This window comes from Manacus candei, unplaced genomic scaffold, assembly GCF_025592945.1.
Source record: "Manacus candei isolate 608988 ecotype Guabito, Panama unplaced genomic scaffold, ASM2559294v1 h1tg000028l, whole genome shotgun sequence".
NCBI lineage: Eukaryota > Metazoa > Chordata > Aves > Passeriformes > Pipridae > Manacus > Manacus candei.
The window spans coordinates 15,918,553-16,460,833 of NW_026138076.1; the positions used below are offsets into that span (position 1 = coordinate 15,918,553).

Genomic DNA, 542,281 nt, shown 5'->3' on the forward strand with positions numbered 1-542,281 from the left:
TTACTACTTGATGGCAAGTTCTGATACCTGGGAAGTTGTAGAGTATCTAAGGGTGCACAATGGCTTGTGGGGTTGCATGATGGTGGTGGACAGGCTGTGCCATAGACTTTGTGAAGTGCTATGCACTTTAAGCTGTCACTGGCTCAGGCAAAAGTTGAGAGCGCTCACCCTTTTGCAGTTTTTTAAGCTGTTGGAAGTGACGCAGGTTGATTCAGGCATGTAAAATACGTGGACACAGAGTGCCCTTCAGCTGTGATTACCATTCTTATGCCAACCCAGCAGAGAGGTGAGCTGACGGTGGTGTATATTGGGCTGATGAGTAGTGAGATGCACAAAAATGGCTGTGTCACAGGGAGATGTGCTAGCTGGCTGTTGCAAAAGGAAAGTAAACAGTAGGATTTTGCTGTGTTCTTCACCTGATGCTGCAATTCCAAATTTCATCACAAGTCCATGTGAAACTTGCAATTTTGTCTTGCCAACCCACTGCCCAGTGGCCTGGGAAGGCAAGCTTTTGTTAGAGTTGGGAGAAAGAGAAATGCCCCAAACAGTGTTTGGAGTGGGGCTGAAAAATCGTAATTGTTAAAATTGTCGTATGTAAACTTTGTAGTCTCTGTCCCTTTCATTTGGTTGTGCATTTACCTTTCCAGTGTCTCTCTGGGTCCAGAGGCCATAAGGTTTGGTCTGCCTCAAGGAGGTAGTGTCTGCTACATGTGTGTTTGGAGGGGTTACAATGAGTCTCTGGCATCCTTAATCCTTTTCCAGCAGGGTTATGATGTTCATGGCAGGTTTCTGTTTCTTGGTTTTGAAACTCACTTGGGATTATTTATATATTTTCTTAACATTGTCTTCTTTGGTTTTTGTAAATTTTTCCAGCTAAAGTTTGGAAGTTGCTCTGTAGCATCACCTAGACCCTTTTGAGATGGTGGGCTCTTGTTAGGGAGGGACCTCACAGGATCACAGACAAGCTGGGACTGGAAGAGTCCCCTGGGACACTTTGGGTCCAACTTTCTGTCAAAAGCATGATCTTAGAGTAAGTTGTCCAGGGCCCTGTCAAACCAAGTCTTGAATATTTCCAAGGAAATTCTTCTCTAGCCCTCATGAATCCCTTTCTTCCAGCCTTTCTTTTCATGGCAAATTCCCTGCCCTGCAACTAAGAGCTGCACATGGAGAGTGGCTGGAAAATGGCTGTCCAGGGAGACCTAGGGCGAGAAAAGTTGTCATCTGCCAATTTTTATTGTGGGGAAGGAAGAGTTGGGTTAGGTAGAAGAGAAAGCCCAAAGCTGCACTTGTGCTGGGGCTGGGAGGGGACTGCCAAAGCCAATGGAGGGCTCTTGAGAAGGCTTGGTTTTGGAAAAGAAGGACTGCAGTGCTGCGGCTGAGGCTGAGCCTAGGGCAAGGATCGGGGCTGAAGGAAAGAGAAGCTTAGTCATGTGGAGCTGGAAAGTATCATGCAATGTAAACTAAGTGCTGGCGCTCATCTCATCCTCTGAGGATTATTTAGTCTGTAGACAGAGAGAGGCTCTTGCCTCGGGCGCAGCCTGGGTTTAACGTTAGGGGTTTAGGCCGAGGGAAAGCCCAGAGGTAGGATTGTGTGGGGACTATAAAACATCTTCTGAAGTAAACAGAGCTGACTCCAGGCTTCTGCTTTTCTGAAAGCAGGGCTGCTTTTTACCTCCACGATGGCCTTCTCTCTCCTCACCCACATTTGAGATGTTCAGATTTGAGATGTTAAATGTGGGCATGTCTTTGGAGGCCTTCAGGCAAGCGACTGTGTTTTATGCATTACAAACTGCAAGAGGCAGAGGGCTTTTGTCTGTAACAGCAGTTTGACCTTCCTGCCCCTCGCCATGGCACTGAGGAAGCATCGCAGAGCCTTGTGCCATCCTGCAAAGCCCCTCTTATTGTCTGACCTTGCACAAGTGCTCCCTGACCTCAGTCCTGTATGTCCAAGTAAGAGAGGGAACACATTTGCCTTTTATGGTGAAACACTTATACTTTTTCAGTTCCAGAGGCTCACTCAGGAGCCTGACCCCCAACAGGGCTGCTGAAGAGGAGTGTTGGGACTGAGCTGCCTTTTCTGTGTGTCCTGCCTGACTTGCCTTCAGCAAGCTCAGCTGGTCACTAGGGTGAGAAAATGGTTGCCCAAGGGCTGCCTGAGTGTTTCTAGGCATATAATGCTTGTCTGCAAAGTAAGCTGCCCCTTGCCAGGAGAAGAATTTGCTAGTCTTAGCATCATCCATCTGAAATTTTGGAGTGCTCAGCAGGGAAAGGCAGGTACCTCCAGCTTAACCTGTGAGTTAACCTTTATGTAGCTGAAGCAAGTTACATGGCCACATCTCACCTCTGGTCATTCCATGCAAGAGTCGACACTGACATGCAGATGGCCAGGCAACTTGGCTTGCTCTTCCTTTGATCCTTCCAGGATGGTCACTGAGCTACAAAACCACCAACCCCCACCCTGCTCCAGTGGCTGTGCAGTAGGAGACAGATACACACACATACCTCTGGGAACAGTGTGCATGCTCAGTAAATTCCCCTCTTCCTAGGGCTTCTGTGTTTGAAGGTCTTACAAGAGGTATCCAAGCATGGGAGTTACAGTAAGTATCCATAACACTGGTCCATCAAAGAGAGTATTCACCTTGCAAAGGCAGTGATGCCTCTGCAACTTGCTCAGACCAAATGCAGTTGGCCAGCCTTGGGGTGATGTAGTGCAATGGGGGATTTCTTCGGGCTGCGATATCAGGCATTTATTCTGAAATTTAATATTCAGTTGCATTTCTTACCTGTGCTTGCAAAACGGTGCAGAGTCATAAGGAAACATTCAGCCTTTAACAGCGTAACTGCAAATTTGGTTCTGAAACCAGGTGCCTCTCCATTAGCACTACAAACAATATCAAGTTAATCTTGTGCAAGTCTGTGATGTGGTCAGCAGATAAGCCTGCAGGAATCTCCCTGATAGGAGGCTGGAAGGGAGGTAAGGGTCATGCTCTCCCTGTGCAGCACCCACATGGTGGGTGACTAAGGCACTGCCCATGCTCTGGAGCTCAAGCAGTCCCCTTTGGCGAGCTCAGCTAACAAGGAGCTGTGGTATCAAGGTCTCTGGTATCTGATCCTCTCGAAAGGGCTGTTCAATGGGCTCAGGTAGGAGAAAAGTCATCACTGGAGTAGAAGAACTGGAGAAGACAGATTTGCTTGGGATCTGGGCTGTGTTCAGAGGTGTTTTCTGGGGTGAGGGATATTGCTGAAGCTCCCCTGTTGGTTAGGACACTCACACAGCCTCCCTCTCTCTCACCACCTAGTCTCCTTATGAACTTTCTAGTGAAGGGTTAACAGCCTCTTCCTTAGCAAGGCTGTAGTTAGAGCTTTCCTCTCATGAGGGAAACATGAAAAAATTAGGTAATGTTTCCTAGCATAAATTTATCCAGGTGTGTTTATGAGTCACATAATGTTACAACCCAGGTTCCTGCTGGTGTCTGCATCTGCCACTCCTGACATCCTCCTGGAGCCTGGCAATATCCTCACACACAAAGATATTCAAATCCCATTCAAAATGACAGTAGTTGAGTCAGCTCAAAACTCCCCAGGACCAGGCCCTTTTTTTTTTTTCCCCAGCAGTTAGTGATGGCCTTGGTTCCTGTTTGCATGTGACCACCTGGCTGCTTTGCTCCCTCCCTCCCTTGCATTAGTATCCAGGCAGGTGGTGAAGCGTGGTTTACATCTTGCTGTACTTGCACCTTTATTGGAGGTTCCTGGGAGGCAGTAGTTGTATGTAACCTGCATGTTTCTTTGCCACAGGACTGCAAACACATTGACTCTGCAGTGGATTAAAAGGGAGAAAGATGTCTGTAGTTAGTGTGAAAACTGTCCATGCTGGTCCATGCTTTGGCTCTTCTTGGGCTCTGTGGAGTCACCAGGTTTGCTGCAGGGTTTCTGCCTGAGCCAGCAGAAACCAGTTGGGCCTTTACATCATTCCCCTCTCCCCCAAGACGTGTCTCTTTCTCTTTTATTTCTCTCCCACGCTGCTTACAGCTGGGGCTTCCCCCAAGCTGGTAGAACAGGCACCGCCACATTCCCTCTGCTCCAGCCTCTCCCTTCCTGTCACTAGCGTGGGTCAGACACCTGGCAGGGGAGCCAGGAGGTGTCCATGGCATGGACCTGTGCAATGGTGGCCTTGGAAAGGTGTGGACAAGGGCCAGGGGCCAGGATCCCTGTCTCCCATCCTTAGATGCCTGGGGGGAAACACTCCCTACCCCTGTGCCCCTTATGGCATCATCCCAGCTGATAGTGCAGGTGGCAGGCCAGGTTAGCTTCATCCCTGCTGCTTCACATCAGCTACTTTTGCAGTGTCTGTTAATTACTTTGCTGATTGGATTATTAGAAGCGGCCGGTGGTGCAGATTGCCGGCATGCTTGCAAGTGTTTCTCAGGCAGGAGAGGCTGCAGTCTCCCTGCTGATGCAACAGCAGAAGAAATAGCCCAATGACCTTTCCAGTGAGTGCTTGGAGGGGGGTTTCCACCTCTGCAGTAACAACAGCAGGTGCACGATGTTTCTGTCAACAATAATGAAAACAGTAGTAGGGAGGAAGGAAACCATGGGGACCACAGACGGTGCTTTGCCCAGGACCCCAGACTTTCTGAGGAAGAAAAGGCAGTTGCAGTAATGCTTGGGATGCACAAAATCCAGCTACAGGACGTTACAGCTCCTCAAATGAGCTTTTCTCTGTGTGTGGTGGCTTTAAATAAATCAGCAAAGGCATAAGAAGCCCTGTGCAAGTTCACTGTGTTACTTTTTGATGAGTAGCTGATGATAGATAGCTCCTTTGGGCTAGTTCTGCTCTCAGTTTCATGCCCGTGGACTAAATAATTCAGCAGCAGCTAAGGAGTGTGCTACCAAGCTTCCCACTGCTGTGACTCCAAGCACTGCCCAGCCTCCTTGGTGAATTTGTGTTCAGAGCTAATTTTGGACTGGTGTCAGGAGGTGAAATGTCACTGGAAATGGATCCTTGTTTTATACAGGCTAATGTTGGTGTAGAGACAGTGGAGAGGAATTCAAGTTGCTGTTTTTATTTTAATATTGTAAGGACCACCTCTTTCAGACCCCCATGCTGCAGCTCTTCTCAGGAGAATACTTGACAGTGCCTGCTGTGATACTGTCTTCATTCCCTCCGCTCATTTGATGTGCAGTTTCTCAGCTGATTTATACACCTCATCCTGCCCTTTAAGCTTACTGCCTTTGCATATGTTTTTCCAGACCGTTTCTTAGGAGAAGGTAAACTTTTAAGTGTCCAAACCCAGGCAGCAGGACAGGAATATACCAGGGTGCTGCATTATTAACCCCTCCCAGTTTCTACCCTGAAACATGGGGGAGCAGCAGGAAGCCGTGCAAGTGCTATGTGCCCATTAAAGATGTTATCCCTCACAGTCAATATTGTCAAGTTTCAGTTTTGGTAGTATTTTTACTCTCAGGTTTTGTTTTTTTTGTTTGGTTGGTTGGTTTTTTGTGAGTTGTTTGTTTGTTTGTTTGTTTTTGGTTTTGGTTTTTGTGTTGGTTTTGGGGGGTTTTTTTGTTTTGTTTGTTTGGGGTTTTTTTGTTTGCTTTGTTTTGGTTTTTTTTTTAAGAATTTAGAAAAAAATATAATGTCACACAAGTCACTGTAACATTGAGGGAAAGAAAATACAGGCACATAAATAGGGGTGCAGGTTTGTTTCTGGTACAAGCCCCCAAGAGTTGATGGCTGTTAAAACCTCTTTTAGTGCCTGTGGTGGTGGGGTCAGTCTCAGTGCCTGGGCAGGCTGTGCCGAATTTCCAGGTGGTCATGGCATTTGTATGCTTGTTTGGCCACCTGGGCATCTGCGGGGCTGCTGCAGCTCAGCCCCAGCTCCTCCTACCTTCTTGCTTTCCATTCGTCTTCCCCTCACAGCTTTGGTTTCTTTGGCCAGGTTTTAACCACTTCACATGTGCACTGTGTGACTCCTGCAGCTGGAGCCTGCTTCATACCCCTTTCAGTCTGGTCCTCCTTTATACCTTCCCTGGATGTCTTCCTGCCCTCTCCCCCACCAGTTTGTAGGGCCCTGCCAACCCCCAGCACCTCACCTTCTAATTTTCTCCAGTTGGCTTGGTGCTTTCACCTTCTCATAAGTAGCCTCCATCAGTGCTCTGGGTATCTTTAGGGAACACTTGGATGCTGTACCGCCTTTGGGCACTGTGCTGGGGCCAAAGCCTTGGACTAAATGAACTTGATGGATATTTTGTGGACATTTTACGGCCATTTTATGGACATTTTGCAGGGGTGGTCCATAGACTAAGGGAATGATATATGTGTATTGGGAAGGGGTGTTGTGGTTAATGAGGATGTATTGGATAGTGTGACCTATGCATTTTGCCTCCAGCGGACAGCCATGCAATGGAACAGGATAAACCAATTCACATGGATTACATAAAACACAGAATGAAGCAACCCTGAGTCAGCAGCATGGGGCTTTCCCCTTCCTCAAAACACTGCCTTGCTCCTCCTGACACGATGTGTGAAGAACCATTTTAGGCAGGGTTTGCACGCACCCACCCACCCACCTGCACTACCCATGTGCCTTGGTGGGTGCTGCACCTACCCATGGGGTTCTGTGGTGTGGTACCCCACTCTGCACAGCCACATCACCACCAGCATGAGGGCAGGGGGTCCTGCAGACACCTGCTGTTTAAGGTGCCTTTCCCTAAAAGCTGCTTCTCTGAAGGTTTCCACTGTCCCAGCACATGTAGTGTGACTCATCCTTGTATTTGCACTTTTTGCAGCTTCCTTTTGCATTTGCCATACTTTACTGGGGAAAACGAGGTAATTCCTATTTTGCTGGAAGGCCTTACAGTGCATTTTAGGAGAATATTGCTACTCCGGTGGCTGCTGTTTGGAGACCCAAGTTTTGTGGTACTACAGAGAGACTTTATGAGCATTTTATATTTAGTTGGTAGAGGAAAATTTATGGGGAAAATGTAAATGATGAACATGAGCAAAGCTGATAGAAGACCTCTTCATGAGCATTTCAAAGGAGCTCCTCTAAAATGAATCTAAAATTAATTATATAAAATTAATTATATAGAATCATAGAATATCCTGAGTTGGAAGGGATCCAAAAGGATCATCCAACTCCTGGCCCTGCACAGGACAGCTCCAAGAATCACACCATGTGCCTGAGAGCATTGTCCAAATGCTTCTCGAACTCTCTCAGGTTTGGTGCTGTGACCACTTTTCTGGGGAGCCTGTCCCAGTGCCCAACCACCCTCTGCATGAAGACGCTTTTTCTAATGTCTAACCTAAGCCTCCCTGACTCAGCTTCATGCTGTTCCCTTTGGTCCTGCCACTGGTCACCAATAGAAGAGAGCAGGGCCTGCCCCTTTGCTTTCCTTCACGAGGAAGTTGTAGACCATGACGAGGTCTCCCCTCAGCCTTTTTCTCCAGGCTGAACAGACTAAGTGACCTCAGCAACTCCTCACACGGCTTCCCCTCTAGGCTCTTCTAAAATTAGTTGTACATAGATATGGCACTTAGGGACATGGTTTAGTGGTGGACTTGGCAGGGTTAGGTTAATGGCTGGACTTGCTGAACGAGGAGTAAATGGTTCTATGAATAAAATGTCAGTGCAAACTTCCAGAAAAAAAATCCCAAGATATCAGTTTAGGATCAGTTACCTAGAGATCAATGACCCACTCTGCTATGCCCAGCCCCTCAGTTCTCCTGGGGGATCTGCCTGGGCACCCACATGCCCAGTTCCAGGCTGAGCACATCCTCCTCTGGGGACTGGGATGCACCCAAACATCCCAGCCAGCTCATGTTGCAGTGTCAGTGTGGTGCTCCCCGCTGGCATAGCAACTGGTAAATGTGAGCTGGGGAGTTCATGACACTGTTACAGGCTTCCTTCGCACAGCAGAGCGGCCACCTCTGCTGAAGTTGTCCTCACCAGAGCCCGTTCTTTTTCTGGTTTTACATTGTCAGGTTCAAGATGGGATGGAAGAGAAGCAAAACCGGAGCAGAATGATAGATAGAACGGAATTACCTTTACAGCAAGTCCACATTTATTCATGGAAATCTGATTAACTGGGCTCTAAATAGTTTTACTTAAATCTCTTCAGTTTCCATCTGAATAAGGTCTTTAAAAGTAGACAGATGATACTAAATCAAGTTCACTGCAGGCTTAGCTGCAGGAACAAGTTATCCCACCCCACTGATCCACTCTGACTGTCTGCAGCAAATGCTAATTTGAGGAAACTTAGCCTTGATGAAGGGAAAATAAGGGAATTAGCTAAAGGAACATCCATCCCAGTGAGTCAGGATGATGAGACTTTTATTTAGCTGCTTTAATTAACCAACACCATCTTCTTGTGTTAGCAGCTTCTTGCTGCTCCAGGGGACAGAGAGCATTCAGGTGCAGGACAGTGGTACCCATGACTGCTTTATTAGGATTATTATCCCTCTCACTCTCTGTGCACAGAAACACCACAGTCCAGCCAAGCTGAAACAACATCCCAGCTGGGTCACTTCAGATGAGGCCAACAGGATGTGCACTGACTTCCCTTCCCTTGGCAGAAGCACAAATATCCCCAGTGCCACACTGGGAGCTGGTACCCAGGGCCAGATTCATGCTGTCCGTCAGCAGTAGTGGCTGGCACCCTCTAAACAGGAGGGTTTTTTGTTTTTTTCTGTGCTAAATGACATGCAATGCCAGGGCACTTGACTGCCTTACAAAGGAAAGCCTGGCCTCAGTAGGGGCACAGCTGCCTGGGTTATTTTGGTCATCTTTTGGATGTTTCTTCATGTGCTGACTTGAAAGAAGTTGTTACAAAGATAGGCTTCAGTTTTAAAGAGCAGCATGAGGAAAAGCAAGCTGCCTGCCCCAAGCCAGTTGTCCCTAGTGGAAGGGACAAAGGCCATCAGGGACAGGATTGTGCTCCAAAGCCCAGAAATGGATCTGAACTCTACTGGAGACTAAGGATGGAGGAAAGTGTGCTTGAGGGTTTCTGGAGAAGTGCTGTCATGAGGTCTGGGGACAAACATTCTACCCAGCACCTCTGCTGCTTTTTCCAATGGCTTTGGTTGACCTTGAGAAAAGAACATTGTTTTTCCCTTAGAGCTACCACAGCTCTCATGGTATAATCCCTTAGCCTGTGCTAAACAACCCCCCAAACTCCTCATTAGGACAGAGCCAGTTAGCAGTGATAACCTCCAGGATATACCCACATCAGCCCAGGTGCTGCTGCCTGGAGTAACTCTGCATCAGGGGTACAGGGCCTCAATGGTCATACCCTGATGTCCAGGGGGCTCAGGCTGGTGGGAACTACTGTAACTCACAAGTCAGTTGCATTTTGCCCAGACACCTCTCCTTGCAGCAAACCAGCTGTGTTTGGCCAAAGCCTGGGTCACCCTTCTGGATGCTGTGTGTCAGTTCAAAAATAGTGGGGACCCTCTTTCTTGGAAGGGTAAATCATGCTTCTGGGTAAAAAAATTGTGCCCAATTTATGCCCAGAATTAATTATGCATGATAAAATTTATATGCTTTGGTTGAGGCCAAGTCTTCTGGATTTTTGGCAGAGGTCAAGTTGGTGAAGATCTTATTCTTAGGAGTGTCCCTGGCCCTCATCTTGGTTTGAAGATCTTTTATATGTCCCTTACTGTAGCAGCTGCACCTTTCACAAAGTTCGGAGTCCTTCATCCAGTCAGTAATGTCCTTTAACTGATAATCTGCACACCTTGTTACACATTCAAAAAATGCTAGTAGCTGCTTTTGCTGCAGCACTACCCTGGAAACTTATGCTTGATACTTTCTCCACCAGGAGCCCCACACCATCTATCATCTCTGCTTTCCAGGATCCATGGCAGAGCCTGTCCATCTTGTTCCCAAGCTGCTCACCTTCATGCTTTCAAATAAAATGGTATAAATACTTTATAAACTTTTAAAATATCAAATATTATTCCTCTCTGTCCCCATTTCTATTTAAAATCCTGCTAAACCAAGCGTCTCCCAGAAATATGGGTGCAGTTACTGTCAGATGGGAAGAGCTCTCCAAGAGGTTTGAGCTCAACTCCAATATTGTCACAATCGGGCAGCAATTTTGGGCAAATCCAAGCATATTTTCCACCACAACTGCACTCTCACTCTGCTTTTGAGTAAGTCTGTTAGGTATTTCTGCTCTGCTTGGAGCAAAACTCTTTTTGTCATAGCTTTCCCTGACCGAGTAAATATGTGCTCAGTGCCATGGCATTGTTCTTTGGGTTTGGGCTGTTTCCAGCTGAATAGTTATTACAGACGTAAGGTAGTTTTCTAAACAGCAGGACAGGGATGTGCGTCAGATCACTGGCCTGAATGGACCAGTATCCTGTCTCTATGATTTTGGACAAGTGTTTTGGATGAGATTATTGGAGCCAAGGCAAGTTTAGAGTGAATTTGCCCTTGGTAAATCCTCCCATCATCTGCTAGTCAGCATTTTGGAGAGTTTATGAACTAGAGGTTATATCTGAATGATTATTTAATAATCCTGATGGACACACCTTGCACAAATAGGCACTCCAACAATCCCTGACAATTAGTTTCTTCATCTATCTACATGTTGTGTAAAAAGTACTGCTCTTCCACTGCTTCAGAGCAATTGCCTGATAATTTAACTATAACCATTCTGATTTTTTCAGATATACAGGCTAGGAAAGTGAAGACATGCCCTGTGTGCTCACATTTCCCAGAACCATGCGTGCACGTGGTTTAAATCTCGGTTACCAGGCAAAACACAGAAGGAAGTGAGAGTCTTCAGTGACACTCCCCGGGCACACATAGCTGGTCCCATCTCTGCAGGAGCCCAGCTGAGACCTACAAAAACTGAGTTTACCAGGTCACTGGGGCACCAAATGGAGTCAAGCAGCTGCCCAAGGGCTGTGATTCATCTGCGGGTGCCCCCAGGTGAGCAGCAGTGGGGTGGGTGTGCAGGGCCCTGCACTGCTGTGGGGGCAGCAGTGGCGACTTCCTAGGGGACCAGCCTGAACCGGGGCTGACCAGTGTTTAAGGCACCCACAGCATGGACTTCAGCAGCATAACCATACTGAGAGGCCAAAAATAGCAGCTAGCTAATCAGTGCTGTGCTAAGTGCATGGGGGTTTGCATGAAAGGTGGGTTGGAGGAAGCACTGCCAACACCAGGAGACCTGCTGATGTTAGTGGTCCTTTCAAGCTCAAGCAACTGAGCTTGAGTGAGAGCATAACCCATCACTGCTGCTACTGGAAACACTCTGGGGCTGCCTGCCATCATGCTACCTGCCTGACTGCAGGGGTGCAGCACCCCCTGAAGAGACAGCGCATGCAAATGTCTTACACATCTGTACTTCCAACTGTGCAAAGAAAAAGGCCCATTGTGTTCAATGAAGAAACCTATTTTTTAGATTTTTCAAAAGCTCTTCCTTCAGACTGTTGTTTGGTTTTCACTGAGTAATATTATTTTCTTTTAAAGAGGAAGCAGGTGCTTAGAAAGGATTTGTTTTTGCAGTGCAGGGGAACTGCAGGATGCATGGCCACAGCTGAGCCCCATTTTGCCTAGCTCAGAGAGCCCCACCCTCAGCATAGCTGTGTGTGCTGGACATTCATCCCTCCCAAGTCCTGCAGGGTGGGGGGCTGCAGTCGGCATCACCTTCCCGTGGCAGCCTGGGGGGCACACACGTTCACGCCTGTGCATACATGTGCCTGCACACACGACACAGGCTGTCCCCACAGTGCGAAGGGCAGCAGGCTGTCTTTATGTTTTCTACCTGATAAAAAGCAGAAATAAAAGAGAAGTTTCTAAGGTGACAAAAAAGAGATGAAAATAAGTATCACTGTCAGTCAGAGACCCTGTACCTTTTGGAGTCTTGCAAGCTTTAGCCACAAAGTCTAGACTTGACAGGGATGGGAAGGGGGAGGAGAGAAAGGTAATACCACCTGTTTCTCTATCCTTCTCTTTGCCTGCAGACTTCTTCTACCCTTTCTTTCCATCTTGAGTGAAAGTGGCCACTGGGCTGAGAAGCTTTTGAGCAGGATTTACTAACTGCCATGCCAGCTGCTTCTCCACAAAACAAGCTGAATCCAATTTTTTTTTCTAATTCACAGGGTTTTCAAAGAAACAAACACAGGTAATCAGTTTTAACCAGACATTTATTTTATCTCATTGCTTCACCAATACTTTGACCATTTTGTAGTAGTTGTGAATGAAATGCTGTTTCATTATGCAGGAATTACTTACAAATGTGGTGAGAGTTCCCACTGTCCACCCTCACTTTCCTGTGTGCTGACCCAGAGTGTCTCCCCTGCACATGGCTGTGGTGCCTGTGCTCAGATGGATGCTCCATGTGGTCTTGTGGATTGGCAGTGAGAAAGATAACTCCAGAAACCAACCAATTCACAGGTTGTCTGCTGACAAGTGACCCTGGGGGCAAGGCCAACACAGGGTCAAGGAGCAGGGGTCAGGTCTCTCTTGACACCCTGTGTCTACAATTGCTCAACACAGGGGCCACAAGGGCATGGCACAGGACAGGGACAGCGTACTTGCCCTCCCTTCCCTCCAGCGGCCCTTTGCACAGTCCGCACTGAATGGAAGGGAGAAGAGAAAAGAAACGGGAACTTCTTCTTGGAATCTTATCATCCCAAAACTGAGAGAAGAAGTGAAATTTAAATAAAAAGGACTGCTTTCAGCAAAGGGTGTTGAACTTCCTAACCTCACATTGAGCAGTTCCCATGCTACAGTCTATGGAGATATGGGTGGGTTCAGTGCAATAGTTTTAACTCCTTATTTCCAATCACTAATTCAACCACTAATTAATTACCAGTTGGCATTATATAAAACATTCCTCTGGTGCCTTCCAATGTGCCGAGAAATCTCAGACTACCTCTGGAGTGAAATGTAGCCAGAGAAAACTGCTTAAGTTTCAGTGAGAACTTGCACCATTTTGGCATCAACTGTGGTGCAAATCTAGCCTGAAATCCTTATTAAGCTCTAGAGAGAGAACATATTAGCAGGTCCTGTGGCCTCACAGGTATCATCAGGCACTCACCAACTCTGCTCCAGTGGGAAAAGGGCCCTGAGAATTCCTCTAGTTTCATTAGTGCATCTTCCAGATGTGGTCAAAACCAAGTTTGATCAAAAGAGGAAACCCTATTTGCAGATTGCAAAAGGGAAAAAAATGGGATAACTGCAAGCATAGTTCTGTAGTGTCTATGACTAATCCATAAAAGGATGCACTGAGTAATAATTTCTTTAGGAAAATAAATGAAACCTATGGCATGCTTTTCCAAAGCTTCCATAAGGCAAAACTTCAGTGTGATGCAGTGGTCAGAAAGAAGCGTCTCCTCTCAAAGAGACTCAGGATGAAGTATTTCCTGAAATATTAGTGAAAAGTACTGTACTGGGCATTTGATAAGCTTCTCATCCTCAGGATGATATTTGCAACCGTTGCTCTGGGAATAAGAGAACATTTCAAATTCCTTAGACAAAACTAGGCTAAGATGGAATTATAGCTGGGAGCAGATTAATAAACTCCAAGTAAAACATATTACAGGACAGTAGCAATTATCTATCAAAACCAAGCATGCCAAAACTCTAGAAAAATCAGACTTGTATGTAGATTTAAATGGAAATGTAAACACATTAACACAGGGAGACATACACAGCCAAGCATGGCAGAGATGATGGTGCCTCTGCAAGCCTGGTAGTAGTCTAGCCCCATGGTTTTGGGGCAGCACCTCATGGGATACCCCATGCTTTTTCTGCTCTGTGTTGAGGTGATGGCCCTGGAGTCTTGTTTTTACACAGTTTCCCCCCTCTTTAAATGCAAGTGTAAGTGTAAAATGGTGCTGACTTATTTTCATTAGGTCTAGATATTATCCTGAAGCTCTTCCACCTTAGTTGGTATAGAGACCAGAGTACGTCCATCCAAATCCCCTAATTTATTATTAGTTCTATAATAAGCAATGTCAGTTAGAACATCTTTATTCAGGAACTAAAATCACTTAAATGTTCCCTTCATTTATGTGACCCAATGTGAAAAAAGAAACTGAAAAATAGAGCAAAGATTTAAAATTAACTACCCACTACCACAAGAGGTTTCAAGCCATACTATGTAATTGCCAAGCTCCCTATTAAAAAAGTGTATCTATTAAACTAAAGCATTTCATATCCCTCCCACCAAACTTTGTTCCAGTCCACCAAATCACTTCTGCATGTCCTCAGTCTGATGGAAATTCTCGAGTGTTGAGCCTTAAATACATGCTTGTATGCTTGGTAGCATAGGGGCTTATCAGAACAAGCACCACTGTGGCAAGTGGGCTGGTACTGGTGGCACTGGTGGCACTGGTGTCACTGAGCGAGAACCTCAGGACTCAGAGGCAGCTGGTTCAGATGAGGATATCACACCCTGTTCTTTCCTGGAGATGGTTATAAATTTAATTCCTTACCAGACATTGTATTTTATCATACAATGTAAAAGGTTCCTGTATGACCTGTTCTAAAAGTCCTGAGTAACCCCCTGTGTCATGAAATAAGGACTGGAATACATCCGTACTAAATAAACTCATTAGCTATATTTGCATTATACTACATTATTGTATGTAGTAAATAGGGAAGGGCAAAATACAGTATTTTCCATGTAATACAACTCTGGAAATTTCATCATTAGAAGGATTAATTGATCTTATTGAAGATTATATTATTTCCAGGACCACAACTGTAAATGCACTTGCTCATATCTGGATGTTTCTATCCAATGGGACCCGTGGTCCACTCGCAATACAATATTGCATTGTGTGGTCAATAATATCAGTATAGGGCTGCCACTGTACACTGCAGTCCCACAGCCACCTCGGAGAGGAACTGTGCAGAGGTGCCTGGAGGATGGCTTAAGGGTCGGGGCCTCCAAGCACAGAGCACCTGGTGATGAGCTGCCAAACCCTTTCCATAACAAAAGCGGCAGTGGTGGGGAAACATCACGCAGAAGGGGGAAATCTAACTTGGGAAGCTGACATTATGGATGAGTACCTTTGGCAGCAGGTTTTACAAGAAACATTAAGTAAAACCCCCAAAACAACAACAAGGTTATATGGTGGCACTCCAGCCTCCATCACAGATTTTTTCTTCCCATGGTACTAATTTGTTATATCTCAAACTCAGAGCCATGCTCCAGTTTGCAGAGGGTAGAGGCTGACACCCTTTGCAGAGCATGGTTTCCTGAGTAGGGGTAAGATTGGAGAGCCACAGAGAGCCATGTCTCAGAAAATGTCACCACAGTGCTTTGGCATAGCAAAGCACATGGCAGAAAATAAAACAGAATGCTTCATCCAGTTATAGAAGGGACAGGCTGAGGCTGGACAAGAATACCTTGCAATTTTTCTTTCATCCCTTTCAAGTGAGAAACAGCTTCCTTTCCCTTTCAAGTGAGAAACAGTCCTACCTTCTTCTACCCCATCTACTTACAGAGAAACTACAACAAACAAACAACATCATCCCCCCCCAAAATCAACAAACAAGCACATCCTAAACATAAACAAATAGAATGGGAAGATACTGATGCAACACAGATGAAAGACACTGGTTTAGCCACCATTGCTAGACTGCTCAGGAAACCTTGCCAGCCAAAATACAGCTCTTTGTGCTGTTAGAGCTCTTCACCTCACAGCATCAGGCTCTTTTGTCTCAGGTATCTGAAGTCACCTTGGAAGAAGGATGGCTGCTGGAAGAAGGAAAAGCTCCAGAAACCAAAAAGGGCACCAAGTTAGACCTTTCATTCCCAACCTGCGCTCCCTAGGCAAAGGCCAGGGAGGAGACAAGGGCTGCCACTGGCTGCTCCATGGCCGGCCATATCTCCCTTTCCTTGCCCAGACTTTGTAGCCGCACACTGACATTTCTACATAACCTGGCTTTTCTCTGCAAAAAATGCCATTAATATTAGAAGTATGTCCACTTCCTTCTGTGTCTTTCTAGTGGTGCCCACACACATTGTTAGACTCAATAAGACCCTGCCTGACCTCTTCCCTTAGCTTTCCAAGCATACTGCCATGTTGACTTTTTATAAATTTATAAAGAAATTATATCATCTCTTCATTTAAAAAGCAGTCATATCCCTCTGGCATTCATAGGAAGATGGACCCTAAATCTCTTATTTTCTGAAGTCCAGACCCAGCTTATGGTTGGTTAGATGACATCTAACAGGTTCTTTGACCTAAATGGCTCTCTCACCCAAATATTTGCTCTTGCCTGTAGTTACTAACAGTAATCCCATCTAATTAATACCTAAGGAGCCAGAACCACCAGTCATCCCCCCAGCTTCAGTTCTGCCTCCTGACTAAAGAATAACCTCTCCCTCTCACACAGGGATTTCTTTAAACCCAAGCCTGGAAATAAACTACTTTGAGGTTAGAGTTTTATGTCATTTTTAGGTCAGACTGAAAAATGCTTTTAGTGGCAATAAAAAAACTCCCACCCGCCTTTCATTTCAGCTGATGTTTAAAGGAGTTGCTCATGTATAAAACCTCTCACTCCCTCTCTCAAGTGGTTTGATGGGGTTTTTGCACCTCTGTCTGATCTGCAGGGATTTTTTTCCAGGCATATACACAGCGCTTGCTATTCCCGGGGCAGGTAAGCAGCATCACTGCTTGGCTGTCGGGCTTTGCTTCAGCTCATTTCTTAGAAAGTACAAGCCATGCAGAAAACCTTGCTGAAAAGTCACTGCATGCCTTAGAAAGTGAAAAACCTGCTCCTGGGCAGGCTCTGAAAGTCTGACTGTTAGCACTGCACTGTGAAAGCTTGAAGGCAATGGAGCTTTCCCTGCTGCCCTGGGGAAGCGGTGGGTGATGTGGGGGTGGCAGGGCACCCTGATCCCACCCATCTGGCCTCCTGGGGCTTCACTGTAAGCAGTCAGTAAGCAACCACCATGCAATTTAATCTCATATTTTGTTATGCAGCAGAGACAGTTGAAAAATAGGCTTCTTGGTTCCAGCCCAAGCTCCCCATCCCCCTGCCATATGTGTCTGAGCCTGGCTGCAATGGACACGCAGGCAAGAGCTTTGCCCAGCAGAACATGAACTGAGCAATTGTTTCTAACTAGTTTCTGCAGACATTTTGAAGGGTGCCAGTGGAGCTGCTGCTGTGGGTTTCTTTCACCTGTATTCTGGAATTGAAATTTACCTCTTACAAATGGGTACAGGGAAGAAGAAACACAGGGACCTGCACTGGTGCAAGCTCTTTGGTAAAGTGGATTTGAATACAAAGCAGATGTGCCACGGTCTGGACCAGAGGATACACAAATGAGTCGTGTACTGATGAGCAGAGAAAGCCACAGCAGCAACAATCCTCCTCCAGCAGTCCTCAGATGAGGTGTAAAGGAAGAATCAGGTATGGCCGCCCTGAGGTGGGGGCATTTCCTTCCCCCCCCTCCACCAAAACATTCTTACCATTTCTAAGTTTTCAGGCTGTGCTGCTCAGCTTTTGCAAAAACCAAGTAACTGTCCCATAGCTCAAGGACTTCTTACTGTTACCTGCTAGGCTAAGACTGTTAAGATCATTCTTGCAATGCATGTCCTACAGGATGCTTATTGTTGAGTACTTGTTTTCACCCTATGAGTATGAGACTACCTTGTGACCCCTAGCATACACCAAAACCAGTATACAGTTTGGAAAAACTGGAGTTTGCATCAGATGTTGACTTGAATCAGACAGTTTAACAAGAACAACTCACAGGCACCACCTGTTCTGTGTAGTTTCCATATAACATAAAGGTTTGAAAATGGTTTATGAGATATTACAGTCCGTGCCCTGACAGCTGCAAGATGTTCAGGTTGTTTATAGAGACTAGAAGAGAACAAGTTCAGCCTTGGCCCCTTCCCCACCTACATGTGAAACTGTACGTGGAACAAAGCATCTAATGTTTGCACTAAACCTTGTCAACCTCACTTCCACTTGCAGAGCTGAAGACAGGAGAAAACAAGAGCAGAAGACTGCACGATCTAAATACAAATGCAGACGTTCACTTGAGGCTTCTTCCAACACCCTACTCTGCAATACAGCTTTAACCTTTTCACTGTTACTCTGATCAATACTTCTTTCTAATATGATCTTACTGGGGAGAAAAGGTGCTTCCTGAGAAGATCTATAGCTGTACACCCAGGATAGATACACTTAAACATTTGTAACCCCAACATGACAAGAAAAAACATTGCCCTGCCAACACCAGCCCTTCTCGGACTTGTCATCACTTGGCAATTTTTGGTGTTCCGACACACTGCTGACAGCATTGTGTGACCTGCTTGAATAGGAGAATCTCTGCTCTGGATAATGCCAGTGAATCATAATCAAAATTTTCTGGGAAGAGGTTTTCACCAAGGTCAGCCAACAGAGCTGTGAAGTGACCTACCTCAGAGAAAAACGTCACATATCAAGCAGCAGAGAGGGAAAGTCTTGGCTAAGGGAGGGAAAGGCTTAAGAATTGACATTACCCTCTGAGGGAAGGTATAACCACCATGTGGGCTTTCATTTGCTGTTACATAAATTAGATGCAGCAAACAATAAATATAATTTACAGAGAATTCTGCCTGATCCTGTAAGAGCTATGAAACCCAAGACTACCAGAGAAGCAAAATCTGGAGCTTCTGCTCAGATTGTGTTGAAGGGACTGCTCCAAGCTGCTGTTTTTGATGGGTCAACCTTTCCCTGCCACAAGGTGTGATGAAAACTGACACTGCATTGTGAAAGTTGGTGTGGTTGAGGAGCTTCATCTACAGCTGAGAAGATGACCTAGATGACTGAAATAAGAGCAATGACGTCTGAAGGTTCCTCCCAGGAAAGGTACTTCGGGGATCAGGAGCCTGACAACAGACTGTGTTGCTCTGAAGAAGGTCTCTCACCACGCAATGGGAGATATGACAGGCAGAAAGCCCGGGGAGAATTGTCTCCCTTGGATCAAAGGAAAACGTCATTTCTCCAATTTCCAGTAATTAATGGTGAATAGTAGAATCAGCGATGTTGATTTGTGTGAACGTTATGTTAATGACAACATCTGGGAAGGGCAATATGTGAGTGAAGACCCATCAATAGAGTTGGTTGCTCAGGATTTTGTAAGAGGCACAGCTTCTCTTGGGACTCTGAGAACAAAATAAAGATCGGATGTAACGAACCAGGACCCCAGCTGACTCCAGAACGACTGAAAAATCCACATGGATTTTTCAAACCACACAGGTCAGAGAATGATTTCAGGACACTTCGTGACTGAAGTCCACATGAAGAAGTGTCACAATTAAGAGATTGCAAAACACAATACCACTATCCAAGTCAGTGATCATGCTGCAGAGATCAGAAATGGCATAACAGGCAATGAGCTAAGGTCTAAAGTTTTGCCTTAGTGGGTTCTGAACTCAAAACAAGTGCAAGCCCTGGATTCTGGGAAGAGAAGAGGAGAGGCAGGAGGGGAGGGAAAGGGAGGAGAGCTAACCCATGGAAATCCTATGTACTTTTCTTAAGTTAAAAGGATAAGAAGAAAGATGCAGTCACTAGAAGCAAAAGATCAGTGCATTAATCTTGATGTTATTTGATTGGGGAGACCCAAAACTTCAATTGCAGAAGGCTCCTGTTCTGTGTCATAGTGGATATGGCTATGAACCATATTTTGTTCACTTTGGCACTGAACAGATGACAAGAAACTGGAAGAGTTTCAAACAACAGTAGATATGATTTAAGAGACACTGGAAGAACTGGCTTGAGAAACAAGCAAGCAAATGTAAAATGGGATAAGAAATGTGCTAGAGCTCTTTAGAGATTATAAAGCCACTGAGAGGGGAACTATTTAGTTTTATAGAATATAAACAAAATGAATGTACCATAAGTAACCCAGAGCTCTGGAAAATCAATACTAGCTGGTCTCACTGCACTGATTTAAGCTACCAGTCCTTTTTCTTGCACCTCAGCTACAACGGGGACAGTAGCAAGGCAGGCAGTGCAGCCTCCCCCCCACTGGCAGCCCACTGCACGGTGGATTTAAACCCTGACTTCTCCCAGGCTAGAAGTGCACACCAAACTCGGGTGAGCTTCGCTGGCCAGTGCAGGTCTGCTGCCCTTGATCTTGCCCCAATATCTCTAGTAATGCAGGGACAAAAAGAAAACAATAGGTGGCAATTTCCACCGCTACCCCAGCAAGAGCTTCTTGTGGCTATGAGTAACCCCCAGTAGCAGCTTCTCTGTAGGGGTTCCCTGTAAATCTGTATGGAGGTGAGAGCAAACACCTTGATCAGGTAGATGCCCCACACAGAACCCCTCTTTTCAGTACAGCCAATTCCAGTATGTACTGTACGTGACTTAATTGCTCCTTAGAGCAGCCTGGTTTCCCTCTTTAGTTGTAATACTTGCAGTGAGTCAACAGACTGGCTGAGCCCCAGGAACTTCAGCTGGTCTTTCCGACACCTTCACAAGCCCTGTGCACAGCAGGAGAGAGGACCAGCAGGAGAGGCTGACCTGCCTCTTCAGAGAAGTCCTCTCCTTGAATTGATGGGTGCCGGCTTTTGCTTTATCACCTTCATGATTTCCACAAGCACAGAGAGCTGGCAGCCTGTGGAGCATCCTTGCAGCTCCACCCCCTCCCTTTCTAACACTCATCCCCATTTCCCAAGCAGGCATAAAGTTGCAGATATCTGTACTGAGCCCACGAAAAATATTTCAGGCCATTCACATCAGAGTTTCTCTGTGATGTACAGCCTGCTCATGGCTGGTGGCTGTTTGTGGGGTGTTTATGCCTGTGAGTTGAGAGGTGCTGGCACAAACACCAGTGGGATGCCTGCCCATTCATCCATGCACCCATGCGCTCCCACCCTCATGCACTTTATGCACCCGTGCTCCCACCTACCCATGCACCATGAATCCCTGCGGCCAGGAAGCCACAGCAGCTCCTGCCAGCTCTGCAGCAGTGCTGTTTCCTGCCTCCTCTTTAGTGGCCATGGCAACTGTTGTTGTGTAATGAAGCATTGCCAGGATCCAGGCCAGGAGCAGAGTTTCGTAAAGGAAATTAAAAATAAAAAAATCAAGCCAGGGAAAGGCATGATGTCAAGCCATTAAAATCCAAGTACCCCTCCTGCCTGGCATCACATGCACTTTTCCACATTGGCCCCCTGAAATCCAGCCTTGTCATGACTGACCCAAGTTCCAGCAGCTGAAGAGTCATCACTTGGAGCAGCGCTTGTGGTTGTTTGTGCTGCTGCTCTCTTTCTCCCTGTGGTAATCAAAAACAAATCGTATCCACCACTCATCTAGTTGTTCTTTAAGGAAGTGGTTCAGAAAATGAAACACATATCACTGAGCAGCTAAGCCAACAGAACAGGCTACCTATTGCAGGATACCAGGCTGGAGCAGCTTAAATACTTGTTCTTTTGACCCAGAATTCTTTGCATTTGCTTTGCTGAAAATCCCTTCACTGACAGACAGAGGTGTTTTTAAAAGTGCCAGAGCTTGAAAGTCTCTTTAGATTTGTCTCTGTAAGGGGCAAATTCACTGAGGAAGCAGGAGGCCTGGACGCAGGAATGCCTGGGCCCTTCCTGTGCCAGCCAGTTCAGATGCAGGAACTGCACCCCTGCCATGATGAGCCCTTGCCAGGCCAGGGGTGTCCCAGGCAAGGGTGCTGGAAATACACTGCAGCCTGCGGAGCTGCAACTTGTCTGGCTTTTGCCTGGGTGATTTCTACAGGAACACAGGTGTAGGAGTAAGTGTTCACTGCCAACCGTTGATCCCTGGATTCCACAAGGGCATCTCACCTCTGCAGCCTGGAGCCCTTGCCAGACTGGCCTGCCACAGTGGGAATTTGGGAGAATAAGGTGGAAATGGGGAAGGAGGGCTGTTTTCTAAACAAGGGAAAGGGAAATTGCCTCTGTCCCCAGCAAGAGTAGGAATAAGAGGAAATGCTATTTTTTCACTGGGCAATTTCTATTCTCTCAGAGTTTTCGGTTGACATTAGCATTGGTAACTGGTGTCTGAGCTAAACACTCTGGGACAACAATGCTGAAAGGAGAAAAACACTAATGGAGCTTTAAAGTTCCTGCAAAAAGTACTCTCCTGAGTCCTGTTTCCCTGTCACTGGTTTCACTTTACTGTAAAACTGAAAGCACCTGCTCTGCCCCATTGTCTGAGCTCAGGAGAGCCCACAGCTCATAGCTTCTTCAAGGCTGCAGTCATAGTGGCTTTCTCTTTTAATAGCAATAAAACCCTGCAGCTGTCAGTCTTCCCTTGCAGGGTCCTCCACCTGCCTGAAAAGCTGTCTGTGGGGAGCAGGGAAGCTGCTGCTAACAGTCCACATGAGGTGTTAATCCCCTTCCAGCACATCTGGGATGAGGGTAGGAACTTTGGGTGAGAGTTTTCATCCCATAAAATGTCTCCTTTGGCTTGTATAAATACATGTTTATTATAAAAGAGACTTTATGTAAAGATGTGAGAACCCACCTTTCCTTTTCCCTCTTGCCATTGCAATGCAACAACTCCCCTCCGTGCAGGGGTGAAGATTGCCAGCATAGCCCAAGTCTCACCCAGGCAGCTCCTCAATGGGTCTGCATGAAGCATGAAGCAGAGCAGACACACTCGCGTGTTTGGGCTGACATCTAGTGTCGACATGGACGGGAGAAACCAGCTGACTCATTTCTCCCAACGTGTCAACGGTGACCTGCAAGGAAGAAGGAAGAGGATATTTCTTTGGCTTAGTTCTTCTAATTTGGTTAGAGAGATCTGATCCATAAGTCCACAAGTATCTTTGCTCTGTTAACTAGCAAGGAACATAATAATAGAACACTCAAAAATACAATTAAATAATCTTAAAGAAATTTCTCTTCCCTTCCTGCAGCAAAGTGTCAGTCATCTGATTTCAGGAAAAAAATTAAATAATTGAGTGGTACAGCTCAACCTGGATGGTTCCAGGGAGGGACCCCAAAAAAAGGAATCCCTGGGCTTTTATACCCTTACAGTCTAACAGTCTATGTACCCATTCCAATGGTTATTTTGAGGTCTGGAGTCTTCTGGTTGTTCACTGGCTGAACAATTGTCACCTGTGTCATCTTTTATCTGTGTTTTTCTGTTTTCAACCTAGGTCTATCCACATGGCATAGGCAGAAAAAAAAGTCGTAACAGACATTTTATCCAAAGCTGCAGAAACAGACTTCAGGCTTATAAATATGTGAAGGAAGAGGAAAATTTGTTTGTACTGTACTTTCCCCAAAAAACTGAGAGGGACTCTTGTGCAAGAGAGCTCCCTAGGTGCTGTTGGTCAAAGTCTGTGGTGTTTATGCAGGAGCTGGCTTAGCTAAAAGGGCCAGATGGAGTCAGGGAACAGATCTTACCATCCTGACAAAGCAGACATCCTGCCGTTGAAGTTTCCTCAGCAAGTTTCCTGTTGCTGTTTAACCTTTAAATATGTGGTCTTTCTTTTCAGATTTCCATCAGATATTTTTTTCAGACAACCAGGGAATTCATACTTACGTTCAGATGGTGCAGGGCATCTTGCCCAACAAGAAACTATTTGTTCTGTACACACACTTGAATTCCAGAAAGTACATGGAGACACTTTATATTAAACTTTGAATCACTTAAGGATAAAGTATTCCTTCATATTGTTTTAGTTATAGTATATTTTACTTCATACAGTGTTCAAATATATACATATATGCAATTATGGCTACTGTTTATGCACAATACAGACCCTCTCTTTTATTTCATGACCACATTGCTGCCATCACACCACATGCAATCTCCCTCCCCAACATAAACCCAAAATAGCAAAGAGTTGATCTTGGCATGTAGAAACAGTCACTGCAAACAAACCTCTGAAGAGTAACAAACCCATCACCAACCCCTGCAGCTACTGAAAGCATCCATTAGTGACAGACCTCCTCCTGGCTCAGCCCCAGTGCCAAGGGGTACCTTCCTGTGATGGTTGATCCTCTAGGGAGAAAATGGTCTGACATAGCACAAGCAATACACATCAAGGTTAATAGCAAGAGGTTGGGGTTTCATAACCCTCTTCCATTATACAAAGGCCATCATAGCACTTGAAGAATTAGTCTTCCTCCAAAAGCCTTATTCCTAATGCAGCTGCTGCTGCTGAAGGTACTGACTTGGACAAACACTGCGTCTGCCAAGGCAAACCACAGCAGAAGAGGTTGCTCTGAGAGCACACCTCAACTACAAAATCTGATGTGTTGGCTCAAAAGGAGAAGATAAAACCCAGTTCTCTGTTACAATGTATGCTTTTAAAGTGATTGCTGTAGGACATTAGTGGTTTCATATTTTGTAAAACCATATAATGCTTTTGTTTTGAGGAAAGGGATGCTAGCAGTTGCACAAGGGCCACATAAAACACAACAGATTTGGATGTGTAATAATGAGTTTCTGCCTTATGGCTATCCAGAATGAAACTTCGTTCAGTAACTGATGCCTCTCTTCGTCAGAAGAGCTTTTCCAAGATCCTCTGATTGGTATCCCATGAATGAAGTCATTCAGTGTTTTGGCTGCTTGCTGACTGGCTGGAGATGCTGACTTGCTTCCAGGGCATTTCTGAGTCTTGCCTTTTGGCTGATGGCAGCAATGCTGTTGTGGGAGGGACCCACCTACTGAGAGTTTTCTAAGGAAACGGTCTACACCGGGGTATGAGCAGCCTTTATCTTTCAGTTTCTCATCTTTTGCTTCAGATGTGCCCAAAGTGCCACCACTAGGAAAACATTTAATGCCTCATGCAATATATCTTTAATTACTATTCATCTAGTAGCTTCCTGACAGATGCTCATGTCATACAATTTAAAATAAAATGCTTGTAATTAATCTTTAGAAATTATTGGTTTAATCTGCCACTGGTAGGTTACTTACTCCTGTGGCATATTCCACCGTGGCAGCAATGCTATTGTGGGCAAGGGCTGACTGAGCAGGGAGTGATACCCAACCCCACAGCATTCCCAAGGGATGTGCCTGACCCCTGTGCAATACTAATTCCAGGAAGAGAACAGATATTGGAAATCACATTCCCAACTTGCCATGAAGGCAGAGTCATGAAGGATGCTGGAGATTCTGGGCACAAGGAACCGCCTGGGGAATGGCACAGTGACTGGCAAGGGGCAGTGTGAGCTGCTGGCATGTCAGATGAGGAGAAACCACATCATGGAGAACCAAGCTGGTGTTGGCCACAGTGACTCTTTTCTCCAAGGAAGGGAGTGGATAATTCCAGTGCTGTGCACAGAGCATAGGGAGTGTGTGGTCACAGGCAGAAGATTATCTCCTGGATTTGGGCCTCACCTCCAGGTATGGGGACTTTGATACTTCTCCAGTCCAGCCGGGGTGGAGGCAGTAACATTTTGATGCAGTTTGAGATTCCCACTTAAAGCACCTTGTAAATCCCTGCCTGCAGTACTGGAAATATTTGTTTGCCCTGAGACTCTGTTGTTTCTGAGCAGGTGCAACCATTTCCAACATGTGGAGGAAACTGCAGCTGTGGAGAAGTATAACAAAATAAGCCAAACTCCAAACAAGCAGAGCAAACAAAGTCTTAACCTTATTTCTTGGAAAGGAAAAAAAAAAAGGAAAAAGAGATATCCATTTTCAAATGTTTCTTGCATCTGTTAAATGCATTAGGAGTGGTGTTGTATCCTGAATGAGCAGTCATGATGGAAGAAAAATAGCTTCTTTGTGGTGATCTGGTGTGCTTGTGACAGCCATTCAGGAGATGATTTACAGCTCTGTGCTGGAAGCTGGACAACTACACACAGTGCTTACATGGTATAAGGTTGTTCTCCATCATTTCCTAACTTCCTTGAAAGAGATGAGTACTTTTCCACCTATTTTCTCTTTCAAAAAACCATCCGAAGAAGGTTTTGCATGTGTTGGCCATGCCAAGGAAAATAAGTCCTTGCTGGGAACTGGAGGCAGCAGGCCATTGGCGCTGGAGGTTATTACAGGGTGTCCAGTTACAGCAGCTGACAGCACTGCAGGAAATCTCAGAGGTTTTTTGATGCCACACAGTGGATTAGCACATCAGCAAAATGTCAGGAGGGGAAACATAGAAAATACAAGCCATGTGCTATTAAAACAGATTGGGTGGGGAGTTTTGTTGGTGTCAGGCTGCCCCAGGGACTGGGCTGGAGGAACAGCTCATGCTTTCCACTTCAGGGCCATCAGCTGCCTCTGCTCTACTAATGTAGGGCTTTCCACTCCTCTTCATGGGGGGCAGCCAGGGACATGCCAAACAGGATGTAGTCCAGAGCCCAGTCAGTCAGTCCTGGTCAGCCCTGACCTGTGACAAACAAGAAGCCATTTTTTCCAATAGATTTGCACTCAAAAAAATGTTGGGGACCCATGACTACTTGTGACAAAACTTTCAAAGAAAACCAGAAAACTACTTACATCCTTAACTTACACCCTTAACTTCCCTTTCACTGGTTAAAGGGAACACTCAGGAGCAGCACAGTGCAATGGCCACTGAGGCAAAAGGGACATCAGCATACAAGTACAGATAGGCTTTACACACGCCCCCCCTTTGCTTGTTTGCCGACACCCAGATGGGCTGATCTGGGCTAGAGGGAAAGCTATGCCATCAGAAGATGTGCAAACAGCAGCACAAGCAGGATCCCCTCAGCTGGAGGCAGTGAGGTCTCTCCGCAGACAGGAGATGGCCCCTTGAGCCCCGAGCCATTCACAGAACAAGGGGAAAAGGAGAGTGTGGGCTCTCAAGATTTCCAGCTTCTTTTAGCACAAAGTGCAGCTTTCTAGGAAAGGTGAGGTTGGTTGAAAACATGTTGACTTCAGATGTCTCTACTAAGGGAAGAGCATTTTTACGCAGCACTAGAGGAGCCTCCACATTGGGGCATATTTCAGGGAAAAGTAAGGTATGATTTCACTCAAGTGTACAATAAGCTGCTTGAACAGAGAGGAGCAGGATATCAAATGACAGGCTGTCTCCACTACTGGAACTGGAAGATGTGATTATAAATCTCAGTACTGTGTAGAAGAGCAGTAATCTAAAGCCACAAAGTCAAGGTAATTTAGAAATAGGATGCAGACGTGGCATAGGGAATTGAGAGGAAACTAAAGCCACCGAAGTCCTGCTGAAGTCTGCTTTGAGTTGCAGTAAGAGATAAAGAGGACAGAAATCGAGGTGGTTTGTCTCAGAGAGAGACCTGTGAAATACCCAGATGGAAAAATCAGATCAGATCCCTTAAGGGTGAGGCCTGTCCTACCTCCTGTCCTCAGATAAAAGACTCCTGCCATCACTGAGACCAGCTGCAGCCATAAGCAGTATATTTGGATTTCCTAAAATGAGCACACAGCTAGTGAGAGAAAGTAATACTGATGCTAATGTGACCCTGCTCTCCTATAGGGAAGGACATCACCAACAGTGTTTAGACAGGGATGGGACTTTACCTATAAGAAAATCTCATGCAGATACGGCTTTGCTTGAGAAGTTGTAGCTTGCTGATGGAGAAACACCCAAAGCTGGTAAACAGATATGTGAATATTTCTCTACCCAAAGCAGGGGTTGGGTTGTAATACAGCTGTCTCTTATCTGTGGGAGCAAATTCTCCAGAGGTGACTCAGTAGTCAGTGAGATGGAAACCAGACGGTCATTGTTTCTGGACGATGGGCAAAACTGAGACTTTATTCTGTGTCCTCCAGGTGAGGATTTCAACGTCCAGCATAGCCTTACTGATGAATAACACATAGTAACTAAAATCCAGGACTGATGAGATAAAAAATATGAAAGCCAAGATGAACAATGTGCAGCGGTACATGAAAAAAAAGCAAGGGCAACAGTAGGCAGCAACTTGGAAACTCTGCAACACAGGGCATGCTTGCTGCAGGCAGCCTGTCAGAGGCCAGCTTCTGGCACCTAATTATAAATATTCTCAGGTTAGCTTAAATAACTACTGTCAGAATAAAGGCCTTTTTCTTTGTTAGGTCATGATGCAAGCCCAGCTCCCACAGTTCTTAAGCACTGATGTCAGAAGTTAAAGCCGAACTCTGTATAACCTCCAGGCTATAAACGATGCCAAATGCCAGATATTTTGGGGTTTTAAAATGACATTTTATGCTAGCCCTGAATAGTTTACTTTGGATGTTTACTAAGTTTAAGCTAACATTTCAAGTCTCTTTTGTGCTCCATGTAGAAGTCTAGCAGAAAGATCAAACACAGAATATTATTTTATTTTTGGAAAGTTTGCACATGAGCACTGATTTGCTAGATATTTCAGTCTCTCAAATTACCCCTCAGTTAATGGGAAAATCTGAAATCTAAATACTTTGCTTAAATAGGTCTACATTTGGCTAGCTGTGAGATGTAAGATTGTGTGAGATTGTCAGATTTTAAGCTCCTACTTTCACTTTTAAGGCTTCTGCTCAAGCAAGGTCATAAACTGGCAGGAACTGCTCTGCAAGGCAGCTGTGGACATGCAGAATACCCTATTATTTTCTTGGAGGAGCCACTGGCTTATGAATAGATGTGTTGAGTTCAAGTCCTGAGGAACATGTTAGTGTCATAGCACAGCAGGATCAGTAACACCTACTTTATTTGTCTGATTATAGTTTTATTTTTTGTACTAAATAAATCAACTTGATCAACCTACTTAGCTTGTCAAGTTTCCATCCCCACCCACATCATTGCACATTGACCTCTCTTTCTAGAATAGCAGTAAAATCCTTCACCACGGTCGCCTACCATACAGGGAAATGACCATACAGCATGGGTGAAGCAGAAAATGCAGTATCCAGGTACTTAGGACTATCTGGGTTAGCTATCTAGCAGCTTTGACTTGGTGGTTTTGACAGAGAAATGCATTGCCCAAGGTTTCCTCAATGAGGTAAAAACTCCTGCACCACATGACACCGGCATTTAGGCAAGCAAGGTCTAGTGCTAGTTAAGTAATAGCGTTCCAGGGACATGAGTTAGAAATGTTGGGGAAGTACTGGTGGTGGAAATGGGTTGATATCCAAGCAAAACTCAAATCCTTTGGAAGGGGTGAAGACTGGTTTCAATTCAAGATAATAATACCCTTGAGCCATACTGTCCTGTGCTCAGGCTGGCACACCACAGGGTGAGGAAGGAGGTGGTCTATCACTTGAAGCCATCAGCTGGTGCAGGCTTCCCAGTGTTTCTCAGTGACCTGAGCTCCTACATATCTTTCAGCGGCAGAGGTTCCCTGCATAGTGAGTTTAAGCCCACTGGTGATATGTTTATTTCTTAATTGCCTTCACAACCAGTAGGAAGTAATTCATAAACCTCCAAGGCTCTGCAGGGTTCAGCTTAAAACTGTTATTCCAACACACACTATAGCTATATGAAACATGCTTTTCCTTAGGGGCCTCTTTTGAGGGTTTATTTGACGTGATGTTTGCAGCCTCTTTCCCACCTCAGCTCTGCAGATGTGCAGCCTCTCCTGCTGGGCAGCAGCAGCTGGCTGATATATGGCAGTACTGACTGTGTTCAGTCCCTCTGGAGACATGTCCCCCCTGCTGCTGTCCCCCCAACCCTTCTCATTTTTGCTATGAATGTCCATTGCAGCAGTTCAGATACCTGTGTGAAGCAAGGGGGAATGAGCTGCAATACTGCTCAAGAAAAACCATCAAGAGAATATGCTCTTGGAGGTCTTGGTAGTGATCCTATAACAGCTGGGTTAAGAGAGGTACTAAACAAAACACTTAAAAGGTTTTCCCACTGAATAAATATTCCTGTTCACCCTCTATAAGAACAAAAAGTTCTAGGATGGCTGGAGCCAGTGCTCTTTGTGTTTAGCAGCCCTGGGTGCACTTTTTTCACTGTGAATTTGTCCCACTTATGCTTTTAACAGTCAGGGTCTCCAGGGATAAGGCCTTGCACACCTGAATGGTGCTATGGTGTGAAAAGCCACCTTCTTTGTTCATTCTAGTTTCGTTTAATGAAAGCACAGCCTGTTCACCAGTGTGGACGTTGTCAGGGAGCATTCACAGGCCAGTGCTGACAATGATGCACTAAGCCCATGCAGCTTCTTGCAAGGAAACAGGGAGCCATTTAGGGGTCTGTACTAGTTCATTAAGTTTCTTCATCTCCAATAGATATTCCTCAACTAGAAAAGCTTTGATATGACTCATGACTATTGAAGTGAAGGATGGAGTAAGATTTGGAGAGCTGTTCTCTAAACAACACAATTGCCTGAACTGAGACACTTCAAAGAACATTAAACAGCCCCTGGCTCTCAGTCAGTGTGGTCACTGTCCCACCTTGAGGTACTCATTATCCAGCATGTGAATGTTTACAGTAAGGCAAGTCTTATACCAGCTGGGTAGGGTAGAGGTAAACTGTGCCTTCTTTTTTGGAGAAACACTGAGAGATCACTTCTTTTCTCCAAGAAAGCTGCAGTTTCTAGCTTTGAAATGCTTGAAATTCTCTGTAGCTAACAAGTGTGTGACTTTATCATAGACATCTGTTCATGACTGACAGCAAGAGCAACCTATTTCCTTTGTCTTGAATTCTTCATGATTGAACTACTGCACACAACAGAAATAACCGATTTGGCACAAAATATCAACCAAGAAGACCTGAAGGAGCAGCAGATGCCTTGCCTAAAGCAGACCTCCACGCAGAAGCATTGGTGAGAATGCACAGTGCAGGAGCAAAGAAACTGATACTAAACTCCTGCAGCCAATGACTTCTACCAAGGTAAGACCTTCTGTCAGTTCAGAAAGCAGATACACATATTGCCAGAGGTTTTCTGTGAAAGTCAGCAGAGGGGCTGGTTCCACCTGTGTCTTTTTTATCTTGGGTTTGGCGGGGAGAAGAGGAAGAAGGACCTTAGTCCAACAGAGTTAAAACTACACTGGCAGAAATCCTCTTCCTCTTCTTCAAAGGAATGCAAGCAGCTCAAGGCTTTTATGTCTGGAGGTGGCCTGCTGTTTTCTCTAATGAGAAGTCAGGCTGTGTTGGCCAAAGTGTTCAACTATTATTGTGTGTGAAGGAGAACAGGAACTGAAAAGGAATTACAAACTGACGAGTCATGTTATGACTTCTTATCTTTCTTTCAGGAGAGAAAGAAGGACAAGTTTCCCTTTTAGATTTTCTAGTTCATTGGGTAAAGGGAAACCATGTTTTACTTTTAGCAGCTCTTGTTCTTCCATGTGCTTCTGGACCTAAGGGCACAGGTAGAGTTGCACTGCTGGGAAGGCTGGTACATCTGACAAGCCAGACTGAACTGTCAGTGTGAGCCCAGAGAATTTTCTTTCATTTCTCATGCTGCACTTGTGAATTCTGTAGAACCAGGGGGAAAAAAAGATTCAAGGACACTGGAGGCAGTTTTTACCAAGAGGAATTCTTGAGCAATCTAAGTGGTTGAGGATCTTTTCTCAAACAAATTTTGGATCAATGGGGTGTCTTCTCATGTACAAATTGAACTGAAGGATTTTCTTTCCTTTATGCATGCTTCTTTCTAAAGCCAGTCTAACAACTAACTAGTGAGGACTGTTGTCACTGGACACCAGCTCAAGCTCTGATAGCTTTTGTAAGAGCATTTGTATCAAAATATTGTTGTGCTGGAGTCCCCACGGCCATCTGGGGCTTTGTGCAGACAGGGTGCTTACAAATGAATGTGAACCAAAGCAAATCAACATTGCTTGGCAGGGATGAAATATATTGCTAGGGTCTGTCTCTGCCAAGCTAGACTGTTTGGCTCCAGTCCCACTCTTCAGGGGGATTGTCTGTCAAAACACAAGTTGGTATTATACAGTGTCATGGTTACTTGGATCTCTAGTCCTTTAACCCCTCTCAGGCCTCATCCTTCTGTTATTTGTTGAGTGGAAACCTGTGAACCTCCAATTCTTAAAGCAGACCTTGAGCTCTGGTACCTTGCACCAATTGTCCCTCATGTCACTGTGCCATTTCAGGTAGAGCTTTCTCCTAGGAGAGAGCTAGAAAATTGCAACCCTTTTGAAAGGAAGGCATTATTTCCTAATGCCATGAAATGTTAAGAAGACATATATTTTGTACCATCTCATGATGGAAGCCTGACTTCTTGGCCTAACCACCTCAATCAACTGGTCATCTTTTCAAGGTGGGAGTCCATTTTGGACACTTTATTGTCTCTCCTTTATTATCCCATTCCTTCATGGGCAGCAGCTGTCGTTTCTGCTGAGCCCTGCTGGTAAGCCCAGAAGCCACCCATTAAAGGACAAGACAAGCCATCAATGTGAATGTCCTCATGGGTTTGCCAAGAGGTCTACCATAATATTTCTCTCCACATTTTTGGACATGTTTCTGAATTCATTCAACATAAGTACGGACATAAAAATTTCCACAGTGGCTTGACCAAGACATGACATTACAGGTAGCTCCAAGCCCATAACATACATTTTTTGCTTTAGTGAAAATCCACTGTAAGCACTGGTAGAAGTGCTGTCTCTGAGCACAGATTCTGCAGGGCCATGTCCCATTCTTCAAGTCCAGAGAGGAGCAGCAGGAGGAGGACGTGCATACTCCCTTCGGGAGGCGGATGAAGTGGCAGATCCTCAGCTGAGACCTGGCTGAGTCTGGAGATAGCCGAGCAAAGTGGTGACTCTGCAGAGGTGTGACACACAGCACGTGCTGTCCCTCAAGCAGGCAGCTGCCCACACCACTGCCCAGGCTGTCACGTCGCCCAGCAGCCCGGCGTGCAGCTGCAGCCTCATCCCCTGTTTGCAGGGCAATAGCAGCCTTGCACAGGCTGGGACGCCCTCGGAACACAGACCGGCTGCCTGGGTCACGCAGCCTTGTGGCCTTCCCTCATGTGGCAGGACTTGAGTGTTTTCCTTCAAAGTTCAGGCTAGAGCATGCCAGTACCGCCTGGCTCTCCCAGGCAATGTCTGCTCAAGGCACCAGGACCTGTTATCATCCCAGCAGACTGGGGACCACAGTCCAGATGTCCTTCCAGGCATGGAGCTTTACGGATGGCCCCAGGGCTCAGCTGTCTCTGACACGAGGTGCAGCATGGCTGTGGGTTGGTTTTGCTGAGAAAATTGCTGCTGCACTGTGAGAAAATACGTGAACTAAAGCCAAGCAAGATAAGAAAAGTCAAAACATAGAATTAAAGTTGTCAAGATGATGATAGCTAGCAATGCAAGGCTTCAAAAATAAATGCTATGTGAAGAGGGATAAAGCCCTGAGGGGCTAGTTCCCTATGTTGCTCTAAAGATCCTTGGGCTGGAGCTTAGAAATGCTCCAAGTCCTTGTCTCAGGTGTAACTCTTGTGTGAGGGTATGTCCCAAGTGCTAGGCTCCAAAATGGGAGTAGAAAAAAAAATAAGGGAAGAAAAGAGTGGTTGGGTGAGTCACAGACAGGGAGATGTCCATGCGGAATGAATATAGTCCACTGGAAGAGAAGTGTGAGGAATTTTACTGAGAAAATTAACACAAGCACAGGCAGCTGAAGGGCCTGAGCAGTTCTGCTCAGCTGCAAGCTCCCACTTCATCCCCTTCCACCTGCCTGGAATGACTCTCTCCTACAGAAAATCCCAGCACACCTTCCCTTGGCAGGGCACCTTCTTTTTTGAGCTGGAAGCCCCATGGGAGAAGGGCAGGGACAGCACCTCTCCAGCCATATCCTGGGAGCAGAGACCTGCAGGCAGCAGCTTTGGCTCATGGGCACTAGTGCATAGTACAAAAGGCAAGCCAGGACCAGCCAAGCCAGGAGGGGGTTTGCACAGGGGTGAGTAAGTGTTTGGGGCAAAGGGGGCTGAAAGCCATCTTGCTGAGATTGCATCAGCCTGGTGTTTGGTAAGAGGCAACTGGACATGCTGGATGTGCAACTGGGAGCTTTAGAAGGAGCAAACAGAAGTTCAGACATCCACAATGGGGTGGTGACCAGCTATCGCAACCTTCCCCAGGTGTAAACATCTGCAAAGGGCATTTCCCACAGTCTGTGAGACAACATTATGAGTACTATGAAATTCTTTTATTTGGGAAAAACAAAATCCATTAGTGAGTTAAAATGCAATTATGGTGTACAACAGGTGTTGGCATTGCATTAGAGGTATAGTCAGGTTCCTGTGAAGGAGAAGAACCTCACAGTGACTTGTGACTAAAATGCGAACAGGTTTTCATTTTTAATATGAAATTGGGCACCATCCAGCATTTAATATCTAAATAATATCAACAACCAGAAATGCATCATTTTTCTACTAGTGCATCGGGAGCTGGATTAGTCCCAGTGAAGCACAGAGGAAGCAGAGAGGACAGGGTCCTTCGCAGGGACTCTCATCCCTGTAGAGGTGAGCTTGCTCAGCTGGTGCTCTGCGGTACCGCCATGCCATTGAAACACTGGACCTCAACTCATATACGGCACTTCCCAACTGGAGAGATGTTTTGCCTTAATCTCAGCCTTTCTACCCCAAGCCACTGCCGGAGATAGGAGAAGCGTGCGCACGTTCACGTTTCTGGAGAAGTAACACTCTCTTTTAAAGAAAGCATCCCCTCTCTGTGAGACCTCCGCAAGCCGCAGCCCCGAAGCGGAGCTGTGTGTCCGTGGAGCGGACTCCACTCTGTGCCGGCAGCGCTGGCAGGGTGGCCGGGCGCCGCGGCCCCTCCTCGCCAGGGTCACGGGCAATGTGCCCTCGCTCGCCTTCCTCGGGTGTGTCAGCCCAGTGTCCCGAGAGCCTCCAGTTACTTTTGTGCCTGTGTTTTCCCCCTCCTTGCGAAGCATTTTTTCCTGCAGCTGGGAAGTATCGAGCTCTTCGCTCAGCTCGAGGTTAATCATCTGCTTGCAATTACTCTGTGACCTCCCACGCCCGCGGCGCGGGGCAGCGCTGTAGCTTTAACACGGGCGCTGGAAGCGGGACAGGGACAGCAGTGCCAGGTCCGGCCCCGGAGCTGCCGCAGATCCCTCTCCGCTGCCTGCCATGGGGAGCCACAGCCTCCTCGCCGCCCTCCTGGCCGCTGCCCTCGCCGCCCTCCTGCCGCTTCCCGCCGCCCCCTCGGCCCACCGCAAGCTCCTGGTATTCTTGCTCGACGGCTTTCGCTTCGACTACATCGATGACAGCGAGCTGGAGGGTCTGCCGGGCTTTCGGGACATTGTGAACATGGGGGTGAAGGTGGATTACATGACCCCAGACTTCCCCAGCCTCTCCTACCCAAATTACTACACGCTGATGACGGGTGAGTGCTTGGATTTCTGTGCTGTGATGCTCCTCGGAGCTGCCAGCTCCCTGTGCCGAAGTGGAGGGCAACTCCCTGTGACTTTTTCCTCCAAAGATGTAAAAACGCCACAAGTCGTGCTTTTAGCTGGGAGATTAAAAGCACTGTGGCATTACAGCCCAGTATTGCTTTTCTGAAACCTGCCCCAAACTTGGAAATGCCGCTTGGAGCTGATTTTTGAAGTTCCTCTCTGCTAATCCACGGTGTTGCTGGGTCCCTATCTGCTGCCACTGCAGCAGCACGGCCAGCTGGAGTTTCCTGGTGGGAGCACTGGTGGGGGCTACTGCATATATATAGAACATAAAAATAAGTGGGAAATGCATGGAAAATGAATACAGAGCCTGCTCAGGGACTTTTCAGTTGATAAAAATGTGTGTAAACTCAGTGTGCCTACAAGAAGAACTGAGTCCCAGTCAGTAGGTCTGTTTTGGGAAGTTCAGCATTACATTTCTGTTTAAACTTAGTAGACTTTCTTTTCACAGGTCCCTGTCTTAACTTTGTGCTAAGTCATCATATCTGTAATAATCTGAAATACCCAAATAGAAAAACATTAAGGATTTTTGCTTTTGCTCCCCTGCAGTTTTTCTGAATGCCCAGGAGGGGCTTTCAGAAAATTGAGAGCACAGTTATAGTTTTCATGATGCTGATTTGCTTTTAAGTGGAGAACACATGATTACATGATTACAGTGACACAAGGAAGCTGCACAGAGTACAGCTGGGCTAATTTCATCAGAGACAGACACGCAGGAAACAACAGTTAAATGAAAAAAATTAAAAACAATTTTTTTCTGGAGTTTCTGATTGGATTCTACTCTGGAGTTATTTAACAAACAAGAACTTCTACCTAATAAGGAGGAGTGAGAAAATCTATCCTCTCCTAAGATATGTGGCATCTTCCACTATCCTTGGAACAATGCAGTGCCCAGTGATCCATATACTGCTTGCTGGGAAAGCAAATAGATGCCATTGTAAAACAGATATCTGACATCAGTTGTGCCCAGCTAGTTTTAGAGATGCTTAACCCCTTCCTGCCTTTCTCTCAAGAGAAACACCTTTCTCTTGCTCATCTCTGAACAGAAAAGAGTGCAAAACCACCACAAGTTTTTGGCTTTTTTTTTTTTTCTTTCATGACTTGGTGCAAATATATGTATGCAGAATAAATGTTGTGACTGAAAATAGAGGTGTTGTTCCACTCCAGACCATGTTCTTTAGGTGTACATAGGCAAACCAGCCTAACACTTCATGGGTGCAAAAAAGTCTTTGGATGGAGCTGTTAAAGAGAAGAGGGAAAGTGAGTGACACATTTCACTCCTTACCACATTTAGTCATCTCTCCTTTTAAGTGTGTATGAATAGAGTGCAGTCTCTAATCAGTCTTTTGAGGAGCTTTGAAAACATCCTACTTTGTGCTCAAAAAGGGGTTTTGTTTTAGGTAATGAAATACCACTAGTAGACTTCACATTTTTAAGGTGCTAGAGTTCTACACCTCAGCCTGAAGCAATGAGATAATCTGTGCGATCAGCTTTAAGTCTTCTTGCAAGTCTTCCAGACTTTATGATGAGGATATCAATGCAAATATAACTTCATTGCACATAGCAATTCACCTTCCTATCATGTGAGCCACAGTAGCGTTAAATAGGCCAGGAACCAACAGAGGACAAAGTTTAGGTAATAAACATGCCCAAGGGAAGGCCCAAGAGTGCCCTTGAGCCCTCAGGGTGTTAGTGGACCCCACGGTTCTGTCCGGGCATGACAGCAGGGTAAGTCCCATGGTTGCACTGTTCTTACCCTTTGGGGCCATGGTGCTGTCTCCACAGAAAGGAGAGGTTGGGCTGGGATTTTGGGGCACACAGCAGATGTAGTGTTAAGCAGTGTCCAGTCTGTGCCTGTTCTGTTTACAAAGTTGGGACAGCTTTTGGAGAAAATGCAGCATGACAGGGTGACATGAGCATCATGCTGTAGTGACCTGCTTAGGGCCTGGCAAACTGCCATCTCCCTGTTGCTGCTGTATGAGTATGGGAAAGCTTGCACTGCGTTACACCAGCTATGCATCTCCTCTGCTGGGGAGAGACACAACTGTAACTGGTTTTGTTTGCATTTGTGACTGGGATGTCTAGAAGTTGAATGCTGCCATAATTTCATCTGGGAAATTAGGGACAAACTATTCTTCATATCTTGTCCTACATTGCTGCTTCATGAGCTGTTAAGAAATTCACATTACAACCTCCAAAATGTTGCACTTAACATTTGTGAATGTGGCTTCAAAGTGTATTGGCTTCTTGCAGCTAAGTCTGCTTAAGATATTTCTGGCCCCACTAGCACATTTCTACCCCTAGCTTGTTCATTATATCCCACCTTTTTTTTTTTGTTTTGTTTTTGTAAATACTCCTGTCCCTTTTTTCTCTGCTCATTTGCAAGGCCTTTAAATTAAGGAGCGTGCATGGCTGCCAGGTCTAGGACAGTGTGTGCATGAAAATGCTGCAGATGGCATGTCTGTCTTGCCTTTATTCATTCTTGTGAACGAGGCCTCTCCTTTCTGCCTACTGCCCTTACCCCACATCTGTGACTCTGGAAAAGTTTAGTTGATACTGAGTGAAGCTCTTCCTCATTTTGGTGGCTTTGGAGGAGGACAGTGGACTCTGCTCCTCAAATATCATCACTCTTGGGACAGGTCAGTCTCCTCAAACATGAACTCACCTCTTGCTCCTGCCAGACCTGCAGGCAGAGGTTATGGATGTCAGCAGCCTCGGTAGCATCCGTCCCTCTGCCTCTGAGTGCAGATGCCAAACTGCACACTTCAGCCCTGCCAGAGCACAGCTTTCCTCTGGAATGGGCAACTAGCAAGCAATGGCACGCAGCACAGCTGCCCAATTATCTGCAGGATCTTCAAGTCATTATATTTTACTTTACCAGTGATTTCAAGAGGGCAGCCTTACTGAATTTAACATTCGTGGGAAATGGCAAGCGTACTCAGATTTTCAAAGCTATAACCAAATAGATGCAACTGTAACTGTTGACCAAAAGCCCTGTATCTATCTAAAAGCAAATACTTAGTGTATGCTAATGAGAAGCACACCCTGTTTTGCTGAGGCAAGGTGCTTGGTGAAGCGTCGATGCAGCGGGATGAATAGGGCCCAACCTGGGTAAACAATTAGGATAAATATTGGAAGGGAAGCAAGGGAGGGAGGTGACTTGCCCGTGGTCATGCAATGCTGCAGGACGATGGCAGAGCTCTTCATGGGTCCCCCTCCTACTTATGTCTGCTGTTAACCTATGAGAAGATACTTGCTGGAGCTTCATGAAGTGACACAGAAGGCCTCAGAGCAAAGCTGAGAGCCTGTGTAGAGATCTTTTCCCTTTCTCCACACCTACAACAATTATGAGAAAGAAAACCAGAGCATAGAATTAAGAAAAATGCTAATGGTTTACTTTCTTTATGTAAAGTCACTCAATGATTCAGAGCTTGAGATGAAGCTCCAGCCTTCCTGCAAGTCAGGTAAATGGCATCATAACCTGCTATCTGCTTGAAGAAACACCAAACAAAAGCTAAGTCACTGCTGGTCCAAAGGGATCTCACTGACATTCAAGCAGAGAAGTTGTTTTGTTACAAAAATCTAGTGCTGTGCGAGGTAGCCCAAGGATGTGCTGGCTCAAAATCTGAATCTTTGAAAAGCAATCTTCTCTAATGACTTCATTCATTCTCAGCTTTGGCTTCCACAATGGCATAAAGGCTTGTTCTTGGGTGGTTGAGTTGCTTTCTGAGCTGCTAGACTGAACCCTACCTGGTGTCCTAGCTCTACGCGGTGCGGTTATGACATTGCAGTTGTTGGCCTGCAAGACATGAAATGGAGAATTAGGTAAAAGATGTTGCTGATGACATATGAGAGAGCTTTTGCAGGGCTTTTCATGGTCTTGGCAAGGGAGGGAAGAAAGAATCCAAATATGTGTATCCCAGAAAGCTCCCTTAATCACACCATGTGCTGTTTGTTTTGCAAAGGAAGGAATTAAGACCACAAGCCACTAGAGTTGTTATCCTGTGGAGAGCTTTTAATTTTTCTCTTTCCCTGCTGTGGCCTGGTGCTGCAGGGAGCTCTCACACCAAGCTCAGTGGAAAGTCTGAGGTCTCCCCTGCAGCAGCTGCAAGCATGAGTTATTGCTTCAGAGCCTTTCATGCCATATGTGTCAAGCAAAACTGAGCACAGTGAGGGTTTGGGTCTCCCTCACCTGCCAGCCCACAGGTGTTGGAGGGGTGCTGGAGGACTGCCTGTACCCCAGCTCTCCTGAAGTCCCACCCAGCTCAGGTCACACAGGGCCCCCTCCCATTTCCAGCCAGCATAAACATGGGCAGACAGTATCATATCTGAGATGGAAACCCAGAGGGGATTTGTTTTCCAAGATCCTAACAAGAAATGAAGTCTTTCTGGCAGGTCCTCCATGAGGATGTGCCAGCTGCCTGGTCAGTTGTGCGGCCCCACATCCAAGAGCTGTATTTCACTTGGCCTCCACGAAAAGCAGAGGGAGTCCCTGATTGCAGAGGTGGGGGGGGGGGAACTGCTTGGAAGAAGAGCAAGGAAGGGGCCTCTATATCCCTCTTTGGACAGAACCTGATCTTAAATAAGTGGCAGAGGGGCTGCGAGGTCACATGAAGTTTGTGGGGTGGAGGAGGAGGTTGAACAGAGGACATTTCAGTCTCCTGCACACAAAGTGAGGGCTGTGGCCTTTGCAGGGCTGATCCAGACTCGCTGTAACACAGTGATGGCATGTTTGGGGCTTCTTTAAAATACAGGGGTGGTGGGTGGTGCTTTCTGAGTCACTGCTGCTCATTCCTGCATCTGCCATCACCTCCTCCTCTGGGTGGCAGGAGGGAAAGGGGCAACATGGGAGAGGATACAGGAATGTGTGACATCGAGATCTACTCTGCCAGATTGAAGGTTTCACCCATCTTCTATGTTTCATGTGTCCTCCCTCCACTCCTCACTTTTGATGTTGGCATACTTGACTGCTGAGGAGCTTTGGTGGATGATGCTGAAGGCTAATAAATAGCCAGTCTACTTCTGTTTTCCCCTGAGCACAGCAAATCAACACACACCGCCCTTCCTTTATTCCATGTTTTCTGGCAGCAAATATCCTTTGGGCTCCCACCCCTTGAATCCTCTGGAGTCTGGCTGGTTTTAGTGGATGCCCCTTTTCTGCTGCCCACTTAATGGTATCCAGATTCCAACCTGGTCCAGAGAAGGATGCTTACAGTTTCTGTTTAGCAGTTAAGGAAGTTCTTAACTACATAAGCAATACCTGTATGTTGTTTGAGGCATAAAAAAATGAAAGGATAGGAGTACAACAGGGAAGTTTATTATTGGTACACATGAACTGGAACTACCTCTACTTCACTGTCCAAGCTTAGAAAAAAGCCAGAAGGACATAAAGTGCATAATGAGTGACAAGGGAATAGGATTTTTTTCCTTTTGTTCCTCTTTAAACATTTACAGATGCCAGCAGCAGCGAGGATTTAGAAGGTTCTGTTCATGACATACAGTTTTGAAATCAAGTCTCTTCTTTTTCTTGGATTCACTAGCTTTTCGTTTCAAAAACTGTGTGTTGGGAAGCAAAAGAGCATGAAGAAGTCTGTGGTAATACTATTAACTGGCATGGAAGGGGTAGGGCAAGGCAGGCAAGGGCAGGCTGGAGAAGATAGTAGGAACCATGAGGATTTTAATTTTCACATTCTTCCTCTCACTTTGTTTACTCAACACCTGCAGAAAGGCTGTAATGCCAAGCACCAAGATTTTTCTCTTTCACCTATAGAAAAAATATTGTAGAAATCTGTTTGCTTTCTACCAGTTAGAAAAATGGAAACACTTCCAAAGTGGAGAACAGAACAGTTTTCTCTAACACAAGTTCACATGCTAGGAATTGAAATATGGAGTTTTTTCCTTCTTACTAGCTACAGCCTCACAGCTCACAACTAGTGTGCCTACTACCAGCTATTAGTGGCAGTGAGTGGATATTCACGTATCAAGGTATTTCTTTGCCCAGAGCGAAGCCACAACTGACTGACTGAAAACTGCCATAGGCTCATACTCTCTCTAATGGTGCAGGCAGCAGCTTTGCCCACTGTTTTGTTCTGGCCTTCTGTAGGCTTGGAGCTGTGATGCCCTCGAGTCGTACCCAGCTGTGGGTGGTCAGAGGTCCCAGAGTGATCCCTCAGCCCACCACTGTCAGTGGAGGGTTCAGGAGAGGAACTGACAGCTTGAAGCCCCTGCTCCTGAGGTACAAAAGACCTGACTTCTCGTACAAGAGGGCATCTGCAAAACCTCAGCTGGATGTTTTATAAGCAATTTTTCCGCACCCCAGCCCTGGCCCCATGATGAAAGCACTGAATTAAGAGTTTCATACTCTTAATAAATTAATCCCCTTCAGGGAAAAAAATTAATGCTGTGTATAGCAGAGATTTTTCTGTGCCTTTTGATGTGATCCTACTTGGATTGCAAAGTCTTGCCTGATGCAGGCTAAGGTGTTTATGCTTTGGCTCTGTCTGGTATTGGAGGTCATAAAATATTGGAAAGTCTTTGCCAGCAAGCTCTTTTGTGAACTTGAATTGCCTGTGTGCATCTTGCAAGTACTGTTTTCACTTGGGGATCTGCAGATGGCAGGGCCACTTTGCCCAGGCCAGTCCTCCCCTTGAACTTCTCATGAGCCCTGGTCTTCTCCAGGCCACGTAAGATTTCGCATGTGGTTTTTCTTTTCAAAGCAGAGCAGATGAGACCCATCAGGGGAACAGCAGAGTAGGGCATATATCAAAGCTCAGCCCTTAGGGGCAGCAACACCATGGTATCTGCTCCAGAACAGAAATATGGTGCTGGTGACTTTATAGTCTTGCTCTCTTCCTCTTTATGGCAGGCAGCCATATAAGCAGAGCAATTCCCAGGGCAAGTCATCCACCGTTTGCATGGAGGAACTTAATTCTTACCCAGCCTGTATAGCCTCATGCTATACATGCCTATGCTTGCATCTGCCCTCCTGGCTTTTGTCACTGACTGCAAAGTGAGGACATCATGATGGGACATGAGAGAAAAGGTCTCACCATAGTGGCAAGGTATGTATATAATATCAGAGAATACATTTAGCTACATTCAGCTACATTTAGTACTGATGTCATCATCAGATTGCAGTACCTTTGCTGTGTTGGCTAATACACACACCATGAGTTCTCTGATAAATCTCATTTTTTCAGTGCAGAGATAATTTACCTCTATTTTGTTGCTTGATGCACCTAGGTATAGCACTGCACATCTATCACACACTGCCTCTCTTGTAAAGAAAAGATTGAGTGTCTCAGAAGTGCATTTTCTCTTGTAATTTACACACAGGTGGTCACTTTATGATGTTTCGTGCCTACTTGTAATCTTGACATGCAGTCAGTGAAAGACCACCAAAGAAAGCAAATGCTGCAGGAGCACATGCTCTGGTTTCCAGATGTCACATACAGCCAATGTAGGGTGCACAGCACTCAGAGTTACTGTGCTGCTGTTTTGGGTGGCCCAATGGCTGTGTGTTTTGTTGGTTTTTTTAATTTCATCTTTGTTTTGCAGAGATTCATTTGAATGCTGACAAAAGTGCCTGGAGACATGGGAATGTGCTTTAGACAAATGCTGTAAGAAGTGTAGTGTTCAAGTAAGATGTAGCACACAGACTTGCAAATGCTTTTGCTGGCTCTCTTCCAGAAGGATACAGCAGTTATCATATTCCTGGGAACTATACCCTCTTTGTTTTCCTATGTTGCTTGTGGAAGGGGTAATTTTTACTACAATTGCAGTGTGTTTTAATAATGACATCTGTATGTTGAAACTGCTTTTTGCCCTGCTTCTGTTTGAAACTCTTAAGGTTTGATTACAGAAGAAAGCTGCTGTAATGGAAGAAATAAAAAATTCAGCATTTTATGGTGACTCTCAAACACCATGATGCTATTTTGATAATAATCCAAAAGAAGCTCACCAAAGGTAATTTTCTTAGGCTGGAGAAAACAAGTTAAAACAGGGGATGTAAAGAACTGGGATTGTACAGATGACCCAAAAGAAACTTGAGAATGATCTTAATTCTTCTTAATTAAGAAGAATTAATCAATTATTAATTAATTAATTAATTGGGGGGGCAGAAATTCTTGTTATTGGAGGGCTTTTTAATCTAGTGAACAAGGCTCAGAATAGCCATGGTTGAAGATTAACAAAGGTCAAAAATAAAATTGGAGACCAGGCATACTTTTTGAACAGCGTTTGCTGATGATACATATCAGGATGTGCAACTCAAGGAAGAGATTGATTAGTTGATTACTGATGATTATTGACCAAAGAGTTCTGGGGTCTTTCTGGGACACAGGCCTCAGGTAAGCAGATGTGAATGGCATTAAATGGTCACCTCCTTTGATCTGTCTGCTCATCTGATTTTCTTTTCTGGCCCTGTGAACCAGGGATATCTGCAATGAAAATTGATGCCTTATAGTCTTCTATACCTCTTTTTCAATATTAAAAAGAAAGACTTGTAGTCCATAGGAAGTTGAAGTCATCTAATGTGGAGATCAGAACACTGTCCTCTGTATTACTGCAAACCGTTAATTAAACTTCCCAACAATACTACAAAAAAAAATCTCCAATTTCTTCCTTAAAGACAGGGGACAAAGAGATAGGAGACCTTAAGTCCTACAGGATCACTAGCAGCTAGAGCTCGTTGATTCTATATGAAGACTACACTGTAATCATATAGATACCTATCTGTAGGTCTCATACAGATACAGCTTCAGTACTGAAATACAAGTTTCCCAGGCTGGCACAAGTTGCCTGCCTGCAATTTATTAGGTTGATAGATGCTTAGGAATACATCAACTTTAAGAAGCTGAGGTTGCCCTCTAAGTTTAAGGCTGCTTTTTTGATGCACTATAGAGACTTCCCTCCATCTCTTTTGAGACAGCAAGGAGAGCACTTGGCAGCCTGAAGAGGACAGATTACTGCCCATCCAATCCACCAGTTCTCCTGTATTAAACCTGTTTGGTTTAATATCATAAATAGTGACTGCCACAAATTGGGACTGCTTTTCTCCTCTGGGAACGAGGAAATGTTTTGCATAATTGAAATACTTTGTAGTAGAGAAGGAGAGTTCAAAATTCATTTCAAGGTCACATGTACCCAAAGTATACAGAGTCCTCTGCTTGAAATGACGCCTTTTCAAAACAAGCATACCAAGGTTATTTCAGTTCTGATCACCAAGCTCAGGCTCACAATAATCAAAGCCTGTTATCTGGATCCCTGCAATAACATGATTCACCACCTAATGATGACAGTGTCTAACACATGCTTCAGTTGTTGCTTTTTAAGATATGGAAATCAGGAACTTCCAGTACAACTTAGTCTTCAACGTTTCTTTTCCCATTTCTGTTAATTCATCTGCAGAATAATTCTTAAAATATAGTCTCTTCTGACAATGACAGGAAGTAGGAGGCATCTCTCAGTTATTATATACTAGTTTCTTGTAATCCAAAGTTGCCCAAGGGCCCCTAAGATACAGTAAGAGGGCTGAACATGCCTGATGAAATGATTGCTGTGCCCACAACCAAGAACAAAGCATGATCATTAAAAAAAAAAAATATATAACGATAATGGAAAAATAAATGTAACGTAAAAAAGTTTTTACCTAGTTTTTGCTTGTTTGCAGAAAAACAATGTGCCCTATGGAAAAAGGAAGGAGAAATGGAGTTTCCCGGACTTCATTCAATGTTTTTAGATTCTTATCCTGTCCAGGTCATAGCCTGCTTCCCACAGCCCTCTGATTCTGAGTGTTGGTGGGTACCTTAAAATGGCCTCAGACTTGGTAGGTGCTGCATGTATCAGAGGAGCCAGGTGGCCCCCGTGTGTTTTGCTGCTGACATGGTTTGTGTGTTTGGGCTGGGTGCAGGATGGTGAGCAGGCCATGGGTGCGGGGTTTGTTTCTTCTGGCCTCAGCTGTCTAAAATTTGGCTGCCTGAAACTAAGAAAATGCTGTGATCTTTCACTACCGTTAACAGAGAGCAATATGCACCTCCAGGTATCTGAGATGCCTGTCTTGGGGTGGCATGATTTGCTTTCTATACATGCCTCTTCTTATCCACTGACAGGCAACACAGGGGGCTGACAAGTTTCAGCAACTAATTTTTAGGTGGCTGAACTGTGAGATATAGCAAGCTAACTAGAGCACCTCAATAAAAGGTAGCAGTCAAGGAGATTGTATGAGCAGTTGCAAGGTAAGAGATCCCTGAATTCAAGTCAGATCTTTTCAGCTGATTTGCTGGATGATCCAGTAGTAGCAGCAGTGGTGCTGGTGGCATCCTTCTGCTGGAGAACACCAATCTGATTGTGCTGTTTTTTTTGTCCACCCCAAAAGGTCGCCACTGTGAGGTCCATCAGATGACTGGAAACTACATGTGGGACCAGAAGGCAAATGTATCTTTTGATATTGGTGTGAATAAAGAAAGCCTGATGCCTCTCTGGTGGAATGGATCTGAGCCTTTGTGGGTCACAATGACGAAAGCTAAAAAGAACGTTTCCATGTACTATTGGCCAGGTAAGTATATGAAAAATTGCTGCCATCTTAACAGTGCATCTTTACATCTGAGCACTCCATATTCTGTAGGAATGGCTCTCTAACACAGTCCTGGAATACAGACAAGAATGTTGAGTGCTCTGCTAACCACTCACATAAATGAATTATCTTTTCTTGGGTCATGATAATTTGTATATGCTTACAAAGGAAAAGACTGAAGTGTCACTGGAGGCAGCTTTCCACCAAATGTTACCTTCAGGAGGGCACTGGCTTGCAGAGCATCCCCTCCTCCACCGACTGCTCATTCTTCTTGCTGAGGAATGTAGCTTCTGCTGTGCTGAATGGTTGCTCCATGAATGGTTCATGGTCCAATTAAAGTTAAACGGTAACCAGTCTCCCACAATGCTTGTTTGGTTTTAATCTGGAAATTAGTATCTGAGATCTGAAGATGATCTGCTCTGTGGGGACAACAAAATCCAGCTGAAAGCAAAGCATCCTTGTCCTCTTGTCCTCCTTCATTGTTGATTGAGTTGAGATCTGAAGATGATCTGCTCTGTGGGGACAACAAAATCCAGCTGAAAGCAAAGCATCCTTGTCCTCTTGTCCTCCTTCATTGTTGATTGAGTTGAGGTCTCAGTTGCTCTGAGTCTGAGCTATTCTTTTGGAGGGACTTGGCCTTCCTGTTCCTCATTTGTTAGATATTGGGCAATTGAAATGACTAGAGATGTATAAAAATTAGTCCTTTTTAACAAAAAGAGATATCTCCTTAGACTATCCATTTAGGGACTCACATGGAAATAAATGTTCCAGCTCTGCAACCGGACCAAATGCCTTGCAAAGTACTGAGATTCTCAACTTTTTTACCTTTTAACTCTGCTACTTATACTAATCAGTATGCAGATATCCTCATATGTGCAAGTGCAGGCTAGAGGACCACGGAGCTGTTAGAAGAGCTGTCCTGGATACAGCCAGTGCCATTAGGGCAGCGGCAGCTGACCCACACTGCGGGCTCCTGGACTGCTCGTCTCTGCATCCCGGTGCACGTGTGCCTGGCCACAGTCTGTCCATGCAATGTGGCTAATGGTGTCCCAGATAAAAAAAGTCCACAGTTCTAAGGAATGGGAAGAAAGATCAAACCAAAATGGAAAACACTGAAAAGCCATCTAGAGCGTTTCTATAGTAGTGAAGAGCAAAAAGACCTGAGGGTGACAATATTGCCTTATGGACTTGGAGGCAGTCAGGGTGACTGACATGTAATGGTTTGGATCAGCCCTGAAAAAAATGCTGCTTCTTACTGAAGATCACCCAAGTGACCTAACAGCAATGCAAATAGTAGTTATACAAGAATGCAGGAATTCTTCTAAAAATTTACAAAAGACCTCTTTCTATAGACTGTTCATTTTTACCCACTAATATAATTGCTCTCAATAGGTATAATTATGTAATGAATAGATGTAACAGCCTACAGAGAGATGCTGAAATAAAAAACCCAACAGTATCACTTTCCATTAAATGCCTTTGGACTTTACCTAGCTCCTACATGTTACCCTTTGAGCAGTGTTTCCCAGGGAGAAGACATATGAGGTGTATATGTATGTATCCTTGCATACATATGTATACCCTTCACTCTTCTCTGCCTGTTATTTCCAGTTGAAAATTGCAACAATAGAGCCTCCCTTTTCCCAGTGCTTATGCTGCCAAATGTATGCATTGACTCTTATGACACTGAGGGGGAATTTTTTGTGGATCTAGTATTTTAGCTGTGGACTGTGACATGTACATCTGTCTCTCCTTAATTATTTATCTGTGATGAGTGACCTTTGGCAAAGCCATCAGTGCCTCAGTTCAGCAAACGCTTAAGCACATGCTTATTTTAAGGATATTCATGGTCTTAAAGGACACATATGCCAGACAAGATCAGGCACAGGGCAGGAAGTGGGGTGAAATGTAGAACTATTGAACTAAAACACAGGGTTGTTGGGCTGCAGTAGGACTCCAGGTGTATCTGGGGTAAACAGAAGTCACTCCAAATGCAGTAGTATTTATTGCATTTTCCCTATACAACTTCTTAAACTGTTTTCTAGTTCCATAGTAAGGACGAAATCCTTTATAAAAATTCTACATCTGTCATTTTAAAACTTTAATTCTTAACAAGACATTTGACTTGGAAGCAATACTAAACAAAATGAAAATAATAAAAAAAAAAGATTTAATAACCAAGGCGAGTAGAGGTCCCACAGACATTTGCACTACATATAATCTGCTGTTAGTGATTAGCTTTCCAGCCTGAGGATACACTTCTGCTTAGTAATGAATCTTACAAATATGATAAAGAACCAAACAGGAAAAGTTTCAGAAACTCTTCATAAGAACAGCAGTATAGAGCCAAATTCAACACACTTTGTTCTGGAAGATGCTATTTTCTCTTTAGCCAGCATTGAAGACAAATGAAATCAATCAACCATAGCAGAAATGCCAGAGAGCTGATTCCCAGGATTAACTTACGCCACTGCCATTTCCTCCTCAGGGCCAGTTCCAAGCTTTGCAAAGTCTGAATGCAAAATCTGCTGCTTCATATTCTTCCCTACATTCCTCTCTCATGTGTAGTCAGTGCTTAAAGAAGTAAAATCCAGACCCCAGCAAACAGGAACACAGAGCAGGAGGGCTGTCGGATGCAAATGACCATCCATGACAACTTTATCTGTGAGCCCAATGTAAACCCAGCAAAGACAACTCATGGGCAGAACTCATCTGGGATCTCCTGATGCTGGAAGCAGAGGAGCCAAAATATCACCATGCCAGGGGTCCCAACCACCAATTCGGACAAAATGTAAGACCTGGGCTTGTAAGGACATTTTTCTCCTCTCTTCACAGTCTACATGAGGTGAAATTCTCAGGCTCATGCCCAGGTTGCCTGTCTGAAGCACTGCTGCTTTAGTGGATGGAGAATGCCCAGAGGAGTGCAAGAGCATCCCAGCAGTCTTGGCAAAATCAAAGTTTTGGAGTGATCCTCAGCCCACTGGATTGTGTCACCATAGGTGCTCAAACTCCTTTATTTTCCAGCAGCCTGTGCTAACTGCGTACGCAGCTGCTTCAGCTGAAGTGCAGTGACATCTTCTCTAAACACTGAAATGAAAGAGGGAAAAAAAGGCTCTGAACTCAACTTTTGCCATTTAAACACAACATTTACCAGATCATACAGCTCATCTGGAAAGTTTTCAAAACTTGTTATGACACGAAGTGTCCAACTCTTAAATAAATGTTTAGAAATGCAATTTAAAGCTGGCGGAGGTTCAGGTCTCCATGTCAGATAGATAAAGAGGAGCCTATATATCACTCTGAAAGAAGTCCTTATTCCTGCTCCAGTAGTTCAGGTTTTTAAATAAAGGTTTAGTGTCACACAAAACTGTGAAAAAAGGTATCTAACATCTTCATAAATATAGCTTAACTATTTGTAGTTTAAACAAGAAAAAACATTCCCTTTGTCTGTCTCCAAATCTGTTTAAATTTCCTTTCCCATAATATTTAAATGAGAAAATTTACCATCTGTCCTGGCCTCTACCAAAATGAAATCTAAATATTAAAAGGTCTTCGTGACCAGTATTTTGGAATTGTAACAAGCCTTAACATCAAAAATCCAAATTTAAGTTCTGTTTATCATAGAGGCTAAAAAGAAAAAGAAAGCTCTTGATATCTAAGCAGCCTGAATTTTCAGTGGTACTGCCAACGAACTGCATACTTGAAGACCAATATTTAGTGGCCAAAATGATTTCTAATTGTTGCTACGTCTATAGTCTTTTATGTCATGCTCATCACCTGACAATCTAGAAATAGCAAAGATATCTCAACAGCTAAAATATCCCAGATCCCCAAGAGGTTAATGCTTCCAGTTATCCTGTGAGTAGTTCTGAGGGATGTTATGTGAGAAAATTACAATCTGATGTCAGTATCTGAAGAAGAAAAAAGAGGCAAAGTGGTGGTATTAGTCACTGGCTATGAGCCGTCCTACACCTGAACAAAAATACTAGGTGTTCCCAACATCTTTCCAAGTGCATCCTTAATTTCTTGCCTGGCTTTAGAGCCAATCTTTTCCCAGACTCAAGTGTCAGACAAGAAATTGGCTCCAAAGTTCTAGTTCAGTCCTGAAATACTAGTTAAGCCCACAGAGGACTACTGCATCACTTTTAGCATCTGAGTTAGCTGTAAGCCCATCTTTTGCTGCTGGTAGCACCCAAGACATCCTGCAAAAGACTGAAGCTGCATGCCCTCAGGGCAGGGGGCTCCCTGGATATGACTTCAGGAAATTTATGGAATACATTTTTTTATGATTTGGTTAGGTAGCAGCTGGGACCTGTCTCTGTTGCACAGCATAATTTCTTGAGGGTGCTGTGTGCAGATGTATAGAAGTTTTACTGCGGGATGGTCTAGAGAGTCAGTTCTTGTCAAGTAATCTGCAGGCTCTTCAACCAGGTTGCAGATTACTTTCATGGTGGATTGTGGTAGAGAGATAAACAGTAAAGTATCTTCATGCAGAAAGGGGAGGATTAAATCACATATGTTTGGGGCAACAGGGGAAGAATTAAAAGAGAGCATCATCACACAGACCCACAATTTTAATAGAAATAAAATTTAGATAGAGGTTTAAGATTATGCAGATGTGTTTTAACAGGAAAATAAATTATTCTACTACATTTTATGTTTATTATTGCAAATAATTAATCATAATAGATGGAGTCCCTTAAAACACGCAAACTATGTGGAGACATAGGAGTTGTTGCCACAGGTGAAGAGACTAAATCTCCCATGTGTGCTAGGGCTCTAACTTTTGGAAAGGGTAATTTCCATCTAATTTGTCTGGCTTTCTGTAAATCAGTAAGATTTTTAAAAAAACTTCCTAAGCTTAAATATTTAAGTTTTTCTAACCTTTCATGGTACTCCTAAATAGTCACAATCAGAAGTCTCTTAGCCAGCTTAGCCTGCAAGTGGTGTGCCTTTTCCCTGTGTCCCAGCACTGGACCTCAGCAATGTAAACTCACGTGGGCTGAGATGCAAGACACTGAAAAATTCTTTTTATTGAGTATCCCAGTAAGCAAACCACTGTAAATCATCTCTTATAGTAGTTCTGCTTAGTCTAGTGCCCTTTCTGTACTTAAACCTCCTGTGCAACCTTCTCCCACCCCAAGCAATGAGTCAACTTATGACAGTCCTTAATGCCTATTCCTTTCATCCCAAAGAGAAGCAGAGGAACCCAGATGTAGACAGATTCAGGCTTTGGCTTAGAGTTGCCTTTTTGACCTGACTGTGTTGCTGTATACAGAGGCAATATTGCAAAAGATCTCTTTTTTATTTTCTTCCTTGTGCCCAAGGAATACACCAGAAAATGCCTAACAGTGATGGGAGGACTCGGGGGCTCTGGAATAATAATTTACCTGAATCCAGTGTTTCTGAAAGCACACTTCTTTTAAATATTAATGTTATTCTGCAGCATAGTAACTGGAGAGCAAAAGGGCAAAGAAACCTCACAAAAAACATGTTTTTCTATGTTCAGGGCCATGTTCTCCTGTAGGATTTGTTGCTGTAAATTTTTAGGCCACGAAACAGACTGTATTTTGCAAGGAAGGCTGCAAGTTACCAAGAGAGTTAATTGGTTTATGCTGTTTTAATAAGACCTCCTGGGAAACAGATTTAATAGTGGAGTGCCAGTATCACATAATAAAATATGGTTTATAAAGGATATTACAACATAAGATACAGTGTGTCTAACTGGAAAGCATTTGCTGAATTTTCAGGGAACAATATCTAAATCTATTATGTTGGAAGCCTGGAAATGAGGCTATGTGGCCACAGTAGTTAAAATGAAAACAAGCTAGCAATTTAAATGGAAACAGTCTGCCACAAGGGAATCAAGAGTTTTATTGTGGGAAGGTCACACAGAGACCTTCCTTTTACAGAGGGAAATTAAAGGATCCAATGTACAGTTTGCTACGAGCACTCATCAAACCAGCCTCTCTCTCCTTTTCCCTTCCCAACCACACGGTTTCCTGCAGGGAAGGTGTAAGGTAAGTAATCTCGGAGGGAATTTACAAACCTGAACTCGGACCGAATGGTGTGGTGATCAAGGTGAAACAGCAGAGCTTACCACATGTTTTGCTCATAGGTTGTGAGGTTGAAATCCTTGGAGTCAGACCAAGTTACTGCCGCGAATACTTCAGTGTCCCAACAGACAAAAACTTTGCGGATGCCATCAGTGATGCCCTCGAGACCTTGTGGTATGTCACTAGGTTTTTGCAGTGTGGGGTTTCCTCTCTCAAGGACAAGTATTTGGGCTTACTATCAGAGATATTTTCAGGACTGGCTCCCAGGTAGGAAGATGTTGCTGAGGCTGCTTTACAGTACTGTCACAGAAATACCACCCTCACCACAGAAATAGGCCCTTACATTAAGATTGGAGGGAAAGATGTGCTCTTTTCCTGTGTGGGTTAAAACAAAGAGGAGACATCCTGACTTACTACTTTTAGTTTATTGTTTCAAGCGGCTTCAGGATGAGTCTCTTCGCTGCAAGAGCAGACTGCAGTGCTTGGATTTAGAGAGGGAATTTGGAAATTCTGAAATTTGGCTTCGGTCACTTGTTTACAAGACTGATGCTTTGGCTTCTTCTGCATTTTAGAACATTGCAGGCACAATATTTTTGGAGTGGGCATTCATTTTGTGCAATATGAGGATATAACAGAGTAAAATAGAATAGTTCAGTTGGACAGGGCCTACAACAACCATCTAGCCCAGCTGATGGGCATATATATCTCAGATAACTCCTAGGAAAAATGTATGCTCCACACACAGCTTTCAAGTTTCACTATCTCTCATTCAAACATTAACAAGGGACAATTCCACATAGGCTGTAAAATCAGGGAAGATTGCATCACCACATGCAGAGCCAATGCCTTACCTTAGCTATAACTAGGCTTCCTCTTTGAAAACCTTGGTTACATAATTTATCAAATCCTAGGAAACATTTCTATTTTACTACTTGTAAACTGCCATAGCGATTTGAATCTGAAAAGTTTTGTATTCACATGCTGAGTGTTGATTGTTTTTGAAATAAAGTCTCCAAAATTATGACAGTGCTGCTGGAGATGTTGCTCCCAGTTGCACACTGAATCCTGCTGCTCAGAAATCACGGTGTTGTTTGCATCATGGGGCTTAGACAGAAACTGCCTGAGACCACATGAGATGTTTTATCATGAAATTATTTGGCTTAGATTTACAGAAAGTTATCTGCATGTGATATGAGGAGGTCATATATGATATAGGAGGCTTTCTGGAGCTTCTGCAATGCTTTTAATTTAGTGAATAAAAAAAGAATGGAAAATTGAATACAGACATCCACTCTGACTTACCCAGAATTACTGTAGAAAGCTTTTTGGTCTGGTATCATTTGGGGATGGGTCAAGTTACACTTGACTCCCCGCCTGGTTTCTGTGCAGCACAGTGCATAAGGCTGCTCAGGGTGGTTTGCAGCTTTGTAATTGTGAACATGGTTACAACAAGGCACAAACTGTTAAAAGGTCCAGCGCTTTAAGGTGTTTTTTTGGGTAGCTGGATCCCATTGAAAACGTCTCAATAGCTAATTCACCCTAAGCTACAAGGCTGCCCACTGCTATCTTCGGTGGAAAAGAAGAAAAGGGCAGGAACACAGCAGTGTCGGTGGAACAACTCGCAAGAGATGAAAACTCTTCAAGAAAAGAGCAAATCCCTGCCATGATGCCTGCCAGAAATACCAGCTAAAGCCTGCTGAAGTGCCCAAAACCTACAGATCATCCCAGAGCTGCATGAGGTCCTGTCTCTGGTATCCCTTTACACACCCCCTCTTGAATTTCTGCCCAAGTTCCTTTTCTTTAAACTATGTACCTTGTCTCCAGCAAGGCAGGAAAGAGCAAAAAAGGATGATTATAGATAAAACTGATAATCAGCTCTGGGTTTAAATACTGCAGGGACTTAAAATAAGAAAGGAGAGTAGAGAACAAACAGGTCAAAAATGAGGTAGGTTTCCTTATTCTTTCTCTCATTCATCCTCTTTGTTTATTCCTTTAAGATTTAGGAAAAAAAATTCTGTGCTGTTGGGCCAGCCCATAAGAAGTAAAGCCTCTGAAATGCCTTTACTGTAGGTATATCAGTTAGCAGATATTAGCATGTCTGGTAGTAGAGTCTTGAGCTTGTCATTTACATCTTTTGCAAGTGCTTTTTACCCTTGAAGCTGTTCAAAGGCTGGCAAATCCAGTGTTTCCTTTCCACACACCAACTAATTGGAAAAGCCCATTAGGCTGAGACTGGCATTAGCTATATGTGGGAAAACAGCCTGTGGCAAGGGCAGTCTGTTGCCTGTAGCAGTGCCTTGCTCAGTTGCCCCAATGGCAGGTATTAGTAGTTAATGAACTGTACTTTGGCTCCCACCATTAGCAAACCTTACAGAGACTCCAGGGTAGAGAGCGTAAGCCCTTTAATATGGCATAGCGAACTAGGGGTTATCTTGGGTTTGAGCACAGGAATTCTGACCCATCTTAACTTTGCTGAAGTTGAAAGTTTTAGCAATCCCCTCTGCAGGGACAGAAATACCTAACTCATCAGGGAGCCACTGAGCTCTTCTTGCAACCAAAGCAAACTATCCTTCAGGAATATTCTCCAGTCTCTTCAAACAGGTGCTTTAAGACCACTATTTAGACAAAAAATATTCAAAACTAAGTCAAGCATCTGTTTTTGGTAAGTGAAACTAAAACCTTCCTTGTGTCTTTTCCACAGTTATAACTTAAGGACTGCTGTGATCTACCTACCTTCCTGGACAGGTGTCATGAAGTTTGCACAATACTTGCAAAATGTGCTGGTAAAATACAAACCTCTTTTTGGTATTGCCATCGGTGCCATCCAACTTTCTTCAGCAAGCTTTCCTTAGTCATTTACTTGGAAACTTACTGGTGATGGAAGAAGACAGGATGAGCACGTAGTTAGACAGATTATTTCTCCCATGCAAGCCATGATCAGAGATACCTAGTTTTCTTAGACGAACAGGCAAAAATGGAAACAAAGTAAAATTAGATCTTAGAAGCTCTGGATGTGCTGTACCAAGTCCTGCAAACTCCTAAGCATGCTGCTTTATTTGAGCTTGTCCCATTGAAGTATTTGAGTATTCTTCCTTACTTCCTTCCTTCCTGAGCCCTCACTGAGAAATCTCGCCATAGCCTAAATGAGAGCACTTGTTTTATGCAATAAGTCTCCTTATTGGCTTCTATCTTGATCAAAATGATCACTACAGATGAGAAGACATAAAGTAGTCTAAGTAGCTCATTAATATAGGCACTGCAGCAGAAGAAAACTATTTCAGTAGGTTCAATGTATGTGTATGCAAACGAGAAATTAGAGGGTTAATTTTAGAAATGATTTATACCCAATACAGAAGGAATCAAACTGGGGAGAGGGCTGCTTCATTTGAATTATTTTAAAATCTTTAAGAATGAGAAACAATACTATTCTGCAGGGCCAGCAGTGCACAGTAGAGACCTTCAGCTTCTTACGAGACTGCTCCTCTGAGGCCTTCCTCAAACTGAAAAATGCAAATTACAGACCCTAATTCAGTCAGTCAGTCAGTTAGTTCCTCACCTCCTCTTCTCTCTCGCTCATTACACCAGACTACCCAAGTGTCTTTAATCAGAGAAGCTGGACCTGTCAGGACATGACACAAAGTCTTTTTGCAGGGATCTTGGTCTCGATGAGAGCACATAATATGGATGGCACACTCTGTCATATATTAAGTACAGCAGAAAAAGACTGGGTTTGAATTTTGTGAGCATAAGTTTGTGATTTTATCCACACAACTGTTCTCGGGGAGGTTTACAGTGAACTGTAAAGTGGTCATGAAAATGTAATTAAGCACTGATATATGTGTCATCCCCACTAATTAGGCTGAGGGCATTCAGTGCAGAAATCTGTGATCAGCTAAACTTGTGCAATGCTGAGATGACCTTAGAGATTACCTTTGTTTCCCTTTGGTCATATTCCTGAATAAAACTCCCTTCCAAAATTTAATCTCAATTCCTACTGCTGAGTATTTTGCAAGAAAGAGCACATCCTGAGTTGACCTCGGTGGTTTGGAAGACCTCACGCAGGAGAGAGCCAGAAGTGCCAAACTTTAATTAAAGTATGTTTGTCTGGTAATTCCCACAGTCCTTTTAATAAGGGCACTGAGCACAGAAATCAGTGTTTCTTTGTCATTAAAGGGAAGGCTGCCTTCTTAATTCAAAGAGGTTAGTAGAGGGCTGCCAGGCCAGCCTGTGCTTGCACATGGCAGTCTCTACTGCCACCTCTGAGAGGAGTCTAAGGCAAGCTCAGGAGACTCTGGGTGTGAATAATGAGCCCAGCTGTGCGACAGTAGGTGGGACAGCACAGGCTGGAAGCAGAAAACGGGATTCTGTGGTTCTGTGTGCTGGTGAAGACAATAACGCCGGCAGCCAGGAGGTCTCCATGTGTGCCAGCCTCTCACTCCTTCCCCTCCCTCCCACCTCCAGCAACGGCAGCGCTGAGATGGCCGCGGTGTACTACGAGCGCATTGATGTGGAAGGCCACCACTACGGCCCTTTGTCCCAGCAGCGGAAGAACGCTTTGAAGGAGGTGGACAAAGCCTTGAGCAACATGATCTCACTCATCAAGGTGAGTGCCATCCAAGACCCCAGCTCCTGGGTGCCTTTGGAAAGGTTTTTAAAACTGCTATTTGTGGCATTGCCAAGAGCCTATTTAATACCTGTCACTGAATGCATTGGCTGTAAACTTTTATTTCCTGAGAAACAGGTTACTGAGATCATGTGGAAGTCAAGGCACCATTCCCTGGATTATTATTTTCATTGATGGCATTATAACCTGCTTGGCGGATTTACACCAATAGCCCCAGGAAGCCACAAACCAATATACAGTTTATGACTGGTGTTGCCGGCTAAACTTTATTGTAGGCAAACAAATCAAAACCGTGTGCTTCCTAAGGTTTGTGGAATCAGATAATTAACTTATATAGCAGTTTTTATGGCACTATTCAGAACTCCTTACTTTAAACTCGACTTAAAAAAAACATCATCTAAATGAATGTTCAGCAAGAAAAGGAGGATGCCAAGCTTTGGGGTAAATGGCAATTCTGTGAATCTTTGACAATGATAAATCCATGTTGGAGTTTTTTATGTGTTTCAGTGAGGAAAGGAATATGGATCTCCAATTTCACTAAATTATAGAAGTTCTAAGTGCTTATGTTTCCAAGGGGAAGAGAGAAACACCCCTGCCACAGGTAGTATCATGGCAAAGTTACTCTTCCCCATCTGTTTTGGCCAATAGATTAAGAATAGCTCAGTAAAATCCTGTCTGCGACCGAGACAACTGCTTTGTTGGTCTGGGATGTAGCATGTGGTTATTTAGCAGTGGGGTGGATTTATTTTGGAAAAACTCTCTTTGACACTAACCTCTCAGACTCGAGCAGCGAGAGTGGGTGTCCATCATTACAGGTGGTGACAAAGCACATTGCAGGGCATTTGCAGATGTGCTCCTTCTGGTGAACTTCCACTAAATCGGTGGAGGCCAGATGGGGATTTAAATTTCCCAGTGGGCACAGACAGTGCAAAGCTCTTACCAGCCATAACTGCTGTCATGCACTTGCTTTACAGAGCAAAGGCCTTCAGAATGAAGTCAATGTCCTCCTCTTCTCCGACCATGGGATGACAGACATCTCCTGGGCAGACAAAGTGATTGAGCTGAACAAATATATCAACATGAGCGATACTATACAAATGAAGGACCGAGGTCCTGTTGTGAGCCTCTGGCCAGCTCCAGAGAAGCATGCAGAGGTAAGTACAGCTTGGTCATACTAGTCTTTGTGTTTCCTCAGTTTTTTTGCCAATTGTGACTTCTGTCGTCTTATAACATCCAAATCTGGCTCTCAGGGATGTGTGTAAAAATCAGCCTGAGGCTCTTATCAGGAGTCAGACTTGGAGCCTGTGACACTCTTGTGCCACTGGTTTCTGAAGGAAAGTCACACCAGGCAAATTAGAAAGCATGAACTTTCATCATTGTATGGCAAGGACATGTGCTTTCAAACCCCACCCCTATGTGCTTTTGATAAACAGCTAAAAGATTTTAGCTCAAAATCCATTTTTAGGATTTTATATATATGTCAGTCAATTTATTGACACCCTAGCTGTGACTTGCAAATGATCTGGCATTCATACTCCAGTAAACTCCCATAGAGTTTGAGGAATTAACTCCATTAGACCAGAATTGCAAAAAATAAATTTTTTACAATATTTTCCTTTGAAGAATTTTTGGTGAAGCATGTTGGATTGAATTAACCATAAAAGTCCAAGGTTAGAACTGCATGATTTTGAGGGATAAATTAAAACAATAGTGAAAAAAATTGGAAATTATTTGAAAAGAATGAAAATGTAGTATCTGTAACTAACAGACTAGTACATTGTAGTCTAACCAGAAACCAATGCATGAGAAGTCATCACTGCTGTCCTCAGAATATATATATGTATGAATGTACAAAATGGGCAGGCCGTGCCCATTTGAATAATCTTGTTTTCTATATTATATTTCTATATTATATTTTAGCCAGTTCCAGTATATCGTAGCTTGCAAAATTTTTAAAAAGAGAATATTTGCACCCAGTCTCTCCAGGAACTGTGTAGCTGTGGTATTGTGGACACTGGTTCACAAATTGGTGCCAGGACTGAAAGTTGTCTTAGAGGCATGCATAAGCAATTCACTCAAAGTGAATCTCAGGGGTTCACAGCATTGATGTGTGCTCTCCTTGGTCTTAACCCAGAGCTCCTGATTTTTGTAGGCCAGACCTTCAAACAAGGGCAAGTTGCAACTTCACACAGACATGGGGTTTTATCTGACAAAGCTTTTAAGCACATGCTTCTCTCTTATTAAACAGCCAAATACCTTTAAGGAGAATAAAGTGCAATGCCTCTACACTATGGTTTTGTTTTCTTCCTTCCTTCCTTCCTTTCTTTCTAGCACTTCTTACTGGACTACTGCTTTTTAAGTGAAATCAAGTTGGTTTTCAGTTTCCCAATAGAGCTTCAAAGAGCTATGTTTAGGAATTAAAAGTGTATCATAACATGGTGACTATCACCTTTAAGAATTATCCCATTTAGAAGAAGTACTGGTGAAACACCAGGACCACCCTAGTCCTGCTCATGGGAGGGTCTGGCTGGATTTCACCATCACACCCTGGTGCTGTCCTTATGGTCACTGCATATCGATGCACATCTCTGGCACACATAGGCACACAAGGGTGACTTAGCTAAAAGGCTAGTGAAGAGCCTTTCATTCTTTGCAGAATCGAGCTAATTATTCCTGAAAATTATTTATATTTAAGCAAAAGAACAATATAGAGTCTGAGGACTCCAATAATGGCCTTTTTTATGGAATATGAACATCTCCTTCAGGCATTTAAAATACTTTTTCTGAACAATTTGGGGTTTAACCACACTTGTGTGATTATATTCAAGACAGTATGATTAATATTAATAAACCACTTGTATGTCATTGTGCAGATTCAAGTTGCAGGCATTGGCTAATTAATCTCATGGCATCCTTATGAAGCAGATAACTAAACACTATCAATCCCTTTGTTAGGAATTGACTGGTTAAGTGCAAGAAGCACAGATGAGGTGATATTAATTCTTCACTCAAGCGCACAAAGAGAGAATGAATGGCAGAGGATAAAGAAAATATTCCTTTTCCACATCTGTACACAATCCACATGGTGCCTTTGAGCATCTTTAACCACTTTACTTTCACCACTGTCTCTTGTGATGTTGTGGTTCCTCCTGGTCTATTTCTGTAGGCTGGTGGACTTACATGCATACATTTGTGTGTGTATCATAAATATATATCATACATGAATTCATGCATTCCTATGTGTTTCTGATCCAAGTTTTCAGAATCTCCTAAACCACATAAGTAGGTTTTGTCCAGCCATCATTTTTGGACGGGCAGAGTCCTGGTTTGAATGTGCTAATGGTTAGCCATTAAAGGGGATTAGCCATTTTGCAAATTCAGGTGTTTCAGTGTACCCATTGGTGCATATATGTTCTTTACAGACATATAGTGTCCTAACATTTGTTTTCTTTGCAGATATATCAAAAATTGAAAGCCGTGGAACACATGGATGTTTATAACATACAGGATATTCCAAACAGGTTTTTCTACAAAAAAGGAAAATTTGTGTCTCCACTAACCCTTGTGGCTGAGGAAGGATGGTTCATAGTAGAGGTAAAGTATAGAAGCAAAATACATTGACATGAATGTCAAAAGGTGCAATGTATGAAAACAGTCAGAAAATCGTACAATTCTATGCTGATCATTGAGTTCAATGGGCTGACTGCAGAACTACTGCTTAAAGGGGCTTAAAGGTTCTGCAGCTATCCTATAGGTAGACAGTTAAATAGTCAAGACGGTGTTTTTTCTTCTGTTGTCATGACACAGGACTAGTCCTTGTATTTCACATTCCGGTTCTGTTGCTTTACTCTTCTTCCCCCTGCCATCTACCTTAATTTCAGACACAAAAAGAGTGTTTCCGTTTCAAGTCCTTACTGTCCCTCCATTCAGCAGTACCTGTAGCAACCTTTCATTCTGCCTGGCTTCCTACCCACCAGACTAAAAAAGCGCCATTTCCCCCAAGCCCTCCAGTCTCAAAAGGGTCAGACTGAGGGTTTCCTCCTCAGAGAAGCCCTGTCCACACTCTGAAAATCTGAGAACTTCTTAAGCAAAGAATCCACATGTGAAGAGATTTTTCATAGTAACTTATTTTCTTACTATAATTTGCTGTTGTTGTTATTTTGTATTTGTAACACTACTGGGCATCTCCACATTACAAATACTAACAGTAAACTGGCAGAACCAAGATGTCCTGTTTTTTTTTAATGTCCCAGCATAGTCATTGCACATTGTTGCCTTGCAGATTACTGTAACTCAGCTGAGCATCTTCTTTCATGACTTTCAGAGCTACTGCTCACCAAGCTTTGCTCAGGACATTTCACACCACCACATTTCTCACTAGCCAAATTGAATTTAGGATAATAATTTCTACAGCTGAATAAAAATGCACCTCTAAAAAAACCCAGTGGCATTTGAGTATGGATTGATGAGCACATTTCTGGTTAAAAAAAAAATAAAAAGCCAGAGTTAAGATTTAGACATGTAAAGTAGGAATCTGAAACAATTTTGCCAAAATGATTTTAAAAAATTACAACTAAACTCTTTTGTACAAAAGTTCAAAACAGAACATTTTTACATATTCTGTTGAAAATAAAAAAGGTACTTAAAAAAGTCATTGAAACTCTGACAAACCTTAATAACAGTGCAGCAAACACTGCTGCTATGGTAATTATTTCTGTCTCTCTGCCCATTCCTTCCCATTGTTTCTGATTTTCAAGGGTGTCCTCTCATTAATACAGTCAGATTTTCCTTCTCTTCAGTACATTTTCATTATCCATGAATGGGATATGAAAATGAAAGTTTCCTGTCATTTTTAAAGCAATAATTGAGCCTTCTGTTATGCTTCCTGCTCAAATCACTGAAGAGAGGATGTTCAGCTCTTCCCTGTCATGCTCAAGGGGTGTTTTAACTCTCTGTTGGTTAGTGGATAGCTATAAGGTGTTTGAAAAGGAGATTTTTTGGTTGTTTTTTGAAAGGGATAAAGAAGATGCATCTGGAAAATTGTCATTTCTCCCAGCAAGGAGCTGGGGATCTATAACTTCTAAGTAGGTAAACTAGAACTAAAGCCCATCTACATTTCAGTTAAAGCAGGATAAGGAGGGATTTCACACACCTATCGAAGCCTTGTTCCCTCCATATGAGTGAATGGTCCCCATCCTTTGACCAGAATTTCTCCCAGCTACTCTCCTATGTGCAACACTGGTGTTAGCCCTCAGGCCTGTGTGCTTGCTCTGTACCCATCCCAGTGTACTTTCCCAAGATTTAGGGAGCAATTGTAGTACATTTTCTAAACATTCACATGCAGGGAAAAGTCCATTGTCGGCAGTCCCAGACATGCCTGTTTATCTTTGAGGAGCAGCACTAGCCCAGGCTTAGGCTTAGCATGAAAAATTATGTCTCAGCTGAGTCTACCATCCCATTTGTATTTGTCAAGCAGGCACTTCAGGGTGCTGTCAGTGCCCTGGCCCCAAAGAAGCCCCAGGATTTTACGAGGTTTGCTGTAAGGTAGAGCCTGATGCCCTAGAAGGGCAGCATTGGGGTGCTTGCACAGCCCTGTCTCTCAAGCTACTGCTGTTAGTGGCTCCATTTCATGAGCTCTCACTTCAGCTGCAGTTGTGAAAGCAAGTAGTATGTTTTCTGGCCCAAGAAGCAGCAAAAATGATGGAAATGACTGTGCCTTTGACTGCACAGTCAGTTGTGAGTGGGTATCTCTTGCTGCCTGGGTGAGTTATGGAAAGGCACATGGATTTAACATTCCTGGGGAAGCAACAGAGTCCAGGACATCTGACAGGACCATGGAGGGGTGTGGCTTCATTGATGTCATGATACTGCCAAAGAACCACTGAAAATTTGATGTGGCTTGACTTGTCTGAAGCTGATGCTAGCAAATGCTGTACAGGTCACCTGATGGTGAGCAGCACAGGTAGCCCCGGGAACTGCGGTAAACAGAGCCACAGCATAAGGAGGTGCTATGGTAGGAAGAGAGGAAGGCTTGCTCTGTCAGGGAAATATGGGGGAAATAGATGGGGACAAGAAAAGAAATTTGCCAACTGAAATAGTTTAATTTAATCTGTAACAGATTACCCAGAGAGACTGTGGAATCTTGAGTATCTCATTGGAGATACTCAAGAACTGTTAGCAGACAATTCTGTGCAATGTGCTCTAGGATGACCCTGCTTGAGCAGGGAGGTTGGACCACATGATCCACTGTGGTCCCTTCCAACCAGAATACTACTCCATTCTGCAGTATTTTGGAATTATCTGGTACATCTGCTGAATACTGCATGTGAAGAAACACAAGGGATAAAGGGATACTCTGGGGGTTCCCCTAGAGAGTAGTTGACCTCTTAGTCATAACTACTGCTGTCCTCACTGCACAGTCAATTTTCTTTCTGGAGGAGGAAGATAAAAATCAGACAAAATCAATGTTTGTGAAAGGAAAGACATCCTTGGTTAATCTGCTTCATCATCTGCAGGGGTTATGGCACCACTTGCCCAGGGTGGTAATGTGGGAAACTCTTCTGGGGCATCTTCTGTACTTCTGTGCCTGGGTATGAAGCCCAGACCTCACTGCTTTAGAGAACTGTGTAGATCCTTCTCTGTAACCATCAGAGAAATTAATGTCAAGGGTCTGATGAATATCTAAGTAAAATTCCTGCCATAGTTTTGGGGCTATCTGGAATGCTGCATGTGCTGCCATCCCTAAGGAACATGGGACAGGAGAAACTTGTGGACAGGGTTGGTCCAGCATTTTGATCAGCCCCTAGAGACTGCTGCTCTGACAGGTATGACACTTTTGTAGATAGTCTGGTAAGAACTGTTTATATGAAACAGGAGAAAGTAAGGAAGGAATTTAAAAGTACTACTTAAGTGCAATATGGGCAAGGAAGAACAAGATTTATAATGACAAATTAATAAAGCATAGATCCACTGAGCAAGGAAAGAAAACAGAGTGATCTAGGTCAGGGAGAGAGGGACTGTCTTAGGTCAGAGCCAGTGTTCCCTGAAACAAACTTGATTTCTTCAATACTAAAACAAGTAGGGAGAAGAAGTAATAATTAGAAAATATATAGTAGGGGTAATACTTGTATTGTTTAGGCTGACTAATCAAGTGGAGCAAAAATGGCTTATTTTTCTAAGGTGCCAGTGGCATATGGGACAGAACAACACATCAGCAAATCCACAGCATGGTGCTGGGTGGGAGAGTGACACTGCTAGCACGAGTGGGGAGAGGGACACCACTTTGTTTGCACATGTCACATACGGCTGTGGTACTTTGGGCCTGTGGCAGAAATTTAGATGAGTTGTCCTCCCCTCTCAGTGCAGAGATGGCTACTCACTGAGGCAGCTAAGCTGGGGGTCACCCCTCCTGGGGATGAGCTCCTGTGCAGCCAACAGCATGGGGGGGGGGGGTCCTGATGGGTCCTGAGACACAGCATAGCACCCCCCAGCACCCCAGCACAGCCTGGCAGGCAGGCACTAACCACGCTCTGCTGTTGTCACCCAGAGCAGGGACAAGCTGCCCTTCTGGGAAAACGGGACAGGCAAGAAGGAGGCCTGGCAGAATGGCTGGCATGGCTACGACAATGAGCTCATGGACATGAGAGGCTTCTTCCTCGCATATGGACCAGGTACAATGCCACCATCCCAGGTGTTCCACTTCCCTGCAGCACCATGGTCCCTACCCCTGCAGCCCTGCAGCCCCGGCACATCAGGACCCTGATGTGGCACTCTGTGACGCTTAAAAATTACAAATAGATGGCAGGATTTCCTCACTACAGAAGGTTTCTAGCTCTCTTTTTTAGCTGGAGAAACAGGGCAGAGAGATATGAAGGGATTTAGTCAGCCTCTCTCTTATGTCCCAGCACAGTAACTCTGTCCCTTTACTCTTTTTTCCTAAATTTTGGCCTAAATTTTTAATTCCATTTGAAACACACAAATTATTCTTCTGTAGGAGGATTTGGACTCAATAATGCAGAGCACTTTATTTGGGAAGGCTGCAACATACCTCACCCACCTGTCTGACGAGCAGACACAAGCCTCCTGGTTTCCACTTCTTCTGGACCTTTAAACGCTGCAAAGCACCAGGGTGCAACCGCAGACAGGAGTGAAAACAAAGTAGAATGTGCAATAGAATTATGTCAGGCTATTAAATCTACCAAGCGCACCCAGTAAAGTAGCTCCTTAAAAGTTTGGGGGTTTTTTGGTTTTCAGAATAAAATTGGACTAGAAGTAAAAAATAATGCACAAAAATTTTTAAAATGTTTTTGCTGATCTATGTTATCATATAGCTATAAATTGTATAGTGTGCCACATCCCAACCGGCTGGGAAAGTCCCAGAAAAGGCATAGGAGCCCTTGCCCTGCAGCACCCCATATTTCAAGCACTGAGCCATAAGCTGTTTGATGTCAGCTCCTCTCTTTTGCCTGCAGATTTCCGATCCAACTACCGAGCACCACCCATCAGATCCGTGGATGTTTACAACATCATGTGCAGCCTGGCAGGAATACAGCCACTGCCCAACAATGGCTCCTGGTCCAGGGTGGAGTGCATGCTCCGAAACACAGCTCCCTTGGCACCACTCCCCCCATGCAGCAGCTGTGCCCTGGCACTAGTTGTGCTCTCCCTGTTCACCAAGCAGATCTCCTTACTGTGATCCCTGAACAATGTCAGTCAGTGTCACCAGCAACTCCATTCTTCTCTGATTTTTTTTTAAAGTTCTTCATTTGAATAATAGCTTCATTAATAGAGTGCTGTCCCCCACTCCTCCATTGTGCTCCACCAGGCGTGAATCTGACCCATCCTGCATTTACAGCCGTTGTAACGTGAACATGTTCCAAACAACATGCTCCAAACACAGCCAGGGAAGTTGGTGTTGTTTCTCTAGATTTACAGCTCTGGCAATGAGAGCAGAATCCTGGCTGGCTATCCACATTATTTTCTGGCGGGTGCACGTGGGGATCTCTGAGCATCAAATACATCTTACACAGCATCTTTCTCTGAGGGGCTCACCCTGGCTCCTGGTACTGAGAAGCTCAGGAGCAGAGACTGACATCTCTGCATTTAACTGCATTCATCCTTCTTCACTCCATCTCCAGCTCCATCACCAGCAGGGCCCCATCTTCTTACAGTGCCAGCCAAGCCCTGTCTATACTGACCCATTCAAAGTGCCAAGAGCTTTGGTGAGTTACCATAATGCTAAGAGAGGTGGGCCAGCAGGAGAGCAGTGAGAGCATCCTATTTCTCTCAGCCTTTCCGTCTTCATTCTCCCCAGTGTGAGTCCTGGCCGTGCATAGAATCATAAAATCAGCCAGGTTGGAAGGGACCTCCGAGATCATCAAGTCCAACCCTTGATCCACTACCACTGTGGTTACCAGACCATGGCACTAAGTGCCACATCCAGTCTCATCTTAAAAACCTCCAGGGACGGAGAATCCACTACTTCCCTGGGCAGCCCATTCCAATGTCTGACCACCCTCTCTGTAAAGAAATTCTTTCTAATATCTAACCTAAACCTCCCCTGGCACAACTTGAGACCATGCCCTCTTGTCTTGCTGATAGTTGCCTGGGAAAAGAGACCAACCCCCACCTGGCTACAACCTCCTTTCAGGGAATTCTAGAGAGTGATGAGGTCTCCCCTGAGCCTCCTCTTCTCCAGGCTGAGCAGTCCCAGCTCCCTCAGCCTCTCCTCATAGGACTTGTGCTTGAGTCCCTTCACCAGCCTAGTTGCCCTCCTCTGGACCTGCTCCAGGACCTCAATATCCTTCCTGAATATGCTTCCAAGGCCTGGCTTTCCTCATGGACCACAGCAGTGGGAAGGGCTGAGAAAGGGGAGAGCAACAGAAATCCTCCACCTCAAATAGTGGGAAAATGAAGAGGCATCTGGACATGCAAGGGTTGGGAGAAAATAAGATGAAGAAGCCTTGAATTTAACAGTCTCTTTGCTTTTCCTGGTGAAGATAATACGATCTGCTCAGGTTTTGGTGGTTTGTACTCAATTGCATTTCTGAAGGTTTTCTGAAACTTGCTGCTTTTCTACCAGCTCTTGCTCTCTACACCTCTGCCAGGTGACCAGCACATTCCTCTTTATTCTGCAGCAGGGAAAGAGGTCTACACTGATAGGTGTCCCACCCTCCCAGTTAATCCTAGCGATTATTTCCACCACAGGCTATCAAGCACAAACAAAGTTGTAACGGTAAAGTTAGATTAAATAGCAGGAGAGGATAGAGCTGTTGCCAGAGGTGCCTTTGGGAGTGCCCACTGCTTTATCTGATATACCTCTGGACTGGGAACTTTCAGCAACAAACTGCCTTTGGAAGGATTTAGGTCCCTCCCCATGTGAAACAAACCTCTAGGACTTACTACTCTTATGGATCCAGAGTCAGGCATGATCCAGGTATGTGTGATACAGCACATTTAAGAGTGAATGATTACACCATGGAAAAAAAAACAAACACCAAATTAAACTTCACAAAGACTTCTGTAATAGCTGTAGAGATTTATGTAATGTGTTTTTAAAGCTCAAGTGAACCATCAAATCAATTGGGAAAAAAAAGGGAGAAAATCAGTCTTTGTTATTAGACTGTTGAGTATAAAAGACAGTTTAGTGCTTTCAAAACATTTGCAGTAGCTGTAAAACAAGCACCTATTGTTCAGAGTTCCCTGTTGCTCTTTAATGGACCATGCTCAATGAAATCACTGGAGCACATTTTTAAAGCAAGAAAAAAATTAAAAATCAGCATATCAGCATGCAAGATAACCAAATTACCAAGTTTTGTTTGAAAATCAACAGGCTAGATGCCATCAGTGCCTGCTAATCCCTCCATAGCCTGCCATTTTAACTCTTACCAGTGAACAGAACCCAAGGTCTTCTTACAGAAGAAAAGTTTCTAAAGGTATAAGGGTATATTCAGCTTCTCAGTTATACAAGCAGAAATTGGAAATAACAAATTGAGTCCATTGAGTTGTTCCACAGGTGGGCCATGACACATGAAACCAACATTGATCCTTGTGAGCACTTCGTGTAACTCATTTTTGTCAGTGTCCACATGCAAGTACTGAAGAGTAAATTTTCTAATTGCAATATGATTTGTTTGACCTTAATGCAAGCATTGTGTGTATGGTAAAAGATACTTGGTCTGCAAAAGGGAAATTGATAATAGACCTCCAAGAAGCTCATTAGTTTCAGGAGAACTACAGCTCATTATTTTTTGAAAAGTGCATCTTTCTTCCTCAGAAATGTTGTACCTCTGAATCAGTTCACATTCTCATTCAAAAATCAAGTGTCTTATCTCTCACCTATTTTTCTGTATACTATGCAATGGAAGTGGGTGTATTTTAAAACCTATTTCTGAATGATGTTTTTATACAGTGACTGATTGTGAATGAGTGAATAATCCTAAGAATGGTGTTGGGAAAAAATGCATCTTTTTGTAAATACTGTAGGATTTTTGAAAAAAAAAAACACAAAAAACCAAAAAAAACCACCCAAAACCTGCCCCATAACACCTTGCCTTTCTTGTCTTCGCTGCATCAAAGTGTGATAAACAGTGTTTGAAGCTTGTGCTGATTAATTATCAGAAAGATGAATGTAAACATTGTTTAGAAATGGCAAAGTTGTCAGCATGTAAATTAAGGACATTAAATACATCACATAAGATACTGTAGCTTGTATACACAGTCCTTTTTTCCAGATCTACTTCAGTATTTAATCTTTTGAACATCCATCCAGGGACATGAAATTCACACTAGCCAATGGACATGACAAAACATTTTGCTCTGCTAAGAAGAGGGGTGAGCCCTGGATGCTCCCTCCAGGCCCACTTCTCCAAGCCCGCTTTGTTACCATCACATCAGCTGCTTGCACAGAAATCAAGTGCATTGTCACTGGTTCAGGCTTTCCAGAGCCCCCACTTCCCAGTGGGGGATGGTGCAAATGGCAACAAGACCTTGAAAACCAACACTACGGGTCTCGAGGACAAGGGACCCTACCCACCCTTTAAGCTTCACAAAACAACAATGTTCAGTGAAGAGACTAATTTAATAGAAATAAGTCTCCAAACCTACTCAGTGGAATTTAGCTTGTTTTCCTTATGCTAACTGACCACAGGGGCGGGGAGTAGATGCTGAGGAGAATCAGTTCAGGTATGCCAAGGAGTCCTTTAATTCTCAGCAGGGCTCCCTTCAAACCAGCAGCACTGCCAAAGTCTGCCAGAGATGCTCCCCTTGTGTTCCAGGAGCATGGGTCCTGTGAGCAGGAGGATGCTGAGGGATTGCCTGCACAGAGACAGCATGGGAATCAGCCTCAATCAGCTCCCTGTAACAGTGCCAAAAATGGCAATTTCACACCTAAATAAACTGAGCTGTTTTATCAGTGAGCTTGGTGGCCATGTAAATGGCATAGCTGGCCAAGACTCAGCAAGTGGGCCCTCCAGCATCCCTCAGGATGTAGCCCACATTGTCTGCACAGATTACAGCCTCATGGAGACTTTTCTGTTGCCCCAGACACGGGTCTGAGCCCTCCATAATTATGGGGACTTCACAACTAAGGAGTGAATGAAAAGATTTTGTGGTGTTGGTCACCTTACTTGTCTCCTAACAGCTAAGTCAAAACATCTGTCAGATGTTAAACCCCACACCTCAGGGGGAGATGCAGACCAAATGAGCTTTGGGCACTGGGAATTGAAAGACATTGGAAAAGCCCCTTTTGTAACATTTCCCCGCCTCATTTTCCCTGTGGGGCTGTGGAGAGAGGGCAGGCGACAGCAAATCCAATGAGAATTTTAAAAGAAAACATAGCCTAATGAAGGGAAAATTTTAAACCCTCCATTTTAGCATAAGGAGGCTTTAAGGGCTGTTCTGAAAGACAACTTTCACCTACATGGAAAAACATTTTTTCTTCAGGTATTGAAACACATTTAAGTTAAGGGAAGGTTATTGGAGAGTGCCCAAAAATAAGAACATTTCAGAGTTACAGTTGACTGGGCAGTGTAATTCTTAAACTTTATACAGATGTTTACAGCTCTATGGATTATTCTGATAACATTTCAAATACATGGAAGTTGCCATGGACTTGCAAACCAGTATGATGGTATCCCAAATCTGGCAGATCTGTATCAATGACACCAGTTCCAGTCTGCCAGGCCAATTTCATCTGGAAACCACCATGAGCTGCCAGCAGGCCTGTCCTGGTCTCTCCCTACCCCAGCCAGGCATCTGCCTGAAGGCTGCCCAGGATGCAGGGAATGCTTTGCTGCGGCCGCACCACTGCACCAAGGCCACTGCTACTGCCCTGGCTGGCCAGAACTTGCTACCTGTGGGGTCTGAAGATACACTCCAGGGTGGAAGACACCCACCAGCAGCAGCCCTGGAGCACCCGTATGTGCCCCATCAGCTTGGCAGGCTGGGGCAGGCTGGGGACAGGTGGCAGCGGGTGGGGGGAAAGGCCTGACAGGCCCTGGGAGTGGAGATCACGGATCCACAGAATGGGTCAGGTTGGAAGGGACCACAGTGGGTCATGTGGTCCAACCTCCCTGCTCAAGCAGGGTCATCCCAGAGCATGTGGCACAGGATTGTGTCCAGATCATTCTTGAACATCTCCAGTGAGGGAGACTCCATAACCTCTCTGGGCAACCTGTTCCAGTGCTCAGTTCCCTGCACAGTAAAGAAGTTCCTCCTCATGTTCAGGCGGAGCTTCCTGTGCATCAGTTTCTGCCCATTGCCTCTTTTCCTATTGCTTGGCACCACCAAGAAGAGCCTGGACCCATCCTCTTGATATCTTCCCTTCAGATACTTATAGACATTGATGAGGTCCCCTCTTAGTCATCTCTTCTCGAGGCTGAACAGGACCAGCTCCCTCAGCCTTTCCGTGTAAGAGAGTTGCTCCACTCCCTTGACCAACTTTGTCGCCCTCCACTGGACCTGCTCCAGGAGCTCCATGTCTCTCTCTTGTGCTGAGGATCCCAGAACTAGACACAGATCTCCTCACACGCTGCTTTTACGGCCTCCCTTGCCCCCTGCAGGGCGAAGGCTGCGAGGGTGCAGCCCCCACGGGCTCTGCCCGGCCCGGACGGAGCAGCCCCGGGCCCCTGCCGGCTGACCGGCAAACCGCGGGTGTGGGATAAAAGTGATCTCTATTTTAACAAGGATAGGAAGGATCGGGACTTTTCCTTCATTCTGTGTGTCTCATCGCAGCTTTTCCTCTTTCTCCCCTTTGACTCTCTCTGTTGCCCTTTGCTCTATGGCCGATTCCTCCTCGTGCGGTACCCCAAACCCACCGCCTCCATGTAGCAACCTGAACGAACCTCCCGCCTCCTCCTGCCCTCGTTTCCACAGGAGGATGAGAGGGCTCGGCAAGACCCATGCGTATACGTGGCCCTTAATGACCTGTGAGAGGAACTACCTGGATCTACTCCCCACTGTCAGGACCTGGGCTGCACCTCGAACTGCCTATGTTGTCGTTAAAGCCTGATCTCACCAGCGGGAAACAAAATATGTACATAAAAGCAGGGAGTAGAGGGCAGCAAGGGTAAGTGACGGAGCTCTTGCTTTGTTACTCGTAATCACTTGCAGCTTGGTGCAAGGTTGAATGCAGCATCCTCAGGTCAGGTGTCCCAGCAGTGCCTCAATGAGGACTCAATGAGTCTTTGTCAGCACAGGGGAACTGAATAAAGCAGTCACAGGCAGCAAAGAAATGGTGAGCAGGGATGAGGAGAGTGGGCTGAGATGGGGAAGATGCAGTGCCCACCTCCCACACCAGCACAGATCAGGACTTAGCTGAGCTTTGGAGAGCTCATTTTGTTCCTCCCTTAGTCACAGCAAATGAGACATTTTCATATCAAGATTGCAGCAGTCTTCAGGAGCAAGGGGCACCAGTGCATGCACAGGAGACGTTCCTGTGTCCCTCACCAAGAAGTTGCAGGCAGCCAGCCCCAAAATGTCAGCATCCTTTGCTGGAACCATGTGGACATCTCCTACATGACCAATTTTCTGTGGTTGCAGGAGTGGGCACTGACAGCTCTTGAGCAGCCTTCTGTTATTCTCAAGAAATTAATAATACGCTAAAACATTACTCAGCACTTAGATATATTGTTTGGTGAATATTAATTAAGCCTCAAAATTGGCTGGAGACACTGGAATTGCTTCCTTGCCAGACAGAAAAAGGGAGGCTGAGGTGGCACCAGCCATTGCAAAGGCTGCAAAGTGCAGGTAGGGCTCACAGGGGATCATCCACAATCCCTGTTGTACACTGAGCCGACCTGCTGCTCACACCGGGCTCCCTCCCAGCAAGGGCTCCTGGCCATGTAAATGTATATAACTGAGCCACATGTCCATAACAGGCAGTTTTAGCCTTTTTTCAGTGGTCCCACATGCTGCTCATCCTACATTACTAGAACAACCAGTACATTTGCCTTCACTGTTACGTGGTCCCCTATTTAGATTAGTTTTACCCCTGCAGCCCAGAACCATACAAAGTGACTCAGGAGGATCTGCTTCTGATTTCTGAGAGGTGCCTCCCACCCTCTACATCATTCCTGGGCAGAAGGAGGCTCTGACAAATTCAAAATGAATTTTTTGAAAATGTGTATTTGCCTGACTATGTAACCAACCATCCACCCATCCATCCATCCATCCATCCACCTGTAAATCTCACTCTCTTAATATTCTTTCCATGTCCTCCATATTGGTGGAGTTTTGGGGTGCAAGATTTTTTCTGTGTTTGCCAGAGTAGGCAGCAAGGTGGTTTTCAGCTCATTAATTATCCACAAGGATCCAGCGGGTGGCAGAAGGGTAACCCATGTGGGGTAGGAGAGGCATAACCCCATTGAACACATCCCACACCTCACGGATGCCTCGACTGAGAAGATGCTGTAAAAGAGAGGGAAAGCACCCCTTGCCCAGCCGTAGAGGGCTTCTCCGAGTACAGATATAACACAGAAATAATTTTGGGCTTAAAACTAAGATTTTAAAGCAGCATTCCCATAGCAGCCATGAAAGAGGACAAAAAAAAAAAAAAACCCAAACCAAACACTTAATATTTTTTAAGGTGGAGTTCAAGCAGTTTAAGAGCTGGATTATACAACCTGCTTGCTTACACTACTGCAGGGACTGGGTGGGATAACCTGGAACATCCTCTCCAGCCCTAATCTCAAGTGTTTCCCTACATGAACAGTTTTAGGAAAGAAAAATAGCTATTTTCCCTTCTCTAAACAGAATAAACTTGAGAGAGCCCTGAACTTTCTTTTTGTTTCTTACCTTTTTCCGCAAGAACAAATGGGATGAACAAACCCAAGTCCCACTGACAAGACGATATTTAATATCCATGATGTGGGGAGCTTTCCAGCAAAAGACAGACTATGTTTTATGCAGAAATAGCTGAATGCAGCCTGAAAAGGCCTAGCAATTAATCACGCATTTGAAGAAATACAACACACTCATAGAGGCTGAATTTTAAATGCTTGCTGCTCCAGTTTGGACAGTGACAAATTTAGACACACACAGAAGCAGGTGTGGCTCTTGAAGAAGCCCTCTGAGGGCAATTAAAAGTGGGAAACCAGCTGGCAAGTGTGCAGATGTGACAGCTAGAGCAGCTTAGGAAATGGATACAGAGTAGGAGGATGGAAGAATTAATGGTGTAAGAGCTTAGGCGATTGAAACATGACCTGCTCTTCGAAGGGGGTTGCTCCATGGAAGGTGAAGTGCCTTGTCATGTGGGATGGGCTAAGCAGTGACAGCCATGTGTTTCCACTGCCCTCAAGAGCTGCCCCATGCCTTCTGCAGACAGGCTCCAAATGAAACACTCATTGAAGGACCCCAAGAGCTGCAGGAGCTGCTGTTCCGTGTATCACATGGCTTCCCATGGTGCCAAGGGGATAGCTGCAGTCGTGGATGTCTGAAGCAGATGGCCTGGGCACCTCTGAAAATGTCTGCAATGCCCTGTGACAGAAAACACAAGGAGCTGAGATCAAGGGTGGATTTTCCCAAATCAGCTCCAATGAGAGCTAGGTCTACTCCAATCCAGCAGGCAATATCCAGCCAGGTGTCACATACAGTGCTTCATTGTTCCTGATCAGTCCACCATCTCCAGTGTTCACAGCTCTAAATAAGTCAAGAAAATGGTTATTTTTCCCATTGAAAATATATAAAATAATTCAGACACATGACCAATTACGAGGGATTTGTAATTTGCCATTATGGTTTCCATTTAGGGACTGTGAGCAGATTTAAAAATAGTGCCATGCAAACAATGAATCAGTACAAGCCAGAGCTCCTCAACCCATTTGGAAAAGGATGCCACCATGATTGTCATGACATTTCTCAGTGCTGTTACTCCCACATTTACTCCTACCCTGCCTCTCTCCACACATCCAGTGGGTGTGAGGTATCACCAGGACAGCATTTTGTAGAAACTACCTTCTACCAAAGTGCAGGCTGGAGGACTGGTCCCATTTGCCTCTTCAAAGTCTGTTCTTCCAAAGTAATTTGCTGATACAAATCTCTTTCTCGTTGTGAATTGTATGGACTACTTCTCAGAAATAGATGTCAGCACAGACTGATCTAGATTACTTTTTTGGGTTTTTTCCCCCCTTGTCCCCAAGAAAAGGATTGTTCCCACTAATGTTAAGCTTTGGCACCCTTCCAGGAAGCTGAGCAAAACAGCATTTCATTTGAGGCTGCTGATAACATGGCAGAGTGGACAAGGTCTTTACCAGTTTCAACCTCTAAAAAAAATATCTCTAGTGAAGAGCTGCTCAGCTGCTTGCCTGTCTCTGCGAAGCTGAGTATTTAAGCCACTTTTCTTTAAAAAATATCTTATTTTCATTGGCCCTATTTTCAGCACAGTGTTGATGAAGCACAGGAAATTTTCTGTGTAAAAGGAGCTCTTTTTCTGTGTTCATCCCCCACCACTAGCCTTGCTGCTTGTCACCAGCATGGGTCGTGACAGACCTAACAGTGCCATCCTAGACAGAATTTCAAATAATAAGGCAGACAGGCAGCTTCACTGTGGGAAATAGCCATTCACAGTACTTCTGTACCTGAGTACAGGTAGTCATTGCAGCACAAGACTCTCTTTGGCCTAAGAGCTTTCATATAAAAAATGCATCCTAAGACTGAATAAATTATTTTATAATGAGCTCAGCATCCAGGGTCTCGGCCAGGGAGGAGGGCCTCAGCTGGCTGGTAACAAACCCAGCCTCAAAACACAGTCCTTGCCAAAAATCCTGCAAGCGTAGAAGAAAGGAGGCAACCAGAGAGAGCCACTAACACCGCCGGAGGCTATACTGAGCACACAAACAGCAGCCATAGGGCCAAGACAATCTCTGCCAGTGCTTTTCTTCTGTTTGAATGGACAGGAACAGGCTAATTTGGAACTGGCAGTAGGTAAAAAAAGACAAGATATAAGATGAATCTTACATAATAATCTGAAACTGTTCTGTGTCCCCCTTCCAGTTCTCCATGACAATCACAGCTAGAAATGGAGATGCCTCCGAGTGATGTTCAAATGGTTTCATATACTAGTGTGGTAAACAGAGCCAGTACTAAAATTTCCCTACCCCTGAGAAGTGGCAAGAGGAGAGGCAATTGTTGGTTGCCCATCCATCTTCCTTCTGTAATCTGTTCTATGGAGACTGCTGCCACGTGCAAATATCTGCAATATATCACAGACCTTCTCCTGATGGAGAGAGATGTTTTTTAGGATGCAAAATATACTTGGAAGTGCTCTGCAGTCTTCACAAGGGAAGAAATTGCAAACTATTGCATGTATGACAGGAATGGAAGGGAAAAAAAGGAGAAGTTTTTATTCCAAGACAAATATGGGTGCCTTGAGGATGACCAAACCTTCAGGAGCAGAAACATCCTGCACACACAGGAAGGGGGAAGGCTGATATACTGAGACAAGCAATTACAACTTGTGTTTTAGGGGGCTGCCTGAGTAGAGGGAAATATCTCCAGGAGTGCTGAGCATCTCACCAGTTTTGCAAGATGTGGCTAGTTCCTACCTAGTGGGTGAAGCATGGCAAGTTGTTCTTCAGACCAGGAGCTAACCAGGAGTAAGGAGGGCCATTGCACTTGGGCAGCAGAGAGGAGGATCCCCACGGCAGCACTGCCAGGTGGCCCTGCTGGGATCTCTCTCTACCCCTTTTTCCATGACCCCACTCTGCCTGTGAATGGGGCACCTTCAGGAAACCCAGCCCCTGCTGCCCTCAGTGGCTGCACTGCCTCCTGTCTCCTGCCTCCTGGCTGGACATTGCTCAGGGACACCACATCCTTACAGCACAACTACAGACATATGTCAGAACATTCCAGTATCAGTTGCTATTTATTTTAGGTTTGTATAAACCATGAAGGCAGGCACATGTAGTTCCCTGCCTCAGCTGACTTTTGGGAGCCCAGGATCCTTCAGCCTCCATACAATGTAAAGATTTTTTCTTCTGTCTTGAATTGACATCTTTCTTCTCCAGCTGCTGGTCCCAACTATGACTCCCCAGCTACTGAAGTGCAGCCTCACATTCCTCTGCCTTTGCATTTTCCTCTTTGTTTTGGTGAAATCTCTTGAGTTTTTAAGCCCTTATACTCCAATTCCCTTTTTCTCATTCTGATGAAAGGTATCCACCCTCCTTCTCTTCCCCTCGAATTGCAGAGATAGCAGTTTGGAGGAAATCTGGGCAGCTGCTGACCAGTATGTTCATGGAGACCCATGCCAGGGTTGCACCACTGACTGCATTATCCATGGCACAAGGTAGCAGTCATGAGACACAGAATTCACACACTACATGTTTGTATAGTCCAGAGATTACAGTCTTCTTTTTTTTTTAACCAAAAAAATAAATCCCAATAGTCTTTGTTTTTAGCCTGATGTGGGACTAACTCAGCTGCTTTGCTCTGCCTTGAGACTGAAGCTGGTGGTTTCAACTGACTGGACCTGATGACCCACTACTAACCCACACTAACAGTGCCAAAAAAGGCAACTTTGTCCTCAGCAACATCCCAAGAAACTAATTTTCATAAGGACAAACAGTTCAGAAATCTGCAGTGGTCTAAATATTTTAAGGTAATACTCTTTTACAAGTTTCTGGATCAAGGAAAGTTCGCTCATGTCCAGGCAAATGTTTTAAATTCAATGAAAGTTTTTCAAAGCTGTTTGTCATTCTGTAAGGTTTTAGTTTTCTGTGATTTTATTTTCTTATTTCTGTCTGCAAAAAATAAGTGAATTTCTCACTTTTTTATTTCTTATACGAACTGTGATTTGGTGAAACTGTTATCTGCTATCTAACAGCAAAGCATGAGAGATACTGTCTCTCCATACTGGATTATAGATAATAATAAAACCGCAAAGGCAAAGTGTCTATCTTTAAGGAGGAACAATAAATATATTGTCTGTCTTAGGTCTGGGGACTCTTGAGTTTCTTCATCATGAATTAATAATAAATCTCTAGGGTCCACTGGTGAGTACTTACAAATAAAACACTATGGTTAGAAGATAAAATTACTTTCTTCAAAAATAAGTGGGGAGGAGAAGATGGAAAACTAGTACAGTACATGCTGCCAGGGAGGGCTCCCATGAAGCTGTCAGCCTGCCAGATGCAGGAGCCAAGGGACAGCAGAACAACAACAGAGCTGAGGAGCTTTTTGGGTTTCCTGTTCTACTTTGGAGGATGTGTCCTTCTCCTCTATGGGGCAAGGACAAGGGCTCCAATTGGAGTCTAGCACCTCTGTTCCTTGGGGCTGGTCACCAGGGTGGCCTTGTGTGTTTGCACCATGATGGACAAAGTGGCTTCTGCGCCTCTCCTCCTCATGGTGCCTCCTGTGATGCTTCTGCCACAGATTTCATTTGAGCTCTGCCTCAAACCAAAGTTCCCTGGGAAGTCTCAGCACTCCTTCAGAAGAAAAGAAAAAAAATATACTGCATTGTCTAGGTTAAAAAAAAAAAGGAGAAAAAAAAGGTGGTTGCTCTTTTACTGAGAAGCTCTGCCAGGGTCATGCCTTAGATGACGGTTACAGCTGGACCAGTTACAAGTATCTGAAAGTCATCACCAGCTTGTGTCCCACAGAATCATGTTAAATTGCTGCAGCTGGATGCAATAGGACTTCTCTGACATGTTCATTTTGGGCCTCAGCCAGAGGCACGCACTAAACTGGACAGAGAAGAGCCTCTCCCCCACCATGGCCTCCCCATGCTGGGGTGAACAGCAGCAAGGGGCTGGAGCCCCACAGCTCAACAGGAAGCCGAGACTGGGGATTTGGTTCAAGGCTACTGGCTACTGGGCTGCAAGGAACAGCAGTGCTGAGGGAAGAGGGGGCTCGCTGTGGAGGCAGGGGCAGCATTCACCTGCCATAGCCAGAAAGACAAGTGCCCCTCTCTGCTGTCCTTGTCCCAGTCACCGCCCACAATCCTAAGACTCACCTAGCCTGGAGGTCTGCACTCCTGAGTCAGCAAGTTTGCAAGCTTGATGGCTGCTCCTGGCAGTCAGTGCCCAGTGGTATATGTGTAGTGATGTGCATGGTGGAGACATAGTGAGGGCAGCTTCCATGTACGTGGGTCATGGGATGGGGTTTGCATTCAAACTCCTCTGATGCAACAAGCTGCCCTGTAAAGTTAATTACCTAGGTCCTCATTTTCCAAAAACTGAGGTAGTAAGACCCAAAAGGGCTGCAGTGCTGTGGCTGTGCTCCTGATGTGCATCCTCTGGCACAGAAGTTTTATCAGCAAGTCGTGCAGCCCCTCTGTGCCAAGACTGACCGACTGCAATTGGAACTGCAGCACAGTGAGCACGGGCAATCAGGACAGCCCTTGCTGGAGCACAGTCCTGCTTGGAGCTGAAGTGCCAGTGCTGGTGTACCTTTTAACTGCTGCATGAGGAAAGCCGACATCCATGGGAGAGACCTGGCTCCTGCTTGTCCTCTCGGTACCAGCGCACTGCTGAACACATTGGAAGCTGCTACTTTTGCAGTTTCTGCAGGATTGACCCTCTTTAGTACTTATTAGTTAATTTTACCAGGGTCAAGCAGAGGGACAAGAGGAGAAAAATGGAGAGAACTCAAAACAAAAAGGTTCAAGTTTCCTTAAGCAAGCAAGCAATCAGGCAGAGTACATAACTATCTCAGTGTACGCACAAACATGCTGGTAGATTCATTTACTGTTTGCTTATTTTCACATAGCTGGCAGAACAGGGTTAGGTTTTATGTGCTTATTAGGATGAAAGATTAAAAACAAAGGATGCTAAAAAAAAGTACTTGGGATTTCCCATTCCCAGTCCCTATTCATCACTTCTGTGACAGCTGTGCTAAAAATACTTTGCTAAACATGAGGACCTACAGGCACAGAAGGAATTTGCTTATAAATGCAAGCTTAGCCATCTCCACACAAAACCACAGGCAGCTATCGAAGTCCCAGCATCTTGTACTGCTACAAAACCCTTCTCCCTTCAAATATCAGCTATAGTCCACTGAAGTGTCAGAGCTGTGGGCTACCTCCCTGCAGTTTAGGAAAGGCTGGTTAAGTAGAGGCCATCTTCCTCACAGCTGTGAAGCACAGCTGGAGGAATCACTTTCCTAAGCATTTATCTGGGGCCTTGCTTGGTGCCCTGAGGAAGACAAATGTGACCTGTTGTTCCAGTGCTGTTAAGGGTTATGGGTCTCCTCTTTGAGCCCTCAAAGCACAGACATGATGGCCAGAAAAAAACATAGTCAAAAAAGCAGAAGCAGTAGTCAAAAAGTAGGAAGAAAACAGAAAGGACAAAAAAATGGGGCATATTTACATTCCCCAACTTTTTTAAAATTGAAAGCCTGCAACAGCATGGCTTGAAGGGAAGTGCTGACAGGAGCACCTATCCTGAAGCAGCTGAGCACCTTTTTTTTCTCTGAGGTCCTTCTGATGAGCAGGCACAGTGAAAAAGGGTAAGTATTAGAAAAGTGGGAAAAGATACTATAGAATTAGGATGACATTTTGAGAGGGGAGAATGAGAAAAGGGGCAGAGAGCATCTCATGTCAAGTAACATGTAAAAAAACACCCCAACCTGAAGGAGAATAAATGTCAAAAAGGACAAAGGGATTCATTGGAAGAAGGACATTATAGAAAATAAGTTGTGAGGAAAACAACTAAAGAAACAGTTGAGAGGCTGATGGAAGAAAAATCTGGAGAGATCTTTCAAAAATGTTATCTTATAGAGTAGATACAGAGGGATGGAAATTTACTCAGTGTTATCAGCAGAAAGGCATGATCTAAAACCAAGAGAGTACTTCTGCCAAGCAACAGCCCTAGACATTTTCCAAATGTTATAGGCCATGTTTCACCAAAAAGATGTCATTTGCTGAAGATCTTCAGTCTACCTGCCAGCAGAGTAGGCATAAAGAGAATTCAAGCCAGCCTTCCAAAAAAGTTTTAAAGCACAAAGTATGATGAAAAGTGAGGTGACTTTGGACAATCATACTTTTTGATCAGCCTAATACAAGAGCACTGTAAGGACAGAAACAAAAACAAAGCTCTCTGTGAGGGGGAAATAGTGCTTGCAAACTTCTCCAGCTATACTGAAAAGGCTGTGAAAGTCTAATTCTGACCAACATGCAAAACTGACTTTGCCTGTGCAAGGCACTAGGACACTGCTAGCATAAAGCACTAGCCAAACCCTGCCTGGCTTTGGCTTTTTTCCCCCTTGCAATTCAAAATGCACAATTTCATGGAGATGGATTACAAAGGAAGCAGATGGATGAAGGGGAACCAGCAAAGACTACAGATAGCATGGTAGTAGTATGTGCCACTGGCAGGTGACAAGACAAGATGCTTATGACAGCACCTTCTTACAATAGATGCTCCTTTGTTTATCTTGTAAATGTAAATACTCATAGCTGACCTTGGCAAACAGCAGTTCTTGTGGCACAACTCTGGCAAATCTCCTGAACCCTAAACCTCCTCAAAACCTTTTTTCAGGTGGTGACAGAGAGTGGAAAAATGGCACCTGCATTTGTCCACTTGGGCCTTTCCCATCAGCTTTTTTTGAAGATTGTGAAAAAATCTCCTTGTTAGAGCCCTTTCTCTTGGCTGTATGCACCAGGTCCTCTTTTGGCTCATGAGGATGGAGAGGAGAGGAAAAGAGGTACTTGACACCTGTTGGTCTTAGCAGCAATGGACTTCTCATTTCCTGGAGCTCGGGTACATCTCAGCTGTGCACTCATGCATTCAGTGGAGATCACACTCCCCCTGCACCTGTCACCTTCATGTCCAGTCCAAACCAGTATGTTTCAAATTGATGAATTTTCTCCCTTGCACTCTTATTTAATGGCCCAGAGAGCTTTTATAAAGTGTAGGGGAACACAGCAAGTTGTTATGTCCCTTTGTTTTCTGAGATTTCTGGTTTGTTGTGCAAGGTTTCTAAGTGAAGGAGTGAAACAGCATATTAAATGGAAATGTAAGTATATTCTCTAAATGAAACGTAAGTATATCCTAGAAACACCGATGAGTGCAAAGAATCCACTTAGAACATATAACCAAATGTTATTTAATATCTTAAAAAGTAACACAATCCAAAATGGATATTTCACACAACACTACATAAACAACATGAACACAATATTACCATATGGAGGGACTTTCAAATATAGACTTACAAAAATCCCTGTCCTTTTTTTCCTTTAAATTATTATACTAAGCATGACAAGTAATCATCATTTACAATATGGTACACTGACACAATAAAAACCATGTTACAAATGTGCTGTTATAAATCAGTAACGTTAGGGAAGACATTTCATGAACTGCAATTATTTCATATGAAATACTATACAATATAAACAGAACATCCATCTTGGATGACCTTTACAGCAACCAGAGACCAAGTAATTTTTTAATTTTTTTTTTCAGTGCAAACACATTTATACAAGGCAGTCTTGGCTGCAAAACTCCCTTCTAACATACAGTAAGTCCCACTTGCATTTATTAACTCATTTAAACCTAATGCAACAGCCACATTCAGTCACTCACAGAAAATTACCTGCAGAATTATGATCCCTTTAAACTTAAATCTCCTCCACATATAAAAGTAACATCTGTGCCAATTACTCCAAGGGCCCTTTCATACTTCTGGGTGGGTATCCTTCGGGTGGCTCTAACCGCTATACAACTCGAGGGCAGTGCACCACATGGGAAATCACCCTTCCGAGGTGGGGAACACGTGGCGGCTGTCACGGCATCCCAGCTGGGTGGCTGTGCGTTTCAGCAGGGATTCAGCCCAGGCTGCCTTTCCAGAGCCAGGTGCGTGTGCGTGGCCTTCTGCTCCTTCTCTGCATTTAGTGTCTTGGGGCGGGGGGAGGAACACGGAAACCCTCAGCTCAGAACTGAGCTTCAATGGAGTTAACGACCCATTCCCATCTCTCTCAGATCCGCGGGAGATCAGGGGAGTTAAGCCAGATTTACACTCACATATCTGAAACTAACATTTAGAGCGCCGCTATAAAGTGTGATAGTCCCGTTTTCTTCTAGCACCAGCTTGGCTTTTGGTGGGTCCACTGCATGTCTCTCATGCAGGAACGATGCACTTTACTTATGCTGGGGGGAACATTTTAGATATATACCTTTTTTTTTTTAAAAGAATTTTGTAAAAAATAGAACTTTTCTCTCTAATACTGTACAGTTTTCTTCAGAAGAGTAAAGAGAATTGTAAACTGTGGGTAGGACGACAGATTAGGAGTGCTATTTGCTTTCTCAGCACAACAATTTGAACAATTGTGTTGGGAAAAGCACTGCAAAATGTATTTGAAAAACAGATTTCTAATTAACATAACTGTTTCTAAAACCACTGCTGGCAGTACTTGTATGACTGAAAACTTGGTTTTGGCACTGCTAATCCAAGAGTGTCTGCAGGGCTGTAAAGCAGTTTCTCTCTTAAACAAAGTGAATGCATCAAAAGAATAATTTCGGAGTATAAACATGGAACACTTTGGTTAACTATTAAACTTACTCCAGTAACTTTAAGAAAGCAACCAGTTAATAAATTAGTCTGCAGACTCTTAGCCTGAACTTTTTTCCAATGGGCCTGGACAAAAAGCAGGGTCAGTGAACTCTGCCTACTTCAAAGGCTCACAAGGCTTAGCTGGTACCATGTCAAGTGCTTCGAGGCCCTCAGGCAAAAAGGTGTGATTTAAGTGCAAAGTATTATCTGTGTTTATGATGGCCTCTGGATACTGGTTTGCTTGTTCTCTTTTCTAAAAATGACTACTGCTGGCAAACACTTAGGCCACGGTTTTCATTAAAATGTTTGTTTTCCAATACATTTTTACTTTTCAAAGTTGAGTGAACGTCGTTTCGCATATAACAGTCATTTTACAGTGGTGCATGGAGCCAAATGGATAATGACTTCTAATTTTTAACTGAAATACTTAAAATGGCAAAATTAGCTCAATTGATGACTGTATATTAATTTGCACCAGGATAATGGTACTAGGTTTGCTGAAAAGTGTTCATAAATCGGGATTTGTATATAAATGTGATTTGCTTAGGTTCAACTGCCACTTTCTTCCTTTGGTTTTTGGAAAAATCTTTCTTCCCTCTTGAAAGGTGGCTTGTTGCAGCTGGCTACTTTTCCAAGTCAGCTTAATTCTTCTTGGAAACTTGCCCATGTTCTTCGAACAATAGGCACATACCTTGAGTAGGGACCCTAATACTGCTCCCAGCAAAGTCAATTAAAGGCTCTTGGTAATTTCTATAGGAGCAAATGTTTTAGATGCACACAATCTAGAGACCAGAGTGCATATCATTAAAGGAAGAGCTGTTTTAACACCCTTGCCAGTTCAGAGAAACCATGACGTACTAATGTTGACAAAGATGGAGGCAGAGTAGGGCCCAAAGTATCTGAAGGCTGCCAAGAAAATACCCACAGTGTCTTCTGTTAAACCCCAAACTGTCAATCATATTTCACAGACTGTAGATGTTTCTAATTTTCTAAATTACAAATACATTTTCAAGTTCTACCAGGCAGAAATTTAGCAGTAACTGGGGAGAGGATGGAAGGCTTCAGCCTCCCTTTCACTTCTATCCCAATTATGCAGCCTTGTCAAAGTCTTTAAGTGACTCATCTGAAAGCCATCTTTTTAACACTGTAGAAGGAAATCGTGGCAATGGAAACATGATGACTTCATATGCAAGCATTGACACACAAGAGAACGCCATGACCTAATGCTTCAAAGTTTTTAACCTTGCTCTGTACAATACACTTTTCATGTTGCTGCATCTCATCAAATTCATGGAGGTAGTTATATGTGTAAAAAAAATTACCACAAAAGTAACATGTTGTATTATAATAATACATATTAAGTGTGCAAAATGCCGACAGATTTGTGTTGACCCTTTACAGTTGAACACAATACAGATTCAACCTAATCTAACTCTGTAAACCTTTAAATTGATACATTAGAAGAATGATAGATAAGCAACCACATAATACAAGGCTATGATTTCATCAAAGGATTAGGGCGACATAAAGCACTCAAGCTCCACTCTCGTGGTTTTGTTACAAGAACCTCAAGATGGAATTTCCTTATATTCCATTGTGATTTTAAAAGGAAAAAAAATAAATCAAGATTAGAACGTTTCTATTTGAAACTTCTGTTTACATTCCATATTCCAAGAGTCACATTAATATTGGTACAATGCCATGTCAACATTAATATGACATTTATATTGTCTGCTGGTCTCTGGGAACTTTAGGAAACAACATACTATACAGTTCATAGGTATGTACTATCGCATTTTGTTGGAACGATGTCTTCTGTACAACCAGCTGCCTGCATAAATTCTGATTAGCTTATGACAAACAATTATTTCTCCAAAGGTGAAATCTGTTTTTGCTCTTCACATTTTAATACTGCTGTTAGTACTTCAGATCATCACTGTAAATTTTATCGGTTCGACATTTTTATTTACTGATTTGATACATACTGCTGATGTCAGAGCTCATCTCAGAAACAAAATCACAGTCAGCCACTGCATAGTATATGACAATTCCCCACAAAAATTCTGACTCTACAGTTTGCATGGAATAAGTACGGCTGGAGTTACAGATTGAATAATAAGATGCGTCATGCAAAGCATTATATGGTAATTAGAGCACATCTTGGAAGGTATGATAAGGCAGAAGGCTAAAGGCCAAGTGACTTTGATAACCAACCAAAAGCACAATAATTTCCTTTATGTGCACTGAAAGGTCTTATTGCTCCTATGAAATGGAAATTATACACTGAAATCAATGAAAACAGACCTGTGCATTGACTGGGTGTTCTTGACAGAACTGGAAACTGATTGTGTCCAGAGTTAGAGAGTTGTTTTATAAGTAAATGAACTATATCCAACGGTGTAACATAAGGCTGAATCTTCAGTAAATACTTCTGATGACAATAGAGAACATAAGTGAAGCTCAAATGACTTTGTATACAGAGTAATACACGTCACCAGAACCTGATGAAAATACTGGATTTTAATATGTACAGTTGGGTTTCACACTCGTGTTCTACAAGAGCTAGATAGGGTAAACATCCCTTTTATATTAAACAATTTTGGCTGATGCACATTTTAGTATCTTTGTTATTCTTTCACCAGTTTGTCTGTTCTGATAAAAAAGTCAGTTCGTTGCACTACCAGGTTGCATGAGTAACAGAGCAGAATGTGACCCTATACCTAAAAATTACTCTTGGAGTTTAACTATCTGTAGAATTTACTCTGCAGTAATTAGAATAGTACTAATTACGCTGGAGTAACAGTCTAGGGAGAGCAATTAGGATGTACTGTGCCTACAGGACTTAGATTTCTACTGCAAACCAAGTGGACACATTTAATTTCTAGAAACCAGACATGTCCATAAAATGCTAAATTGCAAATAACATCCACTGAATAAAAAGGCCAGAAGTTTATAATTCTCTAAATTTTGTTCTCTGATAATCACTACACTGTATGCTATTTTTAATAGCCTAATTTAGGCACTCTATTTAATAAGCTACATAAAATAGATTTATGTCCTTCCACTAGAAAGAAATCAATTCTTCAGGCCATACTTGTCATTTATATCATAAAGGATATTTTTGTTCCAAGAAATTAGTTATCCTGATTCTTATATTAATGGCAAGTTGCAATACCAGAAGTGACACAAGAATTAGATTATCTTTTGAAAATATGTGAATTATTCTGAAGACATTTGATATATTTTGTGTCACTCCACACTGTGGCTCCATGACAGTTATATCTTTCCCTTCCCTCCCCACTCCCCCCTCTACACAAAGGCTCACCTCCTCACTGATGACTATGGAAGGTCAGGTAGCAAGTCTCATTAAGTAAACATCTCTCATACTTTTGAAACAGAAGAAGCAGCCACCTCCCATCCCACCCTCCATACTTAGCAAAAAGCAAATCAAAACAAAACCCAAACCTCCCTTTACTCGCTTAAACAGGTATTTGTAAAATTGTGTCACAAAAATGCACAGTGAAAATGACTGATTAGTATTAATAATTCACAGACAGAGCTGAGGTCATCACTTGTCATGTTTGGCATTGTTTTTCCTCATGGTGATCCTGGCTGGTTACTTTCAGCAGTGGCTCAGTTTTTGAAGTAAAAAATTATCAACTCTGCAGCAGAGTTTAGCTTCTGACCAGGGGCATCACACATCTGTGGCATTTTTTTAAATGAACTTGGCAACTGCATGGACATTGAAAATGCAGATTACACTTACAGTGTCTAGACTTTCATATATGTGCTCAGTTACAATTAAGTGAAGCAAAAAGTGTACATATTATCCCTACTGCTATTCTGTTGCTACGGAGCCGCAAATGTGAAAAGCAATACCTCGAAATAAAGACTTCTTTGTTGCCCCTAGTCTACATAGCAGCACAGTTTAAGTAAACACTAAAACTGTGGTTGAGATGTTTGTTTTATTTTTCCCCAAAGATGTAAACATCAGTCCCAGTGTCGTAAACTTTGCTGTATAGGACGAGACAGACGATCTGAGGCAGGATGACTATCAGACACTAGTGACAGAAGCTTGCAGGCAGTTAGTAGGTTTCTGCAGTTTCTCAGCTTCACTTGTGGGTGGGTCTGCAGTGGCTCGGAAGTTGAACGTTGGGCCTGCGCCTCCATGTGCAGGGCTCAGAGCGGGGTTCTGACGTCTGTTGCTTTCAACGATACTTGAAGTGTTGGATGCCAGGCTCTCACGAGTACTGGAATGGAAAAGAAATATATATACACACTCATATATGACATGCCTATATATCTACCAGACAGGAAAGGAGAATAGAGTGTTTTATAATAGGTTTCCTGTGTTTGCACGTAATGTCACATCAATGAGTCACCTCGTTTTGATGCTACACATATGTTCCTCCAAAGTGCGTTCCAGAGGTGCTCAGCAGTCATCATACTGTAACACACAGGTACAGCACTAAGCACAGCCGAAGCTGTCACACAAAGTGTAAGCTGAACCAGTATCAAGCATCTAGATTTTTCACCCAAAGAAACAGCTTCCATCTTGCATCTGAACGTACTAATTTTCTTTCCTGACTGGTGCATTTTTGCACAAAGTAGCTTCATCAAATTAGCTCTGTGACTAAGCAGAGCCGGGACAGCAATCATGTAACACAGCATCCTCTGTTGTTTCCTTTTCCACCTATGTTTTTATACAAAAAATATTAACTAAAAATCTTACTTTACATTAAACCCACAATGCTTCTGAACATAACACTTCAATTTTGCTTTGCAGTTGAGACAATTGCAACTTACCAAGATACTGAGAAATCTTAACTGTCTGGTCTGTGATCATGCCCTGAACAACCAGTGCTGCTATTTCATCAGAAAATGGACAATGTTCCTTTAGTTCTAACATATCATTTATTCACAGGAGTGATGGGACACTTAGCACTTTAAAAGATTAAGTCTTTTAATACATCTAATTATGAAGGCAGAGAAGCCTGTATTTTAGTCTACACTTTTAAAAAACTCAGACATGGCATGCTAAGACTAGTTTTATCACTACTACTCTTTTTGTTCTCTTTACAGTCTTTAGTAATTTTTGATCTTCAAATAACGTGTTCCTGTGCAGAGACATTTGCTTTCAAATAGCATGTGGCCCCTGGTTATGTAACCTTCACCTGTATCCCTATTTCTTTGTAAAATGACATCACCACTTGCTATGGAGACGTTTACAGAATATATTAGAGGACTGAATGTAATTGTTAAATAAGCACTAGAACCAAAGATACTGATGACAAGAGTTTCATAGTCAGTTTAAAGTCAACCTAAATTTACCTGCTATTGAAAAGGGCAGCTCTTGCCTGCTTTGTGTGGACCTGACCCTGCCACGTTTCTGCTGCTTCCCTGATACTAAGTCTTACAGCCAGCCAGATCAGGGACTGATCAGTTAAACACTAGCCTTCAGGAAAAAAAAATTAAAAAATTAGTGCTAGCGTCAGGAGAAGAGTAGGAATGCACAGTTTTGGATGTGTCAGGGGAGAAATGTGTCAGTGCATGGCACAGAGGAAGAAACACCTTGCCTAGTTATAGGGCAGATTTAAATAATCTTAAACTGACTGAATCTGGAAAATCAATGATGCTTTTAGGAAAACTTCCACAGATCTTTTAAATTGATCAAAATGGTACTGATAATCTTCTGCCAATAAGTGTCTTCCTGTCCATAATTCCCAACAGCTATGATGGGTGATGTATATAGTATGTAATTTCTGTGAGCTGCAATGACATATGGTGCACTTCTGTTGCTCATTTTTTGATTCTTCTCCCTCTGCTTTTTAATGAAAATAGATGCAAACCTTGGTTTTCAGAGATGATTCAGTACTGTATCATTCCTTATGGGACCACTAATTCCAGATCATTTTCAATTCTGGTACTACAAACTGACCATTACAACATGTACACACAAAGACTGCAGCAAGAATTTTGCATGCAAAGTAATGTCAAAATTATGACCACCTCTTTTTTTAGATGACAAAGGAGCAACAGTATTATATAAGCTCTAAGAATAAAGGAATAAAATTAATCTTGACAGCTAAGTTTATATTTACTATATAAACTTGCATAAAAGCAATACACAAAATATTGTGAGGATTTCTTCCCAGTGGTGATTGGTATGTTCACAAACTTTGAAACAAAATACTTTGGAAGTCAAACAACCATTGCAAATCTCTGTAACTACATCTAGTTGGTTTCTTTGTTTTCGTTTGTTTGGGGGTTTTTTTGTTTGGTTTGGTTTTTTGTTTTACTGTCCTTTTTTCAAGTTGTCACATTTTAAACATATACTTCTTCTTTCATAGTCTGGAATTGGTCATTTTGATTCCCTAGCAATGTTGCACACTTCAGTTTGAATGAAAAGATACCACCTCACCTCAGGAAGTAGAGAGTCACATCATCAGTGGAGGCAGGAAGTCGAAAGTTACATCATCAGTGAACGCTTAAAGAATATACCTGAGGAACATCACTTACATGCATGTCCTGTTCTTATACTCTTCCCTAGGTATCTGCTAATGGATGCTGTCAGATCTAGTTGGATTTTTTTTGTTCTAAGGTAGGAAAGTAATAACAGCATGGTAATTATAGCCAAAGGGCTGAATTCACCCTCAGCTCAATTTATTTTTATAGACTTATACCAAGGAGTGGCCAAAACTCAGCAAAATCATCAAATTTAATAATTTTGATGTAAAGCTCATGAAAAAGCCTTTGAAATATCCAGACTATATGCTCACATATTCTGTTCTCTTGCTAGTAAGTTTATGTTAAACAGAAATTTTAGCTTTTGTGTAAATAATTAGGGAAGAAAATGTCTACCTTTGCATTAACCAGAAACACAAGTTTGATATTCAGCTAGCATACAAAAGTAGTCCAAGAACTGATTTTTAATCCAGTTGATATCCTATCCTGGAGGTGACTCATACTCTGTGGAGTAAGGCAGGTTGAGCAAGAAGCAAACACCATGACATACTCCCCCACAAAAACCAGCTGCAAGTATAGCACTTCAACTAAAGGAAGAGATTACATTTAAAAAAGAACAGTGCAAACAGCTTCATACAACAGTTGTACATGAGAAAGATGAGAAGCATCTGCAGAACAATCAATAACACAAACAAATTCAAAACCTTCTCAAGTTTCTTTTTTAGGGTGAACTCAGTGTAAGTGGTACAATTTACTCAAATTATTTTTCATTATTTTACTCAGAAAAATCATACATTTGCTAAAAGCCTGCTCTAGTTTGATAATTACTGCATGCTGCATGAGGCTCACTAATTGTTGCCTTGTCATTGACATCAAATGGGAGTAGCCATCAAATCCAAAGGAATTTATTTCACAATGACAGGACTTCAACTGAAAATGAAATTTAGTCCTGCATAGAAACACAAAATTTTTCACATGCCTTTCTGGAAGCCTTTGCTATAGATATAAAAACCCACATATTTCTGTGGAATAAGAACACCATTTACAGAGGAAAAAAAAAAAGGCAAAAACCAAAACAAAAAAACAAAGCAAAAAAACCCAACCTTTTTTCACCTAATACAAACCAACTCTTGAAGGTTTTATTGTTAAACACAGGTAATAAATAATTTAAGCTTAAGTAACACACTATAAGAAAACTACTATGGTAAATCATTTCTGTGTTCTTAGAGTCATTCTTCTGAACTCTGATGGGTTGCTATCCAGGCCAAACAAAACTGGTCAAGCTCAATTCCATCAAGGAGCTAGCACTGCCAAAGGTCAGAGAGACAAGGAAAAAGGCTCCAGTAAAGGATTCTAAACCTGGAAATGAGCTTGTGAAATCTCCAGGGCAGGGAACGTACCAGCAACTCTCTCCTCCCTACACCTGTAAGACTTCCAGCACACTGAGACTTCCATGATGTCTGAAAGCTCTGGAATGGAAATTACTAACCAGCACCACCACATGCAAACACCTGGACTCTTTTCCCAAGCATCTTAGGCAAGGCACCTCTCTCTCAGCTGATGCAGCGTTGAATCACCTCTGAAGTTCAAATATCCTGAGCACTTTAAGCACTGTAGGGGGAGTGGCTGTTCCAGTCTCACCAGTTTGGATGGTAACTAGATATACTTCCAACATTTGTGAAGAAAGCAAACAAAAAAGACCAAACACAAAACAATATAATTTCCCGTTTTTGTCTGAGCCAAAGATTATGCCACCTAGTGATGCCTAGTCTTCCCATTAGTCTCGTTGATAGTATCTTAGAGGGAAAGGGAAGGGGGCAGTAACACAAGCTCATCCCTTCTATTCTAAATGCAAAACCAAGTTTAATACAGAAAAAAAAAGATACAGGGAGGTTTTCAGCAAACAGAAGAATGAACTAATACAGAGTCAATGCCGCAAATGGTCATTGCCTTCTTACGGTATGGTGGGAAACCCACACATCTGAATAGAAGATTCCAGAGAAAACACTGTCTGAAAATGTGTGAAATTGTTTAATACAGCCCTACATTCTGTCACCAATATCACACACATATAACTATAAATGGAACTTCCTAGTCTGTAAAGCTGCAATGAATGTGACAGTCCTACCGTGGAGAGTTGAACCCGCTGTCCACAGTAATGCTGCTGCTGTCCATGCTGTCCAGGCGGGCTGAGTGGGTGGCTCTCTGGTTGTTGCTATTTTCTGTTTCCTTCGGGGTGAGAAGAGTAAGATTCTTCTCAAACTTCCGCTGCAGATCTCTCTCCTTTTCTCTCTCTAGGAGCCACTGCATTGTACCAACATCATCCCTATTCTTTTCTTCCTCAGCATTTTTGTTGGTTCCTTCCTCTGAGTCATCATCATCAGATACGTTGTAGTAGTCGAAGGAGGCCTCCTGGTTCCCGGCTGTCTCTTGCTGTCTCTGAGAAACGGGCATGACTTGTGTGACTGAGGTTACTATCGCTTGTTCAAGTTTCTCACATCTGACTGGCAACGTGTCAGAGGGCGTCTTTTGATGGGGCTTTAGCAGAGGTGTGTTAGACTTATGATAACTATTCACAGAAAGAGTGTTGTGCAGAGGTTTAAAGAGTGTATCCTTGCTAAATATTTCTTTCCTTTTATCAAGGCTACTTGATTCAGCACTATGGTGTTGAACCAGCCGCCCATTTGCAATCACCTCTGGAGTTTGTCCGGCAACCGCTGAACCACTGCTTGGGCCCTTTGGGGACTCCTCCTTGTGCACCCCAGGCTCCCTTGCAATATGTTGAGCCTGTCTTTCTGCGGGAGTCATTTTTTTGAGCCCATCTGTCCCTGTGAGCGTATCATGATCCTCTTTATTCTTTCCCAGTGGTGATGGAGCAGTCAGCACAGTCTCACTGGATGTGTTGCACTGAAAATAGTCATCGACTGCAGATTTTGTTGTGCAGGAGTTGAGCTCACTATACGATGGCAAATTCTCTGTAAGCTTGCTTTGTTCCAATAAGCTACAAGAACTGGGGGTTTCTACACTGCCACTGGCTTTTTCAGGGATGCAAGTCTCTTTGTAGCTTGCAGATGAAATCAGAGCCCTTTGATGACTGAGCGTTGATGACTGAGATGGCCTTAAGGTACTATCGTCAATGTAAGTTTGGCTAGTTGTTTGGTCATCTGGGCTACAGCCTTCACCTAGATCTTCAGGTGTTCCTAAAGTTGCTGAGCCCAGAGGTCCCTTGGAGTTATCCATGGATCTAGACCTTTCTTTAGCCTTACTGGACCGCTCATTCCTCGATCTTCTATCCTGTGTATGGCTGTGGCTCCGATGGACCTTGGAGTGAGAGCTTCCCCTGGAAGGTTCAGGGAAAGGCATTTCAGTTCTTCTTTTGGCCAGCTCACCAGACACATCCCACTCTGGTGTCATGGGAAAGTGAGATTCAATCATGTTAGGATTGCTGTGCATTATATAATTATCTCCCTTGTGTTCTATTATAAAACAGCCTTCCCGTGGGGATCTAGTCAAGGGGTCATAGAACTCATACTCCCTTTCAGCAGGTATATCCAAATGAGAGCCATCTGATGGGTCTCCTTTGGATACCCGGGTCTTGCTGTGCGACCTCGATTTCCCATGAGACTTTCTGTGATTCCTGCTCTTTTTACTTCGTCCACTGTGGTGAGCTGAAGATCCCGCTTTGCTTCGTTGAGCTTTTTCTTCTTCAAGTTTCTTCATTAGTGCAGTGTGTCTCATGACATTTTCCACAGTCAAGTCTGGGTTAATGCGCCTGATAATCTCCATTTCTACCTCTCTAGGTATAGTGGTAGGGGTGTCCTCGTCCCTTAGTGGCCACTCCTCTGGAGGAAACTGGGCAGAGAAATTTGCCAACTGTTTTGTCTTGTCCTTCTTAAAACTTAATCGGAATAATTTGAGTCCAAATTTCTTAGACTGCTTTTCTACATCCTTAGGCTTTGTGAGTGTCTCTGCTTTATATGAAAAATTGACAGTACTTTTACTTTTCTCAGTAGGTGGGACCTGACATAATGAGGGAGGACAGTATGAGTCTTTACAGTCTTTTGCTGATTTCCTCTGTAGGGTAGATGCATGCATGCTGTGCATGTCTTCTCTGCAACAATGGCAGGAGTCGCAGTGGTTTTTGGGTAGCGTTCGGTCCCTGACGCATCCCGAGGTGGAGGGAGTTATAGTTCCTTGTTGGGGAGAGGTACATTGAGACCTGTCAGGTATCCTCTCATCCAAATGGTACCATTTACTGTTAGTTCTTATGAGAGATGGTGTTATAAAGTAAGTCTGCGGGGTTACAATGAAATAACCATCCGGAGTTGGGTATATTTTCCTCTCCCGTACAAGCATATTCAAAGTATGTCGAAGGATTTCTGGACTGGGTGTTGGAACTCCTAGAAATGACAGTAAAGACATATTAGGGACTGCATAAAACCGCAGAACTCTCTGGTTCCCCCCTCCCCAACAAAAAGCTGTTTTTCCCAACGTACAAGCTGGAATATGCTGAGCAAACAACTCCAGTAAAACATTTTGTTAGGCATTCTTTTCTCTGTTTGTTTCTCCACTCATCTCCTACCCTTCCGACATATCAATTATTAATTAAATAGAAAAGAGGCCATTAATAAAATGTTAAAAAAAAAAAAAAAGGAGAGAACTCAAGAATTTCTAGTCAGTTCCACTGTGCAGGTGACCGTAAGGTATAAGATGGAATCACTGAAAATAAAAGAGTGTCAGGGGAAACATTTCACTTTTATTCTTCTTCCAACTAATATTTATATCCCAATTCACCAGAACTATTCTTAAAATGCCTTGTCACATATAAAGCAGTGGTTATTTGTTACTTTGGATGCCTAAGTTGTTTTTCCACAGAAGAATACTACAAAGAAAAAAAAGGCATTCCCTCAAACTGCCCCTTCATCACAAACTTGATTGAACTGATTTACTCTCCCATTAAAGCATGTTTGAACTATATCGGCTTCTCCAAAAAAAGACACATGCTGAATGATTCAGTTCATCTTACCCAAGCACACTTTTCCATTATGCTGGAAGTTACAGATTTAGTTATTTGCTCCTCAGAGTTCCTTGCCTTTCGTGTGAGATGCAAGGGACACTACCTAAGCACATGTCTTGCATACTGAGAAAGGGACAAATACAACAAGCCTGCACCAACGCCATATGGTAGACTCAGCACTGGGAGCCTGGTCCTTCCCACTACCAGTAGGTCTGCTGGGTTCAGAGTGCAGGACCAAGTCTTCAATACTTTAATCAGATAAAATACTGAGTTAGCATGTTGTGTATAGAAGTAAGTTCCATCTAGAGTTAAGGAAACAAGAACTTTAGTTCACAGGTTAATTTAAAAAAATCTGTTTATGCTGAATAAAAAATAAAAATACTTCCAAGTTTTCAGTGGAAAAAGCTATCTTCAATCAATACATTTTGTTGAACTAAAATGCATTTTAATGCTGAGTATTGGTCTTGTTTATATTTTTAGAACTAGAGAAATGTTTTTCAAAAGTTTGTGCAGTCTATTTTAAACTAAAATAGCTAATATTATTTACTCTGGTTTTCTTTTAAACAAAAGTAATCTAGGGAAAAAAAAAAGGCATCAGAGAGCGACTTAGGTTGGAAGGGAACTCAGGAAGTCATTTGGTCAGCACCCGTACTCGTATCCAAGCCAACTTAGATGGAAAAATTTCAACCATGGGTACCTGTCACAAACACGGTATCTCCAGTAGCAAGTACATAGAGTCTAGTCCCCAACTCTTCTCCAACATGTTGGAGCCTGCTAGCTCACTGATCTCCTTGGGTAAGCAAACATGAGGATGACAGCAACACCTCCACCAAATGATTAGCAACAAGAAAAAGAGAAGTTGTACTAATTCCTTAACTCATCCTCTTTCTTGCAACTGGGTTGCAGGCAACATAGTAAATATTCCTTATGGAACGTTGTTTGAACTTACTGACATGACCATACTGTTCATATCTGTAAATAAAATCTTACAAGGGAAATGGCAAAGTGTTAGAAATAACATGGACATGAGTGAAAGCAGTTACAGCACAGAAGGCATCAGGGAGAAGTACACGGGGGCAGTAAACATATTTCATGCACAGTCCATAGAGCTGAAAGATTAGGGCCAATCCAAACACAGGAAGGAAGAACAGTGAAGACAGGATATAACTTGAGAGCATAAATGAGACTGAAAATTAGAAAAAAATATGAAGAATCAGGAGTGTTTTTGTCTCCTTTTCATGTAGGTGTCCACACTTTATGTAGTAATCCTAGACGGAGTAACGAAGACCCCCAGAACTCCTGGATGAGCTAACATACCAGAAATAGCAATAGGTGGGAAAAGCTGAAATCCAGAGAGCTGGGGAAGAAAAGGACTACCCCTCCCTAGCCCAAAATTCCAAATCTCTCTGAACTGAAGTAAACAATATGGTGAGCTTCCTCTGGATTGTGAGGCAGTGGCAACCTGAGAGCGGGTTGTCATCTGTATGAGCTTTTGGTAACACACAGGAACACAGAGTGATTTCGATTCCCATAACAACCAGCGGTCATCTAATCTCTTCTTTCCTGCGGTGGAGCTGCTACTTCTGCTTGGGTAACACCACCCCTTTTCCATTATGCCTTGCATGATGACAGGAAGTGGATGACCCCAAAACTCAAGCTCATTTGTTTCTCCATTCCGTGCTGAAAATGCACTGCAGGGTCCAACCCCAGCCCAGTTGAGGTGCACTTACTCTGCACTTACTCTTCCTTCCTCTACATAAACAATCTGCCCAATCCATTGCATGTTTCCAGGAGCTTACAAACACGTACTAACCTTTGTGAGAACTTGGTTCTTCATCCCTATTTTACTTATAAGACTTTTCTTAACATGATGTTTCAAAAACATCAGAACGAAAATAAAAGCAATGAAAATATTTCTCCTGGGAGCTTACAGAAAAGTTAGGGAAAGAGACTGAAATGGATGTTCTGAGGTTTTACACTACTTTAGGCAAAAATAATAATATAATACTATTAAAATAATAACATAATATGTATTTTTCACCCAGTAAACCATAATGGCTACAATATGTTGGGTAAGTGGGTCCCTAAACACTGGATGCACAGTAGTTACACTAACTGACTAACTCCTGTGAACAGAGAATGTGCAGATAAACACCAGGAAAAAAAAATTATTGTGCCTGGACAGTCACTGTAAACTCAATCATGTCAGCCTTCTCTCTGGAGTTTAAGACTATCACTTTCATTACTCCTAGGACACAGTACATCTCTGTGGTTCACTAAGCCAGCAATGATGATGGTAGATGTTAGATCTTTGAAGCTCAGCATTGCCAGCTAAGGGTAGTTATGGGTTTTGTTCTGAGCTCTGTCAGGTACTTACAAAAGCAGAAACAGACCCAAACTCAACTTATGCTTTCCTGCATGGCAGACAGGAGCAATGACGTTACCCTGGCTCCCCTTATTCCTATTTTAAATACAGATTTCTTGACTTTCTCAAGACTTTTCTCTTTACAGCAATCTGCCCACATCATGTCTATACACAACCTACCCCCCTGCATTCAAAAGTCTCCTTATGGTCTCCCTTCCTCCATTAATAGAAACAAAGGAAAAAACCCCAGTAGCTTAGAGACTCTAGCACATAAAATATTGCATGACAGCAGTGGTGTTATTTAAGATTATGTAGTGGTTTAATAATTCAAAAGCAGAAACTGTCTGGACACTGAATCATCAGACATGTACATTTTCCGTATCTCAAGAGAGTCTACTACGCCATCCACTGAGCTTCCAGACAGAAGATTATGTCTTGTTTGCTGCTCACAAAGAACACTGACCTAGAGTGAACTCAGTTAATGTAAGACACTTCTTTTAAGTGCTACACATATACTTCACATATTTAGAGAGTGAACAATTATAAAGGTGAATGTCAGAGGAATTTGCCAGCTTTCAGAAAACTGTTTGCTTCAAAAGTAACCTACCTAGTCCAATACACATGTATTTTCTACTTTGAAATTTTGAACATCTTAAAATTATTTAAATATGGACAATATATTGTAGACAAAATTTGGGAGAAGAAAGAAAAATATCCTTATTAAAGGCAGCACAGACTAAGGCTTGATGTTTTCTTCATCCACGTTCATACAGATAAGAGGGTCTGGTTGCCAAACACAGAACAGAGGTTACATTCTTAGCTCCTTATACTGGATTTCAAAGATTTACATTTAATGTATGGGATTTAAACCATGGTCAATAAATTACAAAATAAGGCTGTGCAAACATCTCATTGTTTAATTCTAAGTGAGAATAATGGAGCAGGTGCAGGAGCAGCCTCTTGCTTTTTTAAAAACCTGACAAATAACAGAAACCACAAATAAGATGTGCATTATCATTACAAACTTTTTGAATAAAAAAAATTCATGAAAAATACATCTCAACTAGTATTTAAATGGTGTTAAATCTGCTAAAATGATTTTCTCCTGAGCTGATGCTAAGGCTTAACAAGGGATAAAAGAAATACTCTGATTGGCTCATGAAATACTAGTTAAGGATGTGGAGTGGTTGCTATGTGATGTTATAAATAATTAGCATACCTTATTTCAGATAGAGCCATGGCCCAGATTTATGCCTGCACAATGGCTCAGCAAACTAGAGGGCTAGACTGCAACTGTAAGACCCTGCACTGAGGAAAAAGGTTTATTATTCTCAGGCAGTTTTGAGAATAGCATCTGGGGTCTTAGGAAATTTATCCACACCATGAAACGCAGTGAAGCATCTGTTCATTAAAACACAAACAACACAGGCAGACAAGTGCTGCTACATGAAAAGATACAGAGATGTTATGTGACAATAACAGATATATCTACAGTGGTAATGCTCTCCTCTCCCTCAGAGCATCAGCACCTAATTAGGAAAAATAAATTATCAGAATATGAGATGACATCAGATATTTTAAAACAGCCACAGAGAATACAAGGGCTCAAAAAGCTACAGTTGATTTATTAGAGAGTTTGAGCAGACAAGTGAAAAATATCACTTAGCATAAGAAGTTCTCTTTACTGGAAAGAATAAATTCTTCAGATAATCCTCATATGCTAAGAGAACATGTATGCTTGCTATGCTAAACATGTCATGGCTGGTAGAGAAAAGCATTTCTCTAGAGAAGGGAAATAACTGGACAACAATTTGGTGGATTTCTTTTTTCTTCAAATAACTTTCTTTACATTTTGGGAAGTGAGGCTCTCTTTTTTTATCTCAGACTTGAGAAATTCACATGGCAATGGCTAGCGGAAAAAAAAAAAGGCAGCAAGAAACTATGTGCTAACTTGCCTCAGGCTTCTTCTGAGCGGTGTCTAGAAAATAATCCAGCCTGCTGAATTATTTTTCATGTTTGGTTCTGTCTAACAAGAATAGCACAACACATCAAGTCTACTGATAATCATGCTCCCAAGAAACTCAAGGGATGCCACCAATAGAGTATAATTTCCACCATGCAATAATATTTATATAAAAATATTGATAGAATCACTGAAAGAATACTTGGAATCTACGGAATTCTTCTAGTACACAGCTATACAGAAGAGATGACTTGGTAAAAAAAAATCATCAAAATTTAAAAGGAATTACAATTGTGAATTTTGACTTCTTTGTATTCTATCCCTTATCTTTCAACTTTTACCAGTATTTTCAAAATCAGCCAAGCATACTGGAAAAAAAACTACTGATAAACAAAACTACAAACTGGGAGAGAAAGCCAGTATTTACAAAATATGCTTACAGTATTTTTTTCCACTGTGCGATTATTAAATGTCAGATAAAACTGTTTATTCCAAACACAACTCTCAATCCAGAATTACATTTTAAAATCTCAGAACTTACTACCAGTTATAGCAAAAGCCATGTAACCTTCAAGGCTTTAAGTAACTCTTGCTCTGAAATGTAAGGAAAAAAATTCCAGACAGCAGATCATGGCTATGGTTAGGCTGCCTAGATGAGACAGATGCATCAGTAGTTTTCCTGCTGAAGCATTTTGCATTAGCTGCTTTTTGCAACTGTAAAATAGGTACAGTGGAGAAGTTTCTCAACTACTTTAGAGAATTGTAAATGCAGGCACAGAATAGTTAAACATCTTGCCCGGAATCATACAAAACACAAATGAAGAAGCTGTGCTCTCTTGAGCAGTAAACCTCTGCCCAATGCTTTTGCACCACAATTAAAATGTCTCTGTAAGATGCATTTTGCACGATTCACCAGCCCCAGACACAGAGGGCCAGTAGTGAAGCAGCATATTGAAGAGTACATTCCTGTCACAGGATTCCTCTTTTTGATGTTACAGTATCTTTAATCCGAAATAATTTCCATTTACCATTTCATAAGTATTATCAAGTGCTTCCAAGAATATCTTCTGAACAGTTCACCAGCATTTATCAACACAGCAAGTGTAGCTATGGCTCTCCAGACTTTTTTGGTTTAGTTATGAAGAGAGTTGTCAAGTTATCTTTAAATCTTTTGTTTTATTATTTTTCAAGCAAGGGCAGTGCAGAAGCAAAAGCCAGAACTGTATCCAAGAAGGATCTGAAAATCCCTGGAAAGCAGGTTGACATCGTCCTTTCAGTCTAAATATAACCTCTGCCTGAAGCAGGCACATCGCTGTCACTGGACTCTACAACTTGCATCACGCCACACATTGAGAGCCTATTCCAGGTGGAAGAAGACATGGAGCATGTGAGAATTCTGCTCTTTAGGAGAGAATTCTCTAATGAGACCTCAATGAGGTTATCTCTATGGAGACTGGACAATGAACTGGTTGAATGATGTCAACAGAGCTCTTATGAGTTAGCTACAACTGGCTTGAAAGCCACAAGGTGAAATAAGTCTGCTCTGGCTATGACACATCATGCTTTTTTTCCCATAGCTACCAAAGAAGTGCTAAAGTCCTTTGACTATGATAGAGAAAAATGTGAGAAAAATCACAAACAAGCTTATTCTGATACTATCTGAAAAAGAAACAAGCCAACAGCTTGTTGTTTAGTACCTCAAGTAATTTTTATTATTTACATAAAGTCAGGAATTAACCCTGCAAAATGCATCTCACAAGAATGGCCTTATCACAGAGAACTCAATTCTCCATATGTTTAAGAATAAAGAAAAAGTTCTAAGATTAGAACCCTAAGGCATCCTTTTACTTTTGCTTAGCATGTCAGGATTAGTCAATATCCCCATCCAGAAGGGACTGAGGATTGTTTAACTGCCCTTTTACAGACATGCACTCATCTAACCGATGATTTATTAATGACTGGTTACCTGGGAAGCAGGTGGTTAGGTGCTCCATTAGTGCTTCTTGTGTGACTTGTTTTCGGGCAGAGTTCATTGCTGAGATGGCCAGGCAAAGGATTTCCCCAAGTGGAATAAACTGTGACTGAGTGATGGGAGACATGCTGATGGGTGATACATCACCTGTAAAAAGACAACACATGTGCAATGAAGCGTTTTGTTTAAAACTCTGCTCATAGAACGAGGATGTAGAGATACAACTAGCAAGAATTCTCAGAGCTCTCTACTACTGGGCTAGAGATAAAACCCTTGCAACAGAGAACCATCCAACAGCTTATTTCAAAACTTAGACATGGTGAACTTTGGAAAATGGGAGATATATGCTATGCAGACATAGTTTCTCAAAGGGTGCAATAGACAGATTCAGAAAAATGCCAACAAATTAGTACTCATGGTTGCAAAACCTCATGCTTAACATCCTACTAGGTAACTGCACAAACAAAATAGTTGCATGTATTTCTCTGGACATAAAAGGGGAGATTTCACTCCCCTTCAAAGGATAGTGGTATGGATCACCTATCATTTCCACTTGATACGATATTTTTTTATTAATAGTAACAAAGACCAGAAAAAATGTTGCTCAGTTAATGAATAACATTTTCATTCAGCTGAAAAAGCACAGAACACTCTTTAGAGTCCCAAAAACATCAAAACACCTTAAGACTGATCCTCTGAATAAACCTCTCCTGGATCTACGTGTCAAATGCCTTCATACGAACTACATATTTTTAAGAAGAGAAGTTTCAAAGGTTCCAGGATAGCCCGAAAATTAACTTCGTTGTACCTTTTCTCATGTTGTCTTTACAAAGAATTCATTAACCTATACTTTAAAAAAAATGAAAGATCTTAAAAAACGTTATAGGAGAAATTACAATTTGATAATACTAGCATGACTACACAAATACACATACACAAGTGCATTTTAACATACTTTATCCAAGTACAAAAATACTTTTTGATTCTGCTCTGTACCTCCTCTTGAAGTGGTAACAGTTCCCCAGTGCAGTTCCCCAATGATGTCAAAGAGGAAAGCAGCAGACTAAAACATTTTCCTTGCCAGTGGAAAAGGAATAATAAAGAGTAACAGATAGAACAAGGGGTGCTTGACTACAAATCCTATTCTGGCCACAGGTCAGTCAATAGTCAGGGATTAAGTTTTACCTAAATAGCTTTGAAATTTCAGAAAAATCATCCTATTTCTGCTGCCACAGAGCAACACCTTGTGATCAAATCATGAATCAAATTACTGGAAATTAATTCAAGTTGAAACTTTCACCCACAATTCAGAGAATCCAATATTTGCCCTATTAATTCTATATTCCTATTGTGTCTACTAAACAAGAGGAACAGCTTCTAAGACTGATTATCAAAGTGCATTTAATCTTGCATTATACTCAGCACTTTGAGGGGAAAAAAAAATTGGTGGGAGTAGCAAATTGCATAACTGTCTCAGTGAGACTTGTGGGCAATATTTTTCAATCACCAGCTGCACAATCTGTTGTACAACAGTGAAACACATCACTCAAGACACAACAAAGATTTAAGAATAGACATTTGTGCTATGCTGTCTCCTGATTGCTTCTGCTTAATCAGGCCTGAGCAGACCAATGCTGCATTCCAAACACAGTAGCATTCTTCCAGCTTCAAGCTTCAACATAGTGCAGTCCAAGATCCTCACAGAATTATGACCTTAAAATATAACCTTCTCTGGACATTTTTTATTCATACACAGCTAAAAGTTCTTGCCACATGCCTTACAGACAATAGCAAAGAAGATCACACGTAGCTTACAGAGAGACATGAGAGATACGCTTCCACATGACTTGGGAGCAAACACCATTTGTTCCTTCATCATTTGATAATGGAAAAGAACATCACAGTTATTATATTCCTATTTACTAATAATTATATCTGCTGTCAGCTTAAACTCCTTCATAGCCAAATCTTTGTAATCATCCAGACACATAAGTTTACCAATTCTGATCACCAGTCATCATTCACTTTGTGTAGGGGATCAGTTTCTTTAATGATTAGTTTCATGTCTAAGAAGCATCAAAATTATGATAAGAATTATGCAGATTTAGCTAAGCAATTTAAGAAATTATGTGTCATGGGTATTCTTGTGAGCACTACTAAATTGAGTTCAGTGCAATGTCAGATTGGCATATATTGGCCTCAGTTAAGGTTTAATCTTATTGGGTTCACTTGGCACTCAATGGGCTCTCTGGTGTCCTGGTTTTGCCCGGAATAGAGTACCTTTAAGGGCATCCAGGTGAAGGGCAGCAACTTACTCAATTGTTTTATCTGGATCATCACAGACTCGGCAATTTGTTAAACTCAGGCACCTCAGTATGAGTATCCCTGTGCCTGCTCCCAGCCATGCACTCACACCGCCACCTACACAAGTGCCAGGATGGGAGAGTGTGAGGAAGACCTCTTTCTTTCCCTTGAATGGGAATGATTCATTCATAGCTAACCAGAACAATACTTAGGATATAAGAAATGGGCCTTAATACCATAATCGGCCTCCTGAAGTGGGAAAGGGACTCAAGGAGTTTTATACATGAAGCTTTGTTCTGCAGCCTTGCACCTGCTCCCAGAGGGATGCTTGAACAAGAACTCATAAAACAGTTGCTCTGCTTACTCCCAGGAACAGCCATCCTTCTCCCCTGACTGCCAAGAGCCTGCAGAGATCCACCTCTGGGATCACTTCCAGTTTAGGACTTGTTAATGTAAAATCGGCTAAGTACAAGTTAAAAGAATAATAAAGTTTGCCTGGAGTTTAGTTTAGTAACTTTGCACAGTCCTCGCTTTCAAAGCAGGCCTTCAGCATCAAATTGCTTTGTAGGTTAGTGTGCAGAAAACATTCAGTCTGCAGATTTGACCCCCTGCCAGCTGGACTCTTGTCACCAGGAACAAGCCAGGAGTTTTCACTGAAATACTAACTATACTTTACATTACTCAGCAATACAAAACATTCAGGATTGGTTCCTTAATGTTAACACAACCTCTAGCAAAGCACACTGTAGTTCATATGTCAGGGTAACACACATCCTGCTTGCAAATATTTGGGAGCTTAACAACCATTTAATTAACAATAAAGATTACTATAATTGTCCATAAAATCATAATTTAAATGGTTTTAAATGCAATACAAATGTTCAACAAATATTGGTTTATGTGAGGACCTTTCTTTCTGTTTTGCAAGGGACTATCAACAGTTAAGCCACAATCTTTTCCACTGAGTGCTTTTCAACCTTCTTCATTATGACAAGGGCACTCTGTTTTCACCTCCATTGTGACAGAATGATCTCCACTGCTTATTGTTCCAGCTGTCTGGAGATAGTTACTAGCTCTTGTTTAAAAAGGCTAGCACACATTTTGAGCAGACCTAATCATAGAAAGCCAAAATCCCCTCACTCAGGGAGGCTCTAATTTGCCAGATTTTATCTTGACTATCCTGTGGCTCTGGGAAATTACATGTACTCTGTGGTTATAGTTAAGTGAACAAACTTCTTTGATGCACAATAATAGCAAATATCTTGCATCTATGAGATAATACAATATATTAACATCAATTACGCACATAAATACTGTTTAGCCTGTTGAACAGAAGGTTTACTAGAACTCCTTTAGGAAAGATCTGCTTAAAAAACAGTAAATAAGCTTTTCCTAATTTTTTTTGAAGACCACATCACTTACATAAAACATCTAGCATATGGCTCCTGTTAGCTCTGACTGATGCTTGTCTCAAGCCGCTTTCTTTCAAAATCAAATTACTAGCCTTGATTTTCATATGTTTATGCTCCCAATTAAATGAAAACCAGAGCTCAGAGAGCAGTTTTCACCAGCTGACTGCATGCTTTGTTTAAATATAAGACATATACATATATATACATAGTTTTAGCTCTGTTTCTGCAGTGTCTGTCCAAACTTTTCTCTAAATAATTAAAAAAAAAAGTTTTTTAGACTTCTTGTTTTAAGTAGCACTTAATTTTAAAGAATGTCCAAGCACTTAAGAAACAGTGAATGGGAACTGTCCTCATTTTATGCCCTGGGGATTTGCAGCACTACCCTGGGGGAAAAATTATTTTTATTACTTAGAACAAAAGATTATGTAGCACATAAAATAAACACTTAGCTCTTACACAGCACTTTTATTCAGTGGTTTTCAAAACATTCTGAAAAACTGGGAACTATAACTATCCTTAACATACAGATGAGAAAGTGATGGTCTAACATAGCTGTGAATGAAAATTCACACATCCTGAATCCATACCAGCCAGAACTTTTCCTGTGCCAGTGTATTTAGTGTGTTTGTTCTCTGAAAGTCTGGGTAGCACCATTTCAGGAGAAAATGAGGCAGACTACATTCTGCACCATGTATCAGCAATTCAACTATCAAATACATACTGATGATGGAATTTTTATTAGTGATTCTACTGTTGGAAAGAAGTGACCTGGAAGTCAAACTCTTTGTCTCGTGAACTTTGCACAAAGATTACTTGAAAAATCACCTCTTCTCTTATAAATGGAACCATTGTGAAGGAAAATTAAATAAGTTACAGTGTAAAACCACACTTTATGAGAACTTATACATCCTATTCCCCTGAAATAGGGAAGAGACCCTCTGATTACACTCTGCATCCTGTAAAATACAGGAAGCCAGTTTCACCTTTCCATTCCAACTCACAACACCTTTTTAATCTTTGTTTCTTATGGATCAAGACAACCTCCAAACATGATTTTTAGCCTGATTTCCACAGAAAATGAGGTTTGCACAATCACAATCATGTGCCAGAAAGGTTGAACCTCACTAGGCAACAGTGATTCTAAAACAAGTGTTTGCTAAGCATGTTCAATCTGTACAATGCTTTACACATAGCCACCTCCCACTAGACAGAAGAGAACCCAGTCAAAAAACACTTGTCAAGGGAAACCTGACTTCATTGCCTTTACTGCTTATAGAACTACATTATTAAATAGAAAACATCAAAACCAGAGTAGAGTAACTTCATGATACCTCATGATTATAGCGGTGGTTGCAACAGGACTCCCTTACAAAAAATTTCTTGCAAACGATTTCTTGCAAACAAAACTGTTTCTTGCAAACAATTTCTGATCTTGTTGATCGGAACAGTCTGTTCTGATCAACACACGCTTATGATTTCACTCTGGGAAGAACTACATAAAGGTCATTTTCAAACAAAAGGTAGCTAACAAAACCAAAACTACTTGTAATGGGCAAAAAGAGGGCTCTTCAGACTAAAATATTATCACTTTTTACTCAAGAATACTGTAAGGAAAAAGTCTCTTCTAGAAAAAGTACCTTTTCAGGTTTACTTCAAAAAGGGACAGATGCTGAAGAAGTTACATGTCTGGCCTGGGTTGCACAATTACCCCTTTTTGCCCCAACTCCCTAGGTGACTGAATTATTCTAATTAAAAAATACTTACATAGATGTAGTAAGCAAAACTATTCTTATGTGAATTCACAGTGAGGACATACAATTGCCATTTTAAGATAGATGTTCACATTTGATTGAACAACAGAAGGGAAAAGGAGGAATATGCAGATTCCTGTGGTATTACCCAGACTACTCTGAAATACCTTAAATCTGCACTAGTACTCTAACACAGTAAAGATCACATATCTCTGGCAAAATCTGAAACAAAGAAAATTAGAAGTGTTGCTTGCACTGTTCTCAGGCATAGCCTAAATCCTCCTTTTAAGCTATATTTCTTGCAGTATTTTTATGAAAAAAGCTGCAGGCTGTGTTTACTAGACAGCTACACGTATCAAGAGTACTGATAACAATAATAAAAAAATACATTAAAGATTTATCCATTTATTCCTGTTTAAAGCAGCTTAAACAAAGGCTCAACAAATGCAGCAACACACATTCATTCACTAACCAGCAAACTCCTTCTGCACCTCTGAAATGCACGCACACCAAAACAAATAACAAACACTTCCAAGAATGTGACCACTCCAAATCTAAACATGCTGAAGAAAACAGGGCAAACTTAGTATAACCATATAACAAACACTTGCCTCTAAACAAATTTCTAGTTCCTTACCAGCAACTAACTTCAACTACGTAAACTGATTTTTTTAATCATTCAGACCCAGCTAAAATAACGACCTCCAGGTTCACCAAGTGGCACTAACTTTCAGAAACAGGTGCTAAATTGCTCACAATCAGCAGACTTGTCTTACATGCATCCATTTTGTGCATTTCCTGTGATTTAGTTTTCCTTTTCTTTGTTCATGTCCTGTGGCCAGCTGCCTCCTGGTCCAAAGTGATATCCCAGCACATGTTACAACTATGATCATCGGAAGTTTCTGCTGGAGCACGGAACTTTCCCAGAGGATTCAGTCAGTTGAGGAGATTTCTGTAGTGTTGCTTATCCTGGGAAGGAAGAGGGTGGGACTGTAGTTTTTTAATATATTGTGTGCTCTAGAATGTGTTTTCCCAAACAATATTTTTCAAATGCATCTTTTAATAAATGTCCATGTCTATATTCCTGGCACACAATATGTTAAAAAAGGGGGACTTACCTGAACCCTTATGGTCTGGTTCCATGCTCCAGTACAGTAGCTCCAGTACAGAGTAGCTGTGATGTAACAACAATGTGCAAATTGGGGCTTTATATCACTGTGGAGGCTGGCTGAATGCAGCATAGCTCAGTGCCACAGGACCTGAAAGAAGAAAAACAAAGCATGCTTTCAGGCATTAATATGCTGAACACCCACCTCTTAAAGCAGGAAATAGGGGCATACTGAAAAAAAAATGCAGTTATCTATGCAGGTCCACTGAAAGGAACACCATTTTACACAATTCTCACATAAGCATGAGAAATAAATGGTTAAGAAATTACAGGGGAGGCGGAGGTAGAGAATCTAAAAGGGACTACAAATATAACTCCCACACAGTGTTTTGAAAACATCTCTTTTTGCCCTGTTTCCATGGAATGGCTGGAATCACGTTCTGACACCACCCCCTGTTCCGAAGTCACTCACAGTCTTTGCAAAGCACCTCTCCACTGCAGTGCCTCAGGATTCTGCAGTGTCACTCCTCTTCTCCCTGGCTCTCTGCAAAGTGAAGTCATAGGAATGGATCAGCCAACCTGACTTCTCACTACCCTGCCCAGAATCCTTTGTGAACCGAAATGAGTCATCGCTCTGAAAAAAATCCACAGCGCAATGTTCCAGGTTTCTCCCTGTGTCTGCGCTGGCTTCTTTGTCTTTGAAACGAAGTGCCTATGCTTCTGGAACAGTGCCCAGCTGCATTGTACAGGATAACAAGCCAGCCTTCTCATTAAGTGGACAAGAAAGCTATTTACATGCATTAGCAAAGACAAGTAAGTTGAAGCTTTAACCCTCTAGTCAAGACAAAAAAATTACCCCTAACATATCTTCCTGACGTAACACACAACTCCTCCAGTACACAGAAACACAAATGCACAGACACATGTGGGTATACACACAGAGAGAGTAGTATTTTCTTAAATTATTCACTATTTATCATGACATGTACCAGTATTGACTCTACTGATTAAAAAGTAAGATTTACTCTCCTTTGTCAGTCCTGAAGAATGCTGCAGACCTGCATGTAACAAACAACTCTGCTGTACACTCGATCAAAGTTGTGCTGCTGCAAACTGTGTATCCAAAAATTAGAAGCAGTGGACAAGTTCTTGCAAGCTCATTTTCCATCATCCCATTCACCATTTGGGCTCACAAAAAAGTGAGCCCTGAAACCATGCCAGACAAAAAATGTCAAACTGCTCCAAGTGCTGAAGGCCAGCAGAGCTGCTTCAACTTCTTCTGCTACTGACAAAGAAGGCAATGCTCAGAATGAGGTCACTGTGTCAGGATCTCACTCAGTGCTAGGTTTTCCTTTGCTTGGTGAGGACATGCTAAGCTAAAGCAACAGAAAAGCACAGAAGAGGTAGGAATAATGTGTGATGAGAGACAGATGCTGCTGTTTTGAAGAAACATTTTTAGTTGTTTGGAGACTTTCTTTTAAAATAGGGAAATATTCAAAATTGCCTTTACTGCAAAAGAACTACTTCTAGTCATGATGTAGTCACCAAAATGATTGAAACACAGCACTTTAGGACTCACCTGTGCTGTGCTGGAATAGGCAGTTCTCCTAGGTGCTCCCCTAAATGAACATACCAGGTGTTTAGGACCAAATGAAATACAAAAGTCACCACTTCCCTATGCTGCAAGCCCTGGCCCTACAACAACCCTGGCAGTGAAAGTCCAACCAAGCCTAAAATAGGTCTATGCAAGTGTTTCAAGATAACAAGTAAATACCTGGGTTACACAACTAACAAACATCACTTTTGGCTGCAGGTCTATAGCAACTATTATGCAGTAAAGCCATACTTGAAGCGGGCTAATTTACCTGTGTAAGGTTAACCAGGTGCTTTGCTACACCTGTAGTTACACAGCAGCCATGACCTCAACACGAAAAGCTAGGGCTTTGCTATACACACATCAATTTCTGTGTTCCTGAAAGGCCTCATTCCAGGAAATTTGCCTTCAACTTTAGAGGAGTTTTGCCTTCCCTGGGGCTGCAGGATCAGCCTGAATGCCTCTAATGAATCCAACTTGGCATTTGCAATGTTTGGGTCCCCTGGGATCATCCTGCAGAAACTCTACTTGGTTGTCTGCTAAGCACACACCCACTTTACAGCAACGAAACTCATTCCATGAAGAAAAATTTCTGTGGACTTAAAAGTGAATTACAACAAGCACCTACCGAAAGAAAAAAAACAAGAGCTCCAATCTGCTTTCCCTTTGCACCAGACAACATTCATGCAAAGCTAAATATCAGGGTCTGTGCATGCTGCACTGTTTTCACACACACACACAGGTTCTTGCAGCAGTAGTCATGCTACTGTCCCCAAAATTAAAACACTGGAGGAAGAAAGATAATGGTAATACTACAGCCAGAATACCTTTTCTCTCTAACAAATTTCTCTAGCACTTGAACCCAAATTATATGCTTGGGACCAGTCCAGCTATTCTGAACAGATTGACACAACTGCAAGCTCTTTCAGTGAGAGAACTCCTCTTGCACATGTGACACCTAGAGATCCCTGGAAGGCACCAAGTGCGCACATGTACCTAGGGTGCACAGACATCTCACATGCACAGGCACCTAGGCATGCCTTTACTCAAATTCATCAGCTTACAGCCCTTTAATCAGTATCTAATCAGTGCCCTGAAGTGGAAGACCATGACTGTGAGAATGATCATCTCTCACCCAACTCTGAAATTGTGCAGGATCTGCTGCTCCAGCTGGATCCCTACAAATCTATGGGCCCTGATGGGATTCATCCCAGAATCCTCAAAGAGCTGGCTGATGTCATCACAAGACCTCTCTTGATGCTTTTTGAGTGGTCTTGGGAATCCGGAGAGGTCCCAGCTGCCTGGAAGCTGGTGAATGTTGTCCTGATTTTCAAGAAGGTCAAGCAGGAGGACCCCAGAAACTACAGGCCTGTCAGTCTCATTTCAATGCTTGTAAAGTTACGGAAAAGATTATTCTGGGAGGTACTGAAAAACACTTGAAAGACAATGCTATCATTGGTCACAGCCAGCATGGCTTCATGAGGGGAAAGTCCTGCTTATCTAATCTGATTTCCTTTTATGACAAGGTAATCCACCCAGTTGGATCAAGAGAAGCCAGTTGATATAATCTTTTTGCTTTTCAGGAAAGCTTTCAGTACTGTCTCTCACGGGATCCTTCTAGACAAAATGTCCAGCACACAGCTGGATAAACACATCATGTGGTAGGTGAGCAACTGGCTCATGGGTTGAGCACAGAGGGTAATAGTGAAGGGGTAACATGAGACTGGAGACCCATCACTAGCGGAGTTCCACAGAGCTCCATCTTGGGCCCTGTGCTCTTCAACACCTTCATAAATGACTTGGACACAGGACCAGAAGGGATATTAAGCAAGTTTGCAGATGACACAAAACTGGGAGGAGCTGTTGATTCCTTCGAAGTCAGGGAGGCCCTGCAGAGAGACCTTGCAGTTCTGGGCACCACAATATAAGAAAGATATTAAGCTACTAGAGAATGTCCAAAGGAGGGCAACAAAGATGGTGAAGGGCCTTGAGGGGAAGCTGCATGAGGAGAGGCTGAGGTCACTTGGTCTGTTCAGTCTGGAGAAGAGAAGACTCATTGCAGTCTACAACTTCCTTGTGAGGAGAAGAGGAGGGGCAGGCATTGATCTCTGCTCTGTGGTGACCGGTGGCAGGACCTGAGGGAATGGCCTGAAGTTGAACAGGGGAGGTTTAGGTTGGGTATTAGAAAAAGGTTCTTCACCCAGAGGGTGGTTGGGCACTGGAACAGGCTCCCCAGAGAAGTTGCTACAGCACCAAGCCTGACAGAGCTCAAGAGCCGTTTGGATGATACTCTCAGGTGCATGGTGTGACTCTTGGGGATGGCCCTGTGCTGGGCTGACAGTCGGACTCCATGATCCTTGTGGGTCCTTTCTAACTCAGCATATTCTGTGATTCTGTGATTAAGAGCAGCAAGAAGTGCCTGATACCCCAAGCCTGGCAGAGAGCAAAAGGGAAAGAAGAGACCAGCAGTGGGAAAATGTAAATGAGAATGTTTAGAAGTGCTGAAGCTGATGCATAAACCAGCGCTGCCACCATCAGTGATGTTACTGCAGCGTAGCCTTACAGGAGGACGGTCTGGCCAAATACCATATGCACTCCCCAGTCAAGGCAGCTACTCTGTTCCTCCATCCCAAAGCACATGATAGAGGTTAGTACTGAAACAAAAGCTGTCTTTTTGACAGTGTACAGTACAAATACACCATACACTCCTCTCTGTGTAACTCCATGCAAGCATGTGCATCCAAATACACCAGTACAAAATACAATATAGCCCGAGATCAATCTCCATCCTACAGTGAGGAAACAGGTGATCTAAAGATCCCATTTTCTTCCTTTGCACACACATAGTGCTGAACAAAGACTCCTTTGTCAAACTCAACATTAGCTTGCATACATCCTTAAGTCCTCCTGAGTCAGGGCCTGGGATTCCCTTCCTTTGCCACAGCCCTTTCACCATCAGTGGAGGGAAACTCAAGAGGAAGAAAGGAATATGCTCAAATGGGGACACACACACCCCACGCTCACCGCACACAACAACACATGACAGAGAACAAAAAAGGTTAAAAAAGAACACGGTCAGAAGAGTCCAAGAAGGTTACCAAGAGCGTAATTCAGACTAGCCTGTACCAGTTACCATGGATCCCAAATTTCCGAGGCTAAAATCAGCCATCAGCTCTCAGCAAAGCCTGTAGTTGCAGAGACTATAGTCATCTACCATTATGATTACTTCTACAAGAACCAATTTCACAAAGCCGGGAGCACCCAGCCGCTACACTAAGAACACAAACCACAAACTCTGTGGTTCCAGAACACACCAGACTAAGGAACATCAGACGTACACTTACATTTCTTTAGGAAATCTCTTAATACTAGAAATTATGACGTATTAGTGTTTCACTAATAATAACTTACTCGTAATATGCTAATAAGTTCCACTTGACTTACCTGAACAAATCTACCAGTTCTTTAAGAATTCACTTAAGAAAACACAAGAGGAAATATGATCAGGATATTAAGCTCAGTAATATCCCAACAAGTAATGCCCATCTGTTTTTGTGCTAATATTGTCTAGGAGCTTAAACATTTTTTTTTTCTTCTGCTGCTTACACCCCGATGAATTAGCAGAGAACACACCTCCCCTCCTTCAGATCTCATTCCACTGGCTTTTAAAAAAGCACATTCTTTTAGCACTCTTTCACACATCTGCTCCTCCTGTCCCTTTAATCCTTCTAGAGGACTCCTCTACATTTTCTCTAACTTACATAACTTTCCTCTAAAAGCAAGAATCAAAATTCTGTGCCATATTCTAGCTAATCTCGCACCTGCATCAGGTACCAGGAAATTGAAATTTCCTTACCTTTAGTGGAAATACCCCACACTATACCCTGTTTTTTTCCTCCACAGCTGTACTATATTGGTGTCTCACCATCAGTCACCCTGCAACTGAACAAGCAATTTCAGTTATGTTTTTTATTCTGCCTGCAACTGAGTCTGAAGCAAATATTCCTGTGTTTGACTCCCAGGACCATGATCTTTAATAGCACACTCTGCAGATATGATTAAGGATCTTTGATCATCTAATTCTTGTCATTTGTTATCCATTTTTTAAGCATCTCCACTTAGCACATTCTAAAAAAGAATCTCAAAACCTAAAATGAAAAACAAGCTATACTTTAAATGTTACTTAATGCAGGACAGAATCATAAACCAGTGCCACGCTTCCTAATACAGCAAGCCAGGAAACAGCATTTGAATGAACCCATCAAGTCTTAACAGGAAAAACAAAGCAATCAACAAAACTCCTTCCCTCAAAAGCCTAGTAGGTAAAGCAACTGTCTTCTTAGAATTCAACTACTAAAAGAGGCTTCTTTAAATTATAGTTCACTGGAAAGTCTGTGATATTTTAAACCACACAGAAGAATTTTCTAACAGATTTTGTCGCTAGGACCACAAGACAGGAAGGAAGGAGGATTTGGGCTTGTTTTTATCACAGAAACGTGCTACTATCAAATTAATTTGAATAATGTTAATGCTATATTGTTCTCAACCACACCAACACCCCACCTCGTCAAAAACAAAGCCTGCCTGTTCTCTGGCAGCAAACAGCAAATGCAAAGATAGAAGCATTAAAAAAATCTGACACTGGAGGAGATTTGGCAAGAGAGAGTGAGCACGTGAGAAACAAAAGAAACAAAAACCAAAAAACAATGATAAACCTAGATGTTTTCTTTTAGGGTGGAAATTTTAAAAAGGCACAAAAAATACTCCTTTTCAAACACTCCTGAAAGCACAGAATATGGCTGTTGGAAGTCTTAGCCACATGTTCTTCACTGTCCTCTTCAGCTTAGCCAGAACACATTTGCAGTGTGCCTAGAGATGCTGCAGTTAATATTCAGCAAGAATCTAGTCAGCAGCTAAAATTCTTGAAAGGTAAAGCGATAATTAGCAACACAACCCAGTGGCATAGTGCACTCTCTCTCATTTATATTGACTGCTGCAACCATTAAAAGATTTTCATCCCAAAGACAGTACTGCAGTGGTTACACCTTTTCAAACCAACAGTAATGACTGGCAGATAACTTCAAGTTAAAATAAGAACCTGCAACACTGAACACAAGTCCCATGGTACTGCAGCAGCCTTTAACAGCCCAGTTTTTCCTGGTTAGGAGAGATAACCGATGAAAAGGCCAGGCATGGAATCAATTAAATTACTGCCAAAGTGGTTTGAAAAAGAAAAGGTTAGATGCTCCAAAGACTTAGCAGTTGAGAGTTTACTGGGTCATGTTTTTCCCTGTCGTGGAAACAGAGTTTTCACTGTGGCTAGAGTACCTTCAAGGAGATGTACTTTAATGCTTGTGAAATTGAAATATTTTATACTCCAATACATGAAAAAGCTATCCTACTCTATTCTGCCCCTATGCTCCACCTGCATGGGGTAGATGCAGTGACCCCTGTTACCCACAGTGGCTCAAAATACTTTCAAATTCTGTCCTTGGTCTAGCCTGTGTGGAGATCAGCTGTGAGGATGGGAACACAGGAACACAACAGTTCAGCAACTCACGAAATCTGCTGCCTCCCTCATGCTGGTCAAGCATCTTAGAGGAAGCATTAGAAAACCAACTGCACACTGCCACCAATTTCCACTGCACCTTAAAGGGAAATGCCCTTGTTCCAGACAGAAACCATTCTTTTGAGATCCTCGAGGACTGGCAGATATTAATTTTTTCTCTCAATCAGTATGACTATTAGCAAATGCAGCAATCAAAACCTACCTCCCCAAATAAGTGACAGTACCTGGAATCAGGGATTCCCCCAATTAAACAGCTCACTAGATGAAACATTTCCTCCTGTCCATTTCACATGTTTTCTTGCTTTTGAATTTTACTGAGCACTCATTTTACTACAGGAAGCAGTAAATCAAAACCTACAACAGACATTTTGCTACTATTTCAACAGTAACAACTCCCTATCTACTGCTCTTTTATTTTTAAATGAAATTTCAGGAATCTGAAAATCTCCCTGTACATGAGCCATAAAACCAAAAATGGTATGCAAAAGGATGAAATTATCAATTTCACAGACCTCTCTTGCATGACTTCTTACATATCTCCTCATTTACAGAATCTTAAGTTTAGACTTTTAATTACTACTCCTGACTCATCTAACACGTTCACTGCTGACTCCAGCAACGTGCAGACTATGCTCCTAAAAAAGCACAAAACTTAACATATTTAAGCTCTATTTTGTCAGCGTTCACTGCACTGCCTTATACCACGTTGCTTATGTCACTGTTCTACAGAATTGCTCAGCTGTTTCACTCAGCTGTCACTAGTGCCTTCTGAAATCCTCCTCAGCAGTCTTAATGAACCTGAACAACTGTGATCTGAAAGACAGGGTTACCGCTTCATTATCCATTCCATCCTTCAGATTTTTAATACAGCTATTAAACACCAAACATTTGGTATTGATCCCTGCTGCACAAAACACTGTTAACCATTTCCAGGGCCCAGAAATGGCCATTCTTCCTTTTTCTCCTCTCTATACTAAACTGAGCTTGACAAGACTTTTGTTTTGGACTTTCACCAAGCATTTATAAAGCACTAGAGCGTGGAAGAGTTCTTGTGCTCCCCGAGTGTCGCTATGACCCAGTTTTCTGAAAGATGAGAGCGCATAAAAATAGTTGTGTCTTTGCCTTCTTATTCAGTATAAAGACCTAAAACAGGATATCAAGTCTAGATTCCTGAGATGATCTCAGAAGCTGATGATGATCTCAACTTTAACTGAACTAAACCAAAAGACTAGCAAAATGAGAATTAAGATAATTTCTTTAACAGATTTCAGAAGTAACCACTGGATACAAAGGGAAAAATCATATACAAAAAAATTTTGAGATCAAAGCACGGGAGAATATATAAAACCAAGCTTCAAATTACTACATTTTATCCCATATCAATACAGTATTTTCCTAACACACATTAAACAACAACAACGACAAAAGTAATTCCTTATCTTGCCACTATGTTGTAATTCCTTACTCTTGACCATAAAAAAAAAGGTCTTATGGTTACCATCATATTCTTTCAATGAGCTACCCCCACAGGCAGCACTTTAACTCACCCAGACCTTATGGGCCTGAGGGCATCTCCTGCTTAGAAGGGTAAAAAGCGTCTTGGTCAGAGCCAGAGCTTGAGAAGGCTCTCTGCTTCAAAAGCATTTCTGATCACCAGTAAACACTGCATTGCACATGGTGAAGGGGATGGTACATGCCCCTCTCCTCACCTGGCTCTCCTCACCCTTTTAGAGGCTGAAACTGCTGCACAGACCAGACCTCAGAAACACCCACAAGGGATTCAAGTAACCCTGAAAGCATTTTTTGAAACCTCTGCTGTTTTTGCTGCCTGTTTGCTAGCTACAAGTTTTAATCTTAAAGAACTCATGTAGAGAGTACCTAAATAAAAGCCTAGGCTATAAAGATTGAATTAGCAGTAGCAGAAGACTGGAGAGGAAAACAAGAAACAATGTAAGTAAGAAAGAACACAGGAAAGGTTAAAAGGAAATGTAAGGGAAGAGCTGATTTTTGTTTGATTCCTAAAGCAGGCCATGCAACATCTGAGATGTTACTGATGAAAGAAAACTTGTTAAAAGAATCCAAATGCTTAGCAGGGTTAAATGGAAGCAGAAATAATAACCAAATGGTAAGAAATACAATTAGTACCTCCAGCTATAGGAAGGCTGGGGAAAAAATAGAGTCTACAGAATTGCTGGGATAAGCAAAGTGGGAAAGAAGTGAACAAAGGACAGTTGTTTTGTGACAGCTGATTTGCATGTGCTCTGCATCCACTTGGTGCTTGCCTTTGTTTTGTTTTCTAGGCTGACCTTCACCCCGTGCCACACAAAGGATTCACTGAAAGCCTCCGTTCAAAGTCTCAATTAAAAGCCTGAAAGAACAAAGGTATCTTGCGCTGCAGCCCCAAGCCTGAGCCCCGTGCCAATGACCCAGCAGAGGGACCATCCCCATCAGAGCGCGGGGCTTCGGAACCTGCATTCTACACCGCCTTGGAATGAGCCCTCCTCCCCTCCCAGCATCTGGAACAGGCAAAATAGCTAAAAAGAAACATTTAGCTTGATCTCCAAAGGGTTGCTTCTAAGCTTTTATGATGAAAGATCAAAGCTAGGGAAAGGGTGGGACCTTACAGGACAGTAAAGAAAGTTGAGAGTAAATTAGTAGTGTGCATACTAATAAGACACACATGCAACGTCACTAAGGGAGCATATTAATGGTTTGGGCAGTTTGAACGAAAACATGTGAAAGCAGTTAAGCATGTCATCACCAATACTGTCTTTAGAAGTGTTCTGCTGTTTTATGAGAAGCTCTTCAAAACCCACATGCACATGCAGTTTCATAGAAAGAAAGTGTAATCCACAAGAACTTGAAAATGTGAGGCTGCCTAAAGGGCATCCTGCATGTCCTCCATGGTCTGCAAAGCCTATGCATAAAGCTTGTGATTTTTTTCTTTAAACTGTGGTATTTAATTTCTGGTACTACATTTAATTGAGTTACTCTAACATAGATTTGTTATGCAGCATCCGTCCAGTTTGGTACACTCTCTGAACACAAATCGGGAACGTTTGTGTAACAGGGATAACATGAAAACTGACCTCAGCACTGTGGTCTAAAAGATTAAATTACTGCCAGAATTATCATGGTGTAATTATACCTATGTAAATACCTATTTATTCTGGAATAAGAGTGTTTTGTTTAACCTGATTTAGCTTACACAACTTCCAAAAGTTTTATCAATGGAGTTAGATGTATATGCATAATCATGTAAACTCCCTCTGCATGACTTTTTGGGTCATGCATAAAAAGGTGAGTTAAAAATACAGTAATCAATAGTAAAAATAAAATACTAATTTTATTAGAGGCAACCATGTGTCTTCCCGTTGTTCAATCATATGCTCCCTAGTGCATTAAAAAAGTAAATGTTTAAACAAAGGAATTAACCTTCTACTAATTTTTTTCTGGGTTCCAATAGCTTAACTCTTCAAGAGCATATAACCGCTGACATTTAGAGCTGCAAGTACTATTTCTCTAAAAACTTCCTGTTATAGTAAAAGGCAGAGCTATTAAAGGAGCCAAATGTGGCTTCTATTGCCATATGTTGTTTCTAATAGTCACAGCTTGAGTTTCAAAACTGATGGTAGATCTTCACTTCCCTTTATCTCCATTGAGTGCTGCTGTACTCCCTGCACTTCTTAAAATCAAGACTTACTGAGAAGCCTAATTTTACGCAATTATTTCTGGAACATAAAAAGACTCAATGCATGTAAGCTATCTGGAAATACCTGAAAGTCTTGGACGCATCTCCTTCATATTTCCATTTTCAAACAAGAGCCTAAAAGTCTACTTTAGGACATAGAGGTTTGAAAACGATTTACATATCTTTTGCCTTGCTCCCGACAAACATTTTTCAATGGAAGTTCTGATGTTATTAGAGTTTCCAATAAAAGTTTGGGGGTTGCAAAACTCTGCAAAATGGGTAAGAAGTTCTTGGTTTCAGAGAATATAATTCTGGTAATTCCTCCTGGCATCTTTGGAGACTGAGGACGCAAAAGCCTAGTGTAACTTCCCAGTGACATTTTCCACCTGTTAAGATAACTTCTTTCAAGGGCAGAAATTACCTTGTGAAGCATAGTCACCATATATTTTCCCCTCCAATGAATGCTTCCTTGACCCTCAAGGAATGACTGAGGTTACCACACAACTATCCAAAGCACAAGTTTGTTTTCAGCTTTTGCAGGGAGTTGTAGTCTGTTAGAGTAAGGGGGAATGAAAGGAAGGATGATACCGCATGACAACAGACTTACTACATTACTCACAGAAATCCTATGCCCCATGTATGCTTGCACACGCAAAGACTTTTCCCATATTTTTGAAGTAATTGCCCATTTTTCCAGATGCCTGGCAACTCAGGCTGCCTGATGTCTGGAAACTAGCTACTACATGCATATAGTCTCATCTCACATGTGCAGCAGGTCCAACACATCAGGTGTACTACGCATGCATAATTTATCTATCAGGGACTGTCCCAGATTTTAAGATTAAGATCTAAAATTCCTAAAACAGCCAGGCTTGTAATTTTCAATCTGAGCTGTGATGCAGCCAGTACAAGCTGTTGTACAGCGTGAGAGTATCTTCACAGAAGAAGCCACTTGAAATAGCAAATCACAGAATATTATGAGTTAGAAGGGACCCATGAGGATCATCAAGTCCAACTCTTAAATGAACAGCCTGTGCAGGGATTGAACCCATGACCTTGGTATTCTTAGCGCCATGCTCTAACCTACTGAGCCAAGTGTACTGCTTGCAACTTTAGGAAGACTTTTGATTCAGGGCTTGCTTGCAGCTTACTGGAGCTGGTAGGAGATACTTCCAGCATCGTGACCATAGGCATTAATAGCACTTTCCATTCCAGAACTGGATAAAACCATTGGACAGCTCTGCAGCAGCTGATCAAGACTTCACCTTGAGTCTTACCCACCAGTCTGGAAAATTTAGATCTCTATTTAACAGACAACTATTAAAAAAGTTAGGAAATAACACAGACGGATTGCTGAAACATTTCACAGTGCTTTAAATATGCTTTGAAATTTTGTAACCTATTTAAAAACGTCGTTTCTTTTGCCCTACAGCACTAGCAATGAAGAACCTCAAAGGAAGTGCTTAGATAGACCAGATTTACTCGCTTTGCCACTGAGCTCTGCAGCTTCCTAGGGCTGTCAGTCGCGGCCGGGTTCAGCCGTGAGACACGGACCATGGCGCTCAGCCGAGCCCTGTGCTGCCAAGGCCGCTTCTGTACACCTGAAACAATGGGAGGACACGCTCAGCCCTCACCAGCACGGTCCTTTCCTAGAGGGCCGCTGCACCACAACGCGCGTCCAGCCGCCAGCACAGCCCGCGCTATCCCCGAGTACCGCGGGCAAGGCACGATCCGCGTCTCCCGGGGTAAGGGCTGCCCCGCCGGCACAACCCGCCCGCCAGCCTCGCACCGCACCGCGGTGCTGACCAATCTTTTATCGTGCAGCAAAGCGGGCAACTGAGCCGGACGGGGAAGCACCGCCCGTCCCGTCCCGTCCCGTCCCGTCGCACCGCGCCCCGCGGGCCCGCGGCAGCGCCGAGGTGCGGGCACGGCCCCCGCCCGCCGCCATGGCAACGCGTGCGGGGCGCGGCCCCGACAGCTCCCTTCCGAGTCCTCTGAGGAAAGCTGGCAACCTTCCAGGGCGCCCGAAATAGGAAGGAAAAGCAATATTCGCCTAGTCGGAAGATGCGACGTTACTCCCTGCCTTTGCACGACACATTTTGAACCAAAACCCATCACGCTGTTCTCCTCCAGCAAAGGCCACCGGTTCCCCTGCCATTTTGGATGCAGGAGCAATTCCCACAGAACATACACTTCCGTGTGCTGATGCTGCCTCAGGAACAGCCAAAATCCCAGCCACGGGGAGCTCAGAAATGAAAATAAAATAAGGAGGTTTTGTTGATTGGTGTCTTTGGCCTTGAGGTCCTGGGGCTTTGTGTTTTTGTTTGAGGTTGGTGATTTTACATAATGGTAAAGCACATTTTGGTCCCATTCCTCTATGAGCACTGTCCTCATGGGAAACCCTCCTGCCTTAAGTGAGGGCACAGTGGGGGCTTGGTACTCCAAAAAAGCAGTAAAGGCATGAAAACCCTTTTGCCTCCCTAAGGGCAGTGGTATGATGTACTGCTGATGCCAGAAGTAAATCTGAACAGCCACTGCAACCAAATTCACCCCCTTCTTCAAAAGCACTTCAACATACTCTTCAAGTATTTTATGCAACTTTTAAAGTCAACATGGCTTCATGATTGAGCCAAAGTTTTTGTTCTTTCATTTTTAGAGATTAAGAGGGTAAAAAAAAAAAAAAAAGAACCAACAACAAAGTATTCCCCCTCTGGTTCCTATTGAGGTAGTATCTGAACTTGTGCAAAAACTTTGGCCAATTTACCACTCAGATTTAAGAGGAAGCTATTGTCTAAAAGGACAACCATCAAGGAAACATTTTTGCACAAGAATGGTAGAAAGACCCATTGCCTATATCTTGAATAGATGTAGAAGGTTCTATGACCTAAACATGGTTTGTAAAAACAGTGATCAGCACACATGCTGGAAACCAAAGCTGTAAAGCAAATCGGAAAGCTAAACCAAACCACATTCTCCATATCGCTTCATTTCATCAAAAGCAAGCAAGATAATTAGTTTATAAAGGCAAATCACAGGGTAACAATAGGTGCCTGTTGTGGATCCTGAGGATGAATTTGAACTTTGCTCTGAACCTGGACTGAAGGCCTTCTTCCTGAGTGTAAATGAGCATCTTGGGTTTTAAGGCTGGAGTCTTTCATCGTCCGCAGGCATCAGCAACATGTACAACCTAACCACACCAAACCGATGGATGTTTAGCAGAAAGCTAAAGCAGTATTTGTGTCACTGTAACTCTGTGTTTGGGACACAGCTGATGCAAGCAGTGGTAAGACACAGGAGGTCTGCAGTGTGCTGTGGTCAAGAATCAGCACCATGACCTCATCCTCTTCCAGCACTCAGGCACAAGGGAAGCTGAGATTGGACTAGCAGCCAATTAACCACTGATTCAGCCTCAATTTCAATATTCTTCTCTTTATGAGCTCACTCATTGTTTTAATTACTTAAAGAAGCTGCACAAACGCATTTATTCCACACTTTAACATGCAATCCATGAGTGGAACTAAGTTGAACAAAATGGAAACTTTTGGCTTGAAGAATGGAAAAAAAGATCAAGAAGGTAACACATAAGAGTAATTATGAAAGGCAACTGCCACCCCTCTAAGCAAGACTGAGAACTGCTAGCACAAGTGCTAGGATCTCCCTCACTGTGCAACTACACACTGGAAATCCACACACAATCCACAAGGCCACTGGCACTGCCCTTTCACAATAAACAAATAGCTGAGTGCGAAACAAACAAACAAAAAACAACCCAACAAAAAACCTCCTTCATAAATCAAATTTCCCCAAAACAGGCAGTATAAAAAAGCAACAGCAGGTGATTCCTACGATCATGCAACCTCTGGCATACAGGAAATCCCAGGCCAAAGCTCAGCATAGAAGCTACAAGCCAAGACAGTGCAAAGTTTTTTTAAAAAGCCATACCGCCATACTGTGTCCAAAGCATTTTCTTGTCTATACATCAATTTCCCATAGTATTGCTTTGGATTCTCTGTTGCCATTAATCTGCAAGACCTTTACATGCTGGCAATTGTATTTCCTTCACTAATGCCACTGACACCCATCACTTTCTCTAAAAGTCAAATATGAGAAAATGGTTCTTTAGTGGGTGACATCAGCTGTGTCTGGCATTTTACAAGATCTGGAAGACCAGCACTGCCCCAAGGAGTTCACAGTCTAGTTCAGGCAGAGCCAGCATGTTTCAGATGCAATCGTATCTGTGAGGCCATGGGAGCATGAGATCACTTCCTCCTTGTGCTCTTCAGCTTTACATACTCATCAGTTATTTCTATTTTTCTATTTTAAAAGTTTCTTTGGAAAAAGGAAAAAAAAGGCTCATAATGATTTTATCAATTTTGGTGTTTTACACTGAGACCATCCAATACCTTCAGTTATTAAACATTCATGATTCCATTTTTCCTCAAGTACAGGAGGAAGAAGTTGGCAATCAACCAGTGAGGACAAGCTGACTGACAATAGCTTACAGCTAAACTAGCAACTTTTCAACCAAATTGCACAATCCATAGAAGATGTGCCATGACTGTTAGCTTGAGGATGATAAGCCTATAATCAAAAGCCATAATTTCTATTGGCATCTCTTGTTTGTATTTAAAGAAAATAACAAAAAATCTGGTGCGCACATATTTCTGCAGTATCTGAAAGCAAAGGATTCCTTAGCTTTCTACACATAATTTCTGTTAACTGAAAGCCTGGAGTCATCTAATTACTACCTCCACATACAGGATTTGCCCAGATACTAAAATTCTGAAGCTGGAAGCTTACAGATGTTTTTGTTCTTTTCTGCTTCATTGCTAAATAGGAAAGATTATGGCAAGGATTAGGCTAGACTAGGCCCTTGATTTGTTCCAACTTCTCATCTCTCTCAGATGCAAGTTTAAAAATGTCAACCAGAACTGAATTAACAGATGATCATCGAGCAAATTAGTTACAGCAAGAACTAAATTCAAGACCCTGCACTCACCAGTAGAAACTCCAGCACATCTGGATTCTTCCAGCCACCAGGATAAGCTCCAGGATAGATCCAGGATACCTAACTCTTGCAGACTAATCATCAAGTTTCCCGAAATGGCACCAGGGAAACAGCTTTGGTGCAAAAGCAAGGGGTGGTCAGGATGTTGGAAAGCTACTTGAGAAACCTGTGGTACATTCAGTGCTGTAACTGTTCCTGACAGAAATGTGCCTGGGTCAGCTTCACACTGCCCATGTGGGGAAACTCACTCACCATTCAAATAGTTTTTGTAGTCTGTGTTGAACACTGTGGTGCAGCAGTTACACAGCTTATGTTAACAGAGCTGCCCAGGCCAGAGTGAGCTCTGGACTGCCTATACAGCCCCTAGTACTTGCCATATCCTAGATACATGTTTCGCCCTCTTAGATTTTTTTTCATTTATTTTGAAATTTAAGCATTTGGAAAACCTTACTGAATAGTTTACGCAAAATGGTCTCATTCCCATGCCAGAAGTCTTTCATTTACAAGAGAGAGATAGGGTTAAACAGGCAATAAAAAGATCGTACATACCCATACTGCCCTTGAAAACACTCACTCAGATGCACATGGTGGAAATTATGTACTCAATCTGTGCTAACACCTTACTAGGAAATATGGTGATCTTATTAGGCAAAGCATTTGAGTTTGCAGAGGAACCAGAACCAAACTCCCTTGAACAGCTCTGGAGAAACCAAAGCTGAGCTACGGGCTCAAAATCAGCTCACAGCACTCAACCCTTGTTCAGCTGCACTACCAACTGGTATGTTGGGTAAGATTCAAACAGACCAAGCCACCCCAGTCTGACCTACAGTGGAAAACAAAGCCAATGCTAACAACTCTTTTCAGCTAGATCCTCTGGATCAATACTGAAAATGCTGTTGGATGTCATCATGGCTACTTCGGATGGCATGAGGAATCCATCCCCATGCTGGTGGTTTTCTGGGCTACTACCCCTTTGTTCACAGGAAAATGCAAGTCCTTGCACAGACAATGCTTGTCATGTGCCAAAGCATTCATCATAGATGCCTAACTGCATAATAGAGCTAACCAACCTAAATGCTATCTATTGCTCTCCTTGCCCATTCCATTTACGCTTGATCCTCTCCCATGGGTTAGTTTAGGGAGCTAACCTAGCAGAAGGCTAGTCCTGCCAAAAAAAAAATGGATATTTTATGCCAAACCCTGACTGGATGCCCTGTTAAGACAGAGAAGGTCCTGTCTCAGAGCAAAGTAGGAGGCAGTATGCCACAGGCAATGGAGAAGCAGGGCCTCCTGTGCTGGGAGCCACCAGTTATAGGTAAGAATTGTTCAGTTATCATGAAACTCCATGGTTATATGGCCACTCATCACAAAAATGACTGACACAGCCACTATTCTGACAGAAAGTCCATGTGACAGCTGAAATTTTCAAAGGGCTTTAAAAAGGCTTACTAAATTCCATCTGTTTTCATGCCATCTGGGTTCAAGTCTACCAGTGTTGGTTTTAACTATAAGGGGCAAGTTTTGCAAAAGTGTAGTTTGTTGTATCCAATAGACCATCAAGACTTGAACAAAGTAAGGACACGTCACTGGAATAAACAAGGATATAAGTAGCAAGCCCACATTCCAAGAATGTGTTTAAAAATAGTGCTGTTCTAACAGAGACAACATATACCCATTTTCATCAGTAGTACCAAAGATCTGTTAAAAACCATCAACAGCAATAACTGAGTTTCCCAAGGAATGTCTATTAGACATCAGACACTGACCACTGTAATGGAAAATAACATGCACGAGAAGACAGGCAGAATCCTGCATTTCTCCACCCACTGCTGGAGTATCTCCCCAAAACACAGATGACGCACAGTCACAAAGAATGGCAGAAATCCTACTGTGTATAATACAATTCCACTGATATTAAAATGTATCAGAAAACCATTCTGATATTGTGAAATATTAATTTTAGAAAGAGGGAGAAATATTTTGACAAATGTCAGAACTTCCTGTTACTGCATTCCTACATGAAGTGTTTCTTTTTCTCCCTTCAAATTAGTTTCTTCTGAAAGGCTGCATTAGGTAGAACAACAATTTAAAACATTTAAACAGTCATATTTGAAACAAAACAGTCTGATCCACTGAAATTAAGTATTTCATGTGATCTAAAAATATTGTGTTTAGGATTTTCTTCCACATGAAATCTGACTACTTTGGAGCTCTGTTTCAAATCAGAAAAACATTTCCTTAGAATCCCAAAACCTCCACAAAATAGAGCCTCTGTCTACTAGTCAACTGTACATAAGCCTCAAATTTTACAACACAAGTTTCAATATATGTCCTTACAAGAATATCCAGCAGATTATATATCTCCTCAATTGAAACTTGAGAATCTTAACACATTAGTTTCAAATGAAAACTTTCATTCAGTCTGAGCAGGATTTGAATTTTTTGCTTTGTTCTGCATCTCAATCTCTGTTTTATTAATTTATCTTGCAAACTCAATTTTTGATTGATTTGCATGTGTTTATAAATATGTATGTACAACTCAGAGTAGGAAAGCAGCAATGCCATTACATCAGCCTCAACACCTGCCCTGTGTTGACTAAAGCAGAGAAGACTGTCTATTGTTTCTCTTTCTTATTAATGTCTACCTTCTCAGCCTTACAAACTCCTTACTTCTCTGCCAATAACATAAATCATGCTGATTCTATTTGACTTGTAATTTTCACTGTGACTGGAGAGGCAGATCTTAAAAGAAAAAACAAACAACAAAACCCAGTGAAAATATCTAACAAATATTCTTACGATTTTTATAATGACATTTGCCCCAAGTGCCCATTTGTGTGGAAAATGTTTAAATCGCTCCATTTAAAAAAGTCTACAGTCCTAAGGGAGCTTTTAGAGCTATATACAAAAGATTTTCATGCAGATGGAGGGCATTAAGCACTTCATGCATGCAAGAAAAAAAAAGAGCTAGAAAAAATGTTTCAAAAAGAAAGCAGAAATATTTTATGTCTGAGACAGAGATCTTGTCCATCACACCCAAATTAAAAACAAACTGAAAAGAAACCAAAAGGAGACAGCGGATACACTACAGAACAGATTCTATCCAAAAACTTAGTCAGCATCTAATGTGACCGTTACAAGAATTCTTCTTCTAATCTAAAACATAAACCTTAAAATACATCTAATTTTGCACCATAGAAGTTTATCACTTTACTAAAGCTATGCACTTAGTCAGAACAAACAGTAAAGAGCCAAGTCTGCCAGCACTGGGGAGATGCTCACTGTGCATCACCCAGAAAACAGTACTGTTTCAGCAAACAGAGAATTCAGACTGGAACTGAGAATCACTAGCTATGACAGCAGTGAGTAACGCACAGTCTCCTAAGAGGAACAATGAGGACAAAACGTGGTTTTAAAATGGATCTAGAGTCATTTATGAAAAGGTTTAACAGTCACCTGCAGCAGTAGCAAGAGGCAGGACTCAAAGACCCCAAGTGCATCTGTCTTCAGAATCAGGCCCCTACCAGAAGGCAACTGTGGGAAGGATGTTAGCTGGAGAAGCATCTGAATACTTGGAAGACAGGCTACAAAGCAGTAAGAATTAAGACAAACCCCTGCGGGGCTGCAGGACTGCTTTGAAAATGTTTATTTTTAATTTCAAATCTTGATTCTGAAGTGATAAAGTCATGCCCCAAGCAAAGGAACCAGAATGGTGATGCTGTCTAAAGCATGATTTCATCCTTCCCACCTTGTGAGTTGCTTATCAGCTCAGAAGGACACTGTCAAGCTTAGCAGCCCAGGCTTGCTGCTGGAAGAATGTGGAGTTAGAAGGGTTTTTCAGGTCAGGCTGGGACCTGGTACAATGTTGCAAATTAAGCAACTTCAGTGAATGAGGTGAGAGTCTCAGGAACAGACAATTTGATCCTGCGAATAAGATTCAGAGTGCCTAACCAAGCATTTATGTAGGAGGGGACTGCCAGCCCTCAGTTTGTTCCTACTTCAATGTTCAAGGGAACAGAAAGGGTAACTTTCTGTAAGTGAACAAATTATACTAAGAAAACATTCTGTGTCACCCATTTCTAACGCATACAAAAATACTCTGGCAAAATGAGTTTTGGTTGCTCCATGGCAAAAGCTCCAAGACTGTTTAAAGATCTGTTGTGGTTTTGCCTTAAAGCTCATCAATGCTCAAAGCTGGTGAAAAGCTGTCATTTTCTCACTGCTAGTGAACATATCAAACAGCAATAATAAACGAGCACTGTGAAAAGAGGATCCAACCGGTGGACAGGTTCTTGAACCCTGGACACAACATTCAGGCATTTGTCTGTCATCTCTGTGATCTTATGCCTGAGCTCTGTCATCAACAATATAGATTATCTGCAACTCTTTCTACTGTCTCTTATCAGAGCCCAGATCCTTAATAGCATCATTTAACATTCACTATCTATTACCGAGATGTAAAAGAGAAAGTCCTGTGACATTATTGTTGCCTCTCACAAAGACGAGCACACAACACCAGCTGTTTTAAATGTCAATTTAATTATGGATATTGTCTTACAAAACAAGGTAGACATACCACTGGAAATGTCCCCATGCCTCTCTTGTATTGGATGCATCATTCTTGTAACCTTCCAACAGTCAGGGCTATTCATTAACCAGCTATTAGCTGAAAAAAATAACATGTCCATTAAAAAGTAGCACCAACTTTTTGAAAATATAGTAAACTAACACACAGCTAAACTTTCAGAGGCAGAAAAGGATTTTAGCTAGAAACTTCATCCCAAACTTCTGCTTTATCTAACTGGATTTCATACTTTTGTAAAGACCTGCCACAAAAAGCTTGTGGGGAAAAAAAAAATTATGATCTTTCAGAAATACCTAAGATGACACCATGCAACCTCTTCAGAAAGAGAATTCCTCACCTTGGCAGTTGATTTTGTACCACCTTCTATTAAAAACCCAAAGGATGCACACAAAACTGTATGGTGAAAGTGATTTAAAATGTGTTTCTAATAATGCTTGAATGAGGAGCTGCTTGTAGACTTATTCATACAAACTATTTCCGTTTGTTAAAGCCATTATCTTGATTCTCTGACTAATCCCGCTGCACCCCCTTAAAAAGAGAAAGAAAACATACCAAAACCAAAACCCAACAAAACCAAAAAGACAGAGCAATTTAAGTGTTTTGATGTGACAAATGGCAGACTCCAAAACACATAAATGTGCTTGAACAATGCACTTGAAAACTCTCACATCAGTGTCTTACATCTTCAAATAAACGTCCTGAGCTTATTCAAAATGCAAGCACTTTAAATGTACAGTCATGGAAAGAACTTTCTAGCTCTTGTGTAGAAGATAATGAATCACAAAGTTAACTTTCTACTTTCAAGATGACTCTCAATCATTGCTTCAGTGATTTTGCTTTCAGCCTCACCCTATTCTGATCCTGGCATGTTCTGCTCCAGAACACACAGAGAGATCAGAAAGGCTTTGCTTAAGATTCAGAAAGAAGATAAAGTGTGCTCTACCCTGCCTGAAAGGATGGGGGGGGGGGAGGGCTGATAGTGATGGGGGAGAGCAAAAGAGCACACATGATATAATGAGAAAGGGGAAATGCTCTTCCAGAATGAGATGGAAAATGAAGGAAGTGGGAGTGGAGGAGGCAGAAGGGATCTAAACAGTTGTGAAGAAAAAAAAAGAGACAGTTTTTAAATTCCTGAGAGAAAAAAATCTACAGCAATCAGGAAACAGATGTAATTTCTTAAGATTTAAGCTAAACAAACAAACAAACAAAAGATTTAAAGGAAAAAGTGAGAGAGAGAGACCTGTCCCGTGGGGGTTGCCAGTAGATGCTGACAGCATCCATAATGAAGCCCTGGTTTTTAAAGGGGAAGGTGTCTGGAAAATGCTTTTCCTTCAAAGTAAAACTGGACAAGTCTATGACCAGGGCAGATCAAGAAGCAAGCATCAGCACAGTGGTCCCTTGGCTACCCAGACCAAAGAGACAAAACTAACAAGCTCTTCACTTGACCATGGGGAATGAAGGGATGGACTGAGCATCCTGAACACATTTTCCACGCATCTGTTTGGACACAGGACTCATCTGCTGGCCTGGAAGATGGCAGGACTGGAAGCAGGGTGGAATCCACAGCCTCCAAATGCTGCTCAGCACTTCTAGTCATGGAACAACCTGCTAGAGAGACAGAATTTCTACCCAGTTTACTGCAGAAGTCAAATTCCTTCCAGGCAGCAGCACCCTCACTTCATTCCCACAACCTGCTATCCAAAATTGATTCCCAAGAACCCTTTTTTGGGTTGGAGGTTTGATTGTTTTGGGGGTTTTGTTTCTTTGGGGGAGGGGGTGGGTTGGGGTACTGTAGGGTTCTTTTTTATATTCTATTTTTCTTTCTTGGTCCAGTCTTCATTTTCAGGATGTAAATAAGGTTCAAAGGCAAGAAAGAAGGAGAACCAGCTCTGTGTCAGCAATTAGCTCAATGTCCTGTTAATATCTACCCATAATCTCTCACAGTCTAGGCATGCATCACTTGAGAACTCTTCATTAAGATGCAGCTCAAGACAGTCTATGAGACCCCAGGTAGATAATTTTCCAGTGGTTGCCTCCATGGGTTACCAATCTTCATTTCTTGTTATACATTTAGTTACACAGGCAACAGATAATGTCTCCTGAGAATACACAACCAGGTATTACACTTTACCTCCACAAACCCCATCCTCCTCATACCAGTGCTTGTACCTCCCATATGAAGAATATAAGCTTAGTTAGAAATGAGAAACTCTATTTCCCACACACTAGGACATCCTTTGTTTTACATATTTAAAGGAAAATACAACTAAATAAAAGCAGCTAGAACAAACTCAAAAGGTTGAGGTTTTTTTCCTTCCAGTTTTTTTACTTGTTAACAAATCAGGTTAGTTTCACAACATATAGGTATCAGTGCTAAGGGGAAAAAAAAACCAGCAAGTTATAGTCACAGCTTTTAACACGTTCTCAGAGTTCCATAATACCCCATAAAACAAATACCACTTACATCCCCATCACATAGCACAGTGTTCCCTATTGAATGTGTGCCACGACAGCATATGCACACCATTTCCCTTACAGCACTCCTCCATCAAGTCAAGCTGACATGAGAGAATATGGTACCCCACATTTCCATTTTTTCCCTTTTCTCATCCTCAGTGATGACAGGTAACAGGTCTGTAACCCAGCTTTGTCTTGAAGAACCCCCAGGCAGTCTGGCCTTGCAGACATCATGGGGGACTTCACTAGCCACTGTGGTAAGACAGTTATGGCTACTCTGGTAGCTGCAGTGATTTGGAGGCAGACAGGAAATTCCCACTGCTCTCCCCATGTCTTGGGAAAACAGAGATTAACATCAAACCACTAGAAAGAAGTGACTCAAATGCTAAAGAACATACTACATCCTTGGTGCAGATGGGACTATTCATTTCAGAATGGATGGGCTCTATTTTACCAACAGTTTTCTCCATTTATATACATACTCCCTTAAACACACACACACACACACACACACACACACACAGAGGTTCTCAACATCAGACAAGGGCTGAATGACAGAATGTTAAGAATCACTCCTATCTCTTTTTTCCTTGTTGATATTTTTAAAACAAAAATCAATTAAATTTATGCATCATTTACAGAAGTTATTTTTAACTCAGCTTTTCTACACATAACTACAAGGATAAGGAAGGTAATGGTTCTGCTGCACAAAGAGGGAATAAAAGCTCCCAATCTCCCAAAAGATAATTTACTCCACACTCCCCAAATTCCAAAGTGAGGTTTCTCTTGCAAACAATAGTTAACAATCTGGATTCTTCTTTTGTGCACAATTATTTCACTGACAGAATTTACTGGCAGTATAAAAGGTAGGAGAATATTTTATTCTGCATGTATTTTGCACCTCTTTCACTACACAGAGTTTAAGGCTTTGCAGTATTTACAATACTTTATGTCCCCAACACAACAGGTACTGAATTGCAATACAAATAAATAATTACAATAAGAATAGAAAGGCATTTTCTCTTCATCTGCACACCAGTCACTTGAATTTAGGTGAAGTCTGTGCTTGTAGAGTCAAGACTTGAATTTCTGGTCGTGGAGAAGTTATTGACAATACAAAGGGAGAGCAGTGTTGTGTTGGGATAGAGAGGAAGAGCCAAGTCCAAGACTTACCCAGCAGAGGTCAGACTAAACCAAAACTTCACCATCATTATGGGTGCTAAGAAATTATCCCTACGTTCTCCCCACTGTTTCCCCTCAGAATCATACACCAAGTATTTTTACAATGTGACAGATACTAAGAATTACTCTGAGAAGCAATTTAAAACAGCAAAGACTCAATTTTGTTGGCCAAAATACTCTTGAAAAAGACTAAGACAAAAGCATCTGACACTAAATATTTGAAGAACTCAGTATTATTGTTGGGCAAAAATGTATTAATTCAATGAAATAGGAATGAAAACCCACTGTAGCAACATCAACAAAACACTGTGTTTGGTCTTCAAGAGTACATTAAATGAATTTTGCTCAGAGATACAGAGCATAGTAAGTTGTGAAAATATAGATTCGTATGAGTATCCAGAGTGACAAAGAAAATCACAAAGGATCTCGAGTTTGGGAGTCACCTGTCCACAAAATCAAAACAAAAGCATCATGTACGTGATCTAACCCATAGCGCAAAAAGCAAAAGATAGACAGAAAACACTTAAAACAAGACTCATAGAGATAGAATAAAGTAAGCTACATTATGTGCTCATATGCGTGTTTTGACTTAGGCAGAGTTGGTGAGCAGTGGGTCGTTTATGTTTAAAATGTATAAATTCACAATCCAGGGCACCTTTCTTGTTGCAGCACAGACATCCAGCACATTAGGTTATGCTCTGGTCTCCTCTTGTTACTGCCTAATGGAAAATGTCAGATTGGTGAAGGCAACTTTGGATGCTCTCTGGGCTTCTCCCCTTGCCCTGCTCTGGGCTCTCAGGAATTGTTTAATTACAACTGTCTCCGTGAAGCTCAAGCATGCAGAAGTCTTATCCCAGAATATACCTTCTTTTTTCCGAAGTCACCCTACTTAATGCTTGTGCACTGTCCTCTAAAGGCATCCCTAAAATTGCTTTATGGTCTCTGCACTGACGACAGTTTTCTCCAGGCAGATCACAGGCTTAAAGAGCTGCACCTCTATTCCTCTTGCTCCACATTAAGGGGACAGATGCAGTCTAAATGTTTTCAATGACTATATTTAAAGCAGGACTACAACTGGTTTACAACCTACCTGTATTGATATTTAGACTTGTCTAAAGTCTAAATATCAATAGACAAGACTTGAAAGTCTTGGCTGTGTAGAAAGTTGAAAAGAAAACTGCTCACTTCAAGGTAAATGTATAACGCAATACAGAGTTCCCAAATCACTGCTGCATTATTATAGGGCACACAGTTTTATCCGTCTACCACATGCACAAAGCTTTTAGCTCTGATTAAGAAAGAAAAACATGGTCATGTAGAAGATACTGCAGGGATGCCAGAAATGGGTCTTTTCTAAATGGAATCCGCATCATACACAGCTTCTTTAGCATGCAACTTCTGCAAAGGTGGAAGTGACTACACATGATATCCTAGAGAAATAACTTATGAAGTGTTATATTTATTAGTTCAGCAACAGTTTCAAATGAGGATGAAAGGAAATAGAAAACGTGCTGTGAAATGACTAGTAAATACTACTGTTACCCTTTAAATACCTCTTCTGCAAAGACAAAATCAATTACAGTGATTGCAAAAGCTGGAGAAGTCTCCCTCATGACCTGAAAACCATCTACTAGAACTTGAGATGAAGTCAAAAGGGAGACACAATACATGTCATGAAAACAAGACAGACACCACCACTGCTCCTCCAGACATGGCCCATTCATCTGGGCATCTCACAGACAATTTTTCTTCTGTCTGCTATGCCAGCCACCCTTGTTCTATCTCCCAGCTAGTGATTAATTACACTTCAATGCAGCAATTCATCCAAGACATACCTTTAAGACAGAAAAACAGTGTGGGAATCTTATGCTTTGCTTTTTAAGTGCTTTCCTCTACCAGTGAACCTGAAAGTAGTAAAGCCACACGGTATCAAAAGATAGTATTTCTGACTGCTGAAAGACATCCAAGACCTTGTAGTAGGGAGAAAAAACCCCAACCTGTTATGCATCTTCATACTAACTACTTAGCTGTCACTGAATACTTATCACATCATATATATAGTTCAATGGAAGTTTCTTCGATGGAAGAGAAACACTTTTCAAACCCAAACCTATAACACACACTATAAAAACAACACACTGTTCTGCAACAATGTATGCCGATACCCCAGCTTAGTTCTGGCTGCACTTTGCCAACCCTGGAGCTATCTCATTGTATTTTTCTTTTCCAGTCCAGAATTCCTTGTACTGCTGCTGTCACCACTTTGTCATCTTCCTCCATGCTCTTTTTGACAGTTCTTGTTAGAAACTAGCCAAAATGTGAGCCTGGTTTAGACAGGCAAATTTCCTCACTCGTACAAAGGCAATCTTCAAGCCTGCCTTAGTAAAAGAAACTTATGATAATAAGAAAATAATGAGAACCATTCTCATGGGCACATCTGAAATCTGGTGCTAGCTCTGAGATGCAGCCCTGACTAGTTCCAGCACAGGTCCACCTCAGGAGGCAAAATACACAGGATTTGAGAATAGGGGTTTTTCCCCCTTCTGCTTTGTTTATTCTCGCCAATGACGCTATATACTTTCTTGGGTTATGCCACCAGCCAGTCACAAAACTGCATTAAAAAATGAGAACAAAGACACAGAAGTATTATGTAATAAATAAGATCAGTATTTTTTTGTAACTAAAGCAATAAATGGCTAGATTAACAAAATACTCTTTAAAGTAAGGTCATTAATGACAAAATGGGTAGTCCTTGAATTAGCAGTGCAGTTTATTTTAGCATGGACTTCAAGCTTTTGCTTAAAGCCAGTGTGATCTGCATGTACTATTCCACAATTAAATTAACAGAATTTACTTCGATTTAAAAAGCACTGTTTATGCACAAAGATTCAACTCCATTTGAGAGGAATAATGTATATTCACAAGGAAGAGGCTGGACTACAATCACCTGGGAACCCTTCCAATCTGAATTTTTCCTATGATCTCTTGTACAGGCTATTGGGATGATGGGGGGCAGGGTCTGGAATTCAAGACCTGCACACTCCTATTGGAAATACATGAGTTCTCCTACCAAACTTCAACAGTCAACAGCGATCAGTATCAGGTCTCAAATTTGCCAACTCCGATATACCTGTATCCTGTGACTCATACCATCACCTTGGATGTGTTAGCAACAGCTATTCAATTAACAAAAGTGCAAAACATGGCCCTAATGCCATCAACTTATGTATATTTTGAATAGAATATTATAATGAAAGAATCAAAAGTCAAATCTAAGTTGAGTTCTTGTTATCTTTCCTAATGCATCTTTAGATTTTGCTAGTGATGCTCTGGGGTTTGTGAATGTTTCAAATTTTCTCCTTTGTTTTGTTGGCAGGACCAGGGAATTCCCAGGGCTGAGACTGGTGGAGAAGTAGTGTTCCCAAAGACTGTACAATGGAGCAGTGTTTCCTAAAGTAGGTTATGTGAAGGATGAGCAGAAAGGCATCAGAGGGAGGGGTGACTATGGAAAATATGGATGATGTCATCCTCAGGATAAGCAGATCTTCAAAAATACATGGCAGTAGTTTATTTTCCTAGCAGGAATTATGCTTCCAAAAGTTGGGAAAGTGCAGACATATCCCAGTGTTTCCCTGTTTAACTGACTCCTTTTAACCAACTAGTTCTGGAAACATGGACAACTTCGTTATAAATGGCCACGTGCTTAGCCTTTGTCTTAAGCCTATGCCCAGATGACCCATTTTGCACATTTCCACCAAGAATAAAGTGACCTCATTTTCAAAAGTGCTGAGCACCAGCTGTTCCTATTGTGCTCACAAACTGCACTATAGGTTCCTGTTTTCAAATTCTTGACCTCGAAAGAATTTTGAGGCAGCCAAGTGACTACATGTTCTTCCACTTGCCATATGCCTATTTATTTTAGTTCAAACATAAAAGTCTGACTAAACTACTTTAAAATCTTGAATGCACTAAATTAGAACAAGTACTCTTGCCACTGGAACCTAAATGCAACAGAATTGAGCCACGTGACCTAAAAAGAGTAGTATTTTTTTGCCCAGAAGAATGACTAGATTGAAAGTCAGAATATTTTGACCTTAACCTTTAGTTTCTTTTTTCTTTTCCTTCTTTTTAATGAATGGCTTAAAAATGGGGGAATGGTAGCATCCAGATCATCAGAATTCATCAGAATTTATATTTCTGGGATTAAACTTCTTTGCTATCTGCTACATAAAGTTAGGTCAACAAATTCAAGATAATTTTACTACAGATTTTGGTTAGTGACTTTTACACACCAAACATGTATTTGTCTTTAAATAGTTTTAAACCGTTACTTGAACATACCACTGTCATCTCCAGAAAAAATATTACATTGCTTGTGCAAACAATAAATACAATTACCTCATCTCTCCCCCAAACCCTAAGGTTTCAAATCAGCAAAAACAAGAAAAAAAATTACCCCAAAATAACAAAATTATTCATGTTAATGATCGGTGCACAACATTGGTTTTGATTTTTAAAATAAGCTGTTGTTTAATAAAAAGGTAGCAAGAAAAACTGAAAATATATCAAAGTTGCTACGACTTCTTATTGCATCTTTACTGAGAAGACACTGATCTGCATTAAGCTTGGCCTGAGTGCACTGTACAGATCCCAGTAAAATGTCCTGACTACATGTGAGGGAAGCACCACTACTTTTGGGCACAAGCAAATGAGTCCATAAAGAGACAACACATATATGCACACCACCTAATAATAAAAACCTCCATAAATATTCTCTCTCCAAATAGAGTATTTTAATATTCACAGTAAGTAAGCTAAAGAGCAATTGCTTGTACTCCCAAATCCAACAAGTCTTGATACCTTGCTTATGTTGATCAGTCACAGTTCTCTTTTGATTCCCTTGTAAAAACAAACTTTGCACTTCAAGCTCTGCCTATGTTTTACGATAGCGGAAAGCGAAGCTGTGGGAAGGGCTCTTTCCTGAAAGCAGGGTCATCAGCTGGGGGCAGAGCACCCAGAAGAGGTGAGGGTGAGATAAAGGCAGGAGGGTTCAGGGTAAAGGCCAGGAGTAAAAATGTGCCACTGCTGCACAGATGGATTTTCAACTGTGAGAACTGAGAACCAGAGATAAAGCAGAAATACTAGTAGCTCAAAATCAGTGGTTTAATCTGGTTTTCTGAAATTCTCTTCATACTTGCTGACATTTTACAGGTCAAACTGCCTACAAATGTCACAGGAAACTATCTGAAAGTTACTGGTAAAGTACACATGAAGAGGTAAAAGTTTTGTTCTGGAAATAATTTCAGAATAGAGCCACTCACTGTCAGATCATCAACAGTCCTGAGATGTATGAAGGTGCTTTAGAGAATGCCATTAATATATCAGTAATGCCAACAAGTAAAAATGATCTCTTGGTGACACAATCTTGAAATACAATTTGCTTCCTTGGTATGAGGAGGGTTTGTCAGTGACGTTTTGAGAAAAAATGGTTATAAATCCTGCAAAAAAACAGCTTATAAATCACTTCCCAAATCAGTACTTTTGGCTTCAGAGTTCCTGAACTGTTTCTCCATGTACACTTGTCTGGCTGCTCTTCTAAGTAGCACAGTTCAGCTCCTTCCAGGCAGACTTAACTCCACTTTGTAAAACTGATGCTAAGCTTTTTGTCTCAAGAGTCAGGGGCATGATCAAAATTTCTAAGATGTCATATTGGACCTGAGGTCCATTTGACCAATGCCTGGTAAAGCACTGCTAAACACAGAAGGCAGCATCAAGAAGCTACAAATCAGCACTAAATACCACCAAGTTGCTGGGTTTCCTGTATCAGACTACAAAGAAATACCTACTTCTTTGGCTTCGCTGGTCCCAATATGGAGGAATTTAGGAATTTTTAGGAATTCTGACACTGAATTTTGTACTTATTCCTGACTGCAATGTAGGAAGTGAAAGGTAAGAGTGAAGAGAGTGAGAAGTAAGCGAAGAAGGAAAAACAGTTAACCTTTGACTAGTCAAGGTGAGAAGCGTAGGAACTTCAGGAGTGCTATATTTGAAATAAAAAGAAACCAATAAAAGCACATGTAGGTTTTTATGGTCTTGATGGTAAGCACACCTCCACACCTGTTTCATACTTTGAGGCTTTGAGAACCCCTAGAAAGCACATCCCACCTTTGATCTCCAAAGCCAGACTGCAGTATTTTCAAGCACTACTGGCAAGGCACAGAGCATTTGCTAATGTCACAAGAAGAGCTGGCTGCTCTTGTTTGATGAAGTATCCTAAGAAAAGCTATAAATCCAATATGCATTTGTTCCCTAATGCTATTCCTCCGTGTAAACTATAGCTGCAATCACAATGGAGACATCTTCTATAATATAATAATATGAGGAGAAGCAACATAAGATTCCAACTTTTGTGGTTCACACACTAAAAGAAAAAAAATCTCTGCCATTTTAAACTATACAGCAAACATGAACTTCTCATCTGAACACAAGCTACAAAAGCAGGTTATGCCTTTTGCTTTTCAAAGAACAAAAGCAATACAACAAACCCACCCACACCAACAAATACCTGAGCATAATTATGATTTCTAGATCTCTATAAAAAAGCCATGCCTCGATTTACTCTCGCTGCTGCTCTGAACTGGTTTCAGGCATCTTTTACAAGTATTCAACACAGCAGCAGCCATGAGACATTCAACAAATTAGCTTGCACTACTTCCATCCTTTTACAAATGCTTGGTCAGACAGGCTTGGTGGCAGGCCATCAGCTCCTTGTGCAAGGGGCCTCAGAGTCCCACCACCCTGCTCCTGACCATGGGAACAGGATTTATACTCATATAATGTAAGTATTTCTCTACAAAAGACTTACAAAAACAGCCAAAATGAGATGCAAATACTAAAGAGAACGTTTAAGTGCAACTACCAACACTGCCTTTGCAATTAAGCTCTATTAGACTTTGGCCTTTTCCTTTTGTGTCTTCAGAAGGACATTGTATCATTTTTGTGTCTTCAAAGATAACAGTAGTCAGGTCAAAAAAAAAAAATACCGAAAATGCTCACACATAAAACCCAGCTGCTTAGCATATTTCATTACCACACTGACTTCAAAAATACTGAGCAATTTAAACCTGCAAGCCACTTGGCTTTAGCTAGAGATAAGTGCCTGAGATAAGAGAGGTATAATTGTTCAGTGTAATACTGTAGCATGTTTTATATAAACATTCGCTAACACTGCACTTCATATATTTCACTTCAGCGTTGTGAAGTGCCGCTGAATGTTCCAACTTTATTTGTGGCCCGTTCCGTTAATATTTACACATCCAAGGTTCCCCTTGATGTCAAATTAAATATACCATCCAAGCTTCAAAGTAGAAATGGGCACTTATGCTTTGCAACAGAGAGCAAGAGAGCATAGCTACAGGTTTCTAGCAGTTACCCAACTTATTCCTCTCCACTGCTGAAAGAGACGGGGGAAAATATGAAAGAAATTTGTCAATTTGTTAGTGAAGAGAACATGAAATTAGGATACCTTTTGCACTTAATAAAATGCTTCGTGTTTAACTGCAATTTTTCTATAATCTAACTATACAGTAAATTAAAAGCTATGGAAGCTGGGTTCCCACATAGGAGACATGTTTGTAGACCTTTTGGAGGCTCTGGTTTCATGACTGAATGTGTGGTGTGGCACTGCTGTCCCTCTTACCCCTACACTCTCAGTTCTTCCACATTGTTACTCTTGGACAGGTTCAAGCAAACTTCACAGAGAGGAAGGAGTCTCCAAGGTCTTATGTTCCCACAAGTTTTGGTGATCCATCACAAGGTATATTGAAGAAAGACTGAAGCCAAAGCCCTGACATAAAATGAGACATCAGAGTATCCACAAGGGAGAAATCATCTATGAGAGAAAGCGATGGAAAATGCAGCTCACAAAGACTTCCTGGCTTTTTTTCACTTTAATAGCTAGTTGTGAGTAACTACTGGGGAAAGCCCTGTAGCCTCCACCCAGAGAAATCTCCCTTTGAACACTTTGCTTTTCTGCTGCAAAATCAAGGGGAAGGGACTACCATATTGCAACGACAGCAAGGTGCAGCTCAGGATCGTGGGAGGGAAAGATAAACTCTATGATGTTACACCACAGCATATTTTGGCAAGGTATGACATCTCACCACAAAACCTGGCACCTTACCCTGATTTTAAGATAGTCTGCAAGTAACACTCAACAACAGCCACTTTACACTCCAGTTCTTCCCCTCCCCTCACTTACATGCTTTGGACATAAGTGCCTCCACCTGAGCACCAAGAGGGGGTAGGTCTCTTTTGCTGACGTGCAAGCAGGGGATCACCAGCCTACATGCACACGTGAGACCAGACTGAGAGCACCACTGCCACAGCAGTGGCACTGTTCATGTTAATGACAGCTACTGCAAAGACAGGTATAGTATTACTCCATATCAGCATAACTATCTCCCTTTAAATCAGACAATTAGGAATTCAGGGACACCACTAACAAATGTGGTTGGACTAAAGCGTGCTGATTTTCGTACTGCAAATGATCCCTGGTCTCCCTTGACCATCATCAAGTTGCCTGGCTCTGTCTAGAGAAACTATTGTACTGTTGCCTGCAATGGACTCAAAGGCCTTGCTTTTGCTCTCACGCTACAATAAACTAGCAATAACTCAGTTAAAAAATCAATAGAATTGTACTAGTATACAAAGAAGAATCTGACTTCATGCTCTACTAGGTCATTTTTAATGACCCGACAATTAGAGAAACCAAATTAAACATTTAACATTTGACCTTTGCTGCTGCTTCTAGCTTAGCTAATACAGATTAAAACCACATATGTTTTTTCAAGAGTTCACAAAATAAAGTTTTGAAATCCTGTAAGGGATATTTGATATGTTCTTATTGTACACTAGAATTTAAAATGCTATTTTTTTTTATTGTGGAATAGCAACTTCAGACTCTAAAATCATGTACTTTGGAGGTACACTGATCAAGCACCCACTAGTGCTTAATCTAAAATTAGATTAGATCATGGACTGGAGTGGACAAAAGTCAATCTCCTGTAAGAATCTCAGTGATACAACAGTGGTTAACAACACTTGTGCAAATGAAACAAGAAGTGACAAATTCAAAGATAGCTGAGAGTGAATCCTTAATAATTTTTTTTTTAAATTGAAGTCTATTATTAAAATTTCAACACTTTTTAAATAATTTTTACTGTTTCGCACCCCAAATTTTCTACCATTTGCATGTTTTTCCAATGTTTATATTTTATTCTTGCTAGGAAACACATCTGCAACGTCAATTACAATTACTAACAGCATGCACAACTAAATTAAACACCTGCAGATGTACACAAAGCATAAACAAAACACACTCACATTGGTATACAAAATAGTCTCCTCAAATAAAATATATTAAATGGATGTGCTCTGATGTTACATTAACAAATAATATATAAAACCTTCAGCAGAAGGGGGGAGATTAAGGGGAGTAGTCTTAAAAATAATATAAGTATAAAGTAAAATGATATATAACCAACATGAATATATTATGCCACTCAGCACATGCAGTACAGTTATTCTGTACATAAACATCAAAAAGATGATTCCCATGAGCATCACTGAATGTGAACAGAGGGTCCCTTGAGAGGGCTGGACCACGTGCAGTTTATAACACAGACCACCTCTGGAAGAACTGCCACATGCAGTTGTCTCCATCCACATCTACACAACGCACCTGAAATCTATTTCAGAAAACATTTCTATAATGCTGGTCTGTGAATTGACAGGGCTCGGGGACATAATTTTCATGGATATTTGGCAGCTCTGCAGAGAGCTAGTGGTGACTGGACTCAGCTCTACATTCCACCACTGTTTTCAAAAGCAGACTTTTTGCTGAAAATATGGATTGGGTCAGTTCAGGCCCATATCAAAATCCAGGTATGTGGATTTTTTAACCTGCCCGGTCCAATTTGTCAGCCTCCAGAGATGTTGAACATTTGGCTCCTGCAAAAACCAGCACTTTCAGTGAGACACCCAATGTGTCACAAGCTCAGGAAGCCATGCTGGAAAGTTATGGCCTTTAGCTATTAGCTGAACCAAGATTAATCTTGTGAGCCAGCCAGCGCCTCCAAGAAAAGGAAAGGGGATACCTTGGAGGCATGAAACATTAGGATCCACTTCTGCAGCATTTTCTCAGGTCAACTCTTGTCTTGAAACAGCAGTTCTGACTTACTAATAAGCGGGAGACTTAGAAACAACTAATGCCTTGGCACCAGATCCTGCTTGCAATTTGAATCAGGAGTTGACATTTTTGGAATGTCAAGCAGTGATATAACAAGAAACTCCTGCTTAATGCAAGCCTTTCATCTAGGTACGTGTCACCTTCAAGATGAGACAGCTCATGAAACCCAGAATTCAGAGGGAAAGGAATGGAAGGAACTAAGGGAAGAAAACTAAATGAAAGGAGGAATAAGCTGAATTACAGAAATTATTAACAAATGCTTCTTTCAGGACTTCAGAAGAGAATGTGTGATGACACGAATCCTATTAATATCCCAGTTACAGGAATCTGGAATGCGTATGTTGTGTTTGGAGAGATGGGATTAATGCTGCTTCATGACCCAACAGCTGATCTGCTCTTCCACCACCAAAAATACCAAGAACCTTAAAACTTCTTCACATGTGTGCGTAGTCCTCATTAGCAAAAAAAGCCACAAAACAGGACAGGATGAGACCTAATGCAAGTTTAGTACTGAAAATGCACACAAGGTGAGTAGTTGTCACTCCCCAAACACTGTCTGATGTCACACAGTAACCTGCAAGTGAAACATGATGAGGACTGTTCAACAAACTGAGCCAGCTGGAGGTGGGAAGCATGTGGGGGAAGGGGGGGAAGCACCACACACACTTGCTCTCTCCTTCCACTTCCTTGGCACCTGTTTGTGGTTACAGTTGGACACAGCAGAGTGGGCAAGACAGACCTGGATCTTAACTGGCACAGCCACTCTTAGGTTCTCAGTTATGGTAAAAAAAAAAAAAAAAGAAAATTTTTTACAGTCCTTCTAGCTCTTGCTGGAAAAAAATTATCCAAAACTGTCATTGCACGGCAATGTATACCAGAGCAGGTTTTAGATTTTTGTTTTGCTTCCTGCTGGTCTGCCATAACGAAATAGCCCTCCCAATGTTATGAACAGCAATCACACACATGCATCCATTCAGGAGTACAACACAGGTTAAATGCTCTGATCTGAAAAGCTGGGTTTGATATTTTGCTATTAGAGATAAAACGACACTTCCCAAGGGCAGCTGTGCCATCAGACAATTATAATATACCTAGAATTAACAAAGCTTGGTTTGACACCAACTCATGAGTAAAATTCAATATTGACACCATTTTGTGTGCTTTCTTATTGCTTGATACACACCATCCTGTTCAACTACCACATTACTTAGTGAATTAATTACAATGACAGAGTCAGGTAGAGCTTTTTACCTCAACTCTTTTAACTTACCTTTTCATGATTTAACTCTAAATGCAAGCTACAGTGAAACACTTCATTTTACTTAAATACATTGTTTGTGGGTGTGAAAAAGGGATCACTGAGAGCATAAAAAAGGATAACCATGAAAAGCCAAGTGTACTGTACTGCTACCTGGGTATTGCTGTATTTGGAATAATCAGCACTGGGATGAAAACTGAATAAGATCATCATCTGGTAGGCAGAAAAAAAGCTGAATCAATTATTAGCCTCGGAAATGAGCTCAGAGACATGCCAGTGAAGGAGTGATGGTCCTGATTAAATGCAGCCACTTAAATGACTGAAATTGAAATCTAAGGGTGAACTGGGGAAGGTGAAGCATAATTCTTGCAGCCAGGACACAAGAACACAAGCCTGCTCCGGCAGAACAGCAGCTCTGTCCACAACTCCTCTTTTTGTTCTCTGTCATTGCACCCATCCTTGTTTCTGGTAAGCCTGTCCCAGTTTCTCCAGGTGTCCAATCTATGGCCCTTCTTCAAAGGTAGACCTCAATTAAAAGGGAGCATTACTCAGCAGTTACAGCTAAGTCCTCCTCAGCTTTTCCAGGCAAACAATATGTGCAAGAGAGATGGGTACATGCATTGTTCATGGAAGCAGCACTGCTGGGTGCTAAGGCTTCCCACCTGAATAGTCAAACAAAACGTTGTGCACTTTTCCCACTAAAGAACAGGATCAGACCCTGGGGCACACAATGTGCATTCTCATGTAGAACCATTAGCGCACTCACACAGAGCACAGACTTGCAACATATCAAATTTAATAAACTTACATAAACAATGTTTTACTGTGCTGCACAATGGGCAATATGACAGACCACGCCTGATAAAAGGTTACTGCATGTGGCTCTAAAATAAACAATACCTCACATAGCTACTTCAACCTCTTGTGCAAAGAGGTAGTTAAGAATATGATATTTAAAGTGAGTGTTCTAAAAGATGCCTCAATTTTACCCTCATGGTTCCTGAAGAATAATTCTGCAGTTAAAATAATCATACAGACTGAAATTTAGACTGACTCAGAGGAAAATGCCTCGTGATTTTAGCAAAAAACAAAAACTGCAAAATGTTTCTTTTAGAGATGGCTTTATCTCTTTCCAAATTTTAAAAGTTGTTCAGAAACTGAGACTTCACTAGAGCTGGATGGAAAAAAAATGCAGAAAACAATTTTTTGCATCTGTGTTCTGTGAAAACATTTCCATTCTTATGGAAACATTTCCATTTCCAAATCCATTCTTATGCAGACAATCCATGCCAATACCATTTCAAGATATATGTACTCCAAAGAGACAGGCTGCAGACATGTCCGATTTACAGGTGGGGGTTGCAGCTGTTCCAAATTTTATGTTAAAGCCAATAAACTTCTCCTCTGAAGTTTTTGTCCCCTCTACTCCCCCAGGCAGCAATGCAGTAATTACACCTAAAAGCACACAAATCTTAAGAAAACCTTGTAAAAAAAATTTCCGTTTCCCTCTGTTTAAAAAAAATATTTAGCTTAAGGCTTATGTGTAGTGAAACAGGTCACTGTACAGTCCAAGAACGTAAATTCTCAGGAGAGCAGAATTTAGAACATCCTATGAAAATGAAGAATGGTACTTCACTCTAAAATGCTGTGAAGATGTAAAAGGCAAAGTTAAGTACCACAATGAAATTTAGTACATCATCTTTACTGGCTTACAGAACAAACAGTCCAATTTATGGCATTTTACAATGTTATCACATATGGTCAGAAGTTCATCTTCCGAAACTAGGTCACAGGTCATCAACAGGAAATTCATAGGAAATTATGGAGGAAATGAAAAGAACACAAATGGGCAAGCAAACTAGTTTATATAATCTAGGTTCTCCCAGCACAGCTTCCTGTGTTATGATGAACTTAGCTTGCATACTGAACTTTGCCTTTTCCAGGCCACATTAAGAAAGTATTTCTGAATTGTCTATTATACTCTTCAAGCCTCAAAATGTGAAGCTCAGATTCACTACAAAGAGCCATTCATTTTTTTCTTTAAATAATATAGCTGAGAAAGATAATTGTAACTAGAAAAGGTGTTTTGAGATCATTAAATGCAGATTTCTACTCGCTACTGGCACCTCAAGACACATATGCTACCCAAGGACAATACTCAAACACAAGATGACATTCTCATATTCCTTCAGTTCCAGCATCCCAGCCGAACTGCAGCTGCATTCTCGATCATGTCTGGGAAGGTGACAATTAGTGTCTGGGAACCTGTTCTACTCTAATGTTAGACATACTTTTCAAAATAAAACCCCGGGTCAGCGAGGGATAGGAAGAGAGTTCATCTAGGCTCTCTGGACAACTTCTGAAAAAGCGGTAAACAGAAGCAGTACTGCTTCCATTGACCTAAAAGCTGAATGTAACATACTGCATATACCTCTAATGTATCACAGAGAAACAAAAGTTAAGAGTAACTTTACAAGACAGACACGAAATGAGACTTGAAAGATGCCTCTGCTGTCTCTCTTCTTACTATCATTAAATAAAAAGACCTAATAAAAATACAATCAACTTCTCATGCATTCTTTTCACAATACTCAAATACCTACATAAAGTTCACAAAATAAAAGCAGTTCCTCAAACACTGTTCGTTCTTCCTCTACTGCTTTCACACCCTATCAAATCCAATAAAACTAGATCTGTTTTTTCAATACCACAACTTGAAATTTCTAATAAATTGTGCATTTGTAGCTATCTGCTGCAGATAGCATTTCCCACTGAAGTAACAGCGAACGCTCCTGTACTTTAAAAATTATAGGAATCACATTATCTAAAATTTGTTGAAAAACAGAACTATCTTTGGGTTGTGAGGAGTTGGTTGACAAGGTAGAAGTGATAACAGTACTGAATAACAATCATTCCACATCATTTACTGCTGGTATTATAAACAGGCTCTCTTTTTCAGCTTGCAGGAAGGCGAAAAGGAAAATTCTTAAGAACACAGTGGCATCCAAATGTTGATCTGAATACAGGATTTCACTTGCAGAATGAGGACTGCTTTGTTCACACTGAATGCACCTATTTTTGGATGTCTGTTCTTACCCACAGTTACCAATTCAAGGCCTGGATTGAGAAAGGATTTTTTTGTGATTGGCAATATTACAGTATAAAACAAATGAGACAGTTCTCCTACTGAGCAGATTACAATCTAAGTGTAGAGAACTGCAGAAACAATTAAAAGTGCCCAGGAAAACAAAGTCAATGACTGACACAGTTGGGAATACCTCCCTCACCTCCTAACTTTCAAACCCAGTGATTTTAATCTCTCTTTGAGGGAAGGAAAAGGGAGTTGCTATCCTTTTTATAATGAATTCAAGCCTGTTGAAAATCAAGTTTTCTTTTTTCAGTTACCTTTTGCAGACTGTTTAAAACCTGCCAATACAGCCCAGGGTTCTGTCTGAACTAGACTGCTCTACCCAACTACATCATGCTGTGTGCCCAAATACACTTCCTGTAAAGCCAGATCTTCCTTTTTTCTTTCCCTGCCACCCTCCTCTTCTCCACAGTCTATTTGAGCAAGATAATTCCAGCACCTATATGTCATCCAAGAGTGAGATACAAAACAGCATCAGTAGAGCAGCCAACTTGATAAATGTGCTGGAAAAAGCAAGCCAGCAGCTATAAACAACTTTCATACCCCTTCATAGCTACAGGCAGTCACTCAGGAGCAACAAATACTGCTTTGGGAGAGTTCTGAAACATCAATATTCAAGCACTTTCCCAATGATTACTCTGGTTGCCACTGGCCTTGATACCAAAAATTCTGCAAAAACAAGTACAGAAACACACTTTCATGAGACTTTTAGAAAAGCTTTTAACCCTCCTTTCTGCTTCCTGTCCTATCTGATTCACCTACGAAAAAAGACTTATAACTGAAAGTGTTCACTTTAACTTCAGGCACTCAGGTCTCAGTTTCAATGGCCATTATTCTTTTTCCCTCTTCTGGTAAAAATCAAACCCAATGGTTAGACAGAATTGCATGAAGCATTCATCAGACACTTACAATGGGCAACCTATATTTCTAGGCTCAGATTTACATCTACACCACCAAAACAATCAGATATCCAGTTTAAAGGTAGCTTCATCATTTAAAATAATGTAAAGTATCATGATTTTCAAGAAAAAGAACCCAAACACCATTAATATTGTATTATTTAGCAAGTCTCACACAAGCTCTAAATTAGCTCACAATTTTTGATCATGGCTCTAATGTTGTCTGGTCTCTTCTAACCATGTAAAAGCATGCTCAGGAGGATCCAAGAGTATCTGAAATTTTTTTTCAGCGCTGCTTTACTTATGTCCCAGAATTTGGATGTTGATTCTGTTTTAATGCTATTCACAGAGATATTCTACAACCTGCTATGGGCTATGAAGCAGAGTCACGCTAAAGAAGCTGCCCAGAACACTGAAAAGAAACCCCCAATTTTTGGAGGATTTCTATAATGTGCTTAGCAAAATATCATCCTTCTAATCTTCACACCTGATTGTACTCACACCTCTTTAAACTGTTCAAAGACTATCACAAAGATGGTAGTTTACTCTGGGATTAACTCTCCAGCATACAAATGAAGGCCTATTGTTGCTCACAACTGAGCAGGTCACTGGGCTAACTCAAGGTGATCTGCAAAATCCTCACATTTCAGCCCCCTCCAACAAGTAATGCATTTTGCAAAGACATGGCTGCTATTCAATTCCAAAATGGCAAGACATTCAACACCCTTCAGGTTTATCAAATGTTGCCAACAGAGTATAACTTCCACACGTGTGAAAGACTGGGAGCTATTTGTGATGAATCAGTACTGTGTTTGTTCTCAACGCTTGTCTATTCTTGAAAGAGGAGCTTCCTGTATCTTCAGTAGCTATCATGATGCCTAGTGAGCATACAGAAAAATTACTTGGTCACAGGACTACTGGAAACACCCCTAGAAATGTGCTCAGACTGACACCCCTGTACAATTGCCAATGCCACCCCTTGGTGACCTGATCCTGGAGCACCTCTGTGCACCCCAACCTGGCTGAAGGTCCAAGCAAAGCAGCAGAGACAACATGGGGACTTTGAATGCAAGCAGCAACAAGAGGCTGGGGAGGAAAAATAACCTGACACTTAGCCCTGCAGGGATGAGTGCTCTGAACTGAGATAGAAACCTGAACAGGTCCAGGTAAGACAGGCAAACACATAGACTTCTGTTTCTTTCTTATATCCATTCCTCTTTGATTTTACTTCTAATGCCACGAAGAAAAAAGACACTCTGGATCCCCTTGCTCATAGGTCACAATGGCTAGGGAGAGCAACAGGTATCCAAATGCAGTTTGGTCAGTTGACTGCACAAGCAGTGCTCAGGACACTGTCCACAGCTTGGACTAAAAGTGAAGCCATGGATATGCAGAAAATGTCTTGGTATCTGGTGGGCAAGGACCAGGCACATGTGTGGCATAACATACAGGCATGGGCACAGCACCGTGAGTTCACACTGCACGTGCAACCACGAGAATGAAAATCATTCATTCAGGGTTCTACAGGAGAGAGAAGCTTGTCTTCTGTTCTCGTTTAGGCAAGAAACGGGGGGGGGGGGGGGGACAAAATGAACCAGAAACTGTGCAAAAATGACTGGTCCATGAACTTGCACCAAGTCTGTGGTGTGAAGACAGAATACACTTACATGCTCCCCCCAGATGAGGATGCAGTGAAAGTTCCTAATTTTCTGTCAAGTTAAGTGGATGCCACAGAGGTCAAAAGGGACTGTTAGACACAGTGAGCTCAGGAGCAACTTTCCAAGCAATAAAGTAAGCATAGCCCCTCAAGTAGCTGAACAGAGTGACCCACTTGGGGTTCACCACATTGGCACAGACTAAAGCAAAGGAGATAGAGCAGAAGCCAAGAGGCAAAGCTAGTCCTGCTAGCCACTGACACCTGCACATTCTCAGTTCTCACTGTCCCAGCAATGGGTCTGGCCTAAGACAACCTAAAACTACTCAGAATTCAGGGAGGCAAAGCAATCACATTACTGTTAAGAAGATGAATGAGAAGGTGTTTCTTAATACCACACTGAGAGAAAAAGAAGGTGATGCAATACTGATTATTCCATTAAATATTAATTACAATACAGCTACTTTCAAGCTAGAACACATTCCTTTAGATAACTGAATTAAGGGACAGGAGAAGTGAACTAGCTTCAAGGCTTTGCATGTATCTGTCATTTCTCAATTACATTAAACTGAGTTCTTCAGATCATGCATGGTTATCTCCAAATATTAATTTTTAGAATTAGAGATTGAAGCTTAAAAAAAAAATTCAGGACCCTTGAATTTGCTCAAATGCCTCCCAAGAGCCTTCTTACTGTTCAAGGAGCTTGAAGAGGCTGTCCTAGACCTTTCATCAAATATCCTTGAAAGAGAGAATGAGGATATCTTTTCCTCCCACAAATTTTAATTTGCACATAGATACCATCAATTGGATAGCAGTGTTACATACTTCTCTTCTTTCCCTTCTGCTTTAACTTGGTAATCAAACTTCAGTAACAGCAGGCAACATATAGACTGAATTTTACCTTTCAACTTTGGAAGACTGAAACCTCTGCAAGGAAACTGTATGCAAAGAGCAATAAAGTAACTGCACACTTTTCAGAAGGTAACCTTCAAATGAGCATGCTCCGGAGTTAGTTTTGTAGAAAGCTCTTTAGATGTTCCTTCATGCTGTGTGTGCTAGCCTGTTACCCTACACCACCTCCATCTCAAACTGACGTGATACACCTCCAACACCAAAATCTTCAATTGAAGTAGCTCAAGAAAGGCTGCAGAAAAAGTTTTCTTTCAAGAGTACTACTCAGTTCTCGTAACATTCAATGGCTGGGTCAATCACAGGGTGCAGTTCCTCTCTCTGCTAAAACAAAATCCAGGATTTGCCTTTGTTATTTAGAAGGGGGGGGGGGGGGAAGAAAGAGGCTTCCAACATTTCAAGAGCCATACGTATTATTTCATGTGACTGTTTGGAGGCCTCTTAAGTTTCATTAACTTTTATCCTGCTTGGCAGTTGCATATGATTTCTTTATTTTTCCTTGAATTAAGCAGCAATCTATCAAAAACTTCCAAGTATATTTCCTCTTTTTCAGTAACATGCATGAATTTTATTGGACTCAAACTTTTCAATGTCTCTTTTCACACAAGGTCAAAGCTCTACATTGTTGTAATTTTCTTTTTCAGTGTTTTTTCTCCAAGACAGTCCTCCACTGGGAAATTAATATTCTGCATGAACAATGAACTCCTTGCATGGCCTTTGAACCTAGTGGTTGCTAGGAGGCCTAAAGAAACCCTGGAGTACAGCCTATTTAATAGCATGTATCAAGAGATTATTCAGCAGCAAAAATGTGTGATTTTCTAAATTGTCTGCTTTTTTCCCTCCTTACTTCCATCTCCATTCATCTGTCAAACAATCTTTAGATTTCATATGAATTGCATCTGCATCAATTTTCTATAATTATGGGCAGTTTGTTCCCTGAGTACTGAAAATGTGACTGGCCAGCCACCAATGCTGCTTCAAATCAAACAAATATCAAACTCGTCCTTACTCAGTTTTACTGAAAAGGCTGCTTAAAATCAGGTATGCTTCACCACTCTACCATGAGGTTTGCACTTCCAATATAAACATGTTCTGCTTAGAGACTGTATTCTTCTCAAATAAAACACCACGGCATTAACTGCAACACCATTACTCAGTATTTCTCTGTGCTGAAAGAAATATATAGATGCTTCTCCATGCTCCATTGAGGCATACTTGTATATTAACTTTCAAGCTTCTCAGCATCTTACTGAACGTTGTTTGATTATCTGCTTTTCCATATTTCCCTAAGCACAGTAATTGAGGCAAAACCTCAAGGTTTCTTTCCCACCCTCCACCCCCCACCCCAAACAATGAGGCATTTAATTAAAAGAGAACCACAACAATGCTAATGGTGATGAGGTTAAATAGTTGGATAAACAGTATGCAGCCTTCTGAAAAGCCCATGTGTTTCAGGACACTTTCTCCCCTACAACATTCTGGGTGAAAAAGAAAGTATTTGTATTCCTGACCCCCACAAGTTTTACGCCAGAGGACTTCCTATAGATTTCCTGCAAGGAAGAGAGTTTCCTTCAAACAGTCAGAAGCGTTTAGGTACAGTAGCTATTCCTCCCAAAACTAATATTTGAAAAGGCAGTGGACAAGGATCCTTTAAAATTAAATGAATGTGGAAACGATCCATCAAGAGAGAACAACTGCATTTCCAGATAAAAGCCTACTAAGTTGTTGTTTGGGTTAAAAAAAAAACAAACAAACAATAAAACAACAAGAAAACCTCAGCAAAAACAAAAACCACTTGCTGGTTTCAATTTTCAATGTGTTTCTCCCTCCAATAACTTTAGTAAATTAGTAAAACCAAAGATGACATTTGCCCTTCTTCTTCAGTTGTTGCAATTGGAATCAATGAGCTCCATATTCATAAACAAGTATTCTGAAGGTCTGGAGATTACTTCAAAACATTCATAACAGATTAAAATTCTGTGTCACTTCCCACCCCCCAAGGACACAGGTATCTGGTAAAAAAATTCAGGGTGACACATCTGATTCTGCAGATTGCTGGTGTTTGTCTGGTTGGATTGTACCAATTTTGCCAAGATAAAGCTTTCACAGAGCCAGACTGCTTCCCTGAAGAATTGAAAACAAGCAAAAACCACACTGCTTGGCACAAAACGCTCACGTGAGCTCCTTCTCTTTTCAGTACAGGCTTCCACACTGAAAGAAAGGCCTAAAAGTACCTACTTCAACAGAACTGACACAGCGTATCTTACAGCGGGAATATCAGGACATTCACACAGAACAACAAAAATCTTCACAGTATGGACAGATTCAGCTTTCCAGCCCCTTTCAGGTCTTGCAGCACCAACGAAACAAATCAGTCCCTCCACCACCACAATCATTCAGCTGTTCAAGCATAAATTATCCTTGTAATTTCCTCTCAATATGTGAGTTCCCAGGAAAGGGAAAAAAACAGAATATTGCCAAAACAGCACAATATTCTTATACAGGCAAATTTTTCAATAAAATGCATGTTATTTTCCTTGTACACAGGCATTAAAGAAATAACAGTCAGAAGACATTTTTAAAACATGAGAAACCAATCCTGACTAAAGAGATACATTTATTAGGGCCAGAGACAGGAAAGTGAGTATATAACTGACAACCACAATTTTTGGTTCAACCTTTGTAGTAGAAATGGGGAAGGGGGAACAGAATACAGGGCTGGAGACGTTTTCAGTAATGCATAATAAAACACCTTTCTCCTTTAAAAGAATCTGCCTACTCAACCTAAATTGAGCCTCAGAGGGAAAACGTGCCTTCGTGATAAATTGGCATTTGCCATCATAATAATGAAACATTATGTCCTATCATCACAACAAGCAGGCAGCAGAACAACAAAGGAGGTTTCCAGGATTTTCTGCCCCTGGTCCCCTCCCGATCAGCATATTCCCAAGTCTTCTTTTGGGTGTTTATGAAATGTCTTAATTCCAAGGCCATTAAGATGCATTTCAGGATGGAGCAGATTCCACTAACAGTACTGAGGCTTTCCGAAATCTCACCAGCACTCTCCATCGGAGACCAAGCCTCTCCCTGACGACTGCCTTTCCCTGAGCTGTTTTTTGTTTTGTTTGCGCTTTCTCTTTCCCATGCACAAACATGTTGGTCCATTATTTCCCAACGGCCTTCCTTGAAAGCAACTGACAAATGAATATACATGTACGTGTGTGTTCCGCCACATACACAGGTCTAGCCTCCTTCTACACCTCAAAAAACAAATGCAAATGTGTTTACAGTCATTTTCACCAACGCATGCTTTGCCATTGCAGAAACGTGCAGCCAAAACCCAGAGAGCCTGTAACAAGGCAAGAGCATTTGCAATCACAGGTGACCCTTTTCCTTTCCAAAATGGAAAAACACGAAAGCCCAATAAGTTAACTAGAGTTAACTGCATTTAAAGAGGAATGTGTGGGGCAGCAGTAAATATCCAGCACATGCTTTTACACACAAAAGGAGCAAAAGGCTCCATGCTCTGCACAGCCGGTCATTTTTATCTGCCCTTCCACGACAGAAAGATGCAACCGTTTATCTCGTATATTTATTTCGCTTGACTAATAGATTTTAAACACCATATTGCGAGGACCCTGCTGTGAATCTTGCAGAGGTACAAAATGGTGGATGTATGCTATTTTTTTTTTTGTGCATTATTCATAACAACTCAGCCTCCCGATCGCAGGCTCCCCTCCGTACCCACCAACACAGCCTTCCCGGCCAGACACACATTCCGCAGCAGCCTCGCAATAAAGCTCCCTCGCATAAACAAATTATGTTACAAACCTGATGTCATGTAGCCCCGTGATGCCTGGGAAATAAAAGCTGGGGGGAAGTGCTTGTGCAGTCGGTAGTCCTTCTCGCTGCGGGACCTCATGCGGTCTGAGGCCCGGTCGGAGAAGTCGGAGCTAGGCCAGGCCCGCCGCAAGGTCGTACTCCGCGTCTTCTTCATGCTGAGGATGCCCGAGCGTGTTCCTCCCGCCGCAGCATGGGTCAGGGGTGCGCGCCGCCGGGCATCAGCCTAGCGCGGCCACCGCCGGGGCGCAACCTGCGCGCATCTCGCCGCTCCCTCTTCTAGGGCGCCAGCCGCAGGTCCCTTCCTTTTTTTTTTTTTTCCCCCTCGAATGATCCAATTTTACACACGTCCCACAATGCATTACACTTCATTTGCAATCGGTCCGGCTTACAGCTCCCAGATTTGCGTGGAGGAAAGGCACGTTATGTGGCTTCTCAGGCAAAAAAAGGGGGGGAGAGGGGGAAGGCTGAAGGGGGGCTGGGGACGAGAGATGTGCGGCGTGGGAGCTCGGGGGTCCCGAACAATGGCCCGATTCAGCCCGGCCGTGCTTAGCCAACTGTGAGCCGCGACACAAAAGGCCCAAACAAACGAGGAAAACCCGGCGGCCGCCGACTGCGACCCCGACCGCGGCGCGCCCGGCGCTGGGGAGGCGGCGGCAGCTCCCGGCGCGGCGGGAGGAGCAGAGGGAGGAGGAGGGAGCGGAGGAGGAGGAGAAGAGGGAGGGCCCGCAGGCGCCTCTCTCGGCCGTGGGACCAGCGGATGCAGCCGCGACCCCCCCGCGCCGCCGTCGCCGCCGCCCTCCTCAGGCCCGCGGCGCCCGGGCGGCCGACAGCGGCCCGCGGCCCCCGGCAGCGCCGCGCCTCGCCATGGCCGGCGCCCACTCCCGCCCGCCTGTGCCCGGCGCTGGACCGCCGCCGGCTCCGCGCTAGGGGCGGCCGGCGCGGGGGGCGAGGCCACCGGGGAGGCCGCCGGCCACTCCGCCCGCCTGCCCGGCCCGCCCGCCGCCCTCCCTCCGCCCCGCTGCGCCGAGAGCAGCCGCTGCCGGAGCGCCAGGCGCCGCGCCGCCGCCCGGGCTCATGCTAGTCCCGCCGGGCTCCGCGCTGCCTCGGGCGGCTCCGACTCGCGCCCGCCCGTGTACAAAGCGCCGTGTACCGCGGGGACCCGGCCCCTTCCCGCCCGCTCCCGCTCCGCCTCTTTTCCGTCCTTCCTTCCTTCCTTCCTGGTGGTAGCTCTGGATCGCTGGGGCCGGGTGCGCAGCGCCGGGCACCGCGCACCGCCGGACTTCGGGCAGGAGCAGCGATGGGCAGGGCGGCCCTGGGGGCCCTGCGGGCACCGCTCCCGCCCCGGGCCAGCCGCGGGACACAGCCAAGAGAAGGGGGCCGGGAGAGAGCTGCATACTCGGGGCACCCCTGCGTGAAGCCATCGGGGTTCCCCAGTGATCTTTGGCCGCCTTTCCCCCTCGGCGCCTGGAGAACACCGCTTCTCGGCTCTGCCCAGCAGGGCCTGGTCAGTACCACCACCACACTAAAAAAACGCCACACTCCGCAAGGATATCCAAGACACCCGGGGTGCCCAGCTCGCCGGTGGCACGCGGGCTGCCCGCCCTGCCACCTCCAGTGGTGCCCACATCTGCACCCAGGGCATCGTGTTGAATGGGGCCAGGCCACCTGGGCATTTTATGAACTTTGGTTAGCCAAAACTGAGCGAGGGGACTCAATTCTTCCTCCCCCGCGGGACAACTCTCGAGCACACTAGGTGTCATGTGCTGCCAGCGTTACCAGTAGGGACAACTGCAATGCAGGGATGCGAAAATGTTGCCAATAAATTACCTACATATTTAGATTTTTATAATTAATCAGATTGTGTCACATTCCTGAGAACGTGAAAAAACAGCTATAATTTTGTAATTGGAAATTTCCAGTAGTGGTGAACCAGTAAAAGGATGACCTTCAGTGAATGAACTGAGCATCAGAGGCAGTGAACCGTGAGACATGATCCAGTAGCTGCCTTGCTACATGGCTATGGGTTAGTCACTTCAGTGTCCACCTCAGCCCACGTGGCTACTGTACACACACACACACCAAAGAATCATTCAGGATTTTGCATACAGCAGTCCCTTTCACGTGAGTAGAAATTACATTATTGAATATCAGGAAAAAAAATTAAATGCTATGGGGTCCTTTCTCATTCAGGCTCATCTTTTTCCAACGTCATGAAAAGCCAATAGGAACGACGTGTCTATTGATGCTTTGTATACTGGCAGCAACCGCAAAAAGTTAAGATGAGAAAAAAGATGGCCTAGAGCTCCTCTAATAAAAATACAAGGTTTTTCATCATGCAACTTACTCATCTAGCAATTTACTCAACAACCTACGCAAAGCTTATAATAGAACATGTTTTCACCCTCAGACCAGAAAAACCATAAGGAGAACTTTTAGAATTGTTCAGCTTTTCTCATTGAAGGCTGAGGTTGGGATAGATTGGTTAGCACTACCTAACTAAGTCAAACCTAAAAAACATACCTATTTTACCAGATGTAAAAGCAAGTTAAATTCTAGCCAGGAGCATGAATTCTCATGGCTTTGCCTTTTCAGCAGTCAAGAAGTGGTTGAATATAGCTGGCCAGCTAACTTCAACTTACAGCTGAACTAAACTCAACCTTTCTCCTAGTCTAGACACAGCCCTAGATATCAATCTGTTCCATTAAAAAAAGACATGAGACAAGAGACAAATAGGAATCAGCAATGAGGAGGAAAAATGAGGTCAAGAAGTAGAAAGACAGAACAAAGCAGGACACACACACGCGCGCACACACACACATGCGTGCACGACAACAAACAAGACCAGAGTGATCTTTACACTGGCTTTCTGTATAATTATTCCCAACTAAAATAGTCCAACAAATATCAAATAAAAAAACCAGAGGATGGCTCTGTAACTGTCAGATACAGCGTACACATCCCAATTCTTTTCAAGCAATTTGCTGTGCACCAATGAACTGGTGACAGCATACAGAAGACTTTCAAGTAGCTTTAATTGACTTAATTTGTATACTTCCATGAATTGTCATGAGAGTAATATAGTACATACAATTAACACATGGTATATTCTACTTATCAGTTGTAGGAATTAAACTGGTTTGTAGTTTTGGGCACAGATAACAATGTGTTTTCATTGTGTGGTAATTTTAAATGAATAATAATTTGCTCCTACAACTATGAAAAAGAAGAAGGAATGAGAGGAATAATTAATCCATCTAGCAAAGTTGATTTTTCCTTCCCAAATGTGGGGATATTTGTTCAAAATCAATTTTGGAGGCCTCCTCTCAGTACTGAGACGTTATTCCTGTGGTCAGCTAAAGTTCCTTGTATTTAGTCTTCTCACAGTTATCTCGTTTGGTTTCAGCTTAAAGTTTTCTGACATAGTATCTGAAAGAGTTCTCTTCTTTGAAGAGAGGAATTCAGAGCAAGTTTCCTCCTGCTCTTCCATTGTTTGAAGTCAAGTTTTGTTACTGGGATGAATCAAATATATAATTAAAGACAAAGATTAAGTTTTGGCTGTTTTCTTTGGAATAAGAGCTAGAACTGTGCATGTAATTGATTTTTTTTGCCTCGGTGGCCAAACTGAAATAAAACAATTTTCTTCATGTGATCTGAAAGGTAAAATTTGAGGGCTTTAAAAAAAACCAAACACAAAACGAACAAACCAACTCACAACAATTTATTCTTAGACATTTAAAATTACTTTTTTGTAATAAAAGGAAATAAATTTCTGGCTTCATGCGCCTATGTCAGAGCAGAAAAGAAGAGTTCTCAGCTACCAGTGGCTGTCCTGCTTGGTGAACAATGCTACAGTACCCTTATAAGCACAGTTTGAAATAAATAAAAATATGCTGTTTAATCCAACAGTTCCAACAGGGGCAGGGAGGGCCAATTTTCTTTGGCTGAAACCACTGGGAAATTCTGCTTTAGTTTACAAATATTTTTGCCTACCTGTTACACACCGGTAAAGTTTTGCCTAATTGTAAAAAGAAGTATGGAAATAGTCTGATGGAGCTTGCTAGGAGTAAGGAAAAACACTTCTTCCAGGCAGGAATTGAAGTGATGGGAAAATGAAAAGGAGATGGTTTCAAAGCTTTTTGCTAGCACTTTTTTTTTCTTTAATTCATCTCCAGTTGTTTGGGGGTTTATTTGTTTTTTAGGGTTTTTTAATAAGAGAAAGATTCAATTCAGAAGCTTTTACTGAGATTCAGATAAAGCATTCATTTTTATCATTTGGTATTTAAAGTCCAACAGGTACCATCTCTTTCCTGAATTACTAGAGGGAGAGGTGAAGCTTGGATAAATATACCATAGAGATCTTGGGGAAACAGGTCTGAACTAAACCAAAAAGAGGCATCCTGCCTCCCTCATAACCTAACAGTTCCTTATCAGGAATTGGCAACGTAATAGCCAAAGGCACTGATTTAACACTATGAATTTCAAAAAAGCTTAGGTACATATAAGACATTACAAAGGATTCTTATATGTTCAAGCTTTCAATTACAACCCTGCCTCAGTCCACATTCATAAGGAGTCTGAAGGCTTTTGAAGAAGCAATTCAAAATGTCTGCTTCTGAAAATCTTGTGTTATATTTTAAAAAGTAAGAAAACAAATATTACTAAGGATATCTATTGCATTTGATCTTCATAAAGACTCGTTTATTAGTTGATAAGCAGTTTGTTCCCATTTTACATTTGGAAAATGTAATAAAGAAAAGGGCATAAATGGCCCAGAAGACTGTAATAAATCAGTGGCATATGCACTTCTAAAACTTTAGGGTTCCAACTTCCATTTCATAGGCTTATTTTTCCTCAATTGAAAAATAATAATTATGTAGCAGAGCACAATATGGCGAGCTATATATGTATATTTTTCTATATGTGTATGTGCATGTGTGCTTGTGCATATATGGTAATTACTCTCATGTAATGTAGTATTTCAAGTTTCAGTCGGGAGTACTTCTATTTTCCTCCCTATGACAAACAAGTTTCCACAGAAAGAGCAGCAGGCTTCAGTAGCAGGGTGGGCTGGTGTTTCTGCCTCAGCTAGATTGGCTTGGTGACTGATTGCATGAGGTTTTCAAATGAAATAAGCACACAAGCCAAACACTAAAAGAAAAATGGCAAAATAATAGGACATGCAAGGAGGAAAGCAATCCCCCTCTTCGCTAAGACCAGCTACATCTCTAAAATCATTGTCTTTCAAGCTGTGTATTCCAAGCTTGGGTTCTCCCTTACTCTGTCATGACCTTGCCTGTTGCACATAGCCCACTGGCTGCCTCACAGGAGAAAATTAGAAGGACTTCACTTTATTACTGTCAGCTGAGCTGGTGTCTGACAAGCACCCAACACTGACAAGATGCCAAGTGCCACACAAAGCCGTGTGGCTTCAGCCTCTGCAAGTCTATGAAAAGGATGGTTTCCTGGTCCCAGCTACAGAAACAAAGATTATGAATAATGTTGGTAATACTGGGACGCACGGGAGACTTTGCACTAAGGAAGGCCACAGTCGCTGGCAGCCAGGTAAAACAGAGGAGCAGAGGGTCATTTTGTGGCCTATGAAAACAAACCTGTCAAATTCTTTTTAAAAGATGGAGAGGATGCTGCAAGATTCTGGGAAGGAAATGCAGGGCCTATGAGAGAGGGAGAGCAGAAGAAATAAACAGAAAATACAGAAGGGGAAAAGAGGAAAAAAGCCTGGAGTACAGGCAGTTGTAAAGCAGAGGGGGGGAAACGGAGTGTCAGAAGACGTGGGAGAAATGTAATGAAGAACTTGGTAAAGACACCAAGCTCGGGTATAACATCACAGGCCTTAGTAATCTATGGGTTTATTAGATTTACAGCTCTGCATAATAGTCTTCCTGATTACCAGCATTTCTAATATTAATAAATCCATGAAGGGGAAAGTTGTCCACTGCATAAACTCACAGTTTTCATGCATGGATTCCTGTGGCTCTGTATTAACAAAGGTGCAGAACTCAGACTCTAAAAGACATGTTTTTAAGCAATTCCTTACTGGTTAAGGAGGTCTGGCAACAGGCTGTAACTGCCTTTGGCTGTAAGAAGCACTAGTTTTCCCTTCCAGATATTTGTAATCAGATAAACTAGCAAGAACAAACCAGAAAACTCACAATGCAGCACACCCTATCATGGCTGCCCTTAGACTTCTGACACTAACACTATTAATTTATCACCTCTTACTAGTACTTGTTCTTACTCAAATATGCAAGAGAAGTCAAGTACTTGTAACATATGCTTGTGGTCCAGGTCACAAAGTGAAGCAGCCTTTCTTGATGGATTTATTGGCAAGGGAAAAGTTTGGTTTGCTCAGACAACTCTCTCCTTGGAGAGACCATTTGAGAAACTCCACCAAAAAGGGAAAGAAAAAATCCCAAGGGCAAAGATGTAAGTGCAAAAATTCCCAAATATAAAAAAGGAAAATGTTTCAGAAGTTATCACAAGCAAATCTTCAGTCTTGCTATCAGGTTGTGTTATACCATGGTAGTAATCCTGGCTTAGTTACAGCACCTCTTAAACCAGTTTCAGATCATATTTCTCTCCATGTTATGCTTTGGGAATGTGTGATGACAGGAATGCAGCGCTGCTGCTGCACACATGCTGTAGTTCACCGATTCATTTTTCTGTGTGCTGCCTTATGTGCTGTGGTATTTATTTTAACTTGCATGACTTTTAAGAAAAACCCGTCTCCATTACGAGAAGAAAGGCTCCCCTGTTTTGTTGGTTTTTTTTCATGCCAGACCTTCTGATTGCATTTGTGTTTCCTCTGCACAGAAGACAATTGATGCAGAAGGGGTTTCAATCTGGGTATCCAAATCTACCTAAAAACATATCAGTGTACCAGCAGGAACAGAGGCTGTAGGATACAGCTTTTGCTTTGATGCATGCTTTTCCTCTCCTATTATCACTGACTCAAAGCTGGTTAGTTAAAATGGATGGAAACTGGGCTTGTAATTCCTCAGTGAACAAAACTAACTGGAGAGAGAGACAAGCTGTGAATCCTACAGAGATTTCCCCACAGTGAAGCATTTATTAAACCTCTGTCATATAACAGAATGCAAAACCATGGAGAAGTGGACTTACAGCAACTCAAATCACAACTCAATTCATTCACTGGCTGTTCTTCCAAAGGATGTAGTAGCAAAAGATATGCCAAAAATGTTGGCCTCAACATTCTTGTTTTCCACTGGTGTCATGTATCATTAGTACCCTGGTATTTAAGTAACACACTGATATATGGGCGCCAGCTGTACTGTAAGTTAGAAAGACAGCCAAACCTTCTGCTTTGGAAGTCGAAAAAAATAAGAGTGCAAGAAGTGAGTAGCTAATGTAGATCCCACCAGCAGTAAAGGCAATTACAGGTTATCTTTCCAAAGACTAACTCACACATCTCTCTGTCTATTCCCATTCCTCCACAGAGCCTATGTTGCAAAGGCAGCACCAAGCACGTGCAGACCTTGGGCTCTTGTGAAGCTTCTGGATGCTACATCAACACAAACAACAAGCAGATTCTGTGTGTCAGATCATGTACAAAGGAAAAATTCATCAAGAAAAGGCAGCCCTTGACAGTAGTAGGTGGGCACTGTTATGTGGCTATTATTTATCAGAATATTAGTTTTAAACTCTAAATTTTTGTTGAGAAGAATTACTTGCCATACACAAAACTGAGCAAAGCACCACAGGCAAATAGGGCAATGAACATATTTGCAGTCCTAAAAACGGCATACCAAGGGAACTAAATCCCAGCAGCTGCTGTTAACACCACAGAGCATTTGCTGAATAACCCAGTAGTAAGCTCCCTCTCAAAATTCTTGCTTATACAGCTGTGCAATATAGTCAGTATATTTTATAGTTGTATATATATAGCACAAACAAGAGGCAGAGATCTTAAAAACCTTAGAAAAGTTGGGAGGCCTGAAAATAGACTACTTCACCCTTTGTAAACAACCTCTTGTCATGAATTTACTTCCATATGTGCATGAAATTCTGCCTATATTAAACAGGCTTTCAAAATAGTGGTTTAGTACTGAAAATGGTTCCCACACACAAATTTGAAGAGAATGCAAGCAAGAAACAAACCCAAAAGTGAAAAAGCACCGATTCATCACCTCACAGAAAAATAGTTCAATTACTTCTGGGATATTTTATTATAGTCTTAGATTCAGAGGCTGTCTCATTGGCACAGAGCAGCATTTGGGCATGAAAAAACTCTAGAGAGGAATCATAAACACAAACAGAAATTAGATGACTCAACACATGCCCAACTCAAAGGCTTTTGGAAAATCAGTGCAAAACTATCAGTCCATGTTCTCTGGACCAGACGTCAGTGTTGCAGTCAGTTTGTTCCTGTGAAGGGGGTACTCTTCAGTCATTGGTTTTCAGTGGGACCCTGGAGCTTCTCTGTTTTCTCTGATTCTGCAGTAGCACCCTCAGAAGGAAGACTCCACACCTAGGACACCTGCCCGGTCTACTCCTCGTTACCACAGCTTGTTGCCACCCTCCGCTTGGCTTTTGAAGCTCTAATATTACCCACCTGTGTGCAACCAGAGACAATTTCCCATTGCCCTGTTCAGATGAAGGTTTATGTAGGCACCACTTGCACTTGCCTCTCTGTAGAAGCTGTTCTTAGCATTTCTCCTGAGTGCAGAGATTTTTGTATTCTAGTAGAGGAACAAGAAAAAAACATTTTATAGCATTGGGTCTCAACCTTCTCACATCACCTTGTAAGAAAGTTAAATTCTCTAGCTGAGGACTACTCCAATAAAATAATTTTTGTCTTACTAAGTGATACCCTACATAACACTGCAATCTGTTAAAGCAAACGTATCAACCACAGGGAGCTCTGCTACTTTTTTTTTCCTATCTATCCTTCCATATTACTGTGTGGCTGTCAGTTGCTTTGTTATTAATTAATTTGCTTTTAAATACAAAGAGGGACTTAAATCCAGCAGAGCACTGTTACCTCCCAGATTTCTGGAGGGCGGTGCAGAATCTGTGACTCCTCTGTGGAGCTAAGCAGAAGGGAGCAGCACCCAAAGCCTCACCTTCGCAAAATGTTTCATACACAGAACTGAATTGTCACACTGGATATAAGGGCAGTCTCTGGTGTGAATTTTTCAACCTATAACTTTCTAGTCAGAGTCAAGGATGAGAACAAGGGTGAGAACAAGTGAAACATGTAGAAGTTATGAAGAAAAGAATTCCCTTATTACAAAGGAATATCATTGCAATAGTCAAAATAAAATTGTGAAATTAATAAAAGTAAACTAAAATCAAATTGGAAAATTAAAGAAAAAAATTCCTTTCTAATTCTGAAAAGCATACTCCTCACTCCCACCAAAAAAGGGTATTTACATCCTTTAAAGCATATGAATGGCAGTGGCAAAGGATAAGATTTCATTCAGAATGCTTTATGTATTATAATGAATTTTTGTAAGGTACAGAGAACCACTTATACTTAATATTTCCAGAAATAAAAAAACATCTTTCTCAAATGAAACAAACATCTTAAGTGAGACCATTTACATGAAAGTAAAATTTCCTGGCATTAGAATTGTATTTGAAAGAACCATATACAAAATTAAGAGCTAGAAAGTCTTTAGTCTTCATTGAAACTGATCACTATTGAGCTGAACTCAATACCTTCACAAGCCAACTGTGGTAAATCTTATTAGTTATGGTGCTCATCTCAGAAACTCTAGCAAGGAGTCACCATGTTCCCATACATAAAAATTTCAAGTGCTTTGTACCCCTAGGTATTCCAGGAATCAACAAATACTCAGGACAAATGTTTCTTAGGTTCTAACAGAAAGTAAAAGAAACTCCACATGCAAGTGCTCAGGGACTTGCCTTTGATCTTTTTCTTAATGGGGGAGATGTTTAGTAACCTTTCCATCTCTCAGGCTGTGTAAAGTAGATCAGACAATCTGCCTTCACAACTGGCAAATTTCAGATTTGTCAGAGCATGATGCTAGTGTCAAATTGTTTTTGTCTTCCTTCCTTTCCAAAGATGGATCGTACTATTATCCCAGGTGATGGAACCAAGACAAAATAAACACAGACATCAGGACTGAAACAATGATAGACTATCTGAAAAGGCATTTAAGTCCCCTCAGTCGTCCAAAGAGTAAAAAGTTATAAAAACAAATACTTCTTTTTATTGCCCATATCCCCATGTCATTACTGTGGTACTTAAAAAAACCACAAACCCTACGGATTTCTACCCACTGCATAGTAATTACTAAAATAACAAAGAATTGGAAAAAAGTATTTCCAAAGCCTGATGCTATTACTGAGCTGCCAGTGAAGAAATTCTCACTAACACCCCTTAAGTCTATCCTCCTGCACTCCCTAATCTGAACACAAAAGACTGGGTTTAAACACCCACCCCCCCACCCTGGTATTAAAACCGCCTGCAGTTTTCAGCTTCGGGCCAGCAGTGACAATACTTTAAATCCTTGGCTACTGGCTTTATGAAGACACAGCCTACAGACAGTCCCCCAAAGTTCTTTGAAATGTTAAATACAAAGCAGGAGGAGGTCATAAAGGAAATATTCCTTATAAAAGGAATGGATATCATATGCAGGCTTTTCAAATACATTTGCTTTCAGCCACCATATTCTCAATCTTGCATTGTCTGAAGCTTTTGAAATAAAATTCAGGAATTAAACGAAGCACACAAATTAGTGTTGTAAACAGCTGCCAATATATGCACGTGTTACCTTTTAGGTCTCATAAATCTCTCCAATGTATATTGTATCCTACCTCTTATCTGGAAAGACTAATTTACCTAATAAATGGTCCTACAGCAATTATAAAAAGCCCAGCCACTTAGAAGTAACATATAGGTTTTATTGCATCATCTTCTGTAGCATCTGCCCTATTAATGCAACAGAAGCCAGTCTGGTTCCCTGCTGCATGGAAATCCAGCTATCTTTCTGCCAAGAGTCTTCCAGTGCACACAAAAGACACGAGGATTGAGAAACCTGTTTTATCCCCTCTTATCCCATAAACTAACAAGCCTTTTTTCCACTGCAGCTTTTCTCCACAAACACAGATAATTACGCAAGATGGGATTTTCAAAGTAGGTAAAAGAAAAAAAAAAGGAATCAGTTTAGCATACCAGCTTTGCCAAGTACTGTCACCTTAAACTCTGAGAGAGTTGCTTGCAGGGTTGGGGAGCAGACACAGTGGTGCCCTGCCACTGACATAGGGTCCAGCTGTAAGCAGTGAGCTTTGTGGTTCAAAACTGTTGGTAGGTGGTCACATTTTCCTGTCCGCTTCCATTCCCCTAGAGGTAAACAGGATGGTAGGAGTTTTATTTCTGTCCTGCACCTCTCCTTTCTCATTTGGGTATCTTAAACTCAATGAAAAATGTGAGTTTTACATTCATTTTGAAAAACTTGTGTTTGGTTAGCTCTTCTCATAAAGTCTCACGAGCCCTGTCCATACTAGCTTCTGGCATGATGCTCTACCAGGCATCCATAAAAGCACCCCTGTCCAAATTTACAGATTGTGTAGGTGAGGAGGAACATAACTGGTTGCCATAGTGATGTCCACAGTCTGAGGAGCCTTTGGACTTCAGTGTCATGACAGTTACCAGGAGTTTAAAACCTCTTTAACTAGATGAAGTGGTTAATGGAAGCAAGCACTCCAGCCAGCAGCAAATGCATGCTTAAATCACTGGTGAAAAAAACCAGCCTGAAGAACCAGGTTGCTGCAGTTTGAAATTATTTAAGATGTTGACTGTTTGGTTATTTGCAAAGTAGTGTAGCCCAGCCCACAGAAACTGCCATTGCTGAGACTATATGCATGTTTGACAAGCTACTGTCCTCTGCTTCTAGATATCAGTAAATTATTTGGGTACCTTCACAGGAGGAAAGGCCTGTTCGTGGAAATATTCCAGCTACAGAAAAAGACTGTAAGGTTATAGCAAGCTCAGGAACATCACATGCTTTTGGCAAGGTGAGATGGAGGAGGATGAAAGGCAAAAGAGAGTAAGCAGAAGAATTATTGTTCCTGAATGATTAAACAAGCACAGAAACTATGATTACAGATCACAGACATCTTTTATAACATGCCAAACTAGCTCACGGAGAAACATGACTCAATAATTCAGTCACACAGGCAGTATTGGCTCTCCATGGTCTGAAAGAAGACAGGGGTCTTCTGAAACAGAGGCTCTGCCCTGCCTCCCTGCTTTAGGCCACTGAAGGGGCACAAAGCTTTTGGAATATACTGGAGAACAGGCACTGGTGGACATAGCCCTGGCAGCCAAAAATGCTCCTCACTCTTCATGGCAGGAATCAACTCAAGATACATAGTGATCTCTGGCTGTCTGTTGGACTCCTTAACCCTGTAAAACAAGAAAGAGCAAGCTCCAGGCAGTCGTAACCTCACCTAGGCTTCTGCAAAGTATACATCTAAAAAAAGCATCACTAAAGAAACCCTAGTAGGTAGGTAATTTATTGTTGGGGGAGATCAGGCCCATAGAATTTCCTAGGAGTGAGAAGCAATGATTCACAGATACAGTTCAGGCTTGCTTTGACTCACACTGCTTGTGATATCAACTACAGTCAGCCTGGTTTATCCAAGAGAAAAAAGAATATTTCAGTATGAAATGAAAGTACTAGTACTCTCTGTCCTCAACTAACGTAACCAACCACTCGTTAATTGCAAAAGAATGTAGATGATTCAACAGTAATATCTTTTTTAAATCACATATTTCTGATAAGACTTCTTGTCAATTTTGAGACCTATACCACTAACATTATAAAAGTAATATTTTTTTCTTAAGTGTATGCTATCGACAACTCACTTGAATATGTAGTTCTACTTCTTTTTTTCCTACGTAACCAGTTAGAAAAGTTTTCAACACATTTTACTTTTTCCCTATTTAAAGAAAAAAAAAAACACCAAACCAAACAAGAACACTGATCTCTGAGCACGTGACTAAAATAACATGGATTCCTCTTTTAGCAAACTGAGGTGTTGAGCAGCCCATTTCAAAAGTGGCAAGGTCTTTGTTTAGAGGGTGTATGAACATATTCCTGTTTATCTGCACCACTTCAGAAAACTGCATTCTCCCTGACTGCTACACCTTGAAAATCAGTGCAAAGCTTAGTGATTTCAGAACAAACAGATCAAGAGAAGACATGGCTAGAAACAAAAATTTCACCATATCCATCTTCTAATAACAATATTCCAACTCCCAGAACAATTACGTAAGAAATTCAAACCTTCTAACTCATGTAATAATGTTTAAGAGACTTGAGCATACCAACTGTGAGTAAATTCAGTGGTCAAAAACAAGAACAAATTCAGAAAACATTCGGACTATCTTTGCCTTTTTAAGAAAAAAAAAATGTGACACTATGCACCTTTAATGGCAAGAAGTGCCCAACCACTTTCCAAAACAGGATGCATAGCTTTAGTTATAGAGATATATGCAGCAATGTAAATACAAATTACAAGTACTACAAGCAGGAACATCTCCCAAGTGATGGAAGCAAGTTATCAGGTACTCAATGCTCCTATTAATTATGTTTACCCAAGTTTCAACCTATTCCTGCACAAGGTAGGGTTTCACATTTACCAAAAAGGGGAAATACTCATTCTGGATGAAAATTAAATAACTCCAGAAACAAAACAGTTATTCTGACAAACTGGATAAAATCATGTTCATAATTCGTGTGTGAGTTCACATTTTGCTTGGCATTTTTGGAAGTCAGTTTTTTCTTGGAAATCATGATTTTCACAGTCAGAAACCAAACATAAGCACCCATCATTCCCAAGGATGACTGCAACAACTGAATTATCCGAAGATGCCAAGATGAAGCTCCTGTGATACATTTCTGTATCCAAAAAGCAGGCAACAAAAACAAAGTCGAAGAGAGAAGCAGATGGCCAATGAGTTATCACTCTTGGTCTGATGACTTATGTGGGCTCAACTTGTTTATTTACTCACATATTTGCAAAAAAAGTAACTTATGTTAGCAGCAACTATATTATGTATTATGTCTATATTATATACACAGTACATACCACTACCTACACACAACTTTAAGGGATCAAGTATATACCCTTTAATTATGGGTTCTCCTGCAATGACAAAGGTCAGAGTTGACCCTTCCCAGAGCCAGAGAGTTAAATGACTGGTATGTTTAACACCACAGCTCAAAGAAAGGGTTAAAAGGAGATCAGCATTACAGTTGCTCTGCTCACTGGCTTGGAGACAGGACAGAAGTGCTCAGGTCCTCCAGGGCAGGGAAGTGAGTCTGTAATTACTGGCTATACCCTTTACACTATCCAGGAACCTCTGTCTGTTCACTACTCCCTGTTAATGCAACCCCCATGCTAACCCTGCATGATGTACGACAAAAGCAGTCACATGGTCCTGAAACAACAGGCACCATTTAAAGTGAGCTCTGTCACATGAACCACCCTTAAAAATACAGGTTCTTCTTAGATCATCTCACCCCTTGTTTTGGACTGATGTCATTATCTTCTCTTTAATTGTTCTTATTATCATCTGGGCATATTAAAAATAATGCAGCCTTTCTAAGGACATAAAATCCAATTATGTAAAAATACAATGTTGTGAAAAGAATTAAAATATTTTAGCCAATGAATTAGCTGCTGAAAATCAGGAAAGGTCAGTGTGTGACCATTTAACCCCCTGAAAATCACCAGGAAGTATTTTCTAGCTGCACTTACAGTAATGCTACTGCCCTCAGCTATGGTTAACCACCAGTCTTACAATTGTAAAGGCTACTGGTAACCACCTCCTATTGCACATTTTCCAAGCAAAGAACTTTTGCATTATTTTCCCACCAGCAAAAGGTTCTTGTACTGCAACTAAAGTGAGTAAAGGATTAAAAGTAGTCGGTGTAACTTTACATACTTGCAAGAGTCCTGGAAGTAGAGTAAGACGTTTCTCAGGAGATTCTTTGAATTGCCAGGATGTAAATGTGATGCAAGATGTCTTTACAGGTACAGGATGTGTTTATAGGTGCCCTCACAGATCAGTATGTGCTGAAAAGATTGGCACAGGATAGTATGAGAGTTTGAAATGGTTTATGGCTTAAACATTGTTAAGATCACTGAAAGACCTCTGTCCACTGTAGCTAACTGTACCAAGAAGCAACTGCTCATGAAAGCCCACCCCTTCCTGAATATGCCTACTAATTTGGACTGTGATAGGAACTTGAGATAAGATAAAGGTGGTACTATTATCCCAGGAGAAGAATGTATCCACAAGTCTGAGTGACCGGAATGTTAAGGGCTCAGACAATCAGGGTGCAAGCTGACAATGTGCAAAGTAACCGCCCAGGTGCTGAGGCTGTGCACACCCACCACCTCAGGCTACAAGCGGGGTGTTGAATAAGATAAGGAGAAAGGCAAATCCTTCAAGGTGAGGTAGTAATTCTTTGTCCTTACACAAATGACTCAGTTGTGATAACTCCCCTCCGGGAAGCACCCAGACAACTCACACATAGCCTCAAAATACTCATCTTTGCTGATGGGCCATAATGGACTCAACTGTGCTGACATAACAGGCACAACATTTCGTTAGGGATGAAATGTCCCATGATCCACTATTACATCCTCCATTGTAAAACTCCCCAGCCCAGGGGAGGTACTGGGGGTGTTCACACCTAGCCTAAGACTACAAAAAGCCAGACAGACTTCTCTCAACTCACAGGACTTCTCTTACCACCGCAGACTTCACTCAACGCATGGGCTTCTTTCCTCATCACCCTGGGTTTCCTTCAATGGATCCAGACTGCAACTATCACTTTGACAAGAGTAGGACTCTCACCATTGAGAAGTTCAGAAAAAGAGGGCCAACGGGATGCCACCAGAACTCAAGGAGCAATGATTTTTTTTTACTTAATCTGTCTCTCTGCCACTCTCTTTCTCTCCTCACACCTCCTTTTTTCTGTTTCCTATTTCCTTCTATCTCTCTACCTCACATTTACTGTTAAATAACAATCCGTTCTATTGACTTTGGCATATAATCTTGTTTGCACCTTACTTCAGGCAGAGGCATCTCTCTAATAATTTTAAAGAACCTGATCATAACAGATGGTTGCACTGATCAGTTTGTTAAGGATCACATCCTCTTCACATTTCCACATCCATAGGTATATTACCACAGAGATGGACAGGAGTGTCTCTGAATAAACTACTGAACTCCAAACAACTTCTCCTGCAACAAGTACCCCTGCAGTCCAAGACTTGAGTGTGGGAACAGCAGATCCTACAGTCCAGAGACTGAAGCCTGACGGAGGGAAGCGGGTACAGTGTAGGAAAGCTGGGCTCCAAGCAGGATGCTCCCATCTGACCCACCAACATGTGGTGCAAGACAGCCTGGTGCTGTATCTGGTGCAGCATCTGAGCCTTTGTGACAGTGTAGAGAAGTCTACTCCCATCTTTCCACCCACTCCGTGGTGTAGGAAGTGTTACACAGACAGATTCATGAACACCATCTGCTTAACTGCGGCATTTGACTCCCTTTCTCCAGCGTGTACAGCATGTAACAGTCTGAGATGGTCTAAGTGCACTAATACAATCCTACATTTTACATTTCTGTACATCGTGAAAAAAAACCGAAGTGAAAACATACTTTTCATCTCCCAGAACACTGCTCTTAGTTTTCTAACTGAATTTGCTTGCACTGTTTCTTAAAAAAAAATAAATAAAAAAGAAACTCTGGGAGCATGAAACCCTTATTTCAATAAAAATTAACAGACATAAATTCATGCAATACTTACATCTGTAAAGTGTAAAATCTACAGAAAAAAACAACTTTTTTTTTTTCCCAGTGGTATCTTTATTCATTCTACTACAAAAAAGAACACTAAGTTTCATACATTAATGCAAATACAATAAAACTTCAATCTGGATCAGGAAAAAAAAAATTATTTTTAAATATGTGAAATTACTAACCATCTTTTTCCTATTCATATCTGCATTTTAAAATTAAAAGGAAAAAAATAATTTCCAAGTACTTGGGTTGTCATGTCAGTGTGGTTTATTACACATACAACCGTGTGGTCTATTAATTATAGAATAGATACATATTACTTATAGCATTTCTGTAGCTTGGAATGAATGCAAGTAACTGAAATAGCCTTCCTGTGCTCTGGGAGATATGACAGCTAGTCAGACAGAGGCACACAACATAGCACTCTCTGTTTTTAAAAGCTGTTCAGTGATTTACATCATCTTTCACAGTGAAAAGGATGATGTTTTTAAATTTATTTTTCACAGAAGTCCAAAGTCCCACAACTACAATGCGGCCACTTGGCTCTCACCAGGCTTCAGTATCCCAAGTGAAAAACAAGGAGAAAATCAGTTCCCAGAAGGCTCCAACTGAGAGTCCTAAAGGGGAACACCCCAGTGTGCTGCTCGGTCTCCAGAGCATCCCAGGGAACTCATCCAGCACCATGCAGGGAACAGAGTTAGAAACAGTCCTCACATCTTCTAGTGCCAAGTCTGCATCTTAACAAGAGATCAGAAAGCTGTTCCTCATGCATATATTATCTGTGGGCTATCTGTCAGCTTTCCCTAAACTGACAAGCATAGATAGAAGGACAAGGTAGCTTTTGAAACACACAGATATAAATGATCCCAATCTTTATCTTTAATGTTAAACTATCTGTACAATGCCCCTTGAAAACAAATTAATTAAAAGCATTTAATTTTTTTGCCCAACTTTATGATAAAACTTTCATTTCACACAGGGAAGAATGGCATAGGAAAAAAAGGAACGTACTTTCAAAGCAGCAGTGATTTAAGGCAGGAGGAAGAATGAAGACTGCTCACAGGTCTTATTACCATACAAAAACCCCTCACCTCAGAAGGGTTTTTGGGTCAGAGGAAGCCCCACCAGCCCCAGGCTCAAGGTGCAATCAGCTTACATCTGAAAACTGGTTCTGCCCCACCTCAGCCCCATTCCCAGTGAGCATGCCTGTGTGCCTCTAGACCATCCCACAATGAGCACTTTCTGCTCAGGGCTAGAAAGAAGGGGAAAGCAGAAGGATTTGAGATTCTGATGCTTATCTGAAACTGTATACTCAAATAAACAAAAGGGCCAACTCCAAGCAAAAGGGTTTTTTCTGATTCTCATAAGACACAGGAGTTGCCAAACTAGGAAAAATACAAAACTGTTAAATGAAACACAAAATTATGACAAAGTTTGACATTGAGTATTTGCATGTGGACAGGACTGGCTTGTTTGGGATGATTAAAGCAATGCAGATCAAACACTGAGTATGTACTTCTGAGCACCCTCCCAAGCCCAGGCAGGCCAGCCAGCCACAGAAAAACCCAGCCAAGGGAAAAGTTGTTCCTCCAGAGAATGGCAAAAATATGGCACACACCACCCATCAGAAGCTAGTGCCTGCTTGATCCAGGCATCCAGAGCACTTTGGTAGCCCCTGGCATTTCCACACCCTGCTCTGTGCCCAGCACATCCTGGCAGACACAGGAAGATGAGCCCTGCTTGGGCAGGGGAACATCCCACCAACAGGCTGGTTCACCTCATATTCTTGTGCAAACCCCAGCATGAGCCACAGCTGCGATAAGATAGGCTTCTCTTCACTCAGTAAAACCCACTGGTGCAGGGTTAGGAAGATTACACTGTGACCAAGAAAAAGACTCCCTTCAAAGATGTCAAGCCATGCCTTTGATACTGGTGATACTCAGCTAGACAGAGATGCAGCGAGTGCAGGACATGCAGCTGTAATTCCCTGCCAGGACTGGCTGCCTTTCTGCTAGAAGATAAGACTGGACTTACTACTTTGGCCACATGATTCCTGCAATGAATGCACATTCATTTAGTCCAGAATTTTATTTTTTGGTCATTTGAATAACAGATAGTATTTGTAACCAGCTCAAATATTGTGACTCTCAGGATGAGACATTAAAGAAAGCAACTATTCACCCTACTAATCTAACAAACTGATATCTATTAGCAGAACCAACAGACTATGGAGATCAGGGATGAAATATTAATAGTGCAACTATTCTGTTCAGATCATTTTAGCAAGCTATTAAAAAAAAAATACAAGAACGTAGTATTTGAAAACATTTTGAGAAACAAATTCTTAAGTGAGACCTGAAAGCCATCTGAATAAATACAGCAGAAATCTTCCACAGGCATGGGCTTATAACTATGATTTATAGTCTGATAGCCAGCAATGAATGTAGTCTGTCATACACCTGAAACTGCTTCACATTTGGGATTCATTTGCACAAGAACTGCTTTCAACAGCTTTTTTTTTAAATTTTGAATTAGAAGACCATTAAAATGGAAGAAAGGCCCTAGCAATCCCAAATACAGATCTAGTCCAATATTTAACCTCCTAAAGAGGCCAGTAGTGTGCAGCAGGGAAGAATAAGGTGGTGTTCATATCTCCTCCTAATAATCTCTGTGTCTCCCTGCATTTTCAGTTCCAAGGGATGCCATGCCTGCACCGATTCTTCTATCGAGTCTTTGTGAGACCTCTCTGCCAGAGGGTTGCCCAGGCTCTCCCATCAGCCTTCGGAAACTTTTTGCACCCACAGCATCATCTGCATAGAAGTCCTGCAGGCTACTCCTTTTGGCATAAAGAATCACCTCCTTTTCCTTTTGAATACATATCCCTTCAGTTTTATTTCCCCCCAAATAATTTTACTGAAGAAACAATTACATAATTTTAACTGAAGAACAACTCCTCATCTCTTACCATCAAGAATGTTTTCATCCCTGACATTTTGTATTTAAATGCAATCAACTCTTGCCTTATTTTAATTTATTTTTTAACCAGGCAAGTTGAATGTACTCAAGAGATGGTAGAGATATAAATTACATTTTAGTGTAGGGTTATGGAACTTGTAATGAACCATCACACACATTTTTTATATCAGACATCTTCCAGAAAAGTTGTTTTAGATTATTTTGATACTGAGAAAAGTGGTTATGTCATTGTGCAAAGTATCCTTGCTATAGAAATCATCAAAACACTTCAGTCTCCAGTCTTTCAGTGGTTTCTTCAGGTTGGCAAATTCTTCAAACTCTAATCCTGGTTTTCTAGTAGTTCACCTGCATCATTGTGGCAGGATGAGAGATCTCTCTGGGTGTTCCCCAGTTTCACCATGATTATGCCTGCGAACTTATGAGGAATCATAGTGACAGCGATGACTGCAGATTGACTCAGAAAATGAATACAACATTTGATTTTTTTTTCTAAACATAAAACTGCTGACAGACTGCCCTTGGATGGGCCATCTCTCTAGATTCCATGAAGACACAATGGAAGGAATGTGACAAAGGTGCACAAGAAAAGTGGTACTCAGTAACTGAGACACACAAGAAGTACTCTTAAAGCAGCAATCTGGGTAATGAAGAAAAAAAAAAAAAGCAGAATTTTCCTGTACTTTAAACGCTAAGCACCACTTAGTGCCCTCTACTGCACACAGAGGTAATAGGCAAAGCACCACTGAACAATGACATCATCTGATACTAAACAACACAGTGTGTTGTATGTATGACAAATATTTATTTTCTTAATTACACTTGTTTTCTAAAAATACTAATAAATTATGCAAATATCTTCAGTACCAGCTTAGAGCAGATGTTTTTTACGCTCTCTCTTCCCATCTAGTATCCTGTGTTCTGCCTGCAAGCAAGCTGTCACCTCACCTCCCACATCTACATAGTGGGAAATTCATGCTGAGCGAATCGAGATGCTGGGTGGCTGGGGGGGGGGAGCGTACAGCACCCTCAGCATGAGATTCAATCATGAGATGCTCATGATGGCTGAACAGCTCAGTGAGACCTGCTCTACTCTAGGGAGCAGGAACTGCCCACCTCTCCCTACTTTTAGCTAAAAGAAACAAAACCAAGACAAACAAACATGAAGGAAGGTCAAACCCCTGATGTAATTTTCAACTTCCAAATAAATGTGCATTAACAGTCTATAAAAGGTCGTTCACATACAACATGAAAGAAGTTAATGCAGACTGGAGGAACCACGACCCTGAAGAGGATTAATTGATTGTCAGACAGAACCAAGGAGGTCTCCTAATGTGCAATTCAAATATTTAATCTGATTGTGAAATCTTATCTCCTGCCTCTAAGAAGATTAACCGAAATTCTTTTGCAGCAGACTGTTAATTCTGATCCATTTCATGAACTCAGAATATTTTCCAGAAGCAAAGTTTGTGCATTTTAACTAGTTTATAAGCATTCTGCTTAAAATCAATGTGAACAAAGTTGATCAAGATTAAAACCTGTTCAAGGAAGTTAGGTCATAAAAAAATGTCAGGTGCATGCATTCACATTGCATGAAACAGGCATGTCACATGCCTGCACAGACACAAAAACATAAGGCATCTTTTTTATGTGAACCATGAAACATTCAATGTCTCTACACCGTACTTGAACCAAAAGTGGCATGAAGACGTCATGGTAGTAAAGTTCTTTCTAAAAAAAAAGTTCTTCCAAACTGATAATCCCTGTTCTAGTCTGGAATGAAGGGAGATATTCCAGAGAAGAAGGAAGAACACATTCATACGTCCTTTTTTCTGTCTTACACAGACTGAGTACAGATAGCTAATATCCTTGCTGTGCTGGTTCTGCCCTAGGAATCTACATAACTGGCCAAGTTTCAGGTTTCTCCTTCATTTTTCCTTTAAATAAAGTGACAAGGAAAGGGAAGTACAGCCAGCTGGCTTGCTTTGTCCAGCTTCCTTCCCCCTGGAGGAAAGTGAGGGAGCCGTCCTTCCCATTTCTTTCATTTCTGCCCATAAGCTAAGCTGGCAATGTGCCAGATGCCCCAGACTTATGTTTTCTGAATGTTTTTTCCTAGAAATCTGGGGGGCTCTAGTAGGGTCTATCTGAAACAAGAGAAGCATGGTAGGCACTACTGCGGAGAAAGGGAAAGATCTCTGCCATCTCTCTCTCCTCCTACAAGTCCCCCAGACAATTCAAAATGAAATGAGATGCTTGGACTCTGCTCCATGGTCACGAGCCACTCCATCTGGCTCATCCTGCAGCCCTACTAAATGCAGGCATCTCTGCTGGGTGATGGGAATAGAGCAACAGTGATGCCAAATATCTATTTAAATCAGGGCTGAGAAGCATCACACATCAGGCAACCCTCAAGCATTTGGCAGGTCTGCTTTAGATCTATGTTGGCTGCTCGAACTCAGTCTGTTCCTGTTTAAAACAAGCTAACCTGCATTTCATTGCTAAGTAAGGCTTTACCGGGGAGTGATCAGTGTGATAAAATCAACCCAGCAGAATATGGAGAACACTCCGGCTTTTTTCTCAATAATCAATTCATAATGAAGCTACCAGGAACCAGCTGAACATTATCACTGCACTCTTAGTCCCAGGGCTCTTACCTGAGTTGCCAAATAATTCAAATAACCTTATATTTGTCATGAGCAAAGAATATGCATGCAGTTGCAGCACCTCACATAACTCAGCTTGAGCCTTTAATCTAGACAAGACCTTGATCCAAGGGCAACTCAAAACAGTCCTCAAGTACAGCGCTGCATGGGCTTCTGCTTGCTACCTGAGAAGGTAATGTAATGCACCACTTGTACACACAAATGCCTGCATCTTTCCTGTAGTCAAGGAAACATTTTAATTATTATATCTTCATTATTAAAAAGTCCAAAGGACATTGCTCTTTTAAAGACCCTTGTTAATTCTTTATATTATGTGAAGCAGAAATACCTCCCTTTCACACAGAACAGTACAGGATCACAAAGACATGGGCCCATTGCCTCCTGAGCCCAGAGGAACCCCACACACCAGAACCATCCACTTCAGGAGGACCTAATGAGTAGTTCACAACCATTAGTTTTGCACGTAATAACTGCAGTCATGAAGTGAGTCTCCCCTACAGCAAAAAGAAAGCATTTAATAAGGATCTTTGCATAATTTCAGGTAAAGCATGTTAGTTTCCAGTTCTCCCTGTATCTTACGAAAATATTCAGTTGGTGAGAAGATGTATGAACCCCTTAGGTACTGCAGTAATGCCACAAGGGCATTGCCATAGGACACCCTTCTTAGTACAACGGCCCAAATTCAAGTGGCCCTCACTGTATTTTCCCTTATATACCTATTGTGTTGCTAGTATGAAGCAGAAGTCCTGAGGAAAAACATAGTATGTGGTTATATATTATCTCATGCTCTCAGCTGTAAAATGGTAACAGTAACACATCCTTCCCTAAAGGGTTTCTGTGACCACAGAGTCAGAAAACTGTCATATATGTTCTGCTAGAGAGACAGCAAGGTTCATACATATACCACAAAAGAGGTTTTGTCCATCATAACCCACAGGCAGGACAGCATCAAAACTTTACATTGTACCAGAAATTATATATCTGCTATTTCTTAAGTTGAAAGCAGTTGCCTTCAGAGCTTTTAACTTCAGGTTTTAGCACATAAATTCCCAAAGTATCTTAGGGAAAATAGAAAGACTGCTAATTACATGCATATGCACACTCCACAGTATATGCACACAACCCTAAATATCTGCTTTCTTACATCATGGAAAGCCATTATCCCAAAACATACTGCCCTGATGGGCCTCATGTTGCTTCTACCACTGTTCCCACCAAGAGTACTTTATGCCAAGTTTACAGACTTTAAAAGTTATTCTTTCTTCTTTTCCCCATCTTAAGCCAAAACTCTAATTTTCTATGCAATATACTCAGAACACCAGTTGGCACCAGCAACTACTACATGACACTCATCAAAAACTTAAACTATACAAAACCAAAATCTTCAGATTAGACAGGTTACATTGGACATTGCCCATGGAACTCAATCCTGAACTTCAGCACATGGGTTCTCATCTTGAGCAACTCTCTCTATCATGAGATGATAGGGAAAGGTTGTGGTTACTCTGCAAGAAAGTAGGAACAAGGCATAGCTGCATCCCCAGCACTGAAGGCAGGGCCTGGAGGGTGCTTCTGGGCAGCTCCCAGCTGGAAAAGACTCCTTTATCACCTGGTGCCCTTCAGCAAGGTACTCGGGGTATACGCTGGGTGCTGGGAAGCTCTCCTTCATCTCGCAATTTCTTAGGCAATCCCAGAGCCTTTCTATTTGCTGCTACTTTAAAGGCTGTGTGGTTGGACAGAGTACATATTTTCTGGCACAACTAAAATTTCTCATGGAATGTAGGCCATGGCAAGAAAATTTTCATTTTCTAGCTCTCTCTTGATAAAAGCAGAACTTCTCAAGTCAAAGAAAAGACGCTCCCTTAAGCCAAAGGCAAGTTATATGCTACTGCAAACAAACCCAGTTTCAGAGTTCCTCTCTCCCACCTCCTGCTTCCCCTAAAAAAGGAAAAACCCCAAATGTTCATAATGCAGTGCATTTGGTGGCCTAAATATGGGTGTTACCAGATTCCCCACTGACATAAAGAGGTCAGAATTTGAGAAGCTGAGAAAATGACTTAAGCTTTCACAAGAAAACTTGACCCAGAACAATTAACCTGAGAACAGCACCAGAACAATGTCCCAGAAAGCTCATTTCCAAGACAAGTTTGTGCTGGGAAAAGTTTAGTACTTCAGGACTACTGAGAGTAAGTTCTCACATTTACACCTGACACAATGAATTCATTTGGACACGCAAGACTCTCAGAACCCATGTGAGAAAACAACTTTTTTGTTATATTGTTTCCTAACCTCCTTATAAAAATCCTAGGAGTAACACGCTACTATATCCAATACTTTTCCAATATAAAGGAAAACTTTGTTATGCAGCTGCAAAACCATTAAGCTCCTTTGAGAAACAGTTTCTTGCCCTGATACCTAATTACCACAGATCACTCCTGATCATCTTTACAAGTTTTGATACACTTAAAAATACTTTCTTCAACTATAATCAGTGTTTTTAACACATTTTCCCTCAAATGTAAGAAATAAAACACCATACCATGTTCTATCCTTAAATAAAATTACCTACACAGATAGTTTTGATCTGTGAGTGCTTGTTCTCCCTCCCAGTTTTCTCTGTTAACCACCCCCCACAATACACACTTAGATTATTTGATTGGGTTTTTTTATTGGCCTTCTGCTGTGCAGATAAAGACATGAAAAAAATCACAAACCAGAGAAAGAGAGGTAGATAAAAGCGTTTTCACTAACCTTCTGCCAGGGTGGGGAAGCTGAATTGGCCTGTGAAGGCCTAGCCAAAGGGGGCTAAACCAGGCAGTAATTTTGCTCCTGTTGGCCAGTGAGCAAGTGAGCAAGCAGGGAGAGCTGGCAGCTGGGAGAGGAGGAGGAGCACACCAGGGCAGATGAGTAGTTCGCTACTAAATTAGAGAATAATCAGCTTGGAATTGCAAATAACTGTATGCAGTCTGGTAAGTGGAGAGGAAGAGAGACTTTCCGCCAAACTGCCCTGAACTGTCAAACATTTGCATTTTTTACTTTGTAGGGTCTCTGTCCCACCTCCTCTACCAGTCTTCCCTGTGTGCCAGCAAAAGACTTCTCCCCAGCACCTGCAGACCATGGATTTTCACTGGGAACATCAGCTTGGTTAGCAGAAAAGTGCATGGAGCTGGCATGTGTGCGCACACCTGGAAAGGAGCACTGGATAGCCGCAATTGCTTCTGGGCATTGCTCATTCCTGCAAACCTCCCACTGCAGGAATTGCTCTCTGCACCAGTTTCAAGTCTTTTTATGGTCGAGGTAGCTGCAATGTTGCCAAAATGCTGAGACTGCTGAAGCTGCTTTGATGGCCTAAGAAGATCTCCAAAAGCCATGGGACATGTGATTAGTCTCCACAATAAAATTTCCAAATACTCTGTTGAGGAAAAGTCAATAAATAAAAAACAAACCACAATCTCTGACCTACACTTTTGCTACCCAATTTTCTGTTAGAACATACCTCTGTTGACTGTAAAAACCTAAAACTTGTAATTATGAAGCTGAACACTTTTTCATTATGCATGGATGGTTATGGGTAAAGTAACTTTTAAAAGGAAAATTACTAGAGACCTTTCACACCCAGAATCTCAGATGTCATTTGAAAAGGAAGAGGATTCAGATCCAAACCCAACAGATTCAAACTTGATTAAGATTGTGCTGAAGTCAAAACAGCAAAGACCCTAATTTTCCAGTCAACAGGAGAAGAGATCGGAGGTTTGCCAGTGGGGTCAACAAACTCCTCACAGTACTCAAAACATTTCTGGTTTAATGTAATCAAAATCTTTTGAGAATAATCAGATATTATTTACAGATCATTATGTATATGAATTTTTTTTTATTATATTTTATTTATAGGTAATATTTTTTTGGCAAAACCTTGCAGGATGTGCTCACAAAATTTCAATGTCATTGAAGCAAATTAAGCAGGGTTTAACCTCCAGGCCACATGAAAATACTACCTCCTCACACCACCTCTGAGTAAAATAGCCTTAAAGCACCCCATCCTATTTTGATGGGTCTTCCTGTTCACATTTCCACTCACAGAAGAAATACTTAATCTGTCTTTTTAAGCAGACTGTTTCTGCTTTGTTTTCTGTAATCATCAGTTACCTCAAAATGTATGACAAGGGAACAGGTCATAGCATCACCATGCTTCACTGCCTTCTCCAGCAGCATCCTCTGCCCTGCGTTGTACATGAATCCTTGCTTAGTGGTTAGCATTAAGCTTTCATGTTAGTGACTAACCTATAGTTCTGAGAGCCTTTGGTGTCTTGCCAAGGTTTAGCAAATAATTACTCCTCTATAGTTTCTGCTTTAGTTGATCCTAAGACTTGAGTTCTTTTCTCCTATGAGCAGAAACGCAAATACATATTGAAGTAAAACGCATCTTTTCCATTACAATTTCTAGTTGTACAATCTTCTACCAGTTGGTTCCACTTACTTCTGTTTTTTGGGCTCTTTGTAGCTGACATTTCTCTTTAGACATCTACAGTTCTATAGCACAGGAACACCAAATATATTTCTCTATCCCCCTCAGACCACTTTTTGATGACAGAAATGTTACTAACAGTCTGCAGTACATCTATTCTGTAAATATTAAGGGAGACTTTGCTTTCCAATCCAGTCAAGCCAACATATTTAAATGAGTAAAGGGAGAAAAAGAAAAAAAAAAAAGGAATACTTCTATAACATAATTAAATACTTATAAATAGCATGCTTTCCATGTGTGTCAGATATCAAATAGCTTAATGACAACTGATAACTGGCTGAATTCTGCAATCTGCCATGAGCTGCTATTTTCAAGAGAACATGAGCTATTCCTAATACTGCAGTACAACTCCACTTAGTTGTGTAGGAAGCTTACATTTTTCAACCAGATGGCAGGTATATACTATTTTAACCAAGATCCTGTTTTAAGAACAGCGGTTGATATAATGACAGTGCTTGACAAGCCAAGAGGCATACAAAAGGAGATAACTACAAAATACCATTTAGTATTGGCCTTTAAAAAAATAGCATACTTATGAACAGCAACAGATGGGTCAGGCAATCAGGCTGCATGACCTCATTTACTGGGAAAAACAAGGTGTTTTGTTTGGTTTTTGAAATTAAATTTCAGCTTTTATTTCCAAAATATACTTGTAAAACTTGGATGTGATTTTTCTCATGTGTGTATCAAGCCAAAAAGCCTGCGCTCCCTGAGTCAAGCAGGAACAAGAGCTGTTTGGTTGCATTATAGTGTGATTAATCCACACAACTGCTTTAACACCCAACAGAGGGGAAAAGTCACCTCTAGAATACAGTTTGATATGATACAAATAACTTGTTAAATATCTCTGTCATTAGAGCACTGACTACTAATTAGCAAATAAATTATTTACACTGGCATTTCTATTGCAGCAGAAGACATTATCCTGTTCTTTTTTGCTGGCATCTCCTAAATAGCAACAGCAAATAGTAGCTCTGAAATCCACTTTACATCTCGCAGAAGCAAAGTAACTTCATATTTTTTAGAATTGCCTTAGCCTGAACACATTTTTTATTTTCCCATCCCAGTAACAAACATCAGTCCCTTTTGGGACCTGACCCACTGCAGTCTCGTATTGCTGCTCCTAACACAGGTTTCCCCCTCTGTACTTACATTATGTGTGGGATCCTCTCTTCAAACATAAATGGAGAATCAAGAGGAGAAGTAGAGTCTGGGTGACTGAGCAGAACACTGAAACACCCCAGGTGATTCCTGTGGCTTCTCCTCTCTTCCGTGTCAGAGACTTCCCTTGTATTCAAAACTCATTTGAGTGGGGAAGATCCGATGTTCTACCAGTCAAACACACTAAATCTTTGGATCCTCTAAAGCCCTAACAAAGCATTTAGCAGATGTCTGTATATTTACTGTTCTCTTTTTCTGGATACATGCCTATGCAAGAAGGAAGCAAACTCTCTTTATATTTCACACCCATTCACACTACATTTTTTTCAGGGTGTTGCTAAAAGAAAAAAAAATTCCCAAGCTAGCTCAGCTCCCAAATGGCCAACCACACAACCATTTATTTTCCTCTGGTTATACTGACTGAGTTATTTTCCCACACGTTCCTGATGTGGTGAATGACTTGTCTAAGCAAGCAAGATAATGCTTTAGGCAGCAGATTAGAAAACACAAATGCACAGGCAGTCCAATAGGCACCTCCTGGGCTGCGTCCTGCCGGCAAGGCTTGGCTTTCTATCCCCAGCTGAAGCTGCGGGAGGTGCTCATCTCTCTGAAGGCTTATACTGCAGATCTCAGGCCCTGAGTGAAGTGCTACAATGTCCCTCTGTCTCAGCCCTGTGATCGGATGCACATAGCGAGAATTAATTCTGCCAATAGCAGGCACTAAGGCTCAACCCTGCTATTAACTGTGGTGACAGCTACCAGGTTGCCAATCCAGGGCAGGCCATTTCAGCCAGGACAGATGTACAGCTTACTGGGGAGAAATGAGGACAGACTAGGAGCACCATAGTTTCCACTCCATCACTTCCATGTGGTTGTGGGAAAAAAGGTCAAGAAAAACCAAGGATAGGAGGGGTTGAACTGGTTCTTGCCCCCTGGATTGGCAGGATGGCTTTGCTTGCCCCACACCTACCCCCAAAAGAGGACAAAGCAGGTCCTCATCCCTTGCACCCACCTCTTCATGGCAGGGAGCACCATGTAGAAGTGTCCCAGGCTTGTGGGGTCATTGCTTACCCTGCTTCCTAAACAAAAAGTCTCAGGAACATTTTCTACAGAGAGAATGGTGGCACATATTTACATCTGACGTCTCTAAGTGCCACATGGTAACAAACATCAAATTATCAAGAGTTTCCTGGAAGAGGTCTCCACATCCCTGGAGACTTTCCAGTCTGACCTGACTGGATCAAGTCCTGAACAATCTGGTCAGATCTCACAGCTGGCATTGCCCTGAGCAGGAAGTTGAACCAGAGACCTCCTCAGGTCCCTTCCTACCTGACTTCTCCTACAATCCTCTTCTGTTTGACCTTGTCACTCAAACCAACCTGCTGCTGCCCATTTACTATCCAGGTCAGCAAGTCCTCACAAACCCAGCACCCTTCAAAGAATTTTGGGGCCAGTGAACTACAAAAGCACAACGAGGACCCTCCTCCAGCCAGGAAGATCTCCAGACCAGGGTTCTGCTAATGGCTAATGGCCCTCACTGAGGAGCTCCTAACACATTCAAGAGTTGGGAGTCAAGAAGTGCAGAGATAAAGAATGACTTGGGTAAAAAGGATTTTCTAGATTTTTCTGTAAGCTTTTACTTCTACTACTTTCTCTGTAAGCTTCTACTGCTCAGTTTACTTTTTAGTTGGTTGGTTGGTTTGTTTTTTTTTTTGGTTTTGCATTGAAAGAAAATCTGTATGGAACTAGCAAGAAGAAAGACATAACATTTTTAGTATTTAGAATAACTGAAAATTTATGTCACATTAAAATCTTAACTGGAATTGGGAGTGAACTTTACAAGTGGCAACAATGAAACAATGCTGAGTAGGAGCACCCTGACACCTCTTTTCACAGGCTCTTCACTTGAAATTGCAATTACAGTGATCTAGGTATGAAGACAATTGTGACATTAAAAAAAAAGTTGTAATAAGAGAAAACACTGTTTTCAGTGAGATCCTGAATCACAGGTATGCCTGAGCCATGGAGTACACCCTGGCTGGTTGGCTGGGTCTGTCAGCTGCACCACAAGGTCCTCCCCAGCTTACTGACTCGGACAGTTCTCAAGAGCACGGCCAAGACGCCCAGGGCCACAGCCCACTGCTCAGTGGTGCAGAGGGGCAAAGCATAAAGCATCTTCTCCTGGGCAGCAGCATGGTTAGGGGTGATGGCGAGGCAGGAGCAAAACCTGTTCCTGACATGAAGACATCCCAAGAGTTGCAGCATCTCACAATGCCAAGTCAGTCTGGCTCCCTTCCATCTGACTCACGCCCACGTACCAACACAGCTGGCACATGGCTGTGCAGGGAGGGAAGCCACGTTTCTCCTCTGAGGGAAAACCTGATTCATGCTAAAAGGTATACCAGTCTGGATCTCAGGAGGGGTATCCATTCATTCTCCCTGACACCAGGGTTATTTAGCTCACTCCCTGGGCACAACCTCAGCAGCTTGGGCATATCACACCTAAGCAGCAGTGGTCCCAGGAGGGGCAGAAGGGTTTATGGACTGAGTCATGCACTTCAGATATTCAGAGTGCCCAGATTCTACTTAAAGTTTCACAACAAGAGAGGAAAGGGAAAAAAAGAAGACAAAAAAATAAATTAAAAAAAATAAAATAGATGTGTCCACAGAAACATGAAACACAGACAGAAGTAGCCCTGTTATCATTCTCCAGCTGGTATAAAGACAGTACTTTTCCACACCACAGTCACATTTCCAGTTTCTTCGCAGACATACCTGGAGGGACCAAATAATTTGCATCTACTTTTTCACATATTATTTGCACATTCCACATATTATTTGCATTTATCGTGAAAGGGTGAAGAATAATAGTGCTTAGTGCAAGAAATAAATACCTTTAAAAAACAAATCAGTCAGCACTGCCAGTCAGACAGATGCAAAAGTTGACAAAATACAGCCTTTCATTATTATTTCATTCCAGCCAATGCACAAAATACATGAAACATAAAAGAGTGCCTCGCATAGATTTTTTTCCATCTGAATGGAGCTTTGACAGACAAGAACACTGCATTTTTCACATAATAAAATGTGATTTTCCATCAATTTTACCAGTAATGAAAATGTAGCATACAGCACAATCACTTGAAAGCCAAGAAGTTGAAGCCAAGGGTGAGGTTGAAAGCTGCAAAACTGGAAGCCTCAAGGGAAAAGAAGTGGTGGATAGACGAGAACTGGTCCTCTGCCATTCATTTACTTTTCTACTAGTGCCCCCCACCCCCACCTCCTCCCGCCAAAAGGGCTCCCCCTCCTCCTGTTCCTGGTGTTCAGTGGGAGGGGCAGCCAGAGCAAAACCATCCATCTGGTTCCCATCACGGGAAGGACTGTCTAGGTTAGCTCCTGCCAAAGCCTGTCATTAGCAATCAGCATAAGAGAGACCACAAGAAAACACAGCACAGCTAAGACAACAAACCTAATACTTTTAATACGCTAATCATAACAACAGTACTCAATTTCGTTCTTTATAAAAAGATGGAGTCAGATGGGTCATCCCAGTAGCCTCATTTTATCAGGGAAATTAATTTAACAGGCAACACAAATGTTATTTTCTTATGCCACAGTAGATCCATCAGCACCTATTAGATGCATCTACAGGAGTAAAATATGGCAAGGAAGGATAATTTCATTAAGCAGGTGCAAAACCTTGCTACCTATTAATACACTTTGTCTCCTTTTAGCTACAGGATAATACACATAGCATTTAAATCCTGACACTGCCACTATAATCCAAGATTTTATGAAAGTTTGGAGAGATGATCATCAAACTGCCCATGTTCTCTTGCCACGGAAGTTCAGCACAAACCTTCCCACTTCCCCTAGCCTTGCTAGCCAGCCAGGCAGAGCAATGCTGGCATTTCCACAATTTCCACAAACTGCCCTTCTTGTATATCATGCTTTAAAATCTGCTTTATCACTCTTTCATTTTAGATGACTGAGGGGAAAAAAAAAGCCAAACGCACATGCAAGCAGTCTATAGCAATACCTCCTGCAGCTGCTACCATAGGGACTGAAGACCTACAGGGATATTAGGACCTTGTACTGTTGGATGCTGCACACAGATGAAAGCAGCACTGCCAGCTGGACTTTGCAGCCACAACTTTCCCCCCACCTCAGCAATATAATCACACACTCCCCTAATTACTGAGTAAGAGTGGCTGTTAATTCCCTATCCGAAGTAATTAAATCTGACTGGGGTCAAAAATGATCCAACAGTAGGGAACAGAGAGAGGTGCCAAGCTCTAATCCTTTGCTGTTCTCCTAACCTGCCTCAAGCTTCAAACCAGACTCCTGAGGAGCTTGTTCTCCCTGCCACAGGCCACACACTCTTTGTTCAGAGCGTTTGTCCAGTCTCCGAGAGCCACATTTCCCTCATTACTTTGACAAGGGCTGCCCCTGCTCCACTTGCAATCCTGCTATTCTGGAAGAGCACCCTGGAGCAGATGAACGCTTTGGGATCTCACCTGAGATCAGCTCTGCATCACAATGTCTCCCTTGAGTTCCTTGCACCAGAGTAACAGCAACATCACAACTAACACACACAGCAGTAATCAAAGCTGATGAGTTTGTAAACACCTCCCCTCCCTACAGTTCCCTGTACTGGAAGAAGGGGACTGAGATGGGATATAGGGAAGAAACCTCCTTCAGGAAGAATTACCGTGTCTCTGCCTAAGGATGACATGGCTCAAACTCCCTCAAGACTGTCCCATGCAAATCACTGTCACCTGGCTTGCCTCTCTCAAGCTCTCTCCTTTTGTTAGGCTGTTCCCACGCACATCTAAGAATATCCTGATGACTGAATAACAGGTCTTTCTTCCCCCTTTCAGGAAACTATTCCCCTATTTGTTTCTCTCCTCTCCCTGCTTCGGTATTTAGCTCTGAAGTTAATGATCCATTTAAAAAGAGGAAAGCATCTTCTAGGAATGACTTGCCCCGGGCTATTCCATGGGCTACTCAGAAGTAAATCCCATAATTTATACCCTCTTTGGTCAAAGAAGAGCATTCCCAGGACCAAAGAAAAGCACAGCTAGACACAGAGATGGAAAAGGTAGGGAGACTGTCACGTTCTCTCTTGCACATTTTGCTATGTTTATTATCCTAGAACTTTAGAAAGTAAAGATCACTGGGATATCAAGGCTGAGCCACAGCCCAAGTCTGCTCTGACTTGATGCCAGATAATCAATGACAAACTTGCCAAAATGTCTTCTTTCTTCCCCTTTGTGCAACAGGGGCATTTATGTCTCAGCCCACTACGCTGAAAACCACACAAGCCTCCAAAGGGTCAGACTGGCATCGGTGCCACAGCCCAGGGTGGGACCACAGGTGAGGGAGGGCAAGAAGGCAGCACTACTGCAGGAACCTGGCAAATGACCTGGCTGTCTCCATCACAACTCCTGTCCTTCGTTCCTGCTCTCTTGGCTTGACATTGCATGCTCACCTGCATGTTGGTAAAAGGCTGCATGCTGGCTTGACTCCTTCAGGTTGCTCACTGGATCCCAGTGACCATTCTCCCTCCCAGCAACAAGATGCACAACCACGGGATACAAGCAGGAACCAGCCACAGTGCACTGCACGTCCAAGATAGCTGCAGAGCAGGACAAGATGGAGGATGAGGACAGATAGCTCTGTGAAAAATCAGAAGAGCAGCTTTGAAGGAAGAGATATGGTGGAAACAGAAGCTGACCCCTAGAAAAGGAAAATGACCAAAGAAGATTGTGGAAGGGCAATCCATCTGCTGAAGAGCAAGCAGTTGGGATGGAGAAAGAAACAACCAGGCTACTGCTGATGGATTGATGGATGAGCAGTTCAATTTCTCTCCCAGATCTCCCATCATAAGAAGATAGGAAATGGTGTGTCAAAACCCTCAAGAGCCAGAGCTAATAGAAATATAGCTTTCATTTATCCCTTAAAAGTCATGGATCAAGTAGGCTTTTCCTCCCTTTCACCATTTTTCTCATGTCTGAAACATTTTCCCCCACCTTTGTTACTTTATACTTTAAAATAGCAGAAGATACTGTGTATAGGCAACTAGCCTGTTGTTTAGACACAGTAAAACCTAAACAATATAAAGAGACAAAACAGCAGAGGGAAAGACACAGGTAGATGGTGGTGAGCTGTGCAGATAGGTATTGCAGCCTGAGTGTTATTGCAACATGCTGAAGCACTGATTGTCAGAACTTCTAACTCCCTAGTTTTTACAAGCTTAAAACTGAAAATATGAAGTCTGACTGAGAGGCAGAAAGTTGGGAGCTCAAGTTTCAGCTCGGAACTACACTCCTAGTACTGTTGTACTTAAGATTATAAAAATAATACATCTATATTGCATCTATAATGCATCTGATTTACTGTGCCCCTAAACTAAAAAAAAAAATTAAAACTAATATCATTTGGAGAGAAAGGAAAGAACAGTATAAAATGTGCTGTTCATCAGTTGATCACGTATGTTTGTTTTTAAGTGATTACATACATATAATTTTCACAGAAGTGTTTGCCCAAAATTCAGTAAAGCTCCTGAATGTGAAGGAGTACCTCAATACATTGATTACCCTACATTTGAAAAACAGCTTTGGGTACATTTTAAATGTATAATGCTTGTTATTATACAGACACTATACTTAACAGGATAGTGCCCAAAACCTGTAAAAATTTATCCAGGGGTATTCATGTTAGGAAAAAAAAATGCTTCCTTCCCTTTCACTTGAAATTACTTCAAGCCCCACTGGGGCAGGCTGCAAGGAGAGGGCAAGAACCCAGTGACACCTTGCCTGAGCAAGCCAAGCATGCAGGCTCCGCTCTCTGCACCCTTCCCAGAGCTTATCTGCAATCCCCGAGTCTCCAACTATGTCAGGGCAGCTGAGCTGTGATGAACTATCCTCATTAACAGTGAACTTCTTTGTTTTGATGAGGTAAATGAATAATTATGTTTGTGCCCTAAGAGGACTATAAATCACCACGGCATTTAGCCACTTAGCTTAGTGCTGTCAAACATACTTTGCAATGGCCAAACACAATCCATATGATAAATTTATGCAGCTGAAGTTTTCAGACCACCAGTAATTTCTGTCTTAAAACCCTCCTGACTGAGGAGACAGGGCAAAAAAGAAAATAGGTAATAATTAAGTACCAGTGACCTAAAGGGGCACAGATTTCCCAGAGAATGTGACAAACTGAGTCAGAATAAAATAATCCAGAGCTGAAAAGGCAGAGGTAATGCTTTCAGCTTTTCTGAGATCTCACATTGTGTGTCAGCACATGGACCGGTGCTTGCAGAAATTAGTGCAAAACATGGGATCTATTGAGACTGAGACACAGATCAAATTTGGAAAGGAATCTGCTTTGGTCCACTGCTGGGGCAGACATGCACCCATTGCTGCTGTTTCAGCTCAGCTCAACTCCTGTGGGATTTGTCTGAGGATCTGCTGAGAGGACTGGTGCCAAAGATCCCACGAAAAGAGAGAGACACAATGCATTGTCTCCCTTTTCACAGAATCATAGACTGGTTTGGGTTGGAAGTGACCTTTAGAGGTCACCTAGTCCAAGCCCCCACCATGACCAGGGACATCTTCAACTAGATCAGGTTACTCAGAGTACCATCCAGCCTGACCTTGAATGTTCTCAGGAACGGGACACCTACTACCTCTCTGGGTAACCTGTTCCACCCTCACTGTAAAAAACTTCTTCCTTATATCTAGTCTGAATCTACCCTCCTTTAGTTAAAAACCATTACCCCTTACCCCATCACAACATGTCCTGCCACAAAGTCTGTCCCCATCTTTCTTAGGTTAGATATTAGAAAAAGGTTCTTCACCCAGAGGGTGGTTGGGCACTGAAACAGGCTTCCCAGGGAAGTGGTCACAGCACCAAGCCTGATAGAGTTCAAGAAGTGTGCGGACAATACTCTCAGGCACATGTTGTGACTCTTGGGATGGTCCTGTGCAGGGCTGAGAGATGGACTTGATGACCCTTGTGGGTCCCTTCCAACTCAGCATGTTCTGTGATTCTTGTAGGCCCCCTTTAGGTTCTGGAAGGCTGCTCAAAGGTCTCCCCAGAGCCTTCTTTCTCCGGGCTGAACAATCCCAACTCTCTCAGCTTGTAGTGACAGGAGAGGTGCTCCAGCCCTCCGATCATTTTTATGGCCCTCCTCTGGACCCGCTCCAACACGTCCATGGCTTTACTGTGCTGTCGACCCCAGAGCTGGAGGCAGTACTACAGGTGGGATCTCACCGGAGCGGAGTAGAGGGGCAGAATCACCTCACCCCTTCCCTTCTCCTGAAAGGATTTTAATCTTTAAAGAGGTCGGATTCGACTGCGGGGCCCTTCCTCCCCCACCCACCCAGCGAGCGGATCCCGCGGGGCCCTGGGAAGGCGGCTGGCACGGCCGCGCCGTCCCCGCGCCTGGAGGGGCCTCTAGCGGCTCCCGCCGGCCCCGCTCCCGCCGGCCCGGCCCCTGGATGTCACCGAACAGCAGCCGCGGGCGTTCTGAACCAAGCATCTCGTCCGTACCCACCCACACGCGGAACGCGTTCGCTGGGTCCCCCTCTCATCCGCGCACTCCGCAGGCTTCACTTCCCAGAACCGGCTGCAGAATTGGTGGAAACGCAACCACAAAACCAGTCGGTGCTGGCGAGGATGCTGGGCGACCCGCGGCTGCCACCCACGCCCTGCGACCACCAGACACCGGCTTTGTTCCGAAACCTGTTTGCCAAGAGCTTGCCATCCCCCTTCATGGATAGCTCAGCCCCTGGCTTCTGGAAGAGGCACCCCAACAACTGAAGGACCAGCATGCTTGGGGTGAGCAAGCTGCAGAGGGCACAGAAAACTTTTCTCTTATTTTTCTTCCAGTTTCCTGCAATGAAACCTGGATTTGCAACATGATCTGAGTCAACTCATACAGATAGAAATCTGTCAATGCTCACACATCAATTTGGAAAAGGGATAACAGCGAGGCTGAAGGCTTGGATGACTTCAGGGCTGTATTTGCTGCATCACAGATAAACGCTCCACTCACCCTGCCAATGTTCCCCCATGGAGATGCAATTAGGCAGGCAGCAGTCAATTCCTTATGGAAACATTTGCTGTGACAGAATTTCCCACTGACACGAAATTTAGCACAATCCCGGTGGAGTCCCTTTTTAACCCCCATTTAGAAGTGGAATACCAAAGGGAATGGAAGCTCAGGCCACACTGCACTGTCACTCATCTCTGAGGCCCATATTTATGGGTAATGTCACTAAATAAGACTATTCAGGTGGAAGGGACCTTGGGAAGTCTGCAGCTTTCTGCTCAAAGGAGGGACAACCCTGACTTAATATGATCTTGCACAGGGCTTAGACCACTTTGGCCTTGAAAACTCTGAGGACAGAGCTCCCAGAGCTGCTCTAGGCTATTTATCAATGTGTAATTTTCCTCATGAAGATCTTCTTCTTTTAATATTTTCTCAGAAAATCCCATTCCAGTTTGCAATTTTTGTACCCTGGAGTCCGGCTACATCTTTTCATTAACTTCTCTGCTATAGGGGCAGGATGCAGTTAAGGTCTACCCTAAAGCCATCTCCTCTCCAGGCTGAACAAACCCCTGTCCTCAAGTCTCTTCTTCCTCAGCATATGCTCCAGTCCCCTGGCCACCAAAACCACAGCAATCTGTATGTTTCACACGATGTGCCACTCACATTTTATAGAAAGTAACAAAAATGCTTAAGATACATGTGTGAAGCCACAGGTCAAAGTTTCAATAGTTCAACAAAACAGCAACAAACCTACCAGCTATGCATTTATTTAAAGGAAAGGTAGACAGTAGAGATCATCTATGGTTTTAAAAAAAAAAAAAAAAAGGCAACCCTCCTTCAAGGCAGCAGAGGGAACCTACTTACCATTTTTCACATGCCTGCCTGAGAAATACACATGAACATACTTAACTCTTTGAATTCCTTCAATATGAGTCATGCCCAAAATGCTAGCATACTTTATACCAAAAGAGTCCTCTGATTCACATACCAACAGGAATATAATGATCATTTCATGCACGTAAATTATTTGCAGGAAAACAAATATCATATTAGAAAAATACACACTGCAGTCTCAGAGACTGTGCTTAGTGCCCAGCACTTGGAGAACACTAGAAGAGTGATTTACACCTTCATATATGTTGATGGGAATAGCAATAATTAAATATCATGAGCTCTGAATAAAACTCCCAGGTGAAGGAAGAACAGGAGGCATATCTGGTCAGCCTTGGAGGTTACTCTAGCAGCAGACCTCCTCTTCTGCTATGGCCACAAGCCACATCCTTGGCCAGAGCTGCCAGGAAGTGCTTGTCAGTGTAAGTACTGTATCCAAGCACAGCTCATGTATGTGTTCAAATGCCCTGGCAAGTCACTGCTGTATAGGTAGGAAATTCAGCCTCTATGTAAAATGACATTTGCACACCCAGTGAGTTGATATTGTCAAGAGCTGCCACCCAAATGCGGGCACAAAAACAGCACCCTGGCTCAGAGACACACAGTAAAACAGATTCAGCTGCCTTTTTGTAATTCAGGAAGATGACACCAAAACCACCCAGCCAGACCAGTTAGCTGGCTATTCCACTCCTCTGCATTGGAATCAGGATTTCCACCTTCCTCCCCAAGCGAGCTGGAAAGATGAGTTGTCACTATGGCAGAGCTGCACTGAGATTATGATGAAATCACCAGCAAGGCTCCTATTGACCTCAGGTAAACTCTAACACACACCATGACAGGCTCCACAGAAACTTGACAAAGAGAAAAATTAATACAAAGAGAAAATTAATATTCTTTTGAATGAAAAAAAAAAACCAAGTTATTTCTTTTCCTTTACATTTCTGGGGACATCACTTGGAAGCTTATCTCCAACTAGTGGCTAATCACTTATTTTTTTTCCCACTGGTTATGTTTCAAAAGTAAAATCATCACACTAATTTTGAACAAGGAGGTATCAGAATGGTCAGTGAGCTGTGCAGACTCCCTGTGAGCTACAATTGATCTGGAAGACACATCTTTATTGTTTCAGTTGCAATTTTTCAAACTAACCAACACAGATGAAAAAAATCTCCATTACCACTCAGCATGCCAAAGCATACTCGAACTGCTCTGACACGTTACGCTGGAATTAAAACAAAGAGTTATTTCAGGTTTGTTTTAATTCATTGCTAATGTGGCGATTGTTTTAGGATCCTTTGCCAAGAGCAGCTACCCTTTGCTGAGAGCTAATGAAGTTAACATCAAAAGCAGTTGTGTCCTGGACCAGACCAATGCTAGAGACCAGGCAGAACTGCAGGGGTGAGCAGTGCCATGCAATGTGCCCAGCACAGACGTGATGTTTAAAGCACTGACAAGATACTAAAGGTTCTGTACTAACCAGAAGTGAATTAAAGGTTCAGGTGTCTGCTTACTGAACAAGATCAACTTCCCCAGGTTTGCTGCTTTCTGCTTGGCTCCCCAGGGGGGTATACATAGATCAACAGCTGTGCCTATTGGCAGTGCGTCACTGCTGAAACAGTGTTAACCATGACCTCTGTATCTCTGTTCCTGAGACCCTTATGGGAGAAGTCAGCTAAGCATAAAGTATGGTTACAAACAGGGAGCACGTGAGTTGGATGCTCATGCCGTGTCCTGGGACTGCGAGGGTGAGCTGCAGTGCTGGGGAGCAGGTGAGAGCCCTCCTCCCTCTCACTCCAGAGATCTCTACAGCCCAACATCACATAGGTTGGACAGCAAATACAGCTTGCTGATCCTCTGTCACCACTGCAGCTCTGCACATCTTGCGGTGCTTTGGGAAGAAGGTTGTGAGGCGCTGATGCCCTGACAGCCTTGGAGGGAACAACCTAGAGGTAAAAAATTCAGTGTCAAGGGTAGCAGGGCTGGGGTGAGCAAAGATGAGTGTGCAAGAGGCTACTAAAAGGCTTTGAGAACAACCCAGTGCACCATGGCAGGGAGACAGTCCAGACATGAAGAGAACAGATTGACAGAGACTCTCGCCTGCTCAAGCACGTTCACAGCACGAGAGGCATCGCAGCACCCACCCAGAGCTGGGATCTGGCTACAAAGGGCTGACAACCAGGGTGCTAATTCATAGTGCATCTGTAAACACCTTTCTTTTTCTGGAGCTACATCAAGGTCTGGAAGCAGAAAAAACAGTTACTCCAAACCAAAACTTGGCACAGTAGCTCCGCTTGTGATTATTTAAGAGCCAACACATTCCCAGGACACTTAATAGCTCCGTGCTCTGCTTAGAAAGGAGGGCTCCACAGAAACAAAAGTGGAATAAACAGAAAGGCAGCAGTACCAACAAAGCACCAAAGTTAAAGTTACAGAGGATTGCAAACAGGTCAAGTGTCAATGTCACACAGTTTCTGCAAAGACCACCAGACCACAGACTTACAGGGTATCACAGGCATGGTTCAAGAGCCAGCTCTTTCTCTCTGCTCGTCAGCTGTGAGGCTTCAGATGGAGACTTTGCCAGTCTGAGAAATAACCCTTTCAAAAAAAAGCAGGTACATTTGGGATAGAGTCCAAGAAGCAAGCAACAAGAGCCAAAAGACATTTGGAAACATGGTCTATATGGAAAACCTCAGATGTTTAAGAGGTTACAGAGGTGGCAAATACATCCTGAGAATACACAGTCCTGAGACCAGATAACTGTTCAAAAAGGATGGTCATCAGTTGTTCAAAATAATAATTTTTTAGAGTATTATGAAAAATCTTTTTTCATAATTTCCATAATCTTACTATAGAGAGAGTAAAGGCATAGCACAGGATTTGCTGATGGGTTGTGAAATCACCCTCATAAGAGGTTTTGAAGATAAACATCTATCCTTCTTGGGGGCAAGCAGATGGATTGGAAGATATCTTGAAGTTGCTTCTGGCCCTGAATTTCTAAAGACTACTCCAGTTCCACTGGTACGTCCTTTCTTGTCAGTAGGCTTTGATTATTAGCCTTAAGAGAAAATAAAAATCTTGTCCTTCATTTAGTTGTAGGATGCCAATTCTCGTTTTCTTCCCTCTTTTTTTAAATTATTTTACTGAGTCATCAAACTTCAGCAAACAGAACTCCTTGTGTTCATACATATTATGAACATGATGGATACAGAAAATATCAGCCCTGCTGGCTTTAAAACAAAATGCACTGATTTACTCCACAGCAGCACACCCCTGAGTCTTGCACAATACCCCCAGATACTGGCTTATCAAAAATAGAGAATTTTGCTGAGCAGCAGAAAGAAAGTCAGAGGTGAGGGGCAGCAGGATAATTAAAAGATTTAAAACAAATATGTAATAGTCAGATCTGTTTCCTGTTTCCAGAGGTAAAGGAATTTCCTGTTTCCAAAACTGGCTATTTAAAGAAAATCCTGACAACAGAGGGTTTGGGGTTGGGTCTTTTTTGTAATAATGCCAAATAAAATAAATTAATAGGGTCAGTGTTCCTGAGCTCATTCTTTGGAGAGGAGTGGCCTCTCATTTACAAGCCACAAAGAACACTACACTGCCAAGTGCCTCGGTGGCTGGGCTTAGCCACAGCACCCAGAGATGGAGGAGGAAGAGGAGGAAAATTAGGAAGATTAGGTAATGGTGGTGGAAGGCTCAACAAGCACCCACAGCCTCTGTATGAGGGCTCTGCCTTCAGCCTCTTCTTTCAGCCCATGCCATAAATACTGAGGTCAATCCAGACTGACTAGCAGGAATACAGGGACAGCAAGGGGCCCTACAGCCAGCTCCGAATCTCAGCTGCTGCAATTACTTAGTGAAATACCCAAAGACTTCTTTTCTCCAAGCATGAAGTTGGATGCATTTAATTCCAGCTGTTTCTACAGATTAGTCAATCAAGAAGGAGGCGGGGGGGGGGGAGAAATCCCCAATTGTTCACTTGTGGAGTATTTCTGTCATACTGTCATTTTAGTGGTTTTCATCTATGCTCCAGGGCAGTTCAAACAGCTAAAAAAAAGGGGGGGGGGGAAGTGGGGGGCATGTGTGGGTGAATCTTCAGTTCACAACAGCAGTTGAATGTATGCAAACTGCTTTAGTATATAGCATTTATCAAGGCACTACAGAGAGAGAACCCTTTGCTCACTGTCAAAGCAACTTAAAGGTACAGCCCTGCTGGTAACTACAGGAGAGCTCTGACCTCCTCACTATAAAAAAGGTTTGACATTGGAAGTACACCTATGCTATACACTATGTATTCTGAAAATTTGAATGTTTCATAGACTTTACATAGTTAAAAATTCTTCTTTTTCTCCCTTTTTTTTCCTTTTTTTTTTTTTTTAAGAAAAAAAGTTACATTTGCGGGTTTTCAGCACTTAAGAAGTAAATTTCTGTCCAGGTTTGATCTTGAGGAAAAAGAAGCTGTGCAGCCATTTGTACTGCATTGCTGCAGAATTTCATATCAATTTGTGAAGGAAAACCCAAGCGACTGGGTTGCAGAGGGGTTAGCTGGCCCAGGTAGAAGGTAGAGGGAAGCTGATGCTACTTGTGACAGAGCCAGGTGGTGTGACACTCACCACTCTGCTCAGCTCACACATGCACAGCCTTGCAGCTAGGGACCCTTCCAGGGTGGTAGAGGTAAAAAGAATACAATGAGGTATTTCTAGTGTTGGAAACAAGGCAGCCTGTGACCAGTGCTCTACTTCCTGTCCTCCAGGGGCCCACTTCATTCTTTCATAGCTATAACAGCACAAGACTCAGAGCTGCACACTCCTAGTCTTCATCTTGATCAAAGAGCAAAAATGTTAGTGCTCTGAAATTGTCCTGATCTAGAAGTAGAGAGCAGAACCTGAGAAGTGTAACACAGGAGTTTCCTGATGTTCCTCTTATTCCCGACTCCACAGGAGCACATAGACTTGCCCATCTGCCAGTTATGAAAAGTATGTTTAAGCAGGCACAAACTGAGGGGAGGGAAAGGGAACTGGACAGGACTGACACTAACTTTCCTTCAACTCCATTGCACCACTCCAGTGGATTAAGGGAACTGGAAAGATTTGTTATGGGGAAACATGAGGGATGTCCAAACCCAAACAGAGGAGCAAGAGACAAAGACAAGTGGGTAGAGGAGAAGGGATAATGCTTTCTCTAGCTACCAATTCACATGATGGAGGGTTACACATAGTGCTGGTTTTACAAGGTTAATTCTAGATGGGAGCAATATTTTAAAAAAATGTTGCTTCGGATTTTTGCGACATTGAAATTAAACATTATTTTTTATTTATATTTTCTCAGTTGTAAAATATTTGGGGCATTTGTGCATTTGAGTGAATATACAGACAAGTGTCAAAGGGATTGAAAAACAAGATTTCCTGCTATTTTTCACAGAGAAACAGATGCTGAATGGAAACAGGCCTGCTCACCCCACCTGCCAAAACCCAAACTGCCTATTGCAAAAGTCTGGTCCGTTTTTCCTAGACACTTTCTCCACCTGTTTCCTGGTAGGTTATGATATCTAGCAGCAGTGAAACAGCAGTGTTTAATGGCCATGGTCATAGCATTACCCTCATGAAATGGTGCCAAGTCTGTACTCCAGTATACTCCAGATCCATTTCCATGGCATATGCTTCTTTTACCCCATCACTCTCCCAGTCTGGATTTCTATGGACCAACAAAACCTGTCTTCACCATGAGTGATCTGCCAGGGATGGCCTTCCTGCAGCTGGCACCAAGGAGGGTTCACATGAAAATCTGCAAAATGGCACTGTGGCAACATCAGCTTGCTGAGCCTGCTCAGAGGTGGGTCATCCATGTGATGGTCTACGAAGATTCTTTCTGGATCTGTCCTGAGCAGTCCCAAAAATGGAAACTCCTGGGTTAACCCTCTTTAAAAAGAAGAGTGAAGCCCTCTTTCTAACATTCTCAAAGGCCCAGTGCTTTTTTCCTGGGCTGGACTTTCAGAGTAGGCCAGGCACAACCAAGCTAAGGAAACCTAGGAAGGTTTACAAGACATTTTCACAGTTGCATTTGATTTTGTTTCTGCAAGTTATGAGACCTTCTTACAGCCAGCAGCTATCACAGGTCTTGGCCAGAGTTATAAAGACATTGTGTCCATCTGATCATGCAGAAGCTGCAAACATTATTACATGCATTTCACTGTGATGTTTGCCATGATGCTGAAGGACTCCCAGTGTGAGCCACAGCAGCATTCCCAGGATCTCAGGACGTCACAGAATCATAGAATCAACTGGGTTGGAAAAGACCTCTGAGATCAAGTCCAATTCTTGACTTGAAAAGGCAGAGAGCCTGGGATGTGTTCAATCAGCTCCAAACCATTACAGATGCTAAAAGGCAAATTCTTACCTCCTCACTCACTCTCCCTGTAGCAGAATACCAAGCCGGCTCCATCAAGCCCCCGACAGAATCACCAAGAGCCATGTGTGACATTTCCTACTGGAGAAGGACCAAAACTGCCCCCTGCATAAGTGTCCCTCAGAAACAGAGCAGACATTGAAATGAGCCTGCAGAACCATGACTAAAAGTCAGGATAATACATCACAAGTTATTCAGTAATCTGAAACATCAAACTTCCAAGACCTGCAGTCATTCAGGAAGTCTGGAAAAAGGCAAAATTAGCTCCAATTTCAAAAGCAGCAGAGCAAGTGCAAGCTTGACAGCAAGCATTCTGCAGCTCCTGACCTTTGGAAAATACTGGAAAAGGTAATAAGCAGGGGGAAAAGAAAAAAATAGTACATGCCTAGACTGCCTCTACCCTACCATTTTACAGCTTCCCAACATACCTCTCCCATGAGGTGGAGGTGGCTGGCAGGGCCAAGAAAGGAGGGTTCCTGAGGCCAGCAGTAATGACCTAAGTGACATGACTAATGAGAGCAGAAATAAGTAAACCTTGCTTACATGCTCACCTTCATCACTGCTAACACCAGTGGGAAGCATCTGCCAAAAAAAAATCTGGTCTAGACCACAGCAAGGCATGGAGCTGCCAACAGCTGGGGAGTGCAGCATCTGACACTTTCAGTTCCATTTCCCATTCACTCCAGCAGACTATGACACCTTGTTTCATTGGGAGAAATGTATGCAAAGGAACCAGAAATTATATTTTCTTTTCAATGTCAAAATCATAGACAAGAGCAAGTTTCTCCACTTCTTGGCATATAAACTGTGTCCTACATAACACAAATGAGGACATCATGTATTAAACTGAGGGCTTGCTGAATAGGAAGCTTTAAGTGTGGGATGCTGCAGGATGCTTTAAGTGTGGGATGCCCATGTACAACTAATGGGTTGGATCCTGAATATTTCTCGCTTTTTGCACTGTGATTTAATGCTACAGTGACTTCAGTCAGAACTAGTAAGACAGCTTGCACACCAAGAAAATAATTAGCTAGGACTGAGAACAAGCTCTGGGTTTGGATTTTAAGCATAACTGGGGAAAAAAGAAAAATCACATTGTGTAGGCTAAGTGCTTGAAAAAGTTAGTGTGAGATGTTCTAACACCATTCCTGCAAAAACTGTGATCATCTTGAACTACTTGATGCACAAATAATTCTCAAAACCTATGTATCTGCAGAGCACATGCACAATCTAGATCAAAGTTCTTCAGGCCATTCAGATAATAAAGCAATTGCTTATGGCATCAAAATCAAATACAGAGTCACTTGTCCCTTTTTCTTTTACAAGTAAACCAATTTCATTATAGGTACTTACACTTTTAATTGCTGTTGAGATACCATTTACATTTAATAACTTCCATTTCACATAAAAGCTCTGGCCATCACTGGAAGAGACAACAGCAGTGATAAGGAGCAGGAGAAGGGAAGAAGGCAGCTTACACATGCAGAAAAGAAGATATCATCATCATTGTCTCCACACAGCAGAACAGCAAAACAGCAATGAAACTTGAAAATGAAAAAAGTAAAGGGGAAAAGCAAATAATATGTCAGGTAGGTCACACTGTACAGGAAAATGGCTAGGTTGAAACTAGATCACAGACACCTGGAATGCTCTGATACTGAGACTTTTTTCATACCACATCAACAAATTTATATTTCACCTGCTTAAAAGAGAAATCAGTGCTCTCCCTTTTATCTAGAGGACATAACTTTGTTATTGGAAGATACCACTATTGGCATAAACTGGATAAGAACTATGAAATCAAATATTTATTTGCTTTTAAATTCAGGGGCACTATGAACTATTTATATTTAATATTCATTTTACCTAACTGCATGCTTATATCTATATCTGTGCAAAACTTTTGGACCACTGTCACCTCCCCAAAGTTTTTATGGAGTAACATGTGACTCCACAATCAGGTTTTTCCTTGAAAACATTATAAAAATCCCATGACTTTGAAGATCAGCTCCAACAGCCCTTAAAGTGATCTGATTGATTTCCTGCTGCTTTCAGGCCAAGCAGCCTTAGAGTCAGGAGACAGAGGAACCACTAATGACGACAGGTCTTGCACCTTGAAACTGTCTCCTCCCACATGTGGTTCCTACAGTGAGACCAGGACACACCATATACTCCTTAAATCCAAAGCATAAGCCTTTGCCTATAGGCTTGGTACAGTTGGTGAAATCCTATGGTACAATACAATTTTTTGTACAATCACTCCATACTACACATTTTTCTAAACCACTGGTTTATTTACAGGGTTTAAACATTTGCTTTAAAATGGGAAGATTTAAAATAGACATATATCTAATATACCTATAATATCTAAACCTGTCCTCAGAAGGTCACGACACATCTGAACAGTGCACACATTGCTATCAGCCCTCCAGGGGCTGGCTTAGCCTTCCTCCAAATTTCAAAGTCTACTCCAAAGCAGATTCCCCCGGGCTAAGTTTAATCCTGTAAGAAGTAGTAAAAACATGCGATCCACATTCACAGAGAGTGTCTTAGGACCCCAGATATGAGAAGTCATTCATCACCAATTCGTTAAGGAAAGAGAAACTAGCATTCCCACACCCTGTGACCTTGCTTCCGATATCACTCAGGGAAACAGGGGCACCAATATGCCCTGACCCAACTCCACACAGCAACTGCTCAGAGCTGATGGATGTGGATTTCACCACATACCTATGACAAGAGTTTACATGGATTAGCTGGTTTGACTCACTTCTCTTTGAAATACTAATACAGCTTGAAATCACTTAGGAAGCAGTACTGCCTGTGTATTCAGGCTTCCTGGTCAGAAGAGAAAAAGGTTGCTTCATTCAGGTTTTAAGCATGCTTTCTCCTTTGCAAGTTTTCACTCCCTTCTCACTGTCACCCTTTGAAGTGGCCAGCTGGCTAATGCCAGCTATATTTGCCATGCTGTAGGTCCTGGCACTACTGGGCAGGCTGGTAGCACTGCCCAGATGCTGCCCAGATAGATACAGGAAGTCCAGGTTTCCCAGTCACGTGTGTTCCCCAGACAAGTTGAGTACAAGCAATAGGCCTAGTAATTAAATAGCAAGCTCATATTTTGTGTGTTTCATCTGTACACTCCAAACACATTAAAAGAAAAGTAGCGTATTATTATTATTATTATTCCTGTTTGCAGTATGGGGAAACTGAGGCAAGGAGAGATGAACCCTACTAGGTTCACATAGTGGGTTGAAACAAAACTTGGGAGGGGACCTGTTAGCACAAGTTTGAACCTAAATAGCAAAGAAAATGAAGTTATTATCTGCATTCCATCGACTGCTGTACCATATGTTTAGACATGGGCACGAGTCCAAGTGAAGCACCCAAAAGACTCCTTCAGCTCTAATGCAACAAACAAAACCCCAAACTCACATCCCCATATTAATCAGTGTAATCCCTTAAGCTTTGCCTGTGCTTCTGCTGACACTACATTAGGAGGATCTATGCTGAAAATTTAATGGAGGATAAACCCAGCAGATGAGCACTGTCTGTAACACTATGTATACCTGATCCCATCTTCTCAAACCTCTCAGCTTCTGGAAAGGAGGGGGTTTTTTATGTGACAGGCTTTTTCCATTCCTGGTAAGATGGTATTTTAAAACACACTTCAACAAAGCATTTGCTAAGAGCACCTTGGTTCCTGATTACATCTCCAGTACCTGTCACAGGAAGATATTGCACACACTAATTACTCTTTAGCCAAATCAGAGATTCTGGAATTAATAATTCAGAGTACGAGAATGAGCAAGTCTTTTATTAATAAATATTGCACAGTTAACCAAATAGAAGAAAAAGGAAATGAAAACCAGATATAAATGGTCTTTATTTCCTTTGAACATTGCTTTGTTCTGCTGCCCCACTTCTTGAAGTATATGAAGTCATATACAGCAAGAAATGGGGAAAATGAATCAAGGGACAAAGGACAGGAGAGGGAAGCCTTCACCTCGATGCCTTGTGCTGATGGGCTGGATAGGTAGAGATTTTTTGTATATTTAAAATTACATTTCCTTGGGTTTCTGCTCTCAAATCTCGAATCAAACAATCCTGGATTGCAAGTTTTGCCCTTGACAACCTGCCAGAGGACCTCCAAGGAGAAGCAGGGAGAAGACAAAGGGATACACCATGATTGCTCCAATAACTCTGAAATCAGACAAGCATGCTCAAGCCAGACTGAATGCAGCAACACTTCTTCATGTCTCACATGAGACAGGACCTTCTTCTCCTCTATTTTAATGGTTCAGTCATTTAACCCAAGAAATAGCAGTGACAATATTCACAGTACATCTAGAGGCAGACAAAACAGGTACATTGACAAAAGGCTGTGTTTCCAAAAAAACTTACTTTCTTTTTATGCCCCCTGTAAATTCGCAGACACCCTGCAAATAATTTCCAAAGTGGATTTTTTTTTTTTTTTTTTTTTTACAGAGGTCAGCATAAGAATTTAACCTCACTGACAGGCAATGTCACAGTAGGGATGAGTTCACCAGAGCTGTTAAAAAATATTTCAGTACTGAATTAGGATGCTGTTCACTTCCTAGGACAGACTGAAATGTGGAAGACCCCTTACCTAGAAAGGTGCCCGCCTATCTTAGACCAGGAAGGCAAGACAAGGAGAACACTAAGAGAACAACAAAAACAGGGCAGTCCTGTCAAGGCTGGGCATTCCCAGGGGGTTAGACATGCTAAAGAAAAGGCATCTCCGTACAAGGGTAAGAAGGTATCCAATAGAGATAAACACCTAGGGTATTTGAATATAGCAAAAGTCAGGCCCACCCAACCCAGAAAGAGTTGCAGACACACATAAGTGAGCCCTTCCTCGCCAGCTTGATGAGGAAGGGTAATGTGGGGAACAATACCTGGCTCAGCAGACAGGAGGAAAACTAGGTAGAGCCTGAAGCAGCTGAAAGAGTTGGGCCAAGGGGCAGCGAGAGCAAGTATCCAGCGCAGGTGATCCAATGGTCACACAGGCTAAAGACCTGGGGGAAATAGGGATGTGGTATATGTACATGTGTGTGTGTGCATGCCTGTGTCAGGTAAGCCAACAAGAAGGAGGTCTCAGTGATGACAGCAAGAGGTAATTATAGACTGCAAAGGTTTGAGCTCATAAAAACTGAATTAGATTTCCTCGAAAGTTTGTAGCCGAAGATTGTGTGCGTAATCTGGACGCATGGGATGAGCAAGAGGCAGAGAATGGATAACTACTCACTACACCCAACTGGGATAGGACAAGCAAAAATTGTGAATGGGTTAAGAAGGTGTTTGGGAGGGAGGGTAAGGAGATGGCTCATGCCACCAGTAAGCTACAGAGAGGAGTGTCATGAGAAAGGCAACAAAAGGCTAAGTGGGAAGAGAGGAACAAGGGAGAGCAAGTGAGCAATATGGGAAGGGCAGCCAAGACTATGAAGCAGGCTGGGGTACAGCAGGCAAGGGGTCAGACTAATGAGAAAGAGCCAACAGGAATGTGTGGAACAGCCCAGAAAGGGGCAGTGAGAACTGAACCAAGGAGGTGCCAGCAGGCAATGAGGATCAGGGGATAAATGGGAAGTTGAAAGCAAAGCACCCAAACACAAACGGTGAAAGGTACTGACCTGACCAAGAAAGGGCGTTGAGACAGATAAGATGTGAAGATACATCAGAGTTCAAGGAGAAAAGTTTCCTCATGCACAGTAGAAAGACTATAGGGAAGACAGAGGAAAAAAACCCCAAGAATTTTATAGCATTAATACCAGAACAGATGTAGCCCACAGGCACAAGTCAGAAGTTTATATAGGTGTTTTGCCTTCTGCCTCACCCTGAAATACTTCAGAATAAACCTACACATTTTGCAGGGTACATTTGAACTCTGCTCTCCTTCCCATCTCTCTGCAGAGGAAAACTAAAGCCTGCCAAGATCCCTTGTACTTCATGATCTCCTTTCTTATTGCACCATGAGGTTAAACCAGCACAGTGATGAGATTCGGAGAGATACGTGTTTATTTCCGTTCACTGTGTAGGACGCAGTCCAGCCAGAACGACGACGACAATTATTTCCTACAATTATTATCACATTTCACACCCTTTCCTGTGGGTTATGAGAAGCAGCACCCCTTCCTTGACAACAGCTACAGCCAGTTTCCTTCCTCACCAGAGACCTGCTAATGTTCAGTGTCTTTCTGAGTTTGTCACTCCGTCCCAGCCCCCTCCCACTCCCTAAAGAAACGGGGTTTCATTTTCTACCAAAAATGACTCCGTTCACAATTTCATCCGAAGAAAGAATTCACTTGGCACTTGTTAAAATAATTTATAAAAACATTTCAAAAATCTCATTTACACCATTATTTTCCCATTCAGAAGTTAAATTTAGTTCTTCTCTGAATTGTCACTAATTTCTGGCCAAAGGCCACATCTGGCCTATCACAGGTAATGCAAGGTTGGCTGTTTTTCTGCAGAGCAAAGGGAACTGTTCTGCATGCCTTCTGCAAGGACAACTTTGGTTTATCTTCCTCATCACTTCAGGATGCTACAACACTTAACCACTCCCTTGATGACACTACCAATTACTTTTAAAAGGGTAGTCATTTTACCCCTACAAGTAAACTTCCATCACTTCAAATGCACTAATTCAGAAGAGATTTCCCAATCTCTTGATAGAATTCTGAACTGGCTTAGTGTCCTCTATCCATAGATCTTTCAGGGGTGTATAAACACTGAGCCAGAGAGCATCAGCCATTTTCAAGAGCTCTCCATCCACATCCCTGTCAAATTCACTCCAAGGGAATGCTGTAACAACAGAAGGACGTGCAAGGTCTTCAACTTTACTTTCATTTTGTAGATGAAGAAGGTTGAAACAAAAGCACGGTTTGTTTCCCTGAGGCCTGAAGAGTCAGTCACAACTCACAAGGAAAGACATGGTCTGTATGAGACCCTAAAACAAAATACTTCAAAACCAAGCAGCCATGCTTTGCAAGTCACATTTAAACTGTATGCATCTTCTCACCTCCTGTAGGGGAAAATACATAGTTTTATAGGAGGAAAATGCTTTATCTCAGTTTGACCAAAATACCCTATCCATTGATGGGGGTGATTTGAGGAGAGTTATGCAGAACTTTGCACCAAGTGGAAAAAAACTTCTTCAAATACCAGTGTAAATTGATGTTTTGGAACTAGAAATCTCCTTTTTCAGTATAAAGGTAGTCTGATAGCTAGAAGACACTTATACGCACCATCTTTGCAAGACACTTCCCATCCACAAGCCCAAACACATCCCATCTCGGATTCAGCTCCAGCTTCCTGACCCACCTCCTCTCCCTCCTTTCCTGGTAACACTGTTTTAATTATTACTGAGATAAAATAGCTAAATGGCCACTAGCAGGCTAATAAGCACAACACACCTACCTGCCTAATTTTGGAAGATTACATCAAGCATTCCTTGTCGAGCTGAAACTGCTCACAGGACTGCACAGAGGGAAGATGGTGGCAAGCTCAGCACCTAATCAAAACGTGTATTTTGCAGAAGAGAAAAAGGAGGAGGAGGAAGATCCTGTATCACCTCTAAACAAGGTCATGGAAGAAGAATATGGTTATTTCTTAGCCTTCTTTACCTGTCAGATGGGTCTAAAACACAGTCCAGCTTGACAGAAGCACTTAACCGTCCTGCATTCTTCACCAAGATAATTACACCCATAATAACAACTGAACCTCTGTTCTGCTCTGTGTTACCTTTTGTAACATAAACTCAAGAAACGGCTTAGAGCAAAGTAAGTTAGGCTTTACCAGTCATCCAGTAAGACACACATATCGTCATTTCCACAAGGCAACTAATAAACTGGACAAAAACAGCCACTGCAGAGTCACAGAATCAATTAGGTTGGAAAAGACCCCCAAGACCATCAAGTTCAACCTCAAAAGTGAGAGAGAGGGCAAAACCAATAGGCTTACGTAGATCAACGCAAGTAAAGATGCACGTTGCTGGACTGCTGTTCTGTAATAAAAAAGCTTACCCAAAGCAAAGATAAAGGCCTGATTTTACAAAATTCAACCACTATTTTAGAAGTGGAGAGTGAGTACCCATAATGCCAACAGAGCCCCACAGGGATAAATCCTCCAAAATACTCATCAAAGCAACCCTATACAATGGTAAGGAATTCCACTAGAATTCCACACCAATGCATCTTACCTCATCTGAGGTTTTTAGTGGGGAAGAAAAGTTTGGAAGGAAAGAAGACTGGGAATCCAAAATGAAGTGGTAATATCCAGGTCCTCAAGAAGCCACTCCTTGCCTAGTCTGTTCAGGTTTTGATCAATAAATACTCTATTTATATAAATACTCTATTTACATAAATACTCTATTTATATAAATATTTGATATCACATTAAACTTACAAATTATTTCTAAGTCTTCTAGACAGAGAATCTTTTCGACATTCTGCTTACACAAAGATCAAAGCACTGAAATCCCAGCCACATTGGTGTCTCTTTGCCACCAATCCAGCTGGCTGGGCCAGCCAGGTCACACAAAGGACTAACCTCTGATATTAGGATTTGCTTCTGAAAGTTTTAGTTTTCTTAAGCTTGAAGACCTGATTCCCTTTCATGCAGTTACATCACAAATCCATCTTAATATACAATCTTACTTTGCATTTGCAGGTATCAGTGCAATAAATGATCTGTCAAAAAATCTGTTTTATGCACTGCCCAGCAAACTGAAGCATAAGGGAGTGGTTATGTCAAAGCATCCCTGCGATTTAAAGCTTTCTCCTAGAATGCAGCATTTCCCAAGGTGCATTGCCGCTGTAGGACGTGCTCTGGCTGAGCCACACTAGCAGATACAAGTAAGGAAACAAGGGTGTGATTTTCAGAATAATATTCAATCATGCTGAAGCCACCACAGCAAGGAAAAACTACTGCAAAGAACTAAATATTCCAAAATTTCTTCTTTCTCCTCAGCCTGCCACACCAACAGCTGCAAGCCTTGTTCCTAAAGCTGTCATCAATCTGTCTTGCACACAAGCATAGCAGCTAAGGGTGCAGTCCCTAGCATGCTCAGCTTCCCCTCTCACTACCCCAACAAATTGCCAACACCCTACACGGGCTGGATCTTACACCCCAAGCAGTGGAAGTGAGCCCCTCCTCTGTCTCCACCACTCCTAGCATTTTTGCCACATTAAGGACATGCTGTTTGTTTTCTCTAGGGTTGGCAAAGCAAAGCAATTCTTAGGGACACCCGATTATAGCTTGTGTCAACACAAGGTAAGTCCTAAGATCACATTGATGAGCTCTTCCTTAGCTCATCGCATCTCATGAAACCAGCCCTTGAGCAGATTTGGGCAGAGAAAGATTTCCAAGTAACTGCTTCTCAAACCACCACATTGAGATGGTATAAGAAAGGCCTCTCTCAAGTGAGCATCTTGCTTCTTGGGAATACATTACTTATAGAGAGCCCAGCTACTGCTGCCTTTCCTATTACCTGTTGCATACAGACGTATACAGCAAGCCAAAATTGGGAAGTCATTCTTATTGGCGGACCCAACCTCAAAAAATAATACCAATAGAAAAAAAGCCCAGTATGACCGTTTCATGCTAGTGATTTGCCATGCTGAATTATTCCAGCAGGAAAAATAAAAAACAAAAACCAAAAACTCCCTAAGCAACAACCAGAAATGAGCAGAAATCTTAAATGAGACCCTGCGTGAGACCCTCTGTTCCACAAAAGTTCAGCAAGTATATTTTTAATTGTCAAATAGTTTCACATCACACAGGTAGTGATAAATTATTTTTTTTCCTCTTATTTCAGGTATTAATGAACTGTTATGTTTTTTCTGCTCATGCTATTCAAAAGATGTGACAAAAGAATTCTCCCCACCTTCCTAGATTACACATTATCCCAAATGTTTGTACTTCACAGTCACGCTATGGAAAATATGCACGAGTAACCACACCAAAGCCATTACAGCTACCTCTATGAAGAAACATTTAATCTCCTCTTCTGGCATTTGCACAGATCAAGACCCAAAACCCATTAATGTGCTGCACTTAGTTTTTTCCAAGCTCAGCATCTTTAAATAAAACAACCCATTTTGAAATGAATACTGTAGCAAATATCTCCTTTTGTAACCAGCCCCTGACACCAAGAACCCCTGGCTTCAAGTAGGTCCTTACAACTCTATAATAAGCTCCTGGGAGGTCCCCAGGTTTTTCTTTCAGCAGTGGGGGCAAATTCCTCAGACTCACTTTTCTAGTCCTTGAAGCAAATTATCAGATGAAGAAAATGATGCGTCTGTAAAAGTAGAAGGAAGATCGCATAATAGGCGGCATACCAGTGCACTGACCCCCTTCAACCCACGATGGGGAACTCAAACCAGCATTTCCAGGCTGGGATCTTCTGCTCAATGCACCCCGCGCTCTGGTTTTCATCAAAAAGGGGCCCCTGTCTCCAGAGCCTACTGCCTACCTCTCAGACAAGTCAAACTCTCACAGCTCTGAGACCACAGGTCAGGTACTTACCCTGGCCCTAGAGACTCGGCAACCACTGGGCTACACAGAACAGAAAAGGGAGCATCTCCACACACAATTCCTCCTGTGAACTCTGCTGGGAGCCACCTGTGGCTACCAAAAATAGCTCTGAATTAGACATAGGGGGAGCCAGGCATGATCTGGCAGCACACAAAGGAGTTCTTGTGTATGCCAAATTTTTCTTCTGTGAATGTGTCTATTTATTTTCAAAGAGAAAAACTTTCAGGCTTTTTGGGGAAAAGGCTGTTCTGCTGGTTTGTTGTTTTTATGAGAAATATTTCATACAAGATATGGAGAATACAAAAATCCTAAAACACTTCTTTTTTATTGTTTTATTATGTTTTCTGAAAATACAGCTGTTTTGTTTGTTTCAGGTCTACCTTCTAATACTTTAATTTTATCCACTCAAATTCCTACATCAGAAGAAAAGCCAGAAAAACATCATTGCTCTACTCTTCCACAATACAGCTCCTACATGCAAAAATAATTCTCCAAACCTCGAGAATACACATCCTTGCATCTTTTCTAGTTCTCTGGATGTTTTTACATTGGTATTCTACTATCTGTTTTATTTCCTATTTCTTAAATCATCATTTTACCGGAAAAAAACCAAACATACATTAAGGTCAAACCAAACTGGCAAAACACTATAAGTTTCAAAAAATCAAAGAGGAAGCTTAAGTTCCTGCCTTTGTTTCTATTTATTTCTTTTCTATTTACCTTTCTGTTATAAACTTAGTAGGTTCTCAAATATTTTTTATCCTTTAGACAGCAAATATCCAAGTACTTGGCTGCTGCATAAAGAAAGGTGAGTAAACCCTTTGGTTCAGTTGTCAGTCAGAAAAAATGCACAAGAACTGCTCCAATGGAAAAGTTGTGACCTTCAAAGAAAAAAACAAAACCAAGTGTAGTTATGAAGGTGATTCACACCCTTGCCTTTAAATATACCTAACAAACATGTTCTTAAAAGGAACAAAGACATTTTAATTGTGTTTGTTGCTCATCTGCATTCTCAGCATTGTCCAGTCATCAGTGGTCATGAGTGCCAGGAGTGTGCGATGCCCAGGCCACCACCACAAACAACAATAGACACCTTGACACCCAGCACAAACATGGAATGGGGAAAGAAGAGATTTAAGTAAGTGGCAAGTGGACTGAAAGAAGGAAATATAAACTGCACAAACAATAATCCTTTATACATTATGTTATTTCCCCCCTCCCTGTTTATGATGTACAGGAATAAATTTTGCAAACCTCCAAAGAAACACTTTTCCTTTCAAGGAGTCAGGTGCTAAGGTGTGAGGTAGCTTGCCTAGACACTGCTAGCTAGTCAGAAACAAAACAAAACAAACAAAACACCAAACAAAAACCCCCAAACAAAGAAAAACCCCCAAAACAAACAAAAAAAGTGATCTAATAAAGCCAGTAGACTCCTATCTAATAAAGCAAAAGAAGAGACTCCTAGCTAATAAAGTCAGGCATGCCATTACCAATGTATTAGTCAGACAGGCAGCTCTGGATTCTACATTTAGAAATGTAGAAAATCTCGTATATATTTGCCTGGGCTTGCAAATGCCACTCTATCATATTTCTAGTGATGCTCTGGGCAGCATATTTTGTTTGAATTACACCATCAGAAAAGGTATATAATCTGGCTCAGTTGGCAGCAAACTTCACTTACACGCATAAACTTCTCAACTGTTTAGAAGTAAAACAGAATAACTGGAATACATGAGCAGACAATTGCTTGATTTTATTCCACTGTACCTTCTACAATTCACTGAAAACAGCTGCTTACAAAACTACAAAAAAAGCTACATTTTTTCTATTATCTTCTAGACAAACTGTATTTACCCTTGCTAGCAACTGCATAATATGAATATTCAAATTTACCTGCAGCCTTCATAGTTATCCTGGAATAACAGTAAAAAGTGTGACCTACCCTCTTTACTGAGTCCAGGGTGAGTTTGGCTCCAGCACTTACAAAACAGTTTTACCAAACTGTCATCATTCATGTTATCTTCACAACCATGCTGAAAACTGCAAATTGTTTCTGAAAGAGCCCTCTCATTTCTGGAGACTGAGAAAGTATTTCCTGGCTGGACTCTCAGAAGCTGATCTGTTAATAACTCAACAGCAAAATACCTCTTTTGGGGTAAAAAGAAAGGAAATGGATATTAGAAGAAAGAATAAGACAAAGCACAAAGTCTGTGTTTCATATATTCTTTTTCTCCTGTATTCCTCTTAGCTTGAGGCATCTCTATTTTTCATTTCACTAGAAACACCATCTAACTCCTACTACCTCTGGAAAATTTCCACCGATGGAAATAAAAGTTGGATCTTTTATGTAAGATGGGATAGGAAGCTCTGTAGTTACCAAGCCTGCCTACTCCAGTAACCCACCAGGTTCTAGGTAACAGCTCATAAAAGCACAAGGGTCATCCATCTACTTGCCTTCCTCTAGCGAGTCCCTTCCCAGATCCACCGTGGTGCAGATACCCAAATCTGCTGACCAGGCACGCTGAACATGACCAATCTTACCCTCCATCAGGAAAAGATTAACAGATCTGTTGAATTAGAAATTGTAGCAGATGGGCCAAGGTGCCTACAAACTTTGTATGTTTTCTGTGTTTTTCCTGATATTACTAAGCAAAAATACATCATTCTTTCTTTCTTTCCTTCTTATCATTTATTCAGAAGATGAATTCTCTGCAAGCCAATGAACCACATATTATATAGCCCAGAAGGTATCCATCAGACTGCAGAGACACTGAAAATAAAATGTGAATGGTCAGTGTCTCCTCCCCTCTATTCTGAGACCAACTTCAAGGCCTGTAACATCTATTAAGTGCTTTCTGCCAAAGAGCTAAAAGGAAGGAGGTAAGAAGGAAATGTTCTCTAAGAACAGTTTGAGAGTCTAAACCCAGACTAAAAACATGATTTAAAGAGCTGAGTAGAAAGACTGTGGTTGCACAAGGAGCAGGTCAACAGCAGACAGGGAATTCAGAAAAGAAGTGGGAAAATGAGATTATGAGAGGAAGAAAGAGCACTTTGTGTATTTGCTTTCCATAACTTACATTCAGCAAGTCATTACAACCTAATTTCTCAGTATTTAAAATTAAAGAAAGGGCAGGCTTACTGGCCTTCGAAAGGTCTATCAGGATTACCTAAAGCAGCTATTGCTGGGGGTTTAAAAAAAATTTAAACCATAGATTAAGTGGTTAGTGGAAAAATAAGTCTTTCCCAAGACAAGCAGCATGATAAGAAAAGCTCCTATAAAAACCTGCTGGCAATTATGGCTCTGTCAGTCACCTTAAGGATCTGTCAAAACACAGAAATACATCTGAGGCAGGCCAACATTTTGGGGGGGAGTTATACTTTTTTTTTTTTTAAAGAACAAACACATTGCAACCAAAGGCACCAACTGCCTAATCTTGTTCATAGCTGAGCATCCAAAAAGGTATCCCATCTGCCTCAAAAAGCCAGTGTCCAAACAGTGTGGGTGGAAGAGACAGCCAGACGGCGCTGGATGCTCCCAGGTCTCCCATTACACAGAGCAACTGGAAGCTGGAGGACCAGGGGAACCTGCTATGCAGGAGCCAAAATTCCAAAAGGACCTGTCCAGAGCAAAACATGCAGGAATTGTGGAAATCATCCATGAGATCCACCAGAGCTGCTGTCTTCAACAGGGTGTTACAGGTTAGATGATGGGAACAACCTAGCCTGATGTCATGGCTGTAAGCAGGAGGTCAGACCAGAGACCTCTGGAGGTCCCTTCCTACACAAATTACCTTATGATCCCATGTATATTTGATTGCAGGCTATAGTGAAGAGAAGATAGGTCCACAGTAATTTATCCTGAACTCTCTTTTCCTCTCTCCTCATTCTAGGTTAGGTTCTTTCCTTTGAGATGGCCCACTGTGGCCTCCTGTGCCAAAGCAAATGGGACAGCAAAGGCTATGAGACCTTCTTAGTTCTGACCCACACAAGCTCAAACCACTGTGCCAGTGCAGATACAGAGGGAAGTTCAGTTCCTGCTAAGAATAGGGAGGGACTATAGTCCTGCAGTCAAACGTGAAAATGGACATGTGCCTTCCTCAATGAAGTAAAAGCAGAGAGAAAAAAGGCAAGTTAGGGACAATAATGGTACAGATTGACTCAAGCACTTTCCATATCTACCCTAGTAGATCCCAGTGGTTGGTTTCTCAAGTCCACGCTGTTTGACATCATGCCTTGCCTTAACCATCTCATGTTTCTAAGAATCAAAAATATGCCTTTCACAAAACACTGACTCCAAAGCAAAACAGCACCATATCCATTTCAAGATATACTTTGAAGGCAGCTTTGAAGGCTCAGCCCCAGCTAGCATTAAATGCAGCCAACAAAATTTCTGGAGCCATCAGGAGAGGGAAGATGTCTCCGAAAAAGGCAGATATTGTAGAAGCAGCTAGAGCAGAGCCAACAGAAGAACGACGATGCTACAAGCAGCAGGGTGGGTAGGCTGAGAAGGGACAAGCTGTTATGGGCACTCTATCAGGCTGGTGTGATCCTGGCACAAAGCCACTGGTGGAGAAGATGACAAGAGCTTACATGCTGGCACAAGCTTTTAAGCAGAGAGATAGCATTGAGAAAAGGTCAGTCAGGGATAAAGGTAAAAGCCACTTTCTCAGTTCATAGAAAAAGAAACTCAAAAGGCAGGAAGCAAAAAGCTCTGAGGAATTCACTGCAACAGCTCAGTTTGTAAAGGAGGGTTACAGTATCCCAGCACTGCAGTGTAGTCTAGATAAGCCTGAGCTAACTTTAATCTAGGGATTGAAGATACCTACTGCAGCAGCTCATCACAGGCTGCCTGAGTGGCAAGGGGAGTTAGACACAGCTGAAAAACATAATTATTGCTGGAGTTGAAGAATGCAAACCACACCTGAGCTGGCTAGTTCAAAACTAGCTCAGATACATTTATGTTCAGCTGAAGCACAAGCAGGAAAAAATCAAGGAGCCCACTACTGAAAGAAACTTTAGTCATCTTGCAGAAGCACTGAGACCTATGGTTTCAGGAAGGGAAAAGAAAGATACCACTTATCTTTACACCCCTGCTTCCCCAGATATACTTCTGGGCACTGCCACACAAAGAAAATCTACTGACAAACCTGAAAAGGACCATACTGACAAACATGCTTCACTAGAAGTAAAAGATTAGGAAAGAAAAGCCTGCAAGAAGTCATAGACAGTAATAAAACTTATAGGTAATGTCACACAAGAATCACTATTTTGAAGTTTATTGAAAGAAACACCATATAAACCATTACAGGCTCCAGTTCCCTTCTGTGCAGCCACAGTTAGTGTTTATGTGGCATACACTAAGCGTGCAAGACCACAGACTGAGACAGTATGACATGTTTCCTCTTGTGCCTACTGACCCAATGAGCCCTGCTTTCATTTTCTTAGTTAACAACCAGAGCAAATAAAGTAAGGATAGCCATTTGTGAAGTATTACATGTTTATGGCTCTAGATTCAAGCCAAACACATATCTCAGTACCTGTTATTACAAACTCAGCATAGTTCTACTAAAGCTTTCAAAAGACTTACGTATGCAACTCATTCATGAAGCAGGCTGAGGGCTGCCACAAGAAGTAATTACTACAGCCCAAGCGGTGAGAAAACAGGTAAAGCAAATCCAGGCAGGCTTTGAGCAAGAATTCTTTGCCTGGTTGCCTATTTACAGATTACCTCTCATTCACAAGCAACCTCACATGAGTCTATAATTATTTAAAGTTTTGCACTGAGAGAGCACATATGCACTTCAGCCCTGGCTCTGCACTACAGTGCCCAGCACGTCACTCTGACAGAGCCACCAAGTTCTCTGCCCCAAAAGACTTGTGCTTTCAAACAGAAGACAAGGAGAAATGTTTGGATCAAGCTTTCCAGCCTGCAGTCCTCGAAGGGCCAGCCATCCCTGCTGCTCCAAAAGTTACCACCACAGGTGTCCTTGAAGCAAAGAGGAGAAAGGGAGAAGTTGCAGAGCAAGCACTGAGGTTTGGAGTAGCTGTCAGAGATGACAAATTCTGAACTATTTGAAGGGAAAATTTGATAAGTCTGCAGCACACTGGTAGGGGAGCACGAGCTTCAGCTGTGCAGGTACCTGCACATTCAGGAGTCAAATGTCGGGGTTGGCGAGGTCAGGGCCTTTCAACTTGGGGTCTGCAGGTCCCCAAGTGATCTGTGAACTCCTTTCCAAATGGTCCACAGAAAGATAAAAGTGAAAAGCACCACTTATATTTGCTGTATTTCCACTGGAAACACAGCAATCTGCAAACTAAAGAAAGCTGAGGATCATCACACTAGTCGATTGTTACTCACCAGGACAGGAGGCAGTGTAAATGATTCAAAGCAATGGAAAATCCTCAGGAATTAGAAATAGGTGCACAAGCCAACAAGCAAAAGTGTTCCCAGCATGAAAAGAAGGGAAAAATGGAACTAGCACGTTCCAGTTGTTAAACGTTGTCCTAACTAGTGGGAAAAGTTCTGTCAAAATTATTTCCTTTTTTACCCCAGTCACTCATCACAAAAATCAACACTGAAGTCTGTAGCTCAGTTTTCTTCCATCTCACCAGATGATTGGTGTCTAGTGGCTCCCAAAAGACAGGATATGTTTGGCCTTTCTCTCAACACAAACATTGAAGAGACTGGGAAGACAGCACTGGGATTAATTTAAGTCTGAAACCTGAAGCCCAACAATTATCTGAGCAGAAAAATTGAAAAGACTCATGTGTTGGCACACAGATGAATCTGCTTTCCCCTTTTAAGATCAAAAATGTCACTGAATGAGACTAGTTATTGACAGAGAAAAGCAGAACAATGATAGATATAGTGATTCTGACACTAAAACATTTTACAGCCATACTGCACTTGAAAGGCAGCCAAGAAGCAAGTCCCTACAGACCTTCCAACAGCTATTTGGCATCAGTTTCACCGAGAAGCTCTAGCTGTACACCTCTAGCAAAGACAAACTAACGATCAAAAAATACCTTGGAAACAAAACAAAAGACCTTGAACTAATAAGAAATCTAGAAACTAAAGGCTACAAGCTACTACCATACATAAAAAATGGCAAGATGATAGCCACTAATTCCTACCCAAGGAAAGAAATCAGAATAATTGTAGCTCAAGCTGCCTACTTTTTGTGACTTCATCTCTATTGAAAAAGTATTAATTAATACTTCCTCTTCATACTTTTCCTGAAGGCAACTACAAAACCTGGGTGAAATCTTCTGCTGTTTATTTCTCAGACTACTGTACACATCAAAATAAAAATAAATAATACTACTCCTGATTTTGCAAGCTTAATTCTCAAAGGGCTCCCAGCTTAGACACAGTTGACCCACCCTGGAATTAAACAGGAAGAGATTCCTCTGGCAAATCTCCTAAAAACAGTCGAGCAAATACAAGAACATACAACATGCCTATATTCAAAAATGTGAGTCCTCCCACCAGACTCAGACTTAACTTGCTATAAGCACATGTGGGTATATGTGCCTTGTTGAATAAAGACCACTCAAAGTAATGGAAAACCTCTGCTTATACAGCACTTTAAACATTATATACACCCTCGCACACGTATCTATACAAAGGAACTCAACTGAAAATCAACCTAAGCATCTACCATGGAATGCTTAAGCAAGATTTCTTTGAGAAACACTGCAAAGCTTCCCAGTCCTATGAGCCCTATATTCTTCCATCCCCACTTTGCAGACACCTCCCAAGTTGCTGAAAGATGGACATGACAGCATGTAGCTACACCCTCTAAGAAAATGCATTAAGTCCCATTAAAATCTCCACTTTTGATAAAAACAGAGCAGACTTGCTTCCCTACCACATGAAGCACTACATCCAAGACTATCTGTTCACATCACTAAAAACCCAGCTGGCTGGCTGGCTTCCCTTCTTTTTTAATCTCCCACCCTTTCCAGATGTTCACATTCGTAAAGGAGGATTCTCTACAAAGCTGACATCTGGTGTGAAGATATCTGTTAGAAAAATAAACTTTTTTTCTAGAGCATCTAAGATTGCAGAGAGTTGAAGCTATTCTTTTTCTTCTCCCTGTTTTTACACACTGCTTACCCGTTTCTGATTGTCCTTCTCTGCAGCTTCTCACAAAACTATCAATTTTCTCTCTAGCTGCATAGGATTTTTCAATCAGTAGCACCAATAAGATAGTTCTCTTTATCCAATAGGATAATTGAGACAAATGAGAAATGACAGTAGTAAAGTTTAGTATCCTCAAAGCTTTTTCCCTCCTCACTTCAGATACAGTGGGTGAATGTCCCCACTTTAAATTCTCTTTTCTATTATTAAACTAGAAGGAAAATCCCTCTCCCCTTTATTTATAATAAACCCTTCTGCTAATAATGTCTACTATGTTACATACTGCTTTAAAATAGACCTTAAAATCCTGGTTTTCAACTGGTTAAACCAGCCTGTGAACATGAGACTAATTAGGACACTCCTACAGTCCAGGCGAGTTGCTGACTTCCCACAGCCGGACCAGGGCCACTCATGTGACATCAAACACCTGTAAAGATCTGTTCAGGATCATCCAGCTGTCCACAACTTGCTCCTCCTTTGACTTAAATAGGCTTAAATGTGAACACCGAGTATGGGACAGTCCACCAGGACCTCCTTCCTCTACTCTCCTTCCCAGTGCTGTGGATGTTTCACGCTCTTATTTGGGCCTTCAAGATTGCCCACATCAGCCTGGACTGCCCCACTGGACAGGGACCATTTGCAAAGCTTTACCAGGAGGGTCCCACAAGAAGTGGACAGAAATCTTCATACAGGCGCTGACCTACTTCTGGCTTCAGAAGCCAGAGCATCTCAACAGCACCCTCAGATTTAGCAAGGTGTACAGGTTTCCCCGTACAAAGGAGGCCCTTCAGGGGAACCCAGTGAAAACTCTCAGCTTTCTCTTAATGCCAGCTATTGTTATTTCATCTGTCAGTGAAAAGAGAACTTGTTTGGGCACTAACCCTGCAATGTACACAAGCAAGAGAGCAAACATTTAATGCCAGTCTGCTGGAGTGGGAGTCAAGGGCACAGTCCACTTTCCACACAGGCTGAAGAGTGGCTGGAAGGCTCAAGGGCAGGCTGAGGACTATTGTCACCCAAAAAACACACCATGAATCCTTTTACTAAAACAACCCCCCTAAAAGAAAAGCATAAAAAAAAACCCCACCCCCCAAAAAAAACTAAACCCCATCCCAAAAGTACAAAAAGCCCACACCAAACATATAGTTCACTGCACCATCACATGGAGCTTACAGGGCTTCAGTTACCCCTCTAGAATTCAAACAATAAATTAACAGGCAATGATAAATCCCATTCATGTCAGTTTGATCTCTTTGTGAAGGGACATAAATAATGAACTGTATGCATTGCTATTGGCACAGTAGCAGGACTCTGTAAGCTCATGGATCCAAGGATATTATTAAGACAAGGTAAGTAGACATGATATATTTATTAGGCAATTAAGTCTTCCTCCCAACGACCTGGAGAAAGGTTGCTGCATCCAGAAACCTCTCTATTTTTTCCATATTCTTTGGATATAATAAGATATCCATGGATATTATGACCAAAGTGGAAAATATAACTACAGTCTGAAAGAGTGAATATTAATTTGTCTTTCTTCTTTATCTAAAAGTTTTGCTAGACTTGTGAAACTTCTTTTTAAAAAACAAAAATGTTCTCATTTTTAAAAAAGAAATACTTGTTTTATAGCTCCTCAATAACACCTAAGACTCTGTTACCAAATCTCAAACACACTGGCAGCACCAAGCTTCTTCTAATGCTAATAATACATCACAAGTTTTACAGCTCCAGTGAAAATACAATCCTTGCAGTTTCACTCCTTCCCAAGAGCCTCTGAACACGCAGCAAGAGCAACTTTAAGGCAGCAGACAAGTAGGAGTTGCTGGAGCTGCAGTTACTGGTGAGGATGGACACAGCAAGGCAACTGCCCTGCTACCAATGCAGGGACTAAGACACTTGCTCAGCCACAGTCCAGTGCCACACCTTCCCCTCCCAAAACACACCTTTACTCCCCTTCTGCTGGCACCAGAAGGAGGAACAGCATGCCTCATAGTCAGCTCAGTCCTGCTGCCTGCTGCAATTTAGGCCATGTTATTGTGAAAGCCACTGGGTCATCATCCAAGAGGCCCATTCTGCTCTTTCAGTGGGATTCCCCACACCAGGGCCAGCAATGGGCCCTTCAGCATTCTTGTGCTCCTCCAAAGGCATGCATGAGGTAGCATATGTACCCCCTGAAGCACTAGTTAGCAAAAATTGCTTTAAAACTAAAGCTTCTGGAAGGTACCCAAACCATGCTCTTCAGATTGAAACATTTTCCACAGTCACAGTATACAGATTTTGTAAAGAATCAAGTTTGGAGTTTTTTCCTAGAGTTTAAGTGAACTGGTTTGCATTTCTAAAAGAGCAATCTTTGATACACCTGCATATCCCTTTGTTAATTATCTGACAGTGGAATTCAAGGTTAAGCTAAAAGGCTGCTGTATTTTACTCCAAGTTGTGCTGTTTTGGTGCCCCATCCTGTCCCCCTGCGGAAGAACATTATCAAAGTCTTGTATTGCATGGATTAGAAGTATATCCAGTTCCAGAAAACACACTACAGAAGTCATTACTCTGTGCATTAATTCAGCGCACAGTATAGTAACTTTCTTTCATAAGAAAGCCAAAAATAGGCTTAATAAGTGCTGATGGCAATATTACACCATTGTCTTTCTGTTATGGGAAAAAAAAGCAACTAGAAGAACCACTGTTCAGATTCCCTGGATAGTTATCAACATTTGAATGTGTCCTCAATTGCTACTGTGGCTCAGAACAGGAGCCTGATTAAAAAAGGAGCTGTGAAGTCCTGCTCAAATGTCAACAGGAAAGCACTTTGTTTGATCAAAATATAAGTGTCTGTACATTCTTTACATTCAGACATTTCTCAGGTGAAATCCCAGGTCAGAAATGGAGAGATCAAGTACAGCAATCTCTGAAGATCTCAGAAGAAAGCATGTTTACATATTAGGTGAAGAGATTTTATTTAAAAAATGTAATATCCTTAAAGACCTTTCCAGATCTGGCCCACCCAGGGAGCACTTTCAATACTAGAAACTGGAGATTGCAATAACATTCCCAGCAGTCAACATCATTAGAAAATAATCAAAACATTTATGCTTTTGTATTTAAAATTAAGAAACAAAGTACAGAGAGAGCTTGAATTTTCAGAACTCTGTTAAATTTCTGTTACTGCAAAAAACTATTAGGAAGTTCCTTCCATCTTCACATTTCACAGCCACAATTTCTGCAGGGGAAACCACCATCTGGTTGCACTTTTTATTTCCTCTGAACACTTCAGTCTCTTCTTGACTACTAAGAAAAAAGAAGTCTGACTATCATATGTTGGCCAAAGCCGAGGAAAGGAGTAATGTTGCTCAGAAGACAGCTTTGGATGCCAAGAGTTTTTGAGAACACAAAATCCACCTGGGTTGCACCTTTTCTGCTACTCTCTCTAAAAGGCAGTCTCAAAAGCAGACAAGAATGTGGTAATGCTTTGGCCTGCCCTGCTGGGGGACAAGCTGTGATTCTCCTGGCCTGCAGAGAGAAGGACAGGCTTACCATCCAAAATAATGGCCTGAGGAAACAGCACTAGAAGAGCTGGGAGAGAGCACCTTTACAAAACAGCTGAAAGAAAAACCTGCCACTCAAGCTCAGGGACAGCAGTGCTTTCATACACAGCTGACCTTTCCTAGAGCCTCTCTGCACTAAACGCGCATTGCAAAACCTCTCGCAATGATTTTTGAGTGGTCTTGGGAATCTGAAGACGTCTCAGCTGACTGGAAGCTGATGAATATTGTCCTGATTTTCAAGAAGGTCAAGAAGGGGGACCCAGGAAACTACAGGCCTGTAAGTCTTACTTCAATGCCTGTAAAGTCATGAAGAAGATTATTCTGGGAAGTCTTGAAAAACACCTGAAAGACAACATCGTCATTGGTCACAGCCAGCATGCCTGCATGAGAATAAAGTCCTGCTTGTCAAACCTTTTTACTAGGTAACCCACCCAGTTGATCAAGGGAAGCCAGTTGATGTAATCCTTTTGAATTTCAGTAAAGCTTTCAATACTGGCTCTCACAGGATCTTTCTGGACAAAATGTCCAGCACACAGCTGGATAAACACATCATGAGGTGGATGAGCAATTGGCTCATGGGTCGAGCACAGAGGGTAACAGTGAATGGGGTAACATCAGACTGGTGACCTGTCACTAGTGGGGTTCCACAGGGCTCCATCTTGGGCCCTGTGGTCTTCAACATCTTCATAAATGACTTGGATGCAGGACTGGAAGGGATACTAAGCAAGTTTGTAGATGATACAAAACTGGAAGAAGCTGCTGACTTCCTCAAAGGCAGGGAGGCCCTGCAGAGAGACCTTGACCAATTAGAAGACTGGACAATCACCAACCATATGAAGTTCAACAAGGGAAGTGCCAGATTCTGCACCTGGGATGGGGCAACCCTGGATGTACATACAGACTGGGGAATAAGATGCTGGAAAGCAGTGCCACAGAAAGGGACCTGGGGGTCCTGGTCAACGGTATGTTGAATGTGAGTCTGTGGTGCCCTGGCAGCCAGGAGGGCCAACCGTGTCCTGGGGGCATCAGGCAAAGCATCGCCAGCCAGTCGAGGGAGGGGATTGTCCTGCTCTGCTCTGCACTGGGGCAGCCTAACCTTGAATATTGTGTGCAGTTTTGGGTACCACAATATAAGAAAGATATTTAAGCTATTAGAGAGTGTCCAAAGGAGAGCAACAAAGATGGTGAAGGGCCTTGAGTGGAAGCCATATCAGGAGCAGCTGAGGTCACTTGGTCTGTTCAGCCTGATGAAGAGAAGACTGAGGGGAGACCTCATCACAGTCTACAACTTCCTCATGAGGGGAAGGAGGGGCAGGCACTGATCTCTTCTCTGTAGTGACCAGTGACACCCAAGGGAATGGCCTGAAGTTGTGTCAGGGGAGGTTTAAGTTGGATATTAGAAGGAGCTTCTTCACCCAGAGGGTGGTTGGGCACTAGAACAGGCTCCCCAGGGAAGTGGTCACAGCAGCAAGCCTGACAGAGTTCAAGAAGCATCAGGACAATGCTCTCAGGCACATGCTGTGACTCTTGTGGATAGTCCTGTGCAGGGCTAACAGTTGGACTCAACAACCCTTGTGTGTCCCTTCCAACTCAGCATATTCTTTGATTCTCCACAATCGGGACTGGAGCACCTCTCCCAAGGAGACAGGCTGAGAAGGCTATGGGGAGACCTAGCCCCCTTCAGTACCTAAAGGAGGCCTGCAAGAGAGCTGGAAAGAGACTTTTCACAAGGGCATGTAGTGATAGGACAAGGGGGAATGGCCTTAAACTGAAAGTAGGTTTAGAGTAGGTACTAGGACAGAATTCTTTACTGTGAGGTTGCTGAGGCGCTGGAACAAGTTACCAAGAGAAGCTGTAGATGCCTCATCCCTGGAAGTGTTTAAGACCAGGCTGGATGGAGCTCTGAGCAACCTGGTCTAGTGGAAGATTCCCTGCCCATGGCATGGGGTTTGGAACGAGATTGTTTAAGGTCCCTTCCAACCCAAGCCAATCTATGAATCAAAACCCATTTCGAGCGAAATTTTAAACTGTGGCAACACACACAGAAGGTCTGAACCTAGTCGACAAAAATCATGACAGTTTGATAAGTAAAATATTAAGTAACTTGCTTCTTATCAGCAAATTACAAAGACAGGACAAAAGGGGAAACACGACTGAGTTTTCATGCCACAAAATGGTGAAGAGGAGTAGGCAAGACAGCCCCAGCACACTTCATCCACCTCAGTCTTTTTAAAATCAAAAACGATTATGTAAAAAAGAAGAGCAGGACAGATGGAAAGGTGATTTAGTGAGTGGTCCAGTGGTACATGATGCTGGCAGCCCAGGAGCCATTTAAGCACTGGGAATAACACCTGACAAGGGCTTCATTCAGCGCACACTCACTGTGCTGCTCCCTGGCAAAGACAAGGGCCCTTTGAGGAGGGGAATGAGGAATATTTAATTAAAGACCAGACCCTCATGCACAAAAAAATAGATGGAGAAAGGGAGAGACCTTTTTCTTCATTAAAGCCCCATGGCCAAGGGCTGCTCTCAGCCACCATGGTGCCCTTTCAGCATTGCTTTTTACACAGAGCATGCACTTAACTTGCAAGGCTGGATGACTTATTTGCCACCAAAAAGATGCTTTCCTATACAATGGTGCCCTTTGTGGAGGGGAAGGAGGTGGGAAGACAGTACTAGTTGGCCATTAATCGTATAAATCCTTCCCTTGAGTTGCACAATGAATAGCATGGATCTGTGTATTTGACTTTGCTTGTTCAAGAGAAGTTGCTTTGAGTGAAAAAATTAAATTTAATAAGCTGTATCTTTTCTTTCTTTGTGTTTTTTCTTTTTAATTTTAACAATACATTTTAGACAACCAGCACTAGTTTTGCAGGCCATCCACAGTTGTCTTTAAAGAGCAGAAAGCAATTTTGACTCCAAGACTTCACTCTCACAAACACAAGCACAAACCACATACTGAGAAATCAGGCGCTTTATATGCAGTCCAATCTCATTTAGCTCTTTTGTGTGTCTCCCAGTCCCCAAAATACATTAAAGGCCCAACCCAACACTTGTGAGCAGCAAAGTTCTTTACACAAATTTGGGAGTAAATTCATAAGCACCTCAGCCTGGCCATAAGCTTAAGTTTACTTTCCCCCCCCCCCAGGCTGCAATAACCACCTCACAGATATAAAAAGTGCTTAGTGAATCTTTAACTGGCTCTAAGTTGGAGTGGGAGAGAAGGAGAAAAAAATTGTGGTTTAAATCCACTGAGGTTCCCATGGTAATACCACTAGGCATACAAAAGGTATAGCTGAGTGTGTGGTAAAGTCATCGGAGGTTTTATTACTATGAAACTTAATGCTCCCCTACTGAAAAGAAATTTCCATTATATAAAGGAGATAACTGGGAGGAAAAAAAGACAATTCAAGTTTTATGACTGGCTATAAATGAATAACGTTTAATGTCCAACACTCTACACTTCACCATAATCATCCACTAATGACTGAAAAACTTATTGTGAAAATTGCCAAACCTAAACTGGTGGGGTGTTAATTTAATTTTTTTTGGTGGCAAGAGAAAATGTGGCAGGGAGAGAAAAGAAAGGGAGCACTTAGCTCCAGCTCCCAGTGCGGCAAAAAAAGTTTCCCCCCCCTACGCCTGGCCAAGCAGGAACAATGCACAACAGCCCAGCCCTGACGACTTCACTGAATTATAACTCCTGCTAGTTAGTTTAATTATTGCACATACATTTCTTGAAAACTTCATTTGAACATCAGCTTCTAATTGGAGAAATTGCTCTGAGCGTGACCAAAGGGTTATTATAAAGCTTGGTCACTTCTTTTCAAGCAATCTTTACAAAAGGGCATGGCCTTTCTGCGAAGCACATGAAAACCTCTCAAAGATGCCCATTGTCCATGGCACAGGAATCAAGTGCAAGAGGTACAGAAGGAAGTTTCAGCTGGGAACAAAAAAGGCAATGAAGACATGAAAACAAGGTGGAACATCCTGCTACACCTTGCACAGAAGAGCTGAAAGGGAGGAAAAAAAAAATCAGCTTCCGGGATGACCAATATTAGTGAGTGCAAATGGAAGGTGTGTCAAAGAAAGAAATCTTATTAAAATACTAATGCTCATTAAAGACTTAAGTTGCAAAAGCCTTGCAAGTTACAAGAAAGCTTCCGAAGACAATGAATTTCATCACGGGACCCATAGGTTTGCATAAGGTTTCCATGACCCCCTAAATCAGTATATTAGGCAAGTGATGGGTTGGGGATTTTGTTTATTCAAAGACTGGTTATGTTTCCCAAAGTTTCCCTTCAGCCAACTTAAAAACCTAGATATATTCACCAATTTCTTAATATCCAAATAACTCTGATCACTGCGAAACTCAGTGCTGACCAAGGTTTTATGGCGTAACCATTTAGTTTAAGGAAACTACCAGAGGAGTAAGTTTGAAAGTCATACATGAAACACTTCATTCTCTGTATCCTTCAGCCCTATGTTATCAGTGCTATATGCAAGTTTCTCATGTGCTTCATATTTATGCTGTATTTCATTGTAAGGTCTAATTTTATAATTCAAAAGTCAAATCTTCGGACATTAGAATCTCATATGGATTTTAATCCATTTCCTTTGTGGCTCAGGTACACCTGCACTGAGCATACTAGGACTGTCCAGTCCCTGTTAACTACAGATTACACTTTCATGAATTTTTCATTATCAAGCCAAAGGTGACTTAAATGTGGAGAGACTATTCAGCAATGAGTCTCCTGGTTTACATTTTACAATCCCAGTAGCAGAAAACATGCTGTTCATACTACAGATGTAGAATTCCCTCTTCCTCACAAATTACTTTTTCCTCCAGTTATTATCTCTGCAGCCATCAAAACACATTACTCATCAGACCAGCCAAGGCTCTGGACAGCAATGAACAAGAAACATCAGCAACAGCAGCAGAGGTTTGAAAGTCAGATTGCAGTCATGATTTCTGGGTCACATTAGCAGCTAACAATACAGGTGAAGGGAAGCATTGTCCAAGGCTCTCTGGTACCTGTGCATGGAGGTCATGCAGCTTAGAGCAGGAGGCCTTTCTGTCACTTTCCCTGTGCCAGGCAGCAGCAGGAGGCTGGGATGCTCCCCCTACACCACTTTGAGGTAAGCAGCTGGTCCTCCAGCTACCCCATCCCAGCTGGGCAGGTGAGGCAGAAAACGGCCCCCACCTTTCTGCAAGTGTCCAGCCACCCAAGAGATAAGGCAAGAACCAACCCAACGGCCTAACCCAGCATTGTCCGGGGATCCCAATGGCCCTGGGGTGTATAAAAAGACTCCCTGGGTGAGCCCCTCATGCACCCCCCACTGCTATGCCCAGCCATGCTATACCACAGCATGGGGACTACTGGCTGGACCAGAGCAACAGAAAACAGCAGCTTCACCTTCATCAGAACTATTGTGGCACTTTTCCCCCTTGACTCCATCAGTTATTTATTAACAGGAGTAAAATATTACTATTCTGCACCTCCCAACGGGCAGGTTCTCCTCTCTGCCTAAGACACCGATCACTTTTCTTTTTAAAACTGAAAAGCTTGGGAACTTTTTTTGTCTGTATGTTATTTGCTACCTTAATGCAACAAAGTAGACACCGAAGTGTGACAGCGCTCCCAAATAAGTCACAGCCATTTACACATTAGGCACCTAATTAGTTGAAAATACAATTACACACATGTAAGCAGATGCTCATGCCCACAGGCCAAGCCCATTGCTTAGACAATTCTTTAACCACCTAACTTTACAGTAAGTGCAAGTTGAATCTACTTAGATACAAGACCTGAATTATCAGTTTGGGAGTGAAAAAAAAAATAAAAATCAAACAGTTCTTCCCATCATATTTAATGCAGCACTACACAACAGGCAAGACTCCAGCAGGTCCCTGCTCTTCTTTCATAGCCTTTAATCATATACTGAGAGACATTTGCTATTTTTTAAAGTCAAATGAAAACCTTTGGCTTCAGTCTTTTGTAAATTTGCAGCAAAGATAAACCCCCAAGGAATGCATATTATTTACACACCAGTGAGCTTACTTATTAACATGAACTCTAGCAAAAGTTTTGTTTCAGTATTTTAAAATGGGCCACAAAGACCTGTTTACATTCCTTGTCTGGCTTTAGTAACATCAGAGCTGGAGCACACCTTTCCACAGCGCTCCTGGGTAGCAAGCTGAGGAATGTCATCCAATGGGCAAGGTTCAAGAAGACCCCAAAAATCAAACACTGACCCTTACACTCTGTGAGGTCATGGAGTCAATTCAAAAGCTCTTCATGCTCTATCCAAATGCAAGCAAAAAGCTCCCATGAACTGGGCTGAGCAGCAAGTACTTACCACTGCCCAGCTTCTCATCCTCCTCTAAATAGTGGTGGAGTACACAAAACTTTTCTATCACAAAATAGGATGAACCACCTGTTCTCCAACACTGTTTTGTCATTTGACGTTCAGAAGAAATTTAGCTATAATGAGGGAAAAAAGGTGCATCAGCTCATTTTTAAAAGGGCAGCTTGTCTTAAGCTTCCCTCTCAGCACACAAAAAATGGTAATATTCAAGTAATCTGATGGGAAAACAGACAAGTGACAGACAAGCATCTGACTACTCCACAAGAGACAAGATTGCCAATAAACAGAAGTGATAAGAGCCTGCACTATTTCTTCCAGAAGGACAGAGGCAGTTAAAAACATTCAAAACCAAGATTAAAAACAGGAAACTGGGAAACCCTGAATATTCATGTTCCATTCTTTGCAGGAACCTTACTCAGCTAATTTTTTTAAAAAAAGAAATGCATGGAAGCATCCTGTTTCAAGGGTCTGAAACTCCCAGCGCAGAGAGAGCATCTCTAGCTCTGTGACCCAGTGCCTGCTGAATAGGACACAGATGATATAAGTTGTACGTAAGGAAAAGACAGGTTGTCTCCCCAGCACCACTGCAGCAGGCCTTCACACCAATAAAACAAATCCTCACAATTTGCCTTCCCTCCATAAGAGAAGCTGCGTTTCAAGCTGTGTAGGTTGCTAGTTACCTAACTCCTAAGGAAAACTTCAGCTCTGTTGCTCTTCACAACTCCCCAATATACAAAGCAAACAGCCACAGCTTTTTTTCTTAGTTGTTTGTTTTTTTTTTGGGGGGGGGGTCATATCAAAATAAGTGCTGCAAACATTTTTGCTCTCCATGTTAGGATTATTTGTTTCTTTAAGAAAATTCAGGATGAAGTGGGTTTCATCCTAGCCCACACTGCACACTGGTGGGATTCCCTTGGGGAATCACACTGTAACTTGAACCTTCAGCCCACCACGGCACAACAGACTGGCCGTTTACAGTTCCCAAAAGTCACCTGCCTTGCACCACAAAGAGATACACGTTACTCACTTCCTACTACCGCTTCTCGCTATGTAAGACACCTTCACAGCAACACTGTGACCCAAGTTTGATGTAGCAAGCAGATCCAAATATAAAGTGAAATACTGTTTTAGCAAACCTAGAAGTACTAAAACGAGCTTCTAAAGTCCCGAGCCAAGCAGACCCGGGAGCACGCCGCGGGCGGAGGCCGGCCCGCAGGAAGAGACTGGCGGGCACTTCACCCTGCGGGGAGTATATTCCGACACTTCACTTTGTGTTTTTAACCTCCCCCGCTGAAGGAAATGGGGGGACGCACCTACCGACCATAAAGCCGCGGCCCGCAGCTCTCCTGGAGAACCTCACTCACCCGCAGCGCATCCCTGTAATGCCACTGCTCCCGTCCCGGTTCACCCCTTTCGTGCACACCCACTTTTTGGGGCTAAAACCCGCGGCCGGGAGGGCCCGTCTTTCTGCCCCCCGCTCCCTGAGCCCGCCGGGCACCTGCGGCGGGAGCTCTGGGGCTGCTCGCCCGGCCCGGCCCGGCGGCACCTACCCAGGCACTTGATGTGGAAGCCGCTGGGGGGCTTGAGGGAGCGGCGCGCCCAGCCCTGCCGCAGCACCTCCAGGTGCTCCTCCTTGCCCTGCACCAGCAGCACCTGCTCGTCGATCCAGCCCAGGAAAAAGGTCTCGGCCACCGCCGCCGTGGCCCGCCGGTCCCAGAAGTGCTGCATGTTCTCCCGCTTGAAGTCCGCGAAGATCTCGTAGCCGATGCGGTGGCGGCCCAGCTCCGCCGCCGGCCCCGCACCTGCCCCGGCCCCGCCGCCGACCCCCGGACGCCCCCCGGCCGCGGCGTCCAGGACGATAGCCAGGGAGTGCGGGGCGATCTGCAGGCACCGCTCCGCCCTGCGCGGCATGGCCGCTCACCGCCCGCCGCCGGGCACGGGCACGGGCACGGGCACGGACACGGACACGGACACGGACACGGACACGGACACGGACACGGACACGGACATGCCTCCCGCGGCCGCGCTGCCTCCCGCGGCCGGCTGTCCGCGCTCCGCCCCCGCGGGCCCGTCCTGTCCCGCTCCGCCCCCGGCACACCCCCGGCGCGGCGCGGTCCTGCCGCGGGCGAGGCGGGGACGGGATCCCGCGGCCGCCGGTCCCGCAGCAGGCAGCGACCGCAGCCTGCCGGCCGGGAGGCCCGCACGCCTCGCAGCCCACCGCCCCCCGCCGCAAGCCTCCCTGTCCCAGCACGGGAGCACCATCCCCAGAAGCGAAACTATCCCGCTGCGTGTCCCGGCCGCGGTGTAGGCTTCCTGGCACCACCACCCCACTCCTCCCCGCCTTTGGGAGACCCTCCCCGTTCCCTTCCCCGAGTGAAACACAGGGGCATCCCTCAGCCACATCCAGATTATCCCAGCAAGTCACATAATTCCTTATGTTTTTGCTTCCTCCAATGGTTACACATATGTAGATAACATACCCGGTGAGCAGCATTGACCCTGCCGTGTCCAAACGCCTTTCTCTTCACCCGCTGTAATCCTGTATTGCTTTGTGTCTTAGTGGTTCTGAAATCTGATGGTGATGGAGCAAGTGTAAGGTTCACTTCTAACTTCTGTGGCTTTTTTCCAGCAGTTCAATATTTTGCCTCCTCTGTGCTCTGGGTTACCAGCTGCCTCTAAGGTTCGGGGGAGAGCTCAGGAAAACTGAGCAAGCAGAATTCTAGAGGTCGTTGCTGGGGGACAAATGGGGGGGGGGGGAACAGCCTGGCCTGGGGTATGCATCCAGATGATAGGTGGCTGCTGAGCTGGAGGTGCTGGCAACAAGGTGCCAGTTATACTTGTGGGAAGGCAGAGTTAGGAACTTCGATCCTGTCCTCTATAGGAACCCTCAAACCCACGGCAAAACTGAGTCTCAATTCTGAAAGCAGAGCTTGAGCTCCTGAATGGTCTGTAGCTGCTGGACATCTTGGTGGTGTGTGAACTGTGTGGGTGTCCTCAGCAACACCCTCCCCTTGCCCCAGGGAGCAGGCCACCATGGCACTTGGGACATGGGCAGTGAAGCAGGGAATGCACCAGAAAGGTAAAGGACACAAAGAGGAAAACTGCTGTAGAGCAGGGGGGGCAGGAGCGGAGGCAGAGGAGAGATGAGGGAGATGAGGGAGCAGGCAGCAGCTGCTCTGCCAGACAGTGGTATAAGAGCTGCTACAGCCATCACACCCCATGCTGTGCACAAACAACAGTGTTTTACCTGTGGCTCCTGAGTTCACTCACATCAACATCCCTTGACATATTTGGCCTCCTTAAATCATCACCCATTTGGTTCTAACCTCGTTCAAATCCTGTGCCACTCTCCAGCTGGCTTCATACAATTCCTTCTCTGGGGCACTGTATAAGAGTCAGGCTCCTCTGACATCCCAGCTCCCTCCTTTTGGGTTTCATTCAGTGCTGTCTAGGCCCCATAACAAGAAAGGTCAAATTTATCAGCATCCCAAAGAGTCTTACAAGGAAAAAGTCGTATGGAATTCACTTTTCCAAAAGAGAAATAAGAGATAAAACAAATTGCCCAAGAAATGCTGTGAGCCATTTTGAGCTAGGAACAGAGTGTATTAACACTCGGTTTGCAAGTCTCTAACCCCTTCCCAAGTATCCAGCACAGCAAGACCTCAAGAGCCCCCTCAAACTCAGCCAGCAATAGTTTTGATGATGCTGCTGTCAGGATTTCAAAAGAGCTCTTCCACATCACCATTCAGCACTAAACTTTGCAAGAGGACCCCCAGCATCCTCATTGTCCTCCAAACTGCTTCCCAAAGCAAACCTGAGCCATTTGTTGCCTGTTAAAAGAGCCTAGTGTTAGTGTGTTGAAACTACTGTCATGATCTTGTCATACTCATGTTATTCTTACCTTGTGCCTTCTTCCTCTCTGCATTGTATCAGTCTTTTATCTTGCCCATCATACCTGCATTTCAGTTCTCCTGGGCAGGGCTCACCTTTGTGTTGCCTTTATGTGGAGCACATCACATTGACATCTCAGCTACTGATCAGAGTCACCAGGTAACTTCAGGTAACTTGGATGAGTTTTCAGTTTTTACTCTTATCTGCAAGAAAAAAGGAGCCAAATTAAGCCTTTTGGGTTTTAGGTTTTTGCACCAGATACACATCAAACAGTAAGATGTGGGGCCCTACATTTTGCCTACATCCTCCAAATCCCAAGTGCTAGCCAAATCTGTGATTCCTCTGCTGCCTCTGGTAGAGAGGTGTGTTCAGGGTAGCATGCCTGGCAGCCTTTGGCCACGACATCAGTGTTGCTCTCTCCATTAGCTAAGCTCCTTTTCCCCTTCAGTACTAATTTCTGAAGCAATTGGTGTGGTGAAATGGTCCACACAGTCATTTGCCTCCTCCTTGCAGTAACATTTGTGGGCTGTCAACATCTTCCCTACCCTGGCTCACTCTCCTGTAAAGGCTAGTCCTCAACCTGCTAATCTTCTCCTACCCTGCTTTCATCACCTCTTCCCTCACGCTGCTTCAGGCCTCTGTGCCTGCAGGCTGGCCCTCACTCCCTGCCCTATTCAGCACTCTGCCCCTCTCCGCAGCTTGCACACATGCAGCGTCACACACACAGGTGTAAAGACAAGGCAATGAAAGACAGTACACAATGATTTGTCCAAAACTTGTCAGATAAAGCACAGCAATTGTGGCACAAATCAAAATACACCAGGTACTCATACAAGCAGTGCAAGGATTGCCTGAGCAGGATCTCGAGGGCCTGGTTAAGAAACTCCCCTTGTTTCCAGGGCCAGGGTATAGGCTGTGGACAGCAAGTATGTACTGAATAAACGGTTCATCATTCATTATTCCCCTTTTTTTTCCCATTTCCTTACTGATTCAAATATTTTTTGTTCTCAGAATTTTTTGTTTATTTTGATTTATTTATATTTTGTTTCTTGTTGGTTTTGGGTTGAATAGCATCTCCTTCCTTGCCATTCACTCTCACTTTGAGGGACTTCTTTCAAGTAATCAATATCTATAGCCAGATTAAAATCAATCTGGTATTTTCCAACAGAAATACAAGCGAGAAGACTATCAACAATCTTCATATGGCCAAGTAATGAAAGCGAGTGAAGTGGAACTCCTAAGTGCCTCTGAAGTGTTTGGAAAGGCAGAAGCTTGTGTTGCTAGTGGGGTGAAAACACTGAAAATTTAGACACATCTCTTTGAAATGCATCAGTGGTGGCAGGAGGTCTCCAGCAAATGGCGTTGTTCATTCTGGGTAGGAGCAGAAAGCCAAACAAACCTGACAGAGCTGTGTTCTCTGGATGTCTGTATTGATCCACAGCTCAGGTGTGGCACTTCTGTCTGCTGCAAACATTGCCTCATTAAAAACTCCCTGTGAAAAGAGTATTCCCCTAGAATTCATCCAAGGCCACAGAATGGAAAAGAAAGGCTGAGGTGAAATATATATATTTAATGGTGGTTGTGAATCCCTGATTTGTACATAGTAAAGCAAGTTACACAATTTCTCAGCCTATGTAGTATGTCAGCAAGTGATCTGCTTCAAATTCGATATTCAGGCAGTTAAGTCAGCAAGTACATTCTAGGAGAGGTTTTGAAAGACTATTTCATATCAGAAAACTATTTTTTAATCTCTTTAGTTGTTTTATACAAGAAGAAATTATAGCTTTCCTCCCACTGTCCATCCAACGTTGTTACCTGGCAAGAGAGTACTTCCCAGCCGAGTTGCCTCCTTCCTGAGAAAAAGCTGCTGTCATTGATATGTGGGTTTTCAGATGGTTGAAGTGTGTGTGACAAGAAACTGCCAGCTACAGGACAGGTTTTTAAGATATTTCTGGCAGGACTTTTTTTTTTGAACATACCTGCGTTTATTTCCATGTGGAAGGCTGACTGAAGCTTGAGACTCACACTGGTAGTGCAGTGACGCACAGCTCAGTATGACTGCCATCATCTGACATGGCACTGACTGCAGCCTTAATGAGATCAGAGCTTACAGACCTTAATAATAAATTTTGAGAAGAGTTACCTCCTCCTCCTCCTGCCCCATTCAAGACTTACATGAGCCTGGTTAGACTTTCTTGGACACGGAGTCAATGTAAACTGGGTCTGGCTTTGCTGTTGCAAGTGTGCAGAAGAAGGGCCAGGAGCAGGAATACTGGTGACACACAGGCCTGATGCTGCTCTTCTTGTCATACCATGAGAAAAACCAGGTGCAGTCTCAGAAGAGTGAATGCTCTAAAACAACATAGGTCATGAATAGTGATGCCAACTTGCACTTAAGGAAAGCAAGATAGGAGAGGTGTGCTAGCAGTTGTTCCTTAAAACTCTTCCCAGAAGTGTGGCATCCTTTGTATTTCTACATTTGCCTAGTTTGCATCATATTATGACACTTTGCCACGAGGAATTCCTAAAACACCACCTTGTCTAGCTTTACCCTTTTGTTTTGGTAACCAGTTTTTGTACTAGAGAGATAATAATACATCTTACATTTGTAAAGTCCCTTGAGACCCGCTATTAAAAATCAGGAATGGTTGTTTGTCAATGTCTGATTTGGTAGGAGCCAAGTACTTTTGCTCTCAGTCCTGTCCTGCCATCCTCCATCAAGAAGCCCTGCTCACAAGTCCTTGCTCAGACAGAGTTCCCAGTGAAGTCAATGGGAGTTTCCTGCGTGAAGAGTGATGAGCTGGATCCAAACTAAACACCCAACTAATAAGCAGAGTAGGAAACAGCTGACTGCATCATTTTTAAGCTCTGTGCTTTTACCTGACTCAGACTTGCTGGCATCAAGAAGGATCCTGGGGGCAGGATGCAACCTGGGGGAGGAGAGGAGATCCCAGGTTACGGGCAGGCGTGCCCATCTTCCTCTTCAGGAAAATCTTTGGCAACAGTATTTAATCTTTGCAATGAGGTGAGTGCTGCTTGGACAGGTGAGCTGGTAGGTAGACAATTACCTATTGTCTGCTTAACAATAGCCTACCTATACTGGGGAAGTTACACTGTCCAGGAGGAAAATCACCTCCCAGCAGACATGGAAAACAAACTCCCACTTTACTCACAGGACATGTATAATACAGGGTACAGCTCTCTCACCTTCCAACTCAGGTGCCTATGTTTAGACAGGTAAATAACACAGTGCTAAAACACCTGGATTGGAAAGCCCTTTAATTTTATTTATTGATGAAGTTGCAAAGAGGGAAACAAGACTTATAGATGTTTTGAAGCCAAAAAGCTGGTGTACAGCTCATCATAGCACTGCAGTTAAAAGGGACTAGAATATATTCCCTGCATGGAAAATTCTTGACTGTAAAATAATAAAGAGGAAAGAGAAGGGTATGTTTATATCTTGAGCTTCTAAATATATTTTCTAGAGGGTTTTGTATGTGCCTTCCAACCTATAATTGCCTCTTATCTGCTATGATATTGATGGTTGCTTTTGGCCAGATTACAGTCAGACACTGTATTTGACATAGATAGGATTTTATTTCAAAAATAAATTCTGCAGTAGTACTCTACTGAAGCCATAAAGGAAGGACTCAATATTTGCAGGCAACATGCAATTTTAGTTATGGAAATGGCCCACCAGTTTGCCTAAAATATCTGCTTGCCTTGCCACGTTGTCTTGCAAGAACCACTGAAAACACATCGAGGTAGCTCAAGCGCTGACATGCCAAAAGAACTAGGGTTTGTTTTTATGATTCCCCTACCAGTAATAGAAAGAAACTGTGAATGAAATGGTCATTAATTTTCATGGGCACTCTGGAAGAAAGAGCAATAAATTCTATTTCTCTACCCTTTTTCACATTTCCTTTCACAGCCCATGGCTTGAAGCATGCAGACTCTGCTGATTCCTGACCCAGCCTAGTAAAGGCATGTGGCTGATCCCTGGCAGATCTCACACTGCTGAATCTATGAGTCCAAAGTCAGACTAAGGAGATCAAAAGGTCTCCACCAGCCTTGGCATTTTAATCTGAAATTTCTCTGCTTTGAATAGATGTGTTTTCCCCCTATTGGCCCTTCTCATGTAGTGTAAGGCAAGTCCTTTCAGTTCTGGGGCAGTGCAAAGCTGCACTCAGGAAATAAAAATTGCAGTGAAATACATATACCCCTAAGTACACAAATGTAAATGGCAAACATAGGCAAAGCAAGGTAAAGGAAAATCTTTGTTCATGTAACATGCAACATGCACAGCCAAAAGCTCCAACTTGTATTGCCTTGATTTTCCTGCAGGGACTCCATTAGACTGGGGGCCAAAATGAGAGAATGATGACCTGTGATCCCACACTTTCATTTAGGAAGTATATTTCGTGCCTAAACAAGAAGGCAAGGTAGGCAGAGCTGACCATTTCTAAATGAACAATTAAATGAACTCTTCCACCTTACAGAAGAAGAATTAAATCAGGGGTTGCTATTAAAATGCCCACCAGAGGAAAAAAAATAATAAGAGGATTCCACACCACAAGGCAATCTGCTGGTAGAGTGATCAGCATACAGGGGGAGAGAACCAGAGATGGGCATGGGCTTTGTAAGCAGCCTTGGCTCTGCCTTGACAACAGAGCTGTGGGTGACAAGTAGGCATCAGTCTGAGCTGAACAGCTCTGATGTGGGCTTGAAAAGGGTAGGAATACCACTTCTCTAACTGGAACTGTAGAAAACTGCATTGGTAGGAGCCATACAGTCCATCCCTGCAGGTAGACGTGAGGCAGTTTCAATGGTGTCCCCTGGCATGGGGGGACCTGGCATGAGTAGCTGGAAGGACAAGTTGATGCATGTTGGCTTCTCTGAGACCCCCTTGGTGGCAGAGATCTGGGGAGGCTTTCCTAGATCACAGGATGGGGAAGCTCCCTGGTTTATCGGCTTGCCAGTTTTTGGATGACAGCTCCTCTTTTCTGACTAGGGAAACAGAAAGCAACTGGTGTTGCTGAGTCTGGGTAAAATCCCTTTGAGATTTTGCCTTGCCTTTCAGGCATAGAGATACTTAGCAGAGGGATACAGTATATCAAGATACAATAAGGCTCCACCTGTGCCACAGCATTCTTGCTCTTTCTGCCGGAAAGCACAGGCTGGATGCTGGGCTCGCTCTCTGCAACTGGCCAGTGACATCTTTCCACTTTCTGTCCACTGACCATGACTCAGTTCAGAAAATGTGAGCTGGGCTTATGTTGCGGGGTATCTATCGTATTGGTTAGGTTTGGTCAATAGAAAAAGCAGACACACACACACACACACACAGAGTTGAGACAAGAGTTGTCTGCCGCGTTAGCGCAGCAGCCTCCTTTATTGAGGCAGCTAACCCACATTTTCCCCACACACTTTCTGTAAACATAATTTTTACAAAACACCAGAGTACTAACACCTGCAATTGTGAACACAGCCAACATCCCTGTCCTTGCACATTCCATCCTGCTTATCATCTTTCCAGTCAACTCCCGGCTTCTCAAAACTGCTCTGTTTATGGGGATGGTTAATTAGCTTCTGCTGTCACGGGAACAGCCTTATATCATTCAATATATTATGTTCATCAAGCTCTAGGGGCTTAGCAGGCCTGCTGCCTCCCCCCACAGGCTTACAGCCTTCCTCTGTGTTCCTCTAAACCAAGAGCATGTCTTTCCAACCCCCAAAGGATTTCTGCACTCAAGCTTGGGAAAATGCCCATGGGAAGGGGGACTAACCATGCAGTAAAGGATGTTGGATAACATGCCCACCTTGGGTTTTAATTCACTGCTCCTGCTTGCAGCTTCTCCAGTCACTGACATCCTACTAGCATGTTTTTAACACATTTCTACCTTTTCTTGATCAGGACACCAATTTCTGGTGTTTCTTTGCTTGATACAGATGCTTCTGGAAAAGAACAAAATATCACTGAGAAAGAAATTACCATCATGGGAATTTTTTTCCCCTTTTTCCTTTTTACAGAAATTTCTTATTAATAACCTTCTCTTTTCATTTCACTTCAGGCCTTAAGTTGCTTGCCCTTGATGACCTAGTTCAGTTTAAGCCATGCTTGGTTTACAAATATGAAAATAGCAGGCACCTTACAGCTGCCTATAACAAACGATTATTACTTTTAGAAACAGACCTGTTACATTGTGGTGGGAAACATTCCCTTTTGCTCTTTTAACTGGTGAGGGGCAGCGGAATAGCCCAGTCAATGCTCACATGCACAGGGAGGGAGGTAATAGCGTCTCCTCCAAGAGGGCTGGCTGCGGCTCTTCCAGCACTGGTTTTGTACCCGTTGGGTGTGCCAAGAACCGGTGCACATTCAGATTACGGTGTCTGCCAGCCATCGGCTAAGCTTCTTTGCTCCTCCACCATTTTCATTTCACTCAGGGCAAAGAGACAAACATGAAGGCTGATGTGCTAGAGGCTCACTTTCAGGTCCCCTTTGGCAACAAGGAGTTGGTGAAAGGGGTGGTGGGGTGGATGTGAGAGAATTTATTTCTGGTTTAATAACCCTTCATTATAGCTAAGCCTTTTGCCTAAATGGCAATTTGGCTCCCATCTCCTGAACACTGCTCCCTTGCATTAGACTTTTTATAATAGCTGTAATTACAGTTGCAAGCTCTGCTTTTATTTTATGGGAGCTGAGGCAAACCTGTTCGATGTCACAAATGTTGATCCTCAAGTACAGCCACATCTGTGAGGCAGTGTCCCTGAACAGCGGGATCTGATGGATGAGTCACAGCAAAGACCTGCTGGTTTCCTCATTAGCCCTGCCTACTCTCAGGACTGATCTCTCTCACAGGTAATTTTAAGCAGCCATCCTGCTGCTCTCTTGCCTCTTCCTTTTGCCTCGGCTTGTCAGGATTAGACAGTTTAACCAGTGACCCCAGTTGTCATCAATCTCAATATTGAATGCACCAAGATAATACAGGCAATTCTCTGCTCTGTGAAGACAGGCATTTATGAAGTATTTGTGAAACCATTTTAGCTAAAGAAGACAGACAGCTCTATTTCATGCCTAATATTGCCTGACAGGTGTGGACACACCCTGGGATAACTCTCTTGTCATCCTGACTAGAAGGTCAAGAGTCTGCATTTGACAGAGAGAATTGCCTTTGGCACTCTGACAAAAAAATGAAAACACAGCAGCATCCAGAAAAAAAAAGCAACAAACCCCTTTGTAAACCAGATGTGCCAGATTTAACATTTCCCAGAGCTTAATTCCTTTTAAATTTTGTAGCTCCTCTTTGAAGATTATCCATGGCTAAACCAGAAAGTTTAGCTTTTGTTCTTCTATTAGCCATTATCAGCTTACTGTTTTAAACATCTCAGGCATGGCAGGTATTGGCTCTCTCTCCGCTACACTCCTCTTTTCTCCTTTCCTCCCCATCCAGCAACACCCATCTCCTTCTCCTTCTCTTTCTCCTCTCCTCCCCTCCCCTCCCTTCATTTTCATGCTTTCCCTGGGGATCTCTATGGAATACCACTCTGTGTTTCCCTGCCATGCCCAGAATGTATCAGAATTCCACTGTGGAAGAAGAGAGCAGGGGCTGGCCTCAGCAGCACTGCTCTGACCCCTTTGTGGCTTTGGGAGGAGACCCCAGTCCCACCAGGTTAAGAAGTGTGGGCTCCAACAGAAAGTTCACCAAAAGCTCAAGAGCTCATTAGTGGGGCTGTAAGACATAGTCTAATAGTCTAATCTCTTGGGCAGTGCACATTTCAGCGGCTAAATCTGAGCCCAGTCCATTGGCACATGTCAGACCCAGGAGCATCATTTCCTGCTGAGGTAGTAAAAACGCCTCATATACAAATTTTGTCTTGATTTTAATGAAAATGAGGTTTTATATTTGTTAGCAAAAAGTAGACACATTGTTGCTTCAAATTTGTGCAGAAGAGAGTTACATGTTAATAGCCAAGAATCAGATTATTTCTTTGCAAGGAGGAAGTGGGAATGAGTAATTTTTACCGTGGGGTTTATGAGAAGAGCTTTGCCAGTGTATGCAGTAGATTTAGAAAAAAACTACTTGGGCTTTTCCTTCTCTTTTCCATAGCAAATGCTGCAAGTTACCGAACCCAACAGCAGCACTGCTGCTTCCACACTGAAAGGGCACATTCAGAGATGCTGCAGCAATCAGCCATGGCCAGCCCATACTTGTGGTCCCTTTTTGAGGCTAAGCTACTGCTGCTTTCAAAGGCTGGATGGTTTCCAGGAGGTTCACACAAATCCAGTCAGTGGAAGGGGGAAAGAGGGAGGAAACCTCAGTGTTTCCTTGCTTTCTTTTTAGTTCATGCTGCCTTGTCATACAAAACACTCGAGGCAGTGTAACTGGAAAGACCTCTGTGGAGAACAGAGCTGGAGGTAACCCTGCTCCGACTGGCTTGTGGCTGTGGAAATCCAGCTTCAGGTGGTGTCACTGGATGGTGCTGTACGGAAGGTTGCAGGAGCAGTTGGGTTTGCTGCTAATCTGAGGCTCAACAGCTTTTGTTTTCAAACTCATGATCTTTCTTTTAGACATGCAGAGCAATGTGCACGGAGTCTGTGGGCACCTGCAGGGCTCGGGCAGCAAGTCCTGTGTCTTGCCCCACATTCCTAGCTGTGGGCAGCCTTGGGGGAAACCTGAAAGCGCAGAGGAGTACAGGTGACAGCAGAGCACAAATGGGCACACCCAGCACTCACTGAAAACCAGGGACGGAAGAAGTTTGTTTGACAATGACCTGGCAAACCCACTATTCCACCAATGCTGCTTTAGGTAGTCCTTGCAGTTTGCTCTCCATTCCAATAACTTCCTCTTCTCCAGGGCCAAAGAATAAGAATTGAAGAAAAGAGGTGTCACACAGGCCAGGGTAAAGAGGGAATGGCTGGATCATCCCTCTTCTTGGGGGTCAAAGTTCCAAGAAAGACATCTCCAGGCTCCAAAGTGGGCAGCAGTACTTCACAGTTGGGGGTCCTCACACATCCTTGTCCTCATAGTCCCTTTCCCAGTCCACTTTCCATGGCCTGTCAGGATTTTATTTCACACTGTTTAACCATTACAGCCCCCAGCATTCAGTTTTTCCCATAGTGCTGCATTAATCTTTCAATAGATCTGGTCCTTTATTCACCATTTAAGAAGATTTGTGAGCATTTTACTGCTCTTGTTTTACAAAAACATCCCTCTTTGTGCTGAGGTGAGATTATTTGCACTGGATCCCTGTGCAGTTCTGGGAGAGAGGTGTAGATTCCTGCCTGTGAGCACAGCAGATTCTCTCCGGATTCAACTGGCAACATGCGTACCAGTCAAGGAGAGCACTGCTTTATACCATGGGCATTCTCCACCCTGTGTCCAGTTCTGGGTTGTACTGTGGCCATGGCTGCGTGTCTTGGCAGTGCAGGTGTATTCCTGATGTGTGTGAAGCATTGCCAAGGACAGGCAAGACAGAGCCTCTTGCCCACAGGCAATCTTGATGGCAAGAGAGATATGTAAGTTCTGCAGAGCTGGTCTTCAGCAGCACCTGGTTCACCCCTTCATCAGTCAGCCCTTCTCAGCAGAACTGCAGGCTGTAGCTGTTGCATTCAGACCCTATCATGGCTTAGGTTGAGGAGGAGCTGGAGTTCATCCCTGCAAAGGGTCTGGGAAAGCAAGATTTGTGTAAGTTTTGAGGGCTTTTCTTTCTAGAAGTAGCTATACAAAATCAATCACTGGTGTACATATACCCTTAGGAGACTTCATAACAGCAACATCCCTGCAATGTTCCCCCTCCTTTCAACAACAATGGAAACTGTGGCTCCAGGACACAGCAAGCACAGGACGTAGCTCACCACGCAGGACCTGTCTGCTGTTCACCACATGACCAGATCATGCTCTTGGTGCTAGTTGCCTTTCCAAGATAAAGGCAATGAAAGTACACAGCTGATTTTGAGATACCATGTGGTCACTAAAATGTAATTTCATTATTTTTTGAATTATCAATAGAACAGGTGAAGGGCCAGTACAGCACCAGAGCAGCCGCAGAGGGTGGGGAGGGCGTGTCTTGGCTCTGCCAGCTGCAGGTTGGCATGACTTCCAGCACCAACCCAGAGAGTAGACCAAGTGCACTGACGTTACTGTGAGAAAGTCTGCAAACAACAAAAGAAAAATTTAACCAAGTATTTACCAAGTGTCATTAATTCATTGCCAAAGTTGTTTCTCTGAGTCTTAGTGGAATCCAAATGGAAAAGCCCATCCTTTTGTAAATCACCATACTTAATAACCTGCGGCCTCGGCCATGGCTACCCTGGGAACATGTGCTTGGAGAGCACCTGGCAGCTTGCTCTGAGCAGGCAGGAACACAGTCTTCCTTCCAGCCTGTGGGTACAGGGTAGGGGAAACTCCAGGAGAACCCAATCCTGGTTTGCAGGAGACAGCCATCAGTTTTACAGCTTAAGAAGGCAGGTTACTTGCAGTAAAGTCATGCAGCAGAGTTCAAACAGCCAGCATTTTTAGATCTCCTCATATGGATAAATTAATAAAACATCAAATTAATTTAGCTAGAAATAGGAGAGCAATCACAAGCCAAAGTTTACCACAATGATTTGCATTACAGTAACAAACATGAAGCTTAATCATAGCTGTACATCTCTATTTCCCCACAGAAAATGCTATGCCTTCTTCTCATCATGGGTAGCTCATAAGTGGTTGTGCTTGGAAATAATGCTGGTTTTCCCCTACTAATGAAATCCCAGTTTAATCCCACGTGCTCTGTTCAACAGTGCACATTTCATCCCATGGGGTAACCCTGGCACAAAGAACATTGTGCCAGATTCCCCCAGGTGCAAATGGGCACAGCTCCTTTCCAGTCAGTGGAGCAACCAACCTGGTGTTGCTTACGTAATGTTTGCTGACTGCAAAGAGCACAGTCTCTCAGGGATGTGTAACTAACTCAGGAATCAGAAAAACATTTCTGTTAAAATTAGCTGGTGTACTCAGTAGTATCTGGCTGAGGGGGATAAGAGCATTCCTTTCTCACTACATAAAAACTTCTTCACTGAATTCATTAATCATTCTTATCAGCATCCCTTTTGTTCCTGGGCTATAAGACTATTTGAACTAAAAGCTTCTCAAGTCCAAATCCATTCCAAGTGATGAGTATCTTCAAGGTCATAAATTAACGCAAGCAATTGCTACATTATCTACATGAAAGTCTTCAGTGGAGAAGTGACCCTGAGAGAGAGAGAATAACATTTGTCTGACCTCTTTGCAACCTGCTAGGCAGGTAAAGATCCTATAAACAGGCAATTTAGTAGTAGATAGAGAAAAATTAGCATTTTCCTTGTTATAAAGAGGGTGGTGGTTGAAAACCAGACTAAAATATCTTTACTTTGCTTTTTAGCCTCCTAATGTTGGCCCACAGAGAAAGCATTGTACGGAAAACGAACTAGTGAGCATTCTGATATCTTCAAGTGCATTTCTAACTTCCTTTATCTGTGATTATCATATACATTTTGATATTTACTGCAGCTGTTTGTTCTGTCACTTGTGGACTATTTTGAGAGAGCAATTCATTACTGAGCACATATGCCCAAGTATCAAGCTTCCAGGATATGCTGAGGTGGGATTCCTTGATGTCAGTTATGAAACAGAGGATATATGTACCACTATACATACATGTATATATATGTACATGTGTGCTTATGCCAGGCTTACAGCTACTGAGACTGGAGGGATGGGGCACTGGCTGCTGTGAAGCAGTTACATGGTTCTACTTACATTTTAGGGCTGAAACAGGCATTTGGAATCCCCCTGGCTGAGGGTGCAAGGCAGCCACCCCTACCAAAAACAGGTGGCAAGAAGATTTCCATGATGACATCATGAAATCAAACCATGAAGAAAAATCAGGCTAAGTTCATCCCATGCTGCAGGCTAATGGAGTATCTTCAGAGTGGGACAGAGAACTGAAATATAAGGGGGTTTATCCTCATTTAGATAGTCACTGTTGTTTTACTGCAATTTATTTATTTCACTGGTATACATAGGTGTGTGTACAAACACGTATGCATATATAAAAGCTAGATAAAGAGAACCACCTGGATTCAATACATTTCATGTAATTACTTATTAAAATAGCTTGGGAAATGAATAATTGAAATACTGGTTCGCAAAAAAAAAAAAAAATGAAAAACCCAAATATTTTTACAAGTTCAAGCTTTTCCATTACCTACTTTAAAATATTAAAAACCCCACAGTAATTGCTAAAGAGTGCAGATCAGACAGAAAAGCGAAACTTTTGTATGCAAAATGGTTTACATGGAGAAAGCACGTGCACGCTCCAAAGTAAAAACACTGTTAGACTTTCAGAAAGATTAATTGGAATTTCAGCCTCAAGGTCAGCTTTGAATATCCCAATGGAATCAGATACTTCTTATCAACTCCTAAATGCAGGCAAAAAAATGTCAGCTACATGTTTTAATTTACTTTCTAAGGATAAATTTCCAGCTCACAGATCTTCCCATCCCACTGGCAAGTTCAGACAATGGTAACCAGCATGCATACTTAACATAGTTTTGCATTAATACAACACATCCTATAAGCATAGCCATACAAACTTTCTTGCCTTTTCACAGTATCATGTTACCCAGCAAGTCATCTAGAGATTTGGCAAGGAAATTTGACATAATTTTCTTGAAAAACACTAGAATAAAATATTTCCATTCTTTTCAGGTGAGGGAAGTTATACTGTCTTGGATAAATCTTTGGGGTATTTTAAAGTTCTATTTAAATACATAAATACCTGGGTTTACTTATCCAACACTTACCATCTCTTTGGCAGAAAAATTGCAACACCGAGACATGTAGAGTTTTATTTTTCTAAAATCTCGCTCATTCCTATTAGTACGTGCAACATATATTCCTTACTCACCTCCCCCCAGATTAAAACTGTTTCTATCAAGGTTCACAAAGGCTGCTGTCCCCAGTCCTGCTGCTCTGCCCAGTCACAGTGCCCACCAGTTTCTGCAGGATAAACAAAGACAAGTCTCAGAGCTGTGTTAGGATTGGAAACTTCTATGAGTCCTGCACCATACCTCGGTATTTCCACAGCAAGAGGGTGCATATGCACTCCCCTATGTGGGACAGTGCCAAGAAGTATTCTCTCCTAGTCTGAGGCTAAGGGAATTAGAGCAGGCTTTAATCATGGAAATCCATGGGCACAATCTCATAGGAGGTCCCAACACAATCTGCTGTAGAAACAAAGTAAGGGTTTTCCCAGGAGTGCTTTGTCCTGAACAAACAGAAAGCTAAGGTATGTCTGGTGTCCGAGATGCCAAGGACATTTCAGCCATAGAGTTCTGGGGTCTATGATAGGCAGCAGACCAATTAGTTCCCTGACTAATTGCAGAAGTTCATTCTAGAGGAAACTTGCAGAGCTTTTTGAGAAAAAAATTTATTAAGAAACACAATAACATAAGGAGATCAAACAGACAGTCACAGTGACTCCTGAAAGCCAGTACCTATTTGCACAGACAAATGAGCAAGCAGGAAGGTCACTGCCTGAGTGTGAATCACAGAATCACAGATTATGCCGAGTTGGAAGGGACCCACAAGGATCATTGAGTCCAGCCCTTAGCCCTGCATGGGACCATCCCCAAGAGTCACACCATGTGCCCAAGAGTATCATCCAAATGCTTCTTGAACTTTCAGGTTTGTGCTCCCACTTCCCTGGGGAACCTGTTCCAGTGCCCAACCACCCTCTGGGGGAAGAACCTCTTTCTCATATCCAACCTGAACCTCTACTGACACAACTTCAGGCCACTTGAAGGGAACTTTCAAACAATCTTCTTGAAAAGCAGAGAGCTTGCTCCTGTCGTGCCCTCTCTGCCAGGAAGGGGAAAGGCAGTCAGTCCCAGTCTGCATGGATGGCATCCTTGCCAGTAGAGAGAGATAGCTGATACCCAAAGGCAGAGCAGAACAGCTGGGATAAGTTTTGACCAGTTTGCATAACTAGGGAGCAGTCTGTATCTATGTTACCTGAAGTCACCTCTGCGTGTTTTTACAAAGCACACAGGTGTAGCCCAGCGTGCTAGCCCTTAAATTTAGCAGGATTAAACAGGTCCTAGGTGGCATTTAACACTCCCACTAGGTTTGTTCATCCCTAGGTTTTACTCTAGCAGAAACCTCAAAGCAGATGAAACTGTTTTTCCTTTTATCTAGTTCATCATACTGCAGTACCCAGAACCATTCCTGCAGAGAGCTCTAAAGAACCTATTCTCCAAAATTATTTTACACATTGCATAATCTTATTTTGTGAACTGTCTTTAAGCACTACGATTAATTGGGATATACACTATTTTTTATCGACAACACAACTCACAGCTACTCAACAACCATGGTCCTTGTGAGGTAAGAAGTGTTACAATCAGGAACTATTTTACAACCCAGTGTGGTGAGGCAATGGGACAAACCTACAAGGTGAGTAGGAGCTGCCTCGGTAGCCTATCAAGCCAAGTGTCTGTCAGGGCACACCTGCTATGCTGAGATGCAAAACACGCTGCATAGTCATCATGAATCTGAGAAAGCTGAACACACTCAGTCACAAGTCCTGCACAGTTCTCCATCCTCCACTTCGGTTAACCCTGCAACAAGCCTCATCCTTGGAATAAAGAAGAGATTGCTACTCAGCCCTACTTCCCTACTGGGAAGGTAGTTTGGGGTAAGATACCCAAGTTCACCATTGCTCCCCTGAGCCTAACTTCTTCACTGAAATGACATGAAGGAGCAGGAGCCCATTGTTTTTAGAAAATGAAGCAAAGGAGGTTTGAGGAGTAAGGTGCTTTTGAGATGTTTTTTTACTTCTTCATTTGTAAGTAACATACAGTAACCTCAAACCTGAAGGAGGGTCCTAACTGAAGTGTTCTTACTCAGGAACTGCTAATCCCCCAGGTGAAGGTAGAGAAAGCATGAAGAGAAACAACTGGTTCATTAGGACATGATAAAAGGAAGCTGGTAGAACCTCCAAAGCCCCTGTATAAATCAACAATCTGAGAATACTTCATGCAAGACCCTAAAAATGAATTTGAAATGAAAATCTTTTAATCCTTCACTTTTCTTTAACTTCTTATAAATAGAGTTCAGTGGTTGGAAGCAATGAAGAAGGAATAGAGTACTTTCTTTGCTCCAGATTTTGCTGTAGCCAGATCAGAGATGAGGGGAAATGTCCCATCTCAGTGCACGAGAGGGGAAGCACATGTTCTTCCCCTCTCATGGGCCAAGTAGCACAAAAGGGGAGGAAACGGTAGTGCTGGGGCTAAGTCTCCAGCTCAGTAGCAGTCTGGACATGTTAATCTCAATCTTTTTTCCCTGAGAGCTATTTTTAAATTATTTTCTAAGTAGCTTCTCTTTCTTTGATACTTAATTAGTTCCAATTAAAATAGAGTACATTTAAGTAATATACATTGAAGTTTGATGAGCAACATTCAAAATACAGTAAATAATAAAAAAAAATTGCGCTTACACTGAAATATATGTGCCCTTTTTATTTCCTTGTGACTTCCAAAGGGATTTGGGTTATGAATCACAAACATTCCCCTCAGCATCAGGGTTTTATGAGTCAGAAAGATAGTCATCATTAATCACTTCTCTAGCATTTTTAACAAGGTGGTTCCTGCTTGTTGAATGTTTTCATTCACATCAGTCATTTACATAGCATAAAAGGTATGCCTAGCACTTTAGAGACAACTAAGACAAAAATCTTTACTTTGTATTGTTTATGGCTATAGTAAGATCACACAAAATAAGAAAAGATTCCCTTTGTGAATGAAAAAAAATAGGAATCGTAACGATGGCAAAGTATTTTTTTTCATGCTGTGAGATATATTTGCATTTCTGTATTTCCATATCATTTTTATGTAGTTCCTACCTTTACTACTCACCATTTTAAGCAGGAAGCTATTTATTGTCTTCATTTAAGACTTCAGTATTATTGTAACCATGAAAGTGTTTCATGCTATCTCCCCTCTGAAAGGAATACAAATCACTGTTTCAGTGTTAGACACTTTTGGGGTTGAGGGAAGGCACCCCAGTTCTCCACCAAACACTTAAAAGACATGCTGATGCAAGTAGTTTAAGAAGCAGTAACGGAGGTGCCAGAGATGCTGTAACCCGACTGGCTACTTAAAAAAATTATCTGGAAATGAAATACATTTTCCACTCTTAAAAAAAAGAGAGATAAGACACCTATTCCATGACTGCCACTTAGTTCAGTATATTTAAGCAAAGAATAAGGAAGGTTTCATTTCTTTTTCCTAGCACAGTTTATCAGTCACCTTCTTATCCTCCTCTACACAATGAAAAAAACCCTCATAATATAACTACATCTGCACTCCATGAAAAAAACTGTATATGCTCACATGTTTTTTCAGGACTTCACTCATGCTTTCCTCTGAGTATCACAGCTGTGATTTTGGACTTCAGTGCCACAGATGAATGAATCAGCCCACAAGAGAGACTAGAGTTATGAAACCACTGTGAAAACAATGCAATTAAGGACACGGTTTCAGCAGTACTCTGTCACAAGCTGTTTATTAGAACTTCACTTTGACAATAAATAAGGTATTTCCCAAGCAATCAAAATGTAATTATTTAGAAAGTTAAACAATGCAAGTTTTCACAATGCAATTTTTAATATATACATAATTTACTGTATTTTAAACACCAGTTCATCTGGAGCTGTACAACAGTAGGATGTCTATTTTTTAAATTCACACAGCAGAAGACTACCAAGACATGTCTTTCATCTGGAAGCTGTGTGTGTAAAAATAATTGCAAACCATATCAGCTTCAGGTTGGATAGTCCAACTGTTAAGAACAAATCCCTCTATTCATTAGACCAGCTGCTGAATTCCAATTTGAATGTATGGCTTACCCAGGAGAAACTGTGGCTTTTTAAAGTTACAGTTTTAAAGGATAAATAGGCTGCTCAATTCCAACAGTATGATGCAACCATTTGTAGTTTACAGTGCTACTGCACAACCTATTCTGCTCTCTAGACTAGTGGCACAGGGCAAACTTCTGTAAAGAATGATCATTTTCATTGTTGTATGTCTCCAATAGTAAGTACAAACTTTGCACTTAAACTATGTACTGTTAACTATGAAAACATCTTTCAGTTTTGGTCACATGAATTAGCATTTCTTCACTTAAATACTCAAGACTCAATATGCCTAAATAATGCTTTTCAGAGTTTGACATTCAAAATTAACTTCAAAAGAATGTTCCTGTTAAATAAAGCACCAAGATTTCCCCATATGTTTATTCCTTAAAGAAAGTCTGTGAAATATTAGCTTTTTTTTTTTTACACATTAGTTCTGTTAAGCATTGTAATTTTAAAATAAAATTTAATTCTTATGGTTTGATCACAGCCATATTTCCAAAGTAAGTTTTACTTATTCTGTGCAACATCCCATTTTCTTTAAGTGCAGAGGTACAGGTCTCAAAGTTATGCAGCTGCAATCGAGTTATCATCTGCTTGACGACCCTGAGGCTTTAAGAAAATAAAGACAGAGAATTAAAAAAAACCCAAACCACCCAAACAACTCCCCCCCCAAAAAACCAAATACCAAACAGAAAAGGCTAAGGCTACTAGGAAACTAACTTTGCAATACACTGTGTTATCAATGTAGCTCTGGTACACAAGTGTAGCATTAAGCTTATCCTGACTTCTAAACGTTTCCATAGCAGCAGAAACACAGAGGACATCCAGTTGAAATTTCAGTTTGGCCCAGTGAGTACTTGGTAGAGGCTTCAGCTCTTTAACTGCCCTGTTAAATGCCTTCTCCATACACATCTGGACAGCTTAGCACAAGGCCCAGCTGATCAGAGTTTTGATCTTTATTGCAGGACAGAAAGCTGAAAATTATCAGTGCATAAAACAGGAATGAGACTGACAGTTTCTTGGAGGAATTTTAAGCAACATACTAGAGATGGGAGAGAGCAAGGAGGAAGTTTTAAAGAAAAGGCATCCATCAATAAGCTTTTCTGAGGTCTTGACAATTCCAAAGCAAAATCAAAGAATTCTGAAGCCTGAAAGAGTCCACAGGAGTGTTCTGAACACCATGCTTTTGAGGGTAAATGCCTTTCAATTTACTTAGGGGGACACCTTGACAATCAATTTTTACCTGTAAAAAGTAAGTTCTGCCTATCTGTTTTTGTTAAAACAAAATTGAAAGAATGGCAGGTCTGTTTCCTAGAAACATGATTAAAGATGTCTGGACAAGTCTATCTCAAATCATACAAACTCTTCAGGTTCCTTCGTTGTTAAGAGTCTGAATAAAAAGTGAAAATATTCTGGAGACAGCAGCAGTGGAATGAGGAAGCATTGTTTTAGGCAATTGAATTTAAATGATTCTTAAAAAGTCAAAAGACCACCGTGATCTGTTTTTCATGGCATGAGTGAACTGTCTTCAGTTATATCACTTATGAAAAAAATCTAGACTGAGTGATTCACTGACAAAGTATTTCATTATATTTAGCTCACTCCACTATGCTCAACATAGAGGAAACTTTAAAACTCATTTAACAGAGTAAGACATGGAACAAAACAACAGGGAAAGGACCAGCACGTTCAGCTTGTTCACCTAGCGGCAACCAAATATGCATTGCACTGAAACAGACTTCCTGAAGATTTTGGTTGACAACACCAAGGCACAACACGAGATTTTTCAAAGCAAGTAACTGTTACAAGGTGGCTGTTTTAGTCTGCTTGGAAACACTCAGCTTGAACAGAGCTGGAATGGTTGTCCCCCAAAACCTGAGGAGCCCCAAGGAGAGCCTTTAAACACAGGTCACTTCCCACAGCCTCACCTTTACAAAAATGTGTGTCGGGATGAATCGTCTGAGCAACTGATTGGTGAAGTTTGGGAATCGCATCAAGTTAACGTGAATAGAAGGTAACTGCTGATATCCAGCCATCAGAGGATAGAAGTTATATAACATTTCCTGCTCCGTGCCAGGAAGGATTCTTAATCGAATCTTAAAAAAAAAAAAGAAAGCCACAAATATACGTGTTCTGTGTCTAAAAGCAGTCCTCTGGTTACTTTCTACTTATACAATGGTTACTTTCTGAAGCTGGAGAGAATGTAAATAATTGCCTATTCTAATTTAAACTATTGCTTCTACACTGAAACACCATGTTACCTATAAACAACATGACAAACAGCTCCTAGTCAGACTTCCATTTAGCCCTTTTTCAAAGGGAATCTGCATCTCCATATTCTTCCAGACAGAATTTACCGTACTTTAAACACCTAAAAACCAATGAGTTTGTCCTCTCTGCACATCAGTAGAAGTCTAATCAATGTATTCTTCACTACCAGAGAAGCCAGCAAGACCAGTAGATGTGACAGTTTTGTACCTGTTTAAGGCCAGAGAACATGAAGGCATCACTGGGTTCCACGGACACCTCCACATCCTGGACTAAGTTGGTCTTATTTCGCAGGTGATACCTGACAGGTAAGGATTCTCGGACTCGACCGAATGATGGCAGATCTTCAGAAAAAAAGTAAGAAATCTCAAATACAAAGTGCATTTCAAGTTCCATTAAAAAAAGAAAAAAAAAGTCTATTGCAAAAAGCTGTGAAAAGTTTGAAGAAAAAAGATATAATAACTAGGCATCTAAAGCATTTCTGACAATTTCTTTTAGAAACAGATTAAAGAACAGAACACAACTTCATTACAATTTTCCAGTAACACTTCAACATCTAGTTACAAACCTCCTAACTGCTAACACTGCCTAAGAATAATAACTAGGAAGTCACTTTGGCTGCTGCTGGGTATTTTCAGCTTACCAAAATCTAATCAGATACTGTCAAGAAGCTCCTTTAAAATATAGGATAGGGTGGTAGAAGAATCTCAGTAAAAATGAAGCCAAACCAAGGAAAGTATCAGAATTATGTGTGTTCAGTGAGCATTTCAGTACCCCTCTGTTCTTGTGCAGGTGAAGTGCTAGAAGAGAAACAGTTCACCTGCCTACAAGCATCTTCAACTCTCTAGGCTACTTCTTTCCTGGGATGCAGCCAAGGTGGGCGTGGATGGAACAATTGTCACCATCGGCATCTAGAGAAACCTACTGGGAAGGTAGCATCAGCACAGGTAAGTCCAGCCTCTGTGCTGCCATGTAATAAAGGTCAATCCATTGACAGCTTTTAGGAGAAAATATTCATGTAACTAGCTTCCTGTTCTTCCCTTCGAGGGGGAAAAGCAGGTCACGGCTTGAGGCAGTCTGAGTGATGATATGGTTTATTTCACTAGCCCCATAATATCCAGCATCAGTTTTCTGTCTTTTGCTACAGTCAATGCAAGCTCTGGGTTCTGTAAAAAATTTTGGCAGTCCTAAAAATTCTAACTGGGACATATATGTTGCCAAATTAATATTACCTGCATTAACATGGAGGGGAATGCTCTCTACAATCACGTGTGGTAGAGTGATGACTGTGCTAACAACAGGTACACTTTCCACAGGTGAACTTCTGCAGGAAAAAGTCAAATGCAGACCATGTTGAATATTATACAACATAAAGTATCAAGCAAGTACACCAAAAGAATATCATTATATGTGGCTAAATTAATATTTCAGTAACTTCAAATAAATTAGTAGTTTCAGTGGTGGAAAGAAAAAACAGAAATACACAAGTATTTCATGACTGGAGAAGACAGGGAGTAGAAGGTGACAAAATAGCTTTGTAATTGATCTAAGATCTTCCATGAAGCTTTCTTCTTTCTAATGCTAAAACCATAATCCTATATTTATCTCTTAAGTGAAATATGGATTTATCAAAAGTCTAACTAACTAATCAGTAATTAGTAAGGTCCAAAGTCTTGCTACAGAAAGATCCAAAGGTTTTTTTTGCTTTTTTGCACTTCCACCCCCCTCCAAAGAAAAACCAAATCAACAATTCACTATCATCCCTAAGAACAAATCAGCTTACTTCATCTCCCCATCAGGGCCAAGAGATGCTTACCTCTTCCAGGAAATTATATAACACCCAGTTGCCACTCCAGTAGCATTAGTAACTGGAGGACAGCGAAGGCAGAAGCACTCACTGGCACTCTCACCTGTCTGTAAAACAACTATCAGCAAGATTTTGTTTAAAATCAAAGCATAAAATTTTTGCAGAAGCCACCAAGTCTAAAAATCCAATATGACACAAGCATTCAGCCAGAAAGGCCTTTGAAGTGCTCTGCAAACTATACCTACATAATGTATAAATTCAATAGATTGCAAAGTATCTATTGCACATGAAAGAGTGACATAAGCAAGCATACGACAGTTTACTTTCTGATCAGCATTATGAGGTCTTTTATGTACACGCAGAATGAGTCATTTGAAATTTAGAGTTCATAAACACGCACAAAAAGCAAAATAATGCCAATTCAAGTTCTACACTTCTCCTACAGCAAATTCCAAGACATCAGCATAAGAGGTCTCTGATGCTTGAAAATAATATGAACATGGATACCTCCCCTCTCCCACCCAAATGGACGAGTGGTGGGGAAGAGAAGGAACATGAGAAAAATCTACTGGGTTTGAGTTTTCACTCTTTTTTTTCTTTTCTTTTCTGACCAAATGAACTAAGAAAAAGTGCCTTTTCATTTAGAGAGTGATTTTTAAAAAGTACTAACAAAATAGGTTTTAGTCTTTCAAAATTAATCATTAATCTTTAAAAAAAAAAAAATCAACCAAAAGATGGACACCTATGGTTGGTACCTGTAGGGCTCATATGTCCTGTCACTTTGCTCTTTAGGAGCAATCAATTGAGTCATGAAGCACAAGGTGCCAGAGCTGAAGATGAAATATTATAGTTTGAAGAGTAAAGGACATGGGAAGTAATTGCTTTTTGCCAGGCAACCTTTGAATCCACAGAGGAACTAGAGTACTGCAAGTCCTTGATTGCATGGGTGGACAGTTGCCCCACAATCAGGCAGCCACCAAAACTGCCTCATTTGATCCGAAGTTTTGATAGAATACATATTTTCACATCTCCGCCCCTGCAAATGCAAAGAATGTTTTGTTCTGAGATTTTGGATTGGTTCTATTGTTAAGTACTCCATTTATTTAACTTCAACATAATGGGTAAGAGCTGCAAGATAATTTTTTTCAAATTTAAGTAATAAGTTAGTAAATTGTGGCAATATTAGAAAAAAAAAAGACACTACTACTTGTTTTTTCATAATCTATCCTTTCTAGCTTCACATTTTTCACTTTTGTGGCTGCAATCATGAGCATTGATCACTGGTCTTCGGATGTTGCCTCTATCACATGGTAAAGTGTTCGCATACCAGAAAGTATACATAGCCCATAAAAACTGGAAACATGGAGTATCTTTTCATATGGATATTTAAGTTGCATTTCAGAAGTACTTTCAGGTGCTTTCCCTTACATCTGTTATATTTAGAATTTTGTTTACCATCCATTATTCAAGTCTACTTACTTGATCTAGAAACAGAACCATATTTTGAAGCATACTGCTGTCCAAGTTGCATTCTGGCAAGCAACTAGAGTATTAAGCAGCTTTCTTCTATTCAGGGTTTGATAAGCAAACATTTAAAATGTCCCCTTCTATTACTCTCAAGTTATGCAAAAAGTATCCTCCTGATAGAGAGCATACTCTAAGAAAACTTACCATTCTCCACATAAGATTCCAGTTGATCTACTGGGGTCATGGAAGCTGACAGCTGTAGCTGGCTAGTTACAATAGTGAGAGGCCAAGGAGAGGCACTCAGGATGTCTGTCATCAGTAAAAATGGTATATCTGCAAATACTCTGTCCAAGTGCTCCAACTGTCAAAGACAGACACAAGTTCTGACTATTTCTGACCAAACAGGGTGCAACTCTCCAAAGTGGTGTGATTCCAAAATATCAACAACTTTTCAAACACATACCTTCGTGGAAACAAATTTGACAGCAACATCAAAGGGAAACACTGTGTCTATGGTTACAGTTTCATCCTGTATAGGTGACAAAGAGGTAGAAAGAAGAGTTTCAGACCTGGCTGTTGATGACAAAGATTACTAATGTAAAATTACTTTTAATTATCATTTTAACCAAGTCCTCCCCAGGGAAAAATATATCTTTAAACATATTTAAGAATAAATAAAGAAAACTTCTGCTTATAGTTACAAAATGGCTCACCCTAGAAAGGGCTACCATTATGCCGATTTATCTGCTGATTATACCAAATGCTGATTTAGCATTTTTTTTTTTCTATCTACAAGAAAGGTTTCTAAGACACTTGAAATTACAGCTTTTAAAATATTTCTTGCATTCCATGAATGTATCCCCAGCAATTGGTGCATCTTTAAAACCTACCCGGTGACACTTGCACAGGATTTCTTTCCCCTCAACAACAGTGTTGATTAAGTAAGAAATGTAAAACAGAAACATTCTTGCACCAACTGTTCCACAACGAATGTAGATTGGTTTTTCCAGCTGCAAAATAAAGGAGACTGTGTGAGTTAAGCTATACCTAAATTACATTATTAGACATAGAGCTGTCCAAAATGTATTAATCATCTTACTTGGTCCAAGAGGGCAATAGTAGAATGGGTATTCTTTTGACCATAAGAAATCTCCTTTGATCTTAATCATGCAGTGAGTTTTAATCAGAGTAGCACAGCTCCAGCTGCTTTGCTACTGATGCTCATCTGTTACTTAACAGTACAAGGAAAGACCCATAACTGTAATATGTGATATACCTGATTTCTAATTTACTGATCACAGCTTCAGTTTGGTGTAAAACCTGCATATTTGATCCTCTACCACATTGAATCACACTTGCTGACTATTATCTACTGTCCATTAGGCAGTGTATTTAATTAACAGTTGAGATTAGCCTCCTTATTTCTTATCTCCCTGCCGTTATCTCATCAACCCCAGAACATACCTTATTCCTAAACTTAGTCCAAAAGAGAATCTAGTTAAAGAAATACTAAACTACATGTAAATAGTAGGTTAAATATGCTATAAGTATTTAATTTATTGGTTCATACATCTGAAAGTAAACATTTGGCCTTCTATGAGAGTTTATTAGTTGGTCCCTGTTTTCTTAAGTGTGATACAGAAGTAAGGTTTTAAGCCTTCACCTTTTCCCCTGGTTGCAAGTCTCCTACAGGAATGTCAGGAAGCAGTGCAGGAAAAGAGTCATCACAGGCATCTGTTCCATGAAGAGTTACCTGAGTTTTCTGAGTCAGGTTGGCATCTTGCCCTAGGATTAAAAACTGTCTTCATATCCACACAGGCATACATCACTAAAGCATGAAAACAATAACTAAAAGTAATACAATATTAATCTCGAAAAAGCAATGCATAAGGAATTAACATTGTTGATTTTGTTGAGGGAATCTTCAAAAGTACCAGCAGAGGGTAGATTTGAACACCATCTTAAGTTTTTAAGTTGAAGGGTTCACATCCCTGCAAGTTTGTTTCAGCTATTTAGGCCAGGGAAAAAGTATCTCAAAAATCAGAAATCACATCTAGATGTTCCCTACCATAATATGTAACACAACATGATTACGTGATCCAAGTTTTCTTGATACTCTATAATGAAGTAAAAACAAAAGTTTCACTGTTCTGTGATTCTTTTGTTTTCAAGAGCATGGTTTAATGATTTCACATATTTTAAATCTGTTCTTTCAAATTGGTATTGAAAATACATAACAACAAATGTATAGATGTTAAGTGACACCATTCTTTGGTCAGAGCTTAACTAGAATAAAGGCATTACTGCAATTATGTGGGATAATTTTCAAAGCAAAACAAGCCACATCTTGCCAGAGTTGCAACTGTGGAAAATACATCACCTTCCCTATCAATGAAATGTCACATTTCAATTGTTCTTTTAATGCAACTAGCAAGCCCACACTGACCTTGCATATCACATGTTAAAGGGTTAAGATCAAGCAAGGAAAAAACCCAAGAAAAAAAAGAGACCATCTATTAAACGCTGCTTCAGTAGCCAAGCCCAAACATCCAATTAAACAAGTTTTGAGAACACTTCACTGACTTTAATGAACCATACAACTGCAGAGGGTACATGGTTCTGTTTCAGAATACACAGAACACATGGCATCCTTTATGTTAGTGGCTCAAAAATATTTTTGCCTTTTAGGATAATTGCTACTAATAGGAGTACCACAAATAACATTTGGGCTTGACATATTGAAAACTATCAGCAATATCTATATACAGCTAACTAGGGCTTACACATACAATATTTGCATTTTTAACTTTTCATTCAAAGAAATACTGCCTCAGTTCTCCATTGTTCTCCAAATTTGAAGTGGTTTAAAAGCCAAACTACAAAGTCCAGAGCAGAGGAAAAAAAGCACAGGGTGAGCATAGGAGAAAACCCACAAAGACCATACTTAGAAAACATTTATCTAGTGCTGTCTAATGCTTTCATCTCAGTTTCAGCAAGGAAAAGATCTCTCTTAAGGGGAAAGAAAAGCTTAGTTATGAGCAAATTAAATAAAAAGCTAGAAAGGAATACAAAAGCTTCCATGTTTTCTTTCAAGATGGTAAAAACTTATATTCTGAAAATACCCATGTAAACACCACAGACAAGCCATGGTTAAAATAACCTTAACTGAATGAGTCTGTTAGCTCTTGTTCTTACCACTGGTATTTCATCATTCCCAACTTAATTACTGCAGGAAAGCCATTTACTATATTTCTCTGCATTGCATCAAGAACGAGGACTCAATTATAAGACTGCTGGATTAAAAGAAAATAACCCCAAATACCTGGCTTTAAACCTGCTGTAAGCTTAACATCTTTGGCCACTGTCTCCTCATGTGACTGGACTGTCACAATCAAACAATACATTTCATTAGTCAGGGCAGGAGGTTCATGACGGAGCTGAACAGAAATGTTCGGCACTCTAGAAATGATCCTTTAAGAGAAGAGACTCGGTTATTGTATGTTTCTTAAATAACATGTTTTAAGCCTAGTTTAAAGGAGACTAAACCAGTCTACTGTTTAAGAGAGGTCTGACAACTGGCAGCCTATTAAACTAAGACATGTGAGGCTCCTGAAAAGCAGTATGATGGGAAAAACTCAATAAAAACAGACCACTTTGGAACCCCAGGAATATGCACTAATGGTTCAGATGTTCTGTCAGGAAAGAAAAAAGCACTCGCACCAACTGCAATCAAATTTAATTATTTTTATTACTAATAATAGCTTTGCAATACATTTTTTTAAGGGATTCTTTGTGTGATAGCTTTCATAAGAGAGCAATAACACCTCCCAGTTTGCACAAAAATCTGGGAAAAATCTGCATAGCAAAATTAGGTGAAGGGGAGAATTAAAGTATTCTTGGCAGACTCAGAGATCATTGCAAGCTTTTTCTGTGCTCCCAGCTATCTGGAGCCTAAAGAGTCCTAAAGAATTGGATTGTATCCATCTTATCCCCAGTTAAGCAAAGACATACTAAAAAGCTTGTATTGAAGAAGTCCAAACAAGCCTTTTATCTTCTTAAACAGAGCGATCAGGACTTCACAGGAGACTCACAATGATACATTATTTATATATATGTATATATATTTTCAAGTTTTTACTCACATAGTGCTTGCCTGAATAGTCAAACTGTCCCAGTGCACTTCATTGTCTGGAAGCTTAGGTCTTCGCTTGAAAGAACGTGCTGCCTGCAATGCTTCTTGAGAAGAGGCAGCATCTCCCCCTCCTCCTCGCCAGTTCAGAATCACACATCGGCCAGATTCACTGCCCAGGATCAAGTCCACAGAAGTGATCTGATGGAGAGAAATTTGAACATTAGTAACCATTGGTATTGGTAACCTTCTCTTCTTATCGCCTACTGTAAGAATAGAGTTTCAACATATGCCAGCACAATAAGCACATGTATCATCAAAAAGCTTCTGGCAGCTTTGCAGACTGAGCACCTCACCACCCCAGGATTTCATTTGATGAAACAGCAGTGGGAAAAGTATCCATGCTCATGTGTGTGCAGCGTAGTAGACTGCAGTTTCCTACCCCCCATAGTGCTATACCACCTCTCATATTTTGGGGTTTTTTAATGTATTGCACATATCTAAAAAAAAACACCCCAAAAAACCTTGGAGCAGTACTTAAGTTCTTGTAATTTTTTGTTGTTGTTGTTTTGGCATTGTCAAGAGTTTTACTCTCACTTTTGATACTCAGTTTCAAGAATTCAAACATTCAGAACAGCAGTGACTTAACTGGTGCCAGATCAGAGGCACACTGTAGTCTGAGTTCATTGTATGTAACAGTAAGAAAGCTGCAACATAAATTGACAAACCTCAATCTTCTTTCCTACATCTTCAGTTTTTGCAACAAATTTGAAGGAGAACTTTCTTGTTTTGCCAGGCACTAAGCACATTGTTCCTTGTGATGACTGTTCTAGAACATCACTTTTTTGATACGCTTCTTCTACTACACAGTATTGGTTGTAATCCTACAATGAGGGAGTGGGAAGAAAGTTGATAAATTCAGATTGAAGACATCTTTAGAGAATAATGGTAGTATGGCAAATATTAAGGCTCTGTGTAACTGGATCAAACTATATGGGTTCTTCCTACTTTTCACATTATCAAAGTTAGACTTCGCAAATAATTACAATGCAATTCTTTGACACAAGATATCCATTACATTAATGCAACTTCATGCATTACAAGAAATAAGACACCAAAATGATCCTTCTGAAACTACAGAGAGCTTCACAGAAAAAAAAAGATACAATAGATGAACTAATCAAACTGCATTTTGGAGTTTTATCCCAGTATCAATACACTTGTCAAAAGTGATAGATAATGGAAAAGAAACCACAAAAACATCTTTCAGTTTAAGTATTAACATAATTTTTGCAAAAAAGCTTTTATTTTTTTATGTTTAAAAACACTAACAGATACTATTCCATTCTTATCACAAGCTTCTATCACTAGCTCAGAGATACAAAGAACATAGTTACCTGATTATTGAAACTGATGCAAAGCTTAGAAAACCTGATAGGATGAGGACAATCAGCTCTCAAGTATACATCAAACTGCACAGGAACATCAACATGAAAACTAGGAGCAAGAAATTTTGCTTTGCACTGGACTGGAATTGAAAAAAAAAAAAAGAAACAAGAAGTAGGTGTTAAATATAAACTACAACATTATAGTCCAGAAGCACACTCTTGAAATAATTGTAGCAAGGATTTTTCTGTGTACACTTCTACAACTTTGGTTTGTAAGTGGGACAAATTTCACTACTAACACTGTCACAGAAAGCCACTTTGGCCAAAACCTTTGCAGAGGAGAACAGATACAGATGTCCAGCAGAAAACAGATAGTCCTGTATAGTTGCATGCAATTTTTTTGTAACCGTCACTCATTCCCCCTTTCTATGGGGAGTGTTACTTTGCACACATTTTGCCCTCTTTCCTCAGAATCCTACTTCAAAGCACATCAGAGCGACAGAAGTCTTCCAAAATGCAGAAATTCTTCTTTACTAATCCACATCAGGGATAACAGACCACTGAATTCTCTCATTATTTCTTATCCTGCTGATTTAGACAACCACAGCAGTGCTGAAGCGTTGTTCCTCACTTTAATACAGACTTCATGGGTTTTTTTCTAATCAGTTATTTTCAAGGTATAACTACATCAAAATTTACGATTTGGCATAAATTTGCTTTCTTACTTACCAAATGGTATAAAATCTTGGACTTCTATTGTAAAAATATTACTGCCTGCCAAGGAAACACGGTCAGCCCACAATTTTTGTGATGCTTTCACAGCAGCAGCGTCACAATCAGGTTCAGGATCAGGGCTTTCATTCTAAACACAGGTAAAAGATTACAAACAACAGCAAAAGAAGGCTACCAGACACTGACCACTCTTAGAATTATTTAAAAGGGTAATAGGAGTTCTGCCACTTACCATTAGAACTTTTATCAGATTCTTTTCTATTCGAGATTTTTGATCTTCTTTAAGAGTAGATGCTAATAAACAGAAAAAAACCAAAGGTTACAAGGCAGAAGCAAGTGTTCCTACTTTCTATTTTTTTAAACTTAACAATAAATCTTTCCTTTAGATTGCATCTTTCAAATAACGCATTCTGGGAAAAAAAATTCTAACATCCATCTACTAGTAATGAAGGATTCATTCGGTTTTCGGAACTTTTCCTATTTTAAATGTTTCCTCTTACTTTCACTGGAACCAAGTAAAATATTTTTTGGTTAGACAAGCATTTTGTAATTTTTTTGAGCAAAATCCCACACGAATAATGCTTATGCCTCCCTGGTTTTTATGTTTAAAAACAGAAGAAAGCATAGAAAACTCTGGAACGTGCAGAGAGGCAGGTTCCGATAATATTAGAAAAAACAACTACTGAAGGTAACAGGAAGAAAAAAGGACTATTTAAAATACACATTATTCTCTTGAAGAAAGGTGGGTTTGCACTGTTTGCTATTCTTTAATACAAAGCAGAGTGGCCTGGCTACCTAAAAGAAGATGCAAACACATTTTTACCACACCTACCCTAATAGTGGTGTTAGCAATTTGGGGCCCGAAAGGATTATTTCTGCAATGTCAAGTAAGAGACATTACATGGACCAGAGTGCTTGCATTGTTACTGTGCAGCCACCCTGTGTCACATTTTTTCCTTAAAACATACCACGTGCATATTTCATCAGTAGAGTTCTAGTAAAAGGTCTAAGAGAAGCATATTTGTGATTTTAAATCCAGAAATATAGTGTTAGCTTTGTTACTAGGAAAAATGCTTTTCCCATCCCAAAGCTCAGGAAGTTCCTGTTCCATTATTTCAGCTGTCTCAAACGAAGCTCTGTGCCTCAGATATCCCTGACACAGTCTAATTGAATGCGACAAATTTTATAATAGAAGAGTAAGCAAACTCAATTTCCAGCATACCACAGAAGGTAGTAAAAATTCAGCACAGGTACACAGCTATTTTGTAGTCAAATAATTTGAAGTACTGTAAGCACTGTATCTGACAATGATTTGTCATACTTCAAAACACATGTACTTAAATTTTTCTGTATAGGCTGAGTGGATTTCTTAAAAGAATACCTACCTCTACCCAATAGCTCTAAAGAGTATGTTATATAATCTTTTAGCTGGGCCATCAGATATGAACATTTGAGTGCTGTTGTCAATATGGAAGTGAGAAGGGTCCACCATCCTTCGCTGCGATATTCACACATAACATAATCCAAAAGCCTGCAACACAGTAAAATTGAGAGAAAACAACTTATACTCACCAATAGTTTTTAGAAGCTTGCCTTTATTTGGTATCATTAATATAAAATTCATTTTCACTAACACAAATGTTAGAATCAAGTCTACCATTTATATGTGGCAATGATTATTGAAAACAACATGAAATTGTGGCAAAGAAATACATTTATTCCATGAATTTTCTATTTCAAACTAGAAAAATTTTCACAAGAGAACAAAACCACATACCTTAATACATTCCTAATACTGACCAATGTTTGTTATTACTAGAAAAGCAGAGAAGCGATTTTTTTAAACTCTGCTCAACTGTTTAAGACAAGAATTTCTGCCTACTTCAGAAAAATCTACTTAGCAGAAAAAAAAAAAAGCTTCTCCATAGAGCAATCAAGCTTGACACAAATTGATCTGCTTATCGGAGCCTATCTTCTCCTCCATGTAAATTTCAGTCAGCTACTAACAACAGTAAATACATGTCTGTCTTCAAACAAGAGACAGACAGACAGCACTCAATCAGTGAGCTAGAAATATATACTATTTGCCCAGTAAGGCAAGCTCCCACAACAGCTCAGAGCAGGAAGTTTTTCTGCTCTAATAACTGACTCATCATATCTGTTTTGCTTTCTTTAATAAAAGTGGAGTTTGTAGACTCAGTCGTCAATAGCTTGTGCTTCAATCAGATCCAGGTACAAGGATGATCTTACACAAGCTTCCAACATTATTTCACAGCAATATGACATGGGGTCTTGGTGAGAATACAGCATGCAAAAGAAGCAATCATGAAAGATACTCACTTCAAAGCCTTGGCATAATCTTTAGCGTAGTAATATTCTTCTCCCATTTGAACCACTGATTAAAAAAAAAAAGTCCCAGATCAATATTGAAAGCCTTTGCAAAATAAATTTAAAAAACGCATCTGATTACCTATACTCACTCAAATGACTTTTCATTCTTGGACATTTGTATTTCTTGAACTGCGCGACAGCATTACTCAACAGAGTGATTATTAGCTCCTATCAGACAAAATCATTACTGATATCATTATATATACAAACATTAGTGTCGTGCTAAAAACAGATTTTTTTTTTCTGTAGAATAAAACTTACCGAGTGAAGGACATTTTTCTCTTTTAACTGTAGAGATAAAATCCCCATCTTCTCCTTTTCAGGATCAGAAAGATCAAAGCCTGTATAAGACAATGAAAAAAATCTATGAAACTGGAATTCTGGGGGAATTATTTATTCTGTGCGCAATATGCAATGCAAGCTTCGACTTAAACACAGTCGCACATTCTGTCACCTCACAGACAGTTATATCTGTCTAGAAGGGAAATTCTAGAAAACAAATATCTTTCCCCTTGTTTAAAAGAAATTATCTAAAGCTACCCAAAATGAGCAAGTTACAGTAAAACCACCTAGTCTTCATACTGCATCTATTAACATTTAAAGTGTGTATGTTAAGACAAATTTGTAGCCTTTTTTCAATCTGATCTCAAATAAGGATACAAGCTTATGTTTCTGTAGCACAGAGCTCACCATCACATGAACTGCATAGGGCTTTAAAAGACTATAGACTCTTGCTGGAACAAAAAAACCCAAACTTTAATATATTAACAAGTAAAGTTTCTCTTCATCTAAAACTGTTTAACCTCAGAAGTAGATTCTAAATAATTTTAAAACAGTAGGACTGCAAGATAAAAGAGGTTAGACAGTACTGTATTTACAGTAAACCGAATAAAGTCTTAAAGAGGGCAGTGACAAAGCAGTAAAGCCCAAAGGATATGCAGAGAATATAGAAGACCAAATGGAAAGGGAGAAAGGGAAGTAAAACCACAGACAACAATGAAGATCTCAGAACTACATGTATATTCATATATAGCTCAAAGATGTTACAATGCAGAGCCAGAAATTCTGAGAAAAACATCCTCCTTAATAGGAAAATCATTAATTCCTTTCTTAGATAAAAATCTAGTCATTGCATCCTCTCAATCCATTTCAAAATCCCAAAAACTTTTTCATTAAAAAAAAAAAAGAAAAAAAAAAAGAAAGTCCTGAGCTCCTGTCTGCAGTTGACAAGACACAGTATGGATGGCAGGATGAACTTATAAAGATCACTTTCACAGACATCATTACTTTTGCTGAATCCAGTTCTCCAACTTCTCTTCCCAGGATCACGTTTCACTGCAGTCGGGATTCCTGCAGCACAGTGATTACAGGTAGCTTGGGCAGCAGTAGAAACAAAGCAGCAGCAGAGCTTCAACATGGCCTCTGCAATTTTGCTGAAGACCTGATCCTGCATAAACCTGAGGTTCCTTTTCTGTTCATTATAGAGGTTAAGCACACTTCCTGTGCTGCCAACTGACACCTGCTCAAGTTGTACAACCAACTAACAAGAGAGTGAGGTCTCAGCCCTGCATCCATCTCAGTGGAAAACAGATTACATGTTGATGCCTGCTAAGTTAGCTGGCAGGATCAGCAGCTAAAAAAGTTTGTCCAAACTCCACAGATACAAGACACAGAAACATACTCAATATTCCTTGCCGCCATGGTCTTTGCCCATAGAAGTCAAGCACTCCAGTTTGCGTTTCCAGGGGATCCGGATTGGGATACATCACAGAGGACTGTAAATTCAGCAAATACAGTAACAAAAAAGGGTTCATGTTTTATTTTCTGCCAGGTAAGCATCAGAAAAACCCTAAACCAATACCCTCCCCCATGTACTGATACTAATGCTCTTGTTTCTCGGCTTCCCATAAGTCAACAGATTCAATGCACATATAGAAAAATATACTGGAAAAACAAACCAATAAGTTTTCAAGTATCCAGAGATGTAGAAAGTAGATTTAAAAAAAATACTAAGAACATGTCAGAATTATTTGTAATAAAATAAATACTAATGCATTTTCTCTGCAGTAACTTTTCCCATACACAACAAATACACATAACATTAGTAAGCATCAGAAAGATGCTTCTTTGGATTTCATTTATGCATATTACAGATTGTTCCACTTCCATTTAAGACTACAATATTAGCTAATTTACTATCTGGTTACTTGCAAAGCGTTTTCTCCCCTCTCAACTTACATCATGGTTACAAAGCATATTTGCTAGTTGTTTCCGTTCCTGTGCATAGTAGGCTGCCTGCTGGTAATAGAAACCTGGATTCTGAGTTTGAATTGCTGTCAATCCCAGCTTAATCGCTTCATCAAACAAGTCACCAAAAGCCTGAAACCTGTTAAAAAAATTTGCAACCAAGATTATGTACAGAACAGCAATTTGAACTGAAAGGTACCCTACAATTAAAAGTTCTGGTTAGTGTTAAGGCAGATTACATTTCTCTGAACTTTTGCATCTAAATTCTATGGCTGTATTTGTGTCATACTCTGTTCATTCAAAGAGAAAATTGGTCAATAATCAGTGCAAAACAGAACAATAGTGTATCGTTTATATGTTCTAATGTATCTTTATCTTAGATAAATTGCTCAGAATTTATATCTTGTCTAGACAAGTAAAACAGTGAACTACATAAGGTTATATAAAACTAAGCCAGAAACACTACTAAGCAAAAACATACTGTTTAGACATCCAGGCAGCATGCTCAAAAGCCAGTTCTGCACTTCCTATTTTTTTCTTGCACAGGTCAATATGCTTCCTGAACTGTGCAATTGCATCCAGTGGAGTATTATGCTGAAAACAAAGGCGACAGATCTAAAAAACATCAAAACAAGAAGAAAAACCACTGTGTTAGGCTGCTAAGAATTAACACTCAACCCCCCCCCCCAAACTAATTTTACATATTTCTGAAGAGCAAAAATTGCATAAAAAATATAGGGAGAAAAATAGATGTAAACCATAATGCACTACACCTGAAACCATATGGTCCTCTATTTCTAATGTTACTTTTCTTCCCCTTCTCCCCAGGACACCAATGGAAGAGTGCATAACTCACTGCCAAATGTAACACAGAACTGCAGAGCCACTATAAATATCATTATCTTTGAAGACTGCAATGTGCAAATGGAATTTGATGGAATCCAACTCCAAGATTGTCGTAAACGGTGGGATAGTTTTGTTTTACCTAAAATCCTCTAAACACCACAGAAGTATAGTCTGATTCTTAACGAGTTGCTTTCCTCCTCCTAGCAAGCAGTAACTGAACTATATTGCCTGAAGTTTAGCAAGAAGACAAAAATATTCAAGGAACAAGCAGCCCTTGCATTCATTCCCCCTGCACAGAGTGCGAGTTAAAAGGGAATCTAGTCTTTCAGGTGATTGCATCTCAAATGAACTCCAATCCTTCAAAATAATCCCGAACTTCAGCTAAGGATCTTTCTTTTGTATGGAATTCAGAAGTCTCAGCAAGTCTAACTGGTATTTCACTCTTTCTAATCCATCTCTGTAAAAGCAATATAAAATTAACTTTTCACACATTAAAGATGCATCGAGTCCTTTTTTAAGTAAAGACTGTCAAAGATTAGAAGTACAGTTGTTACCTTGTAATTTATAAATCCTGCCATGGTCTTGATTTCCAGCATGTTTGTTTCATGAGCCCTCAATTCATGCACAAGATTATATGCAGTTCTGTAATTCCTAAGCACGAATACTTTAATTAGAGTTAAATCATACAAAATAATAAAATGTAAGAACAGGACTGCCAACAACAAAAAACTGCCTTTCAATGAGTGTGTTCTTCCCAGTGAAGAACTTGCCCCTTACATACATGTTTAAATAATTTTGCATTCAGGAAAATATTTATCACAGTCTATGGTTTAGAGGGTGGAGGAAGATTACATGAGTCTTACTTGAGAGCATTCTGTGTATCCTGTTTCAGCTCACTGAAGAACGCTATTTTGAACTGGTGTCTAACAAATAAAAGCTGCAAAACACAAACAGTGTACATCATTCACAAACATTCAAACATACCTGTTACCTACAAAGCAGATACAGGTGATAACTTCAGAAATTTACATAATATAGCACCAGACTTGAAAAACTGACTATGCAACTGTTTCCTAATAGTTCTCTCTGCCACCATGACACAGCAGTGATCTTTCAACAGATTTAATCTGTCGAAAGTCTTTTACCCCGAAACAAGGGAGAGGTTTTGTAACACCCCAAAGTCTCTATGACAGAGCTGATTGTGGTTTGCAGCTTATCACTTGGATTCCAGATTCCAAGAGAGGGAAGCTGGCAATCTCAACAGAACATTGTGTGTCTGAGTGGATTTGAAAAGCAAAAGTTAAAAAGCCAAATCAACTGCAACTTTGAGTACAAAATGTCTAAGGAAAGCACATCCCACAACTTGTTAAGATACTACACTCAAATAGGTTAAACCATAGAGATAATTAAGAAGTTTTTCTTTTTTTAATCTGAGAGCTTGATGCAGTTCTTCTAATGCAGATGTGAGGAATACAAATGTAATAACAAAACCAATCAAAATAAAAGCTTTAATTGCAGAAAATAAAACCTGATTTACTTTCTATACTGAGAGAGGACATCTCAAGTTGGAAGGGGGGGAATAAAAACATTTAAGCAATAAACAACTCTTATTTTCATGTTTTAACATGCAATATAATTTTGCACAGTACTTCAAAAACAGGGTAACATTACCTGATGAGTGGTTTTGTTCAAGAACTCCTTGTGAGATTTAACTCTTCGTATTTCTGTGTAATAGTAAGTCTGTGCATGCTCATAGAAAGCATTTTCCAACCTGCAACAAAGTTGCTCATAAGTGTCACAAAGTTTCTCCCACAAACAAAGAAATTCTGAAGTTCTTCAAAATAAGTTATTTTTAATCCTGCTTATTTCAGTGTTGGCAAAGTAGCTCGAGGTATTACTAAACTCTTCTTTAAGTTACAACACAGTTAAGAGCCTGCAGACAAAAACTCTTCACATAAGGATAGCAAGAAGTAGAACAAGCAAGCTTTATATACTGACTTCTTATACAACAATATCTAGCATTTAATTTAAGAAAGTCTGAGGGTAAGCTGTTCTGATTTTGCAAGGCAATAGAAAGTGGAGAGATGCCCCTAAATCAAGGCAAGTAAACCTTGCTGAGGCTCCCAGACAGTGTCTGAACAGGTCGAGATCTTATTTGCTGGACTTATTTGCTGAGGGGAGTAGCGGGAAGGAAAAAAAATATCAGTAAACAAAATTATAAGGGCACAGACTAGGTTTCATTATTCTGTCCAAACATCAACAGCTACTTGGTTTGCAGAGGTAACAGTGGGATTTGTGTTTGCAAGGTAAGTTGTAGGGGGAGAAGACAAAGACAAAGAACACCAAATGTAGTATGAGGCTGAGGAGAACCTAAGAACCATATGCTATATGATCAAGTCATGAGGAGTAAAATCAACTAGAACAAGACCAGAATCCAGGAGAGGAATACTTGCAATAGCACTGACACATGCAGGAAATAAAGGCTGAAGTACCAACTCTGTGATTTGGCCAAGAAGGGATCACTGCAGACCTTGATTAAGGCAGATCACAACTTGTGTTCTGTCTGCCATGCAACTGAGAGGATGGCAATGAAAACAATGGGAAAGACCACTGGACAGCAATTGTTAACTTTGAATTCAGTCACAACAGGGAGACAAATAAAGTCAACCTAGTATATTTGTTCTGGTATTATATTGTGGTCATATAAGAGAACATGAGCCACTCTGAGGGGTAAAACAAATTACAATCTTTTATTACTGTGAAATCTCAATTAAAGATGTCAAAATCAAAAGACTTATACCAGAACTTCTGACATGATTATATGCACAAACAGTTGTTGGTTTTTTTTCCCCACCAACTTGGAGACTGTTTCAAATCTCATAATAAATCTCATAATAAAATGCAGTTTGCAAAGGTTGACACTAGTTAACACACGGTGAACATTCCCACTTTAGCAAAATAAAAGTAAAATATGAAAAACTAGAAGTAATGGTTACCCTATTTTGATGAATTCCAGTGGCAGTTTGTGAGCAGCCTGGATACAATACCAGCATCAATTTATGTTGAGAATTATGCTGTTTATATATAAATACAAAGGTGAGAGAAGAATTAGCCTCTCAGACCAAGACCTTTTCTCTCCCTGAGCATATATTGGAAAATTAAAACTAATTCTATTAAACCATGATTTGCCTTAGTTTGAGCCCTTCTTTTTAGAACTACACAAGTCTCTCAACCTTTCCCTAATCTGTTTTTGAAGTCTTCCTAATTTATTTGATGTTGTGTTCCCTGTAAATATTAAAACAGAGAGCACAAGAAATTTATAAAATGACAAAGACATAATATTTGCAGCCAGACAGATGCCACTTAGCATAAACAGAAAGAGAGAGTTGCACAGCCAGGAAGGGGGGTGGGAGGAAACAAAAACCTGCCAAGAGTTAAACTTAACAACAACACATTTGTAGGGAAAATCATTTAGAACCAGCAGGGCCAAAACCACTGCAGAAGTAGAAAAGTTCACTTTGCCTCTATCTCACTTGAGGAAGGGAACATCTTGGGATATTTAATAATATTTCTTTAAAAGCAACACATCTGACTGTCATTACTCAAATTCAGAGAAACAAAGTGGTGTGGAATTCAGCAGGCCCCCTTACTGAGCCCTGGGGAGCACCACTCGTGCTGTGGGAGACAGTGTCAAAGGCTTTACTACAGTCCAGGTAGACAACATCCACAAGTGCTCCCTCAACCACTAAGCAGGTCACCTGGTCATAGAAGGCGATCAGACTGGGCACCTCCCTGGTTGACCAGGGCTGCTGGTAAATGACTGAAAGTGGCTCACTGAGCACTTCTGCCAGCTCCCTCAGTACCCTTGGGTGGATCCCATCTGGCCTCACAGACTTGTGCATGTCTCAGTGGTGTAGCAGGCCACTGACCATTTCCCCTTGGATTACGGGGGCTTCATTCTGCTCCCTGTCTCTGTCTGCCAATTCAGGGGGCTGGGTACCTTGAGGACAACTGGTCTGGTTATTAAAGACTGAGGCAAAGGATGCATTAAGTACCTCTGCCTTTTCATCTTCTTTTGTTACTATGTTTTGCCCCACATCCAATAAAGGATGGAGATTCTCCTTAGCCCTCTTTTTGTTGCTAATGTGCTTATGGAAACATTTTTAATTGTTTGTTTGGGTTTTTGTTTGTTTGCTTGTGTGTGATTTGTTTGTTTTTGCTTTCGTTTTTTTACAGCAGCAGCCATATTAAGTTTTATTTGGGCTTTGGCCCTTTTCCTTTTTTCCCTGCATAACCTCATGAAATCCTTGTAGTTCTCCTGAGTTGCCTGCCCCTTCTTCCAAAGGATATAAACTCTCCTTTTTTTCCCCAGGTTCCAGTCAAAGCTCTCTGTTCAGGCCAGAACAGTCTTCTTTCTCACTGGCTCGTCTTTCAGTACAGGAGACAGCCTGCTCCTGCACCTTTAATATTTCCTTCTTGAAGAATGTCCAGCCTTCCTGGACTCCCTCCCAAGGGACTCTGTCAACCAGTCTCCCAAACTGGACAAACTCTGCCCTCCAGAAGTCCAATGTAGCGGGATATTGAATCCCCTTCCTTACTTCTCCAAGAATCTAAAATGCTATCATTCTGTGATTGCTGTGCCCAAGACAACCTCCAAGCATCACATCACCCACAAGTCCTTCTCTGTTCACAAAGAGCAGATCCAGTAGGTACCTTCCCTAGTTGGCTTACTGACCAGCTGTGTCAGGAAGTTCTCTTCCACACACTCTAGGAACCTCCCAGACTCTTTCCTCTCTGCTATGTTGTATTTCCAGCAGACATCTGGTAAGCTGAAGTCTCCCATGAGAACAAGGGCTAGTAATTATGAGGTTTCTCTCAGCTGCTTATAGAATACTTCATCTGCATCTTCATCCTGGTTGGGTGATCTGTAACAGACTTTCAGCAGGATACCTGCCTTGTTGGCCTTCCCCCCTGATTCTTTCCCATAAACACTCAACCCTATCATCACCATCATTAAGCTCTAGACAATTGAAACACTCCCAATCAAATCACTCCCTAACATACAGGGCTACCCCACTGCCTCTCCTTCCTTGTCTTTCCCTTCTGAAGAGTTTATAGTCATCCACTGCAATACTTCACTTGTGCAAATCATCCCACCATATTTCCATGATGGTAACCAGATCATAGTTTTCCAGCTGTACAAGAGCTTCCAGGTCCTCCTGTTTGTTGCCTATGCTCTGTGCAGTGGTTTAGATGCACTTCAGCTGGGCTATTGATCCCACCATCTTTTTGAGGGGAGAAGCCCTAATTCCTAAGTGATCATTCTCAGACACTTCCATTGGTTCCTAGCGCAGCCATAACCCTTGTGTCTTCACTGCCACATGAAGTTCCATCCCCTACTTCCAATGACCCAGCAGAATGAAGGTCCTCACTAGCACACCAATACATTGGCATGCTGTCCCCAGGCTTACCTGGTTTTAACCCTTTCCCCCTTTAAGTCTAGTTCAAAGCCCTTTTAACGAGCTCAGCTAACTCTTTCCCCCATTTGAGACAAGTGCACACCAGCTGTTGCCAGCAGGCCTGGTGTTGTGTAAACCTACCCACAATCAGCAAACAGAGCAAAACAGTTCTTACCTTATGATATAGCCAACAAGATGATCAGTGTGTGGAAGTACAAAGAGTGATTTTCCAGAAAGGTCACAAGCATTACATAAAGCTGCTGCCCTCTCTGATGCAATAACATCTTCCCCTAGAGAAGTCAAGGAAAGCACAAGTAAGTGATATGTGGTGCCACAATGTCAAACTAGTTCTAAAAGCTTAAAAGTCAAACCTTAGGTAGACCTAAGGCTCTAAAAGATATGGAAAAATCTACTGAAGTTAAAACCAAGATCACATTCTTTCTTACTTCTTTCAGAATACTATGTGCTTCATCCAGCAGAACACATTGCAGAAACTTTCTAGCAGTTTCTAGCAAAAAACTACAAGTATTACATAATTTTTTCATCTCTCACAAAATTAAATACTCTATGTCTTGAGAAATACAACAGCATCCAGAAAAGTCAAACACATACAGCAGGTAGAGCAAAAACAAAAAAAAACATTTTGCCAAACACTCCAAACTGTACAGCTACAGCTGAAGCAGCAGCTCTACAGAAATGTAAGGTTAAAGTGTATCACATTGCACAGCTCCACCTGGCTCCAAAATTTTATTGACTGAAACAGAGTTAAGATGAAAGACCTTTGTAGGTACCAAATACCTTTCCTCTAAGCTCTCAATGCTTTTACTGCTTTTCTTGATCTTAAGCAAAGTTTAAAATGCAACTTGCTTACAAGAAGGCATCTCATGTGCATTACACTAGTAAACCATCTTTGATACTGTGTATCAAAAATCAGACTTGGACTTAAGAGGAAGATGTTAAGGAGAAAAGTATCAAATGTTTAGGGTCAACCGCATTGAGTGTTTTTTATCCTTACACTTTCCTACAGTCACATTTAATATATGTGGAAGACATTAGATGAAGAACTGCAGATAATGTGACAAACAATAGTCAGCTCAGTCCCTTGGGTCTTCTGAAAAACAAGAACTTCACAACTGTGCACAGAGTTTTCAAGTACCTGGAGGCAATGGTGTTTTTTTCTGAATCAAAACCACAGCGACTTTCGTATTTCTTCCCTGCAAGCTTTGCCTAAAATTAAGACAACACAGGACAGCGTCAAGGTTTCACTTCTTAATTCTGAATAATCAGAACAAAATGAGATTTCAGTCTAGGTGGAAGCACTAGAAGAATGTTACATAGGAGAAAAAGCCAAACATAATAATATACTACATCATTACAGAATGCTGTGTTCCCTTTTTTGGGAGAGGATAATTGCACTGAATTTAGCAAGCAAAATTTCAGGGGCTATTTTTACTTAAGTAACTTTTACAAATAAACTGTTAAAAAAAGCTTTTTTTACTGTCAGTTGTATGTTAAAGAGCAAAGCTCAAGTTCCCCTTAATTTGTGTTTAAGAAAAAAATAGATATGTTTTATATTCTGCAATTTACACTTACATTAGCTTTTACTACATTACGAACCAAGTGAAAAAACTCTACCTGACAATTTCAACTCGCGTAGCACATTCCAACTGCTTTTCCTTCCACTGTGGCTCATCCCAGTCTAGTTCATAGAATACCACCACAAGTGCTGGAACCAAATTCAGGTGTTTGTTCATCCAACCAGTCTTCAGTATTCCTTTTGGAATATACCATTCATAGGATGTCCTCTGAAAATATTGAGGATATTAAAGCAAGCAACCAAATCCATTTACAAACATTTGTATCAGGAGAAAAAGAATTGCCTCTACATTCTTGTCACTTGAGAATATGTTTGTCAATTGCCTTTAACATTCCTCCCCTTGAGCCTTTGCTCCCTATTAAGACATATTCCTTGATTCCTGGCATCAAGACTTTATGTCTGAGATAGCAGCAGCAAAGAACAACATATTCCAGGTAGACTGGAGAAGGGTCAAGTTCAGAAGCATGTTTCACATAGTGCCATGAAACATTAGGTTCAATTTAAAACAGGGTTCTCATACAGAGCAAGGACACACCAGTTTAAATTCTTTGCCTTTGCCAGCATCATGGAATTATGTAGTTTTCCAAGGGCTAAATCCATTGACATTGCTTCTTAACTTGCCATTGCAAAGCAGAGAGTAGAGCAGAAATATTCCTTCTGCTGTGTTTCACTTAGTTAAAGGCTTCATGCTGTTTTCAGAACACGCTAATTCCAAATATCTAATTTCTCCAGAGTTAAACTTGAGGTTTCATTAAAGCTCAAATTTTACAAGGTGCCTTAGTGCTGAGTCGAAGAACAGTAAGTACTTTAAAATGCAAACCATACTGTCTTCCTCTGCTTCTGGATCACAAGCTAAGGCACCCGGTCTCCTATGCACCCACTGCGCTCCCTCACAACACCCTTGGCTTCCCCTTCACCCTCACAATTTCCCTGACTTGAAGCTCCCACGCTTCCCCTCCAACAGCGGGGGAAGAAGCAGCACAGGTCCGGCCGGGCGAGGTGCTCGGCCGCCTGCGGACCCTGCAGACCAGCCCACGGCCCTTCCCTCAGGGAGCCACCAACTCCCGCGTCCTCACTCCCGAGGCCGTGCTGCGGGGACAGCGGGCTGGAGCCCTGCAGGACCGGGGGCACTCGGTACCTTCGTCCTGCACTTGGGGTACTCGTGGTCGCCGGGCAGCACTTTGAAGGAGATGGGGACGCGGTCGGCCCTGCGGTTAGCGCAGAAGGCGTCCCACACGGCGCGGTGCACGGCGTTATACACCACGTCCAGGCCGGTGAGCGTGACGAATGCCATGGGCCGGCAGCACAGCTCTACCGGGAAGTCCCAGTGCGTCGGCGGGGTCATCCTGCACCCGGCACGGCGGCCCGCGGACCAGCGGGACAGAGGTGGCGGGAGGGCGGCCCAGGCCGGCCGCAGGAGCGCCCCGTTGTCCGGGGTCCGTCCTCCCCGGAACGCCGCCTACCGCGGCGGGATAGAGGCGGGACGCGCCGGGAAGCGCCAGCTGGCAGCGGCCGCGGGTCACGGGAGGCAGCGCGGGCGGGCCCCGCCTCAGGAAGCGAGCGCCGGGCGGCGTCGGAAGGGCAGCGCGAGCGGCCAATCGACGCCTCGGCTGCGCCGCCCGGGCCAGTCAGGAGGGACGTCACTGGCCAAGGAGCCAGTGAGCGGAGGGAGGAAGCGCGGGCGAGCGCGCAGCGGGCCAATGGGAGAGCAGGGGGCGGTGCCCCGCTGAAGGCGTGTCCCTGCGGGGGCGGTGGGGCCGCGCAGCCAGGCCCGCCCAGCCCCGGCGGGAACGGGCACGGGCCGGGCCACGGAGAGTGGGGCTGAGGCCATGGCGGCCAACGAGGACCAGGAGGTGAGTCCTAGGCCCTGCTCCCTGCGAGAGAGCGGGCCCAGGACGGGAGGGAGGGAGAGAGAGGATGGAAGGATGGAAGGATGGAAGGATGGATGGATGGATAGATGGAGCCACCGGATGGGGAGGGTGGGCGGCGCGGGAGGCGGCGGGTGCTGGAGCAGTGAGGGGCGGGAGGAGGGAGCCGAGGGTGGCGGGGCCGGGCGGGTGCGAGCGCCGTGCGGGGCCGCGATCGGTAACCCCTGCTCTGCCCTGGCTGCAGATGGAGCTGGAGGCGCTGCGCTCCATCTACGAGGGAGATGTGTGCTTCAGGGAGCTCAGCCCCGTGTCCTTCCAGTACAGGGTAAGGCGAAGTTGCACCCTGAAGTTACTTTGCTACCTTGTAGTTGCCGTACCAGGGGTTTCTAAGCCGAAGAGGTGTCCGATGTTCAATGAAGGGTAGATCCGTATGCTGCTGTTTCAGAATCTTTGGTACAGTGATGCTTCATAATTCATGTTTAGGAACCTGCTCCCAGTGTGGGTTTATCACAGAATGGGTCAGGTTGGAAGGGACCACAGAGGGTCATGTCCAACCTCCCTGCTCAAGGAGGGTCATCCTAGAATACATTGCACAGAATTGTATCCAGATGGTTCTTGAATATCTCTAGTGAGAGAGACTCCAGAACCAATCTGGGCAACCTGTTCCAGTGCTTGGTCATCCACACAGTAAAGAAGTCCTTCCTTATTTTCAGATGGAAGTTCTAGTGCATCCCCTTCTGCCCCTTACCTCTCATCCTATTGCTTGGCACTACAAGCCAGTTATCCCTTAGCCTTGCATCTCTATGCCTGGTGTAGTGAGAATTGTCAAACTCTCTGAAGGAGCCAGCCTGCTGAGTAATATGTCCCCTGGCTGGTCAGAAATGTAGAGACTTACAGAGATGTTTGCGTGTAAAACTTTGAACCTTCATTGCTGCTCAGTTACAAGGTTCCAGTCTCTCATCCAGAGGCAGCTGGACATGCTCTGTCTACCTGCTAAAGAGGAAATCCATGAAATGCTTTGGGCACGTGCACTGGTACCGTTCTGCTCAGGAGAGACATACAAGGAGTGCCAAGCTCAAAATATGCAGCTAGATTATGGCATGAAATTCTCACCAACTTTCTCGGATTTAAAGACCTGGACGTTCTTCTGATCACAGACTGAGGCAGATCTTTGGATGGCCGGAGGACTTTACTGACGAAAATTTAGGCACCCATGGGACAGAAGGGAGACTTCTGGAAATGCCATATGCATGTACTGGTGAGAAGACATCTAGAATCACCTTTTTGTGACTTCTCAAATAACTTAAGAATAGTGTCAGTAATTGTAATGAGATATGGGTCAATTTAATTAATAGCTCTGGAGTCCCATCCATGTAAGTGCAGCCTTTCTTCACTGATAGGATCGTTCTTAGTAAATTTAATTTCCTCAGAAGGGGAAATGTGACATGCCTACAAGTCTACAATGTGTTGTTTTACATTTCACTAGCTTTGGTCATTTCTAATTTTTATTAGATGAAAAATAATTGCCAAAAGTTAGGATAACTCAATTTAAATGCAGTAAAACATAGTGTCAGACAAGGACAACAATACACCTCTCCCCCGAAGAAGGATTTGTATTACGAGAAGGCATAATGCAGGTAAGTGAATGACAAAAAATTCACATGCCATCTTTCAGACTGTCATGTCTTGCACCTGTCTCGCATACAGAGCACAGCTGTTTTGTAATCAGTGTGCTTCGAAATGCTTTTTCTAGATAACAGCTTTATTTTCTGACTGATAACTTTATGAAAATAGTTGTTGTCTCAAGAAATTTGATTGGTCTAAAAGAAATAAAAGACTTCTTTATTGATATTGTAATTCTTAGTAGGTGACTGGAAACAGATAAAGTTTTTCTTTTCCTTTCAGATAGGTGAAAGTGGTGATCCCAAAGCCTTTCTAATAGAAGTTTCTTGGCCAGAAACATATCCACAAACAGCACCAGTCATATCGATGGATGCTTTCTTCAACAACACAATGTAAGTGTTTATGACAACTTCACTCCTTGGCCTTGTACGTGGGAGCTTTTTGTTTGGTAAACTTTTCTTCATCTATCTAGTTTATAGTTTAGTTTAATGGTTTCTTTTAGATCTGCAGCTATTAAGCAAAGTATATTGGAGAAGTTAATGGTAGAAGTTGAAGCGAATCTTGGAACTGCTATGACATACACACTTTTTGAATACGCCAAAGACAATAAGGATGTGTTCATGGAAAATCAGCCTGTTAACACTGTGGTAAGTAGATAAATTCAGGTTTTGCTTTTGTGCTTTTAAAACTGAAAAAAAATGGTTGTTATTTCTCTGAATACTTCGTAGCTCTCTCTTTAGGTTGTAAATCAGTTCATTGGGTATACACATTAGTGGCTACAATTGTCACACAGAGTATGGTGCCGCAGTGCTCTGCAGTCACAGTTGTTATATTTGATTGTTACTTTGTTGTTATACCGAAATGTTTGTTTGGGCTGCTGTTCTGTCCCACACCGTAACATAAAAATGGAGACTTGGAGCAGAAGCAAAACTAAAGGAAGCTGAAACAGAGATTTAAGGTGTCTGCTGAGGGTTGGAAGGGTGGCAATTTACTGCAGCCCTCCTGAAATGCAATGGATTGCATAAGTGCACCTCCAGGGTCTTAAGGAGTCAGACTGAGTCAATTTGTAGTTTCTGTGTTCTGTGTTCTTCATGTTTGGGAAGTCTGAATCCCTTCACTAAAATGTAAATCACACTCCATGATAAATTTGAAAAGTGTAAGAGGTGCCTTTTCCAACTGTAAAAGAGAATAATTCTAGTCCCCAACACATGTTTTTCAAAACTATGGTCCTGATTGTATGTTAATTAAAAGCTGCAGGCTGCTGGCAACATTACTTCTTTCTGACAGCCAGGATTTTTCAGTATGTCAGGTTTGGTAATCACACCACACAGAGGTATTCACGGAACTAATATGCAAATATTTACAACCACTTTTATCTTTCTCAGACTTCAGTAAGCAATAGTATTGCAATTGGAACTCCTGATGTGCCTGCAAGTAAGAAAAAAGAGAAAAAGGAACAGTTATCCAAAACCCAGAAACGAAAGCTAGCTGATAAAACAGGTTTGTTTACTATGATATTCTTTTTTGGTCAGTATGAAAATCCAAATTTTATAGGAATGACATCTTGCTGGAGTCAGAGTCAGTACTCATTTGTTTATAAGATTAACTACTTTAAGTCTGTGGTCTCTGTTTTACTTGTTCTGTGTGAATTATTCTTGCCTGAGATGTTGGTTCTAGTTAAAGCAACTTTCTACAGAGTAGGGATTTCACAATGTCATTGTCTTCTAGGTTTTTTTTTAATTCAATTTGTGACAAAAGTGAAATTTTCAATACTTGTTGGAGGAGAGGATTTAGGACCTCTATCAACAGAAGATGTATTTTTTTATGGGCCCTCATAAATGATTCACATTATTAAAAATGTAATTTCTAAATGAAAGTATTTGTTTTCAAACCCAAAATAAAACATCTGATTTAGTTTGTATTTTAGAAATAGAGGTGCTTCTGCAGATATTTAATGCTTTCAATGAAATAGTAGTGTTTTGATTGAATCAACTTCAGTTGATTCAGCTAATGACTCGTGTTCAGCCTTAGCTTTTACTAATGATCTGGATAATACAATCCTATTGCAGCAATAAGTTGTACCCTGTGATAGAGGTTTCTGCATATAATCTACCTAACCTAATGTATAGTTGGTAGACTTAATGTAAACTGTATAGAGGAAAAGCTGCATAAAATTTTGTTCTTTGACAGAATTCATCATTGCTAGTCAGCCCAGCTCATGTTGAAGTTACCTTCTAAGTTAAATTTCAGGTGGACTGAGGTGTTTTTATTCAAATGGAATTACTTTGAATCACATAATCACAGAACCATCAAGGTTGGAAGAGACCTTCAAGTTCATCCAGTTCAACCATCAACCCAGCACCACCATAATCATCCCTAAACTGTATCCCCAAGTGCCACATCCAGATGTCTCTTGAACACTTCCAGAGATGGCGACTCCACCACCTCCCTGGGCAACTTATTCCAATACCTAACCACTCTGTCAGTGAAAAATGTTTTTATAATGTCTAATCTGAACCTCTCCTGCCACAGCTTAAGGCCATTTTGTCTCATGCATTCCCTTGCGGTTAGTTAAAGAACAAGCTGTTTTGTCCTCATGGCTTCATAGTGGAGAAATTGAGGAGTTTGGATATTTAGAATTTTATGCCTTGCTTTTGAAGAAAGATAAATATTCCCCTTAGCTTGTGTGTTGAAAATAAAACCTTCTTATTCTGCAGATAACAAAGGGGAGCTTCCACGAGGATGGAACTGGGTGGACGTAATTAAGGTAACATGACTGTATTATATGCAATATTATGAAACTACTGTGTATGTACATTAAAAATGATTTGTACTTATATCTGAAGAAAACTGATCTGATATGTTTTTTCTTGCTTTTCTTCCAACTATGTTTGGATTTGACTATGGTGTCTGATTAATTTCTATATGTGTCCAGCATGTAAGTATTTTCAAGTTATCTTTTTTTACTGTAAGTAAAGAAAGAGTAAGAACAGTTGCTTATTTTGGGTTCTAAATTATGTATTTCTCAAATGTTTTGAAGTGCTAGTCCTTCCGAATATTAGACAGGACTTTGGTTGCTCTTTTCACCTTGATTATTTTAGTATTTATTTACTGAGTAGCTAAATTTTAATTTTATGATGAGAGGGCTTTGCTAACCAAATGTACTGCAAGTATGCTGTCTTCTATGAGAACAAGATTCAAAATAAAATTAGTGGTGCTGCTGGGTTCTGGAGAGCAGTGGATAAGTAAGCAGAAAAAGGGAGCTGTGCCAAGTGGGAGCAACTTACTGTCTCCTACAAGCCCAATTCTCTGCTACAGCTACTCCAGTGGATAATTATTTTCTGTTTGCCTCTCAGCACTGAATTTTTTCACGCTCTTGTATTTACTGATTCAGTGAAAATCACTGCTTGACAATTTTAAAAGCAAACTATTTTATTTTACGCAACTGTGAGTAATTTTCAGTGTAAGACCTAATACCAGTTCCAGTTGTTAAATAAGAGCAAGTAAATGATGAGGGTGGTTTTGGGCAGAGTCCTTCTAAGTTGTAAGCGGCTATTCGTAGTGGATATCTTGGATTCCAGATAGATTTCATAACAGGCATGCTGCATTTAATAGTTTTAAATTTAGCTTTAAAAACTGAGAAATATGAAGTTAATGTCTGTTTTTATATTGTTTAAATTTCTATATGGGAATTCTCTCAGAGATGTGTGAAAATAATGTTCCATTACTTCATCTTTTTTATTTTGGAGAGCTGGTGATGGAGTCTTCAAATTAAATAGAAACAGTACCCTGAGGTTTTTCTGAGATTTGTTGCTGTTTTTTTTTTTAAATTTAACTTTCATGTTCAGGAAGTAAGCTCATTTAGTGTTTAAGTTTAAGAATTAATTCTGATGCTTTTCAGTCTCTTGGTACAGTAGGACAGTCTGTATTGTTAATTAAGTATACATGTGTTCAATGTGAGATGGAGATAATGTTGTTCTTGTTTCCTAATAAATGGAATGACAGTCTAAACTTTGAATACTTTCTTTTTGTGTCTCTTTTATAGTTAAGCAAAACTGGTTCTAAAGATGATGAATAAAGGACTTTGGTACAAGGAAACTCCACCTTTTAATACAGTGCAATTTTGGGTCACCATCTCTCTCTTAATAACTTTTGTATTTGCTGAAGTAAACATTTTATAAAGCTCGATTTCCTAGCTTGTAAATCTAGTCACACAAGTTTATCTAGAGACTATGTAGTCTTCTTTGGAAAAAAAAAAACAAAACAACAAACTTGCCTTAAAGGAAGGTTAGATTGTGATCAAGGATATAGAGAGCCAGTGTGGTGAAGTGAATAGTGCTGCAGTGTTTCTTAATTTATATTTTAATCTGTAGTAAAATCCTGTTATAGTGAACCCAATGATACTGTAAACATTTCCTGATGTTCTTATTCCAATGGAAGAAAAAAGCACTATAACAGTGATTGGTCACTTGACAGCTTAATTCATCAAAATAAATTATTCCATGGAAATAAGACCTTTGTCATTTCTTTATCTAATATGAACATAGAAGGAGAACGTAAAAAGTGTTGCATTGCAAAACAGACTAGAGCTTGTGGTCTCATTTCACTAGTTAAAATAGTAAATACTAGTGAAAGCAAGGCCAGATATTCTAGTCTGCTCAGAAATGAATGGTTATAGCAGAAGTGTGTCTTCTTTACTCTTGCAATATCCCATCTGTTGGTCTTTCTCCAGTGTGCATCTTTACAGGTGGCTGGATGTCTGAGGGGCAGGAAAAGTGCTTTCTTGCAGTGTCTCAATAAGTGTTGGGATTTTGTAGCTCTTTCACTGGAGAAATGGGCATTCTTTAGAGGGGTTTGCTGACTGAGTGGTGGGACAGTGGAAATCAGCAATTTGTCAAACATATTGGGAGAACTCTTTTTTGGGTGAGCTCTTTTTTTTTTTTTTTTCCTAATCTACCTCTCTTGTATGAGAAAGAGAAGTCATCTTTACTATATAAACTGCTATTGAATACAAGATGCCTTAATGTCCTTTATTATTTTTGTTTGGTTTGAGATGAACTTTAATAAATGCCTATTTATCTGCTGTGGTATGTGTTTATTTTTTTTAATTGTGTAGTGCCTACTGTGCTGTGCAAGTTTGGACTTGCAAAAGCTTTCTTTTACAAAGAAAGCATTCTTAAAAATTGGTGGAAGAATTGTGTCTTCCCTCTTGTGGTATATGTTTACGTAATGCTCAGGGTAGCTGTGTTACTAGTATGAGGGTCAATCACCTCACTGAGAGTTACAGGGACAGTATCCATTGTGTTCAGTACACGCAGCAAGTCCAGTGCCCCTTTGAAAGAGTGCACTCCACTGTGTACAGCACTCTTCATTTCAGAGAGTCGTGATTTCTTTTTGAACTCAACTCTCGTGTAGTAAAAGGTTGTAAAGTACACATGAGAGGACCTTTTCCAAACAACGCAGTCTTGACTTTGACATAAACTGGAGGCTCATGGCTGTACCCTGAGCAAGAGTGTCTGATGGGGAATACCACTGCAGGTAGAAGTTGCTCTGGCAGTATGTCGTGAACCTGTGACAGGGAAGGGCATTTAGCTTTAGTCTCTGCCAGTGTCAGAACAAGCAGGACTCTTTCTATTCACTAGTTCCCCAAGGGGAATCGACTTGTCTTTGCTGGTATCCTTGGTGTATAAATCAAGTTGCCATGACAATTTATCTGATTAAAGATTAGTTAGGGAGGGTGGGGGAAGGACAAATAAGAACCACATCTCTTGCTCTTTATAGTGTTACTGTGTGTGGCTTATTAACCTTGTGAAATGCCTCATTTTTCAGCTCCTAGTCTGTAAATCACGTGCTCTCCTGAAGACACCTGAGTCTCCTCTGGTTCTGTTAGTAATGTACCTGCTTTGAAGTCTACTTTCAAGGGAAATATTTTCCATTGGGAACTTTTGTACCCGTTTTTCTCCTCTGTGTAAATTGTGAAAGGTAATTCGTGTTTATAAACCATTTTCTGATACGATGTGATGATTGGAACGGGATCATTTAAAGAATCTAGGTACTTGATATTGTGGAGAGGCCTTAGCACTGAGGGGAAGAAAAATGTAATGATTCTCATGAAGAAAGACACAAGTGTAAATAGAGATCATGACTCCTGAGGAATGTCTAAACACTGTTGAAAAATCCACTCCTGCTCCCACCTTTTTTTTTTTTTTTTTGGGTAAAAACCCACTGGCTCTGGTAAAACAGTGATGTATGCTTTTTTTCAGTTGGATGAGAGTCTCTTGATCATAGGGCTACACCACCTCTTTAAATTCACAAGTTTTGCAGTAGGATTTTGGCTGGCCTGAAAAGACAAGTGTCAATCATCATCATCATCATCATGGCTAGGCTTCGCGAACAAAGATTTGGGAAGGCTCTATCCACATTTGTTACAGATCAATACTAGTAACAGTAAAGGAAAAGTAGCAGGTGTTCAAAACGCTGTTAGTATCCCGGCCAAAGATGCCCCATTGCAGTGGAAGGTACCAAATCCCAGGGAATAATTCAGACTGCCTTTATGCTGAATAGAGAGGTGACAGCTGTGATTAGTCAGCAGTGTGTGCCCACCATTAGTCACCAGTGTGTGCCATTCTCACCCCCGTGATCAGCCTGGCACAGATACATTGAAATCAAGGCTCATAATTTCTGCAGTCCTGTTTCAGTTGGCTGTAGGTGAGGTGGATAGATAAAGTGTGCCCAACTGATGAGCAATTAGATTTTGGTGAGTAAAAGACCAGTAGAAAAAAACCCAGCATTTCTCCATAGAGGAGCTTTGGTAAAGAGCAAATGTGGAGAGATTATCCTCCTTTCACCTGAGGGATACAAATGATTTTGGGTTATACCATGCACTTAGTCCTGTGAAAATCCTTGAACAGGTGTGAACCAGAAATAGTTCCCCTTTGGAAACTGTTTCCTTCAACAGTGTGGCACCTTAAGCACTTGCAGTGAACAGCAGAATGAAGAGGAGAGGAAATGTTCATTCAACAAAGAAAATATCAGAAGTGTGAGAATTCTGGGTGGATTGGAGGAGGAAGTGGACAGGAAAGAACATGCTTGTATACAGAACTAAAAGAGCATAGGGGATAAATTGTCGCTGCTGCAGTACAATACAACAGAACAAAAGCTAAGCATATCATTGCAGAGCTATAAATTCTGTCATGAGTTTGAGCTAAGGTGAAGGACAAGAGGATTGTGGATTTTCTTTCTGTCACTCTGGTTTCTTTCACCAACATGGACTTGGCTTCATCTCAGAATGGATCTGCTTTGTGGTTATGAGAAGATATTTCTGTTTGACTAATTTATGCTTCCTGTTATTCTCTTTCTGAGCCCATGGAAGCAACCTCTGAAAGCCTGGTGTAAGTTAAGACAAGGCATATTGACTAGGCATTGGAAAATATTTTATGTAGGTAAAAGAAAGAATTGACTGCTTCTTCTCTCTCTCCTTCATTCAGATCAAAGTAAGGAGTTACTCCAAATGGCTGAATTACACAAGACATGAGAATCTATATCCAGGCACTGGTGTACTATGTCAGCCTGAAATTTTTACATAGCTATACATTGAAATTTTTACATTGCTACTGTGTCTGAGGATTCATGCCTGTGGTTCCTACAGATATTAGTGTTTAAAGTATTGATGCTAAGAATAGGCAGAAATTTGAAAACTCTTATTGTGATTACCTACTACAAGCTGCTTATGTTGTAAGATGGGCTAAGGTTGTAGCAATGAGAGAGAAAGCCAAGCTGTAACTGCATAGCCTTATTGGAGGAGAGTGGTGCTGTGTGGGTGTCTCTGAGGGCATAATTTCTTCTGCAGTATTTTTATGATCAGAAAGGAAAAGTCAGTCTAGTATGAGTTTGGAAGATAACATTCAAGAAACTGTATGGAAAGAAAAAAGCTATCTTTTCTTTCTCAAGGAATTATCTGCTATAGTGCCACTGAGAGGCAATAAACAGAGTCTTGTATGGAGCCACTCTTCAGAGCAGGATCTTACTTTAAATCAAGTAAGAGTGTCTGTCAGTTAATGCATTTTATGATTTCCTGCAGGAAAGTCAAGTGTGAAGAAAGCATTACTATGTAAAGAGGTGCTGTCTCCACTGTAGGGAACCATTTGATCTGTACTTATAGTGAAAACTATGGTTCAATTGACCTTGAAGAGAGATATTTTATAATAGTACAGGGAAAATGTAGCAGCCCATTGATAAAAAGTACACAGCCTCTATAGGTGATTAACAAATTTTGTACAGCATTATCAGTTTTATATTTTTCTGTGAAGATCAGTGCTAGAATATTACCAGGTTTTAGTTGACTGATATATAGCATGATTATGATTTTCCTTTCCCCCCTTCATGCCATATGTCTTTAGATGATAAAAGTACAGGATGTAGTATAGAAATTTATCTCCAAAATCAAAATAGTGCTACAGTTACAAATCCACTCAAAGGAAATAATCTTACTCAGAAGTAAGGATGTGCCAAAATTAAAGCTACCTGTGTGATGTTTATATTTTAGAAGATGATAAAATATTTTAAAGGTGTTAATGATAAACCATTGAGAGGAGGAAAGAATGTCACCAGAAGAGAGTTATACACGGGAACAAATCTAGAAATTCTGATTTGGAACTGTGAGATTCTTGTATACCAAGCAAATGCAATTTCCATTACTTAAGAAGTGGAGATAATTCTAAAGCCTAGCTTCATCTTTCCAGTGAAATTCTGAGTAGTTTAATGTTTTGAGTGTTACAAGCTCAGAATTTTATCTGCTGCAAGGAAGGGTAGTGCACAAAATTTGGATTTAGATGTATATTTTGCAATTGCGAATTCAGCTCATCAGTATTTAAACCTCCAATTAAAGTGTATCTTGTGAGCAGAATGGGTAAAATGTGATTTGCTACACATGTGCATGTAAGCACAGTCTTGGTAAGGTGCATCATTGCATCGTATCACTTAAGGTACAAATGGACAAAGAGTATCCCCTCTAAGATTATCTGTCTTATTGGATAAATATTTATCCTCTGACTCATTTGAAGCTTTTGCCATCAAATGCAGCAAAATAATCAAAACTGCAATGACTTTTTATTACAACCACCTGATCTCTCTATGCATATTTGTGCTAGAATCAGAGGCAGAAAGAAATGCATTAATGGAAGAAACCTATTTTCAATTATACAACTACTGTAGAGAAAGAGGCTGTGACTCCAGCTGATGGACCTGGGGGGGGGAGCTTCTGGGTGGTGTTAGAAGTTATCACCCCAATGTTTCGCTACATCTGTAAATTTTGAAGAAGTATCAAGAGATGAGACATTGAAGATTTGTTGTAAGGTTTTCTGGATTTTTTAAAAAGATTTTTGAATTCTATTGAATTTGTATTTTTAGGGTACAGTAAGTACATTACTGGTTTTAGTATATAAATAAAGGGCATATTGTAAAAGAATGCAAAAGAAGAAGGGACAATGAAGCATAGTTTGACTGATACACATTGGTTAAGTTTGTATTGTATGTAAATCAGGTTTTTATTTGTCTCCCTGTGTGTATGTATTCCTTTTCTCATTGCTTTCAGGTTTTGTTGAGCAAAAGCTTGATAATCCCATCATCCCAGGAATATTGTGAAAGAAAATCTTGTAATTAATTAAAGGTATAATTGGAAGAATGAAATTAACCAAAATAATGCAAAAGCAGAAACTGTTATGTGTTGTATCTCATGGGGCATCAAAAGAGACAATTCTGACCGAAAAAGCAGTGCAGACAGATGGTAATCAGGCAGGTGTTATTCAACATTTTTGGGAATTGGCAAATCATCAAAACAAAATATAACTGGAATTCATTCTAACAGAGAATCAGACTCAAACATTTTAGATGAGCAGGATCTGTTTAATGTGTCACCTTCATTCCTCAAGCACAACCTGCTGTTGAATGCGACAGGGAAATGTAGCTTCTTAACCAGAGGCACTGGTAGGATGAAAATTTTCATAGAATCATAGAATACACTGAATTGGAGGGGACCCATCAGGATCATTGAGTCCAACTCTTGGCCCTGTGCAGGACACCCGAAGAATCACACCATGTGCCCAAGAGCATTGTCCAAATGCTTCAACTCTGTCAGGCTTGGTGCTGTGACCACTTCCTTGGGGAGCCTGTTCCAGTGCCCGACCACCCTCTGGGTAAAGAACCTTTCCCTGATATCTAACCTAAACCTCTCCTGACTCATCTTCATGCCATTTCCTCAAGTCCCACCACTGGTCATAAGAGTGAAGAGATCTATACCTGACCCTCTGCTTCCCTTCATGAGGATGTTGAAGGCTGCAATGAGTCTGCAGGAGTTGAAGGCTGCATCAGTCTCCTCCAGGCCGAACAGACCAAGTGACCTCAGCTGCTCCTCATATGGCTTCCCCTCAAGGCCTTTAACCATCTTCACTGCCCTCCTTTGGACGCTCTCCAAGAGCTTCTATCTTTCTTATGTATCCAAAAAGATTACATCAACTGGCTTCCCTTGATCCAACTGGGTGGGTTACCTTGTCATAGAAGGAAATCAGGTTTGATAAGCAGGACTTTGCTCTCATGAAGCCATGCTGGTTGTGACCAATGACTGTGTTGTCTCTCAGATGTTTTTCAATATCTCCCAGAATAATCTTTTCCATGATTTTACCAGGTACTGAAGTGACAGGCCTGTAGGTTCTGGGGTCCTCCTTCTTGCCCTTCTTGCAAGTCGGGACAACATTCACCAGCTTCCAGTCAGCTGAGACCTCTCCGGATTCCCGAGACCACTCAAAATCATTGGGAGAGGTTTTGCGATGACATCAGCCAGCTCTTTGAGGATTTTGGGATGAATCCCATCAGGCCCCATAGATTTGTAGGGATCCAGCTGGAGCAGCAGATCCTGCACAATTTTAGGGTTGACTGGGAGTCAATTGTTCTTGCAGTCATGGTCTTCCAGCTGAGGGATTCAGTAAAGGAATAAATGTGGGTTTCCTTCCAGTCTGTTAAGGAGATGAATTTTTTTCTTCATTAATCTGAAAGTGGTTCACTTCTTTAATCACTGTAATTTTTATTTCTAAGTGCTTGCATGGTAGACGTACTAAGTCTAAATAGTTTCCTTACACATTATATCGTGCAAATGAATAGTATCTTCATTTAAATGAACAGCAGTGCTTTTCTTATTATACCAAGAAGTACAGCATTGGAAGGTATCTGAAGGGCAATATTCCTGAGTTTTTATTAATGATGCTGGTAACACTGTCATCAAATAGGCACATGACATTTTATCCCTATCTTAGAGATGGTGTAACTGAGGCCCAGATGAGATATATACTTGTTAAAACAGAGGTAATAAGTCTCAAACCTGTACCTGTCCATCTGCCAAACCGTGCAGCAATTTGGTAGGCTAGAACTGCACCTATCTGAAGTAATGGTGTTCTTTATTCACCTTTTATGATTAAAGCAACTTATTAATTTTCCAGTATGTTCTCACAGCTTGTCTTTTAGTCATCTTCATAACACATTTTCCAGGGATATTTTCAGCAAGGATCTGCGCACAGGCACCAAGCTAGGGGGAAATGGCTGAGTGCTTTCCAGAAACTATGTAACATATTTCAAGAGTATGCTCCACTTCTTCTCAGAGGAAGCATCCGCTGAGCTTCTTGAGACAGGTGAAACTAGAAACCCAAAATTAAAAGAAGGGCACTGAGCCAGAATAATCAGCAATACATTGTTTCCTAAAAGAGGGAAACAGATTAGTTCTACTAATAAAATAAGTTAAAGACATCACTGGTTTTGGCATTTGTCAGAATCTTGTGGTAAGACAAGTGATACTTTAGTGAGTGTGTTACACTGTAATAAAGACGTAAAATAGACTTTACTTCTCAATAACCCTAAATGCCTTTTTCTTTGCAATGTACTGTTTAATTCACTTAAATATATGGAGCTCTTTCTATAATCTGCAGGCAACTCTTTAGGCTCTACTAAAGGATCAGAAAGCCTGGAGTTGGGCCCAACAAAATAAAACACATGCTGTGAAATTCTATTTAACTGCAGCGAATAAAATGACTACTGCAGAATAATCTTAATTAACGCAATAATAACTTAAAAGCAAAACACAGTTCATGGTTTTTCTTACAAATAGATCTCTTCTGGTTTTCATATAAAGAACAAAGGAAAATCAAAGTGGCTGTGCATCAGAGTTAACAAAGTCACTTAGTACTTCTTTCTTAGCACAGAACTATGAGTGTTGTAAGCAGTTTCATACAAATCCATTCTGTCCCCACTCCATGATACACGAGCAGGAGGATTCAGAAATTTACAAATTAATTAGCCAGCAGAGACCACATGGAGGATTCAGTCCTACATGTCTACAAACAAGTCAGTCTGTAGTGTATATGACTTGCATGTATACCCCTCACCCCATAAAACTCTTATGTTACTTAAAATAAGTCCAAACATATGAAGCAGCATAAGGGGACAGGAACTAATTAAAATAATTCTCGGAGAAGTTTCTGGGGTATTTAATCCATTGCTTAGAATTCCAATTAAAATTACGTATCTGGTGAAGAACTTCTGGTACCAGATTCTTATTGGTACCTTAAAGTTGGATGGCTTCCTTTTTAAAAGGAGAAAAATATTAATTAGAAAAAAAATATTTTTATAAATTCTGTAGTTTTCTTTTGGAATGAAAGTTGTGATGTAAAATACATGCCTGCAGCTTAGTTATAATAGAATCGTGAAGTGGTTAGAAGGGACCTGTAAAGGTCATCTATTTCAACTCCCCTGCAATGAGCAGGGACATCTTCAACAAAGCCCTGTCCAATCTTACCTTGAATGTTTCTAGGTATGAGGCATCTACCACCTCTCTGGGCAAACCGTTCCTGTGTTTCACCACTCCTATCATAAAAAACTTCTTCCTTATATTTAGTGTGAATCTACACTCTTTTGGTTTAAAACCATTACCTCTTGTCCTATGACAACAGGCCCTGCTAAAAAATTTGCCCCTGTCTTTATTAGGAGCCCTCTCTAAGTAGTGAAAGGCTGCAATCAGGTCTCCCCAGAGCTTTCTCTTCTCCAGGCTGAACAATCCTAACTCTTTCAGTCTTTCTTCATAAGAGAGGTGCTCCATCCCTCTGAGCATTTTCGTGGCCCTCCTTTGGACTTGCTCCAGCAGGTCCATGTCTTTCTTGAGGAGCCCAGGGCTGGGTGCAGCACTCCAGGTGGGGTCTCACCAGAGTGGAGTAGAGTGGCAGAACCACCTCCCTCGACCTGCTGGCCACAGTGCTTTCAATGCAACCCAGGACATGGCTGGCTTTCTGAGCTGCAAACACAAGTTGTTGGCTCATGTCCAGCTTTTCATCCACTGGGTCCTCTTTAAGCATAATGTAGCTCTATAAGCAATTTAATGAATAGACTATACAGTTGCTTAAGTTGGTTCTAAGACTAAACAGTATGGGCTTGGTTCACTGAAGAACATGAACTTATGTGACCATTCTTACCTCAAATGTTTTCACACTCAATTACGGTTTTCTGATGGGAACATTGGTTTTTTTTTTTTCAAAACAACTGTCAGTATGTGATTCAGACCAACAAGTAAGCTTCTGAATGAAAAAAACCAATAACACAGGGATGCAAGAGTTAGTTTGGTTTATTAGTGCCACTTATGAGAGCAGAAAAGTATGATTGCTGCTATTTGCAAAGTTTCCATGCATTTTTCTGAGGTAATAAAAATATAAGTATTGCTTTGTATAGTGCAGAGATTACTGATGCTTATTTTAATATAAGAATTATCACAAATTGTCATTATCATAACTCCTGTATTTGGGATACTGCAATACAGTGTGCCCGTTGTTCTTGTGGAAGGACTTAGATTTGTGCCTAAGAATATAAATTATAAAATATGTTCTAATTTTCAGTTGTTTCAGCTGATAAATGTGTGGACGTGCTTATTTTGTAGGTAAGATATCACAGATTTTAAACTCCTTTTAACAAATAATCTTTGGGGTGTGAGATTTTTGAAATAATGAATATTTTCTGAATCCTGCCAACAAAATATCTTTTAGAAAGGGCATCAAACTTTAGGCCTCTGCGATGGTTTAACCCTAGCCAGCAACTAAGTATTACACAGATGCTTGCTCACTCCACCCGTTCCCTGTGGTAGGAAGAAGAATCACAAAAAACTCCCAAAACTTGTGGGTTGAGATAAGAACTGTTTATTAATTGAAATGTAATATAATGTAATACTACTACTACTAAAAATAATTGTAATGAAAAGGAGAGGAATAAACCCCAAGACAGACAAGCAATGCACAATACAGTTGCTCACCACCTGCTGACCACTGCTCAGACTGACCCTGATCAGCCATCGACAGCTCCCGTTCAACTCCCCCCCACTTCATGTACTGAGGATGACATTCTGTGGTCAGGAATATCCCTTTGGCCAGTTCAGATCAGCTGTCCTGGCCATGCTCCCTCACAGCTTCTTGTGCACTTCCTTGCTGGCAGAGCATGGGACACTGAAAAGTCCTTGACTTGGGGTAAGTACTTCTTAGCAACAACCAAACATCAGTGTATTATCAACATTATTCTCATACTGAATCCAAAACACAGCACCATACCAGCTACTAGGAAACAAATTAACTCTATTCCAGCTGAAACCAGGACAGCCCAAAGTACCAGTCAAGAACACAGACCAAAAAAAAAAAACAAAAAACAGTGGAACAGTGTTTAACTACTTCTTCAATTTATTTTGCTCAATATTAGGTGCTGAAAATCAATTTGCATCTGGATTTGAATCATAGAATCAAAGAATCATAGAATCAGCCGGGTTGGAAAGGACATCTGAGATCATCAAGGGAGTTCAGTTCTGACAAGAACCTTGCATCTTCCACTTTTCAGCACAAATGTGTTAAGATGCAGCTTTAGCTCTGATCTCAGTTGTAATCATTAGTCAGCGGGTGTATTTATGTGTATTTTGAGCAAAATATAACAAGCTGCATGTTGTTTTGTTTTGTGGTGGTTACCTTTAGCAGCAGTTGTGGTCTCTGGAGTGTACATTACCCACCAGAGGGAGCTCAAGCCAAGAACCATCTGATTTTTATAGACTCATACAATCATTTAAGGTGGAAAAGACTGGTATGATCACTGAGTCCAGCCGGTAACCTAACACTGCCAAGTGCACCATGTCCCAAAGTGCCACATCTACAGCCTTTTAAATACCGCCAGGGATGGTGACTCAACCACTTCCCTGGGTAGCCTGTTCCAACGCTTGACAACCCTTCTGGTGAAGAAATTTTTGCTAAAATCCAATCTACCTTCTTCTGGAGCAACATGAGTTGTCCTTTCAATTCCCAGAAGATTACTGGTGGAAGTCCTCTCTTAAGTTTCGCAGGACTTTGGATTTGGACATCTGTCCTCAAGTTAGTTTGGGAGCAGATGGCAACCAGATAAGAAATAAGTGCATGTCCCTATGCTCCCTTTTTTGGGAACTGTCACGTCAGTGGCAAAGCAAGCAAAGCAAAATCTTGTGATGTATATGTCATTATTCTTTGGGTTTTATGTATGCTGTTCTTTTTAACATGAACAAGGCCACCAAAATTGTACAAAATAGAAATATCTTTGAGAGTAAAGTAGAATTCCCTGAGAAAATTAGGTCAGGTGGAAGCAAGTGTGAATAGGTAATCCGTGTCTCTAAAAAGAAGTCTCTCAAAATTCCTGACTACAAACAGGATGGAGAACATTTCTGCTCTGTGTTAAACTGAAATTTTGTTTATAAAAAAATTAATTGGCTGAAAAAGGATAGAAGGTGTAGTTCATCCGTATTATGTGTTTTGATTTTTTTCAGCACAGAATATGTGTCAAGTGTTAAAAGTGTTTATTTTGACTGAAAATTTTGGAACTAAATATTTAAGTGTTTCCAAACTTACATATATTCATTTTTTTCCTTTAAAAAAATCACAGTATTTTGGTGTATTCCATTTTATCCCAATTCATGATGATATACTGAGAAGTGTTCTGACTTTTTTACTTAGCTAATTTTTTATTCAGCTCAACTACAGTGATTTCCTAACTGTATATTATTAGAAGTTTGTTAAAATCCAAGCCACTTTTTTATTGTATCGAGCTATGTTTTCATTATTACATATAAACCCCCAGACTATGGTGAACAGGTTAGTAGCCTGACAAATCCCATAAAAAGCAATTAAAAAAAAACTTGAGAATTTTAGCTGCTTTGTTTGTCCATAAACATGAGGGCTTAACATGTGCATCTCCTTGGCTTGGCTATGCCAGTACCAACACAGGCAATGAATGAGGAACTTCTTAGGGTTTTTTTTATGATAAACAATTGGTCAAGTTGAGAGGGGTTTTATTTTTCTTGTTCTTATTTGTTAAATCATAAGATCAATTTATATTTCATTGACTTTTAAAAAAAACACTTCCTTTGACTTAGAGGATGGGAGGAGCACTGGTCCTTCTGGACAAGTGAGCTTCTTTCCACACATTTCCTTCTGCATTTGGAATAAGTCATCCACAGAGAAATAAGTAGATGTTGAGACATGGAGATTAACAGCTGAAAGCTGGTAAAGAACAGCTTCTGATAGCATTTCTGAGTTGTAGCTGACAACATGAACATAAACAGTCTTTAGGAATAGGTGGAGTTGACTTCTTTGTACTACAAAAGACAGGAAAGCTCACACAGTTAATTATACCTGAGGTATTATATACAAAGCTGGTCCTTATTGCCTCTGTGCTGCTTCCTACTTGCTCAAGTAATTTGTAATTTTCAGTGCCATTGCTTCCTTTGACTTCTTCAAAATGGTTAATCTATTGGCCATAAGAATTGGGACTGATAGGAGACAGAGAAACTCTCCTAATAGTAGTTAAATTTGCTTTCTACACCACCAATTATGGCTGAACAGTCTATTAGACTTTCTACGAGATTTCTTTTTCAGTTTCAAAATCTTGTCTTGCAAAAATGGTAACAGTCACATCAAACCTCAGTTTCAGCTCAGGTTTCTGTTCCTTGACAGTATTTTGTCATGTCCTTGAGAGGAAGGTACAAGACAGTTTATATCATATTGCTGTCTAATAGACTTCGCTTTATGGCTTCCTCAGTTAGAAGTTGCATTATATACTGGAGCATGAAGTTTTAATACTTTTTTTTTTAATGTCTGAATCTGTTCTAAGTTACAAAAAGCTCGTTATCCATTTTTTTCCAGCATTTCTGAGAGGAGGGCTTACTTCTGTACTTATTTTACTGTCAATTTAGTTACTGATAGGATAAGTTGTCAGGACTTTTAGTAGGCATTTTCCAACATTTCAATGGAGTGAATCTGTCAAATATAGAAAATAAAAAGAGAAATGTAAATATTTCAAAAATATGAGCAGGACACTCATAAATTTCAAACCCCAAACAAACCTTAAATTATGCAGTTTACAATTGTGTCTCTCAGCAGTGGCTGTAAAATAACTTACAGTGCTGTATGACACTTTGAATGTGCAGGTAAGGATTTTCCTAATTAAAGAAAAGAGAATGGGAGAAAATTTTACAACTTTTTGGAAGAGGAGATATATTATAATTTCTCTAAGATATAGCTATAAAATGACCCTTCACTTTGCTTTTTTAGGTTTTTATTAATTACTTTTTATGCTCCTCTTAATTATTTCTGACAGCTTTTTTCTCCTCTTTCTACACTTCATTGCTGCTGTCATTTCAATCCTCTCGTTTGGATTTGTTTTTCTCTCTTGCTTTCTGTGGTGGTTATATTTCCATATTCTCTGTTTTCATATATGACTTTCCTTCCCCTTAGAATTTTATTGCCTCATACTTTATTCTGAGGTCAGGAAAGGGAAAGGAATACATGCAGCTGCAGATTCAGGAAATATACTCAACTCTCTGAACCTATACTCTTTTTTTATTATTATTTCAGGGTTTCGATCTGAAGCACTCATGCCAGTTGCTGCATTAAATACTCATTTCTTCAGCAAACACTACTATACACAGAGATTGCTCCATACTTAAGAGATCCAGTGAAAGATTATATTCTATGTGCTTATATAGTAGTAGAAAGTATTTTTCACTACTGAGAATTTAGGATTTAAAAATTCCTGAATATCAGTCTTCCGTCATTATCTTTTTGTGAAACTCAGGTCTGTTAACAATTTCTTTATATTTACTCCATTGCTGTATAATTGATGTATTTTCATTATGCAATCTGAATCCAAATGTTATAAGGGATCCCAAGGATACATTTTGTAGCTTTGAATTCTCTCATCTTTTCAACAACCTATTGTATCTTCCAGTAACAAACTGCTACTCAAGTACTTCTTCCAAACACAGGTTGAAGGGCATCCTCCTAGTTTGCTACACCAATCCAGCATGCAGCTTTATGTTTGTTGAGATGATTTCTGAGAACAAGGTTTGTCCTAGTGCAGCGCAGGAGTGTTCTCTCAGTTGGTGTCCTATTCCCTGTATCAGCTGGGAGTTCATTATTAATCTTTGCTATATAAATATTGTAGTCATGTAAAAAAATGATGGGCTTCCTAAGGGTGACCAGTCCACTTCTATAGCATATAATGGTAGGAAAGGACAGTAACATACTTAGGCAGTATGTTTCACTGGATTTGAATGGTGAGATTTAGGGGAAGTGTCTGCCACTCTCATTAATTTGATTTCAAATGGCACTGGCAATACCCTGTGTCAAAGACAGAAACGTTTTGCAAAGGTAAATCCAGTTGCAACGAGTTAAGACAAAGTGTTCGAAAGCAAATGGATGAAAAAGGAAGGAAGCAATACATAAAAGGGATTGTAAAGGGGATCATCCAAACTGTATGTTGATGTCCTTATTCAGCCCTGGTTTTTCTCACTTCTTTATCACTGGTACATCTGAAGGGTATAAAACTACATGTGCAGATGGTGATGGCATTGGGACGACAGCAAATCATAATGAATGCTTCCTCTAGATTCAGTGCAGGCAGAAACAAGGGTGAAATATTTTAAAAAAAGCAAAATCAAACTATATTAAAAATTCCTACTGTATGTGACAATCTTTTATACCATTATAATGATCAGTTAACTAGCATATTTAGCAATCTGATAGTTTTTATTCCTGAACTGTCACTTCCAGAGCAATCCTTCCCTTCCTCTCCCAGTCATATCATAGTTGGTATAAAAAGTCCAAATCAGGATGCATCAGAGCATCTGGGGTTTATTCAGTGACTTGCTCATCTGGTTGTGACAGTATAGACCTGACGTTGTCATATACCTCTTGCACTGGGTTGAGCATACACATCTGGAAACAATTCAATCTTCCTTGTTTATGCACTTAAGTCTTCAGATTTTATTTAATAGTGGGATATTTTAGGGCTACAGATATGTGTTCTCTGTTTTAGTTGACTCATCTTTTCTACAGAAATAAAAAAGAAGCCATGATGTTCAGTGCTAGCAAAGGAGATGTATTTCACCTACAAAGTTAAATGATCACCAATGCAAATATTTGTATACCTGACCTTTGTGTACTTGCCAAAAAGGTGGCAAAATCCAGACAGACCATTCAAGCAACTTCACAAGATTGTCCTAGTAAAATAACCACAGACACAAGTGTTAACTGCAGAATATTCTATTCTTGTGTTACAAATGCTTTTTTTTTTTAATTTAACCTTAAATATGTAGGTGTTTCTCCTGAACTTCTTTGTTTACCCTTTTGTAGGGGACAGAGCTACCTTCAAATGGAACTTGGCTACAAAGATCAATAACCAGTAATTGACTGTCACTACAAACAAGGCAAAAAATACAACTGTTATTTGAGACATTGTAGTTATACAGACTTGTTCCAGGCACGTTCAACATATACAGATATTAGATGTTTAAACATTGCCTTTCTTTAAGTTTAGGGCATGTAGCTGACAAGACAACATGAAAAGCACAGTGTTGCCTTTGAAAACATGACTGAAACCTTCAACAGGTGATTCAGCCAAAAAGAGCACACAAAATGTACTACTTTCTATAATTTGGGGGCTGGATTCAGAACTAACATAATGAGCATAATGCTGAACATTGCTAGAATCATCCAGTTACAAGCAAGTTGAACATAAAGAGTTAGCCAAAGGACTCATCTTTGCAACATCTTGATGGGCAGACTTTTTTAGACCATGTCTCAGCCAAATTATAGCAAAAAAATGGATTTTTTTAAATTAATAATTAATTATGAGAGCTCCCACTGGTTTCAGTGAGGCCAGGATTTCAGCTCTGTGTTGCAACTGGATACATATATATCTGCGCTGGGAAACTGGAGATGACTGCCATGGAATTATTCAAAAGATTCATAAACCAAGCCACTTCAAACATTAAAACACAACAGAGACAACTCTGTAGGCAGAATAATTACTAGTCATAAATTGTGAGTGGTTTGGGGTTTTTTGTCTTGGAGGTGTTGTATGCAGGAATCTCAGTGCTGGAGTGGTTACAGTGTGAAACAGTAAAATCAGAATGCTATGCTGTTAGAATGGAAAAGATAGAAATCATTGAAATTCAGCTGATGAAGGATACAGAACTCTTTGTATTTACAAACAAGGGATTTGCCTCTCTTCTGGATTCTCTAACACTCATTTTTCATGTACTAAATACAAATTTACTCATAAAATAAGTTTGGGGGGTTGTGCATGCTTATGGGCTTTTTTTTTACATTTCTGTAAAGCCTAATTAAAAAAGACATTTGCTTAGATAATTAATTACACAAAGCAGGCAAGGCATTTTTTAAATATATTTTTACTAGACTCTGTTAACTTATTACCTTTTGAAAAAAGTATGTGAAGAAACAGTCAGGTCACTACATCGTTCCTTGCCAAAGGAAAGAGTACAGGATTCTTGAGGAATTCTACTGCTTGGCCTCTCTGAAATTAGGTAAGAGTTTGTCTCTGGCACTGACTGCATCACTGACTGCATTATCCACAAAGTTTTATGTATAGAAAAAAATCATATGTTTGTGCTCCATAAAACTAACTGCTAAATACTTTTAATTAGAATGATTGTTCAGTCAACCATCTTAATTTCTTTTATTTTCTTGAGTCACAATAGTTGTTAGCATAAAGGTAATTCTCTTAAAATCCATCAGATACTTGTGGAAGTCTCTAAATAAAGTTAACATCTGAAAATAAGCAATTCTTTGCAGTATATTGTGTTTCTGAGTGAAAACTTCAAGTCTGGTTAAGGTCAGCTTTACTTAGTTTCAAAACTACTGTGGAACTCGAACTGTGAGCTAAGGCCCTGTTTTCCAGAAATGGAGGGAGACAAAAGAAGTTACTTTCTGTGGATAAAACTCTCTAACAGTAATAAAGACCTCACTGGAGCAGAAAGACGCAACTCATTCTTCCCTGTGCCTGTTGGACTGAGTTGGTTTTCTCTAGCATTTGTGAGGTCTGTGAGAAATGTTTGGATAAGATCTTTTGGTGCTGTTCCCAGAACATAGTTCATGTGATATCAAAGAATCCTGATATTTTGCCAGGGAACTTTTTGTCATTGGGAATTTGGAGGCTGGGTTTGTAAAGGATTGGATGAGCTGCAATACAAAGGCAACTCCTGAGCAACCTATTCTGGCAGGCCATCTTCTGTCAAAGGCCACCAGGGACCTGTACCAGCAGACTCCACTCAAAAGAAGAATGGAGCAAAGGAGAGACAGGTGACAACTTTAACTTCTGTAGCACTGCAGAGCTGAAGCTGAAACATCAGTTGTCCAGGCCATGGATTTGCACTGAAATATGAATTACTGGAATATCTAAAGGAGGTCACTGTAACCTTCCTTAAAGCCAGAGTGTCCTTGTCTTGAAGCAGGGAGATCAGAGACGAAGACCAGACTGATGTGCAATTATTATATTCCTTCAACTGCAAGAATTGGTGACCCTAGTTGCCTGAGAAGTGGGAAGGAGGGGTTGTGACTGTCCTCACTCAAATACTGTTTCAGTAGCATTACCATCTCTCTGCACATCAGTCTAAAGCAGTGGTTCCCAATCTTTTTTTCCACCTGTCACCCCTAAGTTTTGTTCACTGACAGGACAGTTCTGGGTGAATGGACAGTCCTGGGTGAATGGAAGGTAGGCATACAAAGAATTTTCCTCACTACTTCCTTTCACCTCCTGAAGTCTGGAGTTGCAGACAGCATATTTTGACTTCTGAGTAAATGCAAGGAATTTATTCTACCACTGCTGTTCACAGTAGTTACTTAAGGTGCAGTCTGTCACCACCTGCTTACAACATACAAAAGATGAGAAAGAAGCAGGTTTTCCAGAAGCCTTAAATTTGTAGTGATCATCTATTAGGTATATTGTGCATCTTTTGTGCTTAGTGAAGATGAAAAGGTGAGAATCCTAATGTATCAAGTTTATATATCTTCAGCTCACAAAATATTATTCTGCTTACTAATGCATATGTTATGTAAGAATTGTTAGAAATCTGAGAGGCTATTTTGTCCAACTTTGGTTTCTCTCCATAGTTTCCCTTATGATCTGGTATGAGGAAGGTCTCAAACAGGTAAGTGTTCCGTGGTTGTGACCATAATTAAGTCCACCTTTTGATTTCTCAACTTACACTGATGATTAAACTTCTAATCAGGAAATCTATGATTTTTCTTCCTAAAAATCAAGTTTTAAATTGTAATAAGAATTTTACAGTTTCGTTGTGTTGTAACCAGAATTTCTTTTTCTTCCCCACAACTTTGCAACATTTATTAATAATTTTTGGTATTTACTGTCACCTGCATATATGAAGTATAAGTGGGGGCCTGTGTTTGGCCTTACTGTGAACAGTTTCCCATCTGACACACTGTAGATAGTCTCAGCCCTGTGTTCATTTGAGATGGCTTACTTTGATTTTTCTTAGTCATCATTGCATTGAGTCAACAGATAGATCAGCTGCAGAAGTTATGACAAGTGCATATGTGTACATGTACAATAATTTATATGACCATATGAAGGGACTTATGCCTAGAGGTCCATTTGATTTTATGTTTCATTGACCACCACCAATGCCACTTAACAACATACATAAATAAACATGCAAAGACTGAGAGAAGGGTACATATTTTTAATTAGAGATAGATGAGATAAAAGTGCTGACATAAATCTGTAGAAAAGTTCTTGAGCTTGTGACTTGTGACATGATCTGCTGCTCCTTAGGTCACAGTGGGTTCATACCACGTGCACCATTTCTCTGAGTTGTTTGCAAGCCTTGTGCCAACTCCTTCTTGAAACCAACACATCTATCCTCTTTCTATACATAACTGCCTTGACCTACAATAGATCCTATCTGGTGCTTCCCAGATACACTGAAGAAGAGAAAATTGACTGTATCATACCATGGAACTTAGAAACTGGAATGCAACTTACTTTTTGTAGGTTTAAAGGGTCTTTTCATGTTGAAAACCATTTCTAGATGTGGTATTTATAAAAATAACCAAAAGTTCAGATAGTGAATATTTGCAGGAAACTACTCAGAAATGATCAGCACAACAAGGATTACTTACTGAATATGTTCTCTAGATGCTAAAAATTCATGTACTCATTTTGCCAGTCCCTTCCACCAAAAATTAACACTTAACAAAGAAAATAATGTGAAGTATTATTCCAGTGTTTCTTGAATAGATAGAAACCAAAGCATATATCCAGGTTTGCTGCTTAAAATACCTGAACATCTATCACATTTTCTATGAGTGTGAAAAATATAATTATTTTGTTATTAATTTATTAATTACATGCAGCAAGGAGAAAGCAGAGCTGAAAATCCTTTTAGGAGGTGATTTATTTCAATGGTACTGAAATTTATTATTATTGGGCCTGTCCTTCTACTGTAATAGGATAAGCCCTTCATATATACAAACATCCCTATTTCCAGTCCAGCAAATAGGTAGTACTTCTGTATAACACCTAGAATGTTGTCCCTGGGTAGTTGTGTTCTGAAGCTGCTGCCTGAATAGACAGGTATCATTACAGGTATCATTCCTCTGCCTGATCCAAGTCTTGATGCCCCTGGGAAATTGCACCATTCCTCACATCCTATGCCTTTCAATGCTCTTCAGTTGTGGATCTGGATTTCACTAGGAAGAAAAAGGTCAGTCTTTCCCATGCACTTTGTGCCACTGGGGTAGCAATAACTTCAACACAGTTCAGCTCACTCCTACCAGGGGAATGCAATGAACATGCAACAAGTGCCCCCCCAGGTGGCCACTGGAGATGGTCCAAATGTGCCCCTAGGCTGGGCAAATCTAATGGCTCTGCACCCCTCCTGTCCTGAGAGCAAACACAACATTCTTCAAATGATTTTCAGAGAGAAATTTTAGGGGAATAGATAGGAAGGAGAAATATAAGACTAAATTCTCCTGGAGCTTTGCCTGGGCCTCCAAGGGTATGTCAGTGTCTTCCCATGGCTCAAGAACTCCTGATCCAATCCATTTCCCCTTGCCCAAAGGCAGGATCAGTTACAATTAAACTAATACCAACATGATTGTATAGCCTGTCTTGTAGCATCTTTGTCACTGGAGATCTTTACTTTCCAAAGTAATATATTCCAGTGTTTCACTGTCACTGTGGTTAGACAGCTCATTTTTTTTGTTTTATTTTCTCCCTAGTGTCTTATTTAAACTTCCAGTGCTCCATCCAAAGGACATTAGTTATTGTCCTTTTGATTTACGCAGATGTCCCTTTGTTTTTGGAAGCAAACTTTCACAGTACTGGGGATTAGTGACTTCAGTCCTCTTCTTTCTAGGCTCTATTCTATCATTAGAAGTCATCTTCTACACCTCTTCTCTATGTTGTTGCTTATTTGAACTCCCTCCACCTTTAAGAGTGGTTTCCTAAACTGAATAGCATATAATTACTCAACAAATCTTAAAACAGAATTCCTATTTATTCATCTCACAAGATTTGGTTGGATTTTTTTCTCAATAGTGCAAAATTAGTGACATATTGATCTTACTCTCTTCAAATCCTAGGGTTTTCTGTCATTGATTATTGTACTATATTAAATAATCATTAAAGGTGCTATTCCTTAAGACTAATATCAAATTAATATTAGATGTGTTTATCTGACAGGCACTTAAAATTACTATTTTTCTAAATTTTAGGTTTAAAAATGCTTGAAAAATGAGCCAGATTTGTACTGCTAACAATTACATATGATGGCAGAAGAATTGTGTTTGGAGTCATGATGGAAAATGAGTAAACTCCCAACTGTGTCCCTCTTTTGTTATTACATGAATGGCACAATCAACAATTATCAAGTCCTTCTATCGAATCTCTTGCTCAGAAAGGAAAAATGAGGAAGCTGGCTAATGCTGATAAGGTAACTTCATGAAATGCAAAGAATAAGTTAATGGATTTTGTGCTTCTGCTGATAAGTCAAGGATTTAAAATGTTTGTAAAAATTACTTTATCTTTTTAAACAAAATTAATTTCACATCATTTTATTCCACTCATTTGCAACTTTTCTCTGTGGTTGGTCATCCTGCCAGGTTTTTTACCACTTTAAGGAATGACACAAATATATTAGTTTCTGCTTATATGTTCTGGAAATAAGCAGGAATATTGAGCACTCATTAATAGAATGGCATGATTTGTTTGAAATTAGGCTTTGTCGTGTGTCATCTTTAGTAAACAGTGCTCTCTTTACATGGGACTCAGGTTTTAAGTATGACTATTTGTGAATTTGCCCCCACTTTTCCCAGCTAAAGTAGATGATGATCATTCCACTCTGGAGTAAAAAATCTAATCACTGGGCTGAAGAAGGTACAAGCATCAAACAAAATAAAGGGATCTAGTGAAAAATAAGACTTAGAAGAAATTTAGTGTTTTTAAGGCATGAACAGTAAGTAATGAGAGACAACTGAGAGAAGTTATGTGTGCCATTTATTTAGAGCTATTGGAAGTCCAGTCGGCCGTTTCATGATCTTTCCAAGTCTAACAGCTCAAGTGGTGATCTCTAATGGGCTTTATTTAAGATTTAAAGAGAGAACTGCTTGAAATGATACACTGACATAAAACTAAAACAAAGCTATTATACAGTCTGTTTTAATGGAGCTGTTTATAGCAGCAGCACCTTCAACTGAAACTCATAACACTCCATTAAATATCTGCCTACATGGTTCAAAAGCATAGCAGAAATAGCAATACCACAATTATTGGTTCAGTTATTTCCCATGGAGTGATCCAGATACCTAATGGTATCTATCAGCATGTTTTAGAGCCTTGAGTTACATGACTTCAACTCAGATATCTTACTTAGTTGCTTTCGGTTGATGCAATTAAGCCTTCAGTAGGAACTTGGCTATTTTGCTGAAAACACAAGCAGTATCTTAGAGGAATGAGCTTACTGCCCTCTCATTACTAAGTGTTCTCATGCCTGGCTTTGGTTCAGGAGCTTGTACCCAATGCCTCTCCTAATTTTTGCTATTCAGGGCAAAAATAAACATCATTATGTGCTCACGGTTTTTAAATTTAATAGAGACAGAACCTGCTATGTGCAGATTCCATATTTTGCCAAGGCCTCAATTTAAAATTGCACCTCAGTCTTACCAGTTATTCAGGCTGTTGAATAGGAGATGAAGCACCTGATAAAGAGCAAATCTGCACAAAACCTTTGAGAAATGGGCAGAGTGGAAAGGCACAAGCTGTTAGGAAAGAATATCAGTTTATATCGGTGGGAAAATAAAGTGTTTGAAAGCACAGTCAGCCTAAGTAACTTAGCTTCAGCTATAAAGAATTGAATGGAAGTATAACATTTTTATATTCATCGGGTAATTCCATTTAAAAGCTGTGCCTAATTTAGTAAGAAGGAAAACTAGGACTATAATCTGGGCCCATTTTATGTGTCTTTATATGCAGATTTACATTGACCATAAAGCTCAAGAAGAAGCCTCACCAAATGATCTGTTGGTCTGGCAAGCAGATAACATGACCTTAACATATCAACAACTTTTTCCTACTGGGTTTTTTTGAACAAACTTTTGTCTAGAAGCAAAAGCTATTCCAAAATAGGAGAGATATATTTTTTTTAATCCTTCATTCATCAACAGAAGAGAGGCAGGAGTGTTTTTGGTTACTGTCAGGACATTCCTCCTCTGTGGAATCTGCATGATTTGAATTAGTTAAAGAAGTTTTAAATTTATTTTCAGTTAATTTAATTCTTATAAGTTTTAACAGCCTTTTACAGCTAACAGTTACTGAAGCTGCAGTTCAGTTACTCTGGTACACTCCACAGAGTCATGCCTTTGAAACCTGTGGATGCTTTCTTCTCTTCTGTTGTACCCCATACCAGCAAGTATGGAATGACAAGTCATTAAATACAAGACAGAGAGGTGTGAGCAAAAAAAATTTTATTAAATATGAGACTTATGTCTGACCTGCTTCCCCCAAACCAATTTTGTCTCCGTGGCAACAGCCACAAGCGTGTGACAAAACATTACGGATTTCTCTAAAGAAAACTTTAAATACTGAAAATGTCACTTACCAAGAAAGCATCATCTTTTATCCTTAAGCAGGTTTCAAAAGTGCAGAGCATGTTTACAGGAAGACAAGCCTTGTGGCTGTAAAGCTCCATTAGCTTTACAGTGCATTAACTACCCTCCCCACAGCAAGCAGGACCAAATGTTGCACAGGTGTAAGAATGGACACAGACTCTGTTAACTTACCTTGTCTGCAAGTGCTTTGGGAACAGGGAAGTATGTCTTCTGAAGTCGAGTTTAGAATAGCTCTGGTATGATAATCACAAATTTTATTGCATGTTCTTTACATAAAGTCATCCCAAAGTACCTTTGCAGCTTATGACAAATATTTTAATAGTGTAAGAGGGGAGAGACTCAACATTATTCTTACCTTTTATTGCTAAATAAAATGTAGTCATAATGTAGATGAATTTGCCGTGCTGGTGCATATTATCATTAGATTGCAGAGTACTGCACTGAAAATCATAGCCAAAGTATGTATCCTTATTGAGAAAATGCTCAGAGGTCTGTTTGTGTATGATTTCAACTATTATTGAACATCTCCAAGTTTTATGAAATTAATATGAAGAGTTCTTTACCAATGCAGAAATTTTGTGATCCAACTGATACTCAGAAATGCAAATCATTTACTACTTTTTAAACTTCTTTAAAGCTCTCCCAAAAGCCATGTAATAGTGAGATTATCTTGTATCCCATGTCCCAGGTCTACTGATTAACTTACACAGCTCATTGACTTCAACTGACCATTGTTTGTTATTTCAATATTATACCTTTGGGGAAAAAACATGTTTAGTTTTTTTCTTATGGACTTTATTATCTATTTGTATTTGAGTATGTTTTTGTTATCTGTTCACAGGATAAAAGCTTGGGATCCATTTGAACACAGCATACAATTATTCCAGGTTATGAAGGAGGATCACATTATACTGTGATCGTCAAACTCCAGCTGCTGGAGGAAAGGATAAAAGCAGTCCTACTTGCAGGTCTATAAAACTGACTATTATACTGGTACTGCTTCTATTTCTCATCTTTCCCCAGTAATAGATGGCATGTTAGTATTAAACATTTACAAGGCAAAATTTCTAAGTAGGCAATAAGGTAGGAATGTAATGGGCTGCAACTTTAGTACAGTTTTTATATTATCTTGGTTTTGAGAAATGATAGGTACTTTCCGCTTTTAAATAGAATATTGAGGGCTTTAACTTTGCTATCTGATAAGGTCAAAAGGAGCCTTGGAATAATTCTGTCTGCCCAGCAGCAGCTGACAGACTAGGGAGCATGCAGCCTCTCCTGTCCCACCCCACCTTGTCCCTGCACTGGGGAGCAGGATCGATGATCCTGGTTACCAATCCCTTCCTGCCTCAGCCACCAGGCTATCCAGGCTATTTAAATGGCTCCAATAAAGTATTCCTCAGACAATGAAAGGCATTCTTCAAGGCCAGAGAGGACAAGGTTGAAAATAGTAAAAGAACAAGAAAACAGAACTAAGTAAATAACAGTACCAGATAATCTTCATGCAAATAGCAGAAAATTGGGGAGTTTTGTTGTTGCTTAACACAGGTCCCTTTACTCTAGACTTTTAATGCCCATTTCTATTTATTTCCAAATGATAACCTATGCATTGTTAACCTCAAACAGCAAGAAAACAATATCTCCATACAAGCATGAAAGAGATTTACAGCTTGTCTGGCACAACTATGGATGCTGGGACACCTGTGGGCAAATGAGTTGCACAACTCTCATCCATTTCCCTCCCCTCTACATTAAAAAACCAACCAACCAAAACCAACAAAAAAACTCCACACAAAATGACAACAAAACAAACAAAAAAAATCCCCCCAAACCAACCAACCCAATACTGTTTCTCCACTGTTAGCAAATGCAACTACTGTGATAACCACACATTATACCTGTCAGGGTTGCTGTCTCCTAGTTGAACCTTGCCATATTCCTCCCTGGAAGATTACAGTTGCAAGTAAATTGCAGTCTTTTCCACAGGAGTATGAAACAAGTTTACACACCTAAAACTTGTCAGATTTTTAAATTCATCCTGCATATAGTTATATAGCATTCAATTTGTCTCCCATAAAAACCTCTACCTCACTGATGCCACCGAGGGACAAAAAGTTTGGGGTGGCATCTATAAGCCTTCCATTTCATAGCCAGACTGGTGACCTAAATAAAACTTTTCAGTATTAGGTTTTTCCAAGATGTAATTTATACTATGGCTGTCAGGAGTTAAGATAGTAGTTGCCATGGAGCTTTAATCTTTTTTTAGGCTTTAGTCAAAGGAAGCTGGAAATCAGTATGCTGGTAGAACCCTGCTCAACAGAATTTTATTCAAATTGGGACAGGATTTTATCCTAATTTCTCTATTGAATGTTATTCTCAAATGTTCTAGAATCCATTCTATTTTCTTCTCTTTCTGAACAGGAGATGAAAGTTTCCTTTTAGGCTTCTGAAATCACACTACATTCAACCCAAAAAGTACCCAAGTTGCTCCAACTCCTCCAACTATAAGCTGTAACTTTCTTCTAGTCTTACTGTGCACAGCTAATTGCTGTAGTGAAATTCATTCACCAGCTTTTGCACTTTCAATGGAGGCACTCCGTAAGTTTGCAGAAGCAAAGCTTTAGGGAGGATCTTATTTTTCTGTGTGCTCACTAGATGCTAACCTCTACAATAAAAACAGGCCTTCAGAACAGAAATTAGTTTGAATACATGTATATGCTACTTATAACTTCCCTGATGTATACATAAGAAAAAAATTGAAGTATGCAATGCATGAAGTGCATCTCTGAGAAGTACAAATTTGCCCACGCTATAGTCAGTGATGTTCTGCTAGAACACAGGTGCAACAGAAGAGAGATGCAGTTCAGTCTGCATATATACTTGAAGTTAAAACATCACTGGCTGACTTAAAGCTCAACTTCCCCTATACCAGGTAAACCAAAAGAATGCAGACATAGGTGGAAAAAAATGCAGAACTTGTAAAAATAAGCTTTTAGAACTCTTACACTACCCCAACCAGAAATTAGAAAGGATTCAGATATAATATTAGCTTGATCTTAAGAGACTTGGATTCAAAGGCCAATGACAGCTTCACTTAATGAAAAATTTCCCAGAATTTTCACTAAATACAACTTCTACTGGCCAGCTGTGGTGAAAATCCATAATCCTCAAGCTATTCCAAAGACTGCAGAGTAATCAGGAAATTGGCACAAGAGAGAACTTCCAACTCTTTTCAGCTTTTTCATGGTATGGTAATAGTAAAAAATCCAAACATCTTTCCTTCTGGGATATACAAGTCCGTGGGACTTGAACAGTTGCATAGTAACATCTGTTTTTACCACTGACAGCAGAACGTCTTACCTAACTAGCACTGGACAGAAAAACAATTCCTGTGAATTTGAGTGACAGCCCTGCTCATCAGCTTCAGAGCATCAGACGCAAAAACCTTCAGTATTTTTTTCAATCTGAGGTGTCAATGTCAAAGACTTGCAGAGCTACTGGAGATGAGACCTCTGAATAAAATAAATGTGTATGCAGATAAGAGGAAGAAAGAACTCTAAGCCATTAAGTTGCTGGTGTGACAATTGTTGGAGTTTTGTCCCAGTAGAGCAGCTGAGCCTAAAGACTAAAAACCCAGATCGGGACTTTCAAGAGCCAGATCTGTTGCAGTCAGAAACGGCACAAGCCACAGAAGTGCCAAACTGCTCATGTCAAGTATGAATTCAGACAACCTTCAAGCTGAAGTGAGAGGCTTTTAAATTGAGTCTTCAAAGTTATGAAATGCCATCTTCTTTACAAAGGCTCACTTCAGCTCTGACAGAATATCCAAAACGAAATTCTTAGATAAATTCAAGGAAGAAATGGGCATTTCACTTGCCACCATTCTGTACTAGTTTAAAGACTTGTCAGTACGACATTACTATTTCTGGATCTGTAGATTAGTTACAGTTTGGCAGGGAAATACAGTTAAAACTAGTTTAAATATGGAGGTATTATCACTGTGCTGCAGATATCAAGATGGCCTTACAATATAGATGGCAAATACAAAATAGTTCATTTTGCTTTCAAAACAGTAATCTTTCTATTACGTGTATTTGTGTTTTGCTTTAAAGTTTGGTTTGACTAAATGATTATTTTGTCAAGATTAATCAAACTGGTCCATGGGACAATGATCAAGAAACACTCTCGCTCTGATACTGTTTAAGTAGTTTATGGGGACCTTTTGCTGCTGCTGAACTTGCATTACTTCAAAACTGAAAGGCAAAATGCAAGAACTTAGAAGTGTACCATATTTTCATAAGCTTCAAGAAACAAGATATAACCTAGGCTGAATTAGGGTGCAGCAATTATTTTCAAAAGAGGAAGTGGTTTCCTGTGTAGTCACATACACTTCTATCAACTTCCAAAGAGTGTGTTGCCCAGATTTTTTTTTTTTGGAAGAAGCTAAACTTCATGACAATCAATATATATCTTGAAGATGAACTGGTTTAGCAGTGTTTACTTTTTGTTTTCACTTCACTAGTGAGGTTCATCCTTTTAAGAAAAGGAACTCAACATTAAGAAGCAACATAAGAGTTCTGTACTTACCTTTCTGATTTCATACTAGCCTCTTATGTGCATCTTCAGCAATTACCACTTATCTTCTATGAAAATGGATGCAAACCCACAAAATTTGTGTTTGGTTAAAAAAAAAAAAGTGGTGAAATGCTAAATGCCAGATAACATCATATCTTCTCATGTACATCTTCACAACAAATTAGCCAGAGCATTTAAAAGAAGCAATTTTAGAAGCACCCATATATATTTGAGGCACGCGGCTAATCTGCAATATAAACTGAATTTTTTCTACATTTGAGCAATTTCATGTATTAGGCAAGCAAGTGCAATTTCCCCAGCAGTATCTTCACTGGAAACCTTAAGAATTCATATTCCCTACTAGAAGGTGCATTAGCATAAAAGAAACTATCTCTGCATTAGAGATATCTGGACCACTTTCAAAATCTAAAATTTTCTTTCTGTAACACCCCAACATACACTTCCTACTTTAGCAATTATTTCAGATGAACAATTATATAAGGCTTCCTGCTTTCTCCTCAGCATTGGAAAAAATTATTCTTGATTTACCCAGTGCAAATTCAAGAAATACTTTTCAAGATAAATTAGTAATGTTAATAGTCACAAATTCACTTCTACTTCATTCTGCAACAGGAGTGTTTACTTAAGTGATGTTTGTTTTTTAGTACTAGGAAGCATGCCATTTTAGGTCAACATTACATGTTCATACAATCTTCAGCCCTAGGTTTCCAATCAATCTTGTCAAGAAGGAAATTTGAGAATCATTAAGCCATAACAAATTAAAAAAGTAGTAAAATGCACAGAGAACAACTTATGCCACTCATCTCCAATAGTGGGCCCGATCATACTCCATCAGTAGCCATGATCCAGCTCCCTCAAGAAGACCATCATTGCAACCTCACATCATCCACTAGGCCTGGAAAGCATGGTAGAGATAAGGCTTACCCTCTCTCCTACCCTGCTGATGGTCAGAGCCCTTACAGTAGTTTCCTGCAGGAGCTGTTTAATTACTGTGGTATGGGTCTCCCCAGTGGAGCACTAGTCCACTTAATAAACCTACAATTTCAGAGCAAAAATTGAAAACACTACCTTTACAGTCCCCTGACATATAATTATTATTACTTGCAAGTGTTAAATCCTGTTAAGTAATCAGATCATAACTGAGGAAACAAGCTCAGTATGTTACATAGCCTATAATATTGAGTGTCCTGCACATCAACTGGTGCCATCTAGCCTGACAGCATCAAGGTATTTTTTGTGTGTATGCCACGCTTGGCTCATCCTGCCCTCCAGCCCCAGCCAGCACAGCCCTCTAGTGGGGATGCAGGAAGGAGTTTTGATGGCATTCATCCATCCTAGCTTGCCTTTGCTCACCTGCCTTCTGGGCTGCTCTCAACTCAGCACAACTGCTTCCAGCCAGGCTTGACCAGAGATGGTGTCACTTCTCCCTCTGCACTGTCAAGGGAAAGCTTAGCAGCAAAGGGTAGAGACCTATGGGGACTTATGAGCACTTGCAGCCCACCCATAGATAACCCCCACACCCAGCCCTGCAGAGCTGCTGCCAAGCCCGCCAGAACTCCAGTATCAAGAAGAGATTATTGAGCAGGAACCCTAAGTGCAAGCTTTGGTACCCAACTCACTTCTCCATTAGCATCTCCCATTACAAAGGAGAAGAACACCTGTTTTCATCTTTTTTTCACTTCCCCTAAGACATGGAGATTAGGAAATTTGCTTTTAAGTACCACCCAAGTAGTGTTTAGATACTACCAGCATACATCCGGACAACACTCTTACATAGCCTGTCAGAAACCTGCTGGGATTTGTCTATTGGCTCTGTGCCAGGCATGCTTATGCCTTTTTTTTTTTTTATTATCTGTCAAAACTTTTATTGAAAGCTTTTACCTTCAGGCTTTTTAGACAGTTGCCCTAGTCCAAGAAATGCGGTGCTATGCCTAAACCCAGGTGTAGCCACACGCAGACACAAATACCACTTAAGGTATTAAAGTTTACAGCCCAGAGAATACCAGTCACGTTTCAGCTCTCGAGAGATCAATTATGATGAAGATTCCACCATATTTGCAATTTCTGTTCTCAGAAAAGGTAATATCCTCTCCTCCTAAGGAGCTTTACACAAGCAGTGGCAAAACATAAACAATCAAGGATATAGTTATGGCAATAGAGAGATCATCTTCAACAATATCGGGATGCTTGACAAAAATCAAACAAAACCTACTAAGAATATCCAAAATTGAGTATACACCATAATTCTATCATACCCAAAAACTGACTCCCAAGTATAAAGTCACAAAGACAAGAGTTTAATAATGACCAAAAAAAAAAAAAAAAAAAGCTTAAGTTAGTGGTATTTTCTTCCTTGAAATAACATACTGGTCATATGAAAGTCACTGAAGAGGTCTGCTTTTAGCTCGGAAGACTTTTACAGTTACAGCTGAATTCAAAAACCCTAACTCCAAATGTGTGATGTTAACACAAAAACTGAAAACGTAAAACCTGGGATAAAGAACAAACTCAGTTGTTAAGATGCTAGCAGTTACGTGAGGCCTTTCAACACCTTTACCATAACATGAGAAGTTCTTCAGTATCTTTCCCACCACCATTAGTTCAAAATTCACAAGGTTCTTTAAAATACTAATGGGTTAAATTGAGATCAAGCTCCATATGCTTGTAATGTCTTCTGTGAAAGGTCTGAAGCCACCCTGTTTCAATTATTTGGTTATTCAGTGCAGAAAGTTAAAGATCACAGAAGGTATATAACAGCTTTTAATACTCCATTAATAGTATAGATTAAAAATTATTGCATAGTCTTACGCATTTCCTAAAACAGCGTTCTTGGGAAATGAAACATTTTAATATAAAAGGAGTAACTCTTTAAAACATAAATTGCTTTCACTACCTCGATCTTCTATCCTTTTTTGATTTGTCAGTACATTTGTCCATTGTTTTCTCATTGTCTCCTCTGCACTTAGGGCAATACCATTTCCCCTTCGGTTTGTAGGTGAGTCCAACACAGGAGAAGTGGAACCACTCGATAGGGCACTGTTCATTGTCACATCCTATCATTTCGCCATAAGACACTTGGTTACATAAGCAGTAAGTTGGTTCATTGGGATCAATTGCAAATTCTACAGGTGAAACCTCCCTCTCCTGTTTGGCTTTGGAGCGTTTTTTCTTCTTGGAAGATTTCGATCTCTTTTCCTTAGGCGGCTCATCGCAGTCATCGATACCATTGGCTATGTGGCACAGATCACGGCTCTCGCTGGTTCGCTGGCGGCGGGGTCTGCGGGAGGATCTCTCTGGCTGGCACGACTCCATCTTTGCCTTTTCTAGAGGCTTTTCGTTCTCAGACAGATCTTGAAAACAATGAGAGTGTGTTTCCATTTGACGGGCTCTATTCTCTACCAGTTCTAGCATCTGAGTAACTATCTGAATTTTTTCATCTCCAAGTTCTTGACTGTTGATTAATGCACGCTGAAGATGCTGCTGCAAGCGTTTTTTCTGAACTGGGTCATTTTCCGACTTGTATTTTTCATAGACATCATCTATTTCTTTTAACGCTTCTATAAAATAAAGATAATAATAGGAATAATTACACAAGATGGAACATGCTCAAGAAAACACAGCAATGTATTTCTAACTGATGGGAAATAGTACAAATTTTAATTGTTGCAAGAAAAAAATTCTCAAGTTGTAAGAAAGAGCAAGCTTATTCTAGCCATTGGAAAAAGAAAGGATAACCCAAGAAAAGGGACACAGTAGTTGCTGATGCATAGACAATCCAGATCCTCCCTCCATCTGAAAAAGCAAGAATTTCTATTAAGAGTCCTTATCACAGTAGTTCCAAACCCCTGGCCTAAATACCAAAGTGATAGCTTATTTTATCACAGGAAGAAACCTTAAATTCATAGAATCATTATGTATCATGATATATAACACTCCAGAATTAGGATACCTGGGTCCTCTGCATTCCTCTTCTTATTCGTCTAATGGTTTGGTATTACAGTTTCAGTGTAGTTATAAAAGGAGTATGACAACTGAAGTTACATAATAGCAAATTTACAATCAGGATGAAAATTAACTTACATCACTCAAAATATTTTTCCTATTACCAAAACAAATTACAGCAAGTTGCATTTTAAATCAAGGGTGAACTTCTGAGGATAGGTGACTTCTGAGGATAGGTGATAGCAACTAGTAAATGAGTGGCTTATAGCTTGACTACCAAGCTTTCCTTCTTGCTAGTCATGCAAAATAACTGCATGAGTTGCTGTGAATTTCTCATTAAATACAGTACTCAGAAGCAAGTTTAATGAACTCAAATATGAGACCAACAAATGCCTTATACATCAGTCTTAGTCTGTACACTGCTGTTCTATATTGCTGGATTTTAAAACAGTATTTTCCAAGCCAAAAGTTACACTAGATCTATACATAAAGGACAGGAAATACTTTAGAAAAACTGACAGTGCAACTTGATGCACAGTTTTAGATACAGTACTGGTGCCCTCAGAATTTAAGGATTTTATTTGAACCGGAAACAGAATTCATAAATGGTACTGAACTATTTATTTCTAAAGCAAGAAGATATGCAGCACAGTCTGTCTCTTCCTAAAGACCTGCATTTCACAAACTGGCTTTCATTTTCAAAGAATTTGTCTGCATTACACAGTTGTGAAATGATTCAAGCTTGTGCTAAATAGAAGTCATAGCTATTATCTCAACATCGTTCCCAGTGATTTTTTTCCTGCTGACATCTTGAAACAGCAGCTTAAGCATGAACAGTTGCTTTTTACTATAAATTCTGAAACCTGTACGACAACAGGAGCCAAACGCATCTTGTTCTGTTCCAGACTTTCACTAGGGGAAGATTCCTCTTGTCTGGTAACTCAATTAACCTGTATTTTCTCAATATCAGCATCCCAGCTACCATGAAAAACATCAGCTTTGTTTCCCTGTATCTTCAGCTGCATCACTTGCCCGTTGCCCTGAAAAGGGGGAAAATAAACTGAAAAAATCTTAATCTCTGCTCCTGAAAAGCATGGAGTAAAGGTACTTTGTATGCTGTTGAATGAGAAAGGCATAACCAGAGTACAATAATCTCTAGCCACATTATTTCCCACATGAACTTCTTTGGAGGGGGGCCAGAAAGTGTAGGTATAGTCACACAGATTTGCCATATTTGGAATGCCCTACCCAGCAGAATCCACAAACAATAACTGTTCACTTTTTCACACTGTGACAGAGAACAACATTGACCCCACATCAGTTATTCCCTAGATGCAGCCTGTAAAGATTTAAATGGATCAGCATCCACTAAAGAGAGGAAAGAACTTTTTGACTAAGAGAGATGGAAGTTTACCAAATGCTTTGTGAGTCCCTAAGACTAGAGAAGGCACCCATACATTGTAATAAACAGCTCTGAAATCTCTGTTAGGGGAAAACCAAAAACAAAAAAACCCACCCTCAACCCAACACAAACCAGGGCCAAGTGTTCATTACAGATAATCTGATTAAGTTTGGTGGAGCTAATGAAAGCTAAAAGGATTTGTTTTCTAAGCACTGGAGTGACTTTGTTCCATCTGCACAGACTATCACTACCTTTCAAATTAGCTGAAATAACAGAGCATTGCTTTTACATCTTAAAACTTGGGCCTAAAATATTTTTATCCATCTTTCAGGGTCTTTCAAGATTTTTTTGTTGTTTTTTAAAACAGTTGAAGGCTTTGGTTAAAACTAGCAACAAACTTTCGCTATGGCCCGGCGACTGGATGATATATATAGGAGATACAGCCTAAATAAAAGATTCAGTCTGTTCAAGGCAGATGAGGAGCACTGAATAGTCACCACCGATCAGGAGGTAAAGAGCCTCCTAGGTATTCTAGCCTTAACTAGGAATTCCAAATGCTGCAGGCAAGTCTATGCTCTCTAAACTTTAAAATCCCAGGAAACTTACAAAAGCCTGTTCTTAGGTATCCTTCCGAGTAATCAGAGAGATAATTGGAAGAATCCCTTCCCGACAGCTGCCTCCTGAGGTGGCCAAGCACCGTCTGAGAGGCCTTGGCGCTCCCCTCGGTCCCCTCCTGCCCATGCCGAAGGAGGGAGATGCGGCTCCAGTGCCGACTCCGGGGGACCAAATTTCTGCCTCATGGCAGGGCAAGCCGGCAGCTGCCGGGCACCGCTGCGCGCCGCTAACTCCGCGGGATGCTTTAATGGGCACTGAACCTCTCTTCCAAAGAAGCCGTGCCTCCGGATAAGTTTAGGGCAACTTCCCGCTCCGCGGACCCGCTCCATGACCCAGGGGAGCGCTGCTGGCACGTTATGCATCCCCCGCCGCCCCGTGCTGCGTATGCGGGACAGGGGCAGGGCCCCGCCCGGACCGGCGCCCCCGCCCGGCGGGCGGAGCTGCGGAAAGGCCGAATCCCGCGCCCCCGCCTCCAGCGGCACCGCCGGCGGGGCGGAGCGGGGCGGGAGCGGCCCCGCACAGCGGAGCCGGGGCCTAGCGCCGAGCAGCGCCGCCCCCGGAGCGGGGCCGCCTCCGCAGCAGGGACCGGGAGCCCCGCGCCCCCCCGGCACCGCCGCGGGCTCAGCCCCGCAGGGCCCGGCAGCGTCCCACCGCGGCCCCGGCCCCTCCGCTCCAGGCGCATGTGCAGCAGGCGGGTTGGGCGGGCGGCCGTCCCCGTTCCCTTCCGCGCCGGTGCCCCGCAGGCGCCCACCTTGGCACTGGGTGTCCATCTCCCGCAGCAGCGAGGCGTTGCGCTGGATGTCCAGCGGCAGCGACTCCACGCACTCCAGGTAGTCCTGCACGTAGAGCGAGAGCAGCCGGGCCCGCTCTCCGCCCGGCGCCGCCGGCCCCGGCACCAGCTGCGGCCCCGCCAGCATCATCCCCCCGCGCCAGCAGCACATCCGCCGGCGCCGCGCCGCCCGCACCGGGCGCGGGGTCCCTGCGGCGGCCCCGCTCCCTCCTCCTCCTCCTCCTCCTCCTCCTCCTCCTTCTCCTTCTTCCCCTCCTCCTCTTCCTCCCGCCGCCGCTGCCCCTGTGCCGGCGGGCGGCCGCGCCGCGGTGTGCGGTGCGCGGATGTCGATGGGCGCCCTCCGGCCCGGCCGCCCCCCGCGGGTCCCGCGCCCTTTCCCGCGGTGCCGCCGCCGAAGCGAAACCCCCGCTCGGCGCCCCCGCCCCTGCCCGCCGCGCGCATGCGCGAGGCCCTGCCCTTATAAGGCGCGGCCGGCGGCGCTGCCAGGGGTTTGCATTCTCCCGCCTTCCCCTCGCGCGCGCTCCCATTGGCTCAACCCGCCGCGAGGGGCGGGAGCGCGCGCGGGGCGGGGCGCCCTTAAAGGCGCAGGATCCTCCGCCCCTTCCGCGACCGGGAGGAGCCGCGACCCGAGCGGGGGATCCCGCGGCGCCCGCAGGCGGGCGTTTGGACTGTCCTTGCCCATAAAAAAAGCTGCCCGATTTAACTTTAAAGAAGAGCGATGATGGTTTGTGATAAACTGTGACTTAGGGAAGCTGAGTCATATTTTGTCCTGTCGAGGAATCACTTCAAGCGGGTTTTTTTGCCTAGCAGCGAATCTCCAAAATGTGACAGAATATCCCGTCTTTTCCAAGGCTGTTGCAGAATTTGTATCAAATGTTCGCCACAACAATTATAGTAGGAAAGTAGGAAACAATAGTAGAAATATACTTTCTAGATATATACTTTTTAGCTACATAATTTTTCCTTCTGGAAGAGTGATATAAAGGGGATAGAACTACTAAAAAGTTGCAATTTTATCTCCACTTCTCTTTCAGACATTTTTCAGATCTTTACTGCATGAATAATAATTGGTAAGCATCAGGAAATAAGATTAATCTTGTGGACTCTCGAAACATCATGAGAAGTCCTGTATGTTTTGCGGTATGTTGCATTTATATTTAAGGAACCTGAAAAAATAAAAAAAATAAAAAGCATCAGAAATGTTTTAAAAAGAAATAAAAAACATCAGAGATGATTCAAGGATAAAAAAATCCAAACCTCGATGCCCCTTCTGTCTTACATTCCTACCTTTGGTAAGTGGCCAGCACTAAAAAAGTACCCATACTAGTCCTGTAGATAACATTTCAGGATGGCATGATCTAGAGTAGTGGTCAAACAGCAGGACAGGTTGCTCAGAGATGTTTTATAGTCTCCATTGTTGGATATTTTTGGAGCTTACCTGGCTGAGACCTGAGACGACCTGATCTGGCTGTGAAGCTGGCTCTGCTTTGATGGCCTCCAGAGAATCTTTCCAGGCTCCTTTCTTCCTGTGATTCTGTCACTGTGTGATCTGTGCCAGATGGCTCCACAGCTAGTCCTACAGCAATATTAGCAGACATGATGGCAGTCTGCAAGTGTTATTTTCTAAAGACCCCAGTTCAGAAAAGTATTTAAACACGTTCCTAACTTCCAACTCATGCAGATGCTAAGAGGGTATTCTACATGGCAGTGATTTTCATATATCTATGTCTAAGCTGTTGAATAATTGTAGCTGCAGACAGACAGCTTTGCCCAAGCCAGTAATGTGTTGCAAGTTCATAAAAATGAATGAAAACAAAGTTGTAGGCAGTACTTTCGAAACACTCTTTATTATGCTGATGTCACTCTGGCCAAAAAAACAGGAAGTCTGTAATTCCGTGTGTTCATGTTCTTAAAAAGGCACCCTCATCTTAAAATCTGTAACACCTGTAAAACCAGCTGCTTTTTCTTTCGATATATTGTTAAATCTCAGGTTAATGAAGCTAAGCCTCAGATCATGTTATGCTACTTGTCTCATTTTTGCGCAAATAGATTTAGAAGGTGGCAATAACCTAGTTACCTTCACTTCCATCAGCAGTAACCCACTCAAACTTTACTGTGTAGCATTCATTGCTGTCACTTCTGAGTAACTGAACTGAGTAACTGAACGTTGAATTATTTGATATAATATTAACAGATGACACTTACTGTACAGGCAAAACCCACTGCCTGTGCACCAGTGTAAAAGGACCTGAATTAGTATAAGTGATACAGTGTTCTTGAGAAAGATGTAGGCTGTTTTGAGGGGTTGTGTTTCTGCTTATAGTATGTTTGAATGGCTGTATCATTCTGTATCATTCATGAGGAAATAAAGCTGAGAAATAGGAGATTTCCCTTACAGATCAGAAAAAATAAAGCAAAAATGTTCATTCAAAATTAACATGTTATTTAAAATTAAACATTAATTATAATTAAATGTTAATTTAAAATCAACGTTTTGGCATAACTTTTTTTTTCTCTCACTGTTGGTAAAGAAATAGCCAAGACAGCACTTTTAGAATAATTCATAACATTTGTTACAGGTAGTTTCTGTGCTAAAAACTTGGTGTTTGTCACTATGGGGGAAGCAATATCTAAGGTACAGTAGAGAACATCTAATGATTCTTGAATTTAAGTGTTGTTGCTGCTTTCAAACACTGAAATAAAGATTTACATTTTGAGTACCCTTAAGAATGCAGTAGCAACTTAGAGAGATGTCCCTAGAAAAAGGAAGCCTTAGCTTGCTGCCTGTTTGAAGCCTCAGGGGGAAGGAAAGCAGGAGTAACAGGCTGAATTCTCTGCATTGCCCATATCTCAAAATGGTTAGGAGCAATCATGGGAGAATTTTGATGTATTTGATTCAAGTTTGCAGGTTGATACCTCTATGACCCAGCTGACTGCATGTGAGAACAGTGTGGATGTAAGAGGAGACAAGGTATGGCAGAACCCTGATGTTTGTAGAGAGGCCGAGTGACCATACATTTACACCAACACTGTACTAAGTGGACAATTGTCAGCTTGACATACATGGTGATATCAGGGATGTGATACTGGGGTGTATTGCATAAGACCCATCTCAATTATTGTAATTCCAGGAGTAAATAATATACAGAAGTACTATATCCAATTTATTTAGATTTATTTACATGTCTCTAAACTAACCCAAGTTTTCATGGAGCATAGATCCCAACAGAAGCCCCAGTTAGAGTATCCCCCTTCTTTTTGTGAAAAATTATTTCATTATATTATAGATTTTACTATGATAAAATATTTCCAGAGATTTAATCCAAATCCTATTCTCCCCATTTGCAGTTTTGCTTCTCACCTTTCACAATCCTGATTTTACATCCTCAGATCACAGCTGACTCCTGTCCTATTTCACCCAATAATACACAAGTTGGTTAGATTTTTTTGGCTTTTCATTGATAGTCCAGGAAGTGTTTCAGCCTGTGGAAAAAAAAAAAAAAGAAAAAAAAAAAGAAGAAAAGTAGAATTATTGATGAGGACAAGTCCACAGGGGGCTGTAATTGTGAAAGACCTATTTAGTATTTAGTAAAAATGCTCAAATGATGATAACAGGATGCTTCTTTTAAGCCAATGAACTGATTTTTGATGACCTATATTTCTTGGCAGAAATGCTTCTCTGGCTTCCATGAGATGAAGAGGATGAAGAATTATACAAGATACCAAGAAAATAAACCCAAAGAAATGAAAGAATGAGTACAAGCTAGATGGGCTCTTTACAGAGTTGGCTGAAGGAAGCTATAGGCCATAGCTGACCTTTGTATAGATGATATTCCAGGACGAAGCTATCCTTGCCAGAGCTACAGAGGTACGCGTGCGTTTGTCCAGGTAAGCTGTTCTCAAAAGCTTCTCTAACATCAGGCCATCCAAAACAGATAATTCCCTGTAATGCCAGACATCATTGCTTTTGGTCTTCCTTAAATATTAGGCTTGATTTATCTGGTGGAATACAAATCATATGAACACAACCATTATTATTTTTTTCTTTCACTTACACTAGTGCAGAACACCTAAAATAAGACATGGCCTAACATCAGATCATTTCAATATGATGATAAACTAAACAGTGCATTTCCTGAAAACACTGGCATATGCTTTTTTCCCTGTTAGCTTCATCCTCAGCTGTACCAAAGAGCTTTCTAGTAACAAACATCCCGCACTGATCAGGAGAGATATGTTCTTCCTCATCTAAATACAAACATCTCTTCAAAAACTGTTTTCTGCCCATGTGCTCTAAGTGAAAATCTCTTCCTGAGCCTGAATTAGTAATCAGTTGATTTGTATTAACATGGGGAAAAAGCAGCTACAATATCCTGCTCAACTTTTTTCTTTAAACGGATGGGTTCTGCTTATCTTACCAGGATCAGACTAAAAAATGGAATAAAGTGTGCAAACTAAGTTTACTCTGTGCTTTGTTTTGTAATAACTATTTATCTGTTTTTTACAGTTCTGTCCATTCAGTTTCCATACTTTAATGCCATGGCTGTTTCCAAAATGTTTTGAGAAGTTGATAGGCCCAAGGCAGGACATGTTAAGGAATTGACTTTTATATGACATCATTGCTTCCATCAGAGCATACTGACCTATTGTCCCTTTGTTTTGAGCAGAACCATACTGCTCTTTTGTGAGAGTATAAGCTGTTTGTAATACCCCCTGGAAATCATCAGAGGCTGAACAGCACCAGCTTCTCACAAGTCCTATGGAGCATGCTTGCCTGGCATAGGAACTGCAGCTCCTTTGAGGAGGGGGAGTCTGCTGACCAAATGAGGAGCAGCATCTGGTCACTGTGATGATAGGGCCACATGGATCATTTCCTGTCATTTACAACATGGATCTGTCCACTTGTGTCTCAAGTAATACTTCCCTGTCTTCTTCTGCAGAAAACTGCTTTCAGATGGTGACTCTTTTTCCTCACCTCTTGTTTTAAAGCATGAATGATCAGTGGATTTGCTTTCCAACTCCAGAGCCAATCACCATGACAAAAAACTCAGAAAGTGTGCAGATGACGTTTAGGGAAGACAAAAGAGGAATGGTAACAAGGTAATCTTATGCAAATATGTAGTAACCGTCTTTCTTGTCTTAGCTCAGCCCTGAAGCTTGATCCTCTTCCATTCAAGTAAACGGAAGAATCCATATGACTTTAATGGAAAAGAACTGAGCCTTTTTTGCCCAAAGTAAACAAAGGATTTTTTGTGTGCTCTTACCTGAGCTGCACACTAACATGCACGCTGCGTTTCCATGGTTCTGCTGCTCAGCACAGGTCATGTGAAAAACACATTCTTATTTCTTCCTCTTGTGAGGAACAAACACACGTAATCGCACCTTTGTAACCAAGATTATGAAATGAGGGCTGGCAGTGCACCTGCAGGAAGTTTCAGTAGTTGACAGTTTAAGACATTCATAATACTCTCCCCTATGTGGATGTTAATTTTTCTTTCTAGTTCAGAAAATAAAGGTGGGAGTCACCCAGCTAAATAAGTTGAATATGAGAGAATCTTAGCATAAATAGGCCTTGCTCTACAAATGTCTCCATTGACTGTAAGGGGAGCCCAGGTCTGCTGTCACGGATGTCAGTGAAATGAATTCCACTTCATATGCGAAAATGGGGTAATTACATGCCTATAGGTACCATTTATGAATTTCAGAGTTCCCCTGAAAACTTGAAGAGAGTTTTGCATACATCATTAAAACTGCACAACAAATAGGGGGAAGCCTCATTTCATTTCCCTCATAATGTGGATTTTTTTTCCTTTTGGCATCTGCTTATCCAAACCTCATACAAAAAATTAATCTCTAATGCAACTGAAAAGTCACCACAAATAGCACCAGCGAGTATTTCATGTCTTCAAAATAACTCTGTAGCACCTAAGTCACCCACATTATGTGTTTCCTAGGAGCGCTGCTGCTATGCAAACTTTTCAGTGCCACCATTTACTCCAAGCTACCAGAAAGCAGTACTACTAGGATCTGACCAATGCAGACTTTTTTCTGCCAGGAACTGACAGATTTTACATTTGCTTTATTATTCAGTTGTAATTGTGAGAAAAATTAATAGTTAAACAAGATTAATACAGATCCTTAGCCTCTCAAACATCCTCTTCCTCAAAATAATAAAGAGAAATGTGGCATTTATTCCAAACTAAAGAAGAATTTGGGGTGGAAGGCTGTTGTCAAAATATAGGCAGCATCTGACTGAATATAGTTTGTCTCAAACTGCAGCTAAAATCACAGAATCACAGAATGGGTGAGGTTGTAAGGGACCACAGCAGGTCATCTGGGTCCAACCTCCCTGCTCAGGCAGGGTCCCCTAGAGCACATTATTTAAGATTGTGTTTAGACAGCTTTTGAAAATCCCCAGAGACTGAAACTTCACAACCTCTCTGGACAATCTGTTCCAGTGCACAGTCACCCATACAGTAATGAAGTTCTTCCTTATATTCAGGTGGAACATCCCGTGCATCGGTTTCTGCCCACTGCCTCTCATCCTATTGCTTGGCACCACCAAGAAGAACTTGGCTCCATCCTCTTGACACCCTCCCTTTGGATACTTGTAGACATGGATAAGATCCCCTCTCGGTTGTCTCTTCTCCAAGCTACACACCACAGGATTTGAAATGAAAAACATAAAACATCAGAGGATTTAGAAAATCAGGCAAACATTGGTTAGATAAGCTTTCTTACTAGCGACAAAGTATCTTTTGCCCAATGTGATTAATCTCTGACACTCATATTTAAAAGAAGTCCTTTTGCAGCCCACTTGGGCCTAACAATTAATGTTACTTGACTAGCAATGACAGTTCAAACTTTAAAGGGCCGTAGGCTCAGATGTCAGAGCCGAATGATGCTTTTTTAGTTGCAGAAATGTTACTGTAGGAGGAAAATACCTAGCTGGTAGCCACTGGAACTCAATCTTCCATTGCCTTAGGAACAGGCAGTTGTGCTCAGAAATTATTATACACCATTTTCAAAATTAGCCTGCAACATATTTGAAACTGTTACGAGGTATCAACATAAAACCTGTTTTCCTAAATGCCCGTCTGTGAATGTGTGTTAATTAATCACAGACTAAAAACTCATACTTCCTAACAGCAAAATTTAATGACAGCATTTTCTTAAAGACACTTAAACTAGCTAATGGCAATACCTTTGCTGTGGCAGTGTCAACTAACGGAACCATCTAGAAGGCACACAAATGCAAGTTAATTGTTGTTACCCGGACACAGAATGTGGCATCTTATACATTATGCAATAACATTGCAAAAATGCACATTTTAGCTAAAAAGAAAGCTTCAAAAATATTCTGCAAAGCAGATATTGGTTTTATTTTCTCTGCACTTTGCAACTTACAAAAATGGGGAACTTACCTGTGCAGTGAAAGAGAGAGACAGCATCAAAACACTTTCAAAGTATGCTTTTTCCCTTCAGTCTCTGGGCCACTAGACCATGTCATGTCAGCTTAGTGTCATCTGTAGGGAAGAGAAGTTTAATGTTTGATGTATTCTCTCCTGCTAACAAATCTGACGACCAACATTTACCATAAACTACAAGTGAAAGCATTTTGTTCACACACACACATACAGAACCAGCCCAAATCGTTAAGGTGCTATAGTGCACCTTAGAAAATCAAGCACACATCAGTCACTGCAGAAGCTTCAGCTTGTCTGCACAAGCTTGACTGTGGTCTTTAGCGTATACAGCAGGTGCTACCTGCACTACAGATGGATGACAACTCCTGAAATGTTAGCTTCATAGAGCCTTAGATATATCTTTTTAACAGATGAAACTAGGACACTGGGATATCATTACAGCTTCTCAACCCAAAAAACAAAACTTCATAGAGTTGTGCCCTAGTTTAGTTGTTTCTTTGGGCATGGGTTCTTTGATAGCATTTTAATTTGAAATCTCTCTTTTCCCATGTACATATAGCTGATCACATGAAGAATAATGGGAGAAAAGAAAGACACTCAAGTAGTTCAAGTGGCCAAGACAGCAACCAAAGTAACAGCTCAAGCCAGGTGGTTTCTCAGCCCCTTGTGCACCCTTTGCTGGCTGTTGTGTGAGGCAGTCAGAGCTGCCATCACTATTTCTGCAGAGGTATTCCCTGCTCTGCACACTGGTCTCGTGCAGGGTCTTACATGGCTGGAAAGAGGTCACTGTGAGGATATTGCTGGATGAGTAACAACAGGTGTTGGAAAACAGAGAGGTTTGCAAATTGTACTGTGCCTACATATAGGCCACATGCCTGAGGCTCAACCAAAAAGAAAGACACTGCTAGTTTAGCAGACCTGGGCTCACTACAGGAGCTCCATAAATACCAAGACAGCATGGACCAGAAGGAAGCATTGGCTCTGGGCTGCTTGGGAGCTTTTTACATAAGGCAGTAAAGGTAATTTCGGTAAGGTAATAAATCATCTATTCGGCGTTTGAGGTGCCCAAACTTGATGCCATTTTGGGGATCTCTGCCAGTGCTCTTCTATCATGTTTCATACCCAGACATGACTGTGGGGCAGTAGAGGTTAAGCATGGTGGTGTGCTATTTGTTTGACATATTAGAGGCAAGAACAGAACTGCTTATGAAATTAATTCAGCTTATCGGCAGGGCAGCAGCATCTTGAGTAGTACCTGGGAGTGTGAGCATGAGAACCTGCTTAGAGTAGGCAGGTAACACTGGTGGCATGCATTGGCCTTCTCTGAGGAGGTCCAGGTGAGCAGGGGAACTGCACAGTGCAGGGTGAGTGGCTGCTGTGCTTGAGCAGCGTGGTTTGTAGTCGGTGCTGTGCCAGTGTTTGTGCCGTCGCTCGGATACGCGCTGGGCTCTCCTGTGTTTGGTGCTTAACTTTTGTGTGGTGCAAGTGCCTGTGGCAAAGTAGTTTGTCACAGTTTGTCAGTTCCATCTGACCTCTTACTACATCCCGGAGCAGGGAAGAAAGGAAAGCCTTTAAAGGCAGGGGTAAGCGCTCCACCTGGCGAGTGCCTCCCCGTCTGAGCATGCTTAGGTTGGACATCAGGAAGAATTTCTTCACAGAAAGGGTTGTCAAGCATTGGAATGGGCTGCCCAGGGAGGTGGTGGAGTCACTGTCTCTGGAGGTGTTTAAGGAGAGGCTGGATGTGGCACTTAGTGCCATAGTCTGGTTGACATGGTGGTGTTTAGTCAAAGGTTGGGCTCGATGATCTCAGAGGTCTTTTATAGCCTAATTGACTGTGATTCTGTGCTCCAGGAGGTACCTAAAGCCTAGCGGATTTGAGCTAGCAGGGGGCTGCGGGACCTGCCCACCGCTGCCGGGAAGCAGACTTGTGTGCCCACGCGTGCTTTGCTCTCCCTGCGCAGGGCTGTGCTGCGCCGGAAGGGTACCACGCAGCCGTGGGAGCTGTCCCGGGGGACCGGCCCGGCAAAAGGGGATGGCCTGAGAGTGAGCCCCGTTCTGTTGGCGCGCGTGCCGCGCTACCTGCGTGTCTGTGGCCGTGACGAGAGCCCGCCCCGCGCGCACCCGCTCGGCCCGGGGGCGTCTCGGCGGGGTTGTCGTGGGGCGGGGCGGGCGGAGGCGCGGCAGCGCCCAGCACTCTCTGCCGGCGGTCCGGGGACTTTCCCCTAGGCGGGCGCGGGGCCCGTGAGGAACCGGCGTCCTCCGTGCGTGGCCTAGCGAGCAGGTCTTCAGAACATCCCGGCATCCTCCCGCCCCCAACACCAAGTTATGAAGGTCGGCAGCTGGCTCAACCTAGAGGGCAGGGCGAGGAGCGCGTAACGCTTTAGTTGTCTGCACGCTACTCTCCACAGGTTAAGCACAGCAGACAGACCGCTCGGCCGCCCCCGAGGGGTGCCCCGACCCCGGGCGGCCGCGAAACCTTCCCCAGGGCGGGACAGAGCGGCGCCGGGAACACATTATGCAAATGGCGCAGCGAGGCCCCGCCCCAGGCGGGCGGGCGCTCTGGCCCCGCCTTGTGGCCGCCGCTGGGACCGCCCCGCGCCACTCCAGTGCCCCCGGGCGCGGACGGGGAACTTGGGGCGACAGCCCCCGAACCGGAGCGTGCCTTGGAGACTGGGAACAGCAACCGGCGGGGCGGCTGTCCACAAGGAGCCAGCGGTAGTACTTGGATGTTCTACCACACTCCAGAAGAAACGGGAGTCACTTCTGACGGCTGCGATTTCCTGTACTTCTGCTGACAAAACAGGCTCAGTTTTTCTTTCGGTTGGTTCGTTTCCTTTGTCCTCCTGAGGCAACTCTGCACACCTACAGTGTTAGTGCAATTGTTTTCGCCGGTCCTTGTCAGCAGGGTCTGACAGTTAAAGACCAGCATCCCCATTCCTAGAGACCAGGACAGTACCTGGAGGGGAAACCGAAAGGTTTTAGAACTGACAGGACTGCACAAACACTGCTTGCCACAGCCAGTTCTTTGAAATTCTTTCTTCCTCTGGGCTTAATGAAATGTTAATAAATTCTCATTCAAATACTCGAATAATGCTTATTCAGTTGTATGTTAGAATGTGCATTTTGAGTTGCTTTCCATGCAAAACGTGAAATAAAAGTAACACACTTCAACTTTCAGTTTCTATTAAGAGTAGCTACAGACTCATTCTTTAATGATTCACAACCAAACATCAAAGAGGAATAACATTCAAATTTTTTTAAAAAGTAAGCCTAAGTCAGGTCTTTAAAAAAATGGCATCTAGCACCTCAGCCTTTTAACACAGTTGCCCTATCAGCCCCTTGAGGTCAGTGAATACTGTGAGCTTTGCTTTCCAGACGAGAAACACAGGTTTTCACACTGCAACACGTGCTGCAATTCTGAACCAGAGATCTGGAGATGCCCAAACCAACAGCAGCAAAAGCTGTACTCCAGAGGGCACAGGATGCAACTCCTGCCCTGCAAACCCCATCATTCTGTATCTCTACCTGAACAGGGTGGGGACTTGAAAATAGATCTCACACTTCCCATCATGAATACCACAGCTCCTAAGCACAGCACGAAGCTTGCCCTGAGCTTTAAGCATGTACCAGCTGTTGTGCTAAGATGCAATTTAGAGCATTCCGTTCTGAACATCAGGTTGTGCTCCAGGAATACCGAGGGGGAACTCCTGAGAAACCTAACCAGGGCAAAGGGTGACCGAGGACACAGAAGCACAGGGGTCAGGTGGAGGAAGTTCTCAACCAGCCATTGGGAAGCATGAGTCCCTTGCAGGCTTCTGGTGCCATGGACAGCCACTGCTGTTTAAAATCATGTAGGGTAGAGCGCAACAACACAACTGTGGTTTAGTCCCAAAAATCACAAAAGAACTTGAAGTGGACGTATGTACTGCTGGGATCCCAGAACTTCCTATTCACTCCTGTAGTACTTGATCAATGGATCTGTCAGTGAAGCATAAGGTCGCCACTAAATGATGCTAACTACTGTAATCAGACAAGATTAATTCAAAATAGCACTGAGGACATTATGTTTTTACAATTACATGTCATTATCCAATATACCAAAACATGCAGTTTGTGCAGGTATTTCAGTAACATTGAAAACAAAAGGTAATCTACTTTCCTTGCTTCAAATAATTCTGTACAGGGTATAAAAATGTAGCAAAGGAAGGGCTCAATTAGCATGAACGCTTTACAATACACTCACTGTCTCCAGCAGACAGCAGCATCTTCATTTTGATTATCTTGGTGTTACAAAAGTAGAAATTGATATTCTATAGGTCCACTCTATCAGTTTTACAGTATTTCACATCTAAAGAAACCAACATCCTTGTGGGATTACACCTTGAAGCAGAAGTAAAGCTTTTCTGAAGGTGTTGCAAAGTTATTGAAATGGCTGGAATATTTAGTAGCCAAAACCAAAGTACTATAAAAGTTTATCCCAGAGGTTTTATTGTTTTGAGTACCAGTCAAAATATACTTAGTGTAGAAATCCATGTTTATTTGAAAAAAAAAAACCAGAACTGTAAATGATACTTCACAATATAAATTATATCTGCTTAGTTTTGGTGGCTGAAATAGCTGTGACTTGACTAATTGCTAAGTCACCAGTGTGATGCTATGGCTCTAACCTGCTAGTATAATGTTAAATGGGATCAGGGTGTCACTTATATTGGAAGTGTTATGAAAACATCCCATAAAAATAGTCAACCAACTACTTTCTCTCCTAGTATGATCAACAGTGAACATTATGAGGAACAAGCCTGAAACAGACAATCCAACTTTTTGATTGAAATTTTTAAATAACCTTCAATCATTCAAGTATTATGGTCCCTACGTACACACTTCTATGTGGCTAGAAAAGACATGGTAGACAATTGAGCACACTGCCATCAAACTGTAAGAATTACAAAAATGTCAGGTTTTACAGCAAATTGTACCTTAATACTTTAATTAAAAATAGAAGAGTTAGGTAGACTATTTTGCAAATACAACAGCACACTAGTGTGCTGTATATTAAGGCAATACCTTTAAATGCACACTTGTCATCTCTAACAAGTTTTATACAATTGCTACTGAGTGAAAGAACTATCATTATCTTGCAAAACTGAGAAAGAAATACAAAATATCTGGAAGCCTACTTTTTTAAAGTACAAAATTAACCTTCAGTCCTTGTATTGAAATACTATACACAGTAGAAACAGTGATTCTCCCCTACAAGATCTCACGAGGATTTCTTAAAGCTGGAGGCAAATTTGAAGGCTTTGACTCTTCATCCAGAAGCACCAAATCTTCAATTTCACTACCTTTGTATTTTCTTTTACATATCTTCACAATAACTTTTTTCTTGAGGAATAATTTCAAAGCTTCTCTCGAAGCCACTGCTTTGGCATTTTCCATACTTTTACCACAGCCAGTACCCAAGTAGACAGACTTGCACCTCAGTTCACAAACTATATTTTCTAGAGAGCTTTTATTTTGAGGCAGGTCTGCAAGTTCCTTCAGGGGAACAAAAGCAACATCTAATGTAGCTTTTACGGACTGAATAGATGAGTTTAGAAGTTCTGCATGATTTACATTAGGACTGAAGCCTCCAACAGCAACCAGTTTCCAGGCTACAGCTTTGTAGAGTCTGTTAAAAAAAGGCTGTCTTTCCTTTGCATCTTCACTGGTTAATGGTTTGCACAAAGCCTTAGCAGGGCTTTCACCTGCCTGTGAGCCACTCTTGGAAGCCAGCAGGGAAGCACCTGCCTGAGCTCCACCCCGGGAGGAGGGACCTTGCTGAGCTCCACTCCGGGCAGCCAGCAGCGAGGCAGCCACCTGAGCACTGCTCTTGGAAGCGAGCAGTGAGGATCCCGGCTGCGCGCCACTCCGAGCGGCCAGCAACGAGGCGGCCACCTCGGCACTGCTCTTGGAGGCCAGAAGCGAGGAGCCCACCTTAGCAGGGCCCTTGGGGGACAGCAGCAGCGAGGTGCCCACCTGAGTGCCGCTCTTGGGGGCCAGAAGCAGTGAACTGCCCACTTGAGCAGCACTCTTGGACACTGCTGCTGGGGTACTCGCTTGGTTTTTGGAAGACAGCAGTGCAGCATTTGTGGAGGGGGTGCTTTTGGTGGTTGGTGGCACCGCTGCCACCTGTGGGGTGCTCTTGGTGGTCAGTGGCATGGCTGCTGCCACCACTGCTGCCTGTGGGGTGCTTTTGGAAGCTGGTGGCACTGTTGCTGCCACCACTGCTGCCTGTGGGGTACTCTTAGAAGCTGGTGGCACTGCTGCTGCCACCACTGCTACCTGTGGGGTGTTCTTGGTGGTTGGTGGCACTGCTGCTGCCACTGCTGCAGCCTGTGGGGTGCCCTTGGCAATCAGTGGTACTGCTGCTGCCTGTGGGGTGCTCTTGGAGGTTGATGTCACTGCCACTGCCACCACTGCTGCCTGCGGGGTGCTCTTGGCAGCTGGTGGCACTGCTGCCACCACTGCCTCTGGCTGCAGGGCGCTTTTGGCAGCCAGCGGCGCTACACTTACTGTAGTTTTCTTTTCAGGTGATGGCACGTTTTCACACTTGCTTTCTTCAGATGGGCTTGAGCAAGGCTTCTTTCCTGGTTCTTTTTCAGATGAGGATGACTTTTGCTCAGCAGTATTTTCAGCATTAGCAAGTTTTCCTTCTGATTCTATGTCTGATGCTACGACCATTTCTTGATCTGAGCTGCAAGTTGACTGGGAACTTTCTGGATCTTTGCTAGTACCTTTTTCCTGCTTTTTTGGCAATGTGCTCTCTGTTTCCTTCAGGGCTTCTGCCTTGATTGTTTTCACATCTTTTCCAGCATCCTTAGAGTCTTTGCTTTTCTCAACAGCTTGTCTCTTGGAGGGCTGCTCTAGCCCTTCTGCAAAACAAGTAAAATATGTTATCCTCTTTGATTTCTGAACTATGAAATATCCATGTAGAGAGAAATCATCTAAAACATTCTAGCAATAATTTCTGTGAATTTAAAAGGTATATATTAGGAATACACCTTGAACTGTAATTTCAAGTATTAACATACTATTTCAGAACATTTTAGTACTTTCTTGACAAAAACCTGAAAATACTCAGGTGTAAGATTTCAGATGTTGGTTTGGGACCCATAGGCAGCGACATATTTCTATTCTTGAAGTCCAAACCGAAAGTAACTAACATACATTAAATGGACTATCTGACCTAAAAAAAAAAAAAATGTGTATTTGTCTACTAATATCATAAAAGTTTCTTTAAGAAACTCAGTTTCTTACACAGCAGCGGTGTCTGACTAGCAGCAAAGGCAAAGCAACAAGAACGCATTTAAGCTGGAGTACAGCAGTCCATTGCAACGCACAAGTAATCAGCTTAAAAGTGAACCAGTTGTAGAAGTGCAAAACGACAGCTCTACATTACCAAAGGAGTACGTGTGCACTACATCCATTTTAGAGATACTATATTGGGAAAAAAATAGCACAGAGAGAGAAAACAAAACCCAGGAGTGTTTAAGGTAAATTATTTTGATTACTTTCTAAGCCCGAGGCAAGCCGAGAACATTTAGAAACAAGCATTTTCTAGACTCCTATGTATTGTCACAGCTATGATCTGCTAACCATTGCTACTTGATATGCCTCTTTTCTTCACCTTGGCAACCAGTTCGTCTCTCGTGGTGCGGACAGGCGCGCCGGTCACTTGGATGCCTTCAGCCATTTCCAGCGCCTTCTCCATGACCTGCGGAGGGTACCTGGAGGGGCGATAAGGGGAAAAGAGGGAAGGGGCGTCGTCAGGCGGCCGCGCCGCGCCGCCCCCGCCGCCCCGGCGGGTCCCGCAGAACTCACCGGCATCCCAGGAAGACGTGGTTGGCCCACACCATGGAGAGGGACACCAGGCGCTGCAGCTGAGCGCTGCCCGCCGCCGGCGGCTCGCCCACGTTGCGCAGCAGAAACTCCCGGCGGTACCGCCAGTGGTGCTCGGGCTCGCAGGCCCCGCGCAGCGTCTCCGCCCAGGCCGCCTCCTCCGCCGTCCGCCCCAGGGGCTCGGCCGCTGCCGCCTTCCCCGCCATCGCCACCGCCGCGGAAACACCCGCCCCGCTCTTTCCGGAGGGCGCGGCCTGAGCTCATATCCGCCGGAGCCGGCGGGGCGGGCACCGCGGGCTGAGGCCTCAGCCTTTGGGGCGGGGCAGAGCCGGGTGAGTCCCGCTGTCTCCGCGGGTGCCGGGGGAAAGGAGGCGTCTGGGCACTGTTATGTGCACTGCATTGTGCCTGGGGAAAGCGTGAATAAAATTTCTGCTTTACGCCTTGATTTTTCTGGGCTTGCTGAGGTCGGAGTTCGTGAAGATCAACTGGTGTTTTTACCTCAGAATAACAGTCAATTAGGTTAGAAAAGACGTCTGAGGTCATCGAGTCTAACCTGTGACCGAACAGCGCCTTGTCACCTGGACCATGGCTTTAAGTGCCTCGTCCAGTTTTTAAGCACCTTCAGGGACAGTGACTCCACCACCGCGGGCAGCCCATTCCAGTGTCTTATCGCACTTTTTTTGAAGAAACTCCTCCCAATGTCCAGCCTGACCTTCCGCTGGTGCAGCTTGAGGCTATTTCCTCTCTCATCCTGTCGTTGGTTGCCTGGGAGAAGAGGCCCATTCCCACCTGGCTACAACCTCCTTTCCGGTAGTTGTAGAGAGGCTCCAGGCTGAACAACCCCAGCTCCCTCAGCTAGAGGGAGTCCTTCTCATAAGACTTACTCTCTAGACCCATCACAAACTTCATTGCCCTTCTCTGGAGATGCTCCAACACCTCAGTGTCCTTCCTGAATTGAGGGGCCCAAAACTGGACACAATACTCGAGGTGTGACCTCACCAGCGCCGAGTACAGAGGGCTGATTATTGCTGCGGTCCTGCTGGCCACACTATTTCTAATACATGCCGTTGGATGCCATTGGCCTTCTTGTCCCCCTGGGCACACTGCTGGCTCATGCTTGACCAGCTGTTGACCAGCATCCCCAGGTCCTTTTCTGCCGGTGAAAGGAAAAGGAATCCTAAGGTCCTTTTCTCCTTTCCTCCTTGGTGTTGTCCACAAAATTGGATTTGTTACCTGATGTGCAATAAGCCAAAAACTGTACACTCGAGAGACAGAGAGTTGATATTTATTTCAGAGTTGCGCAAGCCTGGGTGCTTGGTGGTATTCCACAAATCAAGCACACCTCTCCATACTTTTTGTGCCATTATTTATACACAGAAGTTCAGAGTTAGTAACTTTCCGAGCACAGCCCCTCTACTATGATTAATTAGTAATTTCCATACAAGCTATGGAAATTAGCTTCTTCAGTTAGCTTCTACGCATGCTCAGGGGAAGGGTCTTTACCTGGGCAGGAATCTTTTTGACCTGTAGGCATGATTTTTAGTATTATAATATGGTGGGGTTCTGCAGGAGTTCATCTTAGGTTCTGTGTTCTTCCACATCTTCATAAATGACTTGGATGCGTGACTGGAAGGGATACTAAGCAAGTTTGCAGATGACACAAAACTGGGAGGAGCTGTTGACTCCCTCAAAGGCAGGGAGGCCCTGCAGAGAGACCTTGACAAATTAGAGGACTGGGCAATCACCAACCATATGAAGTTCAACACGGGAAAATGGTGGATTCTGCACCTGGGGTGGGGCAACCCTGGATGTACATACAGACTGGGGCATGAGATGCTAGAAAGCAGTGCAATGGAAAGAGGCCTGGGGGTCCTGGTCACTGGCAAGTTGAATATGAGTCAGCGGTGCCCTGGCAGCCAGGAGGGCCAACCGTGTCCAGGGGGGCATCAGGCAAAACATCGCCAGCTGGTCAAGGGAGGGGATTGTCCTGCTCTGCTCTGCACTGGGGCAGCCTCACCTTGAATATTGTGTGCAGTTTTGGGCACCACAATATAAGAAAGATATTAAGCTCTTAGAAAGCATCCAAAGGAGGGCAACAAAGATGGTGAAGGGCCTTGAGAGGAAACTGTATGAGGTGTGGCTGAGGTCACTTGGTCTGTTCAGCTTGGAGAAGAGAAGACTGAGGGGAGGCCTCATTGCAGTCTACAACTTCCTTGTGAGGAGAAGAGGAGGGGCAGGCATTGATCTCTGCTCTGTGGTGACCAGTGACAGGACCTGAGGAATGGCCTGAAGTTGTGATAGTGGAGGTTTAGTTAAGGTTGAGTATTAGAAAAAGGTTCTTTACCCAGAGGGTGGTTGGTCACTGGAACACGCTTCCCAGGGAAGTGGCCACAGCACCAAGCCTGACAGAGCTCAAGAAGCGTTTGAATGATACTCTCAGGCTCATGGTGTGACTCTTGGGGATGGTCCTGTGCAGGGCTAAGAGTTGGACTCGATAATCCTTGTGGGTCCTTTCTAACTCAGCATATTCTGTGATTCTGCAATAGTTCACCTGCAGGATATATGAACCTTGAGTATTTCGCCAAGTTAACAATGTATATACATAGATATACATTGACATCTTGATTTACTATATCCTTTAAGCTTGTTAGTTCCCGGTTGTCCTTGACGAAGGAATGCTAGCTGCTGCTTGTTCCACTGATTAGGTCTCCTTACTTGCTGATTAGGCTTGCATCAAAGACCATCCTGACTTAAAATAATCTTGACATATTCCACATTTTGCAGCGTCGGCGTGTGACAGGAAAGTGGTGCCAAGGACATGGGTTGTTGTAGCCTTTTGGAGGAAGCATTAAGTGAGGACTGCTGTCTACAAAAGGTTCTTCTATTTGCTCTTGCAGCTCTATAGGCTGCATTTAATTTGCAAAAGATTACCCCAGAATTTAATTCAAAACCGTTTGGAGAACTCTGTGTAAAAAAGTAATAGGCACACTGTGAAAATATCACAAGCTTTGGTCTGCCAAGATGGTGCGTGCTGAATCAGTGCAACAGAGGAATGAATTTTGATTTCTAAAGGGCTGTCCCTGGAGAGCTGTATTGATTTTTCTCTCTGAATTAAAAGTCTGGGTTTGCTTAAGTTTTCAGTTTTTAATACCTACGTGTCATCATGAAGTGAACTACAAGACAGATTGCATTTAAGGAAGGAGTGTTTCTCCTTAAGGGACTTAAATGCCTTATTTTGTGGAAATTGTTGTGTAGTGGCTTAAATTAGAACACCTCTGTGGAGCAAAAACTAAGTGATTAAGGAAACTAAGTCAGAAAAATATAGTCCAATCCGCTTTTGCTCTTTATCCATTGTTAGAGTGGAAGTACTTTTCCTTTACTTTCCTGATTAGCCCACACAGTGTTATGTTGTACATTGGCAAGAATAATTCAGTGACAGAGAGCAAGCAAACAGTAATGAGTGGGATGGAGCTGACAGGCTCTCTATTGTTTTATATGTGCATGTAGAGGAAGAAAAGGGCAGAAAGTTTGTACCCTCTCTAGTGTGGGTGTCTTGGAGCAATGGGTTTGTTAAGAAACAATTTCAGAAGGTTTAGAAACAGCACTGTGGTTCCCATATTTGTTTCCAGGCATTAGTTGTATCAGTGTGGCTATCTGGTAATATAGGCTCAAATATATGAAGGACATGATTTGTCACATTAGGGTTTTCATTGGGTGAGGTAGGCCTGTCTCCTAGACTCCTGAGTCTGTGATACCACAGTTCTTGACTTCATGGTCCATACAGGCCCTAGAATGGAAGGGTGAATGGAATCCCTGCAAACATAGGTTTGAATTTGCACTTCAGACAAGATTGTCTGTGCTGCCAGCCTGTTTGTTCACACTCTTCAATGAACCAGTTTATTTTTAATGAAGCTGATTGGGACTTGGTCCAGGCTTGAGATCTGACCCTCAGAGACAGCAGGATTTCAACAAGGCCTGCTCGATGTTATATGCTCTTAGTACCAGAGCAGGAATTCAACAGACAATTCAGCTGCAGCAGGATTGTCTGTACTCTTGCAGAAGTAGCAGAGCAAATAGCACAGGTGAAAATGCCCTGTCCTCCTCCACAAGCATCTGAGTTACCAAGTGAAGTGACTAAGGACCAGTCCACGTTGAGCTGATCATGTACCAGTCAAGAGTGGGAGCTGAGGAGGGTCAGGAGGGTGATAGGGGCATTCGTACACTCAGAGCGATCCCCAGAAGTCATATTCTAGTGTTGCTGGGTTAATGACAGCCAAACATCAGAGGTAAGACTCCACACCTCAGAGCTTTGTGGCTGCTCCTGGTCACCCCATGTGCATCAGATTGTATGGTCTCACCTATGAGTCCCAGGCTCCTACAAAAGCATTGTTCTAGAGAATGTTGGAGACTCAGCACAGCTACAGAGCTTAGTACATTATCTGGTCCTAGAGTGGCTCAAGGACTGATAAAACCAACTTTTTCTTGCCCAGTTTTAGAGGACAAATGAACTGAGAGCTGTTCCACCTCTTTGCCCACTGACCATATGTGTGAACACAAACATAGGTGACAGCTAGAGAAAAGTCAGAGGACGGTCCTGAACACACCTGGAACAGCTCACAACAGTTTTTGTTGTAGTGAACAACTTCTATGGTCTGGTACCTTATGTTTTAATTTTCTCTTCTTAAATTTTCTCTGATGCTCCTACTGCATTAATGTATTGGTGTTGTTGGTACAAAGACGACTAAAACAAAAAAAGAACCTTTTGTCTTCCCCTCTACCTCTTTTTCCAGTCATAGTCTTTCTACTTTAATGTTGTGTGCTTGAATCATACTGGAAATGGGATAAATCCTAGTCCTGGAGTATGGGATGTCATGCACAATCAAACATAGGCGTATACCTGCAGTGCTCTCTGAGCACTAGAGACATAGTATGTCTTAGGTTGATTATACAAGTGTGTGTATTAGAAAAGAGAGAAAAACACTGCTGTTAATTTAAAAAAAATGAAACAAGTAGTGTTTTCATTCTCACCAGGAAAGGCAATTTTGAAGTTAAAAATCTTGCTGATCGTGCTATTGCTGTGCATTTAATTTTCAACACTGGAAGAAAAGAGATGGTTTTGTTCCCACTAGGGAAACAAAAGGGAAGGAACTTCTAAATGTTACACCAATAGTAGTGTTGTTAGAGTCATCTGGATCTTGATAATACCTGCTTTTGGCAAGATATAACTAAAATCTCAAGGTGAATCATACCAGTGTCTACAATCACAGTATTGCACCTGCACTTTCTGTATAATAAGTTTATTTCTGCCTTTATAAACCAATGAATTATTATTTCTTCAAAGTTAAGTCCCACTGAAACACAGAGGGCAGCAGCTGCCATTGAGTTCAATTATATTCTGTGCAGTTAAGGTTAATATATAGTGACATTCTTTATTCAGCTTTGTATGAGAAGTGTACCCTTAACATCAGAACAATGCAAAGAGAGCTGTTGCAAGTTATTGCCACAGAAAGCCAATAACAGTGGGATCTTACTGGCCTGGCACAATAATCCCCTGAGCACCATCTGTAGGTTGGTCCCTGCTATAAGTTATAAGTAAACACTGGAGAGCTCTGGCTTGTGTTTTTTAGAAATGCGTCTGGAAGAAGGATGGGGAAGAGACATTTTGCTGTTACCCAAGATAATGTTATGCATTCTGCTGGAGCAGATCACTGAAGGTCTCCTAGCCAGGTAAGGGACAACACTACCAGGGAGACATGTCTGCACATGCCAAGGTAGCCAGTTATTACTGTTCAGCAAACTGAATAAAAGAGAGAATAAAAGAGAGAACTTGCGAGAAGAGCATTAATTACTATATAGGCTTGTCAATGGAAGTGAGGTTAGAGTAATCTGTGTTTTCATTTCACCACAGTTACACAACTGTTGTTATGCTACCATAAGCAGATCTAGATTACAAAATCATCCACTCTTCTGAGATTGCTTAGCTGAGGAAAATACATTGAGTAATTACAGAGTATAAAACAAATCATAAAAATGAAGAGGTAAATTTCTAATAATTTTCCTTTACACATACATGTTCTTATTACTAGTTTAAATACTATTTTGCATTTAGTAATATGTTATACTTTAAATATATATAACAATGCCTAGAATAGGGTTGTTGTCCTTTAAATGAGTTTGTTAAACTTTAACTACAGCTAAAGGTAGCATATCACTTGTAGATTTTGCTTGCTAAATTATGGTTTAGGTAACATACCGCTTGCTAAACGTCCATGGTTTGGCATGAAATTTTCCATACTGAGGATGTAAGTGTACTTTATTGCTGCCAAGCATGATCTAAGAAAAAAGGGCTTTGTCTAGAGTAAATTATTGTGGAAGTCTTATATTTGAGGTTCTTAAATGCCTTTATGCTTTAGAGCAAACTTGGAATTTGTCAGGAAAAACTGAACCAGGAGGGCGATGTATTGTCTTCTGACTACACATATCATAATTTATGAGCCTTGAAGAAAGTAATTTTCCACATTCCTGAATTAGCATGTGTCCCTACCATCCTTGCAAGTACTGCAGTCAAGTGTCCCCTAGTTGTGAGCCCAAAAGAGGCCACTGTTTGCCACTATGGACTGGGATGGGTCTGTGGACTGAGAGTGAGGCTATGGTAACCATACCCTGTGCTCTCAATAAGTTGCTGTCTTCTCTTCTTCATGGGTGCTTGAGTGTGTCTTTTTGGAATGGAGAGGGAACAAGGACCAGACTGAAGGGAAGGAAACATTAAATGTGGAGGCAGGGGATATGGCAAGACTGAAACTACTGGGCGTGGAAAACCTTAACATTAGAGCAATAGGGATAGCAATAGAGCAATAGGATACTGGGATTAGGTGAGGAAGAAAATTAAATTCTCAAGGAGAAATGAAGGAGAATGAGTTCAAGGCAAGGGAACAAGTTAATATAGATGAGGAATCGGTAGGGGACTGTATGCCAGGAGCCTAGGACTAAGAGACATGAGAGAGGATAGCCAGTGAGGAAACCAGAAGAATGAGAGCACGTTGGTAGAGCAGATAAAATCAAACAGAATCAAGTCTTGACTCTGAGAAAAGGGACAAGCTGTGATGGGAAGTGGAGCATTGACAGAGAAACCACTGGGATTTGAACAGACTTAGAGAAAGGAAAGTTAAAACTCAGAAGCACAGAGACATTAGCATTTCAATAGGTTTGGTTTTTTTCCATTGCAGTAGACATCTGCTAGGGTAAGTAAGACCAAGAAAATATTCTGACTTTTTAATATAGTAAAAGGTATTTTCTTGTCTTTTCTGTATGCTATAAAGGAACAAAAGAGGTAGAAATCCATTTGTTTGCAGAAATCCATCTTGCATGCTACCTGTAAAGAGTTTTTAGGTAGGAAGCCTTAGGCCTTTAGCAGACAGCTCTATCTTGGAGTTAGAAAAAGCAAGAAAACGGCCTTAGGAATGTTAATGCAAATATTGGCATGAGTTCATAGTAATTTGAGAGGATTCAGGAAAGTACTAAAAGAGAAAGCAGGTTTTATGTGAAAAAAGAATCTATTGTGAGGCTATAACATATCTACATTTTATTTGTATACAGTACTTATGCATGTGTGCATACACACATATGTAATGCCATATAGATGTGTGTGAATATGTTTTAAAAATACTTGTATTATTGATCATGTAAGCACCTATAAATCTAGATATCCCTGCTCAAGCTATTTGTGCCTCAGAGGAGAAGCAGAATTACAACTAATATTTTATTGGCTTGAGTTGTGGGTAGGTGCATTACATAAATGGATGCTGTTAAATCTTTATACTGTGCTGTACCAGTATGAATTTTGTATGTCCTACATATTTTGCAGACACAAATAACTATTTTAGAAATTATATAAGTAGCTTTCCTGAAACTACAAGCAACAATGTCAGATCTAATTTGAATTATAGCTACTGGAAATCATGGTTCTGTTTTTCATTACTGTTATACCAATATCCCTGACAACCTGCAATTTACCTGGTATGAACAGCACCTCCTGAAAACATAAAGCTGTTTTGTGTGCTGTTGTATTTTTGTATAAACTCCCTGTGCAAAAGAGTGATATTTCACATTAATTCCACTGGGTGGCACTGAAGGAGACAAGATTGCATGGAAATATCTTCTGAAGTTGAGTATAACTCCGAAAGTCGAGAGTGGCTTACTTTTTCATTCCATTACTGAAAAAGACAAATGTGGACTCATTTTCCATCCTGATGTAACAATTTGTCATCAAAATCAGCTCTTAAACACTCGCAGCTGTAGTTCTAGGTTTTGACAGTAGCAAAATTACAGTGGAGGTAGAGTCAAGGCTTCTGAATCTGAATATCCCTTTTCCCCCCACAAAGATAAAGGCTAAGAGAAGTGGCTGTGGCCCATTCTGGATTCTTACATGATGGTTTATGAAGCATCTGAAAAATTTTTGACCCCTGTCCTGCGTGGCAATGATGTTGATCCTGGCCACTTCTACCATTATGAGCAAGTGCAAGTGCGTTAGCTTTTAAGCTCATTTGAAAAAACTACATAGGAAGGCATTCAGGATTAAAAGCTTCCACCTGTAGAGGAAATGTGGTATAGTGTTTCAGAGAACCTCCTGACTTGAAACTCCATCTGCAGTCTCTACACAAGGACCCCTGTTTTTTCCCAGGTAGGGACTTTGCAATCCTGCCTAGAAGACACACAATTACTCTCTGTCAATCAGGAGTCATGGGAGTCATCTTTGACTCCACTCTTTTTTTGGCCTGTTTATCTTGATGTATATGAATTTTATTTCCTTTTCTTCTCTAAAGCCTCTTCTTATCCCTGTCCACATCACAGATACGCTTTTTTAGACTTTTGTTATCTCTCATCCTGCTTATGACAGCTTTTTTTCCCTATGCCTGACCTGACATGTCAAAAAGGTCCCTTGAAGCACTGTTCTTGCACTTATCTCCCTGGCCTGTTTCTGTGGTTCCTTTTTGTACTTACCTCTTTAGTGTATCTCCATAGATTTCCCTGTCTCTGCAAGCCCTGTAGCCCTCTGAGAGTGCAGTCTGACAATTTTTTTGGCAGCTGTGCTGGCCTAAGACAGGTTTTGCTCCCAGCCATCCGCGCCTGTCTCTTTGATATGCCTGCTGTTTTGCTGGCACAGTTGTTTTGCTCAGCTGTGTGGTAAACCAGATTAGGAACCCGATTTGGCTGAAAAATAGCATGGGAGAGGGAGGAGAGGAGCCATTTTCAACCAGTTTATTTCTCCGATGGAGTCTGTCAGGCAGTTGGGTGTGGGGTAGAGACAAGTGGTTAGAGACACGGGGTTGCAGAGCAGCGACGGTTGACGCCGGTTTATGTAGCACCATTGGTAGGTATTAAGCTGCGACATGATTTTGATGATAGAGCTAAGCCAAGCTAACAGGCAGCTGCTGCTGAAAGAGTAGTGCTATGCCTCCTTCCTCGCCCTTCATCATGGGTTGGTTTCTGGCCCTTCCCTTGTGCCAACACAGGTGCTTATCTCACCCAAGGGAGTCAGCTGTGGGAGCTAACCCAGTACAGAAGCATTCATTTCTTGTCCTGAGGGCTCACCTGGCTGTTCTGTTCTGTTGAGAGCCCCTGGAACCCACCCACTCAGCAGCAGCTTGGTGCTCTGTCAGCTTAGCTGTGTCCTTAGTTGCACCACAGCACTTCACAACTTTGCCTTTTCCTGTCATTCCCTGTCCTCTTCTCTCTCAGCCTTCATATCTACTCCATCTGCTTTTCTCGTAGATGTGTTAATGAGGTCCTTTTGGTCACCCTCAACATATGGAATACCCTTCCTGGAGCAATTGCTTCATCCTTCAAATCTCTCAAGGTTTCCTCTACCATGACACATATGGTAAACTGCCAGCTCATAATGCCCAGTTTAGTTGCTTATAGGAATTTTGGATTTCATTACTACAGTTAATGTGTCCATGTGTTAGCTTGAAACAGGCATACTCTGTCAGTTTATTTAAGAAGTTAAAATGGATTAAACTGTCACAGAATATATATTTTTTTTAAAAAAAACCATAAAAAATTCCCAAAGCTATGCCCTGAAGGAGATGTACTTCCCTAAGCTCATATATAAATACAAGAGGCTTATTTTCTTATGCTTCACACCTTGGATCCTCATTCATGCTTGTGCAAATGGACATAGCATTGCTACAAAGCAGTTTACAGGAACATCTTACAGAATTGTAGATTAGTGCCCCAGAGACATGAGAGAAGAGAGTCAGCACTTACATGAGCAGCTGAGCGTAGAGACTTAGGGATTTCTTTTCACCTAGCTGTTTTCACTGTTTGGGTTCTTTTTAGACACATGTGGAAGCATATCCTAAACATATTTTATCTTAATATCTTGGTATGCTAAACTTTTTTTCCCTATTCAGTTAAATAGAAACTGTAGAGAAACACCAGTAAGTGAAGCTACATGTTGCCTTGAAAGCAATAAAATAAAATCATCTGTGTTTGCTATTTAAAAAAAACCCAACACAAACATGACAGAGGGCACCTCTACCCATGCAACAGAGCACAGGACTTAACATACCACATTCATTGAATTACTTGTGGAATAGGAGGCAGCAGCTGTAGACTTGCATATTAGTGCTGTTGCACCCAAAGTACTTAACCCTGTGGTAGGTGGTGCTAATTAGGTTGGACATGGTGCTAATTAGGTTAGATACAACACTGTGGTCATGCAAATACACAGTGCCCGTGACTCCGGCTCAGACCTGGCTGGAGGATTCTGCACATACTGCTGCATCAAGCCATATGTGCACATCCAGAGAGAAATCATGTGCCCGTGGCCTCTTGTTCATTACCCCTGTAGGCTTTAGCTGCAGTAACGGATGTATTGCCACATACAGGTGTCAGATGTGGCTTTGTGCCAGGGATTACCTCCCTTTCTGTTAAAACCAAAGATACTCTTTTAGTTGTGTATTTCAGGCTCTGAGTTGTTGCTGTGATACAGTGATAGGCATCCAACATAGCTGCTTCTTAAAACTGTTCTGTTTTACTTCTTAATTAAGACTGTAAGTACTGAGAGGAGCAGGAAAGAAGGGGATGGTAATTTTTTCAGTAACCATAACTTTATAGAAATTGTGAATCTGCTGCAAGGTCATGGAGGCAGACAGAAGTATGGCAAAGAGAAAAGCACATTCTCCTCCAGTACATTTATCAGGACACCTGCCTTCTCCTTTCAGTGAGACAAAGCAATGTTTCATGTTAGAGACATGATCATGACTACAAAATAAATTCTGTGTCTGTGTAACTGGATGGCAAGTATATCCCCAAAGCACTGCAGAATTGCTGTCTTTTTAAATAACTGATTAATATATTTGTAAGCATAGCATTCTTTCAAAAATAATTTGAACATTCAAGTTGATGTTTGTAAAAAGGCTAGTGATTATTAGTAAGAACAAGGTAAAATGAAGAAGCAAAACAAAAACATTGTTCAAGAGGCAGTGTTCAGAATGACCTCTGGGGTAGAGGGTACTAGAACATCTTTCTCCTTTTTTTTTATTTCTTAAAGGATCTCAAGTGGTCATTCTGGCAACTTCTCTGTGGTATTTCATTTCCATTTGACAGGCAGATGAGAGAGAAGTTTTATTAGAATGTAGTGAGCCACTGATAATAATTAGAAAAGACTAGGGAAAATGTGGGCCCTCTCTGGAAGGAAATGAGGGACCTGGTTACTCAGGATATGGAGAAGGCTGAGGTACTCAACGGGTTTCTTGCCACTATCTTCACTGGCAAGTGCTCCAGCCACAGCTCCCAAGCTGTAGAAGGGACTGGGAGAGTGAAGAACCACCCACTGTAGGAGAAGAGCAGGTTCTGAGAATCTGAATGTGCACAGGTTCATGGGACCTGATTAAATATATCCACAGGCCCTGCGGGACCAGAGAAAGTGGACACTATCCACTGTATTTGAGAAGTCATGGCACTTTGGTGAAATTTCCTCTGACTGAAAAAGGAGAAATGTAATCCCCATTTTTAAGAAGGGGAAAAAGGAAGACATGGAGAACTACAGGCCAGTCAGTCTCACCTTTGTATCTGGTAGGATAATGAAGCAGATCCTCCTGGAAACCATGCTATGACACCTGAAAATAAGGAAGTGATTGGTGACAGCCAGCATGCCTTCACTAAGGGCACATCATGCCTGACAAATTTATTGACCTTCTACAATGGGGTTACAGTGTTGATGGATAAGGAAAAAGCAACTGACATTATCTACCTGGACTTGTGCAAAGCATTTGACACTGTCCTGCATACCATCCTTGTTTGCAAACTAGAGAGACATGGATTTGATGGATGGACCACTCGGCAGATAAGGAATTGGCTGGATAGTCACATTCAAAAGAGTTGCGGTCATTGCCCAGTGTCCAAATGGAAGAATGACAAGTGACATTCCTCAGTGGTTGCTACTGGGACTGGTGCTGTTTAACACCTTTGCAGGTGATGTGGACAGTGGGATTGAGTGCACCCTCAGCAAGTTTGCCAACAATAAAAAGCTGTGTGGTTTGGGAAACACACTGGAGGGGAGGTGTGCCATCAGAGAGACCTGGACAGGCTTGAGAGATGGATCTGTGTGAATCTCATGAAGTTCAACAAAGCCAAGTGCAAGGTCCTACAGCTGGGTTGGGGCAATCCCAAGCATGAATACAGGCCGGACAGAAATGGATTGTGCCCCTCTACCCTGTGCTCATGAGACCCTACCTGGAACACTACATCCAGCTCTCTGGGATCTCCAGCACAGGAAGGACATTGACCTGTGAGTCCAGAGGAGGACCACAAAGATGATCAGGGGCCACCTCTCCTATGAAGACAGGGCGAGAGAGTTGGGATTGTTCAGCCTGGAGAAGAGAAGGCTCTGAGTAGACCTGATTGTGGCCTTTCTCTGCTTAGAAAGGACCTGCAAGAGAGATGGAGAGAGACTTTTCACAGGGGCATGTAGTGGTAGCACAAGGGAAAAAGGCTTTAAATGGAATGAGGTTAGGTTTAGATTAGATATTAGGAAGAAATTCTTTACTGTAAGGGTAGTGAGGCACTGGCACAGGTTGCCCAGAGCAGCTGTGGATGCCCCATCCATGGAAGTGTTCAAGGCCAGGTTGGATGGGGCTTTGAGCAACCTGGTCTAGTGGAAAGTGTCCCTGTCCATGGCAGGGAGGTTGGAACTAGATGATCTTCAAGGTCCCTTCCAACCCAAACAGTGCTATGATCTGTGATAACTGACCTGTGGAAAGTCACCAAGGAACTATGCAGCATTAAGATTAAGATATGACATCTGTGAAATTATTAAAATTATGAGAATAAATAGCTTCTTGATATTGGTGTAGTTGTTCCTGTTGTTTTGTAAATTGTTTAATGTCACAGGGAGAGATCCAGTTCCCTGAAGATTTGAGCAATCATTGTAAACTTTATAATGTCATCAACCTATTTTTTTTTTTTGTCCAAGGTATGGCAGTGATACTGAGCACTCAATAGCAGGAACATAGATTTTAAAAAATAATATTGCTTAGCAAAGACACACACAGAATAAGGAATCAAGAAAATAAAGTTGTGTATTTTTCAAATTTTTTTTAATTCTTTTTGGTGCTATCTTCAATTAGGTTTTTTCTCACTGCGTCTGCCAGGAAAATTTATGCATACACAGCATAAAGTCATGGCATTTAGCAAAAGACTTTTTAAGAGAGTCACACAGAAGCCAACATTATCCATGAAAACTATGTAAATATTTATAGGCAGTATATGTTTGATTTCTGTTCTTTAAAAAAATTATTTATTTATTTTAAAAATCCATCTGCTGCTAGCAGATGATAAATATTTAAATCAGATTTGTGCCTCGGATACAAGGGCACTATTTCTTCCAGAAGGGACATTATAAATTTGATACTGTAGGCTCAGCCTCAGTTCCCCAGCTCAAAGAGCATAGCGGGCACTCTCTTGGGGTACATTCATAGACTTGTATGAAAAAGCTTCCTCTCTGGAAGGCTACAAACAAGTGATCATTTTGCCTAATCTCCTTCAGGAGTTTTGGTAGAGGCTGGACTGGAATATGACTTCTGGAAAAATACCTGATTTTACCTTAAAGACTCCAAGCAATGATGACTCTACCACCTTCTCAGGTAAGTTGTTCCAATGTCTACTTATCCTCCTGCTAAGAAATTGCATCATTTCAATCTTGAATTTGTCTCCAGTTTCCAGTCATTAGATCCTGTTATGTTTCTCTCTGCAAGACTAAAAAGCTTCCCCTACGATCAAATACTCTTTCTGTATGTGTATATCTGTGTACAGTGATCCAGTCACCATTCTTCTCTAACAGATTTAATAGATTTCTTAAATCTTATACCCTAGATGTTGTTTTTCAACCTCTGGATAATTTTTTTCTGCCACCTGTCTGGGTTTTTTTTCTAGGACTTATATGTTCTTCTTGAATCATGGGCACTCGTTTTTCTGGTGCTGTGTGTAGAGCAAGGTCACATCCTAATAGTTACTTCTTTTTTCATACAGCCAATAACCAGTTATTATATATTACAGCTGACATTTGCTGGATACATTGCATATATTGATAGATTGGTAGATGAAGTCCCTAAAACTTTTAGGGACACTTACATTCTAAATATGTGTTTGCATTATCTAATATGTGCTGTAAATTAAATGAACAATGTCTGCCAGATCTTCTATCATACAGTGTCCCTTTTTGCTACTTAGATGATCCATAAATCCTACTAATACATATAAATTTTAATTACTCATTTCCTAAACGAAGAGGGAAAGGCTATGTTGTAGAGTGAATTTTTTTCTTCCTGTAGGAGAAGTCCTACATTAGGAAGAGAACTATTCTATTGCTGTGCTCAAAGTAGAAGAGGAATAGAGGGAGGAATGGGGGCAAAGAAGCACTGAGAGAGCACAGTGCCAGTCTTCTGAGAAAACTCTGAGTGACTGCTTTCCAGAAATAGCACCCAATTAGGAGTTTTACCCAGGAAGAGTTGAAATTTAGCAGAGCTGGCTGGTTTAAGTGTGGCCACATGAAAAACTGGTAAGAGAAACATTGCCATTTAATAGCTTGTGCGGGTTTGAAATACACTTATTAGTATAGCTCATTCAACACGTACAAAATCTGTTCTGATTACTGGTGTATTACTTCTAATTCCTGTGGTAGAGAATTATAAAATCACAAAAATGTTATTTGGGAAGGATGTCTGCAAGCTGTGTAGTCCAGCTCTGTGTTTGACACAGGCTATTGCAAACAATCACTCAGGAAGGGACCTCCTTGGAAAATCTGAAAATTTTGTCCGCATCTCATCCAACTACTTGTCTACTACAGCTATCCACATTTTCTTGTTCTGCTATTATGCAGGCAAATCTTGTTCAGCTCTAACATGAACTCAATCAGGGAACACTTCTGTCAGAAAAAAAAAGATGCTTTTTCTTCTCCAGACTTCTTGAGTTTAATTAATCATTGATCCTGTCTAACACAGGATGATTATGGATGCTGGCACACGAATGGTACAGGAGCAGGTAGGAGCATTCAAAGGGAACCACTTATGCACCACAGCTTTGTGATGTAACCACACAACTCTAGCAGTTTGCCAGTGCAAAAAAAAGCGAGGTCATTCTGCTTCTCCCCCTCCTCCTTGGCCACACATTTCCACTTTTCTGGTGGTTGTGGTGAGCTGAACTAGAGGGAAACAAACCTCACCATAAAAAGTAAGCAATTATTAAATGGTTTCTTGAATAGCAGTGCCATTTGAGGCAGACTAACTACTCCTTCCAGTGGCAGATAGCCATTTGGTTGAGAAATTTCATCCCCGAAGTACAGTTCCATAGCAGTTTATCCTTATCGAAGAGCTATCATGGTCTGTATTTTTGCAGCTGAACAGTAGGTTGGTTCAGGGAGCTTTGCAGCCAAGAACTAAGCTTATCCAAAAAAAAACCAAAAAACTGCTCATTCTCCACTGATTTCAGGGAGTTGTTGTGGCTGACAGTTAATCACTATTTTATACAGTGAGTTTTCAGCTAAACTTGCAACCCGACTTGATGCAGTGTGCTGGTACATGTGGTGAGAAGGGGAAAGGATAAAGGCTGGAACGTGAATCTGTGTCCTCAGACATGAACAATGTCCACGATTTCACTTGTTCTTTTCCTGAAGCACATTATTGATGTGACTTTTTCTGTTCTCAGTAGGTCTTAAGATTATTGTAAGATGTTGAAAGAAGCCTGTTGTGTATGGAGACATGCAGCGTCAATATTCTGTGGATCATTCTGGGCTCACTGATTATTAAATGACAACTTATGTTTACAGGGACTGGCTCAGTGACCCAGATGGTCTCTTCCAGTCTTATGTTTTCAGCAGTATCCTTCATAAGAGTGCCCTACTCTTAAAACTCTTGAGAATTAATTTTTCTTTATTGTGATGTTATTTTAGCCTCTTTCTAATTTGTTGCATTTGGTACTATTCAATTCTTCACTGCTGTATTATTTTAACAACAGAGAGAAATAGAGAGAGTGCTTTTGCTCTTTGCTGTGCTAAAGATTTTCCCCAAATGCAGCCATTAGAGACCAGCTCCAGACAAAAAGCACAGGCATTTGATTTTTCAGCAATGTTAGATTTTGAGCTCCTGTCTGCAGTAATTAATTAGCATCATTGCTGAGCCTACTCCCTGCGGGACTGCATGATCATTAGTGCCAAAGCTAGGAAGGGAGCACAAACTCCTAACCCCCTGAGAAGGCTACTGCAGTAACTGTTGTCATCTATAGAGCATTTCAAGAACATTTCAAGTGACACTGGTAGAAAAGATTCACTTTCTTATCTGTATGAGGGGCTTGCCCAGATTCAGTTAGGCTGCTGGCTGGGATTGGGCAAGTCTACTTCCTGGGCAAGATTTTCTCAAAGGCTATCTAAAACCCAAAGGGTTGCTTTCAGCTAGTTCATCTTAATTTTGCTGATATGCAGAGAGAACTATAGAAGACTTGAGAGACATCAGGGTACAAATCAATGATGATGTACAGAACTGGGGCTGCTGTGCCAAAAGCTAGCCCAAAACCAAATATCTGTCAGCTAAAAATCAAACTTAAGCCAGCAGAGACACGAATGAATCTAAATATGCCAAAATGAAGGTGCTGGCATGAAATTACACAACTTCCTTCAGGTGCAGAAAACCAGCAGACAGTAAGAGTATTTATAAGTTGCTTTTATGAAATACTTTTTGTAGGCTTGGGATGCAGTGTAATATGGTTTAATCTCTTCTCTCATCCCCCATGCTTGTTTCAGAAGAGAACAAGAAATTTAATCCAAACAAAGGATTAAGAAATTTCAATAACTGGACTACTGCCATTATCCAAACAATGTGCCAGCTCTTTAAATGCTTGTTCTTGATTGAATTGAAGTCAATGACTACATCAGAGGGAGCAGAATTGGAATGTAGTAAAGAGGAAATGAAAAGTCTAGAAGAGCTACACAATTATTTTACCTATTACGTGCTTCTAGCAATGCATCCCATAAACAAAGCAGCTCTGAGAAAGGATCTCTCCTCACTGGAGAATAAAGTTAGGGACAGCTTTTGAGAGATGGACAGAGGAAAGAGAAATGAGATTTAATATAGATAAATGTAAAATAATACACCTGGGAAGCAATAACAGTCATCACATATACAAAATCAGGAGCTGCTGTTTAAAAAACAGTAATAGAGAGGAAGGCCTGGGAGGGATGGTTTATAATTAATTACTGCAGACAGAAACTCAAAATCTAACACTGGGGCAAAAATCAAATACTTTCTTATTCTGGGCCAGCACTTGAGGTTTGTTTCTATAGTGAGTGCATGGAGATCATTTATAAAAACAAGAGGGAGCTGGCAACAACACAAGCAAAATGTTAAACCTGTAGTTACATTTTATTAATTTTATTTATAAGCTAGAGCCTTGACTGCTGATACCATAAGCACAGGTTAGTGGTTTTCTATTTGCTGAATACAGTAAAACAATAAAATATCTCCAAGATGCAAGCTCCTGCTTAGTTTGTAAAAGGGTACTTTTTCTTGTCCTCGTATTTAAATGCAGAACAGTGGCTTAAAAGTGATCAGATATAACCTAGCCAAGACTGACAAAATAAACCTCTTTTTGTAAAGAAAAACATTACAGATGAAAACAACATAGAGAGAATTAAGACAACAACTATTTCATAACTCAGTAAGAGGGAATCTGTTGGTAAGAAATGAAGGCCAAATGCTTTTATTTAGGTAAGAAGTGTTGCTCAATAAATGCATTTAGCAGATAGTGAACCAAGATATCACAACTATCTGTGTTCCAGCAAAGACCAGATGAAACATTACTATGCTGAGAAGACAGTGTCATGTGAAAGCCTGCCAGACAACCCAGACGGAGTGCCATAAAGAACTGTCTGATTTTAAGACCTGATGGCTGTGTATTTAGAAGTTCATAGACTTGTAGATCAGAATGAAACAGAAATTGATTCTAGTCCTAGAAAAGGAAAGGAGGAAAACCCTAACAAGGTACAATATGCAAAATATTAAAGATTTACAGGACTATTTCCTCTTGCTAGTGCTGTGAGCTAGTATCACAGGGTAATCCTGTCTTTAATTCCTTACAGGCCATGCCAGAAAGGTGTCACATCTCCCCACTGTAAGGCAGCCTTGAGGTGGCTGTCATTTCTTCCCAGGCTGAATACAGCTTGTGCTCAAACCACCAGGCTGTATGCAAGCACAGAAAGAGGCATTGACTATCCCAAAGACGACTTTTTCTCCTTCTGGGAAAAGGATGATGGGTCATTTCTTAAAACCCTATATGTCAAAAAGCATTTGTTTTGATAAGTGCAAAACTAAGTATTTTTTAAAAGCTGCAAAAAATATAGCAATATAAAATTGAAATTTCATCTTCCATCTGAGAAGGCAGATAAAGCTATGTAATTAGTCGGGAAAGGGTCACTATCTTTCTCCACACAGCCTCCAGAGAACAAACTCCAGATAAGCTTTTCAGAGACTACAGAGATTCAACTGTAGAGGGTTTTAGTCCGTGAAAGAGGTTTGGAGCACACAATAATTAACAGCTTGCAGCTGAATTTTGCTAGCTGTCACAGTATTTGTTGCTATCACTGCATGAAAGTCCTGCTGTAGGTCTCCTGAGTCTTCCTAAATGTGTGCTGTAGTCTGATTTGTCCACATGGAACTTTTTAATAAAAAATTTTGTCAGTGTACAACACTTAAAGGCTTACAGCAAATCCCTTTTCTGTGGCAGAACACCACCTGGACAGAATGAGAAAATAAAGGCTTTTTTCAGGGACAAAGCAGGAACTGCTTTACTCTTTATACCATACCCAGGCCCTTACAATCCAGGGGAATTCAGTATGCTGGGTGAATCGATGGGTAGCCTGCTAATCCAAATCCACATCTTCTTTGTGTCCCCCAGTCAGAGTCCCCCAAGAGTTCTTGTGTCCCCAAGAGTTCTGGCAGAAGACAGGCCTTTTCTTAAGACTCGTCCTTCATCTCTGCTTGCTCACAGTTTTTAGATCCCGGTGAGAAAACTATAGAGACACTGGGAAAAAGACAGTAAATATAGTGCAATTGCTTTAAACTTAATTGAGCTTCACCTATGTTTTAAGAAAGCAAACATCAAGAACTGTCCACGTTACCTGAAATTCAGTATGTGCTTGAGGACTGACACTGTTTCTGAGGTAGATTTCATTACTGCTGCTTTCCAGACTGCAGTCTCAGATTTGTATAAATTTCTTAGAAATACTTCTAGCCTGTAATTATAGGATACTTGCTAGGATGCCCATGCACTGGCTCTTTTCTCATCTAAATTGGCTGTTCAAGTTGTTAGTCTGTGGGCTCTGGTTTGTTTTCAACAGTTGATGTCTGTCCTGTTACTGCTTTTTATCTTTTTCAGGTGTGCTTCTCAGCTCCCATGACCTCCTGCCTCCCTACCTGCCTAGAACAACCTGCTGCTGGGAACTATGTGCATAACATATATGCACTTAACGGCATTTTCGTTGTCTTTCAATCCAATTGCAAAGGTCATTTTCTTGGCTCATTGTCCCAGTCTTGTCCCTCCTCATTTTTTGCGCAATGCTATTGGCTCCCTTTTCTTCACTGTGTGAAATACAAATGACTTCTCTTTTACTTTCCAAGCCATGTTTAATCTACATCACCAAGAAGTATCTCTCACTGCCATTTTATAAACAATCGCCATATTTTAAAGTTCTCTTGTACATTCACTTTCATGCTTTCATCCATGCTGCTGATTATGCATAGCACAAAATCTGCCTAAATACTCCTAAACCCTTATTCCTCTGCTTTTCCAAGCCTCCCATCTCCGCCTCAAGGTTTGTCAAAGTCTAAGCATAGCTACATAACTGTTTTACTAGATACACTTTCTCATGTGAACCGTTATCACCTCTTCTTCCTGCTCATCTCCTCTCTATAAGCTTAGTAATAAATAATAGTCACTTCAGAGTCAAACCAGCCTGTTTTTATCTATACAATGCAAGCTACAATGAGAGTGGGTTTAGGTGTAATTTTAAAAACAGTATTAATGAAAAAAACACAGTAAACCAAACTTTTTGTCTTGTTTGTAAGTATATCACATACTTCCAGGAAGTAGCTCCAGCATAGGCTATTTAATTTGCCATACCAAAGTTGCTTAAATCTGTGGATTCCAGGAACAAATTTGCCACAGGGACTAAGAGAGAAAGAGGGGAACTGGAACTGTGCCTTTTCTGACAGATGACTGTTACTGGCTTAGTAGTATTAGCAGACTGCACCCTGAGGGGCTGTAGTCACTCTGATTCAGTCAGTGAGAACCATGCTCAACATGGTGTGATGGGGGCATGGTAGTGTTTTCTACAGGTCCCTTACCAGTATCACAGTCAAATTCAGCCCCAGTGCTGGCTGGACAAACATGTGACCACATGTCTTTTAGAGTGAAGCTACATGTGGTTCTGCACAATTCTGTTTTATTGAGAGCTAATATAGAATGGCATTTTTTCCCCAATTCTGTTCCTTTTGGAAATTCTGTTATTTTGTCATCTCATGTGTAGGTAGAGTGAAGTGAATATTCTGTTCTAAGTTATACCTTCCAAAAACCAATTGGAAGGATTGAGGCTGGAGCAGAATTTAGGCTAATAGCCAGGGTATGCAATTTAAGATTCTTAGAGAATTAAGACATCACTGAGAGGTGGACAGAAAGCTAGAGAACTGAGATCTGCATGCTTTCAATATTTAGCAGCTAGAAGATCACATTTTTATTCATGACCACGGAGTGTCTGTTTTATTCAGGAAAAATAGGTCTTGTCAAATAGCTTTGATATCGTTCTCTGGGAAGATTACAAGTACATTTGATAAAGATGACTATTGACATAATACACTAGAGTGTATGTAGGGCATTTATTTTATTCTATATGGCAGCTTACATAAAAGAGATGTATGGGAAGCAAACAAATCTGTTTTTCTGTATGGTTGTTTGCTATGTCACAGCTACCTGCAATATGCCTGCCTTCTTTCTGTGTTTTCCGTTACTTTATCACCTTATAATGCCTCTAGTTTAAAGATGTCCAGTCTTTGCATAACTTCTACCATCTTGAAGTATTCAGAATACAAATAATGGGCACAGGAACCAAAGCAGTTTGTTGAAGACCTGTCCTTTTCTAGTTACACCTCAAAACGCCAAGGTAAACATGTCTTCTCTGTTTTATAAAACAAGTATTATCAGTTTCCTAATTGAATGAATCAGTGATGCAACCATGGAACAAAGCTCATGAACTCTGAAAAAATGTCCAGCTATTATTTGCATCCTGTTAGACTAATCTCAAGGGAATCTATGGGTTGGATAGTGAAAGGGTGAAAACTACTCTCAAAGTGCCCAGTAAGAGTGCAGTCCTAGCAGTTATGAACACACATGCCAGTTGATAGGAGAGAGCTTCAGTCCCTGTGTGATTATGTTGAATCCCTCATGCCATTCACTGGTAATAAGTTATACAAAGTTTTATCTCAGTGATTTCAGTACAATTCTCAGTAGATTTCTTAGAATTTCTCCATGTAGGCAATGAAAGACAAAACTGGGGTGGTTTTTTTTTAGCAGTCAGGAACAAAAAGTACTGATAATAAAATGTCTCTTTAATTGTCTAGTAGTTTGGCTAATTAAGGTGACAGGCAATGAAGTTTCAGAATACTTATGCTTTTAAAAGATGGAGTATACACCAAATAAACAGTGCTAGGTAGCTGACTCTAGTATTCAGAAAGACTTGATTCCCAAGCCGCAAACCCTATTAATTGTCTGGATGTTAAGTATTGATTTTAGTAGGTACCTCATACAAAAGCCTTTGACTTCAGTCACTCAGATAATATACACACTCTCTGAGTAAACCATACACAGATGAAATTTCTGACTACTGGTGAGGAAGGCTCCCTCCTTCTTTATCTGAAAAAGTCTCAGAGGCTACACATTATTGTCTTTTTACTCATGAATGTGTAGGGAGCTGGGGCTCTGAATATTCGTTTGGCGAGTGTGGGAAACAAGGCACTAGAGAAATTACTTTTATAACATCTGTTCAATTGACAGCGCTCAAAACCTTTCATTTTCTTCAAAAGTATATTTTGATTGAGACAATATTATAAGAAAACAGGCGTTGTGTATTTAACTTTATTTGCTTTGAGGGAGACAAAATTAAATATAATTTTTAGTGGCTTAGTACTCATCTGATATCTCCTGAAGTAAAAAAGTACAACCTGTATCATTCTTAAGAAAGTTTCTCAGGATTATGAATATGTCTGTAACTAGTGACTAGTGTTATCAACAGAGCTTTTAAGTGAAGGCTTTACTGTTATAGACTTGTCTGACTTGGATAACAAACTCTTTTATTATTTCAGCTCATAAATCCGGAAGAGAAAGATACTATTCTCCTGGGTCAATGACAGACTAAAAGAGAATCTTTGTTTGCAGAGCTCCCCAGAGTTAACACAGTAACTAGTTAATGATTTCACCATGGTAATTACTTTCTATGGTCTGTCAGTCAGGCAATTTTAATGTATGCAGGATGGGCTGCATCAATTTTGTGCAATACTACTATTTTACCTACTTTCATGCTCTTTTCTATACGCCTGTCCATGACAAGTTTTGAATGTATGGACCAGTTTTTCTCAGTACCATAGAATCATAGAATGGTTTGGGTTGGAAGGGATCTTAAAGATCATCTAGTTCCAACCTCCCTGCCGTGGGCGGGGACACCTTCCACCAGACAAGGTTGCTCACAGTAAAGAATTTCTTCCTAGTATCTAATCTAAACTTAACTTCATTCAGTTTAAAGCCATTCCCCCTTGTGCTATCACTACATGCCCTTGTGAAAAGTCTCTGGCTTTTATTGTAGGCCCCCTTCAGGTACTGGAAGGTTGAAATCAGGTGTCCTCAGTCTTCTCTTCTCCAGGCTGAAAAATCCCAATTCTCTTAGCCTTTTCTCATAGGAGAGGTGCTCCATCCCTCTGATCATCTTGATGGCCCTCCTCTGGACTTGCTCCAATAGGTTTATGTCCTTCCTGTGCTAGGAAAGAACTCCAGATGGGGTCTCACCAGAGCAGAGTAGAGGGGCAGAATCACCTCTCTTCCTGCTGCCATGCTGCTTCTGATGCAGCCCAGGACATGGGCTGCATCAAGTGCACATTGCTGGGTTGTGTTCAGCCTCTTGTCCACCAGCACCCCCAAGTCATTCTCAGTAGGGCTGCTCTTGATCCATGGGCCCTCTTCTCAAGCTAGTCCAGGTCCCTCTGGATGGCATCCCATCCTTCAGGTGTGTCAACAGCACCAGTCAACTTGGTATCATCTGAAATTTTCTGAGGGTACACTCGATCCCTTTATCTATGTCATTAGTGAAGATATTAAATAGCACAGGTCCCACTATGGACCCCTGAGGGACTATGTCACTATGTCCATTGGGACTGAGTCGCTGGCCAGTGCCCTCTGGATGTGACTGATTGTCCAACAGTTTCTTATCCACCTAACAGTCCAGCCATCAATCCCTCTCTTTCCAATTTAGAGAGAAGGATGTTGTGAGGGACTATGTCAAAGGCTTTACAGAATTCCAGATAAATGACATCTATAGCCCACCTTGTCCACTGATGTAGTCACTCCATCATAGAAGGCCACTGCATTGGTCAGGCAGGACTTGCCCTTGGAGAAGCCATGCTGGCTGTCTCAAATCACCTCCCTGTCCTCCTTGTGCCTTTAGCACAGCTTCTAGGAGATCTGTTCTATGACCTTTCTAGGCAGAGAGGTGAGGCTGACAGGTCTGTAGCTCCAAGGGTCCTCCTTTCTACCCTTTTTAAAGATGGGCACTATGTTTCCCTTCTTCCAGTTACGTGGGACTTCACCTGACTGTCATGACTTCAAATATCATGGAGAGTGGCTTGGCAACTATATCAGCCAGTTTCCTCAGGACTCTGGGATGTATCTCATCGTGTCTTAGACTTACATACATTCAGATTCCTCAGGTGGTCATGAACCTAATCTTTACTTACAGTGGGAGGGAATTTGCACCCCCAGTCCCCATGCTGCTGTCCATCCAATCACGAGGTGTAGGAAGAGAGGCTGCCATTGCAAATTGAGGCAAAAAAGTTGTTGAGTACCTCAGCCTTTTCCTCATCCATTGTTACCAGTTTTGTATGCCAAGTTTGAGAAGAAAATAGTTTTTAAATATTAAAACTAGTTGGAATCATGCAAGTTTTGTCAGTATGGAGAGGTGGGTAGAGAGAAACTCATGTGAGGGCTCCCATGGTGCAAAGGTTTGGGACAGGGCTCAGCTATTACCCTTTCCCTAAGGTACACTAATTGCTATGTGTCTAATTCAGAAATTGCACATCATGTGCTATATCTTGTCAAGCTCACAAGTAGGGGACAAGGTGGACTAAAATGTACACACAAATGATAGCTGTGTATTTTTAAGGGTGCATTTATTCACCACGAACTCACCAGAATCATGATTTAGTCCTATCCTGCACTAAATTCCCAATTCATGAGCTTTATACTACAGTTGCATCACAGACTTATATGTGCTTTATTCAAACAAAGGCATCTAATTATACCTCTTTTATAAAATTAGGAGGTGTAATTAGAAAGGGACAGATCCTTGATAATATTCTTTTGTTCCCATACCTATTGTTTTGGTATTCTGAATACCACAAGACATTAGAAATTATGCAAATATTGGACTTTTTTGAACATGAGTTCACTGAGTATGCTTGCCAATGTTTGTAAAGGACTCTGGCACTCAGTTGGAGTGCTGACATTGGTTTCAATTAGTGTGTGATGAGTCCCTTTGTCGTTGAAAGCATCATGTTTAAAGGTATAAATAAGCAAAGTAACCGGCTAATAAAATGTAAAGTGAAAAAAAATCAGTTTTAATATGTTTGTAGGAGCTAGGTCATGACTTTTTTCAGCACAACAGTTGGAGTCACAGCTTGGAGAAACTTGAGAACATCTGTTATTTCTGTCAAAAAATACAAGTACATTGAGTAACTCACACCTTTGAAATTCCTTTATGGGGGTGGAAGACAGCTCCTCTCTGAGACAAAGCTGATTTACTCAGGATATGGAGAACATTTGACTGGTTCATCATTTAGGTCTCTCATAATTCAGACACAAATGTTCTTTGGAAGAAAGCTTGGAAAAGGTTTTTTCCTCTAGGGTTAGTTGATTCCAGAAGGAAAGGCTAAAATGTCTTACAAATTTGCAATATGTAGCAGTTAATTTTGCATATAAGCTTATTTAGTTTGTAAAATACATGAAGTTGCTGTCTTAAAAAAAATAAAAACAACAAAAAACCAGAAGAAATCTACTTACAACTGATCTGTGATCCAATACTAATTTTCTTTTGTACATATTAAATGCAACTATCTTACTGTATATTTTTGTAATAGATTTTGGTAAATCTATTTTCTTTTGTAGTAAGTCCTAGGAAAAAATCAGCAGGAGCTGAAAACATTTCTTATAATCAACACACCTATCATATATGCATACATGTTACACCCCTGGGCATATACATCACAACACATAATTCAAAGATGTTTGTTTTTTTTTTTTTAAACCTATAATATACGTCCTTTGTGTCATCACACACCAAGGACTCCATGTTTTACAAACACACTCACATATTCCATCGACCCTTTAACTAACATCAGCTAAGAGGCTTTTGTTTTGTGGGCTCATGAAAAGGGTCTGAGTGACAGCCATTTGAGAATGAAGATTCCTGGACAGGCCAATGTGCCCGAAATACCAAGGAGAGCCTATTATCTTTCATAGCAGACATACTGGGCTCCCTAGCAGACAGTAAAGGAGGGGGCAGAGAGAACGTGACAGAGATGTGGAAGGAGATGTAGTACTGGTAAGAGCATGGAGTACAGAAGAAATATTTTTGGGTGTGAAAGGCGGTGAGTGTAGGAAGCAAATAATCAGTATGACTGGGAAGGGGGATTTCTATGAAAGAAACTGTTCTGTACCTTATTCCCTTTTTATCTCTAGACTAGGTGTCTGTTTAGGTGATGCCTCCAGTGACATACAGGTTTTGCTGCAAGTAGTGTATAATGTAACAGTTTTGGCAAATGGGAAGCTGCAATCCTCCTTGGGAAAGTTAATCCATTGAACAGAATGTGGTAGTTGAACAGTAACTCCCCAGAAACCCTACAACAATTCACACAGGGAAAGTTTAGTTATAGATTAACCCCAGATGAGGGGGTTTGATTGCTTAGGCAAACTTAACATCAATTCAGTATAACTGAAAATAACATATTTTGTTCTACTTTTCCTAATAGAATAGAAACATTTCAGGAAAATTGTGATTTGGACACTTCATTTTCCAGGGGAAAAAAAGGCAAAACGTTTTGTAGAACTTTCCTGACTTTCTCTAAATCAAACAATATTGTGTATAATTTAGATTAGGTTTAGGACAAATGAGAAAATGACAGATAAGTTAGAGTTTTCTTTATTTTTCATGTTGGTTTTAGCTCCTGTTCTAGCTCCTATTTCTTTAGTGTAACTTAGTGAGTTTTTGTGGTGATTTTAATTTCATCTGCATGTGCAACATCTTGTTATCTGTCTCATGCAACAACCCATATTTCTCTCTCACATCGTCTTGATCTCTCTTCCTATCAGTCTCCCTCACTTCTATATATCTTTTTATTCTCTGCATTTATTTTTTCTCTTTCTTTTTCACCAAATTGACCGAAAGTTCTATCTCATGTGGTTTTCTAGTGGTATTTTAAACTGCAATACCAGCCTGCCATTAACTTCTCATTCTCTCCCTCAGAATCACATACTGACTTTTCTCTCACATTTTTAGAAAGCAGGTCCTTCAGTTTCCTTCCCTCTTCACTCCACTCAGCCATGATTTTATTTTTCTAGATCAAGACTTCTGTGGTTTTTTCCCTCAGTTATTTTTCTTCCAACTTCAACTTTTCCCCTAGGAGGTAGAACAAGATAGTAAGTTTTGCCCCTTGGATGGCATTCCTCTCTAAATGAGAAAGGTTATTTCTGTTCTCGATGGTGTTTAGTCATTAACAGAGACAGTTTGCTTTGCAAATATTTGTCAATAATTTAGTTAAATAGTAACAAAAATTAAACTGTTTGATTGCAAATCCAAAATTCCTTCTCCTGTAGTGGTTCAAGTGGTTAGGTCATACATAAAAGGGAGTTTCAGGTTACAGAGTAAAATATTTTAAAAAGTGCTTTTTAGTATGAACATGTGTATAGGCAGCAAGAACAATTAAAAATATTCCTATTAGAAAGTGAATTAACAACCAGAAAATAAAAGTTACAAGTTACCTTATTAATACTTTAAAACATATTTAACTGAAAGAATACACACATTAGACTTTAGGTAATACAAAGCTTATTTTTCCCCAGAGAAAAAGAAATCATGGCCAGAGTACATTAGTAGAGATAATTAGAGATTTGTTTCTTTTCTACCTCCCAAGGTAAGGCTTAATCCTCTCTTTATTGAGAGCCAAGTGTTAGTCAAGGAGCCTGCTGCACAGATTTGGAACTGGGATTTAGCTCATATTTTCAGTATTCTGGGAAGCAGCTATCCTATGAGTTTATAGTCTGCATTGCTTTTTATTTTATCCTGCACTGTAATGCCCTGGCATGGATTCATGATACATTTGCTAGCTTCTATCATGATATAGTGTGAGGCTTTTCATTCATGACCAGTAAACCTCCAGAGCTCTTCTGTCCTTTAGCACAGAAGGGGATTTGTATTGGGCACACAATGAATGGCACAGTCTGTGAATGAGAATAAACCGATTATCCCAGAACAATTGTGCCTTTGAGCATTTCAGCATCATGTTGCCCCATTGTCAAGTGTGCTTTAAGGATAAATGCCAAACAAATTTGGGGTTCATTTGAGTGGGGCAGATATTAAGCAAATTGGTCTTCTGTCTTTCTTATTTCCAAACTGTGGTTTGCAGCCTTGTAAACTGGTTGGCTCTTTTAATTTCCAGGTTAGATGGGAAAGAGAAATGTAGCAAGGAGAAAAAACTACATGCTGAGGTTAAGTTTTGGGGTTTTTTTAAAGGCCTAAAGGTTAGATCTACGAATGTATTTAAGTAGTATTTATGTGTGTGATGTTAAAATTTGCTCTCAAGTGAAATTTTACACTGAAGGATCTGTAACCCACAGGTGCCAGCTTCTCTGATAACGAAGTTCCCACATGGCATGTGCCCAGGGGTGCCTCAGACTTGCTGGTGCTGGAGAGCTCTGGGTCTCTCTCATCTGTGTAGGTCTCAATGAGGTTCATAGATGAGGTAACTCCTTCATAACTGGAAATTCATCCAGTCACCCTCCTGGGCTTAATGAACACAGGGTTCATGCAAAATACAGCTAGCTCAGAAACAGGTAGTGGTACTTTTCAGGAGAAGAAATATGGAGCAAGGGACACTCTGTAGACCTGAGAGAACAGCTTAATAATAATACTTAATAGACCAACCTGTGGATGCCTGATTCATACTTAACTGTGTCGTTTGGATACCAGTCCAGAAAGAGAAGTGGATGATCTAAAGATGAGCATCTCTAGAAGGGATGGATATTCAGTGGATGTGGGTATCCAGGTGACCCCATGTGACAGAGGCCTATTCCTACATGGTGGTTTGAAGGATCATGTAGAGAAAGGGTAAAGAAAATGTTTTGCTGCTTGCTGGGTTGACTTGCTACAGATATTTTTTTTTGTGTTTAAAATGAAGTTGACACAGAAAAGTTTTATTTATTATGTTACGCTGATAAAAAGGCAAGAATGGCCTGTAACCTCTCTTTGTTTGTCCAACAGCTTAATAATTAGAGCATTAATGCAGACACTGTACACAAAGTGCATTTAATTTACTGCTTTCAGGAATCTGAAATGCAATGCCCTTATTACCAGTCTATAAAATGTTCTAGTATTCTGCCTACTGAATTCCCTTTAGTGAAGTTTTGCATGAAATGATTAAATATGCTTTGGACTGGGAAGAGTGAGTGTTTCACTTGCTAGTGAGAGTACTCCCAAAGAAAAGGGAAGGTAGGGGAGCCTGGTTCTTATGAATAGTTAATGTAGGATAGTTGCCAGAAGAAGGACTGAAATCCATGTGTCTTCCCTTGTGCAGATCTAACCACCAGGCTGAAGAGGTTACTCTCTTTACATGCAAATAATTGGGTCATTCAATTGCATATTTTCACAATGGGTAGAGGAACAGCTCCTCACTGCTACTCCTGAACTTGGTGATGTGTGGTGGTGAGAGTATTTTTTGTGGAGTTTTGCAGCTTTTAAGGCAAAAATCTCCATGTTTGGTTGGGAAGTGGTTTTGTTTGTTTATAGGAAGTGCTACTATGATAACTCAGCAGTTTCTACAAGAACACACCTGTTCACCAAAAGCTTCTCCAGTGTAAATGGCATTCCTAGTCAAAAGCGAGTACATGTCACGTGTGTAAGTGTACCCAACAACTGGGACACTCATTCAAAATCTAGCAGACAGAGGTCAAAATCAGCTTGAATAGAGTCTCTTTGATCTCAGCTGAACAACCAAAACTGTTTGCTCTTCTGGAATGAGCAGGTCTATCTCATTTTATTCCTGTAGGTTTTTTAAAGCATACGGGTCCATCTCAAAGCAAAACAAACTATTTTTCTGAAACCACTACAAATCTTTGTAATAGCAGAAAGCAGTCTGTTTCCTGCCTTCTGAGTAAAAAGCATGCCAAAAGCTCCTGAATGTCTTTTGTACACATCAGGGGTGTACAGGCCCTCTTTTCACCATAGGGATAGGAAGCCGTTGTGGGATTGGCTCACTGCAGAGGTATAACCCTGAATTAGCAGGAAGGAGGCTTAATGGAACCTGAGTACCTAATTACCTGTCAGCTGTGCCTGGAGGTATGAGGAACCTGTGGTGGCAGCTGGGGAGGTAGGTAGGAAAGACCTGTGAGAGGAGGAAAAACTCACTGTAGTGACAGGGAGCTGCAGGAACCTAACTGGGGACAGGAGTTTTACCATTTGTGCTTTGAGTGAGGGAAGGCTGGGATCAATTAGGAGTTCTGCAGAGAACTGTGGTATGAGAGGGGCAGACGTATTTGATTTGCAGTGGTGTTTAACAAGACATATGAAAGTTGAGAGGGCTGTGCTCCCCTGTGAGAAGTGTTGCAGCAAGGCCTTGGTGACCACTCTGAAGGAGGCTCACTCTTTTTTTGTGGTGCTTGTGCTTAAATCTTGATGGGGGCTCCAGTTTGCACAGGATTTGTATGGCAGCACTGGTGTGGAAAGTTGTTTGCAGATAGAGATCAGCTTGAACAAAGGGATAAGTTGAGTGGTTTCTTGGAAAGAGGCTGATACCTTTGATAACTTGCTCCACAGATTAACCTTTTTTCCCTTCCTGAAAAAAGATGTAGCAAGGTCTATGCATGTCTTTGGCAGGGCAGTGGGTGCTGCATAGCTTTGGTACTCATGTTTCTGAGACAGTGCTTTTTCCAGTTGTTTTCTGACATTCATAAACAGTGTCTTCTTTGTCCCTGCCCAAGTATACTGAGTGAGTGCTTATGGATTTCTTTCTAATGCCTGAGAAGGAGGCTTTTGAAACTTTGCTTTCCAGAAGAGATACAGGCAGCGTGGCTGACAGACTGGTCATTACCACTGGGAATTTTTGACTGTAGGACTTGTTTGTTCCATAGGCCTACCTGAACCTGGAACTTGTGACTTAAAAGGGCTGTTGGTATATCCCCCATATACCCCATCAGTCAGTGTGAGCAAGGGAGCTTGTTTTTTTGTCTCTATAGTTCTAAGTAGTTCAACTCTGAAAAAGACACAAAAATGATGCAAGGTTTTCTATTCTAAGCTAATTAATAGTATCTGTAATAGCATTGTGAGCAAGTCTGTTGGTTACCTGAGGCCTTTTTGTAGCCATAGAGTTAATTGCTGATAACATAGAGCACATCTTCATCATATTGGTGTGGTGTAAAACCTGAATCTTGTCACAAAACTCTTGCACAGGACAAGTCTAAATTCAGGAAATCTAGGTAATCTTAGTGGCTACTGTTTGAGCTTGCACATTATCAGCTATCTAGCTTTGCTAGGTTGTTCTACTTCAATTTAGAAGTAAACTAAAAATGAAGCATTTAATTTATTTAGAGAAGATCTACCCTACTTTTGTCTAGAGCAATTTTCTCTTTTGCAAAAACAAAATGGTCTCCCTGTAGCTAGGATATGTATTTTATCTTACCATATAAAGGTTCTCAGCTGCTTTTCCCCTTCTAACTTTTAAATGGGAATTTTCTTTCTTCACCCTCAATGATTCAAGGAGCATATATTAGAAATTGTGTTTGATTTCTCTCACAAACCAGGGCTGAACAAAGAATCATTGCTGTTTATCTTCTAATCATTCAGAGCTTTTGTCTTCTCCTGTGGTAGTGTATGATATTGAAATGTTAATACTTCTAATTGGCAGAACTGAGGTATTCTAATAAGAAGTCCAACTAAAACTGGTTCATTAAAACTGGTTCTATTCTTGTTAAATATTAACTTTAAATTTAAATTACATGCTGGAAACAATCGTATTAGAAGCACTTCTATGATTAAGAAGTTATTAAGAGTCACTAAAATCCTCCTTATGCATACTTATGTCTTATACTTTTATCTGTGTGTCTTAAAGCTCTAATGGCACTAGAAATAATTTCTCACAATGCAGCTCTCCATAATTCCCACTGGTATGCTGAAAGATAGCATTAAGAACATCATTAAGAGCATAGTCTCTCTATGTTCCCATAACCTCTCTGGTAATTTGCATGTAGCTGTCTAAACTACAGCAAAGTTAATATTTACAGCAAGTTAATACATTACTAATAGAAATGTGAAGCACACTTATTCCTCCTGGTTATTAATATTATTGGCTGGGCACAGATGTGTTTTCATAGGATTTGTTTGCTTGCTTCATATGCGCTAATGACAAGTGCACTCAGAATCTTGCTGGACACATTCAATTCGTAAGAGCACTCTGTCCTAAAAGCTCGATTATATATCAAGATGGGAAACCCTTTCATGTTTCCAAATGTCCCTGTAGAGTGGTGTTGGGAGCAATAGCAGGCAGGCTTTACTCTAGATAAACATAATGTATGGATTGTAGAGCAAAAGTGTTGGCTGAGTCCGCGGGGTATGTACAGCTCCTTTGGGAGACATGCATGTTCTGTGGGTCTAGGAGTGGGCCATGAGGGTACAACCCACACACAGTGAAGAAGTGATTTCTGTTTGCCAGAGCAGTTGAATTAGCCTTTCTGTACATTCAGGCATGCATTGCTATGTTTGATGATCAAAAACTGGAAGCACAGATTTGGATGAAATTGCAGGACTTGATAAGCTGGTACTCAAGGCATGAATCTATTCTGCCAGTCCTACCAGGCTGCTGCTTTTATTTGCTGGTAAGGTAAGGAACTATGCTATAGTCTTTCCAGATGTGATGAAACAAATATTTTGTTAGAATAGAACATATTTGCATGTATTTGCTACAGTCTTGAAGTGTTAGCTTCCATCAGATGGCAAGGTGGTAAATTTCGTTGATTTAACTTGCTTCTCACTGCTGGCAGCCTTCTGTGCCTTACAGATCTGTTTTTACTGAGACCATTTCTAATGCTCAAAAGTTGGAAGCAGTTTTAAGTTGTTTATTTAAAAGCTGTCAGAGAGCTGAGGAGAATGAATGTTTTCTTAAAGTAGCCTCAGGCTTCCCATCTGATCCTGGGCTGTGCTACTGCTAAGAATGGGGACCCAACTTAAGAGCAGAGAAAGAAAGTGTTGTTACTTAGCACAGCATCTAGTTTTCCTGTACACTGGTTGGAGCCTGAATGAACTTTTGCAATAATGTTAAATGTGGCTTTTTCATCAGTTTCCTAAGGGAAACTGTTACAGAAGGTTTTAATCTTTTCTTTCTGACTTAAAGTCCTTCAGGACCAGGCACTAACACTTTGTATGCTGTCTTAGCATGTCTTGAAGCATTTGTCCCAGCATTTGTGCCTGGGATCACTGAATAATTGTATAATGAAAGGGAAAACAAATGGTAAATGACTCTCAATTGCTTTGGTTGTGCTAACTGCACTTAGGTATTTGCTTAAGTGAAAGCTTTTAGCAGGAATAGCTATGCATACAGAAACAAATTCAAGTTTTGAGAGTTCTACCTAAAATTTCTGTTTGCTTCCACAACAGCTGTAAGGATGAAATAAACAGAATAGTCTGACAGGAACCATATGCCCTTTCTCATGTCAGAGCTATAACGATCAAGTTGTTGTACATTATTGCACTCGCAATGAAATGTTTGTAAGCTACGTAATAAAGGCATTTAGCAGTTAGTCTCTCAGATACTGAAGAACTCAAGCTGCATTTAATAGGAAATCTTTCAAACAGTCAGCTTGGGTCATAAGGGAAATTGTAATATAAGAAAGGTAAGCATAATGTTAATCAATACTCTATTGTAACTTCCTCTGAGGTATGTAACCAATTGGTTTGGTTCATGAATACACATAAACTGTGTTTGGAAATAACCCCCTAAATGTCTCTTATTTAAATGGAGAGGAAACTTATTTATGGGGAAACTACCTGGAATGGTTGTTCATTGCTTCTCTAGTATTTGATCATGGTTTTGCAGAAATACACTTTTACACTTTGCTTTTTTAAATACATGGCAACAGAAAATATTGTATATGTGAATGACTTTTTATGTGATCTCTTTAAAAGAACAAGTCCTACTTGAAAAGAAGTAAATCTGGCAAGTAAGGGCTAAGTTGTGATACAGTAAATGATTCTAGCTTTTTGAAAATGAATACCTAGAGACAATAGCAGCATTAGAATAAGCCCCCTATTCTACACTTATAATAAGCTTAAAAATGCTACTGCAGCCCTTTACGACGCACACCTTCTTAGTGTTGAGCTTCTAATGTAATTTAGATGACTGTCAGATCTGACTTTTAAGAAATTAAGTAGTGGCAAGTATAGCAAATTCTGACTTCGTTGCCATATATATAAGCCCATTCCTCAGCTTGATGACCTGTTACAAAATCTGAGAAGTTTTATATTTGAATACTTACAGGATATCAGTAAAGGAGCAGAGTTCTACTATAGCTTTCCAAAACTGAGAGAGAGAGAAATACAATAGAGACTTAAGGGGAGGTGGTTTAATTCTGCTTCACTTGCATTTAGTTCTTGAGGGTTATGTTTCCTATTCCTTTTGGCTTTCCAGTTGTGCCTGACATTGTAGCATAAGGAAGGTTTATACAAGTCTCAGAGCTTGTTCCCAAGTAATCTTTTAGAGACATGGATTTTTTAATTGATTTTTTTTCACAATCCTGTTAGAATAATAAAATGAAGGCAGCTATTCTTTACCTGAAGACATATCAACCTAGTGGCATTTGCCTTCAGATTAGGAACATAAAGCAGCAGGAGACTGATTAAAGCAAAATCTTGTTTCCTTGCAAATGTTACCACTATCATGTCATTCTAAGTTCTGGTTTGTGTTGTTATTGACCTTGGGCGCTTCAGTGGTGCCTGAGTTAGAAAGAAAGATGGCTATTATTATTATTAATCAATACCTACAGAGGACATCTGGGACAAATTCTGATATATTCTGAAGGGACAATCAGGACTATTTGGAACAGAATGGATATTGGCAATATTACTTCCTGGGAAGGAAGGAAGGAAGCAAAGAGTGCCTAGCCTTCTATATCTAAATGTGATGTTGGTGCTGTAATAAGAGATCCTGAAGTCAAGATTTTTTTTCCTTTTTTTTTTTTTTTTTTTCCCCCACCTGGATGTCTTGTTTAGAGAAAATGATGTTATGTGACAGGGTTACAGCTGAAGTTGATAAAAGGTATCATTCAGTTCAGAATTGCTTATTTTGGCACAAAAATAAAATAAAAATAGCTAATGCAATTTTAAAAAATCTTTTGGATTCAAAGGTAGGGGATAGGTAGCAATGACTGTGATTACGGGTTTTAAGATTTATAGCTCACTAGTTATTTACTCTCTAGGATGCTAGTGGGATCACAGAGCTACGTATTATTGGAATTTATGGGCAAATGGCAATGTAGCAACATGCTGAGTTGTTGGAAATTTCCATATTTGCTGTATTTTGACGGAAGACTCCGTGGAAAAGCATTTCCTAATTTGGTTTGGCTTCCTTGATGCTAGCAGATTCCTTGTAAGTTTATGGAAAATAATTTTGTAGTTCCTGCTAGAATATGCAGAATGGCATGATGTGAGAATGTAAGAAGTTAGTATTTTTCATCTTCTGTAAGTGAGACTAAATATAGGCAGCTGGGGAGCAAAGTAGGTGTCTGTGGAGGTGTGTTCACCAGAGATTCCAGAAATCCAATCCTGTTGTGCCACATGTTCTTTTCGAGACCTAGGAACACTAAGGCAATGTATGTTTCTATGAAGTAAAGGTAAATACACTTTTTGGAATGAATCCTGTTGAATCCTGTTCTTGGAATGAGTGCACAACAGAGTTTTGATTCATAAGCATTGGAGTACCTATCTGACCTAACAGTGCTTAGTCAGGGATGAGAGGGAAGGATATAAGCAACAAAACACATACATATTGCTTCTCCTTTTTATATTTGCCTCACCTTGAATTCTAAAAAAAATCAGGCATATATAGGTGATCAAAAAGCTAGACCATTGTTAATGAAAATATTGGAGCTGCTGTGTACTTTTTATCTATCCATTCTCACAGGATGAGGGAGTTACAGTAGGGTCACTGTTTAGATCCAAGACTCCATGCTGGTTTATACCCCAGATAACTTAATTTGGTAGAGTTAAGTAGGGAATTATATGCTGCCTAAATTACAGATACGTGCTATCCTTGTGTAGACTTGGTTTTTATTCATTACTGGATTCTACTCATGGCATGTTCTTACTCTTTCCTGATTTATAATGGATCCCTTTATTGAATTATTGAGCAAAACTTTTAAATAAAACATCAAAGAATTTTCGTCTACTATCAATTCTCCTATAGTCATAAGATATATCAACCCTTAGGACCACTTTCCTCATCAGAATACTGACACTGCTAGACTTATTCCTAAATGTGCTGTGCTCTAAAACGTTCATCCAATATAGACTTTTTTCTTCTAAAAGTGAAATGATTTGCCTTATAAAATGCAGAATTAGATTACTTCTTGTACAAATATCTTCCACAGTAACTGTTTTGCTCTTTCTGGCCACCTTAGATGTGCAATAGTTTTATAGGTGAAGAAAAACAAGGTACTAGCAAAAAATACAGTTAAATTGCTTCTTAAAAGTACATCTATTACCAGAGTTGAAAAAAAGACTGGTGCTTGACTTGTAGCCCTTGGTCATCTTCATTTTTCTCCCTGTTACATACTGCTTTGCTTGGTCTAGAGAGCCACTAAATCCAGACTATGGAACTATTGTGATTTTTTTTCTCAGCAATCCAGTTTGTGTGGAAATCAGAACTTGAGCTCAAGTCTTCTCATGGCCACTTGTGTAAACTCTGTGTTAATGTGGTTTTTGGTTTGTTTGTTTAATTTGTCTGCTTATTTGAATGCATTAAAACTGACTTTATGGTTCTGATTTCTGTTATACAATAACTTTATGCTACCTTTGAGCTTCTTGTCACGTCCATAGAACCAGTAAGTCTGGTTTTTTGCCTGGAGGGGACTAGCATTTAGTTTGCACATAACAAAACAAAGAGAAGGCATAAAGCACTGTTCAGTTATTCCAAAACCCCTAGAAATATTTTGTAGTATAAGTATTATGCTTCAAGGACAGATGATATGAGGCTAGTGGGAACAGCATTCCATTTCTGAAAGTATATGATTCACAGAAAATGAAATTTGAAACAGCTTGGCTTTTTTTTTCTTTAATAAGTGAAATACCAAAAGGAATAGGCATATTCATATTCGAATGTTTAATTTCTGTGGACGCTATTTAAATATATGTTTTTGTCGTCTGGCTACTATCTTAAAGTCTGCAATAGTCTTGCTAGGATATCTGAACTAGAAAACCCTTTTATTATGTCTTGTTGTCTAATATCTTACTCCCTCAAAAGGAAATCAGCTGTACAAGCAGAAAAACCTATTAGGTGCTGATTTTAAAAAAGGGGGAAGGGACCAATTTTCACCACAAGCTAACACTTTTACAGGCAAGAGTTTTTTGTAGGGTTGGCCTGAGATGAGGAGGTTTTTTGTAGCTAAACATGATTTCAGTAAGTGCTTGGACAAAATTTAGAACAAGTGTAGGTCTACTGAAGGCAAAGACACTACCTCTAGAAGCCCCTAACCTGCATTCAGGTGGAAGCTGGAAACAAGTTGAGGATGTGATATAGCATTATCTCCTTGCCCTGTTCTTCTGCTCTTCCCTAGAATCTCCTACCAGTCCCTGACAGAAATAGGATACTGGCTAAGCAGTGCTTTGGTGTATGGCTTTAATCTGCTCTTAGTGCACCTTCTTGGAGTTGGCCCCACCTGTGTGTGTCTGGGCAACAGAAGGTCTTTCTTACTGCTTGGGCTTGTCAGTATGTTTGCAGCTGAAACTCTTTGAACTCTTGTAAATAACTGATTTTCCAACACCCTGCCCCCACCTTCACCCCCATTTAATACAAAAGTAAAGCAAGGGAATCAAAGGCAGTTCAAGATGTATTTACATACAAACTTCATTTGAATCCTGTGACAACCTACTTCCCTGACTGCTTCTCATACCAAATTCTAACAATAGGATTTCTTTGCTTTATGATCTAAATTGTTTTACTTTTTGCCTTCAGGGACCTAGATATGTCTTTATAAATTAGGTTTTTATCTGTATCAGATGCTCCTGGCATTGCAGAGTCTCAAGTTTTCTGTATTAATTATCTAATATTTCACATATGTAACATTTCAAAGATCTTTTTTATGCTTTAGTTTGCAGCATTTCTGTGAGGCACACTCCCAAAGACAGCTGCTTCTCCCAGTTTGCCCAGCTGACTGTAAATCTTTCTTTCCTTTGTTGATGAAATGTTAGTAAGCTGCTCTCAGGCACTTCTTAGCTTTCTAGCAGTTACTGCTTCTTCCCTGAGCTGTTGAAAACTCCCAAATTATGCATCCGTAGCTCCTGCTTAATTTGCAAGAGCCATTAATTTCTGCCTTTAATTTCTATTCCGACTGGCAGTGGGGATTGTGGCAGTCCCAGGCTGTGCTGCAGTACTTGACACTTTAGATCCTTCTACTGAAACTTGAATGTCTTCAATTGCCATCAAAGATCTTTTCATCTCTTATTGGTTGTTTAGGCCACTTACTAGGCTCCATCAGCATGCTGTTCTCTGATACAGAGCTAAATCATACAAAAGACAAATGAGAGAGGGGTTTTGTTATCTCTTTGCCATGGGATCTCCCAAACTTTGCCCAGGCCCACTTCTGGTCTTTCACAAATAATGTAGCTCTGTAGTTAACAGTGGGTCAGAAGATTCTGTTACATTGTGGTCCAATGCTGTGATGCAACACTATTGTTTTATGCTGATAAAAGCTGTTCCCCAGCTCTGACTGTTTCATCACAGCTGGGCTTCTCAGCCCCATGAGGACTGCTGGCTTTGCAGCTTGGGCTACCCCAGATCAGCTGGAGGTAGAACCATGTTTTCCTGTATAAGTCTGAGGAGCCAGTTTATTTGCTACATTTTGCGGAACGCTGTCTGACCACAAGAAAGGTGATGTTCTGTGTGGTAGTTGTGAGATGATTTGAGCACACTAATGTTTTCTGTACCCTAGAAGATAATCCAAGAGATGTGACTGCTCTCTAATTAAGCAGGAGAAAATGTCACAGCTACATACTGACTCGCTTTTTCTTGTCATATGCCCATGCGGGCACAGTATTTAGGAACTGAGCATCAGATCTTTAATAAGATGTTCCAAAGCTATATCCTTTCCCTACACTTTCCTCAAGCCACCTCATTTCCACCATTCACAATCTGGACACAGTTTGACTCTGATTCAGAAATCAGTAAAAGACTGCCTCTCTCTTGTATTTGTGGAGATGAAATAAGAGTTCAGCAGGAAGCTCAGTGATCAAACATTTCTTAAAGCAAACCACTTGCAGAGGTGAGAGACAAAGGTGCTTCTGTCAGGGCTACAGGGAGGGATACCAGCAGGGAGAAGAGGAAGGGGAATGCTTGTCAGCCCCTATCTTCTTCCATACATGTGCTAGGAGATGAGAAAGCTCCTTGTCTTGTCAACATCATCAGAAGTCAGAAAGTGTCTGTGTGTGTGCACTGCAAGGAATGCAAATATTATAGCAGAATTAAAAATTACAGCAAATCATGAACGGAATGTGATTTAACGATGATAACAACAACAACAAGCTACGTCCTTTTAGGGACTGCAACAAGAGGAAAGTTGTTAAGAGAGCAGACAGTGCCCATTTCTGTGACACACGATGTTATTCTTGCGGTTGTCCTGTGCAGAGCCAGGAGCTGGAGTTAATGATCCTTGTAGGTCCTTTCCAACTCAGGATATTCTAGGATATTTACCACTAGGTGCTATTGCTTAAGAAAGGAGAACAAGAACATGGCCTTAGGAAATATGATCTGTATTCCAGCACTTCATTAGAACAGGTTGCGTAGGGATGCTATGTTTATTCTGTCAGCAGAGATTGTTTTTTTAAAGAAAACTGTGTATTAGTTGTGATTTGCTTTATTTTGTCTTGTAAGAGATGGATAAAAAAGACTTTTAATGATTCTTCAAATTTACTTGGATCTAGATGTGATTTTATTTCACCTTTGTTTGGAAACTCCCCAGGTTAAAAATATTTTTGCACCCTGCTGTCAGTGGTGTTCTTGTGGGTTGTGGTCTGTGTAACTGGACATGTAGGTCAGATAGAGAATTTCACTTGCACTCTTAGAGGGATATAATGCCCCATTTTTCCCTCTACCACAATAGCAGAGAATTCTGTGATCATTGTCCAGCAGAGAAGTGATAGTTAGGTAATAAGAACCATGATAATGTGTTGTAGCACAAAGGGTTTTTACATGAGTACAGATGTATTGCTCCCGACCACTGAACCTATACTTTATGAAAATTATCATGCACTTGGTGCGAGGAGCACCTTCCTCATCTTATGCCATCTGTGCATGTGGACGAATATTACAGGAAACTCACTTGTACATCCACTTGTGAGTGTATCCTTCCTATTAAAAAAAAAAAAAGCCATTTTTAGATCGTATCTTGCAGTAGAAGATATTAGATTACAAGCAGACTACTGCTGAGATAATTCACTGTTTTCCATTGTATTTCTTGGGCTAGAGTTCTTGTTCCGCCAAAATGCAGACACCAAAATACCAATATACTAACAAGATGGTATTCACAATATTTTCAATTTCAGGAAAGATTTTAACAAGTCTTTTTGTCTTAAAGTGCATGGTGAACATGAACATAACTATGAAAATCATACTGGTAGTGGTATGAAAGAAGAGGGGTTTATTTTCCCACATCAGTTGTCTTATGGATGATAGTGTGCACACTGTATTGATCTCTGACAGTGGGAAGGTAGAATAACCATAAGAGAGATCACCACTCTTTCATCTGCTTAGAGGTAATTGTATATATAATAAGCTAGGATCTTTTAGCATAAACAAGACCTCTGCATAAGGATATTAAAGAGGTATATACCAAAAAGTGTGCTGATTTTGGCTGCAATAGACTTAATTTTGTTCACAGTAGCTGGTATGGAGCTGTGATTTAGATTTGTGCTGAAAACAGTGTTGATAACAGAGGGATGTTTTCATTGTCACTGAGCAGCACTTACATAAGGCCTTTTCTGGTCCACATCCCACCCCTCCAGTGAGGAGGCTGGGGGTGCACAGTGGGTTGGGAGGGGACACAACTGGGATAGCTGACTCCAGCTGACCAAAGGGATATTCCATACCATATGGTGTCATGCTCCACGTATACAGTAGGGGAAGAAGGAAGGGGTAGATGTTCAGAGTTTTGGCATTTGTCTTCCCCGGTCACTGTTATGCGTGATGGAGCCCTGCTATCCTGGGGACGGCTGAACACCTGCCAACCCATGGGAAGGGCTGAATGAATTCCTTCTTTTGCCTTCCTTTTGTCTGTGGCTTTTGTTTTCCCTATGAAACTGTCTTTATCTCAACCCACAACTTTTTCACTTTTACCCTTCCAATTCTCTCCCCAGTCCTGGGGGTGGGGAGTGAACAAGTGCCTGTGTGGGGGCTTGGTTACTGGTTGGGGTTAAACCATGACAGAAGAATAATGAACATCACGTAAGAACTAGGGACTAGTAGGTAAAATGGTCTAGCAGTGAGTTTATAATTACAGGGGGATGCAAGGCAAAATTAAACTGTGGAAGTCGTTGTAAGGTGCTTTGGGTGCAGCAAATGTGTGCTTCAGGGGAAAATTCATAGGGGAAGGGGGTCCATCAAAGGCTACTAAACAAGCGGATGTAGATTTAAAGTTCAGGCTCAGAGATTTTAACACTGTAGCATGGAGACAATAGCAATCTATAGCAATCTGTATTCTTTTCCTGCTGGGCTAGATGAACTTTTGGCTTGTCCTGGCATAGTACTACTGTTCTTGTATTAGTGAATGTGGCTTTGCAAATATATGCCAAACTCACTAACATATCTGTCTTTATACATTCCCCTAAATAATGTAGTTGTTACCTTTTGTCTTCATGGAGTTTTCTACAAAATAATACAAACACTTGAGTATATTGCAGAATAGTCACTTTCTCAGTATCTCTTCCTGGACACTATGTAAGTTAAAAGTAGGCTCTTGTGACAGATCAAAGAATTAAAAGCAAATGTCTGGTCAAGTGAACATAGGTTATCTTCATATTGGGGAATAACCATTTTAATCATCTTCACGATTGTTTTCTTGCACTCAGAGCCTAAGATTCTTCACTGTCTTCATCCTTAGGATGAAGGATTCTCTGTTTAAATATTTGAATCCATGGCACGGAGGTAACCTTCACCTCTATGCAAGTGTGTTTGGAAAATGTGCAATGCTTTGCAGAAGACTTAGTACTTTTCCAATATATGGTCATCATTGATTAGTTAAACCACTATCACGTAACTATTGCAGAGGCATGATATTAGAAGTCTCCAGCAGTGACCTCTCTCTGGGTTGATATTGAACACGGGCAGGCATCGTCTCAATCTACTGACGCAGTATTAACTGAAACTCCTGCAGTCTCACTTCTCTTAGCTATACCGTGTTTTGCAGTACATGAGGCATTCCTGTGATAATGTATTCTGTGCATCATCCCTTTCACCTCTGCAGGCAGTATTTGACATCTGAGGGTGCTGCTAGGTGGCTGCAGTTGGTGGGAGGGCAGAGGAAATGAAGGGAGGAAACTGCTGTCCCTCTTTGCATCCATTCCTTTCTCTGGAGTAGCCATGGGCATCTTTACTTGATTCCCTCCTCACTGTCCCCCTGAAGGAATCTGATTGGATAGAGGCCTTTTAGCTTTTCTTGATGTAAAGTAGGGAAGGTGAAAGGGAGCAGAGAGAAGGGGTGGAGATGATTATGTCAGAAGACAACAGTAAGGTGTATACTGAAAATGTAATGCTTTAATTTGTTAATGACAGGATGTCGTGAACTCTTTAAACAGGTTTTGCTGTTTATAGGTTTGCTGAGATTTCATTGAGAGGGGGATACTTAAATCCTGATTAAATCCTGTAATACTGTGAGGGAAGAAAAGCTTTCTTTTTTTTCAGCCAGAAAGATATGCAATCTGAGAGAGAACAATTGCTGGCTTTCTTGCTAGGAAAGGTCTTCACTTTCTGCACTTCCTAACTCTCTGCACTTTAAAAGGTAAAGAGCAAAATCAGTTTAACCCACTAGAATCTAAGGAACAATCATATTTCAAACAATTACCATAAATGTGTTAAGTTTCTTTCCTCCCTTCCCCCAAATCTCAATATGGCAGATGACCAAAATGCCACAGGTACCCCACACTTCCTTCACTTGTCAAAAATTCTTGTGACTCATTTCCCATTCCAGCTAGATTGCTGTTAAAAGGTGTGTGCAGTCTTCTAATTTATGGTTAACAAGTCTGTATTAACTTTCTAATCCCAATTGTCATGCAATAACAATTTCTCATGTGGGTTCAGCTGGGTACCACAAATAATTAAGAAACATATCTTAAGGAATGAGAGAAAGCTTATTATAATAATTGTTTGCAGGTGTTAAATGAAAAGCATTATAGAAATATATATAACACTCTATTAAACCAGAGTCTCATAATAAGGGATGCATAGTGATAAAGAAGCCTACATATTACACAACTCAGAAATTAATTTCTTAGTTTTCCATCATTCAAGGAAATCACATTCCAATCACTCAAGTGACATGAATTTTCATACTTACAGTAATCTCCTGTATGGACAGTATATCAAAAATAGTTCCCTGAAGAATAAGGCTAATTTTCTGACCCAGTCAACCCTCACTTTGAAGTCTGGATTGGGATGGTGATGGAAAATTTTCTGCAAAGGTTGGAGTAGTGAGCCTTAAAGCATTCTTTATTCTTCCAGTATAATGATGGCAAATCTACCCTCTCTCATTTCAACCTTTGAATAAGTCCCTAAAGCAGAAATCAACAGTTTCACCTTGCTGTGCTTGACTCTTTCAGTGCCTTTCTTTTCTAGATCTTGTGCAACTGCCATTAATTCTACATGACATCCTATTTTAAGCTTTTGATTAATCTTACAGAAGTGAAACTGTTAGCAAGGTCTTTCAATCAGAGAAGTACATTTCTTTTGCATACATAACAGGCTCTTGTAAAGTTGCTTAACGAATTATATCCAAGGTTTGTAAAGGAGAGGTATGCTGGTTTGGGCAGTCCCTGCAATACTGAAAAGCCGGGAATATTCCCTTTTGTGGAAGGAGGTCCGATTCAGAAGGCCGGAGATGGCTATGCCTTTTTCCCTTGTGAGAGGGCCCTGCAGCCCCTTCCTGGCTCCTCTGAAGGTGCTGATGCTCACCTCCTACTGCTGTGCTCAGGCCAGCTTTGCCTTGCTGTGCCAGCCCTGGTGCACCAGTGCTGTGAAACCATCTGCAGTGGCTGCACTGCTGGGGTGTCCTCACTGCCCGTGCCGGGGAGGGGGGATCAGAAGAGGTGATATGGCCTTTTGTGTGAAACCTTAGGCTCTACCAATACAAATAATATTTTTTGTCAAAGTACACTTAAATGCAGACTAGAGTAAGTCAGTATGGATAGCAGCAGTATGGATTGTGGTTTTTTCTTGGTGTTTCAATGGTTTCACTGAAGAGCACATTGGATATGCAAACCCCAAAGAAGCTCCAGCACACAGAGAAATGTGTTCTTAGATGGGTAAGAAAACACTAACACTTACAACTTCCAGTTCAAGCAATAATGTGGAAAGCAAAGGATTGAATGAATTAACTCACTTGTATTAAGATGCTAAAGACACTACCTTGCCAGCTTCTGACAGTAGCTATGTTTCACTGGCTGTAACTAAGATTGTCATAGAAAATCTGTACACTAGCTCTTATTTCCATCTTTTTCATATGCATCTATAAAATTGGAATCTTAAATTGAGAGACCTGTGAATGACTCATGACAGTACTTGACATTTAAATGAGCAACAAAAAATATTTAGGGAACTCCATGACTATCTTCAGTTTAGAGAAAATAATGGTAGTATCTGGGGAATGCTATTGGAGATCATTGTACTTCACAGATGAGCACACTTTTGGAGCATTGAAGGAGAATAAACAAGCCACAAAATGAACATGATTATGCTTTATGAAGGAACTGAAAGTATAGGAAAGTGCCAGTCTCATAATACTGCTTTTGTGGTATTAAATTACCTAATCAGATCCCAAAGTCCTGCACCTGATATTTTTTCCTCTTATGCTGACCACAAAACATTGGGATAATTGTGTGGGCTGCTGAGCTGTGTAAAGACAACAATTCCCTACTACTCTTTCTAGCTGCTAAAGTATTAATGTATCCATCTCTCACCATGGAGGTTCCCAGAAGAGTTAGTGTAGCTTTTGAGGGACTATGTAATACTTGTAATGAGATTCAAAATCCTTGTATTCAACCTGAAATGGTTTTATGGGGAGTAAAAATTTCATGCACTTAACTGCATAAAACGATATGCATGCTGACCACTCCTATTCCCCTTCAGTGTAGTGAAAATCAATTTGCAAAATGATGCTTGGAGCTAGTTTGAATGAATTACGTGATCTCCAATGCTTTAAAAAATATTCCTGAGCCTGTAGGAACCTGATCGTGACCTGTGCTATATTCTTCACAGGCATTGTCTGTAACATGAGGTACGAAAGCTCAATGTCTCACAGAACTGGCTGCTGAAACAGTCATATGGCAACAGGAGCAAGCGCAAAGATGTACCACTGTGTGTGTCTGTGACAAGTGCCTGGCTTCAGGGCGGCTGATGCTCTGGAGAGTCTCTGCTGGCCTGCATGGGTGACCAGAAGACTCTCTTCTCTGCACCTCACTTCCTACAGGTTCAGATTGGTTTAGGTGTATAAGCCTCTGTAGGGTGGTATTGCTGTATGTTACATACATCAGGCTTTAAAATCTATAGGAAAAAAGAATACAAAAATACTTGCTCTAAACCCACTCAAAACCCCCTCTAAATTGATTCTCACCTTCCTTACTTGAAAGCACACTGGTCAGTGATAGCTGTACCTGCTCTTCCTTTTCTTCTTGACAAGCTTGTGTTGGACAAGCACAGTCCTTGCTGCAGAGGCTGGCAAGGCGAGCAGGGAGACCAGAAGGGGCAGAGCTGTCCTGGGGCAGCTCGCTTGTGCGTGGGCCCCGGCTCTGGCTCAGAGGTCCCTGGCAGGCAGCTTCCCTGTCCCACCAGCCTGGGGGCATCTTTCAGTGGCCATCTCCACTTAAACCCCTTGAGATGATCTGTTGATTCAGGCTGTGCAGATGTCGGCAGATGTTTCTTCTCATGGCAATATAACAGTGAACCTTGGGCTTGTGTTTCAAATTACTGTGAGCAGTAGGGCAGAAACTGATGGGAGCCCAATTCTAGCCCCTGGGTTTCATAGTAACTCTGACATCTCACCATCTGTGTAGGCACAAGTCTACTAAAATAAAATTATTCTGAGAACGAGATATTTTTAGATGAGAGAGAAGAAATAATAGTAGGTAGGGAAAATGTGAAAAAAGGACAAGGGAGTTTGGACTCAGGCAGTGACTGACTCAAGAATGTACATATCCCAGTTCAGCTGAGATTGTCATAAGATCAGTAAGTTTCAAGCAAAGGCATTTCAGACCCTTATTGCTGTCCTGGTGACAAGGGAAGTGTTACCTTACAGCCCCCCCCCATATAATATATATATATATATATCTCATATAATATATATTGTATTATATATAATATATATTCTATTATATATAATATATATTGTATTATATATAATCACACAAGGATTATATATAATCTATCCAGGATAGTGTAAGGAAGCTTTGTTTGCCCTAAGTTGAAAGTAAGCATGGTTAAAAGTAAGTTGCAGAACTTAATTGGCAGATCTTACTCATGCAGCACTCCCAGTGCTTCTGATGGCTAAAATTTGAAGGCTGGCACACTGTTCCAGCTGTAATCAACATTTGAAAAATGAATGGACTTCACATGCCTGATCCTGTGCTCTCACACTACATGGACTGTTGGAATTGAGAGCAGAGAAGAAAATATTAAATGTTCACAGTTAAGAGAAATGCAACAGGCTTCCAGTCTGTCGGTAACTGTGATTTTTAAAGTGAGATAAACACGTAGCCCCTGAAGGAGCAGAGTCACTCCTGGAGTGTGGTTGTTTATCTCAAAAATTATTCAAATGGCGTTATGGAGATTCTCATTGAAAGTCATGATGATTTCCAGAACTAGCACTCTAGCAGAGAAGGGGGAGAGAAACAACACTGCCAAATCTGAAAGTACAATCTGGAGTCCAAATGAAAGAATGAATGTGGGATTGGTCTGTCTTCTTTTGCCTGGTGGATGGCTTGCGTCAATCTGTTCTCAGTGTTGTCAGTTATATCCTTAAGGATTCCTGCTCTTGTGCATGGTAATTTTTGACCAAGTAAAAGCCATTGGACTGGGCTGGTACATAAGATAAAGGGAAATAGATCATCTTTCCTTGTGCTGGTTCTTTCACAGCTTGTGACAGGAAAAAACAAGGGTTAGAAATTACAACTCCATACAGAAATGGAGAAGAGATTTTCTCACAGTGATATTTCTTGATGATACCCTCCAGGATTTTGGAAATCTTCAAAAGCAGTGTTATGTTTTCCCATCACATAATTCACTTTATGCAACTGAGAATTAAAAATATACAGATATGTTCATTATCACATCTAGGAGATGAAGTCAAGAAAGACTGGAAAACATCTCTGGGTCATACACATGTGCATGTGTTCACACTGCTCAGCTCCTGCTCCCTCCCATAAAGGCTGTGCTGTTACATGTGGGGAGGGGAACAGTAAACAGATGACCTTGCTGACCCTGTAGACATGCACAAGTGTAGCTGACATGAGAGGAGGAAAAAAGCTGGGTTTCCTAATGGGGTAATGGCATAATGGTATCTTGCTTTGATCAGAAAGGTGTACTAGGCATTCCTGGCCCTGGGAGCATTGAGTGCCAAATGTTGTTGATATAGATACTAAGTGTATACACTGTGTGCCATCTGGGACATTTGCTTTAGGAAAGGGGACACCAAGCTGTTGTAAGTTGCTACCATGGTGTTGCTGAAGTCCTGGGGCAGGTAAAGTTTACACTGGCTGATGATCTGCCTGGGTTCATTATGGTGGAGGGATGTCTAGGATTTCATTTTCTATGGTACTTTCACCATACCCGTCTCCTTTTCCCCTTAAAAGTCTGTCAAAACAAAGCCCATTTTAAAAGAAATGAATGTAGAAAATGTGAAACATAAGGATCTTTTACAAAGCGTCTTTTACAGTGCTGGGGACATAGAACAGGGCAGTGGAAGATAAGCCATTATGTATGTTGAGGAAGTCTAAGAATAAAGATTATAGGCAAACAGTCTACCTTTCTTTACAAGGCCTTGATTTACATCCCTGAAATCTCAAATTTAGCTATTACAATGAAGTCCTGTTGCACACAGAGCTGCCTTTTTATCACCACTTAAAATCTAATTAATCCGTATTGAAGCACAAAGATTTCTGTTGTGTTTTAGGGTGAGGGGTCATAGAGCCCTCTTTGTTCATCCTCAGGCTTGTAATCATCAGGCATTGGGATATAATTTTACCAAGCAAATTGGAAGGTAACAGATCAAATCCTTATCGGAAAGCCTAACTCATGGTTTAGTGAAGCCCTTCGTCCTTTATGTGAAACTTTATATTCATGAAGAACAAAAAAGTGTTTCAGAGCTTGCAAAGGGTTAATAGCAAGGGCTTATATTTGGGGAAGCAGAAAACTAAAACCATCATAGCTTCCACCATCACTCAAGGTAGCAGCTGGTATAGAACTGCTGGGGAGACCTTCCTTCCTCCTCAAGCTTTCAGGACTCTGCTCTTATAATGGCCTTGGTCTATCAACCAATGATGCAATTAAGTGGCATACTGTTCTCTCTGTTGGGATGGGTCCTGTCCTGTCTCACCACCTATCTACCCCAGTGGAAAAATCTTAACTTGGAACTGAATGAGTTGGAGATCTGGACCATGGGACTCTGGCAAGCTTGTGTTGTACAGGAAGAAGGGGGAATGCAATGCAAGGACTTCGACTCTTTCCTAGCTTTGCCTCCAGAGCTCAGGATTTCTAGGATTTTGATGTTTTTTTCCAATGGATCAGGGCTTCTGGGCCTCTTGCTCTCAGGATTTGGGTTGGACTGTTTGAAAATTGGTGAAAGACAACAGGAACAAAAGAAGCGGTTGTTGCTGTTTGGAGGAATGCTCGTCTGGATATCGGGGATTACAGCTATTGTCCCAGTGTCTTGGGTTGCCCATTCCACAGTCCAGGAGTTTTGGGATGAGAATATACCAGACATTGTTCCCAGGTGGGATTTTGGGGAAGCATTGTTTGTTGGCTGGCTTGCTGGATTTTGTCTAATATTAGGAGGATCCCTACTTAATTGCACAATCTGTTCCACTGAAGTCCATCCGTCTTCAGTCCATTACACAGTAGCAGAACAGCAGGATCAGTGTCAACGCTCGGAAACTGAAACTAGGCCTTAAAATGGAAGGTTTAAAGCAGTACAGAAATACTGTCCTATCTTTTCCAAACCTTAGTGCAAGCCAGAAGCTTGTTTCAGTAGTAATTCAAAGGACTCTTTGTTACCTAGCTGATTTCCTAAATTTATGTCTGTTTTCTCCATACACTGGTATTGGAAGGTGGTGTGTTTTCGCACCTGGGGAACTGCTTAAAACTGTGTTTCAGAGAAGAATGCTGAAATTTTTGTAAACTCTGCAGGAGAGGTGCTTTTGCTTCTCAACTGCACTGTAAAATCCTGAAAATGAATATGCATGTTCTCTTACAGCTTGGGTTTTAACAAAAATGTGCTTCCTTTCTTATGTAACCAATGAAATGAGCCTCAAAGCTTGACTCGCTATTTCAGTTTTCCACTTGCCTAACGCAGTGATGTACAAATTAGAGGAGATTTCCTATCCTAAACAATCTATAAATACCTGCATTGCATCAAATGGTTTTTCTGTGTATTTGGAAATAGTAGTTTTCTGAAATTGTAGCATGCTTAGCAGATATCTTTTTGTGCATGGGGTGTGATGGTGTGGGTGCCTTATACCTAGCAAGTCGTGTTTTCCCAGTCTACCACATTAAACTGCCCATACAAGTTATTCTAGGCATTTCTGGCACCTGCATACTTTATGCACAAAAATAGCCTGAGAAATGCTAATTTAAAGAATAGTTACACTATCTTCTTCAGATACAGTCTTGAGGCATTACGCATCCTATCCACAGCTCCTTAAGCTCCATTCACTCATGTCTGGAATATGTTGCTGTGCAATCTTTGACTTTAAACATACGACATTTAACTTGCCACAGAGCAAACAGCATCATTTTCTCTAAGTGGAAGTGCATCAATGTAGTATTAGAATTTAATATGGAAACAAACTGTGAGATGCCAAAACTAGCAGAACTGTTGTAATGTTTTAGCAGATTGATGGAAAGCCAAGTATATGCTTTTCTTAAAAAAAAAAAAAAAACAACAAATACAAAACTAACAAAAGGTGAGCCAGCTGTGGCCACACACTTCTGCTACTGGTTTACCACACCACCACCCAGCACATGGAACCAGGCTAACAAAGCAGGAGGGAGGGGGAGAAGTATTTCATGCTTCATAAAGCATTATTTTAACTTTTGCTTATGTACAGTATGACAAAGAATTGATTGGAACAATGCCTGCAAAAGTCAGCAGTTAGGCGCTTCTGTGACTGCAAAAAATGACCTTGGCATCCAGGCACAGGCTACAGTTTGCTGGATTTCTGTTGTCTGTGCTAGGATGGATTTTAACTAGGACCTGTAACTATTTATCAGGCTGGAAAAAACTCAGCTTAGACCTAAATATACTGGAGCTTGGACCATGGGACTCTGGTAAACCTGTGTAGTCCATGGCGTAGGAGGAACACAGCGTAAGGATTTTAATTCTTTCCTAGTTTTGCCTCTGGAATTCAAAATTTCCAGGATTTTAGTGTCTACATCAAATCAACTAGGACTTCTGAAAGTTGTGATCTCTGGTCTTGGTTTGGACTGCCTAAAGATGGAGGATACAGAGCAGAAGCTAAAGAAACATCTGTTACTACTTGGAGGAACACTCTTGCAGATGTCTGCAGTCCCTGTGTCTTAGGTTGCCTACACTATAATCCAGGATTTTTGGAGATTGTGCCCAGATGGGAAATTGGGGATGCACTGTTCAGTGGCTGGTTTGGTGGATTTTTTATAATTCTAGGAGGATCTCTACTCCTCTCCACAATCTGCTTATCATCTGACTGTCAATTACCAGAGCAGTATGCAATGGCAGATATACAAGATGCCCAACAACATCTGGAAACTGGAAATGGAAGACTTTAAAAAAGGCAAATATCAGGTTTTCCGATTTCTTACTCTTGCATTACAGCAAGAAAGATCTGCTGAACAGGCAGGTCACTGTTTACAATATTGGGGGAGGGGTTCTTTCTTACTAAGTAGTATCCACTGCTGTATTTCTCCCAAATGTGATCAACTGCAGATTTTGTCTTTGTAGTATGGCTTGGGGTTTTTTTTAGAATAAGTGAGTACAAAATTTTTAGTCTCTAGGCCTGCATGGAGACTTGACCATATCTTAAATAGCAGAACGCCTACTGATGCTGCTTTAAACAAAGTATTTTTTACAAAAATAATATTAGTTTAATTCTGAAACAGTTTGTAGTGCCAGTTCAACATGCATAACAAAAACCTAATGCAGTACAACTTTGAATGAAGTTCGCTGGGCGGTATCATTTACAGTAAACTAAATGTTCTCAGACAAAATGTCATGTAATACAAGATTCTCCATCATGACTCCGTGAGAGAGAGAGATAATATGACCACCTGTATCCCTGCCCAATCTCTTTTTCTCCCTCTCTAAGGAAAGCCAGTATTTCTGCATAATCATGAGATGTTGTCCAGTGGAGTCGACTGTGTTCATTGCTATTGCAGGTTTTACTTCATGAATGTAAAGAACTAACTTCAAGTATATGAATCAGTTCCTATATAACTTACCCTAAGACCTGTCAGTGATTGATGTGAACTTTCTATAAATTGCCATGATTTTACATTGACAAAGCTGTAGCAGCCATCTGTTTCTGCAAAGAGCATATAGAGATATAGAACAGCAATAAAAGAATTAAATAAAACACTGGTCTGGAAAAGAGCTTTGTTAAAAAAATGTATTTTCCAATCACTGAAACACATGAAAAGTGCAGAGACAAGTTAATCTATGTGATGTACTTGCATACTCTTACAGACAAAATTAGAACAGAAACACATTCAGAATATAACCTGATTAAATATTTAGTTCAGTCCTGAGCATTTTATATTTAATACAGTATAAACACAGCAATAGTAAAAAGAAAAATAATCTTAAAATTATTTGATTTGTGTTCTATTACAATTTCTGCTAAACTTTGTTCATTTGGATAAATATTCTTGTACCAGTGATATTTAACTTTCATATATATGCAACTGCAGTGACATTGGTACCTGGCCATAGAACTAATTACATTCGTTGTACCCTACTGTGCAGAGTAAATTCCACTTTAAGAGTAATATTTATAACTTTAAACTGATGGGAGCTTATTTGTATGTAGTATTTTAGCTTATTCGATTGAGTTTTTCAAGTGTGAATAAGCTGAATTAGTAAAAAAAAAAACCAAAAAGCCAGAATTTTTAAAAGCTGCCTATAAATATGTACAACTTTACCAATCTGGAAAATTAAGAGCATGAATATGTATAAGTCTCTCATTTTCAAATGAGTTTTGCAAGCTGAACCCAGCAATACTTAAGTTTTGACCTCATCTCATGCTTACAAATCACACAATAATACTTTTTTTTTTAAATTATTCAACATGTGAGGAAAACTAGCTAATCTGGCAAGAATTTAGACAGCTCTAAGTATTTTTCACAATAGCATCCTTAATGTCAAATATTTTTATGACCAGAACTGAACTACATTAAACAGAACATAAATAAGACTGTAAATAAATAAAAGAAAAATCATAAAGTACACCTCTAAATATCATTCTACAAACAACTTATATAATCAAGTTGAGAAGTTGAAACTGACAACCATCATTTCACCTCTACATTAAATAATTCCAGATTTTTTTCTAAAATTGACCTTTCAAACATGAATGTTATCTCAAACCCAAGACACAAACAACAAATGGGGCATTCATAAAGGATGTTCAATCAGTCATCTTGCCCAAAATAGCATGTTTGGCTATACTTTTCAGTGAACTGATGTATTTGTGCATAACAAAACCCTTGGGTGTTACACAGACCTCTCATCACAGAATTGTCACTTTGAATTTAAGACAGCTGCTACCATATAGTGGTTATATTTGTTTCCATTTTCTCATCAAGTAATTATAGCATATCTGAAAGATGAAGTCCATGCAATGTGGCTTGTTGCTTGGGGAAGAAAACTAGCGAGTGAATGAAATACATCTGAATGCAATATATTAAGTAGAAAATGAAATAATTCTGTTCTCTGCAATGTCCACCTACTTACACAGTACCCACAGAAGATAAGAACCCAATTGCTTTACCAAGACAGGACTGCTTAAAAACCTACCTACATCTAATGTTCTGGACTTCTAAGAGAAGGCATCTAAGTTGCCTTCTGATGAAGCAGCCTGCTAGGAGGAAGTATGTAAGACAAATTTGAAACAAGCCATTCACATCTATTCATTAAACCTGTGCACCCTCAACTGAATACAGGGTCAACTGTGTATTTAAAAAAATGTTTTTTATTGTATCGAAATATGTGCAGACTTAGAGTTTGGAGCTTTTCCTTTTCAGAAAGGGTTTACCTTACCTACAGGACTTCTGATAATTGAGTTAGCATGTGACAGATTTTTCTCCTGGTACAAATACTTTAAAGGAAACATCTTCATATTTGTAAACCTAACACACACCTTTATGTATTCCTAGTTAGCAATCAGACAGCCCCCTAGGACAAAAGGTTAACAGAGAGAAACTCTCATTTTTAACTGTACACTGGATATAACTATTTCGATATCAATGTTGGAATTATGAATTTGATTCATCCCATTCAGAAAGCAGCTGCCCCTTTTGGTAGTCCCATAATAAGTTTTTAGGGTTACTTGTCTGCCTTGCCTTTGTTGCTCTCCTGCAGATGCAAGAAACCTTTTAGTGCAGGTTAAAGTACTGTACATTCACAAAACTAAACTCTGAACTCCATCTCTTCCTACAAAGTACTAAAAAACAAAAACAGAAGAAATTTGTTTTCAGAAAAAATTCCAATGTTGGTGATGAATGCAATTAGCAGCTGTTGTGAGGCAGCCTGGATGTTCTGGAAAGGAGCTTACGCTTGTGGCTAACTTTAAACTATAAAAGTCACACTTGTACAAAAATATTGTATGGCAAAACAGCCATCTTCACAGTCTCCTCACATGAAAATAGTGAAAAGATAAACAACTGTCTGTTGAACACCATTTTTCTTAACACAGTGCATTTCAACAGGATACTTGCTTAGTACTGCCTTAGTTCATTTGTTCCATCTTTACAAAATAAAAACACATGTGACACATACAAACTGTACAAAATCAGCATCAGTATACCAAAATTAATCTACTTTGGTTTTCTGGTTGTTGGGTTTTTTTGTCATTTTTTTAAGATTACAACTATTCAATTCACTATATTTTACAAATAAACATATCAATAGTGAATGTAAAATAGATCTTTGAAAGCACATCACTGAAACTACAAAGTTCATCTGAAAAGAGATGAACAAATGGAAAAACACTTCAATGAAAAAGCATAATTATACATCATCAGCTGGAAGGGCTGGTATACTGATCTTTGCTCTTGTAAAGTATGCTATCTTCTCCCTGAAATTAGAAAAGAAAACAAGGGATTATTTTACCGTTTATGGCACGACTCCAATGTCATCCACTGTAGAGTTGCTAATGTTACAGCATAGTTCTGTAAAGTAGAGGTTTGGAAAATACACAATTTATGTACAAAAAAATGTGTCACATTCATGTGACATAATACCCTTCTTAGGCAGATTTATGTAAAAAGGAGCTCCAATTTTGAAAGAGAAAAAATATCAATATTTCATTAATAACTGCAATGGTAAGCCTGAAATATTGATTCAGTCACTGAATTTCCTATGATGACATTTTCAGCAGGGGGATGAAAAGGCAAAAGAAATCATTTTATTCTGACATGGGAAAAGGGCAGGGTGGGAATTGTTGTGTCTGGGCAAGAGTTAGAGAAGCAGAATTGTCAACCCATTCTCCAGTTGCTTCCCCTGTACTGTTACCATTTCTGTCTCCTATGAACTAAGAAATTACTGAAGCATAACAAGTTTACACAGGCTTGCCTAGCAGCAGGCTAGAAAGCAGAAGATAAGTATTAGGGGCTTAAAAATTAAAGCTCAGAAGAGTCATTCTTCTTGAGAGCTTCAAAAATGCCTGTCTGTGATTAGTCTGAGGCCACAGCACTGTAACAAGCCTAATTAGCAGGGCATGTACAATTCAGCCGCAGGAGGTATTTGTCCAGAAGACAAACCATGTTTTCCACTGGTGAGGCTTAAGTTTCCATTAAAAATAGTAGCTCAGAGCAAATTCAACTCCCTAAACTGGATTCCTCCTCCTAGTTGTGTGATAACTAGAAGATAAAGGACAATGGAGTGTTTCGATACCCTTCTTGCAGGGGAATGTCTTGAGCGCTATTATATGCTCCTGTAGATTTAGGCAGCAGTCTGTGATGACTGTCATAAGACCAGCACTGACCAAAACTCTTTCTTAAGACTTGCAATAAGGTGAAAACTGTTTGAAGATGCTCTGAGTTTCACACTAAAGATAAATAACTCAGCTGTTCTTTGCTGAGGAACCCTTTTTTCTCTTGTTTTGATTCTGCATCACTTACAGATGTGATTTGCAATACATGTCACCTCACAGGCCCTTACTTGTTTATGTATTTCTCCAACTGCTCACAAAAGACGGTTAGAAAAGGAAGAATATCTCACATTTTTTAGTAGCTGACTTAAATTTCCTATAAAGGAATCAAAAATCCAAACTTTAAAAACGTGTTACTGACAAAACAGATCAAATTAACTTGCAGTATTATTTCTATGTTCAAGAGCAAGAGCTGTATTTTTCAATCAAAAGATTAATATTTATTTTTATATATAAGTGTGGCCTTCAGGCCACTTATTGGCCAGCCTTTTAGGAATTTAGACCAGTTAAAATTAAGGTTTGAGATAGAAAGTATTCATGCCGGTTTATGCTAAGAAAGAACACTTCATTAATTGCTTCAAGTAATTGGTTGCTGTTCCCACAACCAAAAGGAGAAGGGAAAGAGAAAGGAGGAGGGATTGAAGATCTTTCTTTACTAGTAAGTCTTGAGCAAGGCAAAAGGAGTGGTTAAGCAGTTTCCTGATGAGATGTATCCTGTTCTACCTCTCCTTGAGGAGTGCTTTGCTTCAGGCAGCTGCCATTACTAGAAGAGATCCCAAGACTTAAAGCCCACCGTCAACCTGCTGTGGGTGAGGTGAGCCATGACAACAGTCGCACACAGGCCTGCCTACAGCAGATGTCACACAGAGGTCTGAAATTTCCCCCTCGGCTTCTGCACCACCACAGCTCAGCTGACACACTGCCACCTCTGACATGAGCAAGTTACCGAGGCCTGGCCCTTCGAAACTCCAACTTAGAGCTATGTTAGAAACGTGCAATGCTTCTGGCAATGCAAAAGCGTGTGGACTTTTGACTAACGTTACAGGGAACACCTGATTATATCTATAAATAATTCAGGTTACTTCACTACATTAAAAAAGGCATGAAAAGCAGAACAGGCCATACCTGAATGACTGCACCTGCAGTGGCACTTTCTGGCTCTGCTCTCGTAGCCGGCACACATCCTTAGAAGCTTTCCTCATCAATTTCTCAGCACTTAAACCTTGTTTCTGCTCTTCTTTTGACTGTTCAGTCTGTAACAAGAAAAATAACTGTATTTTGCTGATAATGAACAATTACTCATTTCAAAGAAATGATTCTTCTGTGTCAAGCAAAACACTTGGCAGTGTTAGGCTTACTGTTTGACTCAATGATATTAGACATCTTTTCTAACCTAAATTAATCTATGATAATCTCTATATAAAGGGTCTGCAAGACAAAAGACTGACATCACAAGCCTAGGCCATGGGCACAAAATAAGAAACAGTTTTTTTCCTAAAAAAGTAAATAGAACAAATACCATGCCATCACAGGTGGCTACTAGGTCTTATAAATTTCGATATTTTTTAAGGCAGTACCTAAATTTGTATGAACATGTGTTGTCTATCCAAGTATCTTTTTAGAGCTGGGAGCCACTGATTCTCTTTCCATGTAAGATACTTTTATTTCCTAATGAAACTCTCTGTAAAGTTACTTATAACTACTCTAAAATGACAGACAGAAAAACAAGGAAGGTGTGCTCTCAAAATATGCTTTCACGTTTTGTTGACCTTGTTAGCAAGGAACATGAACTTTTGTGCTTTTATTGAGGACATGGCACCTATTTTGCACAAGACGTACTTTTTCCATTTGCATTGTAGAGGTGTAAAAGCCAAGGCAAGTGAACAGAACATCAGTGGTAACAACAGATCAAAGGTCACTCGTGAACATTTTTGAGCAGCTACATACTCCCCAGGAAGTTACTGTATTTCTGTACCTTAGTATTCCTGGCTCTATGTCTTTACCAAGCAGTGCTGCATCAACAGGACAATCACAGCTGTGCCATCCACCGTTTCGGCAAGACTGCTATTAACAGTTGCGCTTGGGTTTTTAAAAAGCTTAATCAAGGGTTTCTGAACACTCAGTAATTTGAACAGCAGCACTTTTTAGGTCACCTGGACTTCTTAGACCAATAGCCACTGTCCACATGTGGGCGAATCCCCTAACACATGCATTATCACCCCCATAATGGGTAGGGTACATGGCATGGGCAGTGCCACCTTAAGTGTACACTTAGTTTTCTTTTCTAGACTGCAGGCACCATCAGACAAATGTTATTTATTGTAGTTTGAATTTCGTCAGCCATCAAAATTCAATAGAAGCAGTTCACATTCTTAAACAACTATAAAGTTCTAAAGAGGTTAATTTCTGATTCTTAACTTTAGACACTCGAAAATGCTGTTCTGTTACCTCAAATTAAAACACACATGCAAGCCAGAAACGGCAATCTTCAAGGTGGTTTGTAACTTAGGAGTTCACATCCCTAGTTCTGAATTCAACCCAGTAGACTCCTAAACAACAAAACCAACTAATTCAAAAGAGCTAGTCCATACTATCAGTTTCATACTGAGTAGTTATAAGAAAGCTGTTCACAGCAGGATAGTGGTACTCTCTGTGTGTTGAAACGCACTCTGGTGTTTTATATGAAAGTGTTTTACACAAAAGAGCATCACACTTTCAAAAACTTGCACAAAATCCTGTCACCTTGTACTGCTGTTGACTTCTTCACTCCCCAACTCCAAAATAGCTATGATTTTAAAATGAAATTAACCTATAAATATAGTTTTCTTCATTAGATAGTGAGCATAAATTTGCAACCTACAACTGGTAATGTCTTAATTAATTTTACGTATGTCACTGGACATGTTTTACCAGCTCCCCTAGTTAATATTTATCATCAAAGCAGTAAACATACAATATTTCAAAATTTTCTAATTTTATCCTTTCCCTAACTATACATGAGATTCTTGTGACTACTGCATTTTAGGTTAACAGCATAGATGACTTCTTTGTTTTCATACTCTCTATTAGCATGTATTCTTTTTTCATTTTTGAATCCATTTATTTTTTCAGGATGCTCTCAGAGAAACTTGGATTTCAGCCCAATGTCTCTGGGAGTATGCATAGGAGAAAGTAAGTACATGACTGTGTTTGCATTTGCATCATGTTTCTTGAGTGATCTATATAAAATATGGAAAAGTACACTAATAAAATGTACACTAATAAAAAAGTACACTAATTCAATAAGTCCCAAAAATCTGGCGCTTATCTACCAAAAATAAGTGCAGATTCCAGTTGCAGACTGGAATCCTCTATCTGGGCTTAGTTTAAGCTTAAATTAGTTTAAGATGACAAAGAAGAAACACTATAAAAATTAAAGCTAAAACACTATTTCCTGTCCCGTTCTTCCATGTTTTTTGTATAGAAGAAACTGAATCTAAGGAAAAATTGTAACTGTGCTAAACACCAAAACACTGGAACAAGAATATACTTGTGGTATTAATGACAACTACAGGTTACCTCTACACAGAAGATGTACTGAAAAGAAATAAAGAAGATACATACAGATCTTTACAGGAATCTCTTTGGATATAAACGAAGAAGTCCTTCAGAGGACAGCAGGTGTCTGAAAACTTACTTGTATGAGGAGTTAAGACAAACTTCAAAACACTGCATGATTTCTCACAAAAATCCAATCTAAACAAGAGAAAATGCTTCTGGTGCACAGAATTACCTACTGTTTTCTGATCTGCAGGTATTAGTGGGCTTTACATACTTGCTGTACTTAGGAAGGTGTGGTAGGAAGGGGAGGGAAGGTATGGAGTCTCTGTATTTGGCTTCAAGCAGAGTAACTGAGTGCTAGCAAGCAGCCACTGATTTTCAACATCCCCCACATCTGCGGTTTCATTTTCCACTTGAGACTCTCTCAATTTCTCTGGCGTTTCCAGCTGCTGCATTAGTCTGTGCCATTATAATGCCTGCAGGATCTAAAAAATAATCTATGACAATGTTCTCGAGGCTGCTGTGTTTTGCTAACCCAAGAGGAAACACTGACAGCAGAGTACAGCATTCTCAGGCTTGTTTCGCTCCACAGGGGAAGGCAACAATTTTAAGGGTAGAAATATTTCTAGAAACTTTGTAAGCACTCTTCAAAGAGGTGGAGTGACTGTGATCATTGTTCTGACTTCTACCTTTGAAAAGAGGACTTTGATGCTGCGCTACTGCCTCTATATATTTTAGGAATGTATATTATTGCCCTTATTCCTCACGGCAGTGTGTGTAATGCTGTCGATCACTGACACCAGCAATATAAAATGTGACAAACTTATCTGCTGCCTTGAAAGAGTCAGCTGAAATAAACCACAAATCCAAAGGATTCATAATATTAAATGTTGCAGAGTCATACTATGTTCTAGTGGGAATAGCTTTAGAGTGGGAGTAGTTTTAAATTAAACAATCAGAAATTATCATTTCTATCCTGCATCCACCATTAGATATAAACTATGAACTGAATTAATTTAGCTATACTTCTTTTCTATAAGCTACTATTTTTATGGATTAAAATGTAGATCACATTCATTCAGTGAATTCACATGGTAAAAAACCCACAGTTACACTGTGTGATGTTTTAACACTGCACTCTACCCCATTTTGCCCAAGGTATTTTCTGACATTTGTCAGTGCTCAGCCTAAACTCTACTAGTGCTTTATAGTAATTTTAGAACTCCACTAACTATAGTGAACAGCAGATACCAAGAGAGACAGGAAGACAGAACAGAGCATAAACACAGGGTTGGGAGAACATATTGGGAGAAGGTTTTGTTTCCTAAGCTGTTAGACATTCGAGGGCTTCTTGAAGTATATGGTAACATTACAGTTAATGACCTCTGATGTATTTTTCTTCCATGAATTTATAAAATTTATAAAATCATAAACTTTTGAACCTGTGCAAACTTGCAGCACTCAATGTTCTGTCGAAAACATTTTTAGTTTCTGAATGTTGTGCTACGTTTGCTTGCATTTAAGCTGCCACCTCTTCAATTCTCTACTTCCTGTAGAATAAAAGACAATGATTTATTGCTTTCCTCCATCTCACTCGTGATTGTATACACTTCAGTTGTAGCTACTTAGCCACTCCTAACATGAAAGCTGTTTCCTCCTTTGACCATCCTTGTTGACCCTCTGTAGTTTTATCTTCCACTTTGAGAAGGGGAACAAGAAATGAATAATGTTTAAGTTACAGGCATAACAGTATTTGTTTTGTTCTAAATTCTTTTCTTACTCATTCCTGTATTATTTGCTTTTCGACATCTGCTGATTGCTGTGATGTTTTTGCTGATGTTTTTGTTCCTTACATCCAGAGTCTTGCATTCCTAACATCTAATTCAGAGCTCCTCTTTGTATATGTAAACATTAGGATTCCCTCTTCTACACAAGGCTATTTACTGACATTTAGCTTTAAAAAAAAAAACCAAACCAACAAAAGAACTCCAACAACTATTGCTTACATATTAGGAAGACCTCTGCACCTTACGAAAAAGTTTCCATTTTTACTACTCTCAATAGCTTGGTGTCATCAAAACACTAATTTCTATCAACCATAAATAGCTAAAGAGAACAGACCCTTCCTGGCTGTCACTCACAACCTGCCCTCATGGAAAACTGGTGTACATTGACTGCCATGGATGGGAAAGGGGCTCCAGAGGGCATACACTCCAAGCTCCAGCTCAGAGTAGGTGATGCTAGAGCAGTTAGGTCATGAATACCTCCAACTGTGCACGTTGAGTGGAAGTTTTTTTGCTTGGTTGGGTTTTTTCCTCCTCTAACAACCTCTCTAGGCCCCTATTCCAGTCTATGATCTCCCTAATGATTTAAAAAAACAAACAACCTTCGAAAAACATAACAAAACCCCTACAACATCTTTTTGATGTATCTTGTTGGAATTTTCCACATCCCAACTTCTTACCATTGCATCTCATTCTTCTATCCTGTTTCTTCTCTTTTATTCACATGAGGGCATCTTCCTACCTTATGGCAGTGCATATATACTTATATTGTTTTAGGGACCATTGCATAGAAAATAGAATTTGGCTTTCCTTTGCCAAAATTTTCTTTATGTCCTGAATAAAGAAATAAGCCTTTTACACATGCCCTTACCACTCTAAGTAATGGTCATTGCCTCTCTCTACCTGTTACAAGCATCTTTTGAATACAAGTTCTGTGCAGCCTGCAAACCAAACGACGCTGAAGGATAGAGAGCATACACAAGTTTGTAGAAGTATGGTTGGAACGTAAGAATTTTAAATTAACTTCTAAGTAAATGTTATTTTACTACAGCAACCACAACTATTACTCCAAATAATAGAACTGCTACTCTGAATTACTAAAGTATTTAGAGGGCACTAGAAAAATACTACCTAAAATTATAGGTTTAAATGCTGTAGTATTGACCAGTAAAGAAACAGTTTACATTATGTAATTCAGAGGTGTATTTAGTCAAATGTCAGCTTCTGTAAAAATCTTTTAACACGATTGACCAAATTCCTTAGTAAATTTAAGGCAAAGTTAGGAGCATATATGCCTACTTATTCACACATATCTGAACCTGCTCATACTTGTTTTTCAACTTGTTTCAAGAGTTTCTGGAAACGTTCGTCCTCTAGCACACACAGGGGAAGGTCTGCCTCTCCTCTGCCTTTCATTTCCTCAAGTTTTTGTTTAAGGTCCCGCAAGGCCTGAAGCTCATCATTCAGACGATTCTGCCTTGTGCGTGACGCCTGGAGATCCAGCTCCAAGTCAAGGGAAGTGCGTACGGGGCATTCTTGCGTAGCTCTTCGCATGATCGGCTGGCAAACAGGCTGGATCATTTGGGAAACAGAATAAAAATTAACATATAGAAAGGCTAGAGGAGGGTTTGACATAATACAGTCAGAAAAGCTCAAATTTTATTTTTGTTTTTCTTTAGCAGTCTTTTTTTTTTAAGTACAAAAATTCATGTATCCTGGAATTTTTCTTCAGTCACTAGCTAAAAATAAATGCGAAAGTTTCTCCAACCAGGTGCACAATTTATAGATTAAAACCAATAAAAACATTCTGATCCCCAGGATGACACTGCCAGGAGACCCAACACTACACATATTTCCCCATAGATTTCAATTACATTATTTATTTTTATAAACATTTGCTTTTTCAAGGCCTAACCAAACACACAATGTTACAAACTCCGTAAACATGCATTTCTTCAGCGTATTTCACAGTATTTACTGTCCTTTCACAGTGACTTTTCATATGAGTAAGTCAGGCAGGAGAAGCCATCCCAGACTATTTAGTATTTCTTTTCTATGCAAAATGCAATCTTGCTACCTGGTAACATGCCTTCCATGGGACTATTTTTCTAGTTACAATTAAGATCAAAATATAACTCTCTCAATTTATGTAAGAATTAATTTCATGCAAGAGAAACAGCATCTTACTCTCTTGTTCTTCAATTCTTTTTCTACTTGAACACTTGGAAAAGAGTGAATCCCTTTAAAAGGACATCTAAATCCTTGAAATTTCCACCAAAATTTGCTTCAGATGTACGTTGCTAGCGTTGACTTTTGTGCAGTATAAGCCTCCCTGTGTGACTTTGTAATACTCAGGTTCTTTAACCCAGATCCCTTTGGCAGTAACTCAAGTTCAACAACAAATGCCATGATGCTGAGCAGCAGTGTCTGCCTGCTGGCTTCAGCCACAACTAAAACAGCACACGCTTTGTTGGAAAGCGAAGATGTAGGACTGGGACCACTGTGTTAAGATTTCAATGTGAAACTACAGTACTACACGTGGTACTTGCACTGGTTTTGCTGAAAAACTTTCAATAAAGCATATCCTTTAAGTTGTTTGGTATTCCTTCTCTCCCTGTACTTTGTCCTAAACCATGTCCTGTTAATAGAGCACATACCCGTTTAACTCTTAGGCTCCGTCGTTCTGTGGCATTTCTTACAAAGAGAGACTTTTTGGCTAGTGTTGAGCTGTCACTGTCACTTCGATTCAACTGTGAAAATGTACACAACAAAAAGAGAAATAAAGGACATTCATATACATCTGTGTCAAAATACCCAGTCAAGAGAACCTCAGTGTTGATATACATGTAGGTTGTATTCTTAGTATAAAGTAAAAAAATCTGCAACTAGAATCAGCATCTACTCCAAAATTCTAATCCTACACAAGACAACTATTGATCTTACTGAATTAATAGTAAGTAAAGAGCAAGTGGACTCTTTAGGAATGCAAGGAAGGTAACTATGGTTATTAGGTACTGACAGATACAAACTATGAATTTCACTTACCTGGGGCAGGCTTTTAATGAATTACTACAGGGAAGGTAAATTACTGTAGACATGCATCTGTCCAACAAGCAGTATTTTTGTATTATTTGTAACAAATACAGGTGTGCCTACAGCTTCCCTCAGAAGCACTTCCTGCCTCTCAAAATTATGTGCCACAGCTCAGCAGTAGCTTCTTCTTAACTTCAGCATTAGTTCCATATCCATCAGTGCAGAGTGACTGTTAGATGCATTGGCATCTGACAGGTGGTAACCTCCAGAGAAAACAGAAGCATCTCTCTGCAGGATATGTATTTTTCCTCTTCAGAGAAGGACAGACAAAAAGAATCACTCTGCTAACATTTCAGTATGTGAAGCCAGAGTCCTAAAGCGTGCTTACACAGGACTGGCTGAGAGCTAAGGGTGAGAAACACAACCTCTTGCAATACAAGCACACCTCTCAAGAGACAAATCTGTCTTTTTACCATAAGCCACTACTAGGAGCTACCCCTGGATACAGAGACGCAGCTATCATCACTGATATTCTTTAAGCACTTTTCAAGGGATTTTTTTTAAAGGCGCCAACAGATTTTGGTTCTGTCCTTTAGGCCTCCAAGATCTCTGTGTTTTCTGAACATCATATGAGAGTAGGTGCTCTCTTAAAGCCAGGCCATCACTTCTGAATCGAGAGCAGCTGACAGCTCACCAGAGTGTATCCAACAGGTGATTTCCTCTTGTACAGCACCAAAAAGCAAGGCTGGATATGCAAACTGAGGTCTGGGACTGGAGAGACTCACACTGTTCCGCCCTCCCTGTGAATTTGGTTGCAGCTACAGTGCCCACTCTGGAGCCCCAGCAGTGGACAACAAGAATTTCTGAAACTGCAAAACATTCATCTGTGCAAAGGTGTTTTTTTCCCAGGGCACTTTGCTTCCAGGCAATACCATACACAACGAGAAAAAAAATTGTTTATTCAAGGAAAGTTTTTTTTCTTATTTTGGCTTCTGGCAGCAGGTATGTAGCAATGTTCAAAGATACAAAAGCCCAACACTTTTGCAGATGGAAAAACTGCTAGAATTTACACTAACTAAACTACCAGAGCAACTAGTTTTTCTTCCTGTTGAGGACCTACACAGGCAGTAAGCTAAGGCTACACGTTTTGCCAATACTACTAATTTCCATTTAGGAATTAAGTTCTAATACAGGAATTAAGATGAAGGCTAGGTTCTGAATTCAGCCAATAATGCAAATATGCAAATTATGTGAAGACTGTTAGAAAACAATCTGCTGTGTTTCATTCTGGAGGGTATATGGAATAGTTATTTAAGTATGTAGGTATTGACTATCAATCTATTTTTTTAGGCCAATGAGAATCACAGAGAAGTGATCAACTTTAATGTTCCCAAATGATTAAGATAACTGCCTCTAACTGAACCGGAGAATTAAAGCATAAGTATTATTAAAAAAAACCCCAAACCTGTCATACTTGTATGAGCAACCTGTAGAAACTAAAGATCAAAATAAACTGCCTTTTCTAGGCTATCTGTAATTAAAATCTATAGAGCTGGTAATCCATGCTTAAATCTTTAAACACACAAGTTTTACAGTTAGTTTAACAGCAACAAGGCTGACAATTTAAATCTCTTTTTTCCACACTACCATAGATCTAGAGAGACTGGGAACTTAGCTGCCAAAGCCATGTTTAAAACCCAGCCCTGAGGCAGCACTTGCACATCTTTCAAAGATGCAATTACAGCAGGATTTGGGCTGCATAGATTTAAAACCAGTTGAGATACAAAGCGATATTTAAAATTGATGACTGAGCTCTTTCCACACTGTTACCCTTAAATGGTTGCATTACTAAAATATGGTAATGCAATGGCATTTTACAGTGAATTCTATTTCATGTTTTAACAAATTATTTTGCTATGAGTGTTGTAGTTGCTGATGTGCAGGGAAACACACTTTTTGAAGAGAGCCAGCACAGGCATCTGTGTTACTTGTCTCCAATAGGATGTATTTTTTTCCCTAGTAGAGATGTTTTGCAAGAGTGTGCAACTCTGCTGAAAGTCAATTCTAGTATGCATCAGGTCAGTTAGGGAAAGAAAGACTCTAGAGAAAGCACAGGCTCTGCTTCTTGCAGGGAAAATTGGTACATGACTCACTGTCATTAATGCTTCATTCCCAAGAAGTTAAATGACTCTTCGGTTAATAGCTCTTCATTCCAAGTGTTTTTCCTCTTACCCTACAGATGTATTGGTTCCGTTCGCCTGGAGAGAAGGTTTGTGAGCGCACTATCATGCTGTTCCTGACAAAGGGACGCTGTCTGGAGCTCCAGCTGGCTCTGTCCTTGGGTCGGACTGGTGTGTTCTCATTAATCGATTCCTCAGTGTTGGTCTCTTTATCAACCTATGAAATGAAATTTAGTTTAAAAGACCTACTGTATCCAGATACATGTCACTACATAGTTTTTGTGCCTTTGGATTTTACAAGCATTCTTGTTATTTTGCAGTAAATGTAAAAAGGTTAGCAGCAAAAAGCATCTTGCATTTACAGAGAAGCTATATTAAGTAAAGAAACACAAAATTCTCAAAAGGCTTAACATTGTGTGGAGAGACTTTGAAGGTATTCTTTGTAGCCAATAAAACCAAAGCTTTTGCCAAAAGGCCTTTGCTGCCAGACAGATGGTCTGATGCAACCACAGTGCAACAAATGTTTTACTTTGCTGTTTGCAGACATTATTCTTGTGCATTTATATTTATTTTATTTTGTATTTTGCAGAAGACCAAAGTTCTGTCATGTTAGAGATGGTGCCTGTGCACACTGAAAGGGGGCAGCTGGGAAAGTTATATTGCTCAGGTTCTTCCAGACATACTGCCATGCATTCCAAACCTCAGCAGCAGGGCTGCTTTATGGCAATCTGCAGAGCTTCACCAGCCTTGTGAACACAGGGAAAAGACCCTGCTGTCTGCTGTCCCTCAGCATGGCCTGTTGCCTACTGCAGTTGCCCCACATGTGCCACAGGGAGCCTCAGGTACTCCCACTTCTGTAGATGGCATGGCCTGTGCTTGCTTACATACTGCAATTATCTTGACTGCCAGGCTAGACCAAGTTCTGCAGTAGCTGGAACATCCAATGTTACTGATGTGCACTAGGGCTTTTTCTTCAACTTTGGTAATTTAATGAGGTTCATCGTTTTCAAAGTGCACATGATAAATACAGTGACCTAAATAGCACAACTGCAACCCCAAGAGGATCTGGCACACAAAGATCTATACTGTGCAATGGTGTCTGCTACGTCTTTCACTCATTGTTCAGGTCCATCCAGCCCAGGCTTAGCAAAGTACTTGTGTGCGTGTCTAACCTTCCCATGTTGTCCTTGATGTCTCCCCTTGCCAAGTTAGGGCTTTGATCTATATTTGCTTGTTACCCAGCAGACTGTCAGTCCTTTTAATACCATGGCCTTAGCTCATTTGGCATCTTGCCACGTTAATTGCAAGTTAATTACAATTTCCAGCAATCCCACTGAGGTGTTGAACTTTTGTATTGTCACAAAGTTGAAGGAACAAGATGTCACTCTTCACGTTTTTACCTCTGCTGTTTTACAGAGCCTGTGGGTTTAACACTTGCAATAGTGTTCTTATTAAGGTGCCGAAAGGTTCCAAAAATTTTATTTCTGAGTGTGTGCTACTACATCAGGGATATGTTTACTAAAAAGTTACTAAAAGTGCTTCCAGGAAAGTGGAATATAATTTAAAGACAACAATTACCAAGAACATGGAATTAGAATTTGTTTTGTGCAGTGTCTGGGTAGTTCCATAGTACACAGTTTAACACACATTTTTGAGTTTTCTGCTCATTAATCTTCCATCCTTTTCTCTGCTAAGCTGGTTTTTGTATTTCACACCCTAAAACAGAAGGAAGAAATAAAGAAATCCCCGCATTGGTTTAAAGATCTTGACCCCTGTTTTGTCTTTCCCCCTGTTTATCAGATGAATCAGGGGGAAAAAAAAGGAAACAAGTAACAGATATGCAGAAATATTTTAAATGTGTACAAGCTGAAGCTACTGAACTGCACTTGTATTTCGAATATTCTCCCTATGCAACAAAAAAGTGAAGATAGAGTTTTGGTTAATTATTTTGGACTTAGAAGTTCTGCCTAGCTTGTCTGTTAAATATCCTCTTTGTAGTTCAGAAGTGACCACACTGACTTCACTACAAGTACATGTTGATTACTGCTACAGCAAAGGCCACATCAAATTGTAAATGCTCAGATACAGCAGACTTCTATATTAACTGCTCAGAAATAGATCTTCAGACACAGCAAGATAATGGAGGAATGTAAATTTTCAGATACTCACCAGTGTTAGTATTACAGCAGCTTGCTGGCCCCCATGAGCCTCATCGGTGTTCTCTCTGTCCTTGTTTTCATTTGTTTCTGGTGCATCGATGAGTAACCCCATGTCATCAGCACAGCTGCCTTCTACTGCCAGTTTAATGCTGTCTTCCTCTTCGTCCACAATTTCATCAGAGGCTTCTGTGAGCATCTCTAGCCTGTATGAACAGAAGTAACCCAGGTTTATTCTCAAAGTGAAAAAGTTCACCAGAGAAAGATATCAGAAGGCCTAGACCTGCACTCATAAAGTATGCATTTTCCTGACAGGGAAAACAACTGTCATCCAAATGCTTCCACTAACTTCACGTGAAGGCACATTTCATTGCAGCCTCCAGCAAAACTCAAGAAGTGCTACTACAGTTCACCCTCGAGATCATTATAACAACACTGCATTACATTTAGTGGCTGTAATGTTGATAACATTGAAAGAATTTCATTATAATAAATTAATAAAACAAACAAGTGTGTCTCCCCCTCCCCCATAATAAAGCATGTATTTACTTCTACACTGCAGTTAAAAAACTGCACAATAAGAGAACTCAAATAGCAATTTAGCAAGGTATCTGTTTCTTGGGAAAGCTCACAGTTTCTCCAAAACCAAGACCAATAGAAGCACACCCACACTGACTCTGCCAGACAGCAGCTCTCTTTTCAAATCCTATTAGTTGCTTATCACACTTAATGCAACTATAACATGAGACATTTTGCTACACCTCCAGTGGCTTAGACTGCCCAAGTGGTTTCATAGGTTTACATGGAATGGAGGAGCATTGGTAGCAGGAGTTAATAGAGCAGCCAAAACACTGTAAACCTAGAAGAACATGAATTAATTGACCACACAAGAGAATGAGGCTTGACTCCAATTCCAGTGGTGGTGAGGCACTAGAACAGGTTGTCCAGAGAAGCTGTGGGTGTCCTGTCCTTGGGAACGTTCATGGCCAGGTTGGATGTGGCGTTGAGCAACCCAGTCAAGTGGAAGGTGTCCCTGCCAGTGGTAAGGGGGTTAGACTGGATGATCTTTAAGGGTTCCTTTCAACCCAAACCATTCTACAAGTCTATAATCTCCAAAAGTACAGCCCTTTTGTTTGTCTAAGAATAGGAAGAATGAGCCGAATCATTCAGGCACGAACAACGAGGGAGGAAAAGTGGCTTTACCAGTCTTTCTCAGAGCCCCTTTGCTCCTGTTCCTCCTCATCATCTTCAGCCAGCTCGTGTTCTACTGCTTCCAGCTCAGCAGATGTCCTCTCCAGCAGAGCTGACACAGCATCCTGCTCACAAGGAAAAAAAGATAAAACCAGAATTGAGTGACACATAACAGGTAAAAACCCGACAACTCTTGCAAGAGCTGCATTACCTTGCTGCTCCCTGATGTCAGCAGAAACAATGACCCAGTTCACAAGTAAAAAGTGTTTGAATTGTCAGTGTATAGCACATTAAATTATTGTTTTTATAGAGTAAATATCAACCAAAAATAGACTGGTTTTAAAACAATAATGCAATCAAACATGCTCCTTTCATACTTTAATGTATTTTCTCTTCTTCCCTCTCATACTTGTAATATCCTGAGGTGAAAAAAGAGTGCTCTTCAAAGTTACATTTTAATGCAGTTCTCTTAAGAAGGTATTAAAGCAGAAAAGCTTCTTTAACCAGAAGAATTAGTATGTGTTTTGCATAAACAGCATTTTAAGTGCAATGGTTTTAAATAAGCAGATTCAAATAGTTAATAAACTGACATTTTTGATGTGGGTATTCATATCTGGGCATATGAAAATAAATGGTAAACTTTAGGATGCTCTTCAATAATATTCTTTTTATAAAGAAACACAGTCGAAGTGTTTCAAATTGGAATGCAATTTTGTATCCCATTAAAAAGCATCTGCCATATCCCCCTGGCTAAAGAGTCTGACACCCCACATGGGAACTACTCACACACAAAGTCACTCTAGACAAAACTGCCCATGAAACAGGGCCTTGGACCTTCAGGGGAGGATGTATTTGAATTCACACATTCAAATAATCACAATGCAATGGTACAATTGGAGTGTCTGGATTTTTTCTTGCTGCTGCAGTAATAGCCAACCCATTGCTCACCAAGTCCAGCGAGTGCAGTGACTGCTTGCTTAACAGAAAGATGCATTCATCATTTTGTTCCTTGGGTTTTTTGCCAGGAATTTGCTTGCCAGGCAACAGGTTGTACCAGAGAGTACAGGTCTCATCCAAAAATGATAAATCTGCCAGGCTGATCTGAGTTCCTGCCTGCACAAAAAGGGGAAGAAAAGTTTTACTTTGTTCTGTTCTCTACAAAACAGCTGAAAATAAATTCTACAGTACTTACCATGTAAAACAGGACAAATTTGACATGAATCTTAATTCCCTTTTTATCTGTACAATTTTCCACTTCCATCCACTTCCAGTCAAAATAAACAAATAGAAGTTCATGGAAAAGTCCTTCATATTGTCCATTCTGCCATCCTTTATTTCAGTCCGCAGAATTTCTCCCCACATGCACACACTGCCCTCTCTGTTACTGTAATGCACACACCTGCTTTCTGCTGCATTCAGTTATGAAAACCTGTGCCAATGAAGCCTGTAGCACCAACTCATGGGGAAACAATTGTTAGTTGTCCCACCACAAAAATCATCCATGTGGTAAATAATGGATGACCTTGTTTGCTCTAACCAGTGAAGGAGGAGATTAAAAGACAGTAAAAGATTAAGAAACCCTTTCATTTGGACAAGCACTGACATTCACTGAGTTGGTACTCTGGGAACGCTTCTGAAGTACACATGTTTGGGCTGTGCCTTGGAGATTAAAATCCTCTATTCTTTGGCAAATTATCTCCACAGCTACTGGGCTGCACACATAGTTCTTGCCAAGACTCTGGTCATGTTGCCCAGGGCTTTCTGTTGGGGATGGTACTTCCAACTCTTTCATTTGATCTTGTGATTAACCCTTGCCTTCCGTGTTTGTTTGGGGTTTTTTTGTTTTGTTTTGTTTTTGTTGTTGGTTTTTTTCTTCACCTTTGTATCCTGCATTCTGTTCCATTTTTGTTCTGCTGCCCTTCCCTTTCCTGAGGGGAAACCTCTTACATACTGAAAAAGGTCAACACATCCCCAGGAATTAACTTCTACATTTCTGAAAGTGAGAGGCTGTTCCCAGCAGTTGGAGCTGATGAACCCCAGCAGGTTCCGGCATCTCTTCAGTCTGTTGTAACTAAAAAAGTCTCACTGTGCTACTAAAATCACTCTCATGGTGAAAAACTAAACTGAGTTGTACCAGACCATGCAAAAGCAATTTGAAAGTAAATGGAGCATCACTGATTAGGTGATGACCACGATTAACAACAAAATTTAAAACATGACAGTTCCCAATGGGATGATCTATGAATGTCATACCTTTTTATTATTTCTACAGATCATAAAAACCAAAAAGGTGTTCATCATATAATTTAAAACAACATGCAAAAACGTAATGTAGTTTGTTCTTTGTGACAAGTTTGTGATAATGAGAGTTTGCTTTTTTTTCCCCCTGTGGCTCTTTTTCAGCTTTTGCTTTAAAATCTAGCATTAAGGTAATGTTGCATTGAAGTTTATGGAGGTTTTACGTATAAAATGACAAAGACAGAATATCCATCCGTAATTAAAAGGGTTAAGGTAATGCAGTGTTAGAATTATCAAAACACCTCCTAGAACTGCCATCCAGGATTAGATTCTGTATCAGGAATTTCAGAGAAAGGCAGTATCTTAAGTACTGTAGCAACAGCTAAGTTATGCTTCAGAGTTTGTCTCCAAGTACTGTTGAATTTTAGCAGCCTTGACCATCAAAATAAGAGGGGACACTATAAACAAATGCATGCCAAAAATGCCAGAAATAAAACTGCATACCAAACATTCTTCCCGATGACTTCTACCAACAGCACAAACATCTACTCTCAGTGTCTTCTGTAGTAATGTCACTTGGGAAATGGCTACTCTGAATATCTCGTTGAATAAAACAGTTTCCATGGCAGGATGAACTTTGGTGCGGAATAGACATCTGATGTCAGCTGAGGATGGAAGTACTGCTACTCTGATATACCTGCCGGAAACAAAACAAAATCCTACGCTGAATTTAAACTGGCACTTGCTGGTGACACATGACAGAACTTGACCCCATCAACTAAAGGACTGCATAGCAAGAAAATGGAGCAGCAACAAATCAGAGGTGGAATGGAAAAGAGGTGACAAAGATGAGTGAGAAAGTCCTCTTGCCCCTTGCAGAAACATTTCCCAAAAAGGAATTTCTGTGCCTGGTAAGGTAGTAGCAAGAGAGGTAGCTATTTCCTGTCTCTATCCAAATTTATCCTCTAGTATAGTACCGTAAACACTGAAGATCATGCCACAGATGCGAGGAAACACAACTTTAATGTTAATTAAAAATATGAGAAAAATCGGGGTGGATATAAAAATTAAACTTAGAACAATGCAAGCAGCACTGAAAAGTAGTGAGACCTTTTAATCTAAAGAAACAAACAAAACAAAGCCTCCAAAGAGACAAAAAAACCGAAGGAAATCGAGGAACAAATTAACTAGGGGCCATTGCTGCTCAAAATCAATTCATAATACATTAAGTGCAACTTAGAAGAATGCATCTTGCAAGCCTAAATTTAAGCAGAGAGAGTAGCTTGAAACTGTTAAATGGCTGCATTCTTTTTATGTAACAAATATGGCTAGATATTACATGGATAAAAGTTGTACTAGCTAACTTGCAAGTCTCACTTTAGCAGCAGCTGAACAGAGTAAAGACATTCCTAATGCAATTTGTATGTGTTATTTACCTATTGCACAGTTTCTCATATGCTCATGAATGAGCATAGTAATTGTTTTATATCTTTTCTGTGCCCATGCAGTAGTCTCTTCCTGGTACTGGGTTTATATATAATTGACATTCACTGTAGAATAGAATGCAATGAAGCTAGCTAGCTAAAGCAAGAAGAAAAAGTGGGACAAGGAAAACAATTCTGGCAAGAACTTCTTCCAAAATTTACAGCACTACCACTTTTCACTTTTTCACTTCATGCATACTGCTGTTAATATTATTAAAAACTTGGTTTTACATTAATTAAACCAAAAGAAATTAGGTTTGTGAGAAATTTGATTTTTTACTTGAATTTGAGCATAGTTTTTATTCCCCAATTATGCCAAACTTCTTGGGATAAAAAGCAAGATCTAAATTTTTAGGTTTGCATGTATAGCCTGGATAGAAGGTATGCAGCATTACGACAAGCCAATCCTGAAGTGAAGTCGTAGCATAACGTGATTCCAGCAATGCTGCTGCTGTATTCATATAAAGGTAGGTAAGCAATTTGCATGGTCTACTGAAAACAGCCATCTTAATAGACTAAGCAGTTAAAAACTTTGTTTTACAGGGGTGGTTACTTTCCTTTTAATTTAAAAAGTTAAACAGTTAACCAATGCCTCAGATTTTGCTGTGACAAACCCACAACTCCTCAACTGATGAAAAAGTGTTCCTGACACAGTAACTCCTTAGCTACGCCCTACCTACGCTAGAAGTGAACAGCTTCTACATGGAAACAGATATCAGTAACACCTCATGTAAAATCTACTCCTTCACGTCTAAAGGTTCAACAAAGTGCTAGTTTATCCAATTTGATGTTCTAGGAAATGCAGCTATAACATAGCATCATTTTCCAGACCCAATTTTTATTATTGTACGTATCTGTACAGGTTACATATATATGCATACAATGGTAAGTGACAGAAAAAAAATGCTATTTGCAAGATCCTGCCTTTACCCTGTCCTTTCTTCCTCCTTGTTTGTGTAGCTTTAATTTAATTAAATCTCTTTTAGCAGCAGCAGGTCTAGACTTCTTGACTACTAATTACAACTTTACAGTTTAATTCCTAAAAAGATGCCAGCTCTGACCTAACTTTATCTTACTGAACATCTTTTTGACAGTTTACATAATCTACTTTTCCTCTCAGCTGTGCCAATTTCTTCTTCTATAGTTTTTCTATATTCTTCTGCTAAATGTTAGTGGATCTGGAAGATCAGCAGAGGAAAAATGCAGGTCAGAGAAGGAAGTATGACAGTAGACAAGCATTTGTTATTAACAAAAACAAACAGAAAAATCCAGCAAGCACCCAGGCTGGTATCATTAAGACAACCTCTCCATATTGAGTGGCTTCTTATTTATCTGCCAATCAAATTCAAGGCAATAGGGGACAAAGGGAAAGGAACCAGAAAGTAAAGCAAATTTTCCAAGGATTGATTACATTCTATTCCAATCTTATTAAGCTTTTCAACAGTTTAAGATAGTCTTACAGTCTGTCAAAAAAACTCACTCAAGTACAAGTGTCCCCAGGGAAAGCTGCACTTATTTATACAGATGAGAATTTTGGACTAGAATCTCAGTGGTAACATATTCAGGCATTTCTGTTAATTTTCTACATAGGATTTCCACTGTAATTTACTTTTAGACTTTTCATGTTGGTCCAATTTGACACAAGAACTAATTCTTAACAGCCATCCAAGCTCCAGTTGTTAGGAATGATGTATCTCAATGTGACTGTGCACATCCACTCACAATTTATTAAACTACCCCTTACCTTTAAAAGCTCACTTAGAAGACACATACTACTTTAAACATTATTTTACATCAAAATGTCACTTAAATGTAAAAAGACAACATTCTGAGCTGAAAGGATGGCAAAGTATCAAAAGAATGTTTTTTAGTAACTGCAGAACAGGTGTTTTGCACCCACAAAACTAATGTTTAGAAGCACTAGATATAACACCACTTAAAAATCCTTTTTATTCCAGTTCAGTGGAATGTGCAAATTTCCCAATAACTTCTTTTGCTTGCAGCATTGCTACAATATGTAAAAGCTGAATACTTCTACAGCTTGAAAAGTTTTATATATATTTCAGCGCTGTTAAGCAGTAAATTAACTGATTCTTTCGGAGAATTTTTACAATTTCTTACTATACTCTCATATTTCAACACTACTGCTCAGTGATTGTTTGACTTACACCTTAGAGCCAAGAGGTACAGAAAATGCTGGAAGATTTCTGAGTCGTATTATGATTATCACAAAACTTGAATTGTCGTGGTCATATCTGTAAAAGAGAGGACAACATGAGGGAAGTTTACAATTCATGTTTATGTATGAACAGAAATATTCCCTTTGCTGGTCACTCACCTGAGTCCTATTTGTACCTGAGCAGCTTCTAGAATTGTTGGATCATCTTCACTAAATACAGTGTCCTCAGTTTCATTTGTTCTAAGGAAAACCAGGCAAATAGTCAAATTGCAGAAAATTATAGTTAGCTTTCAGCAATAATTAAGGCATGCATACACAGAACATATACACATTCTCCTAAACAGGTTGATTCAATGACAGCAGGCACTCCAAGTGAGAATTTCAGAGCCTACACAACAGCAGTGCCTGTTTTGGGGACAGTCGCTGCTGGAACCATTCAACAACTGCAGTAATGATTCAGAAAGGCCTTAGGCTGATTACCGAAGCAGGCCAAACTAAAAGTCAAGAGAGAATTGTTTGTTCTTATACGTACTTAGGACTTCTTTATCTCACTGAATACAAAATTGGAAGTTAAAATTTGTAATAAATCACAGGTCACATGTAAACTAGATATGAAATACTGCTTTGGAGAATACTGAGCTTCAGAGCTCTGTAAAATACAAAGGTTTCTGTGCAAATAACAAGCACCTTTCCTCTGAGCCTGTTTTCAGAAGCATTCAAAGAACCAAAGGGACACAAGCCTTGCAGCTGAAGAACAAATCTAGTGTTGAAAGTAATTATAGGGAATCCATGTGGCAAAATAATTCCAGTCATTTTCTGGGAGGTTTGAGTTAGGATGTGGTATTAATGCGTTTCATTGATTTTTAAAACTAGACTGCTGGGATCAATAAACAAGATCAAGATAGAAAATATCAAGATAGGAAATGTGGAGAATGACAGAGACAACATCTCACAAGACATGACAGCATTATTTTAGGACTCTGCATTTAGAGGTTTTCTTTTTACCACACATTTCCTTGCTGATGGCTAATTTCATAGAGTGAGTGTATTTCCTTCCCTACCTTAAATTACCCAACACAAAGGACTGGTCTATAGAGCAGAAATCACTGCATTGTAACGTCAGGAGCAAACTGACAAGTTGTAAGTCATTCCATACACAGTGTTCATAAAGACACTTCTACTAAACATAAGCAGCTCTCACAGAGGCACTCATTGCCTTTTCACTACTTCCTACTCAGTAATAATTAAGAGTATCCACACCTGGAGCTATCATGGAATAGTCGGTATGTAAATCTTAGCTTGCACAGATGTCAATAGTGTCCTTTTGTGCACAGGTTTAGGGGATGCAATTGTCATCTTTCCCCTTTTTCTGAGTAGCGACAGCAATTTGTTATGTTTTCCACCTATCCCATCACTCACAGTCATTGGAGAGGACAGCTAATGACTTGCTCCACAGAACACCCAAAGCTTGTAGCCCAATCTCTGCTTGTTTCTTACATTGGACTTGTAACTGGAGCAGACAGTAAGTTTTGATCACAGCAGCTCAGAATTGAAACAAAATGCAATGACAATAGTGGTTATTGAACAAAAATACAGAGTCTCGGCCACTTAGTCAAGAGAAGGTTAAAGTTTTAATAGACGGAAGTTTATTTCAGCCTAAGAAGTTGCATTAGGTCTAACTGAAGACATGGAGCAAACCAATATTAGGATTCAGAGTTCAGGGTGAAATATGGGTCCATGACCTAAGGTGAGATTGAATGGGCTTTCTAAAAGAAGAAAGCCCTTTTGTATTTGAGCATTTTTATTTGCTCTCATCTATTTTTTATTACACTTTAATTTGTGAAAGACTTGACAAGTAATTTTATAAGATACCAATAAAACCCATTTATGGTATCATAATGCACCTTTAACTGTCCTAATAGAAAAGCATTTAGCCTGGCAAGAGAAGACACACATCTATGTCTTTGCAACCATCATGCTAAAACATATCTCCCTGAATATTCAAAAGGACATAAAATTCTTAATGTCAACAACTTGCTAAAACTGAGGTGAAAAATAAAGATTTTTGTTTCTCTCATAGTTAGCAAACCTTCTTTTATGCAGTCTGAAGTTCATTGTTCTCACTGTCAGAAAACAGATAATACTATATAAACTAATATAAAGAATCCTGTAGAAGTTGTCAACAGCAAATATGTTTCTTATATCCTGTTCACCAGGGCAAACATTAAACCCCAATCTGGATTATTTTAATACCAACATTACAACTGAGGATTTCTTATCTTTTCTATAGCCTCTTTTCAAAAAAAGAAACATCCAAACAAAATGCCATGCAATCTTAAGATTGTATCTAAACAAACCAAGAAGTAAAAACACTAACTCTGAGTAGTGTCAATACAGTCGCATGACAGAAGTTTAAATCCAGCTTTTCTCTTGAGAACACTTCTAGCAAGAAAAAGAAACCCCAATATTATAAGAAAGCATATTAATGCTACTCAACCAAGTTCTACAGCACAAAAAATAACCCAAATCACCAAATCGAACTTCACTGTTTGGCAAATATGCCTTCTTTTCCATCTGAAAGTACAAAATATTTCTAAAAAGGCAGGACCAATTAATGAGTTTTGCTGGTACTACGTTAACTGCTCACAGATAAATTTAACTTCCTGGTGGAAAGACTTGCATGATTTCTCAAACCTACTGTTTCATAGAAGCTTCATATACACCACTATCTCCAGCTACAGACTCATCAGACACAGCAGCAGATACACAAGCTGTTTTCTCCTCAAGCAGGTGACTGGCTGCTCTCCGTGGTAAGTTAACGCCTACAAAAAGGAAACAGAATGAATATTAGTCAAAGAGATTAATAGTCAGAAAGAGAGAAGAGCATAGCTTAGGAAGTTGTCAAGTTGAAAGCAGTGACCCTTAACTGAGTATCAGAGAGTAGTTTTGTTTCACATCATTAAACATTCTTAGACTGTACTGCTGTTACCACATATTCTGGCTATAGATAAAACCAGACTGATGAACTTGAAAATGTACTATTATTCATTCCCAGAGAAACAGGCTCCTGTCATCACCCTTTTCTGTTGAGTTAGTTATTATCCTTCATTATCCTCACTATTAACTCTCATTATCCTGATCTTTAAACCTGTATTTGCCATGTTCATACTCAGCACTGTGGTAACACTTCAGCAACATGCCAAGTGCTTGTGTCATGTTTATTAAATATTCAGGAGTCAGACAGACACCCTCTCCCCAGTGATATAACTGTTAGAAATGAAAAATCCCCTCTGGTTTACTATCATCAAAAACTTTCTATGCTACAGTCTCTTTACTATCAACGACTACTTAGCTTTAATCTTCCACTCGCATTCATATGCTAGTGTCATGCAGTGAAGCCACATTCTGCAGCACAGTAAGTTGAGGGCCTTTTATCTGCCAAGGGGTGAGGATATTGGTATGCATTATCATCCCTGTCTGAATCATGACTTTACATCCTGTTAAGATGTTTAAAATTTAAGGCTCCAGATTAGATGATTGATTGCTGCATTTGTGCTTTTATTTATGGCAGTAGGAATGCTTTTTCCTTGATGATGAAGTGCTCTTTCCCTTCCGCCTCACCATGCGAGGGGTGAAGGTGATGACATGATTTATTGATTACCCTTAGGAGTTACTACAGCAGCCTGAATTGACTTTGACAATGACAGAGACTGACTGTGGAATAACTATATGATATTCCAACTTGGTTTCTGACAGCAGGGACATGTGCAGAGGAGCAATTCTGTAGGGTTCACCTGTACAGAAAAGACAGAGACAGAGAAGCAGGTGAACACTGCATCTAGAGAGCCAATGCAGATTACATGAAAATACGAGCTATACTGTCTTCAAGTCTGTTTGTCTATGTCCAAGTTAAGAGTCAGTAGTATTCAGGTTTGTTGTCTTGTCAAACTTAAGTGTGTGGGCTGAAATTTTCCATGCAGGTTTAATGCCTCCAGCTGAGTTTGTTGCAAACCTTCCCATTAACCATCACAGCAGCTTCAAGAATGAAACTGGACTAGAAACACTGAACCAACCCCAGGTCCATACCTCATTAATGTACAGAAGTCTCACCATGAGGCCTATTTTACTGTGGAAACTAGAGGTATTGAAGCATAATTGATTAGTATCCAGCTTTTCAAAATCTGAATGCTTGTTTTGGGCAGCCTTAACATAGATTTAAAGATAATTTATATTGTGTATATGACCCTACTTGAGGAAGTATCAGTATGAAGAATCACAGGATGAATTTACAATTTAGAACAGTACCTACTCATGTAGACTTAAAAGACACCCTGACAATATCCAGAATAATATGTCCTCGAGAAGTTAAAAAATGTTAGACAACCACACAATGCCTGTGGAAGTAATGACCTACAGAAATAAATAAAAAAAACCAACAACTCTGATTCCACATAGCCCTATGTGTTCCCAAATTCCAAGCCATCTTGAAGTCAGTTCTCAGACTAGATGAATTGCAGCCAGACTGCAAAAACAAACCGAAAGATGATGCTAATTTGGAAAGGATATGCTGCTGAAATACAGGCAGGAAAATTAATTACTGTTTCAATCTTTTATAATACAGCTCTTAAGTAAAATAACAAATGTGTTACACTATCCTGAAAAGACAAACGACAAAATGACCCCCTGCCCCCAAATTTCCCTTCCATGTTTTTTCACTTTGCATTTCACAGGTTCACACCATCCATCAGTCAATTTCTTGTTTTCTTTCTGCACAGTGGAACAGAGAGGGGACTCACATTTACTAAGCACACCATGCCTTTCTTTTCTGGTGCCACATTGCTCTGGCCAACAGTGAGATTACTACAGTCCTGCAGTAAGGTAATATAATTAGCCAACGGACATTGCAACAATTCCCTGAGAGAATTAAAAAAAATAAAATCAAATTTCTCATTAAAATATATAACTGTATCAATATGCCCAGGTACTTTTATTAAATACTAGCAAACGCTAAGCACAAGGGTTCAAAGTTGACAACAAATCTGGACAATGCAGCCTCAAGAGCTTTGCTGTATTTACTCAAAGACACCCAAACTCCTCAGTTAGATGCTTCCCTAACAATTCAAGCACAGAAATGCAGAGCTGGGAATGCTAGGTACTGACCAGGTTTCATCTAGGGCTGCCAGTGCTCAGTGCTGCTGGAAATCTGTCTCCCTCAGTTCTTTCTTGGGAAAAAAGAGCCACTGTGTAACATAAACCATGTCCTGAGGTACATCAGGCAAAGCATCATCAGCTGGTTGAGGGAGGGGATTGTCCCGCTCTCCTCTGCACTGGGGTGGCCTCACCTTGAATATTGTGTGCAGTTTTGGGCACCACAATATAAGAAAGATATTAAGCTATTAGAGAGCATCCAAAGGAGGGCAACAAAGATGGTGAAGGGCCTTGAGGGGAAGCTGTATGAGGAGCGGCTGAGGTCACTTGGTCTGTTCAGCCTGGAGGAGACTGAGGGGAGACCTCATCCCAGCCTACAACTTACTCATGAGGGGAAGAGGAGGGGTAGGCACTCTGCTCTTTGGTGACCAGTGACAGGACTCAATGAAATGGCCTGAAGTTGTGTCAGAAGAGGTTTAGGTTGGGTATTAGAAAAAGGCTCTTTACCCAGAGGGTGGTTGGGCACTGGAATACGCTCCCCAGGAAGTGGTCACAGCACCAAGCCTGACAGAGCTCAAGAAGTGTTTTGATGACACTCTCAGGCACATGGTGTGACTCTTGTGGATGGTCTGTGTGGGGCTAAGGGTTGAACTCAATGATCTTTGTGGATCCCTCCCAACTCAGCATATTCTGTGATTCTGTATACATGAAGAGTTTGCAATATACTTGAAGACAATGACACAGAATTACACTAGAAAAGACTAGACATGCAGAGAAAGCATACCATACTGTCAACCCTAACAAAAGGCAGCAAAGTGAGCACTCTAAGACTGAGCACAAGCCATCAATTCTTAACAACTGGCATTTTTGAAGCTCTGGCTCTGCCAAAGGTTTTGACAATATTAAGTAGGTTGGATGGCTTTTACTGCAGACCAGAAGTAGAATTCACCACACCTAATTCAGCCACCTCAAAGTTAAAGGTAACTAGTTACTAAGGATGCCTTAACTCATCATTCATCCCACAATCATTCATCCCATATTCCTTAAAACAGAAGTATGGTCTAGGATGAGATGTCTCATTCTTTTGGAAGTTTCCCACAGGCTACAGGGGGAACCTAGACTAGCTTAGGAGCTCTGTTCTAACTTGGATAAAAAGATAAAAGCTATGAAAACCTTGTTAAAATGGGGAGAGTTTCACTGTAACTTACATGGCATGTGGTCACCCATCTTCCTCAACTCACAATGAACTGCAGATCCTTCAGTGACAGCAGGTTCAAATAACTAGATACACATACACACATAATTCTGAGTCCAGAAATCTCTGGACTGAGGATGTCAGTTTGTATGTAACTTATTCTTCGGTGAGAAACAAAGTGTCGGATTTCCAGTTACAAAAACCAGCAAGAGGGTACTTTTGTTCTATGTCTGTACATCCTGACAGTACCTGGGAACACCATGCATCCTCCACGCCTTCAGGATCCACCTCCAATGTTTTTTCATGACAGAGATTGCAATACATGGACATTTTTTCTGGGATAGCAATTGAAAAACGTAGATGGAATCAGAGTGACTGCAGCTCTGTGCAGTCAAAGCTGGAAGTTCGGTAACTCAGGACTACTGACTGCCCACCCTGGCAAATGTGTGCTGATCAAGATACTCTTCAAATACACAAGGTACCTCCTCATTCAGGAGCCAGCTGTTAGCTTTCATGTTACATACACATTTGACGTTAGATATTTTTTAATTACCTGAACTTCCTTCATGTAGAGAAGGCAGAGGCTGCCTAACACCTTCATTAAGATCTTTATCACCTGTAGGAATCTCAGGTCCTGCTCCAGCTTCAGAGTGCAATAATATTTGGTTCTCACAGAGACTAATGCCTGCAAAATCACTCGAAAGGTCAGAGTCTTCAAAGTCCGTAGTGAGGTGATGCAGAGGGGAATTTTGAGCTGACACTGAAAATGCAGATTCTAAAACCAAAGGGGAGCCTGGGGGAGACAGGGAAGAGAGCGAGGATCTGGAAGACAGTGATGTCACAGATTTGGGAGGTTCAGTCAATTTGGGATGGTCTGCAGCTGAAGGAGAGTCACTGTAACCCAGTCTCCCATGGGAACTAATCACTTCATTTTCATGAATAGTAGTGATAGGCCCCGAAGGAATGTAACCACTTTTTTCTTGCAATATGAAATCAAGTTTGTACTGATAGTCCAAATCTGTTATTTGATCGCCTTGGTTATAGTAGAGATCCGTGGAGCTGAGCGAGTTTAGAGACCCTCTGCTTGATGTGTTCAGAGATCCCCGGCTGGATGCCAGGGATCCCAAACTGCTCCCTGAAGACACAGATAATGTACTAGCTGAGAGGCTGCAAAGAAAGCACAAACACATACACTTATGTTACTAAACTAAACCAGCACAAAACAGAACAAAGAGAGAAGCTTGACTGCAACTGCACTATAGAGGTTTACAGCTAAAAGCTGCTGGGGACATCATGTTCTTTTAAGGACTCATACCTGGTTTAGACCAGTGTATCCAACCTGCACATCCCCAGGGCAAATTATCCAGCTTATGGCCAGCTGCCCAAGCCCCTTCTCTTCTGGAGAAGGTTGCAGATTTGACAAACTGGTCTGGCAGTAATGGCAGCCTTCTCAGCTGCTATATTTCGTCAAAGACCTGATCCACTCTGATGTGGGTGCTCACATGGTCAATGTGACAGGAAAGGGATCCCCAAGATGGAGCTTAAGACAGCAGAGCAGTGCTGCCACCCCTAAAGCAATTTATGCAGCCTACCAAACACCTGGGAAAGATGGCAGCTATAACTTATAGCAGAGCTGCTTCACATCTGTAAGACAACACACACTCTACATGTATAGTAAATCCAACTATATAAAGTATGGCAAGGGCCATAACATGCAATCTTGTCTTGTCAATAACAAGAGATAAGGAGTCCTGCCAGGCCAGCAAAACTGAGTGTCACTGCCTTGGCTCTGAAGGACTGCTGGGAAATAACTCAAGCAGGCCCTTCTAAACACTTAAAAGTTGTTTACTGAACAACAACAGAACTATCAACTTGAAAAATTTTTCCACTGGACTAGAAAGCTTCTTTTAACAGGACAAAGAGACTTCCCACAGGAGTACAAAACAGTTTCAAAAATTATTTAAAATAGTCTTTCCCTAACTAATCACCAATCAAGATGACATTTATGGGATCTGGCTGAGATGTCTGAAATAGCTAAACCAGCCTAGATCCAATGAATAGGATGTATGACATTGTGAGAGGAACTGTACAGAACACTTAAAAACATTCTTCCTCTTAAAGCCCTATTTTGATTTCTAAGGGAACAGGTAAACATTACAGTGTCTGATCGGTGTATCCCAGTGGGATATGCAAGAAAATTCAGGATTTTCTAAATAAATATAATGGGCACATGGTTTGGTAGCCCAGGTAATAGTCCAGAAGTGAGAGAAACTCTTCCCTAATACCAGTTACATGTATCATGAATCCCCCTAGGACAGGGCCCTGGGCAATCTGGTATAGTTGAAGGTGTGCCTGTCCATGTCAAGGGGATTGGAACTAGATGATCTCTAAGGTCCCTTTCAATCCAAATAATTCTATGATTCTATGATCCTATAATAATTAAATATTAGAATTCCCATCAGAGCAATGAGTTTGAGTTTATGGTTGTTGTAACTGATTACTCTTTTGTTATGACTATGAATTTCATAAACTCAGACTCAAATTTTGATTCAATGACTGTCAGGAAAAAAATATCCAGCTGAGGATACATTTCTATCTACAGATAGTGTAAATTAGTGTTGAAGAATCAAACCAGAATCAACTATTCACTAAATACTCACATGCATACATATACTCATTAAGCCTCTACAGTTATTTCATAGAATGAAGGCTACAGTTCTAATAACTCATTTTCAGACAGAAATCTGAAAACCTGTTTGGTCTCCACAGTGACAGGACTTTGAAGATATGGCCATGTAGAGAACTTGTGATGTATTTATTTCCTTACGCAGAAGTAAAATAAAGTCTTCCTGTTTAACTATGGAAGCTGTACAAAAACCATTCAATCCAGTCTTGAGTTCTTACTGAAATTATAAAAGTACACCAGGTTTGCATGGTGACAAAATGCTTGACACTATTACACTTGCATATTCTTACTTAAATATTAAACAAATTTTGTTGAGCTTCCAGCTAAGAGAAAAACCTAAGAATGAAGTTAAGACATCCAGGTCCACTAGCAAACAGGTTTTTACATTATGCAGTACAGTCTCACCTCCTAAGTTGTGAATGCAAATAAGTAGTTAACTTTGTAGTTTCTTCAAGTTTCTGCACCAACTCTTTTCTTCTCTCCTCCAATTTTAATCTGCAAAGAGATGTATATATTAGTTCAGGAAAGCATTAGAGAACAATCTGTAGGCTAAAATACCTTATAGGTAAGAAAGAAACAAAGTGAAGATCCCTCACATTTCTATCAGGTTGACAGCTACTAAAATCCAAAATACTGTGTTAGCTCTCAGTCCTGTTGTAAAACCTGAGCTGCTTCAGCAGAGTGACTTCGCCTGCAGAATTCCAAGCACTGTAACAAACCTTCAGAGTGCACAAGCAAGTAGAGTGTTGGGACATGCACACAGTACCAAGGAGAACATGCACTCAATAAAAGAGTAACAGATGAGCACTGGGAAAATACCTGCAACTTAAGTATAATAAGATCTGCCCTAATACAGTTTTTTAAAGCTGTGCTGCAGACTGGCTCCTCAGTTAATACAGTTCCAGAGGAAAAAACCCCAAAACCAAAAAAAAAAAAAAAAAAAAAAAAAAAAAAAAAAAAAAAAATCATCAAAACCCAAGAGAACACTAATTAGTTTTGATATTTCCAAGTTTTAAATCAAAGCACTCCCTTTAATTTCAGAATCTTCATATAGAGACTAAGTACAACAAGCCAAAGCAGCATTCAGTGAAAGGTTCTGAGATGACAGACGACATTTAGAAGTCCTGAAGTCCTTGGTAAAGATTTCTACATCCCCAACAGCTTTGTCATCACCTCAGAGCCACACAGCATTGTAATGCTTAAGGTTCACCCTTATGAAAAAGCAGGATTTATTGCCTCCTGTTTCGTTATGTAGCATAGCTGTAAAGCCACAAAAGGTGGAACTCTCCAATTCCTCTTGGCTGGCTGCTAGCAGAAATGATTCACTAATCTTTACAGTGATTTTTTTTTTCCTTTTATAATTCCCTTTATCACTCCATTTACAACACTAAATAAACTACTTTCCCTCAGTGGATTCAGCAAAAATCCTCCTGTAGTTGTGATTACTATATTGTCATCTAGCCCTTGCTCAGTCAACTGATACATGTCACAAGTTCTCAAGTGACTAATCTGGGAAACAAGAAATTAACTCCCCTCCATTAACGGATTAAAAAAAAAGTTAATGGTTCATTCTCAGAAATGGTTCCTTTAGCCCTTCTGTCATCTCAAGGATGTATAAATTAAAATTCAAATGCAAGAGAACAGTTCAAATAAAAAAAAACAAAAATCAACCATTGCTTTCTTACTCAAAGTGAATTAACTGAATGAAATACTGGAGAGTTCCCAGAATTCACTCCCTTTGAGCATCAGATACCAGTAAAAAGTCTCTAATTCAGCAAAGCATGAAAAGCACTTGCTTACACTCATGCTTATTCAGTGAGCAAATCTGGGTTATGCAAAGGTGAATAAGTTACCCTGAGGTCAGCCAGGGTGTGAACTTCCACTCGACTGCCCACACCCCGTGTGCTCTCACACTCCAGTGATGGATTCAACTGCCAATGCCTGCCAAGGCTGTTAAAAGCATACACGGTATTTCATTCTTTGCCCAGGAAGACATACACACAGGTTTCCAAACCAGTTATGCTTATCTATACTATCAGACACTCTTTCCAGTCATTTTACAATTTATTGATGCCTTCTGTCTTCTTTTAAAGCCTAATCTATCCTGCTTTTCCCAAGCAAGAGTGCTCTTCACAAGCTCTTTTGTGGCATTTCAACAGTGAACTATCATTTTTTTCCTCAAGGAAGAGGCACAGAAATTGCTCTGTGTGTTTAACTACTAATGGTAGAAGGCAGGAAAGGAAATAAAAGCTTAGGATTTTCTCTAACTGAAGTCCTCTAGAGAGACACCTATAGTTGTTCCACTGAATTTGTACTATTGAACTAAAAGGTTTTTTGTTTTCTGCCTCCACAAAGCACAATCAACAGTTTGTTTTCTTTTATTATCTTAAGGAAATTGATAAAATATAATTTATCCCATATAATTTAGCACCTGAAAAAAATTCTTTCCTGGATGTAATTTGATGTACTAGTAATTAAAGTACAAATATTAATGCCTGCAGATAAATTTCAGATATATGTTAGTCACAAGTCACAAACACAAGATGCATGATGAAAACAATTTTACTATCTCACAACAAATTGAGATTCAAGGGATGTATTTTCATTCTACATTAGGTTGAATGGAAAAAAAAACCCTCTAAAACTTTCAGGCAATGAACCTTCCCTTTTTATAGCATAAGTAGGAACTTTAATATCAAAAAACCCATGTAAACACCTAAACAATCATAGTGTTATCTATTCTGACACAGGCCTCTCTCAGTCTCTCCTGTTTGCATCCCTCCTATTTCAATTAACCTATTACTCATTGCAGGAGGGACTTCAGTTTTAGTAAGAAGTCTTTCTCCAGTTTTGATCTTAAATTGTAACATCGCTGAGGGGGGCATAAAATCTTAAAAGAAAATACATTAAAAAGTTAAAGTGCACATACCTCACCTTTCAGTGCAAACTTATGTGGACATGTTTGTTTATGACAGGCACAAGAGCAGGTGCCAGTTTTGCAGGCAACACCACAACTGAGCAGTTAAATCATGCAACTGTTTAAATGCCTGTGATTACTTGGGAGATTTTGCCAAGGATTAAAGCAGTAATGGGATCTCCCTGACACCAATGCAGATGCAAGAAAGTAGTAAGTAGCTCTCAACAGTTCCCCAGTCCAGTTATTTCTACTCAGTTGCTGGAAGGCTTCTTAAAGCAGTCAGAGTATGCCCTGTCTCTGCCTTTTTGAAGTTGATATGTTATGATCTATACCCTCCTTCTGTAAATTGAATCCACATACATCTACTAGTGGCAATTTCAGCATCCCACTCCAAAATAACCCAGGGCTATGCTATAATGTTTTTATTTTAAGTCAGAGCACGTCTTCTGTTTCTTTTCACTTTAGAAATAAAGAAAAGAAACAAACCGCCAAACCTATGAAAAACCCTCATAACATTAAGCTCTGTACAATCCACAGCTTCTTACACTGTTGCTCCATTATCAGTACCTGTGAAAACATTGCAAACTGAAGGCATTCACGAAACTTCAGGGAAGAAAATAATAATGCAACAATAGTACAACATTTTGAAGATGGCTCCTCCACTGATAATGGAGAGGAGAATCTTCCTCATCTCCAAGAAACAAAACGCTGATGGTTTATCTGATACAATTAATCATCATTAATTAATTGATTTAATTAATTTCAAATTAAATTTCAGAAAAAGTTTCACCATCTGAATCCTTCTACAAAATGAACATTTTCTTTATGTTTATAGAAGACAAATGAGAAACAATCCTCAAAATAGCCTGGTGTAAAACAATTTACATGTTCTGAAGCCAACAAGGGAGACAGTTTTAATATCATAAACAGTTGTAGGTAGAAATTCACTGGAGATTCACTGGAATAACAAAAAAGCAAGCCAAAAGCTACCATAAGTGCTACCTCAACGAGCAGTATAAAACATGATGTCTTACAGTAATCTCAGGAAAAAAAAATATAAAAAAAAAATCCACATTTTCTGGATTAAAAATCAGGAGAAAAATTTGAGGAAAACAGAGGTGAAAAACGTAAGCTCTAAACACTCATTGTGTCACTATATATGGAAAATTCATTTCTTCTTGACACTGGAGGACAATTTTACTTGCCCTTTGTACTCCAAGTTTGGCATCTGCCACATATGGGAAAAGAGTCAGGTGCAGAATTTTCTTTGGCACTAAACAAGCAAATCCAAAACACAAGACTCAGACACCAGCTGCCTATTTATACCATGAATCAAGATTTAGCTATTACTTACAACAGCATATGATCAAAATCTTAGATTAAAATTATTTTTTAATTTGCTTCTATTATTGACCCCTTATTCTCCACTTATTAATGGAGTCAGAGAGCAACAGGTCTGTAGTACTTTAAATACTACTAGTACAGACAGGTAGCTTCTGCAAAAATATAGCCCCAGTAGCACATAACCCTTCTTCTAGAACATATTTGGGTTATCAATGTAATGTAGTTTAAACTATTATAAAGTGTAAAAATGTTTAAAAATCATGCATTATACACACTTATGAACTTTGTAAACAAAAAAAAAGACATCCTTGCTACTCAGTTACAACCTAGGATCCAGCTTCTAATGCCACTAATAGGAATTTCATCATTCAATGAAACTGGAGCAAGACCAAGTCTTTCTTAGTAGAGGGAAGTAAGAAAGCCCCTCAGTGCTGATTGTATTACATCAGTAAGGCATACTACACCAATACAGACAATGACATTTTCTGTTTATTGCATTTTATGTGTGCTAGAGGTGCCCATAAATTTATTTCCACTTACAGCTGATGACAGTCAGCTTTGATTTTCTCAAACTCTGAATCTGGTTAAAACAATTTATTGTGCTGCTCCAGTTGCCAGGTAGGTAACAGCAACTTAGAAAAGTTTTGCAGCAATTATACTTCTCATCTGAACTTTTTGGTGTTTTTTCCCCTTTTGGTTGCATTTTTTGTTTGTAATAAAACTCACAATGAAAGGCTTCAGATGTTGCAACAATCAAGATAATCTTTGTAACCCAAGTTCAAACAGTTTACAGCTATTATCAGAAACGAGTGAATGATGTATTGGCTTCCTGCTGGTATGTTGACATTCCTCAGTTATTTAACATCTGTCACAAGCATTTTCATTCTGGTAACAAATGCAGAGCAACTGATATTGCAGAGCACATACAGAGTGTTCACTTTCTCTCACAGAAGACTTCTTTGTGTTTCTGCCCATAGGGCTAATAACAAATTTAATTAAGAACTACATAGAACTGTAACCAAAGGCATAGTTCAGGTTCTGTAATGAGTACAAAGGTTAGATTGCAGAATGCAGCATTTAATATTAGCAAAAGACAACCCCTTACCTTTCAGCAAGTGCTTGACTGGGTGTGCTTTTTACAGACACCAGCTCTTCTTCAAGCCTCTTCCTTTCTGCTTCTAGCTGCTCTAACTCATCTTGAGTACGTTCGCGTGGTGTAATAAACTGGAGCTCCTTTAAAAGCTCTTCTTTTTCATTGATTAACATCAGCTTTTCCTTTTCCACATCCAGTGCTCCAGGCCAGGTTTCACTATCCAGCTTAGAGAGTTCAATCTTCAAATTAGCCATGCTAAAATAAAACAAAGCAGATTTGCCTGAGCCCAGCACAGCACACGAATCCCAGGAAAGAGAGAAGTGATACAGTATTTTGAAAGATATCAGGACATAAAGACATTTTATACTCAAAGTCCTATTTTTAATTAGTTTTGCTTCATAAGAACGCAGATTATGCTGGAGAACCAGGCCACCTATCCAGGCCAACAGCAATGTGTGTATACATTAAAAATTAGTTGCTCCTGTTCCAATGCCAAATTCAAGCAGAAGCCAAAATGTTAATAAAAGGATTATGGAAAGTGATCTGTCTGGTAACATAGTAGTGGTACCATGCTTTACTCATGCTTCAGGAGTATGATGGATTTCTCCTAAACTGTTGGAGGCTGACTGCTCCTCAGAAATGGCAATGCCCATGGTGAAAGAATGTGCACCATAGCAAGGTGCTCACTTCAGTATCACACATGCATGCAAATCCCAAGACAAACCACCACTCTCCTATGAAATTAAAATGAAAGGTAATAGGACAACGGCTACCTAAACACAAAAGAGATTATTAACTCAACAGTTTAAGTTTGCACAACTGTTGTTCCCATTGCAGATGTCAAACCACAGAGTTAAGACAGCCAAGTCTTGGTTATCCAAACCTATTGCACAGATACACCCACACAATGGAAGCAGGAACTAATCTACATTATCATTGTACTAAAGCTTTGTCATGATCAAGACCAGTTATTTTCAGTATTCAGTCTCCATAATCATTCTGTCTATGGGCTCAGCAGCATAGCTTAAAAAGTGCAGGTCTTGCAATAAAGACTCACTGTCCACTGGGAAAGCCTAAAAATTCCCTTTATAGGTGCTCTATATCTAGTAAGATGAGACCTTTCAGTCACTTCCAGGCTTAGCCACACCTGAACTAGCTGCATAGCTCAAGAATATGGAAGCTTTGAAATATGTACAGCTTTCTGCATCTCTTTCTTGTACGATGGGGAAAAGGCAGAGAAAGGACACATCAAAACAGAAGTTCCCATACAATCTAGAGCGAGAGAAACTACTTTGCTACTTTTACTTACCTGTAACTGTCGTAGTTAAATGCACCTAAATCAGCTCAACAAACGATAGCAGCCTGTGCAACTTCAATGTTACCAGGCACTAAGGTAATGCCTGATACCACACTTCAAAAACACACAGAGATAATCTGGCATGTATAATCTTTGTGTAGTTCTGACAGATTTCTGGGAAAGCATTTTTCTTCTTTCCAGTTTGTTTTCAGTGATTAACAAAAACAATAATATCATGCTTATTTTGCATCTCTGGTATTAATTTTACAGTACATTAAGGCATTTATTTATGGTCCAAGCTAAGAAGAATTCATGTTGAATCTAACTATCCCATTGCTCATACTAGAAGCTTAAGGGAAATCACCCCTTTCTTTTTCCATAGGTAATATTTCCTTCTTACCTGCACCTCAATTTAAAAACAACAGCTTCAAAAATGCAAACAACCCATACCTCCACCCAACCCCCACAAGAACAAGTTTGACTCAGGGTATTTTCACAAAAAACCTGCATATAAAATAAACAGAAATAATATCAGCAGTGCCACTGTAACCAAATGGTGGGATGAAATAACACAAAGACCTTCAACATATTTTGCAGCTGTTACATGTATCTTTTATATTCAACAGTCCCTTAGAGGAGCAGTACTTAGATGGAAAACAACCAAATAATTTCAGACGGATAATGAAATGTCGAAACTTTCATCTCTAGGTCACTGGTTCTACCCAACCTTACTCTGAAAGTAGCTGCTGCTGACAGCTGCTTGATGTCTTACGGGATGGGATGGCAGTCTCCAAACGGGTCTTTTGCTCTCTCCGCTATAAGACAACTCCTCGCTACCATAACTGACACTCTTTTCAGCTGCCTTATCAGACAGACAAAGGACTACATGGATGTGAAAACTGAACTGGTCTCACACGTTGGAGGAAGTCCTTGCTCAACAGGTGTAGAAGCCCAGAAGAGAAGGGGCTAATGTGTATGCCTCAGATACGGACAGCTGGATGGCTGTGGAGCCAACCAAGGACTGTTGGTAAGAACATGCTGTAAGAAAGAACAGGATGTGACTGGAGAAGGGGGGGCATACAGGGGTAGGGCAACACTTTTCTGGGTCAAACGCCCTTGTTCTGGCTCCGGAGATACACACAACACAGTACAGAACAAGCACAGGAATGAGATAGAGAAGTGGGCATGGACTGTCCACCAAAGGCTGACACAACAGGGAGGGATCAAGACCCTTGAAGCCCTCAACCCATTTCCAGATCAGGTTAGAAGAATGGACTATACATAACTAATCTGCATAGAAAGCAAGAAACTTATATTCAGGGCGGGGACAAAGGTACCGCCACAAAGCCTGGGCAGCACCCCAGGACACTGGACACCCTGTCAGCTACATTGACAGTGGAGCCAGGGCTGGTGATGTTTGTTTCTTTGTTTCCTTCTTCTTTCACTCCTTCCTTCCTCTCTCCCTCTCTTTAACCTCTCTCTCCTCCCTACCCCTTATTCAAAATCCACCAAAGTGTGTGGATTTAACATACCAATTTCCATGCCGGGTGTATAATTTACTAATAAAATTTTGTAAGTTTTTGCAGACTCTCTGACTTTTTGTCATTCCTTTTCGACCACAGGCATCTCTGAATCTTGCATATTCCCTTCCCCTTAAGGGTGGGAAGCCACAACAGGCCAAGAAGGAATATTTGCCAGATCTCCACCACATCAGGATAGGACTGTCAGCATGCTGCACAGATCCTTCTGAATAACACCTGCAACTGAATTTAGCATAGTTATGAACATTCCACCTCCTCAAGACATTCTGCTGGCTAAGCAACAGAAAATCTGCAATGTACAAAATTACCTGATAATTTTCAAGTAGAGAAGTTCACTTACAAGATCTTCTCTTTCTCTTACTTATTTTATAAAAAAATTTGAGAATTTGCACATTTAATATTTCAGAAAAGATGGTCAACCCTTATTAAATTACAGTGATGACTACACTGGCCCAAATAATTGGGGAAAAGGTGTAATTAGGTTCTGAACTTTATGTGCAAACTGGTACGTATCTTCATTATTCCACGTTATGAACACTGAAATGTTCTTGGCTAACTAATTTGTGAGAAAGAAAGATCCTGTGCTACAGCACTCCATACTCTGAGCACTGTACTGTTCTTCTTTTTCCTCTTTTTTTTTCCCCCCTCCAAGGTAGAAGTGGTAAACTGACTTACTGCCAGGTTTTTTGTTCCTACAAAGGAAAGATAAAACACAATGCTGGCACTTCTTGGTATCAAGACACAGTCAGAGCACAGGATGATCTGTTTTTGGATGATTTATGCCTGAGAAAAAATGCCATCTACCTGCATCTAAAACACCACCTGACAATTAAGATTATGTGCATGATGATTCTTAGCCAAAACCACACATGTTCAATACTGAACAAACACAATAGCCTTAGCAGTCTTCAATGAATGCATTGATTATATAATAAAGTTTTATGATCCATAATGAGTATATAAAGGATTACTGTTGTTACTGGCAAGGATGGTAGCTACTACTCTGTATGAAGAGAGTATACATATAAAATTAGGCAAAAAAATAGTTGCGCAGCCTCCCGCCTTTAAAACTTTAAACCAACTATGCCTTTAATCGGTACTTACAAGTTGCAAATTTATTTTTGTAGTTTTCTAACTGACCATGCCACAGCATTCCAAGTGAAATAATACTTAAATCTCAGATTAAATAGCATTTTAGGCACAGTTTTCATCTGGGGAAAAGTATTATTTTTTATTTTGTTGCCTTGCTTAGTTCTTTATAGTAAAAAGAGGAACTTTGAGTGTGGGATAGTTTTTAGATTACTATTTCCCTTATATTATGAAGAACCTCCATAACAAAACCAATAAGGTTTCTGAATAGCTGACAATTAATTTCGTGACAAATATAAGAAAATAATACAATACAAGATTGCTATCTCAATAGTAAATCTTCCCCCAGCATTATGTAGCACTTCTGGTGCCCCAGAAGACATGTCATTTGAACCCTGAATGTTCTGCCTTTGATGCCCATTTTTCAGTGCTGTGGCAATTCATCAAAATGGCACTGCTTTCACGAGCAACTACCACAGAACTTTATTTGAAAGGCATTCCACATTCATCAGTGCAGCAGCTTCAGATTTCTTTTCTCCTCAGGTTAAACTCATTAAAAAAACCAACCCCACAGTGATAACAAGTATTTAAATTATCCAAAGTCCCAGGAAAAAAAGAAGTAATTAAGCCTGCTAAATCTGCACTGGAAATATGAAGAAATGCTGAAACTGAAGAGCCTTCAGTGGTATAGTAAAGTAAAATGATGATCCCAAAGAAGGATATAATGGACATAAATAACCTAGCAGCTCCTTTCAGCACAAAGTCAGCTCACTCTATTCCCTTGATCCCGGACTTGCCAGTAATTTGTCACTGTCTTAATTTTCTTTCTTAACACATCCAACTTCGCACTAAATGACAAACATACTGTTCCAGAGCCCGGCTGCCCCTGGAAGCTGCTTGCGCTCGGAAGGGAAGGGAACACGGCAGGAGCGCCGTCCGCCGGGTGTCGCTGCGAGCACAAGGATAAGTGCCGCAGGGATCCCGAACCTTCCCGGCTCCAGGCTGTGACCGAACACATCAACCGGCCTCGTTACCTTCTCTTGGCCTCTTCATACTGCAGACTTAGTCTGACCTTCTCTGCTAAATTTGATTTACTTCTTGCTCCAATCTGTTGAGGGAAAAAAAAAAAAAAAGTAGCCTTATCACTGTGCAAAGCTGTTAAACGAATCAACAAAACTGAGGCAGAGGATAGAAAAATCACGACTTAAAATCAAAACTAGATTCCCTACCCACTCTGCAGCCAGCACCACACTTGCTTTTAAGTGCCTAGTTAAGATCTCATCTACTGTGATGTACAAAACAGCACTATTTTCTTCTGAGCCAGTTCGTCTATTTTTAACTACTATACTACCAGTTGTCCATATTCTCAGAGTATTTTCAAAGAGGTCTTATGGTGATTGTACCCAAAATTTTGATCTTCTACTGTGAACTCCGCTGAACTTGTAATTTAGAATTAAGTCCGTGCATTTCAGAGTTCTCTTTGTTTGGAAAACCTTGTACATTCTCTTCCTTACATCCTTAGTTCACAGAACTTCAAAGAAACAGCCAAAATTAAGCACAGCTGTCTGTGTATATAAAATATACCATCAGTGAAACAGAGAAGGTTTTACCAAATCACTGAACAAGTAGTTCCACTAACAGTTTTTCAGCTCTGTAAAATGAAATTGCACATTTAAATTCTGTGATCTTGTTTCTGAAAATTAAAAAAATCTTCATAGGGAATTACATCTGTAAGGTTAAACATATCCTAGAGACAGATCAATCTTCACTGTACTGGAACTATTTGACTAAATTAGATAGTCAAATGCTTCATGCTAAATGTATAAAGTTCATCCGAATCTTGATTTAAAATTCAAGGGACAAAAAACCCAGACACCTGATTATAAGTAATTCTCTGAAACAAATATATAAATATAAATATATATATATGCCTATCAGCAACAGTGAACAGTCATTTGATTCCAGTTCTATTAACTGTAGCAGTCTGTTTCAATTTCTCTTTACATTGGACAAAATGGAAAAAAGCTCACCTCACCAGAAATGTCAGTCTGAGACCCCGTATCCAGAGTTTGTCTAGGAAAACACAGCTGGGAGTTTACAGAACTGGAACTTAAGTCTGGTTCAGATGTTTCAATGGTTTGGTCAAGAGTGAATTTCTCTCTCAGCTTTGCAAGACTCTGTCCAGAAAACAGATAAAGAAGTGGTGTTAAAATTCCTTTGCACTTTTACCATGTTTATACCTAAATATCTCCAAAAGATATTTACATAAAAGACTCCACTATAAAAATTGCACGTTTATTTCCTATTAAGCAAACTATCCTTTTAATCAAGTCATTGATAGCTGACACTAAGGGAAACCAACACCTGTGAAAATGCAAAAACTACTCATTTGGGTTTATATCTGTTTTGGGATTTTGTTCGGTTTTGTTGCTTTATTGGGGTTTTTTTTACTTGTCAACCAATTAAATATCTGGTTGATTAAAACAAAAAAACTTGCTTTCAGAAATGGAAATAGGACAATTTAGATTTGTTAAACTTTCACTGATTCAGAAAATGGTCCTGCATCTCAAAAACACATCTCAATTTCGTCCACTTTATGTTCTAAATTGTGATTTAGAGGTAACATATACATTGTACCTTACATACATGTTCAAAAAATCTATATTCTCTAAGAGAGTGGCTTTTAGATCTAGGAACATCAGAGGTTTCAATTTCTGCATATGAAAATGGATTTTAATACTAGTTTGACTCAAAGAATTTTGAGAATCCCTTAAAAGTATAAAATGCAAAGTATTTATCATCTGGGAAGTGAATCATGTTAAAACAAATCCGCACAAAACTTGCATTGACCATTCAAAATACCTTAATTAAATCTTGTTTTTCTCTCTCGCCTGAATTTATTGCCTTTCTGATGGACTTCAGTTCCCTCAGGATGGCTTTGGCCTCACACAGTTCATACCCACTCTGGCCTCCGGACATTTTTTGGTCAATTCTGTGGAAAGAGAGAATATTAATACCAGATACAGAAAATAATACTAACATCTCTGCTGTTCTACTTCAGGCAGAAGCATACTTAGAGAACAGAAAGGAAGGAGATGAGATACTATTTCCTGTAACAGACATGCAAAAAGGAAAAATTACATTGAAATCTCCATTCAAATACTACTTAATCCTGGGCAAAAATGTCAAAGCTATGTAGCATACACACAGTGTCCAGGGAATGGCTTACCAAAAGACTTCTATTCATTCTACCACAAGTACCGAGTTATCACTGACAACACTGCCAAAATTCCTATCCCCACCATAACTCTGCAGCACAGCAGCAGCTTTTGGGTACACCTTTCATACAATTAAATGTCTGTGATCCTTACAGAAGCAGAATTTATTACTAGTAGTATTCTTCTACCCAGACCTGCACTGGGACATGGGCAGACAGGCAAGCTTCTTGGTACTTACTAATCAGCCTTTCTGAGCAGAAACATAAGCAGCACCATTCTTGTCTCAGCTTCCCTCTAGTTCACCCTAATCCTTGGCATTAACCATCTGGTACAGCTGTTGTGCTCAGCCAGTCACCAGGCTCTCTTTATTCACAAAATCTCTAGATAATTAATACCATATGTCATAGATTGGACAATTCATTAAATTCCTGAACTATCAGGATTTTGAAAATAACTGAACATTGAATTAATTAAATTGAAAATAATTAAATTGAAAATAATTTTAAAAATCCCTCCTAAACGTAGAGACAAAAAGATGATTCATTTTAGTATTTCAACATTTCCTTCAAGAACTATAGTTTGTAAGCATATTTCTCTTGTCTCTAGTTTAACTGAATATTTCATAGCATCATGGAAATGACTGCAGCTGTGCTTCACAAAATTAAAATCAACAGCCACCTTGACAAAAATCAATCATTTAGTAGAGAATACAGTCTTTTATAATGCAATTGGTTTTCTGGGTTTTATTATCATCCATCATCTTTGCTGAAAGTCTTTTACCTTGTGAGTGAGGAATGAACAAACATTTTAATGATCAGAAGTGATCTTAAGCATCCCCTGCAAGAACAGCAACTTGCACAAAACACCTGTAACTGTATTCTATCTTTCTTCCAGTTTTGGCCACAAAGAGTTCGAAGTTCTAAAGTAGTCTTTAAAGCTGTGAGCATGCCTGTTCTCCTTTCTCCACATTTCAGTTTTTGTACAAACTAAACTGCATTTATGTAAGAAAATTACCTATGTGGCTCTGCAATCATTTCTATTCAAGGATGTATTTGTTTCAGCTTGAAAGTTCCTCAAAGTCTTTCATAGGCAGGCACTTGCTGTCTGACAACACTCAATTTTTGGTAACTTATCAGGTTGCTAAGGTCAAAGAGATACAGGATACGCCAATAACTGGGATCATGAATGAACAGCTGGGTAATACACCACATGCTGTCTAGAATATGACGTGCCACATTCAAATTGCAACTGCTTTATTCTGTATATAATTAAGATAGACAAGAAGGATCTCTGACATGTAAGATATTCCATCATCCTGTTTTAAATTAATGGGATTAGTACTGTTTGAAAGTGGCTGACTGAATTTTAAAAACAAACGTCCATTGTGTTTCTGTGGAATGCTGTTGACAGTTTCTGAAACATGCTTTGGATTCCTGTCAAAATGGCTTGTGAGCAAGCTGCTTTAAAACAATACTTCATTGTTGAATTAATATAATAAAATCAGCATGATTGGCTAACCTTTAATCCTGGGACAGCAGCATGAGTTTTTATTACCTTAAGCTTTAGAATCAATACGTCTTTCTTCTTCCAAATTTTACTACAAATGAGATCCGATTTACGGTTAAATTCAATCATCTATCCTTGCTGGTCTTTTTATATTTAAATAACAGACAAATCTTACATTTCTGTTTAAGTCAAAATGAAGAAGGATCCTCCTTAGGTGCTGAGAGTTTTCAGTCCCAAATTGACTTCAAACTCTTCATATAAAACCCCCACATTTTTCATCCATTTTGACATGTTTCTGATTATGACTGGTCACTTCCTACACCAGATTTTCTTTCTCACAGTTAAAAAAATGCCTATTTTTTAGAAGTGATCTATTAAAATACACAGGCAATAGCTTACAAGGTGTTTTGATTAAAACTGGGAAATGAACTCCAATCACTCAGCTCCAAACACAGATGCTCTGTCATCCTTTGCAAATCACTTCTCTGCATTTTAGTCCTCTATCTAGAATATGGAAATGCTCTTCCTTTTTCCCACCTTTTGTCCATTTTCTGTATGTATTTCTCAAGCTCTCCGGGATAGAGATTATTACTTATCTGACAGCATCCTGCCAAACACAGGAGGTCCTGAGGAAAAGGGTAAATGATTCCAGACAATATTACACTAATGCTGCAACATTGCTTTTGCTACTGGAACTAGTGAGCTAAGAGCAAACAGCTCAGCATTTTACTGTAAATGTATCCTTAATGTATGAGTACATACTACAGAAAACAACTAGCATTAATAAATTTCTCTTCACATTAGTCAAGAAAACACACTTGTTAGCAAAGTTTCCTCTGCAGCAAGTTCTTTGTGGTGACAGTTCCAGTAATGTTTAATATTTTAGGGCCCAATTTTATAAGTCAGGAGCAGCAGGGATTGCTCAGACTGAAAAAAAATCATTCCCTAATAATCCAGTTGGTTAAACATCCAGAAAGCTCATCCGGTTCAGCATCAGCCCTTTGGACACCAGGCATTCCAGCAACTGGAACAAAGAAAGCCAGGTCTCTAATCCTCAAATTGTGACTAATTTAAAACCCTGCACAGTTGTGTACCATTCATACCTCCAAGAACAGCACCCTTCTCTCTATCTCTTTTGAGCTCAAGGGTGAGGAAGGAGGAAAGACAGACCTAATTACTTTTTCAAAATTTAAAAAAAGTAACTTTAAATGGGACACACAAAGTAGCTAATTTAATCCTACGGACCCTTAACCACCCTTCTTTCTGCCTCTCTGCAACACAAGCTACCTCATGAAAAAGAATAAGAGGGGAGACAGATTTCTCATGTTGACACTTGCACAAAAGGTTTGCCATTTCTACAGATTTCCTGCTTCCTAACTACAACAAAAAGAGTTACTAGGTTCCCCTGTTTCCCCACAATATTTCTCTCAGATAAAATGGATTCAATTCCATGCCAAAAAAAAAAAGAACTTAGGTGTCTGAATTACGTCAGTTTCTACTATTTTCTTTTACTCACTGTTGCAGTGTTTCAAAGCCCTGTTCCTTGTACAGCAGCTCTTGCTTCATCTGAGAGAGTTCCCTCTTCAGCTTCTTAACCTTGTGTGTTAAATCAAAGCAAGAGTTAGAAAATTCCTCTTGTTAAATGGTGTAACACATGGCTTTGAACAATTACTGTATGCTCTACATCAGATAAGAGAAAAAGAGTAAATTGCTCTACTGACACACATTAAAAAAAAAAAAAGGATCTGTTCTCTTCCTGATGTCTATGGGCAACATGCTTTAGTATTAAAGGGACACAAGCAGATTAAATCACATTCCTTATTTGTATTGATACCACACTGTGTTATTAAACCTGAGAGAACTTTAACAAGTAATTTACTTCTCACTTGTTAAGCATGCATTCCAACTGTCCTACAGGGACATGCCTGTTTACTTTTAGGCTTATTATATTTTCACTTTTTCATTCTTGGAAGCTCTCAAGTAATTTGCACTGTAAAAGACAGTGTAAAAGACTCTTTTTTTCCCCTATGAACCATCCTTTCTTATACAGCTTTCCAGACACTGGATCCCTAAATATATAATTTACACTCGTTGAGTTCAAAGACAACAATCACTAAACACATATGGATCACAAATATACATGTCTATTTAATCGAAATATCCTTGGAAAAACATTCTCTACTTTCCCTGAATTTGTATGGTCAATTGCTTCTTAATCTTAATATTGCTATTTCAGATGTCAGCAAATATGAGTACATTACAAAATATTTATGAATCAAGATTGAATAAAAAATCCTCCATTTAATTTTTAATGCCATATTTTCCAAATGTTTGAAACAAAATTTCTGGAGTACCCAAAAAGGAATGCACTTAAACACAAATGAATTATCAGCATACACATACAGACAAATGTCTCCTTGAAGTGCAGAGTACCAGATTTTGGTATTCATACATCTATATCTGGCTTGTTTGTACCACACACGTTAGCCAGATATTGTTACACTTTCTAATTTTCCAATCATTAGGGTGAAAAAAGGGAAAAGCTGAAAGACCCCTGCTGTCACCTACCACCGAGAAATTCTTGCTTGTTTTCATAAGGTCCTCAGATATCCAACACTTTTGAAAAATTTATTATATTCAGAATTTAGACCACTTTAACTGAAATTAACTTCAAAATATGTCTCCAAAATGTTTTGTATCCAAATTCTGATAGAATTCCTACTTGCTGATATTTTTCAAATTAAAAGAAGAAAAAAAAAGTGAGATTCCCAACATGCCAGGCAACTAAAAGTACTGAGCACCAGCAGCTGCTGAAGCTTTCCAAAAGACTTAAAATTCTTTAAATTTCTAAAATAACTAGTGATTTGCACAGCCTTCATACGGGTTTATGAATGATACTTAGGTATTCAAGTTCGTAGTTTCTGGTTAATGAACTTTCTGCGACAGAAATAGAATGCTTTTAATCTCCATTTTCTCCAAAGCAAAATCTGTTCTCTGGATGAGGTTTAAGGTTCAGGCTTTTGGAAACTATCATACTAGTTGCTTTACTTGACAGAAAACTGTTTTTATTTTGACTATACTGAATAGTTATCACAATAAATACACAATGTCTCTAAGTACACATTCAGTGCTCTTTAACTATTTCTTCCTTGACTAGAATGAAAACCCCAAGAGTAATCTCTCAAGTGTTCTGATCAAGGTAAAGGGAAATGTTCCAGGTAAAGTGATGTGTAAAATATGAAACAACTATGAATTTTTCTGAAAAATACAGAAAACTTATTTCTTTTAAAATCAGAAATGTGATTTTACAGTAATAGCAGAAGGCACACTTGATTTCAACTTAGAGGACTGGATCTCTCAGAAACCATTACATTTTCCTCAAGAACATCTTCTGAGTGTTCTCTGCTGTACTTCATCATCATTTCATTATCAAGAAATGTGAGTTGGGCGCATTATCCTAGAAGGATGTGACCTACATCATAATATAGAATGTGTTTACTGCATCATACCTGCATTAAACTATTTTTAGGCTCATTGTCTTCACCTTCAAAACTTTCATATAATTCCTGGTTTTTCACAGCTCTTCACTTCTTTTAACATTCATCCCCTTCCTACTGCTTCTGCACATCATCCTCAGTCACCTAACAGGTCTCTCGCTTCCTCCTTCTAACTGCATCTTCAAGCAGGCTCTTGTGCTAAGCCCCTTCTATTCCCAGCACTTGAGTACTAATGGAACACGACCACCCTGCCCCTGCCCCCCCCTTATTATTTTATAAAGGTGCCTTCCCTACTTGCTTGCTGCATATGCATAAAACTTACTGTGATCACATATGCTTTGTGCTGTTTGAGTTATCTTAATGATTACTAATTAAGACCCCGAATGGGCCCACTCAAAGTCCACTGTAGGATCAGATCCTTCAATTTTAATCTGGTGAGAAAGATCTTTCTTCTCCTTATTTCATTTAATAGCTATCTGATTTCTGTCATATTTTCTCCACAAACTATTGCACAATAAGCAATTCATGTATCCAGAAGGCTCCATATTGTGCACGGGCATATTATGCACAGCTAACAAGGAAAAGGCCAAAGGCCAACTCAGAACTTCCTTGAATGCTGAGTTTCCCCCCTCCAGCCACCACTAACCTGATGATACCAGTAATCCTCAGATACTGTGAGAGAGAGAAACAGGTTTAGTACAACTGACCCGATAGTTCACTAAACAATGTGCAAATTCTAAGTAACTGGCTAGCAGCTTACTAATGACTAACTTTGTTTCTCATTAAGTCCATGCATGCATATACTGCAAAATGCCCAAAGGTGGCATATTAGCAAGCATCCTCAAACATTCAAATAAGGGTAAACTATGATAACAGCCATACCTCTCTTGCCATCTTCCATGAAAACCACTTTCCAGCCCTAGCATCACAGGGTTCCACTTTTTCTTATATCAATTTTCATATCCAGTGGCTTTGGATGGATGACAACACACTTTACGCTGATACAGATATTCTTGGACTGCACCCTTCTAAACTCTGCAGACAAGATTCAGGTCACCTATTTTAGCCACATATGCAGGACTTTGCAACGCCAACAAATCAGGTGTTGGGAACCAGCAGGATATTAGACTCCTTGACTCCAAGAAACAATGAAGAGAGGAAAGCACCTCCAAAAAACATATTACTGTGATTAACACATCTGACTCTCTCCTTGGTGAGCAAATTGTAGATCTGCAGTCAGTGGTAGTGGCAAAAAGTGAGCACAGGACCATGTCTGACCTGTAGGTGACTATATTTAAATTTGGTCATGTGTTGTGTTCTTCAACAACATTGTTAATTTCCCAAATATACTAGTGATTGCCTTGCCAAAGGAAACATCTGTTACTGTTCCACTCATTTTAGAAATAAGTTATCACCTTGTCTCTTCTTTCTTGTTCCTTACTGCTGTTGATTCTTCCTACTAAATTTACAAAATCTTTCCTCCCACCTCCTCCAGCATTAAAATAAGTTCCCTCACTAGCCACCGTCCCTTCTCCTTAAAGGATAAGGGACTACAAATTGAGTTTGTTAAGGAGAAACGTGTTCAGTAGGCAGGAAGGCAACATCCAGACACCAGTTTTAGAGTAAATTCCATCCCTGATTTATACTGAGGTTTAAAATTTTAATGAACTATTCCACAGTTCCTTTTAAACATTAATTGTTTAGATTCCTAATCACAACTCTTATTCTAGGTGAAGGAGAATGTTACTCTCTGAGGCTTCTATGAGTGCTGCTCTGTGCAGAAACCAGGAGGGGGCAATGGAAGAGCTGAGTAAATGCTGTTCCTTGTGCTGCTTCTGCTCCCCCAGTCTGTATTTCAGGCCACATCGAAGAGATATGCTGTGAGGTGCTGTCTTTTTAACCTGGTTTGATTTAATGGTTTTTAAATGGTTTGATTTAACTTTTTTCATTATTAACTACAGAAAGTCTAAGATATCCATAGAGCATTATATGCTGTAGTTGAAATAAATGAACTCCCTATATACATATTTTAAATGTCTTCCACATCATTTCCTCCTTATTCAAGACAAATTCACTAGAGACTAAACTGTGAATGAAAGTTCTTTACAGTCTGTTAGTGACCATACCAAACACAGTTGACCAAATAATGGATTTGTGTTCATTAGCAATTTCAACATGCAGACACAAACTTTCATCCTTGATCTGAATTGTTACATTTTGACAAAACAGAGAGAGGTTTCACACTGTATTGAAAAGTGTTTTTCTAACCAACAGAAACTTCTGAGGCAGTTCATGTAGCTTATGATGCAATTCTAACAGAAGAAAGGTTGTGTAAAAAGTCATCTAGCTGCAGCTCACCTTGGCTATTACGTTTTTATTTTTACTATTTCTTTTAGAAACACAAAAGCATATAACTGAAAATAGTTATGAGATTTATTTAAACCCACATCTATTCAGCATATCTGTCAAAGGTTCCCCAAAATGCATTACTTGAAAGTACCAGGGACAGCTTTAAAAATTAATTTAAAACCTCTGAATGGTATCTAATTAGTATATTAGGAAGTTTCAGTACCAGGGTACAAGATACAACTGCCAGTTCAAGTTATGCTTATTCTACAGTCATAAACTTTGCAGAGAGAATCCAAATGAATATGAGTTAAGTACTCTCACCCTTAATCTCGTAGTGGAGATTTCAGCCTTCAGAATGTCAGGGTCATACTTTGTGCTTGATGAGGAGCCCGAAAACACTTTTTTTAAAAAGACAGAAAAAAAAAAAGACAAATATTTAAGTACTTTTAAATCACTAATTGGTCCCTTCCTGGATGAATCCACATTGATCAAAAACTACAATTTGCAGAAAAACATATAATGAAGCCTTTATAGAGTAGTCAGCATTGCAGCATGGCAATAATTAATGAATAATCAAAATTTTCCTCTTACTTCCCCTACTACTGTATGGCATTTCTTATTTACTTATCCCAGGATCCTAAAGTAGCATCTAATTCTCCCTGGCTTTCTATCCTGTGTGCCATCTTGTGATCACTTCCTTCCTGAAAGTTGTAATTTCTAAGGAGATCTCTGGAAAGCAGATTTATTCAGAAGCCTGGTACTCAGTCCTTCTGCAGATGTACGTGCTACTCTTATCACACTATCTACTTCTAAGAGAGCTGTTTGGCCAATAACAGGCCTTTGACAGTGCTTTACTGTGTGCTGATTCCTTGCCCAACACTGTGATGTGTATCTCTGCTTCACCCCTGGTCACAGCACACAGGCTACAGAATTATTGCCTGGTCTTCTTATAAATCAGTAACAAATTCCTTTCTTGGTCTATCACAGACACCTGTCAACACAGTAGGATCATGCAGACATGAAGGCGAGAGATCCTATTTACTTTGAACCTAGATCTAGCAGAATTTTGTCCTGACAAACTGCATAACAAAACAGATTTCAGAGCCAACTGTTCTAAATCATGGCTCAAAGGAGTTCAATTGTACCAGAGAGAAGAGGGTTCTCGCCAGCAGAATACCTTTCTATTAAATAAATAAATAATGCAGGGATGCTATCTCTAAAAAAGCCAGAGTACAAGGTGTTCATAGCAAATCTTTAAAACTCATCCTAAAGAGAAACAGGATCCCCTGCAAGGCACAGATCAAAGGAGTTACATTGTACTCTAAACCGTACTTACAGCTTGTACGAGAGCTTGACTTTTCTTTGTAGGCACCATTCAACCGTACATACTCATCCAGTGCAAGTGCTAGTCTCTGTTCTTTCACCTGGTACAGCTCCTTCTGAGTACTGAGAGCATCCTGGGCTATCATAAGATAATCTTTTAACATTCTCTCTTGTTCTTGACGCCATTGTTTCCTGGGATCTTCTATTTGTGTTGTTTCTTTATAGGAATAAAATAAAGGATTTAAAGAGACCTCTGCTGAAACCCATTGACAACTAAAACTGCTTCTTTGCTGTAATCCACAGTTAGAGTTTGGCTATTGAGCAGGTGCTTGACTTTGCCTGCTACAACAGTGTGTGTAAGAAACAGTACTTAAGGGATCAGTTACAAAATTAGAATGTAAGGTACAATAGGCAAATGCTTATGTAGATCATTCCCGTGTCTTCAATTTTGAATTAGTAACATCCTAAAACTCAAAAAAAAAAATTTTTTTGCATCAGAGTATTTGGAAATAATGGGATCAACAAAGTCTTTCAATGACATCTTAAAATTTAATGCATTTCTGTACAAAAATTAAAATCAATCTTAGCTATTACAGTTTTTCAACCCCCTTCCTCCCCGCTTCATTAATTTTTACAGCCATACGTTATGTATGATTTTAGTGGTTATCTCTCTCCTTTCACTCTGCAAAAACAATTTTATTTTTCCCCCTATAACTGAACCAATAGATCATTAACTCTCCAGAACATCTCACTTAACTCTATCCCTATTCCTTCTAGACATCTGATCCAATACACAACTTCCTTTTACGGTCAATAGATAAGAGAGGGCTGCCCTCAGAGGGTACTTTACTCCATCAAAGACATGTATCCAAGATATTTGGGACCAAACTGGTTTTTTGAGGTGTCTCCTTTTCACTGACTAGTCAGGTAATATAAATGAGTAGGCTGGAACAGGCCTTTAATTCATGACAGGTTTCAGGTCAAGCATTTTAACTCCAGCAGCCACACAGAAGACAGACTTGCGTAAGATATGTAGACAAGAGGCTCAGACATACATAGTGGTATATATTAAGAAGGTATATGATAAGATCAATATAACTGCAGGTTTTAAGATTTTATTTTAACGTAAACATACGAAGAGGATGAATTGTGGTTGAATGTTCAACCTTATCTCCCTTAGTTCAGCACTTTTTGAAGTTGTACAATGAATATACTTCCTTTAAAAGCTGTAGTAAGTACAAAAACATTCTCATAAGACATAGCCACGAAAAGTTTGAAATCTAAATGCAAATGTGCACCTAACTTCCTAGGTCACATACTGTAAATCTGCAGAGATCTACAGAGATAAAAACTAACATTCAGTACCAAAGTATTTAAGTGCAAAGTATTTACTTCAGAATTTTTCTGCAAAAAGTAGGAGGGATGTTTATTCTCTGGGTTAGATTTCTACCTCTTTAGTCTTTTGAGTTGCTTTACTGTGAAAACCAATGCAGGGCGGGGGGGAGAGGGGAAGGGAACAAGTGGCTGAAGACATGGAGAGGAAAAAGAACTGCAGTAGAATCAATATGACTGCTCCAAACGGTAGCTGAAGTGTACTCTTGGGAGAAGGCACACTTTAAACTCCATATATGAGAACAGGTTTTGTAACAGTGAAAGCTGATAAGGGCAGGTTCTGGTTAATAACAATTTCCAATACTAACTACCAGTTTTTAAAAAGCCTTTTCTCTTGATAATATCACATAAAGACATGCAAAGAAAAGCAGCATTTTGTAAAACTAACCCTGTAGCATTCTAAACTGACAATATCTATGGAACTACTGATACACAAACACCCTCCGTCTATCATTTACAAATGTGACTTATCTACCTGGGAAAGCCATTTCTTAGATGTGCACAGTGGATGCACAGAGAGTATAAACCACGTAAATCCAAGTGTGGTGCATAAAAGATTAAAGAAGAGAAGCTTTATACACAGTTGGTTTTTCAATAACCCTAACAGGAACACTCTCTCCAAAAAACTAACTATAGCTACAGACACACATACACATAGCCACCTGCTCTTTTACACAAAGATATTTGGGAACACAAAGAAGCAAATCAATACCTTTTCTCTCCTAAATGGGCAACACATGTTCCTATCTGTGCCCACTTATTGTTGTTGTGCTTTAACACACTCCACATTCACAGTTATTTACACAAGATAAGAAGTGCTGGTTTCCAGAGTTGTCCTTTTTTGTGAAGCAGGATGAAGAGCATGAAGCAGGATTCTCATGGGTCAATGATCAAATACGATAAATGCAGTTATGGTGGTTTCTTAGAAGAATGTAATGATGTGATTGTGTTTTAAGAGTGCAACCAGCAGCCACCAAATAATCTTACAAGATTGGAAGGTCTCATCTTCGAGCATGTTGTAGGTAATTGCTTTGTAGGTTTTAAGTGAGGATTGCTCAACATGCAGCCCAAAGACCAAATGTAGCCTGCAGAGTTCTAAAATGTGGCCTACAGATGCCCTGTCCTTGCAACTGCAAGAGAAGGACAAAGCTGATCAACAACAGATTATTTTGTATTGCTGACAAATACAATCCGACACTTTCTTTTTGTCTCCTCAAGCTGCAAGCACAAAACAATACTATGATTATATATGAGCTTTTATACTGATATATTTAGAACTTTTATACTGATAGTCATAAATGAGTTAAAGGTGACCCTGCATTTTAAAAATTGCGCACTGTAACTTCAGCATACCAAGGTTTGGGTATTTGCCTCTGTAGGTACATTGACGGGTCAAATTACTCTCAGCCGATTCTATCTACATATTTTATTCCAGAACAAACACTCAGTTGTGAAAATACATCATTATGGAAAAAGCAAAGCAGTGTGTAATGACTATCCCAGAATTGTTACTCAACTTTTACCAAACAGAGAAGACTTTGAATATTTTTCACTGTACCCAAAAAAGCATATCACTTGTTTGGCAAGTTGTTCATGTATGCGTGTGTGTGTGTATATATATACACTTCTCAATCATTTCCATTTTAATCAGTAGGTTTACCCCTCAGAACAAAAAAAACCCCAAAGACAGAACTATGGACAATATTTCTGGTACTGCAGCGCTGCATTTTGAAAAGTATGTTCATTTGAGCACATGGACCTTCCAGGAGCCAACAATTTCTTTTTAAAAGCAGGGTTCTTTCAAAACCAAATATTTATACTTCTCAGAGTAAAGCCTCAGAAAGATAAGGATTTTTTTCCTTGGACAAGAATGTTTCAAGCACCTGCTGTTAAGGTCAAACTTGTACGCACAAAAATATTATTGGGATAGTTAACATGCAAGTCATTGAGGGAGCGGCTTGCTGAACATTCAGAAATGAGTTGTGAAGCCCTTCATGCTTAAACCAAAGTGAGATTTAAATCACAAAGAACATCCAAACTTTTTCCTACCCTTATTATTCAACAGCTGATGTAAAATAAATTAGGGAGATCTCATTCCTTTTATAAGGCAGATAAATGTTTCCACTGGTGACTGCAACAGGATGCCTTATAACCTTGTCTGCGGCACATACGAATCACGCAGCAGATTGCTAGCTACGTGGATGGGAAGATGTTATTTCTGCACATCAGGTGAGGAGTAAGCACTGGTAATGAACAGTAGATAGAGCTGTAGAGTTGCATCTGTTCTAGAAAATGTAAACTGGACTTCAATCGTTAGCAGTGGAGAATGACAAACCATCCCCTTTGGCAGGGCCTCTCCAAAACTTTCTACAGAAACACAGGTATGAACTAAAGGAACCTACCTCAAATGGATCTTTAAACAACTAAGAGTTGTACATCAGGCCCTATGAAGACAATCACTTCAATTAAAAAAAAAATTGTATAAAACAACTTCCTCTGTCCAACCACAATGCAAAAATAATGATCCATAGTAACAGAATGAGAAGGTGGTGGTGAGAGTAATATTCAGGTTACACATTCCTAATTTGCATTGGTTTGTGTAATCGTTTGGCAAAGCCATTTGCAAAGCAAAATTACTCAATTCTATTATGAGATCTTAGTTTAAAACCAATTAATTTAACTTGAAACAAATTACTGCAAGTGCATAGTTAATAAATTTATGAAAAAATAATAAACAAGCAATTTATTTCCTCCTATTTTTAAAGAACTGAATGACTACCCAGATTAGGGGGGAAATTCTGTGGTCTCGCCCAGCGGAACTGCACAAACGGCAGGATGGCAACGCTCCACCCAAGAACGTTATTGTGCAGTGAAATGATCATAGCCCTGTAACACAGAAGAGGAAGCTGTGCTGGCTTTAATCATACTGCTATTCATGAAATGCACTCTTCTTGGGTCACTGCCAGATAGGTTTCATGTACTTAAACTCAGCAAAAAAGCTGGCCCAAACAATAATTCAAAATCAAAATGCCAGGACTGACTTTCTGCCTTGAAAGTTTTGTTTATTCTTTTGGCTGGAATGTGCTTCAAGGGCAGCAATGTTATGCATGCTCTGTGTAATTATACACAGGATATATATTATACATGGAATACAGGCAATAGTAAGGCATGTCAATGTTTTTAAATGAGATATTTTCATACGTTATGTTCCTGTCTACTATCAAGCAGCTCTGCCAAAATTTTACAGTCTACTTGAACAGAAGGAAACTATTACCTTATCAGCAGTAGATCTTATTTCCATAAAATACGAAATTAAAATCCCACTAGAAAATCCCACAGGAAAGGGAATGGCTCCTTGGCACCCTACTGTGAGACATGAGAGAATTGAACATTTTACTACAGGATTAACAATATGTGGAAGCAATAGTTTCCAACATCTCCCCTTGCCAAAAAAAAAAATAATAGCACTGGCTGGGTCTAGAACAACCCACATGTAAATAATGTTCAGTTAGACACATTGCATTTAGGCAACACAGTTAGAGAACAAGTAGTCTCAAGCAACCCAATGTGGAAAAACAAAAGCCATATATGCTAAATTGCTACTTGAGGAGGACAAATACACAGCAAGAGGAGACAAAAATCATTACATACTTTTCACTCTGAAGAGAGAATTCTCATCCATTTAAACACATGCCCATATTATTCCAGTTTGTAAATGTTGCAGAATCATCATCTCCAAAGAGAGGCTATTCCAACTGACCTGGCAAGAAATGAGGACCAGAGACCTAAGATCTCTAGAAAGGAGAGCAGAGGGGAGTTGCACACCACAGCTGGAGCTGTGCAATAGCTCTCCTTTTTGGCAGTGATGGTTTCCACCATATCACCTCAAACCCACACTCCCCAACATTACACATTCACAAGTTCTCTTTTACACAGTCTTTGGTGCTAACTCAATCCAGTGCAAAACCTGTTTTATGTACTAAACCCACCCAAACACTAACTGGCTCCAGAAGATAACATAAAAGCAGATGCATCATGTTCTGGCAGGTTAAGTGAGTTGTGATATGCTAACAAAGGTCCAATGAGCCAGTATAAAGGAAGAACTACACAGCTGGGGCAATAGTTTTTTTTTTTTAGCAGCAGTAAGCCTACTTACAGATCCACTGGATTCTTAAATATGGATCTACTCATCAGTACCATGCACCTTCTTCCTCATATACTAGAAAATTTCACTTACAGGAAAATTTCCAAACCTGGAAACCAGAACTACCAGACAAGAGGAAGCAAAACTGCACTGGCTAAGTCCTGAAAAGAGGGTAGTTCTAACTGATGCAGAACTACTGCATGTCACAGCTGAGCAAGACACCCTGCATCAGGGTGGCAATTTCTCTGCCTGAAAGATTAACTGATGAAAAGATAACTCCATTACACCTGATTATTATGCAAGATAACATCTCTGGTTATCTTGCATAATAATTGCAGGACTACTCCTTCCAACCAAACAGAACTCCACCTTCAAGAGAATAAGACAGGCCTCAAAACTGTAAACCCAACAACTGACTACATTCAGGATCCCTTCTCACTGGAGCCTCTCCTGAACCCAGTGGCTGAAGAAAGTACACAAGTTAAATCCATACTGGTTTTTCAACAGCACCCAATACCTCTGCTGTACATTCTACTCCACAGAGGTGGTTTGAGAAGGAGGAGATACCTGGAAATCAGCTTACTGCATGCTGAGAGCAAGCCCCCGGAAAAGGGCTGCAGGTCAGCCAAACTAGGGTCAGGCGCAGCAAAGGAGAATCAGGATTTCAATGGTATCTTGCACAAAAATGTCTGCAGATGGCACAAAAAAACCAAAACCAATCCTTCCACGTATCATATCAGAGGAAAAATGGTGTCTGATACTAACTAGCACAGGATAATATGACTTAGCTTAGTGGTGAGTGGTGAAAGCAGTTTTATCAACAACATTACATAATCACTATGGATATGTTTATTCTACAAGTATATCCCACATTATTTGATAAACAAACTGGCTTTCAAATCTCCAGTACTTTTGCATGCAAACCAAAACTACATTTAGGGAAAAAAAGTGCAAATATTACTACATTGTACTTCAAATGGTATAGCAAATATTGCAGGCAATTGAGATGCAAGTCTTAATGTTTAGCAAAGGAGCAAATGCACTAGCAGTAGTTTCAGGGAGAATAACCAAGTGTTACTAGACTGCCTAAAGGAATGTACTTTATTGTTTACATAGCAAATGCTTTCTGAATGCTTTTTTTTTTCTTATTCCTTTTTCCCTCCTGCTTTTAAAAATACTTATAAAAGTAAAGAGAGACATGGATGAAAATTGGGTTATTTAGAGTATGTTCAAAATTGACGTCTCTACAGTTTGTTTCCTGCATCAAACTTTCATCCCAAAAAAAGGAATCCTCTCTTCCAGATACTTCTTCACTTCTCCATAAAATAATTGTGTTTCAATTTGAGCAAAGAGAGAAAATGAGAACTTTTTCCAGCTATACTGTGTAAGTATGAGCAGATTTGCAAGAAAGATTTATTCAAAGACTTTTACTATCAGATTCCTCGAGATATCAGGTAACATATGCTTATATATTTCAGAGTAAAATGCTGTAGAAACTCTGAGCATCTTTTTCTACATTATCAAGAAAGTAGGTAATATTCTACTGCTAAGGTTAGCAGAACTAAGACATTAGAAAAAGATGCAAGTGTGATCTTTACATAAATGCCAGCAGGTAAAATCATCTTTAATTCAAAGCCTTCATTGCTTGAGCCCCCCTTCTGTAGCCAGCATGCACCAAATTACTCTAATCCCTTCTTATAGCCAGGGCACAGAGAAGACACTTACCTACAAATAAGATTCAAGATAAGATATACTGCACTTGAGTTTCCACCATGTGTGTTTGCTGACAGTAAAGAGTCTTCATAATTGTTTGCATGTCACCTTCTGCTCAGAAGATGGTGGTAGGTTGTGGGAACAAACAGTGCACAATTACGATCATGATACATGACTCCCTCAAGCTACTGGTAATTGCAGACTCATGGTGGGATTTTCAGATTTCTTCCTTTTCTGAAAATACAGTCTGGCATACTTTCATAGATGCAGATGTATTAGAGTCCCAGGCTGGAGCAGAGAAAAGTCAGTCTATCCACAAAAGTCCCTGTGTTAGATAAACCACTTGCACAGGCATAAACTAGCATGAAAACCTTTAAGATTACAACAAGAAATAGAATACCTGTAGTTAAAATATTGTGCTGTAAGTATCAAACAGTGTAGGTAAATAGTTAGGCTTTGAAATTTTAAGAAGGACACCAAGTGAGCAAAGAGGAACCTTTGATGAATTCTATTCTTGAGCTAAGCAGATACAAACCCCTTCGCCTTTTTTTTTAGCATCTCTGACTCAATTTTATTTTTCTCTGTGGATGAACAGTGATGGAAAGCTGTTTCTGGAAAGGTACATTCATGCTTCCAAAGGGGACAATTAAAACTAAGTAGGGAGGAGCCGCAGAAGCAGAGAAGGTAGTTGTCCAACTCTGTTTTGAAAAAAAGTGCTGGGGAGGAAGGCAGGGAGAAAAAACATCATATTGAATACAAAGTACAGAATGGCAAAAAGAAAGCAGTGTGATGGTCTGAAACTGTACTAGGCTGAGAAGAGCTATTCCTTCCTATCATCATCTTTCAAATACCATCACTCAGTTTCTTTCTGCTACTTTTGCCACTAAACATTACTAACAGGAGAGTACCTGTTTTATAGGTTAACTAGATCAATGTAATGCAGAAAACAACCACTTGCCTTGTTATTCCCGAGACTGAAGATAGGAACTGAAAGTAAAGAGGGTAAGTTATTTAGGAACACATAGGGTGCTGAAGGCAAAGCAGAATCCATTCCAGGATTCTCTTAGACTATTCATGTCAAGCCAGAAGTAGAAGTTTCCCTTTCTTGCTCCTATTACCTCCACAGCTCTTCATCTAAACACACACCATGTAATGATCCAGATCAGAAAACCTGAGCAGCTGGGGGAAGGAAGAAGAGGTGGACAACAACTCGCACCTCAGGAAGCAGAGCGCTTCCCCATTGTCCATGTTTACTACATATCCTCACACTGACACAATGTGGGGGCAGGAACCAGAGCAAGCAGTGACTGCTACTTCAGCTGCCACCATCACCAGAGAAGTGCACCTGGAAATCACAGCTTCAGAGTCAAAACTGCTTCCTGAAAAGTCTGCACAGAGCATGGAACAAATAAATGAAAGTTCAACGATGTAATTTCCAAGAACATGTAACCACTGCTACTACGAAAAGTAGCTGTCCTCCATTTCTTCCACTTGACTGTTCTTTCATATCCCCAGGTCACCTTCCCCTTCTTGCTTGCATAAATAGAGGTGTGGAAAGGAGAACAAACAGCAACTTTTATTTTTCCATACCAGATTAGTTTCAACTCGAATCGGTTCCCTGATCTGATTCACTGTCTGGTCATGCAAATGTTCATGCCAGTATAAGCAAAAACATTGCAGGGACAGAACAAAAGGCCAGAGGTAGCAACAGAGCAGGACCAATTCTTTCAAAGATTATACCAGTTTAAAGGTTTTGCAAATCCAAGTTCTAAGAGCACAAATGTTTGCATCTCAGACACTTAATGCTTGATGTTGAAAACCCTGCAAAAGAATTGGAAAAACATTGAAAGTGATCACTTTGCCTGCAGATATACAAAATAAAGTAGAGTAATAGTTATGTGTTACCATTGCTTTGAGTTCCTAACCATGTTGTTTAGTAAAATTAGTAAATGTCAGCAAATTAGCTGAAGTAGATGAACACAGAGGAGAACATATATACAATTATAAGAGCAAACAGCATAAGTTCTAAAATCTTTGGACTCTCACAAACCACTGTAATAAGGATCCTGCACAAAAGGAACTCCTCAGGCCCTGGCCACCAAATAGTATCCCTTCAGTCATCCTCTAACAAAGGGCACTACTGAACCACAGGGTAAGCATTTAAGTTCTTACAGCATTAGCTATCCACATCATATGCATGTTCTGCTTTGCCAGATGGCCTGTAATCTGGTCTCCCTTGAAGCTGAAAGCATCACATTAAAACTCCTAATTGGGGTAATATATTCATGAAGTAGTGACCTCAGTCAATGTTTCTCAAAGTGGATTATATCATCCAAAAGGATCATGCAAAAGCTCTAAGGCAATCATTACGAGCTAAAAAAAAATCCCCAAACTGCATTTGGGGGAAAAAAATTAAAATATATAAAAGTATAGAAAATGTGAGATGATAATAAAATTAAATTATACTTAAACATATTGACACCAAAAGAATCTGAGGGATTGTTCTACAATTCCAGACTGCTCACAGACAACTCTTAACCCTCTCCAGAAGAGAAGAGTTTGCACTGGCCCTTACAGAAAGTAGGCTTTTCTCCGGTTTGTGTGAGAGAAGGGAAGCTAAGGGACTAAGATAAATAATTACACAGATGGGGAAAATATTTAGTTGTCATGAAAAAATAATATATACATTGATTTACATAATTTTTTAAGAACTTACGTTATAGAAATATAGTAGACTTTTTTATTAGAACTTTGCAATGTCCAGCCTAGTACGGCTTTCTCAAAATCAGTGGGAGTTTTGCCAATATCCACCCTTCCAGAGGAGTAAAGACTTATCTGACCACTAATGGAAATTCCATCCTTAACATTTTCAGCCTTGAATTTTTAACAGAAAAGGAGAAAAAAACCACATGAGTAAGACCTTCTGAATTTACAGTCTATTGCCTTAAGTTCTAGCCTGATCCTCATAGCTTACTGGGTTGGTTTGAGAAATTTAACAATATCAGAGTTGTTGTAGTAAAATGGGCCCATGTCCCGGGGACAACCTGAAATTTCACAGTTGAATCAAACGTAGCTTTTTACAGAGGCACACAGTAGGAACAACAATAGAAAAAGAAATGAGAAAAAGGACAGATAATAGAGAAACTATTCAGAATAACCAATTATGGGATGCAAGAGGAAAGAATCAATGTGCCTTCCCTCAAATACTTTGCTAATATAAATCCAGCCAGAAGGCAGTGAATGTGAAACGTCATTACTCACCTCTCCCTACCTAACACATGGGAGAAGATTTCTTCCAGAGGTGCCATCCCCTCAAGATGCCACTTATGAGTCCTGAAATTCCACTTTATCCAACCTGTTTTTCAGGCATCTATCCATTTGTTCCTCCTCCTAGCAGTAGCTACAGGTTTTCTCCCTCATTGGGCTCCTTTGTCCAGTAACAGAGAGATCTAACAAAACCACCTCCGAAAGAGGTAGTCTTCCTTGCTCTAATACAGCCACTGTCCCGACAGGGAATTTTAACAGTTAAAATCCAAAAAGCATATCCAAGACATCTGAATTATCACAAAGCTAATAAAGCAGTAAGTAGGCACAAAAACTGTTTTCTAGAAAGGCTTTGCCCCCCTAATTCCAAGTGACCTCCATACTAGAGATTTCAATGACATCAAAACAACACATGCACCCCTAGTCAGATGAAGTAGAAGTTATAATCTCCACATTTGACACATCAGACAAATGACCTACTTGTAAGATTCTTAGGCAGTTTTTACCTCCCAACAACTCAGACATACTCTCACCAAAACACTGTGCAAAATACAGTGTACAAAACTAAAATATACCACTGTACAAGATAAGAAGTTTAATTGAAATTTCTACAAAGAAATATATACGTTAATGTAAGAAGAACCAAATCACTACTGAACAAGGGATGGAAACTACTATAAGTATACCAACATCCAAAGCACACCACTTCGATATCCATCTTGTGCATTAACATGACATAGCAAAACCAAGCTGATTACATTTGTCCCAGCCACAGAAGACATGTATACAGATGGATATACACAACTCTCCTCTATTAAATGAAAGCATTACTGTTTGCAGTACATTTACAATCTTCAAGAGAATTCTGAGACAATGTTGTCCAAGTCTCAACATCTTACATGTGTGTGAAGCAGAATTTCAACCCATGAGTAGCTCATAATAATCAGGAATTCACCTTCAATGCATAGAAATTACATTAAGAGTGAAGAAAGTATTTAAACTCTTTCTTAAAAAAAATAAACAACAAAGTTACAAGAGATTTTTTAGAACTGAATAAATATTTTGAGCACACATGAAATAAAAAGAGCACAATTATCAGAGCAGTGATCTGGAAACACTTTCAAAACACCCAGAAATGAGAATTGCCTCTCAAAATTTAACAGCTTTATGTTTTATAGTTTTGGCCAAAGCAGAAGTTAGAGATGAGTTTAGTCTGATACTAGCATTTAGATTCAGAAGCAAATCCTTTACTTTCTTCACCTTTTGAATTCAATCAAGAATGTCCCTATTTTTAAAAGTTCATGAAAATATAATACCATATGCAAGATCAAAGGACTCTCATTGCTATTCCAATAAAGCAAGGCTTTAAGAGCACAAATGAGGTTACTGGGTGGGATTCAGTTCAAGACTAGTTGTCCATCTGTAGGTGCTCAGTAAGCACAGCTGATATCTCATATCACATTCTAGTTATCAGAGTAATAGTCCAACCCAACCAAAGGAAATTAAATCACCTCATCTCCAAAGCAGACACCCAGCCAGCTACAGCACACTTTTCATTACACTGACTGTACTGACTATAGAGCTATTGACTATAAAAGCAGCTTAGACACCACAGGGTCGATTCTCTTGCCCATATGTTTGAGATGCCACGTGTAGCAAGCCTTGTCTCCAGCTTTTGTTCCAGAAGGCCACTGGTCTCTTAATGTCCATGACATATCTACCGTGCAGTTATCTCTGCTAACTTAAAGCATCTGAAATGGCTGTAGACACCTTGCTATCTTTAAAGTAAGCATATAGCACTACTAGTGCAGGTACCTAGATTCAGGTAAAACTCTCAAATAGAATCTCTGTTATTGTGTTGCTAAATACTATTTCTGAGAAAACAGAAAAAGGTATCAATTAATATGGAGTAATGCATACAGAGAAAATAGACATGCTTTCAGAATTATATTCATTTCAGTAACTCTAAATAGCATTGTATTCCAATTTTGCTATTTTTGTATGGTTTAGACATAATTACCATGCAATTAAAAAGATACGTAGAAACAGATGTAGCTGTTTCGTACCGGCAGATTTTCTTGTAAGCCTTTTAAAGCCAAAAATGTTACACCAAAGGGCAAATTTTTGATTAGCATTTTGATGCTAATCAAGAATTCTGAGTCTAACCAAGATGAACCTGCTTTTATAATCACTATGGCAAACTGAAAAATACTTACGGTTTATGTGATCAATATAGTACACACCAATCTGAGGATCATACGCGGCTTCCCATCCCCACGGCAATTCATCCCCAACACAATCCGCGAACGACAAGGGCTTTGTTAACCTAAAACAAAGAAACAACTCAATGGCACAGCTTCCATACATATGTTTGTTTTTTGTATTAATTCCTATTATGACAGAAACTAAAGAAAGATTGCAGGGAGAAAGGAAAGCAAGTTGTTTTCTCCCTCTTAAAGTTTTGGCTCTTGACTGGTTTTCCCCTATTCCATCCTTCTGAATTTATTACCTCCAAGAACATATTACTGCAAACATTTTTCAGTCCAGGAACTCAAGTGAGAAATTCAATGCAACATCTTTCATATTTGACAGTTTAAAATCAAACAACAACCAATAGCTTGTAAAAACAAAATAAAAATTATCTACATTCCTATTTGTCACCAGGAGAACTGGACCCTTCAACCTTGAGTCGACAAGATTTCAAGATCATTTTCTCTAATGACCACAGACAAGAAAGTCAGAAAAGTGAATGCAACCACCTAAGATGCAACTAGCAGCACACATCAATCCATGCACTTGAATAAAACAAACAGCAGTGTGCACAGAGCAGACATTTCATAAGTAACATTTAATGGGCCTTAGATGTTCACATGGTGCTTTTTTAGGAAGATAGACTATTAAAGTTTTTCATTTTAATAATGGAGCACTTATTTCTTACATTAAGTAGATTGATAAAAATAATACATGGGTTCTTTTCCAACTGAGGCTGAGCAGAGCTTTACATGATCATCTTTTTCTCCTTTTTTTAAAAAAGAAATTAGTATTGAGTTTCCTGTCGATAAATCCACAGATAAATGCCATCTATGGTATACTGATATATTTAACAGGAAGAACAAGAGATTTAAGGTTTTATTGTCGCCATAGTGACAATAAGATTAGTACATATCCAAAGTTTAAATAAAAGAATCCTCAGAGTAAGATTATCAAGAGCAGTTTGTGGGATACAAGCAGTATTCTTTTGCTCACTGCTGATTAGGTTCCATCACCTAAGACAGTTTTTTCATCTCACCACTAAAATTCTACATAAATAAAAAGCTAACAGTCTAATTCACACATGCTTTTCTGTGTTTTGGGATTTTTTTCTTTAATTACTTTCTGACCAAAATAAACTGTTTTATTGACACTTTTTGTGAGAAAAGAAAGAGAAAAGAATATTATATTTTACCTTCTACAAACTGAATTGGATTTTGTGTAGAAACCACCAGACAGACAGTACTTTATAAAACTATTGAATTCTTTATGCAGCTGGAAAAAACCAGAAATTTGAGCACAAGTTCAATTTAGAAATCATTGCCCCATTGTTACCTTTATTATCATCATCATCAAGGTATCTGATCTACCAATTCTTTCAGTAGGACAGTATTCCTCCAAAATAAGGCTGAAGAAATCACAAAGAACCAAGCTCTTAGGATTCAAAACATTTTGAACGGTGATTTTGTTTCCAATTTATGGTTTTTAAATTGCAAGCATGAATCCACTTCCTGATATTTCTCCAGAGTTTACAACATAATCCTATGAAGGTTACTAATGCTTAATTTGAGGTTCTGAACAAATTTGCAGGTATGAGACAAATTGGCCTATTTATTGCCACTTACAAACTGCTGTGCAAAACCACTAAACACAAAGAAAACTATTACAAAATACAGGTGAGATTACCAATGTGGAATTACATCTGGACATAAAAATATGGATTATAAGCAGCACAAGCAAGCTGTCAACTCCCCAGTGACTTCCAGGGAGAGAGCAAGTCTGTAGTAAGCCAAGCCTATCTATTCTAACCCCTAACACTACTAACATTAAAAATACATTTTTAAATCCAGACACTGGCATAGCTCTGAGTGAGGCTGCTCCAAGGAGCTCTCCAGAAACCCCAGCTCTGACCTGCCACCCTGCTCCTGACCCTCCTCCTTCCCTCAGGGCAGCAGAAGCTACGCAGCTCAGCAGGTTAACAGCTGCCTGGCACTGCCATATCAAACACAAATGATATGCCCAAATGCTGCCTATTAGTAATTACCAGCATCACTTCAAAGGTTACTGTTTTGTTGCAAATAGTAACAGCTAGAAAGAAAGAGATGGCTCTTAGGAAAGTAGGAAAAGCCTTTTAAAGCCAGGGTAAGCACAGTCACAGTTTCAGACAGGCAGCATACAGCAGACTGAAAACAGGGTATCCACCCAAGCCAGAGAGTTCCCAGGCCACTGCTGCTCAGAGGAAGCATCAATCATGTAAAAGTAACAGTTCTTTGGTGAATCTGGTTAGTCATGTGAACAAGATGTGCCAACTACAAGAGCGCATCTTGCTGTGAAGAAAGTCCTGTCTCAAATTTGATTACAACTGTAGATTTTCATGAAACATCTTAAACTGGATAAAAATAAAAGTTCAATATCATTAGCTTTAATATCATAATATTAACTCAAAACTTAACTCATATAGTTAGTTCAAGTGGAAAAAATATTTTAAATATCATATAGCAACATAGAAATCATAACAAACTCATATAAACATGGCCAGATGATCTCTAATAAAATAATTTAGAACTCTGCATAAGCATTCAATGCTTTCACCAAAGATACACACCACAGCTAACAACACTCACAAGACATCACCTCTACAGGAAGGATATAAGCTCAGTACTATCCTGGCTTTTCTTCTGTGCTCCACATCAGTTTTATTTTTAATCAAATACTGACTTCTTACTATAATAGCACATTCTGTATGTTAGACTGCAGTTGACTCTGATCATGCAAATGTTCTGTCCAGGTGTTATCACTTCTCTGAAATCAGATACCGTGGGAATGAACAGCAGCCATTCTCTCATCCCAGACACTTCATACATTAGAACGACTCTAAAAAACTGTGGAAAAGTACTTGAGTGACCGACTCTAGACTTTAAACAAAATGAGAAGAAGAGGGAGACAGAGGTCCAAAAATACAGGTAGTACTGGATAAATTGTTCTATGAATTCTGCTCTGCTGGATCATGCTTGCATATCACATCCTTAAGATCTGAGCTATGTCAGAAGAAGTGCTCCCAAGTAGATTTTTAAAACATGAGAAAGTTTGCACATAGTAAGATCACAATTACGTAAGAGTGTAACGTTCCCACAACTCTCTTTTTCGTTCCAGAGTCTTTTAATGGCACAAGATTTTTGAGTCCGATGTGTACTTCTACATTTGAACAAGAATCAGCACAAGGTGATACCTGATTGCTTAAGGCCCTCAGAATTGTCTCAATATAAATAGTATTTACTTTCAAAATACTTATGGCAAATGGGTGAGATTAACATGATATGAAGCAAGAGAAAATTTGCAAGACAAAAGTTGAAAGCAGAGAGTTACGAGATGTAATTGGAAAGGAAATAATATCTAGGAACAAGGACTGAAGGAATCTTGTCTGTGTGAAGATCATTATCTGTGACATAATAACCTATGACAGACGGACTACCATTACATTCATTAACCGTGACCCAAGAAAAATGAGGTTTATTGCACCATAATAGAGGATTAAGTGCTGCATCTCTAGGGCGCTGATATTCTGAGGTAGTTCATAATACCGTTTCATTTGTAGCCATCAATTTACATGTTCTTAAAAGAATGCTGATACTCTAAAAAGTAGAACTTAAAAGTCCACATTTACTATCCAATGAAGTTCAATTAGTTAACAAAAGGCTTGGGGTTTTTTAATGCTTATCATTAAGCTCAAGTATGCTCACCCAGGGGCACTTTTCTTTTTAGCCTTAGCAAAAAAGAAGCAGGTGTGTGTTAGAAGTGGCTATTTTTAGGAAAACCAGGAAGCATTCTGTAATTCCATTATACAAACAATGTATAATTATGTTACTACCAATCACTTCAGAGATGCCCTGGGAAACCCAGGAGACAAATACAGTTTATAAATCAAAAAGCTGTAATATCATATCAAATACACTTTTTTCTTTAAAGTTTCCAAAATACAGAGTTAGCTAAGCTCTTAAAATGCAGTTTCTACGATGATATATGTGTTATTGTTAACAGTTGTTACTGCACCTACAGCCATAACTTTAAGTCTGTATATGCATCTAAGGTTAACAATGAATCACAGAATATTCTGAGTTGGAAGGGACCCACAAGGATCATCGATTCCAACCCTTAAGTGAATGGCCCATATGGGGATCAAAGCTTGAACCATGGCATTGTTAGCACCATGCTCTAAAAAAAATGAGGTTGGTGATACTGTAAAATGGAACCATAACTACAGACTGATGGATTGTCAGTGCAGAAACACTGTTCCTTTTGGACAACTTTCTTGTTTGATGTAGACCACGTCTTGCGGTCCCTAGATCCCAAAAATACATAGAAGATAGACTTATTTCTAAGGTCAGGGTCCACAGAAAATAAGAAATTTACTATATATATTAGTAAAACTTACTATCATTCTGTGAAGATACAGACAGCCTATGGTATTTCCCACTTCTGTAATCTGAGAGTATAAATGTGCATGTTCTTAAAAATGTGTATGCATATGTATTTATGTATATACACAAACTATTTTGAACACACTGTTCAATGCAAGAGAAATGCTGCATTCTGCTGCATTCCTTCTCTGAGCACCTTTTTTCTCCAAAATCCATTGAGGATTAAATCGATTGCAACACTGAACTGTAAGTTAAACCATATTACGATTAGCACTCTATCAACAGAAAACTCCACACTTTAGTCTTCATCCTCTTCTAAACTCAGTTGATACCAGCATCACCTATCTCCTTACCCTACTACCAAGGCCTGATTTTATCCATACTCTGAATTACTGTGTGAATTCAGCTACTGATATGATTTGCTTACATAGAACAATGTGCATCAATTGCATCAATGATTTACTGTGACTTATAAAACATGTGGTGGAGGGTGTGGGGAAGAGAGAAGGTTAAAGTAGGCAGATCTCAGAAAATGGTGGGGTGGGGAAGAGGGAGAAAGAGACACAGATACTAAAAAAATCTCACCCCACCCAAACCTGAGATGATTTTTCCTCAATTAGAAAGGAAGAAAATACAGGTTGGTAGAGGTACACAAATACTTGAGAAATACGAACAGGTTCATCTTAATCTCTTTCAAAATTACTTTCAAGAATACCTCCTTTGCTGAGTGGCACTTCACCTACAGTCAACACTTGAAGTTTGGAATTCAATTATAACTAGGGTCAATGCACAACTCCTATAGCAACTTCAACATGCATTTCAAAACTTTCTTCAAATACCCAAAATGAACTCCTGTACTTTTCCATGTAGCAAGACCTTGTGTGACACTTATATGAAACGCTCCATGGATTAAATGTCACATCTACTCATTTTCATATATAATGATGTATATTACATAATTTATTTTCTCTTACAATGCAGTACTCTCTAGAACCTTTTCTAGACAGAAATTGTTCTGAAAACTATATCTCTTCTCCACAATCTAGAACTGAGAAGACAAAACACAACTTACGATTCAGATGTGCAGGAATGAGCATCTATTAAAACATAACAGAAGAAACCAACGACGGCAGAACTATATGCATACTGGCTCATAGAACCTGGCTCATTTAACTACATACTCCTCTACAGAAGGATGTACAGATGATTTACCTATAACACAATACAACAGCAACACAAAAAGTTTACTCTGAGTGCTTTCAGTTAGCACAATGACATAGAATAGGAACATATGATCAGGGTCCGTTAATTTCTTATTTTGCAAAAGGATGAAAGCATTTTACTCTTAATTTTGGTCCATAGCTTGAGACAAGCAAAGGTAAAAATTTAAATCAACTCATCAAGAAAGGAATGTACAAACAGCAGAAGAAAAATGTTCTAAATTCTTCCTCAGATCTCCTGAATTTAGTGCTCAAGTTGGATTTCAAAATCAATTCAATTCTTACCCAACTTTCTAATGCTATAGGCATTATGACTTTGAAGGGTGTATAACCATGTATTCTAATCCAACCCCAAATATCTTTACAAACGTGGATTTTACTCACTTCAAGCATCCAACACAAATTTCTTGTATAAAACTCAGGGTTGCAATTAATCTCATTAACTTAAAAAGTCAGTTATCTAACCTGAATTACTGCTTTAGGTTCCCTAGAGAGGCAGATTCAGCATATGAAGATTTTCTTCTTTTCCTAGTAACTACAGGACTCTGAATGCAACACTCCTTAGCCTATGCAGGAGTAACTAAATTTAAGTGGGATGAATACTCTAGCAGGTATCAGAGTGCATACAGAATAGTGAAAGAGTCCCAACTGTTGCATCACCTTGCAGGTCAGAGTTAAAGAAAGGCATTGCCGCTCCCTATGGCTGAGGTCATTAACAGTATGAAAATTACACTGCACAGGGAATACAATTTTCTCTTCTACAAATTACAGTGGTTGAAGGTGTAACAAAATGCATTTGCTTTGTATTAATTATATTGCTATCACTTTCCTAACTTTAAAAAGTGGTAACTGCGCTGTTTACCTGTAGGAAGGGGCAGAATTTGCCCACAAAACACCCTTTTGCCATATTCTTTGTTCATTCAATTCTATAAACTAGCAAATCCCACACAAAACCTCTCTCTTCAAAAAGCACTCATGAGTCTCTCGACAGGATTTCTTCTTCTAAACACCATGTTTTTAACACAGTAGTGCCTCCCATTCAGACATCAGGACAAGACATTATGTACAAACTTTGAATTGCTCAGGTACATTCTCTTTTAGTAACGGTATTATTAAGATATACTGCCACTTTATTACAGGTTTTATTTTGAAAGAGTAACTAAGTGGACATCAGTACCACATTAGAACAGATCAAAAAAGGAGTAGCGTGGTCACAGTGCCTGTATGAGAATAGTGGTGTAAAATAAACAAATATGGTAAGGTCGTGCACGTTTACCTTATTCCCAAGATGTGTGGAACCAAATGTTAACAAATGCCTATGCTTACAAGACAGCAAACATGCATATTACCTTTTCTGTGCCAATACAGAATTACTAATAGCTCAAACTAAACTTCACCCCATTCTTTACTTATGAAAAATTCTCAATAATATTAAATTATGCTTCGTAACAGCATTAAATGTAGGCCTATAGCCAGTAGCACGTGCACCACTAATGTGTTTGTTTTGTATTACACACACATGCACACCACAGTATAGGCTTACAGTCAAATGTTCCCAGCCACACTCCTACCTAGCGTGGGCACGTAGCAGTCGACAGTACTGCACCTCCACCTTTTTGCACCACAAGTGGATTCTCAAAATCTAATTGCAGAGACTAAAGTCACAGTGGAGTTATACACTTCTAGGAGACAAAGATTTATTAACTCCATTGGCAAGTATCTCCTGGATACATTTAATGAGCCTTCGCTTGTTTTCCAGATTTCAGATAATTTTGCTCCTGGTAATACAAAGATGGGTAAAACAGTCAAATCCATATAAAAGAATGTAAACTTGAAATATGTGGGCACTGATTCTAGTTTTCTAAAAAAAAATACAGGTATACATTTTTAATAGCTTGCAACCTCTATCCTGTGATTCTTTTAAGCCCTTGAATACTTATGAAAGACAACAGGACCTAAAGAAATATATTTCTTGGTTTTACAAGGTTTCCTTGGTAAAGAAAAACGTACAAAGGTGCATATGGAGAATTATACTAAGAGACATACATAAGTTTGCTAACTTAAGCAACACAGAATGGTGGGACATTATTTGGGTATATCTCCAAACTCTATAAGCTTTCTGCAATACAGAGAATATAAGGATAGAAATCTTCAGGTCCTTCAAAGATCTTGCCCATTTCCTCTACAGAAAAAACCTCTCCACAGAATGGGCAGCTTATGTCCTTCTCATACACAAACACTCAAAAAGAAGCTCAATCTGTCCCCTCACAGGTGCTTCTGAAAAGGCACATGAACTGAATAGCGGAGACTCAGAAGGGGAAGAACGCTTTTGGGAAGGAAGGGACCCACACCCACTGGTTGCAGGACCAGGTCAAACTGCCTGCTGGCATGGTTTTTTGTTTCCTTCGCCTTTTGATTATGATAAACTGTTTTGGCTTTTTCACTTAACAATCACTATCAGTGGGAAAAAAAAAGCCCACACTGAACACAGCTATACATTTTGCTACATTATTTCATAATTGAAGGTACTGAAAGAAACCAAGTCTGTAAGTGAAAAGGAGAACCATTATTTTCCAACTCAGCATTCTAGCTATATATTTTTGTAGGAAAATGGAAAATCCCCCAACCAAGTCACTACTTGTAACTAATTTATCTCTTTAACATTGCCCAGTTCAATGCAAAGATGACATTTTGAAAGGTTAGGGGAAAAGGAGGGCACAGAGAAGTGGAAATCGGTAATGCCGTGAATGTTTTCTCCCGCGTTTTTCTTCGCCACAGCAGTTGGTCCTGCACTGGCACGTAAGCACTATAATATTAGACACCTGGAATGTGAGGAATGTCTGATAACCATACCCTAGCACAGGGATAATTCCACAGCCATAAACCAATGATACGACCTTTGAGCCTGTCCCTGGAAAGCTCAAATGCAGTGACATTATGAAAAGGCTATTATGTGCAGCGTTGCTAAAGGTTATTTATATATATACATGACTGTACACTGTTGATAGAAAGACACCATGTTGTCATCAATTGAGAAGACTGTCAAGAAACTTGGCTATTAGTTTTAAGTCCATATACACTATGCTATTTTTCCAGTAATTTTAAATGTTTCCAATCCTACAATTTCTGTCTACAAACTTGACTTGGAAATGTTTCCTTTACTTGTCTTGTATCACTCTGCTTCTCATTTCATACATTCATTATCCAAGTATTCTTCTACAATATGAAGATGGACCCTTAGAAATACACAAGGTAAGGAAAAAGGAAAGCCAAACAACAAAAACCCCACACAAACCCTAAAAAAAGCACCATGAAAACCCAACAAATGCAGTCAATCATTGGTTTTTGAAATTCAAATAATGGCACACACTGCAGGAATTTCCATACGCAAACCAGGAGCAACATCTGCCTACAAAAGCTTACTACTTAACTGAAGTATGACACAACAAACAATGGGAGGAAAACACCTATAGATCGGAGTACTTTATTAGAATAAATCCAAACAGATACACTTACAGGAAAGGATTAAAACATTTATTCTGTTAATCTGAATGACTTGTCAGCTTGGCTGTCAGTCACAAAGTACCAAAAGTAGGCTTCATGACAGATAGTTAACTACTAAAGGGTTAAATATAGGACATTTTTGTAGTGTGATAATTAAATATGGGAAAGAGAAGTGTATTTCAAAGAAAGAACACAGTCAAAACCAGACCACAATCACACAATGTCATCATCAAAAGATCCTCCCTACCTCTAATCTTTCCCCTTCCTCCTCTCTGTAATTTCATACATGCACTAGTTCAAATCACCCCACTACTCACCTCATCAGCTACAGAAAATGATTTTGAAAATTTTGTACTGTGAATTCCACTTCTCCTGCAAACAAACACTTACTTGCAATGCGAGGAACCTTTGGATTTATAGACAGGATATTTAAAGACTCTCCTTGCCTAACTCTGCTCCCACTGAAGTCAGCAGGAGTGTTACCAATTTCAGTAGCAGGAAACTTAAGTCTGTGACAAGCACTTTTGCAAAGTACTATCCATCTGAACATCTCAGATAACCTCACAAACATTCAGCTTCATCCCTGTGAAGCACTTCAGTCAAGTATACCAATCATTCCAGAAGAAGGGAAGAGCAAACCTGAGTTAAGTCCAAGGTCACTGCAATTTGGTAACAGACCTACAAACTGAACCCAACAGGGGACAACACCCCACTCTGTTATTCACAGCACTAAGTTCTTCTTGTCTCGATTCCGGCTTCTCATCCAACCACTTGTTTTGGAACAATTTTTAATGCGTATTTCACTAAATCATTATGTGTTTTGCAGTACAATGCAGCTCCTGTTGCAAAAACACTGAGTTAAATCAGAGCTCAAATGGTACACAACCACTTGGTCCATCTCTGGCCACTGGTAAACCCTGTATCCAGATGCTACAGAAGAAACTCTTAAAAATGTACTAACATTTTTTTAAATGGAAAAAGAACAAACTCAACACTGATTATATAAAACTGCAAGCAGCATAATATTGAAAAGAAAAAGGATAATATATTTGTATTTTAATATTAATAAGAGACCATAAAAATGTCTGCCAACCCTTGATACAAATGGTTCAGAAAGATCCTTCAAAAAATTTCACAGAAATTTTCATAGAAAACAGACTCTAGAAAAATCTTTACATTCTTGAGATTATATGGAAGTCACAGACTGAGTTATTATATTATATTTTAGTAAAATTGCACAAAACTGAAATAAAGAGTAAAGGTTGTAGCAAATGTTTGCTTCATACAAATCTAACATTGAAATTAAAAGTGCAAGATCATCAAGTGTCAGGGTACTGTAAAATTACAGTAGCATAAAATTATGATTATAAGAAGATTTCAGATATATGTTCTGGCCTACACATTTAATCCCCTCCCACTAATTTAATATGAAAAGCTCTAGTTTGCGATGCTTTAATTAAACTGTCTTTCTTTGTATATTTCAAGATACTCAGAAAATAGTATTATATTAAACAAAATCAACGAAGAGTTTCTTCACCATCTCTACTGTTTTTATATTTCTTTATTCACAATATTAATTGACTTCAAGTTTTAGATCAAATTTATTCCCAGTGGCTGTAAGGTTTGAGGAATGGGAAATATGCAACAATTATCCAACAGGAAACATCTAAGTTTGCCGTGACTTCCTTCCCACATACCCACTCCCAGAAACTGCCTGAAAAAAACCACCTCAGAATCTGTAATGAAGGCAGCAAATTTTCTAGTAGTCCCTAAGAGGAATACAGCACATATTCAGTTTATTGAAGCTTAGCCTTCTGTTGGAAGAAAAAAAAAAAAAGAAAAAAAAGAAGAATCACCTTCTGCCTCTCATGTCAGATTGACTAAACGCCTTTCAGGTCAGCTATCCTTTTTGGTTCCCTTTCCCTGAACCCTTATAAGCCTTTCCTCTACCCCCAGCATACAATTGCTTGTCACACATCCCTCTTTACCAAGTATGTTTGGCACAAAGCTGTTCAGAGCAAATACTTCCAAAGCAGTAATTTGCAAAGATCGCTGAGAAATTCTCTGAGACACTGTCAAAGGAAACCTGGAATTTCCAGATGAGCTAATGCTGGAATAAAGCTGCCTACCTCTCCCAAACATGAAAATGTACTCCCTTCAGGTTTATTAGCAGTTTGTATTGCTGATTTAAAAATCAGAATAATTCAGGTTAAAGAATTACTTCAGAGAACATAGTACATATTCAAACCTAGTCCCTAGTTGTGGTGGCTAATAGCACAGAGTAAATTATCATTTCTTTAAATAAGCATACTAACATCAAAACAATATACAAAATGCTCTCATGAGTAGCTAAAAGCAATGTTTTACCACTCCTGTCTTTCAAGGTGAAAGAGAAGGGGAAAGAAGATGAGAACACCAGAATGAGGTTATTCTGCACATTTTCAAATTCAGTTGCTTAAGCTAACACTTAAAACTCAAAATTAAAAAAGGAAGTAGCCTATTTACAAAAATCTGTGAGGAGATTTTGTACTACTGTATCACATTTAACTGGATCAAGAGACAACTATTTTTGCCAACACCACTGCAGAAATCATTCAACTCCTTGTAGGTGGCTCTTTGAATCAGCTCAACCCTTAGCAGAAGCCAAAATGCCAAACAGCTTAATTACAAGTTACGAGGAAAGAAATATAACACAAAACAGAAAATACCACCATATAATTTTTTTTAAAGCTGTTGTGTGACTACTGTTTAATGCTCCATTCAGCTCTGATAGCCCTGTACTTTCTGCACCACCACAACATCTTAAAAGAAAAACCGCAAACCAAGATGCAGAGAAGAGCAAGCAATGGCAATCAGAGTATAGAATGTAATGTAACTGAACGGGTTAATATCATTCATCTTAGTAGTCTCTTGCAGAGTGGAAATATGCTGTACATGAGAGGAACAGGCAGCACTTATTCTCTGTTTCTCATACTAAAAGAAAGCACATGCAGAAAGTACAGAAGGGCAGGCTCAAAACAAAGTTCTATACAATACACAATCATAGCTGGACCACACTGCCTCTGCATTTTGTTGAGGTCAAAATCATAACTGCTTTCAAAAACAGATTTGACAAAAATTACAAAGAACAGATTCACAGTGACAGTAAATGTGATATTCCAGATACAATTGTTTTCCTATTGAAGTTGCTCTTCTAAATTCACCTGTCTCCTAGCACATGCAGGAAGATTAATCAAATCTGCCACTCCCTCCTTTCCCAAGGCTGTTAAGACTGGAAATTGGAATTCCAAAGATAGAAATTGTGTCACACACAGTACCTTGTCTTAAAGTAAATTTAAAGAAAAGGCTCTGGCTATATAGGATCTACTGACCTTTACATTAAGGATTAAAAAGACAACAAAACCAACCAACCAACCAAGGCAGGTGATACTTTTCAGGATAGCTACTATTATAGCAGCATTATTCTTTGACAAGGAGAGGAGCATATAATACACAAATCCTAAGAGTTAACATACAAAGATGAAAATGAAGAAAATAATTCCCACCGGGAAAAAAAGAAAAAGAAGAAAAATACTTTGGTCTTGTACACATAGTTCAAGCTGGATCTTGTTAGAAAGTATTCTTAAAACTGTCTTTCTACAGAGAATATTGTGGAACACTGAAACTCATAAACACAAATATCTTTGAAGTCCGTTTAATGTATTCTTAGTTAAAAACCATTTAGTTATTGAACATTTTTATAATGAATCACTAGAGTTTCTCTCTTTTTTCTTGCTTCTGTTAGTCACAAAGGATTTTTTTTTTTAAGAGTATCACAAAGCTAACATTTCTTAGACTTATATTAATCCCATTTCTAGCAAATAATATTAAATTTTAGGAACAATAGAAAACTAACCTAGATAAGGGGCAACAAGTTTGAGATCCATCTTGAGTTGAACAAAAGAAGTCATAGCTAGTCTCTACTTTTGACTAAAATAATGGTAGCAATTCTCATCATCTGCCCTAGTTTTGTAACAGTAACCTGCAAACCACGCTTGCCTTCCTTTGGACTAGTAGTCAACAAGTTGTATTCTACCTGGAAAATCATGAAATGTGGACTATTGGAGGGACCAGTCCTGTTTAATATCTGTTCAGTGATTTGGAAAAGGCATCAGACTGCACTCTCATCAGACTTGCATATGACACCATATTGGAGGAACCAACCAACACTATTAAGGACATGACCAGCCTTCAGAAGACTTAGGCTACAGGAATGGGCCAGCAGGAACCTTCAGAGATTCAGCAAAACAAATGCCAAGTCCTGCATCCAGGATGCAAATGCCCTCTACTATAATACAGGTTGGGACTGATCAGCTGTGGAGTAGTTTTGGGGTCCTGGTGGGCAGTGAGCTGGCAGTGATCCAGTGCCCTGGCTGCAGAGAAGGCCAACAGCCTCTTCTATCAGCAAGAATGTGGCCAGTAGATCAAGGAAAGTGATTACCTTCTCTACACTCATTAAACTCTATCTCAAATACTCCACTCAGTTCTGATCTTCTAAGGCAAAAAAACCATCCCCAAACCTAACTGGAGCAAGCCCAGGGGAAAGCCACCGGGATGGTTGGGAGTTGAAGCACCTGCCCTGTGAAGACACTGAGGGACTGGGGTTTGTCCAGCTTGGAGAAGAGGCAGTTTCAGAGCGATGCAACTGCCTGATCCTATGAAGGATACACAACTTCACAGAAAGGAAATTTCTACACCAAAGTCAAAGGCAGCCTTGCCTTCAACAAGGCTAGAAGCAACCTTTGTATGTATAGAATCATAGAATCAGCCAGGTTGGAAGGGACCTCTGAGATCATCAAGTCCAACCCTTGATCCACTACCGCTGCAGTTGCTAGACCATGGCACTAAGTGCCACATCCAGTCTCATCTTAAAAACTTCCAGGGATGGAGAATCCACTACTTCCCTGGGCAGCCCATTCCAATGCCTGATTACCCTCTCTGTAAAGAATTTCTTCCTAATATCCAACCTAAACCTCCCCTGGCACAGCTTAAGACCATGCCCTCTTGTCTTACTGATAGCTGCCTGGGAGAAGACACCAACCCGCACCTGGCTACAACCTCCTTTCAGGGAGTTGTAGAGAGTGATGAGGTCTCCCCTGAGCCTCCTCTTCTCCAGACTAAACAACCCCAGCTCCCTCAGCCTCTCCTCATAGGACTTGTGCTCCAGTCCCTTCACCAGCCTCGTTGCCCTTCTCTGGACCTGCTCCAGGACCTCAATATCCTTCTTGAACTGAGAGGCCCAGAACTGGACACAGCACTCCAGGTGTGACCTCACCAGTGCTGAGTACAGCACTTCCCCCGGACCTGCTGGCCACATTGTTACTGACACAGGCTACGATGCCATTGGCCTTCTTGGCCACCTGGGCACACTGCTGGCTCATGTTCAGCTTCCTGTCAATCCAAACTCCCAGGTCCCTTTCTGCCTGGCTGCTCTCCAGCCACTCTGTCCCCAGCCTGTAGCGCTGCAGGGGGTTGTTGTGGCCAAAGTGCAGGACCCGGCACTTGGCCTTGTTGAACCTCATCCCGTTGGAATCAGTCCAACTCTCCAGCCTGTCCAGGTCCCTCTGAAGAGCCCTCCTGCCTTCAAGCAGATCAACACTCCCCCCCAACTCGGTGTCATCTGCAAATTTGCTAATGGTACTCATCTAAATCATCAATAAAGATATTAAACAGAACTGATCCCTGGGGGACACCACCAGTGACCGGTCGCCAACTGGATGCAGCCCCGTTCACCACCACTCTCTGGGCCCGGCCCTCCAGCCAGTTCCTAACCCAGCACAGAGTGCCCCTGTCCAAGCCGTGGGTTGCCAGTTTTTTCAGGAGAATGCTGTGGGAGACGGTGTCAAAGGCCTTGCTGAAGTCCAGGTAGACACATCCACAGTCTTCCCCTCATCCACCAGGTGGGTCACCTGATCATAAAAGGAGATCAGGTTGGTCAGACAGGACCTGCCCCTCCTAAACCCGTGCTGGCTGGGTCTGATCTCTTGTCCATCCTGTAGGTGCTGTGTGATTGCACTGAGGATGATCTGCTCCATAACCTTGCCAGGCACTGAGGTCGGGCTGACAAGCCTGTAGTTTCCTGGGTCCTCCTTCCGGCCCTTTTTGTGGATGGGTGTGACATTGGCCAACTTCCAATCATCTGGGACCTCCCCAGTGAGCCAGGACTGTTGACAGAGGATGGAGAAAGGCTTGGCGAGCTCTTCCGCCAGCTCCCTCATCACCCTTGGGTGGATCCCATCTGGTCCCATAGACTTGCAGGGATCCAAGTGGCTCAGCAGGTTGCTAATTGTTTCCTCCTGGATTACAGGAGGGCTATTCAGATTCTTATCTCTTTCTACAAGCTCCAGAAGCCAGCTGTCCTCAGGACAACCTGTCTTACTGTTGAAAACTGAGGTAAAGAAGGTATTAAACACCTCAGCCTTTTCCTCGTCTTTGATAACTATATTCCTGCCCATGTCCAATAAAGAATGGAGGTTTTCCTTGCCCCTCCTTTTGCTATTGATGTATCTGTAGAAGGACTTTTTGTTATCCTTCAAAGAAGTGGCAAGATTAAGTTCAAGTTGTGCCTTCGTCTCTCTAGTTTTCTTTCTACATGACCTAACTATATTCCTAAACTCTTCCTGGGTAGTCAGCCCTTTTTCCCATAATGGGTAGGCTCTCTTTTTTACCCTAATTTCCCTCAAAATCTCCCTGTTCAGCCAGACCAATCGTCTTCCCAGCCGGCTGGCCTTTCGGCAGACTGGGACAGCCTGCTCCTCTGCTTTCAAAACTTCCTCCTTGAAGCATGTCCCTCCCTCCTGGACTCCTTTGGTTTCAAGGGTTGTTTCCCAGGGTACACTCTGAACCAGTCTTCTGAATAGGCCAAAATCTGCCCTCCAGAAGTCCAGCATAGAGGTTAATTAATAGTTTAGTTACCTGATGTTTGTCATGTTTGCAAAACAAAATCTAAAAAATATTTTGTCCTCCTCAGAGAGGCTTTACTTTAGACACTTTGACTTTTATTTTTCCATCAAAACTAGTTCCTTAATGAGGCTCCAGCAAGGAGAGAGTTTAAAAACAATTACTAATGACACAGAAAATGACAACACTGTCTCAAATACTGAGCAGAGGCACTTCCACAGAAAAACAACACCTAAGCATAAACAATTGATTAAACGGTAATCTCCCATGCTGTACATATCTTTTGTACTGGAAAAGGCAAATTGCCATATAAGCAACGTTTCAATAAATTCAGCTGACTAGAAAGCTGCAATTTCACAGACTTCTGGAATTTCTTAGACACAGTAATTTTAAATGAATACTTCATAAAAATAATTTTCAGTATTTTGTTAGATGTAAAGCTTTTATACAGTTTGAGTAATGAAAAACCTCAACATTAGCTCATACAGTGGAAATACAGTCATTCCTTGCCAAGACAACCATTACATCCCCATTTGCCATTTATGATTCTTTTAAACTGAATAGAGAGGATTGCTCTTAAGAGATAGTCCAGATACGAATCTCTACTATCCAATTACTTATGTACTCTCTTTCAATTTCTCAATGGATGGCTCTTACTATCTCTCATAAATCAATCTACATCAGTTGCTTTTGTGAAAAATCTTTAACATAAATATTAATACTTTGAGCTACTATTTTTCCTCCAATTCTACATAGTATCCTCAGGTTCCTTTAGGAAATTACTTCATGTATCATTCAAGCTTTTAAAATAAAACATATATATCTACTTGAAGGCTAGGCTTCTGACTCTCATCCTATAAACATCAGTCATCTAAAACAATTTCCAGAAGTACTGGAAAGTTTAAAAGTGGGCACACTATAATTAAATAGGAGTCAAACTTCTAATCTGTTGAAAATGCCACTGGGTGTCTGCATGTATTCCAATGCTCTACGACATACTATGTAAAGAAAACAAATACAAGGGAAATTAACATTCAGTCAGAATGTGTATGAGCATGGAGCTTGACCTAACAAGCAGACAGATTTCCAAGCTCGTGACAGCTCATGCAAATCTTTTTAGCTTATCTGCAGGCACTCAGTATGGCTAAAGTTCTAATTTAGAAAGTATGTGAAAAGGTTAGGGAAGAAAGAGAGGATCGTGATTATTCACAGTTCAGCAAAAATCTGTTTTCTGAGTTTTAGACTCTGGGGATTCCATAGTAAATTTAAGAGAAGAAGCTGGAATTTCCTGATCTGGCAGATATAACCTAGGGTGGGGGAAGGATAATTCTCAAAAGAGCTTTCAAAGGTGGGTTTAGAATTTTGCCTGACAGAACAATGATTGATTTAAATCCACCATAAAAAGAGAGATCTGATCTTCTGACAAGTCTTTGAAATGGTAGAAGCTAATAGGAATCATTAGCACTGCATGCTTGCTTAATGAAAAATCCATTCTTTTACATTTAGTTCTAAACATTTTTAACACACTTGTGAGCTGATCATCTCATGTTTGAAGTTGTCAGTATACTAAGCACCTCTTTCTGTGCCATGCCATGAAGAACAAAACTTTTATAGGCAAAAACAGTAAGGAAGAAAGGTAGGAGTTTTCAATAAAATAAAACATGCATTCCTTCTTAAATGTGATCTGCATAGCTCTTCACTTTTCAATACATGGTAATTTCATCCTCTCCCAACCTAACTTCTACGTTTCATCCGTTTCAGCAGTTTTAACTCTGAACAAATAGTGTGAAAACTCTGCTCTTTACTAGAAGTCCAGGTGAAAGGGTACAAGTCCTGTCTTTTTTTGCTGCTGCACTGTTTCATGCCAAAGACCCAAAAAGAATTTAATTTTGCCCATCACATTTCCTTTCCTTTATCATACTGGTTTCTCTATGTTAAATTCATTGTACTTCTATCATTTGTATTTATAATAAACAGATTGTAACAAGGTCTCTGGTTTGGTTTACATAAACTTACTTAAATAGCAACAAGAACTAGAGACCTCTGCCAAATGGTATCAGAGCAGTCTCTGGGTACCAGTGAAGAAACAGTATTGTTAATTTCTTAACATTACAGTATTTCAATCATTATTAGCATTTCTGTATCTACACACAGAAGACATTCTGTCTAGAATTGATTTCTGCTTTCCAAAATCTAATCATAACAGCAGACATCTTTTATTTGTAATCCTAATAAGCACAAAAACCCACCACTCAAAACCAAACACCACCACACGTAATTTCTGATAATGACACCTGGCTTCATTTGACAAGAGTCTGCAGAAAAAATGCATGGCCTTGTGCAACAGAGATGAATAAAGTTTGCAAAGTAACTAACAGTGTTATCTCCTTGTTTTTCCATGCCTGGATTGTTCTTCCTGTTGTCCCTCTACAGCCAGCAGCCAGCTGCTGGGAGATACACAAGGAAACAGCAGTGCTTGGTGACCCTCACCGGCAGCCAAAGAATTAGTCTGGTTGATGGAGCGTGGCAATCCACTGCACCAGCTGAAAAAAGCAGGCTAGGGCATTTTTTGATTCTTTCACTGGACTTTGGGAAGGCAAAATCTCTTCCTGACTAGAAAGCCTAACTGATGTCCAAAGGGCCTTTACTGTACTGACATTTGCTATGTTTAAGCTATAACCCAAGTCCCTTATGAATGGCCCAAATACTTATGAATGGCTGTAACCTAGAGTGTGTTGCAGTATGGATGACTGCAGGGACAGTAGAGACACAGGCAAAAAGATTCATGTGGCATGATGCTCCTGTGATACCCACATTAGCAGAAAGACTGCCAAGTCTGTCAGAAGAGCAAAGCGGGACAGAGTATTTCTTGCAGAGAATAATTTGCAGTCACTAGGTGCAGACTGAGGTAGAGAGGGGTCAGGAAAATCCCTCAGCTGAGGTTAGGGGGGGATGTCTGCAGCCTGAAAACTCCCCACTAAGATAATACAAGGACTTAAACACCTCGACCCTGACCTTCAAGTCTTTGTTCCCTTCTGTTTTGCTGTTGTGGTCCAAAAAGCAGAACTAACAAGAACAGTATAGTGCAAATCACAACCCTTCTGCCAGTCACTAACAATCCTAGTTGTGTTGTTAAGCTGCCAACAAGCTAAAATGTATTGCAGACTTCAGAGCATTGAAAAATGCTTCATTCTCCTGCTGCCATCACCCTTACCTACTTTTTATTTATTCCATACTATTCACACAGATGGAGTGATGTATTTGAACAGGCTGAGACCCATTCTTTTCATCACATTCCTGTCTTTTGCTTATTTGCTGGAGTTTTTTCTGAACCTAAAGAGAAATGATCAAATTCTAAGAACAGAGGGCACACAGGACATGGCACCTGAAGTTGGGAACTGCTGTTGATAAAAATCTGAGAAGAATTTATGGAGATCACAGACAGTCTTTGACTGGTTAAATGTTTCTATTGACAGGCACACCTCTCAATGCTATCCATAGGACAATGATTACATTCCACAGGAATTTCCACAGCACTGTTTCTCCCACCCTAAATTTTTCAAAATGATCCATTTCCAAAACTGAATCCTAGATTTTCCTGTTGCCTTGGGTTATGGCAGTTCGGGAAACAGAACCAGGATGTTCAGGTACCTCTTCTACCTCATTCATTTGGGGGAGATGGTTTTTCAATAGCACCAAGTCATTCCGAGCCAGGAAAGGGACTGGAATCTGACTCTTTCGCATTCCAGACCACTACACTGACTAACAAGCAATAAAATCTTCCCAGTCTTTTACATTCCCAAAAGAGCCCCGACACAAATTTTTCATCAAAACAGAAGAACGGAATGTTCTATACAGACTTATGAACACTAACTTCTGAAAAAAAAACCCTTATTTTAATATATCACACAACTTCAACTGTCACTTTGTCTTTTGACAGTCTCCCTTTTCTTCGGTGGTGGGGGGAAACAGTTTTCCCCCTGAAGTTATAAAATGGTAAAACCCCAGGGGGTGGTGACCCTTGAAGTTTTGAGGTTTTACCCAATGAGTGCTTCTGCAAAATATAAACATATCACAAGTAGAATGGAAGAGAAGGTTGTTGTAGTTGTTGTAGAAGAAGTAGCCATGTTGTAGAGCCACGAGGAAGGGGCTCGGAGCCCCTTGGGGGACTCTGGCCCCCCCAGCCCCTGGCAGGGGGGCTATAGGGACTTGGAACAGCGTAAGGCTGGGCTAAGTACCTGTGGCTGAGAGCTGAAGGAGTTTCTCTACTGTAAGAAGCAGCAGGAGCAGCGGCAGAACTGCACTGATCGAAGAAACAGTGGCAGAAAGCCAGAAGAGATAAGACCAAGCAGCAACAAGCATGCAGCTGAGCAGGAAGACACAGAGTTGTCTGAGAGAGCCGAGAGAGAGCCAGCAGCAGAGAGAGAACTAGGTTCTACACAGAGAGAGACAGAGGTTGGGGTAAGAACTGAATCAAAGACCCCCAAACTCCTTGAAGACTCCTCCTAGAAAGGAAGGGATGATGGACTTTTAGTCTTGGAGTGCTACAGCACTGCAGGAAGGAGCTGAAAAGCTCAGAGAAGGAATGTGGAGAGGGTGAACTTGCCCCCCCCGCCCCCCCGCTGCTTGTGACAGAGCCCAGAGCTCTGCAAAGGGGGCTTGAATCCCCTGAAGATACAGACCATCACGAAGACCCCCGTGCTTCGTGGTATGACCGTGGTGACGCGACCGTTGTCCGGGTGAACACAGCCCACAGAAGAGAAGACCCTCGCTTGGAGACGAGTGGTCGAGGGGCTTGGATACCCCCAGGTGTGTACTGGCAGAGATCCAGCTACAGCTGCTGCGTGAGAAGAGGATAGATGCCTGCTGCCTTAGAGACGTTGCTGCTCTGAGAGTAGAAAGGGATCTCTTCCTTCTTCCCTACTGTACTTTTATTTGGAGGGGAGAAGAGATTTGATCCATTGTAAATACTTATGTCATGGTAGAGATAATTAAGATTGTATATAATGTATTGTAGTATTTATTTTGTACAGTCATTGTAATATATTCCCTTCCCCCATTTTTGAGTCTCGTGTGGTGTCTGGAAAAACCATCTCACACTGGGTTGAGATGTGGGAGGGGGTTTGGACTAGGGAATTGGATTTTGGAGTTCTCAAACCATGACATCTTCTGCCTGGCTTATTAGTGACAGTCCAGTGAAAAGCCCACATAGCACACCACTGCCACATTGATATTTTCAATAGACTACTAAAGCAGTTTTGCTTTTATACACCACTGTTATGGACATCTTGGAATTATCCCTATGACAAATATATCTCTTAGTTTCCAGTCCACCAGCAACTATCAGTATAATAATTATTTGTTACATAATTTATGGTTTCCAGTGGAAGAATAAAGCAAAATAAACAGCAACTATCATTTGCTAAAGAAGTATTTCTGTATCTTTTAGCTTGAAATGACATATTTTTTTGAAACAAAAAATAAATTAAAGATAGAATTACTATTCTTTCTAAAATTGCAAGAATTTAAGAAACAAAACAAACCATGTAGTACAAAGAAGATTAGAAAATGCTAGGATCATCAAGAACCGCATGTAATTTAAAGGCAACTTCAAGATAGCCCTCAATCAAACCAAACGTAGCCAGCAGGCCAATTCTTTCAAGTATTCATCCACAGGTAGTAATTTAAAAAACAATCACAGAGGTGAATAAAAGCTGTTATGATCTATGAAGTACAGCAAAGTGTCATTCAGGAGAGTTGTTTTCAATCATCCATCTCTGAAAGTGCCTTCTGGAACAAACTTTAAAATACTGTCCCTTCCAAAGTCACATTTGAAGGAACAGGAAAAAAAACAACTGTAATGAGATGCTTCTAATACATTTAGTAGTAACTTTAATATTGCACCGCATATAACGTAGCCCACACAGAGGTATCTTTAATAAACCAACCACTAGATGTAACACACATTTTCCTCACCAAATTCTAAAATTCAAATTATTAGAAGTACAATGATAACTCCAGGGTGTTGGAGATCTACATCGATATCAAATAGAGTTGTTCTTCAAAGTGATAAAGAAATTTAATTTCTACATTTTTGCTTGTAGAATTGATAGCTACAGCAAATTGAAGCTTTAAATCTTTTTACAGACACTACTAAAGTGAAGAGTGGTTGAGTTACTGTCATTATGCTGCTAAACAGCACTTATAACCTCCAACCACCCTCATAATTCCCATTCCAATATAGCACATTTTAGTCTCCTTGTCCCACAGCTACTTGATCATCTGATTTTTCCATTAAAGGCACAGGTGTTTGGGATTAAGGACTTCATGTCAGGTATGGTAATAAGTATTTCCTTGCATTTAAAGAGATTACATCAAGACTACTTTGCTGAAACTAGTATCTTTTTTTTAAAATATGATGTTTAGTTAATTTGATGATCTAACACTGATAAAGCCATATCTACCCACATATGCCTGGTAAATAATGAAGAGAAAGAACCTCTGGAAGAGATCTGGTCCAACATACTACCCAATGCAGGACACTTCTGAAATCAGACCAGGTTGCTTTGAATCATGCCCACAACCATTCAGGGCAACCTCTTGTAGTGTTTGACCACAAATCCCAGGCTACACTGCCAATTTTTTTGGATGTAGTAAATCACTGCAATTCAATTTGCAATTATTTTTAAACCTCTTCTGGGATACAGATTATACATTGGTCCATCAGTTTCAATATAATGAACAGTATTAATTTCATCTCCATGTTAACCACTCTGTGGTTTCTATTAAAAAAATTTGTCATCAGTTGCCCGCTGTTACTTTCGCATACTTTAACATTTGTGTGGAAGACTAGTCAGTATTCATGTGGTACATATTCTATACCTATTCTATATATATAATTTATCCTTAGTCTCCACACCATCCAGAGATTGTGCTTTCACAACGTGAAGTCTTCAGTACCAAAGCTAGTGTAAGGAGGACGAGTCATCTTTTCAAAATAATAATTTTTAAAAAAGAGGTAAATTGACTTTTCTCTGATGCAGAAGTACTACAAGCTTATGTTGTGATATGACCTTTATTGCCATCTTTTTTCATTTTTGCTCTCGCTGCTTTTAAGCCTTTCTACTCTGATTCACAGCAAAGTTGCACAAACAGATGTGTAGTACAGTTGAATGGGGGGTGTCAAAAAGAAGCGAAAAGTGGAAAGAGAAATGCCTTCAGCTCTTACTAGCACAAAATGTTATTCACAAAATCAAAACTTCAGTGTCTACTAGTCTCATTTCTCTCTTTCATAAAGTCATCTGTGCATCAGACCACTCAAACTGACAAGTGTCAGCCAAATATTGCCCCAATCATTTTATATCATGAACCATTTTATTCTCTGAAAGAAATTTAGAGATGTTTTCCCATGAAAATCAAATATATCTCAACCAAACAGGTAGAATTGAAATACAGTAATGCACTAACATGTTTCTCTGAAACAGAACAGCAAACATGGATTTTGTAAAATTTTGCACTTGATTCTTTTTATTTAAAAAATAATTAAAAATAAAGACTGTTATTTATTATATAGACTCTCTGCCCACTCTTCTCCCTTATGACTTAATATCTGATTTCTATTACCTCCTATATTCTTAGGATATTTCTACAGCAGATCCAAAGGTCTTAACATTGGAGATAAAAAATTTGTCCCTAAACTGCCTCACTTGGACCTTAATGAGTTTGTCCACAGCAGCGGGAAGTTTATTGACACTCTCTGATTAGCTCAAAATTCTATGACTTCAGGGTAGACGTTATTGAAAAGACAACAGATCACACAGTATAGGAATGGCTGCTTTGAAAGATTTTGCCATCCCAATATTCCTTTTTATCTTCATCATCAAGCAACATCAGGCTGATCAACAGCCAAAGGAGATATCCCCAGGAGAAACAGAAAGGTAACAATCTCTGGCTACATCTCAACTGGGAAAAGTGGAGTTTGGGAGTGCTTTTAACCTCCTGAGTTACCAGACACTATAGCAAAGTGAAACTTATCTAAGTATCAGTCCCATCTCTCAATGCTGACTTCTGGATCAGCTGGGCCAAAAGAGACCTGTGACCTGTTATGGTCAGGATGACAGTTCAGGTGACCACAGGATTAGGTTTCCAGGGTATGTGCTCATACACATATTTCTGTTTAGATGCAGCCATTCTTAAGTTGGATCAAACCTGACCTTTGCATTAAAAGCCACTGTAAGAAAGAGAAGCTGCAGAAAAGATTAATATAAAATCTCCCTATCTCTCTAACTCTCTTACCAAGAGGATAAAAACATCTAGCTCAACTTTTGCTAGACATCAGAGTATTAACATGACATGAAAGCTGGAATGAGAGAGCCCAAGAAAGAAGTTTATAAACATTCTGCAGTGGAATATCTCCAAACAGAGCTTGCAATCCAGCACAAAGAATATATTTTCAGGAAAAAAATATATATCAGGTTTCACAACTTCCTCTTCTTTCAATACAGCTGCTTTTTAAAATATGTCTGCTTTCAATAAGGCATCTGCATAAATGACTGCCTGTGGAGAGACAAATTCCATGTATTAGACTAAAGGGCTAAGAAGTAATGTCTTCCCTTAAGATTCTTGTCCTTCAAAATTTTTGCAAGTATTCAATCATCTCACATTTAAAGTTAAGTACTAAGTTCCTATGTAATCAAAATACCCATCAGGACATCATCATCAAGGCCACATGAAAACCTTCATGGTATCTGGATGTTACTGTGTTCATCATCACATCAGCTTTAAATATCACCAAAAGTCTTAAACAGATGGGTACTAGTCATACATAAGTACAAAGAGGGCATTCAGACAAAGTTCTAATACTGGCCATTTTAAAAAACTTTTCAAATACAGTATTACAAAATAGATGTTTATGACAGCTCATTCCCAAAGGATCTGTTAGAAACCTACTACCTTAATAAGTACTGCCACAAGAAGGGTACTTTGGTAAGTACTGTCACCCCTCAACACCAGACACCTGCAGTGATAATGTTTCAAGAACTTCAGGCAGCTGGATGAAGCTGCTTAACTAACTAGGACACCTGCCAAATTCAGAACAAAATCAAAAATGAAGTGTTGTTTACAGGAAGGTTATTTCAGGGGGGGTTGTTTGGTTGGGTTTCTTTAGTTTGCGTTTTTTGTTGTTCTTGCTGTTTGTTTTTTTAAATACTCTTCCTACATTTTTTAAAATACTAGCCACATCAGGCACTGCAACTTTAAGCAGAAAGAAGGTACCTTACAATTTCTCAGCAAACCCTGACTGACAAAAAAAAAAAAAAGGGACACGAAATATCAAGTCTAGGAGGTTCTAAAGGTTTTGCACTAAAAATCTTTAACTGTTCTACATCTGTCCTCCAAGCTCATTTTCTTGCCGAAATCTTGCCTGGAAAAATAAAGTTTTGATGGCTTTCATGTATTCTGAGCAAACAGGCCAGCCAGGTCTTGAATGCAGATCAGCAACCTGCCACAGTACAGAAATCTATGGCTCATTTTATATCATTGGAAGTCATGCTAGCAAGTGAGGCAGAACAACCACACAAGCAAATGAAAACATAAGAAAGAACCAAAACCCCAAATCCATATCACCATAATAACTTCTATTGCTATCAGCAATTCACCTTCTAGACTGTAGCATCATTAACTTCACTAACAGCAGCCCAACCAACTAACAATGCCTTAGCAAACCTTGAACTTCAGTCCACTACAGTCTTTGTCTCAAAGAGTAGATATAAAAAGAGAGCCTAGGGATTATCAGTAACAGAAAAACCAACCAACCAAAAAAACCAACCAACCAAAAAAAAAAACCAGAAAAGAATATGCAAAGTTCAGAAACTTTCAGAACAAATTATCTGTTTACTGTGTATTAAATAATCCTGCATGTTAAGCCTTACTTGCTGCAGTAGTAAACCACTGACCATGCTGGCTTGACTACAGTGTTTGCATACTTTCCTGCATCCCATAATATCTCTAGTCATTTAAACATTATTTCAGGAATGTCCTGTAGAGGTCTCAGATGATTATTCACATCCATAACATTCTACTATTCACCAGAATGACTGTAAATGTGTTAACAGTTCATTTCAAACATTGCAGTGCTGACAGCATGACAGAAAGAGGTCTTTAATCTTTGTCAGATTGCTGCCTTGAATTGCATTCTCTTACGTATAACCATTTACTAATCAATGTTTAAGCCAAATATATTTTAAATATTTTATACTTCCATTCCAAAAGATCCTCCTTCATAATGTAACCCACTAAAGCACCACCTCAGCCTGCCACTTCTGCATGGCAGGGAACTGGGAACTAAAAACAAAATGTGAAAAACTTTGGCAAAACTCCTACTATTCAGGAACATTAATGCATGAAAACACAGAAGACCTTGAATTCTGGAGTTTCTCTACAGGTCTACATTCCAAACCAATTAATTAATTGATCCATAAATTAAAGGGAATGCTGTTACTTCAAAAGGGTGAAATTCAAGTCAGACTCTCAGAGATCACATCTGAGCAATAACCCACTTTCTTGATCTTACTCCAACCCCATGGACATTCCAATGCTGGTTTTGTATTTTGTCACTGTTCAACCTGGAATTTAGTACTAAACGGTTTTGTACCTTAGACTCATACCATAACTTAATTTGCAAGTCTTTCTGAGAGAAGTCCCCACCCCTCCAAACTGAATTGCTCTGAATTCCATCCAAACTAAAAAGAGAGGCTATGTGCAAGCCTTTGCACTTAAAGTCTCAAGAAACAAAAACCCCAAAATACCATTTGGGTTCAGATCCTGCAGAACAATAAAACTTTCCATTACTGGGAATGTAACTCAAATGAATTCAGTACCTCAGAAAAAATACAAACATGAATAACTTTTTGCAAGGGTCATAATTTAAAATTTATCACAAATTACCATACAAGATGATGATGTGTTAAGACAGCACTAACAGAATTAACTGAAAAGGACTTGATTTTTCTTTTTTATGATATGTGATTACACTGACTATACATTGCAGGGGTCTTGGGAATATGGGGATCAGATTTGGATGGATAGTGAGCTTAGGTACACTTGGGAGTACATCCCCAAGAGCACACAAAAAGCATAATTAAGTGCCATATAGCCCTTAGGCAGAACCATGAGCTATGTCACAGTTTTAACAATAAATTAAGAACACAAGTAATGTATTAATACATTCCTACCAAGACAATACTTCCTATATAAAATAGTAGCTCCTAAACTTCTGAAATCTCATGAGTTTCTCACGGGATGTTCTCCATATCTCTTAAAAATAATTATTTGGTGCTGTACCAACGAAACAATGTATACAGAGATACCTCAAGCTGGGTATTCACAGTGCAACTCAGGACAGCCAAACGTTTTAAAACTTAAGTCACATCCTCAGTAACAACACACATATGACAACAGAAGTACAATTAGACTTGAGTGGTGGATAATTTATGGAATGTGGATAAAATGGCCCTTAGCTCACAAGGAAATTTTGTATCACAAGCATCTCTTACAAACCCACCGAAGAATAAACATAGGTCAAAGAAGCTTCATAAGCAATAGTAACCACAAATTCACAGAAGCAAAGTCCATTAGATGCCAATACACGTCCTACTTTTCCTACTGCCTTTCCAAAAGCAAGAAACACACCCAAATAGTCCCTCTCTAGGTCCTCTCCCAGCTATTTCAGCCTTACTGCACTATAAACCTTTTTCCATTGACAACTGGTCCCTAGAAGCCAAAACCAGCACCCCCTTGGTCAGACTCTGCACCAGTCAGGCTACAGTCAGAATGGCTCATAAACATGAACCAAACCACAGGGCGAGACTGTAATCATTTGCTAAGTAACAGCATTTAAAAAATACAGGTAATTTGCTAATAATAGCATTTAAAAAACCTAGCACGTAAATCTGAATCACATCTTGTTCTCTGATGCACATCAACTGTTTTTTAACCAACAAATTTTGCACAAGGTTACTTCTAAGAAGAATTATGAGTTTTAAAAGAGACATTTTGTTAGCATTGGTGAAGGGGTAGAAAATTCTAACTCTACATTGACATTTTTTGCATAATCAAAGAAATGTGTATTAAGAATGAAGAGACTAGTCTTTGAATAAGAGTACTTGTTCTCTGTCAGATCATCACCACCTCTCATGAGACAGGCATTTCTAGGCTAGACTGCAGTTTAACTATTGACAGTACTAAACAAAGGATTTCATTATTTGCCCACCAAAAACAAATAAATGTCTTTTCCTAATAATTTTCTGCAGTCCATCATGGACAGCTACCAATGTTAAAATGCCCACTTTTTCAGCTGAAGGGGCCCATACCTCATCTTCTGGAAGTATTAAGAGAACCACATAGCAAATCACCCTGCCCAGAAGTGTCCTAAACAGTGACAAGCAGAAGAGACCAGAACTGTTCCTCCTCAGCGTGATCCCAATAAAAAGACTGTCATGCAGTGATATGACAGGGGACACCTGTGCTTTGGTCAAACTCATCTTGACAAGATGCTACTAAGACATACGGCTGCCACATAGCTAAAAGGCAGGCACTATTCATCATGCATTGGCCATATTTTCTGCCATATGGTATGATGTGCTTGCACACAATTTGCAGGTTTTATCAAAAGTTCATCTGCCACATGATTAAAACCAGATGCATCTTTGTCAGACATTCCCAACTCCACGAGGGAGGTAAGCTCTTGAGACGGAAGGGCCAGGCATTGAATTAGAGTAAGAATTCTTCACAGGTCAGATCTATAAGCCATAAGATAAACTTATCTGGGCAAGACTATAGTTTAGCACTTGAAAGTACTTTAAAAAGAAAAAATAGGTGTGTAAAGTACTATTCCTTCATTAACAACACAAGAAAGTTGCTAATATAAAAAGAGTGTCCTTGCAGAGCTTAGTTAAAATATAGATTTTTCTAAATCTTTTCCTCTATACCAAAAGTGAAAAAATATTGGTATTTCTGGACACTGAATGCCTGATTACCAGAACAAACAGCATATTATGGAAGGCATCCCAGTATGGTTGTTCTTTTTGTTTTTCAAATAAAGATTAAAGTTTTACTTCATGAATTGAGAAAAATAGCACATACATATCAAAGCAGGTCCAACATACAGTATTATGTAGCACACAGCAAGAGTATGCAGAAATTCGAGTTTGTTGTCCCTACTTCTTTACATACCCAAACAATTACTTTGAATACAATATGTATTCAGAGTTGATGAGATAAAGTTGCCTTTCTTCAAGTACAAATAGTATCCAACTTCAAAGGACAGCATCCAATCTTGTTCTGTTAGATGCAAATGATTATTTCAATTGATAAAATACACTGACAGACTGCCTCTAGCCCAGAAGTCCTAACCAACAAAAAAATTCTAAAAGCAAACTGGCCCTTAACAAGTACATGTAAACAAAGGGGGGAAGTAATCTCTCCTCCAGGAAGCTCTTTTAAAAACAAGAGCCAGAGTTTGACTTCTTCAGGTGAAAACTTCACCATAATTAATGGTTTTCCACAGAAAAAGTCACTGTGAAGAGTAACAGCATTCAGCAATACCCAACATGCGCTATTTAAAAAGATCCAAACCCTACACCCACAAAGCAAAACCCCACAAATTACTCAAGAAACACAAAAGGCAAATCATAACTACTATATAACTGCCCTTTTCAGACACTAGTTGCTCCTTCCAAATGAAGGCCAAGTCAATTTGTCCATACAGATAACAACTTCAAATGCATGAAGACAAATGGCTCCAGTTCGCTTCACACAATAAAACATTCACAATCTTGAATTATAACATTATTCTGGTGAGACACTTTGCAGCAGATCATAAAACACACTTTATGAATAATTAGGAACAAAATGCACCAAAGTAAAATAATTTCTTATCTACTTTCATACACAGTAGAAATTAGGTATTCATTGTCATGGTTTGAGATAACCCCAAAATCCAATTCCCTAGCTCCATTCCCCCTCCCACATCTCAACCTAATATGAGATGGGTTTTTCCAGACAAAACACACCAGACTCAAAGTGGGGGAAAGGGAATATATTACAATGACTGTACAAATAAATATCATATCACATTATACACACGATCACCAACTATCTCTACCATGACATAAGTATTTACAGTGGATCAGATCTCTTCTCCCCTCCAAATAAAAGTCCAGGAGGGAAAGAAGGACAGATCCCTTCCAGTCCTTAAGCAGCAGCATCTTCTGAGGCAGCAGTCTGTCTGTCTTCTCCACATGCAGCAGCTGATAGCTGGCTTTCTGCCAGCACTCACGAGGGAGGTATCCAAGCCTCTCTCTCGGCCCCATCGCTTCACAACCGAGGGGTCTTCCGTGGGCTTCGTAACCCCAGACAAGGTCGTATCACCACGTCATATCACGAAGACACAGGGGGGTCTTCGTGACGGTCTGGTATCTCCAGGAGACTCAGCTCCTTGCAGGGCCTCTGTGCCCTGCTCTCAGGCTGCCACCGTGGCAGCAGTGCAAGGGGGGAAGCCAAGGTCAACTCCCCCCGCATTCCTCTGGCCGTCCCGGTCCAGCTCCGGGACGCTCTGAGCTTCTCAGCTCCTCTCTCTCTCTGGTGCTGCATACTCCAAGGCTCCTCTAAAATAGGAGTCCATCTACTCCTCCTTTCTTGAAGGTCTCAAAGGAGTTTTGGGGGGTTGGTACAGTCTTACCCCCAGAACTCTGTCTCTCAGCTGCTGGTTCTCTTTCTCCCGGCTCTCCTTCCAGGAGTCCTTTCTCTGGTGCTGCATGTTGCTTCTGCTGCTCCTTCAGTTCAGGTGTTATCTGCTCTGGCTCTCTGCCACCGTTTCTCTGGTCAGAGCCGGCTGGTGCTCTGCGCTCATGGAGAAAACATCTCCCGGCATAACTACAGGCACCTAGCCCAGCTTTATGCTGTTCCAGGTCCCTGCAGTCCCCCAGCCAAGGGCTGGGAGGGCCCCAGAGGGCCCAAGGGGCTCAGAGCCCCTTCCTCGTGGCTCTACAACATGGCCACCTCTCCTGCAACAACCCAACTACAACTCATCTCTTCCGGTGAGCTTGTGGAATGTTGACATTTTTGCAGGAGCGCCCATTGGACAGAACTCCAAAACTTCCAGGGGTTTCCACCCCTTGGGGTCCACTTTTCTTAGCCCCTGGGGGAAAACAAAATTCAAACCACGACATCATAAACATATTGTCAACAGCAGCACATTCCCAAAACCAGATTCTAATACTGCAATTGTGCAATGACAAAATTTCTCTTCAACAAAAGCTTCACAGCAACATACATTTAAAAAGTCAGTAAAAAAGTCTGTAACATCATAAAGGTTTATTGGTGACAGAAAACATATTTAGGATCAAGATATCTGTGACAGTTGTACTACCGGTTCATAGCAAAGGTGAGCACAAAGACATGTACAAGAAAGCAATGGAGACATCCAACAAAAGAAATGGACACCGAAGACAACAGTTCCATGGCAACTAGGATTGATTTGCATCTTGATTTCTACAGTACCATTTTCCCCTTTTGCTCCCAGCTCTGGACTTGCCTCCAGCCTCACTAGTACTAGTACCCGTTCAGTGACACAATGAGTTGATTCCGCTGGAAAACAACCCTAATAACAAGACATTTCATTTTAGTCAAATCACCTCCTGGGGTCAGTTTTGGTGGCAGAAGAAGGACACATAAACAGAACCATGACATTCTGGACTCAGTGGGCTGAATTGCCCCTCTGCAAGCCTTTTCCACTTCCCTTCCAGGTTTCTGTAAGTTCATACCACAGCATTCTTACACACCACAGCATAACAGTTGTGGAATCTTAGCATCGTTTCTATTCATGCCTTCCTGAAAGAGTATAACTATGGAAATATTACCGTATGTAAATAAGTTTGTCCATTTTCAATCTTTTCCATTACTTCCATAAGTATACTCCAGTTTCCAGTCATCTGTGTGACGTCAAAATTGTTAAATCTCAAATAGCCAAAGGTTTTTTTAGGCTAAAAAGAAAAAAGTAGCAAGAAAGCTAAAACAAAACCCACTTTTGTCTCTAGATGTTACAAACATTAGTAAGTGGAAGTAGAGAAACCTCTTACCTTATTTTAATAACCTCAATTTCATGTTCAAAGCACAGAATTTTAACCAAACAGCTGAAGATAAGTTATTTAACTGGAAAAAACCCCCAAGAACTGCTAATGTAATCCGTACAGATCTCTAAAGTTGTAAATATTTTTCCCTACTTGATCTATATATTGATCCTTGCCCGTAAAAATGAAAACTTAACTCTCACTCATTACGCCAAAGTAAAATCAGTTACTCTTCTCTGAAAACAGAATTCTGAAGTATTCTTTCATTTAACCATACTGTGGTAAGATAACATATCTAGCAAACAGCTCAGCTCCATTCATTTGAGAAAAGGTCTATTTTCCTTCACATGTACAACTTCTCATTAAGACTTATGTTGTGCAAAACAACTACTGTAACACTATATTGTAAGTCAAGATAGGTTTTAACTGAAATAGCTCTAGTAGGCAAGTACTTCAGACACAGGTCTGGATAAACCACAGTCTAGACCACTTGCCCCACTTTACATACCAGGTCACAGTCCTTGGCTGTAACCAGCAGTACATACTTTGCACACATAAGCAAATACTCTGCAGCATTTCCTGACTTATTAACTTCACATGCTCTGAGATGAAAGATACAGTACAGCCCTATCACTTCCAGAGAAATAAAGAATAAAAGTGTTATCTCAGAGTTAACATAGCCATTTTCACTAATGCCAAAAATCAACAACACACAGCCTCAAGCAAATGACAGACTGGTTAAAAAACCCACATACACAATCACTATGTATTTTAACAGTGTCTGATGCTATCACAGCTATATCAGCACTGCAATATTAGAATTCTGCTTTACACTGGATAAACAAATGAAGGTGTCAGAACTTCAGACACAGCTAGCTTCTCATTGCACATTCAGTACTTGCCTCACAGGTTTATTTTCAATAAATATACATCAATTAAGTAAAAGCAGTCCCCAACCCATCACTGAAACCAGAATGAGATACCAGACAGTTTCACAGGGCACATGCACATTCCTGAGCAGACAAGGAGGCAGGAAGAAATTACGTGGAATTAGGATAACAACCAGCAAATGATACTACAGGATGAAACCAAGAAGAAAAAGACATTTGGGGAGAAAAATTCTTGTCCTATCTCACTACAGGATTATTGCAAGCTGTACACCTTGGAGTGCTATGACTGGAAGTCTTCTACCACACACCCCTAAGCCACAGTAGCATCCAGGAAAGAGACAGGATGAAAGTCCCTCTCCTCAAATAACTTAAATCTCAGTATCTTCACTCTTCATAGTCTCTGCTGTTTACAGGACAAAAGAAAGCAAATTCCAATGAGAAGGTAAGGAACAAAGTGCCCTTCTTTTCTAAGGGAAAAGTGCAAGCAACACTTAAATGTTCTAAAGTTCAGACAAATCCAATCTTGCACAAGTTACAGAATCCCATGCTAAAAACTGTAGTGTTTTCACCTCCCCACAAGCCAAAAGCAGTAATGGAAACTGCATTCCCTATTCACACAGAAAACTCTTTCACTACCTCTTAACTCTGGTTCTGCACAGAGTTCTCTGGTTTCTGCACATCAATGTTCTCAAGCACTTTCTTGGTTACACAGTTAGCAAGTACTCTACAAACATTCTAGCAAAACCATACCACGAACATTTCAAAAGTACAAATGTATTTTAAACAGATTTTTCTCCTCAGTGGAAAGCAAAGTGAGGACAGAAAGACAGCATAGTTTTGTTTTCATACTCCTTACCACTGACAGGAGTGGGACAGCAGTGCAGATAAACATTTAATAAGGATCACTTGTAGCTTCAGAATTTGTGATGTAGAACTCATTGTAGCCAAGCTATTAAAAAAAAAAATCATCTGTTTTGAATCAGTTGTGATCAGCAGTGTGCACTGGATTATTTATAACATAGAAACCAAGATATGAGAAGCTCTGCATTCATAGTAAGAAAACCAAGCTGAACCAATCAAGAAAACTGCTGAAAAATTCAGGGTATTGAGATTCCTGCTTCCCATTTCACTCCTCATTAGTGCTTTATTCTGTTGGTTCCACTAAGAAATATAATAAACATAAGGCCCATTTACAATGTGTTGAATGATGGAAAAAAAGAGATATTTTCCTTTTCAAATTTCTGTCCCACCCCAAGTGCCTCTTAATTGTCTATCAGAAAAAGAAAAGAAACAAAAACACATCAATACCTTACCATATCTCAGTATCCCAAGAACCTGAGTTTCAAGGGAACTTCAAAGAAAAGTATGAATCCTCTAACCCTTTCTCCCCCTTTCATCTGGCTTGTCCTCTTCAGTCCATAGTTGTATTTCGACAACTTTGTCAAGGATACAATTGATATTTTGGGCTACTTCCCATCTTACAAGAAAACGGTTTCAGAAGAACCATCAAGACTAGTAAGTACTCAGTTTGCTGTAGTGTGATGAGGTAATAAAAACAGAAATCATAACCATATATTTAGTGAGTGAAAATGTTACTACAACTCTCACATTCTTGCCTTTATGTTTCTCTTTCTCATACTTTATATCTTAAAGTGCCCTCTCTTTTGGGCCACCAGTCTTCAAAACAAATCAGAATGGTACCCTAAGTGTTTGGAGAGAAAAATCACTGCTGAATAGTAGAAAACATTAAAACCCCCTGACCTTCCACAACACTCCTAAAACACAACAAGCCAAGTCACTCTTGCCCTTGAAAGAGTGAGATTCTATAACATCAGTGGGAGTACTTAGATAAATGAAGTGGGCAAAACTGGAAACAGAGCCCCAAGCTTGAAGCTGATGTGAGGTGTTTTTCACAGTTGTACAACAAGGCTATAATTACATTAACAAACCTGCACCATCTAAGCACTAACAAAAACATATACTATCAGAACAGTCTAGAAAAGAACATGAGAAAAAGCATCACTATATTAAGAAAAAAACAACAACCACAAACACAGAATTTTCTAAGAAGCTTTGAAATATGGCATTTCCAACGTCAACTTATTTCTAGATATGATTACTTTAAACCATTCCTAACTGTGCTCAAATACACCTGGCAGCCCACAACCATATGACTAATGTCTCACAGCACTAGTCTTCAGTATTTGTATCTTCTAAATCTAAGAGGATAAAAATTATTTAAAAACATCAGGCATGACTTTTCTATGTAATCATCCAGGGAATGCAGTGTAACATTAGAAGGAATATTGTCCATAAAAACTTATCTATTTTACACTTGCTTTACCAATGAAAGATTTTAGGAGCCCATGTACATTCCACAAGTACATCATGAAAACTTTATCATCTCCATCAGAGAAAATAGCAAAAAAGTCCTAAAGTATCATCAGACAAGGGAATGTGTTTTCAGTCCTGTAGAGGCCACTACTTTCATTTTGACAATTTAAGATACGTTTTTGAAACAGCATGAATCCAGATTTTATTGTATTGACAAACTTGGAAAATCACTTCTCAATTTTTTTGACAGCAAGCTCTAATTATGTCCTGTATGGTTTCCAAATGTATATTCTCTAAATAGCTGGAAGCGAAAATGGAATCTGGAGCAAAGCCATCACAGGGCTTTCATGCATTTCTTATTCATTTTTCCAAAACAGGTCACCAGTATAAATACTGACTGGAAACAGGGATATTGTAAATACAAATACTGCAAGTTGCACATTAAACAGGTTTGTCAGTCTCTCTTCTGTGCAGGCAATTCAGCTTCACAGTTGAGCCATGTACACTAAAGCATGGATTCTCTCAAGCACCTAGGGCAAAATTCCTCTTTTTGTTTGTTTTGCATGACTGACACAGGTTAACAATTATTTCAAACACTACTCTTCTGAAAAAGGTCTTTATAATCTGTAATGAGAACTAAGGAAGTAAAGTCTCAGGACTTGATTTCTCTTTCACCTGTAAGATATTAATGAAACAATATTTATTCCACCTCTATAGGATGGCAAACACACACGTGTTACTCACTTTGCTGTCTACTCTGTTAATGAGAGTGAAGATTCAAATTTTACCATCCAATACGTATACTCTTGAACTTTTCAGGACTACAGAATGTGTTAAAAAATTAAATTAGTAGTATACTCATGAGGCAGTATTATAACAAGTGCACTCTGGTGTCACAATTTTGTTTTACCTCAATCATACCGTCTTCTATTCTGCTTTGAAAACACAAATTAAAGGTCTAAAACTAAACAAAACTTCATATTCACTATTTCTAGGGACAGTAAAGCCAGAAGTTTCATAGTGCCTGCATTAAAAAAAAAATCACCTGAGAAGGCCAGGTGTAACAAATAACATTGTCCTGTAATACCTTACCACCTCACTAATATTTACAAGGTAATTAACATGTTTTGAAGTACAGAGAAATTTAAGTATTAAGTTTGCCACTACTGGAATTTGCTGTTATAGCAAGTGGGACAGAGCAGTAGGCCTTACACATCACATGATGCTTGTCAAAACTTTCCTATGCAACTTACAGCCAGCAAGCTTCGTGACAACTACCTTTTCTAATTTTATCTGAGAAACATAAGCCAAGGCCCTCATTTATAATTCAGTGCTGCTTGTTCCATAAATTTATAATGTCTTTTAAAACTTTTTTATAATTAGGTTGCACTGTTTTCAATAGCAACATCATACTTCATAATATGCACCAAGTTTTGGTTTCTAATTACTTTTCAGCACCGCTTTGGACAAAATATACGTTTTACAATAGGTATCTTGTGCGCCTGAGATCCTGCTATTAAAAACAGCATTGAAGCCGACTCTAAGAGTCCCTAGCATCCCTCACCAGCTGGCAGACGTGCCCTGGGGCGAGCAGCCTTCCCGCTGGGTCCTTCGCTCGCCGAAGCGCTTCCACAGGAGGTTTACGGAGCTCAGACCAGGGAAGGGCAACAAACACCCTGGGCTTCGGCTGGCGGGCAGTGAGCGGATTTGGGCTTGCTGAGGCCTAGCGAGCGCATGGGGCCTCCGCCAGCCGCGGTCCTTCCCCCCCAGCCCCGCACAGCGCTCCGGACGGGCCGAGGGCCGGGGGAGAGGGGGCACAAGAGGGGCAGGCGCCCGGGATGCTCCGCCAACCGGGAGGGAGGGAGGCGGCCCCTCTCCGCAGAGCCCGGGGGAGAGGGAGACGGCGAGGAGCCAGCGCCTCCGCTTTGGGAGGGACTCGCAAACTTTGGTACCTGTCGGAACTCCACGAACGCCAGGAACTCCACGAACGCCAGCAACCCCTGGCCACTCCGGGAAGAGCTCTACGGGCTTTCCCTCCAGCCCCAACACGAACTCTCGCAACGGACTTAGTCTATACCCACGCAGGCAGGGGCTTCTCCTGCTCCCCCCCGCGCTCCGCGCCCCGAGAGGGGACCCCCTGGCGCACCTCCAGTCCCGAGGGGACCCTCGGGCGCGCCCCCCGCCCGTCCCCCCGCCCGGAGCTGCCCCGGCAGCGCCGCTCCGAGCCCAACCCCGGCCGGGCCTCGCCGCCGCCCTGCCCTCGCGCCCACCTGTCCCGGGGGTCGATCCAGCTGGTCTGCTTGGTGTTGTGATCGATGTAGAACACTTTGCCGTCGTAATCCCTTGCCTCCTCCCAGCCATCGGGTAAGGGGAGCTGCCCATTCCCCGCTTTCCTAGGCATGGTCGAGCGGCGGGAGTAGCTGCTCCATTGGGACAGAAAGAAAGACGGGAAGCAGGAAAAGCCACGACCTGGGCCGGGGAAGGGGCCAGGAGCGGGGGCTCGCGGGAGCCCAGGGAAGCCCTGTGCGGCGGCCGGGTCTCAGTCCACCATGCCCGGGATGCCGCCTCGCCCGCGCCGCGCCGGCCCGGTCAGGGCTGCCGGCGGAGCCCAGCTGCCGTCTGGGCGCGGGGAGCCCGGCTGAGCCCCGGGCGGCCCCGGCCGCCGCTCATTAGCATGAGATTAGCATCCATCTCATCTACATGCACATTCCTCCCGCCGCATTCCTCAGGGTTAACCCTGCCCGCGCTGCCCGCCGGGACGGGCAGGCCGTGGCCGCGGATTCGGCATGGGAAGCGTCCGGCGGGGCAGCGCGTAGGGCAGGACGGCGGGGGAGAGGCTGCCAGAGGGACCCTCCTGCTTCCATCGGGCTCTTCCCGGGGGCTCGGCCGGCGTGAAGGCAGAACACAACTCCCTGCGGCAGACGAGGGCTCCGGCGCGTCCCAGCAGCCTGTCTGGACGCTGGGGAGGCCCGGGAGCCACGGCCGCCCCGCGGGGACAGCAGCGCCACGGCACGACGGACACCGGCGCGTCCCGTCCTTTGTCTGACAAGTTGCCGCGGCCCCGCACCGGGTAGCGCAGGCGACTTTATCGCGGGGGATGTCCTGGCCCTGAGGGCTCAGGGAACGCGCCCAGGGAAAAGGCAGCTTTGCCAGTGCCTCCATCAGTCGTGGCGGTGTCGAGTTCCCTGTCCCAGCCCTTCAAGGCGCGCTAACCTCACTTCACATCTTGTGAACTCTCCCTAAAAACTCCAGTAATGCTCAAGGGTTCCCAAAAAGAACTTTCACGTTTAAAATACTTGAGTTCAAAATTTAAATTAAAAAGTGAACTCTTCTTTAACCTTGGAAGTACCTAAACTTAGTGTCTTTAGTTTTGGTTTTATGTGTTTATTGGTTGGTTGTGGTTTTGTTTTGTTTTGTTTTGTTTTTTTTATAACAGAAGCATCGGTGGAAAATACAGGTACACCATGTGTGCCCTGAACCCTTGTGGCCTGAAAAGCAGGCAGCTAAGTCGCATTAAGTATAGAAACCAGGTGTGAGTTACTGTGTGTTTATCTCGCATTTGCCACAGGAGAAGAGTATCCCAGGCCGGTTACCATGGTTCAGCTGATAGAAGGTAACTTAATAAGCTCTATTAATTTGCATGTGTATCTGATTCCCAAGATCTGGCATCAGAAACAGAGCATCTATGGGGGAATATGACTCTAGTTTAGTGGCTAGGACTCCGAGGTAACCCAAGTCCCTGTCCCCTAGAATATTTTATTTCTTTTCATTTAAAGTTACTGGTTTTAAGTAACAAAATTTTCCTGGAAGAGGAAGTACGTGACCCAGAGCTGTCTTTTCTTATTTTCTTTTTAAGTCTATTTATCTACTCCATTATAGCTATCTAACATTCAGCTCTACGAATTCTTCTTCAGAGACAATTTACACTTATTAAGTACTGGACTTGTTCAGTGTGTAACAAGTTTTTGGATTCTGCTTCAGAGGCCACATATCTGACAGGCATTGAAGTAACTAATTTACAGCTCTCTAAGTCCTACTGTTGGATCTGCTCCTAAACAGAAAAAAGTACCAGCAAGATATGATTTTAATTTAGCTAATTGTCAATCTGGTACAGGTAAGACCTTTATTATTTTATTCATTTTACTTATTTTACTGTGTAACACTGTCTCCACATGGCCCATATGCCTTCCTTCAGATTCTCTTGAAGATTTTACGTTGATATCTGTTATATTAAGGTCAGTCAGTCAGTCAGTCAGTCATGGCTAGGCATCGCGAACGAAGATTAAGGTAATGTGCAGTGAATATTAAGGTAATGTGCAGTGAAACTTCATACATGAAGAAAGGCCCTGGTAGTTAACAATGGAGAAAAACTGAGCTGTCCTAACTTCTGGATATCCGTAAGAGTTCACCCACTTAGGGAATGCAACAGGATCATTGCCTATTAAAGTGACAGATGCATTTATTTTCATTGAGAATATTAAGTTTCAGTGAGCTGATTGGTTTATAAAGACCAGTCTTGTTTTCCATCAGTGTAAAAGAACCCCACTTTTACTAAGCATTTACATTTGTGTCTTTTTAAATAATCTACTAAATTTTATAAACTTGTGACATCCTACAGTGAGAAAGTACATGTGGCAGTTGTGGGACAGGATAAACTGGATTTCCTTTTCCCATTTAAAGTTCAGTTTGTGTTATCAATAAGATATTTTGTTATGTAAGTTGATAAAAAGCTATAGAGGATATACTTTTCTTCCTGAAATCAGTTGTACAGCTGTGTCACCACCAAGGCAGCCAGACCTACATCTTTGATTATTGGTCAGATGAGATACACAGGGATGTGGATCTGATTTATAAAAAACTTCTCATCAGAAAACCTCAATATTTTAATTTGCACAACAGATAGAAATTGCCATTCTTCAATTTTTGGAAATAAATGCACTAATATCATTGCATAATTGTCTAATTTTTATGTATATGCTTGAGTGTCTATATACAGATGTGCTTACACTTAAATATAAACTATTGCATGGTGTTAAGCTCTCTTTATCCTCCCTCTAATTTCCATTGTTTGAGTACTTCATTGTGTTTGCCTCTACAGTTAGAGTCTACAGTCCAGAATGCCAGTTTAGGACTACTTAGAAATGACAGTATTTGAAGTCAAACAGACAAAATTAGGTATTATTTTTGTAAATAGACCTTTAAGATTACCAGTGAGAACATACAGCTTTTTGAAGGACTGCTATTGTACAAAATGGGATCCAATTATCCTCCTAGGTTTTTGTTCTTTTGCAATTTGGACTGATAGAAAATAATTTCTTCCACTACCCTGTAATATTTTTTAAATAAATCTAGTAAAGGTAGGCAGAGCAGATGTTCATACTGATTCTTTTTAGCCTAAAATATGCTATAAATTCTAACTAGAAGTAGTTTTTCAAGTATACCTCCTACATCTCCATTGATAACCTGCTTAGCATGTTGTACTGACATTGTCAGCTGACAGCATACCACAGATTGTTTGTCTTAATTGCGTAAGACAGCATAGTTCAGAAGACATAAACATGCTTTATTCAAAACACAGAAGGGTGCATAGGAAGGAGGTGCCCCAAAGCACATAACAATGTAGCTATGGCATGAACTTAAGTATCTATCAGTAAGTATGATAAACAACAAGATGCAATCAACGAAAAGGAGTTAATCATTCTACTCTTTTTCTTTGCATGTTTAACCAGCCTGAAGAAAGTCCTGTTTTAAGTAGTACATAGTTAAAAGATTGAGCTAAAGGGAATTAGAATAATACCTATGTTGTGTCAGCTAGGAGAAGAAAAAATGTTTATGTGAAAATTCACAACACAAGGGTGGAAATGGCTGTATCCAGAACTGGGGTCTCCAAAGGCATATACTTGTATCCTGTCACATAACATACTCTACTCCAGTCTTTACTAATGTAATTAATCTCCTGATACTCTCTGCTTGCTTCTTCTTTCACAGTAAATCTGTTCCTGGGACTGACTGTAATCAACAAAGACGTGTTTGTACCTTGTCCTTCCCTAATAAGAGACTCCCTTAACTTGATGATCCACTAGAGTTTTGTCCCTGATGAAATTTACAGCTGTTAGAGCTCTAACTTGTACTGTCCACAAATGGCTCTGAAGCAGGAGCCGCAGGTGTCTCCCTGAAAATCTGCATAGTTCAGTCTCCACTGCTTTCACACAGAATTTCAGTGCAGAATGGACTATGAAGTATGATGACAGAATTCATTTCTAGACACATCTGACAAAAATGTTTGAAAATATGTATTGGTTATGTTGGGTTTTTTTAAACACTTAAACCATCGAGTATGGACAGTGAGCCTGACTTCTGTCACGTGTAGCTACTGTAGAACTCTCAAAAAATAATCAGTATTTTCAGCATTTTAAATATTTGTTTAACAACAGTGAATTTTATCTGACAGCTATGTTTTCAAATTAAAAAAACCCCATACCGATAAATATGACTCCATGATGGTGAGATTTTTTAGTTTTAAAAAGGGTTTAAAAAATCATGTAAAGAAAAACAGTGTACATGTATGAGGGAAGAAAGGAGGAGGAGTGCTGCTTTTATTGTTGTCACCTTCTAATGCATGTATACATCTGAGAGTAAAAGATACTGGACTAATATTGTTTCTGGTTGAATTTATCATGAAGCTCTGCAGAATTGATGGAGCCAGATAATGTTTACGCTTACTCAGCTTTTCTTGTTATTTCAAAGCCTGCTCTCTCCACTTAAATTCAATTGCTTAGACTGTTCTACAAAGAATTCCCAAAGTATCAGCAAAAAAAGACCATACCAGATTCTGCTTCAAATGAATATATACTAGCTTTTTCCTTTTTTTTTTTTTTAATTTTGGCCTTTTTTCCTTTCTTTCAAGCATGTATAGGAGAAAGTAATGAGCAATTGCATGTTTTGAGTCCTTGCAGACATAACTAAAATCCTATAAGTCTCCTAGTAAGTGCACAGAACAATTTTAACTGATTGTTATTCTGATTAAGAGTTTAGAGTAGGAAATGGGAAGTTTAGGATGGAAATGATGTGGTATGAGATTTGCCTCAAACCTAGCTATGGAAATGTAACATTTTCATGATAAAGTCTTCTCAAGCTTGCCCCAAACCACTCATTAAACTGACTTATCATTGAGTTCTGTTAATTTTGATTCATTCTGCTGAAATGTCTGTGGACAAAATAAAAAGGAGATGAAGAATTTTGATTATTCCAAAACCCCTACGACTGATGAAGTCCAAATTAGTCTCTGACTCATATTCCCAAAAAATTCTTGATCCAGTCTTGATATTACATCTTCTAGAGTAACACACTCACTCTATTTTTTGTGTATTTCTGATACTTGTACACACATTTAAGTGTCCTACCTTTCATCATATCTATGGAATTACGGTGTCTACTCACTGCTGTCTAATGGCTTTGGAAAACCGCAAAGCATGCCTGGTCAGCCAAGAAGGTTCCCACGAGCCTGGTCTTCCCTTTTGGCTGCATGTAAGAAAGAAGCAGGCCAGCAAGAGAGGGTATGTGCTCATTGGCAGGGAGGGAAGAATGGAGGAGTTTCTCAGTAAGAGCTCCTTTGGCAGTGAACAGCAATTAATTTCTTCAAGTATTTAGGATCCTCCATCAAGCAGTATCCAAGTTCACAGGTTTACAGAGCTAATGCTTTTAACAGTCCCTCTCTACTGGTACAAGGATTATGTGCTCCCACCACAGCCACTAGAAAGGACTTAGTCTATGCTGTATTGTACCTAAGGGGGCACAACAGATGAAATACAACAAGTAAAGTTTTAGCTATAACATTCTGAAGTACGTTTCTGCTCTCTGTCATACGTGTACTTTCAGAAACACCGTGCAGTGAATGAAGTAGACTTGAGTAACAGAGTATTTAGCGTCTGCATTACAAAAGAAAAAAAGATCCTCTGACTGATGGAGAGGCTTAGGGAACATTTCTGCTAACAAATAAAAAATCTTATTTCAAATGCAAAGAAGTATGAACTTGCCGAACTATAATATGAAGAAAGTTCTTTTCTCCTTTACCCACTTTTCATATCTTCTTACCCCTCAAAAAATACTGTTTCTTTGCATGAATACAAAGTACTTTGATGTTTGGCCTGGCCAACAACAAAGTAACCTCAATCCTATCTTATTGCTAAGTTAAGGTAAAAACTGTGCTGCAATAATAAAATTTGAATCTGTGCAAATTTATAACAAAAATGGGACTGATGCATTAATACCAAGATTTAGCACTTCTAGACTGCTAGAGGTATTGCTGAAATGTATGAATCATTCCATGGCAATTTTCATTCTAGTCTGGTTATCCAAAACAGAGAATCACAATGTTTGCACTTTTTGGAGGATCGAAACTATTTGAAGAACACAACATGATACTATTATGTCCACTTTGTAGTGGACATTAAAAAAGAATCGTGTTAAGTGACATGATGGAATAAAAAATACCTAAATGAAATTGGATAGGGATTAGAATGTAGGGTGCTTTCAGCTCCTGAGCTGAAGCTATTGAACTGAATTGTGTTATTTTTATTATTCCAATATGTGGTCTCAGGAATACTTTGGATAAGCTTTCTTATCACAAGAAAAAGATTATAATTCACACAAAACCTCCTTTTTTTTGGTATCTCATTCTCAGGTAAAATGTGTATAAAAGTTATCAATTCCATATGGTCAAGCATGTGTTATGAAATGATTGCATCCAAACATGACAATCCTTTGAATTTCTCAGTGGAAAACCAAAACAAAAGCATAAATTGTAGTTAGTTGTACTTATGTGGTCATAAATGAAATATACTAATAAAGAAACAACCTCCAACAGCATAAGAAGATTACACTGAATAATAAAAAAAAAAATTGAATCTAGGCAGTCTGCAAAATTCAAGTACTAAATAATGATTAATCCTCAGAGTATGAAATGTCAGAGCTGTTGCTCATAACCAGCTGTTCTATAAAGGTGTACAAGTAAAGCAAAAGGATATATAGTTGATGCTTATACCAAAGGAATCACAGAATCATGGGATGATTGAGGTTGGAATGGTGTTGTCTGGAGGTCATCTTGTTCAGCCCCCCTGGTTGCACAGGGCCACCCAGAGATGATTGCCCAATCTCCCAGGACCAAGTCCAGGCATATTTTTTTAGTATTTCCAAGGATGGAGATTCATAGAATCACAGAATATTTCGAGTTGGAAGGGACCCACAAGGATCATTAATTCTAGCTCCTGGCCCTGCGCAGGACCATCCACAAGAGTCACACCATGTTCCTGAGAGTACCCCTGGGCTCTCATCCTGCTCCATTGCTTGGTAACCCTCCCAGGTAAAAGGTGTTTCCTGATGTTCAAAGGGAACTTCCTTGTCTCAGTTTGTGCCCATTGCCTCTGGGCCTGTGACTGGGCACCACTGAAAAGAGCCTGGCTCCATTGTTTTTGTATTCTCCCTTCAGGTATTTATATACATTCATGAGATTAAAACTGAACCTTCTCTTCTCTAGACTCAACAGTCCCACCTCTCTCAGCCTTTACCCATATGTGAGGTGCTCCAGTCCCTTAATCATCCTTGTGTGGCCCTTTGCTGTTCTCTTGTATGGGGAAGCCCAGAATTGGACCCTGCACACCAGGTGTGTCCTCATCAGTGCTGAGTAGAGAACAAGGATCACCTCCCTCGATCACCTTGTATCACCAAGGATCAACTGTGCCTGGAGTGTGTACTGGTGCCTGAGGTTTTTTCCTCCTCAGATGCAGGACATTGCATTTCTCTTTGTAGAATTCCATGAGATTCCTGTTTGCCCACTTCTCCACGTCTTTAAAGGGCACAAAAGCTTGCCACATAATTCAAACACACCAAACCAGAGAAACTGCTACACTGCAAACTGGCTTCTTAAACCACAGGCCGGAGGTTCCCCTTCAAGCAAGCAGCTGAATGTTTGGAATCAGTGCTGTTTTCCCTTTAGTCTCACTTGGCAATCAGAACAAGAGATAAACTGCCTCAATACTGCAGTCTCTGCAGCCGTCTGTGGTATTGTGGATGTCATCACTCACAAAAGACCTTGTTTCTTCTATGGAAGCATTAATACATGACTGTACAACTCAATATGCCACCTTCAGCAATTGAAACAAATAAAAGTAGGGGGGTTTAATATAAAGAAAAATGGTGGTTTCAAACACTCATTCAGAAACTCTCTGATCACTTAACATTAATATCTTTTTTCCGAAACATAAATGGGAAAGAAGTACAATACTCTTATGCAGCAGTTTCACTCCAGGAATGCAGAAACAGTAAGTTTGGGCATTTTTTTAGGTTGCAGAATTAGGCCTTCCACACGAAGGAAATAAAGTGGTGTGTATCTTCAAAATGTAGTGGAACAAGGGTTCATTGTTCTACAGTTTCCATCTAGTTTCACTCCATGTACTTAAACCAAAATTCACGGTAATTTTTGATATATCACTGATGATCACTGCACTTCTCAATGTGTGCTGTCATACCTATATGAACCTTGCTGCTCCCTTCTCTGGAGGATCCCACATTCTACCTTCCCGGAACAGTCTTGTAAGTGACTGTAGTCTCTCTGTACCTGTTGCTGTGAACTGTCAGCAAAAACCATGCTGCCGACAGTGACATCTGCTGTTAGAGTCAGTGGCTGGGGCTACCATTCAAACCATCCCACTCGTGTGAGTCAGAAAAATATGGTTAAAGCCAAAACAGGAGTGCTAAGCCTCGATTCTGCTTGGGAGGGGCTGTGAGTGAAGGGGAACATGCTGCACATCCTTCAGTGGCCTCAAAACAGCACCAACAGCCACACTAGCAATTCCATCTGGTGAGAGCTGGAAGAAGTTTCTATGACTCCATATAGTTCAAGAAGTTTTTGGACAACTTGTTCAGACAAATGGTGTGATTCTTGGGGTTGTCCTGCACAGGGCCAGGAGCTGGACTCAGTGATCCCTGTGGGTCCCTTCCAACACAGGATATTCTATGACTCTGAGAAGCAGGAACTGGAGTTTGCAGGCTGCTGACACCTCTGCAATGGGTGTGCCTTCTACACTATTTTCAGGGAGCAAGCTGTTCTCAAGTTACATGTAGCATCACTAATCACCGGTGCTGAGATGCTCTTAAGAGAAAGCAAAGATCTGCCCAATTAAATACAGATTTTTAAGGTTTTAGATGGATTTCACAGATCATGAGCAAGCTAACACAAGCTCTTGTTTTGTTTAGGGAAGAGGAGGCGAAGAAATACCCCAGGGCAGGGAAGAAGATAACGAGTTGTTTATGAAAAGAAATTTTCTTGAATCAAATAAAAACTTGAGCGAAATCATGTTTCAGGAAAAAAAAATCACAAAAATAATATTAAAAAAAAATCTCAAAAGCACATATATGCACATTTTGTGTCCATAATGCCACATGAAAGAGTAATGCTTTTCTGAATATACTTTAAAAAGATCTTTTTTTATGTATCAACATTAATGAAGAAAAGCTAAAAATAGATACAACTTTTCTGCTATAGTAAACTTGTAGTGCTACTCCTGCCCTTTATCCTGTAAGGTAAGAAAGAAAAAGTAGTGGTACACTGCGTCTTAATACAGTAGAGTTTAATCTCCCTTCACAGTATTCCACATCTGTGGGATATACTTCTCCAGCAGTCTCATTTTAATAATATATTCTAATCCATTAAACTCACTCTGGTGAGCTTGCAGCGAACCATGACATTTCCAAATCAAGGTAAAAAAAAAACCAAAACAAACCAGACTGCAGAGCTAAAATTCTTTTTCAAAACTTTTCACTTTATTTACAGAGAATTCTTTTGTTTAAATATATCAAACCATCATGACAGAATAATTATGATGTCTTGTCATGTCATATTTTTTGAAACCATGTCAAATACCAAACTGAAGAACTTGCAGAAAACTAAGAAATAGCAAAAAAACCCCAAAACCAACCAACCTACCAATCAAAAAAACCCACCCAAATCAAAGGCAAACTATGATGGATGAAAGGAAAGCATAATGAACACATCAAAACTTTGTTTTCTCTGCTGCTGTACCCAACAGCTGATACTTTTGCAGCACCATGTGAAGTCCTGTTAGTCCAGAGATTTAAATTCTTAACCTGATCCCATACTCCAAATGTCATCCAGCCTGGGTTCAGGGCAAACTGTGTCAATTCCCGGGTATGGCAGAGCTTCTTAATCTCTGCAAAGTCTTGTTTTTCCTGACCAACACTGGGATATAATCTAAACAGATAGTTACACATGGTTTCTGAAATGTGAGGTTGTCTCCACGTGCAGTTAGGCTTATTCATAATTTTAATGTGTACCCGTATAAGCAAACTGTTCTAGGACAAGTCACAGGAGCAGACTTTCTTGAAAGCAAATGCATAGCAAGTAGGAAGAAAACTGCATTGCTAAACTAAGCAAGGATAATGGAATACCAAACCAAATAGAAAAATTTTAGGGTTGCCTTCAAATTATTCCAGGAAACACAAAGAGCTGAGTGTTAGTAACTGCTGAATTTTTAATTGAAGCAAGCAAGTCAAGCAGGGCATTTTTGCATCCTGTTCAGATAATAAATTTTAATTTTAGTGCTTTATATATACCAGAATTAAGCATAGCTATAGCATTTCCATGTCAAAATTCTTCACTCTTGTATTTTATCAGATGCGTTTAAATCTCATCTTGAACAAGTGGAAATTACTATTTCTGTTTTGAAACTGTACATAATATGATCAAATAACTTCTTAATCTCCTCTTTGGTAAGCTTTCACTGCAAAGCTCACTTCCCAGTCACTTAATACTTTTAATTTCTCTCCTCTGACTCCACTCCAATTAAAGGAGATCTTTCTTCTGTTTGAAATATCAGAAAGAACACTAACGCCCCATCAACAGTCACACTAATGCCAAATATAGTGATACGTAGTATCTATCTACCTCTGCTACAGTTTCCACGTTACTTTTGCCATAGATTGGATTAACTCCTGTTACAGCACCTCACTGGGACTTGTGTGCAAGGATTGCTACTGTGACTGAAGCTCCTTTTCGGATTCCCAGGACTAAGGCCACCCTTCTCTTACATACTTGTTTCCCAGATAACATGATTTTTTATTTTTCCAGTTGAAACCCATATCCTTTACTTTTGGCATCATATTCCAAAGCTCTAATGCCCATCCCAGCGTCATTACCCGTTTTTTCACAATTTACTGTCAAAACAGGAAGTATTTTATTAGCATCACTTATTAACACTTAATGTGCCTTTTCCCCAGCTACAAAAGAGAAGTATTTCTTGAAATGTCTGATTTTTTTCTCCATTGTGTCTAATTCTGTTGGCCATCCATTTTACCATTTGTGATATCAGAACGTGAAAAGCTAAACTACACAAAGTCAAAACAGAGAACTCAAAGTAGGCCTGTCTTTTTGAGCGCTGGTGCCATAAGAATTATTCTGTGGAAGCTGACATACATTTTAAGGTTTTTCAAATAAGGATTTGTTTATAATTCTATTTTACCAGAGTCCATTTTGATTTAATTAATGTAGCATGAAAAAATTAAAAAAGGGATTATTTTTCTTTTTTCACAAATTTTTAGTATAATCTTAATATCATCCATTAATCTTAAAATCCATAAATTTTCTCCAGAAAGGCCACACAAGTTCCTATAACTTTTAAAAAATAAGGGCTAATAGTTATAAGAATAACAGAAAAAGTATCATTAAGACATTACTTCAGCCCTACCGTTCTTGCTTTATGTCATTGACACCTTATTTCACAATGTGTATTTTTTTACTAACCACAAAATGATTTGGACGGTTTATTAGTTAGCCTAGAATTATTTTGTAAAGATATAATAATTTTGCTTTTATAAAGTGAATTTACAAGCCAAGAAAACACACTCAAAAACCCCTGGGCTTAGAGAAATTCAGTACTCTTGAGTTTCTTTTGCTAAGGGCCCTTTTAACATTTTGACAAGTCTCCTGAACACTTTTCATTTCCCATCTATTCCTAGACAGTCCTTCATGTCCCCAGCCCTGAACCCTGTCTCCTTTCCAAAAAAGCTCAGTCATCTTTCCTTCAGGGACAGGTTGACAAATCAATGCAGTGATAAAGGTTTAGCACTCCTGCTGTTGCTCTGACTCCCCATCTGCCTGGAAGAGCTATAGTAAGAGTGCAGAAATGGATGTAACCCTTTACTGTAGCATATTCTGGACATTTTTCTGCCACATGAAGTTGTGATTTATGGCTCAAATTAATGAACACAGGCTACTGCCTCCCCCAGGGCTGTTTGGGAAGGGACCTTTTGGAGCCACCCAGCTGTGACAATGGAAAGCAGCAGACCCCTTTGGTTTCTGTAGGAGCAACACCTGGACCTCTCCATCCTGCTGGGAGCACTAGAGATAGCAGGAGGTATTTTATCTCCTGGACTGTGGAGACAGGCAGCTTCTGTCTCAGCAGCCAGGCTTCATTGCTTCAGTGAGTGGGCCTGGCTGACTGCATCCTCATCCTCCTACCATCAGCCCAGTTTTAAGCAGGGAGGATGCTGGTATGCTTCTCCTCTCTCAGCAAAGCAGACTAATAGGACTTTTCGTATAGATTGAGCTTTCTTCCAAGTTTTCTACAGCCACAGACAGACACTACAACAGGTATTAAACATATCATGATCTACTTTGAAACTTCTTTTCAAACCACTAGCCTAGGCACTTGAGAAATACTGATTACCATCTGACAATTTTGAAATACTAATACTGATATTACTACTAATAATAATAATAAATATACTTTGGAAGGCTCTAAAAGCAAGTTTATGTCTAAAATGCAGGTAGGAAGGGGATGAGTCAGAATCAGTTATGTTAATACAATAAGGCTTGAGGCACTTTCAGAATTCAGTCTTTCTGACTGCCTAATTGCCTACACATAAACATTTCAAATCTGTTTGCATGCTTAGATTTTAAGATCAGGTGTAGATAACAGGTCACATATGTGCAGGTACAGTACAGCGTTTGGAAGATCTGAGTCTTGTAAATCAGTAGAAGCTTGGGAACTTAGCAAAATACAATTTTAAGTTAAATAGCAAAAATATGATAAGTGTATTAATGTCTAATTTGACAATACATTAGGTTTTGCTATTCTCTGCTAAGAATGATACTTTTAATCTCTTGCTGCATCTAAACATTTATTTGACAAAGATAAGCACAATTTTTTCATCAATATTACAAAAATTGTGCTGCAAATAAAAATATCGTTGCCATGGGACAAAACTTTAGATAATATATGCAGAAGTTACAGTAGCATCCAGGAGTTAATATTTTGTAGCCATTGTCATTAGGGGAAATCTGTATTAATAGTTAGCATTTTTTTCCTCAGTAAAGTGCTTTCAAAATGTTTGCTAATTAAAACCTTTATATCTTTTAGACAGTAAAAGTGCTTTTTCCAACATGCAACAGCTATGTAACTTATTTTATTAGTGGTTTAGTAATAAAGTCAGATAAACCTTTGATTTAGTAATTAGCATTTACAGAATGGTTTCTGCCTTCGAAGCAAACATTAACTAATTAATTCTTGCAACTAACTCCCTGTAATTTGGGGAATCAAGTATATTCATACATATTTGCCTGTTTGAGGAAGAAAGTCTTATCTCAGACATGTTATGAAACAGAGAATTAAGACATATAAAATAGTTATTCACTTAAGTCCACAAAGATGGAAGCATTGTCAAATTAAATAACTAAATTATTGTCATGGTTTAACCTGGCAGGCAGCTGAACACCACACCGCTGTTTGCTCACTGCCTCCCTGCCAGTGGGATGAGAGAATGAACTGGGGGAAAAAAAAAGTAAACTTCATGGTTCTAGATAAAGACAGTTTAATAGGACAGAAAAGAAAGGAATAATAACAGTAATAAAAGAAGAAGAAAGAGACTTGGAATATACAAAACAAGTGATGTACAATGTGATTGCTCACCACCTGCTGACCAATGCCCAGCCAGTTCCCAAGCAGTGGCCTCCGGCCAGTTTTCCCCCTAGTTTATACACTGAGCACTCTTGCAACTCATGTACCTGTCCCTATAGGGTTGAGCTTGATTTTTCATCCCACTTCCTTGTGTCCTTTCCATGTTCACGCAGATAAAACCACAGGGTGACCTATGGTGTGTACCCACTATATCCTCTCTCTTGAGCAGAGGAGTGCTTAGTCCTAATAGCTGAGTATAGTATCAGTTTCTCTTCAGCAAACATTTAAAAAATCCAAGAAACTTCAAGACATTTTTAATAGCTCAACCAAACAAAGTTTTCATATATCATGGTGTCTTCTTCAAGCAAGATATACAGAGTGAAACAGCAACAGAGATATCTGCTAATGCACACTTCATCATTACATTCAGATAAACAATAAAATTAAATAATGTAGGAGGTTTGTAAAAGTTAGAGAATTAGGGACTAAGCACCCCTTGATGATCAGCTATTTGTTATATATTGAAGAGTAACTTTTTTGTGATTTTTTTTCTGTAAGCTGAACCTGTCAAGTGGAGACTACTAGAAAACAGAGCAATGCTGCATTTTGTGTTTGTTGTGCCAAGCACTATTTCTCTATGGAAATGAACAGATTTTTTTTTTTTAATTTGCTATTTTATTGTATTTATAATTAGCTGTCTGAAAAAAAACGTTCCATCTTTTAGCATCTGCAGTGTTGCATTGATTCTCTCATTACAGCAAATACACATGACCCCCGGTGTTCAACTGTAAACAATAATAGTTACTGGCTTCATTAGGAAGCTAGCAGATGGCTTATAAGTTCTCATGGTAGCATTTATCCATTTGAGGCTTGCAGTGTGCAAATGTTTGTCTTTTAAACAGGATAAAACAATGTAAAAGGGACTCTGTGCTTTGTTTTTATTAGTAGCAATTTATTTGTTTTGCAGATTTGAATCTGAGTATATGATGCACTGTCAATATTTCCTGGCTGCAGGTAAAATACTCTCTGGGCCTTCCCTCTGTCTCTGTGGCATTTTCTGTACCAGAAGAAATGAGGTCAAATGCTATTTCTAGAGCTTTGACAGAACTGTATTTTTCTTAGTAGGACTCGTTATAAACCCAAACTCCCTTCCCTCCCCTCCCCTTCCTTCCCTTACCGTGGTGCCCCCCTTTCATCAGAGAGGCAGTACTACCTAAATTTTACTTTACACAGACTGGAGATCTGACCATGGCAATCACTGATGCCCTTCTGTCATTCCAAAACATTTACACAGCCAAACTTTTGTGCACAGTTTTGGAATAACAGCTTGTTTACTGTCATCACCAGTCTGGTGCCCGGAGCGTATGAACTTCAGGATGCTTCCCAGATAGGCTGCAGGCAGCTGCAATGATTGTCAAACATAACTGCCACATTGATTACCTCAACAGGCAGAGCTTTCTGAAAATGAGTTAATATTCGGTAAAATTTGGTAGAGCATAAGAGCAGTTTTAAAGCAAAACAGTGTGTGAGTCTTTGATGGTTTTTCCCATACTTTGAATACAGCTAAGGCTCTCATTACTATTTTCACATACTTGGTTTTGTTGGTAGCTGAAATCAAGCTACACTATGAGGAAATAGAAGCAGGGTTCTTCTATTAAATATGGTGTTAAATACCTCCAGTTGTCCTTGAAAGCACACGTGGTGGTGCAAACTCCCTTAGAGCTGCATTACAGCTGGATCTGCACATGGGAGAGCCAATAATTGGTTTATAGTTCGTGTGTATTCAGTATTGGCTTCTCATGGTTTCTTCACATAAGCATTTGACTTACGGTTTTTACTATATGAAGGCCTCTCTTAAGCCATGTGAAATCAGCCATTTGTTTCAGAAAGGACAATCAAAAATTAGAAGCCTTTGTATAGGGAAAGTCTTATTTTGAGGGTTTAAATGAACCTGACTGCCTGGGACTTGTGTTTCCTTCTTGTACAGTAAGGGCATGAGTATGAAATTGGGGTAATTGGAGTAAACAATGATCTAGTAAGTCTTTAGTGTTTCATATTGTATTTTCATGTTCAATATTCAACTTTTAAATTCAAAATTACTTTTTTTTTGAGGGACATCTATATATCCTGGAAGAGAGATTGGAATTTTGCTTTCAGAGCAGGTATTTTCACTTTTTATCTTCTTCTGTTTTATTAAAAATAGTATTTGCATAAAAAAATTTCTTTCTTCTAAGCACATCTGCTCTTGATTCTACCTCACCCGAAGATCTAACCCTTTGCATATGATATCTTCAATGAAGAATGAGCAGCGGGAGCTGATGAGCTTTCAAGAAATAAAGATCTTATTTTCATGCAAATGTACTAGTAATTAAAATCGATGGGAGAAAAGAAAAAGACAACTCAATATGCAACACCTTCAAATTTAATTTGAAGTATAATAGTTTTAAACTTTTCCATAAGAACACCCAGATTATTTAAGTGGTTTCATTTTGAGAACAGTAATAATTGTCATTCAGATTAATGAGTTAGTTTTTCTTATCAAAAGACACCTTTAAAATAAGTTTAGGGGTAATAGAAGTTTTAAATGTTGCGATTTTTTTCCCTGTGGTTTGAAATAAAGTTGGTTGAATTCTTAACTAAACTGAACTTCAATTCAAGCCTGTGGGTGAAATGCAGCTGTGCTTAAACAGCCAGCCTAAGGCCTACTACAAGCCTAACATGACTTCCATTACAGAAAGTATGCCAAGCTGTGTCTTTAGCATTTACTGTTGCATCATTAACCAACTTGCTTTCCTGAAGGAAGCATTTTATTGAAAAAAATTCTCTGTTTTTATTAAGTTTTACCATTCCTTATTAATCACTTAAAATCTTCTCCTCTCCTCCCCTCTTTCCCTCTTTTCCCCTCTCCTCCCCTCCTCTCCTCAACGAGTTTGAGATCTTGAGGATTCTCTATTCTCATGTCACATGAGCACAATTCACAATAAAATAAAAACATTGTCTAAACATTGAACCTAGTTCTGTTCATATTCAAAGCTGTAAGTCTGCAAAGTTGGAATGCATAAAAAACTCCTGCCATTTTATCCTATGCTGTTTAACTATTATCCTATTATGATAGGTGCATCTCTATTGATTAGAAATAAGTTTATTTCCGATGGGTTTGGAGACTCTGGGCATTATATACATTTATATATATGTACACACACACACACACATACGCATATATAAGTGTGTATATATATACAGCTATATAGATATATATACACATATATATACCAGAAAGCTGCATAATTTAGTTCCCACAGAATAAAGAAGAAGTGAGGTATTGATGATTTATTGATTACCACTTACATTTAGATGCTGTGATACAGGAGCTAATAAATAATGTAAGACCACCATATAGACCATAGCTGATGACCATTTAGTTATAAATGAGCTACCAATAAGTACATTAAATATAATAATTCTTTTCAATATAATAACATAAAGCAAGCAACTCACAGAAAGTCCTTTCTTTCAAGTAGAGTAGTAAGATTGCTTCCATTTCTGTTTCTATCCTCATTTCATTTTCATAGCTTCATTCACTACATGCCTATTAAATATATTTTTATATTTCTTCCAATCTATTAGAAAGACTTATAGAAAAATTCTGGATGTCTTGAAAGCTTCATAAAAGAAACAATTAAATGGAAAATTGTCCAGAATAGGATCCCAAGAAACTGTTCTCAAATGCATTGGGTCTATTTGTATTCATCATTGTACTCACCAAGAGTAGGAATAATACCACTGATGCCAGACATGCTAACAGCAGATTGCTCTATTTTGCATATTCTACCAAAAATGTTTATTAGTATTGCAAAACTCAGCATTCAAAAGTTAGAAGCTGACAATATTATGAAAAGAAGCATTAGGAGATTGCTTTGAGGAGGGAGAGTAGAGATAATTTGCATCTTAATGTGTGGATACAAAATCTGGAAGTCTACCAAAGGTGAATATCTGAATGTCTTTAAGGAAAAATTCTTTACAAAAAATATTAGATATGAAGTATGGATCTAAGATTCATCAGAGAGTTTGACAGCACCTTTATGTTACCATCACCCAGTAACATGATGAAAATATCTAAGATATATTAAAAATTAAGCAAAAACAGCCACAGGCTAATTCAAGAGAATTATAAAGGAAAACTATGAACAATCTCCATACTGACTTAGAAATGTTTAATAATATAGAGGAACTACAAAGACCAGCACTGAACTGGTCAGCATGGCAGAGATTAATTCATCCCCTTGCTGTGAGAAGGATTCAGATGGGACAAGGAGAAGGTTTATTTTCTTCTGAGTACCGTGATCTCCAGCACAAAAACCTCTCAGGAAGGATTCCTCACCGTCACTGCTTTCAGTCTTATTTTCTCCATAGGCATCTGACATCAGTAGGAAGACAGCTGTATTGCTCTACATAGTGAAGGTTAGAACTCATTGTGGAAAAAAAAGACCTATCTATTCTATTCATTTTCTCATGCCACACTTAGTATCTTAGTATTAGAATTCCTTCCAATGATGAGATACAATGACTATCCTCATTTAACCTCTGCCCTAAAAACACTGGGGAAACATATATGTCATTTTGTTTTGCTTCATCGAGGAGGGGTCTCTTTCATGGTTTAGCTGGTCTTGCTCATGAAACGGAAGGCAGTGACCCTGTGGGATTGTCTTTTCTTTCTGTAAGGATTGATTCTATTTTTTCTTCTTCCCCCTACCCTCAGTCCTTCCAGAATTTTGTCTGTCATACAGGCCATGTTATTCTGACATAGGCTGGCAGCGAAGCAACTCTGCCAAAATCACATTCTTCACCCTCTAGATTTCAGTTACCTTGGCTTGAGGCTGCAGAATACTGAGATCTCAGATCTTCAGACTTCAAATCAATGAAAAATAAATATGAAGAGTGCAGAATGAATTTTATGTGTCCAGAATTGACTCTGATTTTCAGAAGATAAGAAGTAGGCTAGAGCACCTGGAGAGCTGCAGGTTTTACTCTGCCTTGCTATAATATAGTTAACTGAAGTAAGAATAATAAAACAAGATCATTATCTAGTGCAGTTCAACAAAAACAACTACCTGAGGGCGAGCATTAGTCTTAAATGCAAAGATGTAAGAATCCACAAACAGTCCAGAATTAAGGACTGAGTTAGCCACTTACTGCTTTCTATTTTCAGAGCTCTTCTATTTTCTATGAGCTCTTCAAGTACCATCACTTATTTCTTTGCTTCAGTTTCAGCTAAGTGTTCATTTGTGAGCTGTTGTTGACAAAAGAATAAGCTATCTTGATGCTAATGAGTATGGTCATTAGGGTTGGAAGGGACCTCTGGAGATCATCTAGTCCAACCTTCCTGCCCAGGGAGGTGGTGGATTCACTGTGCATGGAGGTCTTCAAGAAGAGACTGGATGAGGCACTTAGTGCCATGGTCTAGTTGACAGGGTGGTGTTCGGTCATCGGTTGGACTTTATGATCTCAGAGGTCTTTTCCAACCTAGTTGATTCTGTGATTCTGTAGCTGCTGGCATAATTATCAGTTCACTGCACAGACAGACAAACAAGTAGACTGATGGTAAGACGTGTTAATCTTTGTCTTCCTGAGACAAATTCAAACTAATATTCTAGTTTTCAACTCTTTCCACACTCCGTTGTATTATGAGTCTGGATTTAGCATTCTCCATCTTCTGCACATCATTTTTGTCCTTTCTAGCTGCTGCCAGATATTGAATGGCTAATGGTATTTAATGTTTTTACCAAATAGTTTGAACATAATTTAATGTAATCATTTATCTAATTACCTGATGTTTTAAACTTTGTATTGAACACTGCTAGGTCTTTGACATGCTCAGTACAGCCCATAATTTAGAGCATAATCTCTGTTATTTTTTTTAAGTTCCTTATGCTTACTTTTATACATTTTATATCTTCACTTTTATGGCATACACATATCCACTCTTTTTTCCCCATTCAATTTGAACTATATTTTCCTCCTTTCTGTTCATGATCAGCTTTTACCTGTATTCCTCACACATCAAATTGCACACCTTGAAGCTCTGTCAGTTGTCCATTAATATGGTAAAAATGAGAGTCTAATGCTAAGCTTTCTGCATTTGTCATCTTCCTTTCACATTTGTGGTCATTCCTTGATTTTGTAAGCAAGCCAGCTTGTTGTCCAGTTGAGTATTACTTCCTTACCTTCTTGCCCTATTCATTAATAGCGTATTTGGTACTGGATTAAAAACTTCCTTGGAATCCAAGTGAATAATATATGCTTCTCTACTTTTGTCTGCTTTTATTGTCATTTCCTCAAAGAAATAAAGTTAGTTTTTTATATGTGATTTCCATTTTGGTAATCTTCACACTGAAATATTAAAAATTCTATTTGCATGGAAGATCTGGGCAGTTTACCAAAATAGAAATGTTCTTCCTGTATTTTTAGATACCTGTCATAATGCCATAAGCAATATTTAACATTTTACTGACAGTGCATAAAGCAGTGTATTTGGTACTGTATCAAATGCAAAAATATGTTTTCACATAACAGAAATGAACTACAGCCTAATAACAAAGTAGATTTCAACAAGAAATACTTTAAAATGTCATGAAACATATATTTTATGCACAAAAATCTGCCAGTCAAGTTTTTACATCAGTTACAGTTTCATAAAGTACCCTGGGGTGCAACTCTGTAGCAATGTGAAGACAACAAAGGAAATATGAACCTGCAAAAATGTCACAAACATATGAAATCTAAAAAGTACCCATTAAATTTAATGGAAGAAGAATTACTGATCCAACATATTAGGTTGTTATATATTTAAAACTGGAAATCCTTTAAAAAGTCTTGCCACCAAAACCCCTATGAATTCCACAGGGATTCATGGTGAAAAGAAGTCTGATTTGAGACTTTAATCACATCCTATTTTTTTACTTCTCTAAAAATTTGGGGCAATTAAGGGCAACATAGACTTTTGTTAGCAATAGGGTTTTTTTTTCCTTGCATAGGTCATATTTCTTTGTGCTTTATTAATTGATATGGATTTTAAACAATGACAAAAACAAACAGGAAAATGTGAGCATCTTCTCTGTTTGCTTCATGGAATCAGAACAAAGCCTGGGTTTGTGACTCTCCATGCAGAGAGAAGACAGCTGTGTTCCATATGCAAAGCATGGTCCCATTAACTTGACCACTACAGCCAACTTCCCTAGTCAGCCTCAGACTGCCTCAGAGGACTGGTTCTCCACCATTCATGTGACTTAATGCTTTTGCTACACTGATTCATGTGTCCTAACATTGTTTCTTGAGGGTTTCTGGCCCCTGGGGTTCTCCATTGTGACACCTGATCTTGCAGACTATGCAAGCCCTAAGCCCCCTGAACCACACCAGATAGAGTTGTAACTGGGAGCTAAATAGTGAAGTGACAGCTGACATCTCCCTCTACATAATCTTGGACCAGCGAGTATCCTTCATGGCATATTCTCTTTCACTCCCTTCAAAGAGGAGAGACAATTTGTATTATATGTTTAGGGACTTCACTGGTCTCTCAGATTGCAGCAGTTCTTCACAACAAACCTTTGTCCCACTAACCATTAATTTTATGACATTGTCAACACACACTGACATCTCCTTATTGGCTCCCATTTTAAAGTAATATACTGGAAAACATCTCAGGCAGACCACTGCAAATCTCCACTTGTATCTCCTCCACAATGAAAAATTACTATTTACTCTGATGCTCTCTTTTCTATCTTTTAACCAACTATTTATCCATGCAGGAAGACTCTGTTTTTAAGCTGTCATTGTTTAGATAGATTCCGGGTCCCCTAGCCTAATGTTGTCCCTAAGGCCTGCCCTCTACTCCCATGGAGTTCCAGTTCTTACCCTCAGTCCCACCATCCCTATCAGGATTGTATTGAAACAAACCTTAATTATCACCTACCCAGAGCTCAGGTTCAAATGCACTAGGTTCAAATGGTGGACTTGGCAGAGCTAGGTTTATGGTTGTACTCGATGATCTCAAAGGTCTTTTCCAACCTAAATGATTCTATGATTCTACAAATCTAGAAAGAGCAATATAGCAGCCATAGCTTTTTAGATATATACATATATCACAACTCACAATAGGTCTTTTCTGCTTTTCCAAACTGTTTCTTCCACATTTAATTAAGAAGCACACTCTTTTCAACCACCTTTTCTGAACTTTGTCAAAGGCTAACATTAAGCTTAGACTGACGCCTCCTAGCATGCTTAAGGCACCTTGTATACTGTTCTCCCTGGGAATCTCCTGGACACCTGTCCTGCATTTCCTTGGAGTCCCTTTTCTACCATCAGTCTCATCACCCCCTGTAAGCTTTCCAGCTTTTCAAACCTTAACCCTAGCCATTGAGACAAACCAGCCTGAGGCTGGATTCATGTTACTTTCACATTCTGTTATGGGCTAAAGGCATTGTGCCTTAAAAGAGAAGGTAAGAATGTAGCATTGGTCCTGTTAATGTTTTAATAATTTAAGGGTACAATTTACTCCATTAATACAGAAAGGATACTTTAACAATACAGTTAAAATTTACAGTTAAAATTGTATATAAACTTCATTGTTCCTACTTAGTTTCTCTGGTGCTGTGCTCACCTGCTGTATGTCCCACTGGGTGCTAAGGTCGACAACTTCCATCTTCCATAAAAAGAGTGCGTCAGAAATGGAGGTGCTATGAGTCATTGCCTCCTGTTTCCTTTGATGGAAAAAGTTTAATGTTCACAGTAGGAGTCTCTTTCCCCTCTGATTTGGGATCTGCGTGGGTTTTCTTACTATAGTTGGCATCCTTCTCATTGCTGAAGTCTGAAATTTGGCCCACAGCCTCCTACAGCCCCTTTCAACATAAAAAGCCACTGATACAACAGGGTAGTTAGGCTTTTACCATATAAAGTGTACACAGACCACGCTCAACCTAGTTAGGCAATACCCACTTGTTCACTAGATGATTTTCATAGAACACAAACACACACAACCCAAAAAAATTAAAATGAGGTCATGTCAAGACAAGTCCAGACAGCTCCTGAGACCCTGCACTGTCAGGTCACAACAGAGTTTCTGGCCTTTTACTTGTATTGGCAAAATCCTATTTACAGAGCTACCTCTGAATGCACTGAAAAAACAATACAGTTAACAGTGTCTCACTTTACCGGTACAAGGTCTTTGCTTTTCTGGGCCTTATCCTCCATTTGGGAGCAAGAGTCACACCCTTTGGAACAACTTTTCCTTAATCATGCCCCAAGGCCTATGTCAGACCAGGCTGAACGTGCTCACAATGCCCTCACATAATGTGCTGCCTATAAGCCACCCCTGAAGTCCTGCCTTGGTGGTCTTTTTTTCTACCTTTAGTCTTACCATATCCGTAGACATATGCATTTAGCAAACCCTAATTCTAACCCGAACTCAAGTCTTTTGGAAATCAAAGTAGGGTGTATTGACCATCATCATCATCTCCATATTAGCCACACCCTTTACAGCTCCTTTGAAACACTTTTTATCAGAATTGTAAAGCAGTATTTTCCTCAACAGAATGCTAACTCTTCCCAAATAAATCAGACCTACCCAGATGTCCCCTAATTTTGTTTTTTATCATAGTTTCTAGTAATTTGCCCAATACACATCAGACTTAGATTCCTACTATTTCCCAGATTTTCCCTGGAACCTTTTTAAAGAATTGATGTCACATCTGCCGCCTTCCAGAAGCAAGGCAATTTTAAGCAATAGGTTACACCCTGCAGTGAGTAATTCAGCTCTTTTGTCCTTGAGTTCCTTTAGAAATTTGGAGTGAATACTATACGGTCCTGGTGATTTTCACTTTATCTATTTATTCCATAATCTCTTCTACAGTAATTTCAATTTCAGACTGCTCTTCAGACAAGTCCCCCACCAAGAAGGGTTCCAGTTTTGGAATCTTTCCAGTTCCTTCCACAGCGAACACCAATGCAAAGGGTTCACTTAGCTTCTCTGCAATGACCTTGTTTCTCTGAATACTCTTTCATGACCTGAAAATGAACTTGCCATACAGATTCTAGCAAAATTCCTGCCTCTGATGTGTTTTGTAGCGAAAAGGATTATTAGTTTTGATTCCTTTGTTAGTGATTATTCAGATGCTTTTTTGGTCTGCCTTATCATGTTTTCACATTTAACCTCACAGGGTTTGTACCTCTTTCTTCTTGTGTCATTGGAACATAACTTCAGCATTTTCAAAGATGGATTTTTGCTTGTAACAACCTTACTTACCCTGCCGGTTAGTTACACCAGCTTCCTTTTGCCCTTTCTGAAGTCGTTCTTAAGAGAAAGTATGTATTCCTACTACAATATTCATAAATAGGTTCTTTGGTGCCTGTACAGAGTTGAGACTCTGAGCTGCCCTTCGCTTCCTTGTAACAAAATATGTCTTTCTTACTTCATTACTCTTTTTTGAATTAAAACAAAGCTGTGGAGAAGAAGTGCCTGGATGCACGTCTCTTGCTGTTCTCTGATTGTGATCTTATCTAGATGTTGTTGAAGCAGATTCCTGGCAGGGTTCCCTTCCTCAGAGCTGGGTCTGTAGAGAATAGAGAAATAAAAATATGGGGAGATATGGGGGAATAATGTGCATGTGCTGTTCTAGGACTTTCTGTGTACTTACCTGCCCTTGTTTTTTTCCCCCTAGTCCTATGGATAATTAATTCATGGAGTTGCCTGTGCTCCTCTCCCTCATAGCACTGTCGGTTTCAGGGAACAGTTGTCCCCATTTGTATTTTTGTGGCGCTCCTACTGACATCCTATCTGGAATGACAATGGTAATCAGAGTGATGCTCTGCACAGTAAGGCTACAGCTATATGTATGCCTCAGGCGTCCCTGCTGAAGCACCAGGGACAGATCTTCGTGATATCTCTTCAGTGACCCAGCTGTGTCATGAGTCTGGCACACACAGGGTCAGCAGGACCAAAGGGAGTGGCTCAGTCCTGAGGCCTCTATGCAGAAGTCAGTTGTGAAGATTGCAGTGAATGATTAAGAGACTGAGCAGAAGGAAGATGTAGGGTTCTCCTCTCATCAACTTCACATAAGAGACCTTGTATGCCTTGGCTAACTCAGATGCCAGTCAGGCTCATAAGAAGATCCATTGCTCAGGGCTTGTCTGAATCATACTATACCCTTGACTGTCTGGTCTAGGAAATCCGTACCATGTCTAAGACAGTTCAATTACAGCATTAAAAAATCAATGACTTTTCAAAATAATCGGGTGTAAAAATAGTAACAGACTGGGGTTCTTCTCACTTTCTTTTCATGGTACTTTTTAAGAACTTTTGTTCTAAGGTTTTTTAGTACTCATATTTCTCCGCAAACTAATTCAGAAACCTTTTGCAGAAGAGCTGGAGAAAAGCTGAAAATACTTCAGCCAAAAGGTGAAATTCAAAAGTTTTCTCTATGCCATGGCGCTTTCCAGGTGATGGAAAACAGTGAGAAAATTGAAAGCTAGGGTCCTGCCTACTCTTTGAATTTAAAAAATATTGTCAAATGTGAAAATAAACATGTAGGATTAACCCATTCTGGCATATTCTAAATTTAGGATCAAAGAGATAAGCTTGTCACAGTGGGGTCCCACAGAAGTTGGGGAGATAAAATTCCTGAGGCTTTGATCAGCTGTGGTTGATCCTGAGCTGTCATTCAGTGGTTTATATCCCTGGAATATATAGTCATGGTTACAGTATGTTTGTCCTTTAGATCTCTGCTCTGCAGAAAGTAAAGTATTTTAAGCTCTTTTGTAAGATCACAAATAAAGATTAAGATCTTGCATAGCATAAATACTGGCCTTTATTTATTTGTTCTCTAGCAGTGAGGCACCACTATTATGGGTGGGATTTCTCCTTTATCAGTACACTTGCTATATCCCATTTCCAGCACTATCCATTTTGAGCCATAGCTATCTCACTTATTTTTGTTCTGTGCATTAGTATTTGCCAGCGGGTGGCCATGAGTACAACAAAAATTCTGTGCAAGCAGTCAGTACTTCTGACAAGGTTGTCTTGGTCCTACTGCTGTTGAATTATCAGGAGAATAGAGCAGAAAAACATTTTTAGAAAGCTGTGTTTGATGCCAAGTGGAAGCAATGACTACCTCCATCAAGGAACCTTTCTGTACTGGGTACCTGATGCACTACAACTAGCGAAATATAAATGATTTTATTAATATTTTTACAGCTTCAAGCTTTGAGAATAAAAGCATTAGCTCTTATGGACCGCAGTAGTTCTTATATAATCTGCAGCTCATTTCAGCAGCTATCAGCTTTCATTTGTCAGCTCTGAAAAATTGACAAACTCAATCCAATGGCTGTTATTGACTGCAAAAGCTGCTATTTTCCTGGTAATTATCTTAGTTCATGCCACAAGTCTGAATTTAAGTGCATAATTCAAATTCTTTTGAAGTTATATGAGTCTTTGCTGTTTTGTTCCTCTGCATTATGCCTGACAAATTTAGGGACTATTTAATATTTCTAATTTTTTTTTAATCTACAAGGAAATTATTCTTGTCAAGCTATTCTGCAAAAAAATAGTTTTGGAGTAAGAATTTACTCATGGAAGCACATTGTTGTATTCGCATAAGCAGAAATTATGAGTCAGCTCCCTTTTCCAATAGATTAAGATTTGACTTTATTTGCCTTGTTATTTTAGGGGCTTTCAGATTCACTTAGTTTACTTTGAAAAGTACTTAAAATTCACTTTTAATCTACAAAATCTAAAAAAAAGTTTTTCTGTTAATAATAATTCACATTTTCACACTAACATTTATTGGTTCAACCTTTAAGAAAACCATCAACTATCAGAAGATTGGGAATAAAATAGTCAGAAATGGTAATTATGAAAGCACCATGGAAAGAAGAGCTTTGATAAACTAACAGTATAAAAGTAACCGAGGGGACAGTGGAAATTAATGTTTGATAAGGATAAGGGAAGTGGTCACAGCACCAAGCCTGACAGAGTCCAAGAAGCTTTTGGACAATGGTCTCAGGCACATGTTGTGGCTCTTGGGGATGGTCCTGTGCAGGGCTGAGAGTTGGACTCGAGGACCCTTGTAGGTCCCTTTCAAGTCAGCAGATTCTGTGATTCTGTGATTCTCTATATCTGGAGTTGCATTTCTTTGCAAAATTGAGGGCAAAATTATTTCTTTACAAATATTTCTGATTCTCTAAATTTGGAATCAGAATAATGTCAGAGAGGCTGCTCTGTTATTAAAAGACTGAAAAAGAGACCGCTTTTTTAATGATAGAAAATCTAGAAATATAGCATTCTAAACATGGTAAATGGTAGACACTTCATTAGGTGAACTTTATTTGCATAAAAATTGAATTTTAAATTATCTTGAAATGTAGGCTTGTAAAATGTAGCAGGGTTCAAACATTCCTGAAAATGAGTGAGGTAGATGACATGATGAAAACCAATGGAAAGGTCATCTTAGACTAGGACAGATCAGAGGACCACAAAAAATTGTTTTAATATAGTGCATATATATGTTAATATAATATATGTAGTATGTAAGAGTCACTTTTAAGCTAGTGATAGCTAATATTATTTTTGTTTTGAAAAGACAGGATAACTCAATAAAATTTTTACTTTGCCTCTGTAGTTGGCACGATTGTGACTGCAATTTTAAATATTGTTCTCTTGACTAATAAAAGGTTAAACAATGTAAAGAGCAAGGGGGTCAGAGTTCTGGACAATTTTTTGCAGCTAATTTCTGCAAATGCATCACTAAGGAATTTATCTTGGAAGCATAGGAAATACCACAGACTACACAAATCTGAGACTCCAGCATTCTACTGCCTGCTCCCTGAAGTACGTGTAAACATTCTACGGGATGCACTAATGAAATAAAACATCTGTGGGTATATTTTCTTCCCATGCTTTAGGTAATTTATGTTTGTTTTATAACTTGAATCATGAGAGTTTATATCCCTCATACATTTTAATACTATCTAAAATAACCCTTGCTATTCTTATTATTCATGTAACAGCAAAATCTTTTATTTAAGTCCTATTTAGCTCTTGTCTCTAAGATGTCTTTCAGACATGAGTTTACAGGTTAATTATGTATCAAGAAAATATTTCTTCTTATCATTGTTTTGTGTGTCATTTTTTTGTTTTTCAGTGTCTTGTACAGTGAAAGAAGGTTAATAAAGACATATATTTTACCTAGTCATAAACTTGATATATGTCTACCATGGCAGGATGTCATCTTATCTCCATTTTCCCCCTAACATGGAAGCATTTAATTTCCTTTACTGCCTTCCATTGCACTGTTTCACCTTCTGTTGTATTCTTTCAAATCCTGGGAACAAGAATACTGAACACAGTATTTAAGAGATGCTGATGGGAATGTGTCATCTTGCAGTGTTTCAGAATAGCAGATATTTTCAGAATAGCAAAGATATTTTATTTTTAATAATGTTCTGAGAACATGAATTTCTCCTTGCCTTGGCCAACAAATCTAATTCTTGGGACTCTCCTCAGGACTGGGTTTATGTGCAATTGTCCACTAGAGTGCAGGCTGAGACCAACAAACTCATTTTGTTTCTGTCATAAACTGACTTTGAACCCAGGTGTCTTAATGTAAATTGTTAGTACATTAAAGCACTGCACCTTCTAGCTTCAGCTGTGAGTATATATACTGGTATCAAACTTGATGGATATAGCTTGTGAAGCTTAGTGACCTAAGGTGGTGATAATAAAGGATTCTGGAACCTGGATAACATCTTATTCTGTCACTATGGTTTTCTTGCTCTAGTGACATCAACTAATTTGTACTGCTTTATAGGAAATTTCTGTATCTGGCTTTTCAGGTAGTCTCCATTTCCTCACACTGCTCTTACCCTTCTCTGTCAGACTGAATTTCTTTCAGAGACAAAATATTGCTCAGTATTGATTCCACTGTGCTAGCTAATTTCAGGTTCTCATACCACAGATCAGCTGAAGTGCTGTTCAAAATATTGAAGAATTTTCTAACACAAAATGCACAGATAAACCGACCCATATAATATCTCCCAACAAGAATCCTCCATTCTCTAATCCTTTAAAGTCAATTTAACAGACTCTGCATGGAAACATTTTTATTCTAAAAAGTTGTACTAACAAGGGTAGGCAGTTTTCACAAAGCCCATAAAATTCTTATGACTTTTGGTCTGTTTCTTATTTTGCTTGTGTAAGACATTCTTCTTCTGTGGAAAAATGCTCACCCCAGAAGACGTATATACCAGGAGAGAGATTCAGAGTTCTCCTTGCTATTGTCCCTGTAGAACCTACTGAATTTTTTGTAGAAGTAGAAGGCAGTTTTTTAGTTTACTTTCCTGTAAATGAAGAATACTGTATTTCATTTTCCTTTTGCTTCCTCAGCTTTGAAAAAAGTAAAGAACATCTGTTATTTAATTTCTTTATCTCCCTAGGTTTCTGTGAAGATTGATCTCAAAAGACAGTCTTTCTTCAGTACTTTGAACCCTGAAAACATTCTGTTGTATTCTGAGAAATAGGAATTGGATATATCTAACTAATGGCTGTCTCCCCTTTCCACAATGTATAGATCACTCATCTTTGAATTCCTTAATGACTCCTGCTTCAAAAATCACATCCCGATCTTTGCCTTCTTTACCTAATCGTCTCTTTTCTATAGCACAAAGCTCCTCATTTACCATATACTATCTTTGCCATCTGAGTCAATGCCTTCCTAAAGTGAATATGTTTTTATTTATAATGGTTTTAAAGTTACAGGAGCATAAAAAAAATACAGATACAAACTGAAAGATAAAAAAATAATCTTGGTAGAAGCAAGTGCTCAGCTTGGGTTATTTCAGCCTGAACAAATCATCTTTGTCTGATGTAGACAACTAAAAGCAGAATCTCATAATAGGAAAGTGCCAGGAAATATTGAAAAGGAATCATGCTGTCAACTCAGCTTATGAAATAAATTAGGTTTACTAATGGTTATATTTCCCCTCATATCTACAGAGAGAGCACAGAGTTCCCGTTCTTCCAAGTTAGGATGTCAAATGTATTTCCTGACAGCTCCAGCTCACTTTTCATTATTGATAAGTTAGAGCAGCGTGGCTGTTAGCTGCTCTTCTGTAATTAGTTCAGTGAGTTTAGGAAACAGCTGGAACTTAAAAGAGATGAAAAGTAGTCACATATAATATGATAATGGTAGCGGCACCTGATCTCTCTCTGCCCTGATGCCAAGCTAACACTCAGGATGTCACAAAATGAAGGCATTGTGCCTCCTGTCTCATAGTTCTCTTAGTGCTATGTCCTAGGGATGGAGCAGTTATTACTGAGGAAGGGAAATGCCTTTGATGCTAATTTGGGGAATTGGGAATATTGGCAAACTTGAAAGGCAAGTAGGTCAAAGGGATCTCATCATGCTGAGGTGAGATACAGGACAAACCCAGGGTGAGTGCAGAGTTTCTTTTTATTTCTTTTAACTTAGTTTAATTTAGCTAGCTAAAGCAGTATATCTGAGAATCCTGAGATATTGTCTTTCCCCCCTGCCCGAATCCACAGGTTAGCTGAAAGGGTAATTCATCTCTTATCACAGAATGGATTTAGCACATTTTCTTAAAACCTTCCATGCTGAATCCCATAAAAAGATGTAAGAAAATGATTCTGCATAGCAGCTCTTATAGAAGATTTAAGTATTATCACACTGTAGTAATGAAATCTAAAGATACAGTTAAGATAAATGACAGGAAATTATACATAAAAAAAGGAAAATTCTCTTCAGAGGAAATCTAAAGCTTATCATAAATGAAAAAGAATTTGAGAGGAACAAGAACAAATTTGGACAGAAATTTCACTGAGGTTATAGAAGACAAACACAAATGGAATTTGTATCAGGAGAAGAAATAGAAAGACTACTAACAGCAAACTAGTTGCCCAGATAGGAAGGGATACGTGTATTCAATATTATTTGTATGGAAGAGTAAAGGTTTCTGTCTTCAGAACGTGTCTGATGTAGTGATTACAGGTAGTGTTATTGTCCAGTTGGAGTTTTTGCAAGCTAACATACTGCAACAGATTTTGGGACTTGAGGAAAGTTCATGGATGTAGTGTGAAAAGCTACCTCATCATGATAGGAAAATCATACCAAATCAGAAGGGATGGAAATAGAAAATAATCTTCTTAGATATTAAAAATAGCCTTGAAAAATAAGGGGAAGGTAACAGAAGAAATAGAAAGCTGTGAAGTATGTAGGCAGGTGCTGGGTACAGAAGCAGCATGCCAAGAAAGTGAAATTTTATACTGAAAGCAGAAAATTAATTTGTCACTTCTAATTAGGAAATATCTGTGGTCATGACCAGTATGGGTGGGCAAAGAAGGTAATTCATATTTTGGAAGAAAACACTATGATTGCCAGAGGATTTGCAGTCTGAGACTTTGTGTTTCAGTTTACTTTCCAAAGGACAACTTCGCGAAATTATCTGGGATTTCCAGTTTTAAATGGAGATAGGAAAAAATATCACGTGCAATATCTTCTGTTTTTCTAGCACCCATTTTTGTCCTGTTATCCTGGTTTCAGCTGGGATAAAGTTAAGTTTTTTCTTAGTAGCTGGTACAGTGCTGTGTTTTGTATGAGATGTAAAATTCTCAGTATGAGAATTGTACTAGCTTACATAAAACAGGGAATTTGGATGCAAGGGCAAGTATGAATGGAACAAGGAGTTTTAAAAGTAGAGGACTGGTCAGAGACTTAGATACAAACATTACAGAAACACAAACAGAGAAAACATCAGCAAATAAGATACAGAAAGAACAAATCTAGCTGGAGAATATACTGATACCAAAGAAATAACTATGTGATCAAGGTACTGCAAAGACAATATTTGCCTGTAACTACAACTGTCAATCTGAATAAAAAAGAGAGCTGTCAAAATTAGGAAAGCACCGTATGTCTATAAAAATTTTAGGTGAGACGAAAAATAGATGTAGTGCTAAAAATGGATCAGAAGACTGTTTTAAGAGTATTATTTATATACTCATTTGTGACCCCAGTCAGAATAAAGTGCAAAAATTCCAGATTTAGGGAGTTAGTAAACTGCACAATTTTGAGTCTAGAAGACTGAGAATGTGATACTCAAAATAGTATCTCACTTGGACAGGAAGGAAGAAAACTTAAATTTAGCACTAGATTCTAGTTTTCAAGGAACAGATGCTATAGAAAGGTAAGGTACTACACAAGCCATCAAAATTTAAGAATAAAGAGAAGATTTCCACTAGGACATGAAAAACATAGAGATGTCTTAGTATTGCCTTGATTCTGTCAGGGATACTCATCAGGCACAAGAATTTCTGGCATTCATTGCTTACAAATCTGCAAAAAGGTAGGCATCTAAACACAAATTACAATGTCCTGAATTTTATTAGCTGAGTTTGAAAATACTAGCTTTTTAACAGGCTTCTATCTGCCCCTAATTTACCATGATACCATACAATTTGTTTTTCATCATAGGCTGGTAATAAGTTGCATTTCTTACCATCTTTATCAATAAGTAGTTACAAAATTATGTAGTATAAAGAGTTACATGCTCAAGTTAAAAATCCTGTAGCGATTCTGAAATGCATATGGCCCCTGTACAAAATGCTACAATATGAAAATTTAGCAGTTTTTTGCAGTTCTGTTAAGGGGCTGGTTTACTAAAAAAATGCTGCAGCTAACCCTGTTTATGTCTTCTACCATAGAGGTTCCAAAATAGTATTTTGTTCACAGTACAAAGCCTGACATTGCAACAAATGTTTTTTGATCAGTGAGGAAGCCATAACCTCATATTCCTGATTAAATTAAATTTGTAGCTGCATTTGTATTTAATGTGGTTTTTGTCTGTAAGCAAGTATAGAAGAGAAAGTTTAACTCAGGTAGAAATTCCTGTTTGGAAAAACATTTAGAAGATGAGACTTGCCTAAAAAACAATGTTCTTTAACTATGAAAATTATCTTGTCAATGAGCAGTTATCATCTGAAAGATAGGTAAGAACCAGATGTTAAGATATAAAGACATATTGTCATATTTATTTATCTGTATTTCTCTCCAAACCTAGTAATTAGTTTCTGAAAAATTCACTCTACTACAGAAAAAGAAAACAGCTTTTAGCAATTTCTTTTTACTTTTCCCTTAAGTTTTGAGTGTGGTCTACCAAATTGCATGCTCCATATCCTGGCAAATAGCAACCATTACTCTCCGAGCCATGACTTATACATATGGTACATTTGAGGAGAGATCTTGCTTGCCAGCAAAGTTAAAAGAGTCTGTTGGCAAGCAGTAAGAAGAAGAGAGGGTCTGGAACCTGGGGGTTCCTGAAACTCAACTTAGTTTGCTTTTATCAAAATTGACAAAAGGTAGATATGAATGTTTCACAAGCAGGAAGCTAAAAATATAAACACCTTGACAGATGGTTATATATTTAGCATGTCTTTCATACTTGTATCGCTCTTCATTAATAAAAGCATCTAAAGTATTTGTAATCAGCTCAGATTGTTTATTGATGTCTATAGAGCAAGGTCATGATAATCCATGCTTGGGACCACGTAAGGAAATGAGACACAAAAAAGATAACTTATAAAAGACTATCTGAAGTATTCCAGTCTTCTTGACATACATCCTCCTTCTGTGGAACCAGAGAGTGTTAGATACAAAATTAAAAGAAATTTAGTCTATTTGAGTGCACGTCTGTCTTAACAGGAGCTTTGAGTAAGAGCCCTCTAGTTCTGTCAAAGAGATCTGAATGGTTCTGAGACAGATGAAGGGTGCAAATAAGCTTCCAGATTGCAGAGTTTATGGAGAGGAGGATTCAGACAGCAGATCCAGAGTAGCTGCTGCTTTTGCAAAGCAGGCAGCTGCCAGAGAAGTCTTATGGAACCTGCCAGGCAGCATGACTGCCCCATACCTGTAGCAAGTCAAACTACCTACCCTCGGCACAATCCTGTGTTTAGACCACTGGATCCTGGTGAAATCTTACCTAATCCAGGTGTAACCTACTTCCCAAGTGTGCTTGAAGAAAGAGGCTGTAATGTCAGGTACGTAGCATATTGTCAGAAGAACAGTCACAACTTGGCCACAAGAGAAGTTTGCAGTACAATTCTTTGAAAAAATGTAGGGAAAAATCAAAATGTAGCAAGGTTTCCAGAGGATGTGTCATTTAGCAACCCTATAGGAGCAATCTACTAAAATTCCACCAAAAGTTTTCCTCCTCAGGCCATATATCACTGTTGTATTATAAGAAATGCTGAATATTGTTAGCCAGGTTTTTGGGGTTTGAGGAACGACAAGACAGAAGAGTCAATAATGTTTGAAAAATTTAAAAAAAATAAAAATTTGTCATTTTACTAGATTGAGATAGAATCATAGAATCAACTGGGTTGGAAAAGACCTCCGAGATCATCAAGTCCAACCCTTGATCCAACACCGCCATGGTTACTAGACCACGGCACTCAGTGCCTCATCCAGTCTCTTCTTGAAGACCTCCATGCACAGTGAATCCACCACCTCTCTGGGTAGCCCATTCCAATGCCTGATTACCCTCTCTGTAAAGAATTTCTTCCTAATATCCAACCTAAACCTCCCCTGGCACAGCTTAAGACCGTGCCCTCTTGTCCTACTGCTGGTTGCCTGGGAGAAGAGACCAACCCTCACCTGGCTACAACCTCCTTTCAGGGAGTTGTAGAGAGTGATGAGGTCTCCCCTGAGCCTCCTCTTCTCCAGGCTGAACAACCCCAGCTCCCTCAGCCTCTCCTCACAGGACTTGTGCTCAAGTCCCTTCGCCAGCTTCATTGCTCTTCTCTGGACCTGCTCCAGCACCTCAATATCCTTCCTGAACTGAGGGGCCCAGAACTGGACACAGTACTCAAGGTGTGGCCTCACCAGCACTTCCCTGGACCTGTTGGCCACACTGTTCCTGATCTAGGCCAGGATGCCATTGGCCTTCTTGGCCACCTGGGCACACTGCTGGCTCATGTTCAGATTCCTGTCAATCCAAACTCCCAGGTCCCTTTCTGCCTGGCTGCTCTCCAGCCACTCTGTCCCCAGCCTGTAGCGCTGCAGGGGGTTGTTGTGGCCAAAGTGTAGGACGCGGCACTTGGCCTTGTTGAACCTCATCCCGTTGGAATCAGCCCAACTCTCCAGCCTGTCCAGGTCCCTCTGAAGAGCCCTCTTGCCTTCCAGCTGATTGACAATCCCCCCCAACTTGGTGTCATCTGCAGAGCTGCTGATGGTACACTCAATCCCCTCAACCAGATCATCAGTAAAGACATTAAACAGGACTGGGCCCAACACTGATCCCTGGGGGACACCACAAGTGACTGGCCACCAACAGTACTTTCAAATTATTATGGAAGCTTATTTGCCAAGCATGATGAAAACATCTAAGTTTTGCATTTCAAAAAATATATCATTCTTATGTAATTTTATAGAAAGTTGAAAACTCCACTCCGAAATTAAAAACCTCATTGCTTAGTAATATAAGTAGTTACTTTGCAAAGTATATTTTTTTCTTGTATAATAGGAGAGAAAGAGAAGGGAGCAAGAATCTTAGTTTGTTTTTTGAGAAATGGGAATTGTATTACTTTGAGTTTGGTTCTGGCTTGTTTATAGGTGTTAGCCGGAAAATGTGATAAGTTCAGAGGAGGGGAATAGTTTGTAAGAACTCCAGTGCTCATAGAACAGAAAATCATTCACTATGTATGATCAGCACAAAAGCACCAAATTTTAAAGGTTAGTAGGTGTTATGGTCTGTCCTCAGAATCCTAATTATGAAAAATAACAAATTTGGCATGGGTAATTGCAGCACTATCTATTTTAATTCATATTTCAAGAGCACAGAAACAGATATACAGACAGTAGAAAACTTTCAGAATTGAATTATGCTATTTTTTTCTCCAGATTAATTAAATGAGTGCTCCATAACTCTCTTCATGATCAGCCACAGTCAGGTCTTTCATTTTACCTCCAGGCTTATGCTTTCCTGAATGATGCTACTTTCATTAAATTTGTTTTCTTTTTCTTGCATTTAAATAGTTTCTTTTCATTCATTAACAAACTGTACATGAACATGTGTTGTCCATATGAAATTGTGATAATAGAAGTCTCGCAAATGGAAATAGCTGTATGTTTTCCACTCTGAGGGCTGAAAAACTTGTCAGTTGAAATATAACAGGCTGCTTTTGCCAAGTTTTTTGGTTACAAATGAATAGAAATATCTGTGAAATTAAGTAACATTTTCATATTTGATGGTTTGTCAGTTGTTTCAAAAAAAGAAAAAGATGGCTAGCTTATACAGCAATGCAAATACGAAAACATATTAGCAGTGTGTTCCTCTGTTTTGATCACTGCAGGATCTCTCTATTTTGGCATAGCTTCAAAAGTAACTCTGAGCATGGCAGGTTCCTTGATTTAGCTGTCTTCTTGCATACATGCTGGTGTAGTAAGGTGTACCCACTCGTTCAATTTGCTATGCATATGGTCAGTGACGGGGACCTATAAAGACAGCTTCCAGGACAGGACTACTATATGCCCAGCTTCCAAAAAATGTCCTGTTTCCAACTCGAAGCATCTTCCTGGATGAAGAGGAGGATTTTTGACCAGGCTGCAGGAAACCACTCTCTCAGTCATATCTGTTGACCACATTCAGACCAATGGTGCAGCTCACACGCAGCGTGAACCCATGGCTTGTGTGCACAAACCCCTCTCGGGGATGCTCTCAAAGGCAAGTGTTTTCCTTTTGTCCATCACTGAGTATGCTGCACCTGTCACTGCCTCCAGTGGGAACCGAACTGGTCACGTACGGCTGGGTTTGGGCAGTTTTCACTTGATGCCTTGCAGCCCCACGGAGCAAACATGTGTACTGTGCTCCCATTTGAGTGCTTCCATAAAGGCAGGCCCCCGTGGCAGCCAGCCAGCCAGGGCAGGGAGCTCTCACAGAAGCAAGACAAACACACCATACCAACATTTTATATTTATTATTATACTGCTTATTTTGCACTGTAATGGACAATATACATGTTCAGCTACCTGTGCATCCTGGGAGACTCCTAAAACCTGGCAGCAGCTGGAGGTATTAATAAACCATAACTCCCTTTACATATCAATTTCATATCCCGAGAACAACAACAACAAAACCCCCGATTTTTAGACATCTTAATATGTTAATGTCAAGCTTTAATGAATAGTATTTACCTCAAGAGCGTGAGCCGGGCGAAAACCCTCATGCTTGTGTCAAAGCATAACGCTAGGAACAGCACCTGTCAGAAAAAATGAAAACTACACAAACAGATATTCAAGCACCCCGTTTACACGCCGCAGAGGCTCCAGCAGCAGCCCGGGAGCGCCAGTGGCCTCCCCCGGGTCAGCAGGACCAACTCCCGGGCGCTGCGGGCGCACCCAACCCGGGGCCCTCCCGCCGGGGCCGGGGCCGGGGCCGGGGCACCGCCGGGGCCGCCCCTTTCCCCGCCCGCCTCCGCTGTGGCGCCAAGCGACGAAAGGAAAGAGATCGCGGCACTGGCGGGATGAGCCGCCCTCAGCCCGGCCACTGCCAGAACGGGTACGCGGGTGGAGGAGGCTGAGGGGCATGGGGGGGGGGCCGCGGGAGGCTTTTCCAAGCTCTTCCCGCCCGTCTTTCCTCTTCCACCGGCACCGTGCTCTCCTCATGCTCCTGCTGACTAAACTTTCTCTGCCCCGGGCCTGGCCGCTGCCGCCCGCGGGTGAGGCCCGCCGCTCCATGCGGCCGTCCCGGCGGCTGAGGGCAGCAGGGAGGGAAGCCGGTGTCCTTCGGGGCAGGGAAGAAGAAGAGGGAGGGAAGGTGGTGTCCTGGGAGAGAAGAACAGGCAGGGAGAGGAGGGCTCCGCGGAGCCGGGAGCTCTCCGGGGCGGCGCCGGCCGCGGCCGTGCCCGGGAAAACCCGTCCCGGCGGGGAGGCGTTCCTTGGAGCCTCCGAAGGCCCGTCTGTTTTCCTTGGGCTTTGTAATCTCCGTGGTGGCAAAAAGAGCAGGCAGGGTGACTCGTGTTCATTATTTCCGGAAATGGAGACCAGCGTGAGCAACATGCAATTAATTAAAGTCAAAAGTGACTGTAAAAGTGAAATACGTTCAGTGAAGGGAGATGTTCTTGTACTGCTCTATTGGGGCTCAGTATTTCTATACAATGTTTATGTTTACAGGTCTGGTGGGTTATCTCACATGAAAATTTTTAATATAGTTAATGTTCAATGTACTGAGTATCGTTTTTCTCTAAGAAAGGTTGATTTTTCTCTCTCAAAACCTTCCCTCCTAGTAAGGAATAGGTAATGACCGTATCTCAGTACCTAAATGAGAGGAAAGGTGAAAAGCCTCAAGTAAAGGAAATGCCACATTTGTTTGATCTAATAGTGATTATAAAATATGAGACTTAAAGAAGAAGGTTGTCTTGAAAGGCAGCAAGAGCCCATATCCTGTTTGGCTTTTGGGGAACAAGAGCATTGCTGAAGATGTTTATTTCTTATTTTTAATACACACTTTATTTTTACCTTAATTTCTGTGATTGAAATGACAAAGTATTGATAGTTGGTCTTTAGGAGTATACTTGATACTGGGGAAAAAATACTTGTGAAATAGAGTTGTAACATAATAAACATGACATCAAAGATAAGAAAGCAGAGGGAAAATTTAAGAAAAGGGGAATGTGTTTGATACTCACTAGTTCTCTGGTTGTACTATGTGTAGCTGACCATCATAATTGTTGTATGAAAAGATTTGAGGTGATATATTCTGTTTTGGGATTCTCAATGAAGTTTTTAGTTATGGTAGGCCTTTTTTTAAGTAGCTGAATGACATTTGTTCCTTTTTCAGATGGTGTTACAGCTTACTTGAAGCCAAGATGGATGAAAAAGAAGTGGAAAGGGAGGCAGTGTTCTCTAATACAGAATCTTTTTCTCTATTTTTATTTGAAATACTGTTTACACAAACTTTTCTATAGACTACTAATTTTTTAAAAAATTAAGTGTTTTTTCCCTCGTGTTCTTCTTGAGCAGTGTTTTTTTCATGGGTTTCAGTTCCCATTATTTTTGTTCATAAGTTCTTATGGGTTATCATAAGGGTAAACCTTAATTGCCTTTTTTACAGCTAGCTGTGGTATTTTCTAGAGTAGCTTTCATTCATGCAATTATAGAACTTGCAAATGAGCATAAAGAAGATGATCAGCTGCACCAAATCCATAAACTTAATTTTCCTGTGTGTGCTTGACTGCTAGCCAAGGCCTTGGCTTCTGCTCAATCAGAAATTAAGTGGTTTATACCCACTTCACAGTCCTGCATTCCTGTGCACTGAGTTGAGGGAATTATCTCACCAAACATGGTGATGTTAAGTAGAAGTAATTGAGTAAGGGCTTTGGGGTTTTTTTCTGTTCTCTTTGATGTAAGCCTTCTGCTCGCTTTTTAGATATGCTTCTCTCCCTGTGAAGTTGGTACTCTGAGGGACCTCCACTTACATACAGTTCTATATTTATTAGAAAAGTAAATACTAGCTTTTTTTGTGTTTTGGATAAATAGGGTTGCTAGGGAATAGTTTAACAAAAGGAGAACTCACGACCTCTTAGTTCAGAGTAGCAGTGTCTTTCTAGAGCCCTTTCCCCAGCATGTTTTATTCACTGTAGTTGTGTTTCATCTCTCTCCAAAGATGTCACTGTGAATGTCACGTAGTTAGGAATGTATTAAACTGATCATAAAGTCCAATGGTGTTTTAGATTTTATAAATCTGGTTTTGTGAGGTATTTTAAATAATCAGTTAGCTCAAAAACTCTTCTGACATTTCAGTTAGCCTGTCAAAGTTCTGTTTGGCGTGAAGAAGTGTGAGGGAATGTCTTCAATCTTTCTTTTATGCTGTGAGCTTCTTGTTCTCTGAACACTTTTTCCTTCTTGGTAGGATATAGCCCCAATCCTTTAGTTATAGTGACTCAAACCAGTTTGTGCATTTTCAGAATCACATGCTTGATTCATGTGTTTTGACAATTGACAGTTCTGGGTATTATTTACACTCTTGTCAAAATATGAGAGAGGTGTTTGGGTTACACCAAGGGTGTGTGTTTCTCCCTCCTTACAATGAGACAGTAGCCTTAAGGATGATCCTCATTGATTCCAAGAACAAGCCAAAATTGCTGACTTGTAATGTGCCACATACAAACTATTCAAACCCAGCAATTTATCTTTGGTAAATAGCACCCTGTAGGTTTCTAAAGTACAGTTTTATCATGTGCTGGCATTATCTTCACTGAAACAGTGTAACCTCTTTATGACAAGCTAATTGCAACTCTCTAATACAGGTTTTTGGTTATAAAAATAATGATTAACTAAACACTTGATTTCTCACATTTGTCTTCTGAAGGGGCTGGTACTAGTGTTGCTAGGAGATGTCTTGTTGTTTGCAGTTACCTGTGATGTATTTTTCTGCATGGCTGTACCTCCCTAGATGGGTGTCTCAGTCTTAAGCTGTAGTCCTTGGTAAGAGGAGCCCAAGAAGAAACGTACTGTGCCCCTTGTATTTTGATAGGCTAGACATTATGCTTGGGATGTTCCATTGGTTTGGTTTTCAAGGTGTAGCAATAATAGGTGCGAGAGTTTGGGGAAATTTCTTTGAATTTGATCTTTTTCTTGAAATTTTCGAAGCTTAGATATGTGTGTGGAGAGGGGAGAGGTGTGTTTGTCTTTCTTCTCTTCGAGCTGAAGAGCACAGAAATTCCCCTGCTGTGTCTTACACAGTCCCAGCACATAAGAGAAAATGATGCATCACCTTTTTTTTCCTTCCTCCTTCCCCCAAATATACCCTTCAGTGCAGGGAAAGAAGGAACCTGTTCTGATGCTTTTATAAATTATATGTCAAGGAAAAGTTCTTGAGCCCATCTCCTGTCGGTTTTCAGAAGGCTTTCATAGGACATAATTTCAAGGGAAACTTAGCAGGGGACTATTGGAGTGACCTTAGATTTTTGGTGGTAAATATTGTAACAAGAAGCAAACTTATGGTGATAATTGTACGGTCAGAAATGAATGACTGTAGAGGAAGCTACCAAATAGAAATCTGGCAAGCACTTGTCATAGGCAGAAGTACAAAATAACTTAGATTAGAGGCTTGCAGTTATCACAGCCATCATAAAAAACATTTTGTTGTTTGGTGAGAAGAATGCCAGTACATGATATACCTGACTCTTAGAAATATGCAAGGTGTTATCTATAAAGGGTAAGTTGCTCTGTCTTGAAATAGCTCAGTGACTCTGAATACCTCAACCTTCTTATCTAAAACGGAAACCCGTAACCGCGCTTGGATGCTTTTTCCCCCTCAAAAGAAAATGTTGCATATGTAAGTTCCTGGAAAGCACGTCACAGTGATGGTTTTACTGTTAAAATATTAGTGCATGTGTGGTCTTAGCCACATTCTGATTCTGGTTACTTTAAACTTGTGCATGTTAAAAGAATAAAATTTGTAGTAACTCTAGGTCTGTGTTGCTTGCTGATGGCTGTTTTTTTCTCTAAACTATAGTTTCAGCAATGAAACATCCTGCAAAAAACGAGAAGATTATTTGGAATGGCCTGAATATTTTATGGCAGTAGCTTTTTTGTCAGCACAAAGAAGCAAGGATCCAAGCTCTCAGGTAAGAAGGCAACATATAATAATAACATAACCTAATCTATATTGCACATCACATCAGATGCACGTGTAGCACTTCCAGGGATTTCTTAATAAAAGTTATTTTAGTGTATAGCTATTCAATTTTTAACATAGTCAGCACTTTTTGTTACAGAAATTCTCTTATTGAGGCTGACCTCGTGTATAATTCTGTGTGTACATTTGCAGCTTGGTGTTTTGTGAATCATCTTTTCATCTAGAAGTTAAAATAACACTTGTATTTTCTTTCCTTTTTCCAATAAATATAGTCACTTTTAGAGAAGGGTAAAACTGCTGAAAGTTTTAGACTGTAATTTTTTAAGACACAGCATTTTACAAGTTTCTTTTCCTTATCTGTTTGTTTGTTTGTTCTTGGGTTGACAGGAGTTTTCTTCTAGTTTGGGTCCTCCCTCAAGATGCCCTTTTTCCCTCTGCTTCACTGTCTGTTCCCATTTTTTGCATCTTTCATGTGCCTCTGTTCAGTCTTGTTCAATATTGATTTGAGGCAATTGATACATCAGAAACATGATGTTCTGCAGGATCCAGTCATCCTGTTAGTCTTCCTTTGTGTGAAAAAATTCAGGAAGCAGATCCCAGAAAAACAATCTGTTCAATTACTCACTGCCTTCTGTATGTTACGGCACTTGGCTCACTGAAGGGTATTCATTTGGGGCTAAAGTTTTGTTACCAAGAGCTAGTTGATAAACAGGTTGTGTGAATTAAAATCAGTACTGTTGCCATTTCAGTAAATAATATAGGGAGAAAAGATAAAAATGGGACACTTTATCATTCTATTGGAAGAGCCCCTGTGTAGACTTGGATTGAAGCAATGAAAGGTGGGAGTTAAAAGGTCTGGTATGTTAGTGCATGTTTGTGTAAACATGGCACAAAGGCTTGTGAGGCCTGCATAAGCCAACAATACTGTCAGCTTACAATAGTGTAAGCCAACAGATATTACAGATGAATATAATACAGTATTTCTGTTCCATCTTTCATACCTTTTCTTTTGCTGCTGCTGCTCATACTGCTGCTGGAAAAGCTAGTTTGGGGAGTTGAACTGACAAGTTTACTAAGGTTAGATCAGTGCTGTTCCCTGAACTAGATTCACTTCATAATCAGACAAGGAACGGTGCTGGCAGGTTGAGATAGGAATGGCATGACCAAAGGGGTAGCTGGGTTGCTGCTGCCCTGATTTATTTTAAAGCCCAACCAATTAGGTACAATTGCAGCCTTGCTCACTAAGTAGTGTGGTTATATATATTAAGTGAAACTTTTATCACTTAAATGAAAATTATTAAATGAAAAACTATTATTGCCTCATCTTTTCTGTTGATATGTGATTTTGCATGCTGTTGGTACTATATAAATCTGATTTTATTTAGGTTGGTGCCTGCATTGTAAATACAGAAAACAAGATTGTTGGAATTGGCTACAATGGGATGCCTAATGGTTGCAGTGATGATGTACTACCCTGGACAAGAACAGCAGCAAACAGACTAGATACAAAATATCCTTATGGTAAGGTTTCTTGTGGTTGACAGTTTAGACTTGTGATATCTGTAACTGTGAAAGTTCTGCTGGTAAAGTATTGATCAGTTTTTTTTTCCACTCACTTGACTTCATTAATGTGCCTACATGTGGTACAGCAGGATAAAAATCAATCTTTATGAAAAGCTGACTTCCTGGTGAAATATGTTCATAAATATTAGCTGTTTTGGATCGGATAGTGAAAGGTTGTAAATATAAAGCAGCTCATTAGCACACAGCTGCAGTGTATGCAGATGATTGCTGCTTCCGTGTGTTCGTCTCCACAGAAATTACAGAGAGCTTATGTATGCAAAACAAATAATTGGGTCTAAAATGCAGGTATTAAAATTGTGAACTCCAGTGCTTGTGAGAAATTTCCATGTTAGGTATCGATGGCATAGGTAATATCTATTACGAAGGAACTGAATTTTGTTTGTCTTGGAGTGTGTGATTGCATTCTGTCATTCCATGCCACTTTTGCCTCATGTGGTGTGCACTGGATCTACCCTTCCATGGGTGGGGTGACTTTTGTTGTTTATTTCAGCCTCTGATTTGATTCACATATATTAAATGGACAAACAGAATGAAGAGCAAGGATGGTTTTGTGGTGAATGTGGTTGAGTGCTGCTTTGGATCCTGTCTTTGTCTTTGCAGTAGGCATAGTTTGGCCTTCTGTAAGTGTCCTTTGATGGGTCCTCTGAGTCTTTGTGCACCTGTCAGCAGGGCTGTACAGTTCCTCCTCTGAGCCTGGTGTGGTTTGCAGGAACCAAGGAGACTGAGCTGCCTCAGGCTTCATGTTATGCTTGCTGTCTTCTGGGCATGGAAATGGAGCTGAGCTGCCTTGTGGTCTGCAACAGCTGATGTTGGGAAGAAACTTTCATTAGGACTAATAAGAGACTGTACAGTCCCTGTGCCTCCTTAAGTCCTTCTTCGTCTTTCTATACTCACTCCAGCTCCTGCTGCATCTCTGTGGGTGAGGCCGATGCAGCAGAAGCCATGGGCACAGGAAAAACAGGCATTAGGAACTACATCCTGTGCTGCATCTCAGCCTGTCCTGGGCGCAGGAATGGCAGGGGGAAGAATAACAAAATAGAACAAGAGCCTTGAGAAATTTTCCCTTCTCCCTGCATGGGTGGGGGGACATAAGCACCAGAGTTCACCTTTTGCAAAGAAACACTGGCTCTTTTCTGGTGTACAGTATTTATCTCTGCCTACTAATTCTGTTTCTCACTTGTAACTTTAACAATTGATCTGATAGAGAAATTAAACTTGCATGAGTTTTGACATTGCCTCACTTCACCCAGAGCTCTCTCTAAAAACCAGCATTACGTTTTCTGTTTTCCCATGGCATTAAAGTGGAAGATGATATGCAGTGGCTCAGCACATAATTCATCAGTTTGATATTTTTGAGTTCTTGAAACCCCAGTACTTTGTCCTTGTTCACTTTACCGATTTATTATAAAACCTCTCATGTTAACTCTTAAGCTCAAGATCATTTCATATTATTTTTCATAAGAGATGTATTCCCAGTACTAGGGCCAAATTTGAAATCTGCTCCAGCCAAATTTGAAGTCTGCTCTAAACCACTGGTTTTACATATGATGTTGTGACAATAGTGGTGCAATTTGGTATGACTGCTCTTTATTTGTAGGATGTGGAAACAAGTGTTAGCCAATTGATTAAATATAAAGCACTGAAAACAGAATATTGATTTTGATTGAACCTTTATGCTGCTGTAAGATCTCAGTTCTGAACTAAGATTGGTGTGGGTGGTCTCTGGCACCTGAGCATGTTCCAGGCACCTTAAGCTGACCAATTTAAACTAAAAGTGCTGTGAAAAATCTTTGTACAAGATGACCTGAGAATTTTACTTCTTTGGTTAACTCTGCCTCCAAAAGATGTGGAGCATGTGATATTTAAAAAATTCACTAACCACTAACAGCTTGGAGAGACAAGTTGATTTCTGGGAATTGGTCTAACTACTGCCTTTCCTCCTCAGAATCTTAATCTCCACCTCATTAAAAAAATCACAACTTTGTAACACAAAGTGTCTGCTGTGATGAATAAACAACCTATTTTGTAATTCACAGATCATTTAAACTCTAGCAGTTTCTTATTAATCTTGATAGCACGGTTGACAGACCAGACAAGTATATATAAAAAAAAAAAATCTGCTTTAAAAAATTTTGGTACACGTAGAATTGCTGCTAAAATCTCATTAAACTGTCATGTTTTCCTTTCTGTTTTTGCTAATCATCACAGTATTTGTGTAAATTGAACTTTTTATTCTTGTTGTTTCCTGACTGGCTTGTTCAGAGATGGTACAAACTTACTGTGTGCTCCATTAGCTAACTGTGGGAATGGTGGCACTTTCATCCCTAGAGCTGCAGTGTAGCTTATTAGATAAAGCTGATAGTAATTGTGCATGTACCACCACACTAAGTTGGAAGGTGTTTTCTAGAGCTACTTTGTGCATCCGTAGTGCTACAGAAAAGGGCTGGGGGAGGATGTGAATGCTGACCTTCTGATCTTATGTAGTGTTGTAGGTGAGGCATAAACATGAGCTCACTTCCCATCTGTTTCGGACCACTCTGACTAGCTCTCTCTAGAACAAAGCCTGAGTATTGCTCCTCCAATGGTACTCCAGAAGGCAAGGTGGAAAAAAGGCTGCAAGAAAACATCATCCTGTATAGGCTTATAATGCAAAGCCTGCTGAGATGCTATGCTTAACCCTCCTTCTTCCCTCAGGCCATACTGGGGGATATGCAACTCATACTCTGTTTCATGCTCTGAAAATACCTCTCTGGTGAGCTGCAAAAAAGTTATCTCACTTCTTTATGCCCTTTGAACTGAGACATGCAAAATAAGTATGTGGTGTCGTGGGGCTCTTGAGACGTGGAGCCTTGAGGAAACCCAGGGCCAAGTACCGTGTAATGCCAATGGAGCCCTGGGTAACATGAACACGAGCTAGTCTGTGCCAGTTGGCCTCAGGGCCAAGGGTCAGTCCCTGGCCCTGTCATGTTTAGCAGCAGAGACACAGTAGGGGATTGGACCCAGAGGCTATCTCTGCAGAAGTGTGTTAGATGATCCTATAATAAATTTATTGAGCTCCAGCAGAACTGATGGATGCATTGACCCCACATCTCTGATCAGATTCATTGTTTTGTGGCTAGAAAACTTCCAATTTCCACCCTAAATTTATCTGTGATTAGTTTACAGGTTCTTGTTTTTGCCAGGATTGTTCTTCTAGCTTTTCTTATTCACTGTGATTAACCCTTCTCCTTTCCCATGCATTTACTGATGACTGTTACTTTTTGAACTTCTGTTGTAGGGTTAAATCAGTCTTGTCACTCTTGAATTTTGCTGTATCTTTAAACTTGTTGGTTCAAAATTCACCAGCGTCTGGTTATCTCTGTCTGCTGCAATACATGGTACATATCTATCCCACCCCAAGTGTGGGTTCTGCTCAGCTCACTGTTAGGGACAGTGTTGTGCTTGATTAAGGAGTCTAGGTGCAATCTGAGCTGCTACTGAAAGAAGGCATTAAAATGTGGTGGGTAGTGCTCACTTTACCTTAGAGGATACAAATGTTTGCAAGGCATTTGGATATTACAGGAATAGTGACTGTGGATCACCTCTGTTGATACTGTGCATTCCTTATGAGAGCCTTAAAGCGGATTAAAACTCTTCCTTCTAGTTGTAGTGTATATTTGAACAGTTAAGTAGTATAGCCTTGTTATGTGAGAAAGCACAGGGTGTTTTGCAGAATGCCATTTTTCACAGCACAAAATCAGGATTTTCTTGTTATGTTGGAACTCGCTGTTTCCAGGCTGCCAGTCAGTGACAGCAGTGGGGATGTGTCTGTGCACATGAGAGAAATGGAAGGCTTGAATACCTGCTTTACTAAGATGTTGTTAAAAGCCCTTCTTGAAGCATTGTGTTCAGTACTGTGTGCAGAAGCTTCTTAATAATTAGGCAGAATTCTGGCTTTTAGAGTCAAAAGTGTGCCCTCTGTTTCTGTTAGATGAATCCAAGGATTTGATGATGCTCAGCTTCCTCTCACCAATCATTTAAAATATTACATTTTTCTCCTATTAACGCAAATATTCCCACTAATGTTAGTTGCTGTGCTCTTGTTATGCCCTCTGTCTCCACTGTAATCTAAGAACATCCATTTGACAACCAGTCTCTAATTAAGAGTTTTAAATTAAAATGACTGGCAAATTTAGAAGCCTCTGAGCAATACAGAAAATATTGAGTAAATATGCTTACAAATATTTATACAGGTTCAGATATGATAAAATATGTGCTGTGGCAAAAAGTATGCTCTAATTGAACAGTACCTGCTGTGTAAAAATGAAACAAACTGTTATCAACATTTCCTCGTGTTAGGATTATGAGCTTTTTGTCAATTTTTCAGAGAAATGAACACTCAATATTCAGGCAAATGTTAGTTTTATAGAAGCTGTTATTTTGACAGCACAAAATTTGATAAGGCACTATGAAGAGGTGTGATGCTCTCTCTCCAGTTGGCAGTGCAAAGCTGAGACTTCAGCTGGAAAGGCGATCTATAGAAGACAGTCTCCACTTACTCGTGGAGTACTCCACTTACTCTGGTCCTGCATGGATTTGGGATGTTCACGAATGGGCTGAGCAGTTCCCATCTTCACTTCCCAGTTCTCTTAACTCATAGAAGAAAGCACTGAGTCTGGGGCTGTTCTGTTTTTCTTACTGCAATCTGAAGAGGCTAGGACTCCAACAAAACCTGGTGGTGTTATCCTTGCCTCTGTGCCCTGACTACAGCTACTGCTCTTATCCAGCACACAGCAAGAAAGAGACTGGCAGGAAGGGCTGAGGGCAATGTCAGCCCAGCATCAGTGTCCTGCCTGCCCTTAATGCAGTGACTAGCAACCATCCCTACACTTTCACAAAGGTTGAAAAAAAAAAAAGTTGTTCTACAAATTCCAGATTCATCAACCACTGTTGCCAGTGGTTGTCATTCCAGACTCCGTTCTTTTAATTATTATTTTGATACCTCTTATGATTTTTGCTATGTTCAGTGTCAGAGATCCAGCAAGTAAAGGATAACTGGTAGGTGGAGCTTGGGCAAAGATGGAGTGGTCAAGGGATGAATGTGAGAAGGTGAAGATTTTACCAATAAACTGAATAGAAGTGGGCCAAATTACAGAACTCCCTGTATCCATTCCTGTGCCAGGTTTATGTTGAAGGATGTTGTGCTATTACCATGTGTCTGTACTGGGAACCCATAATATTTGTCAAGTTGGTTGATATGACACTGTAAAGACTTATATTAATAAATAAGTCAAAACTTGCTGTGTGACAATCTGTATGCATTGAAATGTATTCTTTTCAAATGTAACACCATATTTAGTGCATATTTTTTCTCAAAATTCCTAGTCTGGCTCAGTAATTAATAACATTAAAAAGTCATTCCCTCTAGCCCTTCCTCTGACTGCTTCTTTAAAAGTTCTTTAAAGTTATGGTGGTCCTTACTATGTTCGTCATCAAGCATGTAACCCTTTAAACAGTATTAAGAAACACTTTGACTAGTCCTGTGGTTCTTATAAAATTTCTAGTCAGAACACTTTTAGTAGGTGGAAAGAGTGCTTCTGACTCTGCAACCCACTGAGAACATGTTCATGTTAAGTGTTCAATCCCAAAAAATTACCATTTATAAGACAAGTAGGGGTCTCTTAATTACTCATCCTTAAACCCCTCTTAAGTAGGGGTTTAAGGATGAGTACTATCTCATATATGCAACACAAACCAGTATGCAATGAGAAAAGACAGAAACACTAGCAATTAATACTATCAGTAATGAAGCAGTCATTCATCTGCTTCCCCCCCCCCACCCCATGAATATAGTAGCAGGTGGTGGGAATGTCAGAGCACACACTTAACTTCTCATTGCATGGTTATTCCTTCAGCTAATGAAGCCTTTTGAGAATACTTTTCAAGCCACTTTTCCAGAATGGAAAACAGTGTTGCAGACTTATTATGTTGGCTATATGTGAATATTATTAAAAAAAAAACAAACAAAAAAACCCCCCAAAACTCTGGAGCCCCTCATGGGGTATTGTAAAAATTCTTACTTTTACTAGTCTACTTAAATATACATTTTTCAGAGTTCTGAATACTGTGTACCTGTGAAAGGTTATCTTTTTACTATCTCAAAGAGCTATTTGTAACTATTAGCAGGATCTCTTAAGAGATTAGAAAACTTCATAACACCCCAAATGCAAACTAGTTAGTCATTAGCAAGAGAGATTTTGGACTCCTGGATTTGTTTTCTATCTCTTAACAAAGCTTGGCAGGTCTATAAGAAAAATCTGGAGATAATAGACTGTCTTACCTTATCAGTGCCAATCTGTCAGAGAGAGGTGAATAGGAGTAAGAGGAAATTAAGAGTGATGAGACGAAGCCTAAAAATATTTGTCTGATGCCTAAACCTTCTTAAGGACCAACTAGCATAATATCCCTTACAGGGGCCAGTAAGCCCCTGTAGTCTGGGAAATGTATAAAACAATGACACGTGTAATGATAGTTCCCCAGAATATTCTTGCAAGTCACAGCAACTGAGTCAAAAGGGTTTGGTATTTAAGTGCCCAGTAGACTACAAAAAAAGTAATACTGGGTGGAAAAAGATGACTGCTGGCATCAGTGCAAAGTTCTAGTCCCATACTATTTTCTGCAATAAGTTCAGTAAGAAATACTTGGTTAGGCTACTGCGTGCATGAAAACCTATCTCCTTTTGTGTTTGAAACAGAAGCCTGCTGGATCTGTTGGAGCCCTGACTAGTTTTTGTCCTGAAATGATTAGTCTGTTTCTTATTGCTGGCTCTGTGTCTTCTGTCCACATTGGAGAGTTGTAATTGTTCTTAACTTCAGATTGTGCTAGATGGTCAGGAAGCAATATTTCTCTTTTTCCCTTGCTCCAGCTGATTATCTTCTATAAATTAGTTTTGGCCTGATCTTGTTTTTGCTTGGGAAGAGGTTTGTTGTTGAAAGTTTGTAGAAGTCTGCCAAAAGAACCTTTCTCTCTCTTCAGTACAAGAAGGAAACTTGTTGCAGTACTAATAATGAAACTTGTCTGGTTTTATGGCTGAAAATTTCTGAGTTTTAATGATGGAAAAATATTTACTGAAGGAATTAGTTTTATTTTTTTTTTAGTTCTGTGAGCCTTTGAAAACATCCTTTCTGGGGGCCTTCAATATTTTAGACTGCTGCCTACAACATAAGTATATGTTCAAAGAAACTTAAAAATTATATTTCTGTCCTGTTGACATAACCTAGTTCTAGTTGTGGAAATAATGACAGTCATTTTCACTCAATACTCTGTAACCCCAGAAAAATAATTCTCTGACTGTTTATTGTGAAGGCTACATAAGATTGTTGCAATTTAGTAATATACATGGAGTTCAGCATGTTTTCTGGATTTTTTGAATGTATAGGTTCATATAACTGTCCGTCTTACACTTAATGGCATACATTTAAAATATGGTGTGACTCGATAACAACCGCAATAGAAACAATAATAATAGTAAAAGAAACCTTAATGTGATGGTGCTTGGCTTTGGGGTTGGTTTTTTTTAATTTCCTATTTTTTGTGTTAGTTTCTGGCTTTACTGGTTATGAGAAGGTATGTGGACAGCAAAACATGGGCATGGTAGAAGCCAATACTGAGCTTTCTTTATCAAGTGTTTGGTCCTTTGTGACTCGTCTGCATGGGAAAGTTTGTGTGCTATAAGTTAGGCTGTAAATTTGTAGTGCATTAGCTGTTACATAGAAAATTCCAGGTAGACATTCAGCACATACGGAAAACATTTCCATTCAGCAAGGATTCCTGCGTGTTGAAGGTACTGCACTCAGTTATTTGTGTGGTGAGATCATTCATATAGAGGTCAGCATAAAGTACCAAATTTACTGTGAAGTTGTGCTATGAAACTGTGTCTGTTTTAATCTTTGTATGGATGCAGGGGAGAGGAAAACCTACTTTTTTAAAAAATCTATTCTTCGAAACGAGCAGTGGAAAAACTTTTAATGTTGTCTCTAAATGAGCTCAAACCCACACCAGACTTCAGCATCTGTTTATAAAGTCAGGGCAGCAGGCAGTTTCTTAGTAGGTAGGTATATAAATTATGCAACTTGCTTTTATTCCTAGGAGTAAACAGGAAGTTCTCACGGAGATCCTAATGTTTTTTTCAGAGGTTCGTTGTAGATTACACAGAAACTGTGCTTTTCTCACCTGTGTTAGTAACACATTAGATAATCTGCTGATGTGTACCCTATAAACACTTAAACCCTAAGGTGCTGTCTGTCCAGAAAGAACTGTTGTGTTATGGTGAAATAAGGCAGGATGGTCTGTTGCTACCTGGCCTATCTCAAATCCATGGAGAAATACAGGACTTTGTTTTCGTGCTTGGGAAGTCTGGCACCTTTTAATGAGCAGTAACGTCAGTTTAATATTAAAGCTGGGACGTTTTTATGGTTGAGTGTGTGTTGAGTATTCTGGGGGTGAGAGAATCACGCAGCAGCGCTGAGCTGTTCTGAGACCCAGAGGACAGAGCTGCTCAGTTTCACTTCACGATTCTCCTGCCTTTAAGAGCGCACAGTGCACTCTTACAACCATAAGACTGTTCCTATCTGTGCATGTAAACACATAAATGAGCTGTTTTATACTGGCAATTAGATACTCCAGAGAGTTGTGAAGCTGTGAGATACTGCTTCACTTAGGGTGGTTGCAACTACTTGGCCCACAGCCTACGGCTTTGTTGCCTGCAATAGGTGTTGGCAAATGGCAATGCTTATGCACTTAATGATATCATTACTAATCAACAGCCTGGTCAGAACAATTGACCTTCATTGATCTTGGTACTTCTGCTTTTATTTCTTCCTCTGCCCTTTATGACAAGCTGTGCACGCTATTTGCCTTTGAAAAGATATAAGCAGTTATATTGTAACACTTTAATTTTAGTTTGACTGATTTATTTTAATGATCGGTATTATGAATTGTTTCTTTTCCTGTTTAATCAGTGTGCCACGCTGAACTGAATGCCATCATGAACAAAAACTCAGCTGATGTGAAAGGCTGCAGCATGTACGTTGCCTTATTTCCATGTAATGAATGTGCAAAGCTCATCATCCAGGCAGGTAAGCAGTAGTGCCAGCCTGATTTTTCAGGGTTCCAGTGCTGCCAGCTCATTGGTATCTTATCATAGATGTATTTGATATTGAATTGCTGATCTTAGATCTAAATTAATTGCACTGTCAACTTCATAAGATGCTACTTGTGGGGTTTTTTGCATCTGAATGGTGCCAAATTCTTCCAGTGCTAATTGCATCTTCTGTGATTCTAATCGTACTTGTAATTTAGGTTTGTAACTTCTTAGACCAGGAGCTGCCAAAGAACAACACAGACTTTGCATATAATTACTGTCAATTTTACTGTGCTCTGACACATTGAGTAGAGTAGGGGCAGAAAGAAATAAACTTCTGCATGAGAAAAGGTCTGGTGGGAGTATATACATGAAATTTTAATTTGAATGTGATGCATGGTAGATATTTGAAGATTTTAAAATATCTTTGCTCATAAATGTCATAAGACTTCTATGATCCTACTTTAATTATGTCTTTCATTACAATTGTTATAAATCTGTGCCACTGCAGCAAGTGTGCTGGCCTAAATGTGTCTCCTTTTTTCACATTAGGCAGTATCTGCAGCAGGCTTCAGTTCCGTAAAAATCTCTGCTTAAAGTAGCGTATATTTTGCTCATGGAGTGAAGTCATGCTATTCCAGCATGGATTGCTGTTCTGGGGAGTTTTTCTATTGATTGCCACAGGAATCTAGGAAGAAAGTAGTAAACAGAACGCTTCTTTATTTTGGTTCAGTAAGGTTTGAAATTGAGAGGTGAAGAGGGAAAGATGGTGGTATTCTGCATTTGTGCTACGAGTCCCTTATTTATAGAATCAAATGGTATTCAAGGTAGATTGGCTCCTTGTTCTCAATCTAGTCACTCATCCTTTTCCTTATGCACTTATATCAGCACTAAATTACAATGTATTGATATTCATGTTGTCTGGCAAACACAGGAAGATGTTGATAGGCTCTGAAACCTTGTGAATTCTTTTTTGAAGCTTTTATGCTTCTCCCCTGCCTAAGTAATTGAGGCATAGATCATTCAGCAATTTGAGACAGAATAGAACTATAAATAGAGGTATACCAAGGAGTTCTAGAGTATGTAGGTGAATGCTGCCTTTTCTGATTTTGTGCTCCAGACACAGTTATTTTTTTTCAGCGTAATTCTAACATCTTTTCTATATGACTTGTTTAGGCATAAAGGAAGTTATTTTTATGTCTGACAAGTATCATGACACTATGGAAATGACAGCTGCACGGCGGATGTTTGATTTGGCAGGTATTATATACAGGTGAGAGAACTTTGAATTAACTTTATATTTACTTTGGAAAGGGGGAAAAAGTGGTGTGTGAAAGAGACCAACTTTAGGAGAAAAGTTTTTCTTCTTTGCATTGTGCAGCATTTTATTCTTTTGTTGTGTTTTAAAATGGTTTTCTTTGTAAAAGGTACTGGATTGACAGACTGTTGCACCATTCTTTGGCTTCTGTATGGTTAAATTTCAATTTCATAATTGTAGGAGAAAATTGCTAGTTTTGTTCTAGAATGCAAGTGAAATTACAAACGTGATGGTTGTTACATTGTACTCAGGAGAGTCATCACTGACTCTGCTTTGAGCAGGAGGTTAGACTATATGATCTCCAGAAGTCTCTTACAACTTGAATTATCCTATGAGTTGGTCTGAAATGACCAGCCGATTTTTTTTTTTTGTGCATGTGTTTGAATAACTTGATCCTTATTGAAACTTCAGTATCTTTTTATTGCAACCGATTTGGGAAGGTGTCAAACTAGCCAGCCAAAATTAATTCGTGGTGCCTATAGCTGTCCATGTTCTGTGGTCATCTTTTTTTGTGAGAAAAGCATAAAATGTGAAATATTTGCCTTAAAATAATGAGAATCTGAAGAATGTTTGAAGAGTGGGGATTTTAAAGACACTGACTGAGATACCTAAAGACAATCTGTTCAACAGCAAGTTTGATAGGAGTAACATGCTGTGGGTGAGGCTAATTATGCAGCCAGGGAGGCTTTGCAACTCTAAAAAGTTTTACGGTATTAATATGAAGACTTTGAAAAATTTGCAGACATAACAATTCTGACAGATAAAATTTTGGGATGAAAGATACCTACTGGGCTAAGAAACATCCATGGAAAAAACACAGCAGTACTTGAAATTCAGTTTTAGTCCTTCAGTGTATTTCCTGTCTACTAAGACTATTTGACTAAGAAGCATAAATCATTCTCTTGCAAGTCAAATCCTGTAACTTCTCCAGGGTGAGAAATGTTTTTTGCATTTCAGATTGCTCTTCTGGACAAAGCATTCAAGAGTTTCTGTGGTCAGCAGCATGTGTTTTCTGTGTTGACCGTTACTTATCCTTGTATTGATTGCTAAGGATGTAGGTGGTACTTAATGAATCTCTTGAACTGAACTGCAGAGCTTAATTAGGCTCTAAATCTACACTATTTGCATAATCTTTTGTTTACTGATAGATTGGAAAATATATTCTGGGTCCCCAAATACCTTCCTTGCTAATTGCTGTAGCAGATGCTCTAATGATAATAAAAGAAAACATTTTGTGGCAGTATTAATTTTACAGTTCTGAAGTTAAAATTTTTAAATGATTCCCTCTTAACTAGTTTGGTTTTTACCCAGTATGATGCATAATGCAATCTATTTCCCAAGCACAAAAAATGTTTTAATATACTGACACAGACTTTGAAAGTGTTTTTGAAAACTTGGCAGGAAAAAATAAATCAAAATATCAGTCGTATCAAAATATATTTCCAAATATCTTTTTTATATATGCATACAGTATATTTAAATATTTTTCTATATACCTATATCTGTAAATATATATTAAAAATATTTGAAATATTAATATATATGAACAAAAATCCCAGCCGTAGTAACATGATAGCACCACCTGCAGCTAAGCTATTAAAAGTCCTTTGACTCCTGGGTAATTTGTAAACTCCAGTAGCTGAAGAGTGTACAGGCTAACCCACCCCTTGTGTCTTTTTGTCTTAGTCTTTCTTGTCCAGGTTTCTCTCAGTATGGTGCACTATAATTGGCTCCCATAGAGAAGAAAACTATGTTAATCCAAGGATGTGGGTTTTGGTTTTTTTATTCCTTCAAAAATTTAGTTGGAACTGAAGTAAGCAAAATGTTTTAACTACTCACTAACTAATATCTGTATTTTTCTTTTTTAAGGGAGTTCAAGCCAAAGTGTAACAAGATCATCATCGACTTTGATTCAATTAACAGTAAACCAAGTCAAAAGCTTCTGTGAATTATGTCTCATTAAATCTTTAGAAGAGTATGATTATCCTTTTCTAAAAAGCTGCTAATGCCTTTCATCTTTAAGTTACTTGCAACTTTTTAATGGTTTCTGTAGCTAAAGTAGACTTATAAGAAATACAAGGCATAAAATGTCCCCCTCACTTAATCTTGTCATGTGGAATCTAAATCTACTTTAAAAATTTTCATGCCTTTATCAAAACTGCTTAAAAAGTGGAGACACGTAGATGAAACAATATATTTGAAGAAAACTGCTCTGATTCTTCTCATATTCATCACCACATGCTCTGTTGGGCTGTCAGCATTGATTTAGCCCCAGTTTAAGAGTAATATGCACCAGTAGTACATTGGAATATGCTAATATATGTTGATCTCTCTGTTGGATATGTGGATCTAAACAGTTGATCCTAATAAAGGACAAAAAATGTTATCCATGCAAATGTTAATCTTCCAACTAGCTTAACACTAATATTTAAAAGGTTTTACAGCTTTAAGAATGTGTGGCATTCTGCATATGTTATCCAACAAATAAAATACTGATTTTTCTTTTAATTGCTATCTAACACTGCCATACTTGGGGAGGGGTGACAGAGGAAGCTGTTCTGAGATTTGTCTATGCCTGATGGAGCTTTACAAGTGCTTTCAAGTCCTTATTTTCCCCAAGACTCCAGAATTGGAGGAGGTTGAGGGGAGTAAATAAGTTGTCTCTTTACCTTTGGGACTTTTACTTGGAGCTTGTTTTCATGCATAGAAGGAAATAATTTTATTGGTCTAAATGGTTTCTAGATAATCCAACATAGCTCAGTCTTAACTCAACCTGTAAGGTAACTGAATCATATTTTGTCCTCTGAGAGAAATTGGAGATAGTCAATCCATATCCAGATCTGTGCCAAAAGAGGTAATTATGGTGTTAGCTTGTTTCCCAGTGCTGACATAGTACCTCCATTTTCATAAATGTTGCCTAAAATAATATCCTTTTTAATTTTACCCTGAGATCTGGGAATAGATTTGAGTTCCTTTTCTCTAATTTGAGTTTTAAAAATTAAATATGCCTAATGGCTTTGTTTAGATAACATTGGTGGTTGTTTGTTTTGGGGTTTTTATGTGGTTATATTTCAATGAGCTTTTATTTTCTCTATAAAAGCCTTGTTTCATATTTTGGGACATTATGTAATTTGGCTTCATACCAGTATTATTAAAGTCTTATTAAAATCCACTACATTGAAGTAGACTCATTATTATAATATTAAGTCATGCGCTTGGCTCCAGAGCGCTGCTGTTTTTGCAATCATATGGAAAGCATATTTGGTGCAGTTGTGATATTACATAAAGTATAATGGTCATGAACCATTTGACTACTAAAGGGACCACTGTAATGTATTATAAGATATGTCCACTTATAAAATAATTTGTGTTTCTCTCTTTTTCCTGCAACTGTTTTCCACCTCAAAATTGGTCTGTGGCTTAGTGCCAGAAGGAGAAATTTGCACATATGTGTAGGGGAGGGTGAAGCCTGAAAAATTACTTTAATAAAATGTCACTAAACCACCTTATACACATCTTTTTCTTTGGCCTGAATTAGTAAGTAGAAACATTTTGAGTTATACATGTCTGACACAAGGACAGAGGGGAGAGAAGCAGAATGTTTGGGTTTGGCAGCAAAATTGCTGTTTCCTTCATAGATAATTGCTGATCTAAGATCAGACTTCAAAGATATCTACATTGTGATTCTAGTTACTAA

At 40.6% G+C, this 542,281-nt stretch overlaps 10 protein-coding genes, 4 long non-coding RNA genes and 1 pseudogene across 32 annotated transcripts; 7 read left to right on the forward strand and 8 right to left on the reverse strand.

Moving 5' to 3' along the window:
- Nucleotides 1-34,770: 34,770 nt before the first annotated feature.
- ENPP6 (ectonucleotide pyrophosphatase/phosphodiesterase 6) lies at nt 34,771-68,169 on the forward strand. The gene is made up of 8 exons (XM_051790451.1): nt 34,771-35,141; nt 45,587-45,766; nt 51,903-52,014; nt 56,302-56,443; nt 57,439-57,618; nt 59,921-60,058; nt 64,011-64,134; nt 64,936-68,169. Exons 1-8 carry the CDS (start codon nt 34,886-34,888, stop codon nt 65,157-65,159), a joined length of 1,356 nt encoding a protein of 451 aa, XP_051646411.1. The 5' UTR covers nt 34,771-34,885; the 3' UTR covers nt 65,160-68,169.
- Nucleotides 68,170-80,985: 12,816 nt separating this feature from the next.
- On the reverse strand, nt 80,986-153,511 carry STOX2 (storkhead box 2). Of its 9 annotated transcripts, none has more exons than XM_051790423.1 (5): nt 152,842-153,511; nt 127,246-127,335; nt 100,227-100,379; nt 91,044-93,315; nt 80,986-86,700 (listed from the first exon to the last, which is right to left on the reverse strand). In XM_051790423.1, exons 1-5 carry the CDS (start codon nt 153,005-153,007, stop codon nt 86,505-86,507), a joined length of 2,877 nt encoding a protein of 958 aa, XP_051646383.1. In that variant the 5' UTR covers nt 153,008-153,511; the 3' UTR covers nt 80,986-86,504. The 9 variants fall into 9 exon arrangements, with proteins under 9 accessions (XP_051646383.1, XP_051646391.1, XP_051646388.1 ...); XM_051790431.1 differs by lacking the exons at nt 127,246-127,335; nt 152,842-153,511 and adding exons at nt 108,387-108,426; nt 119,296-119,356; XM_051790428.1 differs by lacking the exons at nt 127,246-127,335; nt 152,842-153,511 and adding exons at nt 107,280-107,351; nt 119,296-119,320.
- A 4,770-nt stretch (nt 153,512-158,281) lies between these two features.
- LOC127472352 (storkhead-box protein 1-like) lies at nt 158,282-228,175 on the reverse strand. The gene is made up of 2 exons (XM_051790484.1): nt 227,516-228,175; nt 158,282-164,200 (listed from the first exon to the last, which is right to left on the reverse strand). Exons 1-2 carry the CDS (start codon nt 227,874-227,876, stop codon nt 164,019-164,021), a joined length of 543 nt encoding a protein of 180 aa, XP_051646444.1. The 5' UTR covers nt 227,877-228,175; the 3' UTR covers nt 158,282-164,018.
- Nucleotides 228,176-246,417: 18,242 nt separating this feature from the next.
- Nucleotides 246,418-272,677, reverse strand: TRAPPC11 (trafficking protein particle complex subunit 11). Its single transcript, XM_051790421.1, has 29 exons — nt 272,267-272,677; nt 271,167-271,336; nt 270,688-270,758; nt 269,707-269,821; nt 265,744-265,843; nt 264,936-265,009; nt 264,627-264,723; nt 263,708-263,841; nt 263,218-263,365; nt 262,661-262,754; nt 261,241-261,320; nt 261,069-261,147; nt 260,929-260,983; nt 259,974-260,119; nt 258,821-258,882; nt 258,586-258,718; nt 257,866-257,996; nt 257,197-257,352; nt 256,482-256,669; nt 255,662-255,810; nt 254,003-254,124; nt 253,230-253,349; nt 252,803-252,868; nt 252,544-252,700; nt 250,882-250,990; nt 250,298-250,389; nt 249,276-249,409; nt 248,726-248,893; nt 246,418-247,406 (listed from the first exon to the last, which is right to left on the reverse strand). Exons 1-29 carry the CDS (start codon nt 272,471-272,473, stop codon nt 247,362-247,364), a joined length of 3,402 nt encoding a protein of 1,133 aa, XP_051646381.1. The 5' UTR covers nt 272,474-272,677; the 3' UTR covers nt 246,418-247,361.
- A 164-nt stretch (nt 272,678-272,841) lies between these two features.
- On the forward strand, nt 272,842-289,571 carry RWDD4 (RWD domain containing 4). Of its 5 annotated transcripts, none has more exons than XM_051790482.1 (8): nt 272,842-272,981; nt 273,241-273,321; nt 274,902-275,011; nt 275,122-275,266; nt 276,005-276,119; nt 277,337-277,386; nt 277,555-277,557; nt 278,321-279,702. In XM_051790482.1, the coding sequence occupies exons 1-8, from the start codon at nt 272,958-272,960 to the stop codon at nt 278,375-278,377; spliced, it is 585 nt and encodes a 194-aa protein (XP_051646442.1). In that variant the 5' UTR covers nt 272,842-272,957; the 3' UTR covers nt 278,378-279,702. The 5 variants fall into 5 exon arrangements, with proteins under 5 accessions (XP_051646442.1, XP_051646439.1, XP_051646438.1 ...); XM_051790480.1 differs by adding an exon at nt 274,154-274,254 and having other exon boundaries at nt 272,905-272,981; nt 277,555-279,702; XM_051790479.1 differs by lacking the exons at nt 277,555-277,557; nt 278,321-279,702 and adding an exon at nt 289,392-289,571.
- Nucleotides 289,572-295,950: 6,379 nt separating this feature from the next.
- LOC127472361 (uncharacterized) lies at nt 295,951-300,342 on the forward strand. Its single transcript, XR_007904978.1, has 3 exons — nt 295,951-296,305; nt 297,116-297,153; nt 299,741-300,342. It is a non-coding gene; the product is annotated as an uncharacterized LOC127472361 (long non-coding RNA).
- Nucleotides 300,343-309,000: 8,658 nt separating this feature from the next.
- Nucleotides 309,001-313,669, reverse strand: ING2 (inhibitor of growth family member 2). Its single transcript, XM_051790470.1, has 2 exons — nt 313,435-313,669; nt 309,001-310,281 (listed from the first exon to the last, which is right to left on the reverse strand). The coding sequence occupies exons 1-2, from the start codon at nt 313,622-313,624 to the stop codon at nt 309,614-309,616; spliced, it is 858 nt and encodes a 285-aa protein (XP_051646430.1). The 5' UTR covers nt 313,625-313,669; the 3' UTR covers nt 309,001-309,613.
- Nucleotides 313,670-324,078: 10,409 nt separating this feature from the next.
- CDKN2AIP (CDKN2A interacting protein) lies at nt 324,079-329,018 on the reverse strand. Of its 2 annotated transcripts, XM_051790436.1 has the most exons (4): nt 328,761-329,018; nt 328,536-328,666; nt 327,363-327,811; nt 324,079-327,311 (listed from the first exon to the last, which is right to left on the reverse strand). In XM_051790436.1, exons 1-4 carry the CDS (start codon nt 328,982-328,984, stop codon nt 326,151-326,153), a joined length of 1,965 nt encoding a protein of 654 aa, XP_051646396.1. In that variant the 5' UTR covers nt 328,985-329,018; the 3' UTR covers nt 324,079-326,150. The 2 variants fall into 2 exon arrangements, with proteins under 2 accessions (XP_051646396.1, XP_051646395.1); XM_051790435.1 differs by having other exon boundaries at nt 324,079-327,811; nt 328,761-329,017.
- A 9,138-nt stretch (nt 329,019-338,156) lies between these two features.
- On the forward strand, nt 338,157-388,496 carry LOC127472356 (uncharacterized). Of its 2 annotated transcripts, XR_007904973.1 has the most exons (4): nt 338,157-338,256; nt 342,829-342,925; nt 387,823-387,882; nt 388,175-388,496. It is a non-coding gene; the product is annotated as an uncharacterized LOC127472356 (long non-coding RNA). The 2 variants fall into 2 exon arrangements; XR_007904972.1 differs by lacking the exons at nt 338,157-338,256; nt 342,829-342,925 and adding an exon at nt 367,603-367,987.
- Nucleotides 367,503-370,130, reverse strand: LOC127472358 (uncharacterized). The gene is made up of 3 exons (XR_007904975.1): nt 370,081-370,130; nt 369,435-369,463; nt 367,503-367,617 (listed from the first exon to the last, which is right to left on the reverse strand). It is a non-coding gene; the product is annotated as an uncharacterized LOC127472358 (long non-coding RNA).
- Nucleotides 377,747-378,591, forward strand: LOC127472349 (claudin-22-like). Its single transcript, XM_051790477.1, has one exon. It carries the CDS (start codon nt 377,830-377,832, stop codon nt 378,481-378,483), a length of 654 nt encoding a protein of 217 aa, XP_051646437.1. The 5' UTR covers nt 377,747-377,829; the 3' UTR covers nt 378,484-378,591.
- On the forward strand, nt 379,674-381,080 carry LOC127472350 (claudin-22-like; annotated as a pseudogene).
- WWC2 (WW and C2 domain containing 2) lies at nt 381,158-485,534 on the reverse strand. 4 transcript variants are annotated; one of them, XM_051790418.1, is made up of 23 exons: nt 485,165-485,534; nt 447,456-447,538; nt 434,713-434,916; nt 433,698-433,774; nt 429,047-429,126; nt 425,669-425,798; nt 424,837-424,983; nt 423,841-423,914; nt 418,892-419,134; nt 413,931-414,020; nt 411,393-412,006; nt 407,195-407,318; nt 404,656-404,736; nt 404,486-404,572; nt 401,338-401,530; nt 399,544-399,708; nt 398,608-398,720; nt 397,418-397,610; nt 395,301-395,465; nt 392,693-392,785; nt 391,365-391,607; nt 385,837-385,964; nt 381,158-383,856 (listed from the first exon to the last, which is right to left on the reverse strand). In XM_051790418.1, the coding sequence occupies exons 1-23, from the start codon at nt 485,293-485,295 to the stop codon at nt 383,790-383,792; spliced, it is 3,525 nt and encodes a 1,174-aa protein (XP_051646378.1). In that variant the 5' UTR covers nt 485,296-485,534; the 3' UTR covers nt 381,158-383,789. The 4 variants fall into 4 exon arrangements, with proteins under 4 accessions (XP_051646378.1, XP_051646377.1, XP_051646379.1 ...); XM_051790417.1 differs by having other exon boundaries at nt 447,429-447,538; nt 485,165-485,533; XM_051790419.1 differs by lacking the exons at nt 447,456-447,538; nt 485,165-485,534 and adding an exon at nt 439,366-441,600.
- A 21,964-nt stretch (nt 485,535-507,498) lies between these two features.
- On the reverse strand, nt 507,499-522,229 carry LOC127472360 (uncharacterized). The gene is made up of 3 exons (XR_007904977.1): nt 522,115-522,229; nt 509,554-509,693; nt 507,499-509,469 (listed from the first exon to the last, which is right to left on the reverse strand). It is a non-coding gene; the product is annotated as an uncharacterized LOC127472360 (long non-coding RNA).
- On the forward strand, nt 522,177-541,756 carry DCTD (dCMP deaminase). Of its 2 annotated transcripts, XM_051790468.1 has the most exons (7): nt 522,177-522,478; nt 523,760-523,808; nt 526,437-526,550; nt 527,947-528,082; nt 537,145-537,261; nt 538,443-538,539; nt 540,454-541,756. In XM_051790468.1, the coding sequence occupies exons 1-7, from the start codon at nt 522,192-522,194 to the stop codon at nt 540,530-540,532; spliced, it is 879 nt and encodes a 292-aa protein (XP_051646428.1). In that variant the 5' UTR covers nt 522,177-522,191; the 3' UTR covers nt 540,533-541,756. The 2 variants fall into 2 exon arrangements, with proteins under 2 accessions (XP_051646428.1, XP_051646429.1); XM_051790469.1 differs by lacking the exon at nt 523,760-523,808 and having other exon boundaries at nt 526,439-526,550.
- Nucleotides 541,757-542,281: the final 525 nt, after the last annotated feature.

Coding starts and splice junctions, on each gene's coding strand:
- WWC2 (XM_051790417.1), bottom strand. CDS start 485,295: ATGCCTAGGAAAGCGGGGAATGGGCAGCTCCCCTTACCCGATGGCTGG. Junction 385,965..391,364: donor TGAAACAAGTTGAAAAACAA/GTATGAGCAGGT, acceptor TTCTTGTTACAG/ACTGAACAGTCAAAAGAAGA. Junction 383,857..385,836: donor CTGCAGGTGCAGTCATTCAG/GTATGGCCTGTT, acceptor TTCTAATTTCAG/GGAGAAGATAGCATACTTTA.
- STOX2 (XM_051790422.1), bottom strand. CDS start 120,055: ATGAGGACAGTGCTCATAGAGGAATGGGACCAAAATGTGCTTTACCAT. Junction 100,380..119,295: donor TCTAGGAAAGGACCGTGCTG/GTGAGGGCTGAG, acceptor GTCTTTTTACAG/GTGATGTATCACCCATCAGC. Junction 93,316..100,226: donor CCTAACCACCTGCTTCCCAG/GTAACCAGTCAT, acceptor TGTCATTTCTAG/GAGTTCCAACACCCAGTCCA.
- LOC127472352 (XM_051790484.1), bottom strand. CDS start 227,876: ATGCCGCGCAGGGCGGAGCGGTGCCTGCAGATCGCCCCGCACTCCCTG. Junction 164,201..227,515: donor CTTCCACATCAAGTGCCTGG/GTAGGTGCCGCC, acceptor GTTTACCTCTAG/GGGAATGGAAGCGGACAGGA.
- TRAPPC11 (XM_051790421.1), bottom strand. CDS start 272,473: ATGACCCCGCCGACGCACTGGGACTTCCCGGTAGAGCTGTGCTGCCGG. Junction 262,755..263,217: donor ATATGCTTTGTAACCATGAT/GTAAGTTGAGAG, acceptor CTGAATTTACAG/TCCTCTGTGATGTATCCCAA. Junction 260,120..260,928: donor GATTATGCCAAGGCTTTGAA/GTGAGTATCTTT, acceptor ACTGTGTTGCAG/GCTTTTGGATTATGTTATGT.
- ENPP6 (XM_051790451.1), top strand. CDS start 34,886: ATGGGGAGCCACAGCCTCCTCGCCGCCCTCCTGGCCGCTGCCCTCGCC. Junction 52,015..56,301: donor GATGCCCTCGAGACCTTGTG/GTATGTCACTAG, acceptor TCCCACCTCCAG/CAACGGCAGCGCTGAGATGG. Junction 60,059..64,010: donor AAGGATGGTTCATAGTAGAG/GTAAAGTATAGA, acceptor GTTGTCACCCAG/AGCAGGGACAAGCTGCCCTT.
- ING2 (XM_051790470.1), bottom strand. CDS start 313,624: ATGTGCTGCTGGCGCGGGGGGATGATGCTGGCGGGGCCGCAGCTGGTG. Junction 310,282..313,434: donor GATGGACACCCAGTGCCAAG/GTGGGCGCCTGC, acceptor TTTATTTTATAG/AAGCGTTAAAAGAAATAGAT.
- LOC127472349 (XM_051790477.1), top strand. CDS start 377,830: ATGGCCTTGGTCTATCAACCAATGATGCAATTAAGTGGCATACTGTTC.
- DCTD (XM_051790468.1), top strand. CDS start 522,192: ATGAAAACTACACAAACAGATATTCAAGCACCCCGTTTACACGCCGCA. Junction 522,479..523,759: donor CCCGGCCACTGCCAGAACGG/GTACGCGGGTGG, acceptor TTCCTTTTTCAG/ATGGTGTTACAGCTTACTTG. Junction 528,083..537,144: donor AGATACAAAATATCCTTATG/GTAAGGTTTCTT, acceptor CTGTTTAATCAG/TGTGCCACGCTGAACTGAAT.
- CDKN2AIP (XM_051790435.1), bottom strand. CDS start 328,984: ATGGCGGGGAAGGCGGCAGCGGCCGAGCCCCTGGGGCGGACGGCGGAG. Junction 328,667..328,760: donor CACGTCTTCCTGGGATGCCG/GTGAGTTCTGCG, acceptor TCGCCCCTCCAG/GTACCCTCCGCAGGTCATGG. Junction 327,812..328,535: donor AGGCATATCAAGTAGCAATG/GTTAGCAGATCA, acceptor CTTGTTTTGCAG/AAGGGCTAGAGCAGCCCTCC.
- RWDD4 (XM_051790478.1), top strand. CDS start 272,958: ATGGCGGCCAACGAGGACCAGGAG. Junction 272,982..273,240: donor CGGCCAACGAGGACCAGGAG/GTGAGTCCTAGG, acceptor CCCTGGCTGCAG/ATGGAGCTGGAGGCGCTGCG. Junction 276,120..277,336: donor AAAGCTAGCTGATAAAACAG/GTTTGTTTACTA, acceptor CTTATTCTGCAG/ATAACAAAGGGGAGCTTCCA.